The sequence below is a fragment of the Melanerpes formicivorus genome, unplaced genomic scaffold (assembly GCF_026170545.1).
Source record: "Melanerpes formicivorus ecotype bairdi unplaced genomic scaffold, bMelFor1.0.p_v2 SCAF_5, whole genome shotgun sequence".
Lineage (NCBI taxonomy): Eukaryota > Metazoa > Chordata > Aves > Piciformes > Picidae > Melanerpes > Melanerpes formicivorus.
In genome coordinates this window covers 14,860,549-15,437,264 of record NW_027142357.1, presented here as the reverse complement: position 1 = coordinate 15,437,264, position 576,716 = coordinate 14,860,549, and the positions used below count along the sequence as shown (strand labels likewise).

Here is a 576,716-nt window from a genome sequence, read left to right as displayed (position 1 = left end):
AAGAGCTGGCTTTCATGTATTAGTTTCTTAATCTGACAATGACCCAACATGCTTAAAGTTGGGAATTCAGCTAAGCAAAGCTGCTGGGGAAATCCTGTTTTGACTAGTAAATGTAGGAAAATTGTTATGGAAACCTCTCTCTAGGAACTTTCATGGTCAATGTTGTGTTAAGATAACCTCTCTTTTCAGGAGCTGTGCTTCTCAGCACATCTCTTACTGCTGTACCTTTTAACTATTGTGTCAACATACCAGCCCACTGATCTGAGACAGAATTTGGAGAAGTCAATGTGAATCTGTCTGTTGGTTTCACAACACCTCGACTGAATTGCATTCAAACAGAATAGGTTGCCTATATTTCTTTCTACCCCGTCTAAGCAAACAGACAAGTCGTAAACAGCTCATTCAAAGAAAGAGGGTCTGTTTAAATTGTCCAGCTGATCAAGTATGCCAACATTCTGCCGATTTTTAAGCATGAGATAAAATTTCCATGTCATTTACATCTTTTTGACCACTAACGAAGAGATCTCAGTGTAAAGGGCATGAAATAGCCAGCAGTTCCAAACTTTCCAAATGTAGGTAAGCTGCCAGGGACATGATGTTGTGTGCACAGATCCCTCCCCTTTCAGAGACAACTGCCCGCAACAATCTTCCTGTTCCGTGCTAACAAGGTACTAATAGCAATAGTAATCACAGTTCACCTGCTCAGCTCACCCCAGGATCATGGCAGCAAATTGATGATCATTTCTTATTGTGAATTATGACACAGGCACATCACCTCACCCCTGGAATAAAGCAGCACCTGCCAATCCTGTTAAAACAGTAAGGGGAAAAATGAAAGCCCTGCCGTAGCCAATCTGATTCCCTGCTGACTGTAATTACCCAGACAGGAATTTTACAATTGCTTCCTCCACCAACTCCTGCTCTGCAGTCTGCAGACTTTGGCTAGTTCTTTCTTTTGTATGCCTACTGCCACTGAGTAGATTGGGTTCCTAATGAGTCTTGACACTAATGGTACAGGGAGACAGCACAATTATATATCCCTCTCCTATTCAGAGCAAACCTGGCAGGAAATGACCTGAGACCTCACACCCTTCTGCCCCAAAGAATCCAGTTATAATGCCTCAGGAGCAGGGCCAGCTGGTGCACACTCCCCCCTCCAGCAGCCCTCACTTCACTTCCCTTTTCCATTATGCAGGTGGCTGGAAACAGTTCTTTATGGCCTAATCCATGAGTGTTGGGTTGAAGCTAATACAGAAGCCAGAGAAGCCTAAGTACTTTTGAAAGTGAAGCTCATCAACAAAAGAAGAAAAGAAAAAACCCCAACATTATCTCACACTCGTGCTGGAGAGCTCTAACACACAGTTGTTGTCTATTAGGTGTTTAACAATGTGTATAACTCAGACTGTTTTAAAGTGGGGAGGGGAGAGACGTGCTTCTGTGATTTCTGTGTTGATTGTAGTCCAGGTGTAAAAGAGACTGGAGCTACCTATTGAACTGCGAGCTAATTACAAGAAGAAACAGATGTTGTCTGCTAATGAGGATGCAGATCCATGAGAAACACCTTAGCTGGTGAGGAATAAATATGTAGTCTTCTCCTTGAGTGAGCAGCAGTCTACAGAAGATGACTTGTGTTTATGACCCATGTTGCCACATCAACTAAACAACTCATATATGATAGTATGTTTGCCTCTGTTCAAAGCCCTGTGAAAGAAGAAAGCACTAGCCCAAATATGTAAGTGGGAAGACAAGGCAGAGGACCAAGGACACACAGAGAATCTGATCAAAGCATAAAAAAAAATCAAAGCATAAAATAGGCCCTAATTGGCTTATCTGCACTCCAGTGCTTTATAGAAAAAAAATCTATTGTTTGCCTCATGCTAGTAACTCTGAACCCAGCTTTTCATGTATCACTGAATCTCTTTCACTGCTTTACTACGCTATGATAGCATAAGCTCCTATTTCTATTAACCTCACTACTTCTTCTGTTTCCCTTTAGGAGCCTGTAAATCTTCTGTGTCACTGATGTTTATCATGATGTTTCTCTTAGCCCTCAAAGAGTTCATCTGGCCTTCAAGGTTCTTATTCCCCTTCTTCATCCCCAAGCAACAAGGAACTGTTGTAGTCCTTTGTTATTCACCAACTTCTGTCCTGTTACTCTCCCCATGCATACTCTAACAGTTTCTCTATACACCATGTACTTTCTCTCCTGGATAACATTATCTGTGGTACTCTAAGTCTGCCATCAGCATGGGTGAGTTCTCTAATTGCAATGCTTATGGATTATTGTAATTTAACACCAGGGGAAAAGACTGGAGAATTTATCTGCAGTGTAACTTAACAGGTAGCATTTGCAGCATGGATCATTTCAACCTTCTGCATCCACTTCTCCTCCTAAATTTGGTCTAAAATATATGTAATTAAAAACAAAACAAACAAAAAAAAAAAAAAGAGAGAGAGAAATCTAATTTTCATTGTAATCCCACTAATTACTCTTTTCCTTATTGACAGAGGTGCTCTGAATCACAACATATCCTGCAGCATTTACAGGGACAAGAAGTTGTGTAGAAAAAGCACCACAATCTCACAGATGTTGCTGTTCTATATTCCACTGCACAAAGCATTCTATACTTGTGAAATGTGAAAAAGGAGCAGTAATTTCAAGTGGCTCAAGGAATTCCTAATGGAGGTTGTTTTGGTTTTTCCCTCTCCACTTTTAAAGTACTATTTGCTGTAGTATTCCATTAAGAACAACGGTTTACTATAGCAACCACAGCAGTGGTTCTATCCATACACAGTCTCTGAAATACAAGCTTTTAAGCACCTTCTTAGCAACACTTGTTGATAAACCTCCGGCATAGGAGAATGCTATGTGGTTTATAAGGAGTGACTTGTACACTAAATTAAGTCCTTAGGAACTGTATTGCTTAAGGTCTTTCACTTCCTCTATGGCTTTAACTTCTGGAATTAGCACACTTGACACCAGAGAACACTAATAAAAATACAGAGACAACATCTTTGGACAAGAACTACAAAAATGATCTGTTATATGGCAGCTTTCCCCTCTGCCACTATGTGGCAGCAAAAGTTGCTTGTGATTCACTGCGTCAGTATCTTCATAGGCATTCCAGCTGTGACCTTGCCATCACTCATTCTGGGGACCCTCTCTCATTCAGCATCTGCCAGCTGTCAGCAGGGGACTCCAGGGAAAATTATAGAAGATTTCTGGAAAATTACAAGGGGCAGCAGAAGGGAGGATTTGATTTGTTTCTATTTTCTCTGTATAAAGGAGTTCAGATGCCTGCAGTGTGCCAGCTTACTGACTTTTTCTTTTGCCTAGATGTGTCCATTCTTCTGTAGTCTTCCAGAAAACTGCTTCAGTTTTTCTCCTTTCTCCATTTCACACACTTCCTCTTCCCATGATATTATTTGCCTGCTCAAATACATTACAGAAGAACAAGAGAGCAACAAAAAAACTCGCCTTCTGATGTGGAAACTGGGTATTATTTAGACATATTGATCATTATCTTCCTTGAGGAGATTTCTTTCCTCAAGCTGCCCTCCCTTTACAAAGGCACCTTACAGACTCTGCAAAGCTGCGAATGGATGTGCATGGGGAACACCCACAATTAACACCTGTGGTTAACCACAAGCAGATAAGACCATTTAAAACATGTCTGTCTTTGTCTAGACCAGATGCTAAGTGGTGTCTGAAGTATACTCACTTTAGATGGCATGAGTAATTCTGTTTTCACATTCCCACCTGCTTCCCCTACTGGTTGAGGACATCATAACAAATGTATTCATGTTTCCTGTGGATTTGGTATTCAGGATTCTCACTCTTTCATCGATTGAGGTACCATTGAATTCAAGCTGGCAGAATTCCACACTGCAGGACAGAAGTGCTGATCACTGCATCATTATTTCTTATCTCGTTATGGCCTACATTTTAAACTGATGTACTTGGTTGCATAGTCCACTTCTTTCCTAAAATCCAGCTGATCAGGTAACCACTTCACTCTGCTACAGGGCAGCTATATTGGGGCAGTAGCTGAAGCAGCTATTTTGTGTGCATTGTTTGTTAAATGTCTTGGTGCTAAGAAAGCTATGTACACATACAGTATTGTTGCTCTTTCCAGAAACCTGTATACAAAAATGTTTAAAATGACGCTACCATGAATTTAGGGGAAAATATTTGATTTATATAAAGGCCAGACACTCTTTTGGATAGGACCTCCTGGCTGCTATTGTTATCCAGCCTATGGTTGTAGAAATCATCTGAGCACATATAAGCAGGTAATCTGATCTGCTGGAACTGGGTGCTGATGATTACAGCTGTTACTTCAAGAAGACTGAAGGGAAACACAGATGCACACCCTAGGCTTGGCAGAAAGAAACAGCCTTGAGCACTCTTGCAATTACAGCTGAAGAAATAGAACCATTATAGAGTATCAGACTGCTCATTAACTTCCACTGCCAAAGTTGACACCTATATTTTAGCCCCCTCACATACACACTGCAAAACTCCCTTTGATTGTCCACTTCTCTGCTCCTGCTGTAAGACCCAAATCAAGGACTGATTAGATTGTTTTCAATCTTCTTTAAAAAGCCATGGACAATTTTAAGTGAAATGATGTTGCACGAATTGCTTTAATTAAAAGAACTCTATTTTCTCCTTGAATAGAATCATGCCCCAGGTAGCAGCAACACTGACAAGAAAATCAACAGGTGGCCTGTTTGCCAATTACCTATCACATCTGCTTTATTCAGCACATTTTCAGTAGAAGTTGGTTACATTGCCTTAGACTTTTACAGCCCAATTTATTAATGACTCTTTGAATCCAAAAGCTAGAAATTTCACTGAATCATTTCAAAAAGATGTTAAGAGAGTTATACTCTTTGGCAAAGTAATGCCAAACAAGGAGTGTAGCCAGGGTCTCTGTAGCCAGGGTCTCTTTCATTAAAAATCACACTATTCAGTTACAACACATCCACTAGTTCACTATTCTGGAAGACATAATTTTATGCTGATACTTTCCCAAGTGCTGCATTGCTTCATATTTTAAATATTTTGTCCCAATATGGTCTGATTATTGCTAAGTGGAAACTCCTGCCAACACATTTCATGCAGGCTGGATTTAATCTCAGAAAAGGGTGGAGAATTAATATTACAAAAGGTCTTCTACTGTGCCAACCTTCAGTTCAAACGATTTGCAAGCCACACACAGGTTTGCTATCTATGCTAAGCTCCATGCTTAGCGTGCTCATATCTCCAAGAAAGCACTCTACGGCATAAATCCAAAGCTCTGCTTCCTTAGCTGGGAGCCTTCAGGAGCAGCCCATTGCCTGTGGATTGTGAAAGAAAACCCCCCAGGCCTAGACCCCCAAATGGACTTTGTGCACTGACTAAACACCTGAAGTCCCCCTGGGTTACTGTCCCCAGGCTCTTGATACTCCATTTCTCATCAACTCCACTAGCACCTCAAAGCATTTTTGTGCATTATTGCAGGACCAGCTCCACAGATAATGTAGCTGTAAGTAGTCTTCCACTTCTGTGAGATAAAAGGAAGTGTTTCCTGTGTTACGAGCACTAACACGGGCTGTGGAGGGTCTGGTTTCAGCACCCCTCCTTGTTTGAGAGATGGCAGGCTCTTAGATCTGTGGTGGAACAGACTTTACCATCAGGCTAACTCCAGGAAAATGTTTTTGCTGAAACTATAGGACTGCTATGAAAGATGAGAAACGTGATCCAAGGAATAGGGAAGTCCCTTGAGAGACAGCAGATATGGGTTCTCATTCTTTCACCAAAACCTTTACATTAAGATTTCCTATTGAGAAATTCTTGGGAAAAAATAGAACTGGCAGACTTGAAAACAACAGAATTCAGGTCTCCCACTTACTCACCAGGTAATACACCTGCTCCCAAGTGTTTTCTCTGGCAGCTCCCACAGAGGAAACTGAAACTTCTCAGTAACACACACACACTTTTACTGTTAGAATACACTCTGTGTTTGACATTTCCTCAGGAAGCCTGGTTCTTCCTGGGAAATATGATCAGTGTAAGTGATAAGTGTTATGGAAGTAGGGTGATCTGAAAAGCAAAAGCTTGTGCCCCAGTTTTCAAGAAAGAGCAACCGTTTGTGAATCCTAAGTGGGCAGATGTGTCAGCTCGCCATGCTGAACGTGGTATCTCTGTTTTAAAAAGGGGCACACCTTTAAACATAAGTCTATGTCCTGCTTTCTGTCTTTTGTGAATCATTCCCTGAGATGCCAAGGCACTTTCCTTTAGTTACCCGAAGTCCTGGCTACCTGGGGAGGTCCCAGTGTATTGGAAGTTAGCAAATATGACACCCATCTACAACAATGGCCAAAAGGAAGATCTGGCCAAGTCTGACCTTGCTGCCAAGGAAGGTCATGGAACAGATCATCTCAAGTGACATTTTGCACCATATAGAGGACAACCAGAGGATGAGGCCCAGTCAGTATGAGTTTATGAAAGGCAAGTCCTGCTTGACAAACCTGATTTCCTTCTATGACAAGGTGACCCACCTAATGGATGAGTGGATATTGTCTATCTGGATTTCAATTCTCAGGGAAAAAACTGGCTTGGATGAGCACACCCTCTGCTGGATTAGACACTGCCTGAACAGTTGGGCCCAAAGAGCGGTGGTCAATGGAGTTAAATCCAGCTGGCGTCTGGTCACAAGTGGTGTTCCTCAGGGCTCAGTATTAGGACCACTTCTGTTTAACATCTTTATCAATGATCTTGACAAGGAGTTAGAGTATACCATTAGTAAATTTGCAGATGACACCAAGTTAGGTGGGAGTGTTGATCTGCTTGAGGGCAGAGAGGCTTTATAGAGAGACTTAGATTGGATTGGTAGGCCAGGGTCAATAGTGCCAGCTTCAACAGGGCTGAGTGCTGGGTCCTGCAGTTGGGCCACACCGACCCCATGCAATGATACAGGCTTGGGGAAGTGCTGCTGGAAAGTTGTCCTGCAGAAAGGGACCTGGGGGTTCTAATTGACAAGCAAATAAATATGAGGCAGCAGGGTGCCCAGGTGGCAGAGAAAGTCAAAGGCGTTCTGGCTTGTATCAGAAATAGTGTGACCAGCAGGCATAGGGAAGTGATTGTCCCCCTGTACTCAGCATTGGTGAGGCCACACCTCAAGTGCTGTGTTCAGTTTTGGAAATCTCAATACAAGAGAGACATTGAAGTGCTGGAGTGGGTGCAAAGAAGAGCAGCGAAGCTGTTGAAGGGCCTAGACAACAAGCCATATAAAGAGCAGCTGAAGGAAATGGGACTGTTTAGTTTGAGGAAGAGGAGGCTGAGGGGAGACCTTATCCCCCTCTACAGCTGCATGAAAGGATTATATAGAGGTGTAGGTGCTGGTCTCTTCTCAGAGGTAATTAGTGGTAGAACAAGGGTAGATTTAGGATAGACAGTAGGAAATATTGTCAACCAAGATTTAGAAAACATGGTAGAGTAGGGTTAATAATTGGACTTGATGATCTATTCTATGATTCTATAAATCTCTGCCTGTTTGTCCCTGGATACTGCAGAGAGAATCTAGATAGCTCAGTGAGGTTTGTGATGATACAAGCTGTAAATACTTATGTCTTTATGGCTTTGTGTCCTAGGTGTTACAGAAGTTGATATTTTATGCTATTACATTCTTAAGGAATAATTATTTCACCCACAATGTAATTGCTCCCACCTCACATGCTCAGAGGAAGTCAAAATATCTGTGCTTTCAACAGGGTGAAAAAAAAAGAAATCCAGGTTCATAATACTAGTCTAAAGCTGACTAAGCCGAGAGACTACAATGCATGCTCCGCCACAAGCCCTCTAGATTATCAGCAGAGATAAGTGAAGTTACAAGTTACCTTTCTCTGCCTTGCTGATGACTAGGCCAGAAAAGCTGTGCAGGTCTACAAGCAGAGGAAGGGAAAGACTTTTGACAATATCAGCTCTAAGACCACCAGTAGGAAGAGCAAGCACTTGACACAAATTTAGTGGGACAGTCAGTGATTTCCAAGGCCTTGCAAATGGTGATTTTTCAGCTCAGCAGCTGAACCAGAAGAAAAAAACCATAAATATTTTATTTTATTTGGATTGAACCAAAGCCCTTGTTTTTAAACCCATCATCCTTCCTTTGTGTTGAGCAAGTGCTCTGAGTCAAAATGGAATATTTTGTTTTCAAGGACTCATAAGAAAAGAAATAGAAATTAAGGGTTAGATTCACAGAGGTGGTGGAAGAGACTGTCTTCAGTGTAACTGTCCCTCAGAACCAGTTTGCAATTTGGCAGAGATTTTGGGGACCAGGACTAAACCCCAGATGCCTGCTGAGTGTTTTGTACACTAGATTAGGAAAATGTAGTCTCTCTGAACCCACAAACATACACAATCCTTTGGGCCAAAGGCATCCCACCTCTAATACCATAGTGACTGTTAGCCAAGGCACATTTCTGTGTGAGGGGACATTGAAGGAAGGCAACAAATCCTCAGGCTGAGAAGTAATTGATCTGGATTCTGTCATGTACTAGAGGTTTTCACCATCTACCCCTCTCTCATCCTGTTCTGAAGAAGTTACTCTTTAAATTAGGTTGGCATCTATCAGTAATAAGGTAGCTACAACAAATCCTGCCCAGGGTGAGCCTTTCCAGGATCTCTTCCAGTTCCCTCTTTCTGTGATCCTGACTGATGAAGAATTCTTGAACAAATCCACTATCTACTATTTATTTTTGTAGCATAATAAGTTACCTAGGGGTGAATGAAACAGAATAATGGTTAGCTCAGTAAATTATGGAAATAGGTTTCCCTGGACACTCTCTAGCCATGCTGAATGTCCTACCATAAATCAGTAATATAGCTGATTCCAAAACACAAGCAGCAAATGAAGGAACTACAGGATAAAGGGAAATTGGTCATGGAATATAAAGTTACTTTCTCAAGGAAGCTGAATTTTAAATGTTAATAGGGCAGTGGAATGGTTTATTGGAAACACCCTGACTTTGAGAATTATTTTCATTATTGAAATATTCAACAAAGTGTTGATTTTTCCTGTTTACTCAAAGGTTATTTCTGCCTGTCTCAAACAGCAGTTCTCTCCCAAGCATTCACACTCAGGGTGGAGGCTTGTTCCACTGATTCTGATCCTTTCTCCTGCTGCAGTGACAGTCTGTGGCATAGCTTTGCCTCCTGTTAGACTTCCTTAGGAAAGCCAACACTAATGCCAGGTTTGGAGACAATACTGTCCCTCCATGGACTGTAATATGAGGCTGCAAAGCAAACTTTGCTTTCAAACAGCCACAACAAAATAACAAATCCGCCCCTTCATTTTCTACACTCTATTTTCCTAATTAGGTGGGTGGGAGAACAAATGTCCACATGCAGAAAGTAGGTGGGCATAGGCTGCATAAATCCCATGCTCCCAATTCTTGGCATGGAACAGCACAGCCATTATCCCTTCTAAATGTCAGGGAACTAGCTCCAACTCTATGAGGTGCCAGACACCTGCTCCCACTACTCCCAGCTTTGCCTTCTGCTGTTGCATCTCTCACTCATAGGCCTTGCTGTAATTCCACTCTGCACAAATTGAGATGTAAGTGCCAGGAAAGTGGGATTCTGAAAGCATTTCATAGAAAGGCACAGATCAGGGCAGCAGTAGACCCACAAGGAGAGACACAGCTGCCACTTCCATGAAGAGGAACCACTCAGTACTGAGACTGCACGTTGATAAGAAGCCAGCAGAGGGTTAAAGCAAGATGCTTTCTTGCAGGCAGATAAAGTGAAATGGATTTAGGGATTTTCTCACAACAAGAGGCAGAATAGCCACCAAAGGCTATTGAAATAAGATAGAGAGTTCTCCTATCAGGCATGTCAAAATGGAAACAGTGGCAACAGAACAATGCTGTAACATTGAAAAAGCAGCTCTTCTACCCACAGACTGGGCTACAGGGCAAATCCTGCGCAATGAAGACCTCAAATATAGGGAAATCTAACAGTGCAATGAGGCAGCAAGATGGGCAGACCCTGCTTCAAGAGCTCATCACTCCCTGCTTGTGATCAGGGCTTCTTCCATGCTCCTAACTGCTTAAAATGAGCAGAACCAGTCAGCAACCCTGATATGTGCAAAAAAGACATGTAAGAGCTGCAAGAAGAGGTGAGAGAGCCATTCAGTTTCTTTCTCAAGCCTCACCCAGGGACTCACATTGCTTATCTGGGGCAAATGATGCCTACTGAACTATTCTACACTGTTTCTTCCCATCCACACCATATAGCAAAGCTGCCCAATGTCCAAAAGAGCCTTCTGCAGATCACTGCAGCATTCCAACACAGTCCAGCAAACTTATCCCCATTCTTTGCAAGGTAGAAGTGTTTAATGGCCCAGGCAGCTGTCAGACCCCCACACTCCCTGATCTGCACAGAATGTGGCATGGTGCTCACACCACTCTTGTCAGCTGAGCTGAGAAAATCTGCAGCTTTAGTCCTTGGAGATCATACATGTAAGCATGCCTCTCTTCCAGTGCATTTGGGGGAAGGCAGTGACAACAGAAGGTAATAGCTTTTCCACTGGAATCTTTGAAGCAGAAGAAGACATACCTTGCCACACTGCTGGAGGCACAGGGACCATGAGTGAGAAGAAGCATGTGCTACAGTCAAGATGGTCACAATTGCCAGCATCCCCAGCTAAGTTAGACCAGTTTTCAATGTGCATTTTTGTGAGTGAAGGTGCTTTAGTTTCAAACTCCTTGGCAAATAAGAACACAGTGTGCCATTCCTGATGTACTCCTGCTTATTACACAAATTATTGATATAAACAGGCTTCACAGTACATCACAACCCTTGTGGGAGACCATATCCACAACTCCGCTGAGCTCATACCTCTTTGGGCAAACCTGAAGATTGCTAACTATAGGACTGCAAATCAAGAAAGTCATCTGGCAGTGAGCTAGAGAGATAGGTTTTACTTTCTAGTTCATCACATGGCTTCACCATTTCAATGGAAATAGCAAAGCTGTTCAGTTTTCATGGCAGTTGTGACACTGTCACCACAACTTTCAAGTGCTTCAAATTACCTATTTCATGAAAGCCCTATGCATTATTAGCACATACTTAATACATAGTCCCAAGAAGAGCAGAGCTACCTGAAAACAAAGCATATTGTGCACTTGAGGAATTGTGTTTCACCCAAGGAAAATGGGGTAGTTTTCAAGGATTCAATCCTTTTTGCCACACCATGATGCTCCAGAGGCTGCCCACTAAAGACACCAAATAATAAGCTGAGGAAAATACAACTCTTCTTGTGACTACTTGTGGTTTCTCTGGCAAAGAAAAGCATTGCTCTCCTAGTACAAACCGTTTTTCAGCCTAATGCTTACACAAATGGCAGACCAGGTCTCCCCAAGAGTGGTCTTAAAAACAGTCCTAATTACTCCATAGTAATGCAGAGCAGGAAATTTGTTGATTGGCATAGGTACAGAAGAATATTCCCAGGCTACTTTTCAACTCACTTCCAAACTTGCATAACTCCCCCATATATCAGCCCCAGTAGCAGTGTTAGCTATTCCATTTTTCATGGAACTGTTAAGAATCAACTTGAAAACTCTAATCCAGGAATTTAGTCTTTTTGTCTGAGAATCACAAATGTTAGTCACACACACTGCAAGATAATAATTTTTAACTCATGTTGCACAACACCTACAAACTCCTAGCCATGTTACAGAAGTCTGAGCAATGCAAATGACACAAAAATACTGTCCTTCAAGGAGACAAGAGGCAAAAAGATGGATAGAGAGCATGAGAAACTGAGAAATTATGCAGATTTCAGTACATTCTGAGTCGTATTTACTAAAGAAAAATCACTCTATAGTAGACCATTTTTTGTTTTAGTTTTAAAAGGAAAATAATTATTGAAATTTAGTATTTTCTAGACTGAAATAGTGCTTCAAAATATAGTGCTATGGGAAGAATTCTTCTGAAGAAAAACCCCTGAAAATCACCATTGAGAAGATTAACATCTAGTGTATAGAATAACATATGACAACAAATAACTGCATATGGAAGGAGAAGAAATGCATGCCTAACCAGATGTCAGTAGATCAAATTTTGATCTCAGATAATCAGTTTGAAATAAATCCACTTACATGAGCACTATCCTGATGTCAGTAGGTTAAGTGAGCTCAGAATCTGCCAGCCAAATACAGAATACATTTGAAATCTTGTTGCTTAGCTGATACAAGTCTTGTTATTAAGACAAATGCAGATTTCCACTTCTGGAGTGTTAACTTCTTTTCAGCCAGCAAGATCCACAGGATCTCTTTGTCTTCAATTAGAAAATGCCAGTTTCCTGCTTTACCTAGTAAATGCAGATCTACTGTTTCCAAAAGACTTACAAAGAATAGTGTTTGTCTGAAGCAGGAAAAAATTGTTTAAATCTCCACTGGCAATCTCCAGACCTGTAGCCTAAAGTCTGAAGATTGTATATAAAGATTGTTTAGGATCAACCTTGCAAGAGAGAGAGAGAGAGAGGGAGAGAGAGAGGGAGAAAGTCAGATTCCACTTTGGGCTATTGATAAAAGTTTCCAGGTTGTGTTTGCATTACATACTGTCTTGGAGAACCACCAAATTTCAGGTTATACAGGAAGTATTAGCATGGCAAATTGTGCTGTAATCATCAGAAGTAATACCTGGTCTTTCCTGAGTTTGTAAACATGTAGCTTGAGTGAAGGAAAGAAGATGGAAGTTGAGGCATTGGAGAAAGAAGAGGCAGAGTCAATGAGTCCTAAGGTGAAGGAAAGGAGATGACTGTTTCCATTTTCAGGGAAGGAGTAAGACAGAGATGGGAGCATGTAAGTTCCAATAATGTCTGTTTTCTCACCTGTGCAAACTAATCCATGTATTCAGCAGGTTAGTAAGTTGGGCTCAGTCTCACTCCTAGTGCAAGCACAAAAACAGCACTTGATGTTCTATTGCAAGAGAAGAGCTGGGGTTGTTCAGTCTGGAGAAGAGGAGGCTGAGGGGAGACCTCACCGCTCTCTACAACTCCCTGAAGAAAAGTTGGAGCAAGGAGGGGGCCAGCCTCTTCTCTTTGGTGGCAAGTGACAGGAAATAGTTTCAAGCTGTGCCAGGGGAGGTGTGGGCTGGATGTTAGGAAATATTTCTTCACTGAAAGGGTTATCAAACATTGGAATGGTCTGCCCAGGGCAGTGGTGGAGTCATGGTACCTTGAAGTGTTTAAGTGGCATGTGGACCTGGCGCTTAGGGACATGATTTAGTTCTGAGCCTTCAGGGATGGGTTGAGGGTCAGACTGGATGATGTCTGAGGTTTGTTCCAACCAGATGTATTCTGTGATTCTGTGAGAAAGGATAAAGAAGTGTACTCTAGGTGGCTTTCTTACTTCAATGCAACCCACTGCTAAAAATCTCGGCTTGCATTCCCTGTCCTGACACAGAGAACCAGCAACACAAATCGTGACTCTATTCACACTACAGCAAGTTAAGTGCAAAAGGATGTTTGGACTTATTTACCCCTATTTGAACTTAATGGACTCGATGATCCTCGAGGTCTCTTCCAACCCTAGTGATACTGTGATACTGTGATACTGTGAAAATTGAAAGAAGCCTGAAAACATACACTGAGTTGGTCCACATTTAAACAAGCCCAACTGCCTTGACTTAGCTATAAAGAGGGACTATCCAAAGATTACTCTAGGAACAATACTCAGAGAAACTCAGGCTAACTTTCACAGATCTCTCCCCAGCACCTTGGAAACACACTGTCAGTGTTTATAAATGAGGGGATTTTTTCATGTGTTTACTTTAAGACAATTTCAGTGCTGCAAAGACATTGTCTGTCTTTGTTACCAGAGCCTTCATAGAAATAGCTTTATAATAATTACTCAATCAGCATGTACTTGCTCATTTCCCTTTTGACTCGCAGTGCAACCATGCAAGAGCAATTTAGTGGATGAAGTAGCTATGAAAAATTATTTAACTGTGACCTTATGCAGCCTAGTTATGGCAGAAACCCTCTCCCATTAATCAGTTGTGCTTTGTCTGTAGTATTGACTTTGTACACATTATGGAGCCTTTCATTGCAGAATAGCTGGTAGATAGCTCAAGAATGTCAAAATTACATTCGGATTTCAGAGCACTGAAAAAATAAACAGGAGGGGAAAAAATCTTTGACAGAATTCTTATGCAGCTTCCAGATGCAGCAACATGTGCTTTTGGAAATGTGGTGAGGCATCTTCCTGTGTTATTTGAGAAAGTGTGTAATCACCCAGTTGTTGGGCTTATCATATAAGAACTTGCCAGCAAATAACTGTTATCTCTCAACTATGAGATTTCTGTCCCTAGCTGACATCGCTGATTAAAGAGTTCCTGTGGTGAGGAAGTGTGGAAAAGCAACCATTTTACCTGGTGGTATATTGTTCCCCATTCATATTAGTAGGAAAAAAGAAAGAAAAAAAGGATGATGTTTACACAAAGGACAAGCAGCATCAGAGCTGGAAAGGCAGAGGCAACTGTGAGTCTATAGAAAAACAAGACACTATTCAGCATCAATGCAAGATTGTTGATGAGATGTTATGCTGAGGCTGGCAGGCTGCATTTAGTTTGATAGGTATGATATTCTTACTTATGCAGCTGCCTGCCAGAAGCTGTAGAGATCATCTTGATTAGAAAAAAAGGCAGTTTCAAAAGCTCTTTTGTTTTGAATAACACTGCACTTGTGAAACTTGGCAATTCCTGCAAGTCCTGGTCAGAGGGATGCATGCAGCAGAGCACATATCTCATACCTCCTCACCAGCATACTAGGGATAACAAAGATCTGCAGGACCATGGGACACCTGGATTTCTGCAAAGAAACGCTGAGCAGTTAGACAACAATCCTGCTGGGGGCAAAGACTGTCTTTGGAATCAGTGTCTGTGCAGGACTCAGTGCTGTTATCTTGATAGTAAATGGTCTAATAGAAAGAGACAACTCCAAAGTAAAATATGAACACAACTGGGGCTCATAATCAGAGCACCCATATCTGACCTTTCTCTTAGCTGTCAGAGAAGAAGAATATCTTCTTTTTATAAAGACGAACCCCAGAAATAGCATATGGAAATTGAGCAGAGGTGATAGAGCACATAAAATGGATGGGTTAACACATTATTTTCTGCAAAAACTGTGTTACTCCCTCCATAATTGATACTGAAGCAGTGCACAATGCATCCCAACAAGAGAGCATGTGGCTTAATTTGGCAGTTCTTGCACCAGCAGGAGGCTCTTCTGCAGGCTATTGACAATCCAGCTAAGGCTGGCATCCTGGCCTGGTTGAAGCTGACATACTGTGACACATTATGAGTGGGAACAGGACCATCCTAACAGATTAACATGAACACAGGCTTGCCAGAATACCAGTATGTGGATAATATTTAAGTGTTAAAGGGGGGAATCTCTGTCCAAGCATGACAGTCTGTCTTCAGCTTGCCCAGCTACAGCTGGCAAATCTGTCACAGCGTACCACAGCTGAGCTCAGCACACCCCAAAGCCATTTCTACAGCCCACATCAAAGAAGAAACTCTATTTCAGGAATCAAGTTCTCTGGAGGAGATAGATAGAAGCAGATCCCCAAAATATTATTTTTTTTTCCCTGGGCAATTTGTATACTTTTAGACTTCATGGTAGATTTTGTAGTAGTTAAAAAGGTTAGTGTAAGACTGATGAAGGCTATACAGACACACAAAACAGAGTGTAAGGCAGGAGAAGCCTCTCCCCACTTCCTATTGCCTTGTGAGCTTAAAGTAATAATCCATGTTGGGTCTGAATGTATTAGCTCCCATTTGTTCCTTGGAGAAGTACTCTGGCCAAGCCAGCTGGCATGCTGCTGTATCACAGCAAGCAATCCAGGCTGAGTACCTTCAAAGCTTGCTGAATTCTTGCTGAATTCTTGCAAGACACTTGTTGCAAATAACCAGGAGCTATGGTATATAGGGCAAGAAGGAGTGATGTTCACAAGATCAGCATTAACACAGCTCACACAGAATCCTCCTATACCTCTCAAAATTAGGGTTTTTCCCATTTGCATTTGGAAAAAGGACTTACCACTGAAGTACAAAAAGTACACTTCAGCAGCTTCACAAGCAATTAATGCCACCTCTGAATACTCTTTTCAGAGAGTTTTCATAATAAATGAGGAAAAATCCCTATGTTTGCACAAACTGTGGCTAAAGTGCTTGACACTTTTTAAAGCTGTATGTTGAAATGCAGAAGTATTTTTAACCCCAGATAAGATCTTGAGGAAATGTTTACTGGGCCTGAGAGAAAATGTAAATCAAAAGTGCCAAAACTGTGTCAGTAGACTTCATTACAGTTTATTTATTTAAGCTGAAAATGAAAACAAGCAGAGTTCTGGGCAAGATAGTACTCCTGCATCTCCTTTTAGATCTGTCTCTTTACATTTTACAGTGTTTTAGGAGTGACACAAAGGTGGCAAGTTGCTGAATTCTAAATGTCCTTCAGTAGCTGGAACATTGCATTCCCGTGCCTTTCCATGAGTCACATTACTTATTTGCCACATATGTTGTTACCACAAGAAAATGTATTCAATGAAGAAACTAATCCAGGCAGCCAGCCATGGACAGATGAATGAAAGTGACCAAAAGCAGGTTGAACTAGGAAGCTAGGAAGGGATAATGGACTGTTAAATTTGTTTGGTCTCCAAATCCCTTTAATATCAAATAAAAAGGTTTTAGAGAGTGAAATCAGCACTTCCAAATGCAGAGACCACACTCTTTCTGTTCCTGAGCAGGAATCTGGGTTGAGACTATGCTACTGTCTTGAATTTTGATCTCTCTGATCTGCACTTTCTCCCTTGACCTGAGGACAGAGCAAAAGCAGCAACTAACATGTAGGTAAGGCTGCTTAGCAGAGATGGATCTATCCTCAGGCCCCCCTGGGGATCCATTTGAGAAGGAACAAGAAAGCTAAAGGCAATGCCAGCATTATGTCTAGCTGTTGTTCTCTGGAGTCTAGTCTTCAGCCAGATTGCAAAATCAGAGGACTTGGAATTGAGACAAGTATAAACCCAAATATAAAATAAGGTTTCTGCTATATCGCCTTATTTCATCCTTGTCACCACAGCAAATCATGGTCGATATAATTATTCTAACACAATGTTTCAATGTTTTTTCCTCAGCATGTTTTCAAAGGGAAAAGTAGCATTCTGCTACAATAACTGGGGCTAACTTTTGGCTATCTCATATAGCATATCAAAGCCCCCCCTAATCTGACAGCTAAATACAAGGCCATTGCCATTGTGATGAAGTAGTGCAGTGGCAGCTTCTTCCGCCCAAAGTTAGTCTTAACGATTGCCCCAGCCCTTGAGACCCAAATCCTAGCAATGGTTTTGGTAACTTAAACACCAGAACAGCGTAAATTAGCCCTGTACACAAGCCATCTAGCCAAGAACCATCTGGCTTACCAGGCAATTTAGAAAGTAATGGAATCCAGACCTTTGTTCTGGTATGGCTATGAAGTCAGATCAAATTTGGAGTGAAAAAACTCATTCAAGCTTTTCCTACCATTTTTTCTCTTTGGCTATAAAAGGAGCAGTAGCAACTGGCACTTTTCTAGAAAAGAAAGACTTCAGAGGGAATGGCCTCAGGCTGTACCAGGATAGGTTTAGGCTAAACATTAGGAAATTTTTTTTCACCGATAGATTTAGTCAAGCACTGGAATAGGCTGCCCAGGGAGGTGGTTGAGTCACCATCCCTAGCTGTGTTTAAAGGTCATTTAGACGTGGCACTTAGTGATATGGTTTAGTGGTAAACTTGGTTGAGTCAGGTTAGACCTGATGATCTCAAGAGTCTTTTCCAAGCTGAATGATTCTACAGTTCAGGATCCCTGAATATTTTCTCTTGAAATAAATGGGTCTATACACACTTTTTGGCATGACTCTCAGTGCCCATTCCCTGGCCAGGGGCTCATTCCTTCCAAGAGGCACTCATTTCACTGATCTTTTGTATTGTGATCTATTCCTTATTTCCAATCCAGAGAGGGAAGGCTTTCCCACACCAAAGCATCAGGAAGGTCTTGGACATTGTCTCAGTGGTTTACCCTGCTTGAAGGAACATCTGAGCATCTGACCATCCTGGGAATTGGGATAGGTTCTGTGCCTTTAGCTAGAAGCAAATGGTGTGTCTTCCCTCAGCAGGCAACTCCTGGCTACGCAGGCTTCTTGAGCTCCAGCAGCTGCAGTTGTTATGCTTAGCATGGAGAGGTATATCTTGTGGTAGCCATGCTAGTGAAGGGGTTTATTTTTCTTTTCTTTAAATAAGAGAAATTTCATATTTCATTATTTGAGATACTTTTCTTTCAAATATGTCCTTTGAGAAACTGAGATCACTACAGCCTGGAGACCAGCCAGGACTCAAGGGAATTGCAGTCCTAGACTAATAAATTTTCATCTGACCTGCAGCAACCAACCACACATCCTAAATAGCCCCTCTTACTTCACTAGTTAGTGTAAGCTCACCATGCTGTTTCAGACACTGAACACTGCCCATGGCCTCTTTTCCTGGAAGAACAATTTGATAGAAAAATTGTGCCTGTTGAAGCATTCCTGCTAACCCTATAACCCTATTAATGCAAAATACAACAAAAAGGACTCTTGTACTTTGGAGAAGATTATAGATTTTAATAAATTCTATTGTCTTCCCAAGCATTTACATTTGAAAGCAAAACTCCTTCTCATCTTTCCTTTGCTGGCCTAATCTCAGCAGCTGACTCAGAAATCAAAGCATAACCTGGGATCTCCAGCACATTCTCCTACATCCTGATAAAGCAACAATTCAGTGCCACACACGAGTTCTATTGTCCCCAGCCCCCCACCAAGCATGGTAGACATTGCTGCTTCCCAATACGACTAACCAGTTTAGTATTAACACTCAGCATTCCAGTGAGGGTTAATACCAGCAGGAGTGGGATGAAAGTTCTCTGGTAAGAGAAACTGGATTAACAGTTTGAGGTAATTTACAGTGTAGGCTGGATTTGTGCAGAAACGTTGGCACATAACATACAGTTATGTTCAAGTGACTCTGAAAACCTGATCCTAAAAGGAATCATGGGATTTAAACCACAGGTAAAGCTAAGAATTGGTATATTTTGTCCCCAGTCCTGCAGGACAGACAGAACTGACTCGCAGTTTGTAAGGCTTTCAAGGTAACTCTCCACACTAAACCCACCCAGATTGCTTCTGTGCTGCTCACAGGAGCTCATTTCTGATTCACACAAACCACTTTGTGGCTTGCATTGTGCACTTGAGATTCAAAATAAAAACTTTGTTTCCTGCATTCCCACATATACTGTGATTACTTGCCCACCAGGGGAGTCCTGATATTCTCATCTCCCTTCATGAAGGATCATTTGTTACTTCAAGCCCTCTAGCCACCTGGAACATGGAAAATCCATTTACATAAACTCAGGGTGCAGGTTGTCTCTGCTCTTGCTGGCTGTCATAGCAGCCTAATTCACAGGTGGTCACATGAGCCTTTCACTTCTCTTGGTGCTTCAGTTACAAATAGCAAACACAAAGTGGAAGAAGGAGAAGTGCATTCTTCAACTGATTCAGAATGTCAGGCTAAGCATACAGCAGAAACCTACAGGATTCAATACAGAGAGGCTTTAGAGCCACAGTGAGGTGCTCTGGAAAGAACTTAGCACACAAACGAACAGCTTCTCTTTAATCAGATTGTCACAGTATCCCTTACACAGGAGTCAAGCTCTGGAAAACCACGGGTAACGTACAGAGCTTTCTAGCTGTCTCCTACTATGGAATGGATTACTTCAGGATTTCAGACTTGGATTAAACTCTTTGGGAAGCTTCAGATGTTGCCTTTCCACAACAAACAGCATTCAAATCAGTTGTTGGCAAAAAAAAGAGTCAAGCTGTCCGCTCTTCTTGCCAGAAGAACTAGGTCCAATGAGACTTAGCAACCATGACTTTTTCCATGGTAGCTTCTAGTTCAAGACTTCCTAACTAGCCACAGATTTGTGTGCTCCAGCTCTACAATGATCTCCAAGACCACTCAAGCTCAGTCTCACAGAGGTGAGGACATGGGTCTAGCTCCACTCTTGGACATGGAAGAAAATACTCAGATATCTGCAGAAATTCTGTTTGTCTAAAATTGAGCTGGATTTGACTCTTACTGACTTTTAATGCAACTGACAAGACTCTTATATTAAAGCTTCCTTTTCTTTATTTAGTTCATCTTTCAAAAACGAGTATTCCCCATCTATCAGCATTTCACAATGAGTTATTTGTTCAGTAGCAAAGTGATTAAAATATACAACGTGGTGAAAATCTCTTTCTCATCCTCTACACTGCCGTATAATTCACAGTGAAGAACAAATTATATTACAGCTCTGGGATTGTCTCCAGAATGAGTTACATTTGCCCCATTTCCCATTCCTGTTATAATCTTTGTCAAGATAGTAGAATGATATGTCCCTTTTAACAATATTTGTCACACTACTGCAATAATAAAGTTGCTGGACGCCCATATACACATCATTAATTATTTGCTGGTGCAAGGAAAATTTTCTTGTATTCTCTTTGAGTAATCTGTCCTTCTCTTTAAATCCAGAAGCAGATGCTAACTGACATTATTCCTTTCTATTGTTTTTAGGATGGGCTTTTCATTTCTCACCTCTTGTTTATAAGTGGAGGAGTAGGAGGAGGAGGTGAGCAGCAGAGCAGACACAGCATATCACTTTGCTAATTGCAAAGAGGCATCCAGGTGTTGGCAAAGATCAAACCTACTAGTACAATATCACCAGCCCTGAAGGACAAATAATTGTGACAGATAAATCATTGTTCAATAAACACACCATGAGAACAGCCACCTACCCCTAAGCACACAGCTTTCAGAAAACTTATCTTCTTATGCAAGGATTTTATACAGGATTGATAGCCATCAACTAAGAGCATTCATTTAGACTAACTTCAAAAATTAATGTGCTCTGGGTGCTGCTGGATAAATGCAAATAGGAAACACAAAGGGAAAAACATTGATGCATGAGAAGTGGTAGCAATGCTTCACAATGATTTGGAAATGGAGGGAACAAACATTACCCTGTTTTGCTTGCACTGCTAGGAATGCTTTTCATGACAGAAAACTGATTAGGGGGCTCAAGTGATTACCATGAGCACGCAATCCCCTATACCTTCAGAGGTTCAGTTTAAAGACGCACATGCATCTCCTTCATGGAAGCTGTGAGAGCAGGCTCACTACTGTGGTCTTCAATAAATCTTGAGTCTGTCTGGGCTGGAAATTAGGTGGTTTTGAACTCTGGGCCATGATGAGGAAACATGGCCCCAGGCTGAGGCTCATGAAGGAACTGCTTCCCCCTGGGGAGGGACTCACAGGAGCTCTGAGCCAGTGCACCTCACATCTGGAGTTAACCAGCTCCACTAGCCTCACTGGACGCCTGGAGCTCTGGGGTGACTAAACACAAACTTCTGAAAACAAGGATGTGAAGGCTGTATGTAAGAGAAATATGATCAAAACCAGGAAACAGAGTTAAGGGGCATTCCATTCCTGCACCCCCAGATCTGCTAAGGCATGTTAGCAGAGAGGAGATGACTGTAAGTAGGGATGTATCATGAGCATTCATAGTTTTCTCTGCTGCGTCTGTCAGCAGCAATCTGCATTTGCTGTGTGAGCTGCATCTGTATATGGAGATGGATTTGATCCATTCTGGTACACTTAAAGCAGCTGTGTCCTGGCAGCACTGCTGCTGGTGCCAGCCACACTGGAGAGGACCCAAAAGAGTGTACCAGGGGAGGGGTAGGAAAGAAATCCAGATGAATCAGACTGACAGCAGAAGATGACAGTAAATCATCAGTACATTTTCAGGCAACGTCAAATTTGGCGACAGAGCGTTGATCTGCTTGAGGATATGAAGGCTCTACAGAGGGATTAGAACAGGCTGGATCAATGGGCTGAGGCCAGCTGTATGAGGTTCAATAAGGCCAAGTGCCAGGTCCTGCTGTAGGCATGGAGATGAGTGGCTGGAAAGCTGACCAGTGGAAAAGAAACTGGCTCAGAAGAGTCTCCTACAACTCCCTATAACTACCTTGTAGTGAGGTGAATATTGGTCTTGTCTCCCAGGTAACAAGCAATATGACAAGAGAAACAGCCATAAGTTGCACCAGGGAAGGTTTAGATTGGACATCAGGAAATATTTCTTCACTGAAAGGGTTGTCAAGCATTAGAACAGACTGTTGGGGAAAAGGTGGAGTCATCATCACTGAAGGTATTTAAAAGATTTATAGACAACAAATGTAGTGATGGACTTGGCAGTGCTAGGTTAATAGTTAGACTAGATCCTAAAGGTCTTTTCCAACCAGATGGTCCTTACGTTACATTACATTACGTGGATATGAGAACAAACTCTCTGGTCTAGCCCAAAAGTCCATTCACCAAAGTACAATGTCAGATCTAGCCTTGGCAGAGCTGGTAGCAGGGACTCAGATCATACAGGAGCTAGGACTGGTATGGACCACACAGCAAGGCAGCCACACAGAAGGAGCACAGGAACATGCTGCCCTCTCAACAGTAAGGAAGAATGAAATGGCTATCCTAACATACTATTTGGGAAGGAGGGACAAATGTATCAGCAGAGTCTGGTTAAGAGCAGCAGCAAGCCCACTGAGAGAAGGCAATCTCTCTGTGAGAACCAATTTGATACACTCACTTATAAAAAGGGTGAAGGAAGGGAATTTATCATTGATAAGTGTCTGCTGTTCCCAAATGAAAGACCCAGGGGGGTCACATATTTCTGTAAACAAGCAATTGATATTACATGACAGCTAGAAATTAACAGTGGAGACTTCCCCCTCCCCAGAGAGAGACAGAAGTGGCCAAGAGCATGGTGGCCAGGGAAAATAGACCCAGAGTGAGTTGTAGACTTATTTTGACCCACACACATAGCAAATGAAGTGCTTCTGCTCTGATATAAATGACCTAAAGACTCTTTTAACTCTATCTTAAACTGGATACCATGTGCTAGCTGTGCACTCATTGCATCTTTCTTTAGGAGGTTTTCAACCTTGCGCATCCTAAATGACAAAGAAATCAAAATAGGGAGACTGTCATTCATGCCACTCACACAAAAAATGAACTTTTCTCACCACACAAACAGAAGCAAGAACACACCAATCAGCTTTGTATTTAAAAATGAAACAGCAGGACTGCTGTCAGTTTTTTTCAGAGATTATATATTCTTCATGGGTAGGTTTTGTATTGTTGTTTGAAATATGCATTTCCAAATGTGAATATAGGCATGAACATTGTGTACCAGTTTAAAAGAAACAGCAAATTACATAAAACTTTGACAGTGAACAGATGACTGGAGAGAATAGGAGCAGAGAAAGCATAAGGATCTTTCTTTATCCCCCTAAATACCATCTTTCCAGCATTCAGCTATTTTCAGATCAAGAGATGTCCTCCCTATCCCAACATTTTCCTTCCCTTAACCATAAGTTTTCAGATGAGAGGGAGATTATAGTTAGCAGTTAATGATTTTCAGCAATGATCCAGAAAAATTTCTAATTTTAGACTAATATAGGATATTTCACACTGGTTAAACCTACCATGAACTAGAAAAACCCCAACCAAACCACGACTCAATCTTATCAGAGACAAAATGACACCTCAGTTTTTGCATGTGTCAGTCAGCCAACAAAGGAGGAGAAGGAAACCAATGACCATAGGGTCTCCAGTGAGAACTAATTTTCATTTGCTGCTGTTTCCAAAAGGTGTGTAGGTTGAAGTCACTTTCATACAACTTGAGAGCAAAGCAATTTTATATATACATGTGTATTTATATAATTATTCAGATCTTTATTCTTGGTCATATATTACATTCACCTTAATAATCTATTGCCCCCTGTTAACTATAGCAGTTGTGTTAACCAGAAGGTATGAATTCCCAGGAACAGTTGTGGGATTCCACAATGCGCTGCAGAAGAGAAGCAAGTAGTTGCATAATTATTCCAGCATGACATGTTCATGCATAAAATTAGGCCTTCTCTCCAAGCACTGTCTGTCTATAAGCCGTGTAAGCCTGTAGGAGAGCTATTCATAACATATTCAATTTTACCTATCAGTATGATGTCCAATTACTTGGGAAAGGGTGAAAGACTTTATGTCACATCTAAACACGACAGACATAACCTTTAAGTACAGGCAAATACCAAGATGTTGCTGGCAGTAGGCATTCTGGATGTGTTTGTGTTTTTCTTTGTCCAGGCTTTCCTCTTTTTTTCATATAAATGCAAATTGTTAAGTAATTTGAAACCCCACGTTATTACGTCTTCCAAGAAGCAAGTCTGGAAAGGGGAAGGAAATTTTATACTACCTAACTTTCCCTAAAGCATTTAACATGGTGTGGGTTTTGTTCTTTCCTCAGGTTCTAAAGTAGCATTTTCCTGATCTCTGATATTAGCACACAAGTATCTAGTTGTAAATTCAGCAACAGGTCCACTCACTGAGCCCTGTACGAAAATAAACTGAAAAAGTAAAATTATTTTGGTGTAGTGCCTTAAGTAAAACACATCAAAAGCTCTGCTCCTTCTCCAATTGGTAAAGCTGTTCTGTACCTCAAGTCCTTTAAAACAGGCCAGCATGTCTCCCTTCTTAATACCTCCCAGCAAGGAGCACAACAGCAGGTCTAGTTTATCTTAATTATCTCTCTTTATCTCCATAGGAGGAAGAGAGTACTGCTAGTGTGTTGCTGGTTAGAAGAGAAGCAGCCAAGGAGAACAAGACATTTCCATTTCTCTTCTATTTCCACAGCTCAGGTAACTGCAATGGCAAAACCTGATGGAAGGAGTGGAGGAGAGAGTTTTGGGTAAGGGGATGTGGAGGGTCAGAATCACAGAGCTTGTAGAAGAGTTATAAGAAGTTTCTTTGTTTAAAGGAATATGTGTTTTATACTTGCTAATCTTACAGGGAAACACCAAAGAGCTAGCTGTAGTCACAGAGGTAGCATGCTCTAGCAAAGACAAACTTCAAGAAACACAGCCTCTGTTTTAACCAGAAAAGAGAATTAGTAAGTGTTAAGGACATTTGCAATGCTGAGTGCCCTTAAGACAAAACCAGACTGTCAGAATTTTCATTTTGTGTATGTTGTAGTTATTTACACATTAATTAAGTTACCTTTTTGCCAGCTAGGGACTCCCGGTACAGTGCCATAATGTTGCTTCTCTTTTGGATAGCTTAAAAAGCAGGCATCTTGGGGGTTATGGTGCCGGGAGGATGTTCCGGCCTTTGGTTTTAAGCCTATGCTCTTTTAGAAACTGTGGTTTCACTGCTTTGCAGTAATTTTTATTGCATCTCTAATAGTGTCTTTAGCTAATAGTGGCTTTAACTATTGTGGCTTTGCTTTTGGTTATTTGCTATTAGAGGAGACCCACTCTGTTTTCATCAGGATATTGTAAGCTGCTTTAGTAATCTGATAAACTCAGAGAAGTTGATGTGGACTAGGTCATAATTCTCATGTGTTTCCTAGGTCCTTGCTAGAGAAGCAAAACCAAAATTGTAGCACAAATATGAGTTACCATTTCCTCATGTGCTTTGTTCTTCTGTGGTGATGTTTCCAAGACTTCATTTCTCTTAATCCATGGATAAGGAGCAAACTTTTTGTATAATTTACATGTTGATCAGAATTAATAACTAGCAGTAATTTCCATAAATGTTAATAGAAATATCTAGCATATAAGATTTAGAAGAAGCACCTTGCAGGGGTAAACTGAACAATTTAAAGTCTGTTAATTCATACCAAAACCTCAGCTCTGGTTGACCTTTTGTCTGCTCCATATGATAAGTGAATGTGAACACTACAAAATCATTGCCTTACTTTACTAACCTAGGTTATATTACAAGTTTTCTTCTGATGATTATCATTATTATTGAAATAACAATTACTTCCTCTGTAAACTAAAACTCAGTCCAGTTCAACCAACCTTTGCTATCTATTTCACATGATGAACAGCTACTGAATAATTTTTTTCCTTGACATTAGTAGTTTGATTATGGTGCACAGCTCAGTCCATCAGGTCAGCTTTGGGGACTGTGACAATCTGCAGGTCTCTGGGTTATAGCTTTTTTCACTCAATCCACAGTCAGCAGCTGGGCCTAAGTTTACCCAGGTTAAAGAGAAAATATAAGTTGATCATAAAGCTAAATAAATGTTGATGTTGCTGATTATCCTCTCCTTTATCCTTATGCAGTGAAGGGTGGATTTATTCTACTTAAGTCAGCAGGAAATCCTTTCAAGCAGCTTCAAAAATTTTAGCCAAGAAGCCTCTACTAGCAGATTTTTGGCAGCTTGTGTGTACCCTTCTGGTTTCCTTTTCGATGAGGATCATGCTATCCACAAAGTGAAGGATTAAAAAGGAAGATACCAGTAATAATAATATATTAATTTCAAAAGCTGGCAAATTTTCTTTCTCCAAATCAGGAAGTGCCCTTGAGCCAGCTGGACAGACTAAGTACTGGCTATCAATGCTGATTTCTGAGACAGAAGTCATTTGCTAACCTTTTTCAAGCACAAATCTCTATCTCTTCAAAATATTGTCTGGATCTTCTGTCTGTCTATATGAGCTGTAGTCCTGTAAGACCCTGATTCTGACAGGGGCCTTCAGGATGATAAAGCTGATAAATCCAAGTGATGATGAAGATGATGACTGCTTTAGTAAACTATAAAAGTCCTTCTGTTGGCATGTAGCCAGCAAGTGAAATGGTTGCCTGTTTCACTCTCATGGAAATCCCACAACAGACTGACAAATCTAAATGTAATTCTGAGTCCTGTGTTTGAAGTTCTAGACATACGGGCCTGGGTCCAGTGTCTGATCATGGCTTTTACATTAGAAAGGAAGGGGGAATTTTCATATCAGCAATGGTAATGAGAGCTCCTCAGTAGGAAAATACCCATTTCCAAAATACTTACCAGCAGTTTACCAGTGAAGATCCAAGTTATTTACTTGCTGAGCTTTTCTCCTGCAAGAAATGTAAAACTGTGGTGGAAATGAGTGATTCAAGCATGTGTGATACTTTTCCCCTGAAGAAACGGAGTAGGGGTAGTATAGTAACTTCTCTACTCAATGAGCTTTGGCTAATGGGGTGATTAGTGTTTGGTGAAGAGTAGAAAAGGAAATATTCCATTTTGTACTTGTGTAACTGTTCTGTAAGAAAACAAACCATGCCTCACTTGTGTCCATGATTCACACTCAAGACTGTTACACAGCTGTTTACTGTGCACTGTATTTGGTTTTGTTACTGACAGTCCTTTGTTATTACAGATATTAGAACAGGGTTATTTTAATTTTTATTAGGGGCTGGAGAGAATCCACCGAGATACAACGATCAAGAATCACTTGCTTAGTCTACTTTTCTGTAAATGAGTGATGGGGTAAACCCCACAAAACCAGGGGAAAAAACCTGTCCATGTTTTGCAATTCTTCTTATTCTCTCCCACCAAAGGTCTGTTTTTTTCCATAACTCGCTCAATGGCATTTCTAAACAGCTGAGTGTTTTCATTCTTTCTAGCTAGATTTTTCTAAGCAATCAGAATTCTACTGCATCTTTACATTAGGAAAAAAATAAAAAGTAGTAGAATGAGCATTTCAGATACAAGCAGTCTTTGCTCTTTCACTGCAGTATGGCTCCAGTCCAAAGCCAATTATGTAAAACAACAGCACCTCAGCACTATTACCCACAGCCATCTAAAGGGAAGAATTGCACCTACTCAAAGCTGAAAACATTTTCAAGGAATTTAATTATTTTCTTACTTTCTCACCTCAAGCGTGCTTTTTACCTTACTTCACTCTAAAATGCCTTGAGTGTTATTCATTCAGAACATATGGAGCACTATATAAATCCAAGTTGTTGCTGATTTTACTTAAAAGTCAAGTTTTATTTTCTGTTTTCACTTCTGCCTGTTTACACTCCTTGAAACATCTTTTGCATTGCCCCAGATGTCACTTCTCACAGTGCTTCATCTTTTGTACATTTTAATCTTGCTTTCTCAGTGCTTGTGATTTTTTTTTGCTTCATACAGTGATGGAGAGAAATGCAATGCCAAAAACTAATCATCAAAGAAAATGACAAAATAATTGAAGCTCATGCCTTTAAATTCAGTATGAATTAAGTTTAATGGTCAAAATCCTTTCATCGATTTATGAATCTGTGTAGATCATGATTTCTAAAGGAAGAAGTGACTCCTGAGACAGCTCTATCTAATAGAGAGATTTCTCTTTATTTTACAGTCTACTGTCTTAACTTCAACATACTGTAGCAATAATTTGTAGCCTTTTGTGCTCACATTGGGCTTTCAATGATCTTGGTCAAGAATTCAAAGTACATTGATAATAGCTGCTGGCAAGGCATGTTCCCTGTGCTGCAGTGGGCTATAAGTTGGAATAAAGGAAGCATGATTTACTTTCAGATGTGACACCATGGGCTCTCTAGAATATCTATCAGAGTTATATCCGAGATACACAGTGAGTCACTAAATATTGGCCAAAGTTGTGGTGATTTTCTTGCATGTTTTTCATTTAACAACTGGAGTGCCTAGCAGGCTGTACTCATTTCTAGAAAGAGTTCCTCACAAGGAAGTCATCTTAATTAAGGTGTATAATGTTTCACATGTAAACAGCACATATCTTTGCATAAATATTACCACTAGTTTATTACGCTTCCTAAATGAAAAATTCTGAAAATGAAAAGACCGAGTGATTACATCACTCTCAGAAAGACTTACAGTGTTTTGGGTATTCCTATCTCTAGGCTTGTAGTTTAAAAATGCTACATACAAGGGTAGGAGTAAATAATGATTTTTTGCACTGTATGTCTCTGAGTACTCATTCAGTTTGAACATTTTGAGTGCTCACTTCTCCTGGCTCCATATTTCTCAGGTAGCTGACTTCTCAGAAACCATGTATCAAACTGTGCATGGCCTGTTATGGCAAACCTTATGACCTTATTGGTTTTGAGGCAGAGTGTACAAATTATGCCCTTTCATTTTTTATTTTTTTTTTTAACTCCTTTATGTACAATTGTCCCCTAACATGAACTGAGAAATGTGAATGAAAGCAATTGTTTGGAAGAAATCTCTTTGACTTAGGCATGTGACTAGATATTGCCTATAATATGAGGCCCTGAAGTGAAGAGGCAATGGGGTGACAAAGCAGGAAGAGAGTAGAAGACAAATAGGAATATATGTAGGCTTAGGAAGAGGAAATGGGGTGACAAAGTAGGAAGAAGAGAGTGGAGGACAAATAGGAATATATGTAGGATTAGGGCAACTATAAGCAGAAGAACAGAACTTGATCCTACAGCAGAAATGGCTTTTTTTTTTTAGAAAGCGAGAGATTAATATAGTATATTGCCAGGCACCAACCTGCATTCCTCTCAGCATCATGGAAGAAAGTAAATTAGCAGATGATTTTCTTCTTTTAAAAGAAGAAAATATATACTGTATTCTAAAGCATGTATGTTTCTTTTAACTGAGCTTACAATATGTAGAGCTGGGCAGGAAGAGGTAAATAACCCACGACTTTAGATCTCAGTTCTCTTTGGAAGCTTCCACTCATTTAACCACCCCCAGTGCTGGCCTTGTATGTCTGCAACTTGTCTGGGTACTTGGACTTGCTTCTGCTGCTGAGAGCAATGACAAGACCACCATTGTACCTGATATGGCAGGTTATATGTTGTTTGCTTGCTGTTCCTGTTTGAAAATCTGTTGTGCAAAAATGTTGTTAAGGCACTGGAGGGCTCCATCAAGGAAAAAAAGCAGTTCCTTGGCTTAAAAAGCACTAAGAAGCCTTAAGAAAAGCTTGTTGGTTCTGCACAAATGTAGCAGCATTAAATTATAACCCAGGCTTTTTACCAGGTTCATTCAAGTACAGAAAATACCAGCTGGAGGGTAAGGAGGGATTTTCTTTCCAAACAGCTAGGAGAGGCATTTATTTCACTAAATAAACAAATATCAGCCTATTTATGACAGTAAAAGTCAGCTGGATGTCATGAGCTTTGGCTTGTACTGTGGGCAGTTCAGGACTTGGCATCCAAGGAGGAACTAAAGGGAATACAGCAAAGATGCAGAAAAATGTAGGCTATGGGTCAAGGGAGTCCAAACACCACACCACAGAGGTGGAGCACAGGTTTCTTCCATGCACCGAAACTGGTGTTGATGTTCTCACACTGTTCACCCATGGTCACCTGAGACACTACTTGCCTACAGAAGAAATGCAGCATGCAATGAGCTTCTATTTGGAAGAAAACCACCTCAACTCCTCCTTTACTTGAAATCGTTGAAATGAGTGGGGACACCATGAAAGGATAGTCTCTGGGCCTTAGAGGAATGAGAAGAAAAGGGGAGGGTGCTTTTAGAAGAGAAAAGCATGTTGCAGAGAGGATGCAAAAAATCTTTGAAAGGGAAGGAAGGGTTGCTCGCAGTCTGGCCAGAAGCAGGCAGGTATCCTTCCTGATATAGTCTGGACTCCCTTCAGCCCCAGTAGTATCTAAATTCCCAGAAGGGCAGCTTTTCTACTCTGTAGTACACTGGTTTTCTCGGGTTATTAAAGGCTGCTCAACGTCTGGCCAAAGGAATAGAAACTGTCCCAATAGAGCACTCATATCATCCTTAGAGTGCTCATACCTTGTGTTCTGTAACCCTATAGCAGTACGTATATGATTAACCCATATCACTCATTTTATTTCTTACTGTCCAGATGATGGCTGTAGGTGATCTTGAATCTTCTGCTATGCAGCATCATAGACCCCAAGTTATTCATAATGCAAGAAAGAGAACCCCATCACACTGAATGAGGAATATTTCCAACAACAATTTTCATTCAACTAGTTATTCTTCATGTGACCTGATTTTGAACATTTTGTCATCAGCTACTCATGCTCTGAATATTCTGTCAACCTGCAGAGAGGCTGTGAGGCCTTTCACTCTGAGCAGTCTAGCAGGCAATAGGACATTCCATCCCAAAGACTGAATGGGAAGGTGCCTCTTAATTTGTCATTTCCAACTGCTTTCAGGATGGCTGGATTTTCACTCCCTCACCAATTCATTTGCCCCATATTCTTACATTCCCTGCTTTCCAGTACTTAACACATGATTTTGAGGAATTGAGGCCTTCTTTCATTATTTTTAAAGAGCTTGTCTGTCATCCTTGATAATGCAGGCAGCCTTGAAAATGAAAATCAGAACACACACACACACATCACTAGGAACAAGGTAAAGTTTCTGATTAAGGAATTGTTGCTCCAGGCTTGCACTCCTCAGTGAATTGAGACCTTGGAGAAACTTTACCTGAGGTTTGTAGAAAATCTCTTGTGAGGCCTGCATTTTAGTACTGCTCTTGAATCCCAGATGTGTGGCATTTTTCTAAGGACTGTCATTTTTGCTGGTAGCATTAATACCTGTGTGGTCACTGGAGAGAAATGAGAGTGAACTGGACAGTGCTAACACCGGTGCACACACACAGACACACACACAGACATACTTCCAAAAATAGAGGAAACTGAAATTACCTGAAAATAAGTTAGAAAATCTGATTTCTTATTTGTTGCAATCTACTTTCCAAACAACTTTAGTCTCAATCTGCTTCTCAGCAGGAGTCCCACGCTGATGAAGTATCATCAAATTGTCAGATCCCACTGAGAGAGGCACCCGCACTGCTTGCTGATTGGAGAGATGGAAACAGTGACAGGTGTTTCTAAAAACTCCTGCGTTTAAAAATTAAAATGCAAGGGTGGGGGGGAAATCTCCCCTGTGGAAGATATTTCCAAAATAGAACTCCTGGAGTAGAGCCATGGATAATTGTCTTGGGAGAGCCTGAGGAAAACAAATAAGACTAGTTAGTGCAACAAGAAACTGACAAAAGTTGAAGAAAGTCAGTCTTAGTGACTTAGGATTTAATTCTAGATTAGCTGAAGTCTTAATGATTCTGTGGCAAAGTAAGACAAGGATGGTTTTGGGGTTCATCTCACAACAGCCATTCAATCACAGAAGTTTATTGGATTCTGAAAATGGGATAATTATTCTTATGGAAAAAAATAAGATATCTGCTCTTATACTGGTTAGCATGAAAATGCAAAATTCATGCAGGACTGGTAGTACCACTTATTAAAACTGAACAGCTCTCCTCATGGCAAAACCATATTTCATTTCCTGTGTTAACCATTTCAGACACTGACAAAAATTGTTCAGCAACAATCTCCTCAGCTAGATTAGATTAGAATAAATTATTAGAATAAACCAAACCAGGTTGGAAGAGACCTTCAAGATCATCGTGTCCAACCCATCAACCAATCCAACCCACCCAAACAGCTAACCCATGGCACCAAGCACCCCGTCAAGTCTCCTTCTGAACACCTTCAATGACGGCGACTCCACCACCTCCCCGGGCAACCCGTTCCATAGCGCAATCACTCTTTCTGTATAGAACTTCTTCCTAACATCCAACCTGAACCTCCCCTGGCGCAGCTTGAGACTGTGTCCTCTTGTTCTGGTACTGGGTGCCTGGGAGAAGAGACCATCATCCGCCTGTCTACAACCTCCCTTCAGGTAGTTGTAGAGAGTGATAAGGTCACCCCTAAGTCTCCTCTTCTCCAGGCTAAGCAGCCCCAGCTCCCTCAGCCTCTCCTCATAGGGCTTGTGTTCCAAACCCCTCACCAACTTTGTTGCTCTTCTCTGGACTCGTTCCAGCAAGTCAACATCCTTCCTAAACTGAGGGGCCCAGAACTGGACACAGTACTCGAGCTAAGTGGGGTTAATGCCAAGCCCTCCTTTTACACAGATGAAAACAAGTGTATTAATTTATGTGAGGTCCACAATTGCTAAAGTTAGGAATGTGACAAGAATACCCATGATGAGTAATCCTACCTTCATCATGAACTGAATATTGTTCAGTAAATAAGCCAGGGACAGCACAAACAGAGAGAAGAAAGGAATATATTGAACAGCTTCTTGCACAGTGGATCTTGTTTGTCCCCTGAATGGTGAGACACAGACCCTCTGGGCAGAAAATAATATATGCTCATGCAATTAGATAATGCTTGCACACAGGAGGGTTAATTAAGGGTGCACAGTTCTGACATCCCTATGTGTGTGTTTGAGTTTGCAGTCTTTGTGTTGTTTTTCAAGGGATTGTTTTTACCTTTTGTGTTTGTCTAATAATAAAAATAAGCAGTATTTGTTCTAACACCAAACAACCATTTTCCTCCCCCTCTTGCCTTGGAGGGCCCTCTTCTACACTAATGCAGGATCCTGTCCCTGTCCATGGCAAGGGGGTTGGAACTAGATGATCCTTGTGGTCCCTTCCAACACTGACTGATACTATGATACTATGATCCCTCTTAGAGATTAGATCATTATAAATTCCTTTCAGGATCAGTTTATAGGAAAATAAGCAACAATAATGAAATACGTTCTATTTCTTCCACTCTCCTGTAAAACAAAAACTAGGCAGCCAGAAGCTTGGCAGCCACAGAAAAATTCAAACCCACATTTTACCTTTTATGGAGGGATACACTTAAAACAGGAATGATGTGAAAAGGTAATTGAGTGGGAAGATGTTGGTTTGTGTGGGAATGGAGTGTGTTCGTAGCAGGCTACCATGCAGTTCTTTCATGTAGAACATGATTGAAAGGTCCCATATACAATGGATAGATACATGCAAGCTGAATAAAGATGTCTGATCCTTTCTATGCTTAAAATAATTCATGTTGTCTGTCATGTAAGGACCAGAGGCCTCCTCTGAACTGCTTGGATATGAAGAACGGTGGTCTGGTAATTCCACACTGTCTGGTTCATTGCTGCCTCTGCTGCAGCTGAGGGACTATTGCAGTAACCAGGGACCTTGTATTCCACTTATCACTAGTATGCAGATTGAGCAGTTTAATTGTGCATCTACTGGGCACTCTCCTGTTGTTTCAGGGTTTATCCCTATTAACCCTCTTTGAACACAACTGACCCCTTTATCACGGATCTGAACAGTCTCACTATGTTTAAGGCTTTCAAGACAGTTTTCAGTAGTAAATTTAGACCAAATATTTTCCTGTCTCTCTACAGTAATTTTTCTCCCACTATTCCTCTCATCTCATGCTCAAACCCTCCTGGGGAAGATCTGCAGAAGTTAAGAGGAATGAAACCATTAAGATCCTATAGAGGTGTAACAGTGCTCTGTACTAGAATTGAAACAGAGTGCTGTCTTCTGAAACCTTTTCCAGCCATCCTGCTGGATTATATTATTTGATAAAGATGTTAATTGTATTCTGTTCTATAGGATGTTCAAAATTTGAGGAAAGGTTACCATTTTCTCTTAAATTCTACAGGGCTTTATAGAGAAAAGGACATCACAGACTGCAATGCAGTCACCACATGAAGTATGCCCATGTCTCTTTTGTTAGGTGTCTTTTATTTTTTGTATGAATTATTTATTACTCATTAATACCAGGAGAAGTGAATTGTGCTTGTGAATACGACCAAGAGAATACAGAAGCAATGTGACAATAATTACAGGAGTATATGAGTTTTCTAAATGCTTGTAAAAAATATTTAGTTAGCTGTAGGGGAAAAAAATTATGTTGGGGTTTGTAGAAAGATCAAATACTCTGTGATGAGTGCTACACATATGTATACCATAATACAGTAGGTAAACCTAATTTTTTATATTGATAATGAAAGTCATGCACAAACAGCACAGTGATCTTTGACATATTTGACATCTGCTCTTAGATGTTGAAGAATCTGATGGGAGGAAAACAGCTTGGTATCTATATGTGAGGAGCTAAGCACAGAGTAGCACAGCTGCCTGCCTGCTCCTCAGTACAAGCACTGTGAAAAGAGGAAAAGATTCCAGGCACTAGATTCTCTTGAGCTCCAGGACATGCTCCACAGAATATTTGATCATCATCCCATAGATAGGATATTACAATTTACTTTGCTTTTATGGTTCTCAAAAAGTTTTAATCTATCTTGGGTACCGCTACAATACTTAGACTTAACAGATTTTGCTGCATCAGGGACACTGCACTCAGCACACCCATCATAATTACATCTTGACCATTTCTGGCAGGTAACCTCAGCAGGCTACCATCAATGAATTTAGTAGTGAACTTCATTTCCCTTCTGTAAGCAGTTTTAAATTTTTTGGCCTTATCTTTGTATGGCTGTTAGTATAATTAGTTGCTAAAATAAGTCATTCTTATGAATGCAGGAATAAAATAACACAGCAGTGGAATATTGGTGCATCTTGGAGAGCTGTCATTGAATAGGGGATGTGGCTGATCATCCGAGTGACATGAACAGACAAAAGGTTTATGGGAGGTTATTTTCCATGTATAAAGATCAAATTCTTTGCACGCTGAATAGTTCTCATATTAGATAAAATGAAGCAGAGACAGAGGGTGAAGGGGAGTCTGACCTCAGTAAATGGGAACTACAAAGCAGTTGCAGATGACTTACTGTGGGAGCTATAGAGTGGTCTTCCTACTTTCCCCGTGTCATGATTAGCCTTCTATTGGAATGCACCAACGGATATCAATAGAGAATTACTGGTGCTACTGGCAGCCATGGAAAGTGAAGGAATGGAGAGAGCTGTGTGTGTAAGTGCATGTGTGTGTACAGGTGATCTGTGCTGTGACAGTGACCTCAGTGGACTTAGCTCACCAGCAATGATCAGTGAAAAGTGGCTGCAGGATTGCTGTAAGATTTAGTGGCACAATATGTAAAGACCCACCAACCACAGGCACACATTTACATATAGGCTGTACCACTAAAGGCAGAAACAGCCAGCAGCAGAAATTAGGAGAGGGGAGACTGGATGGTTTTGGCATTGATACTTAAACCTCTCAAGCAGCCACAGAGAAAAAAAAACACAACTGTGCTATTTCTCTCTACAGCCTTTCACTGTTACCTGCACAGGTACTGTCTGATCCTGAAATAATTACAAGTCTCATGTGCAGATTCATTGAAGAAATTACTGGTGTGGCTTTGATAGAAGACCAGTTCTTATTGCATCCAATACTGTATAGTTTGCTTCAATTTCCCATTAACATGAGATTCTTCTTTAGCTACAAACAAAATCAAAGTGGACTAGCATGTTTCCTTGCAGGGTTTCTTTAGAGACCCAGTATTGTTTAGCTTTGAAAGCAGAAGTATAGTCATACCATTTTCTTTGGCTCTACATAAATGAAATATTCCTATTGAAAAACTTGAAATATGAAGTCTAATAGAAAATTGGCACATACTTAAATTTAATCATGTTAGGAAATATTTTCCTTACCAGGAGTGGAAATAAAAGACATTTCTATTTCCCTTTTGCCTCCACTTGAGGCTGCTGTGTTTCTAATTCCAGCTGGGAGAACAAAGTACAGAAAAATGGCAAAATGGCTTTTATGGGAATAATCCAAGTTATTCCTGACCAGTGGCACTTAAAGGTATTTCTTTTGGAACTTTATTGCCATCCAAATTGCAACTTCAGTGCAGGTCAAATTTTTCTAACGCTCAAATCTTGGTAATAAGAACTTCCTAAAAGTCACTCCACCAAAAGGAAGAGACACCTTTTTAAAAAGAAATCACAGACCCAGAATTTTGAGCTTAAAGATAACAATCACCAAATATGGCAAGAAATCATGAAGTAAAAATGTTGAAATGCTATTATTATTACCTGCTCTCATCCCATCCTGCCCAACAGGCTCACAACAAACAGAGAACAGAGAAAATGTTCTCGCCTAAGACAGGATGAATAAGACAGGATGAACAAGCTGCTTACATTTTAAGAAGTGCCAGGCACCCGCAGCTCTATTATCAGTGGGAAATGCAGGTGCTCTGAGAATAAGATCCAGTTGTCAGGTTTTTTTCTGCTGTCAACTTGCCTTCTTGTTCTCTCTTCAAGCAGAACACATTCCCCTTGCTTTTCTATCTAATAATAATGGAGACTTGGCCAACTTTATATGTGAACTCAGACAGGGTAGTTCATCCTTACATGAGCTGTGCACTCTGTGCTGATGGTCTGAAAGTCAGGGATCTGGCTTAAATACCCTTTTACTTACTTTTCCCAAAGTGTGGAAGGATGTGTATGCCTATGCCTTTCCCCAGCAGTGATTTGCTTGGCTGAGTGTCTGTAATGAGGAGAAAATGATAACTTTCAGTTTTATGTGATGATCTTGCTGAAAACTGTAGTACATATTATTAGGTTTAGGTTCAGTAGAAGAGTGCCAGACTATGCAGTTAGCTGCTCAAACAGGTGTTTGAAGTGTACCAGAAAAAGCTTTTTGGTCACTCAGAGGAGGATTATGCCATGGTTGAGTGAAACTGTCTCTCTTCTCTGGCTATGACAGAGCCAATAGCACTAATTCTCCAACTGACTTGCCTAAAAGCTTTCTTTTCCTGCCAAATCCTAAGCAAGGATTCCTGCTATTATGTGATGGCAAAAAAGTTCTTTGAGTCATCTGATAGAAGGCAACAGTACTAATATCCCCAAACTTACATCTAGTGGAGTACGAAAAAGAGGCTTAAAGAAAGCTAATACAGGAAGAGCATGCAGTATGCAATAGAAATCCCCATGGCCACTGTCAGGTGTATTTGCATGCTAGGAAGGTGAGCTGAGAGAGAGAGCATACCTTGTCCTTTCCTAGACCTGTCCTGTTAACACATTCTCAGTAGTTTCACAGCTTGCAAACACCTGTGAACTAGCAAAAGCCAGAGATAGCTTTATCTCCCTGCTGGTCTTGCACTGATTGCAATTAAGGAGGAGGAGCTGAAAGTAAGACTTGTATGAGTGCATACCCCCCAGTCCAGATGAGTTCCTGCTATTAATTTATTTGTTTTTATGTGTCACTTTACTCTGCTCATTAAAGGCGTCAATTGCGTGATTCTGCGCTACAAGGTGAGAATGCTATTCGCACCCATGGTAACGATGTTCCATTTCACTGGGCTGCACAGCTTTTAATTTTGAGTTAATACAGTATAGAGGCTTTATGTCCAACATTCTAAATGTCACAGCATGTTGATGAAAAGAAATTACATTGATGAAACAGTTAGGCAGTGATTAATATGATCCATAACTCAGAGTGATGTAACAGCCCCAGCTTTCTATCCTATGCAAAATGATGTTCAATTACTTGGTATTGATCAGATATTGCATTGCACCAAATGGGACGCCAGCATCAATTCATTTAATCATATTGAATTTCAGCCAATATCAATGGATATTTGGCATGCGTTTTGCTGAAACATTTGTCTGCCATCACAGAGCTGATGAACAGGTTTGCAGGTTTTGTGTTTTGAAAGGGGTGGGGAGAGGATAGGAAGGAAAAAAAGAAAGAAATCTGCTAATCCTGCTTTGTGAATTTGTCCTCATATTTGGCACTGACAGAACAGGAATGCCTCCTTGCATGTGCACATTTATTTCACATAAGTGGCTGCATGCCCCTTTCAGACATGTTAACATTCTGTACTGCTCACTGCTTATTTTTTATTGATAATCAAGTGAATAATTAAAGCCCAACAGCTACATAAAAACCTCATAAATCATCTTCAATATGTGAGTAATGCACCTCTGCTTTGGCATAGCTCCTGTTAAAAATGATGGCCTAGAAATCTGTGATTCATACCAACATGTATCACTTCCTCATTCTGCATTTGTCTGTGGGAGATTTGAATGCCAGCCAAAGCTCAGGGAAATGGGACAGCAATACATAGGGTGGTCTTAGGATGTCTCTGTCAGTCCACTTTCCCATGAAATTAGTCTAGGGTTTTTTGTTATTTCTTGGCTGTTGGTGATTTTCCCAGTTTACATGACTTTACCTCTGATCTTCCTTTCCCTGTGTTATTTTTTTTTTCTTTTTTTTTTTTTTTTTAAATGTTCCTGCCATTATTGGTTTACTTATAACATTTGCTCTACTTATTTGAAAGAAAACTCTCACACAGGAGTGCCCACCCCTGTTAACCTCTCTGGCTAAGATCACCAGTCGTGTGACTGCCACATGGAATACTGCTAGGCCAAATGTAACAACATCTGCCATGCATTCAACAACTTCCTTTTGGATTCCTCACACTCTATTTTCACTTCCAGCTCTGAGCAGGAGTGAGATACGTTCTGCTGTCTCTCAGATGCCAAATTGCTGGGAATGTGCCATCCTTCCACTGTGAACTGAGTGAGTTTCAAAGACAGCCAAATTAAGCATTAGAATAAAAGTAGAGATCAGCTGTCCACAGATGATTTCTTTTGACCCTTGTGGCACCCTTTGCAATAGAACCTCTTTCCAGATCCTTGAAAAATACAGTAGCTGCAAAATTACCAATTATGGAGCTGTAGCTCTGCAAATGTTTACATATCTGCTCAATTTTATGTGATTGAATGGTCCCTGGGGCTGCTTGAGAGTGTAAAATTAAGCATACACAGAAGTTTTTATAGGCTCCAGCTTTCTACCTTAGAGAGCAGATGGCATCTCTCTCAGCTTTGTGGAACAATATATTTAGAAACAATTTCATTTGTTATTCTAAGTATTTGTTTACTGAGCCCCCACAGCATAGCTGGTATGTTGCAGATGTTGAGAAATGGCCCTCTTTTCCCCAAAGCTTGTGACTTCAGTAGAAAGTGACTACAAGGACCTGAGTGGGATAGGCTATCTGAGCTTCCCCCTTGAGAACTTGGTTGGCTTTACCTTATGGCTTAATTTTGTCTTCAAGATAATCCACTCAACTCCACAGTAAATTACTATAGTGCCTATAGCAAGATTAAAATGTATTGCAGTGCAAAGGCATTCCTTGTGCTTTGTAAGTCTTAGGACAGATCAACATCATCATGTTACTCACAAACATGAGATCAAATGTAATGAGAAAAAAAAATGGGTGAGATCACAAAAAAAGTAGGTTAAATATATAAAAGAGAAAGGTAATTTATTTTAATTCCATGAGTCTTTAAATATTTCTGCACCTGAGTTCACAGCTATAATTAATTATGAAGTGTAGAATAATTATCAGAGCTGTCCATTCAGTATTAAATTTATAAAATACAAAATATTTTACATCCTTACCTTTTTTAGAATATTTTTTCTAAATTTAACTTCAAGTCTATGAGCAAATTATAACTTGGCATGTGTCTGGAGGGAGAAATATTCTTTTTCAATAATTGAGTGGATAAAGGATTTAAAAGACAATTCACCAGCCAATGTTTGCTTTACTGTGGACTGCATTTTCTACCTGATAAATCAGTCTGATCATTGCACTTCAGTTGCATCACTTGGAGGCAGTTTTTCAGAGAAGTAGTCCCCATCATTCCCTCTGAATCAGATCCCCTGTGCAGAGTTTCATAATAGGTACACAGAAATCTGAACTATCTCAAATCACAAGCCACTTCGATATCATAAGTTTAGATATTTAATGAAAATTAACCCTTCTGTTATAAATTTAATGCCAAATACAGGGTGAGTTACCTTTATTAGTGACTTGATCAGTTTCATTCCACCTGAATATTCAGCTGGACTCTGCATTGAGCTACTGCAGAACTTAAACATCTCAAAATGCTTTCTACCATTTTCTCTTTAAAAAAGTTTGTGTCTGTGGTGTGATATGGTCAGCTTAAAAATTAAGAGGAAAGTTTGAGCCTTTAGTCAATAATTTTATCTGGCTTATTACTTCTTTTGTGTTTTTATTCTATACCAGGAAAAGGTGTTTTTTAATCTTTGTTGGCAGCAAACATCTAAAAGAAAGGAGGGCAATAAATACAGCTGATCAAACATTAGAATGGTCTGTCTAGGGCAGTGGTGGGGTCATCATCCTTGCAGGTCTTTAAGCAGCATGTGGATCTGGCACTTAGGGACATGGTTTAGGTGTTGACCCTTCAGTGCTGAGTTAAGGGTTGGACTGATGATCTTTGAGGTCTCTTCCAACCAGGTGTGTTCTGTGATTCTGTGATTATTCTTATTAGAATTTGAAAAATGGCGTGTAACCCTTTAGAATTCAGCTATGCTGATGAAAATCCTCCTGCAAACCTCAGAAACAAATGTTTTTTAAAAAAATGACATCTGGAATTCTTAACATCTTCACTATTTTTCACTTGTACACTCAGTTTCACATGTGATTGTTTCAAAGAGCAAATATACAAGACACACACTGGAGCTACCCAGGCACTGCATATTGCAGTGTTGAACCGTCACCTTCAAAGTTGCTTAGTTAAGGGTTCACATCTTGCCCATGAGAAGCCATTGTAGGTGACTGTCTAATACTCTGTGCAGTGTATAGCCAGGAATGGTCTCAGACTCTGCCTACTTAAGGGGCATAGCTGGAGCTCAAGCTAAACATAATAATGTATTGCTGGCAGAAGTCCTGAAACTGAGTTGCCCTGCCAGAATTTTAAAGCGCTTTAAAGCTAGAAATTAACATCTAAAATCATAATTCTGGTGCATTGTTAAAGAATCACAGCATGGCAGAAGGGATGAAGTTGGGATGCATCACTGGTGATTGCCCAGTCTCACACCCTGCTGAAAGCAGAGTTAGCTAGCTCCAGGCCATATCCAGTCAGAGTTTTGAGTATCTCTAAGAACAGAGACTCCATAGCCTTTCTGGGCAGCCTCTGCCAGTGCTCAGTCACCGTCATTTAAAAAAATGTTTATGTTTAAACATCTTATGTTTAAACAAAACTTACTGTATTTCAATTTGTGTGCAAACCTCTGGGAATAGTCAGGATCTATGTTCCTTACCCCCTGCCTTTCTCAGGAGTTTATACATACTGCCATGGTCCTCCTGAGGGTTTTCTTCTCCAGGGTAAATAATCCCAACTCTCTCAGCCACTCCTCATATGGCAGATGCTCTGATTCCTCTGCCATCTTTTTGTCTCTTTGCTGGACTCGCTCCAGTATGTCTATGTCTCTCTGTTCTGTGGGTGCCTAGAATTGGGCACAGCTGCAGTTTCACCAACACTGAGAAGAGGGGAAAGGTCACCTTCCTTGATCTGCTGGAGATTCTCTTCCTAATATTAATCAGCTGCTGTTTTTCAAACTAGATATTTGGTTCTTGTTTTCAAGCTTTGTTCTGTAATTATGAAGGATCAATGGGGGGAAAAGCAAGCATGGAAAAAATAACCAAACAATGGCCACAGCAGAAAGAGCATCCAGAGAATGTCAGACAAGCCCTTGGATCCTGAGGCTAGAGCCCTAAGAAGAAATGTCATACTGCCACAAGTCTTGTAACAACCTAAGGGGCTGGCACTGCAGACATTGTCATTCAGCTACACTGGCTTTGATCACACCATTTCTTCTGCAGGGAAGCATCTGGCACTCAAGGCACAGCTGGAACCAGCTATGTTAGTCCCTGGTTTCACTCTGCACTGCAAACTTTCATTTAGCCTACAGAAAGTCCAAAACAATTTCTTTGGTTCCTTGGGTATTTGAGCTTGTGGTGCTTGTTCTAGAGTGATAGAAGGGAATTAGAGGGAAGTGTTTATTCTTCAGCTGTAAGTGGACACCTCTGTGTGTTCATGTTGTGGAGAAATTGAAGGGAGGGTCTTTATCAATTAATATAGGGAACTAATGAAATAAGGAAGTGATATGGAAGAGCAGAGGAGGGAGAACTGAGGAGACAAAATGTTTTAGTCAATATGATGCATTGTGGCAAGGAACTTCACAATTCCAAGAGGCTTTCCAATATTTCAAAAAATGCAGTAATAGGCTTAAGTGAAGTAAAGCATGAGGACACGCATCATGTGAGGTCTGTGAGAAGATGAATGTCTAACTGTGATGGAGTGGAGATGAAGGCTTTGCTTGCACATACAGTGATATTTCATTTTTTTCTGATTGGATATCCTCTCCAACCACACTAATACATGGGTCTGGAGAAGGATACTCTACTGACATCCAATTCTCTGTGATATTTTTTCTTTTACAGGATTAGCTAATCTGTTCACTGAGAGGTATTAACTCTTTCCTGGCTATATGGACCTCAAGGACTAAAGACGAATTTGTTGAATAGCAATAAGCAAGCCTATGTTCCACCTGTCCTGCTGATGACGTGCTGGTTCCCCAAACTAGAGAGAACATTAAAGATATTAGAGATTAGATTATCAGTACAATTAACATGTAAGTAAAGAAACAAGCACAGGCTCTCAAAATTTGGTGAAGCAGAGAGAAATATAAAATGTTTTGACAGCGATCCATGTTCAGATCCCTGGAAGTCAAATACAGAATCTTGAACAAAGCTCAATTCTAAGATACTCCTCTCTTTTACAAGAATAATGTATTTCTTTTTCCAACCACAAATGTCTTGGGGGGGGGGAGCCATTGTACTTTACTAGTGCTCACTCCTCCTGCTCACAAAGTCCCATCATTCTCCCCAGGAGGAGGAAGGCTGGGGAATGGGGGGTGTCCAACACAGCCTCATAGGGAGCTGTGAAGGTTGCTTGCATCTAGTCACTTCTTTGCTTTGCACAATGAAAATGTTGCAGCTGCTATTGCTATTGTAGTGGAGGGAGTTTGGATGGTTGCTGATATTAGTATGTTCAGCACCCTTACAATGTGTCTTGGAAAACAATTTTGTCAATTTTAAATGGCTTTATGTGTTTAGTAGAATAGTCTGTGTGGTGGTGCTGCCTATGTAAGCAGGTGCTCAGGTCAGTGACTCCATTCGTTCAGTCCCTGCCCAGTGCTTGACAGATCTTCCTTCTCAAGTCAGCCCACCAGAAACATACCAGTACACTGCCTTCTAGAAAAGATATGCAAACACAGCCTGAGAAGAAGGGTGGGCTCTCCCTTTTCTGCAAAATCAATTACATGTAAATGGCATTTTGTTGGCACTCAGAAAAAGCAGCCCAAGAAGCATTCCTGCCTTAGTGTCAGTGCGGAAGTCTGTTGAGCACTGTGCATGGCAACATTTTGCACATCTCTCTCAGCAACTTGAAGCCCCTGTAGTAAAGATCATAGAATCAATAAGGTTCGAAGAGACATCAAAGATCATCAAATCCAGCATGTCACCCCAGACTTCATAACTATTAAACCATGGCACTAAGCATGTATATGGATAAGGTTTCTACCACGTTATCTCTCTCCAGAAACAAAAACACATTTAAAAGTAGGGGAACAGGAAAAGCAAAGACAGTGATGGGAAGATGCAGTGAAGGCTTTTGTTACAAGTACAGTGGGGCCTATATTGGCACTAAGTTTGTGTGGCAGCTTTAGGCTATGCTTTTAAAAGTTAGCTGCAGATTTTGAGCAGAAAAGTAGAGAAATATAAATAATTCACTATTGGGTGTAAAAAGGAAAACAAAAGATTATTCTCAATAAATTTCATTGGACAGAATATCTGGTATAGAAGCAAGTATTCTACAAACATCTCACACATTTTACTTTCATTCCCATTCCTTCTTTTCTCTCTGGTCTGGCTGTTCTGCTGGGAGGATAATGCCTTTGACCTTGAGATAAGACTAACACTGCTTTCTTCCAGCTTCTCTCTCTCTTGGTACAAGGGGGTTTGGCAGGTTTGGGGGGGTGGGGAGGGCAGTGGAGCAGCTTCCCTGGACATTTTGAGCAGGGGGATTTTTCATGCTGTTTTCTGATTGTAAATACCTTTATAATATTGCAAATACTGTATGCTTTGTACATATTCATTGCATTCCATTGTAGAGTGTAGTTTTTGCTTTGTAAATACAGCTTCCATTTGCTTTCCAGCTGAGCTGGTCATGCCTAGTTAATGTAATGGGAAATTCCAGCCCACTACATTACACAAAATAATTGGTGCCCATTCAACATGGGGCAATTGCTTGATTAATTCCTGCTCAGATTAAGGAAGCAAAATGAAGCTGTTTTGGATTCTGTGGCATTTGATACATTCTGCCCTGACCTTGGTTGTTTACAAATACATTATTGGTTTAATGTTTGATAAGCTGGGAAGATATCTGATATATAAATTGTACCTTTGGTTTAAGTACAAAGTGCAGCTCTTGTACAATCGGTGTCTTGGGATTTTTTGGCTTAAGAAATTCAGAAATGTCACTGTGGCCACTTTGCCCACAGAGATATGTGAATTCAGCATTCCTGTGGCTGAAAGCATCATGAGCAGTAACAACTGGGATTCCAATGTGATTTATCTGCTGTGTGTAATCCTGCTGTCAGGAATAATTAATGTGTTCTTGTTAATGGCTTTTCTTCAGGAGAGATGGGCAGCAAAATGCAGTTATATTTTAAAATGCAGGATGCATAGGCATAGGAGAGGCAGTTCTAATTCAAATCCAGAGATTTCTAATGATGAGAAGATAGGAGAAACATCTAGAAACAGGCAGGGAGAAGTTATTGGTAGGGCAGCTCTCAATGGGATCGCTGGCAGTTCTGGTGTTCAGGCAGTGGTAGCACCTAAGATGGCAGCTGCAGTTTCATTGGCAGCCATTAGAGAGGCAAAATCATTTCCTCCTGCAGCAGCAGGACCAGAGGTGACCTCTGCAACAGCTTCTGGATCTCAAAACTTGTCTGCCAGCACTTCTTCCTTGCAAACTCCCACTTCTTCTGCTAAGCCTGCTGTAGATTCAAATGCAGCCCAAATCACAGTATCACAGTATAACTAAGGTTGGAAAAGACCTCGAGGATCATCGAGTCCAGCCTATCAACACAGACCCCATGACTAGACCATGGCACCAAGTGCCACATCCAATCCCCTCTTGAATGCCTCCAGGGATGGTGACTCAACCACCTCCCCGCTGCCCATTCCAATGATGAACGACTCGCTCAGTGAAGAACTTTCTCCTCACCTCGAGTCTAAACCTCCCCTGGTGCAGCTTGAGACTGTGTCCCCTTGTTCTGGTGCTGGTTGCCTGGGAGAAGAGACCAACCCCTTCCCTACTACAACCACCTTTCAGGTAGATGTAGAGGGCAATCAGGTCACCCCTGAGCCTCCTTTTCTCCAGGCTAAACAATCCCAGCTCCCTCAGCCTCTCCTCATAGGGCTTGTGTTCAAGGCCTCTCACCAGCCTTGTTGCCCTTCTCTGGACACATTCAAGTGTCTCGATGTCCTTCTTAAACTGAGGGGCCCAGAACTGGACACAGTACTCAAGGTGCGGCCTAACCAATGCAGAGTACAGGGGCACTATGACCTCCCTGCTCCTGCTGGCCACACTATTCCTAATGCTGGCCAGGATGCCATTGGCCTTCTTGGCCACCTGGGCACACTGCTGGCTCGTGTTCAGTGGAGGTTAATATAAATTTAACTGGTAAACAGTGGAAGAAGCCTACTGTTGTGACAGGACCTGATGCACCTTGTATTTTGGGAATTGATTTCCTGAGAGAAGGGCATTTCAAAGACCCTAAGGGTTACAAATGGGCTTCTGGAATAGCACCTGTAGAAACTGATGGAGAAAAATTGAAGCTGTCTATTAGACCTGAGCTTTCTGATGAATCTGCTGTTGTGGGACAACACAAGATACAGGACATTAAATTGCCAGTTGCTTCTCAGACTGCATCACAGACAATACAGAACCAACCATGACTCCTTGTTGCCCATTAAGAATCTGATTCATCAGTTGGAAAGCCAGAATGTCATCAGCAGAACTCATTCATCTTTCAGGAGTCCAGTGTGGCCTGTGAGAAAGCAGAATGGAGACTGGTGTCTGACAGTCAACTTCCATGCCCTCAATGAAGTAACTCCACCTAGGAGTGCAGCAGTTCCAGACATGATGGAACTCCAGTATGAGCTGGAATCCAAAAAGTCCAAATGGTATACGACCATAGACATTGCTAATGCTTTCTTCTCCATTCCCATAGCAGAGGAATGCAGGCCTCAGTTTGCCTTCACCTGGAGAGGAGTTCAGTACACTTTTAACAGATTGCCTCAAGGCTGAGTTCAGGTCCCAACTGGAAACTGTTTCTCTTTCAAGTCACATCATACAGAGGTTCCACAATCTGACTATATCCAGGAATGTGCAGTCTCAAAAATCCCACTATACCCAAGAAATGTACAGGTGTTTTCTTGTTCATGAGATTTGCCATGGTCGATACTCTGTTTACCACATCCACTGGAACCTGATGGCGACCATCCTGCCACCGCACTCCCAGAAACTGGATCTCTCTGGCAGGTCCTTTCACCTTGTCTCGCTTGATAGCAAAACCTACTTTCAAGAGAATGTCAATGATTTTGTTACATTTCTTAAAGACTTCTTCAGCAGTTTTACCCCAGACAACGATATCATCAATGAACTGGATGTGTTCTGGAGCACCACCTTTCTCCAGAGCATCATGAATCACTGTAGTTGGTTGACCTCCAGGCTCTGGATGTCCTCAGCCACACTGGTTTGCAGTTCAATTCAGCTGCAAACGTGATGGATATGACCATCTTCACCCAAGAAGTGGGGCACCTGTGCAGAGGACTTCACTAGCAATGCTGGGTTAATTTTGTGTAGAGGGACAATCCAAGAACCTAATTACTTACTACAATCTCATATAGCAAGTTTCTCCTCAAGGCAAAGTAGTATTTTTATAATTCTCTTTTCCTGTACAAACACATGCATGCACCTCCCATTTTGTTAATGTCTGGTTGGGTGTTCCCCTTCTATTCTGGCCCCAGTCACCAAATAAAAGGAAACATCAGAGGGGAATTAATGAGTCCCACTTCCTTCCAGTAGTGGTTTACAAAATTGTTATTATTTCAATATGTGGAACAAGGATGTTGACTTACACTGCCATGGGCCTATATCCCATCCTGTTCAGGTTGTACTTTTCCCTTCCATTTCAGAGTGGCTAAAATTCCAATATGGACAGCCTCAACAGGGCAGACTGCACACCAGTTTCCTTCAAACCCATCTTCTGGCTTCCTGTGCAGTTTGGGCCAGAACTTCTCTGTTCACAGTTGATTCCTAGTCTCTTTCCCATCTCTCAGGAGGCCTGTCCTCCTTTCAGCCATAGCAGAGCCAAACATATGGGTTTTCTCCAGCTCCTGAATTGATGGATCGCTTTATGATGGATCACTCTTTGGTCCTGGAGACTCTCCTCATTTCAGTTCACACTACTTCCTGTTTGAGGTCCTTAGCCCAGAGAAATTGTCATCTAACTCCTGAAGATCTGTGGCCTTGGATACCAATAATTTTGCTCAGAAGGCAAATAAAACATGCAGGCATTGATGCTTCACCTATCATTTGGAGTCATCAAGAGTGAAAATAAAGGGCTTTTGGGAGAAAAGCCATGTTAGTGGAATCTTTTTCTTTTGCACTGAAGAATGACCTCAGCCCTCTGCCACATATCTGCTTTCTCCTGTCCAGTGAATGAAAGGATAGGCTGAAATTTTAACAGTAAGTGCATCTCCAGACTTGATACTGTGCTAGCTCTTCCTGGGGGGGGGGAGTGGCTTCACAATTCTTGCCAGCCTAGAGCTCCTAGTTCCGCTCATTTTAAATTAAATGCCTCATTTCCCAGCATGCTTACATGATGGCTTTGTGTCCCACACAGCTCATTGCTCATTCCCCACCTCCAGCCCTGCACAGGAGACACATAAACATTGGTTTGCTTAGTGTAAAATCACAGCTAGAGAAATTACTGTCAGATCAGGCAGATGGACACAAGAAAGCATTTGCTGCTCTTCTCTCCTTCCTCTGTCTGTGTGCTACCCTGCATGGCTCAGGAGAGCAGAGACAGCTGCTGATGAAAAGAATGAGACAGATTTTCTTTATTATTCGATCAGGGCAGGAGACAGAAAAGCACTTGACACAAGCAAGTGTCCCTTGAGGTGGCCAAGGTCTGGCTGGGTTGTCACAATCATGCCTTCTGTGAGGATGCCTATTGCCTTGCTGAGGCAGTGTCCCCGGTGAGCAGGGAAGCACAGAGCAGAGCAGTAATAGGGTTGATGGCTGTTGCAGTAGTTGATGAAGTAATAGGCTTAGCCTGCCCTTTCCTTTCTCATTATTTCCATACTCATTTGTTAAGGTGGATGGTAACATGGCAATTTGCCTCCAGGCTCTATGGGGCTCCTCGTATTGTAAGTGTGGCCATGTCCAGCAGCATCTGAAAAGGCACGGTGGCTGCAGTTGTGATTTTTCGTCTTTACGTGGCAGGAAAAGGAGGTGGGATCAGACATGTCTGCTGCAAAAATCAGCATTGAAATCAAGGGAGCTGTGCCAGACTTGCACTGCGTATCTGAGACCAAAATGGGGACATTCGTTCTAAATAAAAACCTATCCGGCTCTCTTTCTGGTAAGCCAACCAGCTGGTCGGAATTGCACAAATACATTGCGATCAAAACATATCCCAAGAGCTGTGATTTTTCCCCTGTGGCCATGACTAGATGTCACCTCTAAGGGGCAGTGTGTGTGTGTGCTTTACATGGCAAGGATCAGACGGGCAGAGATAATATACCGCTGAGATCATTCTGCAGTGGCAAGTTGTTTTTCTGGCTGAGAAACAAGATGTAATATACAAAGTTGCTTTAAGGGAAAGAATAACAAACATGCTGCATAAATAATGTAAAGCAAGAAGAAAGTCCAGCATTGTTTAGAATATTTTATGAGGAATTTATTGCTGTTAATTGGAGAGGAGAGATTGATCACTGAAGAATCTATCTCATTACTTAACAAAACCTGGATAAATGGTGTGTCATTTCTCTGTTCTGCTTAGCATTCTCCTTCTGAAGCCTCTCTGTTTATGGAAAAAGGAAAAGAAAAAAAAAATTATTTAAAACCAGAAACAAATTGATACCCCAGGTCTCCCCCCTCCCATTCCCACATAAATAAAATAGAGACAGGCAGGATATAATTTTCTTTCCTTTTATTTTCCTCCTCTTCGACATTTTGAAATGCCTGTTGAAGCTCAGCACATATAAACAAGATAGGGCAGAAATGGGGGAGGAGAAGAATCCACTGTGCTGTACCCCATATTCCTTTCTCTCTGGGATTCCCACGGTTGTATGCAGAAGAGAATGAGAATGCTGAATGCTCCAAGCAGCGGTTTGCAATGCTGCTGTCAGCTCCTTGCTGAAGAGCCCTGCTAGCTATTGATCTGATAGTGTGAGTCACCTCAATGCAACTGCTCTCAGGGCCTGATTATCATGAACAGGGCAGTTTTGATACCAAGGATGTCTACATGAGGGGCTTTAAATGGTCTTTGGTGTTCATTTGGTAGGAAAAGAAGCAAGGGGAGGTTGCACATTATCATCATTTTTTCTCTCATTTTTTGATTTTCATTTTGGAGGTTGTCTCCAGCCTTTGAACAGATGCCTATAATGATCTGGTTCTAAACAGAAATACTACCAGAATTAAAACACAACGAAACTAACCTGGACAGGCACAGGGATACTGACTATATCCAGCCCACTGCAGCCCCCCTCTGCTGCCTGTGTAATATTCATTTTCCAGTAATTAACACCAAGTGAGTTAAATGAAAATACACTGGGTAGGTATTCAGGTCTAACCTTGCTGTTTTCATGCTGAAGTTGAGGGGGTTGTTGAGCTATGAAATGCTGAATCCAATCTCAGCAGCCACAGGAACAAGTGAGAGGGTTCCATCACCCAACAAACCACCCCCAGGCCACCCAGACAACATTGCAATGACACTGGGCAGGGCCCAGGCAGGGCCAAGCTGAATGAGTACTGAAGAATCAGGGATGTCCTGGAGCATAGTGATGTGCTTAGTCTCCTATCTTCTCAACTGCAGAGATGTCAGCCCTAGACAGGACCACACATGTCCCTGGGTGAAAGTATTACATGACCTGATCTCATAGCAGCAAGATAATTTACAAATAAGTCTTGATTCTACTACCTGTGTTTAAAAAAAAAGATGAAAATCCATCAAACCCCAAGTTCTCTCCATATGACTTGGTTTTTCTAATTAAATATTTTTATTTTAATTTGCCTGCATGACATTTATTTTCAAACTTCCATTTTATTTTGAACTTGTTCACCCAATGTACAGGTCAGCAAATCTGTTTGAATCCAAATGTTCATTCAACCTAAAGCAAAATTTCTTCTACTCTTAAGTTCACCAATGTTTCATATCTTATGTCAGCCTGAAAATATTTTCACCTTTTTTTTTTTTTTCCCCCTCTGGGATTGCAAATAACTCTAAGTTTAACTACAGTTTTGGTAAACTCTTTCCTTCTGCACCTCTCAGTCACTGAAGCACAGTTAACACTTTGAAGGGTTCAAGTTTTACAAGATCCTCAAGGCCAATCCCCTCTCTGGACATTTAGCCCCGGGGGTTCCAAGAGCTAGGCAGGGCAATATGAAACGAAGAACTATGGTTCTGTTTTAAATGGCATTGGATCGTTCTTCTCAACATTTGTCAGTGCTCTGCAATATAGTTCATTAACAACTGCTTGTTAAAACATTTCAGAGATGACTGCCTATTTGTGTGAATGATAATAATATATGAAGTTGTGCTATGGAGAAATTTTTGAGGTTCTTTCTTGTCCTTTCCTTCCTTTTTGAATTTCTGTGGGGCTTTAATGAAAATCATGTCTAATTAAGTGTGGGATTTTTTGTGTGTGCCTTGGTTATTGCAAAGGAAGTTGAAGGGTTGCAAGGGTGAACAGCCTATTAAGAAGAAATCAAGGTCTTGGGGTACATTTTCTGAAATATTCACCTATTTCTTTCTGCAAAATTTTCTTACAAACCTAAGGAAAATCCCTGGGTGTGAGCCACAGCACATGAGTATTATTGCAGCCACACTAACTTAAAAAGAAAGAATTACTTCTTTAGGTCTTAAATGTTTTCTGGAAGACCCAGAGTGGAAGCTGCCCTTCAGAATTCATAGAATCATAGATTCAATAAAGTCGGAAAAGACTCAAGAGATCATCAAGTCCAACTATCATCATGACTAACTAAACCATGACTTCAAGTACCACATCCAATCCTTTTTTGAACACCTCCAGGCACGGTGGCTCCACTACCTCCCTGGGCAGCACATTCCAATGGCAAATTACTCTTTCTGTGAAGAACTTTCTCCTCACCTCAAACCTAAACCTCCTCTGGCACAGCTTGAGACTGTGTCCTCTTGTTCTGGAGCTCATTTCATGGGGTAAGAGACCAACCCCCACCTGTCTACAACCTTCTTTCAGGTAGTTGTAGAGAGTAATAAGGTCTCCCCTGAGCCTGCTCTTCTCCAGGCCAAACTCACAACATATCGTCTGCTAGATCCCTTTAGATTTTATGTGTAGGAAAAGTTAGAGGAGCTGCTTACTGCATAGGAAGGGGCAACATGTTCCCATGACTTGTCCTGACATCAGCTACCTGACATGAGTGTCATGGCATGGATGAATATCCTGTACTTTGCGCTGAGGGACTGTCTTCCATGCATGCCAGGATCCTCTGATGGCCCATTAGTTTTCATGCCTCTCTCTACTGACTGTACAGAGACTCCAAAACCATTAGTCCCAGAAGTCAGGCATACCATAAATCTTCCACAGGTTTTTTGAACATAGATGCTGCATTAGGCATCTAAGTTTGCCTTCAGCCTCACAGATGGCTGTTTGAATACAGCCCCAGCTGCCTCGTGACAGACCACAACACTGGGTTTTATTGTGGATTTTAGAAATGGGATTAGTCAAATGCTTACAAATAATTTTAACTTTGGAAAGCAAAATCTGTTTTTTTCCTGTGGGTCCAGTGCTAGAGAAATGGGTGATTCATGATATGACATTATGCTTTTCATTCTCCAAGTGCTGCAAAGATCAAACTAAGCTGCTCGTGTAGAGTTTGTGTGGCTGAGCCAAAGCTCTACTGATGGAAAATCTGGTCCCTCCTGCAGCAACATGAGTGCACAACTTTTGGTAGCCCTACAGTTGCTGAGGGTCAGGCCAGTCACCAGTGGCCAGCAAAGGGTCATCTTAACGCCTCTGTATTTGCATGTCTGTGCGCGTCCCTTGGGTCCATGTATGTCACATCTAGCAGGATGGCCTTTCTGTGTCTTCATACATTTGCAGACAGTGACATGGAGCTGTGATATTCCCTTCCTCCACCTCCTCTCAGAGCTGAAATTGAGAGAATTGTAACAGAGTGGTTTCCAGCAGAGAACAGGCATCAAGAGAAAGGGACTGAACCCTCACATGTATTCATGACCACGCACACTTTTATGAACCCAATAGTACTGTCAAGCATTTCATGCGGCTTTCTATCAAGGACACTATATAACAATAAGTTGTATTGTACTGCACTTTCAGTGAATATATGAGGTAATTGGTGTGCAGTTCCCTAGACTAATACTGGAAGACAGGCACCTGTAGGCAGAGAAAATTAAGTTTAAAAATCTCTTTTCTGACTGCATTTCCCTGGCTGGGAGAGCAAAGCACAGCCAGTAGCAGCTGTAGGTCAGTCATTCTTAACCCTGTCTAAGCCTGGGTCACATCTCTCCACTGCTTCCCTGTCTTATTAGGGTGGAGCTGGGGGCTGGTTTCATTTAGCAGTGGAAGGAGGGGTGTATACTTAACCCCCTGTCCCTTTCTAAGTCCCAGAAGAGGCATGCCCCCTTGCCACAGTACTGAACTGAGATATAAGCCTCTGGGCACTTGGTGTTTAGCATGTAGAAGGACAAGTGGGGAGAAATCCCCACCACCTGGAATCATGGTCTGCTGTGAAGGACTGCTTGCTCTCAAATATGATGTGCCCCCTAGGAGCTCGCAAGGGTTGCATAAAGTGTGCTATCAGGAAGACATGGAGCACCCGGGAAAAGAAACAAAAAAAGCCTGCGGCTCTCCACTGAGCAGCCTTCCCAGGCCACCATGAGTAACACAGGAGATGTGGACTGGAGACAGAAAGCCACTCTGCTTTTTCTGTAACTGTGTTCAAACAAAAGGTTCATCATAGGAGCCATAAATTTTATCTCTTCCCATTCCAGACCTGATCCATTGACTTCCACAGTCATTTGGACTGTCAAGGTTAAATCTGCTGGGCATAATGCAAGTTCTTCTTGAACTCAGCCCTTGGCACAGTACATGGCTGAGGAACTCACCTGCTGCTGATGCACTGGATATGAGCCATGGCTAGGAGGAACACAGTATATTTTCTTTCTTGCTCTTTTTCACTCTGAGACATCACAGAACCATTTTGCTGAGATGCTGAGTCCTACATATCAGGAATGTGATTAGGCTGAGTCATCTGTTCACATAGATGTCTTTATTATAATTTCTAACATGTACCCACTCAACTGTTAACAATAATATTTATAGGGAGCATGTCCATTCATAAATATTGCTGGTGATATACCTAGGGACAGCTACTTGCTAGTCAGCAGGGCTTTAAAACTATAGGCAATGTATTAAAGCCAACCCATTGTGATTTATCTCCTGACTTAATCTCCACAGAAGGAGGCCATGCCGGCAGCTCTGCCATGCTCACAGTGGCCAGCTTATGGTGTTACTAGCACTGTGTACTGTGGTAGAATTGATCTCAAGGCAATCTGTCACCTATTGCTGTCAGGGATAGTTATGGATTCAGACCACCTCCCCATGAGTGGGAATGTGAACTTGCACATTGCTGGAGATCCTGGAGCCTTTTTTTTTACCACACTTTGTATGCAAACCAGTCACAGTGTCATCTTCTGACCAAATGAGAGAGCAGATGTAAAGCACAAAGAAAGGGGACTTGGAAAAGGAGAGGAGACCTGTAACTCCAAGATTTGTCCCTCACAATATAACAATGAACAAACAGCAGCAGGATTTTCAAATAAACCTGATGAGAAAGAATGAAAAGGTCCTGTCATATGTAGCACTTTATGGCAGAGCAAGAAAAGATACCAGACCATGTCAGTCTTTTTAGTCTGTGTTTGCATAATAGTAAGCCAGACTGTGAGCTGTCTTTTTGGGTGCTACTCGAAAATAAATGCTGCTAATAAGTTAGGTAAAACAGTAAGCAGAAGCAAGCCCGTTTGTCAGTCTGTCTCTCTATAATGAGGTTGTACATTTACCCACTAGTGATATAGCAACTGTGCTGTGATAAGAAAAAAATACATATGCAATATTTGGCACCAAACCTTTTTTGTACGATTACAGTGTAACATTACAGTGTGAACCTCTCTGTCCACTGACTGTCATACTCTTCCATGTTATTGTCTGTGTCCGAAGTCAAATGTTTTATATTAATTCTAATTTCCCTTAAATTGTCTTATTTCATGCTATTGAGCAAATTAATCCACTGAGTCAAGGGCAATTCTTTCTCTTGAGCAGCTCATCTTGCTCATTACTCATTTCTGAAGGAGTGAAAATCCTTTTTACAACTTCATGCTTCTCTTGCTTGCAGTGCTCCCTGTAAATACAAGGAGCTGCTTTTCTTCAGATATGCAATTGGTTTGGGAGCTGGCTGGAAACAGCCAGTGTAGCAAAGGAAGAGACAGAATGATTTAACCCAAATCCAGAAGGAATCTGAAGTCTGTTTTACAGAGAAGTTTAAACCAGGATTGCTCTGGGGGTGGGGAAGCTGGCACATGTGCTTCTAGTGTATGCCCAGAAGCTGTACTCTGTCTGCCTTAAACTTTTTGAACCTTCTCTCAACAGCATATAACCAAATTCAAAATCTGTTGCTGGGCAGAATGTCCTGAGCAGAGCTGTAAATCTGATGAGGAATGACTAAACAGTCATTCTGGGGAATCTGAAAGCACAGTTACAGAGCATTGAGTCTTTTTACACTTGATACTTTGGGAGAGAATTATCTGGAACACCTGGCTGCAAAACATTCATGTGTACTATTATTATTAGGTATTACAATATCTAATATAGCATGCACTTTCTGATCGCTTTTGGAGTCCCAATATAAGCCATATTCCTGGTGTACCCACTGGCATCTCCCAGCACACATGCTTAGCACTGTCTCAGGCATTGGGTTTGTAGAGTGGATGCAGCCCTTTAGAGGAAACTGGTTACCAACAGAAAGGCTAGTCCTTATCCCACATGGCCACTAAAACACAGTAGGTGATTGTATCTTCCAACTGATGTGAAAAATGTACAGAAGCTGAGTTGCCTGTGGATGTTGCAGTCACACTAGCATCTCTGTATGTCACTTCTGAAGACAACTGCCTTGTCTGATGTGGAAGCTTTTGGTGTAGTGGCTGATAAAAAGACCCTTCTTGAGAGGGGAGTGACAGATAAAATTAAGCCTTATTGTTTCTCCTGGAGGTAGAAAAACTTCTGAAGGGCTAACCTAATTTCTTTCATTTTTATTTGTTTTAGCAAGACAGGGTTTCATCTTCATCCTTGCAGGCTGATGTTGCTCATTCAGAATTGTTCATTCGACAAGAAAGTAAACATCTCTTTGAGCTATACTTCTCTCCCTCACTTCTGTGGCAATAGAGACTTGTGAAAGCAGAAAACAAGTAACATTGTCAAACATGGTCTGGAGATCAGATGAGCAATTTCTGGCTTCCCCTACCTGTCCTCCAGTTGTTGCATGCCTAGTAGCTTCAATGGCTGTACACAAACTTGGCTTAGCTATGATCCCATCCAGTTGGATCTGTGCTTCCAAGCATTTTTCTGATGTAACAATTTTTGGCCAGCCCAAGGCTTCAAACCTCTCCCTACATGGACTGGGGAAAAATGTATAGTGACTCTTTCTGTACTCTGCTCTTAACAGGCACTTAATACCTGTGAGCAAAAGATGTCAGTGAGAGCACTATGCCAGCAACCTGCTTCTGTGGATACCAAAGCCCCGTGTGTCAGATTCCTATGGACTTCATCACATATGGGTTCCCTGGAAAGGGAAACCTTACACTCCAACAGCATCAATCAAATTTTTGCATGCTGACTGCCAGAGCTCTGCTTTCAACAGAAATTTCTTTTTGTTTCTCAAAATGAGTATGTGAGCAAGTCCTAAGCCCCACACGAAATCTGTTGTTCCCTAGCTCACCCTAGGCTAGGATCACACTTTTAACACCAGCAGAGCCATGTCAGGATCAGTAAGAAAGATGGTGGCAAAACACCATGAGACTTGTGTATAGCCAGAGTGCTAAAGGGACAGATAAGAAGGGAATGGGAAACATTTAAACTATAAATGCCTAAGAGGCATTTTAGAATGTCAAAAATTTAAAGGGGAGGTTCTTGAAAACTTCTAGAGGAAAAAAAGTTTTATTCTAGCCATCGCTAATGACTATATTAAATAATCAATACATTCTGTTAACCTAACTGCAGTTTAAAAAACAGATTGCACACTTATCAATTGCCATGCTATGTACACCTGAAACATAAAAATATTAAAACTCAACTTCATTTTCTAAACTCCAAAGGATTCTCTAAGAATAGACACTCTGGGTGTGTGGTAGAAGACAGGGGACATTAGCAGGATCTCTGAGTAAATCTGATGATCTATGATTTTCCAAAGCTATTTACGTCTTGGTGTTAACCAATAATAATTGATTACTCTTTTCCTGTAATTTCACACAAGAAATCTCTTTCCCATAAATCCAGGGACTAAAGATTTGAATTTTGATTTTCAGCAGTGGCACAAGAGACATGGCTTCTCCATAAACTCCACCATAACAATAAATACTGCCTGTTGTGTAAATTTGTAAGACTCCAGTTAGCATTCTCCTCTCACCCGTTAGGTGACTATCATCAGTTCTGATATTCTGCTCTCAGTATAAGCAGTTAACACCATTCCTATCAGTTGAAGATCATACATACAGGGAAAGCAAAATATGAGAACCAACTTCAGCTGAGAGCAGAGATGTTGCCAAAATTTAGAAAGGTCCATTTCAGTGAGGGGGCTAAGCAGAACAGTTACACAAAATTGTTTTTCTGTTTGGTTGTGGGTATGGTGGGGGGGTTTTGTTTGGTTAATTTTGGTTGGTTGGTTGGGGTTTTTTTTTGGGGGGGGCGGTGTTTTGTTTTGTTGGTGGTTGTTGTTTTGGCTTGGTTTGGTTTGTTTTTTTTCTGGGGTTTTGGTTGGTTTGTTTGTTTTAAGAGGTAAGGTAAAATCTGTTTCTCTTTAGCTGGCACATGTAAGGGAGAAAGATTATTTCTTTTAACTCATGTTGATTAAATTAAATCTTAATTTTTGGAGAAGTTTTTTATATGAAACTACTTACACTTGTAGACTTTTCCATTTAGTAAGAATAAAACACAATCCTTTCCACAATTGTTTTATGGATTCATTACAGTACATCAAAAAAGCCAAGTAGATAAGTAGATTGAACTCTAGCTGTTTTTGTGCTTGTGCTTACAAGCCACATACTGCATATCCATTAGCTGGTTTTGTGATTTATAATAATATGCTGATAGCATTAACTGTATGCAAGAAGCTTTGCAACAAAGGGATCTGACTCAGCTTAGATAATAGCCAGCCAGGGGTTAAAGAGTGGACGCAGTACACTAAGATGTGCTGTGGCTGACGAGGGTGTTTTTCTGTGTACTCCTCTTAAACCATAATTTCTGGGATTTCTTCTTTTTTTTTTTTTTTTTTAAAAGGGGTTTCTTCAGTTTTATGATTTGATGCACTTCTCTGGAGGCAGGCTAGGTGCTTTGGGGATATTGTTACTTCAGAGTTGTGATTTAGAAAGCTAAAGATTTAAAAGCAGAGAAGGGGTCAAGGTTGAAAGCTTGGAGGCAAATGCAAAAGAAGTTACTACTGAGGTGGAAGAAGGTGGCACTGCTGGTAAACTTTGCAAATTAAATAGACATCTCTGGCATGTTAAGTGATGTTAATAGGGACAGAGCATTCCTACGGCAAGATCTGGATTGCTCGGTGAGCTGGATTCTTTTAGAAAGCTGGTGTATACACACAGCTGCTGGGAAGGTCACGTATGCACAAACCAAGAATGCAGGTTATATTTCCAGTTTCAGACTGAGAACTGGAAAACAGAAATTCTGTAATGGATGTAAGGCTATTTTGGATGAACAAATGAATGTGAATTCTCAGCGTGGAGCCAGTGTTGCAGGGGCTGATGCAATCTTTGAGCAAGTAAGCAAAGGAATTTAGTAGAACTTGGGAGGGAACGGTATTACTTCTTGGTAGAGGATTGCTAAAGAATATGCTGAATTCTGTGTCAGGTGCTCATGCTCAGACATCCAGAAAGAATGCAGAAAACTTGAAAAATGGTACAAAACAATGGAAAGAATGATTCCTGGCCCTGGAAATTCTGCTTTGTAATGAGAGAATTGAAAGATCTTAAAAACGTTTTCTAGCTTATCCAAAAGGTTAAGAAGTGATTTGACTGAGACATATAAGCTTCAATATTGTGAGAAAATTTCTGAGTATAATTTTCCATCTGGGAAAGAAACTGCAGCAGAAAGGAAGACATATAGACAAGGTACTAGGGAAAACAGATTACTTTATACCAGCTGATCTGCAAGGACTCTTTCTCCCCTCTCTGCAAGTATGTGTCTACCTGTCTTACCGTGGGAAGTAGGCTTCCCTAATATATCACCTGACTCATACTGTAGTGTGCTGTAGGTAGGAGCATGATGATGGGTGATTACCACAGGGAAGCTGACCGATGGTGATCTTTTCCCTTCAGGGCAAAAATCATTGTTCAAATGCTGAAGTCTAGAGAGGTCCAAGGGCTGCCACCTGAGGCTAGACACATTTGATGAAAGATATGATACATTTATTTTTAACAGAGAGGGTTAAATATTTAGATCAAGCTATCTAGGGATGTAGTAGCTTCTCATTAGTTGCAGCCTTTTAATCAAGACTGGGTGTCTTTGTGAAAGACACACTAATTGTTCAAACAGAAGTTACAGGTTCAACATGAAAATTCCCAGATGAAATTCTGTGGTATGTTATGCTAAATGGTCATAACAAACATTTCCTGGCCATTCATTCTGGTAACATCTGGGGGGGGGGGGGGGGGGGGGGGAGTGGGGGGGGGCGTGGCTAGAGCAGAAGATTGAGAGGTTATCAGGATCTACTCAGTCCAGATTGTGGATAGCAAGGACAAGCAGATTTAGTTTGGTGGAAAAGGTAAAAGGAAAGTACAGAGGAAACTGCCTGGGAAATAGGCAGAAAGCTCAGCTTGTCTGCATGAACTTGGAGCACACCAGAAGCACTTTTAGGACTATCTGGGATGCTCAAAGAGACCTCACTAAGGTTTATAAATATGTGAAGGTTGCGTGTCAGGAGGATGGATCCAGGCTCTTTTCAGTGATGTCCAATGATAAGACAAGGGGCAATGGGTGCAAGATGGAGCATAGGAGGTTCCATGTGAACATATAGAGAAAAAATTTCACTTGGAAGGTGACAAAACACTGGAATGGGCTGCCCAGAGAGGTTCTGGAGTCTCCTCAACCCACCCCCAGGTGTGCTCTTGTATGACCTACACTAGGTGATCCTGCTCTGGCAGGGGGTTGGACTAGATGATCTTTCGAGGTCCCTTCCAATCCCGAATATTCTGTGATTCTGTGAACAGGAATGACCAAGAGAGGTAGGACTGATGCAAATGGTAGAGACTGTACAATGGAGAGACAGGCAGCTCTTGAAAGAGAAAAATACAGCTGCAGCAGAGGAAATGTCACTGCTGATTTAAGGGTTCAGGGTGGGAAACGATTTGCCAATTCTGACAGAGGAGGGAGGGAAAGAGTGATTTGGGCAGAAAGGTGAGACAGCCTGGGGGGAGAGTGTGCAGAGACAGAAAGTCTGGATGCTGCAGAAGAGAAGTGAGACAGACAGTAGAGAAGAGTTTGAAATATACTTGCTTTAGAGAGACAGAAATCAACAGAGCACACATCTTTATTCTATAGCACATGTTTGACTTTCATAGCAGGATTACCTAATGGCATTACTTCCATGCTGCTGAGGAAAACACCAGGTCACTCACATGATATAAAATCAGTGCATTCAATTTTAACCACTCCATGACCAAACATAAATTGTGTGGTCATTCTATTCCAGAATACAAGATTGATGGCTGAGCAGTTAGAACTCAGCAAGTTAGGTAATTTTGCACTGAATATAAATGAGAGTTGTAAGATAAATGACATTTAGTGACATTAATTAACTGATTAAATTAAACCTGATATTTTAATCAGAATTTGTTTATGCAAAGCTCTGGATAAAAAGAAATGGAGTTTAACCTAGTTACTTTTAAAATTCCAGTTACCATAACAACTTCTTGTGATAGCAATTAAAGGTGGTCTTCTCTTTACATTATTTTTAGAACTTGAGTTACCATAACAACAGAATGCTGCTTCATTTACAAAGAGTTAAAATACGTTGTACTTTGAGAAACAATCAAAATACAAGTAGGATGTCAGGATTATTACCCCAGAACAGTTTCACAAACAGCATTTTTCAAACACCTCACTTGTGGCACGAGAGACCAATGGATCTTCTCCAGTGTGACAGGCTCAAGATGTTCCTTGGTTGCTCAAATCAGAAAGAGGTGATTTATCAATTGGAGAAGAGCCAGGCACCAGAGGTATTATGAGCTGTCAGATCTACAAGGAAAAACAATGCAATAGCAAACAGATTCACCTGGTCCTCAAGTACTTCTGTAGGGTTAGGCAGAGGAGTCTCTCTCAGAGCTGAGGCAGCAGCTCCCTGCCTTCTCTCCAGAGATCCCTGGTGGGAAAAGTGAAATGCTGACAGATCATTTCAAGGACTTTCTTTTGGCTGGGCCCCCTTGGAGTGCTAGCATCATTCTATTCTACCTCTGACTGTGAGAGATTTTCCCTTTTGTAGGGACAACACCTGCAGAAAGAGAGCATCCTTGGTTTGAAGTGCCTGCACAAAGGACTGGGGGAAGTTATTCTCTTGGCCTAGCCCAACAAGGGGCTCCACGAGATAAAATATTGCAAGCCACATGTGCCACAGTGGCCGAGATGAATAAATTGCACCACAAGCACGCACACACACGTTATGGATGTTCACCACAAAATCATCCAAGGCTTACATTTATATCACTGTGGTTCCAGGCCTGATTTTAACATAACTACTGCTCTAACTTACCTCCGAAGGGAAGGTAACTAGCAGCTCTTGGGCATGTGCCTTCTCTAGGGTCTGTGTGGATGGAGCTTTCCTCTTTTTGTGGAGCTGGATCTTAGGGATCTCACATCATTGCACATAGAGCAAAAAGTGGCATCTGGACAATAGAAGCATCTAGAAGCCTTTGAAGCTGTAAGAAAAATGCCTTAAAATAAATACAACCTATGAAGCATTGGAGTGAAATGCTTCCCACACCCAGGATCCCACCTATGGTCCAGATCTAGTGTAGAAAATATAATTAAAGTGGACATCAGCTTCTTCTACTTGCTACCCTGCTGGGCATTGTTATTCATCAGAGGATATCACAATACAAATGCAGTTCCTCTTACTTTAGCTGTGGTTTCCAGTGGATTTGCTGCATCAGAGATACTTTAGGCTGCTATCAAGTTGAAGAAAGTGGAATGTCTGAAAGCAGAAACTACTTCATCCCTATTTGCCACGACCACCACCACTTGTTTATTGGCTGCAGAGAAGAAGGAGACTTCTACTGGATTTCTGTTGTTGCCTTTTGACAACTGGACAAAAGGCGTGGTAGCCATCTTGCATTGTTGTGGAGTGACCTTTTGTCTGGGCAAAGATGTGTAGAGGATGATCTGAAAGGAGGAGAGGCAGCCCTGCATTCCTGGTTTGATTGCAGTCCTCTTCCTTAATGAGCTTTGAAGAGGAAGAGGAGGAGGGCACACAGGGGAATTTGCATGTGCTCTTGTGTCTGAGGCTTATTTAATTAAAAGATAATAAAAATGTCAGCTGCTGCAGGTTGCATCTGGGCCCCCTTCCACCCCCATCTCCCTTCCTTCTTCCTTCTTTCAAAGCAAATACAGAAGTCATATGGAGAAGAGGGGTGGAAGGGACAGGACTGCTGCAGAATGCTAGCTTGTACTGATTTTTTGCTAGGCTAACCATAAAAAAGTTTCAAAGCAGCATCCCTCTCTTCTTAACAGCAGGTCCAATTTCACTGTGTGTTTTTCTCTTGCAGTGGTTCACTAGTTATGACTGTCAGGCAGCTTCTTTCACAAGAGGGATGGATTGAAAATAGTCTCTTCTAGTGGTAGCCACCTTGAGACCAATCCCAGCTGCTCCTCACAACTGTTCTGACAAAATCCACATACTTAATCTGCTGGTGGGTGTCTTTTATGAATGCTCCTTGCCCGTTTAGGCCAAAATGGGCTGCCTTAGTGAAGGCTTTAATGTGTTGCACTGCAACAGCTCATTTTCCCAATGTAGTCTAAGGTGTGCTCACACAAAAAGCTCGTTGGGCTGAGCTTTGTGTGCTGGTCATTGTCTGCAGTGAGATTGTCATGAGGAGCCAGGACTGAGGTGTAGCCAACCTGTCACAGAGGAACAAGGCAGCATGAACTTGCTCTGAGGAGGCTGACTCCAACCCTTTGCAGGAATTGGAGATTATAGAAGGGCTGAGGTAAACATTTTCTCCTCCACACATTCATTGAAATCATCTCCTGTTAACCCAGCTGCCCAGCTCGGCTACACTGAAGCTGTGACTCTACATGCAGTTTTATTACTTGGAGAAAAACTGTAGAGAGATATTGTCTCACGCTACTTTTACCTGCCGATTATCCTTCCCTCAGCAAGCCTGTGTTCTGGGTAGTTTGTGCTGTGGGGCAGAAAGTGCTGTGAGAAATCTGAAGGGCAGGGTGTAAATGCCAGAAGTGACTACTTCATGTCCCTGAACTCACCCAACATACTTGGAGTCCCCAAAAAAGCATCTATGATCTAATAGCCCCCTTTTTGTCTGAATACAAAGCTCCCAAATGCATAGCAGCCATCCTTCCCATCACAAGTCAGGGTTTGCATGTGCTGGAGTTGGTGCGGTCTTTTTCTTGGAGTGACATGTCATGGTTCATAGCTAGATGGCTGAGGTGCCCAGCTCCAGGCAGTGGCACCCTTTGAGAGACTGAGCATGCTACCTCAGCCAGTTCATCCCCCAGCCTCTCTGCAGAGCCAGGCACTCAGAGATCCTGGCTCCTTGAAGCTGAATTTAGTGGCAAATGATTGTGGTAAATGTGGCAGTGGTAAATGATTGTGCTGTACACAGAACAACTGACATACTGCTCACAGTAGTTATAGCAACTGTGCTCATAATGTCAATTTGTATGAACCCATTTTATGTATGGTCTTGCAACATGCTAATCTCCACAGCACCTAGGTACGTCCCTTTTGCATATTATCAGCTCCTAGGAAAGCTAGCTTCTTTAGTACTGCAAAAAGCAAAAGCATAAAAAGATGGAAATAAATGTATTGACAAGTGAGATGAATAAATGTGCCTCTTGCCTGCACTGTATAGAGGTGTTTGACATTCCAAATTATGACATAACTGCAGGAGTAATGGTTGCAGCTGTTGCCTTTGTAAAATGATCTGCAATACCACATGCTAATAAGTAAGACATGTCTAAGTCATTTTATACGGTGCCAGAAGACTAATCCCATGCCATGCATGCATAGTGCCAAAAGTGGTCATATCACAGCAGTGGGATCAGTCCTAGAATAATCACATCCTTAGGAAAAAATCCTCTGTGTAATACAATGAAATCCCACTTAAACAAGTCAACCTTGTGAATCTATTAGAGCAGCATCCCCAGAGAACTGCCACCATAGCGTGCTTCTAGCACAAGGTGGAACGCTCATGTGTAAAAATGAAGACAGGAGCAGAATATTTACTCAGGTGAAAACAAGATTCTTTTTTAGAATCCAAATGAGGAGAGATACAGAAAAGCTGCAGTTGCCATAAGGAGGATATCAAAACCTAAACCTGCTTGCGTACAACAAACCTGTCAGCCCAGTTCTGTGCCCCTAATCCATACAGAACCCCTTTTCTCCTCTGCAGGAATCTTCTTTGAGCTGACATAGGGGATCATCCCCCTAATCTAAAGAGGTTCAAGCCCTTGCTGATTTTCCAATTCATATAAGCATCATGAATAGGAACAGGATGTCAGAAAGTCCTGAGGCAACTTTGCAAATCTCATCCTTTAGACCTATAAAGTCTGGATTACTTTTCCCCCTGTGTACTTTGCATTAGCTCTAAACGCTACCTTTGAAAAAAACGCTTTTGGCAACTTGCTTCCAAGTATCACCACATGCATAAATCTGAGAAATACAAGAAAGCTGCTTCTTTATTGGGTAATGAGACCAGCCTAGCTAATTCAACTGTGCAACACAGGCAGGTGTGATTTCCCTAATACCTGGGGCTTAATAATTGCAGTATGTTAGGACACATCTAAGCTTCCAAATCACAGCAGGTTTTTTTTAATATCTATGCAGATTGTTGTCCAAGTGTGTCTGTTCCTTGCTTTTCTTCCAGAGAATGGTGTTTTTTACATCTATTTGCTGTCACAAAGAATGAGAGGAAGTTTATAAACAAGCATGTTGTTCAGATAGCCTCAGGGTCACTTAAACAGCTGCTGAGCTTTTCACTTCCAAGGAAAGTTGGGAAATTTGAATAGGGTGGAGCCAGACCATTCATGGGATGACTCTGCTTTCCTTGGCAAGGGGGGAAACATGACCTTCAATAGTTTCCTAGGCACAACTAAGAATGCATCCACCAGTACTTGGAAACTCATCCTCTACTGCTGGCTACTGTCAGCCTGCTGCTGACCAGTTTGTCGTTTATAGCTCAGCCCTGAGGCAGTATCAATAGAAAGAGAGTATTGCCATCAAAAGACTGCTACACTCTTCTACCATTCCGTTCAGGCCAGGCCATGTGTGCTGCTCTGGGGAATACACAGTCAGGGCCTTTAAAAATATTCTGAGATCAGCATTTGGAGTGATGGTCCTCTGCTTTGCTCCACTTCCCTCTGGTGCTCTGGTTGATCACCATATAAACTATACAGATCTGGACTGATCTCTGAAGCAGGAACCTTAATAGGTCTCAACATTTCTCCACCTTGCAAAGTATAGCTTCTATATTTATGGTCTGTCTGCAGGGATTTCATGGCAAAATCATCCCAATTCAGTGAACAGTTAAAGGATGAAGACTCTTTCTTGCTTCATTCTTCCAGTATATTTACTGAGCTCAAGAACCTGCCAGCTTGCCCTACAAGGGATGCACTTGGTATGCAGAATGGTGAGAAGCATGGAAGATAAGGGCATTTCTACAGAGCCTCAGCACATACTGTTTTCAGACAGGGTTTAGTAACATGTTATAAAACAGCAGGCAACTTAGGACAAAAGGTTGAGGAAGGTTCCCTGTGTAGGCAGAGGTGACATATTTTCTCAGTGAGTTGCACAAATTCTTACTCACCCAAGCAGCTCCTAAATCACCTATGGTGCTGTGTATGGCGTATGGTGGAGATTCCAGGCCCCCTGGTAGTCCTACTATACAGATGACACTACTGTTCCAGAAATTCTCCGAAAGAGATGTCCTCCGCAGACTACAAGACCTACAAAAGCACTGGAAAGAGTTAATGGGTTTTGCATGCAGTAAATGGAATTTTTTCAGGATGGAACATTTTGTGGCTTAGTCACTGAAAACAGCTTGAAATTATTTATTGGAGAAGATTTTTGTTTGTGGGCCAGGACAACGGCTGAGAAAGATCGGACTATTTTCAAAAGTGAATAAAGCTACCCATAAGGATTTTCTTTCTTCCTATCCTTCTTCCCCTCATTACTCATTTTTCTGTCACTTTGTCTGTTGTCTTGATTTGCCATAGCTTTTCCCAAAGCACATTTTATAAAAGAATGTCAGCTAATTAATTATTGTTTCAACATAATTCTTATTCAAGACCTTTGACCTCTTGGCAGCTCAGCAAAGCATTCTGATGCATTTCCCATTTTCTTAGTAAATATTTCTTTCAAATAATAAATTGAGAAACAGGGAAAAGAATGCATTGTCTTTATTAAATTAAAAAAAAAAAAAGACAGTGAGAGGAGATAGAGGAAAAACACAGGCCAAAATCACTAATTAGAGACTATACACAGATCAATATATATCAATATATTAAGTCCCACCAAAAAAAGGGAGTGGCAGTACAGGGTAGAAAGGAATATGTCAAGTAATATTACTCTACTGGGTTTTTATATTTCACTTTATTTTATTGGCTTTTATTCTTTGATTCCCCATGAGTTTACATGCTCCCTCTGGGTCTGCACCATTTATCTGTATCCTGATGAGGAGGGAATCATTCCTTGCTGAGGCTGACATGCCAGTGCAGCCCTGTAAATTAGCAGTAACTACCATTTACCAAGTGATGTATCTGGCACATTCATTTGGAGGACAAATCAGCATCCCTCTACCTGGTCATCTCTCTGACTCCCTTCAAGCTCTGGCCAGACAATGCAAATCCTCAGCACAGAATTCTCTTTCTGTAATGGGCGAACCAGCTCCTTGCAGTCAAGACAGCATCGGTGTCAGGAAAGCAGGGAGAATCCAACCACAGGCCTTCTCAAAGTTTCAAGAATCTGTTCTGGTGTCTGAGCATCATTTCATGTCCCTGACCCAGTTTGATGAGAAAGGCACCTCTCAAAACCCTCCAGTGATCTGAGTAAGGCACTGTGTGATAGAGAGTGGGAGGAATAAAGTGGGGACATTGGTGTTTGCCTGATGCAACCCTGAAGGCAAAGTCCCGATTTCTTTGTGAAGCTGAAAGTACTGCCTTGGCTGTATTTTACCCACATTAAGGGCTTGGTGCCACTCCAGCTCTTCTCCAGCTGCTCTACCCATACCCATCCTCATATCCTGCCAAGCAGGTGTCTGGTATTGTTCTGTCAGACCATCCCAGATCACTGTGATTGTTTCTTCAGAGACAATTTTTAGCCAGATTAATTAGACTTGATCTGATTTCAGTAGTTCCTCAGAAATCTGCTGTGGTTCAGACTAGCTACTTTGCTTTATTGCCATAGGTTCTGCATTCCTGTGTCCTTGAAGTGAATCCAGCACTTCTCTGGCAAGCTGCAGATGTCTTTTGCTCTTATTTTTCTGCTGGAAACTGGGGAGAGAGGAAAGCATGAGAAGACAATGTGAAGTTTCACAAGCTGTGGTCACAGTGGTCAGGCAGTGTGCAGAGAATAGTCTCTCAGCCAAAGCATAGGGCCTCGAGCCAAGCTTTCTGGATCCATTTGTCAGTTCTCCTACACACTTCCTGGAGAATTTTTAAGGAGTCATTTAAGCTAAATTGGGCATTCGCATCCAAAAGAGCAACTAAAGTAGCTTGATTTTCAGAGGTATTGAAAGCTTACAGCTTCTGTTCAAAAAAGAGAGATTATTTTGTACAGGGCAGGAAGTGCTTGCCCTCAGAGCCCCAGTTTCCTCATATGGTCCTCATCTTTCTTTGCCTTTGCTGTCCACATCTGCAGTCTACAGAGTGCAATAGCAAACTTGGAGGGCTCAGAGAGAATTGATTCAGTAATTTTTGCAAAGTGCTCTGAAATCTCAGATGGAAAACACTATCTAAATGCAAAGGATTATTTTGTGAACACCAGTTAGTAGCACTTCATCATCTCAAATGGTACCAATTAAACACAATGTACATTGATATATTCACTCTATTTTCATAAAGTGACTCTGCATTTAATTCAAACTTATTTGCAGTCTGATAACTATGCAGGTATTAATAATGCCAGGAGTAGAGAGTTTTGCATAGCCTATAATTTGTCAAATTATTTTCCAAGCATTATTCTGTATGCAGTCAATGTCAGATTCACCAGCCTCTGCACTGGCCGGTGTGCAGGGCTCCTTGTACTATTCAGGTGAGACAAAGCAGCCCTGAACTCCTGTATGGGTTCAGTTACAGAAGTAACTAAAGCTGTCAGTAAATACAAAGCCTCAATGGCTACTTCAAATGAAGACCATACATATAATGAAGACCATACATATAATCTCCTGTCCATTATCAGTATACAGTAGTGTAATTTACCCAGGTTGAATAAAAATATCTAGGGATGCCACCCCCTGCACAAAAAAATAAACACTGTTCCTGTAGCTTTGCCAGTAGTTTCCTTTTCAGACTATGCATATGGCATCACTAAAAAAAGCTACCAAATCATATGGCTACCCTCACAAGCGGTGTGCAGTTTTGTATGTCCAATATTAAGTTCCCTGACAAAACACTGGAAGGCAAACCATGAGTTTTCTTTCATTGTCTTTCGTTGCACCTCTGTCTCTGTGAGTTGTGTCTATGTTTCTCCATCATATTCTCACCCTGCATAATTATTTTAGAAGACTTTCATGCTCTTTCCTTTTGTCCCTTGGCTGGTACACTACAGAGGAAAAAACCTCAGGCATTATGGTTGTTGAACAGCTTGAGAACTTGAGGTAATGTGTCCCAGTGGCTTCTGAATAGGCACGGGTAGGTCTCATTAATCTGCATCTAACCATGTAGACATACTTAGTGTGGTCTCTGCTGTGTTCACAGCCTTTAAAACATAGCTAAACAGCATCTGTCAGATTTTCCCTGTGGTCAAGAGCCACTAGACCTACACCTTGTCCTTAAAGAGCAGAATAGTGTTCAGGATGGGGTCTCATTAGTCCTTCATGTACCTCTTGATTCATGTACCTCTCTGTAACAACATGAGAGAGGTTGTAGTAAGATGAGGATCAGTATGTTCTCCCAGGTAAAAAGCAACAGGCCAACAGGAAATGGCCTCAAATTGCTCCAGGCCCTGGTTTACATCCAATATTAGGAAAACATTCTTCACAGAAAGGGTTGTCAAGCACTGGAACAGGCTACCAAGGGAAGTGGTGAAGTCACCATCCCTGGAGGTATTTAAAAGGCATGTAGATGGCAATGCTGTATTAAAAGTTGGCTTTGATGTTCTTAGAGGTCTCTTCCAACCAAAATGATTCTATGATTCTTTGTTGGCCCAGCAATGGCTGCTGACTGGTTTATTCTCAGACCAGAAGTTCACATGAACCAAGAACATTGTGAACTTGCCACAACTGCGAGCTACCCCTGAATTGCTTGTAGACTACATTTAGCTGCAGAACCACAGTGCAGCCCATCTGCCTGCTGGGTGCTGACAGAATTGTGAACAGGGCACTGGGCAGCAGCCACAAGAGTGAGGTGCCTGGAAAAGGTCCTGATGTCCTGCAAAGCCATGGACAGGTTTTGCAACTAGACACTATCCCTCACTAGTGCAGGAGGCAGTGAGACAATGATGTTCCTGTGTCTCTGCTGGAAGTCTTTGAGTCTGTGTTCTTAAAGACATGGACAGCAAGCACAGAGGGCACTGGCACACTGCTGATAAAAATTTGCAGTTCACTTGAGCTCAATTTCAAAAAACCCTTTCATTTGAGTACATAACATATCAACTTCCCCACTACCTCACATGCAATTTAACAAAAGCCATTCACAGGTCTATAACCTCTCACAGTGGTTCAGAGGGTCCCAGGCTTCAGAAAATACCTGGGAATATACAAAGAAATTAAATTTTGAAATCAATGTATAGTTGTAAGGTTCTCTCTGCATCTGAGAGCTGTGCTGTTTGTGAGCTTCATCTGCCTAGATTATGTTATTGATGGAAGTATCTGTAGGATAAAGGTTTTTTGATTTACCCCTTTTTTTTTTTCTCAGTCATATTTTATTCCCTCCCTTCAAGTCCATGCCAGCATAGTGGGTTTAATTATTTGATGGCAAGAGAATTGTTTTATTTAGTTTATAACTGAGCATAAGACCTTCCTAGCAAAGAAAAATCATCTTAGCACAGGATCTCGAGAAGAGTTTTATGTGCAACTGCACAACATGACAAAATGTTCAGATCATAGAAGTGATGGCTGACTATTGACACAGTGGCAGCAAAGTGAAGTTCAAGGCATAAACCAAGAGCAAACTGCCATGTGACAAATGCAGGCTGTATATGAGAAGTGAGGGGACTGTGTTGAAATGGACACCTCTGAAAACCTGACCAATTTATTTCTGATTTCACATCTTGGCATAAATCTGCCATGATCTGTGAGAATGGCATAGGGCTTTTGCAGCTTCTTCAAAATAGGATACCTTTATTTCCTTCAGACTGATGTGCTGGAGGTTTTCCTGGCCCTCAGGCACCAGGTAAAAGCAGCGTGATTTTCTAAAAGGTCTGCATGGCAACAGCAGCATTTGAAAATCCTTAGCAACTTTTTGATTCCTTACCATGGAAAAAGAAGTACCCAGCTCAGGTGTGAAATCATTTCAGTATTCACGTGCACAGATATCCTTTGATGCCAAGTTTTATTTTATGGAGGTACTGCATTTCTAAACACTACAATTCAACATCTTGTGAACAAAATTGTTTCAGAAGAGGGAAGGAACACTGTGCAAAATTAATGTATCAGACCTTCCCTGCTGCTGACCCAAGATATAACTCAGGGGTAGATAACAAATGTATAGCCTTAGTTCGGAAAAATTTAGCATGCTGAGCACTTGCTTCTTTAAGAGACGCCTAGTGTAGAAAACAGGGATATTATAACACACAAAATAATGGAATAAAATGGCTGTTGCCATGTTTACTCATTACACACTTTGAGAAAGCCAATCCTATTAGTCTGCTTCCAGTCTTCTAATGAAGCTACTGTGTGTACAGCTTTAGCAGGAGTTCCTTCATGCATTTTAAAATAGAAAACTTCTGGTTGGGCAGGGCCAAGAAGCAGAGGCCTTTCACACTGAGTTGAAGCAGTAATTCCCAATGGGAAGCACAGGAGCAAGAATGAATAATCTTTTTCTCTGGCTGACATTGGCTGTAAAAAGCTGAAGCCACACATGGTCAGGAGCAAAGAGCTGTGGTCATTCAAGATAATGTGTTTCAGCTACTTGTTACTGCCCTTCAGCTGGAGGTCAATAAGCAAGGAGTGAACTGTAGGCTGGGCAGGAGGTCATCATCTCCTGCTCGACTTACACACTTAGCCGTTAACATTCAGCAAGATCAGTTTGTCTAAATTCCACCCCTGCAACAGTAATTTTAGCAGCACAGTTATAATCATTGGTAGGTGACTATGCAAAATGAGGACAATCTTGGTGGTAAAGAAACCCCTGATTTATAATTTAGAAACTGAACATGGAACTCAGAATTGGATATGAGCAATCTGGGTTTCTGGAGTCAGTGGTGTGGCCTTGTACAGCAAGTCTTTGGTTCCACAACAGGTGTGTGCATCATCTTTAGCAGCTTAATATTCCAGGCTTAACTACTGAGTGAACCAGGAATCAGAGGGTGGAGGGAACAATTCCCCTGTTTGTTTAAAGGAACAAAAAGAACTGTAATGCTTAGAAATGTAATGAAGTGCTCCAAGACCCAGATCAGAATTAGAATGTGCATTTCTCAGTCTTTTTTCCCCCCTTTTCCTTAATTTGACTTAGTGTGGTTTCATCTTATTTGAATAAAGCTTCTGATGTATTTGGATTTATTCTGGTTTGAATGATGCCTTGTGATATTCCTGGGATTCAGAGAGGACTTTGGGATTCTCATAGGTATTTTAAGCTGAATTTTAATTGGAAAGGTGACATGGATTGTCACACAAACAGAAATTGCCATGGATACCAATAGTGTTAATCCAGTGACTTGACTGACTAATCCTGACCTTATTGTGCTCAATAAAGAACTAAGCGAAGAATTCTGCAGGTTGCTTGGTTTTCCAGCTATGATACCAGCCGCTATCTAACCCAGTACAGCTTGAGGAATTTGCATGGATAATGGCCATGGATTGAACAACGTCCCAGAAAGCTACTTTTATAAATAATGCCTTTTGAAGATCACTAATAGAGTGGAGCTCATCTAACAGAGTGGGGTAGTTCATCTGAGCTCTGGGATGAAATGGAGATCTTATGCACCCCTCTTTCACACAGGAGTGCAGGGACAAGATCAATGCACCAATTACTGCAGGAGGTATTGCATCAACTATCAAATTAATGAAATTAAACATGTCCCTGGAGCCAGCTGATTTTGCTGCTTTGTTAACAGACCCTTCATTCAGATCATTCTCCCATAGCTCCATGAGATTCAGAACTCAAGAGCTACCAGCTGAGTAGCCATCTTAGCAGAGAGATCTGGTCTCCAAACTGGTCTCCAAGCTGGTGACACATGGGTTTGATGGGTGGACCACTAGATGGATAAGGAACTGGCTTAATGGCCACGCCCAAAGAGTGGCTGTCAATGGCTCCATGTCCCAGTGGAGGCCAGTGACAAGCGGAGTCCCTCAGGGATCAGTCCTGGGACCTATCTTATTCAACATCTTTGTGGGGGACATGGACAGTGGCATTGAGTGCACCCTCAGCAAGTTTGCTGATGACACCAAGCTGTGTGGTGCAGCAGACAGGCTGGAGGGAAGGGAGGCCATCCAGAGGGACCTTGACAGGCTGGAGAGGTGGGCACAAGCCAACCTCATGAGGTTCAATAAGCGCAAGTGCAGGGTCCTGCATCTGGGTCGAGGCAATCCCAGGCACAAATCCAGGCTGGGCAGTGACTGGCTGGAGGGCAGCCCTGAGGAGAGAGACTTGGGGGTGCTGGTGGACAAAAAGCTCAACATGAGCTCTCAGTGTGCACTTGCAGCCCGCAAAGCCAATCAGATCCTGGGCTGCATCAGGAGAAGTGTGGCTAGCAGGTCAAGGGAGGTGATTCTCCCCCTCTACTCAGCCCTGGTGAGACCCCACCTGGAGTACTGTGTCCAGTTCTGGAGCCCCTATTACAAGAGTGGTATGGACATGCTGGAACGTGTCCAGAGAAGGGCCACAAGGATGATCAGAGGGCTGGAGCACCTCTCCTATGAGGACAGACTGAAGAAGTTGGGGCTGTTCAGTCTGGAGAAGAGAAGGCTCCAAGGTGACCTAATTGTGGCCTTCCAGTATCTGAAGGGGGCCTACAGGAAGGCTGGGGAAGGACTTCTCAGGATCTCAGGTAGTGATAGGACTAGGGGGAATGGAATGAAGCTGGAGGTGGGGAGATTCAGGCTGGATGTGAGGAGGAGGTTCTTCCCCATGAGAGTGGTGAAGCACTGGAATGGGTTGTCCAGGGAGGTGGTTGAGGCCCCATCCCTGGAGGTGTTTAAGAGCAGGCTGGATGAGGCTCTGTCCAGCCTGATCTAGTGTGGGGTGTCCCTGCCTATGGCAGGGGGGTTGGAACTAAACGATCCTTATGGTCCCTTCCAACCCTGACTGATACTGTGATACTATGATACTATGATTTTGGAGTAGGTGCAGGTCAGGCCTGAAATCCAAGCAGCTGAAAGGTTTTGCAGCTTCTCTGTCAGGTTCCATGGCTAGATCCTGTACAGTTCTCTGTGTGTGCAAGTACAGAGAACAAAATTATGAGCAGGGCAGGGAATTCAGCAAGTAGCACTACTGTGAGGAGGCCAAGTAGCTTGTCCTTAGCAGCAGGAACAAGGCCAAAGCTGGGTCTGAATGACCTGAAAGCTCATTTTGCATTCTGTCAATCCACTTTCAAGTTGTTGTCTCTTCAGGGAGACAGTCCCTGCAACTATATTCCCTTGGATCCCAGGTTGTGAAAGAAGGCCAGAACAAGCAATACATGCTTCCAAAGTCCCTTGAGGGCTGCAGGGAGCCTCTCGCAAAAGCATTTTCCTGGTTGCTGTGGCCCTTTGCACAGGGATTAATTTCATAATGACCTTGAGAATTCTTTGGTGTCAGCTCTTGGAGTTTTGCCTACTGCTGAGTTCTGGCTCTGCTCAGATATGGCCTCTGTTCTCCCTACAGTCTCTGAATTTGTGCAATTTCCATTTCCCTCTTTCACTTTAAAACACAGTACCAATGTGCAGATTGCCAATGAACCAGAACACATTAGTGTCACAGGCAGAGAATGCTCCTATACCGAATAAAATCTTTCACTTTGAGTAAGATCTAAACATCACTCTGTAAAACACTTCCCTAACAAAAGGCTGCCTGTTTTGCCAGCCATGCCTCTAATAACTCATCTTGCACAGCAAATGTGGAAAGATGTTGAGGAGATGCACTGTACTAGAGAGCTCCACAAATTCTGGCAGCGTTTGAATGGAAAATCACAGAGTCATAGAATGCTTCAGATTAGAAGGAGCCGTTAAAGTCCAACCCCTGACACATGCTGCAATAAGCAGGGACATCTTTAACTAGATGAGGTTGCTCAAAGCCCAATCCACCCTGACCTTGAAAGTTTCCAGTTATGGGGCTTCTATCACCTTTCTGGGCACCCTGTACCAGTGTTCCACCACCTTGATTGTGAAAAGAAATCTTCCTTGTGCCGAGTGTAAATTTCCCCTCTTCTGGTTTAAAGCCAAACATTTCCCCTTGTTCTGTCACAACAGGCTCTGCTAAAATGATTGTCCCCATCTTTATTATAGGCCCTCTGTAAGTACTGGAAGGCCATAACAAGGTCTCTCTACAGCATTCTCTTCTCCAGGCTGAACAATCCCAATTCTCTCAGCCTTTCATCATCTCTCAACCATGCTTCTTTTGATGCAGCCCAGATATGGTTTGCCTTCTGAGCTGAGAGAGCACATTATTGGCTCATGTCCAGGTTTTCATCTACCTGACTCCTCAAGTCATTCTCTGTGGGGCTTCTCTCAATCATTCCATCCCCCAGCCTGTGTTGAATTCAACGACTGCCCCAACCCAGGTGCAAAACCTTATACTTGACCTTGTTGCATCTTGTAAGTTTCGCATGGGTTCTCTTCTCAAGTTTGTTCAGCTCCCTCTGGATGACAGCCCACCCCTCTGGTGTCTGGTGTGTCAACTGCACAACTCAGTTTGCTGTCATCTGCAAACTTGAGGGTGCACTCAATCCCCCTATGTCACTGATGAAGACATTAAACAGCACTGGTCCCAGTATGGACCCCCGCAGGAAACCCCTTGTCACCGATATCCATTGGACATTGAGACATTGATAACTAATCTCTGGATGTGACCATCCCAAAACTGCTAATACTCTTACACTGAAAGAGAGTGTCCAAGTGTCACTGTAACAGCTCCACACAAACATGCTTTAAGACATGAGAAAAATATAAAGAAAGTGTGGGGATCTCCAGGTGCTCATGGCTGATTCCTTATGAAAATATCAAGGCCCTTCCCAAGTACACAGAGTACCTATTCTCTTTGTGACTCCTGAAATATTGACAAAAATTCTTAATGAAATTGTCTGCTATCTCTGGTTCTTGAGACCAGTCCCAAAGCAATCTTTAACCTCCATCAGCTTCTTTCATCCTCATATATCTCCTTTGGCTGCTGTTATGATGGTTGGAAAATGTGCCTGCAAGAAAGCTGGGAAGAAACATTTTGCAGGGGCATGTAGCACTAAGACAAGGGGCAATGGTTTTAAACTAGAGAAAGATAGATTTAGACTAAATATGAGGAAGAAGTTCATTGCCATGAGGTAGTGGAACACAGGAACAGGTTGCCCAGGTAGGAGGTGGAGGCCCCATGCCTGGAGGCAGTCAAGGTCAGGCTTGATGGGGCTCTGAGCAACCTGATCTAGTTGGGGATGCCCCTGCTTACTACAGAGTGGCGTGACTAGATGACCTTTAAAGGTCCTCTCCAATGCAGTGCATTCTATGAATCGGCTCTGAACAAAGTAGATTTGAATTATTGCCATGTAGATGAACAGAGGGATGTGCCTTTGGAAAGTTCTCATAATCTTTATAAATGTCCAACATTTCTGTGTAGAAAAATAACAGCATATATAATTTACTGCTTTGTATCTTTATTTTTCTAGAACATGAAGACAATGAAACTAGCCTAAAGCTGTCTACACAAGGCAGGCAGGAATAGCAACCAGTGAACAAACATCCGAGCTACTGAAATAGCACTCAAGAGGTAAGTCCTGAGCATCTGTCCAGCTGTGGAGATGATACAGGCTGCTTCTCTGTTCAACACATTTCTCAATGGTACTTTCATTCCTCTATATGCTTTTTTTGCTAGCCTGAGGAGAGCCATCTCTGTGCTCAACTCCTGTCAGAAAAGATGAGCTACACTGCTGATTATTTGCTGCTGGGAAAGTCATTCTAGTGAACTGTAAGAGAAACCATCAGCCCAAGAGTTCTGTTGATGGCAGAAATACAGATCTAAAACAGAGGCACATACATACCTTGACCAAACCTGTCGGTTTGGGGTGCTAGGTGATTTCAAAGAGGCGTAGCAGTGAGGGTTCCAGTACTCATGGAAAATAAACTGGAACTGAGTGCTTAAATATATTATCTTCTATGAAAATCCCAGCCAGCATCTGGAGTTCTGTGCTTTGTCATAATTATGCCTCCAATATACTTCTTTTCTGATGCAAAAAATACTTAAAAGACTATTCCTCTTACCTATCTCCTGTGCAACTCCTTGGAATTCAGTCAGTTCTCAGGTTAGGCTGTGTGAGTAATGGAGTAGACAGTCAGAGAAGACCTCTCTGTTTATGTATCTGTATTTCAGTCAGTCTAATATGCAGGTCTGCTGGAAATACTCTGCTTGGCCATGCCTATGAAATGCCACTTGTGGAGGAATAATTGGCTCACTGAAAGGAGACTTGAATGACACTTTAATGCAGTGGCAGAAGGATTTGCCCAATCTTGTTGAGTAGTGCTCTGAGCTCAGAACAGGGCTGTGTCATCTGTTCTGAGCATAGGATGCAAGAAATTTTTTAAATAGCGTGGCCAGCAGGAGCAGGGAGGTCATTCTGCCCCTGTACACTGCACTGGTTAGACCACACCTTGAGTACTGTGTCCAGTTCTGGGCCCCTCAGTTTAGGAAGGATGTTGACTTGCTGGAGCATGTCCAGAGAAGAGCAATAAAGTTGGTGAGGGGTTTGGATCACAGTCCTGTGAGGAGAGACTGAGGGAACTGGGGTTGCTTAGCCTGGAGAAGAGGAGACTCAGGGGAGACCTCATTGCTCTCTACAACTGCCTGAAGGGAGACTGTAGACAGGTGGGGGGCTGGTCTCTTCTCCCAGGCAACCAGCACCAGAACAAGAGGACACAGTCTCAATCTGCACCAGGGGAGGTTCAGACTTGATGTTAGGAAGAAATTCTTCACAGAGAGAGTGATTGCCCATTGGAATGGGCTGCCTGGGGAGGAGGTGGAGTCACCGTCACTGGAGGTATTTAGGAGGAGACTTGATAGGGTTCTTGGTTGCATGGTTTAGTTGATTAGGTGGTGTTTGATGATAGGTTGGATGCAATGATCTCAAAGGTCTTTTCCAACCTGGTCTGGTCTATTCTATTCTATTCTATTCTATTCTATTCTATTCTATTCTATTCTATTCTATTCTATTCTATTCCCAAGGACAAAAAGCAAGGGGAGGATATTAAATAGGGTAGTAAGAAAATAGTCAGTCCATGAGGCCAGGACAGATGGAGATCCATCCCAAAATATAAACTATGAGTTTGTGGTGGCTGGCTCAGGCAGCCAACCACAGCCCACAGGTGATATCTACATTTCCCAGCAGCACTGTGAAGCACAAGTAGTTTTGGAAGTCCCACTTTAAAGTAGTCATTCTCCCTTTTTGCAGTGATTCTCTGCATGCACTGAAGTCAGTGTCGGCTTGATTTTGACAACTTTTTAGTTTTATTGTATACCATTCATGAGGCTATGACTCAGACTTGTTTTCAAAGCAAAGGCTTGATTTTTCTGAGGGCTTATCTCTTCAGAAAATTAGGTCCATCGTGTATGAGCATGTGGTTCTTTTTATTTGTCATGAAACTAAAAATAAGTTTTGATGGAAAACAAGTATTTTATCTTCTCTTTCATACCGACAACATGTAGAACTGCCCTTGGGGCTCTGAATATATTTACATCCTTTCACAATTAACCCTAATGGGACAAATGTGGCATTTTTCTTCTTCTCTGAGCGGATACACTCAAAGCTGCAAAACACCCAGTGTTTAAATAGATCTCATTATATCAGCTGCACCAAATCTCTCTTTTTCATATACAGAGGATTAGACTTCTTTCCACTGTCATGCAACATTAAAATAGGAAGACATACACAAGGCTGACATGGATTTGACAAAAAATTAATGATTTGTACATCACTTTAATGCTTTAAATCTGCAATTCATGTATGCTAATTAGGTCATAATGGGGCTGTTTGAGAACAGAACTGTCATCAGGCTGCTCTGGCAGCTTCTGGGAGCAGAGATAGAGCCCTGATTTCCCCTGGTTGGCTCCTGGAGTCTGTGCTGTAACCTGGCAGATCTATGACACCATTTTTTCTTGCACAATTGTTTCCTGGATGTGGTGCTTTAATCTATCAGAGTTATGATGGCATATCTCAAATAGCGAGCTCCTGGATCCAGTAATACATCCTGGTGGAAACAGCATCCAGGCGCTATATCTCAGTGATTGATTCCTTGATTTTAAACTGTCACACTCTATCTCATAGGGCAGCTGTCAGCTTCCCAGATGCATAAAGTTGTATTTATGCAGTGTGCTAGGGGGAAAGGAAAAAAAAAAAAAAAAAGATGATTTTATTTACAGATAAGTAAGGTTGTAAAACTTGGGAAAAACAAAAGGGGATTCAAAAACATGTCTATATTTTATTTTTCAGCTCAAAAGCCTGACATATCTCTCTCTTGCAGGAGAACAAAACCTCTCCCTCATTCATAGATCTCTTTAGTTTTGCACCAGTGGTGCAAAGACAAAAGCTGTCACAACAGAGGAAGTGAAAGCCAGGAAGAACCTTCACAAATAGGACAAAGGGAAGCAGTGAATCTTGCAAAATTATATCAGTGCAGAGTACTGTGTTGTATGATAACACGAGCTGCTGTCCTTGCTGACAGGTTCTTCACAGGTTCTACCAAAGCCCAAAGCTGCACTATAGTTTGAACAAGGGTGCTTAGTATGTAAATTTCACAAAGCATGTAGTAATAGAGGAGAAAGTTATGCCTTCCTGGAAGTCTCTTCAGGGACAGTGTTGCAGGTGGAATGGGCTGATTAAAGCTGCCTGAGGACAGTGTGATCTTTCAGTCAGCTACAGATCATAAAGGAGGCACACCACATTATTTGTTCTAGGAAACCAGAACAAAGGGTAAGTATAGATGAATGCTTAAAGATTATGGGATTTTAACAATGGTTCCACAAGGAACGATTTATTTTAAAAGTCTGGGACACACCAGGCCCAGGTAGCAACCCTTCTGCCTGTGGGATCCATGTTTTAGACTTCCCTTTTGGCACATTTTCTTCAGTCTTGTCTGTCTTTTGTTTCTTCTCTGTCTGTACACACACAGAGACATCCATTTAATCATATTTATGGTCAGAACTGTACTTGTGTTGAGTGTGCATCTTCTACAGCCAATGAAACCCAGTCACGTCAGGATATCTACTAGTCAGGTCCTTGGCCTATGTATCTGTACTGTACCTTTTCAATGTGGGATACTTTCATCACATTAACAGCAATAACACTATTCCTCATCCATTTGTTAGCAGACATTTTTAAGAAATGTCTATTTTCTATTTTCTTTGGCACTTTGCATGGTCATATGTAGAAGAAGCAGACTTTTTTATCATGACTGTTCCCTTGTAGAAAAGCACATTCAAAACATATCTTCAAGGCAAAGCAGCCCTGTTCATAGCTTCATGTTTCATGTACAGTCAGCAATCAAAATGAAAATATGGAAGATCTGCTTACTCTGTGAACAGAGCACCAGGGTACATGCTGGATAATCTGAGAAGTGCTGACACAGCAATCTTGGAGTAGTGACCAATTTTGACCACTCTGCAACACCTTTGTGCAAAGTGGTAATGTAGACAGTATGGACTACAGCATAGCTGTAGGTTTTATACTGTGTCTCAGAGACCCAACAGAGATTAAAGCTCTCCTGTGGTTGCTGCTGCATACTCATCATAAGAGATGATCCCCCTCCCAAAGCTTGCAGTCAAACAGACAAGACAGATGAAAAATGAGAAGTAGAAGAGGCACACAGAAGTGAAGTGATATGCCTGAGGTCACACAGCAGGTCAATGACAGAGCCAAGAATAAGAAGCCTTGCTACTTCTTGCCAGCATGATGTCCATTACCTAAAGCTATGTACAGAATTTATCTGAGGCTGAAATGCTCACAGCTTTCTGCAGGGCCGCTGCCTGCAGCCAAGTGCATCTGTGCTGGGGAACAGTGTCTGTTAGTTTCTGCAGGGGAGCACTGTGCACAGCCTTTGCAGGGCTTAGGCACAGGGCACTGCAGTATTAGTCTGTGCTACTGTCCTGGTGCTGGTTCTTCACTGATATGGCAGCCCTATCATAACAGAGAGGTAAGCACAGTCCTGATACACAAGAGACATTCCTTAAGACATCACTGCTAAACACAGTATTTGCCAGCAGTGAGACATGATGTGTTTTGCTGATTGGCAAAAAGTCTTCCTCGTTGTGTTCCTCTTTAGTACTTATGGTGCAAAGACTATCTTCCCTTTGCACAAGGAGGCCAAAGACCATATGTGAACTTGACATATTTATGGGCCATCTTCCAAGAGCGTATAGTGAAGATGTTCTGCCACAGCTGATCCAGGTCAGAAACTGCTTCCCCATTGGAGTAAAATAAATAAAGCCAAAATTCAGTACAAGACTGCATAGGATAGAGACAAATTGTCTAATGACTTCTCCAGATTTTGCTGGCCTTTTTGAATGAAGTCTGCTCCTGACAGGACAAGCAACTGGATCCAGGCCAAAGGAAGCAACAGAGAATCCAGACAGAAAGTATTTGTCATAAGCACAGTTCAGACTGCCTTTGACTAGTGTGCTGAGGTTTTATAAACATCACAACTGATTTAAGTCCTTTCTTAGAAGTTGCATGTCATGTGGTGCACCAAACCAGTTCTGGGAAATGTAGTGACTACATGGAAAATACAAGGTGTGAAGTAAGAGTAGCTAACAACATTAAAGTGTGACAGTATGGGCTTTGTAACAGTCCTAATCTGAGAAAATTGGGTAAATGCAATCTTTGGTGTGTTTCATTTTCCTTTAGGTAGAAATTACCTCCTGATTGTCTGGATAAAGCAAACTCGTCAGTAAGCACATTAATACCAGATTGATTTTTCCAGCAGTCCTTGTCTCACTTATCGTTTCACATGTGAACCTACCATGAAATAAAATCCCCACCTTTCTGATGAAAGGCAGCAGCACTTTCTACAGGAACTTGTATTTGTGGAAGTTCACCATGCAGGAAAGGAAATACATTGCTGCGGAGGCAGGGTGTGAAAACACTGGCCTAAACTCAGTTTAGTGGCCCTCAGCATCATCACTGATTTCGCCCAGAATTACTCCAGTGCTTGGTAACCAACCAGTGACACCCTGGGTCTGAGTCCCACAGGTGGCAAACACTCACAGCCACAGGAGCTGTTCTACAGCAAATGCCCACCACTGTGTTAGAAGCAGCTGTCCATCACCCAGCACCTGAGATACCCACACTAAGTGGCAATTCCATCTGAGCTCCTGAACTTTCTGTGGTCCCAATTCCAGCTGGTTTAGACATGCTTTCCTCTGGTCAAGAAAACCAAGAACCTTTTCAAACACGCTTGATGCTCTGCTTTTTCCTTCAATTTAGCTGCCTCCAATTTCTGCACCTCTGTCAAGCAGCCCCCTCAATATGCATATTGCCTATCATCTCACTCAGAAAATGTGACTATAATGCATAATTAATATTAATGATGTGAGAGAGTGAGTTTCTTATTTGTATTAATTGCTGATTAATGTGTTAAATGTCTCTAGCACTTACAAAGATTTTAAATTAGAAGTATTCTTTTCTGTAGTGTCTTCTCAGAGGGGGGGCTCTTACTGACTGGCACTGACTAAGCCAGAGCATGCCATGAGTTTGTTTATATGTTCAGGTCTGATAGAATAGAATAGAATAGAATAGAATAGAATAGAATAGAATAGAATAGAATAGAATAGAATAGAATAGAATAGAATAGAATAGAATAGAATAGACCAGGTTGGAAAAGACCTTTGAGATCATCAAGTCCACACCCAATACCATCTAATCAACTAAACCATGGCACCAAGTGCCTCATCCACATAACAGGGAAAATACTGTCAGAGCTTCCTTCAAGAAAGAATTATCTCACAGCTAGTGCTGCACTGAGCTACACATGTGGAGTTAAAAACCCCACACTGCTGTAGAGGCCTTATGTGAGCCCCTTAGGAGCACTGCCAGCTCTACAGCAGGAGGAGGATCTCAGCTCTTGTCATATCTCTGTTTGTGGGTAAGAAAGTTGGTGCCCTTTTCTCTGTTAAGAGAACTTCTATAAACCTATCTCTGGGCTACAAGGGAACAATGTTTTGCTCTGCTTTGACAGCTGGAGACTGGAACAGCTTTCCTATACATAGTGCTGGTGTATTGTTTAAGCATTTAACTTTGTCGTGTGCATCAATATATCATCTTTGAAATCATTGTCCCCAGCTTCTCAGCCCAGCCCTGTGAATAGCAATGAATGCTAAAGAGTCCAGCCAGTGACCTCTTTGGGAGGTAGAAATGGTCACAAAGACCAGCACAAGAAACATCCATGCTCTGAAAACCTGGTCCATGCATGTGAGTTAGGTATGTAGGATAAGGATTCTGCCTGGGTATATCAATGTATGTATTGCACAGAACACTTTCCTAAGGAGAAAGGCTAGTCTACTGCCCATGAAAGCTATCTTTGAATTGTGTGAGTTCATTCATTCATTATACTGACATAAATATTTCACAAAAAGTAACCAACATGAAAGATGTTGAATTAGCTGGGCCTGCACTTAGAAACTGCAGTTCCATCTGCTGTGTTGGTATCTGATGCCATTGCTTTGGTACCACTGCTTTGCAGTTTAATTCAGTCTCTGCATTCTGCTACCAGTGTGTGTGTCTCAGCTGGAAGAGTAAATGCTGTGACCCGTGTAGGTCAATATTGTTTCCTATTACAATACAGTAGTTCACAGTATGGTTGGCAGTATGTGGTGTCATACCACAGGGATCAGAGCCATGTGACTCTGCTGGACCAAGAAATGACCATGAGGCAGCAGCTAGTGCACCCTTCCAGATGTTCCAAAGATTCTTGTTAGAGCCCTGCATCTTGACTGTAGGAAGGGATTTCAAGGGCTCTTCTTCCCTGAGTTTAGGTCAGGAAAATAAGTTTAAAATGTCCATGCCATGAGTATTGTGTCCTAGCGTGAGTCTACATTTGCTAAATGAACCCCAGAGGGAGGATGCCAGCTTGCAAGAAGGAACAATCTGTTGCTTTTTGCCCTCAGCTGGGGTGGGAGTATTGCAGCAGTGTGGAAGCATTGCAGGCAGCCATTATTCACACAAAGAAGTTGTGGCTTGCATGGATGGACCTACCCCAGAGCAGGAGGTGGGTTTGTATGTATGTCTTCCTGAAAGTAAGTGCTTCCTGTTTGGGGAAAGGACAGCCTAGCTATTATCACATGCTAAGGTTTCTACAATGAAACCACTCTTCTGCACCCTCTGTAGTAACTCTGAGAGGAGAAAGGTCAGAGTTACACTCTGAGGATGCAAAATGTAATGAAGTGCATCACTCACCTGCCTGTCCTAGACAGTGTGCTCTTGTTTGCAATGAGTAGGTTCACGAGTTTCATATGAAACATGTTGCATTAAACCAAAATATTTATCCTAAGATTTTGTTTTGAAAGTATCTCTGGCCTTTTACCTAGCTCCTCAGTGACATCTCAGTCTCTGTTTCAGATTTGTGGGAAGACACTGAACTCTGGTTTCAATTAACCTAAAAAGAGTTTGTTCTTTTTGATTCAGGCCTCTCATGTAGAGATATCCCTGTTGTGCGAAGTTTATTTTAGCTCTGGAAAAACATGGTTCTGGCAGAATCACAGTGGAGAAGGCTTCCTGGGAAGGCAAATGCAAGATAGTGGTCTGGCAGTGGTCTGCCTGAGGTGTTTACAGGTTAGATAGCACTCAGGTCAACTGTGCACGCTTCCCACCCTGTGCTTTGTGTTCTTGGAGATGCCTTTCCTTTTTGCTGTCCTTCAGTCCTTCATAAGGACTAAAGCAACACATTTTCCAACATATTTAACTTTTTTTGACAAGAATGTTTTAGGATAGTAGGCTTCCAGTGTCTCACAGATTTTAAGTTCAGTAAATAAATCTTCCTATTTATTAAAGGCTTTTGACATCTGTAAATGTGACAGACAAACCAGAAACCATTGGCAGCTGGGAGGGGTCTCAGATGCGTAGTGTGCAACATATTTAACTACAGGAACAGCACACTGTATGCAGACCTGTTTTAAGAGAAAGCTAAGACCTCAAAGTTCCTTATGCCATGTTGTATCTGGTGTTTCTCTCCCAGCACTGGGACAGTGGCTGCTGCCTGCCTTGCCCAACATTGCTGCTAAATCCTGCACTAGAGAAGATGCAGCCCCACTCCTTCTCTGTGTGCCAGAGCACTTTGGCCTCCCTAGGAGGGCTCCTGTCTGCCTGTTCCAGTCTGTGGCCCTGCGAATGCACAGCACAGCCTCGCCCAGATCTAGTCATGTTCCTGCATTCAGATTTGGTTTGTCCCAAATGATGTACTGGTCAATGGGCCCTCAGCAGTCCACCTGGGTTACAAAGTCCTTTAGCATGCCCAAAATTATGAAAGATGTAGGACTGCTTGGGGTCTTTAGTTGCATATTTGTCTTGTCACTTGACATGTGGGGTGAAACACATTTGCAATGAAAATGGATGTACAAATGGACATTTTAGCAGTGTATCTCGACCTATTATGTTGACTGTCAACTGAACTCTGCCCTCTTCTTTGACAATTCAGAGAGGGAATAATTTCCAGTGTTCTCCTAAAAGATACAGTCTGAGATAAACTGATTTCAACTAGGACCTATTACAGAGCACTGGAGAGGCACTTCTCAATGTCCCAGTCCTGCCTTTGGTTGCACAGTGTTGATATCATCAGTGTAAGGAAAGCAAGTGATTCAACAGTGGCACTAGAAAATAAAGGAAGAAGTTGGATGAAAGTTTTCAGACCATTTGACAACAGATTTGTGACTTGGTTTGGTTTGTTTTTCCCAAATGATGGCTTGTAGATAGGGGTTTGTTTGTTTTTTTCATTGTAACCATTCAGGAGTTTCTTTCTTTTTGCTGAACATGTGTGTAGAAGCAGCAAGTAAAGCTTTCCATGGGCCCAAATGTTTCAGTTTCCCCTTTTGCATCGTAACTAGAATTCAAATTCTGCAGTGAATCACTCAAAATACAGACATGCCTATGCAGTGATGACTTCATCAGTATTCTGCATTTTCATTGGCAAACCCAGTGCAGCCTCCCCATGAGTTTAGTGCGTCTATTACAGAGGAAGAGGAGAGGAAATGCCAGCCAGTCCAAACATAGAATATTGAAAAGGTCAGCATAGTAGAGCATGCTACTATGATTCATAGAGACTTTAAGAATCTAATATTTCATCTCATGACAAAGATTGTAATGAGAACTGAAAATGGCACAACATTAATTCATCTTTGTGACAAACACCATAATGAGAGTGGAAGTGTAAAAGCTCCCAATATTTGTGTGAATGACCTGTGATCCTTTTTCTGTAACAGGACACAAACCCCAAATGCTCACTTAGAAGCAGAAATCAAAAGCAAACATCTTCTACAGCTATTTTGAATGGCCTGTTACATGTTTTGATTCTAACGCAAGCAGAGAGCAGCACAAGCTTGCCAAAGGCAACCAAACCTGCTGTGTGCTGCGCAAGCACACAGAGCACACGCTAGCAACCCACAGTCTGGCTGACATGGCAAGACCACACTGAACTTTGTGTGTGCATGTCTGTTTGAACAGTTGTATGAGAAACACATTATTTGCATAGGCTTATGTCCAAAATGGTAGAAACTCTCTGTAGATACTGGGAGTTGCCTGGTGAGAGAGATGATAGACTGGATAATAGCAATAAGTTTTTTATTTTCTGCCTCTGACTAGCTCTTCTAGAAATGGAGGGGAAGGAGGTATATGTGTGTAGAAAGTGTCTTCACTTACTACATTTTTAATAAGTATTTTCCCTGTTATCATAGAATCATAGAATGGTTTAGATTGGAAGGGACTCAAGAGATCATTACTCCAACCGCCCTGCTATGTCTAGGTTTGCCTCTCAGCTAGACTTGGGTCCCCAAAGCCTCACCCAAGCCTTAAACACCTCCAGGGAGTGGGTATCCACAACCACTCTGGGCAACCTGTTCCAGAGCCTTGTCACCCTATACTGAAAAACTTCTTCCTAAGATCCAGTCTAAACCTAATCTCCCTCACTTTAAAATTACTTCCTCTGGTCCTGTCACCAGACACTCTTACGAGAAGTCCCTTGCCAGCTTTTCGGTAGGCTCCCTTTGGAAATTGGAAGGTAGCTGTAAGGTCCACCCAGAGTCTTCTCTGCTCCAGGCTGAACACCCCCAGTTTCCTCAACCTGTCCTCATAGCAGAGGCATTTCAGGCCTTGGATCATCCTTGTGGCCTCCTCTGGACTCACTCCAATAGTTCTGTGTCCTTATGAGGGGGACACCAGACTGGACACAACATTCAATGTGGTGTCTTATAAGAGCAGAGTAAAGGCGCAGAATCACCTCTCTTGACCTGCTGGCCATACCACTCTTGATGCAGCCTAGGATACGATTTGCCTTCTGAGCTGCAGAAGAGCACTGCCGGCTCATGTTGACCTTCTCATCCTTAGTGTCACAGCAATCCTCCTTATTCTTCAGGTCGGGCAATCTGACCAGAGCATGAATTGGAAGTCTAATCTTATTTTGTTGGTTTGCTTTTTTAAAAAAAGATTAAAAGAAAAGATATAGAAAATAAATGGCATATGGACTGTGGCAGCATTCCTTGGAAATGTGCAGATTCATTAAATAACCAGACATCTATTCTGAAATAATCTGGGGCTGTAGTGTGTCACTGCAGATCCCCCTTCACTCTGCCTATACTCTGGAGTTTTCCAGATGACTCATCATTTTGTTTACCTCAGTCTCTGGCTAATCATCCTTATCCCCTCCCCTGAAGAGGCTGAATTATGATTATGTGCCAAGCATCCTGAAAAGCTTTGGATGTCTGATAGAAAAGGAAATAAAAGAATTGGCATTTTCCAGAGATCTGACCCAAAACACACTTTAGATAGCGAGACCCAGCTGTGAACAACACCTAAAATGTTGCCAAAGCAGGGTAGTTTTTCTGTCTGAGAGCAGGAATCTGCCATGGAATGGATTACATTAAGAAGACAGATCACGCTAACCAGATTCTTGTTGATCATTCTTTCCATTCATTTCCCCCCATGCTTGCAATTGCAGAATTTCCTTCAGGCAGTGGAAGCAAATTTACTTACTTAAGTAACATTAGAAACTATTTAAAGTATATTTAACAGTGTCACAGTGCAATTTAGCAGCTGGAAACAAGGAGCAAATGAGCACCATGTGACATACCAGCTCGTAATGGGCCATCCACAAGTGCTCCATGGAGCATAGTTTAAGAATCAGCATCTTATCCCACATTTTAAAGAAACCCGCATTAATAAAACGCTCTGTCTCTCACCTACACACACATGCAGACACGCAGAGGTCTGTGTTTCACATTGCAGGCTGTAGAGACAGAAGATATGTGAGCCACTGATGAAATGGAGCTTCCTAGGACTGCAGCAGCTGTTTCAAAGCACACAGTCACACTACACAGCATGCTAGAGTGGGAAGTGAAGAGAAATATTGAATCAGGTTGTAACCTACAGGAGGAATTTAGATAAGCACAAGGAACTGAGAAAAGCAGAATGTGATCACCCACACTGAAATTTAATTAGACCTCCAGAGCTTCCACCCTCTTACAAAAGGTGTCACAGGATTGCCAGCAAAGGCGAGCAGTTACTATTTTGTGCTTGGCAATGTACAAACATGCAAGATGATATAATTTATATCCCGAAGACTTAACAGTTTAAAGCCCCCAATTAGGGTGTCAGGAAGGAAAGTGGAGTAGAGACAAGTGGGGAAAGGTGGGTTGGGAGGAGGGAAGAGCATGTATGATTAATTGATGGTTTTGGCCTTAGTGAGACTATATGCAATGCTTGAGGTGCAAATGTGTGCATGTATTTTCAGGGTCAGAGCTTCCTTGAAAATAAGCTTGTAAAGATGAGTTAAAATGGTGAGGAAAGGGATAGCCAGAGGATGTTAGATAACAAATATGTATGTATGAAGTGTAGGTTTTCTGTAATTCTGAGGAACAAAGTAATCAGAAAAACAGTTTCATGTTAAAGAGGCAACAGTCTCATGACTGCTGAAGAGAAGTAAAAGGGCAGAAGGGTGGAACGCATTGCTCTGATGTCTCAGCTGAAACAACCTGGAGGTGAGTGGAGATCTTCAATCACATATTGACTTACTCATAGCTTCCATTAAATGTTCCACTGTAAAGATAGATTAGACCCTTTAACACCATTCTGAAGCATCAGTAGCTCCAGGATTTTGCTTTTCCTGGAGGTCTGCAGTTCGAGCAGGAGCAAAGGAAGTGTAAATATTTGAAACTTAAAACCCAGCCTTAGTTGAAGTTGGTTTTAAAGAGCTCTGATTTCAATGAAAGCCGAGTTTCACACTGGTACATTTATGAGCCATTTTAAACTTCTGTGACAATGAAAAAGGATTATTTTGCAACTGGTTTCTGAGCATCTCTTTCATGCTGGAATGTCACATTAATTCATCCTTAATTGATCCATACACTTCCAATTTTCTAAATCCAAACAAGTCTAGAACTTCAGTGATGAAGATCACATCTTAAACTGTAGTGCCAAAGATATAGTTTCTGTGGTTTACCTTCCCTTGTAGAGGTAAGAAGCAGCAGCATTCTGTTATGGGGGGGAAAAAAAAAGTCTTGTAAGGAAGGTATGTTCCCTAAATTGTAGAATTTTTACAAAGAAAGTTGTTTTAACTGTGGTTTAACTACATTTGATATCACACTTGATTGCTGCAAGCTGCAGTTCCTTGCTAAAACTTAGTTGGAAGGACTGCTGTTTAGTAAGGCTATTGTTGGTCTTTTTTTTTTTTCTCCTTTGAGCAATGTGAAATATGTTCATATTGATTGAAAATATTCAATCTCCTACTGCATGGCAAACATAAAAAATTATAAGTTATGTTCTTATTTGAAATTAAGTTTTAGTCAAAAATGCCTATCAATCTTACAAAAAAAGATTTCTTTTTTTCTACAGCTTTATAAGTGTAACAATATGCAGACATGCTTTATTTCTCATTCTAGGGAAATAGGGCTTAAAATGTAGAGGGTGTTTTGAATTTACAGTGTCTGAAAGGATAAGCTTGTACCTTATTTCGTGTCAGTAATGAGCAGAAAAAATTGCTTCTCGTACTTCCATTTGGCACTTATTTTGTCTTTTCTGCAATTAAAGTGGGGTTATAGTCAAAATGACTCTAAAAATGACACATTTATCCTCTCACAATGACTCCTGCATCAAATTTCCTCTGATTATAAATCAAGAGATGATTTCTCTAACTGTCAGCACTGCAAATTCATCCTGGGATCTCAAACTGCAAGCTGCATTCTTTATGCTTATTACAACATCATTCGTAACAAAGACCCAGGAATGTGGATGTGATTGACTCTGCAAGATGCAAAGTATAATCCAGCTCATTCCCCCATGGCAAAGCTGGAGGGCACAGCAACACAGGGAAATGGTCTGACATAGCTATGAGCCAACATGACCATGAGCCAAAATGTCCCTTCACATGCTGAATAATCTGCAAAGACTAGGGTGCAGACCTGCTCTGCAAAATAAAGATCCTCATCAAAACACAGTTCAGTTCTGGTTTGTATTTAATCAGAAAGAAGAGATCCCAGTGTCTATTTTGCCAGCTTTCATGACTCAGAGTACCTTTCCAGATTTTCTTTCTTTGTTTTTCTTTTTCTTTTCCATTTAGAGCAAGCTCCTATTGCTCAACTTTACCCAGCAAAACAAATCTGCAGTTTTAGGGGCTGCAAGAGCAATCATGGCACAGCACCCCAGAAATATATATTCACAAGTGCAGGAAATGTTGTCCTACCTTTGCTAGCAAGATTTATTCCAGCAGAGGTGTACTTCTCTTGTGCCTTTTTCTTTTTACATCTTGGTTTGCCAGTATCATCAGCACTACAAGGACTCTGCTACATGTGATGCTGCAGGGCAAGACAGTTATTCCCCAAGTCATCTGCCCCTTCCAGAGGTCATTGCCTATGTGGCAGATTTAGCAGGATGAAGTGGTCCGCAGGCTGCCACTGCTTGTTGCAGCCTCTTACCTTGAATCATTAGCAAAAGGAGAATTGTTCTCAGTTGTCAGAGCTGGAACTGGTGAAGACCTGTTGTCTGCTCCACTGTCCTGAATGTGCTACAGGGAAAGGGAGCACCATGAATCAAAGATCTGGGGTCAGTGACATCCTTACAGGCTCCTGCCATTAAAAGTATGTGAGTCAAAGCCCAAGGATTCAGCATGTAGGGCACCTACCTTGCTTCTCCCAACTTACAGTCCATAGGACAATGAACTCAAACACTCATGTTAAGAGACCAGTAACTACTGTGTCAAGCTTATTTATCAACAGCTCCAGGTGTGGAAGTCATTTAGCTTTATATTTTAGTTAGCAATTTGGTTGCTGCCACCTCACCAGCTTGCTGAGACATCTTCTAGCTAATTATAGTCATTCATTAAGTGCATACTGCCATGAACACCTCCTCTGTGCTAGAGCAAGGGTAGTGCAAACTTAGTTGGCAAGTGAAAATACAGAAATGGTTATTGTTGCAGTAGTACTGGCATGGGAGAGAGATGTTAACTTGCATACAGAGTCAATAATAAATGAAATGTTTGACAGAGAAAAATGAATTGGCGATGTTCCTCCATCTTTCTGAGAAGCTGACAGTGTATCCTCCAGCCATGGGGTCCACATACTGACAGTTACAAAGAGGTTTTGTGAGAAAGCTAATATAGACTGTGTCAGCTTGCCATTAATTCTAGAGTTCCTTTTCTGGGCAGTTTGTAAAATCTAATCAATGGGGCATTTTTCAAAAATCTATGAAAATTGTAAGCCTGTAATTGCACCTTCCTAAAATAATAACAGGGAATCTGGCAAGTGAAGGTGAAAGCTACACAATGTGCCTTTCTTCCCGGCTGCTGCTGGAACGTGTCTTGCAAGCACAAGCTCCTGCCATTACAGAGTAATCTCATGCAAAATGTTCAGTGATACAATGGAGAAACTGGAAACTTCGGATGTACTTCTGTTTTTCTATTCCCACAATATATATGGGGTTAATATAAAGTTAATACCATGGCCTTCCCCTTGCCTTTTCCTCACATATTTTAACAGTTTGTTTACATATTGTCCTTTTATCTCATATTGTATGGCTGGCTCTACACATCTGAAGACAGGCTGGTTCCAGGCTTCCCATGCTTGAACTACCTCTTGAACTTTCTCTGATTACATCATTATATATAAAATGATACATTATTAGTGCCATCAGGGCATGCAGAGCTGGTCACAGTGCTTACACTAAACCTGACAGAAGCAAAAAAAAAGTAAAAAAAAAAAAAGTTTATAGTTTAAATAAAGGGAGAAATGGAGATAACATTGAGAAGGAAATGGATTGCAGAAAGCTTTATGAAATGCGTACTTAAATGAAAGAGGGCTCTGAGGTAAAGAAAAGAGCCTGTTGGTCTTGAAGTTGGGGCTGTTCCAAAATAAGTCCTCTTCTCAAGAAATAATTGCTGTCTAGGGTAGTGTTTAAGAAAGAAGTCAGACATTTGTTGAACTGGGGAACATAGGCCTTAGGGAAACATGTACATAAAGACAGGGTAAGAAGTAAGGATTAATAGGAGGAGAGCAAGGAGGCCTCATAGCTTGTGTTCAACGGGGTCAAAGTCAGAAAAGTAGTGAAACATGTAAAGGAGAGATTAAGGCTGGTCATACCTGAAGTTCAGAAAAATATGGTGATTTGAGTGAGAAGACTTGCAGGGAGGAACCTTGTTTTCTACTAAGTAAACTAATATAGTTAGGAGAAGGAAGCATATGGGCTTTTGAACTTTTCTCCAAGGCTTTAGTAGCATGTTTTGGAGACCTGGCCAAAAAGAAAAACAAACACCTTTTTCACTCTCACAGGTTTTGAACCCTTCACTTCCTTAAATAAATGGCTTATTTCTTGCACCAGACTTGTAGAGTGTAGACTTGAACATGAGGGTTTGGTGCTACAGAGGAATGTGGAAGCTCTGTTTTAGAAACAGGAGTGATAGCGGCAGATACGTCTTCATCCTCGACACAACAGGTTTAAGCAATCTTGCTTAGTCTCATTCAGTTTTGCTTATTTAAGTGAATTGGAGCTTTCTTGCTAGCCTTATTGTATTGTATGACTACACAAACAGGAGGAACAAAACTGGGAGGAAAACATGAGACTGAATATTAGGAAGAAAAGAACAGTTTGGATAGGAATCAAGGAGCAGAGAACAGCGACCACCTGATGGGCATACATCTAATTTAAAATAAAGGAGACAATCTGCTCTTGATTCCTTTACCATACACTTATAGTTTGATGGTGGAGTTTAAATACACAACATCTGCCATACTAGTATTAACTGTTATATTTTCATCTGTCATTTGATTGCTGTATGATGTAAGGATTATTTGATTTTTCAAAAGATGGATGATATAGAAGTGGAGTATAGCCCATGGACTAGACACAGGACTCTGTTCGTGATAAAGACCTCAATATTCTTGATGTGTAACAGATAGCACCTGCTTCAAGGGGCTTGTAGAATAAAAATGTAGGAAAAATACATCTGAGTACAGCTTTTTCTCTCCAGAGAACAAACAACAACAAAGAAACAAAAACCCCAACCCACAAACAAAACCTCAGCCATTAAAACTTCCAACAGGCATGGCTGGATATGCACATTTAGCCCTGCCCATGCTGAAGGATCATGATTTAGCTTAAACTGTGCAAAGCAAGGCAGCTTAGTATGCTTGTTTCAGTTCAACCCTCCACTGTGCCTACTGATGGCTGGTAGGTGGTAACCTGTAACACCAGGGTTTGACTTCATTATCCTGTCTACTTAAAAGTAATCTTGTGATAGGGTTTTACTGAAAAATAGATGTTGTCTCAGTAACAGGTGAGGTAGAGCAGAGTTTAACAAAAGAAATAGGATAGCAAATCAGCTGTTAGTGGAGGTGTGAGTTGCTGGGTCTTTGCTTGCACTGTTTGAATCATCCAGCTTTCTTAAAATAAAATGACTAGTTCAGGCTGCATCTTACAGCTACCTTAGCTGTCAGAAGTCATACATAAAATATCCTTTCTTCCAGAGAGAGTCATTAATAACTCATCCAGTAAATTTTACTCTCTCCATTGATTATACTGTAGATAGTCCCCGTATTTAAATGCTTAATTATTTTGAATTTGCCATTGCAGTTTGCACAGCTGAGATGCCAAATGTGTTTCTGGGTGAAGTCTGGGAGCTGTCTCAGTCTTTTTTCTCTTCATTTTAGAGCTTTGAAATCCTATACAATGAATTTAGAAGTTATTCATGCCATCCTCTTGTACAGAGATGCAACTTGACTTTTTGCAGCACCATAAATTCTGAAATAATTTTCCACAACAAAAAGGCCTTAGCTCAAGAGATGTGATTTTTATCAGGTAAATAGTGTTGGGTGACCTGAGTTACAGATACAGCTCTTCCCTGCCTTGCTTTCTTCTAACATTTCATTATTTGCTGTCAGCTGAGGATAATGAAACCCCACATAAAGTGCTTTAAAATTTGCAGGTGGCAGTAAAAACTCCTTCCAATCTAGCCTGTTCCTCCAAGTTTCTTTGCTTTCTCTAGATAAAAACTACCAAAAGAACTCCCTATACATGCTGTGCAGCCCATGAAAATTATCAGCCCACAGACAAACTGGCATGTGGTTAATTAATTAGAGTGAATACTAATTAATTAAGAGGCATCCTCGATGATTTTTGTCCAGAGCCAGCTCAGATGGAGCCTGGCTCAGCAGCACTTGCACAGCCTGAGGCCTGAGCATGATGCCTGCCTTCATACGACACTGTGACAACACGCTCAAAGGAATGAATGAAACACTGGGAGCACTCCTGAGTGTTCTATATGGGTTTTTTGCCACCCTCTGGGTAGCTCTACAGAGCAGAGTGCTGGCTGAGTGTAGACCTGGCAGCCCAGCACAGACTATGAACTTTATTCATTGGCCATCTCTATTCTTTCCAGAGCTCTCTCTCTTCCCCTCTTCTACTCCTCTAGCAGTATAAAGCTCTCCCACCAGCCAGCTGAAGTTTTACTGATTCTTTTGAGGATACTCTCAATATCCTGCAGACCAGCAGGGGACTTTCTGGCTGCAGGCAGCCTTAGAGACTCTTGCAGTACACCAGCCTTCCCATCACTATGCTTATCATCTGAGCACTGAGGCTTTTGATGGAACTGTAGTTTGTCTTGAAAAGGGTCAATCCATGCGGGAAGAGGTTATTCAAGCCACATAAGGGTAGGAAACTGTCCTAATGTCTTTCCTTTAGATTCTCCTCAAAGACACTTCTTAGGTTTGTTGCTGTGTGAAAAGGCAATCCTAGCGAGTCTATCTTTGGAAATTCAAGTTTCTCAAGCCTGGAAAGAAGGATGAAAGGTTTAACACTTTCCAAATGTCTAAACTCTTATCTGCTGTATGTGTGAGCGAACAATAGTCCTGTGGTCACTTTAAAAAAATTGCAGCATATTACAGGTTAACTGGTGAGCTCATTCAAAGCAATTTTGATAGCTCTGAAAGTGATTTGTGTCATTTTATGAAAACATAAACATGCACTGTATTCTGTTATAAATATGCTACATCATCAATGCAGGAGGAAAACAAAGCTGAGCTTAAAATAAAACCTTCAAAGGTACAATAAAAACATTAAATGAGATAATCTGAGGCTCTGAAGTTATGCTGAGATTCACTTATTCATTATCTTCAAATTAGGAACCACCTGTTCTTCATAACTGTCTGTCTGTATGAAAGAGGAACTCTGAGTTTAATTAAGTAGCATGTGTGGGTGTAACAGGCTTCTTAACAGCAGTGAGATTATTAATGGACATCTATATTGAAGTTCTTTACATTTTTGAAAGACTAATTACAATGTAAATTTAGTTTTAAATTATTGCTTTGCTGTGAGATGGGAGCTGTCATTTATTATTAGGGTGTTGTTTTTTTTCAGATCCTAGGAAAACCTTAGTTTGACTGTATAAGCAATCAGCAGTCTCTTATTTTTCCCTAATTTATACTTGTGGCCCATGGTTCAGTGTGCCGTAAAATATGACCCCATCTCTAGATTCATTATTTTCATAGCTTTTTGCATTGTTTCTGCCCTGCACCATTCTAAGCTTTTGAAGAAATGAAAACCAAGCTTTTCAAAAACAGACCTGAAGCTGAAATGTGGAATAGGTGAACTCGCCTTAAGAAAATGGTCCCCACTGAATTCCTGGTACTGTAACATTTCACCTGGTAGTTCATTGCACATAGCTGGTGATGTTTGCAACATTAACTCAATTGTGAAGGATGCCCACAATTTAAAACAAGCCTAAGGTGATGGACAAGCCTGTAGCATGCTCAGCCCTTCCCATGCCCTGCTGTTCAAACCACACGAAAGACAGTTTTGGCCCATTCTCTAAGTCAAGGTAATGCATGATTCAAGTTCTCCCTATTTCCTCACTTAACAATTTTGAAATTTGGCCTGTAATAGGTTTGAGATGTAAGCCTGAGAGGTGCGGGCAGTGTAGATTAGTCAGTGAAGGCTCTCACAGACAGAGGGTCTTTGTAGGTAGAGGGAAGAGAAAGGCAATGATCTAGCACACTCAGGACCTGTTTCTGCAGTAACATGGGAAAGTAGCTGGCTGATCCTTAACATTTTGCTTTGGTATCTTGTGTGTTGGGGGTTATTACATGAAAGAGCTGCAGCCTGCTTGCCATTGACCACAGGGTCACTTTGAGGCTACAAGGAAATAGAAACATCTGATTCCACACAGACAACATTTAAGACCTATCTGTTTTGGCACTGATGGATAACCTAAAGTTTACAGATGGGAACAACAGGAAAAGATACAATATCTGGTCCCATCTGGAAGACCTGCAGATTGTGGTAACTCAATTGTACACAGTAAGCACTTTGCTTCCATCACCACTGGTAGAATTCAATTAAGAGCTATTAGCATAACAAGCCATATAAGGGTTGCCAAAGTGCAAGGAAGTGATAAAGCATCTGCCCAAGACTAGGAAGAGACTAATCTGACAGTATTTGTTCTTTCCTGCTCCTTCTTCATTTAACAGTGAAGAGTGGCAAAGTGCCGACCTGCCCAGTAGCATTTATTCGTTACCTTCTTCTGAAGTAAGAACTACCTCATCGAGATTTCTGAGGCCTACATCCGTAATCTATCTGCCTTAAGGCACTCTTGAAAGAAAAGATGCACTATACAGCTCTTGTTATGAAAGTTGCACAGTTCATGTATTGCTAGGGGTTACTACACACAGCAGGAACTGTTTGATTGTGTGGGAGGTCAGATTAGGTATTTGTTGAAGTCTCTTTAGCCTTTCTTTTCAGAGCATTGAAAATAAAACATGGCTTTTAATTAGAGTAAATTCCTACCTTCTTTAGTAGTCCCTGAAGGAAAAATTTTGTGGATATTAAGAGCCCTTCTAAGAGCCCTGATGACACAGGAAATACAGGAGCCATGTGTCCCCACAGGGTTTGTCATTCCCTGTGCATTGCCCTGATTTGGGCTCACTAACCCACCTGCTCTCTTGCTTCAGGTATAGGCAGGGGGTGTAATGAAAGCTCCTTCCCCCTGGCTGTGGGTTCACACATCTGGAGAGGTGGTGTCCTTGAGAGGCAGCAGCTGCCATGGGCTATGGGAGGAAAAGGGATCTGTCCTAACCTTGGACCTGCCCACATGCCATCACTGGGACTGGAGTTTTTTAAGAGGATGACTGGAAAGAAGTGGTTATTAGATCTCTTTAAATTCTTAGAAAAATAATAAATTACAATTAAATGTTAATTTAGCTTAAATATATCTGTTGAAAAAAATAACCTAGCAGGTGAAAATTATTATTAGCTCAGGATGGGACTATTATTACTAGTGTTACTATAATCATATTACTTTTTATTATTATCACCACTATTATTATATTTGTTGAGGGTGTTTGGTTGGTTGGTTTTGGTTTGGTTTTGTGTTTGTGGGGGGTTTTTTGTATGGTTGCTCAAGTGTTCTCATTTTGCCAGAAATTGAAGAAAAATGGCCAGAACATGTCAAAGCACTTTTGTGGCCAAATCTCTGGACATGGCCATTTCAAAACAAAAGAGACCAGGCTGGATCTCAAGGTGACCCTCTGAGCCGGTAATACTTCCCAGTGCTACAAAGACATTGTGTCACTGCTGAACTTCTTTATGATCTCCTGAGATGAAAGCTTGTATAATAACACAAAATGAGATTCGTGTTTATTTTATTTCATATTCCAGCTAAGGGCATGTTTTGTGAAATGACAGAAAATAGCATGAGATTTTCTTTTTAACTAATTTTCTTTAAAGAACCTTTTGTCTGTTTTTCATATGTACAATAAGGTTTCTTTCCATGCTCTGTAGCTGTGTAGTCATTCAGTTTTGTGTTATTAAAACTGGGAAGAATGCCTGTAGGTGAAAAGAGACTTATTAGTGTGTTAAGTCTTGCTCTCAGAATAGAGCCTGATTTATGTGTTACAATTTGGGAATAATATTAACTCAAATTTCCTTTGTAGAATGAGAAGGTGCATGTAAATTACACAAAAATATCTGTGATTTAACAAAATAAAACTATTTTGGTTTCGCTACATTCTCTTTAAAGTAGAAATAGCAGAAATATCATTAAATTATCCCACACCCGTACATTAGTATATACTGTTCCCTGAGTGAACCATTTTGGAGAGAATTCTTAAAGAAACAGTTGGTGTTATTCTATACTGAGTTCATCTCACTTCATGTGGCTCAATTCAATACAGTGCCAGAGTTTATTTAGAAACAACTATACAGACTCATTTTGCAGACTGAAGTTTAAGACCAGTTCACACATAGACAAAAGTGTCCCAATTATTCTCAGCTATGCCTGAGTTAAATATTTGATGGTAGGTCAGGGGTGGATAGCATTGTTTCATGCGTGGAACTGCAAGAGGTTGTGCAAATGCTTTGCATTTGAAATTTTTATTTGATTATCTTGTTGTGGAGTAGAGTTAAATGAATATGTTTTCAATTTTGCAGTGAATTGTTCCAATCTGAAATGGCTTTTGTAAGTTTCTTGGCATCGATAAGTGTGACTGTGGTTTTGAACCCAAGACTCACAAGGATGGCCATAATATAATAATTCCCCCCTTCCCCACACACTCCCTCCCCAGGTTCTGACTGCAGAATATTCTGAGTTAGCAAAAAGATGCGCATGGAAAAATGGCTTTGTTTTGAATAAAATGTGCAAAGAGACGCACAAATGCAGTGTTTATTACTGTAGGCTAATATTTTCAGGCTTAATTATATACTTACATTCACATAGTTTAGTCCCTGAATTGAATCCAATTTTCCAAAGAAGCTGCTGATTTAGACAGTTAAATTTGCACCTCTAATTTATTGGAACACTGTAACTGTGGAAAATGATGAGTTTAAAAAATGTCTTCATTATTAGGGCCAAATGAATAATTGATTAAAAAAAAAAAAAAAGAGTATTTTCTTTTGTTTTGTTTAGATCAGACTTACTGTCCTGCTTAATAAAATTAGGTCTTTTCCCCAAATTTCTGAGATTCAGAAAACTCTTTGATGGGGCATTGGTGTTACTCACCTCTAGTTCAGTAGCTCGATATCTGAGAGCACTTCTCTGAATGTCAAGAGTCTGGTTCAGAATCAAGAAACTCCAAGCAGGAACCTCTTTTAGGTGAGTTTTCTAGATACTGCTTGGAACATGAACTCAGTTCTTACTCGTGGGATTGTGGCTGTACTTTGTATTAAGGACTACTGAAGTATTCCACAGGCTCTCAGAGCACATGCCTAGGGCTTGTCCTGGAGAGTATTTGTTCAACTGAATATAATGAAAAATATCACTGGAAAAAGGACTATGCAGACAAATTATCTCCTTCAATGGAAGTTCCTTCCTTGTGGTATCCAAGTTTTTCTGGCAAAGAAGGGGATATATAATTTCCATCCTTTAGAAAAAGGGAGAACAAAACCTCATCCTTTGCTCATTCTGACTCTTCCTATATTCCTCTTGTCTCATGAGGTATTATTTGTGGCACACTCCATGTTAACTTACAAAACTAAAAAAAAAATGGAGGTTGTGAAAGTGAAGTTACACTTTCAGCTACTTTACAGTTTGGTAGCAGAACTGTAAAAATCCTCTGTTTTGATAGTGTCTGCTGCTCCTTTCTCTACTTGACTAGCAGACCACCCTTTTTTGCCAAAACGTACCCCACAACTAGCTGTCACATCAGTGTATATTTGGTAGCTATCTTCATGCACCCTTGGAAAGATGAGCAATGGGTAAAGGAATATTTTGGCATGAATATTAGCTGTTTAGAATTTAAAATGTACTGTTTTAGGGAACGTGTAAAGGCTCCTACCCACACCTTGAAACAGTTAAGAAATGGCATAAGGCCAAGTAAGAAGTCTAAGTGATTCCAGTTCTATGAAAGGAAAGAATTTGGAGCACATATCACTCTGTAACAAGTCCACCATGTAACAGTGGAAAATAGAGGGAATATGAGGTAAAAGGAAGACACATCCATTTAGCCAAAGAATAAAATGAGTGTAAAATATCCAGAATCAGCTTTACATTCATAAGAAAGCAATAGCTAATCCTCCTCCAGTTCTTGTAGTTGACCCCCAGTCTGGCACAGTTCTCTAAAAGTGTAGAAAACATGGCAAAGATGGGGACTCTGTGGCTGTGAGAAGCAAGCTGTCACACAAAGAGGATGCTGTGCTCTCCCCTTCATCCTGTCCCTTCTGTGGGATGAGGAATCACATGAGACAGGCTGAAGCCTTTGATGTTGCATGCTGCTCTAACAGGGATTTTTTAAAGCCAGAAAACCAAAAAGGTGGCTACTTCAGATGTGCTTTTTTAAATGGCTAAGCAGCAACCAAGAGAATCCCTAGATGAATTTGTATCTTGTTGACAAGCCTTATATGATGCACACAGCTACTTCAGATGCAGCAGTCATTCCTTCTTCAGTAACAAAGCTATTTCATGTGCCCCTGAACTGAGAAAGCCATTAAGCCCATCTTTAAATATGTGCATAACAATCTGAAACAAAGAGGCTTTCTGAATCTGGGTCACCTATGGAGATACATCTAACAGGAATTATTAAACACGGCCTAGAAACCAGTGCCAAAGCTGGGCTCCCAGAAGCATTAGACTTCAAAATGGCTGAGCTGCTTAGTAGTAGATGAGGCCCTTACAGGGCATATACCTTTACACTTAAAGCTGCTCAGTACAAGTGTGTCTATATTGGTGCTTTGGGATGGAGCAGGAAGCAGGGAAATGTGTTTTATTTTTTACTGTTGAAATTACAGTTTTGCAAAAGGATTAATCAGTGCATTCATCAAGGCATAGGAAAGTAAGGCAGGGCTCACTGTGAGAAGAAAACCAGCTTAGGAGTGACAAACCTGGAGCTCCTGGGCTGCATTCAGACAGTGTGGGCAGCTGGTGAACTGGAGCCAGCTGAATGTCTCTTCTCTACAGACAAACAGCAGGAAATGGAGTATATGAACCACTCCAGCTACTAACAGCCTTCCCCCTACACTGCCTGCGCTGGAGGCCAATAGGTGTGTCCTGGTGGCTCAGGCTGCATCCTGATGCATGTGCTGGAATGTGAAGATGCTAGGACACTAGATTTACTCCAGTGGGGCTGGGGAGGGCACCTTCAGCCTTTGCTCACCAGGGCAGAAGGCTGCAATATGGTAATTGGCCATGAGAGCAGTTACAGCCCTGAAAAGAAGGCAGGACACCGCCATGTTGGGTAGAATAAGCACAGCTGGAAACAATCTCCTTGCAGGGCTGCATGCCCTATGCAAGATTACCTTATCTTATTGCTTTCCTTACCTTGTGAGGGAACCAAAGCTGGGCTCACACCACAAGCTACTCGTTTCAGTTAAATATTTTCTTCTTGAATAAGTAGGACAAAAGGGATGTGATATGCTGAATCATTTAGGGAAGAAATCACCCTGTCAAATGGATTATCATTAGCTAAGCAATGCCCCGGAGGCCAAAACCTCAGCCTCTAAATTATACATGCTGAATACCTATGCTTTTACTGTACTGCTCAGGCAAAGCCTGCACTGTGTGTTTCACAGATGTTAAAGAATCATGAAAGCAAAGTTCTATCACAGCTGGTATTTGCCCAGTGATTCCACCTTATCCTTGGGAAGAGCAAGCGTCCTGGACACTGAGTCCCTAGCAGGGAGGGAGGGACAGCAAGCCCAGTGTCTTGCTTTGTAACTGTTGACAGAGATGCCTGTGGGGGTCACTGAGATGATAAACATTAAAGCATACAAAAGCAGGATGTGGGAATTGCAAACCTCCCAGGAGAATGTACACCCTGCATGTGAGAGGGAACATCTGCATTCTCAGGAGGTGGGTGTCACTGTCTCATGTACTGCTCACTTCTCTGATATTTCCTCTGTTTAGTGTCTATCTTTCCTTTTTTTCTTTTCTTTTCTTTTTTTCTGATTTCACTTTCAAAGCTACCTGTGCTCTGTAGCAGACGGTGGACTTCCTGCCTATATTCTCTTTCCAGGTGGTGTAGAGAGTCAAGGTTTAAGTGAAAACACCCCTACACTTGGCTTAACACCTGACATTGGGTTACTTCAGGTTTCAACACGTTACTAGCAAAATTACAAAAATAATTTTCTTATTGGAAATTGCTCCTTGCAGTTGCATTTCACTCACAGGGATTTATATTCCTTGCCAGATATTCTCCACTGAAATATACTATTCTAACCTTAAACTTTGAATATTAAATTAACAATTTCTTACCAAGGCAATTAAGAGGAGTGGGGATATGAGATTCTGGTACGTATCTCTGGAAAGTGTGTGCATCCCCATCTCACTAGGTGTCAGGTGCTCTTCTGCCTGCACTGAGCTCCCTGGGCTTCTTCTGCAATGGGTCTTTTTTTTGGTTTTCCCACTGAAATACTACTTTTACGGCCATTTCTATGGTAATCCCTGACCATGATGGTTACTCCCATCCACTGTGCCTTAACGTAGTCTCCAAACAGAGCATTTTGTTACATGCCGTTCAGAGGAAATCAGTCTCACCTGAGGAAATGTGTGAAAAATGACTTTTGAAGCACAGGGAAGGGAAGAGTGCCTCGATTTTGCATTTCTTTCTTTGCAGCTAGGTCACACGGGACTTTGTACAGATGTACTGTAAAGCATGAAGTCCTACCCATCTTGAGCATTACATTCCTGGTCTGTGGGTTGCATCACGGTGGGAAAAGCCACATACTATCATTGCTGCATCCTCTTTTTGTTTGTAAAACCCAGCTAATATGATTATACCAAAATCTTACATCTTACATCCAAGACAGGCAAAAGGGATGGTTTCTGCTCCTTAGGACAAGTCTGTAAGCACATAAGCTTATGATTCCTAGTTTTCACTCTAATAGAGGGAGACCAGCATATGGCTGATAGTGCATGCACAAGAGTTTAACATACATGAGATTCACACCTCTTGGCAATAACTGGAATCCAGACCTTTACAGTAACTCTGGTCTATTCCAGGACTGTGATAATAAGCTGCCCTCTTAGTCTGAGCAATACAATGATTGAATCCCCATTTAAAAATAGTATTGATTTTGATGGAAGTTTTGATAGAGTATGGGTGTTGAAGGACTGCCAGATTTGGCTGTTAATCTTCAGGATTGTTTCTTTCTGCTTGACTGAGTGTATGTCCCATGTTTTCTGTCCCCAGTGTGAAGGATTTAGGAACTGTCAATATCTCTATTGATATATGAAGCACTAAACACAGTGGGAGCAAGATGCACATTTAAGTCACTCCTGCTGAGGCCTGGCATTTTTACTGGGGTAATGTAACAAGTCCCCACCTTCTGGTGTTCCCCTATTGCCCCAAGAATATAGTCTATGAAAACTTTTGGATGCCTGCTCCTCTGTTGCTGGTGCTGCAGCTCCATACTCAAACAGAATCTGAAGTACAAAGTGGTTTCAGTTAATACATGCTTACCATTTTGTCTCCTGGTACCCCTACCAGGCCAGCCATTGATGATTTGGCACTGCTCTTAGAGGTGCTCTGCAAAATGATGGTTGTTAGATCCCATAAGGAGCAGGCAGCAGCAAGGCAGGGTCTGAATTTCAGAGGCTCCCATCACTGCATTGAGTCATTCTGGAGTGCTCTGCAAGCAGAAAACCTGCACAGGTTCTTTGGAAACTGTTTCATGTGTCTGTCTTTGCAAATTTAGCAAGGGTGCCCTATTTCAGTGAGAATGAATCACTTCTGCAAACGGTCTGGTATTTAGACTGCAGTGGCTTCTGCTAGATGTCTCTTGAGACTACAAAGTGTTGTGGCTGAGCTAACAGGTTCGTCAAATGTACATGGCAAACAAGAATTTTAGAGGGGCTATTTTTTTTCCTATTTATTTGTGTACTTGTTTATTTAATAATTAATGCCTGGCATTTTTGTCACAGTCTTAGCTGACGAAGCATTTTCTGATCATGTTGCCTCATGACAACACAGAAGATTAATATTTCAAATATGTTAAGTTCTAGGAAAAAATGTAAAGATAATATCAGAAAAGTAATTCAACATATCCCTGTAGCTCTTAGCTACAAGCACTGACATTCTAATCTTTGGGGAAATGCAGAACAAGTGCTGTCAGCCTTTCAGAGCAATATATGTCACAGTGAAGAGGGTGTAGAACCAAGCGTGAATTCAGAAAGGATAACTGCAGTTGCATGGAGTTCTCCAAAAAGCAGAAAATTAATCAGTGAACTACAGAAAGTTCCTTTGGCTGAGTCTGTGGGTATAAGCTAAGTATGGGATGCATTCCTAGATGCTCCTCAGTATTTTCAGTGTGGCCTTGGAATATTGCATCCCATTCCTTCATTGGTAAAAACAAGCACATGAGTAATCTTTCACTTGTGGACTGCTTCATTGGTGGCTCCGTGGGACTCTGGAAGGATAAAACACAGAAAGAAGCAGGGAGAGGTGCTGAACTTGTACAAATGTTAATTGTGCTGGACTCAATCTTAGGTGGTCTACTCTCACTCATATGCAAATGCACAGGAAAACAACATGGGCAAATGTGGTTCTTCTGGCAAGGTGGGAACCCCTACTGTGGGGGCTTACAGCACAGTGCTGTGGGCCTTGGCCCACTCTGTGGCATCTTGCTGTACAGCCAAGAACAGGGACCACACAGACAGCACTGAAGTCACTAATGCATGGATTCTGAGGCAGCTTGCTTCTCTTTCTTTTAAACTCCAGTGTGATACAGAGGGGAAACACAACAATCAGTTTCAAAGTCCAGAGACCTCAAAAACCAAGCCTGCTGACTTCTGTTAGAGCAGAGCAATTCCGGATGAGCTTGCTTGCTGAAGCTAATGAGAACTTGGTTAGAGCAAAGCCTGTAGAAAGATCAGGCACAGGACTTGTGCTGTTAAGAGTTGAGACAGGAGAGCTAAGCAAGGTCGGGAGAGCAGAGGTGGAGTGATCCTTATCTACAGAAGTGATGTCCTTTATAGATGCAGCCCTTCTGGGAGCTGCTAGTTTTATACTAGTTTAGTGGAAAGCGGGTGACAGGTTTTACTTGTTTTTGATGAATTGAGCTTTGTTTACACTAGAGCAAAAGACCAGCGACTCTCACTGACTTTTCCTATAGGACAAAAAGCTGAGGAAGGGTGAAAAGGGCCAAGTAGCTTGGCTCAGGTTGATTCCTTCTATCAGCAAAGAGATGCAAATACACTGCTGCTGATGTTATTCCATTAGAGTATTCCACAGCAAAGCCTTTAGCTGTCATCTAAGAATGCATAAATAGATTGGTTTATTTATAAATCTCCACTTACTGTAGTAGCTCATTATATTGTCTGACTTTCTTGAAATTACTCTTTTCAACAAATGCACAGGTTAAGGGGGAAAAAAAAATCTCCCAACAAATAAACAAACAAACAAAGTCAGGAAGCCCCCAGCCAAGCAAAAGAATTCTACAACTCCAAAGTTGAGCAAGATGACACTGAGAAGTGGCAGATGTCCTACAATTAAAATGTAAAAAAGGAAATAGGTTCTTTTGGATTCTGAGCCTTTACAGCATAGTAAAAACATGTGACTTAAGAAGCCTCCGGCCCTAATACTTACATGTCTTGCTTGCTTGTTTCTTTCACATAAACTGGAACGTTTTTGTGTAAGTTGACTCCATCTGCTGGGCTTTAAGCATTAAAAAGCCCTTTACTGGGCTTTATGGTATTAACTATCACAAGATTCAGTTTTGCCCATTTGAGGCTAGATGTTAAGTTGAGCTTGCCAGCCAGTGAGGGAGAAGATTACATTAACTGTGAGGTTAGGACCATAAAGCTGTGACTAACTCAAGGAAAGAAAGTAACTTGACAATATTTCAAATATACCCACTGGATCAGGGATACTATACACCATCAATCGCAAAATAATACTTCATTTTCAAAGCTATCCCTGTGGCTTCGTAAACTTTTGCCTCTACCAGAAATGCAAGAAGTAATAAGAGAAGACATGACTCCAAATGCTATAATGAATCCAAAGGGAGCACAGATGGGGCAAATGGTTACAGTACTGAATTCTCTGGTATGGAAATGGATGCATCTGAACAGAAATTTCCCTTCAAAACTTAACAATGAGGTTATAGCTCCTGAGACTGCATAGTGCTGGCCAGTACTACGTCACAGTTTTCTTTAGTGATGTCAACAAAAATATCAAATTGGTAGTAGTGCCTTTAGACTTCAGGTCCCAAAGTGTTCACAATTCATGTATGTTAGGACAACCTTGTAGTTAAGTCCTTTTCAAGGATCTCCTGAGAACAGAACATCCTCTGAGGAAAAGTACTAAGAAGCCTGTTAAAGCTTGCAATATGTCAACCATTAATCTGGAAACTCTTTATTAAAACCTGACTCAATTAAAATTTCTGTAAAAAATATAGAGGATTGTAAATTATCTGACTGTCATTACACGATTACCCAAATTTTTTTATGACTGAAAAAATAAACATTTCCCTGTAAAATTGTCAGATAAATTAGAAAAACCTAAACCAATTCCACTTCATGTCTCAATTGTTGCAGCAGACATTAAAAACCTGGGAAAAAATTATAGATAAGTTCCTTATTTTTCACATTTTGCAGCACCTAAAATTACAAAATGCATCTTTGTTCTTTTTTGTGTATTGCTTCTAAATCTCTAATCACTACATTCTGACTTTGTGTGCTTAATCAATACTCTTTTCTACCCAGCACTGTTAAAAATGCTGCTTTGCAGCTGCCCTTGTGCTCTGAACTGTGTTGTTTCCCATGCATAACTTCCTATGCAGGGAGGCAGAGCACTAACACCCTGTTCAGGTGATTTGGAGAACACAGTGACACATTGGCATAATTAAATAATGTCATCAGTCTCTGAAGTGTACTCCCTACGGTGATGCACTGCATGAGAAACCTCCTAATATGACACCTACGGGTTTCTTACACAGAAGTGACTTTACTGTAATGTATTCCATTAGGAGAGCTGAAGTTTAATGGAGAAATCATTATTTTATTTTGTTGGTATTTCATGGGTAATGTAGTATGAAGCTTCTGCCCACTGGATCCTGCTATGCTTTTTCCATCTCACTGAAAAAGCTGTCTCTTCTACGTCTTTGCCACATAGTTGCTAGACCACCACGGTCCATCCTCTTCTGTGCAATGAGTTTAGGTCATCTCTGACTACAATGCTGGTTTTGTATTGCAGAAGTTCTTCTGATCTCTCTTCTAAAGCCTCCACAATTTTTAGCAGATGTTTTGAAGTGTGGGCATCCACAGCATGCTACAATGTCAAGTTACAGTGTCTTCAAATATTAAATTGTACCTGTCTCTGATGTGTCTGTCCCACAGCTGTTAGCCTACTTGTGTCTTCCATCACACTGTTCTCACTGTAGTCATCAGGCAACACACAAGATCCCAGTCCTGAGGAAGATGGATGGGAGAGAGGTTTCTTCTGTGTTGGAGCTGCTCCACAACAAGGTAATGGGCAAGACGTACCACAATGGTTGTGACAGTAGGACAGGGATTCAGTGCTGGTGTCCATTGCCCATGCCACGCACCAGATGAATTTTCTCACAGCAGAGCTGAACACAGTTGCAGCGCTGCTCTCCCAGAAAGCCAGAAGAAAATCAAAGAAAGCTGGAACAAAGAACCCCAAGTGCCATATACAGTGTGGTTAGCAGCTTCTCCAGGCTCTCACTCCTTGTCAAGTTTTTTTTTCTGCTCTCTGACCTCCATATCTCCTGTCCTTTCTGTTCCTGCTACGCTACACACAAACTTTTGAGTTGCTAGCTTGTATCACCTCTTGCAGTCAGGCTTGCTTTGTTTTACTCATTCTTCTCTCTCTGACTCCTTGCCTATCCTGTACTATTTATTTATCCATTTAATGCTGTTCTCATGATTATGGTATTTGGGCACCAAGCAACTTGAATAAGCCGTCTACTTCATTGGTTCAGACTGTTCTCATTTATGTTGGTTGCCTGGTAACAGCTGTTATAAGTGAAGTTGTGAAATTTTCAGTGAAAAAGAATCCCATGCTCTCAAACTGCCTGAACTTGAACAAAACTGCTAACAGCTGGAATTTTCCATGCTTTGGAGCTCTCCCAAGCTGATCTCTCTGTCAGCTTGGAAAGTTCAAACAAAACCAAGTCAGCCTCCTTTAAGTCTTGTTGGGGGGAGTGCAGAAAGCTGCAGTTGTGTTTCTGCAGCCTTAACTACTTCTTGCTGCATTCACATGAATGCAAACCATTACCTGAGGCCCAGGGCTGGCTGGAGGCTGCCTGAGAAGCTTGTTCTTGGCTGGAGGGTGTTCCTAACTCTTGGAATGGCAACACAGGGTTTGTCTCTGTTTTTCTCTGCCAGTGGTTTCCACCCTGCAGGATTCAGTTTTGAAGCCGAAAGATGTTTCTAATTTACAAGCATTGCAGAAGCAGCCTGGGAGCTGAGAGGCTGCATGATTTTAGCCATGGCAAGGAGAGAAGTAGAGGGTCCTGGCAGTCAGGCATGTGCCCCATTGTTACCTGGGATAAAATCTTTGTGGCTGTGTGCTGCAGATCTGGACAGTGCAGGGAGTACTGCCTCAAGCCTGGCCTGCCCATGGCCCAGGACCCATCTTACATTTTGCTTTCATGGACTGGGAAACCAGTTAGAGAAGCAGAGTGATAGGAATGTAATGAAGCTGCTGGAAGAAGCGGCTTGGATTCAAAACCCAGGGTGCAGAGGCTTCCAGACAGTAGCAGTCAGGAATTGCAAAGACAGCAGCACCTCTTGGGTGCACCCGTCTCTCTCGGCTCCCTGCCCACCAGCAGGCTTGGGATGCCTTTCTTTGGAACTACTGCAAAATACCATTAAAACTTCTCCCCAGATTACTCCTAGATTCTACAGTACTTCACAAAAGCCTTAATCCTGCTGCTAGGCAAGGATATGTTCAATTCATTGCCAAAAGCAGCCAGAGTTTGCAGGGCCAGATCATCATGTGGCCATAAAATTAACTTCAGGGCCAAAATTGTAACTGGTGCAGGAAACTGCGTGGAAACAAATGAAAACCTGTTAACCTTATCATGAAAAATCCATACTATAGAAATCACAGCAAAAGGGTGAACGATTTCATGGGCCAGTTACAGTAAAAATAAGAAATTTCATGCTTTGTTGCATTAATTGAAAAGCATCTAAACCCACCAATAACATTATTTCATTGTATTAATAATGTTCATTTAGTGTTCAAAGTTATTAAATGATGAATGCAAATACAAACAAAAATAGTATGACCAGATCATCATCTATTTTTAAAAATAGGAATGAGCTGTTGAAACAGCAAGCAAAATAAATCAGCATGTGTGTGTTTGTTTGCTTTTTTCTTATGGAATTAGTGGGTGTATTTAATTCCCAAAGCCTAGCAGAGGGCAAAAAGCATTTCGCTATCCAGTTCTGGAAGGGTGAGAAGCTGTTCTTAATGCCAATATGAAATCTTCCCCTCTGTGTTTGTAAATATGTGCACAGTTAACGGCAAAAGACAGTCAGTGTCTGGGTTTTAACAGCTAAGATTTTTGAGATAATGACTGAGATTTTCAAGCCCCAAGGAAAATCAAATCTGTCTCTGGTGCTTCTCAAACTTTGGCCAGGGTAGGTAGTTTTGAGGTTTCTGAAAGCCGGGCTCCTCCTGTGTGAGACTGAAGAGAAACTAGGGAGAATGAAGTTAATGGATAACACTAAACAATATTTGTTTAAACTGCCATGTCCCTTAATTACTGCCTAAAAATAATAAATCTAAATCATGTGTGAGATTTTATTTTTGATCCTCATTGATCTCTGCAATGTGTGTAAACATGTTGGGGCAAAATAATTAGAGACGAAAAATAGTATTTATTATTAAACAGTATGTCTTATTTGAAATATCAATATTATGGCCTCTAGCACTAGCTTTGCATTAACCAGAACCATAAGGGTTGGGATTTTTTCTGTTTTTAAAACAGATCCAGCATTCAGTAAATACTTCATGTTGTCTAAACAGATACAATCTTGGTTTGTTTTCTGAAAATCCCTTTGGCTGTGCATGTTGCTAACAAGAACATTATTTTCACTTTAACCCCAAATTTCAGATTGATCTATATCATCCTGATTAAATGATAGCAAAGGTAATATTTTGTTTTCTTCAAGTGTAACATTTAATAACATGGAAGATAGGTTTTCTTTGTGGTGTATTGTTGTTCTGGTTTATTATGTTTTTCCCCCTCTCTTTGTCTTTTGCCTCCTCTGTTGTGTGCCTTGCAGAAGTTGACTTGGGGCGGGTTTATCCCTGACAGACAAGTGGTGAGTCAGCAGCATGTGAACCTCTGCAAATGAAACTTCGGAAGATTCCATGGCAAAGTCAGTTCCCATTTGAAGCCAGTGTCTTCAATAGGAAATTATTTTCTTCCCTACCAAAGGAAGATCTGTTTGCTAGTGGAACAAGGAAGAAAGCTCTTTGTGGAAGTATTTATATCTTGGATCTTTTTATCTACAGCTGTGAGGTTATGTAGCTGGTATATTACATACTTGCTAGTCCTATGGGTGCAATAACTCAAGAAAGCCCTGAATGTGCAGCTACAGATAGATGACAGACTATGGACTGGTGCCCAGAAAAGTGAATTGCTTATTTAGGTACAAAAAGTTCTCAGGTACCTACCAGACATGACTCTTTTGTTTCTCCCTGTGCTTATGCACTTTGCTGAAGCCAATCACCATCCGGAGAAACACAGTACTACTGTGCAATCATACGATTACTGAAGGGTTAATGCCTTCTGTTCAGCTAAGAACCTTTGAAATAGCCTTCTTGCCAGCATGGCTGGGAGTCTGTGTTGCAGGTGTAACTCAAGCCCTGAGCATTGCATGTCTGCTAAGCCCAATGTAATCCCTGGTGATGGGGTGCTACATGGCGTCCCTGCACTCCTCATATCTTCCATGGAACACATGGCTTTTCAGGGATGTGGTTGGCTTGGGTGGCCTCTTCAACCTTGTCTGTACCAGCTGCCAGCTCATGCTGAAAGGCTTGGGAAAAGGGGGAGGTGGGGTTAGGGTGGATGTAACCAAGGAGAGGCTGAGTGTAAACTGCTGAACAGATGAGAGTTTGTCTCTTCTGCTAGCTGTATTCACAAAGGAGAGCTGGGTTCCCAATAGGCACTAGCAGCAGGGAGAAGCCACAGCTGCAAGTGGCAGGCTGAGGAAACTCGGGGCACAGTGCCAAGGACTCTGAGACGAGCTGGAGAATCTTTTTCTGTTTGCCACACAGCCAAGTTTAGGCGGCCTGAGTTTGTTGCTGAAGCTGGTGGAAAGCTGAGAAATCCCTTAAGGGGAAGGGTGTGGTAAAATGAATGAGAGTTTTATAAGAAGGCTGGCAAGGTGTGACCAGAAGGCATGTATTAATGAGGGAAGTCAAAGTTTCATCTGTTCCACCTGTGAATCCCCCTGGAAGGTAGTATGGGAATGCCTAAATGACAGGAATATCTGAAAACCGTTTGCGGTTTAATTATTGTCAAAAAGCTCTAAGATGAATTTGAGTGGCTGAGGAGTTAATGTAGTCTGAATATATATCACCAAAGTAAAATCCCATTAGAAGCAGATGAAACTACTAGAAGGCAATAGCTGGACCACAGAATAAAACCCTATACAAAGACTGTTGTAATGTGTTTTTCCGCTGCAGGGCAGGAGTGTAATTCTGAGCTGCTGTTTAAAGAGGGAAAGAAACTCCAGCCCTCAGGGTTGCACCAGGAAAGATAGTTTAAAAATAATTATTATTAAAGAAAAATCCCTCTTGAAGACTTTGATACCTATTGATGTAAGGTACTATTTTTTTCTCCTACTGAAGACAGATCTGAAAGACTGCATTTACTAACAAATTACTTCCAATATTGAGCAATTACCAACAATACAATCATAAACCAGTGCAATACCTAAATAATTATATACTTCTTAGGAGAATATTTTATTTGGCACCATGGAAAGAAAGAGGAAGGAGGCAAGAATATAGAAGGATGATGGATACCACACAAATAGTAACAAAACACACTCTGCAGCAAGAACACTGAGGAGTAGTTGTACATGCTCAGAGTCAAATCCTAGCCCTTAAAAAAAAAAAAAGGAAGGAAAAAAAAGGTTTGCACTATTAATAGGAAATTTTAAATAGGAAGATTAATCTGTCATCCAAAGCACTGAATATGATGGCTGAAAAAGGCCTCTTATGTATACTGGCCATGTTACACACAAAACCAGCCCTGAGATCACAAGCTCAGTAGCACTTACGTTATTACTCATCCTAATGATAATAGGCTCCCACCTCAGCTGAGGCCCCAGCTAAGGGTAAGGAGCTCTGAGGAGAGTACTGCACTGCAGAATCAGAAAGGTACATCTGTGCTGGTTACCATGGCCCAGCTGCAGCCAGAGGCAGCAATTTCCCACACTTCAGAGACAGCTGAACTCCCTGTTGATGCATGGGGACTACCTTTTCTGTATCTGGTAGTGAATGGACTGGGAATGCTTGGGCTGTAGGAGTTCTGCCCTCGGGTTAAAAAATGGAGGAATAAGGAGAAAAATAGTGAATGGGAAGCCAATGTTTCATTGGAAGAAGCTGATTATGATGGTAGAGAGTGAGAATATTGCTGTTATTTGGATCTCTCCCTCAATGAACTTGGGATTATTCCAGAAACATCTGGAGAAAACATCTGCATGAATGACTTGATTCTTGGAAGGTGTGTATCAGTTGCCACAAGACAGACTGATATGCCATTGGCTTGGTTCACTGGTGTTCAGCTGTTGCCTTAGGTGTGAAATTTGGAATACAGTGGAAAAGAATGAAGGTTTTGCAATACTATTGGGAAATACTGTGAAGTGCCGTTGAAGCAGAAAATGCACTATGTAGTGTATACACTAAAGGGAAATATTTGCTGGTGGAGTGATCAAGAAATAGCTGGAGGATTTTGGATATGCACAAAGATTAGGGACCATCTGGGAAAAGGATCATGTGAGATCTATGGTAAAACATTACAAATGAAAGGCTGGATGCTTAGCATGCCTGACCCAGATAGCTTTGTAGGCACCCTCTTCATAAGCAGAGTACAATTCATGGAACAGTCTAGAGACAGATAATCTTGCAAAGCACAATGCCATTCTTGGAACATCAAGCAATACTTTTCAACAGCAATAGCAAAGTATAAGGGGAGTTCAAATAGGAGTAGACTGGGACTGTTAGGTGAGCCCAGACTCCAGTAGCCAAGAGTTTATGTTCCCTTCCTCCCCCTGAACAAAGGACAGGAGGGAGGGCTCTGCTCTAATCCTCTTTCTGGCATGCATTTTAAGTAAATGCTTTGTGGTCAGGGCAATGCAGCTGGCAGCAAACACAGCATCTCTCTCCTCTGAGTCCTTGCTCCTCCCTGCTGTGTTGCTAGAGACTAATTTGAGATCTCAGAGACTGAAATTTCCTCTCTGAGTTCCTCCCAAGCTGCTTTGACTTGGGAGCCAACAGCTTTCAGAGCAAAATCTTCAGCTTTTGGGAATGAATGGGTAAAAACTTTTAGCATCTGCAGCTCATATTGCTGGACAGTACAAAATAGCCTGGAAGGCAAAAGAAAATAAAAAGAAAACTGAGAATTGGTGAGGCTCTTTTTAAAATTCCACACTTTCATCTGTGATGTGAAAGGTTTTCCCATGAATATTGTGCTAAAAGAGACATTTAAAAATTTAATATTAATTAATATTATAGATGTGGGCCAAGTTACAGCAAATATAGATGATGATCACAGTATCACAGGATCACAGTATAACTAAGATTGGAAGAGACCTCGAGGATCATCGAGTCCAACCTATCAACACAGACCCCATGACTAGACCATGGCACCAAGTGCCACGTCCAATCTCCTCTTGAACGCCTCCAGGGACAGTGACTCAACCACCTCCCTGGGCAGCCCATTCCAATGATGAATGACTCGCTCGGTGAAGAACTTTCTCCTCACCTCCAGTCTAAACCTCCGCTGGCGCAGCTTGAGACTGTGTCCCCTTGTTCTGGTGCTGGTTGCCTGGGAGAAGAGACCAACCCCTTCCCTACTACAACCACCTTTCAGGTAGTTGTAGAGGGCAATGGGGTCACCCCTGAGCCTCCTCTTCTCCAGGCTAAACAATCCCAGCTCCCTCAGCCTCTCCTCATGGGGCTTGTGTTCAAGGCCTCTCCCCAGCCTTGTTGCCCTTCTCTGGACACATTCAAGTGTCTCGATGTCCTTCTTAACCTGAGGGGCCCAGAACTGGACACAGTACTCAAGGTGCGGCCTAACCAATGCAGAGTACAGGGGCACAATGACCTCCCTGCTCCTGCTGGCCACACTATTCCTAATGCTGGCCAGGATGCCACTGGCCCTCTTGGCCACCTGGGCCTGATGTCAGCAGCCACAAACAATGACTGTGTACAGACCATCTAATGAAATCCAAAGTAAAAGAAATCAGTGCTTAAAGGTAGAAGTAAACAGAATCTGGAAACGATACACTACTAAACAGAAATAGCCATGGCCCTTGAAAAGATGCTTTTTCCTCTCAGATAATCAAAGGCCATATTGTGCCTTTAGGCATAGCTTTGAGCAAGGAGACTTGAATAAAGTGCATTTCTACAAGAGTGGCCTTTGGGTGGGAGGAGCAGAGTCACTGTGCCATCCCACTTTTTCAGATCAGTAAGCAAATGCAGTGCTCTCCTGTGCAGCACCTGCAGGTTGTCCTTGGGAGCTAGACGTGCTGTCCTGAGGAAGGGTGATCGTATCCAGCCTCATGGTCAGGGAAGCAAATCACCACTGCAAAGCTGTCAGGTGGCATGAGAGATTCTCACAGACATAACCTCTAAAATACATATTTTATATGCTTTATATACCTACAGTGCTCTGTATCAGAACTGATTTGATAGAGCCCAGGATCTTAACCTGAATTCCTTCAGTCAGTGATGTAGTAAAATGGCAGGACTTTCATTTTCCTTTCTATCTCAAGAAGAGAATTCCTTATTTATAACTTCCAAAGATTTTTGTCAAAGAACCCTCATAAGGCAAAAGTTAGGCCTGCCTGATTTTCAGGGCAGCCTATGTCCTTCTGCATAACTTCAGTTTACTATATAACCTGTTTGTACATTGAGCAAGATCATCATGGAGGAGTGTTCAGACCTAATCCCAGGTGATAGTGCACAGCCAACATTATCACAGAGTTAATAAACAAACCTCTAGTTCCTAGTTTAGTCTTACTATGGAGTATCAGGGAGAGTCTAGGGCTAGGCAAGCTCTCTACCATCTCACCACCTAATAACACTTGCTAACACAAGTCACCTCTTCCACAAAATGCTGTCTTTCCATGCTGTTGGAGAGCAGAAGTACACTTGCTCCCTTCCTGGATGTCCTGAGAAAACACCTTGCCATATTGACACAGAGGCTAATCCTGGACATGGTTTACCACAGGTGGTACAAGAATGAAACTCTGACAAAGTGATAAATGAAGCTTAGTGTCAAATGAAGCCTTAGTGTTGGCCATGGACAAAAATAAAATCACCCTTCCTACAAAAGAAAGTTGAGATTCTAGTGAAGCAAATTTTAGTAATCAAAGTGAGATACCAAGTTTGAGATATGTGAAGAAAAAAATCTGGGATTATATCCACTTATGCTTTAAAATTAGCTTCGAAAGGCATTTCTTTCTCTCCTTTTCTGTTATGAACACTAAGGTGTTACATAACTTTGTGGCAGAGGACTATTTTAAAGAAATCGTTAAATGTGTAACTTTTATACATAAATCTTCCCTGGGGCTCTATTTAGATATTCCTTCCCCTCCGGATTTTTCTAAAGATACCTTTGGGTTTTTTAAGGGACTAATTTCTGCACTTGCCAAACTTTTAAGGATGTTAATATACTTTGGATCTATTTAGACAGAGCCATCTCCTGCCCACACTGTAAACAGAGCTTTTTATCAACAGCTCTTGTACTTAATTAACTGTAAACAAATCATTATATGGTTGCGAGCAAAACATTCCTTTTCCACACTGCCCTCAGAGTTCAGCTCCTTTGTGCTCAGCCTTTTCTTTTACAGACATGTATACCTGGTGCCAGTAAAAGCTAAAAGTAGAAGGATGCATAGGCTGTTACTGCAGAGGTTATCACAGCCCGAATGGATGCTCCAGATGACCAGAGGACTCTTTCCTGGAATGGCAGCCAGAAGAAAGGACACTTTCTCATCTGAAGGGGGAAGGAGCTAGACTAACTGAAATTGGATTTCTCCCATCTGGCTCCACATGTGTATTTTGATATTACAGAGGGTGTAGTACTGGCTATTCAAGCACACTCTGCTTTCAGATCCTTATGGAACATAGATATTACAAAAAGTTCTTTGTTGAGCTAAATCAATATATTTAAATGAGCAGAAAGAAGCTCCAGGGTGAACCGGGTGGCATCATGAATGGAAACTGAGAATTATCTTGCTTTGTAAATCTATCTCACAATTCTTTTATTTATTTTTTCAGCTTTAAATTACATTCAAATTAAACTTTTGCAAGAATCCAACTTTATATAGATTGTAAACTCTCTCTCTCTCTCTCTTTTTTTTTTTTTAATATTGTATTTTTTAAATGCTGCTGCGGTTCCCAAGAATGTTTGTTAGTTTGTTTTCCCTTTATTCACCAGCATTGTACCACTGAGACTTGGCAGCGAAAGTGGTTTTATTGATTTTCATTATCCAAGCTGGGAGAAATGCAAAATATAAACAGCAGGAATTATGACCCTTTTTTGCCTTTAGTAATTGAAGGGTTTACTGGTAGCAACATTCAGTAAATAGCAAACAAATACACTTTACTGTGTTAACAGAAAAAAAGTTTGAAAAAATCACAGACCAGATCTCCAGGGATTGAGATTAATTTAAATGATAAAGTTTTTTCTTTTAATCTAGTTGAACTTTATCCCCAAATCCATTCCAGACTGAAGCCCAGGAACAAAGCATATCTGTAATAATAACTTCTTAATGCTCTTTTATGACATTTGGAATGTACCTGAGCTCAGGTTGACTGTATTCCTTTTACATGGTTTATTAATCATAGATCATGGAATGATTTGGGTTTGGAAGGGATGATAGGAAAGAGACTAAGCCAATAGTGCTCTAAGAGCATCTTCTTTGGCAGCCCTGGCTACTGATGTCGAATAGTTAAATTCCTGATGGGTGATATTGTAGGAAGGAGGCACTGCTCAGAGCCAAAAATTAAAGGTCAAAACGTGTGTTGTCATGTTAGCAGCAAAACTAGGAAAAATGTCTTTGTGTTCTTAGGCAAGTTGCTTAACCAGTCCGTGTCTGATGCCACAATACTTGCAAATCTTCACTGACATTTGCTGACTGTTCGGGATAAAGCCTCACAGATACACAAGCAAAATGCTGACTATCCGTTTTGCAATCTCCAGTTCTAACAGAGAAACTGTAATAGCCATTTGACTTAGAAAAATATAAATGTAGAGCTCTTAAATTCTAGTCCTCTGGCTGATGCTGTGCTAATGTAATACAGCTGTGGGAAAAGCCAGGGCAGGGATGCTACTGGGGCTTCTTCACTGGTACAGTGTCTGCACATCAGGAGACTCCCAGAAGTTTCAGTGTGACCTGGATAAGGCATAGGGGTGTGACCGTGCAGCTGTCCTGCAAAATTGCACAGATGAGATGAGTATGCTTTTATGTGGAGGGTTGATCTAACACAAGGGATGATGATGGTATGAAGTGAACTTATATCTTGTGTTGTAGGTGTAGAGTTTCTGATTTGCTGCTCAGGAGTTCAGGAACTGAATGTATGGTCCTGACAGTCTCTGATAGCCTGTGTGGAAAGGAGACAGAGGGGATATCAGATAAGTCAGTTGTAGTACATGAAAAGTGCAATAGCTTAGTTAAGGCAGTCCTTTGGGTTGATTGAAGTGGAGATCTTGTCCATTCCCCTTCCTGCTCCCAGCTGCAGAGCCCCACCTTTCCCCTCCAGATGCTTTCTTGAGTGGCCTTAGCTTGCCAATAAAGCAAAACCCAAACTTTTCCTTTTTCTGTGCTGATTTTCTACCAGACTGATGAGCTAAAATGGCACATGGAAGCATCAGGTGGGGAAGGGAGATGGGAGGGGATGAAGACAACAGGACTATCCTTCAGTGACAATGAGCTGTTAAATTTGCTCATCCCTTCTTGAAACTGACACATGAATGTTATGCATATTCTCAGATGGATAAAGATATGTATTTGTGTCTGAAAGTCTTATAACTAGGCTTTTTGCAAAGCACTGTAAGCTGGCAGAAACCAAAAGAAAAAGGCTGCTGTCTTGCTGTGCCATGCCCTCCCTTGAGCCAACACAGGCTTTAAGCCCCCATTATAAAACTGAGTTCTGATTTCTCCCGATTTTCTGGTTTCTGCAGAATATATTTGGCTGAAAGCTAATCTGGCAAAAAAAAATGATTTCCACAGCATCTCATTGCACAGACCTGCAACTGTAAGTAGCTGGCACATGAGAGGGAATGGATGGGAACAAACAGCTGGAGCAGGGAGAAAGCAAAAGTCCTCCTCTGGGATGATGATGTCCTTAGAATTTAATATGGTTTATATTTCTGTAAAAGAACCAAGCAGGCAGCCCTCTTCAGTGCACAAAAGTATTGTAAAAACAACACCCCATTGTCAGTTTCACGAGCTGCTGTATTCCACTCTTAAGTTTAAAGTGGGCATAAAGAGAATACTGACAAGATGATGTGTGCCAAACAAGAAGAGATGTATGTGACTCTGCACCTGCTTTGGGATTTGGAAGCCTTCAGCTCTCAAAAGTTTGCAGGGTTGTTTTTTTTGTTTGTTTGTTTGTTTGCTTGGTGTTGTGTTTTGTGTTATTTTTTCTTAGGAAAGTATTTTTTGGTAATAATGCCTTATGATTCCATGCAGGTGAAAATAGTGTAGAGATCTGGTAAGTATAAAAAACTCTCAGTTCTCTTTCACCCTATTGTAATTCAGGCAGTAGTTTCTAAAGAAGAAGTGTTTTATGGGAATTCCCATCCAATGTTCCTGGTTCTCCCATGCTCAGCTTCTCAGCCATACCAATACGACAGTATTTCTTGCTGCACTGTTAGTTGCATAGGAGAAATTTATTTTTGGAAAAAAAAGTGCTGTATCATTCTTGTTCTCCTTCCCAAGAAGAAAAATGCCATGGCCAGCTCTCTGACAAATGAAAGAGTTTCTTTTCAGAAAGTTATGCAGACTGAAGTCCCAGAGATAGTTACAGGTAAAACCTTGATATGTAGGTGTTAATTGTTACCAGCTGGCTTCAAAGACGTTCAGACTGTTTCAGTGTAAACAAATGTATGCTGAACCCAGACCATAATAATGTCGTACTTGCAGTAGCATGCATAGCTTTCAAACGCTATCAGACAGTAAACACATTGATGATTTCTCTGAAACCTTTCCTCCCTTCCCCTTGTTGATGTGTGATAATTAAATACAATCTCAGTTTCTGTAAGATAGTTGGCATGTATGTTTAAAGAAACTCTTTTCTTCCTTTCTGAAATAACTATAGGTCTTTACAGTGTAACCACAGACATTTTGAAACCTGCTGCTTATGCTTTAGGCATGGCATTGGGGCCAAAACTGTTTTAAATTTTTCCAGACATATCAGTTGATCTAACACAAGACTGTCAAAAAAGTCTGTCCTACTCCAGTTACAGTGCATATCACCTGCAGTTTTCTGTACTGGAGAAGAAAAAAACATCATAATCACACTTTTCCCCAGATGTGTCAGACCTGGCTCATAAGCGGAGAGAGAGGTGGAAAGGGAGGGAGAAACAGAAAGAGAGAAGTCTTTATGTTCACGGTCAATCATTAACCTAAACCAGTCTGTAGCCAAAGCCATGTAAGCACAGGGACCCATGCTTTCCGCCAGCATGTCGTCAGCAGCTGAGATAGAGGAGTGCCTTGAACACCTCCTGCTTTCCACTCCCACTGACTAAACTGAGGTTGCTGCAGGGGAGTGCTACTCCATATTGTTTCTCAAAAGCAAAGAAAGGTGTAAATTATTGCCTCTCTGCTCCAGGTAGCCCAGGGACCCCTTCCTTACAAATCCAGCTTACAGAATTGCTAGGAGTTGTACCAAGTCTTCCTTTTTCCCCCTCCTTGATATTTTTCATGTGAATCATTTCTGTAACCTGCCAGTCACTCCAGCAGTAAGGAGAAGTAATTATTTAGCATGGTGAATGCTTTACAGTAGGGCTGACCTACAAGAAACCATTGGGCCACGCTTGGCTGTTGGGAGCCAGTGGTGAGCTGGCTTGGAGGTGAGCTGGAACAGACCTAGCAGTGGGTCTGGGGTGGCCACAACAAGGTCTGGACTCCACGGGAAATTGCAACTGCCCTGCCAGGGACTCAGCGGTGGGTATGGGGTGGCCACAGGGGCTGGATTCCAAAGAAACTGTCAGCTGCCCCTAGCACATCCCTATTCACTCTGCAAGTATTTTTGGCCTGCAGGCTGTGCTACCTCACCCTCAGCGTTTCCCAAAGAAACAGAATATTCCTGTTCCTTTGCATTGCTTCTTTGCTGTGGAAGGGCAAAAGAAGTGGTGGTTGGTTGGTTGGTTTGTTTGGTTTTTTTTTTATACCTGCTTCAAAGCATATGGGATGTACATTTGTGCACTTACACATGCAAGAACATGCACATACCCAGGGAAAACAGTTCTATATATGGTTTAATAGATTATTTCTCTGTAATTTGTTCTCAAATGCTGTGGACTGGTGGCAGATAAGTCCAGATTTGAAAATGCAAAGAGGAGTTCTTTACCACTGGAGCAGTCCCACACTCTGCCTGTGCTTGTCCCTAAAGAATTAGTATAAACTTTCCATTTTCTAGGGTTTATGTGGATTTATCCCCACCCCATCCCAAAACTTCACTTTAACCTCCAGCTTAGGCTGTGTTGGCCCTCTTGCTGCGACTTCTCTCTTTAAAACCATTTGGTCACGTTACACAATCCAGTGCATGAACTGCCTTTTTGAATGCTTTCTGAGTTGGTAGGGTGCTTACTTATACTTCAGCAGTAGTCCCAATGTGCTGTGGTTTAGGGGCATTTTTATACTGCCTTTTCTTTGTTATTTTCTTCAGTTATATGCATCCCCATGTGCAGACTACTGCTCTTACAACTGTAATGTTGGGCTGCTTCTTGTATTAGCACTATGTGGTATGTGACCTGGTGGTAGGTAAGATGCAAGTGGCACTACTTGGTACCATGTGGTACAGAAAAATGTACTTTCATGAGTAGCAGATATTTGGAAAGTGCCGCAGAGTCCAAGAGCCCATCATGCAGGTTGTATGCCTTTGCCATACCATGTGTTGACAAGTAGGTGCTGTTGCAGTATTGGGCTGATGTTTCTGTGTGTGTTGCTGTACACTGCAGAGTAAACAGGATGCTTAGGAGCGCCTGTGAACTGCTGTGTGGTGTAGCGCGATGTGTGTGAGGTCTTGTGTCACCGCCTCGGTAGGTCTGGAGTGGGCACCCCATTGCTGTGCACGTTTCACTGACAGGGCAAGGGCCATTCTGCGGCCCTGATCAATGCACTGTGGTGGAAGTTACTCGTCTCTAGCTGTATTTGGCGTGACAAAGAACCCTGTTGGTGTGTGAGAGCCCTGTGCTCTGCCAGAAGGATATGCAGTGAGGAGCGTGCTGTGCCTGTGGTGGCACAAACCGGTGTTGTGGTGCGGAAAGTGCTGCTAAGCATGTAAGGGCATGCTCGAGTGTCATGCCCCCGCAAGACCGTGTGTTCCAGCGTAATGCCTCTGTAACCAGCTCTTACGAGCCTGCTTTTCGTGTCAGGCACTGCACAAGAGAACTGAACCAAGAGCTGCTGGGCAAAGTGGTGCTGCCCGGACACACCTACGGGGGTGTATCGCGCTGCCCTGCACAGCGCAGGGGCTGCGGTGGGCACCGGTGCTCAGGCTGCACAGAGGAACAGCGTGGGCTATGCAAAGCAGCCAGCCCTACGGCACACTGCGGCTCCTTTAAGCCCGGCGCGGCCCGGCCTGCCCGGCGCCGCTGTGCCCCCAGCCGCCCCGCCGCGCGCCCCGCCGTACGAGGCCGCCCCGCCCGGTCCGGCCCGCGCCTCTCCGGAGAGCCGGGCGGGGAGGGGCGGGCACAGCGGCCCGCCGCGCGGAAGGAGGCCGCTGGCCGCGGCCTCGCTCCCGGCGCTGCCCGCGCGTGGTGAGGCGCCGCCGCGGGGCTCCACGCGCACCTGCCGGCCCGCCCCCGCCGCGCCGCGGGCCGGGGACAGGCACCTGCCGGCTCCGCTGCGCTCCCGCACCTGCGCCGCTCCCCCAGCCCCAGTCCGGGCAGGGCCGCACGGCGGGTACCGTTTCGCGGCGCGCAGGGCATGGCGGGCCGCTGAGATGAAAGTGACCGTGTGTTTCGGGAGGACGGGGATCGTGGTGCCCTGCAAGGACGGGCAGCTCCGCGTGCGGGACCTGACCCAACAGGCCCTGCAGCGCTACCGCAAGGCCCAGGAGAAGGTGAGGACGTGGGCCCGTTGTTGCCCGCCCGGGGGGCCGGGCCGGGCTGTGTACGGAGCCAGCCTGCGGGGTGAGGGGTGGCCGGCGCCAAGGGTGGTCTGGGGGGAAGGCCCGGGACCGGCGCCAAGGGCGACCGGCGGGTCGGCTAACGGCTGGCGGCAGGGCCGGGCCAGCGGCGGCGCCGCCGGCGCGGAGGACTGGGGTGCCGGGCCTTGCGGTCGTGGGGCTCCCCGGGCATGGTCCTCGTGGCGCCCGTCTCGCGTGGGTCGTGTTGTGGATCCCCCTGCCAGATAGCTTGAATGAGCAGCTGATGCGGCGGGCTGAGAGCCTGCTCCGCTCAGTTAACAAGCTAGCACCGCTTATTTTAGACCTTTTAAGGTTTCTCATGGTGTTATCAGTGTGTATAGTCACTAAGAAACTTGATATAGACACAAACATAACTTTTATTTCCATCCAAGCTTGTGCTTTCTGGCATCAGCTGCTCTGCGTGGTGCTATCTGCATGGGTATGTGACTTCCTTTACATGAAAAGCATGAAAGGAGCTCCAGTTTTTCTTAGGTTGTACCTAATTGAGCATAAAATACTTTTTTCCTTTCCCTTCAAGAGGCAGGTGCTTAAGGCTAATGGGATACTGTTTAATATTGATGAAAGGCCTAGTATTGCAAATACTGCTTTGTGAAAAAGATGTTAGTTACAAGCCCAGAATTAAAGCTTTACAGGATTGTCCATTCTCCCAGGACATCTGAGTAAAAATAAAAAGTACAGCAAACAATTTAGCATATCTGTTTCATGCTCTATGCTGGTTTCTTCTGTGCAAAATCAATTGTTTGATATCCTGAATGCAAAACTGGAAGTAACATTCTTGTTCATACAGATTTGTTTTGAGAGGAACTTGCTCCCGATTACCTGAAATCCATCATGAACTGCTAAGAGTGCTCTGGTAGACATACTGGTCATATGTTAGATGTTCTGAACAAACGTTGTGCTTTAACCTGCCTTAAGATATATAGAGCTTGACAGATATTTTGTATGAAAAGTTTTTTTCCTAATGTATACTGAAAGTTTGTAATAATTGCAAAATGCTCACAGAATTCTTGATGCTGCTTTAGCCAACAAGTCAGTGTGATCTTTTGCACTGAACTATGGTTCAGAGTTCTAAAAGACATATGGTGTCTGCAGGAGTGGAGTTTATCAGAAACAGAATTACTTGTTTCAGCTTTGATTTGCACTTGTGGTGACGTTGGAATTAGCCTTATGATTACAGTTGAAAGGTGGCCTACAAAGTTTTTGTGTAAATGGTCCAAATGCCTTTCCTTCTCTCTCTCTATTCCTCCCCCCCCCCCCCCTTTTTCTTCAGAAAGGAGTAAAAGAGTGCCTGCATTTCTAGGTAAGGCTCCGACTGTTACAGAATCACAGAATGGTTTGGGTTGGAAGGGACCTCCAAAGTCGTCTAGTCCAAACCTGTCTGCAGTAAGCAGGGGCATCCTCAACTAGATGAGGTTGCCTGGAGCCCTGTTGAGCCTGACCTTGTGTATCTCCAGGGATGAGGCCCCAACCATCTCCCTGGGCAACCTGTTCTGGTGTTTCACTACCCTCATGGTAAAGAGCTTGTTCCTAATATCCAGTCTAAATCTACTCTTCTCTAGTTTGAAGCCATTGCCCCTTTTCCTATCACTACAGGCCTTTGTAAACAGTCTCTCTCCACCCTTCTTGTAGGCCCCCTTCAGGTACTGGATGGTTGTTATTACATCTTCCCAAAAGCCTTCTCTTCTTCAGGTTGAACAATCCCAGCTCCCTCAGCCTGTCTTTGCAGCAAAGGTACTCCAATACCCTGATCATTTCCGTGGTCCTCCTCTGGACTCACTCCATGGGATCCACATCCTTCCTGTACCGAGGTCTCACCAGAGCAAAGTGGCAGAATCCCCTCGCTTGATCCGTTGGCCATGTATTTTTGATGCAGCCCTATAGGAAATGTGTAGGACAGAAATTCCCACAGCATGAAAAAGTTTCAGATAAATGCCAGACATTTAGGATATACTACAGTCCAATTAGTTTCTCATGATTTTGTACCCAATTTGCTATTTAGCTAATATTTAAAGAAAATTATTTTAATGCTAATCAGTCATCTCCTATGCCTCCTTCAGTCTGAGCTCAAAATCACTCAGCCTTCCCTATAGGACAGCCAGAGGCCAGAGTTCACATTTCTCACTATTGCTATTGCATATCTTGCCTTAGCAAATAAAACTGGTTTTTGTTTCCTGGCTCTTTCTGTGTAGAAGTATTGTGTTCTTTATTCTGCATCATAAGGGGAGAAAGTGGGTCCAAGCCAGCTTGTTCAGAAATTACTGATCACCTTGAGTAATGGTAATGCAGAGCTTCTGCAAGGATGTGTAGAGAGGCAGGAGAGCAACCTAAGGACCTGAAAAATAGGGAACAGGTTTCATTCAAGTCATTAAAGAAAGTTTTATGATGTGTACACTCTCTCCCACCCTGCTCTTCAATGGTAAATTTAAACAACCTCTTGCAGTGCTGTCATTGATTAGTCAGTTTTCTGTCCACATGATTTGCAGTGGAGCTAGCCAAAAAGATAAATAATTTCCTTTTATCTTGACAAGCATCATTTGAGGTGAATGCTCTTTCCTTGGGTAAAATTTGGGTTTGGTAAAATAGATCATACAGAAGTTGCAGACAACTCATTTTATTACTTTGTTAAGAGTTTTTCTCCACTCTAACATTTTGCTTCTATAGACTCTTTCTAAACTTTCTTTACAAAAATATACTATCTTAGAGAGAATGGGTTTATCTCAAGATAATCAGCTAAAATCTGCTGTGAGGTGGGGGCGCATAAACAGATTTATATTAAAGATAACTGAAGATTTGTTTTTCTTTTCAAAATATTTAGAATGTTTGGAATACTTCCTGTGGCAGAATGCTGTTTCTGTTGGCATGTTGAGTGTTCTCTATGTAATACTTTTTTCAAGTGTTGTAAGTCTTCTAAAATAACTTAAGTGGAAAATGGTATTGTTAAGGTCTCTAAAGTGTTTGGAAGAGGAAGGAAAATTGGTCCAAGAAATATCTTTCATAGTTGTAGAATGGAAAATGTAAAAGGTATCTAAGATAGACGGTTTGTGAAGTTTGTATTAGTTATGTTATTGTCAAATACCCAAGGATGTGTGGTTTTGGTTTTTTGTATTTTGAGGGTTGTTCTGGAAACTTTGTTTCTCTATTACACTTCAGTCACTTCTCTGGTAAAGGGGTAGGTAGGAGATTAGGATATTTATGTATATTGTAAAATAGTCACATTTCTGTAATTGGTTTAAAGTACTCATCACTTCTTTGTACTTGTAATGACAGGAAAGTTGGTGCAGTAAATGGCTAGGTCACTCATTTCTGTGAGACTTTTGGTAAATAGCTGACAACTTTGCAGTAGTGCAGTAACTCCTGAAGTTTCTTATCAAGTTTGATTTAGTTTCATGGCTCAGCTGCATTACTAATGTTTGGTCATGAAGGCTCAGTTGCTCTGTTAATGAAAGATACTGGGCCAGTTTCAGCTGCAAAAGAGACAGTGAGTATTTTTTTATGCTTACTTAGTGCTAGAGGTACTGTTGCAGTTCTGAATGAGCAGCTCGTGTCTGATTCACTGGAAGATACAAGTAACTGGACTTGTGAACTGTTGTCTGTATTACAGTATCAATTGCAAGATTTCTGTGATTTCTGGGATTTCATTATATGAATAGGCTTAGATATTTAAGAAAATGTTGATCAGCTGTTTTGTGAGATTTTTAAAGTACATTTTCAGGGAAGTAACTGTCGTCTCAGGAAGCAACTTGTGTTTCAGTGAAATGAAGCTTTGGAATTTTTTTGTGATTCAGGACCTGCTTTTGTTGCTGTTCAGTAGTGTGTATATGTAAGGCATCCTGCTGAGAGGTAGATGCAGTAGGATTAATGATTCCTTATTGTCAGCCCACTCCCTTAGTATTTCTTGTAACTTGGTATTTGTGGTGCCTCGGGGAGCACCTGCAGATCATCTGTTGTTTTTAGGATTCTTTGCTTGAGTGAGAGCAGATCTACTGCAAAATACTGGAGTTGCAGTACCTCTTGTTAGTGTTTGCTTCTCTATAGCTATAAAGCACAGCCCTTAGATGCAGACAAGGTACCTCATTGATTGTTTCTAGTGAATTGAGATACCTTTTGCTTGTTGGGCTTTTTGCATTGTTGTTGGTTTTTTTTTTTTTTTTTTCTGTTTTCTTCTCTTTGTTTATTTGCTTTTCTCCCTGAGTATGTGAATGGCAGAGGAAGAAAGAGGTGTTCTGGGTCAGCACTGAAGGTTTCCATATGCTCTTATGTTGTCATCTAGCTCTGCATGGTCTTACTGAAAACAGTGTCTCAGTGCATAGGGGACTAAATGTATTTGAGCTAAACACACCTTTGTGCCCATACTTTTCCTGTTTGAAGTGCCACTTTCCTCGAGTAGGAGGCAATACTTGGATTACCAGCTTTGAAGAGAAGCCTTTGGTTCAGCTAGGGATGCCAGTTTGCTAACTTGAAGGGCTTTGATTCTGTTGGGACAGAACATGGTGTTTGCCCAGGGAAAAGAATGGCTATGGGACTTGCAAGTGAAATTCGCAACGGCTTTTCTTCAAGCTGCAGTGAAACTTTTCACAGGAAAGAATAGAAAAGCATCTTGCTGTTTCAGATGTTCTTTATCTCTCTGGCAGAGTTAGACATGAAGAAGTGGTGTTTATCATCTGTGTATTGATTTGCTCATGTTTGCATGCATGGTGCTTACCTAGATGACTTGATTGAAGCGACTACTTCAGCTGTCTGAAGTCTTGTTGGTAGAAGCCAGTTGAATGGGTGGGGTATGGAAGGCATGTAGCAGGATTAATAGGCACTGCAGCTTTTTAAATTATTAGTATAAAGTCTGTCATTTTAAACACAGTTAAATTCTTGAGTCTCTCACTTCCACAGCCTTTTTGGACTTCCCTTTGGGAATGCTGCCACAGTCACATTTAGTTGAACTGTCTTCTAGGGACTCAATCTCCAATTCTTATGGGCATTATAATGTGTGTTGCCATCAACAATATCCAGAAGCCAGCAGCTGATCAGGAATGGCAGTGGTAATTTTGATTTGCAGTCTGAGTAGGAAGCAGTAATACAGCGATTAAGTTGATTCAAGAATGGCACATTTTTTGTCAGAGCAAAAGAAGTGGGTTGTTTGGGTTGCATTGGGGATCTTTCCCAAATTTGTTGCATTTAAAGAGCTAATGCTACAGATTTGACAGTCTATACCATTTTCTGACTCCTGCTAATAAAATACATTTCCCCTTTCCATTCTTGCTTGCCACACAACATGACAATTAGTTTTCTGGGCTGATGTATTGCTGTTGTGAATCAGCCAGCAAGCAGAAGGTGTACTAAATGTTCCTGTAGTTTCTCTAAAAACGTTGGGGGTAGGGCAAACGATGCCTTATTTTGACTTTAAACTCTATGCTTACAAAAGTTGTTGCAAAAACATAGCAGATTTCTTTGGAAGGTGTATGTGGAAAGTTTTGAAAGCAATTATTTGATATGAACATAACTATTTCATCCTTTATAGAGGCAGAATAATACAGTTGTGAGAGACAGCAAAGATTTAGGTTGAGTGCTAAAATTGTCATAGAAGGAAACCATTGAAGAACAGAACAGAGCTCTTGGTAGTGACTGCTTCTTACTGTGCTTGAAGGTCAAGTCAAGGTAGTCTTGTATGATTCTGCTAAGAGGGAATTCAAACCCCAAATGGTGTTTCACCTGTATTTTATTTCAAGATGGGAAGCACCATGTATAATGGGAAGCACCATGTATTATGGTAGTCTTAACGTTAAAAAAAATCAAATTCTTCTGGCCGAGGATGGAACTGGGAGGTGCTTTTGCTTCAGTTTTTTTCCCTAAGTATTTGAAAATGGAGGGTTGTGTTCTGTTGGTATTTTATGTTTTATTTTATTTTTTTTTAAATTAATAGATGCAGTTATTTGGGAATAATGGCTCATATTGTATGACTATACTTTCCTCCTCACTTGCTCAGTATGACAGGTCAGTTGCATGCTACCATACAGTGCAGAGTCTCATGTGCTGCTACTGAAGCAACAGATTTCCTCCCCCATTGAGCAGAACATTTTTTAGGCTTTCCTAATGATGCTGATGTCTTAACAGCTTTACTGGGTATGAAGACCTATTGCTTCATTATTGAAAATTACCTCTAGCCCCCTATTAAGATGACTGTGTTTCATCCTTAATGAACATGATGACACTAGAGGTCTTAAGCAATTAGTATTGTTGAAAACAGATTCTCCTTTGTATTTTAATGTTTAATTCTTGAGTTTTGCTTATGCATAGAAATACACCCATTTAATGTCAGATAACTGACTATAAACAGAAATGATAGGCTTATGTGAAGAATTTGTTGATAGAAATGGATGCAGAAATTCCACTGGACAGATTGTGCCCTGGATACATTGGTAAACTAAGAAAGCTGCTTCATACAAAAAACCCCACAAAAACAAAACCAAAAAACATCCATGTTACAGGAACCTTTTTTTTTTTTTTGAGGAAAAGAAATCTGTGCAGTACTTGTGTTGCATCTTCCTTAACAAAAGCATTTTTTGTTCCCTGCAGGTTTCTGTGGTTGTTCTGTAAGTCTTACCATTAGTACCTTATTTCTTACAAAGAATTACTTCAAGAACTTACTTCTGAATAAAATTTTGCATTCTAAGAAATTACTAAATGCACTGGACAAGACCTTTTTGACCATTATCCTAAAGGGGAAATATTCAAGACAACTCTGTAAATGTTTGTTTCTTTTATTTTCTTTTTTTTTTTCCTTATGTGTAGTGATTATGCTATAGACACCTTCGTTGAGTACTGTAGTGTTTGCCTACGTTAACTAGTGTTGTAGTGTACTGTAATCTACATTAACTGGTATAGTAGTTTTAACTACATTAACACCTCCAGTAACTATTGTAGTGTTTTTATGTCATCAGAATCTTTCCGGTCTGAACCTGTAATTTTTATGCCACCAGTACATCCATTCAGAACTGATTACTTTGTTTTGTTGTAGCACTCGAGTGCTTGGATTTGTTCTTGGGAATGCTTCTGAACTGGGAGTTGCAGACAAGTTGCTTGTTGGTTTCAAAGGAATGTGCTGGCAGCATTTATTGCTGCAGTAAGACTTCTTAATTCAGCGTTTTTCTTTATTGATTACTGTGTGTAACCACCCCCCCCAACCCCCCCCCCCCCTTACAGAATGCTTGACCAAGCATGCTTCTTAGAGCTGGTAATAAGTATAGCACTTGTATGAGTGGTAGATAGAGAGGAAGATGAATGATGGTAGTCTAACAAAGACTCATATTTGGAATCCAAGAATTCAGTTGGATGGGTAGAGGCTAATAGCAACTGGCTCTGGGCTCTTTGTTTTCCTGGCTGGTGTTTCAGTTTCAAAGATGAGGCTCCAGTGAGCCAAATGGTTTTGCAGTACAGCTTGTCCAATAGAATTCCCATAAATACTAGCTATTGGTAAATTGTAATATATACTCTCCCTGTAATTTTTCCTTACCAAACTGCACTAATTTCTTCATCAGAAAACAGAGTGCTTAGACTAAAAGAGAATTTGATACAAGCCAAAGAAGCTCTGAGTCCTGTATTTCTGGAAAACTGTGTGGCTTGACTAATCAGTTCCTCTGTTAGTCACTCTTCACCTATAAAGCTGTAGAAGACTTTCAGATTGTTATAGAAGATACTATGTCATTCTCATCAATCCACCAAGAGTTGCTCTCGTCTGTGTTGTCAAAACCTGAGTATCTTAAGTTGCGTTTTTTTTTCTGAAAGGAGGAAAAACTACTTGGTACGATAATCTCATGGTTATTTTAATTTATATGTCAATATATGTGTTAAGAGTAGTTTTAGCTGCAAAAGGTTACAATTCAGCATGTCTCTATTTTGAAGGAGAGACAAGTCATAAATCCTAGTGCGTTAATCCCTTGTACATGATGGACTTGTCCTGACACTGGAATGGACCTTGAGCACCTAGATGTAGACCATCCTGCAGCTGAGCATTATTTTGATTTGGGCATGAATTTAGGCCTTCCCATGTCTGTGAATGGTAGTGGTGAACAACTTAGTGTTTTCACATTTCCCTGAAAGCTACTGTTACATGTTTCTGTCCTTCCAGTAAACAGATAGGTGGTCTTTAGCTGCTACAGAATGTGATGGTTTGAGGACATGCGTGTACCACTGCAGCAGTGGGACAAGCAGACCTAAATGCATATTTATAAGTGTTTGTGCTTATTTTGCTCCTTATTTATGTTTCTTCTCCAACAAGAAGTTTTGAGTGTCATGGGTTTGGGTAGTATAGACCAAGAAGTTGGGTGGGGCTACCCCTAGGATAGCCATCTGAACCAGCTGGTTCCATACCATGTCATGCCGCCTACTTAAGGTGAAGATTGGCTTGGTCAGTGGTTTCTGGTGTGGGGAAAATCATTGAGTGAGCCAGTTGCCTTGTATATCACTCCCTTTGCATAATGAATTGGTTTGTCTCATTGTTATTCCCCTTCTTTTCTTTGTGCTTTGTACTGTTCTATTAAATTCTTCTATCGCAACCCAAGGGGTTTTGCGTTTTGCTCCCAAGTTCTCCTTCCCATCCTACTGGGGGGAGGGTGTGAAGAGGGTTTGGGGAGCAGTTGTGTGAGAGGCTTTGTGGAGTTCTACTGCCTCTGGGCCCAAACCCAAGACATGGTCTTTCCTAGCCTTCTGGTAGTCTTGCAGTGCTGGATGTTACTCATGGTGATTATAATTTTACAGTTTGCCCATGTTATAAAGAGTCTGCTATTGAACAGTACCTACATTCACTGCAGTTTCTATAGGTCAGGCATTTTTTGTTGAATGCAATTCTTAGTGGCCCAGTTTACCCACTATGACCCTTGCCTGAAATACTAATTTGGTGCTAGATTTGATGACTGTCATTTTGTGTTATAAAGCTTTCCACTAACCTTTTCTGCTTGCTAACTTTTTGTTTCTGAGCACAAGCCAGAATTGAAATCAGAGTGCAAACTTAAGGGTTAACACTTTATTGTTAGTGGAAGAGTTGGCTGCAGGCTGATTGGGATACAGACATTTTGTAAGTGATGAGCTGTATGAGTAGGGAAGATACTACATGACCTAGAACTCTGTTAATTAACTTGTTCCTCCCCAGCCTGTTCAGAATTGCATATGCTGACCCTGCAACTCCTGCCCAGAGATCAGTTGCAGAGTCTTATCTATGGATCCTTGGTTGAGCAACTATTGAAATTGTGATTCTAGCCTTACCTATGAGGCTTTTAAAACTAATTCAGGAAGGATGTTAATGGAGGGTTCTCATCTGAGAATATTTCTGGATTTATCCTGGATGCCAAGCACTGCAAATGTAGAACAAATACAGTAGTGCAGAAGTAGAGGAAGCAACAAGCAAGGCTACGTGCAACAATGTGCCTGTAGCTCTTCTGAAAATAGAAGTAATTCAGGGGTTTTACAAATCTGATCAAAGTGAGCTTGCCATTTTGCAGCAGTTTAAATCTTGAAAGTCTTTATCATATGTTTTCTTTTTCATGGGTAAAGCCTATACAGTTGTGTGATGAAAAATATTGCTCAGTCTATCCAGGACAAAACAGAGGGTAATTTCCTCTTTTGGTTCTTTAGCCTGGGTCATACTTTGTCATCAGTAAATTGGATGCTTGTACTACCTCTTCACCTGTACATTTTTTTTCTTTAAACTAAACCAAACTCTGCTTTTAAAATACATTAAAGTAGTTCTTTTTAATTATGTTGTATTTTACTTGAACTGTGAGCCAGGCTTTCACGTAGACTGTATGGAAACCAGAAATCATACAGGACATTCTTTTTTGCTGAGTAAAGACTCTAGAGGGCTTTCATTTAGAAAAAAAAAATCAATGTGCAGGCAAATGAGACAAATCATGGAATCATAGAATGTTAGGGGTTGGAAGGGACCTTTAGGGATCATAGAGTCCAACCTAAAGCAGGATCACCTAGGGCAGGAATGCATCCAGGTGGGTTTTGAAAGTCTCCAGAGAAGGAGACTCCACAGCCTCTCTGGGGAATCTGTTCCAGTGCTCTGTCACCCTCACCATAAAGAAGTGTCTCCTCAAGTTGAGATGGAACCTCCTGTGTTCCAGCTTGTACCTGTTCTTCCTTGTCCTATCACTGGGCAACATGGAAAAGATTTATCACATTCATCTTGACATCCACCACTCGTGTTTATAGACATTCATAAGATCCTTTCTCAGCCTTCTCAAAGTGAAACAGCCCTAATTCTCTCAGGCTTTCTTCATAGGATGGATGTTCAAATCCTGCAGTCATCCTCATAGCTCTTTGCTGGACTCTTTTCTGGCAGATCCTTATCTCTCTTGAACTGGGGAGCCCAAAACTGGATGCAGTGTTTCAGGTGCGGTCTCACCAGGGCAGAGTAGAGGGAAAGGAGAACCTCTCTAGACTTGATGGACATGTCTTTCATATGCACCTTGTGGCCCTCTTGGCCACACCGGCACATTGCTGTCCCATGGATAACTTTCTGTCCACTAGAACTCCAAGGTCTTCCTTCATGGAGCTGCTTTAGGATGACCCCTAGTCTGTACTGGTGCCTGGTGTTACTCCTTTCCAGATGGAGAACTCTGTGCTTGTCCTTAGTGAACTTCATGAGGTTCATCTTTGCTGAGCTCTCCAGCCTGTCTAGATCTCATTGGATAGCAGCACAGCCTTCCAGTATTTTTTTTTTTTTGGTGTTCAAAGTTTGTCATCATCTACTTTTGGCACCTCAACCTGGTCTTTGTCTACTCCAAAGAAATAGAAGGTTGGAAAGGAGATTGCTCCCTTGAATTGAATCTTCCAGTGTCTTTTGTGGGGAAGAAAAACTTGCTGAAGTTTTTCGAGGACTGAAAGCATTTAACACGCTCAGCTCCCACTGAATTAGGCTCTTTTGAAAAACATACTCGCTCCAATTCACAATTAATTTTTGCCTGCTGGTTGTAGAGAAAGTATTCTGAATAAATGTGTCTGGATTCCCTGGCATTATAATTTACAAGAAGAAAATTCTCTGAAGAGTGGAAATCTGAAATAGTTGTGTTGAGTAACAAAAAGATGGTTCGTTAACATTTTGACATCGTGCATAGGGAAAAAACAGTGTTTGCATAGTAGTAGCAGGCATTGTTTGGACTGCTGTGAAAAAGGAAGGTAGATATTATTTTTTGAAAAAGGTAGATGTTTGTCTTGGCTAAAACAGTTAAAATCTAATAGTGGAGTCTGTCCTGTCAGTGATAAATGATGACTCCTTTATGTTAGGCAAGATTAGCACTTGAAAATCCAGAGAAGTCTTCTGTATTAATGTTTCAGGAACAGCTATTGGGATAGCTCTCATTCGGCTGCTGACTGACAGGAGGTATTAACTTTACCTGAAAAACCCTCATAGAAACCACTCCACTGGCTATACAAATAACAAAAGTTAAGAATTAGTTTTTGTTCACAATACTCAACTCAGAAAAGCTTGGAAGAACACTCATGGCCTGTGCATTTTAAATTGATTACTTCTGAGGTTTTTTTTTTTCCTCCACATGGTTATTGTTGTATTCAATCCAGTAATTTTTCAAAACTGTCAACAATAATTGCTGTAAGCTCTTATCCTTGTTGCATACTTTGACTTGAAGTAAGATGGATCAGATGGGAGTAAGTTAGTGTTGACCCCTTCATCCTTGAGTCTGGAAAAGTGTTGATTTAGGCCATCTACCATTTAAATTGGATTTTGTGTGTTGTGGGGCAGTAATTGCGGTGAGAAATTAAAATGCTTTTGTGTATTCAGTGTGCTTTTTCTTATTAGACTTTGCACATAGTATGAAAAATATAGTGCTGAAGTTAAGGCTGTATTACCTTTCTCCTCTCTCCTTATCCCAGATATCTGTTAGCTGTGCTTGCAAGATTTTTTTTGTTTCACTGCAATAATGTTCACTGAGATTTAACTCTGAATAGAGGCTGAATGCCTACTTGGGTTTTTCTATATCATGAATTTTGCAGCCATGTATGTTGCCATTGTGTTCTTTCCTGTCCAGAAGAACAAAATCCACAGTCATTGCTATCATCATTGTATTAAATAAGCCATAGTCAAAGACACTGGGACAACATTAAGTAGGTTGTTTTTGGTAACTTCAGATGTTTCAAATGTGTATATACTGCAAGATGTATGTTACGTTGTTTGTCTTGGTTGTGTCTTACCATCTTTTGAACTCAATGAAAGTGGAGGAGTCTGGCTTATTGTTCATAGTGCAGTTCATTGATGGCTGTAGATATGAAATGAGCATCTCGCTAAGTGGAAGTCTTGGTCAGCCTCTGACTCTTGCCTTAAAGGTTTGAGACTACACAATATGAAAAAAAACACCAGCTTCGTTCCAGATAGCTGAATGCTTGATGTGTTTAGCTGTCATTCACATGTGAATGCTGTGGTGGTGGTGTCTTCCATTCTTCTGGTCTGAGATGTTCCCTTTTATGTATTGTGTGTTTAGAGATTAACTGTTTGGCTTATCAATAGGAATTTTAGAGGGGAAAACCTCACCCGGCTCAATGGTATAGCAAAATCCAGGATGTTAGTGTTCATAAGCAGGCTTGACAGTGCAGGTCATAGCTTCATATACCATTTTACAGACAGTGGTTCGTTTGAAATAGGTTGGGTGGATTAACATTCTTCAAAATGTTATTTTAGTTCTGAAAGATCTTATGCATGATAAGTTTCATACTACTTTTTTTGTTGTTGTTAGTGAAAAATGTTTTTCTGCAGTCTGGGCGGGAAGTTTGATAGAATCACAGACAGGAGACTTTTGTGGGAAAGAATTTCCTTTAATTGGGAAACAAAAAATACTTCATTTTTTAACTGAATGTGAATTATTATAGTTTCTACATGATGGTTTTAGACAAATGAGAGTTAATAGTCAAGGTACAAGCTGCAATTTAATGATGGAACTGTTTAATATTGTTTTAGTCTTGCTAAAGCTCACTTAATGAATTTTCAAGCTGTTATCTTTTTGTTGTTGTTTATTTTGGAGCCTTAATTCATGGTTATTGTAAAAGATACCTCTAATACTGCAGCGAAAGCTGTGGCAGGTTCTTCTAGAAGGCCAAATAACTTGCTTTATGTGACCATTATACCAGAGAATTGTGGTGTTATTTTTTTTCCCCTCTGTTACCTTCAAATGGCTATTTCCTTACTTAGTAGCCATTTATAAAAGAGAAGGAGCTGCTTCATTTCATGTGCTTGTTTGCTTTGAGGCATGGCATGTAATGACAAATTTCAATGAAAGTAGATCCAATTACTTTGCTGAAAATCCTTCAGCACGTTGTGACTGAACTTACCGACTCTCTACCAATGTTTGTGTGAGTCGACAACTGAGATCTAATCATCCCCCTATAAATGAGAAGGTAACATTACACTGGAACATGCAATATTACACTACTGATAGGGTGTTGTGATAAAGCATTCCTGTACCTGGTTAGCCTTTAGCATTCTTGAGAGTAATAGCTATGTCCTGTTTGTTGTAGGCATTTCTATCAAGTCTTTGTTTAATTTTACAGTGAAGTCTTACTTCTGTAGGTGCTTGAGCATGGGGTAATATGTGGAGCCAACATATGTCAATAGAGTTGTGGAGCCCAAAGAGAAAGAATAAAGTAGCTAAATTGGACTTGCTTGTGTGAGCTTCAAACTGCAGATGAAAATAAAGGTTGTAACGGCATCTAAGGACTGTTGTAAAATATATGCAAATACAGCATTTAATCAAGTTTGCTTAACAGCTTTTGTTTTCATTTGAGGTTTCTTGTGGAGTTGTACTGGCTGGATTAAAATTGTGCAAGGGCAGTTACCATGTGGCCGTTCTGCACGCTCAGGAAAGAAATTCCTGGTCAGAGCATTGGTGAAAGCTGCTACAGAACAGTAGCTGGAACGTGTACCTGGGGTGTCAACTTCCGTGTTTGGGCTGAACGCTCTACTTCCTGTAGAACAGCTAATAGATGATTTATTTTGCTTTACTGCCTTCTCTTTTCCTGTAAATTTCTGAAGCTATTCCTTCCCAACTTTTGTGATTCTGTTTCCTGGAAGGTACTTAATAAAGTGGGGGAAAACAATTCTTTTTGCATTTCAGGATAAGGCGGAGGGGGAAAACTCTTCTGTACACTAGTGGTATTAATTTTCAATGAAAGAGTGAATAAACCAATTTTCTTCTTTGTTGTCTTCTATCTGGCCAAAATCCACTTATTGAGATGTGGTTAGGCGTAGATGGTGATGTGTTAATTTTGGCATCTTCTGCAGAAAGGGACCTGGGGGTGCTGGTTGATGGTAAGCTGAACATGAGCCAGCAGTGTGCCCAGGCAGCCAAGAGGGCCAATGGCATCCTGGCCTGCATCAAGAACAGTGTGGCCAGCAGGAGCAGGGAGGTCATTCTGCCCCTGTACTCAATACTGGTTAGGCCGCACCTTGAGTCCTGCGTCCAGTTCTGGGCCCCTCAGTTTAGGAAAGATGTTGACTTGCTGGAACATATCCAGAGGAGGGCAGCAAAGCTGGTAAGGGGTTTGGAGCACAAGCCCTATGAGGAGAGGCTGAGGGAGCTGGGATTGCTCAGCCTAGAGAAGAGGAGGCTCAGGGGAGACCTTAATGCTCTCTACAAGTACCTGAAGGGAGGTTATAGACAGGTGGGGGCTGGTCTCTTCTCCCAGGCAACCAGCACTAGAACAAGAGGACACAGTCTCAGGCTGCACCAGGGGAGGTTTAGGCTGGATGTTAGGAAGTAGTTCTTCATAGAGAGAGTGATTGCCCATTGGAATGTGCTGCCCGGGGAGGTGGTGGAGTCACTGCACACTGGAGGTGTTTAGGAAGAGACTTGATGGGGTGCTTGGTGCCATGGTTTAGTTGATTAGGTGGTGTTGGATGATAGGTTGGACATGATGATCTTGAAGGTCTCTTCCAACCTGATTTATTCTATTCTATTTTCATTTAGGTAAAGGTGGAAGTTTATTTCATGAGTGAAAGAACTGTCCTTGGTTGGGTATCATGCAGTTCCATCACTTGGTTCTGCCAATACAATTAGAGGTAGGGGTCATTTGAGCTATTCACCAAGTGTTTGCTGCATCTCAGAAGTCAAATACTGAAACTTACCAATATCGTGCTGTGGTAATACAAATATAAACAAACAAGAGGAGCTGGAAGGCTTGTTGCAGCAGGAAAGTTATGATGTAGTTGCCATCACAGAGATGTGGTGGGACGACTTGCATGACTGGAGCGCTGCAATTAATGGCTACAGGCTCTTCAGGAGAGACAAGCAAGGAAGAAGGGGTGGAGGGGTGGCCCTGTACATCAGGGAGACACTAGATGCCATTGAGCTGGAGATCAGGGATGATCAGGTTCAGTGCTTGTGGGTGAGAATTAGAGGGAAGACCAGCAGGGCAGACATCCTGGTTGGAGGCTGTTATAGACCACCCAACCAGGAGGAAGATGTTGATGAAGCATTCTATAGGCAGCTTAAGGCTGTCTCAAGATCGCATGACCTTGTTCTCATGGGTGACTTCAACCTGCCTGACATCTGCTGGGATCTCAACACAGCTTCTTATCCCAGGTGCTGCGTGAGCCTACCAGGGGTAAGGCTATGCTTGACCTCCTCTTCACCAACAGGGAAGGGCTGGTGGGTGATGTGGTGGTCAGAGGGTGTTTAGGGGCCAGTGACCATGAGATAATTGAATTTTCAGTATTCAGGCAGGCTAAGAGGGGCAGCAAGAAGACCTCCACTCTGGACTTCTGGAGGGCAGACTTCAGGTTACTCAAGGAACTAACTCAGAAGGTTCCTTGGGAAACAGCCCTTAAAAACAAAGGGGTCCAGGAGAGCTGGACCTGCTTCAAGGAAGAACTCTTGAAGGCGCAGGAACAGGCTGTTCCAATGTGCTGGAAGATGAGCCACCAGGGCAGATGGCCAGCCTGGATGAGCAATGAACTTCTAAAAGAACTAAGTGAAAAAAAGAGGGTGTATCATCTTTGGAAGAAAGGGAAGGCAACCCATAGAATGTTTAAGGATGTTGCTAGGTCTTGTAGGAAGAAAACTGGTTGATAGGTTGGACACGATGATCTTGAAGGTCGCTTCCAACCTGGTCTGGTCTATTCTATATTAGTATAACAGAATGTAAGAGATTTCATAATAATGCCCACTATGTAATATTGTGCAAATATTTGCCAGCATTACTTTTTAAACTTTCAAACTTTTTTTTTTTTTCCTTGAGCTTTGTCTAAAGCTCAGTTCATGTTACAAGGCTTTGCAGGATTTCAGCATGGCTGATCTGCATCATCCTACATGTTTTTTTGCGAGTTGGGAAACTGCTGTTACTCTGTCACCTTTGACAGTGTCAGCAGTGTCAGCTGCAAATACATTAATCATTTTATCAAAGGAGGGCCCAAACAGTTGTAAATAAAATTATCTTAGATAGTTTCTAGATGCAGTACTGAAGTGGTGCCTGCTCCTATTGTAGATGCTGAGTCATTTATCATTTGTTGTTCAAGATCTGATAGACTTCAGTGCTGAGTTTGTTACAAACTGAGTTGTGTGAATTTCCAGCCAGTGTGAATTTTTTAATTCAAGGTATCTTTTTTGTTTTCATTGGCAAAATAATAATGTTCTGTCACCTAAACTGGGCTTTTGTTTTCAAATGCAGTAGTCTTGTTCATATGCCTTACTTATTTTCTTAATCTTCTTTCTCGTTTCTGTGTGCATAGTGGGTGGCCATCTTAAGAATTAGCTTATAGTTCTGTGTGCTCACTTTTAAATTGGATTTTAAGTAATCATCACTGGTCCCTCAACCTCCCAGTGTTACCTTCAGATCTCAAACTGAAAGCCGGATTCAGTGCTAATTGTTTGCCAAGTGTCTGTAGCTGTGTAGCAGTCTGCTTAACAGTGTAGCAATATGACTCTGAATATTGTAGGTAATATTTGACATGAAAAACTTGGGATATGAAAGTCTTTTGTGTTTCTATTGTTTCTATCTTGGGTAAGCAGTCTAGTCCAATGGGCTTGATGAGCCAAGGGATATTCTTAGTTTGTAATTTAAGGTCATCTTACACTTTCATTCTTCCATTTGTATCTTGAACCAAGAGCCTAGTGTACAGTACTTTTTTCCCTTGCATATTTAACTGCCAGGATAAACCAATGTGTTCTTCTGCTCTTTAGTGACAGTTCATTAAGTAAAATTAATAACTGTTTTCCCTGCCTTGTGAAAAATTAAAAACTTTCTATTTACTAGTACATAGTCCTATTAATTTCTCAAAGCATAATCATTTAAAAATGGCTAAAATGCAAGAAATATTCTAGTCCCTCTTTGCACATTCAGATTCTGAGGGACAGAAGATATTCACTGTCCTTCCATTCTGCTCTGACCTGCAGTATGCAGAAGTCAAGTGACTCAGGCAGAGCAAACTGTGTCCCTTTTCCATGATTTATAACCTCTCAAGAGCTTTAAGTGTGTTTTGTGTCTTACTGTTTGTCTTCCAGTAGCTCAAAATAGGATCATTATCTTAAAATGTGAACTAGGACCTCTTTAAAAAGCAGAACTGAAATTATGGTGGAGTGTATATAACTTGTATGTCAGATTGCTTGTAGCAAGCATCCTCACCTTGAGAGACTGGCCAAGATGGAACCTTTCTGATATTTAAGCCTGTCTTGCTGTAAGGAGGTAGCTATTATAACTTGTAAACATTTTTCTATCTACTCAGGAAAACCAGAATCTGTTAACTTCTGTGAAAATTAATCAGAGAAGGAAAGAGGACAAAAAAGATTAGTAGAAGGTTGAATTTTATTCATCCAAAATGAAGTTTTGTGTGTGGGAATATGAAGAGGATAGGTGAAGGAGACGGAAAGAAGTGGTTATCAGTCCTGGCTGTTGTGTTTTGACTTATAGTTGTATGAGTACCTAGTCCTATTAATTTTTCAGAGCATATTAATTTGAAGATGGCTAAAGGTAAGGAATGTCTGGTAACTAGGGATTGAGTGGTGACTTGTTGGACCATTTAGCATATTAACGGACCATTTAGCTGTCGGAGTCTCATTCCAAAAGGAAACTGCCTTTTGGTTGTTGGCTATGTCTGTCTTCACTCCGTAGTCCCCTTTACTACAAAGGAAAACAAGTGAAGAATTTTTCGCCCCTCCCCAGATAGTAACAGTTTTTCTGTCACAAGTCTGGTACTCCACCAGCCTTAGATGTGCATTGTGTTTGTTAGTTTTGCTCTTTCCACTCTGATCCTTAAGAGGCATCAGGGCTGTGTGAGCAGACTTCACAAAAACTGCAGTTGTGTCGAGGTAAATTCGACCTTAGTGACAAAGATAAATCTGCTTCTGTATTGACCTGATCTGATTAGAGTACCCATTTTGATGTTAGGTTTTCAGCACCTTCAAAGACAAACTTCTAAAGTGACCTTAGGTAAAGTTGTGTGCTTTGTGTTTTTGTGTGGGTTGGTGGTTTTTTATTATTATTATTTAATTTTTGTTTGTTTGTTTGTTTTTCCCCTCCTCAGGACTTCTTTCCTATAGCATTTGGCTATGTCCCATCTAATGGTGATTTTAAAAAATTGGGGGAAGCAGAAGTTTTCATAATTATGTCTTGAACAATTAAGTAACTGAACCTAAACATATCTAGTATGTGTGTAAAGTACATAAACTAAGAATTTCTAATGTAATTATTTTATAAAAAGATGTTCATTTACATGGACTAACTTCCCATGCTGTAGTCCAAAAGCAGATCTTATGAATAGTAGGGCAGCCTGCATTGTTCTAGAAGAAATACCTGCTTCAGCTCAGATTTACTATGGAGAAATTTCAGACAAGAGTTATCTGACAGTGTTTTCAGGATGATACCACGCTCAACAGTTATGTTGTAACCCAGTGTTCTTTTAATTTTCTTGGCACAATTAATCTAATATTGCTTAAGTTTCTATTAGGCAAAAACTCACTTTCAGAGCCCCTTGTGTAGCAGGCAGCAGTGTCCTGTCTCAGCCTGATGAAACATGTAAGAACTTTGGGGGATTACTTCAGCTATTTAGTTAAATAAGTTGGGGTTGTGATGCAGCCTATAATTTCAAAAGCATTTACTCAAGTAGTTTGTTTAATTGGACCTCTTGTTGCAGAAAGGAAATAGGAGAGAGCAGCTCTTGCTGAGTTACGAGTGTTACAACTGAGGTGGATCTCTTAATTGACTGATGCTTTCCGGGTAGGAAGCTGACAGATGCAAACAAAATGTCACTGTCAATGTAACAGGTTTAAAAAATCTTCTAGTGTGCTTCACCCTGAAACTTAAAGAACAGTTTCAGGGCTACATGTCTGTATCTGTATCAGCTAAAATGAAAATAACCATGTTATTTGTGAATGCTATGGAAAGGGAGATGAAGTTATATTTTGGTGGCAGGGCTGAAAGCTTGTTTGGTCAGTGTTGCTACATTTACTGTTCAAAGTGAAGAACATTGTCTTGTATGTATTTAGAAGTTTGATTGCTTGGAAGTAACTATTTTTATAGCCCTATGTTTTGTGTGGAAGGCAGATTAGGAAGCACCTTTTTATGGTTGTCTTCCTAGGACCATTTCTCCTGTATGGCCTTCGGTGTTTTCTGTGGTTTATTGCTGGATGCCGATGAGAGGTTCTTCCTGAGCAGAGTACCTTCTCTCCTTTGCCCTTACCTCATCTTTAATTTCTGTCTTTGAACTCAATGTAGATCTTTCTCTTGAATATTATTGATGAGAGAATTTGTGTCACTTCAGCTGGTATAATGATAAAAGTTTTTCTTATCTTCTCTTTAGCATCTTGAAGCATTTTCACTTCTAATGCCAGAAAATTCAGTTTTGTTGAAGGAAAACAATAACAGTAGGGAATAACATGAGGGGTTTTTTTTTGCTATCATAGTGTGCTGTAACATGTGTCTGTTCCTTGTATTATCTTGAAAGTTTCTGCTGTGTTTGAATTTCTAGCTAGAAACAACTTAAAATGTCTTGTGTAATTTTATTCAGTTTTCCCTGTTATTTTTGGAAGTTTATTAAAAGAAGACCTAATTTATACTTGGTTGCCTTCATATGGGGAGACTTATTTTAGATCTGGTCAGTGCTAGGCTCTGTGATATTATGTAGTCATGTGGTACAGTCTTAATCTCTTGTGAAGAATGCTGTTTGTCTTTGGTTTTTACAGAGCCTTCTTATGTTTGCTTTCATTCCATTAAAATGTCATATCTGCAACACACAATATTGTTACAGAAATGATACAGTTGTACTACTTCAACTGTCTTCACATGTATGAACATAGCTCTTTGTCAGATAGGAGGATGGGGTGTGATACATTTTTATTCATTTCTTTTAGGCTGTAAGGCTATTCAAGTGTGTACCTTGCATTGTTGCTGACATATAATCATTTAGCTCTCAGTCATTCTTGAGAAATCCCTCTGCTGTGATTGAGGCATCTTTAACAACCAACAGTGATAGCAGGTAGTTTGCAAACGCTTGCTTCCTGGTCAGCTATTGGTTTCAGGAACTCACTGTTTGTTGTCCCGTAAAACAAGAGCTCCCATTTCTGCTACAGCTGGTGTTGGCAGCCCGGTTGCTGGCAGCTGAAATGCCGTCTGACTAGAAGTACCACTTCAGGCTTATTTAGAAGTGGTTATGGTAAACAAAGGAAAATGATAGAGGCTGTTCTAATTCAGCAATTTTGAGAAGGATTTAGAGATAAAGATTGAGTCTGTGACCTCTCTTACCCATCTGTTCTTCTCCAGCTCATTTTTTGTACTGAGCTCTGCAAGTTGTGGTTTGAGAATAACTAATACTCATTGCTATTTGACTATAGATAATGAAAATCATGTTTACTTAGAATGCTTATAGAAATCTTCAAATGCTTCTTATATATTGAGAGGTAATAGATATCATTGCAATATACAGTCTGAAACTAATCTCTCTCTGTTACTGATCTTCATAGAATTATTTGGGTTGGAAAGAACCTCAGGTTAGAAAGGTCGTACAGTTCCAACCCTTCTGCTGTAGGCAGGGACATCTACTAGACCAGGTTGCTTAAGGCCCCATCCAACCTGGCTTTAAACACTTCCAGGGTGTGAGCCCCCACAGCTTTGCTGGGCAATCTGTTCCAGTGCCTATTGTGAAGAATTTCCTCCTAATGTCTAGTGTGAATTGATCTGTTTCCAGAGAGGAAGAGGTGAGGGTACCTCACCATCCTCATGTCCTCATGGGGAAGATTTTCTTCCTAATGTCTAATCTAAATCTGTCTTTTTCTAGCTTGAAGCCATTATCTGTGGTCCTGTCCCTACATGCCTTTGTAAAAAGTCCCTCTTTGGCTATCCTACAGACACCCTGGAAATACTGGAAGGCTGCTATAAGATCTTCCCAGAGCCTTCTCTTCTCCAGGCTGAAAAACTCCCAACTCTCTCAGCCTCTCTTCATGGGAAAGGTGCTCCTGCCCTCTGACCATCTTTGTGGCCCTCCTCTGGACCCCCTCTAACAGGTCTGTGTCCTTGAGCTGGACACAGTACTCCAGGTGGGGTGTCACAAGAGCAGAGTAGAGGGGGAGAATCTTTTCCCACACTTTTAATGCAGCCCAGGATTTTATTTGCTTTCTCAACTGCAAGTGCATTTAACCTAAATTATCCCACATTTTTTGATATCAAAATATCCAATTAATCAGGAAATACATCATGATTGTGGGTTTTTCAGTCTTATTTTTACACTATCTAAATGACAAAAACCAACATAGTCTGGAGTCCAATCCACCCCCCTAACTTAGACCTAGCATTTATGCGGTTGCTGTGTATGTGCACCAGGGGTGTGTGATTTCTGTTTTTTTCAAACGCATCCCTTTTCACACAATATTTCCCATAAGTCTCTTTGCTCTAGTGAAGCAATAATGTGGAGATACTTCTGAAATATAAACCTAAGAAATAATTGTGCGATGGCTCCTACTAAATCATTCCTACTTCTGAATGTTTCAATCCATCCTATCTTTACCATATTAAAATTAAAAATTTGAGGTTAGGGATTGCATTTAATTGTGCGCTTTCTGCACAGAACAAACAACAGCACCAAACAATAAATAATTGCAAAATCATTAAGTAGTGTCGCTTATTTTATTGATGGGCCTGCTGAAATGGATTTAAATTTGTTAGCATTCTCTTGCTCATTAGCAGCCTGAAATATACTGTGTAACTGCAACATTTATAAAGTATATTGCTTTAGTTTTCAGAAAAGTAGGCTGACTTTCCTATTTGAATTTGAAACAGAAGGAATCAAGATGGAGCTCCACGATTTTGATACCTTCAATATATAGAATAGAGTAAACCAGGTTGGAAGAGACCTTCAAGATCATCACGTCCAACCTATTATCCAACCCACCCATTCAACTAAACCATGCAACCAAGCACCATATATCTATAAAACTTAAAATGAATGGGAGTGCCATTTAATTACAGACTGGTAAGTCTTTCACTTGCATGTGTCTGAAAATAAATGCATAGAAGAATTATCAGGCCTGTTTTAGACTATTTGAACACTGAAGGTGTTGCATTAGGTGGGAACAGTTAAGTTAGGATTCCATCACAACATGAATGTCAAACTCACTTTTTAAAATTGATGTCACTTTTCTGCCTACATTGCACTTGTGCATTCATCTGACCTGGCTTTCATTTAACATTTGGTAAATATTTGCTTAGTAATTCCTACAGTGTTCTCCCACACATAAAGGAAATGATGATAAACAGCTTTTAAGTGGCTTGATGTTAAACACAAACATGACTTGCAGCCCTAAGGTAAAACGCACATTAGAGTAACTGTTCAATATTCATTTGGGAAGTGTTGGTATCAATTATACTTATTCATGCTTTTCCTTTACATATTTAGATATTTCTGTTATATACCTCACCTAAACTATTGCATACTGAGCTGTAAGAGAACTTCTTCCCACTTACACTATTAGAATCTTTTTGGAGTGCTTTGGAACAGAGCATGAACATGTGTTTTCTCTTAAATGACCCTGCTAACAGGAGGGTATTTAGAAGCACGGATAGACAGTAATCATACTCCAGTGTTATCCAGAGCTTTTAGGCTGCCTTCAGGGTTTCACTTTTGCAAGAGACTCATCATTTGGTTTTCAAAACAAGTTCGTTCTTCTTGAATGTGTGAAGTTCCAGTGATGATTCTTGGAGGACATAAAAATCCAGCATTTTCTACTTCCACCAGATAATAAGTGTTATTTCACTGAAGCAAATAGCTGGAATCTGGGAATCAACCCTTTGCCTGTATTAAATAGCAACAATCTGCCACCTCTTACTGATGTTACTGGGTTCTGACTTTCAGACCTTCCAGAAGAAATTGTAGAAGCAGAAGAGCTGTCTGTTTTGCCAGAGCTCCAGTGATACACTTGATAAAGTTACTCTGTTGCTTTGGAAATGCAGTCTCCTGCCCGTCAGCTTTAGAATGTATGGAAACTTGAAGTGTTCTTGATGGTCTTTGTAATTGTTGTGTTTATTGAAACATAAGAGACTGCAAGTAAGACCATCCCTTTCTGAGGAAAGTTTTGATTCTGTTTTTGCATGTACCATTTTCATGTGGTACAGACCTATTGTACTCCTTTTGAGCTCTAAATGTGTAAAACGTGTTAGATGTGTGCACATTATTTTTCCTGCTGTTACCGTCCATCCCCTACGCGTGTGGATGAAATGCTGTTCATGAGTTAAGATACTCAACTCCTACATCTGCTGGTAGTTAATAGCTTGTTTGTTATGTCAAGTTAGTTAAAATACTGATGTTTTATTTATTGAAGCTGTCTGGACTCTTGGTATGACTAAATAACCACAGAATTAATTCCTGTGTAGATTTTGTAGATTTGATTATTTATTAATTTATTTATTTTTAGTATGAGACTTTGTATCCTGCGTGTGGTAGTGTTTGGAGTTCATCCAAAGAACAAAAATTGTTCTGACTTTGAAATCTCTTTGGAATGAGTGAATGATTTTGCTGGTCAGAAGACCTTTTGTTACTTCGGTGATGTGCAGAGGGAATTTCCTCCACCAAGGTGGTCTGGAACTGGTTACTGTTTGCTTCATCAAGCATCTCTCTCTCCCTCTGTGTGGTAGTTGCTTTTTAACTTTCAGAGATGGAGTTCTGATCAAGTTAACAGAAGCCAATTTCAGATTTGTATTTCCAAAACTGCAAGTGTTCAGTTTTATTGTAGTCTCTGGTGGTTACTGGAATTGGAGAATCTCTTGATATTAAAAGATCATAGTGGCTTCACGTTGTGCACACCTGAGTCATAGTGTGTGTGGGAGCAGTACCTACACTATTAAGAAATATTTTCCTGCTAAGGATACTGTGGATCCTGTTCTACTTTAGTTGTACTTCAGTGTCAATTGTCATTAATTTCTTTTAAAGAATCTTAACATTGGCTGCACTTGTTCCACAAGACTGAGAAATGGCATCTTCTGTTCTTTCAGAGACTGCTTTAAGAGGCTATTTTCCCTTGATGTGGCTGCTAAAAAAACCATTAAATTACTGTATTTGTTGTGGCCCAAAGTAAAAGGAAGGTTAGGATTTTGTTAAGCTTAATGTAGTCTAAGGTGGATGCGTCTTGAGCTTGTTTCCTGCGAACCCACTGCATTCTCTTGGGACAGTCCAGTTTTTGCACTCCTTTTTTCCTTTCTTTTTCAATGACTCATCTGGGTTGGTGCACATACTGAATCATAATAGAAGTGAACATTGATAGCAAAGTATTCTAATCGGCTGTTTGTTGTTTCCCCACTTCCCAGATTTATTCTGTCTACAGGACACTTAAATGGCATAGCACATGTAACAGATTTTAATACAGCTTCAGGCAAAAAAAAGGTTACCTGCAGACGTTTGTCTGATTCAGAGGAGTGGTTTTCAAGTATACTGTTTTAATGTTACTAATAATGGATGCCATTCGTTGTTGAGTTAGTTAAAAGATTCAGGGGAAGGAACATCAGTAGCTACTGGTGCATTCCAGTTTGAGAGAGTATTTTCTGGATGTATTTGTAGAGTCAAGTGGCACTGTTTCAGGAGGTTTCTGCATTAGTTAGATTGGTGCAAGTCAACGTGCTTGCTTCTTGCACAGAGGTACATTTCTTCTATGCCTTTTCATCTTAGAATTTTGTGTTTATGGTAACAATGCTTAAACCATGAACTTTATCATAGAGCTTTGAACTGTAATAGTTGCCAACACTTTATCACTTTGCAGATACAAAAGTGTGTTAATTGATTTTTTCTTAAATTTGGCAATTTTGAACACCTGATACCTAGAATGAATGAGCATTTGCTGTTTCACAAATGAGTGGTTTCAGTGCCAAATGAAACAACTATTTAGAGGTAAATTGCAGATTAAATAGGCATATGACAAATATAGATGCTTTAATGTGCTTAATTGGGTGATTGTCTTTGTGTCATACTGTACCGTAGATGTACTTAACCTTCAAACAAGCACAAGGGGTTAGGAAGGCTTTGGGTTAATCTAAGGCAGCTAAGCCCTACATGGCTGCTTGCACATCCTTGCCCAGTGGGCTGAGGAGGAGAATCATAAGGGTACAGCTGAGAATTCATGGGTTGAGATAAAGGCAGCTTAATAGGTAATAAAAAAACTGCACATACAACTCTGCCCCCCTTCTCCCCGCTTTTATCTTCCTTCTTTCCTCCAGCTTTTATTGATGAGCATGGTGTGTCATCTGGTGTAGATTATCCCTCTGGTTTGTTGGGGTCAGCTATCCTGGTTGTGTCCTCTCCCAGCTTGTTGCACTCTCCCCACTTGTTGGAAGAGTAGCATGGGAAATAGGCAACTCAATCCTAACTAGCGCTTAGCCTGTTCCCCTTGAATGTTACATGCACACAGGTAGCTGGAATGGTTTGAATGTGTCTGCTCCCTGATTTGTATTTCAAGTCCAGGAGAATTTGCTATTGAGCAGTGCACTCGTGAGCCTTTTGGCTTCAGGGTTAGTGGAACGATTGCTCAGCTCCCGGTTATTCAAGTAGTTAATGGTATATGAGGAGAGCATTAGTTTTGGGAGACTAGCACAATCCCTGTTAATATGGTACACAATGTAACACTGCAATTTGAGAGCCTTTGTTTGTGAAAACAAACTAGTTTTATTAGTTTGGGTTTTGCCACATTAGCCTGACCTACCTCCTCAGGAAAAAATGATGGGTGTTTTTTACATATGTATACACCTCTCCTGTCCTGAAACTGTAAGGAGTGCTGCATGTCCATATATATATATATTTATACGTGCATGCAGATAATAACTTGAATAGTCTAGCTATAAACTATTGTAAACCACAAAAAGCTTAATTTCTCCTTATTTTTTACTATTTAAGTATAATAATGAAGTGGAAACACGTATTTCAAATATCATTTGCAAAGTGTTCTGTAGTTAAGTGTCATGTGCCACTAGTTTCCATTCGCTTTATTAGTTTTGGTTTCTGGTAGTGGCTTCAAGGTCCTACCTCAGGACTGAAGAGGAAAAATGGGTGAGAAGCAAATGGGCTTCATAGATGCTTTGTCCAATGGTGCTAAAACCTTGCAAGGTGAGGTTAAGAAGTCTCATATCTGTTTTACAGGATCCAAATTCCTGGGTAAATATTCACCACCTGGAGTACACAGATGGAGGAATCCTGGACCCAGATGATGTACTGGCAGATGTTGTGGAAGACAAAGATAAGGTAGAGCTTGGATGAAAACACTGCTTTTCTGTTTGCTATGTCTTTTCAAATGACTAATTCTACATTCTCAGTTCTTGGACATCTGGTAGGTAAAGGGAGTGTTAAATATGGTTAAATTAAATACATTTGTCCATAGGTGCTATGGCTCTGTTTCTGGAGTGGAACTGCAAGGGGGTGGAAAATCCTCCATATGACCAAAGCAATGAAGATTATCAGAGGAGCACAGCATCTGATTTAGGACTTAATCTTTTCAAACAGTTCTTGTGTTTCTTTTAGTGCTGTTTGAAAATAAAGTGGTGAAGGAACGTGAGTTTTGCAAGGCACCTTTTTTGTTGTTTCATGCCACTTAAAATATATTTTCTTTGCTCACTTAGAATATTTTTTTTAATCATTCAAATGTCATGGTTGAATGTGTGACAAAATTGACAAGTCCTGCAATGATGAGAACAGCTGCCTCAGCTGTGTTAAATTTCAGGAGGAGTTCTGATGATTTGCTTCTGAGAGTCTAAGTAGGCCAGTTATTAATTTTAAAAGCTCTGAGTCTCTAACTTTCAATTAACATAATGTAGATGTCCTTTTTGGGTAGAGAAGTGGGAGCTGCAAAGATACCCCTTTTCATTTTATTTTGTTATTATTAGGAAAATTAAGTTTTGGGAAAATAATTGGTGATTTATTTCAGCATAGAGAAGGAGGGGTTATATTTATAATATTATTGGGGTTTTTTCCTGTATTTTTCCAATTTTGTGAGGGAAAAAATCTAGTGTCTTGAAACCACAGATCCAAACATGAGTTATGCCTGTCCATTCAGACAAATAGCTTTGTGCCATAGGCTTGATGATTTACAAATAGAAATTGTATATTGCAAACAAAAATGCTGGTTTTGTACTTTTTATCAAATTTGTGTTTCTTGCTTGTTCATATTTACTGGAAGCGTACATAAAGCATGCCAAGACTTTTCCAGTAGAGACTGAGTTCTGCTCATTGACACAGCGATACAATATATAAAGGATGACACCATAAGCATGAGGTGTCATCAACTGAGATAATACATCGAAGGGAAATATATTACTGGTCACATCAGTTAATAAAAATTAACATGTCCAGCCAGGATTTCCTCTAGTTAATTACTGATACAGGAAAACTTAGGCAAATATGAACAGCAGTTAGCAGAATATTTGATAAACCATCCAGCTTTTTAACTTGTTGCCAAAGCCTTTGCTACTTTTTATTGGTGGGTGTCACTGGTTTGCATATGTTTAGTCCAAGCATAGCTGTGGATTTAAGCATCTTCTGTTATAACTGTGTTAGGTGAGACTCTATTTTCTGAGGCTGCCTTGAGGAGAAAGCACTGGAAAACCGGGATCTTAGTAAAGTGGTCTGGTGGGGTTTAGGAGTAGAGCAGACTCATTTCTATTCCTGTGATGTTTCAATTACACATGATGCATCACAGCTATCTTCTTCAGAAGGCTTCATCAAACTGTGATAAGTAAGACTTGCTGAGCAGCAGCAGCTGCAGGTACAAATCGGGGTTTTTTGATTAAACTAGGGGAGGATCATGTAAGGGGACTGTTGGTTAGAGGTCAAAAATCCTTTCATTTGAGAGTGGAATTGGACCATGACATGTGTAAGCTGACTGTACTACCTACTGCAAGGTTTGGTTTGAACTGATAACAAAGAACCAGCCCTATAAAGGCTTCCAAATATTTTTAATAGTTTTGTTGGGGCCTGATAGGCTTTAAGCCTTTGCCAGTGCTGCTACACACTGAGAATATTGACTAGGAGATCTTTAAGCTCTGCAAAAAGAGGATGAGATATTTAGATCTAATTGACCTGATAATTAATTTGATATTTAATGTTACTAAATAGATAAAAAAATTTTGGTGTGTTTATGTGTGTACAGATTCTCTATGTTTATGATTGTCTGTATGTGTGATAAATGAATAGGCCATGGCTTTGTTGCTTGCTTGTCCTTAATAATCCTTTCCTATACATCCAAGCCAGTAGTGCAGTCTGCCATGAAATCAGTCACTCTCTGTAAAAGTAACTGTTGCCCTTCGTCTCAGTGCCTTTAACAAAGGGTGTATTTGGCACTGGTGACATTCAGGCTCTTCTTTAGTAGCAGAGGAGACAAGCCAATGCTTTTTAAAGAGATAATCTGCTCAAGATCTTACTTTGATAGCACCAAATTAGCAGAGTTTTTTCAAAGGAAAACGTGTGTGAATATATTGAAATTCTTTCACTGTGGCAACAAAACAATGAATCGTGGAGCCCTATCAGATATAATTTATTTACAATTTCTAAAGTTTTTGACAGTCCTTGACAACAGACTTTTAAGGAGGTAAGCAGCAAGTGCTGCTGTGGTCTGGAAGTTGTTGAGAGAAAGCAAAAGATGGAATTGTCACTTTCCAGCACTGTGAAATTATGACACTGGGATGCAAAATGCCTGCTATTGGGAGTGGTGGTGTTTTTGAGCTCTGCTTATTTTAACTTAATTGTTTCCTTTTGAACACAATTAATAAAAATTCAGCAAATAGTCAGTACAGTGGATGATATTCATTGTTGTCGACAGCATAGTTGAAAATGCCTGTTGGAAGAGATGGCTTGTTCTATTTGCATATAAAATGGGTCTAAATTAGTAGACCTGTATTTAATAACTTGTGTCATGGAAATCTCTCATGATGAGAGCCCCTCTCGCTGCTGCCACCTCAATAATCTGTGGCCCAAATTAAATGTCATAGCTAGTGTTGAATAGTTTTAAAGTGTAGTGTATTTTCACTGTTCTCTACCAAGTGGCTTGTGTCCTGATTTACTCTGAATGATGGATCTAACTAATTAAAACCTCCAAGTTTTGTCATTTGAATAAAAACACTCTAGTTACATTTTCTGCTTTTAGTATACTGAAGCTGTAAATGATCTATGAAAATTACTATGCTGTGCAAAAGATGAGTGCAGAACATTTTCCTTCATATCATTGCATACCCTTGAACCTGGGATTGGCTCATGTCTTCAATGAATAGACTAAATGTATGGTGGTTGATTTTGTTTTGTTTCCAAATACAAACACCTGGGGACACAAAATGTAATGAATCCCTGTGTTAACACATTAGAAGTTGCTTAGCTTAAAGAAAAAGTTAAGTTTAAATTTCTGTCATGGTTTAAGCCCACTCAGCTGCCACTAAACATGACACAGCAGCTTGCTTGCTCCTTCCTGCCCCCCTCCAGTGGGATGGAGCAGAGAAAATACAGCAAAAGGGTCAAGGCCTGCAAATCAGTGGCAGAGGTCTGGACAGTGGCTTGTTTAAATTACTTTCTGGGGGTCAGCACTAAGCCTGAAAGTATCACGTTTTACAGATCTCTTTCTATGGTTTAATTCTCAAATACAGGATCCCTGCAAGTTAGGCATACTTAAGTTGGAGAAACATGGTTTGAACTCTTAGACTTCTGTGTAACTGACCTGTTTTGTATTTTCTCTAGAGTTTTGTAATTTTATGATAACTGGTATGCAAAACAGTTTTGTACTCTGCAGTTTGTTTACAACAGTAGACTGTAGGAGTGTAGAAGCTTTTAGGAAAAGCAGAGCAACCGTGAATTTTTTTACCTATGCTTACAGTAGGTTTTTATGTAGACTGCTCTACAAGTTGTTGCATAATATTTAACTTTCCCCTGGAGAAGTTTTTAAAAAAAATATGAAAATTCACTTTGATGTGAGAGTAAGCATGTAAGAGAGATGTCTGGTAGCACAGAAAGCAATTTAGTATTATTAGTTTCATTTAATGGTGAGGTAACATTTTAAGTGTGCTGCTGTACAGGATAGTTCAGTTTGGTGTATTATTGCTCACATGCTGTACTTTTCCTTAAATCTGTACCAAATTATAGATTTTATTTTATTTTTTTTCTCTCTCAAAAAGGTGGTGAGTGTTGCTCTGGACTATGGTACAGAATCTAGTTGGAAGCTTGTATCTAGTGGAGTCCCTCAGGGATCGGTACTGGGACAAGTACTATTCAATATATATTAATCAACGACCTGGATGAGGGAATGGAGTGCACTGTCAGCAGGTTTGCTGATGACTCAAAACTGGGAGGAGTGGCTGACACACCTGAAGACTGTGCTGCCTTTCAGGGAGACCTGGACAGGCTGGAGAGTTGGGCTGGGAGAAACTTAATAAAAAATAATAATAAGGACAAGTGTAGAGTCTTGGGAAAGACCAACCCCATGGACCAGTATAGGTTGGGGACTGACCTGTTGGAGAGCAGGTCTGGGGAAAAAGAACTGGCAGTCCTGGTAGACAACAGTCCTACAGAGTCCTGGTAGATAAAGAGAGGTTTTTCTCCCCCTCTACTCTGCTCTTGTGAGGCAGCATCTGGAATATTTTGTCCAGTTCTGGGCCCCTCAGTTCAAGAAGGACCTCATGAAACTCCTTGAAAGAATCCAGTGCAGAGCCACAAAGATGGAGTGGAACATCATCTTTATGAAGCAAGGCTGAGGGATTTGGGTCTCTTTAGCTTGGAAAAGACTGAGGGGTGACCTCATTAATGTTTATAAATATGTGAAGGGGGAGTGTCAGGAGGACAGAGCCAGGCTCTTCTCAGTGATGTCCAGTGATGGGACAAGGGCGTAGGAGCATAGTAGGTTGCATATGAATATAAAGAAAAACTTTTTCACTATGAGGGTGACATAGCACTGTAGCAGGCTTGTTGTGGAGTTAACTTCTCTGGAGACATTCAAAACTGCCAGGATGTGTACCTGTGTGACCCACTCTAGGTGATCCTGCTCTGTCAGGGGGATTGGACCAGAAGATCTTTTGAGGTCCCTTCCAACCCATAATATTCTGTGATTCTGTGAATGTTTTGTGACATTTGTTTGGTTAATGCAGTGGCCAAATTACTGGTTTTATGTGTGTGCTTTTACTGTGAAACTTTTTACAGGAAATTCACACTTCAAACTTCTGATACTTTTTGTTTCTGGAACAATCTGAGTTACACTTCTGTAACTTTGATTGCCATGTTTGAGAACTGTTGTCCAGAGGCAGCTGATTTTTGTTTTTCTCTCCTTTGTGCTAGTAAGATAAAATGAGGATTAGTTAACAAAATAGCGTTGCAGACATTTGGTAAAACTGGTGTGTAAGGGCGGCTGTTCTTTGATTTGGTTTTAATGTTTTTCTCATTTTTCTGGCTGTGGTGGGGGTCTGTGCCAGAATATGTGGAGATACTTGTCTCTAACTCTTCCATACAGCATATAACTTTGCATTCATGTTTTGTAACAAGAACCTAAAGATGAGTGGAAATCTTAAAATTTGATTAGGAAAATGATAGCTAATAATTCCTTCTTCTTTCAAACCCTAAATTGGGAAAATTAAAATGGATTTAACTTTGATTCTGAATAACAAGTTTACAACTTCCAAAAGCATGATACAGTGATGTTATCTGCTATATTTAGAGTATTCTGTTTCTTCCTTGTATAAATAATTAGTAAGAGATTTCATTTGTAATGTCTCTTAATCAGTGTTATTGGGATATGAAATTGTTACTGCTGACAGTATTTGTTTACTTACTTGGTACCTAGTTCTGGGCAATGAAGATACAAAGACAAAACACTAGTGTGAATAAAACCTTCATGTAACCTTCATGTTCTTTCAAGGAAGTCCTAGTGTAAGCGTTCTGCAGATGTCTGGTAATGAGCAATGCATCATATATCTACAAGGAAGGGAAGTATTGGAAGGGTTGTATTGTGAATACTACATTTATCTTACAATGTGGAGATGTGAGACACAAGAAAATCTTGACTCAAAATAAGTATCTATCCTTTTGCACTGATTTTGGTGATGGCTTTTCCCCTCATCTTGAGTCACAAGCTTTTTAACTTGTTTGAAAGAACAGTACCTATACTTGCTGGAAAACTGGGTTTATCTAGGCTTTACCTGTAGTTTAAATACAAATGAAGAAAGGGATTGGGGATGGAAGACATTCTTATGGAAAGATTGGAGACCTTGGTTTGCTGTCCCTTTGAATGAACTGAGATGGAGTTTTGGTTTTGTGTTAAAAAATATGCAAGCCAGTCAAGCTGCTGCCTGTTAAAAATACACAAAACAAAACACACAACATTTTCACACTTTTCAAGAAGAAAAGGGTTTCTGCCATTTTGAGCCATTACTTGTTTAGGAATCAGATGTCTGATTTTACTCTTGTGCAGTAGGGTATGCTGTGAGTGTGTGTGTGCATCTGTATATATAGATACATATCTAAAAGGAAATCTTGTTAGGGGTTAGCCTGTTTGTTTTTGAAGTGAACTGTGAGTACCAAGCAGGTGAGGGGTGGAAATCACCATCATTAGTACTTACTAAGCAATACTTTATTTCAGTAATGCAGTTTCTTTTAGAATGCAGATTATGGGGCTTTGCATTTTTATGAAATTTGTTTTAATTTCTTGCTGCAGAGGCGCTATGCATTATTCAAGATTATAAAATGATTCGGATTTCAGAAGCATTTGGATTTGCTGATGAGGATTTCAAGCTGTGTAATTACAAAACTGTATGCACATAGGTTGGAAGTTCAGAACTCATTAGTGCAATCATTAAAATAACCATTTTTTAAGTGTGGTATTACATTCCAGGGTGTGCAATTACACTATCATGCGCTTCTGGTTACTGGAAGGATTCCTGTAATAAACTTCAGGTCTAGCAACGCGCTTCAAGATAAGTTCGTCGCCTTAAGAACAGACACCTGGTCAAATGTTGCTTAGCTTATTAAAGAACATTCAGTTTTGTAGATTTAGAGCCATAACACAGTGCCTTCATGCATAAATTAACTTCCTGTTTATCATAGAAAAAAACTATAAGCCTTTGCATATTTAGTGCTGTATAATGTAATTTTGCTTAAAATACATATTGTCTTGGAACATATTGTACGGGTTACTTATTTCAGCTCTACCTCATTTAAAAGTAAAAGATGTGGTTATGAGCATTCTTCCCAGATGAATGCTGAACTTTTTTTTTTCCCAGTATAATGTTTCTGAACTGTGAACTCTTTCTTTGAGCATCGGTGACCATCCGAGTTTTTACATTTGTGATAAGTATGCTGCTATGTTTTTTCAGATTAAAAAAAACCCAACAACAAAACCCAAACCAAAACAAAAAAAACCCACACTAAACAAACAGCCCCCCCCTTCCCCCCCCCCCAGTTAACTGTGACAGTGGAGCTGTGACACTAATAAATTCCTGATAGTTTTGGAATAAGTCTATTTAAATGCTAAAATGGGGATTCTGGAGTTAATATTTTTGATGTTAAAATACAAGTAAATGGGAAACTTGTCCTTTTCTGATTTGTGTGTTGATCACTCTATGATTTGTATTGTGCAGTGGAAAAAAAAACCACAAAGCATGCAGCAGACAGGTTTGGGATGTGGTTACTTGTTTTTTGGAGAGAATTCTGCTGTACAACTCTAACACTTTCTCTTGACCTGAAAATGTGTTTTGTCATCTGGGAACTAAGTACTGTAGCTAATTGGTGGTCTGATTACTGAAGCTGTTTGTGTTTGTGTTCCTTAAACAATGAGAGGGATGGAGTGAGGTAATTTTAAGTGTGGCTGTTCAGAAATGGTGTGTTGATGGACTTTCTGATGAAAAGAATGTTAGTATCTTTGTATAATCATAATGTGGTGTAAGACACTTGTCTTTAATGATTTTCCTTGATGTTTCCTTTCCAATAAATATTTGGAATTGTGTATGCATGTGTTGATGCTTAAGAGCATATTAAGCACACATGTTAATATTGACCAAGGGAGTGATGTGCATTATGAAAATAATGTAACCTTTCCATAGGAAGATAATTTAGTGGGTTATCTTGCTATAAAATAAGCTGAACCCTTAAATGCTTCCACTTAGTGGTTTATTTATAACATACTTTGGAGGCTGAGAGAGTTAGGGATAATCAGTTTGGAGAAGAGAAGGTGCTGGAGAGATTTTGTGGTCACCTTTCAGTACTTAAAAAGGGTCTATAGGAAATAGGGAGACTGTCTTTTTAGCAGAGCTTGTTGTAACAAGGACAGGGGTAATGGTTTTAAACTAAGAGGGGAGATTTGGACTGGATAGAAGGAAGTTTGTGTGTGCTTGCTTGGGAATTTTTTATTTATGTTGGGGGTTTGGTGGTTTGTTTTGGTGGTGGTTTTTTTTTTTTTTGGTGAAACACTGACACAGGTTGCCCAGAGAGGCAGTAGAAGTCCCATCCATGGAAACATGCCAGATCAGATTGGATGGGGCTCTGAGCAACCTGATCTAGCTCATTGCAGGGGAATTAGATTAGATTATGGTCTTAAAAAGTCACACTGATTCTACCATGATAATTTTCCTTATCCTATTTAGATTGCAAATGGGTTTTTGTTCTGTTTTTTCCAGTTAGGTAATCAAAGACTACTTCAGTAGAGTAGACTTATACTGAAAGTGCCAACTAAGGCATGAGTTAGTGCTACCTTTGTGAGATGGAGAGACTGATGTGTGTGTAAGGCTGTAGGGATGGAAACAGCATTGTCCTTTTGATATCCCTGTCGTTCTGTAAATAGCTTTTGAGAATGTGCATGAATAAGAGAATGTGTCTTCATCTTTCTAGGACTTTAGAAATAACTACTGCAAAGAATTAAAAGGCTGGCTGTGTTGGTAACCTGCTTATAATCTTATGAGGAGCAGCTAAAGGAACTGAGATTGTCCATTCTGGAGAAAAGAAGTCACAGGGGAGACCTTGCTCTCTACAACTACCTGAAAGGAGATTATAGTGAGTTAGGTGTCGATCTCTTCTTTCAAGTAGCAAGCAATAATGCAAGGGGAAATGGCCTCACATGGGTCAGGGGAGGTTTAGACTGGACATAAGAAAAAATTTCTTCATTGAGAGGGTGTTAAGCACTAGAACAGACTGCCCGAGGAAGTGGAGTTTGCATCCGTGAAGGCATTACAAAAATGTGTAGATGTGGTGCTTAGGGGCATGTTTTAGTGGTGGGTTTGGAAATATTAGGATAGTGGTTGGACTTGATATTAAGGATGTTTTCCAACCTTAATGATTCTATGCTTCTTTTCAGTATTAACACTTTCCTGTTGTTGACTCTTATCACTCTGCAAAGTTGGCATCAATGTAAAAATTGTTATAGTAATTTGAAGATTCAAGTTTTGAGGGCATTCAGTTCTGTCTTCAAAGACAGGTGGAACAATAGTTTAACAATTTAAGTAAAACAGATCAATAACCCCAACCAAACAAAACAGAAATCTTATATTTGCAACTACATACGTGAGGGTCAAAATACAATGCTGCTTCTGTGTAGCTAAAGTTCAGCTAATTAGCCAAAAAAACCCAAAGTTAAAAAAATCCTTTAAAATGTGCATTCAGCAAAATGCTGTAAGAAATGACATTGTTATAAGAAATGACATCCAGGAGTAAGTAATCTAGCTGAAAGAAATGAAATGTTAAAATATTCTGAACTTTGCAGCATGAAAAATGTAACTGCTGTGCTACCGCCTTCTACAAGCCCTTGACTGAATCCATTCAGTGCTCGCTCCACATGTACCAGTTTCTTTAAATTTGGGGGCTTTTTTGAATTCTGAAGAAGCTACTAGAGCTGTTTTCTCACTGTTGTTGTGCTAATTATCTGTTTCTTGCTTTTTCACCCCAATCTCCATTCAGACATTTAATGACATCCTTGTTTTTAAAGATTTCCTCCCTGCTAGGAGATGAGCCAGCTAATCTAGAAGTTAAAGCTGAGGAAGAACAGCTGACCATAAGAAGAGGAAGATGAGTGCCACAGGGAGTCCTTACTCACTGGTCTAGTTCATTGGTTATTTTGCAACAATACCTACTGTAGATACTTGAGAGGCATCCTGCATCAGATGCAGCTGGTACAGTGGTTGACAGTGTGAGTTCACAGTGAGGACACACCTTTCTTGGTATCAGAAATCTGGGTTTGGGGAGAAAGAGCAGGCTATGCACTCTGAGTGCAACTGTAAGCTTCACTCCTTTCTGCTGTTACATTAGGTCAGGCTCTGTAAGCCAGAGTGTAGCTGCACCATGTTTCACTATGTCATAGCTGTCCTGCTGCATGATAGTTTCTAGTCTCTCCTGTTTGTTGCACATGCTGTGTGCATTGGTATAGATGCACTGGAACTGGGCTATCAGTTTCACCCCTGACGTGAACACAACACCCCTAGACTCGTCTCTAATGGGCTTAGTTTTATTCCCTTTCCTCTCAACCTAATTTAAAGCCCTATCAGTGAGCCTCGTCAACTGACTTGTAGACTCCTTCCCCCATTTTGAGAGTTGAGTCACGCTGGGCAAGCCCCTGGATGGACCTTCTGCTTTTTGCAAAGGTTTATGTGGTGTATGACTTACTGATTAAAAGTAGTGTCCTGGGTTAATGCAGCCCACTCTCACAATCCCCTCCTCCCACAGATGGGAGCAGGGAAGGAAGAGAGGAGGAGTGCCTTAGAAGAGCCTGGGAGGCAGAGATGTTATTTGAGATAAGGACAATTTCCTACTCTATTGCAGGGATGTCAGATTACACAAAAGAAAACAAGCAAAAAAATAATACCGGTGTGTGCAGCAGCAGGGGAAACAACAGAATGTGACCTGTCCATGAACTGTGCAAACCAAAAACTGGAAGAAAAGGGACACACCCTTGCCTGGAAGCCAGGGAAAAACCACAAAAACGCAGAACCTGAAACCTTACAAGCTACAGAATATACTTTACAAGCTATAGAATATACTTCAAGGTCCAGGCATCCCCTTCCTGTCATGCAGTGAGCATGATGTTACCATGGTGTAGAATATATGATCCAGCTGGCACTGTGCCACTTCAGGGTGGGGGGAGCCCAGTTCCTCATCCCTTCTAGTGACGCCAGTCAGCTTAAACCAATACAAGTAGCTAGTTTTAAATCTATGGGGGCTTTGTTACTGTCCTAACAAAACAATTTCATGTCTTCCTTTTTCAAATAAAATAAAACCTAACTGCTTGATGAACTCAAGTTCTCCTCTTACATGATTATTTAACAGACTAGTATAGTAATTAGTGTATTTAACACCCTCAAAAAGAACACTTTTTTTCCAGTGCATTCTTAACTTGAACATACAATTCTTAAGAGGATAATAAAATACACTATGGTGGATCATGCAATTACGTTAATACAATCAAGTTGCTGATGATTTTCTTGGAAGAACCTCCATTAGAGAAGATGACGACTTGCTCTTCTTTTGCTGTTGATTGAGGTCATAAGCTTGAACTGCTAGATTTAGCTTGACCCAGGTCATATTAATAGCACTTTCAAGTTACAATTGCTTGCCTTCCTGGCACTGCACAGAGATTACTGGCTGATAAGAAATCAAAGAACTGAATTTCAGAGTACTGAGATTTTTCTGATCTGAATGTTTTACATGTTTGAAATCTAGGGAATCTTTCATATGGTGCTAATGCATTTTATATTAAGACATTTGAAAAGTTCTTCTTAGATAGCATGATTCTTCTTGCATCATTTTATGTTCAGCCTTTAAAGAAGATTTTCCCCAAACTTTCACTTATATCTATCTCATGGCAATCAAAGCTATGAGGAAGAAACCTGTATGATAAGAAATTCCTATAGGTCAGTGTAGAATGATGTAGGGAGATGAGCTCCCAACCCCTAACATTCTGTGGTTCTATGAATACAGCAACAGGAACTAGGTGTCTTAAGATACTTTGCTATACCTTTGTGATAGTGAAGCTAAACTGCTGGAGGTAGGTATGAAATGTCTTAAATGGGAGGACCTTTGATCACTGTGTGGTGTATTTAGCTTCAAGTTGTCAGAATCTAAATTAATATGAATCTAAACTACCTAATAGCACTTTTTGAATATATATATATATATAATCCTTGTATAGAACTGTAAAAATCTTCACCTCTTTACTTACTACTTCTTTTAGATGACAGGTTCTGTTTTGTTGCTCTATAGTAGCAGCAAGTCAGGTGCTGCCTTCATAGCTAGAATCCTGTTTGGTCTCATGTAGAAACACAAAGTAGATCAGTAAACTCATTTGGAAACAGTAGCAAATTATCTAAGAAATCAAATATGAAGTGCTCTTCAGCAACGAATTTTCCCCCCTCTAAAGTTTTGTTGGTTTTTGTTGGGTTTGTTTGGTTTTTGTTACTGTTTGCTTTTGCAAAGATGAAAGCCTACAAAGATACAGCATTCTTGCATTCAGAATCCCTTCTTCAGAAACCTTGCTCCTTTCAGCCCTCACGAAGGTAGCTTGATATACAGCAAAGGATGGTAACTACATTGTCTTCATTGAGTGATCCACCATTCCATTTCCCTGTGACCGTTTTTGTATACTGTCCTAATCTTCCTGTGTGAAAGAGAAGGTGGCCGCAGTTGTCTACCGCTAGGCTTATATAGCCTGGTAGGTTGCCTTTGTCTCTGGAAAATGGGCTTTTACTTGAGTGTACAAAGGTTTTACTGTCAGTAGCATCACTAAAAGGCAATGAATGATTCCTAAACTTAGTTTTGCCTTTGAGATTTCTTGTCACCTTCCTGCTATCTGAAGTATGCATTTCCTTTCAAATGAGATCGTGTTGTCTGTCTCAACCAAGTTGTGCTACTGTTGCTCTTTGAACTGCACAGAAACCAGTTTGTGTTTAAACTAGTCTGACACAAACAGAAAACTTGATTGTTTTACCTAGAACAATTTCCCTAAATAATTCATTTTTCTGGATTCTGTGCCTGCTAAAACAGGTAAGAAGCAGCAGTTGTTCTGGGTAAGGGAAAGTGGTGATGCTAGTGTTCACAAAGTGGTCAGGCTACTGTGGTAAATAAGGAATTGAGGCTCCTGTTCTTTGCTTGCAAGCACTACAAGGACATTAGTTTCAAATTGTGTTACTAGACAATAACACACCAGAATAGGACAAAAATTAGCCATGGGAGATTAGGACCATTTTCCACTACACTGCTTTATTGAACTGTTTTCTTTGCATTAGCAGCTCACAAGATTCAGATTTTGCTGCTAATTTTTACCACTGCCCTCTGCTCAATGAAATTCCATTTTTTTTATTGCTGGCAGGGAATATGAGAATAAATACTTACTACATGTACAGTTCAGATTTCTAAGAACTGTTCTACACCACTTCATGAACCTTCCTACCCTGGAGTGTTACTCTTGTACTCAGCTTGCTGGTGTTGGACTCTGTTCTGCTCTCTTGCCTGTTCTCAGATATGAATCTTATAGGAGGTTTTAGGATGAGTGTGTGGGCGTTGGTGTTTTGTTTTGTTTTCTCTCCTCTTGTTGTTTTTGTTGGTTTTACTTATTTACAACTGCTTCATCTAAACAGAGATTGGGAACCACCATGCCTTTTTCAGGGAGTCAAAAATATTGCAGAAGAGTCGACTTTCACCACCTTGAGTGCGCACACACACACACACACAAAACCCACTGTGGAAAAAGATTATGGTGCAGCATAAATGGTTTTATAACTACAGTGATTAGCTGGCCTGATACAGAGTTTAGAAAACTTGATGATTGGCCATGTGTGAGAGAGGCAAACCTGATAATTGCAGCATTTAGAACCCCAGCTTTTTTTAATTAAAACTAATGAATATATGAATAATTCTGTGGTTTGGAGCTTTTAAAAGTAATACAAGAGCTGGAAATAGAAATAGTAGGCTGACTGAAAAGAGTATCCTTGTGCCATAATACTGAATTAATCAATTGTTGGGAGGTGATCTGCTGGAGAACAGCCCTGTGGAGAGGGACCTGGGAGTCCTGGTGGATAATAAGTTATCCATGGGACAGCAATGTGCCCTGGTGGTCAAGAAGGCCAATGGGATCCTGGGGTGTATTAAGAAGAGTGTGTCCAGCAGATCCAGGGAGGTTCTCCCCCTCTACTCTGCCCTGGTGAGACCTCATCTTGAACACTGTGTTCAGTTTTGGGCTTTCCAGTTTAAGAGGGACTGGGATCTGCTGGAGAGGATCTAGCGGAGGGCAACAAGGGTGATTAGGGGACTGGAGCACGTGCCCTGTGAGGAGGGACTGAGGGACCTGGGGCTTTTTAGTCTGGAGAAGTGAAAACCTAGAGGGGATTTAATAAATGTTTATAAATATCTGAGGGATGGGTGTCAGGAGGTAGGGGACAGGCTCTTCTCACTTGCTCCCTGTGATAGGACAAGGAGCAATGGATGTAAGCTGCAGCACAAGAGGTTCCACCTCAACACAAGGGGGAACTTCTTTACTGTAAGGGTCACAGAGCACTGGAACAGGCTTCCCAGAGAGGTTGTGGAGTCTCCTTCTCTGGAGACTTTCAAGGCCTGTCTGGATGTGTTGCTCTGACCTGAGCTAGATTGTATGGTCCTGCTCTGGCAGGGGGCTTGTACTTGATGATCTCTTGGGGTTCCTTCCAACCCCTGACATCCTGTGATCCTGTGAATTACTGTTTCAAAACCAAAATTTTACATTGGTAGGCATTGGGAGAGTAATGTCAGAAGATTCATAATTATCTGGACCATTACCAACATTAGCAACAAGTTGTTTGTCCATTGCTCTCTTGTCCACTTCAATTAAGTGTATCCTGGTGCAGAAGAGAGCTTGAAAGTTACTGTGCACAAATGTAGCAGACCCATGTGGCCGGTAACCTCGTACCTGAAGAGGTGAGGATGACTATGTCCAACTTCCTGGTAGCATTGTATTAAAACAGATAGAAACACATGCTGTGAAACAATTTTGAGAGTGAGAAGTGTTTGTTTTTCTGGCTCATTTATTACAAGTGAAAAATAGTGAGAGGACTAATCTGTTCCCTTGTGAAATTGTCCCAAACATATAAAGTACATGAATAAATGATTCCAAGTATTCCTTTTTCTGTTGGCTGTTTAATGAGTAATGCTAGCCACTCTGTGGAGGATGGCTGAGAATATAAACATACTTTAACTATCTTCAGACCTTATAAGGTAGAAATGAGGAAGAATAACAAGCAGCATTTGAAGTGTCTTCATCACATGTTAACATTTGATTGTGTTGTAAACAGTGGGTGTTACTGGGACTTCCCGTACTTGGCTTTTTCCCCAGTATGTTCCTTACTCTTGACAACCAAAAAAAAACCCCAACAAACCCAGCCCAGAAGTGTACTGCAAGCACATTGTAAACACTATCGTAGTTGCCTAGTGAATATTCTCTTCAATGCAATTTCAAGTAGTGAAAAACTGTTTTATCCAGTTAATGGAAGAGACATTATTGACTGTCTCTGATACAGAGAAAATTGAACTATGTTACAGGTGATGAACTGTTTGTTTGTAATGTGTTCTGAAAGTGCAGTCATGTGAAAAGGAGACCACTAGATTGCTCATCTCCCAAGAGAAACAAAACCATCTTTTAGCCCTCTGATCTTCATGTGTTGTTGCTTTATGCCCCTGATTGTCAGGATTGCATGTTGTCTTTCTCATCTGACCTAGATCACATTCTTTCTTTTTAATGTATCTTTTAATCTGAATTCTTTAGATACTACCTTCTGAAGCAGTTGAATGGGCTTGTTTAAAACACTGCCAAGGGGAAAAAAAAAATCATCTGGACATTCATTAAAACCCAAACCAAACAAATGAAAAAAATAAACCAAAACCCATTCATCCCAAGCGGTTGAAACCTTTTAAAGAAATCTGTTGGCAGTGCTGTGACTTCTACTTGTTATCCAGCCACTGGATAGTCTAGAGTATGTAGATTACTAGAAGGTGATGGAAGATGGAATTTTAAAATCTCCAGAAAATACCTTTAGATTTGGGGTGATCTTCATATGCTTAAACTGCTTCTGAAAGACTGCAGCTGGGAATGAATATATATCACTTTAAGTGAGCAGCAATGCTAATATACTACAGCGTTACCTGGCAGCCTGATAGAGTGAATCCTGAGGTCATGATCAGAATTAGACCTTTAGTTCTTGTGGGGACCACTTACAAGCAAGGCAGAATGACTTGTTCCAGCACATACCTCAACAATTTATGGTACTTGCAATGGGAAATTAGTAACAAGATGCAGAACTTTGCTTTTTGTAGAGAGGGTAGTGAGTGGAATACCCCTGCTGTTTAGGGGTGAAAGCCGGCCTTTGTCTCCTAGCTATTCTTGGCTTGGAGGATTCTGAGGCTTTTCATGTGAGGGATGACTAAGATCTTGAAAAATGATTGACATAAGTGCAGACAGTATGAGATCAGATCTAGGAAAGCTACAGTGTCAAGAAACAGGATTTTCTTCACTGTCAAATTTTAAGAATTTAGGAAAAAGCTATTTGAGGTAATAGATAAAAAGAGTAATACATTAATAGGCAATTTATTATTTAATACTGAATTGGTAAAATGATTTATCCAAGCACATATACAGGCTGTACCATGCATGGATTGAGAGCAGCCCTGTGGAGAAGGACTGGGGGGATGTCGATAGATGAGAATCTGAATATAAGCAAACAATGTGCAGTTGTAGCTTAGGATAGTTGCATCCTGGACTGCATCAAAGGAAGTGTGACCAGCAGGTTGAGGAACATAATTCTACTGCTCTGGTGAAATCCCACATCAACACTATGAAAACATTAACCTGTTGGAGCAGGTTGAGGGAAGAACCATGAAGATTATCAGAGGACTGGAGCACCTTCCCTGTGAGGACAGGCTGAGACAGAGGGAGAAGAGAGGGGAGACTTCATTGGTCTCTACAACTACCTGAAAGGAGCCTGTAGTGAGGTGGGGCTCAGTCTCTTCTCTCTAGTATCAAATGCTAGAATAAGAGGAAGTGTTCTCAAGTTGCACCAGTGGAAGTTTAGTTTGGATATTAGGAAAAATTTCTTCACAGATAGAGTGGTCAGGCGTTGGAACAGGCTGCCCAGGGAAGTGGTGGAGTCACCATCCCTCGAGGTTTTCAAAACAATGTATGGGCATGGCACTTTGGGACATGGCTTAATGGCCATGGTGGTTGGTTGATGTTTGGACTTGACCTTAGAGGTCTCTTCCAACTGAAAGCATTCTGTTACTCTATAATACAAACTACTAGCATGGAGAAGCTGTAGTCTCTTTGACTGGTGTGTTACCATTGTTAAATTCCTTTGAATCATGCTTTGCAGAGAACTCCCAAATGTGCAAACCACATTCCTTATTCCTATTACTTATTCCCCCCCCCACCCCCCAACTATTCCTTTGCTTCTGGTTACTGTCTTGCCAGGAAAATTATATAGAGGATAGCTGGTTGGATGAACATATTGCAGACAAGGCAATTGCTTTATTAAAGTCTAACACAAAGTCTGAGAGGCTCTGTCAGAGTGGTAAACAACGGTCTATCTGAGATGAGATTGCCAGATTTTAGAGAAGGTTGCTTTATTTTGGCAAAGTACTAGAGCACATAAGGAACATCTGAAATATCCTTATTTTTGGCACTACACAAACAACAGATTTATTAAACCTTGTTACCTGTGCTTTATGGGAGGCTGTAGGTATAGAACTGAAAGAATTGCAAGAGGCAGACAGAATGTGAAAATGGCCACAGCCAGTTCAGAAGTGTTTGTAATAGTAAAATTTGCTGTGCACAGAGAAGGTCAGCCACAAATACAACTGCAGGGCTGTGAGTCTGTATTCCAGAGTTCTCTTCCATTATGCATGAGAACGCAGCCGATGGTAAAGAGAGGCTCCAGGTTCATGTTCTGCTAGCAAGTGTTAAGTAGGCATTATGCACTGTCAGATGGCAAGTGTGCATCTTTGTGTGTGGTCTTGCTAGTAATGCTTTTCAGAGATTTGATCTGACTGGGAAACTTGGCACTGCAATTGATGTGTGCTCAAGAAATAATGACAGATCTAAACACTGGCTATCAATCGTCCTGTGGTGGCCAAGTTGCTGACCTTGTAAACTGGGGAGCAAAATTTCCATAGGACAGAAGTCACAGGACAGACAACATGCCATGCAGAGCGCTGAGGACAGAGGAGTAGTTTACAGGCAGGAGACTGTGTAGGAGCTGCTACTTTGTAGACTTAAGTTACCTGGCGAAAGAGTAAACTTTTACCTTGCTCCTAAGAGAAGCTGACTTTAGGAGCAGGCCAACTGGGCCTTTCATACCTTTAGCTTAGAGACTGAATTATCTAATAGTGAGGCAACCCATGCTGTTTGAGTGGCTGATGCTGATACAACTAAGTAATAGATAATTAAATGCCTTACATGAAGGATCTGTATGATTTCAAGAGTCTCCCCCTGTCCTTTGTGCCTGTTAGCACGAAAATCTGATGAAGATTGCAATGTCCAGTATTACTGGAATAGTATCTCTTTTAATTATCACCTTTGTTGCAGATGAATTCTCCCCTTTATCCTCTTCCTTCCCAAGACCTGCAGATCCTCAGTGGAACAGTGCATTATTATTAGGTCTCCAACTGTTCTTCCTGCCGCTGGGCAGCATGCAGTGGGATTAATATCATGACATGTTTTCATCATCTTCTAAATCTAGTCAGAGTATAGGTTTTGTTGGATGACATTGGTCCATCATTGCAAGTCTTTGAACTGTATCAGCTCTGCTGTTGAATATGTGAACAAGTTTCCATGTAAAAACTGTTGCATCTGGCAAGGCTTACGATGTTGCTTTCTGTGCCCTATGGATGGCTTGGATCATCATTACTTTTCCAGCTGGTTGCTGCTCCCGTGTTCTCCCCTTCTCCTTTGTAACCTGGTGTGTGGCTTTTGAGTGCTAGTAAATCATACTACTTGCCCGCTTCAGTCAATAGCTGGCTGTGTAGGTGATAATACGGTGCTTCTGCTGGAAGCATGAAGCATTATGTTTTAAAATGGCTTTGTACGTGCAGTGTAACCAAAAAGATAATTTGTGAAAGAGGGCTTGAAAACCTCGTTATGTGGTAGAATAATAACCAGCAAGTTCAATGCACTGACATTTTAAGCAATTAAATGTTTTCAGGAGAAAGGAAAAACTCTTGGTTGGGAGTCATCTAGCACTTTTTATTATTGCTAATAGCTGGTGCTTTCTTAACTTGCTAGTATTGAGAAATGTGTGAGTTTTTTACAGTGTGTCTAAGAGACGTGTCTTTTTAACTTGTGCAAAGTCTGCCTTTTCTCTTAATTAGATATTGAACTGTTCTTCCCAACTGGTAATTGCAAAAGTCTTTTTAAAAGATTTGTATTTAGTTCAGTTGTTTGTTACTGCATAGAATTGCTGTCAGCAGTGCAAAATGTAAATAAACCAAACAGTTAAACAGTGTGACCGCATTTTCTTTATTTTTCAGATAGCATTATGTCTTGGGGGTTTTGGACCAGATTTTGTAACGAGGTAGTTTCTCTTGTCTGGACGAACTTCAGTGTTTTGGTGGAAGATATTTTGTCTGTGTTGGCTTGCAGTATAGTTCCTTTGTAATTATGTAAATTTTTTTGAGTTTATGCTATATATTTAAATTGAAAACTTCTGCTTCAGCCGAGAATGGAACTGAATAATCAGGACTAAGTGAGCTTTTAAATTTACACATGAATAGAACATTTGTATTTGAAAAACATACATTTGGAGGAAAAAAAAAATTAAGTCAATGCATGACTCTCTTCAAAAGGGTGAAATCCTTTTTAAGGTGAATTCAAGATTTGATTCCTGGATGCGATGGTATTTGATGACTGAATCACTTGATCCTGGTTTGTCCTGTGTTCAGACGACATTTGTGGATTATTTTCTTTTGGACAGCTGCTTCTGCTGTGCACTGTACTTCAGCACATGCTCCCTTTCCCATAGATCTTAACCATACTACTTGTGGAGCACACAATGTTGATTCCCAAGTTGTGGAACAAATTGTAAATTTGAAAGTAGTAGTGCAAAACACAACTACCAAAGCTTTAAAGGGCAGTGTTGTAACTGAATGAATTTGCGCTAATGAAGTATTTTTGCTGGTGAAGGAAGAAAGGATGAGGGCAGATTTGAACAAAATCTGAATTTCTATAAACGTGATGATACTTAGCTGAAGAGTGGGCCTGCAAGTGCTCTAGCTACCAGTTCACAGTAATTTAAGCCTGTCTATTTCAGTTTTGAAACAGCTCTTAGGGTGCACTTTCAGTTTTGCATAGTGTTGGGGCAACTTCAAAAGATTGAATAGGCTCATATATTCAAGAATACATGGCATGTATATTTTAATTGTGGGAAAATGGCTAATCAATCTGGTGAAGTTCATATGGAGTTCTCCAGGTACAAATGGATGAATTTTGACATTTGCAGGTTTGGCTTCATGTGAAATCTGAAGCATGGATACATAGCTTTTGAGTCAGTTCTCAAGTCTTTGGCTGAACAAACCTTATTTAAAAATACTGTTTTGTCCTATTGAGCTTGGCTATCTTCTTTCTCATGCTCATTTGTTCCTTACTCCTTTCCCAAGACCAAAACCAGAGAAAACTCCCAACTCTTTGTTGTTGAATGGTTCTAAAACAGTAAGATTTTAAGTCTTCTGTCATCAACTTTCTGAGTTAGCAGTGCTAAGTGCTGTCAACATTCATTGGATGTTCTGAAGGGTCAAACCCCAAAACATGCCATATCCCAGACAAGGGGCTAAGCACCTGCAAATGTGCTAACCTGGACAGTTCCTGAGGTCTGGATGGTCAAGGCAATTACATAGCATGTGTGGTTAACATTGTAAGCGCCTGTGAATGTGCAAACCTGGACAATTCCTGGGGTCCAGATAAACATGTAGCACATGTCATTAACTTTGTAATACAGCTGTGAACTGTGTGTGCCCCTGGCCATCCTATAGGTCCAGATACCAAGTTGCTGTGTTACCAAAGGACATTAATTGTCTTGGGACAGTATTTAAACTAGGCGACAAGTCAGGCAACTTGCCTTGTTCTCACCCAGACAGTAACAAGAGCCATATGCTGCCCGAGTAGCAGCTGAAGAGCTTGTCCTAACAGGCAACAACTACACCCAGGTCTTGCACCCACACCAAAGCAGAAAGGGGAAAAGCTCCAAGAGAATTGAATCCCAGAAGAGGCTACAGCCTGGCACCAGAGCACGCAAGAGAGAGGCCACTAGCCCTCTCCAAGCCAAGGATTGCTCGAATTATAGCCACAGTATCTGGAAAGATACCAGACAGAGGAGCAAGTCATGAGTACCTGGCTAATCTGCCACAGGATCCCATTTGTGGGAAAAACCACAGATCACAGAACCTGTATTTCCAATTTGAATCACTGTATTAGAAATGTTAGATCTGTGCTTAAATCATTTAACTGTCTTTATATGTGGAATGTAATAGCCACAACCAAATAGAACCTGTAAATACACTTTGTAAGTAAGTTACAGCGGTGTTTGAAGATACCACTGCCCAAGATATTAAGTAGCAAAAGATATAAAAATATACATTTTATTACAGTATCAGAGCAAACCTTAGTAACTAAATAATTGGTCTTTGACCACTTGTAAGTTATTTGGTCTGATTTGTAAGAATCTGAAGGAGCAACAAGGTTCCTGTGCATCCTTTAAATTCGACTCCTGTGCTGTATTCCTCTTGCATGGTCCTGTGGATTGTGGAATGGCTGCCTTGTACTGGCAAGGGGAAGACTGATCCATGCCTTTTTTTGTTTTATCTCAAACACAGTGTCTGCTTCTATATTGTTCTTCCTCATAAGAAGGTAAAAGGATAGAAGGAAAGGCAGAGGAGAGTTTCATTGTGTCTAAAGCTCCTTAGAATTTTAGTCTCCTCAAGATGAGCACTTAAGTGAAGGATTTTGAATACATTTTGTGGCTTTCTTTAAAAATCTGATGAAAAATGAAATAAGTGTTTAAAAAGTTAAATTTCAATTTGATATCCACTTGATAGCTCCATACTGGACTGCTTCTGTCATTGATTTTGCTTTTTAAAACAGTGTTTTACAGCCTACTTAAAAATGATTTTCCTACATGTGGGAAATAGTGAAGTAATTAAACACATTTGGATCTATGCATAAATTTTCTAAAATTAACTGTCTCTTTCACACTAATCTTTCTTGTCTTTAATTGGGTTGAAATGTGTGAAAGGAAAAAAGGTTTGATAGGGATGTATTTTTCAGAGTATTTTAACTACAGAGCACATAAAGAGTTGTTAGATAATGCTTGGGCCAGGGAGGTAAGAATCTTCTGTTAAAAGGGGAAATATTTTTTTGTATTGTTTTTTGCTGCATCACTTCTGAGCAAATTACCTGCCATTTCCAGGCTTTGATACATTTAACTTCAGTAGAGAAATTCAGGTGGGCTTCAGCTAGGAACAAAATATCCTATCACATCAAGAATTAATCATGAAATTGTGATTGTCACTTTATTACCACATTATTATGGATGCATTTAATGTTAATTAGTTTACATTTTCCTTTGTTTGTTTCCTCAGCAGAGTTCACCAACCTATTCACTAACAGCAGTGCTAACAATTTTGGTCTTCAGATATGTCTAATAAACACACTAATGCATGACCAACTTACACAAAAACTGAGAGATCGTTCTGATGGAAATTAACTGTATTTAGATGGGTTTCCTGCTGTAGTAGTGTTGATGTAAAATAGTGGAATGAACAGTTGAAACAGCTTGATTATAGCCACGACTCTTGTTCTGTTACAGTTACAGAATTCAGTTACAGCTGAATTCTTACCCTCTCCTTTCTTCTCTAGAATTGTTTCCAGTGCTGAGTAGGAAGCTAACTTGTTTCATGTGTGTATATAAATAAATTTGAATCCCAAAGCAAATGTTAAATGTTTTTGCCCTAGGGAACTTTTTACTTTCAACTCCATCATCATTGTTTTCAAAGTATGTTTGCTGTTATAAATTCCAGTTTACAGAAAAAAAATTAGTTTATTATGAAGCATATCTTGGGATCAGCATTCAGTCTTTCACTTTCTATAACAAATTTGAGACACATGCATTTTGTGTGCAACTTTTCACTTTTGGGTAAGTGTTTAATCTTCTTGTCGTGTTTCATGTCACAGTAGCAGTGTTGTTTTCTTCCTCTGACAGCCCGACACTGTTTAAACATCTGTCTAATTTTGTGGATAAGCCAGTTTTAAGAGAAGACAAAAAAAAGGCAAAATCACGTGAGGCATGTCACAATAACTTATTTTCAGAAGCAGCAGGCTTGCAGAAGGCACAACTTGCTCTGTTCCATCTTGATTTCTGCTGACAGCAGGCTGTGGTGTTAAGCACGTATAACAGAAATCAAGAGTATTTCAGACAACAGAAGTATGGGAGAGTACATATCTTACTGTGAAATGAAAGGCAAAGCTTGTTGGAGGGAGAAGTTTGTGGAGCCCATATATGACTGATCTGTACTGGTATCTGTGTCTTTTTAAGGAAAATGTCTGCTTTATGCCATGTGTCTTAAGGATTATGGTTTTCTTACTGTACCATTCATGATACAATTCTTGTGCCTCACTTTCAACACTTTCAACAATTTTGGGGTTTTTAATATAAGAATGCATAACTGAAAGTTACCTATTATTTAAAGGTTTAATTCTAGAAATTAAGTGGCAGGAAGGATTTTTTTTAACAGGTATAAATTTGTTTTTTCTATTAATGTCACATTTTTAAGGACAGGAATGAGAAAAAGAATTGGGAGGGCAATGCACATGTAGAGTGGAAGAGAGACTTAATTTTTAATATGAAAATCTCTTCTTGTCACTTGTTGTATATACAGTTGCTTTGTGCTCATTTCAAATTTTCTATTTTGAGGTAGTGAACTGAGACAAGTGGTGAACTATGTTCTTTTCCCTTGGAAGAAATTAAAGATGTAAGGTTAGATAACTTTTATGTCAAGGTTTACACTTTCCCCACCCCTATTCCCCCCCCATTGGTACAGATTTTGCTTGGTGTCTGTGTTGAATGTAGTCAAATTTGGTAAGAATTTGTAGAACAGGTGGGTTTCCTTAGGTCCCAAAGATTTTAGTTGAAGTTTTCCTTTCTGGCATAGAGGAGATGCTTCCTTGTGATGAAGACATCTGTTGTTAGGTCCAGAGTTATACTCCTCTGTAATGATCTTCTGTCTTCACTGGAATCCAGTGGGTTAAACAACACTTGTCTGCTTTACTGAATCCCACAAAAGGGGGAAAAAGGAAGAGAAAATCACTTCGATGTCTTTGCAGGTTGACATAGAGGGTAGAAAGTATTCATGGTATCCAGGGGCTTACCAGTCTGCCATGGACCTTTCTACCTGTTTATAGAATAATAGTTTTCAGGCTCTTAGGATTTTATTCTTCTCTCAGTAGGCACAAATATGCACTTACTATGGAAATTACTGATCTTACCCACTGTTAAGCAGCAATACCATTAAAATATGAGGGTTCAGTCTCAAGGATAATTACTGGTATGTCTATCCAAAAGATGCTTCCTGCACAAAACTCAGATTTCAACTTTTAGTGTGTGTTTTGGTGTTCTGAATGATAATATCTTTGGGACTTTGAAATACTCTCACCAGCAAAGCCAATTGATCAGACAGAAGTGATAAACCTGTGTTGAAATATTAACTGAAATACTTTTGTTAAAATTATAACCTCTCCTTTTTACTCTGTCTTCTGAGGAGGGGAGGGAGCTTCTTGTGATATTTGCAGAGCGCTGTGATACATCAGGTTCTGTGTTTTTCTGCTTGGCCTGGCCTGGCCTTTCTTTGTGTATCTCTGGTTTATTTCACCTTTCACAAAGTGTGTCATGGTGTAAGCATCACAGCATACTAGATCAAAATATGCAACAATGTTTTTATTAGACAGACCTAATAGAATGTCTGTAAAAAGAAATAGCATTCAGTGTTCCAAAGTAGCTTTGTCACTCCTACTTTCATCCTCAAGTAATGCAAATTTTGATGGGTGAGCATCACCCCAGGAGAGAAATTCTAAGAGCTTGAAAATTCTACTTACCTGCCAACTATGAGAGATAGAGATCTGTCTTGTGGGGTCATGCCTCAACTTATGTGAAGTCCAGGTTAGCAAAATAGAATAGCTTTCCTAATTCTTAGAGTTTTACAGTATCACAGCATCACTGACTTTCTTGCCAGGTGAGAAGCTAATGGCAAGTAGAAATGAAATACTTAGAGAACATCATCTTCTATCACATTCAATGATCTGGACCACGAGCTGGAAGCAAATACTGATATGTTTTTTTTCCCCATTAGTGTATAAGCAAAGCAGTATGTATTAGAAGGGGTACTGCCACCTGCAAACTATGTACTGTCAAAAGTGAAGTCACTTGACTGCAGGACGTGCTTTCTGTGCTTTCAGAGACTTCTAAAATGGTTTACTGCAGCCTTTAAAATTGTCAGGGACATAACAGGCTTTTCTCCAGTTCCTTGTGCAACCGTGAGGGAAGTAAGTTGTTTCCATTGTTTTAGGATGACAGTAGGTAGAGAGGGAAACACTACTTTTTTAACAAGGTCTGCTTTGTCCATTGATGTGTCACTAGCAGTGTGGAAAGCCTTTGTTTTGCTAGGATATGTCACAGGAGTGCCCTGTGCCTGGTCTAGTCTGCACTTTCTCAGTTGGAAAAAAAATTAAAAATCAAAACACAACAAAAAAACAAACCAAAGCGAAAACCAAACCCAAGCCCCCAAATCCAGCAACAAGGGTTTTGTGGTTTGTTTTTTTTTTTTAAGGGGGGGAATCACTGTTGTCATGAGAACAGAGTATGACAGAATGAGCCTTTTTAAAAAAAAAAAAAAAAATTAGAGTTGCCATTGTATGTTTCTAAGCCTGGAGACTGGAGCATTTTCTTGTAGGACCATCTAATTCAAGTAAATGCTTAAAGGTGCTTTAAGAAAATTATTTATGTGGATTCATTTTTTTCCCCCCTTCCTTCTGGATTTCTTTTCCTTCTATATATACACTCTCCTTTCATCAGCAGATCAGAGGAAGAAACTGTTGACACTGAAAAGAGGGGCATGTCAAACTCCTTCAAATCAGAAATAAGCTTTTTCTTCTTCTTCCTCTTGGACTCCTTTAGTAATAGTTGATCTGTCTTCTTGCTGCTCTTTTGGATTATCCTGGGCTGTTGGCCTGATCCAGTGTGTTAGCCTGTCCACTCAACACTTGTAATATAATCCTAGCTGAATGTGTCACCAGGAGGAACTTTTTACACTTAATTGGAGTTTGTTTCTAAAGTGGATTTATATTATGCTGAACTTTGGCTATATGCCAGAGAGATTTCTTAAAAACTTTCAAGGAAAATGAGTGAGCTAATGAAGGTCTTTGATCTCTTCTCTACAGAAGCTAACTGGTGTTTGGATTGCTCATAATTAATTTCATCCTTCAAATTAATTTTCATGAGCTTTAGAAATTACCAGTGAAGTAGTAGTTCCTAGCTCTGATCTTTCTTGTAGATGTTGGTCTTAATTGTAGCTTTGGGAAATTCTGTTTATGATAGAGGACAGCATACTGCCATACCCTTGCTAACAGCATTACATTCTTGGCCTCGCTTGTTGTTACCTTTTCAGTGTCTCTGTCTCCTGAGCAGTTGCTCTTTTCTCCTCATGTCCACTCACAAAGATACTGGCTAGCTTATCACAGCATGTCTACAGATACCTGTCTAAGGAGCACTTGCTTAAAAAGGAGTTTTGGGTTTATACAGCCATTACTGATTCAGTTTATAGGTGAAGTAGCTTAAAAGACTTTTGCAGAATGATGCATGACAAAGGCATTGGGGTCATTTAGCTTTAAGATTATTATTACCATGCTACAAGTAAGCAGTTTATTCCTGTAGTGCCTTACAGTAATGGCAAAAGATTCTGCAAATTCCATGTCTGCCTCTTCCACAAAAAAATCCAGATGTCAAATTTCACAAAACTAGAAATTGCTGTTCAACTGAACCTCAGTGCACATTCTTATAAAATCTAAAGATGTGATCCTAGGATCATATTTTAAGTAAGATTAAATCAGTTTTAAAAGGTTTTCTGCATATTACTCATGCTGAGTCTCCTAGTTGTCTTGAGTGAGCATCTTAAGATGTTGGACAGAGTTGTTAGGTGGGGTTTTGCTGTCCCTGGGGAGGTGTTTTTAATGACTTTGGTCTTGCCTTTCTGAAATAGTTGAAATGTGAATTGTACTCTTTTTTTTAGTATACCTCTTTGTGTGTGTGTGCACTGTGTCAGTTTATTGTAAAGGAAAGCCTGGTAGGAACACGATTTAGACCACGCTTCTTGCAGTAATGGACTAATGAGTCAGCACTTGTCTAATGCTTCAAAATAATGTTGTTACAACATCTCATTTTCCAGTGAAATAGTTGAGTAAGACAAAGCAGTTCATTGCTTTTGTGTTTTGTTTTCATCTTTGAAAACTGTGTTGAAAAGTCTGGAAATGTTCCATTTTGTATTTATATTAAATTAATACGGTAGAAAGAACTTTGGCTCTTACAACCTGGAGCTGCAATGTTCACTTACACTGAAATCACATTGAACTATAATTCCTTGCGGAGAAAATGGAAGGTGTAGTCTGTTGTACCAAGTGGAAATTTTTCCTTTAGAATGAGACAGCTAAATATTCCATAGGAAATTTTCTTTCATGTGTATAGGGCTTTCAAGTACAGTGTTAGTGGAGGAGGAGTAGGAAAAGGAAAGATTTGGTTTGTGCGCTGTAATGCAGTGAGTCTCTTACACTAGCGATGGACCCACTAGTAATGGAAAGCCACTTTGCACATAATTGCAAGTTCTCTAGCCCTTCCACTGCTGTGCTGCTTCAAAATGACAACAACGATGTTCTCCTATGTTTCCTCATTTTTCATAGGCTTTCATTTCTGTTGAAAATAAAAGCACTGAAAGGTTTTATTTACTTCTAGTAGAAATGAGAGGTGAAAACAGCTCTTGACAGTTGTCCCGAGGCAGCAGAAAAACCAATAATGAAAGAAATAGTTCAGTGTCTGTAAACTATGTGGTCTGAAATGAATATATCTCTCTGCCCTTCATGGAGATATGCTGGTTAACGGCATTTCACCAGGCTCAGGAGTGTTGTGGGTGATATCTGTTATGTAAAATATTAGCTATTATTGCAGTGTGAATGATTAACATTACATTTATCCCTAGACATCATTTACATATACAACAAATTTGGGAACAAAAAGACAAAGTATCTCAAGTAACTTGTATTTTCCTTTCCTTGGTAAAAAATAAATAAAACATTCTGTCACAGAGCGACTCAGAATGTTGCAAGTCCCTTGAATCCATCGAGTCTTTTCTCAGACAAGTTTGAAATGCTACTTAGGCAGATGGAAGAGAAGATGATTTAGATGTAACACTGCAGAAGGACAGAGATTGCAGGGAGATAAATGTTATTGGAATTTAGAATTGTTTCCGTATTGCTTTATGAAGCGGTTCTGGATCTGTTGCTTCTCCAAGCTAGCAAACTGGAAATAATGGATTGGATTGTAATTCAATATGCAATTTTTGCTTTATGTACCTCTTCAGACAACAGTAAAAGAGTAGGCAGGCTCATCTTCAAAACAAGCACGTTAATATTAGAAACAAAGCTATCTAGAGCTGTCTCAAAGTAGTGTGTTCTCAGTAGAAACAGGCAATAAAAAAATGTGGTCTTGATGTCTGTGGTGGGTTGAAGGTTTCCCCCAGCATTAACTTTGCCAGACCAACTCAGTTAGAAGCAAATGAAGCCTAAAACCATCACAACGTCTAATCTCTCAACCTCTATATTTTACATTTCATAATTTTAATGTTTATTTATTTATTTGTAGTTGCCAGTCTCTGTAGAGCAATAAAATAAATCCTAATGAGACAGGTAAATTTCCAAGAACAGATTGAATTGTTTTTATTTTTTTTTTTTTTAATGCTTCATGACGAATCAGACTATGTTATGATAAAAAAAACTAGCAGAGGTTGGATGACATGGAATGGGTCGTCCAGGGGTGGTTGAGGCCCCGTCCCTGGAGGTGTTTAAGACCAGGCTGGATGAGGCTCTGGCCAGCCTGATCTAGTGTGGGGGGTCCCTGCCCATTGCAGGGGAGTTGGAAGTAGATGATCCTTGTGGTTCCTTCCAACCCTGACTGATACTCTGATACTATGACATGCTTGACTATTACATGCATGGGGAAGGCTGAATTTTGGTAGGATAGGAGCTGGGTAGGCCTCTGTGCAAACAAGAGGAGGTATTTTTTTCACAGAGAGCTGTCTGCAGCTCCAGCCTCAGATGACTGACGATGCATGTAGTTTAGAAATATTTATGCTTCCCTGGACTGCCTTTTTCCATGTGTATAAGGTTAATCTGAGAAGCTGGCCAAAGGACAAATGGGTTTCGTCCCATTTCGCAGCTGAGGAGTATCTGTGTCCCTTGTGAGGAGGTGCGGCATTTGCTTTTTCTGAAAGCTGCAGAAGAGATCTTGCCAGCATTGCTGCCAGGAAACTAGCCTCGTGATAAAAGAGTTGCTCTCTCATCACTCTTAAGTGTGCTTTAATGGTTAATTGCAGTTTGTTACAGAACCATTAAATGCTGTTGCTTGATTTGAAAGGATACTATTTCAAGGTGATTGGGTTTTGGGTGGCTTTTGTCTGTTGTGTAGGTTTTGTTTTGGTTTTGTTTTACTTCTCTTCACATCTCTGTTTCTACTGTGGTCCTTTAGTGCTGTTTTTGAGTAATGCCATTTAATGTGAAAAACTGTTCAGATGGACGGTTTTTTGACAAAATAATTTCAACATAATTTAGCTTGTATTAGTACAATTTTGCCTGTAACAAGTTAACATAAAAAGCTTCCATCGTGTGTTCCTTGTACCCTCTTGCATTCTCCACCTTTTAGGTGGACGATGTTATCATTTTGACATTGTTCTTCCCCTCCCTCACTAGTTTGTAAAACAATTTATTTGTTTGTGTATAATTATTTTAAAGATGCTACTATAATAAAGTTAAGGCTATGTTTTGAAGGAAAATGCCCCCAAAAGTACGTGTCTTGTATTTTGTAAATGTTGGAGAAACAAATAAATAAATAAGCCTTTCAGGAATTTGGTATCGTGAGCATCCTTATTCTGAAATTGCATAATATCTGGAGCTGTATTTTTCTGTTGGGTAAATGCCAGTACTGCTTTGCTGTATCCTGCAGGTTTTTCATTAGTATTCTGAGAGTTAAATAACTTGCCCATTTTTTTTCTTGATCCATTGCTGTAACTACAGTAACCATTTTAAATGTGTTTGATTTAGTCCCAGTAGGCAAGCAAAAAATTAATATTTAGAGCAATTCATAGGCAAAGTGAACTTCATCCCAGAGGATTTAAGAGATGAATTAATTAACTATTGTTGGCTTCGGAATTAGTGTAGTATTGACAGGTTAAAAGTTGTTTTGTTGGGTTTTCGGCTTTTTAAACAAACTCCTAATTTTTTTTTTCATCTTAAGAAACAGACCCACTCCCCCCAGCCCCGCTCCAATCCTCCCTCTCCCTCCCTCAAATAGTGGAGCACTCATTGAAGCTAACATTACAAAAATACCAAACAAACCACAACCAAAGGTTATAATATCCAGCAGCAGGTTAAATGTAGTTTCATTGCAGTTAGCATTACGTTTTAAACCTGCAAATTCAGAATGTTAAAAATTGGGCACATATTTGAGCTTGTGTGTATTTTTTTGTTGTTGTTTGCAGCTTGGTAATTTCATTTCTAGGATCAAAACACAAAACCCTAATGCTTGGCTTGCTGTAATTCATCTTACAGTTATATATAATATTAGATATAATACACATAATAGACATAAACACATATACGGATTTCTCTATATGCCTGTACGTATAAAAATACAGATACATCATATGTTATATTTGGTCTACTATATATTGTAGCTCTGTATCACACAGATGTATTTGTCCTAAAGGGTCAAACCCCAAAACATGCCCTAGCCTGGACAGTGGGCTAAGCACCTGCAAATGTGCAAACCTGGACAGTTCCTGAGGTCCAGATGGTCAAGGCAGATGTGCAGCATGTGTAACTAGCTGTGTAAGCGCCTGTGAATGTGCAAACCCAGACAATTCCTGGGGTCCAGATAAACATGTAGCACATGTGATTACCTTTGTAACACAGCTGTGAACTCTGTGTTCCCCTGGCCGTCCTATAGGTCCAGATATCAAGTTTCTGTGTTACCACAGGACATCAATTGTCTTGGGACAGTATTTAAGCCAGCCGAGAAGTCAGGCAACTTGCCTTGCTCTCATCCAGACAGCAATAAGAGCCAGATGCTGCCTGAGTAGCAGCTGAAGGGTCTGCCCTAGCAGACCAGATACACCTGGGCCTTGCTCTTACCACAAAGAGATAAGAGCCAGATGCTGCCTGAGTAGCAGCTGAAGAATTTGTCCTAACAGGCAACGACTACACCCAGGCCAAAAGCCAAGAGAATTGAATCCCAGAAGAGGCTACAGCCTGGCAATGGAGCACACGAGAGAGAGGCCTCTAGCCCTCTCAAGACAAGGATTGCTTGAATTATAGCCACACTGTCTGGGAAGATAGAAGTGGAGCAAGTCATGAGTACCTGGCTAATCTGCCACAGGATCCCATTTGTGGGAAAAACCACAGATCACAGAACCTGTATTTCCAATTTGAATCACTGTATTAGAAATGTTAGATCTGTGCTTAAATCATTTAACTGTCTTTATATGTGGAATGTAATAGCCACAACCAAATAGAACCTGTAAATACACTTTGTAAGTAAGTTACAGCGGGGTTTGAAGATACCACTGCCCAAGATACTAAGTAGCAAAATATATAAAAATATGCATTTTATTACAGTATTGGAGACACTATTGGAGATATACATTGTATAAAATACAGTAATATCTAGCCAGTGCAAGAAATAATTATAATAATACATCCTGTATCTTGGTGCGTATCTATTCAAATAAATATATATTTCTTTGTGCATGTATCTGTATAGCTACAATGCATGTTCAGTGGTCAGATTGATCCAAATGGGAGAAGTCTTGCATGTGTAAGGGTAAAGCTTTTTTTAGGCAAGGTGCAAGTTCTTAGCTAAAGGGACTTAATTTTCCAGTAGTGACATTTGTTGACACAAAATTAAGTTCAGTTTTCTCACAAATGTAATTTCAAGTGGGAGTTTTGGACATGAAAGTGTTTTGTCCCATGAGGCATGGTAAAAATAATGGCATTAGTCGTTAACATTTAAAACGGTGCTACTACTTATGCTGTATGGTTTTAAAATGTTGTTTTGTCAGATTTCTAACCTAAGTACTTTTTAGAAGGTAGAAGTTTGAAAAACAATGGTTTCTACAACACATCTCCATTTCCATCATAAGCAAATATCAACATGTGGTATCTGAATGTGAATCACCTCCTTGGAAAAGACCTTAAGATCATCAAGTCCAACTACAACCCAACATCTTCCTGTGAATTAATGGTAATTACCTTTCTATATTATTCTCTGTTTTGTGCAGTTGAGAGTTAATTAAAGTATAAGAAATAAATAGAAATTCAAAGTGCCTACATGAGGGTAGCAATTCAGATAGGTGCAAGTTCTTTGTAACTTGTTTTAATATGTTTGGTCTTTTGACAGGTATTGTCCCGTACTTTGGTCTGCTGATACACTTAGATTTCTATGTAGTCCAGCAGTTTGTTGCTAAGTGCTTTTGTTTGTCATCTCTTCAGGGAACTTTTGGGGAGGCTAATGCAAGCTCTCATAAACCATGGAGGAGTTAGAAAAGATGGGAGATTAAGGAGGTATCTCCGAAGCATTATCACCCTACCTGGTGGTGCCATGGTGGAAACTTTGCTATTCTGGTGGCTCCTGCTGTGGCTAGCTGTGTAACTTATGGACATGAGGGGTCTGCTGCTGCCAGAATGCAAACATAAACGCTGAAGTCACAGTTTTATCGGAAAATCTGAAGTTGGTTTCAGTTGCTGCTTCACTGGGTAATGAATTTATTGTGGGATTCTGTGCTTTACCAGGAACTTGGTCTAAGCCTAATTAATCATTAAAGGTTGTCAGTGTACTATGGTGGAACTTATTATTAGAGACTGCGTGTATTTCAGAGAGCTGTGACCCTTTCATGAGTAACTATAGAAACCTCAGCAACAGTAGTTATTAGCTTAAATTATGGAGTGCAGTTTTTTTAAAGAATATTGGCCAGAGTCAGTGGCTAATAATTTTGATGTCTAAAATGATAAAGAAAAAAATTGTAAAACTAGAATTCTAGTTATTTAACTTGGAGTAACAATGTGATAAATGGAGTACTAGATTTCACAAGGTCCCTTCTATCCTAAAGAATTCTAGAATACTTGCATGAGTTAGTAGATACCACTAAATAAATAACTTGCATATTTTCTGAAGTTACTGTATACAAAACATTTTATGTCCATGCCCTTTTTACCAGATTCACAATTTGAGTGGAATTTGCCACAATAGCAGATAAAATGTCTTCAGTTTTTTGTTTTATTTTTCAGTGTATTTCTAATATTTATTTAATATTGGAGTCGATTTACACTGGTAAATGTACTGAAAAAATACTGATTTGCAAAACAGTATTATGTGCAAGTGTCTCTGTTGAAACAGAAGGGGAAAAAGAGGAAATGTCAAATGTAAATGTTGCTTCAGAACATTAAGGCCTGTAGGTATATCAGGTTTGAAAATAGCAATTGATATTTGTACAGACAGTGAGAGAGAGTTGATGCCAGCCTGTGTTTTGGAAGAGAATTTAAACTCAGTACTTCATGACTTAAATTACATTATAACTTTTTTGAAGAGGAAAGGAAACCTGATATGAAGGATGTGATCATTTCAAGGTCCTCTTACCATTTCTTGATCAGTATGGCACAAGCCAGTGTGGGGAGATAGGTTATTGGACTATATGAGATAAACAAATGCAATATGGCAATGCTAGTGTTTTCTGTGTTGCTGGAGTTGTGAAATGCAGGAGGGCTGCACATTAGTACACCTAGTGTCCTAATAAGAAGTAAAGATGCTTCTCAAATGTTTTAGGGTAAATATAGCCCTAGTTGAGAGAAAGATAAGCTATTTCAGCAATGATGTTCTTTTCAAGGATACAAATCACAGCCATCACGCTCTGGAACAGATCAATGGAGTTGAGCAAGACTATCCTCTATGTTTGTGGGTGATGATACCGGAAGCAAGCCCATGGGTAGAGATGAAATTTGTTTTGATGGCAGGATCAAAATGTTGAAATTAGCCAGTGCAAAGAAATGCATGCCTTAACTTGGCATAAATGTTGTCCCACTCATGAGTCATTGAGCTGCTGGAGTAATTAAACCTGTCATTGTTTTGGTTTTCTGTTTGTCTCTGTGTATTTTATATTATATTGCAGGGTGTTCAGTCTGCAGGTGTTTTGCTGGCAGGATGCCACTAACTTACTGAGACAGGACTGTCTGCTGACAAAGCAGTCCTTTCAGCTGGTGTGTGCCTGATGTACAGTCTCCAGGGTACTTTCACATAAATAATTTGTATAAAATGTTTACCTCCTTGAACTAATGTTGAGGGAGACAAACTTCATTGTTATGCATATATTAATCTCATAGTGATGTTTTAATAACTGGAACCTGCATAAATATGTGATGGGTTGTTGAAGTGGCCGAAGTTTGTAGGTAATGTTTTTTGTCACTGCCAACATTTTAAAGGAAATCTGTCTGTCTGAACTGTGGATCTTGAAGGCTGTGTTTTATTACAACAGAAACTAGAATCTTGAAAGTGCTTACAAGGAATGAATGCATATGTGGAGTGTGGCAGAATGTGGAGAGGGTGGGTAGAATAGTTCTGCAAATGATACTCCACTGTGCCCAGACCCTAGGTTTGTTTTCAGTTCAGCAGTCCTTTGTGTTTTCTTGGGCTATCATCAAATACTCAGGAATCTGGAATTTTTGTGCCACCTCCAAGACCTGTGTATGTTCTCCCTGCTTTTTTTGAGAAGGCTTAGCTTCCCACTGCTCTGTAGAGGAGAATATGAGGGGATGGGGGTGAGGAAAGTGGGGTAGTTTGTGTGAGCTACTTCTACTGTGTTCTGCATGACTCACTCACAGCCTAGTATGCCCAGGAGCTCCCCAAGCAGTAGCTGGGAGAGGCTACTTGGGAGCCTTCCATCCTTTGACCTGCCATACTCTCCTGAAGGTAGTAACTGCAAATCTCTAGGTATTATCTATCATAATGTGCATGGACTTTCCCCCTGCTGTGTTTGAACTTGTGAATCATGTGACTGATTTCCTATGTTGACTCTACCCTCCTTATGAAAATCTACATACTCAAACCAACAAGTTTTCATAAAATATTGCTGGTGATTTTAGCAGGTTTTTATGCCTTTCAGGCCTTCTGGGCTTGAAGGTTGCCAGCTGATCAGCAATTGTGTGTGTATATATTAAATGTTCTATAGCATTTAGGTATTGGACTGTCAGAATTGTGCAAAGATTTATTAAGTTATGGCTCCCTGTAAAACTTACCTTTAAAACAAATGAACAAAACCAACAACAGTTTATCTTCTTTGTTATAGTATCTGCTCTGCTCTCAGTTTAGCCTTTGGATCACTGGATTAACTGACAAAATAGTCATAATCTTACCTCTAAAAACTTGACTCTAATACATATTTGGCATAGAACATTAGTGATAAAATACATTTAACTGTAAATATACTTTCTGAATAAAAGAAATTAAAGGTTCTGGTGCTCACCTTTGAGATCTAAGGCTTGTTCTTTGAAGACAACAGTCTAAATCTTTCAGACTTGATCTTTTTTTTAATGTGCTATTTTTAGTCTGAAAAGATTTTGTGAGGGTGGTTACTGTATGTGTGCAGTCAGTATTAAAAATAATTTCACCAGTGACTTCATTAATCCTATTCAAAATGCAGTGGTGGCGGTGGTGCGGAGGAACCCCAACAAACCACAAAAGAATAATTAGCAGAATGAAATTGAGTTAGTAGGTGTGACATCCAATTATTTTCTGCCCTGAAGATAAATATCAAGTGAAGGTTAGATATTGCAGCTTCAGTGTAGTACCTCTGCTTCCTCCAAATCAGGTGGAGTGAGAAATAGCCATGTTGAGTGAAGAACATGGTTTAGACCTTTCTAGCTAACACAATTTGTTCAGGAGTGGGTTAGTCATTGTGATTCAGGACTTTTCTTTGTAAAATATTACCGTGTTGTGGCTTGCTGCATGGCACAATTAATTTTGATAGTCTTTCTTTTCTGTGGTTGAAAACGATTCCAGGTTGGTTAGTTCAGAAAGGTTGAATGCTGTACTGCAGAGCTTTGTGAAAAACTGTGTTCTGGAATGGCAGCCTTGGAGGCTGAGAAAAGAACAGGATTGCTCCAACATACCCAAGGATTTCTTGTGGACTTTACTAAGAAGCCAGTTTTAGATAGTTGCACTTCATGTTGTGACTGACTGAGCTACCATGCCTCTATGGTAACAGAATTCCCTGCTTTATTGAAGGGTTGACATGGAATGGAAAAATCTGGATGTGACAGATTATGTCAGATTAACTGTTAAGTGTGTAATAGACTTTATCCCACGAATTGCAACCAAATGCAGTCGTCTTTAGTGCTTCAGGCCATCGTAGACATAGTTTCATCTGTGAAATGAGAGCTTCTCTTTGTCCTTCATAAAAAAAAGAAGAAATGTTGCATTTTTAAAAGCCCTGTTGCATTTACTTGAACCTTGTTTGGAAATACTGTATCATTGCCTCGAGTTGATACCACGCTCACAATGTGTCCATGTAGTGTGCTTTTCATTTCACTGCTATCTTGGGATATATTTCATACATTTAGATCTTTCTAGGAAACTGTCCAGATTTTATTCTTTTTTTTTTTTCCTGTGAGACTGCAGTTATTTGATTTTATTTTTTTTTTTCCCACCCCTTCCTCCCCCTTGTTCATTCCTTAGTGCAGTCCAATTCATCCTTGGACTTCTGACAAGTAAGCTCATGGTCTATTACAGAAAAAAACCTCAAGTGTATAACTATAAAAAACAATGCCACAAGTATCTTTATGTCCTTTACAGCTTATGGAAAACAAAGTAGTGTTGGAGAAAAGTTTTGTTATTAAACAGATGTAGAACTGGGTCAGAAGTTTTATATTGATAGTATGTGTTGGCAATAAATGAAAAACATTGTTACAAAAGCCCACTGTTTATAGAAACAACCAGTTTTATGTTGTGTGAAAGTGGCCTGTTTTGCACAAACTAGTTATTCTTCCACTTCATGTTTTTAACTTCATGATGAATTTACCCCATGTTTTCTCCATGTACTATTTTTTCCCCATCTTTTCCCCATGTACTATTTTTCTTGGGACTTCTACAATGTATAACGTACGTAGCCAGCACTTTTTTGGGGTAGGAGATGTTTTTTTGATGTGTTTGTATAGCTGTGAGGGTTCATTGATAGTGATGAGATGCAGAAGTGCTTAAGTTGTTTTCTTAATGTAGTATTCCATTGTTCAGACTGTCCTCAAATTGTGTTATTTTAAATGCAGTTTTTTAGAATGGGATTGGAGATGATGGAATTTAGTTCACTTGATTGGAGTGTAGCAGACATTCTGATCTGACAAATAAAGAGGCTTGATTCCAAGTAGTAAAGCTGTAGAAGTGAAGAGGCACCGATTGGTGTTGAGAAAGCTGACATAATTTATTTGAAGGAAAAAAACTCAGAATCATAGAACGGTCCAGGTTGGAAGGGACTTCTGAAGGTCATCTAGTCCAACCCCCTCTCCAGTAGTCAGGAGGGTTGGACTAAATTCCATTAATTTTTACGTTAGTGGAAAAACAAAACCAACCAACCAACACCTCCCCACTTCCCCCCATCCCCCCCCCCCCAAAAAAAAAAAAAAAAGAAACGACACAAAACCACAGCCAAAACCAAAAAAAAAAAAAAAAAAACCACAAAAAACCTCACAGCAAAACAAAACCCAACCAAACACACATAAAACCCCATGAACAAAACCAACTAACAAACAAAACCCCAAACCAAACAGAAGCACTCCTGACAATGTGTAGATGTTTTAATGAAATTTAAGGGGATGGATTTAATATTTGGTTGGGTTGGGTGCAATTTTCAGTTCTTACAGCTTTCATTTTCATATACGTGAGTCATTAGTTTTACTACTAACTACCTTAAGTGGCTGCTTATTTCTTGGAAATAAACACAAGTTTAAAGATGTAATGCTGTAGGACTTTAATAAATGTGAATGAAGCAATGATCCATGCTTACTGTTATTGATATTTGCTGTGTCTAGAACTAATGCAAGCAATCTGATCTTATTGATGTCTTGGAATATTTTTTTAGGCTTCTCTGTGTAGTTGCAATAAGCACAGTATAGGGTAAACTTACTAAGTGTTCATTGTTGTCCAGGAAATGAGGTTGCTAAACACTTGTTTGTGTAAATGAAATTCCATGCTTGTTTTAAAATGGAGTGTTATAAACCCCTGTTCTATAGTGTGTACATTTTTATTTGTAGATTTGACATGTAGGTGCGAATTTACATTTTCACTTGTTGGGAGGGGATAAAAAGCAGCTCTGAGTACTGTTAATGTTTCTCAGTGTGTGATGTTGTGGCTAATTGCATGCATTTTACCTTTTCATAACATGATACATGGCAAACTGTACAAGTACCTTCAATGGTGCCATGGAATTCTCTCTGGTCATGGTGTGCGTATTGACTTGAGCATATAACAAAAATAGGCTTGTCTGTATGTGATTCTGATTTGGCAGATTATAAATGGCTCGCTTATTTCATATGATTTACCAGGTCACATGCAGGACGTTGATTTAAGCAATTTTTACTTGAGAGTAACCCACTTTTCTTCTTTTTTTTTTCAGTTTCAGTAGACTTCACAGCCAGATATTTGTCAAGTGTTTCAGTATGTAATTTCAAATTTTATGAAAGTCATCAGCAAACATAAAGGACTTTGATTTATTTAAAATATATTAATTACAGAAGTGCAAACTGTGCAAACCCCCCATCTTTAATCATGCCATCACATGTTATTCACCAACTCATAGTAGAAATAAATGTATTTCAGAGTGCATCTTAGACACAGAAAAGGCTTTACAAATGTTTCTTTTTCTACCTTTGTAGCTTTCTTATTTCTCTCCTGCCCTAAATGGGAACTTGAGGAAGTGCCTTTCCACCTTCATACTGTCTACTGTGTTGTCAGTCCATCTCTGTAACCACTCACAGAGCCAACATGCATAGGAAGTTCCATGAAAACAGGGGGAAGAATTATTTCACTGTGAGGGTAACAGAACACTGGAACGGGCTGCCCGTGGGGGTTGTGGATGAGTTCCTGCGTGATCTGCTCTAGGTGATCCTGCTCTGGCATGGGGGTTGGACTAGATGATCTCTTGAGGTCCCTTCCAGCCCCTAACATTCTGTGACTCTGTGATCTCTCAAAGAGAATGCTCAGTTCATACATGCCACTTTATTTATACCTGTAAGAGAATTTTTTAGCTTTTATATGCTAATCAGCTAAAGTTTATGGTTAAAGTATTACTCTATTTTTAATCCCTCTGAGTTTATGAAAAAGGCTGCTGTTTTTCAGTGACAGTATTTGATTTCATTGTGTTGGCGCTGGTACCATTCTGAGCAGATTGTAACTATTGCTGTTCACCTCAGTCTGTCCGTAAGGACTGGCCAAAGTAAGGTTTTTGGGATGGTGTCATAAATATCTGGAGTTTTATCAACAGAGCTTTTCTGTTCAAAGGAGATAGTGATTTGCTTTTTCTGAGAGGACACGAACTAGCACTTCATAATTAAAGTGAATCTCTTTCCATTCTGTGCAGTTTATTTAAAAAAACCCAAGCAAACAAAGAAACAACACCACCCCCCCACAAAAACCCCAAAGCAAACAAACCAATCCTCCAAAAACAACAGCAAAAAACCCAACCAAGCAACCAAACAAAAACATGGCAGGGGAAAACCCAAAAGTATTCCCTTAAGGAGACAAGTTAGCCAAAAATATAGGCCACACAATGTACCTATTTCAAGCTTTCTCTGAAACCATAAGTAGACCTTTATGTGTGGAATGAAGGACATTCTGATGTTTATACATTTTCACACTTTCCCTGTAAAGTAGGCACTAACCAGCAATTGTAGGGAAGACTGTAATTCATTAGTAATACAATTTTTCTGTCCAGTTACTTGTTGCCTGGGACAAAATGAATTCAGGTTCATGCTTACTTGCTGTTTAAATAAACTTAGTTCCTTGGTGTTCATGCTCTGCATGTTGAATTATTTTTTTTTTTTCTATGAAGCAAATCTACAGCATAAAGAAAGGAGAAGGCTGACTGAGCAAGCCTTTATCACAGTTGATACTGTTTAAAGTACAATCCACCCTGACATTTAAAAATGTGAAGACGAATGACTAAAAGTTTAATTGTAGTGTATTATATGTTGTGGAAGTATTGGCATAAAAATACTGACAAATCAGTATGGAGTCATTTAAATAATTACTTACTACATTGTAAAGAACTTGGAAGGATTTTGAGAAGAACTTCCCAGTTTAGATGACAAATATTTTTCTTTCTGGATCCAAGAAGTCTTGGCAGGTCTCAGTACTCGGACTTCATGGAGAGCGCAGACTTAAGAGCAGAGTGAGAGTTAGGAGGAAAGAGGGAGTGTAGCAGTTCAGTGAAAGACAAACCAACAATGCTGGTGTATCGCCATCCCTACACAGGTTAGTGCTGTCACCTCTAGCCTGTTAGCAACAGAGTTTAAAAATGCAGTGTTCTTTCACTTGTACTAAAGCCAGAGCGCTGCAATCTGGCACTGTTCTACAGACTTTTTGGTATCCTGTGTTTTCAGCTTTAAAGTTGTCATTGTCAAAAAGGAACCACCTCTTAGTTCTAGTTAATTTGGAAATTATTGCTGAAAATATTTCACTTCTTGTAAAAGGTTAGGAGATTTATGTTATGTTGTGCAAATAAGCCTATAATCAGAATAAGAACAGGTCCATTCTAGTAGCTGGTGGTCTTCTAATAGACATCAGCTCTGTTAGTGGCACATTTTTCCCGGTAGCCCATTCACGTGTGTCTTCAACTCACAGGAAAAGCAGCAGCACAGGAGCTAAGGAATACTTGGAAAAGAAGTTATTATTGTCTACTCCTATATTTATAACCTTGAATTTCTGATAAGACTTCATGGCCTTTTCTTTGCCACTCAGCTGTGTTTAAGCATTTATCTTAGAAGAATTCAGCTTCTTGCTTTTTGGATTGAAAAATGCATGCTTTTTGCCTATACATTACTTTTAAAGTACTTGCTTCTGCTGTTTTAAAAAATATTATTAATGTTTAGATGTTTTAAACATGTAATCTTAGCTCAGATCTGTAAATTTTTTTAAGCTCTTCTTTGGCAGATATAGATAATAATGTGGTTAGTCCTTAACATGTGTTGTTAAGGGCTGGGGAGAAAGCACACCATATAGTAAGCTTTGATAAAAGGAGAAAAGCATGATGTGCAGATACATTGTAATTTGTTTCACCCTTTGGTGTTTTAATATTCTGGCTTTTTATGCAATACACATCAGTTGTTGCACGTGAGCTACTTTTGGGCTATTAGTTTGACAAATGAATTCACTGGAAGTGTCTTTTTTAACATTCAAGGCCATTAAGGTACGGTTAACAAAACAATGCTTGGATAATCTCATCACTGTACTTTTTCCAGTTCCGGGTTGTGGTTGTGAGTTTCATGTGTATCTTGTACTTACAACAAAAGCCTCTTGATGCGGTGTTTTGAAGAGTGTTCTTAAACTGGAAGGCCAGATAGCATGTCATCTACTGATACCAGCAGTGTGATGTATTTGCTTCAGTTTGAGCTTTTCTTTTGTCAGAGGACAACGTCTGTATAGTCAGAATTGGTAGATTTTTGCACCACCAACCCATTTACTATTGCAGATCAGGACTTTTTAAAGCCATCACAGATTTTCAAGACATGAATTCATATGTCCTATGCTCTGGCGCATTAGAACATCTTGAGTTTTAATTGCTGAGAATGCATTTTCAGGCTATATTATGTGATCTCAAATCATACTGCCTGGAAGATAAAAGTGGAAAAAAAATTTTGCTAGGTGGTAGGAGAGCTTTGCAATCTGTCAGTGTCCAGTTGTGCATACCTTCCTAGTGTCTGTGTGTTTGAAGTGTAGGGAGAACACAAAGGAAATAGGTTTTCAGGACCCTGGTGAACTTTCTTGTGTCAGAAGCATTCTTTTTCTTCTTTTACTATTAAGTAACCTGATGCTTTACAGTGATATTTTCCCTTCCTCTGCTGCCCCACTCCCTCTAGATCAGAGTTAACACTTGTATTGAATTAAATGCTTCAGTGAAGAGCGTGAGTTTAAGACTCAGTTAGTAATAAAAATTGATTTAGAAAGACCAGCAGCACGCATAGGAGGCAATTGGATTGGAGTGCTGGTGGGTAAGTCCTTTACTGCTACATGAGGGAGTAAACAAAATTAAATAGTGGACATTTTGGTGAGATTCTTCTCTAGGTCTGTGTCACATTCATTATCTGAAAATATTTCCATCTCTTTTTTTCATCCACATGTTAAATAGATAAGTCAGTTTCCTACTAATTGGGTTAAGACTTGTTATGTATGTGTTAAGTTTGGTGAGGAAAAAGTAAACTCTGATCTCAAAATGTATCAGTTGTGCTTTCAAAAGCAATGAAAGATTAAAAAGTAATTTCTAGTATGCTTACTTGTGTTTCTGAATGTGCCTTGAACATCTTACTGAAGTAATGACATGCATTTTGGGGTTAACTCGATGCTGCTCGTGCTATGAAATACGCAACTATAAAAAGCAGTCCAAAGCCGAACTGTGAAGTGGTATGTGGGTTAGATTAACTAGAACTTGCAGCTTCAAAATTCATTCTAAAAATTCCTCAAATTCTAAACTTCGGCAGATGTTTGCACAGCACTAAGGCTGACTTAAGACATACTTGTTTCAATGGGAGCACACTTGAGCCTGCAGTTCTTGTCACTCCCCAATTCATTATCTTGTTTTAACTTTTGCTCATTAGATTTCACTGTGCTCTGCCTCTGAAGACTTCTACTTAGAATCCCATATTTTCAATGTGGGTGATTTACAGATATGATGGTGTTATAACATTGGGAAATTTAAGCAGTATTGACATAGCTGCAGAATGACACTAATACTTCAAGCAGCCTTAGTGTACACATGCAGTTTGTGTCAGACAGTAGTATTCTGGTTGGTTTGAGCAACTTGGCTGTACTCATTAATTTTTCTGTGGTGTTTGTGGTGTTCATGGGGGGCTTTTGGTCCTTTTTTTTTTTTTTTTTTGAGGGTTTTGGGGTGGGTAGGAGTTTTGTTTTGTTTTGTTCTTGTTTTTCCCTTTACACCCCCCATCCCCCTTGCTGCCCCTTTGGTTTTTTTTTTGGATTAGGAGTCTAACTGAGGATTACTAGTTTCATACAAATACATTTCTGAAGATACTGTATGAATATGAAGCTAGGCTCCATAGGTGAGCTCTTTTAGCACATCTGAGGGAATGTGTTTGACCATGGCTCCTGTTTGCTGCAATAAAATTGCTCAGTTACCTGCCTGATACCAGCTGGCTTCAGATGGGCAGTACTTTCCTGCCTTTCAAAGGCTGCTAGATTAGTTAAAGGGCCAACCTTAGACTTACTTTATCAATTACAGTCCATTCAGAGAGTTAGAAAACTGTGCAGAGAACCATACTGCTGTTTAAGTTCTTTTGATTTAAGTGGAGCAACATTAATAATAAAACTGTAATTTTAGAAATTAACTTACTAATATTCTGAAGTTGTTAGGAATAATGCGTGAAGCATAGAGAAATAAGTGCAATTTAAATAAGTGAAGTAATATAATTTAAAATGCTGCATTTCCAGAGGTCATGTTAATTTCATAGGAAATTTAATATCTGAATAACTCACTGTGAAGACTGAAAATGCTAAAATTATTACTTCAAAAAGTTTTATGGTATATTGTGAGGCTTGCTGAGAGGTTTCTTGCCAGATCATCATAATTCAGAAATGTAAATATTAGAGCGTTTATTTTTCTCATGACCTTTTAAACTAAGTCTCTAGAGTTATAAAACAGGAATCAGAACCTTTGGGTAGCTACTTAATTTTTAAATATGTTGACAATGTCAGCAGAGGCTTGAGAGCTGGTATCTGTCTGATGCATGTATGCTGTGAAATTAAAAGTTGATCTTGTTGCTTTGCCTTTTTTCCTTGAAAGGCAAGCCAAAGTGGTATTCTTCTAAATAGACAGGATTGAATTATAATTCAAAGTTTGACAGCTTGCCTAGATAGTTTGTGTAAAATGTCATGATTGGTTGCTGGTGGAAGGTTGTAAAACTGTTTAAAAATCTGGCTAATAAGATCAGGTGAAGGATACAAGGGCTGTTCTTTTGCTCTTGCTATTAATTTCATTATTATGAGGGAGAGTAAGTGTTCACTAAAGGAATAAAGCTTTGATTTGAAAAAATGTTGGTTTTCCTTGTTGTTATATATGTGAGGATAATGCAGCCACATGTATTAGAATTTACCTGGGTAACTTAGCAGTGCTGTGTAGAGGCTACTTGGCACAATGCTGCTTTTAGTTTTAGACTGTCCGAAAAGAAAACCAACCAAAACCCCAGGAAAAGCCTGCATTGCTGTGTTGCTAAGAAGAACCTAGCATGTTACAGCAATAGAAATGTAAAAAAAAAAAAAAAAAAATGTAATAAGATGCATTAGAAGCTTGGGAATAAGAGTGCTCCATACACTTTCTAGTAGTATGCATTATTGTCCTTGTTTTACACTTGGCATGATGAGACCAGGTTAGTGATCTACATACAACAGGATGTGACAAGGAGTGGTTAAACCAAGCCTTAGTTAGATGTCATGCCTTTCTGTCTGTTTCCATGCTCATACCTCTGGCTAAATTCTGGATTGTGACAAGAAAGTATTGAAGTGGTAGTGATACTTGAAGCTACAACAAAGTAGTTTTTAATGATTGAAGCCTCCATCAACATGAGTTTTAGGCTAGTAGAACGAAATTCCTTTTTTTAGCTGTGACAAGCAAATATGTAAAAGGATTTTAGTAATTGGGACAGATCTAAAAGAAAAATGTTGGATATTGTAAATTACAGATTTTTATTGAACAAAGCAAATAGGTTCTTCAAGCGAAAAGGTTCTTAAAACTCTGTAAGAAGGACTCATACATTTATGTCTTGAGAAGAATTTCTTCTAATATTGGTTCAGTATTAACTTTATAGTTGGTTAAAGAGAAGCAATATTCTCATAGAGAATTTTGCTCTGAAGATTCATGAGTGAATGGGGAGAGGGTGTGGATGTGGAGCAATTTCTTGCTATTACTTCTGTGTGAAACCAGACAGAAGGCTGGCTCAGGGATAGGTGGTGTATTGGGGTCCCTTGGGTCTGTGTATGATAAGTCCTGGTTGCTTGGCTCAAGGGTGGTTCATTCAGCATGCTGATCCTTTGCAGCACACGCTGAAAGCCTGAGCTACTGTGGAGGCAATTTCAGTTAAAAAGGGGAGTCAAGTTTTGTGACATCACAGTTTTTCCAATCTACCTGAATTTATTCTTTTAGTCGATATAATCATCCTCCAGCTTTTAAACTGTCCAGTGTGTAATTCAATCTATTCAGCACCAAATTAGAAGCACTTTTTGATGCTACCTGAGTTTTAAGATGGAACTTAAAAATTCTTGTTTCAGTTAACACAATCAAATGTGATGATGTGGTGCTAGTGAGGCATGTCCAGCACCTTTCAAATATCTATCTGCATCTTATTTTCCAACTCCAAACTTCACCTGCAAGTCAGAAAGACAAGCTGCTGGTGGGACAGAGATATTTTTTGTGATCTTGGCTCGGGAAACAAAAGTATATTTCCACAGAGGCTTTGTTGCCAACTGTGGTGGTTTGGCCCTGGCTGGGGGCTAGATATCAACCAAAGCTGCTCTATCACTCCCCTTCTTACATGGACAGAGGAGAACAAAACTTTAACAAAAGGCCCATGAGTCAAGATACAAGCAATTTAATAGGACAATTAAAAAAAAAAAAAAAAGGCCATGCACAGAAGCAAGAGCAGTCAAAAATACTATTCTCTACCTCCCACAGCAGATGATGTTTGGTCACTTCCCAGGAAGTAAGGCTTCAATATGAGTAGCAGAGGCTTTAATATGGCTCTGGAGGACAAACGCTATCAACAAATGCCCCCTCACTTCCTTCTTTCACTTAGCTTTTATACCTGAGCTGATGTCATATGGTCAGTTTGGTTCAGCTGGCCTGGCCATGTTCCCACCCAAGATCTAGCCCACCCCTCAGCCTACTGCTGGGGGCATGGAAATGTTGCAAAAGCACAACCTTGGTGCTGCGCCAGCACTGCTCAGCAGTGTACGCAACACTGATACAACTAACTCCATCTCATCCAAACCCAGCACACCAGGTAATCCCCATTATTTGTACCATACAGTCACTAGAATGAGAGAAATTATGACATGATTTAGTTAGGTTTTTTAAAGATACTGCCTTGAAAAGTTGGAATAGAACCTGCAATCTTAAAATACAGTGCTAAGCTTAGTTTTGAAACAGTTTTTGATTAGATTGACTTTGAATAAAAGGATTCATGTGTGAAATGAATTGGAAATTTCAGTTCAGTTGCTCCCATGTAAGCATTCTCGGTGTGCTTTCTGTCTCCTATTACATTTGAAATACTTTTTGACAATCTGACAGAAACACAGCTCACTAAACAGTGAACCTGAGCTAGATTTCTTTATTTTTCTAACCAGTGATGAAACAGAGTGGCTATGAAAATAACAAACTGGTAACAATGAAGGAAAATGCAGCACTCAACAGTTGGAACTGCCTGGAAGCCGAGAACTCCTGTGCATCCTGTTGAACTGGCTCTCTGAAACCTTAAAGCACAGTCTCTCACTTGGTTTTGCTGCTGCTTGTAGTTGACATCATTGTCCCTACGGTTTACATAGTGTTTGTATTCAGTTGTGCAAAGCTTTACTAAAACTGGGCAAATAATTTTTATTATTGCAGTTCTTCAGAAGTGAAAGCTAAAGTGCTTTACAGCAGAAGATACTGTATACATTTTGTGAGAGAACAACTGAAATGCCATTAAAAGTCATTTTTAATATGAAGTTGGTTGAACCTGGCAAATCTTTGTAGAACTCTGACCCATACTCATTGTTTCTAAAACTAAAATCTTGAGAATTAACTTTTCATCAAAGAATGGTGAGAGCAGAAGAGAGAAAGGTTGAAGCTGGAGAGGAACCTCTTCTCATGAGTAAGGAATTAATGAACAGCAACTGACTTAACTCTAAGCAGAGAATTTCTGAGGCTCATTTCATTCCCCAGAAGGTGAAGTCAGTTTGCCTTTGGTTTGTGCCTTAATGTAGATGGGACAAGTAATAATTTTGCAGACAAACAGTCTCCTAGAGTATCCTAATTCTTAACTGTATAAAAGTTCTAACTGTTCATTTTTCAAGTGCTAACACAGCAAGTTGTGCATATAACCTAACTGCAGTGTGAACATCCTGGATGAATCTAAGTGAAACAAGTAAGTCTCAGAAATATTAGTTAAAAAAACACTAAGAACATGTTAGGAAAGTGTGAGATGAACGGTTTTGTCTGCTGAAATATATAATTTTAAATCATCCTAATACTGTGATGTTTGCAAGTTCCTTTGCCAGCAGTTGTACTATGTTTTTCCTTCTGAAATTGCACCAGCACTCCCTTCAATTTTATTAAATTCACCAAGGAACATTAGTACAAAGTTGTTAATCTAAGTGATGCTCTTCACTATTGAAAATGATGCATCATGTTGCTGGTGATACCTGGTCAGACTCTGATACTGCAAGGCCAAAAATAAAAGGTTGGAAGGTAATAGGAAAGCATTCAAATGTCAGGAGCAGAAGAAAGTGTCAAGTAGACACTACATGTTTTGGGACAGTCTGCATGTCTCTAGTGCCTGCCTGAGGATAACATACCTGGTATAAAACCAACAAGGAAAGAAGTTGATAAAACATGTATCTTGAATTTCCTTCAAATTGTGGGAAAATACTAATTCTAGCAGCTTTTCCCACATGCCTCTACCCCTAACTGGGTTCTAGAGTTGTTGGGTTGTTGCTTTGAAAATTATGGCTTTTTTAATGTTTGTGCACTGACGTGATTGAGTAGATGATATTGTTTGTTCTGTGATAAGTTGTTCTTCTGAGGTAGATTTGGAAAGTTCATAAGGCGGTATAGAAGGACAAGAGCTTGAATGTATATAGTATTCACCTTTTGTAGGATTTCCTTCACACTGTCTCCCACCCCAAGTGTCAGGAATGTATTTTCATTTTGGTGGTAGAAGAACTGTAAATACCACTTAATGCATAGTGTTCTCCTTGTCAGTAGTCCAGGAAGAAAACACTAGGTTTGAATAAAAGAAAAGAAAAGAAAAAAGCTTTTGGGTTATTGTCATGCATTTGAAGCACACATTGATTAATGCTGCATTTACTAGGCAAGAAGAACAAAACTTAATCAACACACTTAGGATACTGTTTCAACCTGGAAGATTTCCTCTTTCATCACCATTTTTGATTTCTAGTTGGTAACGATGAACTTCCAAATAGTAAAATAACTGCAAAATATTTAATCTTCTAGATAAATCTAATATAACTTTAGTGTACCTAAAGCTGGCTTGTAACATGTATTGTATATCTTAATAGAAAAAAATGTTTTTTAAATGGATTTCAGTGGACAAATGGAATATTTTTTTAGGAGATCACACAATTAGAGTAAGGCAAATAGTCTCTAGGAGTGAGTTTGTTGTATTAGGAACATAGTTTTAGTATCACCATTATATTATAGCTTTTCAGAACAGAGAAATGTGGCCAGATTTTTAACAAAGTGATTTTGTTCATTATTGGACCAAAAAAAAAAACCCAAACAAAAAACCAAACACAATCCCCCCCCCCCCCCAATCACAAACAAACCCCACAAAAACAAACAAACAAAAAACACCAATGGAAAAGTCTTAGATTGTATTACTTCAATGACTACAAATAGAGAAATAGAGCAAGTGTTTTTTGGTGTGTTTTGGGTTTTTGTTTTGTTTGGGTTTGGTTTGTGTGTGGTTTTTTTTTTAATCAAATGGGATGTCTCACAAGCTCAAGCTATTTAATGTGAGACAAAACTAGTCAATTTGGCAGGGGAAGTAGCAAGTACAGTATTTAGCTAAGAGAAAACCAAACCGAACAAACGCAAAACCCTTCTGAAACAACAGCTCCCAAACTCTCCCTGCTCCCAGGTTACTTACTGTACTAGGGAAGTGACTGAAAGCTGGCTCTCGTCCCTGGCTGTAGGGAGCTGTCCACTGAAGTGCAGAAGCATCACTTAGTAGAAATAAATGTAACTTTATTTGTGGACACCAATTTCTCTGCTTCACAGCTCTTCCAACAACTATTCCTTAGTTTGAAATACATACATCCATCCTCTCTGGATGGCAGAACAGAACAAGGCAATTACTAATTGTGGATTGACTAAATTTGGTATTGAAGCTAAGACACAAAGATGTCTCCACATTCCAGCTGAGGTGACAGGCTGTTTTAAGCTGTGCTCAGTTGTTTTACATACAGGCTTTTGAGATCACTCTCTAGCTGCTCTGAACTTTGCCAATAACCCCACTGCTTTTTCAGTTACTCCTAAGATTTGTCCGTGAGCTGCACAATTGAAAGGAAGTTATGTTTAATTTTATTTGACAATAAACTTGTGCATTCATTTTCAGATTCATTTAGCGTTTCAGATCTAGAGCAGCTTGTTTTATTACAATTCCAAACAGTTGTGGCGTAGAAGAAGCATTAAAGAAATGCAGAAGATTATGATTAAGGAAGATAAATCTAATTTTGCTCCTACCCTTTCAGACTCAAGAAATGTGTTAGTGCATTAACTGTGTGTAGACACAGTTATGGATCCATTACAACAGGTTATCACTTTATTTTTTTTTTTTCTCTAAGGGCTTCAGCTATGCTCTTCAGTATCTGGAATCTAGACAGATAAAACTGTTATTTCTTACAAATGAATCAGATGCTTGACAGTCAGTTGAAACTTAATTTACGGGGGGTGGGGGGGTATGGAGAGTGAACATGGCAAAATTCCAGATTTTGCTGTTAACTTATTCTGTGACTCCTGATGAGCATTTCAGCTGATGAGCCCCCAAAAGGAGACAAGCTGCTGATGTAGACATAAGATAAACTCATTGTCTTAAGGGAGCTAGAACAAACTACCCTAGAGCACAATTCACAGCAAAGCCAAAAATTCACTTGCTCTAAGGAATTTCCTGGTAGCCTTAGGGAACTATTAATAGAACTTCTCAAGCTTAACCTTGTTATAAGCACGTAATGCAGTCCTTGTTCATTCTTAAAAGTCAGCAGTTTTAAGCAGATTAATGTGAAGGCTATCACAGTGCAGCCTGAATCAGGATTTATGTTGTAGTCAGTGTCTAGTTAATTCTTAAAAGTTACTCATTTTTGGTAATGTGCATTAAACCTCAACAGTAGTTCTAGACCATTATTTGTCCTTAATTTATGCAAAACACCCAACAAAGTAAAGCCTGATAAATTCTGTTGAGATCTTTGGCATTATTAAAAACTTAAATATTTTCAGTGATTTTCTGTTCTTTGTGGTGGATTGTGGTTTTTAAAAATTCAGAAATGAGAAGTTTACTACTTCATCAGGGCTGTATTTGAACAATATTTTCACCTCTGCAGCGTTTTTAGGGTGCAAACAGGTGAAGGAGAGGGGCAGTGTGCTCTCAGGGTGAACTGCCACATAAAAAGACAGTGCTGAGAGAAAAGAACACTGCTGCAAAATGTTCGTGGACTGTTGGGCAAGAAGTTGCTGGAAATGTTGAACCAATGGACAGATTTTATTAAAGCAAGTAACTTCTGCTCTTGCCATGCACAGGACTTTCAAACAACCATGAGAACAGAAGCAGAAATTAACAGAATTGTAGCAAGGGAAAATGTTTATTTTAGATCTTGAATATAAATGTCACTTAAAAAAAAAAATGATGGATTATTCAGTGATTTTTATTTCCCCCCCACTCCAATTCTGATGTTGAGGAAAACTAATTCTTGTGGTGATTTTTGAGTAGTATGCAGTCAGTCAACTACAAATCTCTTCTGCATGGGAATATGCTTAATGGCTTGCTCTCTGCAGGTGTTACTTTGTTTCTCACTATGTCAACCCAGCTGGAGCATGAGAAGGCTTTATCATGTAAGGGTTGGGTAGTGTGTTCCTGTGCAACATACTCTAGGCAAGGGGGTGGGGTGTGTGGACTACATGATGCCCAGAGGTCCCTTCCAATCCCTACCATTCTGTGAAAGTATGGAAGGACTTCTTTCAGTCTACAAGGTGAGAACATACGATGATCTTGAGGCAGCTTCTTGTGCCTCTGGAAGCTAAATGTGCAAGATTAAAAGGAAAGTTGCATTCATGTTTGCAGTATTCCTCACTGTGGAAAATTAAGTTTAATCAGGGTGATTTATTTAATTAAGATTTATACAACAGGATGTGTGGAACTAGATGAACTGGGTTTTAAAGTTGTGGGAGAGGTTTTCTGCAATTGGCTCTGGAGTATGGGGTCAGAGATGCATGTTTTTGGAGTAGCAGATTTTGGATTTCCTTTTCTGCTTTTGCTACAAAGGGTGCAAATAATAACGTGAAGTCAAGTTTTCCTTTCTTGTTGTCTGATAACTGAAGAACAGCACTGCTAGCAGTATCTTGTTCTAGAAGCCTGGTTAGAGTTTTTGATAAAAAAAAGACTTACATTTTCAATGCATCTTCATTTTTTTCTCAATTTTGCTTGCACTGGTGGCACAGGAAAAGTTATTTTCTACTGTTATATATTTCTGAAAAATAAGACAAAGGTGAACTGACTACATCTAGGTGCTTGTGGAATCCCTATGAACATTAGAATATTTCACTCAAATATAGTACTTCAAGTGGTCCTGTAAGGCCAAGTTGCTACTGTTTAGCCCAGTCTGTCTTGATAAAGGCATTGGTCCCTTGGATGATGAAGAATTATTGTCAGGCATCTATTGTGAGCTTTATAATGCAGTGAAATTCAGTGGTGTTAGCTCAGTCTCAGAATTTGTAAAGATTTGTATTTCTTTCATTTAGCTTAGCTAAGCTCAGATCTTAAAAGTGTTTTCCTTTTCATGAGCATACCATAGAGATTTGTTAAGTTTCCATTGCTCATGCAAGAAGATTTATTTTCTCATTAGTGTTTGGGCAGAATTCTTTTTCAGATGCCTGAATAAGGCACAAAGATCTCCTGTCCCAAGAGGCTTTTCCTTCCCCAGTATCCTGACATTTTCCAGCAGTCTGTACTTCTGCTGTCATGTTGTGTTCTTCATGTATATTAGGGTGGGTTGGCTTGTTTGGGGTTTTATTTGTGTGGTTTTTTTAATTAAAAGAAATAAAATCAACCAAATCCAAACAAGAAAGCCTCAACAAACAAAACAAATCCCCCCTGCACCAATGCTACCCTGAAAAAAACCCAACTGCAGCAAAGAAACAAAACAAAAAATCCCAGAACAATATCTACGCAAAACCACAATAAAGCAGAACAAACCAACTCCCAACAAGGGTATAGTTCAGTGGCAGGCTGCGTTGTTGCTTGGCTTCCAGCCTGATGCCGCTCAGTAGAATCACCTTCACCAAGTGAGCTTCTTTTGTCCGTGTAGGCATCTCCAGATGAAGGTTGTGGTTCTGTCTGCACCTTGCTACAAAATATTATTGCTACTGTTGGAAGCTTTGTTTGCCATCCCTCTGTGTGATGGCCTTGAAAGGACAGGAAAGATTGTTTCTTGGGCGGGAATGTTTATGCCTGGCAACTGTTTCTCTTTTAGTAGCAGCACCTCAGAAACATGAGAAGTATCTGAATAGTAAGCACTTCAGAAAAGCAAACCTAATCTCTACTAAAGATTTTATTTTTTAAAAAATGTAAATATGATATTCGGTGTATTCCACTTAACATTTAATGTGTCATTCTAGCATAGTGGCCAGGCATTGTCACTTCATTCCGTGATGAAAACCTTTCCACAAATGGGGGTAGGGATACTCGGTATTGTTATTCCAGTTATGAGAAAATACACTGTAGATTTGGGGTAATCTATCGAAATTCAAACTACTGCTGGAGATTTGCCTTTTTTTAAAGGCACTGAACATCCTAAATAAACCTGGTAACGTGTTGCTGTCAGCAATCTGTTGCACAAGGACGAATGGGAGGAATGTTGAAATATGCTACTGATGGAGAATCCCGAAGAAATTGCAGTTATAAGATGGTATAGAAATTTATTTTGGTCATCTTAAAAAAAATTTTAAACCTACTAGAGTTGTCATGAAATATGTTGCTTTCTTCTAATAGTTGCATTTCTTCTTATTTTGTTAAGATTTAATACCAGTTCTCAAGTGGGAGACCTTGTGAACATTTGCTCAACAATGCAGAGCCTGTTCTTTTGAAAAGAACTGAAATAATACATACCAGTAAATGAATTATGTATTATGTTTAATCCTTGAAGCTTGGTTTTTTTTCCTTCTTTGTCTTTTTTTGTCTTGATACCCAGTTGACAAAGTTCAGTTACCTGTAATGTGTTCTACTGGAAATTAGCAGTGTTTTATTCTTCTTTTTATTCTTCTTCTTCTTCTTATTATTAACCAAGTTAATCTTATTTAATATTTTATCCTGATCTGAAATAGGAGTTCTGGATTTGAAGTGGATGTAGCTTTCCCTGTGGCAAGAAAATTTGATACAAGTACACACCACGATGACTTACTGAAGAATCTTTAATAGGAAAATTTAAAACAGACAAATCTATGCTCTTAATTAAAAAAGCATCAGCATAAATTGAGGAATAATGTTCACAGAATGTATTTTATAAATATTCTTATTTAAATGTCCACACATTGCATATGTTTTCACCCCTAAGAGTCAAAATGATAGTGCTTGAAATGAAGCAGATTGTGAATTAGTTCAGCCATAAAAGAGTTAATCTTCATTGACCTTCAAAGGGAAGGGACTGATGACCTAAAGTTTGCCTTACTGATATTTTGTCCTGGTGTAAATGAGTAGATAACCCCTTTGTTTAACTTGTTGAGCAAGTATCCATTGAAGATGTACATCCTCTCCTGCAAGTGACCCTCCTTGCAGGACTCACTGGAGTCTCTTCCTACTGTTGCAAGCTGCAGCTGCTTTGCAAGGTGTCTGATGAGCTGTGTAGGATGGCCTGTGGTTGGCCATGTCCATGTCTTTGTTTCCATGACACTGGTATCTCTTGGGAAGCCTTGATTCCTGGTATCTGTTAATCGCCTATAGTTATTATACATCTGGAAGAGTGTGCCAACGAGAGGTGTTTTAGGTTCAAAAATAGGCAGTCTACAACCCCTTTGTTTCATGTGTTTACGGTGCACTCATTCCCCTAAATGATATACAGAGCTGAAAAGGGAATGGTCACGATGGCAAACAGATATTCATGCACAATAGCGATTAAACATTCTGCCTTCAAAAATTATCATAAATGTGCCTGTTAAGAACTAATATATCTGCAGGATGCAGGTATCATCCCACAGCAGTATATGTGATGGCTGAGATTGTGTAGGTTTTAGGTTGCAGTTTCTTAGATGTCCCAGTGATTTCCATCCTGCAGAGCTAGATGGAGCTGTAAGATCTTCGGTAAATAGGTGCTGTACTAGATACTCTTCTAGGTTCTCTTGTTACCGTATTTCACTTTTTGCAGTCTTTGTCTATTGAAGAGTTAGGCTGAGTAAGCACATGTTAGAACCTGTAAATACTTACTAGGTGAAGACGCACTGTTCAGCCAAGTTGTGGTAAGTGAGCATGCCACAGCTAGCGGGCACTCTGCTTGAAAGGCACACATCTTCATTTGAAATGTGCTCCTCTGGGGAATGAAGGTGGTATTAAAGTTGATAGCTGAGGTATTGTGAAGGGACTGTGTGTAAGACTGTCAATGATGCTGGCATGGAATGTAAATGCAACTGACCTGTTCAATCTCTGCAGATTTTGTAAACCATAGAAGAGTCAGTGTGGTCTATGTAATAACTGTGCCCTGCACAATACAGGGATACGGTAACTAGGAGCCAATTTTTACTAGTACTTGGCTGTGATAACTTGTATATATGTTTTCCCCATTATTTGCTCATCATGTCCTAACTCTGCTGTTGCTTTTTGCTGCCAAAGTATGAAATACAGGAAAATGACTTGAGATGCTAAATGTGGGTTATGGGGTTTCTTTGTTTGTTTGGGTTTTTTTTTAATTGTTTAAATAAGAATCCTGTGTATTAGCAAGATAGTTTAATAAAGGTCACCTCTGAGGTAGTAATTATAGTAAATTATGTGTTGGATACTCTAACTGGATTGCTCAGGTCCTTGGCTGTTAACATATGCAAATAATCATGATGACGAGCAGCACAATTTGTTAAGTTTTCAAGCATCACTGAAATAAATAGATATGTTGTGGACTGCTTAAGCTCTCAAAATATTCTTATATCTCCTTATTTTTAATTTTCCTTCTATCTGTTTGTCATTTTGACTTTGGGTGGGACAGGTATGTGGACTGCATGTCCTTTGCAAAGGAATAGGAAAATACATTCTGCCTTCCAAACTTACGTGGTTTGAATATTGCAAAAGATGCTATCCTGACAGGCCCAGAGGCTGAATTTCCATCTGTAGAAAACAGACAGTGCTGCAGGGAACAATAGTGAAAAGGTCTCCATGTGATGCTCATCAGCCCTGGAAGTAGCCATCTTCAGTGAAGTAGCTCATTCTCCTGTCTTCAGTTTACTGGCTGTAGACCATCAGGTCATCTGGAATATTAAATTGGCATTGTTAGTTTCTTAGCTGTTCTTAATTCTGTATGCCTTAATTTTGGGGTAGTGCTCACATGAGTATGGTATCTAATTCATTTTTCCTGGTACTGCTGCACTGTGGAAACATACTACTGATATATTACAGGCATAAAATCTCGTTGAGCCAGGTGATGCTTTGAGTTGCATAAGACAGTGAACAAAAGCCAGTGTTTTGGGATCCTGTTTTATATCCCGATCTTAATCAAACACTTCTTTCTCTCTGGTTTTGGATTAACGTGTTTGTAATATTGTTGAAGTAGTGATTGGTTTGTGTCATAATGTATTTGTTAATATTTATTACATGTATTTATTAAATATACATTCTTTAATGGAACTCAAAATGTTTTCATCTGTACAGATTTCATATCCCACTTCAAAGTCTGTCTGTTAGATTTTTAAGTATTTACAATAATGAATAGAGTATAAAACTATTTAAAAGCCATTAAAGAAATCTAACAAACTTCTGTAGCTCTGTATTAGAGCATTGTAGGTTATACATCGCTGCTGTTAATCTGCCCTATGCAAATATCACTGCATGGCACAACTTCTGTGTCTAAGTTTCTCTGGCTCGATTTGGATCGGTGCTCAGCTGCAATTTCGTATATATATGAGAAGTTCCAGAATCCCATTTTTTCCTATGTGAATAAAAAGCCATCCAAGAAACTCAGCTGTAAATTTCAACATAACAATACATACCAATGTGTTTTGAAAGATCTTTTGTGATGGATAGCTAAAACCATAACCACAAATGAAATTTGCATTTTCTGTGGTTGAAGTGTTAGGCTGGGTTGTGCTCAGGTGTACTGAGTCTGTGAGTTTTTATATGAGATTTTAGTCAGTGTGATGTAGTTCTGTCTGATCAAGTACAAGGGTAAGAACCAGGGCAGCAGTGTGCTTTGTCAAGTGTGTATCTCTTGAACTGTGGACAAAGGGACCTCTGAAATGAATGGACACCATTTGTTGTTATTTCAACTCACTGCTTCAAAATGCACTGAAGAGTGGTGTCACATTGGAACAGGTTGTTTGCATCCTTAGGAGAGCGAATATTTTTCTAAGTGTGCCTGCGTTAGAAGCTTAGTAAATAAGGTACTCTGTAAAGGTTGCTGGAAGTGGTGGTCACTTCAGGCAGAGATCTTAACCTTAGTGTTTAAAATAGGATGCCTATTTTATGCCTGGTTATTATTTTTTAAAAATAGTTTTTATTTTTTAACAGTTGTGAGGTATACAACTTGGGGCATGTATTGGCTTTTTACCTTTGAAGTACTCAGAAAAGTGCCAGACTCTTAGAACATGGCTAGCTGGAGTTACCCACCAGATTACCTGTTTAAGCACTTGAAAATGATTTTATATTTTTGGAAAGGGAGGGAGCAGCAGTGGGGCTTGTGGGAATCAGTGTATTCTTCAGACACTTCAGTCTTTTGAGCTCTGAGTATTTGCCAGGTGTGATTACAGGTAACTGGCTTCAGCCCCTGATTTTTTCAAAAGCTTGACATAGTCATTAACACTCGTCTTATGACCTTTTGTTCCCTCTTATTGAAGGTGGTTCTGTGATGCTTTTCTGTCATAGGAAAGATATTATAAGAAAGCTATTATCAAGGAAATGTACAACACAATGACTGTTTAAGAAAAGAAAAACGTTTTTAGTCCTTTTTCGTTTATAATAAATGAACACTCTAATCTGAGTAGAAAGCAGTAATTGGTGGGTGCTGACTCTGTCTTCTGTTGTTCTTGCCTTGTTCCCATTTACAAAGATGGGAAGTACACAAGTAAGAGTGCATGCTGGAAACCTTCTACTCCTGTAATTTTCATTGTACCAAAAATTGTAACTTAGTTTTTTGTAAAGATGATGATGAAGTGATATATGATAACACTACAAAATTATGTTCTCTCAAGTTAAAATAGCAAAAATTAGGAAATTTGAATATGACTTATTGTACATTGTTTAAAAAAGAGAATTTGCACACACCAGTACAGATAATTTCAGTTCCAGAGTTTATGATCAGAATTTGCAGAGGTACAGCTCTACAATAAAAAGGTTTTGACAGGATGATTGCTTAATATCTTGTAGTGGGCATCAGCGTGTTTGGATTTTGACCTCGAGCTCTTTTGTTGGGCCTTACAGCCACGACAAACAGGCTTCTTTTTGTGCTTAAAAGACAAGTTAGATTAAAACAAACCTCAAACAAAAATAACCTGTGAACTGCAATGTTATCAGTTACCTTGAATATTGAAAAGGATTTTATATCTTGCCCAGGCAAAAGTCTTTCAAATTTGATTGTACTTTTGCTTTTTCTCAGCTTATGATCTTTAAAATTGGAGATCTGTCAAGTATTTTTAAAAGCTGGTGTAATAGATCCACGGAGCTCTGCTTGTTCACTTGTGATCCATGATGCAATTACATTTTTCTGGTTTCCTTTCTTTCACCAGAATTCTTGTGCCTTTTGTTTTTTATTTCCACCCCCCACCCCCCCCCACCCCCAGTTGTTGAATGATTCATTACTTCCAAGTCTACTTTAGATAGTCTAGAGATGAAAAGGTGCAATAGAAAGATTCTCTTGGAAAAGGTGGTTGTGTGTGAAGTAGAGCACTGGCAGGAAAAACACCTCTGGAGCCGTAGTGACTGTGTGATGAGGAAGCCCCAGCTGCTCTGTTTCCTAACAGCAGAATCTGGGCAGATTTGAGGTTTGGCCACAAAACACAAAGACATGTGAAATGTTGCAAAGCTCTATTTTCTCACTTCTTCAATGATACCCTAAATGGCACTTAGCTGAGAGGGGAGGAACATTAAGCCTGGCATTTTGTACTTTTGTATTCTGGAGTTTGTCTTTTTGCAAGTTGTCTTCACATTGGAATGAAGTTTCTGATATGATGCCAGGTAACTTTCCAAGGTATCTTAGAGAAGCACAACTGGTCATTGCATTGTCTGAAAAAGCAAAAGGATTGAGATGCTGGTAGAGACTTGGGGTTAGGGTTGTGTGTGTGTGTAGAGTGTAAGTGGGTAATGGGTTTTTTAACATCTATTGGTGAAAGAAATTAATGTTACCATTTTAACAAGGCACTTAAGCTTGTTTTTCTTTAAACACTAAGGAGGAAAAATAGTCTTTGTTTATTGACCATTTGTTTCCACTATGGAAGAAAAATAATAGAGAACTAACAAAACCAAAAAAAGATAATCATCTAAGTGATTTACTGCTGCATGAGTACTCCTAGATTATTGTAGTGATAATGTGCTGTTGAGAGCAGGGAAGATGCTCCGAGGAGGAGTTAATGATATTTTATTAATAGTTAACTTTTTTTTGTGTGTGCTCCTACTGTCAAGTTTCATTTTCACTTGAATTTATTTGTGTTGTATATTTCTTTTAGAGATGAGGAAGTCTGCTAAAATCTTTCTAGTGCCTATCTGTGCACACACATCCTCACAAAATGTTCTGGCAACTACTCTTAAACAAATTTTCTATTTTCAGCAATGAATCCCTTGCATGTTCATGAGATTGGCTTGCTTGTAAATGATATTTAAAAAGAAAACAGTGGTGTCTTTGTTTTGTAATTTTGCTGATTGATGGGGTGTATCCTCATTATTGGAACCATTACATAGACTCACAGAATGGTTTGGATTGGAAAAGACCTTAAAGGTCATATAGTTCCAACCTTGCTGCTGTGGGCAGGGGTGCCTCCTACCAGACCAGGTTGCTTAAGGACCCATCCAACGTGGCTTTTGAACACTTCCAGGGTTGAAGCCCCTACAGATTCTCTGGGCAACCTGTTTCCAGGGAGGAAGAGTTATCATAGTATATCAGAGGTTGGAAGGGACCTCAAGAGATCATCGGGTCTAACCCCCCTACCTCACCATTCTCATGAGGAAGATTTTCTTTCTAATGCCTAATCTAAATCTAGCTTCTTCCAAGCCATTACCCTTTGTCTTACCACTACATGGCTTTATAAAAAGCCTCTCTCTAGCTATCCTGTAGACCTCCTTCAAATACCAAAGGCTACTATAAGGTCTTCCTGGAGCCTTCTGTTTTCTGGGTTGAACAATCCTAACTTTCTCAGCCTGTATAGGAGAGGTGCTCTAGCCCTCTGACCATCTTTGTGGCCCTCCTCTGCACCCGTCCTGTTTCCTCATTTTATTGGGGGTCTTCAGAGCTGGACCCAGCACTGCAGGTGGGGTCTCACCAGAGCAGAGCAACAGAATCCTCACCCTTGAACTGGTGGCCACAATGCTGGAGATGCAGCACAGGATACAGTGGCCTTCTGGACTGGGAGTGCGCATTGCTGCACATATCTCCAGACTGCAAAAAGTGACAAACTTCCTTCAAGTCAAAGCTGAATTTCTTATCTTCACACCCGACAGTGTCCCACAGCTGCAGTTTGAAGATAAGATCAAATATTGTGAGATACACACTAATGTGCTTGGAGAGCTGGCAACTCCTTGAGTAAAAGACTCCCTTCTGCTTCTTATGACAGTTTTCAGTGGCAGGGAGGAACTGGGTGGGAATCCAAAATACTTCCTGTCTTTGGTGAAACATCCTAAAGTAAAAATTATTAAATTACATATATTTTTAAGAAATCTCAATTGTTGTGCCTTATGACTCTTTGATTCTAGTTTGTGGTAAGTGAATGTTAGCAGTGTTAGATTCCTTCTTCAGTGACACTGCATGTTGTTCTAATGCATGAAAACCTCAACTCTATTGTGATTTCATGATTTAGTTAAATGCATATTTCTTAAGAGAAATGCATTCAAGAAAGGCAAGTGAATGAGATATATTGGAATGGATGAGCCAAGTTGCTTTAGGTAAAGAAACAGATTTCCCCCTGCAGTGTGTCTCACACTCCAGAAGGAAGGATCACTGGATTGTCCAAAGGCTAGGAAGACCATCTGGTAGGTATCCAGGTGTGCCAGTAGGTTCTCATTGATGAAACCCTGATTGGTCTTTATAATAACCTTCTGATGGTTTAGGTCTCTGTGCTGAAGAGCTTTCTCTACTAGTTTTTAAAAGATGAGAACTGTGCTTAGACACTGCTGTGCATTGTGAGACAAGGAATCTGAGCTCTAGAGTGTAGTTTTCACTGTTCTTGGTTGCCTCTACAAGAAGAATTAGAGAAGGATCTCTGCCAGCCATATATGCAAAGGCCAGGCATGATGTGTGTTCAGTCAGACACATTCTGATGTTGAGCAGAGGTTTCAGTTTGCAGAGGGAGTGACAAGTCTGTGTGCTTACAACAACTGCTTAAACTGCAGAGTGTTTTCATTGCCTTAATAGGAAAAGATGTGGTGATTGTATAACTATTTGGATGCATTTCACTACTTATGTGCAGTAGAAAGTTCCAGCTGGAGATAAATTCTCCTCTGTGTAGAAAGGAAGGGTGTGGGCTATTACCTCCATTTACCAAACTGCTAGCTGCCTTTTTGTATACTTTTCATCTGAGACTTAAAAGAATTTTTGTTAGTGCTCCCTTGCTGCCTTAGTACAGGGCATTCAGAACAGTGTGAAATGAAGGCTAGTACTGTTACTGTGAGGTAAAGGCTTGGAAGAGATTTAAAATGTTTAATGCTGTTGCAGAACTTCAGTGTAGTTGGATCTTCTGTGCTTTGTCCTTTGGCTACTGAGTGCTCCGTGGAATGTTTTGGGAAGACAGCAAAGCGCATGTTGTACAAGCAGTCAAGTAGAACTCGGATTTTTCAGAAACTTACAACTGATGTGTAGCTGCACACCAGTTACTTTCCCATGGGCAAGTTATCTTTAAATAAATAAATTTTCATAGCTCTATAGGGAATAGGATAACTGATGTAATAATTACTTAGGAGCAGAGCCAGCATCCTGCAATTACATTAAAGCACATGCTACAATGTCTCTCTCTATTGATATCCTTCTTGTGACATCCTTCTTCTGACACATTCAATTAATGTTTTATTATCTTCTTCCTAAAAGAAATAAATAAATAAACACGCAAATTCCCAGTGACTGAGGCAGAAGCAGAATAGGCAGCCCACTTACTTAACCAGAATAGTTAAGTGGTTTTTTGAACCATACTACTGGAAGTATCTTTGTTGTATAAGCTGACCTCCTATTGTTGCAAGTATTGATTATACCTATGCCTGTGGTTGGCTGAGAGCAAGCAGGTTTGTAGCGTTTCCTGTAGTGAGGAGGACATAAGGAGATGGATGTGATAACGGTTAGAATGTTCAGATTTCCTGAGTATCATTGGCTGCATTCCCTGTGCAGCATGTGGCAGCTACCCACCACACCAAGGGGCATTCCCTGTCTTCCTCGTCTAGCTTTTATTTAAAAGACTGCGGTAGTTTTAGGCTATGCCTTTAAAAATTTTTCACAGATCTTGAGCAGAAAGTAGTGGTATGTAAATAAATCACTATTGGGTGTATAAAGGAAAGATGGTTCTAAACGATCCCATTGGAAGATATTAGGGACTTAATCTAGTTGTACTAATCCAATCTCTCCTCTCTTGCTTCTTCACTCTGGGAGAGATACTAACTTGCTTGTGCTTGACATTGGCTGCGTTGTTTTGGCTAAGTCTAACTTCTCTGCTCCTTTCTCTTGTCTCTTTTGTAGACAGGGGTAAGGGGGAGGCAGGGAGGGAGAAGCTGGTGTTTGACCAGGGAGGTCTTTGTGCTCTTTATTAATTGTAAATGTCTGTAAATAATGTAAATACTGTATATTTGCACATATTCATTGCATTTCCTTGTAGATTGCAGTTTTGCTTGTAAATACAAGTGGTGGTGAATGGTGCCACATCCAGCTGGCAGCCAGTCACTAGTGGTGTGCCCCAAGGATCAGTGCTGGGCCCTGTGCTCTTTAACATCTTTATTGATGATCTGGATGAGGGCATTGAGTCCATCATCAGTAAATTTGCTGACGACACCAAGCTGGGGGCAAGAGTTGATCTGCTGGAGGGTAGAGAGGCTCTGCAGAGGGACCTCGACAGGCTGGACAGATGGGCAGAATCCAACGGCATGAGATTTAACACATCCAAATGCCGGGTTCTGCACATTGGCCACAACAACCCCATGCAGTGCTACAGGCTGGGGTCAGAGTGGCTGGAGAGCAGCCAGGCAGAGAGGGACCTGGGGGTGCTGGTTGATGGTAAGATGAACATGAGCCTGCAGTGTGCCCAGGCAGCCAAGAGGGCCAATGGCATCCTGGCCTGCATCAAGAACAGTGTGGCCAGCAGGAGCAGGGAGGTCATTCTGCCCCTGTACACTGCACTGGTTAGGCCACACCTCGAGTACTGTGTCCAGTTCTGGGCCCCTCAGTTTAGGAAGGATGTTGACTTGCTGGAACGAGTCCAGAGAAGAGCAACAAAGTTGGTGAGGGGTTTGGAACACAAGCCCTATGAGGAGAGGCTGAGGGAGCTGGGGCTGCTTAGCCTGGAGAAGAGGAGACTCAGGGGTGACCTTATCACTCTCTACAACTACCTGAAGGGAGGTTGTAGACAGGCTGATGATGGTCTCTTCTCCCAGGCACCCAGTACCAGAAGAAGAGGACACAGTCTCAGGCTGCGCCAGGGGAGGTTCAGGTTGGATGTTAGGAAGAAGTTCTATACAGAAAGAGTGATTGCGCTATGGAATGGGTTACCCGGGGAGGTGGTGGAGTCGCCGTCATTGAAGGTGTTCAGAAGGAGACTTGATGGGGTGCTTGGTGCCATGGGTTAGCTGTTTGGGTGGGTTGGATGGTTGATGGGTTGGACGCGATGATCTTGAAGGTCTCTTCCAACCTGGTTTGGTTTATTCTAATAAAGGTTTATTCTACAGCTTTAATTTGCTTCCAACTGAGCTGGTCTGGCAAATTTCATGGGGGAGTGGGGGTGGATTTTCAACCCACCAAAAGACTCTCAAAAAGTGACAGTGCAAAATATTGCTACTTTAATACAATGTATATTTCCATGTGGCTTGCAACTGTTACTGGTTTCCTGTAATTTATTATCTGCTCTAAAGATGGTATTTCCTTCATTGTTTAATTGTTCTGTTCGGTTTAGTCATAGAATCATAGAATTGTTAGGATTGGAAGGGACCTCAAGGATCTTCTAGTTCCAACCCCCCTGCCATGGGCAGGGATACCTCACACTACATCAGGTTGACCAGAGCCGCATCCAGCCTGGCCTTAAAAACCTCCAGGAATGAGGCCTTCACCACCTCCCTGGGCAACCTGTTCCAGTGTCTCAACACCCTCATGTGGAAGAACTTCTTTCTAACATCCAATCTCAATCTACTCATTTCTATTTTTGTTCCATTCCCCCTAACCCTATCATTACCTAACACCCTAAAAAGTCCCTCCCCAGCTTTCTTGTAGGCCCTCTTAAGAAACTGGAAGGCCACAATTAGGTCTCCTTGGAGCTTTCTCTTCTCCATACTGAATAGCCCCAATTCCCCTCAGTCTGTCCTCATTGGAGAGGTGCTTCAGCTCTCTAATCATCCTTGTGGTACTCCTTTGGATACACTCCAGCACCTCCAGATCTTCTTGTAATGGGGGCTCCAGAACTGCACACTACTCCAGGTGGGGTGTCACCAGAATGGAGTAGAGGGGTAGAATCCCCTCCCTCAACCTGCTGGTTGTGCTTCTCTTGATGCAGTCCAGGCTTTCTGGGCTGCAAGTGCACACTAGTGGCTCATGTTGAGCTTCTTATCCACCAGCACCCCCAAGTCCTTTTCATCAGGGCTGCTCTCAAGCCAGTCACTGCCCAGCCTATATTGCTGCTTGGAATTGCACTGACCCAGATGCAGGACCCTGCACTTGGTCTTGTTGAACCTCATGAGGTTGTCATGGGCCCACCTCTTCAGCCAGTCAAGGTCCCTCTGTATGGTCTCCCTTCCCTCCAGCATGTCTGTTGCACCACACAGCTTGCTGTTGTCAGCAAACCTGCTGAGGGTGCACTCAATGCCACTGCCCATGTCACCAACAAAGATGTTAAACAAGACTGGTCCCAGTACTGATCCCTGAGGGACTCCACTTATCACTGTCCTCCACTTGGACATGGACCCACTGACCCTTTGGGTGTGGCCATCAAGCCAGTTCTCTATCCACTGAATGGTCCATCCATCAAACCCATGTTTCACCAACTTGGAGACCAGGATGTCTTGAGGGACAGTGTCAGAGGCTTTGCTCAGGTCCAGGTAAATGGAGTCAGTTGTTCAGCCTTCATCTATTAATGTTGTGACCTTGTCATAGAAGGCCACCAGGTTTGTCACGCAGGATGTGTCCCCTTTAAAAACCTGTATGTCACAAAGGAGAAAGGTGATGAAGCTGTAAAAATATGACATGAGATAGTTTGCATTTGGTTTATAGTTTCTATAAAACTTATCTTCTTTCCCAAAACATCTGTATGGAGGGGATCATTAACTATCAGTGAACTCTGGCTGCTGCACCAAGCTTTTGGGGTTCATAACTACTGACACGACTGAAAAATTCCCTTCCTACTATTCAAAACTATAGAGTGACTTGAAGCAATGTATAGATGAGAAAGGACAGCCAGTTATCTTTATGTCTACAGGCAGAGTGGAATCTAGCCTGCTTTGCACGTGTACATGTGTGAGTGTGCTCAGAATGATGCCTGTAAGTATGGTTGGTGAGGTGCTATGCGCAGCATGTTAAGCACGCTTGTTCCTGTGTCTCTGTAGAAGGGGCTCACCTCACCCTGCTGCTGAAAACTTTTGTCAGCTAATTCAGTGAGTGGAGTTTACAGTAAGAACACTATGACAAGCCCAGTTCTGTGTTGTAGTCATAGTAATTAATATTTAGCATGGTATCTAGTAATTTTCAGCTTCAGTGCACTTTACAAACATTAATTACTTGTCACAGCACCCCTGTGCAGTAGGTAAATGCTTTCTTTATAGCCATTTTATAGAGCAGCTTGGAGCCCAGAAACTTGCAGGCTCACTGGGTCTCACATGGTGATCTGTAGCTTAATTTATTGAGAAATTCTTTGTTATATTAGGATAACTTGTTATTAATTCTGAGTAAAAACAAAGTTGTCATTATTATTGCATCAACTTCTGCAATACCATGTCTGTTCTAGATTACATGACAAAGTACAAAAAAAAAGGAAGGGCCTAACCATTTCAATTATATTTTGTCTATTCTTTAGGTGCTCTGCCATCCTTATCTTACCTTTTGTTGTGGTGGTGGGAGAGTTATTTGGAAGAATTTCATTGAGACTTTTCTGTGGCTGTCTTGCTTATTTTCCTTTAGTTCCAGTCTGTATTTGTAATGCTCTGTGAATATGCTGAGAACTGGCTTTGGAGGAATATTGCTCTTTGCTATGTCCCACAGAACTTGAAACTGGCAGCATAGGTGAGCTGTACATACGAAGACAGAAGTGCTTATTGGATTGGTTTTGTAAATGCTCTCTCCCTGCCCCTAGTTTATGTGGTTTAATGGGAATAAAGATATTCACATATTCACGCACAGTTGTTGCTTCTCTGGAAGCCTGGGCATGCAGACTGTTGCTGCTGCATTTCTAGCTGTTACCTTTTGCTTTCTGCTTTATTAGCCTCAAGTAGAACATTTGGCTGAGAACTTTCAGCTGCTGCTTCAAGACTTTACCCTGGTAACTGTTTCTACTTAGAGCTGCTGACAACTCATGAAAGCACTTGAAAAACATTTTTGCTTACAGGAACAATTCTGCTGACATATTTTTCTTCCTGTCTTTTTATTACCAGTAAAATTTGCATGAAAACAGGTCTCTGTTTATTAAGAGTTCACAATCCTCAGTTTGACAGCGTAATTAGAGCAATGTTCAACTCGCACAATGGAGCTAGAAGAAACTCACTTGATTTCCCTGTGAACCTGAAACTTAAGGGCCTTGTTTAATAATCCTAAAACAAATTTGACTTAATCCATGCTTTGGAGTGTAACCGAGGCAAGTCTCAAAATGAAGTGTGGTGGACAGTGAAAGGCTTTGTACATGGCAAGGCGAAAACTGAGAAGACTCATGTGAGAAAACCCTCCCTGTGTCTCCCCCCAGCCTAATGGAAAATGTCAGGTTGTGCCCAGTTGTAGTACTAATGACTGTGAACCTAATCATCTTCATGACCCTAATTATGATGCCATTGAAGGCTGAGATATTAGGTGAGAAAAAAGGAGCAGGAGTAGATCAGCTCTTGAGCAGTAATATCTCATTATGCTCAGGTGATCAGTATTAAAAACACAGAGGAAGGAAGAAGAAACACTCTGCTGAAATACTATCCAGAGCAGCAAAAATTTCTTGCATTTTAAAAAAAAATTATTTTGAATTCTTTGTGTGAGGCTAACTTGCCAGTGCAGCATTTTCATCATTCCTTCCTCTTCTATGGGCTTTTTTTGCAACACGTCTGCCCATTTGTTTACCTGGGAATCAGATGTATGAGGCTGGGCTGTAAAATTCACAGCAGACCTGCGACTCTTCTTAGTTAGGAAACAGGTATTTGATGATGTGCAACTGGGTTTCCTGAGCTCTTTGTTGAGAGGATTTATGAATTCAGGCATACATATTAATCTGAAGAGTTTCTCTGTGTTACTGCTCTTTGGAGGTCTGGGAGTGTTCAGGAATGTTTTATTCCTCTGGCCCAGTGAATAATGACTGGCTATTGTTTGTTTACTGCTCCAGCAGTTTGGAAGCATTTATGTGTAGAATTAAGAAGATAGTCTACTTTTTTAAAGAAAAAGTTCTGTGGATATGTTTTAAGAAATTAAAGTTGTAGCTTCTGAATAATCTTCTGGATTTTCATGATCATATTTTCTATAACTTAGAGCAGTAGTGAAACCAAACAGTTTTTTTTTTGTAAAGTTTTATTTTTGCTTGGGGAGTTTTTTTGGGGGGGAGATGATTCAGATGGAGTAAGTCAAGTGCATTGAAATTGGTAATAATACTTGTGCATCAGCACTGATGTATGCTGCTAAAGAACAGTCATATTTTCTTGATATCAAGTATTCAGTACACAGAGCGTGTTAAATATTTATGGCTCTATCTGTAGATGGTATGGTAGGGGGTTTTAAGCAATATTCTAGAATATATTTCCTTTCCCCTTTGGCTACATTTTTGATTTAAAGAAGCAGCTTTAGTAACATATGCAGAGCACTTACTGTACTGGTTTTGCAGTACACCAAGTGAAATCTGGTCCACCAAAACAAGTATTTCACCATAGGGTTTGTCTCTGCTTTCACAGGACTTGCATGAACTGCTGGATGGGTTGTGCAGCTCTTTTCTATATGTTCACTATAGCTCTTTCCTAAATTACTTTCTTATGCAATAGAATTTGCTGTCATTGCTCAAGTGATAGACATGCTGGTTATCAGATCAGAGAGGGCTGAATTGTGTGCCATCAGTACAGGGTGACCTGTCCCACATGTCTTGATCAAAAAGGCTCTCTGCTCAAAGAGTTTAATGTGCATGTATAGTAGTTCTGATGGTAAGTCTGTAAGAAAAACATTGGTCTGTCTAGGTATTATCGTTTGGAAAGTCACAGTATCACTAAGGTTGGAAGAGACCTCAAAGATCATCGAGTCCAACCTGTCACCACAGACCTCATGACTAGACCATGGCACCAAGTGCCACGTCCAATCCCCTCTTGAACACCTCCAGGGACGGCGACTCCACCAACTCCTTGGGCAGTCCATTCCAATGACGAATTACTCCCTCGGTCAAGAACTTTCTCCTCACCTCGAGCCTAAACTTCCCCTGGCGCAGCTTGAGACTGTGTCCCCTTGTTTGACCTACTCATGGAATAATCGATTTCCACACCATTACAGGCTGGTAGACTGTTAGTCTTCTCTGACTTGTACTGTTGGGCTGTTCCAAGAGTACCAATGGATAGAATTTGCTCCTTCCTCCTTTATGGTGTCTCAAAGAAGTGTGTCTAGAAAATGCTGCATAAATGTTGCTTTTATTACAAAGAACTCTTTTTGTTTGAAAGAAAAAAAATATTTTTTAAATGAATAATCTATTCAAAAAATAATTCTTAATTGATATTTCCAGGCACAGAAGAAAAAAAAAAATTAAAGCTAGATCAGAGAGCTTTCATAAACTATTTTACATTTACATTTTGTGCTGTCTTTATCAGTCCATTTTGGGACAATGAAAAGCAATTATCCTAGGCTAGTTGTTGGCACTATATATTAAGATGGAGTGTGGCTTCATTACATAATAGACCTATAAATGAACTGGAATGCTTTTAACAGCTCTGTAATATATAAAGAATGCCTCAGTGATAGATGTAGTTTCTATCTTGGTTTACTAGCTGTAAATGAGATTAATAGACCTCTAGAAATAATGTTAGTTGCTTCTGGAGATGAAAGAGAATTCAAAAGATAATTACTACTTAAAGTTAAATTTCTTTGTACAGGAATACTACAAGTAGACAGTGATTAACTGTGAAAGAGTCTTACTATAATAAAACTTCACAGAGCTATAGTGTTTACAAAGACATTTATAATTGCAAGGTTATCTCTGTATGTCTTTTGAGAAAGTTCTCTAAGGATTGACCAGGCAAATGGCTGTTATTCAGTGTCTTGCTGTTACCCAAAGGCACTCTTGGGGTGTCCTTAAATAATATGTTATAATTGCCTCTTAGAAGTGAAGTGAGACCACTGGCCTCATTTCTCATTCAAGATTACTTTTGTTGTACTATCCTGGGTTATAATCTTATTTCATGGCCCCTAACAAACCTATGCAGTGCTGCTTGTGTAGTGCTTGTGATTTGCTGGCAGTTCTTTATTTCCTGTGGCAGTGAAGCCTGCAAGCATAAAAAAAAAGCAAAAAGCTGTGTTAAATACATAGGTATCAGCTTCAGCTCTCTGCAGCTCCATTTGTTTGATTAGCATTACTGTGATGTGACAGGGCAATATATCAGACACAATCGATCTCATTAGTATGGAGATGATGTAAACACAGATTGTATTGATGTTTAATAGTACCAGCACCCAGGATTTGTAAACATAGATGTTGATAAGCTGTGTGAAAGGTCTCTAATGAAAACAGCAAATACAGCAGTTTTCTGAGCTAAGCTATTTTTTCCCAAAATTTCACAGCAAGTCATGGATACTTTGGCTTTGCAGTATTGGAGATGGTGGTCAGATGGATGGACACAAATTGGTAAAATTGTTTTTTGAAATAGTTTTTTCCTAAAACAGATATGACTTTTAGTTTCGCAGACTGCCTTATGTTACAACACTGTGTTGAATATCACATTATTAAGCATGGAAACAAGCGCTTTTTGTAATTCTGCTTTTGATAAGTAGGTTATCTACATCTATTATTTAAATCTTAATCTGTGGATAATTTGACTTGGTGGAGAATTACTCCTTTCTCCAACTTAGTTTGAGAAGAGATGTAAATAAGTAGAACGTGCCTTTTTTATCTGATACTTGAGTGAATGTCTGGAAGGAAATTACCATGAATGAGGGAGCATTCTGCTTTCTTGATTCAAGTCTTGAACTTGTCACAACTAACAAACTTCTGGCAGTGCCTTCATGCAGAGGCTTAACTGCTTCCTGCCTGCACAGGCAGTGCTGGTGCTGGCTACCTGCCTGCCATCAGTGCTCTGTGTGCTGGAAGACTTGCTCCATTTCTTGTGAAGCTCAACGCTTCACAGGAATTGATATGCATGGTTTCTGAAAGCAGCTCGTTGTCTGCTGCATGGAGTCTGTTTTGCTTTACTCCTAGTAGCACCAGCAGATGAATAACCCAAACAAGTGACATAGACTAGAACTTCATACTTACAGTGGTACAGTGAAGAGAAGGGGTAGGGGAAGAAGAAGCAGGCCAGAAGCTGAAGAACTAGCCCTAGAACCTGGGTGAGGTTTTTTAAATTGATGGTAATGTGAAAGATTAGTGAAAAAAAAAGTGATGGTTCAATCTAACACTTTGGACCTTTATGAATGTGAAATGGCTTCAAATTAAATAAGCCTTTTTCCTAATGACCAGTTTTCCTGTGTTCAAGGTCAATTTCACTCTTTTTATAGGCCAGAAAATGCAATGTGTGATGGAGCAAAAGGGAATAGCTATTACGCTTTTTAGGATATTATTTTTGTACTGGATTTGCTTGTTGAATTTGATCAGTTGAACAGAAAATCATTCTTCCCTGTGTGCTTGGTATAGTTCAGTTCCACAAAAAATTGAATAGTGTTGGAATTTTTCCCTTCTTTAACATGAAGCTTTGGATCAGAACACAACCTAATTTGCACCAGCCATCTGATATCAAATTCAGTTTGTGAAGGAAGCAAAAAGTTTGATTTACCCACCTGCTTTAATGTTGTGGAATATATTTGATAAAATGTGGAAAAATATGCACTGCCTTGTGCCTGTTTACCCATGCAGTAATAACTGCTGTTTGTAGGTATTGCTGGGGATTAACAATGTGACAGTACTGAATTTTCAGTTCCATAGCAAACGTCTGAAGCCATGTGTATGCACACAAAGAAGTTTGTCATTCCTGTGAGCAGAAAACCTATTATTTCTAAAGTATATACCCTGCTAGTAGAATCTGTTCCTTCAATGACTGGTTCCTTTCTTTAGTCTTAATAGAAGGAAAAATCAAGATCATCTGACCAGTTGTGTGCCCACAATGCATGCCTGTTACTGATGAAGCTCAGTGCATTATTTCTCAGATGCCTGCTGCAATTCCTACATGTTTTTTTGGGATCCTATCTTTACTAGAAAACTTTTGGTATTGGTATTTCCAATATCTAGCATTCACTTTAGTTACATTTGTGACATTTTCTTTTGTAAAATATAATTTATAGCATGACGAAAGTTTGGAAAGGGATTTTCAATATCTAGATTCTGCTTCTGTTTTCAGCTTTTGTTGTGAGCTTCAATACAGGTTCAGATTCCAAAGTTGTTCCTTGTTTCCATTTACATTCTGCAATCTCTGAACTCTTCAGATTGCCAGTAATAACTGCAGTGATGTCCCTGTCTTCACTGGAAAGCAGGTCAGCCCATGTGACACCAACACTGTTGAAATAAAAAAAAAATGTGTACATATGTAGTCAGTGAGGTTCTCCTCAAATTTGTTTCTAGTCACCCTCTTCAAAGGCAGAGAGCTTTATTTTTTTGTAATGTCAAAAGCTCGAACAAGAGTGGGATGCGGTTGTGATCTGCATGCTGGTTCGGTATTAACTAGTGCGTTAAATGGTAGTTAAGCTGCTTATGCCCCAATTGACTCATGATGCTGTGGCATTTTCAGAAGTACCTCTTTGCTATTTTCTCTACTTAAGGAAACTGTTAAAATATAGGTGTAGATTGTTCAGGGAGGTCATTACATTTCTTAAAAATATTTTACAATAATGTTGACTTTCAAGAATCAGTACCCTAATACTTGCAGTTTTCCAAACACTTTATTTAAAGGAGTGATACAGGAGGTAAAAATTAACCTGAGGAGGACTGTTAGAAATCTAAATGTTAAATTCCGTGAATGAGAAATAATTGCTTTTAGTATGGTTTGTGAGCTTAGGGCAGTAAAACTGTCTTTTCAATTTAGCAATTCCTTGAACATTTTTAAGGGGGAACCTGTACCGTCCTGCAGCAGAAGTCCCTTGGCTGTGCTGTAATCACTCTTCAACATCATCATACTTACCTTAGTGTTGGAAGCCAGGGCAGGAGACTTGTACTGACCCTGGCCAGAAAGCCATGTAATTGAGCATTCAGCATTGTGGGCTGTCTCTGAATTAAAGGGATTTTGTTCTTTTGCTTGAAGCTGAGCATGTGTGTAGATGCCCTGCCAGTGATAAGTAACTCGCCGAGGCTGACTCCAGGTTTTTTCACAGATCTTAGTAAATTGTTGTAAAACTGGGTGTATGTCTGAGTGCATTTCCAATTTAGTAATCTTTCTAGCATTTGGCTGAGTGTTCAGACTGTGTTCATGCTTCTTGCATACTATTTTTTCTGACTAAATGCTAGACTTGTGGTGCTGCAAGTGTGTAATTGTTCAGCACTTACTTCCTCCTCCTTTCTTTAATTTGAGGATTTGTTTTGACAGCTAAAATTCTGGTGGGTTTCTGGTTTCCTGCTGCAGTAGAACCTATGAACAGATGTCGTAGCAGAATGGTTGTGTCCCCTTTTAAATAGTGAAAATTCATTTTCTCCATTAACTCACAATTTTCCCACCCAGATATTGTAAATTTATTTTTAACGGTTGTCTGTCAACCCCATCACAAATTCTGGTCATGTGGTTTAATGGTTTGCTTAAAATTAAAATATTTAATATATTTTTGTTTGATGAACAATTACTAAAATGTTTTGATGATTGACTTAATGCATATTTTGTGTGTCTCTAATTTTTTCTTACGTTAGCACAATTATTCTTCTGTTTTGGAGAAGGTTTTCATGCTGTGCAAAGAACTAATAAAATACTCTGTACTTGAAATACTGGCTGCACCTTGTTTGTTGTAGCTCTGTCACAGCTGGGTATTTTCTTGCCTAGGTAGCTCCTAAACCAATATTTTCCTTGTGTATTTGCTTTTCAATAATTCTGCTCAACCCTATTTACTAAATTGAAAATCTGAACATGGGGTAACTTTCCTGTGGATTTGCTGCTGGGTTTATTAACTAGTTTCTCATTCTGTCTGCTCCTTTATCACTGAAACTTACACTGATGTGCAAATTGATGATGTAAAATAAAACTGAGATGTTCTTCCTAGTGTGAATGTCAGCAAGATACTGCATTTCATGGGAGCTAATACAGTGATTAGGCTTTAGTCGTTCAAGTTTTCAAAAATCAAGTTCCTAAAACCTAAGTTAAAAAAAAGCACCAATGGATGGTGGTAATTCTGTATGGTCTGCCTTAAATGGTTTGTTTTGATTTCAGCTTACAGGGCTGGTGCTGGCAGGTTGTTTAATGAGCTCTCTTGCCACAGCTGCGCTGTTGGCTAAGTGCTGGTTCTTGCCAGGCTGTACAGATGCAAGATCTCAGCCAGTGTGTGTGGCAAACTGCTTCTTTTGGTTCTGTCCTCCCCATTTGCCTTGATCCATACTGGAGAGTGAAAAGGTGGAGTTGGAGAAGAAGGATTTGGGAAAGACAGTTTGTGGTCATGTGTGATTGATGTTTGTGTGTGGTCTTCCAAGAGGCTCATGAAGCATTAGATGCATCTAATTGTTACTGGCAGGAAAGGGCAGTGAAATCAGTCTCAGTGCTGTAGGGTAAGTCCCACAGGCTGGGATTTCATTATTTTACTTGGCTTTGCTAGGTTTAGTGGTGGTTTTGTTGCATTTTTGTTTGTTTGTTTTTAAGTCTGAGGCCAAACATGATTCTTGTATTCAGTATGTAAATTGCTGCTACAAAAAGTTTTGGGGTTTATATCTGAAGGTACACTTACTTGGTTTTGTTTGTTTGTTTGTTTCAGTAGAAGGAAGAATGAACTGTTTATAATAAACTATTTGGATTTTGGTTTCTGTTTTGAGAAGTGATGATTTGTAAGACCCTGTCAATTTTTTAGGTGTTGTTTTTTTCTTTTCCTTAGCAGAATTCTCACAACCCACTAAGCAGAAAAAAAATAATAAATTCTTGCCTCATTATTGCAGGTTCAGTATTTGTTTCTGTAGAAACAGCTGCTGATAGATTTTTTTTCTTCCTAATTTCTTAGATCCCCAGTAAGAACAATTTCCTGAAACACTTGAAATCAGTAACCTGTGACAATACAAAATGTATAGCTTTACTTAAGGTGTACAGTATGGGAGGTTGTTAAGTGATTGAGAAGTGGAATTTTACTTGCTCAGATATGGCTACAAACTCTTCAGAAGGGATAGGCAAAAGAGAAGAGGTAATGCAGTTGTTCTGTATGTCTGAGATTTGTCCTGATTGTCTTGAGCTTAACGATGGTGAAGATAGGGTTGAGTATTTAGGGGTAAGGTTCAAGGGGGAAGGGCAAGAAGGCAGATATCATGGTGGGAATCTGCAGTAGACCACCAAACCAGGATGAAGAGAGAGAGAGAAAATATTCTTTAGGCATCTGGGAGAAGTCTAATGATCACTAGCCCTTGTTCTCATAGAGGACTTCAGCTTCCTTGCTGTCTGCTGGAAATGTAACATAGCATAGAGGGAGCAGTCCTGGAGGTTCCTAGAGTGTATGGAGAACTTCCTGACACAGCTGGTGAAGAAGCCAACAAGAGAAGGTGTCCTGCTTGTCCTGCTGTTTGTGAAGAGAGAGGGACTTGTGGGTGATGTAGTGATTTGGGGCCATCTTGGGCACAGCAATCCTGAAATGACTTCTCAGTTATTGAAGTAAAGAGGGGAGGTCATCAGAACTACCACCTTGGACTTCCAGCAGGCAGATTTTGGCCTGTTGTTGGAGACCAGTTGGCAGAGTCCCTTGTGAGACAGTCCTGAAGGGCCAAGGAATCAAGGAAGTCTGAACAGCCTTCAAGAAGGAAGTCTTAAAGGCACAGGAACAGGCTGTCCACATGCAGTGAAATTTGGTGGGGAAGAAGGCTGGCCTGGCTGAATAGAGACATTTACTGCAATTCAGGGAAAAAATGAAAGTTTATAGTCTTTATAAAAAAGGGGCAGGCCATTTAGGGTGATTAAAAAGCTGTTGTGAGGCTATGGAAGAGACAAGTAGGACCAGGGAAGTAATAGTTCTCCTGTACTTGACACTGTACCTTGAGTATTATATTCAGTTAGTTTTAGGTCCCTCACTACAAGAAAGATACTGAGATCCTGAAGCAAGTCTAGAAAAGGGCAACAAAGCTGGTGAAGGGTCAGGAGAATAGATTGTCATGAAGAGCTGAGGTAATTAGGATTGTTTAGTCTGAAGAAAAGGAGGCTGAGGGCAGACCATGCTGCTCTCTGCAACTACCTGAAAGAAGGTTGTAGAGAGGTGGGTGTTGGTCTCTTTCTTCCAAGTGACAGGTGATAGGACTAGAGGAAATGGCTTTAAGTTGCACCAGAGGAGGTTTAGGTTGGATATTAGGAGAAAGTTCTTCCCTAAAGGGGTTCTCAAACACTTGAATAGGCTCCCTAAGGAGGTGGTTGGATTCCCATCCCTGGAAGAGTTTAAAAGATCATAGTGTCACAGTATCAGTCAGGGTTGGAAGGAACCATAAGGATCATCTAGTTCCAACCCCCCTGCCATGGGCAGGGACACCCCACACTAGATCAGGCTGGACAGAGCCTCATCCAGCCTGGGCTTAAACACCTCCAGGGATGGGGCCTCGACCACCTCCCTGGACAACCCATTCCAGTGCTTCACCACTCTCATGGTGAAGTACCTCCTCCTCACATCCAGTCTGAATCTCCCCACCTCCAGCTTCATTCCATTCCCCCTAGTCCTATCACTACCTGAGATCCTGAGAAGTCCTTCCCCAGCCTTCCTGTAGGCCCCCTTCAGATTCTGGAAGGCCACAATTAGGTCACCTTGGAGCCTTCTCTTCTGCAGACTGAACAGCCCCAACTCCTTCAGTCTGTCCTCATAGGAGAGGTGCTCCAGCCCTCTGATCATCCTTGTGGCCCTTCTCTGGACAAGTTCAGCACCTCCATATCCCTCTTGTAATAGGGGCTCCAGAACTGGATGCAGTACTCCAGGTGGGGTCTCACAAGAGCTGAGTAGAGGGGGAGGATCACCTCCCTCGACCTGCTAGCCACACTTCTCCTGATGCAGCCCAGGATCTGATTGGCTTTGCGGGCTGCAAGTGCACACTGAGAGCTCATGTTGAGCTTCTTGTCCACCAGCACCCCCAAGTCTCTCTCCTCAGGGCTGCTTTCCAGCCAGTCACTGCCCAGCTTGTATTTGTGCCTGGGATTGCCTCGACCCAGATGAAGGACCCTGCATTTGCTCTTGTGGTAAGGGATGTTGTATAATACCAGACTTCATAGAGTTAAATAATGGTTGGACTCAACGATCTCAAAGGTCTTTTCCAATTGAAACAATTCTATGATTACATAAACAAAACTTTCTTAGATATTGAAGTTATTGATCTGGATTGCAATACATTGAGTGTGTTTTTACAACAATCTTTAACTGACAGAAGGCTGTTGGAATACCAGTGTGTTTTCCTTCGTTTGACAATTTAAGCGTCTGGGGTGTTTCATCTGATTTTTCAGGTGCAGCTGAGCTGTGTTCCTAGTCTATCAAAACCAGAAAACAACCAATGCTTTGGCCAATGTTTTTTCTTAATAAATTGTAATACAGCTTTTCAAAGAGTGTATCAGTAACTTCAAGGATTTCTACAAGAATGATTCCATTCTTATAAATAACCAGTACTATCCATTAGGACAATGCATGTTTTGGAAGAGCTTTTAGTTCATTACAGAGTGTGATGATTAAGTGTTTAAGACCAGCTTATCCACATTTGGCAGCTGCCCATGGTTCTCAGGAGCAGCTGATCTGTAGTTACATTCACTGGCTGCTAGTTTGTGAATTCTTCATGTTGGTATTTTGACTCCTGAAATCAAGTGGTGTAACTATTTAATGCAGTCTGTCATTGACTTCAACAACAGCTAGTAAAACTACTACTTGGGGGAGGGGGAAAATACCTGTTAAGGTGTCAGGATCTGACATACTGCAGAAGCACAAAGGAAAGCCAGTGAGTTCTAAAAGACAGGAAGTTCTTTTCTATCCCAAGAAAGACCTCGGGTCCTCTAAGGCATCCGATTCCTATATGGATCTATCATCTCTTCCTCATTCTTGTCTTGGATTCAAGAATGGTTACGTAGGACTGATTAAAGGACTGGAGATGGGGAGATTCAGGCTGGATGTGAGGAGGAAGTTCTTCACCATGAGAGTGGTGAAGCCCTGGAATGGCAGGGGGGTTGGAACTAGATGATCCTTGTGGTTCCTTCCAACCCTGACTGATACTGTAATACTAGGACTGTTGTGCAGGAATCCATGGCAGACAACTGTGTGCTTGTGCTGAGCGTGTTTTCCAGTGTACATTTTTTCTGGCATGCTGTTCATCATCTGCCTAAACCCCAGTATGAATTTAGTTCATGTCTGATTGCTTTTGGCCCAGAGTATTTGACTTTTGGAGACACTATTCATAGAAGCAATAATGTTCCTTCTTGTGGGGAGAAGAGTGGGGGAATATGTAGTGTTTTCTCTGGGTTTCTGTTTTTAAAGGACTATTCCAAGTGTCTTTCTATTAGGCATTGGAAGAAGTTACTGAAGTATTTTCTATGACTGCTATATTTGTACTGAGTGTGACTTTTGATAGAGTTGTCAATTTAAAAGATTTGTTTAGTATCTGAATGTGGTTGTGAAAGATTTATGTATGCCAGATTTGTGAAGTGGAATTATTCTGAAGTTAATTATTTTTTTTGAGGTTATGTGGTGGATGTTTTTCATTATGAAGGCACTTTGTATCTGCTTCTGTGTCTTCTCAGTTGCTCCAAGCTGGTAAAAAAGAGAAATAGTTAGGAATTTTGTCTTCTATAGAACAAAGAGATTGCTTAGCATATTTTCTGAAAAAATGTATCAAGTTTTTAGTCATGTTCTTGGAGTATTCAAATCCAATTTAAAACCAGTTATGTTTGGCTTTTCCTGTGTTTATCTGATACTGCTTCTTTACCCTTCTGCAGAGCATTGTTCATTTTGATTGTCTTAATTACTTCTCAAGAGACAGGACTCTTCACTCCTAAGGAAATTCAGGGAAGGTGCTGTCCCTTGGTGCAGGGAGACTGGAAAGCACAAATCTACTCAATTAATAGCAGAGTTATACTGCTGTTTGGACACAATCTGACAAAAGCAGAGAAATCAAAAGGTGCTGTTGACACTCTGCTCACAGTTCTGTTTTGCCTTACTTATTTTGCATGCTTACTGTAGTGGAGAGTGTTGCAACATCACTTTGTGTTTGAAGTTTAGGAGTAATATGAAAATGAAAGGCTTAACTTAGAATGTCATTGCTTTTTTTTGTCAGATAATGTTTCACCTTTAGTGCTAAATATTTTGGTTGAGATTTTGTCTGTCAATTTGTATACATGTGCTTTCAGTGATAGATACTTTGTGGCAGTCATTATTTAGCTAATATTTTATATAAAGAATGCTTGCAAATCAGATGAGATAAACAATTTATTTGTCATTAATTTTGTATTAATGCATTTTTTTAAAGGAACTGTCAAATTGTCTTTCTTTGGGAAAATAAATTCTAGATGCTTTTGCTGGGAATGCATAAGAATTTTAAGGCATTTGCATTGAAGGCAAAATAATTAATCTATGCAGGTCACCCTGGATACCATATTGCTAGACATAGGAAGTAAATAAATGGGGAAAAGGGAATGTTTAGTAGTCATGGAAGCCTTGTGTATTAAATAAGCACCTCCCAGAGGAATGTTTTTCTTTCATCATTTTTCATGCTGCATTTGGCCTGCTGCAGTACTTGCTGGTGCGGGAGCGAAGAGCAGGGAATAAAGGGAATAGCTTCAGCTATGTCAAAAGGTAGGAGAACACTTGGGGCAAGCTCACTAATACCAACTTTTTAATGTATCTACTTATTTTATTGCTCACCTCTCAGTCTGAAGCAACAGTTATCCATGAGCTTTCTTTAGGCTCGCTAATTTGGGAAATAAATTTGGCAAAGGTGCAGCAGCAAGGCCTGGCACACTTTGTCTGGAAGCTCAATTTCCTTGCTTAGCTGTGGCAGGGTCCCAGCCATTCCTGGTCCATTGAGACAGTTGCCTGAGCTGTCTGGGTTAGAGGAGGATGAGATAATTGCCTCTGTCATACCCTGTTATCCTTTGCAGTGGAGAGCTGTCCACAGTGCTCTCAGGAAAAGAGTCTAATATTTGTAATTTTTCTTCTGGCATGATTTTTTGGTAAACAAATAACTTGTTCAGTGCCTCAGAATTCAGCTGGTATCAGATGCCAAAGGATAAAATAATTGTTCTGCAAAAATCATACAGTACAGCAGTGTTCATACCCCACTGAGCCTGCCTCACATCTGTAACTTCTAGTGTACCAGGCATTTATGAGCCGTTTGGGGCCCTAGTAGTGCCATTAGTCCTTTCTACCCTTAATGGGCTTCAAATTCATGTTGCAGACAGAAGCCTGTGTGCACTTGGGTGAGCATTCGTGGCACTTGAATGCTATGCATACTGCCTTGTAGTGTGGGTGAGCAGCACTGACATGCAGCTCTGCTTCCCCTCCTGGGCAAACAGCATGGGTCTTGTCTCCTTTCAGGAAAGTCACCTGCCAACCTGCTTTTATTCTTTCCATGTATACTGGTGCATATGAGGTACAGTTTGTATGGGAATGGTACATGGTTACTGTGAATAACACTCTTACTGCGAGGGTGGTGTTGGTTAACACCCTGCAAAACTGTAATTCCTGGCAGTTCCCTGTATTTAATTGAATAGGCCAAATACTGCAGGCTTGGGCACCGTTCTTAAATAGAAATAGTTGGCTTTCTGAAGTTTACAGATTAAAATATTTGCTGCAGTTACTTGAATTTGTGGATTAGGAATGAAAATAAATTACTTGGCCTGTACTTGTTTGCAGCTGAGGTTACTGTCCATGCCTCTCTTGAAATTTGAAAAAAGGACGAAGTGTCTTAACAAGTGAAACATACCAGGGAAGTATGAATAGAGTGAAATAAATTAGAGGGATAGAAGGAAAAGGAAGAATGGTTAATTCTTACCCTTTCCTAAGTGCTCGTTCCACCATTACCATATTGTCTGCGATCTTTCTTGCTTCAGCCCTGCGGGCTAGAGTTGGGTGTTTTGTTTTTTTTTTTTTGCAGTAGCATCAAAGAAAAAAATAATAGGAAAATGCTTTGCAAAAATCTGTTTTAATTGAGCAGCAAATGCTTAAGCAAGATATTACAGCTGGTCATGTTCTGTATCCTGAGTAATTGTGCAATTCTCAGTGACAATGGGACTGTGCAATTACCTGGTCTATACCTTCTTGAAGTTGTAGCTAGAAGAGTGTTGAGAAAAGGCATTTTTTAACATACATGTTCAGTTAGATACTTTTTCCTTAGCCGTGTATCCTTAAAAGCAAACAAAACCTCAGCTCTAGGGTGCAGTACAAGTTTAATTGTAAGCCAGGCTTTTATGGCATTGTTGTGTTCTGTAATACAACATCTCCATAGTGTAGCAGGCAGTGTCAAAATAAAAAGGTATTTATGCTGAAGAGGTACTTCTAACATGCTTTAAATGGGCAGTTAAGTGGTGTGAAGTAGCTTGTTAACAGGCCTTATCTTGCATGGGGATTTAGCCAGTATTCCCTGTAACTTTCATGTCACACAGTTCCAGCAGGCTTTTTTTGTTTCTTTGTTTTTTTCCTTCCCCTTCTTCTTCCTGCTCTGGTTGTACTCTGATCTTACACAGGCCATGTAAACTTTGATACATGTGCATGTTTTGTAGTATTTAAAGTTTGCAATGGGCTGAAAATCTTGAACTACATGTTAAGAGTTTAGATGTCGAGGTCTTTTAATAATTACAGGGTTTTTTCCCTCTGGTTCTGTTGCCAGTGTTTCATACTGTGCAACTATTGCCTCTCCCAAAGCTTTGTAAAAATCAGATATGAAAAAATTAAAAATTTATTTGATGTTATGGTTGGGAATTTGACCAGTTAAAGGTTAAGTGGCCAGTTCATAACTGGTAGTCTGAGCTGTGGCTTCCCCAGCGTCACTTGTGCCCTCTTCTGTGCATGAAGTGTTGGTGTCATGAAGTACATGAAGATTGTCTTCAGTCAAAAGGTTGAGTAAAATTAATGTTGCTTTTTTGTATTTTTATTATAAAGGTGGTTGTTACTATTATTATTATCATTGAAAAAGCAGAAAGCACATTATTTCTTGTATAGCAAATATAGCAAATACTCCACTATAAGAATGCTACAGGATTTGTTTGGTTTTGTTCTGAACATGCAGGACACCAGGAAAATAAATTAATCTACTTTATTTTAATAATATATAATTTCTGATTAAGCCTCTAAATATGAGCAGGTAGGAGATCAGTTATGCCACTAGTATTATGTGCCTGTCTTCCTCTTAGGTCTTTAAGCTATCTTTTGGTTATTTTTTGTGTTTGGTTATCTTCCTAAATAGCTAGCAAGAAGCCTGGATTTGGATGACTGGCTCCACAAGCATAAGGGTTGCATACTTAAATTTAGATGGGGGAGGAAAACGAGTGTCTTGCAGAAATTCACAAGTAAGCCCCAGCTGGCCTTGCAGCACTTATAATCTGTGGATTTGCAACAGAAGGTGTCACATAGTAAGTATGTGTGCATTGAATTGTATATATTGAGTTGGACACAAAGTACTTACTTGTAGACCAAAGTTGGAATATTTTAGTTAAAATAATGCATATTAAACAACCGAATGCTTAAAGGTATGTAGCAAGAGTACAAAACTCAAAATCTTTAAGGCAAATAGGTTTATTACAGTTTCTTCTCCAAAGTGAAATAGAAAGTATCTGTTGTGAAGAATCTCACACATTTCAAAATGTCCCTGTGAAACTACTATTTTGTTTTGATTGTGGAGGTTAGGATGTAAATGGTAACACAAGGGCTGTGTTCTGTGGCATAGACCTGTTGATTGAGAGGTGAGGCTTTCCTTCTTCACTCTTTCTTCCAACATTCAACATACATGCTGGTAAAATACATTGTTATACATATTGAACTACACTGGAGAAGGGTGATTTTGGGCAAGCCATCAGTCCTATTTTTAATTGGTACAGGCTAAATTTCCTGTTCTGACACAGAACACGTGTTGTCACAGACTTCTTGTGTGCTCATGAGGAAGGTGCTTCATCTGTCCTGGTCTGTTGCTACTGTGTGAACTGGAGATGCAGTAAATGGTGGGAGAATACTGTTATCAGAAAGAGGAACTGGTGAAGTTACGCTAATGCTGTCTACCTTAAGAGTATGCTGAGGTAACTGGTTCCAGGGGAACCTTATCAAGCATGAAAGTTTGCCAGTTCCCTAAACACTGGACATATATCCTTGAGGATTAACATTGTTTGATAAGGTCAGCTAAGTCCCCTGAACTAGTGCCCTAGTGTTGAACTTACCTCTTTATAATACTATCATAAAGTGAAACCCCACACCTCCTAGTTAGAGAAGCCTTCTATCCAAATAAGCCCCTTAGTGCCTGTGCATGCATAGCTGATTTAGAAGTAGCTGTATCTTTAAGATGAAGCAAGTAAGAAACTAACCAGTGGCTAGTTAGTAGGCATTGACATTAGGCATAGCTAATGTAGATATCCACCGTGAATTTCAGCTGGTGTGCAGCTGTGTGAGCTAGTCCCCTAGCATCCTTTTCTGTTCACAACTGGAGTGAAACAAATATCTCAACTCTGTGTGTCGATATGGTTTTGCACGCTGGATAAAGAACCCAGTTCAGGGCTGTATATGAGCTGATTGTACCCTAAACACTTTATGGCCAAGGGATGTATTCATGGGTAAACACGATTTTAATAGCTCTGCAGTGATCATTCAAAATTTGAAATGCTAGAAGGTGAAAATCCAGCCTCCGCACTGGTGCTGACAGCTGTCTGTGCTGCAGCTCATGAACAGAGGTATTTTCATGGTGGTGTTCCATGCCATTCTGTTAACATATGGATAGTTTTTTATTTCATTACCAGGAAATTCATTATTTTCTGGTCTGAACTCACATACTCACAATTGCCAGACGTGATGATCAGAGGAATATCCTCTGAAGGAATATTTCTCTGATCTCATTATAACAATGATCTCAGTTGAGAAAATTATGTAGCTATATTGCTATTGAGGTGTTAGCTACTGAATCTACCTAGTGATCCATGGAGAGCTTCTTGGAAAGCGCAGCAGAAACTGAGCTGCAGGATATCAAAGAGCTTATTTTCCCTGAAAAGGATTTCCAAGGCAGCTGTTACATGAACATCTCTTCCTAGAGCCTGTTCTTATCCCAGGAGCTGGTCCTTTGAATTTACTTCACTTCCCCCCTGTAGTTCTTTCTGATGTCCTTTTGATAGACATAATAATAGCATCTCTTACATGTAAAATAATAATTTTGTTTTATACTGTTTCTGTGTGTTTGGTTGCAACCTTCCTGGTGTTTTAACACTGCATCTCTACTGCACACACTAACCAGTGCTATAATATATCCTTGCATTAGACACTCCAATCAAAGGCTTGATTTAATGTAAGAAAATATTCTGTTAGATTAAATGCAAAAATCTGCTTTTTCTTTCCCCCTTCTTTTGTTTCTTTTTCTTCCCTCCCACTGTGCATTGTATAGGCTTTTTATTTACTCTGCCAGATTGACAAGATTATAAATGAGAGCTCTGTGTGGAAGCCTCTAATTTTTCATAAGTAAATGAATTAATTTATCATAGCTGTTGTGCTTTATTGCTGTCTCCACGCCAGACTGGCCATCTTCTTTATTCCCTCTTTTACCTTCTAAATACTGAATCCATGTCATTGTGTTTGACAGCTTTCTGATTCCCCTGTCAGATGCAATTTGGTGCTAATCACATTTTCTTTGCTTAGTGTCAATAATACAGGCCATGCATAATATTCCTGTATGTCCACTTATTTACTTGAAACACAGCTGAAATGTCTTGGGCATTAATCTGATGGAACTACTACATTGAAATGCAAAAAATGCTGCTTGAGTAGCAGGATAATGTGGTGTGACAGATGTGCAGTGGATAACACTGAGGATAAACTACTGATCTTTACCTTTTCATAAAAAAAAAAAGATTGTAATCAGTTCTGTTTCATTAGAATGGTGTCACAAATAATTTTGTTCCTTCTCTGTGATCAAAACCCAAGAAAGTACTGCATGTCCCACCATCCCCCCCTTTTGTAATACAGGCAATATGTTTGTATTTTTAAAGTTGTGGGACCCTTTTTAATACATGTGTGTGCTTAGCTTTTAGTGTGAGTATGCATGTTTCCCAGTTAGATAGGCCTTGAAATTTTTTAATTTCTTGGGTTTATTGTGCTACATCTCTGCAATTTTCAAAGCAGCTGTGGTTAGGGGAGTCTGGATTATTTAAATTTTCTGTACCTCCTGGTATAGTCCCTGTTACTGGAAGCTAAAACATGCTGTGGGTGTTTATCTCTTAATTCCTACAAATGCTGGTTTGCAACCTTCTGCCTAAACTCTATCGAAACTATATTGTGTAGTGTGTGTCTTTTTCAGTTACCTGTTACTGCTTTTTGTGTTTTGAAATCCTTCTCTTACAACAAAGAAATGTGAACCTTTCTAGAGGACATGAAGACCTTACACCCTGTCCCTATAGTACATATCAAGAATTTGGTCTTGTGTTTGTGCTACTATTCACCTACTGAATTACGCATTTTCTTCAGTTTCTGCCTGTTTTTGTCTACTCTGAAACACTGCTATCTACTCTTCACCTCATTACTTTATATGACCAGTGATGATGGCTTGCAAAATACTCTTTACCGGCTGCTGACATTTCCCTCTTAGTAAGAGTGCAGTGAACTTGGAGATTTGGGAAACGACGTACTGTTGATCTGTGATAAAACAGATGAATTTTGAGGAGCACATATGAAAAACCTCAGACTATTGTATGCTTGTCAACCACAGAGACAACTAAGGATTTTTATTTTTTTTTTAAACAGCACCTTTCTATATCTGAGCCTTACAAGCTTTGCAGATGAGGGTCTTTATTTTAGAGTGTGTGCTGATGTTAGGAATGAGAGCTTCTGCAGTGTAAATCAGCAGTTTTGAACTTCCCATCTCTTGGTATGGGAAATCTGTTCTCACACAAAGAAATCCCAAGCTGGAAAACACATTTTGTGGAGAGTATCTAGATTCTGCTTAATGATATTTGCACAATTCTGTAGATGCAACTATATATGCTCCCAATAAAGCATTTCAGCAAGTAATTCAAGTCCAACTATTACAGCAAGGTTTCTGACAATGTTATTTCTTGAAACAGTGCAATTCTATGAATTCCTTGAGAGCTGAGGGTTCTTGAAAAATGAAGGTTCACCTGGAACTCGGAATAAAGGCTTCTGATTTCAAATGCCTTTCTATTTAGGTGGAATCTGCTCACTAGTGCTTGAAATAAGATGGATTGTGAAGGTTAAAAATTCTTTTGCAGCAGCAGTGCTTACATGACCCACAGGGCTGTTGTGGCCTATTCAATAGTGCATGGAGCAGGAGCTTCAGTTCTGAGATGTTTCATTGATTTTGTGGGTAAGTGATTTGACATAGCACATCAGTTCTCCTATGTGTAAAATTAAGACCCAAGAATTTTTTAAAGCACTTGAACTATTGACAAAAAGATGTCATAAGGAAAAAAAACAAAAGGATAATTTCATGGTTGCAATGGTAACCTGGGCCTTGTGAGGAAAAGTAGGCTTAACTCCAGGTTTGTCATGGATATCCTGTACTATCTTGGATAAATAGCTTCATTGTGCCCTTCTATCCATTTGTAAAATAGGGATGATTGTTCTGCTGTATTTTGCAAATGTTCATTATATACATGTGTGCATATATGTGTGTGTGGATATCCACACCCCACACCTACAGCGTACTCTTTGTACTTGGTTATTTTTGTGACCTTCCACTGCCAGTGTGTTAGGTATAGGGCATGAAACTAGCAACAAATACAATTAATGACACCAATGGAGTTTGTCTGCTGGAGATGTACATTTTGGGTACTTTTCTTAAAATTAAGGAACTAGAATGTAGCTGTTACATTCTAATTCTCCACATTACTGGTGGAGTCACCATCCCAGGAGATGTTCAAGAAAGGACTGGACATGGCACATGGTTTAGTTAGTCATGAGGTGTTAGGTATTGGTAGTAGGTTGAACTTGATGATCTCTGAGGTCTCTTCCGACCTTATTGATTCTATGATTTATATTATTTTGTTGTTGTTGTTTGTGGAACAACAAATGTTTGACTGATGACATTAATATGTCATCCACTAAGAATATGAAGCAATTTTTCATATTGCCTTATACTGACTGTGGTAAGAAAAGTGTTGAATTAAAGGAAAGTAGGTATTGAATTAAAAAAAATAAATCAAATGCTTTTAATTGCTATTTGCTATAAGAGCTGCTAATTTTTAGTTGAAGTTTCTATTCAGAATACGTTAATAATACTTTTAGGTGTCCTAAATTTCACAGATTATCAGTTTACCTTGTTGTTAAAGATAGTGGTGCTAGAACTGGCATTTTTGTGGTATCTTAAAATCAATTTTCTTCATGATTCTAGGGCAGGTCATAGTGCTATATAATATATTGAGTGTGGATGTAAAGTCTTTAGATGTAAATTCTTTAGTTTTGTGTTTGGGTGTTTGGCTTTTTTTTTAACTTGGATTTTGTTTTCTTTTGGAAGATTTTCTGAAGTATGACAGTAGTGAGTGTATTCAGCCCTTAGCCTCTGTGCTGAAACTCCCTGTGGTGATGATTAATTGGTAATGTGAACATCTGTGAGGGAACAGTAGAAGTGTCAAACTTTTTAGAGGGGCTATCAATAGGCTTCATGTTCTTAAGATGTGGAAGACAGTACCTGCATGTAGATAATTCTCCCTCCAATTATGACTCAGATGATAGAATTTGTGTTTTTTAACAATACTTGAGGAAATGTTAATTGAGTAACTTGCTGAATACTGGTGAGCCTATGATCTGGTTGGAACACACTATTGCATCCTAGGGCGATTCTAATGTTTTGAATTGTCTTATATTGGGGATATTTATAGACTAAGCAAGTTTGTCAACACACATCCAAGTGAGGCAAAGCAATCATAGATTCCTACAGTGGGGAGTGGGAATATGACTACAACAGTGATGTGCTGTGAATTTACATTATTTCTGCTTATGTATTACTGAGTTGTGAATCTGGGGTTTATGGATATGTGAGAGAGAATTCAAGTCATATTGAAAATGCATTTGTCACACAGGATCTACCTCATTTGCCTGTGTTCATCTGGGAATGAAGTTGCTGCTGGGGTAGGAAAGTGCTGTTTGTGTGCCTGTAACAGAAGTGTAACTGTTTGCTTGGGATTCTCCCTCCTATGTGAAATGGCAGCCTAGCTACCTGAACTGTTCCCACTAACAGGATCAGGTACCATTGTATGCAGTAGAGAGAAGCAGGTAAACAGTGCAGGGCACACCTGGGCAGATAGTTGAGAACATTCCAAACATCTGCTTGAGTTAGGCTCTTCCATCTGCTGGCAGGCTTATGGCTGGTACCTGCCACATGGATGCAGCTGACACTGAAACATGCTTGTTGTACAGAAATGATTTTGTTTTCCTCTCCTCCCCCATCCCAGAGAAACCCTGTTATGGCTTTAAAAGACTTGAAAGGAAACCATCTACAGACTTGCTAAAAATGACTGATTGGTATTCAAAGCTTGTTAAAAATACTGAGATGGGGAAACCCTGTCAAGATTGTCTTTCAATGGCATGTACTTACAGACCTGGTATGCAATGGAAGTTCAAGCAATGTGTGTTTGGTGCTTTTGGATATGGATACTTTCAGAGGGTGTCTAATCACATCAGTAGTTGTTGCCTCTTTTGTTCACTGTTAACACAGATGCTAATGGATTTGTTAATTTAAAAATAAGAAAAGATAAATTCACACACCCCCACCAAAAAAAAACCATCCCACCTCACCACATCAGTTGATGTGAGAATTAATATCTTAAAACGGGGACCAAGAAGTCTTTGAATGTTAATGGCATTATGCGTGCTCTCTCTACCCCTTTATATTTGCATTCTAATAGGATTGGAATAATTTAATGGCATACAAAAAGTTGTGTGAAGAGGTTGAGTGTGGGTAAACTTACACTCAAGTGGTTGATGCACTTTTGGATGAGAAATTTGGGTTGCCAGTTGATTTCACTGTCAGCACTACAACTCTGTTGATTTCAGGAGAGAAAGGTGCTTTAGTAGTTAGTGGGATTAAGTCTTCACATCCCGTTTCCTAGCCAGGGAGTTAACTGTCTGAAGTCTAAGTGCTTGAAAAGTAAACAAAAAAAAATTTAAAGTAATTGGATTAGAATTAAATGTAGTTCTATATTTATTTAAAAGAATCATTGGTTTTCAGTGGTTGATCACCACTGAAGTGTTGGTGTGCAATGAAGTGTCTTTATATTAAATGTAACACTTTTAATAAAGAGGAAAATGCATTATATGCATATTTATGCAATGATACTTAGCATACATTTATTCAGAGTCTTAATTTTTGCATTTAGCTTAGGAAATGCTGAGTGACAGTTCCTATTTAGTGGAATATTAATTTCATCTTCGTGGCTTATGTCAAGCTCGTTTTAGTAATTGAACTTCTATTAAAGCTGCAAAGAACTAAAATGAATTTTAGTTTAAAAATGGGAAACATTTTGGATGTGTATTGGGAAGTTTTGCATTTAAAGCTGATATATTGAACAGAAGCAGTTTGCAGATGATGCATAATAGAATATGGAGCTGATAAAGTATATGAGACCAGGAGGCCTTGAAGCCAATAGTGCTCAGCTCTTGTATTTAGTTTTTATTCAGAGGCTTTAAGTAAGAATAGTAAGAAAGAACTGCTTTTTAGTTCTCAGATGATTTTTCACTTTGAATGAATTATTGTTGAATTAAATGGCCTAGATAAACAGAAATGGGAATACACTCTTTGCTGAGAAGTGGCAGCTACAGCTGTCAGAAGTTCATCATATTATGACTATGGGAAGGTCTTACTCCATGTGGTTAGCTCTAGGCTCTTTCCTCTTCAATAGTTTGTTTCCTTAAAATGTTTCAGAGGAATGTGCTACTTATGAGCAATCCTGTGGAGGGTAGGAACTGGCTGTGGATCCTACTACTTTTTTTCAGTCTGATTTACATTACCTTACAGATTGCACAGTGTTTTACGTATCTTCATACTGCCAAGTTGTGGATCAGTTGTAGATCAGAGGTGATTAGTGTGAACTATTCTAAGCCTAGTGGAGTGTGGTAAAGTGTCCAATGACTGCAGCTTCTGGTGACCCAGCAGAGCTCTTAAAGAGTGTGAAAGCACTGAAGGAGAGAAGTAGCTAACCAGGCTAGCAGAAGCTTTCTAGCCATTATTACGGCGACTTTGGACTGGAGCCCAGAGAAGAGGATGAAGATAGCTTTCTTGACTCTTCTCTATGCTAAAGTCCTGAAGGTTAAGAGGCCAAGAATGAATCAGTAGACTATTGACGTAGGGAAGGTTCAGAAGACTGGAATCACAGCTCTGCAAACTTCATTTTGGTTAAGAATTACGTAATTTTTCTGAGGTAACCCAAAGAGCATGAATAAGAAAAGGCAAAGAGCAAAAATAAAATTTTCCATAGATTTAGCTGGAGCTGCTGTTTAGAATGCATACCGCTTGTCACATTATAAAAACACATCTTTGTGTTTGACTTTTGTTGGCCTAACTTATTTACAATTAATTCTAAGGTCAAATGCAACCATGAGGGCAAAAAACCCAGTCTTTTATCCACCCACAACAATCAATTGCTTGTATTTTGATATAATGTTCAATAGGTATTTTGCAGATTATTCTATTCTATTCTATTCTATTCTATTCTATTCTATTCTATTCTATTCTATTCTATTCTATTCTATTCTATTCTATTCTATTCTATTCTATTCTATTCTATTCTATTCTATTCTATTCTATTCTATTCTATTCTATTCTATTCTATTCTATTCTATTCTATTCTATTCTATTCTATTCTCTGCTCCTTAATGTCTCTGAAGAGTAGATGAGCTTGTGTTGTTTTCCATTCCTCAGCTTTTCTGAAATCTGTGAATCTGTGTGCAGGGAATACCTGGAGGGTACACTTCTCCTGAGCATTGACCTTACAAGCAGGTCTGACGTGTCACTCTGGTGTGCTGTTGGTGTTAGTCTACAGAAGTCCCAGTAAGAATGGCCAAACTGAGCCTGGCCGTTGGGCATCAGTTTGAGCCTCAGTGTGGTACCCTGATTTAACTCTTAAAGTTAAAACTGTGTGTGACAGTTTAGGCTGGGTGCTTCCTGGACTGCCACATAAGTTACACCTCTGGTATCCCTCTGAGTGTCCAACCCAGTAAGGTGGACACAAGAAACAGTATATTTCTACCCACAAATCCTGCACCCTAGAAATTCATCTGCTAAGTCATTCTCTTCCTCTTTCTTCCCTCTCTGCTCCTGTGGGAGATGCTCCCTATCTGGTAATGGTAGGGGAGTATCTCAAGGCCTCTTAGGCCTGTCTAGGCATAATGCCAGGAGAAGAAGTGTGGGGGGAGCAGTCTCAGACCTGGCCAGCCTGAGACTAGCCCAGCATTTGGGGGGGGGGGGGGGGGGGGGGGGTGGGAAGGGGGGAAAGAAAGAGCCCTGGGGAGTTTGGGTATACCCTCAGGTGGGGAGAAGGGAATTGTTGGGGGCCTTTTGGTGTGCTGTAAGGGACTCTGTATGCTTTGGGATTCTTTTGTCACTATGCTTTAGTTTCTGTAGAACACTTACTGCTTTTCCATTAAAATTTTCCATCACTTTTGCAATCCAATTGTGCAAGTGTCCTTTTGTCCCTTGTCCACTTTTGTCCCTTGTCCACTTTTGTCCCTCTCAGGGGCAATAGAGGATCTGTCTGGCCTCAAAGCAGGACACTATGAGAGATGGGACTGGCATTTTTTGCCTCTTCAGCATCTCTCCAATTAGTATTAGAGTGGATAATGGGCATCCTGTGTTTGCCATCTGTGGTTCTCATTCATAGCTGCAGAGTCCAGTGTTGGGTTTGTTTTTGGTGGTTCTGGTGGTTTTGCTTAATTTTTTTTTGTTTTTTGTTTGGCTTTAAAGTAGTTTGAGTACCCAGATATTTATATCAGGAGTGAAACTGGTTTTGGAGACCTTCCCGGAGGCTAGTGTCAAGTTCTGCAGTGTGCATGCTGAATTGCTAATAAAAAACTCAAACTGTGTAAGAACCACTGAGACTTGATTTCAGTTGTGTGAAGAACCACTCTTAGTCTATTGGGGGGGAAGGGAGGCTAAGAAAATGACTGGAGGATAAGGATTCTAGGCAGCATGAATACATTTGTTACCTTGTCTGGATTTTTTTTTATGAGTTTTTATCTTTCTTTCTTGGGTTTTGTAAAGCCTAGGAAGCCTCAAAGGGCAATGTGCCATTATGATAGTGTGGCTTACCTGGAGGGGACTGAATGCTTAGTGTGGTGTAGCCAGAGAAGAATGAAAACCCTGCATGTGGAGAAAATGATTCAGAGGAGCAGGAGTGTTTCAGACCGTTAGAATAGCATCAGGTAAGGAGGTGATGTGGCAATAAGGAAGGCCAGTGAGATTCAAATGTGAATAGATTTAAGAACTAGTTGTAAAGCTAGGGAAACATGAATTCCCTTTTCACAGGGTCTAGTGAGACCTCAGTGGAGATAGGTCAAGGAATAGCCATATTAATTTTTCTGGAGAAAGATAAAATATTTGGCTAGTCTTGTAGCTACAGTTTTGATGGCACTTAGTGATATTCAAGATATTTGAAGATTTGTGACAACTGAAACCTTTGGAGAGAATTTTCTGTTAGCTGTAAGTATTTTACTCCTCTTACATTGCATTATTTATTGAGTAGTTCAGCTTACTTTTGAAAGTGGAACCCGGTGTATCATTCATTTTGACTTGTTTTTTAATAAAAAAAACTGCTTTGCTTTATTAGTAGGTCCCCTTATAATTTGCAGTGAGGAGTGGAAAATGGATGAACAAGCTCCTCTGAAAAATCACATTTGAAATTTGGGTAATGATCTGGAGTAATTTATTCCTGAGACATATAATTGTTTTGCAGAATAATCAAACTACTTTAAAGTTAAACTGTGTCCTAAGCATGAAGATTTGTTTATTTATTAAAGAAAAGAGAAAGCCTCAGATCACATGAAAACAATATATCAGAGTGATAGGAATCTGCTAATTGAAATCAGCTTCTTGGTTAAATCTATTCTTCAGTGGGTTTTGTTATCTAATAAATTTTTTTAGTTTAATTAGTGTAGGTAAGAAACTGTGCTCAGTCATTTTTGGTGTATCCAATACAAAAGACAGACTTCCTTTTCTTTCAGTGTTTTTTTTACAGAAAATAATCTCCTGAAATGTTAAGATAATTTTAATCACTATTCAGAGGTCAGCCTTGCAGTCCACAGTTTTGTAGCTAAATGTTACAAGACTCAGCATCAAGTGAATGTTGAGCACTGTACTTAATAGGCCATTGCAATTCAGCCTTGAAAATGAGGATCTTGTCAAAATCCATCTAATGAGCAATTATAATATCACAGAAAATATACTTGGTTTTATTTTTTGGATCCTACACTGTTGTGAAAGGCCAAGAACATTCCTAGTGTTGTAATTTTTTTTTTGAATGCTATCCTAATAAGATGAGTTTGTATTTGGTTAGCGAGTACCAATGCATGGAGAGTAGAAGGTACATAGTAAGGTCCTGTTTGCTTGCAAACACATCCTTGTCCAAGGGATGTATAACATAGCTGCTGCTAACCTTGTAAATACCTTTTTCTCAGTTGTATTCTGAATGCTGAATTCAACTAGAAAATCTTAAAATAGTATGTTCAGTTTTACTGTGGATCTTGAACATGATGTCAACATTTAATTTCTTTACTAAGAAATCAAGAAATTAACTATGAAATAAATTATGCTGTGGGCAGCTAAATCTAGAGTAAAAAATGACTGAAATTTATAACATGTAGATCATTCTTTTAAGGAGTGTAATGAGCAAGGCAGCAGTAGGGTGTCTGTTACGAACTGATTGCTGAAATGAGTAATTGTCACTGAAGGGTTTTTTGTTACTGCCAGAGCTGTGACTATCTCTGGAAATTTTACTTTTAGTTTCATTGTTTTCACAGTAATGTTACATTAAGATGTCAAGTCAAAATATTTTTTTTTCTAGTCCTTCTGTTCTGGTAGTTTGGGAGTATACATTTGGGAATGTATATTTCTGGAACTGCAGTGTTTGGAACCACCACACTTCTTTCACAATTCTGTGTGTCACTGCTCTGCTGGGAGTGCATAACTTCATAGGTTTCTTCTTTAGTTGTAGAACTCTTAAGCTGGTTGCCTTAAAAAAAACCCACAAAAAACAACACCCAAAACAAACAAAAAAACCCAAACCAAACAAAACACAGTTCTGTGAGTGACAGTGATTGACTTTGTATTCTTCTATTAATGAGCATGATGAAACAAACCCTGTGAACTAGCCAGTTACTAAATACATTCTGAGGATTTTGGTGACATTGCCATTTAATTTATTTTAAATTTCTCTCCTGTCTCATCTTCTTCTGTTCTCTGTCTCAAATTTTGTGCGTGAAAGGATCATGAAATTTAGAAGTTTTCTTCAGGGACATGGTTGCTTGAGGTCAAGATCAGAAGACTTCTGCTGCTGAAGCATATAGGGTCCTGACTCTTCTCAGAATTAAGTCAGCGTGTGAAAGGGCAAGAGGTCTTTATTTTCTGGTTTTTTCCAAAGGTGTATGTGTGCTTTATTAAAATGTACTAGAAACCCCCCATAGGAATACTGTTTATTGACAGAACTAATAACAAACTAATAGAGACTGATGGAATTAGTTTATCATTAGGGACAGACCTTTCCTCATCAAGGTGACAGCCAATTTTGTAAGCTTACTTTTGCCTTTCCAGAGCCTGACATATAAACTGTCAGAGACAGGGCAAATAATGCAGTCTCACTTATCTAGGCATCAGTAAGAATAGGACTCTTGGCAGTTGTAAATACTGAAATGTTTTTCTGCACAGACAGAAACACAATGTGAGAACTGTATGACGTGTGGCAACATCCCAAGATTTATCAAGCCTGTCTGTACTAATGAAAGTTGTTGTGTGTGTTATGCTGTACAGATGGTTTTACACTTTTTGATGGTTTTACAATTCAAGCATTTTTTGTATTGCCTTTTTTTTTTTTTTAACCTCCAAAGTTCTATTTCCCCATTCTACAATGTCCTTTAAAAAGATCAAAGCCATTTCAAAACAGACAGCTAATTCTTATACTGTTGCTGAGTAATTGTGGCTAAAGTGAAACCTTACATTTCCACATGATGCATACTGTCAAATCAGTGAGAGAGGGGAAAAAAACAAACAACAAAACAACCAAGTGACTTGGCAGAAGTCAATCTGGGGTTTTCTAAGCTTTACAGCTCAGAAGGTTAAATGCACATTCAGGTGGTTAGCCATCAAGTCACTTGCCTTGACTTGATAGTTACATTCTGCTAACTCTTTTTGGCACTTTTGAGGCCATGGCTAGACTATTGTGTCTAATTTTGGTCTCCTTCATGCAAGAAAGATTTTGACACACTTGGAGCAAGCTCAGCACAGGGTTGCCAGCACGATAAGGAATTGAACACACAGTCTGTGGGGAGGGAGTGAGTGAACTTCCTAGGAAAGGGGGCTCTTACTGCTGTCAACAGCTGCACTCTCCTATTAAATACAGGACCTATTTGAAAGTCCTCAATGAGAAGCCAAGAGTTAATGAACATTAAGTGGTCATAAGGAAGACTAATAAGACACTTGTGAAGTCTTTATCTTTGAAGATGCACAAAACTGGACTGGGCTCTGAGCAACCTGAACTGGCTTTTATTCTGAGCTTAGCACTAGCATGGCCCTGCTTTGAGTGATGGACTGAACCTGTGACTTCCAGAGGTTCCTGTCCAACTGAAACTGTTCCATGAGCCCGACAGGTTAGATTATAATCTTGAAAAGATGTGAAAGTTGAAGTGTTTAGTTAAAAATGCAAAGTGCTTTTTTAACATCATAAATGATTGCCTAGAGCAGGAAAAGCCATGCAAATTCCTAAGAATTTCAATTATACCCTCTCTTCTTACTGAAGTAATATAATATATCTTCACCACAGTTTACTTTGGTTTAAGTTTCTGAAGATTTTCACATTACTATATTATATGAAGGTTAAGCTACCTTTGGAAGATTCTGCTTCCTTAAGTTTTGTATTCACTATATGCAATTGAGAGACCAGAAGAGCATAAAGAAAGAACTGTTGGTACTGCAAGTACATCTGGCAGTGCATTGAAGACCAGTATTTTCTTCAAAGATTTGTAGGTAAGGACAGCAGTTTGGAGAAATGATGATAGGCTCCCAAAATAATTTTATCTCAGCTCCCTTTCACCCCTGTTTAGCTCCTATATCCAGATTTGATGTGGACTGGGGAAAGTCAGCAGTGAGCAGCCTCTCTTTCTTCCCTATCAGCTTCTGCACCTTTCATATAAAGTCACCTTAAATGGCATCACAGTGATCAGACTGGGAGTATGGGAGAGAAGCCCCAGCAATGAAGCAGCTTATCAGTTCATGAGCTGCTCAGTTTGTTCTTGCAGTTTTTTCTGTAACTAGATGCTCAGCAGCAGTCCACTTAAACATTTCCTTTAATCAAGACTGCCCAAAAGGCTGGATTTTTACAACCCATAAGCTTTTCTAAGGCTTCAAAAGCATCTAGAAAAGGGTGAGAAGGTGGGAAGAAAAGGTCAATGCAGTTTGCTGGAAAGGTCTGCTGAATAGCAAGCAATGAACCTGCTAAAGTATGAGTGGATTTGGGAGCAGTTTGAGCTCTCTTTACCTGGCTTTCCACTTCTCTGCCTCATTTTGTTATTTGTGGCTTGGAGTATATGGTGTGACTCTGGGTTCTCTGATCAACAAAGATGCTCACTCTGTCAAGAGTGGTTTATGTTGTTACTGTCTTGGTTTATTATGTGCTCCCTAGAAAGGTTGGACTGAGTTGTTAATTTAGCATTAAAGTACTGTTTTAATGTAAGATAATTCATATTATAGAATTACTATAATTCATATCATGAAAGTGAACATTTATTCATGCTTTCCCACAACATGGTAACTAATGTTACTTTCATTTCTATGGATAAACTGTCTTTTTTCAGAAACCAAGGCACAGTAAATTTTCCCTTTTCAATGACTGATTACAATAAGTGCATTTGACAAGCATGGCTCTAGTAAGTAATGCAGCCTTTGATATTAGTATCTGCATTTTTATAGGACCATTTTAAATGATCTCTTAAAAATTAGCTCATCTTCTGTAAAGTCCATATAGGAGACAGTACTCAGTTTCAAGGTAAACAGAAAGGGAGTAATCAGCCTAGCATTTTACAGTCTTCCTTCTATTTTTAAATTTTTTTGTCATGGATAAATGAAGAGTAAAAACAAAGGGCATTTGTTATCTAGCAAAACTCAGAAACCATTTCACATGAGAACATAATGAGTGTGACAGGCTACAAATAGCACCGAACATGAATCTTTTACAGAAGAAAAGAGGAATGTCCTTTGGTATATTTACTTCAATCAACCCTAATAAGGCTTATTTTATGTGTTTTATGCATCCACCATCATAATTATAAATCCTTGACATTTTAGCACTAGCATTTATATCTGCCAGGGAGGCTACCCAGAGTCAACCCTCAAGGAATGTCTGTATTGTTACTATGGATCTCCATAACAGCTCTCAAGTAGTTACTAAGTGGCTTAAAAAATTACATCTCAGTCATGCTTGAAGGGCTCATCAAACTTTGCCACAAATATCAATGTTAAGTACCCAATCAGCTGCATTGTTTGAAGTACTGTCACGTGTGCCCACAAAGGAATAGGTTGGACAGTATGTAAGGTCTCATCAATCAGGTAGATTTTTTTTTTGCTACACCATTTTTGAAAAAAAAGAAAAAAAGGGGGGGAGGGGGGAAAGGTAGGGAAAAAAAGGAGGAAAAAGAAAAAAGGCCAACCCCCAAACCTGCCAATTCAGCTACAGGGGAATAACAGGAAGATAAGGACATCTTTTGATTTATCTCACCCACGGAAACAACAGCTAGACTTTCTGCAAAACATGCACACAAGGGGTTTCTCAGGTATGATTTCTTAATACAGAGGGTTTTTTATTCTTTGTAGAATAGTTGTGGACCTTTCCAAAATAGCAGTTAGAAAAACCTCATGCCAAAAGCCACAAGAGAAATTGCAGAGCAGGCTGTATAGAAAGAAATCTGGAAACTTGCATTTATAAATTTAGCTAGTTGCTCAGATTCAGTGACGAGACTGACTAATGCCAGACTTGTGGTAACAAAATGGTCCAAATTTTTGATCTCCCAGAAGTAGTGGAGAGTTTGAGCCCCTTCCCATCACTGTGATGTCAGCAACTACAAATCTAGTAAATTCAAGTAACCCCAGTCAGCATAGCTCTTTAGCAGACAAAGGCCCCATTAGGTGCTACAGCACAAGCACAGCAGGAGAGCTGGAGAAGCAGCTCCAGAGGGTTAACATGCAGTCCTTTTTCCTTTGTGTACTGCTATCTCATTAATTCTCATTTAGATGTAATGAGTGATGGACAAGAAGAGGAACTGAATTTTTTGGGAAGTATATCTGCTGATTAAAATGTGAAGACTGGAAACAATTGATATATCACTGTTTGAACAATTTTTTACAGTTTAGGGATCATTAGAAAATCTCAGCTTGGCTTATGAAGACAATTACTATTTAAAGTATCATCTCTTGCCACAATGCCTGTTAATAGTCAAACATTCGAAGCATTTGGCAGTATTGAGGACCTCCAGTGGCCCTGTGCTTTTAAAATGAACTAAAGCATTCAAGACTCTATCAATCCTGGATTCCACCCTCAGTTTCTCATTTTCTCCCCTGCTCTGTCCCTTGGTTTGTGCCAGAAAAACTGCATTGCCACTTGGCTAAGGATCCCTCCTTCTCTGCTGCTGGTAGCTCCTTTCCTTTCCCCCAGAAAAAGCTGGGACTTGGGCTGTGTCTGGTCTCTCTTTTCTGGGCATGCTGCTTCATGTCTTGTGTTATATTTTCCTTATGTGAGAAACAAGCTCACTGCTAAATTTTGAGTAAAAACAGTTAAAGGCAAAACAGCACTGGGTGCGCAGCAGATTCACTAGAGGCACGCCATAACAACACGAGTTGAGCTTGTATAGATGTCAAACATACATATTCATAAATATCTCCAGAAATCCTTTTACATTTCTCAAGCAATATGCAATATCCTAATAATCTTCCAATTTGTCTGTTTGGGGAGCTTGAAGAGATACAATTCCTTTTCCTTCTAACTTCAATTGCCCCTTTTCCTGAGATTAATAGATTGTCTATTTTTTTCACTGGCCCAGACTTCTGGGTTAATCTCTGCCTCATCCTCAGTGTTTAACTGTAATATTCTGACCGTCATCTGCCCCTCTTCCAGAACTACCCCTGTGTCCAATTGAACTTGTAACTCTCTCCCTAGTGAATTACATCCAGCACTTGGTACTACTAAGATATCTCCTACCCCGATTCTAGCTTCAGTCTCTAATTTAACATCCTTGACTACTGGGACTTTAAACCCTTCCCCCTTTGCCCCTAAAACTTTTACAGTAATTTTACTCTCCACACACCCTCTAAGAACCTTGGTAACACAAGTACGTTCAGCTCCTGTATCTACTAAAAAAATTAAAATTTCTTCCTGGGGTCCTACTCTCTCTCTCCTTCCTATGCTACCTTGGCACATGAATGCATGCAAAGCTTCCAGGAAAGGGGAGGGAGAAACCACAAAAGAACACCCCAAAAATCCAGGCTGTTGTATGTGAAAGGTAATGCCTGCACGCCCATGCACAGGCAGTGCAGAACTCAGCTTCCAGAATAACTTCCCTGCTCCTTCCTTATATAAGCTAAATGTATCTTCCTCAAAAACCTTAAGATCTCCCTTCCTCCTTGGGTGATCTTGTTTAAAATGCCCATCTTTCCTGCAATCTAATTTTCTCTCTAGCTCCTTACACCATACACTAATTTATCATTTTTGCCTTTTCCCAAGTTTCAGGATTATCCCTCCAATGCACTAATTGTAACCCCAGAGGACTGTCTGGGGGGTATATCCCTGGGTACCCTGGCACTCCTGTTTCTCCCAGGGCTGATCTATTTACCTGCCCCCTGCCCCATTTCCTGAGGTCCATTCTTTCCAACCACTCACAAACCGCTTCATCTGTTCACCGGCCAAGTCCTCATGGGACATTGAAAACATGGTTAGAAGGACTCTGCACTCGCTTTGTGAATCTGGACTGTCCAGTCCATGTCTCACGCACACATTCACCAGCCTAAATTCCTGCCAAACCAAATAATATTTTCAGTCCTTTTCTTATCTGGATCTTCATGCACAAGAATTACAGGCAGCTGCAGCAGCCAGGAGCTCCTTCCGTTGCCTTTATCTTATAATATTTGCTGAATCATTTACCCGTGTTCCGAGAGACTTCCAGGATCCTCCTTCCAGGCTGCTGAAATCAGCAGGGGTGGACCCCCGTCTGAAGGGTCCCTCAAGTCATCACAGACAGGGTAATCACGTATGGGTCACCAAATTGTGCGGAACGAGCTCACTGCTAAATTTCGAATACAAACAGTTTATTATAAAATAAAGGCAAAACAGCACTGGGTGCACAGCAGATTCACTAGAGGCATGCCATAACAACATGAGTTGAGCTTATATAGACGTCAAACATACATATTCATAAATATCTCAAGAAATCCCTTTACATTTCCCAAGCACGCTCCCATCCCCTCCATTCCCAGTCCCCCCTGTTGTTGGCTGTGGTCAGGGCTGGGACAAAGGTTTGCACTCCTGACCTGGCCAGTCTCAGACATCTTGACGCCTTACCCTCCCTCCATTTCTCTCCCAATGCACATCCTACACAACACAGACTACAACCAGCCAATCAGCTTAAGGATCGAACCCCAAGATCCCCAGCAACACTGGCACCCACCAGCACCCACCTTCCCCTTGCAAAAGCCAAATATAACAATTTCTCACACTTACATCCTTGAAAAGTTCTGAAAGCAGAGACTACCAGTGTTCGTACTGTGTGCAGTGGGATTCTATTCTTGACTACTTTTGACAGAACTGAAACAACTCTAAATAACTGTAGGAAAAGTGTCAGGTGGTCTTTGTAAAGATTCTTTGGTGTATGTAGTTTTGGCATGTAGGTAAACAAGATGAGCTAATCACCATAGCTTTCATGGAATGTATCTGTAATTTGTTTTCATATGTAGGTGTGAAGGAAGGCTGCCATATGCTGTGTGTATTGGGTTTTTTTCCTTGACAGCCTTTATTTTAAGTTAGAGGAATTCCAAGGCAAACTATTATGCAAGAATACCATTCCAAATACTTATCAGTACATACCAGCAGAATACCTTGAAAGAACATTGAAGAAAGGCTGTAGAGCTCCAGGAAAGTTTTAAATTGAAAAATTAAATAACGCTGTCGTCCATTTTTTAGGTACCCCAATTATGTTGTGCTGTTAGCAGTCTTTCATCTTTTAAATATCTGAACAGGAGTCTTTCATAAGTAATATATAAAATCTGCTTTTACATTAATGAGTTTGTGGAGTTCTGAGACATCTTACACAGTGGCTTTATGAATTTATTTTTTTGTTTAACATATAGTACGTTTAATCTCAGTCTTCTTGCCTCAATCTGAAATGTTCTTGTCCCCCTGGTAGGCATAAGTTAAAAGAATTACTTGCACCCACAGAAGAGTTTCTTTTAGGAAGATTAACTCCTTGAGAGAACTACAGAAATGTTCCTGATGTTCCTGCTTTTGTGTTCAGATTTCATGACACTTGTCTGTGCACAGCACTCTCATGTACTGTCATGGGAACAGGGGCGCAAGCATTGATCCATCTTTTTTAAAGGAGACAGAGATGCATCACTACCACAAGCTTACAGATGGTGGTAGTTTAAGGAGATATTAACTCGGTCAGCTGCTGACAGAAACTGGCTTTGTGAGGCTCACAGAGCTGAATTAGCCAGAAGTTGGAGAGTTGCTTTTCTTCCTGCCTGTAGCGCTCCCATGAAGGAGTAGAAAGTAGTGATTAAGGAAACAGGAAAATCAAGCTACAGCAGCCTCAAAGGAGATGTCAGATTTTAAACTGAAGATGGCCTGGTTCAAGCTGATAACTAAAGAGGGAACTTTGCCTTTGACATATGTTGGTGCAGGTGGTCAAGTGTCGTAGATGGCTGGACTAAAGAATTGATGAAATGCATAACCTTACCAAAATAAAATAAAATAAAATAAAATAATTATTTTTTGTAACTAGGCTGCTGTCAACTGAAGCCTTCCTTTCTCTGTCTGTATCTGGTTATTTGCAGGTATAAGCACCTGGGGAGAATTGAAAATTCTGATATTTTAATTTTTTTTTAAATGTTTAATTTGAGCTTTGCTTTATTCTGGTATCAATGTGGCACATACGGAAACACTGTGTATCTTTTTATCTCTTTGTTATATATACATATGGATACATGCAAGATTAATCCTACAGATCTCAAATTGAGGGATCAGAGAACAAGGTAATGTATTTGATGCTGTGGTGAACATGATTTTCTGCTGTATCTTGATCCATCACTTCTCCTTATGTCACAAAATTTGATGAAATAGTCACCAAGCTCTTTATTCATCCCTCCTGACAGCTCTTTGTTGAGATACGAGTGCTTTGTGTGAAAAGTCTTTACTAATTGACCAAAACAAAAAAAAAGGGAGAATTTTTTTGCCACATCATTTTATAAGTAACTAATAATCACTCCCACAGGAGCACTGGCTGTCAGAAATAGAGATGTGGTTTAAAAAAAACAACACCAGGCTTTTTTCTTCAATGAGCATATGAAGTCATGGGCAGAGAACAGCTGAACGGGAAGCAAACATGTCTGATGGTTTTACTACCTTTTGTTGCCCATAGTGAGATAAAATTGTAAATAAAAGTTGGCATGTGAAAAATAAGAGGAAAAGTACGCATCCAAAAGGAATTAAAAATTTAATACAAGTTGAGAATTAAATTCGTTTTTGTGCTTTTGAATACGTCATTCCTGGTGTTGAAAATTGAATGATGCTAGCCTGTGACTGAGGACTTCTCTTAGTGATTTTATCCTGACAGTAATTGAAAGCTGATTAATTTAATTGCAAGCAAGCTTTTATTTTCCTATTTCTTCCTTAGTACACTGTATACATGTCTGGTGTTTGGGGTCAGAAAGGAAATAGTGGTGTCTATTTTCTAATTCAGTACAGAAAAATCTAGTAAAATATACAGGGTTTAACCTTATTAGCAGTAATCTGCTTGTCAAAAGTGTAGTTTGAAGAGAGAAATAATTATGAAACCTTTTATTGAAAACGGTGCATAGGGCAGTGGAAAGTCAGATATTTCCAGTTTAACAGCCAAGTGCCTTAAAAAAAGATCTGTAAAGTTCTTCTATTTTGTTCAAGGGTGAGGATGTTCTTTGAAATTCTGAAACTCCATGAAATTGTTTATATTTAATTGAGCTTAATTAGCAAACACTGAAAGAAAAGTGTTGCAATTTTAATTTTTAGGGATTTCTTGTGTGTAGCAAATATCCTAGTATGCAGGGAAGCGTGGGTGCACTGTGTGCCTAAGAGCCCAGCGCTCCAACACCATTCTGCAGCTGTCTGTGGAGGCAGTGACAACAAAGCTGCTGCAGCTTGGGTTTATGGAGTGGAGTACTACTAGATTTGAAGGGGTTGAGTGCTCCTGGTAAATATAACATTTCCGTGGGAGCAGGGGCAGGGGAACACTTTGTCAGGTGGGGATTTTTTGAATGAAACACTGCATCAGTTTTCTGGCCGATAGCTCCCTGGGGTAAAACGTGCTGCTGGTTTGTACTGAATCCCTTTCAATCAGTGATGTTCATTATCTGCTGTGGGTATTTACCCACCTTTCTGCATATAAGGGTTGATCTTAATCAAACGAATGTGTGTTGCTCTTTATGTTTGGGAATGTAGCCATATAATTAACCTCATTTTACTCTTCTGTAAGTGTTGCAATTGAAAAGTCAATGAATTATTGCAAGAGCTGTGCCATAGGATGCCATACAAAAACCTTGGCTGCACTGTATCTTTGAGGTCTCTTCCAACCTTGGTGATTCTGTGATTCTCTGTGACTTGTAATAGGTTTATGACTTTTGATCCTCAAAAAAGCTAACAAAATATAACTGTTCATTATTGCTGCCTTGTATTGTGACTGTGTCAGTATTAGTAAGGAGGAGTTTAGTAATAAAAAGTGACAGATAAATGCTGCATTTTGGTAATTTATTGATCATCTGGGTAACTGGTACATTGTTAATAGATAGTAACACTGGTATAGAACCATTTTATCTATAGAGGAATGCATAGATATCTTTCACAGTAAATATTCATTGTATAAAAAGGGGGGTGCTTGAGTACAGCAAGTGTACACAACCACAACAGAGCACCGGTGTAATGTTTACACTTTACAAATAGAGCAATATTTTGTTGCGTTTTAAAAAAGGTACCATGCCGACCTACTGAACTCTCAATATTTATAGATATCGAGCTGGTAAGGTTACTTGTGTTGCAAACAGCGTTGTTGTCTTTATTATGTGTTTATAGAGAATTTCTTACTGTGTCCTGAAGTTCTCTTCCATCAGCAGAGGTTGGCAGTCTGTTCCCATTAACGAGTCTTCCACACTGGAAACAAAAAGTGAATGAATACAATTATTTGTTAATAATTTACATAACCTTAATTGTATTCATCGTTTTTTAAAGGCTGGTATTTATAGCATTCTGATTGATTAGCAGTGTGTTTATAATGTTCAAATTGCTACTGGTAATATGTGCCTGCACCTGCGACCCTGAGGAGCTCTTTCCCAAATAAACATTTTAAAGAACAAATGTCTGTTTATTTCCTTAGCAAGGAAAGGCTTTGTGTCTTTGCTGCCTCCACGTGCAGTACTGAAGTATTTCCTTTCCACACTCTCTTAAAAAGTCTGAGTTTTAACTCTGGTTATGTCACTTAATTGTGTATTCCATGGCACTGTAGCAGGCTTCTTGTGGAGTTGTCTTTGGAGACAATTAAAATCCACCTGGATGTGTTCCTCTGTGACAAATTCTAGGTGATCCTGCTCTGGCAGCGGGGTTGGACAAGATGATCTTTTGAGGTCCCTTCCAACATGTAACATTCTGTGATTCTGTGTAAAAAAAAAAAAAAAAAGAAATTACTTTTCCTTGTTTTTTTTTAACCTGTTAGAATAGGGAACTATGGGCTTTTCTCTGAAGTCACTTGAAGAATGCCAGCAGCAAGAAACTCTCCCACTTTCAGAAGGAGGTGAGCCCTATGTGGTTTAGTTCAGATGAAATATTACAGCCATTTGCCAGACTGTTGGCTTGCACCTCTGCCCTGCCTGCTTCAGCTTAGGGTCTGGGAGCAGAGTGCTGGCATGGGTACAGATGTGAAGTAGGGTAGTGGTGGCTTTTTCTTCCAACCCTGCTGTGGGAATTGAGAGGAGAGGAGCTGACACCATCCCCACCTATTTGAGTTTCTTGACAGGTGAATGAGAGTGGTAGTCACTTAGATGTGGAACCGGTATAATCACTATAATTCAGTAGGTGAAGACCTGGAGGTGTTACCCCTTTGGGGCACTGTGATTTCTGTGTGTCATTTTGCCTGAACCCAACTCACTTCTGACCAGCTGTGAAGGCAGTGGTTTGTCTTGTGACCTGTTCACTCTCAGGAAGTGTTACCCAGCACTAGGGCAGGTGCTTTAGGGATCCTTGGTGGAACAATGACACAATGAAATAGTTTTTGCAGTCAACATTTTATTTGGACTTGGACTCTGCAAATCAGGGCCTATGACAAATACTCAGAGCCAAACCAACCCTCTGTATATCAGATCATTCCCCAGTATTCTAGATCTTCTGCAGACCACCGCATTTGAAACCATCAGCCCTAATGGAGCTGAAGGCACCCATACACAACTGCCCAGCCCTTGGCAGCAGTGGCTGAAGGAGACAGGTGGCAGCCCAGTGGCAATAGCAGCGGTGGCAGCAGGGCCAGTGGGAACCCTGTGTCTTCTAAAGGGCTCAGTCAGCCAGCACCCCCCACTATAAGGTGAAGTGGGGATCTAACCAGTCCCAGGACACCAGCAAGATTGTTGTGGTGGTGTAGCCACCATGCATTCTGCTTTTCTGGGCTGACTGGCAGGTAAGCTCCACTGTCTTACAGCTGTCAGACAAGAGTCTGTGACCTTGTTTGTTAAAATAATTTTATATTATAATTTCTGCTAGACTTCCATTTGCTCTTCAGGGGGAAAATGAAAATGTATAGTGCTTAGAAAGTCAAGTGTGCAATAAGACCACTATGTGCCATGAGCCTGCAAGAGCAGTGGTACGGGGCCAGAGCACTACTCTGGGTTCTGCTAGCCACCAGTAAAAAGTATTTACAGTAATTACAGTATCAGTGTTCTCCTAGTTTACTTTCCTGCTTTTTGCTACTACACATTTTGGGGGCTTTTGAATCTGAGATAGTGCTTACAGGTTCCCATTTGACAGTTCTTGCTGGCCTTTTCCACCAGTTTGTCTGTGTTTTTGAGTCAATCCATACTGTTGGCTTCTGCAGCATCCTGTAGCAGTAAGGGTAGAGTGTTAGAATCTAATACAGCATTTATCGTGCTAAGATATGAAACTATGGGGAAACTCCTCTTGGTCCAGTTCAAGAATTCACTCCTATATTCTCATCATATCACAACTGAGTTTCATTTACTGTATTCTACATTATAAATGGCCAAGTGAATGTAATACCCTACTATTACCTACAGTGCTTTCAGAGCCATGGTCCTGCACAATCTCAGATTTCCTTTTCATGAGTAACAGCTCCTTTCTTAGAAATTAACTTTTCATAGCAAAAGTGAGGTTGAGAAACCTTTTGGTGGGCAGCACTTTTGGAGTCATGAAGGACTCGGTAATATCAACATGAAGTAATTTTAGAAACAAACTAACTGTACCATAGATTTGGGATATTTTATTCCTTGTGCTGGAGCAAATTGTTGCGATTTGTTGGTGTCCTGGCTCTAAGGTAGCCTTTGTGGCTATATGTAGTTGTGGGGCATAGCAATGGCCTGGTGATGAACTTCTGGATAGTTTTTCTGTAATGCAGCAGTAAGATACAAAGAGTTTTCTTTGTTACTGGAATTAATCTTTCCTGTATGCTTTGGAGAAATAAAAAAACAAATTGTATGCTGTAAGAACTAGTTGTACGATGAGGAAAGGAAACAGGCTCCGTATGGAAAACAGTCTTTCCACCTTATTATTTAAGGGGGTTTGTGTGTCTCTGAAATATGCATCAGTAAGTATGAGCTGACACATTTCTAGCAACCAAATTATAAATGAGTGGAAGACCTGAAAATGTCAGTTTCTCCTTTAGAAACACTTCAGGATTATTTTTCTCTCTTTTTTTTTCCTTTTATTTCCCCCTTCCCCCTCCTATTTCCCCCCCTCCCCCGCCCCCCCCCCCCCCCCCCCCCCCTTTTTCCTCATATATTCATTTCTTCTTTTAGGCAAATGAGATCCCTTAAGTGATTGTCTCATTGTTTCAGTATGCTTAGGATTTATCTCAAGTTCTAATTGTTGACACTTTTCTTAAATATCAGAGGAGATTGGATGCACTAATATTTTTTATATAGAGAGTGTGTATACATACCTTAAAATAACACAGAGAAAGGAATAAATCAGTCCTTCAGACTTTGTGTATATGATGACATTGTTTAACCAGCTGTGTGTGTTGTGGTCTTTTTCACGATTAGTTCAGAAAAAAAGTGCAATAAATTAACATCTTAAGATGAAGATGTTGTGTACAATGCTTATTATGCAAAGTGTTTGCCATTGCCTGACAAGAGAACTGTGCTACGTCAGGTAGCGTGGCAGGAAAAGTGCTTGAACTGTAACTGTTACCTCCTCTGCTCTTGGAGAGGCCTCTAGGGTGTCAAGTGTTCTGTTGATTGAGAACAGCAAGTCTTCTAATTTATTTAGATTCATTGGGAATTAATAAATTTAGTTTGTTTTCCCAGAACTGTAACACAATTCACTGTTTCCCTGGAACTGTAACACAATGTTGTACACCAAGCCACATGTATCAGAATTACTTCTTGTTGAAGCTGTATCCACATTGTATCAATGTATTAGTAGGGGCCAAAAGGAAGATCCTTCTGAAAGGCCAGGTTAGCAGAGAAAAATAAAAATTCTCTGTAGGTTTTCTTGGTTTTTTAGTATATAATTTTCATTAATGTGATTTTGGACAGTGTACTATGTAGTCTGTTGTTGCTTAATCTCTCTGTGTGTCTGAAGCTGTGGAAGAGTCAGTGAGCCAGTGATGTTTTTCAGAAACAAAATATCTGGTATAAGTTTTCAGGAGAATATGGGAGGAGATGGTAGAAACATGGTAGGTAGAGATGTGTATGTGTGCCAGGCTGGACCAAGAAGCATTCATTCTTACAGTGGCATAGGTTGGGTGACCAGGGAAACTGCATTCTGTTGCTGTCCCAAATGTATTTTGCCAGTGCAATGTAATTATTATGCATATTGGTTGGTAGCACTAAATTTTTACATCATAGTCCCCTCCACTCCTAAGAATGAAATGCTATTCTGTGTTTTTAAGCATATTCAACCCTAAATGTTTTGGAACAATGTAAAATGCTCACTAATGGTAGTGTGCTAACCCTGAGAAAACCATGTCAGCACAGGGCACTGCTGAAGCATATACTTAAATCATATTGAAGTCAATGCATGTAAACACAAATATGAATGCTCTCCTGAATATATATGTTTATTGTTGGCTGTCCTGAAATAAGGTCATTAGTTTTGTACTCCCAATAAGTTTTAATTAAATATTTAAAAAAAAAAAAAAGATGTTTGGAATACTTTAACTATACAAACTATTATCTTTTGTTTTGATAGCTGATTGCTGTGTATGAAGAGCAAGAAACTCACCGCAAGACTGATGGCACCAATGGTGATTTGACAGACAGAAATAGCCCAGACTCCTTTGAGACTGAGGTAGCGGCTCAGCTGGCTGCCTTTCAGCCCATTGGTGGTGAGATTGAAGTGACTCCTTCTGCCCTAAAACTGGGTATGTATATCTTACATGGTTATGTCTGTAGTTTAATTTTACATATTTAAAGACTCTTTTTTTTAGCACCCCATTGTTTGCCTTGCAAGTCAGTGAAGACAACTTGTAATGACAGAAGCTGACCTGCTGAACAATTGATGCTGAAGGCTGCAACTGAGATGGCAAGCTTGCACTTGTGGCATGTGCCCTGCTGTGTTTTATGCCTGTCTGTACAGCTGGAGACTCTTTTTTTTCCTTTCTTTGACTGAGTAGGTTGCTGATAATTCTTCATTGCAATCTTCTGAGAGCCAAAACCTATGCAAAGTATTTTCAAGTAATAAAGTCAGTGAAAAAAATCCCACAGTGTTTTTGTTGAGGTACTTGGGCGCAATGAGTGTAAAACTGCTGTGTGCAAAACTGCTGTGTGCAACTACTTTTCCTGATTATCTGAGCTAGTGCCCTGTTTTGGGGGTGGGAGGTGGAAGGAAGGAAATGCTTGTTGCAAACAGTTCAGCTCTTTACCTTTGAAGAAGTTGCACAGCAGGGGCTGCATGCCTGACTTTTCAGGTGACAAACTGTGATTAGGAGAGACTTCTGCTTAATTCCTTCTTACATCGTGAAGTGCTGCAACCCATGTCCCCTGTGTTGTTTCAGTGTGCCTGGAAGGCCAAGAGTTCAGACACTGGTTTCCAATTATAAAGAGCTGGAGTCTCGTGTGTTGAACACAAAGCAGTTTAAAATACTTCCTTGGATTGAGAGCAGGATAAGCTGTCACTTAGACAGTAGATATAGAAGCTTTTGAAAACAGATTGAAGAGGAATCCTTGTACTCCTGATCTACAGGCAGAGTAAAATGACAGCATTTAGCAAAAGCCTAATTAGGAGAGGCTTCCCTGTATTCCACCAGAGATCATCACCCAGTTCACTCCATGTTCTTGATAACCACTGGCAGTCCTAACTATGTGCAACAACATTTTTAGTCTAAGCGGGTGGGCTAAGAGGAGAAATACTGCCTCTAGTTGTGCTGCTCTCATGATGTAGTCTGATGACAACTTCAGAAACTGAATGTTCATGTGTCTGTTTATATTAATTACCTTTGTAAAGGGAAAGCTAACAAAAATGTCAAGCTAAAATAAAATTTATAGTAAGACTCACTGGTTGAGGCCATGTAATGTAACTTCTCTTGGAAGTCTGTGCTCATTTTTGTAGCTGATGTAGATTCAAGTCTCTATCTGAATTTTCTATATTCTAGAGTATATATATAGAGAAAAAGTAATATTTAATAAATAACACACAAAAATCTAGGGAATGACCTAAAAATCTTGGGAAAATACATATGTAGGTATTTGAGCTATGCTTTTGGAAAACAGGAGGTGTGGAAAGGTCTGTGGCTAAAGTTTCAGTGGTTCAATGGTTTGCCACTTCATTTATTAAAAATGGGTATTTTTAAGTAACACCATGGGAACACATTTTAGCATGTTTCACAAAGTACTTCTGAGCCATGTTTGAAAAAAAAAAAAATCATTCTAAGTGGTTTGTTTAGCATGCTGTTGTATATAAGCTGAGGGCTGGAGAGATGGGTATTTAAGTCTAATGCAATTTTATGTAGGACAGTTAAATGCTAGACCTCTGGAGCTCACCAGTAAGCTAGTAGGTACTTCAATTTTCAGAGCATTTATGGAATCTTTCTACTATAGATTGTATAGGAGATGAAATATAACATGAGAAGAGCAGCCAGTTAGGGTTCTAGTTCATTTTCAGTGGAATACTAATATATATTTGAAGTTAAACTGAGTGATGGCTTCTTAAAATAGAGAACCTAAGCATAATAGGTTTGTCTCAATGGTTCTTTTTGAGATGGTTTTATTTTACAAAGTAAATGAATGATTTTCTATCTTCCAGTCCCATAAACTCAGTCTGCACTCTGAAATGTATGTTTTTTTTACTTCTCCTGCATTCTACATCATGGATTAAAGTTGTTTACACTTCATTTTTGCCTTTATGTTTTCCATACAAGTCCCTGGACCTTAAATTATGTCCTATTTCTGCTAGAGGCAAATTAAAAAGTAAATAAAGAAATAGAGGCACAATTTGTTTGCATCGATATCATCAATGCATAAACCACAGTAGTCTGGCTCCCTGTCTAATTATTGAATTGAGTCACACTTGCTCAGAGGAATAAATAAGAATTTTAAAAATCTGTTCTTATTTTGGGAGCAGGAGTGTGGTTATAAGTAGTGAGCATGTGTGGCTTTTCACGGTGAAGCTGTGCTTCAGGAACTGCCATGTGCTTACCTTTTAGAGTATTTTTGCAGAATGCTTTTAGGAATACGGTGCAGGGGCTCCGTCGTTAAATAAGTTGTCAGACTGAGTAGCAATTTTGCCTGTTAATTTCTGTTGGATGTTTTGTACTCTGTGAAACCAGATTCACAATTTTGCGTGGAAACAAAGTCTGTTTAGTGATCTGCTCAGAGAATATTTGAGCTTGATGCTTAATAATCACATGAAAATACTGTTGCTCTCAAACATGAGGGAATTTGCACTGGTTGTAGAAAAGACACTTAAGATACTGCCTTCAAACTTTTTTCTTTCTCAAATAAATTGTGTATTTGATCCAGTTAAGTTAATTCTATGTTACAAGGAATCACAGAGTGATAGGGGTTGGAAGGGACCTCTGGAGATCATCTGCTTCAACCCCCCAGCTAATGCCTAGATCAGGTTTCACAGGAACACATCCAGGTTGGTTTTGAAAGTCTCCAGAGTAGACTCCGCAACCTCTCTGGGCAGCCTGTTTCAGTGCTCTGTCACCCTCAAAGTAAGGAAATTTTTCCTTAAGTTCAAGTGAAACCTCCTGTGTTCTAGTTTGTACCTCTTGTCTGTTGTCCTATCACTGGCCACCACTGAAAAGAGCCCGCCCCCCATCCTTGTGAACTCCACCCTTTAGATTCTGATAGGCATCTCTAAGATCCCCTTCCTAGACTAAATATCAAGTCTTAAAGCCTTTACTGGGTAGATAGCGATGGCAATGCTGGGGAAAATTATTTATTTGTTTGTTTTAATGGTCACTTCTTTCCCTTTTAGTGGTTGATACTACTTAAAATACTGACAGCTTGCCTGTCTGAAATCATAATTTTTCCATTATGTAGTTTGTCATGCTTATTTTTTCCATCATCACCTGCAACTTTGAAAGTGATCCAGAATAAAATCAATCTTATTTGGCTCAAAAGCCAGAAGTACCTTATATCTTATATTGCTTCCACATACTGTCAAAATTTTAGAAGAAAAAGGTAAATTTGTTATTTCATATTATCAAATTAATTTCTTAATACTAGATATATGTATATATGTCCTTAAAACAGGTCAGGAAATTATTCAGCTGTTTGCTTTTCCTAAAATTAACATACCTCCTTTTAATCTAACCCAGTGTTTTCAAACAGGTGAAATTGTGGGCTCATGTTTAAGCAAAATGCAAGAAGACTTCATTTGTTTGTGAACACGGTATCTGCTATGTCTATAAGGTGAGGTGCAAACAAGGACAGAAGACTAAACTTAGCCGTTTCACTGGAGCCAGATTAAAATTGACACTTAGTTGGTTTTGCACCATTTCCACAAGGCATGGATTTTCCCTGGGATTAGATGTTGTCTCTGACTGTTTCAGTTTCTGATCTGTATTGTTCTTTCACCTCCTCTGGTCTGAGCTTACATAATCAGACAAAATTATTGTGAGTAGGTAAAATGAGATGCAATAATATTTCTTTAAAATAGTTACATTAATATTAGAAACATTTCCTTTATTCTGCACAGGCAGTGAGTTTTGCTTTCTAATTACATGCTGGTTAGATTGATATATTTCACACAGTCTCTGTTGTTGGCCATTTATCTTTGTAGCAGCAAAGTGTATTATGTTGGCTTTTTGGCAAATCGTGAGTATATTCATTGATGCAATAACTAGTAAACTAACAAATGTTTGGAATGATGAAACATTTGGAGATCATTCATGTAGGTTGTAATTTACTGGGTTAACTAGCACTGTTTTCTGTTGATGTTGGTTTGGGATGTGTGTTTTGTGTCTTTTGTTTGGTTTGAGTATATCATATCTCAGTATTTCTTCTTGACCGGAGATGGTAGCTGAGAAATGTTTGCTGAACAGGGACTTGCCTTTGCAGACCTTGTTGACTGATTGCCGTTATTCCCTGTTCCAAACTTCTGTTTTGTTGCTGATGTATGATTAAACAGTCATTCTCTCATCTTAAAGATAGTTTTACTGGAGTAGTGTGTGACATTCTTGTGTAGTGTGTTACGATCTTCATGACTGATGGAGTTATGTATATTAGGGATGCTGCCATTTCATGAAGGTAATCCTATATGGGGTTCTCTAGATAATAGTTTGAGGGGTTTGAATACATATGCGTTTATTGTTAGAGTATTAAAACTGAACTAACAATCTAGAGTAGTAGAACACAACTTGATGGTAGCAGCTGATGGGCTATGTGTAAATTGATATGATCTTCCTGAAATATTTTTAAAATGTTTTGATCCAGATGCTTACCAACTTCAGATTAGAGGCTTTTACTAAGTCTTTTCCAAATAAATGGTTACCCACCAGTAATCTAATAATGAAACTGGTGCATCCATGATATTTTAAGCAATGGCCTGCAGACTCTAGCTAAGCTAATGGCCAACAAAAGTGTGCTTCTTCATAGACTGCTGGTTTATAAGAAATGCTTTGTGTGGTAATTAGCTTCAGTTGCACACTGACATACTTCAGAAATGTTCTTCCTTCCCCCCCTCTGCCCCCCCCCCCAAAAAAAAAAAAAAAAAAAGTACTAGTGTTATTATAACTTTTCAAGTATGTAACATGCCAGTGCAACTGCTTTGGTTTTAGTGAGAGAATGTTGAGTTTCTTATAAGGCTTTTCAATTAAACTAGCTGAACTGTCTTGAGCTTTTAATATTCTGCTGGCCCTTCACCATCTTGTAGCTTTCCATGCGCCCATACCCACAATACTGGTTCTTCTGCTTTCCTTTTGCACCTAATAGTTTAGTATTATTTCCTAATGTTTTTCCCTGGAACAGGAAAAGAGGAGTAAGAAGTTTAGCCTTTTCAGTGCGTATGAGCAGGAAGGTAGCCACTAACTTATTTATAGAGAATGTCACTTTGAGCTTAAATGCTTCATGACCAGCTTGGTATTTCATTTGCACACACACACACACACACTTAGTTGTTGCTTTTCTCTTTCTCCTTTCCTTGGTTGTTAAGTAGTCATGATTTTTGCCTGGAGGAAGACCGACAGTGTTTGATGATACATGTCACTTCTGAATACTCATGTAGGGGGGAGAAAATTAGATATGCATAGGTATCACCATGGTGGTATGTTATTTGTTTGTTTTAATTATTCTTTCCTCTTTCTCCTTTTGTTTTTGGTTGGGTTTGTTTTTTTGGGTTTTTTTGGGGGGGTGGGGGGGCACAGGGGTGGTCAGCGAGGCAGGAATTTGGTGGAAGATTCCCAAAACTCTTTTCCAAGTACAAGCATTGTGGGAATCAGATAAAATTAGGTTACTTTATTGTTGGCTATTACAATAAATTTATTACAATATTACAATGAATTTATACCTATACTAGTGATAAAATGGAAGATAGATAAAGAAGTAATTGTTTATAAAGTATATTGATAGCAAGTAATAAAATTATCTTAATATCATAAAATTACACGAATTTAACGCCTGCCTTTGGAAGTTTTCACAGCTGAGTAAGGCAAGTGCCTTGCTTTTCTCATTGAAAGGTCTTTAGTATTTGGACGGAATGGCTGATTGTAGTTTCTCTCCCAAAGTAATGGTAGCTGAAGTTCAAGCTATACTTCAGCCACATCCACGCTGGATGTTAATGTGGCTCTGTGAGTCAGGCTCAACTGCTGAGTAGGTACATTTTAGTTTCTCTTTGCAGGATGTTTTATAGTGTCTAGTCTTGTCAGGAAGCCTTCAGAAGGCAAAGCAGAGCACTCTACAGAATCCTTTAGTGCTCTGCGTGACCTGTGCAGTGGCATAGGTCAGCAGTTATGTGAAGTGCTGATTGAAATGGATGGGATCTTGTGTTACAAGCAAATCCTGGCCTTGGAGTCTTGTGGCTTTGCATAGGGTAGGCTTTACACAGCTTTTGTCTCATGCATTTATTAAAGTTGTGGTTTACCTGTTGAGTCTTATTCCAAAAGGAAGGGAAGGAGGCTGACAAGGCTAGATGGAGGGAAAGACAGAGGTGTTGAAGATAGAGTGACAGTTCGTTAAGATGGAGAACTCTGACAGGGGTTTGCACTTGGTGCCATGGTTTAGTAGTCGTGAGGTCTTGAGTGACAGGTTGGACTTGATGATCCTTGAAGTCTCTTCAAACCTTATTGATTCTATATTGAGGCACTTTTTCATCAGTCAGTTCTTTCAGCTCTGGACTTTTTATGTAGTGTTTTGCTGGAATAGTTGTTTCCTTGGTGGGGGGTGGGTGGGGAAAGAGAGGTTGCTGCCTGAGTGTGCTCCAACCCTTCGTAGGTCTAGTGATAATAGTACTAGCTTAGAAAGTTTTGATTTTCTGTTCTGATGCCATCGTTGGTGATGTGGCCATGTGGCTCTTGGAATTTCCTGTTTGTTTCTTTCAGATAGTGAATATACTTAATCAGCATAATATATTCCTGTGGTTTTGGTCTTGCTCTAGCTTAAATCATGCTTCATGGGGTTGTTCAAAACACCTAATTTGAATGACCCTATGTGTTTGAGTTACTATGTCAGTCAACAGAGCTGCTTCCATTGGCAGTGTCCTAGTTTGAAGTTCAAGGAACTTGAGGACAAGGTTTTTTGCAAGAATTTTTGGAAGTTGTTCACTTGGTAGGCCTGATAGGGCTTAAACTGTTATCTGCAGGATATGTCTTCTGTTCCTGTGTGATTCCAGAGCTCAGAAAGTATTCCTTCTCTTTCTCATCTGCTTTGAAGTGGAAGTCTTGTAAGCAGCCTTGGGGGGCACTTTAAACAGCATGTATTTGGCTACTCCTATTTCAAGTTGTTGCAGAGATACTGTGTGTATAGAGACAGCATACCTTTAAATACAGAGGAAACCACATGATTATGGGTTTTTAAAAGTTATGAAAACAAATATGAACTAAAACTATTAATTTGATAAACAGAATCTTGCCATTTTATACAGCATACCTGCTGTGTCAGAGTAAATAAGAAAGACACTTTTTCTTACATAAAAGCTACTGTGTTCATCTTAATGTTGCAATGTCAAATTATTGGCTGAGTGCTATGATGTTTGTCAGTACATTGAGTGCTCTACATGCATATAATAATTGTCTCCTGTAAGATTCAGAGAAAATTAACATTTGAAAATTGTTAAGTTTCAAAATAAATATATTATACAAGTACATGCTGCCTTCTGTGGTTTGAGGCAATACTACTTATTTCCTTAAGCAAATGTGACTTTATTTTCTTTCTCTGCACCAGAAGGCTGCTTTCATAGTAGTGATATCAAATGTTCTGTGCTGTTTGTCATAGATGTTGTGAGGATGGCACTGTGCTTGATAAATTTTTCTCCTCTGCAGTGCTCAGTTTAATCTCCTTTTAAAGAATTGTGATGATCAATTAAAGTCTACTTGTGTTCCTAAAACAAATGGTCTCTGCTCTGAGGCAAGCTATCAGTTTGAAGATAACTTTTCATTTCAGTCAGATTGTGGGATTGGTATATTTTGACCTCATGACTTAAGCTTGGTATTACTTAGTTGTCCTTGAATCATGGAAATGAGCTTTGCACCAGTATAGCTAAAGTTTATCTTTGTCTTGCAGCAAAATAATACAGCAATGGTTTCTGTAAAGGTACACACACACACACACACACATTTATATGTATAAAATATATATATATATATATATAAAAATCCTTGTATTTCTCTATTTTTGGGTTGTCCATTTAGAAAACAAGCCAGTCTTTCCTTCTTTTTCCCTATACCCAAGACTTTAATAGTAGTGTTGGTAATAAATTTATGTGCATAACTCATTACCAAAGAACCCCTTTTCTTTTTAATAAACTCTCTGCCTCTGATTTCCCCAAAGATTGTTTCTCATCAATTATTCCCCTTGTCTCTGTTCCCTTTGCACTTGCTTTAATATGCCTTACTTTGGGGCAAGGGGCTATCCCCATGAAAATATGTTAAGTAGGGAGAAAAGTATTTTTCCATTGCAAGATACACATTTTCCTGCAGTAGCACCTTAGCTGAGATGTTCATTTCCAGCCTTATTGCCTCAGGGAAGCTTTTGGGGAAGGTGATGAATGGGACTTAGAATGATGGAATAAATTCTATTACAGAAGTGTATGCTGGGTTTTGACATGCTTTATTCTATGTCAATGGTTTTACTCAGACTGTTGTCTGCTTTGCTAATTTTGTGATGTTGCTGGTTTTGTGAGTGTTTTGTGTATTGTTATGATGCCTTGCTAGTTTCAAAGGCAATACCTCCTAAAAAGTAACAGGCCAACCCTCTTAGCAAGCTAAACATCTGCAGCTGAAGGTTTTGAAAGGCTACAGTATAATATACTGGAGGGCTATAGTGTAGTCTCTGTCAGTACACTGTAGTACTAGGTCAGACAAATGAATGTGTATGTGTGTTTGTAAATCCTTACAGTACTATGTGCTGTATTAGCTCCGAGGCAATATGGCAAAACGTGTATTGTAGGTTGAAAATGAGCCTGTAAGCTTGTCTGATTGATAGTTTAATACTGTTCAAGTGAAAAAAAAGTAAAAAGGCAAAACAACCAAACCAAACAAGATGTTCAACTAAAACTTCTGAGGTAGTAGACCAGCTTGCTTTCTTGAGAAATCAAACTAATCTAGTTTAGGATTTTTTTTTTTCCCCCTTTTTTTCAATCTCTTTTCAATATTTGTTTGTCAATGATTATTTATTGTTTCCTTCCATATGAACATGTGCCAGTACACAGATGATCCTGAGTTGCAGATGCACCTGCTTACTGCAGAGGGGATTGGACTAGATGACCTTCGGAAGTCTCTTCAAACCCAGACCATTCTATGATTCTATGAGCCCATCTCTAATAATGACTTTCAGAGAAATTACAAATAACAGTTAAATCATTCAGTCAGTTCGCCCATTGCCATTTATATTTTTTCTCATTGCTTTCTATCTGACTTGGCCTTTCAAGAGCTTTAGTTGATAGTTAATTGTTTTGTCTATTTACTTTGAGGTGCTGCTTCAGATTTTGATTGTATCTCACAACAGTTACCTAGAATCTCAGCCAAATAAAATGGACAGTCCTATATTTACTACTCCTGAATGTAATTGGCAAAATGTGTACCTCCCTCCCAATATGTTGCACAATTTTGCAATAGACACACTGCCTGCTGATTTATGTTTTATTTTCTTTGTAACTCATTACTTCACTAGAAGGAAGTCTGTTTACTGTAGTCATTAAGTAAAAGAAGAATGCATTATGTTCGCAGAAATGTGAATTTTGGACATTTCAACCCTCCCACAGGAAGGGATCCTCTCTAATGGGTCTAATATTTTAACTTCCATACAGAAACTGTCATCTTACCATTTTAAATATTAAGACAAATTAGTAGGGAATGATTATTCACTTTCCTCACCATGTGAAACCTAGGAATATTGAACAAAACTGTCTTTCAACAGGTTAAAAAGCAAATCAACCCTAAACTAATGTTTTTTGTTAAGCATTCAACTAAATTGTGTGATTCAATATTACAGGCCAAAAATCAGTGTGTTATAATAAACACATTCACAAGAGGTGGATTATCAGGATCAGTGACTATTAAAATGTGGCATAGGTGCCACTATTATTTGGAAATCTTTATAATGTTATTATTTGCAAGCTGGTAGGGCATAACACTTTGTTCTGATCTCTCCCTGAGTATTTACTACCACTGTTAGATGCAGGATAATGGGTGGAGTGGAGTCAGTATAGCTGCCCTTATGTTCTAATTTCTCCTTCAAACCTCATAGAAAGTTTCAAGTTCAGAAGGTTTCACGATTTTATCTTAACATCTTATAAATTTGGCAGGAAAAAGTTTGACATTTGAGACTAAAATTAGTTTACCATAACCAGAATAACAAATAATCATAATATGACTTCTTTTTTAGGAATGGTCAGAACAAAAATACAGGTCATACTTAAACCATAAAACCACCTATACTAATGTCATAATTTGTGATACTCTTTTAATGTATCAGTAAAATATTAAGGAACATTCTACAACTGGCAATAAAATGTTACCAATGTGATATTCAAGCTGTGCAGTTTAGCTGCCAAAGTTTTAAAGAAAATTAAACCACTGAACTGTGGAAAAGTGACTGCATAAGCACCTGTAACTGATGTTAGTTGAAGTGCTAAACCAGCTTTTGGCAATGTGGCCTCATTTTCAGGTGCACAGAATATTTTCTTTGTGTCAGTTTATTCAACTAGTACAGTTCATTAAGTGTTTCATTTGAAGTTGAGAAATAGTCTGGGAATTGAAATAGAAGAAATGCTTATTTTCACCTTTCAATCTGTGAATAATAATGAGGTGTGAGAGTCTGAGATCTATTAGTTTTAAAATCTTATAGGATATGTTAGCCTAAAATGATTGATTTACATTCATAACTACAGGTAATACACTGCTTAAAAAACCAGTCTGTTAACAAGATGAATGCTTTTTCTGTGTCCAGCAAGTTAGATGGCTAAGACGACTGGTGTTTTCAAGTATATGTAAAGTTTAGTTTCCGTGACGTCTGAATGCCATGTGAAAGAAAAGGCCTGGCCCATAGTGGAAAATGCTGATCCTTGTAGGTAATAGCCAATGTGTACTCACAAGACTCCTAATCAGTTTGCCCAGAAAGCATAAGAGTAGCACATTTTGCTGGAGCTTGGATTGCGGGGTGGGGGTGGGGAATTGCCGCTTCCTATTGTGAGTGAAGTGATTAATCCTTGCATCTTATCTCCTTCCCCTCTTCCTGGTGTTTTCCATGTGGCACATGTAGTCAGGATCCTTTGGAATGGAGTCATGGTGCCCCCAGCATTCCAGTAGCTCTACCTGTGCTCCCAGTCTCTTGCAGCAGAAGCTGAAAATAAGAGCACTGTATTGATAGATGTGAAAAGATCCTGAAATTACTCTGGATCTGCCATATGTTGTGACCATAAGAAAATAATACCTTGCTGAGATCCAAACTCAAGTCTTGTCCTTCAGCAGGAAAATTTATTGAGAGAAATACTGAAGCAAGGAAAAAGATTTTGAATCTGAAAAATGAGATATAGATTAATGTTATTACTGAAATAATGTATGTAGGTGACTTTTATGTGTCTATCTTTGAAACTCCAAAAGCTGTAAATGTAAATATTCTGTAGCTGTTCCATTAGGCACTGTTTCTGACAATGACAGCAACACAGAAGTTTAATTCTAGCCATAAAAACCTGTGAGAGCAGTTCTTGTGCTTTGTAACTGAGATCTGACTTACTGTGTTGTTATAGCACATGCAAACAGAGAAAACTGTTCTGAAATTTATGACACCAAAGGTTTAAGCCTTTGCTGGATTTTACTTGTAGCTGATTGGGTTTTTTTTCTTTCTAAGGAAAAATCACACCTCATTTAAAGTGATAGGAAAATACTTTGTCCTGCGCTGGCTTAATATGTAAAAGAGAGAGCTCGCTGGAAATGGATTTCATGTTTATAGATTTAAATAGTTTGTCTTAACTGTTACATTATCTGAGTTCATTAATCTAATCTTGTATCCATGGGAATTTAAAAAGTGCAGTATGCACTGAGCTGTCTGAAATTGTATTGATAGGTGCTATTATGAGCAATTTGAGTTAGTTTTAAACATAAAAGTCACATCGTCGGTGGATTACACATTTAAAAAATATAGAAGTGGCACAGCCCTATCAGAAGGTAGACCATAGAAGCTGACATCACCTACATTTTAACTATAAGGCAGAACCATTGCACGTTGCCTCAAGTGGTGGTAGGCAATAAATTTGAGGATGACCAAATTTACTTTGAAAAAGTGCTGACTGGCAGAATTGTCAGTATGCCTGTTACTGTGAAAATTGTCAGACTGAAAGAAAAATAGGCATATATTAATGAACTTTCCTATGCTTAATTATAAATTGCTTTCTTGCTTGTAGTATTTTGTTTCCATTGCCTGAACTGTTTTGGGACAGGACCAGCTTAATGTAATTATGACTTTCTGTTTTAAATGGTGGTTGGCTTTTTTTTTTGTTCAGGGATATTCCATCAAGAACTGTGTGCTGGGTTGCTCGCATCCTTGATGGAGGCTGAAAGAACCCAGCTCCCAGGTGGACAAAAGAAACTTGATCCAGGTGGGCAGAGAGAGACATGTTTTTCCCTCTCCCAGGAAGAGGGGTCCCATGGGTCAAAGGTGGTCTGTTCCATTCCCCCTTACTGTCCAGCAAGCCTATAAAAAGGGCAGACATCTTTTACTGCTCACTCTTTCCTCACCTCGCCTGCTTGAGAGAGATTATCTGCTGCTGCTTCCTCCACTGACCACGTCGTCGGGGCCTACTTTTCCAAGCTGCACCCACACTTCCTAAAGGACTGAATCCACTTACATTCAGGGAAATACAAGACCATCCAGGCTTGGTTTTGTAATTTATCCATATCCCATATGTGAACCCTCCCTGTTACTGAGATATATATAGAGAGAGAGTTAAAGAAATTACCTCTTCTACTTCCAAACTGATTCCAAACTCTTTCTTTCATGAATTTACCTTTCCCTTCCCCTACCCGTTTTGTTTTACCTTACCAGAAAAAAAGGCGGTGGGGAGGAGCAATCTATCTGTTACCATTTGGGCTTCTAGACTCTTGGTAAAGCTCAAACCAGCACAAACTATATGTGTTGAGGTGCAGATTCACATTTGTGTGTGTATGCATATAGTATTTGTGGTGTTTTGTTTCAGATCTGACTTGAAATTTTGTTGTGATTTGCTCAGAATGAGCCATAAGTGTTTTGAAGCACATGCAGGTGAGAAAATAATTCATCTGTCCAAGCAAGTGTAATTTGGAATCAGGCAGCAGAGTAACTGTCATCAGTATGGCCTTTAACAGTTGACAGTTTGATACACACTTGATGGACAGATTTTTTTTTTCCTGCCACAGTCAGCGTTTTTATATGCAGGAGCAGACTTTAAAATTATGACTTTAACTGTGTTAGATGATTTATTGTAAATCTCTTTCTGACCACTTACATATGGTATTCTGTACAAGTTTATCTTTTGTTCTCCTCCAAAGCAGTTCTTCCCTATTACCTTAAGAAAAAAAACAACCACACAAAAAAGTCCTTGTAATTTGTTAGTTGCCACTGTTGCCACACATCTGCCTGCATTTCCTATATTCCTTTATTTGTCATCTTACCCAAAAGTCATCTGAGAGTATCTGCACCCAAAGCAATGCTAAAATCAATTTTCACTTCGTAATATGACTGCATTATAGACAGGACAGCCTACTGAAAATGCTTGTGGGTGGAAAAACTGTGGTTATCTTTCAGCAGTTTTATGAATTTGGTCCTGTAACAGCACCTGGCAGCCTAAGTTCACAAAACTCAAAAGGATTTCAGCTTTGATGTGAATTGTGCTTTCCTGAGCAAGGAAAGCTGAGCAAGGGGACTTAAGACTGAAAGAGGAAATTTAAGAAAGAATTGGAATGATCTGTATTTTTTTAATAATGGTCACTTTGCCTAATTTTAGGCATTAAAGTTGATGCCAGAACTCAGAGCCTAGAGACTCTGAAGTGCTTTGGTGGGGACCACAGCAAGGACGTCTGGAGCTCTGAAGTTCCACTGACCATGATCGGATCCTGAACTCCAAAGCTTACATTATTTACCCAAGGATGCACAGTGTTCTTAAATACATCATTACTAGTGTAGTCAGCCTCTCCTGATCTCAAACACTGGTTGTTGGGTTTTGATCTGCTTAAGTGAGGTAAGGCAGAGTGCAGTCCTGTTCAGGGGATGTCATAATGTCTGTGTACAGCTTTTTGGCAACATTTACAAAAGACCTTCATCGCCTTCAAGCAAAATAAGAGAATAAGGTTACATCTGGCATGGAGATGTTTCTTTTGTCACAATGTTGATGCAGGTTTTCATTTTTTAATTGTGCACAAATGGCAGATCTTCTCTCTTCTGTGCTGGGTTTTTTTGGGGGGTTTTGTTGTGGGTTGGTTTGTTTGTTGGTTTGTTTGGGTTTTTTTTTGTCTTTGTTTTTTTTACTAATGTAAGCAATTTAAATCTAAGTGTGGTTTCTACCGTATGTTTGTTTCAACCATATTTGCAGTTAAAAAAATATTTCCAAAACATAAGAGCTCAAGGAAAATACACTGTTAACCATGAATCTGAGTAGATACTGATTTTTGAGGGTGATGCTAGCAAAAGGAAAAGATTTATCTACATGGCTTGAAACTAAATATTACAGAATTTACTTTAAGGAAGGAAAACTGCAGGAGTTTTTCTCATCAGCTTTGTCAAAGAGTTTGTATTGTGAATAAGACTGAGACATCCGTGTGTGCTTAGACGTAGTTATGGTGCCAAAACAGAAGGTACTCTGTGTGAATTTTGAAAGAAGGGAAAATACTTCCTGAAGTGATTGAAGTTAAGAGCTTCCATCATGAGAAAAATTTTAGTCTTGGGCATTTGTTTGAATTTTTGTTGTCTGAGAATTACTGATGCAATGCAGCAAGGTGAATATAACTAGGTTTTTAAACAGAGTTCCTAAGTTTAAAATACAAAATACTCTGGCACAAAACAGTTGTGCTTGTAAGTAATGAGTTTTATCAACTTGGTATGCAGAAAGGAGTTTTTCTGTGGCTCTTAATTTAGGGAAAAGATTGATTCTTCAGTTTGAACTTACAATGGTTGATGTAAATGTTCAGCACAAATGCAAGATCTTGAGTAGATTAACATGGAAACAGAGCTCAACAAAAGGAAATCAGTAAGGAAGAAAAGGCAACATTCTGTTTCCTGACAGATGAAAACAGAATATCTTAACTAAATGTTTGTAAATGTCTATGCTCTCTCTGTAATAAATAGTATTAGTTATAGGGTTTCATTACATTTTATCCATCTCTGAGGAAGACAGTGATGATGAAATTCAATGTGCGTATGTATAATGGACATGGTCTGACTCTTGAGTCATGTTTAGTCCTGGGTAGTGGGATTTGAGGAGTCTTCTCTCTTCTGGAGTGCAAGGAAGTTTGCTTGGCTTTCAAGAGCCTTGTGTGTGTAGTATGGAAGAAGCAGGGAGAGACAAAAAAGGAAAGGAGCCTGTGGGAAAAGCATGGTCTGTGAGGCAATGAGTGTCAGGGAAGGTGTTCTTACAGCAGGGAGCAATCTGAGCCACAGAGGACATAAGGGGAGATGGAGGAGAATTGATTAGCCTGGGGAATCACTGAGAATTGCTGTTTCCTGAGAAAGAATAAGAGATTCTCTCTGCACAAAGAGGGATAGTGCTTCAACACAAGTCTTCCACCTGGTATTCCTGCTTGCCATTTGTTTTCCCCTATTGGAGAGGGCAATTTGGTTCAATTTACTTTTGCCTAATAAAGGTTGTTTTTGCTCTCCGGTGTCTCTGTGGTGTATGCATGTAAAACAATAAGGGCCAGAAGGACTTCTTTGGATAATTATAGCTAAAGACTGCAGCTAATGTAGTTTATAGAGATGGTAGGATTTGTGATACCTCTGTGCAAAAAATGTTGTATGTCAGTGAATATATTTTTTAAAAAATTAAGAAAATAGACTCAAGTTTTCTCTTGAACAATAACAACAACAACAACAACAACAACAACTATCTATAGGACTCTAACATTTAGGACAAATTGGGAGAGAAGAGAAAGCATTGCAAAGAATGTTCACAACATCCAGCCCTGTTGTCTTTGTGCAAGAAGGGAAGCATTCCGGACAAGCACCATAAATTTCATAGCCTCATGGCAATAAACAAAAACTTGCAGGAATAAAAAGAAAGCAAATTACTGGGTTTCCTAAACTGAAAAATCACATTGCTCTTGCAGACTTCAGTTTCAAAGTTTAAACAGCTGTGAACTGGGAATCGGACAATGTGATTTTGCTTCAGTTTCTCTGCCAAACAGTGGCAGAAAGCAACTGAAAGGAGGTCTTCAAAACTGGAGAGGAGAGGTGATAAGAACAGCACCTTGCAGCAGTCAATGCAGGGCACAAACAGAAGTGCTGAAGTACTGTCTGATCTTATTAGACAAGTGTTACGTGAGTGGTGCAGTACAGAAGATACCTTTTCTCAGTGGCAGCAGAACCTGGGAGGCCCTGGAACAAATGAGGGTCCTGTCTCCTAGCAGTCACAGTGACAGGAGACTTAATCTATCAGACAGAAGAATGAGAGAAAAACAAGGAGCTAGTTGTAAATGACAGCTCATGAAAAGGAGAAACCTGATTTCGTAGCGTTGACTTCGGAAGAAGAGAGAGCTTGAGATAAATTTTTTTGGGTAGTCCATGTATGTTTGCTTCCCCATCTTTGGACTCTAGTTGTTTGTGGGGAATTTTTTTGTTACCCTCTTTGTGTTATTGTTGATCTCTCACTGTGCAAAAAGGAGGACAAAAATGAGTCTTGGATGGGTCTTGGATGATGGCCTTCAGGATTATATGCAACAGTATGTTTTATTTTGAACTTGAGTTGTGAAAGTTTTACAAATGAAAGTACCAGTGCAAAGGGCTTTCTGGTAATTTAGCAAGAGTATTTCTCTGTACTGTTCATGCTTATGTAAAAAGGAGTTGATGAATAAATCATGCAGAATCATACGAAAGTGCCTCAGCATCTGTTTTCAAAATCTTTTATTGAGGGAAGACTGAAAATTGCATACAAGTCATCAGAAACACTGCAGTCATGCCTGGAAAAAAATATTTTAAGGATTAAGAATCATAAAGAAGGAAGTAACTTAAAAATCCAAAAATCTTGCTTTAGCTTTTTACACCTTCTTATCAAATGTGCTCAAAGGAGAAAAAAAGTTCTGTTCAGCACCATGTGAAGAACAGGAATACTTGAGTGAAGACATTTGATTCCTTTAGACTTACTGATACCTTTGAGAAATCACACTAAATAGATAAATTTTGTGGGTTTTTTTAATCATTCCCTCAATACCAGAAAAAAAATTTAAGTCTTAGTTTTGCTTTTTTTATTAACTTCTTTCTTTCATAGTTGGACACAGAAGGGGTTATCTGCATATAAAAATCTGTTGCTGGCTATGAGGAAAGGTAAGAGCACTGCATTCTCTGGTCATTCCTCAGCATCAGGTGCTGGTGTTTATTCCAGCTATAATTACAAAGCTCATCTGGGAGTGAATGTGACATAGTCACTCCAGCTTTGCTAGCATCTCTCTAATGAGGAAACTGTGGCATGTTCAGACTTCTATTGAAGTTCTAATAATTATGGCGCTACCATCAGTCCCAGACACTATAATTAAGATTATAACTGTCATTTATAATATTATATTCACTCACTTGCAACATTTGAAAAATTATTGTCTTAGACCAATGTTCTCTTCAATCTTTTTGTTTACCAATGGATAAACTATTTTGACAGATGGGGGGAGGGGCAGGAATTTTGTTTAATTTCATCTCTTGAATTATGTGAGAGATTCCCTTCTCGGATTACTAAAGATATTTTCCCTCTAGTGCCACGTGAAAGTTTAGTGGGGAGCTCCTTATAGCATATTCTGCTTACTGAATGGCTGTGTTGCTGGAAGCTTCTGACTGGTCTTTGAAGTTATTCTCAGGCAGCACATGAATAGACATGAATAATTAGTGAGTCTAATTGAAGATGCCTGCAAGAGAAAGCTGTTTAGTCTACAGTTTATCTGAAACAACTGCAGCTACCTATGTCTATTCCCTGGAATCCTGGCAGTCAGTAGTGGGAGGCAGATCTGCTGTGAATAAAATCTTTTCCCCTTCTCTTTAATATCCTTATTTAGTCTGTCTCTGAGCAGCCAGCTCAAAGCTTCTTGGATATTCAATGAAGCTGATGCAGAGTTACTCATTAATCTTGTTTCTTTTGCTTAGTAAACACTAAGTGGCACAACCCCGTTACATTTAGTGATTTACCAGGTGGATATTGCCGCAGATAAAGTTATATTTAAGGGCTGTACACCTGTCTTTGTTAAACCACATGCAGCTTTACCTTGTGTTCATGTAGCACCCTTGAAACGTTGCTCTTTATTTTGTTTCTTAGGTACACCACTTCTGGTACGAAGGAGCAGTGATCCAGCTTTGGGCCCATCTGCTGACTTCCATGCAAGTGCTTCTCATCCTAGTGACCACAGTCTCAAGCATATTGTGCCAGTAAGTGTCATGTAACTCACTTTTTTCTTAAAACCTGTTCTTACCTGTTGGTATATAAAGTATATCTGTCTTTGGATATGAAGCAAAGTGCATCATAATCGCTTTCTGCATTTCCTCTAGGCTAAATGGTATTTTAGATGATGCAGTTAACAGTGGTTCTCCTTTTTTGTTGCTGTTGTGAGTTTGGGTTGGGGTTTTTTTTTGGTTGGTTTTATTTGTTTTTTAAGGGAGACATAAGAGAGATACATAAATCTCAATGATGGCATAAGGTACTGGCATATGAACTGAACTTCTAGCAATCACATATTTGTTCAGTATGATATTGTCCAATTTACCATTCCTTAGTGGAAAACCCACACTTCCTATTTGATATGCTTAATTGCTCATGTTTTCTCATGGCATTCTGTCTTCCTTTGGCACCCTGCTACCATCCTACATGATCTCTTTGATCCTCTTGCTTTGTTCTACAACCTGGCTCTGCCCTTTTGAGGAGAAATTTGTTTTCAACATAGACGTTGCTAAATATTAGTGCAAAGACACAATTAGTGAGGATGCAGTAACTCTTGATTAGATATTATTGAAGGCTGCCTTTATTCTTCTCAAAGTGATACTGTCTTGATCACTTTTGGCCAGATTTTTACTTTGCAGTTTTAAGGTCTGAAGTTCATGTTTGTATGCATGGAAGGTGTTACTATATTGCTTATAAAAATATGTGATTCTTTTATTTCTCTTAGTGTCAGCTGGGACACAGCTGAATACAGCTTTTTCATAGACTTGATGTTTGCCTAGAATGCTCTAGTGGGTCTGCTTCTGTGCTACTTTATGCCACATGAATGCTGGCTTAAATGATGGTGCAGTTGCACGTGCTTTTACTTGTTTGTGAAATTTATGCCTTTCCCCCGTTAGCTTCCCTCTACAGTTTTGCAGTTTGCTCCCTGTCCCCCAGTTGTGTAAACCAATCTATCACTGTTTTGTTTCAAAGTAAAAAACATTCAGAAACCCCCAGCCTTTTCCTGTGATGTGAGGGGAGCCTAGATACAATTAGTTTGTGGCAAGACCCCACAAATGGCCATACTGGCATGTGAGGGAGCAGAAGAAAGAACTGTTCAGCAACACAGACTGGAGGTGGGAAGCTCTTCAACTGAAGATGTTGCATTTAAGACTGCAAATCCAGTTAAGTTTGTGTGAGTGAAGTAAGTAAATAGAAAGTCAATGACTAGCATATGAATGATGTTCTGTGTGTCTCAACTGTGTAGTTCTGAAGGCAAAAGCACAATTTTAGTTGATTGTTCATTGTTTCTCTTTGCACAGCCAAATGCATGTGCAACTAATTATTTAGAGAGTGGCTTGTGTTATTTGCCAAGTGGTGCGATTTTAAAAGTGCTAGTGGCTCTTCAAGTACATTACGGTGTTAAAGGGGGCTGAACTTTGTCAAAGTCCTGCGTCATTTGTCAGACCTGCTTGAGCTGAAAGGTTTTACTTGCTTCTTGCTGCAAGCACTTACTTATTAATGAAATACTGGCTTTGTCTGATAAAGTATGAAGAAGAATACAGATGTTACTCTCATTGCAAATCTGAGAAATATGTAGTGTGTCAGTACCTAATGATGACCTCTTGTATTTTGTAACCATTAAAATTAAGGGGAGGGGAGAAGTGGGAAGTGGAAAAAATGGTGACATTCATTGCATTTCAGGACATGTTTTGAATGGTTTCTTTCTGACCATCAGGGAGAGAAAGACAGGTTTTTCATGTTTTGTTTTCTCAAAAAACCATAGTATTAGCAGTGACAAGTGCATTTTATGCCATTATATGAGGACTTATATTGGAGGCTAAAGCATCAGCACGCTTCACTGCCTTGCATCAGTACACTAAGATCCTCTAGGGCCTAAAGGAACTCTCTATGCCTAAAATACAGAGCATCCCTCTGTCAGTTATAGGGGTAGCAGTCACAAAACAGACAGATAGCAACAGTGAAGAAGGCTCTCATATTTTTTAAAATGTCATATAAGGGGAGTGGGGGGAAAGGCCCAGAAGGTTGAAAGTATTTATTGTTAAAGTGAAAATCTGTTACAGCAAAATACATTACACCAGCTCTTATTTTTGCAACAGTACCATTTCTAAAACTCTCATTGTCAATCACACTGAAATATGCTTCAGCATAATGTTTTGGGAAACATAGAAAGCTTAAATAACATAGGTTAAATTAGATACAGATTGTTTTAAAACATGGGGAGGAATCAATATCTGACAAATGAAAAAATACTGCATCTGAAACTGCACAAGCAACTGAAAAGTGTGTTTTGCGTATAGCTGTGCTCTTTCACACAAGCATTAAAGCAGTATTTGGGAGAATTAATTTGTTTTGTGTATTGCTGCTGAAAATTTAAAATGCATACTGCATTGCCTTTGCCAGAAACACATAGTTTTTCACATTAAACTGCTTCCTCGCAATCACATGCAAGTTAGAAAAAGCAGAGCTGTTGGTAGATGAAACAATTTTCAGTGCACGTATTAAAAAATTAAGTTTCTGCATTCATGCTGCAATTATCTTAGCAATCATTTTGTAGTTGAATCTGACTTCCATAATTAGCTTAATTGTTTTGGCACTTCTGGCATTTTGGTACTTGTTGTTAGACCATATGCTCTCTCAGACAAAATGTACTGAGAGAGGTCATTATCACACGAATCTCTGAAGAAAGCACTGGTTTGTCTCTAGGAGAATGCAGGACAGATGTACAATAAATAATGCATAAAACAAACTAGCTAACATGCAGTAATATAAGAAAACATTGTCATCCAATTTAGGTGAGCTGGATGAATCTGGTGAATAATTTTTTGCTGTTCACAGTACTTGTGGAATATTAGCAGAGCATATATTCTGGGTTTGGATGTCATCCCATTCAGTCAAGGGAAGATTAATTTTCCCCTCCCCATGCTCTATAATGATTACCAAAATTACAAAATCTTTTCTGAGTGACTAAGTAGTTTGAGAAGAGTGTGAGCTGCTATTCCATATTTTCTCCAATACTGATTTTGTCTTAGCTGTAGTTTCAGTTCTAATTGACAAAATACTTCTAGATCAATCAAAAACTGGTAGTGAAGTCCAGCATCTGTTCTCTCAGAGTGAAAGTCATCTAACAGATGGTACGAAATTTGATTTTCTCTTTTCATCCAGAACTCTTTCTTTATTGTGATAGCTGCCACTGAAAAAATTTAGAGAAATTTAGGGGAAAACAGGGGTAATAAACATCTGAATTTCATATTGAAGAAAAGATATTTGTTAGTGGGTTTGTTAATTTATGAAGGCAACTGTTAAGATCTTCTGTCTAGTTATAGTCACGTAGCCCTGGCTAGGCCTTCAGAAATGGAAACTTCACTCTCTAGTTCTCCAGTGAGGACCTTAGAGAAACCTAAATAGTTTAATGCACTTCTCCAAAAAATGTTACGACCACAGCTTTACCATGGCAATAGCTAAGTGCTTGCCTAGCTGGTTTTTATCCGAATGGCCTGGTTTCAGAAAGCAAGGTTAGTAACTGCCATTAAGTTTTCCACCAGGGATCCCTCTTGGAGCAAAACCATGGTGTGTGATTGAGACAGTGGAAGGCTTTCAGAGGGAGGAAGCATTCTTTGGCTGCTTAATGCTTGCTTGATGCTTGTCCTGGGGTTGCTGAGGGGAACTGCAGTTTCAGGTTCTCTCTGCCAATTCAGAAGTTCCTAGCTGAATCCCTCTACACAGTCATCACAATGATAAAGATGAGACGCAGCAAGTCAAAAAGTCTCAATTGTGAGGGGTTTTGGTTTGGGATTTTGGACATTTTAAGGAGAATAATACATTTTAATGCTTTTGCTCAGTCCAGTTCATCCAGTTAGCAATTGCTGAAGTATGATTAAAACATTTAAACCTTTGTTTCTGGAGCTATTATTTCTGCTTACTTGTATTTGTGCCCAGGGACAGAATTCCCTACTATTTTAAGATGATCTGTCATGAGTTTTAGGTGGAGGATTGTGGTGCTGTTTAAGCTGATGGGAGTTTTGCATTAATATTGGTGAGATTAAGATTTCACCCCCTCTTTTTAACTTGCTGGTTATTATGGAGATGTTATGTTCTGCATGACTTTCTCTTTCATACTTGCATGCTTCCTGAATAAATACTTAGGTTAGCTTGGAGTTAATCAATAGGAATGGCCAATTAAATTGCATTTATCTATATTTAAGGTTACAATAAATGCTGGATCAATTGAAGAGCTGCTTCAGTGGCTCAATACAGTTTCAATTTTTACCTAAACGTGACTTGAAATTGTCTGTATTTTATGCATCGTGGATGTGTAATTTGCAATTTTGGATATGGTTCATACATAATCAGAACATTTTTATGTTTCAAGCCCTTGTTAAAAAGGGTCGAAACCTCCTCTGGTTCTTCTAGCTGCTAAATGTGTTTGTAATGTATTAACCTTCCTGATTAAGTTTCTGCAGATTAGCATAATGTGAGTGTGTGTAAGGTTGCAGCTCCATGATTTGTTCCTTTTGCACTCTCTTTTGTATACATATGTAAACATAAAGATATGCTACAATAGAGCTTGGCTTTGAGATAAAGATTATCAATAGTGCTTTCCAAATATATGGGTATTTTATTATAAGAGAGAGGCAGAAATATTACTTTAATCAGGCTATTTAAAGGCAGGGGAGGACGGAAAAGGTTGGTGGGTTTTTTTGGCACAGTGATGCAATAATGCTGTAGAGTCTAACTTGAACTGATCTGGTGGGTCTCTGCTAAGACTCAAACTAAGAGACGGCTGTACTGCTGTGAGGCATGTATTGTCTGTCTGATTTTAGAAGATAAAACTGTTGTCAAGTGTATTTACTCACCCTGACTAGGTCAGGTAGTTTTAATTTCTGGTCCCTTTGCATGTGTTAGAATTTCAATATCAAATTTCCCCATAATTATGAGATAAAACCATAGAATAGGTTGTGTTGGAAAGGCCCTTTAAATGCCATCCAGCCCAACCCCCTGCAATTGGCACACAGACGTTTAACTAGATCAGGTTGCTCAGAGCTGTGTCCGACTTGACCTGGAATGTTTCCAAAGATGGGGCTTCCACCAGCTCCCTGGGTGACTTGTGCCATTATTTTACCACCTTCATCATGAAAAAATTCTTATGTATATCTAGTCTGAATCTGACATCTTTTAGTTTAAAACCATTATTCCCTGTCCTGTTGCAGCAGGCCCTGCTAAAACACTTGTCCCCATCTTCCTTTTAAGTCCCTTTTAAGTATTCCTGGAGTTGGGGTATGAGAAGGAAAGCAGATACTGGGTGAACACAGTAATTCTTCAGGAAATAGCAGCGCCGGAAGGATAGTGCACTTGTAGCGCTTTAAATTCAGTGCTTGTTGACTTCTAATAATTAGCAAATAGAGCAGAGATGGAAGCACATCTTAGGTGTTACAATGTTTGTAAATTCTGGAAGGCATTTACTTACCGTGCGGTAAAAGTTTTCCTATTAATAGTTTAACCCCTGCTCTTGAAATACTGCAATGTGGAACCGAGCAGACTATCTAGAGAGATTTAAAAGAATTTTCTGTCATTCATGTGGGGAGTTCCTAACAGTTTGAGGTTTTTAAAAGGGAGTTCTGATGTGGGTGAATCTATTTTTAAAGCAGCTACTGTATATCTGTTTATGCTGTGGAACATATTATAGAACACTCCTAATCAGCACAGGAGCTTGTCAGCGTATTGCTTTTGATGTCTGATTAGATGATCATAGGGACATCTGCACTGAGTTAGTTTTGAAGTTGCTGGTGTGAGGCACTGCAGGAACCAGAGCTGTGTGGCACTCTTACACCATGAAAAACTGCTGCTCTTAAAGAATCTTTTATAAATCCAGCTATGCAACTAGCTGAGGGCTGTCAAATGAACAAAAGCCATTCCTTCTTGATTCTTTCTGTTGCTTTTCAACCATGTGCTGCTTCACCCCCCCTTCCTGGTACTGCGTGCTGTGGCATTCCACATCAAAAAGAAATCACTTTATATTGCAGAGGAAAATCTAAGAAATGTAAATGAAATATTTGTAATACTTCAGAATACTGAATTGATGATCTGAAAAAGGACAGAAGTGCCCTGTGGTAATTTCCTCTTTTGAGGGTGCAAAGAGGTATGTGTGATGGGGGGGGGGAAGTCCTCATTGTGTTCTTTGTGCACAGCCTGCATTTCAGTAAAAGTGTATTGTTTTACTTGTATTGTTTAAGAGGAGCAGTGGGTGTAATTTACATATTTCTATTTGAGAAGAATAAGTAGACTTTTTGTGGTTTTATTTTAATAAAAGCTATCAGTAAAAATGGTATAATCACTAAAGAAGTTGTTGGTTATTAATGTGGTGCTTTCTAAAGCCTGTTTGCAGTGAGAGAAGTGAAGGGGTTTTACTGACTATTCATGAGATAAAGTATCTATTATGAAAACCATTGAAGCTCTCTGTTGTTATGGAGCTTAAATTAGTTAGGGGGCTGAGGTGTGTTTCCTGTTTAAAATAAATTCCAAACCTTGACTGTAATTTTGAATATACCTGCTTGCTTATAAACTTTCTTCATTTGTCCTCAGCCTTGTTTAGTCAGGTAGACATGATTGCAGGTGATGGAAGATGGCTGAGAGACTTAAACTCTTTCTTTTCCCATATGGCCTGTCTTATAAAGAATGTGGAAAAAATATAGGGTGGAAATGAGAACTACTGACAAAAAAGGGGGGAAAAGGTCATGCTTTCAATGCTGTTGACACATTCATCTCTATGGATATATCTTTGGGGTCCTACAAAATACTGTTACTCCATCTGGAACAGCTTTTAGCAAGCAGCTTATGCAACAGGCTCATGGTGCTGAAATTGGAATGAAACATTAGCAAGTTACTTGTATGTCTGACAGTCAAAAGAGGAAGATGGCAGTCAACATGGCTCATGCATATCATTTACTGTCAAGCTCTAGAAACATTTAGCTAAAATAAAATAAATTCTTAGTGCTCTACTGAAATACCTACTACCAAGTAACATTTTCTATGAACATAGAAATCCAGTGGAAAACTGGGAATAATGGCAGGGGTCTTTGAAACTTAGGCCCAAGTGTTGCTGTGCTATTAGGAAATAAACACATTTGGGTTTTTTAAATGCGTCATCTTGGAGTGCCTTGATGTATGAGACTCTGCTCTTGTGCTGGGTAATATTCCTGTGTCTCTGAAAGTGGTATCTGTGGCTTTATTTCTCTTTAGAGAATTGACTGTTATTTACATGCAAAGGAGGTGTGATTTTTTTATTTTTAGGAGAGGCCCTTGGGACACTGAATTACTCATCCCACTGAAGACACCTTATGTAGGGATTTCTTCTGTGTAGTTGGTATCTCAGCTAATCTGGATTTGCAGGTTTTCAAGTTGTGCACATTCAGGATTTTTTATGGCAGCAGGTCCTGATTTACTCCATGAAGCAATTTCTTACAATTACAACTGGAATGCAGGGAGGAATATTTTAGTGCTTCTGTATACTGTGTGTTTTTGGTGTTGCGTTTGACATGTTCTAGTCAGGAATAATAAACTGAGACCATTGTGAATAGAGACTAAAATGCTTAATGTGATTTACTAAGATTCAAAATTTTTGAATGAACATCTCAACTTTGTTTTTTTGTCAGTAAGTGCAGGGGTTGCTCAGGCATGTAAGTCTAATAGGTCCTTTTATTATCATCCAGGTGGTAGAAGTTCTTTGAAGTAATTTTAAATAAATAAAACCTAACAAACAATTTAAGTGTTTTATTCAATAAACAAAGTAAATTTGCAGTTAAAAAGGAAGTGGTTAGACTCTAGAATAACTGAGTTGATGAAAGAGCAAATTGTTTTCACTGTTCCTCTGTACTGTGAAGGTACTGTGATATTCTACTGCTGAACACCCAGAGAGGGACATGCCTGTGGTCTGATCTGGCAGAGCTGCTCTTATGACATATTTGCCCATTCAAAGTTTCACAAATCCTAAGCAGTGTCACTGAAAAAAAAAAAAAAAAAAAGAAAAGAAAAGAGAAAAGAAAAGAAAAGAAAAAAGAAAAGAAAAGAAAAGAAAAGAAAAGAAAAGAAAAGAAAGACAAAACAAACCCAACCAAAACAAACAAAAAAACCCAGACAAAACAAACTTTAGCCCCCAAGAGAGATCTTATAGGACCAGTTGCTCCTGTAAGGTTTCTGGTATATTTTTGTCTTGACAATCAAGTTGAATAGTGGGTCTTTGTATTATTACTATTTTTCTATTTTAAAAGAGCCATTAACAGTAAGTTTTGCCTTCATCTTGTTTTAAGCCTCATTTTGATGTAGGTTTCAATTAGAACACATGGATTCTCAAGCTCCTGTCTAAAAAAGAAAGTAAAACAGCTTTCTTCTATGCTTTGGTTTCAAGGAATGCTCATAGTGCCATTTACTGTATTTGAACTACAGCATGTAATGTGACTAGGCTGAGAGCATATCACATTATCTGAGAGTAGGCAGAAGTACTCTCCATGTTGACATTCGCACTGTTGTCTATTTAGCAGCTGGCTTAGATGACATGAACCTGGATCTTAAATAAAAGAGCTGCTGTTTTTCTTGTGGCATGCTTGCTCCATTGACCTAATAGTGGTGCATCTGAGATGATTATACATTTAACACCTGTGGAGATACATTGGCTTCTTATTTTTCCTGTCTTCTGCTTTTTTGGAGATACCAAGTACAATCAATTTCATGGTGTATCTGTCAGCTTTATATAAACAAAAGAAACAATCTTCTTTTCAGCTGGCTTCTTTCAGTCTAAGAAATATGGTGAACACTCAGCAAACCTGGAGCTTACTTCTGCTCTCACACTTCCCTTTAATCATCTGCATAAATCTTTCTGTCCTTCAAGCAACAGAGTGGTAATCAAATAGAAATATATTGTTTTGGGATAAAGTAAGCTCTGCAAGCAGCAGTGTTGAGCAAGGGTTAGTTATTCTTCATCACCTTATCTTTTAACACTTCCCATAAGAGCCCAAATGAATTCTGTTGCAGAAGTGGCACATTCCAAAGGGAATTTCATAAAACACTTCTGTGAAAATGTGCAAGTGTATTAAAAGAAAGCAAGGTCACTGTCTACATTTAGCCTTTATCTGGGACCAAACTGTAGCAATTGCTCTATCATCCAATGACCCATCCACAGCAGAGAAGCAGAATTGCATAAAGGAGAGAAGACCCACAGGCTGAAATGAAAATAGATTTAATGAAACAGCAAAACTAGTACCAATGTCAACACAAAGCTGTACTCAGCCCAGCAAAGGTACAGCAGATCAGTAGGCTCCTCTCTCCCCAGCAAGCTTCCCTTGTTATACCTAGTGTGAGGTTTATGGTCTTGGATACACCTGTGAGCCAGCTCCAATCAGCTGTCCTGCCTGACTCAGAAGTGCTTATGGCCTGCAGCCCATGGCTGGCTTGTGATTCTGTTCCAGCAAAACCAGGTCAGCCAGGGAACAAAAAAAGCCCCACTGATTAAATGGATTTTAAGTCACAACGAAGATAAAGTCGTATTTATCAGCTGGACGAAAGATACTCCCTTCGATTTGGATTCAAAATGCACAGCCACATTATGGATGTCTCATCTTAAAAATAATTCACTCAAGTTTGTGAAATGCTGCAATTCTTAGTGGCAAATCTGTTTGTTTCTGAGAAATTCCTCTAGCTGTACTTTCACTAGCCGAAGAATTATTGTCTTCATAATTTTTTTTGGTTAAAAGAACATAGAAATATTTTCCTCAGATCTATGAGGCACCCATGATAGCTGTCTAGGCATCAGATGTGGCTTTTCTGAGTTGATGGTATTGGTGAAAATTCTGTGGCACAAATACCATCCCCAAGACCAGTGTGGCGAACATATGCTACATGGATGAATGTGTTGGTATTTCCTTCATGCATAGTATGTGCTGCCATGAATGCACTCAGATTTCCACTTGAGAGAGTGAATTTAGTAAAGTTCTGTTTCTAAGTGATCTACAAAAGATGTCCTGAAAGTATTGACAGCTGAAGCAGTCCACTCTATAGAGGTAAACACAGCTAAAATCAGAAAGTTTTGCACCTTGCGGAAAGAAAATGCAATATATTAAGCTTATGTTACAATTCCTCCTCAAATTCTTACCAGGAAGACTCAGAGGATTAGAGAGAGACAGAACAGGTTAGAAAAGTTTTCAACACAGTGTTTTTATTATTTAGAAATTAACCTGCAAAGTTCTAAATGGCTAAATTAATTCTTGGGGTGAAATAATCAGTTCTACTTCAGTCATCAGGCTTTTCTGTCCATCTTTGATTCCTTGTTGCTAAGCATGGGAAAATGCTGTATCCTGTCATGCAGAAGAGGAAATTCTCTGGACCACTGTTCATAGATAGGTCCCAACATTGCTAGTCAGGATGCTTTGAGATGGATACCATGTTATGGTTGAATTCATAGTCTAGTTAATACTCGAAGGAGAATCTCTGATATATGCTTTTCTTTTTAACATGTAGCAATAAATTGTCAACAGTGGAAATACTTCTAGATTAGGGATTACCATTTAGGAATAACAAAGCTATCCTTGGGTTTACAAAACACTGAACCAAATGATCAGTTAATGCCTGGCTGTGATTTTCTGCCTTTTTACCTTTCAATGTCTGGTTTGTGTGTAGTTGTCATTTTGAGATGGCTGTTTTGAGAGGCATATTGATGACACTATTGTGTAATTGTCATCAATAGTATAAACACTGATATTACCAGGTAAAGTTGGTTCATTAGAACCAGATGCATGCACTCATAAATAAAATTAAGATGATTTATTTTTTAAAGTGTGGCACTATGCCAACAGAGTATAACACTTTTTGGAAATTAATCTGCCAATTATATGAATTTATAATACCATATGACTATAGAAAACGTCAAATTATTCATGTTAGTTCTGTTAAAAATAAGTTTTCTGTAGTGTGTGATGCCAATTACCTATTAAGCACACAGCAGACATGCAGATTCTAGGTTTTTAGAGATTTGATTTTTGTTAAAATGATTCATTTACATTCATTAAATATTATAGAATCATATGGTTATGGTGATGAATACCAGAATTTTATATTTTTTTTTAATTGTCAAGATAATTTCAAGTCTGACTTTCTCTTCCATTGCGGCTAGTATGTCCGTCCCTAACAACAGAACATGCATGTTCAGGGCAGGTTGGCAACTCTGTTGACTTTGCACTGCAAAAATCAAATGAGAAAATAGAATAGAAAATAGAATATAGAATAGAATAGAGTAGACTAGACTAGAATAGACCAGACCAGGTTGGAAGAGACCTTTGTGATCATCAAGTCCAACCTATCATCCAGCACTATCTAATCAACTAAACCATGGCACCAAGAACCCCATCAAGTCTCTTCCTAAACATCTCCAGTGATGGTGACTCCACCACCTACCTGGGCAGCCCACTCCAAGGGCCAATAACTCTTTCTATGAAGAACTTTTTCCTAACATCCAGCGTAAACCTCCCCTGGTGCAGCTTGAGACTGTGTCCTCTTGTTCTGGTGCTGGTTGCCTGGGAGAAGAGACTAACCCCCACCTGTCTACAACCTCCTTTCAGGTAGTTGTAGAGAGCAATAAGGTCTCCCCTGAGCCTCCTCTTCTCCAGGCTAAGCAACCCCAGCTCCCTCAGCCTCTTCTCCTCATAGGGCTTGTGTTCCAAACCCCTCACCAACTTTATTGCCCTTCTCTGGACATGCTCCAGCAAGTCAACATCTTTCCTAAACTGAGGGGCCCAGAACTGGACTCAGCCCTCCAGCCAGTTCCTAATCCAGTGCAGAGTGCTGCTGCCCAAGCCACGGGCTGACAGCTTGGCCAGGAGTTTGCTGTGGGGGACGGTATCAGAGGCCTTGCTGAAGTCCAGGTAGACTACATCCATAGCCTTCCCCACATCCACCAGGCAGTCACTTGATCGTAGAAGGAGGTCAGGTTGATCAGTCAGGACCTGCCCTTCCTAAATCCATGCTGGCTGGGCCTGATCCCTTGGCCATCCTGTAAGTGCTGTGTGATTGCACTCAAGATGACCTGTTCCTCTTGCCTGCCTGGCACTGAGGTCAGGCTGACAGGTCTGGTATTTCCCAGTTCCTCCTTCTGGCCCTTCTTGTGCATGAGCATCACGTCGACCAGCTTCCAGTCATCTGGGACCTCTCCAGTGTGCCAGGACTGTTGAAAAATGATGGAGAGAGGCTCATCTGCCAGCTCTCTCAGCACCCTAGGATGGATCTGATCTGGTCCCATGGACTTGTGGGGATCCAAGCGGCTAAGGAGGTCTCTGATTTGATATATATATAATTTATAACCTGTTTATTTTGCTTATAAAGTAGTTGAAATAATCAGTCTATGCTTTCGATAAATGTATATTAAGTAAAATTGTACAAATTAAAGTTAGAAAAAAAGTTCCTATCATTCACCAGCTCCTAAAGGTGGGGGGAAAAAAAATTCAAGCAGAAGGCAGTATCTCTGCATTGAGCCTACCAGCAGCTCATTTAGTGGGAGAGCATGTCTTTGGAAAGCAATATAAAGAAATGCTACCCACTTACTGGCATATATAGCATATATGTTCATGTGTTGCTATTTTCTGACAATATTGTGCCTCATAAACTGTTGTGAAAAGAACATGATCTAGATAAATATATTGCAGTTCATAGATAGTGAAAGGGTGTGTGTGTAAAGGAATCTGGGAATACAACTCACTAGAGAGCAAAATTTATGTTCTAGCAGCACTGAAATTTGAGAATGATTCAGCTACCTAGGCACCTACCATTGATTTTTACTGATACTGTTGGGATCAGACCCTTGACACTCCCTAACCTCCCTCCTAAATAGGACCATATTTGTTAACATGCTTGTTCCGCCATGAGATTTGGGGGTTTTGAACCGGGGAATGGGGATGCAGTTTACAGTCCTGGAGTCCTTATGGGCAGTGGGCCAATTCACCTGCCACAGGTAGGCCTCCTTCCCCCTGCCCTTAACCCTGTTCCTGCAGGGGACTGAGGGTTATAGAATGCAAGGCTGGCCCTGCCTCCTGGGGCTCTTCAGACAGCCTCATGGCTTTGCAATTGTTGTCCACCCTCTGCTCCTGCATTCTGGGACTGCTCCTGGGTGGCTCTCCTGGTTCATGGTAGGGCAGTGTTCCCCTGGGCTGACAGGGTGGTAGTAGTCATGCTGTGGGGCTCCTGCTACTGCCAGGTGCCTGCCTGTCTTCCCTCTTTTCCACCCAGTGGCAGACCACAGGCAGTGGAAGGCTTTTGCAGTTTGACTTTATGCAACTTTAAGTCAAAGAAGAAATGCTAGCCAACAGAATTGTGGGGATTCATATTGATAATTTTCCCTTGCTTTTGGAGGCAAACTTGACTGTGTGATGCAACTGGGGAACAGGAGGTGCCTATTGAGGATGACAAACTGTCAGGGGTGTTCAGCCTCCAGTCCAATACATTTTTTTCAACTGCAGATAGCATTTTTGAGTTCATTATAGCCTGCTCTCATAAGTCGTCATTTCTGTCTCAAGGCTGCAGTGCTTTTCAATGTAAAGCAGATTGATGCTGGCACATTTTTTCTATTGTAATTTTACAAAGTTGTCACACTGAAACTGTGCCTGATATTGGAAGTGAAGAGATAAACAAAGAGCTAAAATAAAATTCAAAAGGAGCATGAACAACATTGATCTTGGTTTGTTGGTTTTGTTTTTTAAAAATAAGCTGAACAGATGTAGTACCCCCGTGCCACTGTGGTAAGTCTGCAAACATCAGGCGATCAATCTGAATTGAGTTAGTGTATATGCAGTAAGCAGAAACAGGTGAAAATTAGGTTATCTGTGCCCAACTTTTTCTATTTGCTATGAACAATGAGATATAAACTAGTTTTAAGACTTGATTAGTTTTGTTTATTTTCAGAGAGGGGCAGAGGCAGAACATGTACTATATCTACTGTAGTTATTAAACCAAGAAACTATATAAAGTCACTGGTTCAATTGTGACATTTGCAGATAAAGGTAGAAAGCTCTGCTATAAATAAATCTGAAGTGAAGAAGGAAAACCAGCAGCTATCTGTGGTACATTTCAATTTTATCTCTGAAAAACAAAAAACTCAATAATTTTGTGTCCTTTCACTAACAAAAATCCCCAGTCATAATCTCTGCGAGTGTCAGAAATGCTAACCAATTTATAATCTGAAGTATAATTTATAAGTTAATTTTTTTTGGGTTGGTTCATTTGTGGACTCCCAAAAGTTTTCCAGTGAAGACAATAAGATAGATCTTCATAGTTGCTTTGCATGAAGTTCTAAACATAGAGAAGGAATTTAGAGGCCTGTTGGCTAGATCGCACCCATTGTCCACAGCAATAAAATCTCAGTGGCATACATGTGTACTCTCATTGTTGCAATTCTTGAGTGCACAGTAACTATTAATCTTTGATTTAAAGGGGAAAGGTAAGTCTTTGAAAACATGTAATGTATAGCACCTGTTATACCCTTATAGAAAACTTTTATACACATTTATGCCTCTCTCTGCACTGGTGAGAAGCAGCAATTGCACACACAAAAAAACACGATTTCTCAGATATGACAGGGTAATGTTCTTCCCTGAGATTGCAGTCATATCTGTACAGTAGTGGCTTGTTTCCCATTTGCCTAGCTGAAAAGATAATTACCATTTTCTTTTTTTTTCCCTTCATGTCAAGAAGTATCACCACCACTGCAGAATACAGCTAAAGACACAGGAGATGCAGATGTGGGCTTTGAGTCCCATTGTTAATCCAGCTTGAAACTACTTGTTTCTATAACCGAGCATTTATTTTTAAGCCAGCACCTCACCTGCGTCATGGTTTGTGTTGTAAAAGCTCTAAAAGTCAAGTCACATGTGGAACTGGAAACCCAGTGTCATCCTTTCCGCTAGCTTGTGCAGGCTGATGAGCAGTCTTGATGTACTTCTATGCCTTTTCAGACTGGGCACTAAAGAATCAAAGCATCCTCTTCCTGATTGCTAATGTTTTCTTTGACAGAGGTCACTCATGTTTACCAGAGAATTATATATATATAAAAGTTTGAGAGTATGGAAAACTTCTGCTCTTTGTGGAATCTAATTGAGAACCTGAAAAGAATCATTCTCTAGTGCTCATTGCCCAAGCCCTGCACACCTCGGAACTGAACCACTGATAGTATTTGCCTTTTCTCTAGTGGAGGGGCTTGTGGAAAGAGCATTTTGCTATTAAGGTTTTTGGCATTCAGCACCATCGGTGAACAAATGTGCCTGTTCTGAGGATGAATGAAATATGCTCTGAAGTGTTCAGGTTATTCCTATCAGACTATCAAAACTATCTATCAAAACTTCAAGGTCTACTACTGTTCCTGTGTCATCTCTCACTTCAAAGGGTTCTGCCCTTTGAGTTTAAAGTTGAGCTGTTATTGTTGGGGCCCCTTGAGTTGCCTGAGGCTATTGAATGTCCAAATAACCATAACAACAGAAATAATATTTGCATTCATCTGGTAAACAGTCCCTGTTTGAATGTTACAAAGTTGTAAGGCAGTTCAGGCTTGGAACTTTGGTCTACATTCAGCTCTCTGAATCCTTGCATTTGTATTTTCCAGACTTGGTGGTACTTGTAGCTGTTGGAATTGGATACAGCTGTGGGATTCTTGCACAAAGGAAACAAATTTTCAGTCCAGATCAAGCCTAATTAGCCCTGAAGTTGTTCTAGTTGGGTTCTCATTCAAGTTCCAGTGAATGTTTGCAAACTAAGCTTGTTAACATTGGAGTATGTCACCATTTAAACAGTAAAGGATTATTTGCTGTGAGAGGATATGGCAGATAGAAAGGCTCGTCTCAGTTTCTTTTAGAGCCTTAACTCCTTTTGTGCTGCCAACACTGTATTATAGACAGTTCATGCTGAAGGGAGGTTTTGGATTTTTAGTTCAGCTCCCCAGGCCACTGTATTTGTGATCCCCAGGCTTGATTGCTCAATTACCATTGTTCAGGAGTAAATGTGTATTGAGGAAGCCTGGAGTAGCTCAAAATGCAGCAGTGCATCAATTTAGCCACACAGGTCAGTATTATCCTGTTATTTCACTGTTGGTTTTTTTTCATGTGTCCAGTACTTATTAAAATACTAAGCCAAATTCACTATGCTTTTTTGTTGAAATTTAAAGCTCTGCATGAGATTACACACAGATAGTTGAAAAAATACCATTCCCTCCATGATTCTCTTTCCTACTAGGAGCTGCTTTTGTCTAGGATGTATTGCTCATACCTGCAGGATGTACCATGTTTCAGGGGTCCTAGACTATTAAGCTCATTCTCAGAAGAAAGCAGTGAATGTTGCTTTCAGTTGCTTTTGAATTTGTTAAAGTTCATCTCTGAATGAGAGGCCTTTCTTTAGGAAGTCTACCTTGTTCTTTCCTTCACAAAGTAACACATGGAAGCTATTTATTTGTACCTTTTCTTTATAGAAGAAAAGATAATGTCTTTACTTTTTTAGGTACCTAAAACACATTACAGTGATGTGGAGCTATTAAATATGCAGATTAGTAGTGCTCAATATACAAAGGATGAAAACAAAGTCTAGCAGATTGCTGTTCTTTGGATTTTTATAATGCAGTTACAAAGTCTTCAGAAAAAGCTTTGCTTTTGTATGTGCTAGTATAAGAAACTGCAGTGTACAAAATATTGTATGTATTTGCTTTTCTAAATAATAAATTCCAGCAAACTAGGCATAGGTAATCTTTTTTTCTTTTTAAAGTCACACAAGTGAGAAACCCCAAACCTGCTAAAACCAACCCACTGTCTCACCTTCAAAACACTGCCTGTCTTCCAACATTTTTGGTTGTGGAGTATTTCTAATTATAATCAGACCTGAATAATTCATGTTGAGTTTATTCATAAGTAATAATATTTGTAATATTTAACTGGTAAGTAAAACTGCACTGTTCTTTGTATCTAATCATGTTGTACTGGAGTTTTAAAGCTTACATAATTCACATACATGAAAACTTTCATAACCTACTGTTAAGGTCACTCAAATTTTCTGTCAGTGCATTTCTTAAAATCAAGGAAATTTTAAGTTAAGGAAATACTCATTTTAAATCAATCTCACTTCACATGCCTTAGCTCAGAAGCATCCTAAAGTGCTTGAATGTACTGAACCTTGTCACTTCTTTGTGCATCTGTCACATTCCTCACTTTCTGTCACAAGCACAGTCCTTACTGCTTTCACTACCTGTTCTTCCCAGATAACCATTAAAAAAAAAAAAAAAAGTGAAAATAAAGAAATCTGAAGATGGTTTGCAGTTTAGGAAGGATGTCCTGCAGGAGAGATGTATTCTAGAAGTCCACAGAGAGGTTTGGATGGTCTGGTAAATTACATGCAGATTTTTTTTTTTTTCCCCCCCAACAGTCTACTTGTGCTTTACACGTAAACTTGATTTGTTAGCCACCTTATTCCCAAGAGCACCTTCACTGTGTTGCCTTTGGGTTGGCTCACAAAGCAGCTTTTCACTACAATTTTCTTCACTTTTGTTTTGTACCATTGATCAAGAGACTGAGAGAGCTGGGGCTCTTTAACTTGGAGGAGACTGAGAGGTGACCTCATCAATATTTATATGTATGTAAAGGGTGAGTCCTGAGCAGATGAAGCCAGGCTCTTCTTGGTGGTGCCCAGTGACAGGACAAGTGGCAATGGGTGGAAGTTGAGGCGTAGTAAGTTTTATGTAAATATGAGGAAACATTTTTTCACTGTGAAGGTGACAGAGCACTGGAACAGGCTGCCCAGGGGGTTTGAGGAATCTCCCTCTCTGGAGATATTTAAAACACACTTGGATGCGTTCCTGTGTAATCTGGTGTACATGATCCTGCTCTGGCAGGGGGGTTGGACTAGATCATCTTTCGAGGTCCCTTCCAGAAATTCTATGATTAAACCAAAGTGACTCAAATAGGTAACAAAGAGCAAACAACTCAGTCCAAAGCAGTCGTGGAGTGCAATGGTAGTTGGATACTTTCATTTACTGAACCATAATAGAATGGTAGTCTCAGAGATAGCAGTGCAGCTGAAAATACAGGGTTTTAATCACAAAGCTTTCAGTTTTCCAGTCTTACTAAATGTGATCAAACATCTTCTGAGTACTGAAAGAGTGCATACATTTTGAGTTTCTTAGCCTAAAAAGAAGAAAGCAAACACTGCCTTTTAGATATACTCAAAATGTTTCTAAAAATCTTCAGACTCAAATACTGAAATCAAAGCTGCATATCTGCAAGCACGAGTAAAATCCTTGTGTCTAACTGGGTTAATTGTTGTGTAGAGTACTTTGTAACTTGCTGGAGTGTTCTGATGTGATTTGGTGTGGTCCAGACTTAACTGTGAGAGGAAGTAGTAGTTAGGTATTGATTTGATGCATAATAAAAGTAGCTTGGGACTTGATTTACTTTGCTGTTTGGTTTTCAGATTTTGAGGAACTGTAAAGAAAGGAGCTGTTTTGTCCCAGCGTGTAGTTTTTTGGTGTGTCTGAAAACCAGCTTGAGCATCTTCTCTGGAGAGGCTAGGAAACAATGAAGCTGCATAAAGGCGTACAAGGGAATAGATAAGCTCTTTGCACGACACAATTTCATAGTAAACATACCTCTGGGATATTTTGTTTCTTGAAAATCATTTATATAAGTGAGACTGCTTCTTTTAAAACAGGCTTAATTTTCTCCTATTTTTCTCAAAAGCAAAGAAAGAGGCATTGACTTGAAACAGGCACGTTTGTCCAGGAACACATGCAAGAAACAGGAGAATTGATAAATCGCTCTGTTCCCGCTCTTTCAGGGAATCACTCCTTTGTTCCTCTCACCTGTCATGCTCACCGAAGCAACAACCATTTGTTCTCTGACCTTCCCTCTCACAATTAAAGGTGCTGCTATTTAGTCATCAGCTATAGTGCCGTTAAATCCACCTGTAAGCTTAAAAAAAGCAATTTTTGTCAATAAATGTAATTTTATAGTGTGAAAATCAAGTTACCAGTGTGATTTCCTTTGCTTATTTTCTTTACATTATTTAAAAAAAAATAAAAATTATGATTCTGAAAGTTCTAACTGAATGAGATTGTCCCCCTCATGATCTGATCAGTATGTAAAAATCAGCTCACTAGAATACCTTGAGTTTCACTAATCCACATGGCTTTATTATTGCTGTTTTATTTTATTCCCAATGAATTTGCTGATGTATCTGTGCTTAACATACTTTCTTCACCCTGCTTTCTTTCAACCATGTGATAAATTCTCTTTTCTTCCACTGCAGTTTTTAGTGCTGTCAAATTATTTACTAACCAGCACTGTTATTTCAAGATGTAGTTAATAATTAGCATGAAACCAGATCTTTTTATGAAAGGTTATTTTCTGATCACTTTAAAAAATCCTAGAAGTTGAAAATACCATCATGTTTCATAAGGATTTGTTGGAAATAACAATATATTCTCAGGTGGTCTGTCTCTAGTTTGAATTGCCTGCTAGGTTTAAGATAAGCCAGTAATAGTAATGTCTTGGCTCACAGGAGTCAACTCAGGTATATTAATAACATCCACTCATAAATTCAGAGTAACGGTGTGCCTGTAATTTCAGATCCTAAAGCTAGGGTTTATATACAGTTGCACTGAATTAAAATGCTACACAGTTGCCTTAATTTTCATTGAGAATTGGGATCAAGATCAAGGGCTTTATGTAGGGCAGTGTGTTTTCTTGCATTTGGATGCAAGCAGCTCTCAATTCCTTGAAGAGATTCAGAGCTGTTTTTTTCTCCTTAGGCCATCATGATGGCTCCCTGGCCACAGTGTTGGGGAGGTTTTGTTGAGAGTGAAGGTTGGCAATTTGGTTTGGAGAATGCCCAAAGCTAAGGAAAGAGAATAGGATTTCTAAGAGAAGTAATTCCTTCCTGTACTGAGATACATTGTGAGACTTGTATGGTATCTTTGACACCAGTTATGATGTTAGAACTTCACCTACAACTTATATGCTGTATACACACACACATATATACATATTTATACATATGTATATATATATAAAATAGAAAAAAAGTCTTTTGAGAATTTAGCATCTCTATGGAGGAAACAGTTAAACATTAGATGTCTACAGGATGATTCACAGACTGTTACTAATAAGGCATTTAGACTGAAGCAAGCTGATAAGTCTTTCATTAACTCAATGCCTGAATCTTCTGAAAAAGTAAATACATTTGCGGCCCCCAGAGTTAAGGGGCAATGCTTAAATCCCAGTGGGAATGGAAATGTGTTTAATCTAAAAAGGCAATGTCATTTTTAGTACCTTGTGTTCAAGGGCTGTATTCACAGCTGAGGAAGCTCTACATTAATCACAGCTTGGGGTTCCTTGGGATGTTGTGGAAGTGTCTGGGCAAACATCGGGTGAGTTGGGCTCTGAGAGCACTCAAGTCCTTCTTGTGCTATAGATTGAGAATCTCATGGGACCCTCATCTTTGAGTTTTGTGAATGTTCCTGTATGCTGGGCATTTTTTCTACCTTAGCTTTTTATAAGTGCATTTCATCAGTAACCTTTTACCATTCATGTTTAGTCTTTATCCTTTCAGAGTGCAGCAGAAGCTATATTTCAGTATCTCTTGGCTACATCATATTTTAAAGAAACTAATTCTTGTCTCATGTCTTGATAGCCATATACATTGCTAGCCAGTCTGTATACCACCATTAGACAGAAGAAGGGGTCTTTGGCTATTGCATTAATGCCTAAAGGGGATCATATATTGAGAGAAGAGGCTTGTCTGGGAGTTTGGTATTCATGTTCTGTAGCTGCTGACATCAGTTCAGTGTTCAGCCTTTGACAAGGGCAAACACTGAAGGATGTGCACTTTGAACATCTGGAGAAAAAGCTTCTAACCTACTCCACATGCCTCTCTTTCCCAGAGAGTGGGCTCTGTTGGTGTTTAATTAGAAAAGCAGGTGGGTTTTTCAAAATGTTTTTCTACTTAACATGGCTTGGTTATAATAATGTTTCTGTGACAACTTTTTTTTTAGCTGTACTATTGGCCACTGCATTGTGCAGATGTGGTCCTGCATTGATGCACTGCCTGTGCATACTGGACTACAGGACATTATGTAGCTGTTCTACAGAGGTTTAGTTGAAGCTAAAATATTCATCTGACTGCACCATCTGTCTTGTGCTGTCTCTCCTCTACGCATTCCTCAGGCTCTAGCATTGCTTGCACAAAAAGAGTTGCATTCTGATTGTTGTCTCTCTAGGTCTACAGTGAGCAAGTTCTAAATATTCATGATGTTATGTATATATCATGCTAGGTGGCTGTGTATTATTAGAAATCCTGGGCTTTAAGCACACTATCATCCATTGTTCAGTAAACACAATTACATTGGCCTATCTTTCATCTCTTCTCTAATGAATCCACACTAATTGATTAATCAGTGCTGTTGCTTCACTATGATAATCCCGTATGAGCAGTAGTAGTAACATAACCAGCAATTACTAACATATGTTGCACACTGAGGGAAAACATAATGTAATACATGGCAAACCCCAGATCAGGAGGAACAGAGTGGTGCCTCAGCCAGGCCTCACATGACACAGGGTGTGAGTGTGATCTATTGATTACTGGTAAAGGGAGTGTCTAAGGCTACAACTGATGAGTTGCCCAAAATGGCATATCTGAGATGTGGGCAATATGAACAGCTATATCTTTTTCTAAGTTTCATCTGGTGTTGGCTACTGACTTCTTGACTTAAATTTGGCTATGATGGTGACTTCTATATCAAGATAAATAGTGTTCTTACACCATTATAGCATCTTACTGATATTACTGTTTAATTGCCAAAGCAATGAGTAGAGATTTCTGATCTAAGATAAAGCTTCATGTTTGCTCTCACAGACTATGACTGGTGCTTAGCAGGCTGATGGATGGTAATGATCTAGATATCCTTGCTGTTACAGAATCAACAGATCTATAGATTTCTGTTCACCAGCCTAGCTTGTTTAAGGCATCACATGATATGCTCCATTCATAGAATTAACAGCAAAATATCAAATACAATCTTTAGTGAAGTTCCTTTTTTAACCTTGAAAATACATATGTTTTAAAAATGTTGGAAACCATTGGTGTTCATCCCCACTGTTGTTGGTGATGGTGGTGAAGGTACACATAATTTTCATTTGTGTGAAAAAGACAACTGAATTGAATAAAGGACTTACTGCAAAGAATAAAGATGCAAGGCTAAAGTACATTTGCATATTCAGCTTTGAAATTGTATACTTTCATTAGAAGTATTTCAGATAATATCGAGGGCATATTAGTGTAGCAAAAGCAAAAAGCTTTGATTTGGCATAGCAATTATCTTTGTAAATTTTTTCCTTCCCTCCCCCACCCCGTTGTGCATTGTTGGATTGTTTTGTGCCTCGTTTGTTTGTTTGTGTGTTGTTTTTTTGTTGTTGTTGTTGATTTGTTTTTAAGTGTTCAGAATTAGTCATTTAATGTAGTTTCAGTGAAATCCAAATCCTATTTTTTTGTGAAAATGGTTATCTGGCATCATACAGAAAACTGTCTAGATAAGATTTAGATGTTCACTAACTAATGCTTTCATGAAGAAATTATCCTGTTGTAATGTATGGTGATTTCAGAGAATTTTCATGGAACTTTTTCAAAAGGAGCAACCAGTTCCTCTTCGCAAAGATAAGAAAAGAGTTGAAATACAGATTTGTAGTTGGCAAATCTTTCGTAAAATGTTCTGTCAATCAAAGATCTTGGGAGGCTTAAAAAAAAGTGAGATGAGCTAGAGAAGATAAAGCTAATGTTCTCAAGCTGCGCCAGGGGAGGTTTAGGCTGGAGGTTAGGAGGAAGTTCTACACAGAGCGAGTGATTGCCCATTGGAATGGGCTACCCAAGGAGGTGGTGGAGTCACCATCACTGGAGGTGTTCAGGAGGAGACTTGATAGGGTGCTTGGTTGCATGGTTTAGTTGATTAGGTGGTGTTGGATGATAGGTTGGACACGATGATCTTGAAGGTCTCTTCCAACCTGGTCTGGTCTATTCTATTCTATTCTATTCTATTCTGTTCTATTCTATTCTATTCTATTCTATTCTATTCTATTCTATTCTATTCTATTCTCTTGATCTGAGAAAATTTGGTGGATTTTCTTGTGGATGTGATTTTCTTTCCTAATTTTGCCATATTAACTATCCAATAGCAGTTTCCAACCAAGAGAAGGGACTGGTGTGTGTTTGTAGAGCTGATGATAGCACAATATTTCAATGATGCTTGTTGCCAAGGGAATGCTTACAAATAATTTAATAACTCAAATGTCCAAAGGTTGTGCACTTTCTTTGAACACAGATTTTTATTTTTTTTCTGTCTCCAACTGGTTGATAGAGAAGAAATCACAAGTTTTAACTTGGAAACTCCTGCTTCTTCACTGCCTTGCATTGCCAATAGCACTGGTAAATCTCTGTAAATTGAAGACTACCCATGGATTTAGCAATAGTCCATAAAACTCTAATTAAGACATGAAAAGGTAAATAAAATGCAAATAGTAATATCCTAGCAGAATTTCAGGATCTATCTACATGATTTCTAACAGCTAGGCACAAGAGTAGCTGTGCTTCAGGTCAGCCAGAGTCTTTTAAAATGCTTTTAGCGTGGATGCCCTCAAATTAACTGTCTTGCTGAGATGCAGATAATACCAGCTCAGGCACACTGATTTCTTAATAATTATTTGTGGTGTCTAGTTGGCCTGTAGTGCAGGTAGACAGCTTGTGTATGTCTTCAAAAGATAATGAAGGCACATTCAGAAACAATAGAATGTGATTTAAGTCAGTAACATTCTTTACATAATTTTGCTCCTACTTTCATAGTTTTCATCAGAAAAAGAGCTGTACACTGACTTTAATTCTTTCTGCAGGTATCGGTAAGCTAATTTTTATCTGATACTGGACAGAGCTCAGTGTTTTCTAATTGTAGAAAACAGAGGTTCATTATCTAAAATTCTGTGCACCCTATAGAATCCTAATGTGTTTATCACTATGAAAACCCTGTGGAAGCATTCAGTACCATATCTACATTTGAATGCCTACCTGATCAAAGTAGGCAATCAAAAATCAGCGTGATAAATGGGGAAGAGAGCTAATAAACATATTCTCTGTTTTAAAGGTGTCAATGGTCCTGTGTCTGTCTAGTTACACTGTTGTTTCAGTAATTATTCCACTATTGACAGGTCCTAAAAGTTGTCACCACTTGCCATATTGCTTTTCAGCAGTGTTTTGGTGGTTGTGTGCTGTGGGTCCTGTGTCATCATTCCTCATTCTGCACTCCCTGAAACATTTCCTTTAACTTCAAGAATTGGTTCTTGACCAGTAGAGATCCTAAATCCACATATTTGTCAATATGATATCAATGCTTTTATAAGCTGCTTTCTACTGCTTTGGAAAGATGTTGCTCACATCTCACCCTGGAAATTACAGTATCACAGTATCGCTAAGGTTGGAAGAGACTTCGAGGATCATTGAGTCCAACCTGCCACCACAGACCTCATGACTAGACCATGGCACCAAGTGCCACATCCAATCCCCTCTTGGACACCTCCAGGGATGGTGACTCCACCACCTCCCCGGGCAGCCCATTCCAATGACCAATGACTCTCTCAGTGAAGAACTTTCTCCTCACCTCGAGCCTAAACTTCCCCTGGCACAGCTTGAGACTGTGTCCCCTTGTTCTGGGGCTGATTGCCTGGGAGGAGAGACCAACCCCTTCCCGGCTACAACCACCTTTCAGGTAGTTGTAGAGGGCAATGAGGTCACCCCTGAGCCTCCTTTTCTCCAGGCTAAACAATGCCAGCTCCCTCAGCCTCTCCTCACAGGGCTTGTGCTCAAGACCTCTCACCAGCCTTGTTGCCCTTCTCTGGACACATTCAAGTGTCTCAATGTCCTTCTTAACCTGAGGGGCCCAGAACTGGAGACAGTACTCAAGGTGCGGCCTAACCAATGCAGAGTACAGGGGCACAATGACTTCCCTGCTTCTGCTATTCCTAATGCAGGCCAGGATGCCATTGGCCTTCTTGGCCACCTGGGCACACTGCTGGCTCGTGTTTGGGCAGCTGTCGTTCAGCACCCCCAGGTCCCTCTCTGTTTGGGAGCTCTCCAGCCACTCCGACCCCAGCCTGTAGCTCTGCATGGGATTGCCGTAGCCAAAGTGCAGTACTCGGCACTTGGACTTGTTAAATGCCATCCCATTGGACTCCGCCCATCTGTCCAGTCGGTCGAGGTCCCAATTCTTAATGTTGGGCTTAAGTCCAGAATTTTATATTGGGAAAACTACTTCAGAAGACTTTTAACTGAGGCAGCTTTTCCGTTTTTATTTTCCTCTGAGCCTTTCACAAAGGGAAATACTGTGGTACTCAAGCTGCACCTCTTCCTTCCCTTCACCCATGCAGATCTGCCAAGAAAGATGTGAACTCCAGTACTGCTAAAACTAATGAACAATTGGTTTTTTCCTCCCTCCCAATGTTAAAGAAGTTTTTAATCTGAGGATTCTTGGTGAATTTTGTGACCAAAGTTGTATATATATATTCTGATACCCAGGCCTAAAACAATCCTTGCTGCTCTTAAAAATAAAGAACTTACTGTTTGTGTAGGGCTTTAAGAAACAGAACATTGTTGTTTCCATGCAGAGAATGCTCCTCAGATAGAGACTGATTTTTATTTTTAATTGGTAGGAGTAGAAACTAATTAGGAGTAGGTAGAGCAGGAAAGGTTAGGTAGAACATTTTGAAGATTGACATTGGCAAGGTTGAACATTTCCAGAAAAGCCCAGTGGGAGCTGAAGAGTTGAGAAACTGTCTGGTATAGTCTATGACCCTGAAAAACTGAAGCTGGTTCCCGTTGACTCCTGTGCTCCCTGGGAGCTGTGATTGATATTAGCAGCATCTTACCTATGTAGAAGGCAAGGACTTAGAGGTGCTGACTTTGGACCAGTGGGAATTAGAAGAGTAGAAGACATTGCCTCCCATGCTCAGCCCCATGAGGTACTCTTTCTCCTGTCTTCTCATTGTGAGAGAGCCCTGTTTCCCGCTGAACATTTGCCCTGACATTCTTTTAGCAGTTGTTGACCATTGAGCTAAGGCATAAATGATAATTCTGAATATATCTCTGTGTGCATAAAAATTCTTGTCCCACTTTCCACAGTGGTACTGAGTCCTTCTGCTGAACTGCATACGTTGCATGGCTGCTAACTCAGTGTTGCCCAGAGTAGTTGGACCTGCCAGGGAAGGAGGTTTCAGCCAGCTTGATCTTTGCATTGACCAGCACAGTGTATATAATCTACCAATATCATTCAGCTGTGATGATACCCTTAGCAGAGAGCTGTTAGCAAACAATTTAGGGGAATAATTTCTTCCTCTAGACTGATTACCAGGAGACAGTCTGTTTATGCCCTTGGTTTAAAATATCTTTTTCAAGTGCCAAGACCACAGCTCATTACAATATTCAAGAAATCCATTGGTAGTTGAGAGGGGGGAAATGTGGCCGTTGTAGTTCCTGAACCTGTCATGTAATTGCTAGAAGCTGTACTATGTCATGGCTTTTCTTTGTGCTGTGCTAATTAGACATGAATCCACTTGCATATTATTAAAAATATCTGAAGATGTACAGCTATTCTTACATTGAAAAATATTTTTTACCAGTCCAGTAGAATGCATTTCCATTAACAACATTGAAAGAAGCTGTATGATTCTTATTTTCTTATTTATTTCCTGCCTAAAAATCATCTTTAATAAGTGATTAATTGCATTTGTAGATACTGCACAATTGCATCAATTATCCATTTCAAACGAATTTCATTCTGAATAGCTGAGAGGATGATGTATTTCAATCAGTAAGTGAAATGAAAGTATTGTAAGCTGTTTAAAAATACTTGCCACAATTTATGGAGGTAGAGAGATTTAATCAAGCAGACCACTGGGGGGTGGGAAGACAAAAACGCAGATAAAAACCAAAACAAAGTAAAATCCAAACAAAAAGCCACAATTAAAAAAACCCAAACATAAAAATCCCCAAACCAAACCAAAAAACAACCATAAAAACCAACTGACACCACTGATTTTTTTTTTTCGCTTCCATGTAGCCACATTTTATTAGTTTGCTTTGCATTGGTTTCTATCCCGGTTATATTGGTCATAGCTATACTGTGGGGGATTTTTAATTGAGATAAATAAGTTGTGGTTATAAATATACTTGTTTAAGTATGACAGCTTGCATGTCTGTTGAGTAATGCCTTCTCTTTCAGACGAGCTCTGTAATATTTAAGAACATACTGAGCAATTTGCTCAATTTTCTATTATTGGTTGGTATTAAAATGATGTTTGGTATTTCATTGCACTTATTTAGAAGGAAAAAAGCAAAGATGTTAAAATAACAATCTAGAAAATTTTTTGAGGTAGGCATACTTCTGCAATATTAAGCAATTCTTGAATGTATTTCAGGAAGTGGTTTTGGGTGTTCGTAAATCTGTGTGCGCAGGAAGATCGTCTGGTGTTAGCTTTGTAACAAAAGGTTAGCTAAGAAGATGAAACGCAGATATTGACACCAACGTTGTTTTCATATCTGTGAAAATTACTTCTGAGTTTTGTGTAACTCATTGGAACTTAGTATTTTACAATGTGTAATGTTTAACCTGTTCAGAGCAATGGTGCTTTAACAGATTTCTGTATGTATTATGTATTTCACTTGTCGGTGTTACCTGGCATTGAGATAGCCTGACTCTGTAAATAATAAAGGTGAAATAACTTTTAATGTGGGGGGTTAGGGTGACAGTTTCAGTTAGGCCTACTGTAAGTTTAAGGCCAAATGGAGGAAACCAGATACTGATTTTAAGTCTAAATAATTTTTAAAAGTGTTTTATTTCATTCTCCCTTTTACAATCTGTGGGTGGCAATGAAGAGCACTGGTTATTGTGTTCAAAGTTCCTTAGCCATTTCAGAAATGCAGATGCATGCACATAACTTATGTTTTTTCCCAACAGACTGAAGTGTCAGAGCTTGGAAACAACACTCTGTAACTTTGGCTCAAACAAGGTTATCTTAACCTGTGCATGGTTATATTATTACTGAACACAAAAGGACCTTTATGGGTGTTCCCTTAGCTGTATGGTCTTGCGGATCATCTTCTGTTTGCAGTGGCAGTTGTTGCATTTATTACTATAACTAAGGGTAGACACCTTTACTTTGTTTATGTGGACTAATTGGTTTGAAAATATTTATGGAAGAGCTGATTTTTAAAGCTAAAAATAGTGCTATGACTTTTTAAACCTGATCTGGCTGTCAGAAATGCTTACAGGATACTGACAGTGTTGCTAAAAATGTTAAATTTTTAAATACGGTAATTAAAATTGTCTGTTTTGAGAGCAGTGGATGAGACATTTCCTGCATTTGTAAACTACACATTCCTTTCACCCCCAGGTTTCCTTGCATATGACTGTTTGTTATGTTGGTAGGATCTGAACTCCTACTGAACCTTCTTGGAAGAAGGTTTAATGTTGGCCAAGCAGGGAGAGGGAACTCTGCAGCCTGCCACCCTGCTTCATGACCTTCTGCTTTAGGGTTGGATGCCTTTCCTTTGTTATAAAAAGCTGGTGCCTACAGGGAGTATAATACTCTAAACTGGAAATTCAGATACACATTTTCACTTTTAACTTTGTCATTAAAAGAAAGTTTTGGATAGAGGTATTTTCCCTTGGGAATAGTAGATTGCTTCAGTCCTACTTTGAGTAGATACCATGTGTATTTTTTCTATTTATAGATCTTATTTCCTTCAAGTTTATTGTTAGCGTTTGAACACCATTTTATACTCCAAGTGTACCCTGCAGTCAGGTTTTTCTCCAGTTGTTTATGCGGCCTTCCTAGACTCTAAATTTATCTAGTTCTGAGGTTTGTCTCATGTTAGTTATTGTTTATTAAAATATATTTCCCAAGTAGACAACTATGTTTTTTGCTGCATAGCAAAAAATCTAGAAGTGATATATTTGCAATGCTAAAACAAGATGTTTGCAGACAGTATAATAGTTTTCTGAGCCTACCATGGAGAACCGAGGGGATTTAGTGCCCTTTTGTGGTCCCTGGTGGCCTGTGGATGCTTAGAAATCTTTCTTACTGGATTAGGTAGTATAGACTACTCTTGGATGAAGGTGAAAAATTTTGCTGCAGAAGAAACTCAATGAAAGAGGCTAAAATGTGATGAAAATCTGCACTATAACCAGAGTTTAGTTAGAAAACACATCTGGTACATTTTTTTAAAAGTATATGAAAATCTAGATTTCCTGGGTTGCAGTGGTAATGGGAAAACTGAGAAATGGGACAACAGTCTGCTGTGTTAGCTACTCAGGGCTGCACCTTTCATTTGAAGTAAAACCAGTTATTTGAATAATTTTCATTCAATTTTTTCTCTCTCTTTTGCTAGCTAAACTTTCAGGTCTCTGTCCAAGAAGTGTCATTGTTTGGTTTGGGTTTTTTTGGGTGTCTGGTTTTGTTTGGGTTTTTCTTTGTTTGTGTCTTTCTGTTTTTTTCTTTAAATGTTTGTTGGTTTTTTTATTATTATTTTGTTTTTTAATAAAGTGAGTATTTTCCGAAATTAAGGGGGGAAAAAATGGAGTATTTATCACACTTCCTAACCTCAGTATTTAGTGTTGGGGATAATATATATCCATGCTGACTGTTGAACTGAGGAGGCATGTTCCCAGAATAGAAAATGTTGCTGGTATGAACTCTTGTCATTCTTTCTACTGTTAGATGTACAAGTTTATCTAATCTGAGAGCTGTTGCATAATGAATATAAGACTCTTTCAAGCATTTGGGTTATAGTTGTTTGTAGAGGGCTATTTCATAGGATCCCTCTTGTCTGCTTCAGTCCTAAGTTGATGAACATGCTTTTTGCAGCACTCAGAAAAATTGCCTAATTCAAATTATTCATATGTAAATAAATTTTAAAATGCACATTGTTCTTACATCTATATGCTTTTTCGGCTTCTTTTTTTAGCACACCATTTTGGATTTTATTCCTATTTCCTAAGTGAAAACTGCAATTGTCACTGTCAACATGAATCTATGCACGGTCAGATGAATTTGAGTCAGGTTTTGGGTTTCAGTGTCATTAATTCTGCTACTATCGAAAAACTGGCAGTCAAGTCTTTAAAATAGAAAAAGACTGAGAATTTTGGTGCGTGTTGGATTATTGTCTTCTAATAATGTCTTCTGCATTATTGGTTTGCTATCAGTCTGCAAGTTGGGCAGGAGATAATCTGTTTAAATTTACTGTGATTCCAATGAAATGCTGAAGTATGAAAGGAATTTGTCCATTTGTAGTGATTGTTACATGGCTGGAGCTCTAATGTAACTCTCAGAGAGCTCAGTTATGATTTCAGTGTTATGGTTCATGTTTCCTTGATCAGTTAAGCTTTTAAATATATCTGGTTTTGTGTTTACTGACTTGAGCTTGTGATAGTCTGTGACATGTGTGAGTGCTGTGTGCCTTTAAATCAAAACAGGCAGTGGTGTGCAGGGTGGGGTCTGTGACACTGAACTTATCCCTGTGGCATTTCTGAACTACCTCAGCACACATTTGTCCATCTCAGAGGAGGGTAACTTTTATTTATGAGCTTTTACTCTTAAATTACAACACACAGCAACAAAGCAAAACAAAACAAAAAAGCTGTAATATCAGTTAGGGACCTCCAAAATGCATCCTATAGTTCCTCACTGAATTTGTATCTTGTAGAATGATGAAAATGTGGAAATGCAGGACTGTTAGGCACCTCATAAGCCTGGACCATTTCTTTTCTGGCACAAGAATGCCCTGTAACCTTTGTGATGTGTTTAGAAATCTGTTCTCAAAGACCTCTACTGTAGGTCTGATACCCTTTATATTTATAACACTCTTACTAGCTTAAAGACATTTTTGCTGGTCTGGTCTTTAGCAGAAGATCAAGCTGTTGGTAAGAACCTTTTAGCTTGACTGTAACTGTGCCCTTACCAATTCTGTTCTGTGCCACTAAACAAGTCTAAGATTAGACGTGGTGATAAAAAAAAAAAATGGTTCCTTATGGTTTAAAACCTATGAATCAGTCAACAGAAACATGAAACTGTGTTCTGAACATCCTTATTTGTCATTACTGTGAAATGTGTTTCCCAAGAGGTGGAGATGGAGGATGATTATGGAGGTAACTGCTACAGCAAGAATAGTAACCAAACCCCCAGAAACAGAGAAATAACGTAGCTTATGCAGACTTGTGTAGACTGCAAGGAAGGCTTTAAATAGCAAAACTGTTTCAAGGCATGAGTAACAAGTGCTCTGTCATGCTCTGAACAGCACTGTGTTGCACGCAACGTCTAAAAGAAAAAGCCTAGGTAATTCACAACTCAAAATCTGCTCATGGCTTGACTCTTTTAAACCTTCCCAGAGGAAGATCTTTTGTGGCACCAGTGCTTTCAGTCATTAGCTAAAGAAGGTTTAGCTTTGTTGGGAACATTGTTGTGAAGAGGTTTGTCTGCTGCTGGCATCCATTGCTACTCAGGTGCAATCTTTTTTTCCAAGATAACATCAGCCTGTGAAGGCTTTGTGTCAGATTTCTGTTGCTAATGGTTGAGGTTGAGTTCCTGAGTTATGAGGGTAGTATGGCATTATGCTTTATGTAACAGGAACTGCTCCTTTAACATGTGGTTCTACCGTGAAAAGTGGTTGGAAGAGATGGCATGTAGTCAGTACAGGTTTTTAAAAATAGTTCTTCCATTAGTGGCAGAACTTTGCTTTCGGTGAGCTATATTGGTCTTGCAGTGGAAGCCAAGTCTGTTGGCTCGTGCTCTGATTAACACACAGAGAATTGCTACCAATATTAGTTCAAAAGCAGAGTGCGAACCAAATGGGATCCAGCTTGCTTTATATTTCAAGGGTTTGCTTCCAAGGCTGGTCATGATTCTTTTTCAAAACACAAAGCAACCTACTCTCGCCCCCAACTGTCTTGATATTAATAAAATTAAAATAAGATCTACAAATCTTTGAGGAACTGAAAACACCAAACGTTTAAAGCATTCTTTCTGAGTAGAACTGTCTCTTGAGAGAAGTTGGAAGTTGTAATATACAGTGTAGAGCTTTTATGGAAAATGAAATTACTTATCTAGTTGGCTGTGTTCTTTGGCCTTAATTTATAACATTGTTACCTTTTGCCTTGAGACAGCTTGATATGGCAAATATAGACATTGGAAAACTATACCACTGCAACAACAATAACAACAAAATAATGATTAACTTTAGGCTTTATCCAGTTAAGATCAAACTCTGAATTGAATTGTCTTAGTGTGTTGACAGCTGAAGATTTATGTTTTCCAGCTATGTTCCTGTTGCAGTTAGCAGAAGTGACCTCTCCAAAGAAGGTCTTTGTTACAGATTTTGCTCTGTTTACATTATTGCCATACAGGTCGCAATGAAGTATAGCACATTAAAGCTAATATATCACCTGCTGACAGTAGTCTTATCTCATTGGTACCTCTTTCCCTCTCCCAGTATGAAAGAAATGCAAACATTAGGAGTCTAAGGGTCACAAAAAGAAAGTTATATATTATCATTTACAAAAGCTTTAGCATTAATGTCAGGTCCCTGTGTGCACTGTATTTTTGTATCTGGCCAAATGGTTACATAATTTCTTTTTCTGTGAAATGACTGCAAAAACATGGTTTTACCAGATAAATGCTACTAAGGGATAGAAAGAGCAGGAAGAGAAGAAAAGGCGGGGGCAGTGGGGGGGGGGGGGAAGCAGCAGATTTATCTAAGGTCTGTGGAATTTACTGTGAGAAAGGCGATGGCTCAAGGATGGGGAACAATGGTATTCAGGCTAGGTAGGTAGAACCAGGCACTTCTCTCATAGAAGCACAGTGGGGCTATGGTTGAGGAGCAGAACAGGATGCCCTCCTGTTTCTCCAAATGCTGTCTCACACGTGCTGTGTAACACATGCTGTGTACAGAATAGGTCTTTCAGTCCTCACTGTCCCTGACATGACACCACTTCTAATTTTTCTTCCAAATACTGACTCATAAGTGCAAATACAGCCATTCTCCTATGTACATAAATATGTATGTAGTTTCAAAGAGTGCTTTGAAATCTCTCAACAGGGTGTTTGCCAGGTATCCTTTCAGGATGGGGAGATGAACCTCACTGGACCCACAGAACTCTTGCTTCAGAGGGCCCGGCTCCCTGTCAGGTAGGAATATTTGCTCAGTGCCAACTCAAGCATGGTCTATCAACATGCAAGACAAGGCTGACTTCTCATTCCAGGTGTACCTGTGAATTTGCACTGTGCTGATCAGCATCACAATCTGTTCCTTCTTGTTCCTTTCTCATCCTACCACACACTTGGCTCACATACTGAAACACATATTTGTGCATGACAACTTTTTGCCCTTGTTGATCAATCTAAATAATTTATTTGTTGTTGTAGGGCAAAATATGCTACTACTGTATACTCTGCTTTCTACTGAGTCCTACAAGTATTTAATAACTAACTCAATAACTAACTAGTCATCTGAACCCTGTAATTCTAACATGCTCATTTGCAGTTAAACTGTCACATTTGTTTTTGAGTGGTAAGGTTATTACTTTGCTATAACCTGTAGTAGATTTTATTTCTATGTTTATACCCTGTAAAAATTAAAGCAAATATTTGCAATATTTCCCTGTGCATTGTCTCACTACAGTAGTCAGACGGAATGCATCATTTTCCTCTTTTCATTTATATTAACCCACAGATGGTCAATAGTATTATAACCAAAGGTGGTAATGGTCACGTTCATTGTTTAGGAAATAACTTTTATTTTGAACAGTCTAAATTTTGAGTGAAATTTCAGCAAATATGTATGATCGCAATTGGAATCCAGTACAGCAAAATTTGAGACTTGCATAGCTGAAACATGAGGAAATTAGGTTTTATTAAGATGCTTAATGATAGGCTTTGGAATTTATTGTTACTGAAATGGCTGAAGTAAATGGAAAAAAAAAAATAAATTACTGATTATATTTGTTATACCAAATTTAAGAAGCCAGAATGCAATATAGTGGCACAAAGTAAGTCAGTCACATCTTTTGTGGTAGTAATAGAGGATATGACCTGACAAATTTAGAACAAAATGTTTCCATGCTACTAATCTCCTATCTCACCATAAGCTTATATTTCAGTTTTAAATCATGATTTAGGTTGTGCTGGTCACCTTTTTGAGTAGACAGAGGAATTGAGTCCTTTGTCCAGTATATTGTGTTTGTTGCAGAGCTATAGTGATACTGTAGCACATTGTATCATGACATTAAGAACTGTTACATAACAAACTTCTACAGGATAGTGAAAATATCAAAATTTAATTTGTTTCAATTTTGGTCATAGCAAATAATCATTTCCTACAACTCTTCAGCTTATATTTGTTTGTCAAAACAGTTTAAAACAAAAAACATGAAATAAACAGTATCTGCGTGCCTTAAGCTTAAAGCATTTATCCTTGTAAACACCTGAGAACAAAACAAGTGTTAATCCTACTTTACCTACATGAGGTCTGGGAAACAGGCCCAAAATTATTTCCCCAAACTGTGTGGGGAACTTTGTGCTTAAAAACTCCTATGTGTATTTTTTCTTTCCTCTTAGAGGCCTCCTTGTCACATACTTTGTGTCCCATTTTGTAGTTTCTTCTCCTGCTTGCTGGTACTGATATATATTTTTGGAGAGATGTGGAAAATTTGATCCTTGGCGCATTTTTTAATGGAATAAATAATGATAGGACCAATGAGCATGCCTTTGTAATTTCTGAAGATTATTTGTTGGTAAACATAATGCCCAGAGTAATGGAAGTCAAGCTAATGCCATCAGTGTATAAAATTTGTTATTTTCTTCCAGTTTTCCTTTATATTCTGGACTAGCACAGAAAGATTTGTAAAGTACAGCTGAGTCTTCATACTCCACAGAAGTCAGGTAGAAATTTAGCAGAACCTTTAATCCTGAATCCCTCGTCATTCTCTGCATGAATAGAATAGAATAGAATAGAATAGAATAGAATAGAATAGAATAGAATAGAATAGAATAGAATAGAATAGAATAGAATAGAATAGAATAGACCAGACCAGACCAGACCAGACCAGACCAGACCAGACCAGACCAGACCAGATTGGAAAAGTACTGGGTTTGGTCTTTTCCAACCTAAACAATTCTATGGAAACCTTGCTTTTTGTAGTAAAGAATGACTGTTAAGGAACAAGAGTTTAAGTAAACGTAAGTCTGCATGGAATGGATCTTTAGCTTAATACCAGAGTATTAGCTGAAACTCAGAGGGTAATTTGTGCATAGATAATTCATTATGTGTTTTCATTATCTTCTGTTTTGCTGTCTTCCCACTTCTTTTTAGCAGAGGTCAGGGTTAGTTCCTTGGTTTAAGCAGTGTGGATACATAATTAAAGTGTAACTGCAGCATTTTTCCCTTGCCCATATTTTAATTTTTAATTTTTTTTTAACCTACTTTGTCTTTCATTAGTCTAACAACACAGAACTGGAACAACTTGATTTAAAGAGAAAAAAACCCAAACAACAAAGCATAAAAAGCTGGTGCCTGCAGGCTGTCTGGCTTCTTTCTAAACATTTAGACAGTTAATCTCACTAGAATTTTAACTCCTTCCAGTTTGTGGGGGGTGGGGATCTGTATTACAGCAGCATCTTCACTAGATTAATGCATTTTAGTTAGGAGAGGTTGATTTGCTACCTCTTCAAACCTGCAACTGGAACATTCCGACACTATTTCATAGTAAATATTTACACCTTGTGCATAGTTTGTTTAGTTTTCTGTAGATTGGAGCATCTGAAATTTGCCTGTCTCTTCTAAAAGAGGGTGAGCAGTTTTCTTAATTGTGCCTGGAAAGCTCTTTGTGGGCTCTTCATGTTCAGGGCTTTCTCTCCTTGCAGGGTGCTCTCCATCCCTGTTTAGATATTGCTCAGATTGTTACCATTTGAGTGTATTCACTCTATTTAACATGTTGAACTCCAGTTTCTTCTTCAGGGCTTTCAAGACATTTTCATTAAAGCTGAGACTCTAGTTTAAAAGAGGGAAGAAAAAATGTGGAAAATGGGGTAGCAGGTGGGTAGGAAATGTGCTGACATCTTTAGTTGAGCTGGCTGCTCTGGAAGCCTCTCTATGAGAATGGCTACGAGTATTTAATTACCATGAGTAACTACTGTTTTGATATGTGAAAGAAGTATATGAACAAAGTCATCACTCCATTTAGATAAATCAGTGCATTGTTTTAAAATTCCCTTTAGTAATTTGACATACCCTATAGACCTGTGCTCTCTACCGTATGCCAGTATTCCTTGTTAGTGGAAGCTCTCCTGCCTTGGAATAGCAGCATTGACTGGTGGGGCTGGAGGTGAAAGTGGAGAACAAGCAAGGGAGTACAGCTTAATAACTTCACCTGTGAGGTTCCTGCATCTGACTGACATTTCTTTTGCCTTTTACTTGGCTGTGGTTAATAAAAATGCCACAAACCATGTTCAGAATATCAGCTATACTTTTCTGTTTGCAAGGGAAACATTGATATCCTATGCTAAGAGAACTTTTTCAGATATAGCATCTTACTAATCTGTACCTTTTCTTACAAACATACGAAGAAATCAGTGATCTATTCACAGGGTTTTTCATCATCCTCTTGTGCCTGGATGAAGATTTATGTGCAAATGTTAAGACTAAAATAGCAAAAGAGTATGATACTGGAATGATAAATACTTGATCTGTGTTTACTCAGGCAGTAGATTCTCAAGACGTGCACATGACAAGTTTTGCCCAGTAACCCATGCAGAAATCAGCTGTTTCCAAGGTACTGTCTTTGGTATGGTGCAAAACAATTAATCAGCTTTAGGCTGTATTGACTACATTCTCCAAGAGAAATCCTGCCAGCATTCTCTTAGCATTTGCAATTGGTGAAGGTCAAACTACCTTTGCAAACCAGGTCCTGCTCCAAAACATTCATTTCAGGAGACAGGGTCCCTTTTAAGCATCTCTCTGTTCAGTGGTTGAGACTAGTTCTTCAATACTATTGAGTAGTTTGCAGAAGAGCTTTCAGCTAACAGATCTTTCTCAGTGTAAGTGACAAACGGCTACTTCTTCATAGAGTTTTCAGAAGAGGGAGCTGTAGTATTTGACAGCAAGGGCATTGCCAATCCGAAGATCAGACTGATTCAGATTGAATATGCACCACTGTATGTGCAGCACTCCATTTAAGTTTTACGTTCCATGTTACAAATGGACTGCTGTGCATGCTCAGTAGACACATGTGTGCGTCTTCTCTGTCTCTCTCTTTGCTAAACTGTATTCATCAACATTTTTAATAATACGCATGACAAGCCTTCCTGACAAATGTGATAGACTGTAAAGAATCTGGCAGAAATCAATAAACATCAAGCAATGAAGAATTTAAATCGTAAATGACAGCTTCTTCAGGTTAAAAATCAATAGTATAATGTTGAATGAGGTCTTGGATGCCACAGTCGAGTCATGCTAGGCACTGAGATCTGTGAGGGAAGGTGGCCAGCATGAGTTCAAGAAGCATGATTGCCATGCTTCTAGTTGGGGTGAGCTGTGCAGTTCTCACAAATTTCACTAAGATAAATACTTTTAAATAGTTCACTTACTTTGATTGCTGTAAGAATAGACCCGTAGAACTTGAGATGCAAACTCAGCAAGGAGGGTGTTTTCTGAGGTAAAAACTCCATCTGCTCCCGGTATATAACATGCAAGAGACATTAGCAGTGTAGCATGCTGAGGCACCCTCTGTGCGTTGCTCACCAATGCTCCCAGTCACTTGTCCCAGCTAGTGATTAGACTGCAGGTCTTTTATACTGCCTTGATAGCCAGACTTTTTTTTTTTCTCTTTTACTGCAAAATGCATTCAAGTTGCATAGAGTAGGTGTAAAATAGGAGTAGGGAATTTAATTTTTTCCTGATTTGGAGAATTTTAATATCCTTGAGTATTGCAGAAAAAATATGCATAAATTACCCTCTCCGTTGTCAATAATCACTGCTATCATCCAGCAGTGAAAGCTGTTTGCATTCTCCCACCCCCTTCTTTCAGTTTTTTTAATTTGTTATGCTAAAAGGTCCTGGAACCTTGGTGTCCCTTGTGTCTGTGGAGTTTAGTAATTAGCATTCTTAAAGCTCATCCTGTTTAGTATCTCATTTAGCCATGCCCTATTCCTGAATACTCTCTCCAATGTAAGGTAAACTGTGAACCAAGGCAAAATAGTTCACTGCTGGAATTCAGCTGTTCTGGTGGACATATTAAACCCGCTGGAAGATGGGCAGCATGAGTGAATGTTGTCAAATTTTACCAAGTCTCTAACCTTTAAGGTTCTTAAGACAAGAAATGTTCAAATCCCAGATGTTTTGCTTTTTAATTTTTTACCTGTCAGGCTTTCGTAGATATAAAAATAAAAGTTCCTCAAAAATCTATAAACGTTCTTGTGAAGAGCAGCTTTCTTCTGAGGTGTAATAGAGAATCACATTTGTTTGAGAATGAAAAGCCATTCTGACTCATAGATTCTTTGCTTAAAAGTGTAATTCTGAAGTACCTTTAATATATATGTATACAGAGTGTACCCTTATTCTGGATATTTAGTATTTTAGTACATCTATGACTTCTAGGATATTCTGCAACATTTTTAGAAATAATGTACAATGTACCTGTGGGTTATTTGTTTTCACAAAGAAGGCTACTTTGTGTGTAGATTTCACGTTAGATTTAAAAAGAAACTTGCATGTTTTCTTTGGCTTTGAGCCTACTTATAACTCTATGTGCATTGATTTAGTATGACAGCTAACCTGTCCGTTGTGATAGCCCTCAAAAAAATTCCCACTCTATTTTACAGTTGCTGAAGATGACATTTCTTTCCCTGGAGTGCTGAAGCAACATGGGGTTATCTGGGGACAGCTATTCTGAATTTTCCATGTACAAATGAAAGACCATTCACTACTTCTGATTATTTTCTGAATCTGTACTATTTGGCTACTTAATTTGCTTGTATGCATTGATTCTATGGAAGTTCAAATGAAAATATAAGTAGCCCTTTAATTTTTTATTTTGTGTGTGTGTGTGTGTCTATTAAGAGAATTGGAGGAAGTAGAAGATGGAACTGAAAGAAGACTTAGTTTCCTGTCCGTGCATTTTTTGAGGTTTTTGGTAGCCACACTGATTAGCTTTTATGACCAGACCACTGGGGAGCAAAGGGGAAAAACAAAACAAAAAAAAAACCAGAAAGATTTTTCTGTTTGATTCCTGAAGAGAGGGGAATACAGGAAACAAACAACAAATAGAACTGTCTGTTGATTGTGCCAGTATTATAGCTAATAATAGCGGGAAAGTTTGTTATGTTGTAATTGGTGATGGTTTGTTGTTCAGAGTCTATCCACTTTGATTTTGTGGAATACATATTCATTCTAGTTTTAGCCTTTTTTGAAGAATAATTTATGAAAAACTCCTCCCCCAAACTCCCAACAAAACACCTCCCAACGCACCTCCTCAAATTCCTAACCCAACAGAAAGCAATATAGGCTTATTTCCACTCCTATTACATATTTAGCCCACCAAGCTAAACATTATTGTGTGTAGGACATTTTGCTTCTGTTTATTCCTTATGCAGCTGGATAGAAGGTCTTACAATATTCCAGCATTTTTTAGCAAACAATGCCAGAATTTGCATCATTTGCAATAATTGTCCTTGTGAGTGGGCTTAGCTGTGCCATGTGTTTTTATATATGTCTAATCTGGTGTAACTCTGTATTGCCACTTCAAAGGTGATCACAAATTCCTCCATTATACATGTGCATTTCTGCTGATTCTTGCATCACATCAAATGATCATAAGAGCATGTGTCAGTGAGCTCAGTTAGCTGGTCCCAGAGGAAGTTGTACTTGGAAGGGGTGGGATGTTACATAGGAGTCAGTGTGGCCATCTTTCTCTTCTTTTTCATGTTTCACTTTTGTTGTACTTTTTATTACAATTTGTTTAGCTCTTTGTTTGTCAATGAGGTTGTATGCAGCTGAGAACAGAAAGTAATGTATTTAAATATGATTTGACTAATCTGCTTATTGGCTTGATGTCCTTAATGTGTGATATTCATGTTTATAATGTGCCTACGTGGGGAAGTTGGATGAAGCTGCTAATGTGGAGTTTAAATTAAGAACATGCAGAATAAACTTTTTTCCTTTTTTTTTCCTTAAACTCCTCCTTACTGAAAAGCTTATTCTTTAATATTCTGCTTAATTTACTTAAGGGTAGACTTATGAAAATGCCTTGTACTTAGTGTCTTTCCCTTTCAAAGTACACAAGTATTAATCTAAAGAGAAAAACTAAATAATTTTACACCCCTTTTGCATTTCATTATATATTTCTGTGTTAGTGAACTCTGATTTGAATATTTTTCCTACCCTTTCTGATGAAGCAGGAATTTGTTCTTAACATGGAGAAGTCTGTGAAGAAACATAAAAGATGTGCTTTCCTGTGCTCTTTTTCAGTGAAATGACAAAAACAGTGGAAATTTCTGGAGAAGGTGGACCCTTGGGAATACATGTAGTGCCCTTTTTTTCATCTTTGAGTGGAAGGTAAGATATTTCAGGAAATATATTAATGAAAGGATTTTAGTTGTGATTCTCTTCAAATATCTACTATTTAACCATAAGGAAAAGAAATGTCTTAAAGAGAATTGGTCTATAACACTGTCTTCCATTACAAAAATAATTGCTAGTCTTAAGTTATATATGTATAAGACAATACCAACTCTTGATTCACATGGGTCCTTTTAAATGCCTCAGTTTTTATTCTCTGAATGGTAAGCTAGACTGTATGTAGAATAATGTTAAAAGTAATGTTGTGGGGGCTAGGGGAGTAGTTATTTTTTGTGGTATTGTGTCGGTTTTGTATATGTGGGGGTTTTGTTTGTTTGCTTGCATTTATTATTGCATGCTTTGTTTATTTTCCAGTTGGATTTCTCTCCGTAGGCCTTTCCTTAGTGACATATCAGACAAGAAAAGTCAAGAATTTTGCTTGCCTGGTCATGCCTCATATTTTTCAAGCCACTTTTCAGATTTGGTTGCATAGCTTTTATAAAATGTGCACTATACCATGAACTTCTCTTTGTCACAATACAATTACTTTAATTATAAATGATTTAACATAGTCTCTTGAGATCACAAAAGCCTATTATAGCAGTGTGCTTATATTGATGTACTGTAGTTAAGACTATGTCAGCATTTTCATTCTGTTTTCCAAGCTTTGTAACTCAGATGTAAAAAAAAAATTAAAAAAAAAAAAAAAAAGATAAAGAAAAAAAATCTGAGCTGAAATTTGACATACAGAGGCTTAGATAGAGGGTTAATTTGACACTGGCAGCCCTGAATAAGAGAAGGGAAATTGTTAATGCCATAAATGACACTATGCTAAAATGGCTGCCTGTAATACAAAGACAATTATTGCAAAAAGCAAAAGTTGTCTTATTCTTAACTGTGTCTTACTTGTCAAGTTTCATGTGGGACAGAGAATGTAAAGGATTATAATGCCTTGTGAAGGTCTCTGTGTGTAAATGCTTTCTCTGGAAGATTTGAGTTTGTAAGTGACCCAAATTAATTTACAATGTTTTATTTGCCAAAAGAGAAAATAGGTGTCCACCTGCTGCCTGGAACATGTCATCATGTCCTCAAGAAGAAAGTTGGTCTCCGATGGGAACTATAGGAGGTCTGCATTGTGTCCTTGGCTTTGCAGGCTGCCCATTTCTCTTGAGAAAGGCACTTGTGTTTGTTATAAAAATGAAATGAAACGCAGAAAACACTTCTTGCCATAAAGACTGTAGTGTTTACACTGTATTTCAAGATCATTAAGTAAAAAATGTGATGAATTGCAAGCTATTAAAATCAGTAATTATTGTGACTGTAATACAGTTCTGTAATCACTGTGATGGATGTAGTTTTTAAAGATCTTCATGGAGAAAAAGTGGAGTTCCATGGTATGCATTTCATGCATACTGATATGCCCTTATTTACTAATTCTTTTGGGGATCCCTCAGAGCAAACAAATTTTTGACAGATGGACTACTTGTTTAGACAGTTGTCTTGAAATTTTAATGACCCTTGGCTAGAACCATACCAATACCTTCATAAAAACTCTGGTGTGACTTAAATGGCTTGTCCCTCTTATTTAATTAAGTCTAAGAGTGCTGTATAAATTTCAACTCATCATAACATCAGAAAGTACAGAAGAATACCTTCTATTTCTGTTAATGACAAGATAAAAATTATGATGGCATACTGGCCATGACTAACTTGGTCTGGTATTTCAGCTGTAAAGTTATCTTCTAATAAAGTAGTTCTGGCTTTAGCCCAGTGCTGCTGCAGGGCAAAATTTTTCTGAAGGTAGTTAAAACATTGTATTAAGGTACAAAATCTAAGTTTATACAGGAACTAAGAAAACTAATGGAAATAATTCCCTCCTTCACCCTTCCTCCTCCTTCCCCCTCTCCCTTCCTTTAGCACTCAGATAAAATTTTAAAAGGAAATTAAAATTTAATAGTGCATTAAAATAATGCTAAAATTGAGGTTGTGGAAAAAAGTAATGGAGCAGTGAATTTAAGCTGCCAGAGGATATGTAGCTCAAGCCCTTCAGTCACGTACTACAGTACTCACAACAGGTTTGAGACAAGTGGGCCATACTATTACAATATATGGATACAGCATCTAAACACAACAGGATCAGTGAGCAACTAACTTCATTTGTAATTTCTTTTATTTCTCTACTTGAATTGGTTTGCATCTTAATGTAATTATCTTTAATTAGTTCTTAAGATTTAGGGGTTTGGTTGCCTGTACTTGGGTGCTTGTCATCATGAGGGCAGTGGCCTCTCACCACCACTGCACCTTTGAATCCTTTAGTGAAGAGTAACAGATATTGCAAGAAAAATTTTATGTGAAAGATTAGATAATTATTTTTTTCTGTTGGATATTTTGAACAAGCAATGTTCAGCAGGAGCCAAGTTTTCACTTTTATTTATGTCACATCAATGTACTTTAAATTTTTAAACCTTAGTACACAGTAAATCTAAAGATATGCACAGTGAACATATCCCCATTTGAAATAGTTAATGGTGTGCTGTGAATCTGTTGAATGGCCTTAAGTACGAGACACAGCCATGAATCTGAGGAAAAACACAAGACTTCTGTTTTGTGATTGGAGTGCTGGCACATTGGAAATTGGACATTAATATTTTATGGAGTATAACCAAGAGAAAATGGTATTTAAAGGTCATCTGTCTTTGATGGCAATGTGGTATGGAAATGCAGTATGGAAATGCAGTGGATAAAACTCGATTGTAAATTGTCTTCATAAATGCACAGTTGTCAGTATTTTTGAACATTATACTGGTATCATTGGATATCTCTATGCTGAGCTGTAGTTTGTGATACAGAGATGGTCCAGGTATGTCAGAAATAGCCTAGCACTCCTAGCACTGGCGTTTGCACCACCCATGCTTGTTCACTTAATTATCAGAAGTTTCTGTGCTGCACCTCACTTTCAATTTGGATATAACCAGCTACCAGACAACATAGGTTTTGATGTTTTGCTGCCCTCCTGCCCTGTGTCTGAGTAGCAATGCTTTCATATATCAAAACAAGGGGCTTTGGCAGCTGAAAAGTTTTGGAGACTTCTCAGATGTAGAAATAATGGTTATTTTTTAACCTTATTCTAATGTCTGTTTGGTTTATTATAGTTGAGTTAGAAAATTACTTTTAATCTGTTTGTATTACTCTTTTGGAGGAATGCAGTCTTACTTAATGACAGAAAAATACTGCATAAACTACTTTCAGATTTTTAACTGGATGGGAAGATACAGTGTTTTCCTCTGTTTCCCCAGTCTAACCTACAGGACTTAATGCTTCCTGAAGTTCTAGCAAGTAGTATGGCATTAGCGTCCAGCAATTTCTCTTGGTGTTTCTTGCAATCTCCTCCCTTTCATTTAAAGAGCAAGCTGGTAACCCTTTCTCTCTAAGTTAAGCACTTTGTAATGGTCTACTCTTTCTCATCTCATACACAGTAGAGAGTGATATCTTTTTAGTTTCCATAAATTCCTATCAGCAGAATAAGGACATTTTTAACTTATTATTTTTTTCCATTCCTTTTAGGATGCTAGGACTCTTCATCCGCGGTATTGAAGAAGATAGCAGATCTAGGCGTGATGGACTGTTCCATGAAAACGAATGCATTGTGAAGATTAACCATGTGGACCTTACAGATAAAACCTTTATGCAGTAAGTGCTGGTTTACCGATACTTTTAACTAGCCAGGGTTATATACAATTATGCATTTATTAAGTGATTCAAATAAAGGGATTAATATTTATTTCAGATAAAATGCCTGTACAGTTGATTCCTGGCAGAAACTTTGTAAGTTTTGTTCTGAAACCTCCAAATAAGGTGAAATTTGAGGAGAGATATCTTATTGTATTCTTAGCGAACCTATTGTGCATCATTTTAACAGCAGTAAGTTTTTTAACAGTTACCCTCACTTCCTAATTCTTCCGTTACTTCTTCAATATTTTCTCTGTAATTTTGTCCTCATAAGACCTTCAGAATGAGCCAACATTGCAGCATGTTTTTCAATGCTCTTTTGCAAATGAAATAAGATATTTTTTGTGTGTGCTGCAGCTTTTTGAACATTGTTTTTCCTTAAAATACCGGTACTGTCAAACTATAATTAGTTGACCTCAATGGTAAGTCTCACCTGTTATGACTTTTATTAAAAATCTGTTGACATTTATTATCTATCTCAAATTACTTTAAGTAACTGGGTGTTTGGATCAGTTCTCAATTAATGTGACTGCACAAAAGAATAGCCTCTCAAATTTCACAGATATTTGCTGTAGTATTTAAATAGTAATTTGTTTTTACTTTTAATCCGTATGTTTAGACAGCTGAGTGATTGTTTATAATATAAAAAAAACCCTGTTGAGATCTCAAGGGAGTTGAGGGTTAACTTTCTAAACAGTAAGCCAAATGTTCAAGGTTTCTCATCTAAAACTGGATACATAATTTCACTGTTAGAGATAAATATTTGCAAAATAGGTTCTTTTCAAACCAGCGTACTTCTGTAGTGTAGGTATTACCTCATTTCTGATGCTGCGTCTTTTGCCTCATGGTAGCTTTTCAAGTTGCTCCTTTCTGTACATTTGATGTTAAATGTGTTCTGCTGTGATATCACGCATGCCATTTTCTTCCCCCACATAGAATGTTCCTACATAAGACACCAACTTAATCAGAAGTGTTGGCATTGTGTTAAAATGCCCATTGCCTCACCTGTGCAGTTATATAATGAATGTGTCCTTTTCAAATGAGATTTTGTCTGAATCAAAATCTTTTCTCTTTACAAATGTGTTATCTCCTTTGTGATCTCTTCAGAATGTAACTAGACCTACAGAGGTTTTACGCTCATGAGATGTATGTGGCATTCACCTATTTTTCTGTAAGATTACTAGACTTTTGGACAGTTAGAAATATTTCAGTAAACTTTCAAATTCTCCTTTAATATGAAAAATGCAAGACACTTCTTGTCCTGCAAGTTAGTGTTAAATTTTGGGAACTGGAATGGATAGTTGCAAAGAAAATTGTTAGTTTAGATTATCTTGCTAGATAATCTGTCATTGGGAAAGTGAGAGAAGTGACTGAAAGGTGATTCAGAGCACAGGCTAATATAATTGGTCTAAGTCACCTCTGTTGCCGTAACAAGTAGTTGGTTACAGTGACATTGGATTGAAGGAGGAAAACTGGGCAGTGAGTACTCAACATCTATTTGGGGATGGGCAAGCTCTGGCCTAGTCCCCACGACCTATTATATTGTTCTCTGAAGTGCTTTCTAGAGCACCCTTCTGCATCATCTCTCTTCTCTAGGTTTTAGAGAATGGCTAAAGAAAGCTTTCCAGGTTGAAATTAATCCCAGTGAATATGACTTCTGGTTTCCATCTGGCATGACATAACTGTAAGTCACCTGACAGAGGTCCAAGTTACAAAAATGAAACAATTGTAATGGATGTGATAACAATGTCACATCCATGTTAATAGTCACAACAATGACTATTGACCCAGAAAATAGTCATCAGCTTTTCATTTAAGAGGTAAATTTATTTACTAGTTTCAAACTGACATTTCTTTATAACCCTTGTGAAAACTGATCTAACACTTAGCAAAGACCACTATATACAATCTCCCTTTTCAGCAGACTTCCTAGTGTGGTCCTTGAATGCTGCTTCTGCAGCTGTAACGGCAGCAGCCTCCTTTCTGTATTCCCATGTTTAAAATAGTTCCATATATTGGGACTGTTGATCTGCTTTTTCGTTTGCTGTTAATCTATTCAATTACATTCTGTTGTGTTGCAGAGTTTCTAGCACCTCTTTTAATTGAGTCCCTTATTTCTTTAAAGTATGCATTTGAGGTCTCAAGAAATGCAAATTTCTCCATCCACTATTTTTTCTCTTTGAAGTGCAGCAAGTTATTTTGCCCCAGAAGACTGCATTTAGGCTTTCCCATAGGATATCTTGAGTTATTCCCACCATTTTTTTTGTTTGAAGGAGATCTTATATTTTCTCTTTCATATATTTAGAATATTCATCTCCTGAAGCCCGAGTTATTAAATTTCCTTGTAACATATGACCAAGTGGCCTGAAAGATGTAATATGTACCCAAGATGTGAGTAATATCTATCTGCTTATCCATTTATGTAGGAACATGCATTTTTGCACCTTTTCAGTCAGCAGGTTCTTTTCTGATGTCTGCATATCCCATACCATCATCTTTTTCTGTTGCACCATTTGCCATCACAGTATTTCTTCTGAAGATGTTCATATATCCCATACCCTCATTCCTTTTTTATTGCCCTGGAAACAGCAAGGAGTAGCATTAGGGATGATGAAAGGAATCTGAAGGGCAGTTAAGAAAAAATGGAATCTTGAGCTTGCTTAGAGTAGATGTATTCATCAGAGCAATTGGTCGTAAGTGCTCAGTGTGTCTCTATGACAACAGGAAAATAGGTAACAAACACTTGAAAAAAACCCAGCAAGCTATAACTTCAGAAGTCTTTTGATGAGCCTTTGCCATCAGAACTTCCCTTCCTGAATGTCCACATGAAGAATGGTGTTCATTAGTTTATCCTGGCTTATGTGCTTTCATAGGTGCCTAGGAGTCCTGATGGATTTGCTGTTCCCACTTGAAATGTTAGGAAATGCTGTAGTTCAGAAATCATATTTCATGCATTCTTTTTAAGAAAGGGTATCTGTGGATATGAAGGTAAGGTTAGATCTTTGTAATTAAGATTAAAACTTTGTCTTATTCTCTGTAAACAACCTCAAATTTTGCCCAAATTTTCCAGTTTGTCATGTGAGGTTTTGTACTTTGTTTTAAAGGGCTCAGGACATTTTCCGGCAGGCAATGAAATTTCCAAGTGTCACCTTGGAAGTCCTTCCTCCATATAATCGAGAACAATATGAGAAGTCTGCTATTGCTCCTCTTTTTTTTCTGGATAATGAAGGCATTCCAAAACCAAAGATTCCACCTCCTGTCCATCCAAAACCTGCTTTGAAAACAATTGGTCTTTCTGGAACAAGCAGCTATGAGTCAGGTGTACAGGCAACACTACAACAAGCTAAGAGCCCCAACCTCCCACGTCTGGCTAGAAAGTTATCTTCTCCCTCACTGTCTCCTCTTATGGGCTTTGGCAATAAAAAAAATGCAAAGAAAATAAAGATAGACCTGAAAAAAGGTAAGTCTTTGGAGATGATATGATTAATTCTGTGTCATGTTCTTTATAGTGATGCCTAAACTTTTAACTAAACTTTAAATGAACTAAGCATTAAAAGTACAAGCAAGTTATTTAAAAGCTCCCAAACGTCCAGAAGACAAAGGAATTTTAACAGAAATGTTCTCACCAATCAGCTTTCTTGTAAAGTTTAGATAGATGTTATCTAGATTTGCTGATTGTTTAAAAAGACCTTGGTTACTGATTGTGTGGAAGATATTTCATTACCAACATCATCTTAAGTGAGGCTTCAGCCTTTTCAACAAGTAATTTGGACTGCCTGCTGGTGGCTTTTGTTATTTTTATTCAAATCTGCTAGCTGATCACAGCACTGTTACAAGATTATTTTAAAGATATGTTTAAAAGTATATTCTGCTCTGTTCCATGTTATCCAAGAAGTTGACCAGAGGTTTACCTGCCTTTCCCTTTTTTACTACTGTTTTTTGTAAATGGTTCCTTTCTATCTGTATTCATTCAGTTCTTGGCAGGCTGAATTTTGTCTGTGTGTGTGCCTTTAATTACCACTGCATGCAGCTGTCTGCCTTTGCATGGAGTGTAACAGGTTTATGCACATGTTCATAAAGTGTGCTTAAGCAGATCCCAATTAGCATTTATATTTTCTGTTTAATTTCTGTCTCTGATTTGACTGAGAGTTAAATTTGAGGCTAGAAGTGGCCCTTTTAAAAAGTGTCTGTAACTTTATTCTTTTAACACATAATGAATGTAATCAAGTCATCATTTCTTAATTTTTTCTTATTTCTTAACTTAAATCAACCATTTTTACTTCTGAAGCCTTCAGCTTTGCATCAACAAAACCTGCTTCAGAATCTTCCACATTTCACATTAATGCTTTTGATATGGAAACAGCAAATTATTTATTTTTTAGAAGAGAGCAGAATATGATCATATATCTGAAAACTGTCATGTGGGTAACAATCCTGCTCAGTATAAAAAGATTTTTGTGGACCCTCCTATTCCTGGGTGATTTTGGTGGCTTTTAAGGAATACTTGCTAACAACTGATGTTACTCCCCTATTACTTGTTAAAACATTTATCTCTTAACAGTTTACATTAATTTTTTTCCAAGCAGCAAACAACTTCCCTAATGGAAGCTTTGAAATATTACTTTATCCTTTCTTAACAACATGTTGTCAGCTGCTTTTGCATTCAAATCGTGACATTTTCCACAATCCACCAAGTTTCAGCTAAAAAAAGAACTGGTAAATTATGTTTGTGCTCTCATTTGTTTCAAAGACTATTGACATTAATGTAAAGGCTGATACTTAAACTACTTAGAGACAAAGTAAAATACAATAAAAAATAGATTTTGCTTGGTTTGTATTTTTGTGGGATATCCAAAAGTATTTACATCTGTAGCAGTTGCAGAAAGATGTGAGCATGTGTTTTGACATTGATAGGCCATGCAGAAAATAGGCTCCTGTTTACAGCTTTGTGTTGGCTTTCTGTTTTTTGAAGAGCTAACCTGAGTGATTGTGATACATTGCTGATGCTGTTTACTTAATTCTAATGATTACCTTTGGCTTGTTGAAATTGATGTTGGGAGTTCTTTACCTGACCTTCTAGGTCCAGATGGACTTGGTTTCACTGTGGTCACAAGAGACTCTTCAGTACATGGTCCTGGTCCAATTTTTGTGAAGAATATTTTGCCAAAAGGTGCAGCAGTAAAAGACGGCCGTTTGCAGTCAGGAGACAGAATCCTGGAGGTTAGAATAAACATCCTTTGTATTTGCATTGCTGAGTATTGATCACTGGTTTTGGAATAAGTAATTAATTTCCTTATATATGCTATTAGTGTATGGAATTGAAAAATAAGAAGTCTAAAATTCTCATGGCTTTTGTGCTGTTTGTCAACAGATATTTTATACTGCAACTTGGAAAGAGGTGCTTTTCACAGAGCAGTTGAATGTATCATTTTAGAAACAAAATCTATCTTACCTCTTCAGCCGTGTCCAAAAATCTCTGATTTAATATCAAGATAGATAAGTGCTCATTTTAAAGCAATTTTGCTCAAATTAGTCTGTTTAAAACTTTCACAGATCCTGTGACTTACAATCTCATTATCTAATGGGTTATTTCTACTTACTAACCTCAAAAAGCTCTTGAGGTAAACAGTTTTAATACTTAGGTCTTGTTTCTGTACTTTTCATCTTCAAAGTGCTTTACAAACTAATTAAGCCTTCAGAAACCCCTTGCACTGTGGGTAAGTACTACAGAGAGGCTTGAACAGACGGTGAAAACGAGGGGAAAAAGGCTAAGTGGTTTCTGCAGGGCCAAAGGGGAAGACATTGTGGGAGCTGTTGATAATTCTTTGCACTCATTCACTGAATGACACCTGTGTTAAGGGGAAAAGGACAAAAGAGAGCCATATTCGTAGACATGACATCTTTAGTTCTTTTGTGTCTGGTAGGTGAATGGATGGGACATTACTGGCAGGACACAGGAGGAGCTGGTAGCTATGCTGAGGAGTACAAAGCAAGGGGAAACTGTCTGTCTGATAGTGGCTCGTCAGGAGGAGGCCTTTCTACCTCGAGAACTGGTAAACTTTTTTTTTCCAAAAGAGTGATATTGAAACAATTCCACGTATTAAAGCTAGCTCAAAGAAAAGGAATGAACTGCTGTTGGCTGGGTAAGCCAGTGAAGGGTAACTGTGTAAGGCTTGTTTGAGGAGTATTTATACTTGCAGGTGATTTTAAGAGATGTTTGATTTTTATCTCCCTTAAATGCAATTCCACACAATCTGATTTTTCATCCCCAAAATGACATCACTCATAGGGGAATATTGTAAATTAATTTTGTAATTGTGAGGTCAAACATGAATGAAAATGGGTTTTTCTCTTTCAGAAAAAGAACAAACTTTAAATAAAAAAATTAAACTTCAAACCAGAAGTTTAAGGTTCATGTACTGAGGCTTGCAGCTTATCAGTAACAAAATAGTGAGGATGGCTGCCTCCAGGAGATGCTTCTCCTAAGCCAGGCCCCAAATTGCAGGAGTGATAAGGAATAGAATTCCACTACAGTCCTCACAAATTTTGGAAGTAAACTGGCCTTTGACTTAATAGGCTCTTGCATGTCTAATTCTCTTCTATCTGAAGTGCTTGGTTTTCACTTTCTGGATTTTTTTAAATGCTTGACTGAAACTGTTCTCTTTTCTGTGACACAGACAGAGGATGACTACATTAGTTTATAAGTGCTATCTCATACATGTGTGTTTCCCCTCAAAGAAGGTCATCTCTTTGGTTGCCTCTTCCTTATCTTGATTGATGGCTATACTTGACCTTTCATTAAGAAATTCTCAGGATAAAGGAAGGACAGCATTTCCTGCTTTTGTCTCATTTTATCTCCTTTTAAAGGACACAAACCGCCATAATTCTTTACTTAAGATGCCACCTTGCTTTTCCTTTTTCTTTAGGCTGTTAGCTACAGTGAGATCTTCCACAGAAGCACTTCATTATGTTTCCTCACAAAACACTGCTGACAGTTTTCCTTGTTTCCTTGTCAACAGATGGACCTTGTTGAAGTAAGGGTGTGTTGCTCATGGTAGAATAAGAAGCTGTAGGGGAGTTCAGATTCTCTCATGTGAGCCTTTCCTCTTGTGCCACTGGTGCCCACTTTTTCCTGCAATAGAGCAATTTTGAAGTGTCCTGACAAAACGATTTTTGTTTTCATTTTCCTTTTCTATTGTGCAATTTTTAAGGAATATTGTGGCATATTGTTTTCAGCCTTTTAATTGGTGATTCCCAAAGTACTGAAGTCAGTCAATGTAATGCTCTTTCTTAGTAAGCCCTGAGCTGTGGGGTCAGTGTCTGTGTGGATCAGAGGGAAATTTCTGAGACTGAAAGTACTAAATTATCTATTATATTTAGGATTTCTTTTCTTCTAGAAGTTCTTCTAAATAAGAGATTATTTTTTGAAGAGGCTTTCCATTAACACTTTTTCATGGGTTTTTTTTTTAAAGTTACAATACACATTGCTATGCAGTTGTGCTTTTAAGTATTTATTCTTTTGAATCTCCTGTTCCCCAACATTATACATTATTGTACATTGCAGTACAAATTCTCTTGGAAATCACTAACAGTGTGTGGGTATAAAAGACTGGAAGAATCTAAAACCTGTTATAATTTTTACCTGCCACAATTGCCTGCTATTAAATTGTAGCCCCTACAGCAAGAATTAACTACTTTTCTAAAGGTGACTTACTTACGACTGGTGTGATAGAAATCCAGAAAGGAGCCACATTTATCCTGCTGGCTTGACCTTCGCCTAGATTGCTTTCTCTGTGAAAGGATGATGCACAAGTGATGGCCCTCACTGTAACCGTGATAATATGTGAATTCTAATATTGTTCTGTGTTTCATATTATCCCAACAAAGTACAATATAATATGAATGTGAGTTACTGAACTACATTACATAATTTCTTGGCAGCAGCTCTTCTAAATTAAAAAGCTTTTCAGCACATCTGTTTGGTAGCTCATGGCAAATGGGTACGTTACCATACCACTAAGCTACCAGATGTTGATACTAACATGATGCTTGTTAGAATTCATCCCATGTCTGAGAACAGTCCCAGCAAAAATAAAACAAAATAAATGAAAAGTGGGGGTGGGGAGTTGTTTGTTTGTGTTTAGCTTTATCCATGATATTACATTGCACTAATCCTCTGCTACTTCCAAAGTTACAGTGCTGTTTTGATCAAAGAAGAGGAAAAAAAAGCCAGCACTTTAAATGTTTGGTTTTGGAAGGAAAGGCAGCAGATAATCCAGTATTTTTCAAGGACAGCTGTAACTGAATGCTCTGGCTATGTAACATGCATGCAGAGTTTACCTAAGTACTTGAGAGTTTTCTTAATACCTGGCTGCAAGAAAGTAATTGCTTTATATCAGATTCATGCTTGATTTGAGCAGTTCTCCAGGGACTGTAATCTGAGGAGCTGTTTTCTTTAGATTCCTTGTTACCTGTTACAAGCAGAAAGAGAGGGACCACTTAGTAAACATGCACACTCCCCACAGCTCTGAAAGTTGGACCCACTAGAGACCATGAACAAAACCACTTTTGAGCATGTTGCTGCGCTAGAACCGGGTTCCTACATTGATTGCTGGAGAATTTGATTGCTGACCAGGCACAAAGCAAATAATGTAACAAAGTAACAGTAAGTGGCGTTTGGTTACCTGAGTCCATAATAATGTAATTTGCCTTTCCTTGTAACAAATCTGTGGGTTGGAGAAAGCTTGATCTCATGAGTATTTTCTCTTCAGTAAGCTAGATGTGAGCACAGTTTGGGGATTTCGTCACTATCATCTATGCTGATGAGTTGCTAGCAGGTAGAAGAATATATTCAGAGTAGCAAACCACGCCAGCCAAGACGGAAATGTGATCTGGGTGAGGATGAATCAGGGTTGCAAACAGGCATTATTGAATTGTAGGGAATTAGGGCTTCAGTTACACTAGCCCATGCAACATCTGAGAGCTGAACAGTTACATTGTTTGCACACAATGAGGGAATAAAATAGAAAACCCAATCTTTGTAGTGTTGTTACTGCTTTCAAGAAATATAAAAGGAGGATCTAATGAGATTTTGTTGGGCCTTTTTTAATTGAAGCAGATCATGAAGTAGAATTTGGATCAGCCACAGGCTGTTCTCCTTATTATCCAGTTAGCCAAATGTTCCCAGTAATTCATGCCAGCTGTTGACAATGTAGCAGCTGAGTAAGGAGCTGACTCCAAACTCAGGGGAAGATCTTGATTCACTTAATTACCACAGCCTACAGAGTGGCCAGTGATTAGTGCATTTTTCAAGGTGCATTTGGGTTTTAAACTGTGTAACACTGATTATTTTCTAAAGAACAGTGAATATTATAGAGAGAAACTGGCTTAATGGAACAGGTTTGGATTTGCCAGTTCTTACCAAAGTAAATAGAATACACATCAAACCATGACTGTATTCATTTGTGTTTTGAAAATGCAATGTTTTGATCATGTGTATTTGTTGCATCTTGTCTTTTTTTTCTCCACGGAAAATGTGAGATCTGAAGGTGCCATTTCTTGTGATAATGATATAAAGATCACTTCCTCCTGCTTCTCTTTCTTTATCCTCACATTGATAAAACAGGCAAAGCTACTTGAGTAAGAACAGCTCTGATGTTACCCATCCTGCACCATGACCCTATGCAATTCTTTTTTTCTTGCTATTTTTCATGAGCCTTGAGAATAGCAGATGTGGCACACGTAAGCAGAGGAATGTGCATTTTTCTTTAAGTTAAAGCACATACTTACAGTGTAAGCTTTGCATGTGCTTTTTTTTTTTTTTTTGTTTTAAGATAGCTTTGACTTACCAGTTTCAATTGTAATGACTATTTTTATGGTTTCTTTGCATATTCACTGATCCCTTGAAGAGTGGAGGAAGAAAGGAAACAAGCCAACATTTTTAGAATAAAAGCTAAAAGAACATATATATATATATATATATATATAAAAAATATATATATAATGTAGTGGTTGGTCTTTAACTCTTAGTTTTTTGACACATATGATAGGGGACAGAAGGAAGCAGGATGGGTTGCAAGCTAAATTTAGCATGTTTTTTTCTGATTATCATGTGATTGACTTCTATGTTTCAGCCTTCCCTTAATTAAATCCCTACTATATCTTGAACTCCTCTGCCTGAAGGGGAACTTATTTGTCTAAAGTGTTGTCTTTTTGTTTTTAATACTCAAAGCCTAATTTCTGTTACCTCCTTCTAATTTTCTCTCGCCTTTTTACATGCTGGAAGTAACAGGTGAAATTTCAACCCAGATTGAACCATTTTTGCACCTGTCTTTGTAGGTCAAAACAATTATTCTGGTGCTCAATTAAACATAAATCATCAACTACTTTCAGTCAGAAAGTGGTTCCAATAAATGCCAATTCTCTGTTGTGTTATGTCTATTGAAAGAGAGAAGAGTCTGATAGGGAAACAATGAAAAAGATAGGTCAATATACATATATTGGATTTCTGTAACGTACACAAGATTCAGTTCTCATTCTGCATAAAAAGAAAGATATTGTGAATCCACATGGGACCTTTCATCTTGAATAACTATAAGCTATGAAATCCCTGGGTTTTTTTCAAGAACTTTCTTGAAGAAAAGTGTTTCCTTTTGTGCTTGTAGAGTCTTTTTAGAGTAGTTGAGAAATAATTGTAGGTTGTGTCCACACAAATGTATGTTTTTAGAGTGAAAATGTTATGGAGTGCAGCCCCTCAAAAGTTTTCAGTTTTCATTATGTATTTCGGAAGATATTTACTAGCTCATCACATATTATAGGACTGGAAACTGTGCACTGAGGTTTGTTGATTAGTTACTGGGCTTGCTATTAAAAAAACCAACAAATTAAAAACCACCAAACAAAAAAACCCCCACCACACCAACCAAAACCAAAACCCACCAAACACTAGATCACTGGATTCAACAATTCTGCAATGGCAGAATGAGCTCTCATATGCTGTGAAGTGCCAATATAGCTACCAACACAGCAGACACATTTACTGTGCTTTTCAGTGTGATAGTAGCAGTCAGCTTTTTCGAGGCTGCACAGACTTTATTGCATCTGGTCTATTCAGTCTATTCAGTATTCCTAAGGTTGGAAGGGACCTCAAAGATCTGCTACTGCTTTCTCTGTCAAGTCCATCAAAGTGCTGTGTGATTCAGCATTTGTCTTTCAGATCTTGATCTTCCTATTTTCCAGCAATATGAGGAACCTTAAAAGGATGGCTTAAAAGCTCTAGTCATAGCAATCATTGCCTGAAAGAACCTCTGATGGTGCTCTGCCTGCTGGTAAAGAAAAAGATAGAGTGGAGACAAGTAAGGAGAGAAAATAATAATGTTATTTGTACCATGAGACATTGTATTTGCTTTCAGGATTACTGCCCAAAACTCCCAAAATTTGAGGAACCCTACCTCAGAGCGCTGGAAAATGGGAACTGTTTATTTGATAGCATCAGTCTCAGCTGTGGCGTTGTCTAAAATTGTTTGGCAACCTACTTTAATCTATGAAATCAGGTAGGTATACATCAGAATACAGGCATACAAAATCTAACTGAACAGAAATGAATCTTCATACATTTTAGATGCATTTATACAGATTAGCAGTGGCAGTGTATTTTGGCAATTCTTAAATCTTGCTGACAACTGTAGTACCCTGCCATTTATGGGGGTCACCAGATTTATTCTGTCTACCATATGAAAATTTTTAAAAGTCTCTCTGCTGTAGACTTCGTGAAAAAAATTTTCCTAAGCTGACTTCACATACAAGATACGCACATGGTGTTTGAAATATACAAAGAATTATACACTGCTTATTGCTTTGTTATTGTCCCTTCACTCAATTCACTGGTTATTGTTTTAAAGAGTTGGATTTGTACATCACAGTGTTGTGACATGTTTACCCTGAATATATTCTAAAACTATACAGGTACAACAAATCTAAATTCAACCTGAAAATATCATGCAGTCTAAATCTTCAGGAAGTGATAACATTTTAGGATCTAAGTGGCAGGGTATATTAACTGTATAAGGCTACAGCTCAGTAGGGTGATTAAACACATGGCTAACCCCATACAAGGGGTGAAAATTGGTGTTTTCACAGTGGGGCATACCTTGATTGAGGACAGAACTAGTTAATTTTTCTCCCTGTTTTCTACAGTTATGTAACTTTGAAAAGGTTAAGTAAGACTGCATTATTGAAAGTCAAAGAGCAATGCCACACTGAATTGCAAAGCTCTTTTGCAAGACAATCCATTTCCTGGGATAAAACTTGCTATGGGATCTCAAATAGGCGTGTCAAGCATACTGGAGAATCTCCATTTTTTAGGTGCCCCATGATATCGTATAATAAACTGTGAAAGGCAATGTATCTGTCTTGGATGAAAAGCTGAATCTAGTTTTGTCAATTTTCAAAGCTATAATTCCAGAGAGTTGACATAATTCAAACCAGAACCATTCTATCTAATATGACACAAATTTGTAGTGTACAGTGTTAATATAAAAAGCATCCAAGTACCGTGTAATACATCTCCATGGATTTGCTATTGGCTTCTTTGTCTTCTCAGGGTGTGCCATTAGTGACCATTTGGTTTTTATTGCAGTACAGAATACAGATGATTTTAAAGGAGCCAATATGAAAGCATCTGTCAAAAATACTAAAGATGAATATGTGTAGCAGTGAGTTCAGTTATTTACTAGATTGTGACAAGATTACAGCAGTGCATTGCCTTTGAGTATTATTTTCAAGATTGTTATTATTTATCTATTGCAAAATACAGTGTAGATTTTATAGTGAGTGAATGACTGAGCTGTCAGCAAAGTATTTCCTAATTGTGCCTAAGCTCTTGGAAAGAACATAGAGGATAGTGGAAATAAAGAGGAAATAAGGAGGTTTCTTCTTTACAAGCTTTTGTGCCAGTAATAGTTATGTGGTGCCACAGTTTAAATGCTGCTCTAATTTTTACAGGGTTTTAGGTTTAGTTTTGGGGTTTTTGGGTGGTTTTTTTTTCTTTTTCAGAAAATAACTGCAAAAGCATGTAAATGTTATTTTCTTCATAAGCCTTTGAAAATAACTCTCCTGGGTCTCTTGCCTTTTGCTCTCGGCTTTGAATGGCACTCAAGGGAGTTGGCATCTCTTATCAGAAATGAGCAGACAGGCAAGGGGCAGCTAGCATATTGGGAGACTATAATAGTGTGGTGGTCAAGGGCACCAGACAGGTACTGAAAGGTCTCTTGTGTTAAACAAATGCTATTTCCTTCCTCTCTGAAGTGGGAGCTAATTTTTTCTGTAAGCTTCTCTTTTGGCAAAAGAACAATGGGGATAAATAAAGCAACCTTTCTAGTGAGAGATACGCATTAGATTATCATACATCCACAGATCAATAGTGCAGTGGTCAATGAGAACAGGTGTTATGCTATTAAATAAAAGAACTAATTGAAAATGGTGTCCCATTGTAGACAGAGGATTGACACAATATTGAGTAGATCTAACCATGGGCTAGGGTAGAAAGGGGAAGAATACAACACACAGTACTTTTTTGAAAGGTTACAATTCTGTTCATACTGGTGCCTGAGCAGATTTTGTGTGTTGAGGGAATAATATAATGATATTTCTTTAAAATACTGATAATTTGTTGGGTAGACCTGATTATACACCAATATAATTTAAGGTTGTTTTAATAATCATTTATCATAGCTTTTTAATTAAGAAATCAGAGACCCGAGTTACAGATGTGCTTCTGAAAGTTAAATAAAAATATCAGCATAACATCAATTAATCAAATGTATTCTGACGCTCTTAGATAGAGGTTTTCAGTCTGCATTGCTGAATGTTATTTAGTACATATTATTAGGGCTTTCTGCCTTCAAATCTACCAAACTCTGTATTCTCTCACCTTCATATAAACTCTGCTGAACTTTTCTGTCTGCTTTGTGGTGATTCAGTAAATGTCAGAATTGATTTTACTGAAGTTCTATGCAAGTATCTCAAGTAGATAAAAACATTGCTGTCCTGGCTTGCTTTAGTGAGGGATGGTACCTGTTTGGGTTTTTTGGATCCATTATGCTTAACAGCAAGCAGAAAAAATACCTCTTAAAATTCTGACTGCTGCATTCTGGTGCAGGAGAAACTGTGTGGAGAAAGAGAATAGTTCATTGTCTTCCCAAAGCAGTTGCAAGAGCTCAGTAACAATCTAGATTGCTGGATGGTGCAACCAAGAGGGAGCTTTGCAGCAGGAGCTGAGGCTGGTAGACTCCTATAAATAGTAGGGAACAAACATTACCATGCTGTAAAGGGGATTGGGAGGAGAGGTGTGTATATCTGGAGGAGACACTTCAGAGCTTGTTCAGCTGTGAAAGCTTTTGAAAGCTGAGAAGCTAAGATTTAGCAAAGCTGAAGGAATGACCTGCCTGACAAGGACAGTTGCAGGTGAGCAGTGGCATGGACAAAATGAGCAATAAAGACTGGTTTTTCAAGTCTTTTTTGTTGTTTTATTTTAACTTTAACCTTTTTCTCCAAGTATATTTTATTAACACTTGAGAGTTCAAAATTCCTTTTGCTGTCCTCAGTGTACCCATTTTAAAGGAAAAGTGCAGGCCAAGCCATCTCAAATCTCTATCCCTCTTGGGGTCTCATCATCTGGACTTGGATTTATGTGAAGATTTCTCATTTATCATAGTATCACTGTGTTACAGTTTGAGCTGGGTGCCCCCCTGCAATGTTAGTTCCTGTGACTGCAGTAAGGAATAACTTCAGTAATACACTATCATTTAATTCCCAAAGTGCTGAGGCATGATATGTTTGTTGTGGAAAAATACAGCATGTGATTGCTAACTGGGTAATTTATAACATTAGACTGTAAATTTTTCCTGTCCTAGGAAACATTTGTGTTGTAGCTTGTTTCATTCATTTTGTGTTTGAGTGAATTTAGATTCTTGGATGATCTTGAGGTAAGAAATATGTCTAATAGACTTCAGGTTTAGTACATTGGAGAGGACTTCCTTTATCAGACCATAATTCAGCTAATGGTGGTGGCTGTGTTGTAAATTATTCATTTCTTGGTGCAATGTTTTAGCAAAGTCACGGAAATAAAGGCAGTAGAAATCCAGCTCTGTGAGTCACCAGCAGCATTTAATGTTCATGCCTGCATATTCTAGGAACAGAGACCACCTCTCATGGAACTAGGTGACCAAATAAAGCAGTTAATTGATGTGCTCTTAAGAATGGCTGGAGCTCTTTATAATCATCAGTGAAAGAGCATTCCCTGGGAAGAACACTATCATCAGGATAATTGTAACCATTTAATGAGCGTAGGATGAAATCAAGCTTCTAGGTTATGTTCATCCCTTTTATATCTCCTCTGATTTTCCTTCTTTCTACTGCTTCTCACATTCCCCCACAAAAAAAAAAAATTAGTTTTCAGTCTTGTATTTACATCAAAAAGCCTTGATGTTACAGACTTGATTACCAAATGCCTGTCATCGGATGCCATACGACGAGTGGCGAATGAAAATTTTGAGCAAGTTTACTTGGTCCTGCAATGAATTTGTCATTGATTTGTCAATGTGTATCTCCTTTCCTATTAACCATCCCTGTGAAGTCATTGATATGTCATTTACCATCCCTCATGGGTAACAAATAGTTGATAGTACAATTGAAAAATTTCAGCATTATTTTAAAGTCAGCTGTTACTGGAACTTAGGGTAAGAATGAATCTAAATAATGAGGAGGAGAAGGTTTTTTTAGGGTAATTGAACTGTTGAACAGGAGACACTTATGAAGGACTTAAGGAAGTCTGGAGAACTCCCAGTAACAGGAAAAACACAGCAGGCTTTTACACTTAAATTTATTAAGGTTTTTATATGATGAAATTGTTTCCTAAAGAATTGTATTAAGGAAATTTGTAGTCAAATGTTACATTTCCAAATCAGATGCTAAGTAAAGCAGAGGAAACAAAATACTGACAAAAACTTACTACATCTGTCTGGTGTCCTGCTGAATGCATCTTAATGTTTGGTAGATAACACATCCAGACATACAAGCAGTGATCTGGTAGATTACTTAAGACCTAGTACACGGCACAGTTATGTTAAAGGAAGTTGGGAAATATTGTTGAACATTAAACAACTTTTAAACTTCTTTTTTAATACTCTGCTTTTAGCAATTTATTTGTATCAGAATCTAAAGTTGGACTAAGTTTTACTGAAAAACTCTGTATAATACCAATATCGTAGTAAGTTTATAGAGGGAGAGTTCTAGTGACCACCCAGTCTTTTCCCTGGATATTGAGGGCAAATGCTTTCCTGGAGTCTCACCCACATTTCCTTGCCTACTATTTAAGTGAGATGTTTCCTATGTCAAAAAATGCAAAGAAAAAGAGGAAAAATGATACTATAAAGCAGCTTGTAGATTAATATGATGTCCCCTTTAGGCTTGCTTGTTGTTTTGGGGGGTGATGTTAAACAAATTGTTAGATTGGCTTGAGGGGCATGTGTATAAATCCTGGGTTTGTTTTTTTACAAGTTTGTGTCAACAAATGCATGAAGTCCTTAAGCCTGAAATTAATGTACATCTTTGTGCCAGGGCTTACCTTCAGCCATCCCCATTAAAAATTGATCTGAATGTGATCAAGCAAATTCAATTTTATATGAAGTCCAAGTTCATGTTGAAGTAACATAAAGCGTTTGGGGCTGCCCTGGTGAAGGTACTCATGGGCTGGGAGCTTCTATGTTCTGCAAGAACAACCCCCCTCACTGCTTTCCTCATGGTATTGGGAAACACAAAATCACAGTATTGACATACAGAAGGGACAAGAGTCTAGTGAAGGTGTCATGAATTTATTGTTATTGTTGTTGTTATTAATGAATTTATTATTTGGTTCATTATTGCTTATTATATTATTTGCTATTATGAATTTTTTTATTATTTGTGGAAGAATAGGAGCAGTACAGAGGAACTGCTTGCTTGGGGCACCAGGAAAGTAATACAAAACAGACTGACCTGAACATGCTACAGTAGATATCATATATCTAGGACTCTGAGAAAAACAACTTCTCTCCAAATCTGTACAGGATGTGCCACTTGAGACTTGAGTTCTGATCTAGGATTTCTGAATCAGATGTCAAGAATATATGCATTTTGAAAAATGAAAATTGGACAGAAAATCTTTTCTCTAAGACCCTGAGAAAGTTAAATGCAAAATGCTTATGTCAGAAGGCTAGCAATAGTGTTTTGCTTTTTTCTTACACTGATTTTTCTGAAGGACGGCAAAGTAGGAGTGTTTGCAAATTATCATTCTATATTGTTCACAGTATTCAGTATGAATTTGTAGGTTTGGGGGAATTATGTTCAGGTTGTCTATATATCCACTGCTAGGAAAAAAACAGTGATAGATTTGTAACTGAGAATTGCCTGCTTCTGTTGGTAAAAACCAAAAGCACAAATGAGTTACACAGGTGCTAGAGATGAATGCTGGCATCAAGACAATTGTCAGTGTTGGTGCTATGTCATTTTTGTATTTGACAGTTGGGCAAATTGTTTTGACTTAATATCATGTAGTTATGTTCCAAAAATAATTTGAGCATGGTGCATATTGGGATTGAGGTTTATAGTCCTAGCTCTCTGGCTCACACTATTACTCTCTAGCCAGTAGCTGCTTCTCATCAGTGAAAAGGTATCTGAAATAAGTAGAAGTATATTTAGTGGTTACTGGTTTTATTTTTTTGTTGCTTCAGGATATGAATTTCTGGTCTTAGTTCTGCAGTTATATTTCTTGTTGATCAGACATCATAATAGATGAATGTATGGAACTACTGTAGCAGCTGAGAAAACCTTTGTACTGCTGCCACCTTTGCTGACAATTGAACTGGTACTGTATGTGCTACAGCTTAGACTTTAGAAACTCTTCCTAGCATGTGGCATCTACTTGATGATGTAACATAAGACTTTGACACCCTTGAAATCAGCCCCCACTCATCTTTATCAGCATGTCTGTGTATTTCTTTTTCACAGTTTATTTTCATATTGATCTTTTAACATTACTGGTAAAAAAAATAGAAGATGACAAGAAATTACTAGAAACAAATTTATTGTCTTAGAGTTATATGGAGAAGGAAGAGTGAAATAAAATTCAATGCGATGCATAAGATCTTTACTACTCCTACACTGTACGGACACTTTACTCCAGTGTAGGTCTCCTTGTCCTAGTTTTATTTCTACAGGGTGCCTGTATGAATGTTTCAGGCAAGAATTTGATTTTATCTAATTTCTGATTCTAACCTGAGTTTTAAAAAACAAATAAGCATACCACACACACATACATGCACACCCCCAACAAATGCAACCTTACAAAACTACAGGTAAAATATACAGTAAAAGAAATCTGCTTTTCCCTAGCTGTGGATGCTTGATTTAGTATTCTTGTAGAGAGTTTAGTCTAGGAAAGTATTGGGATCAATTTATACCAGAAAAAAACCCAAGCCTTTCTGGAGTAAAAGTATGTACAAAGGGAGTTAGTACAGAATAAGTTACTGCTTTTTCAATTCTCACCCTTACTTTTGTTACACCAACTTCCCTCTGTAGACAGCTGTAAGAAAAGGATAATTTCTTAAGGATGAATCTCAATTTTCAGAGGGGAATGGGATTTAACAGTACAGCTATCATTACAGTTTGTGTCCTGCATGTAAAGATGTCGGGTGTTTTATGGCTTAAATTTTTAACGCAGCTGTGTTTAAAGTAAATGTCTTTTTTAATATTCTGCTGCAGCATCAGGTTTGTATCATGTAGAACTACAGTGGTTTACCTTCTATTTAGGCATATTCCTGGATATCATTAAAAATAACATTATACAGCCAGATCTTGTGACAAAATCTCAGCTAAATGCATTGTTCATTGTAAGGCTGCTCCTTGAAGAGGACTATTTATTGAAATACGAAACTATATGCATTGTCTCTGCCCTCTTTTCACCTGTATTTTCATCCTTCCTTTCTCCAACAGAAAGGAGAGCCAAACTGCAGTATTCTTTCTCCAGAAACCACAGAGCAGCTGACCTTTGAGATCCCTCTGAATGATTCTGGCTCTGCTGGACTTGGTGTGAGCTTAAAAGGCAATAAATCTCGGGAGACCGGAGCTGATCTTGGGATTTTCATCAAATCTGTTATTCACGGAGGTGCTGCTTTTAAGGTATGGAAGAAACATACCAGACGATGACTGCATTGGGATTCTGACATTTCTGTGTTGAGTACTGTTGCTCAGTATTACAGCAACTCGTTCTTTTAGGTGAGCTGCAAATGTACTCATGTTTTGTCCCAAGATTCTGGTGTTGTGTGTGCTAAGGTTTGCCACAAGGAAAAATGTATTGGTGGGAACCCTGATGCGCATTTGTATGCTGCAGGACATGGGGAAGGGGAAGAAGAAGAAGGGTGTGCAAGTATGAGGAAAGGCTACCTCAGCTTTGCCACAGTCCATAGAAGTGCATGAGAAAGCCAGTGTGCTGCTAGGCTCAAGGACAGAGAAGTTAGGTATCCACATTTATTGTCTGCCTACACTGCTTTTGGTCCTCCCAAAGTGATGCAGGCAGACAGATTGAAAACAATCAAAAGACAAATTTCTTTACAAAAATGAGAAATTAACAGTTCTGTGAGATTAGGGATTATGTGCTTAATTTACAGAAGCTCATCATTTTCTGTCCCTTTTTTTTTTAATTCAGAATATTTTTACCATTGTAGCAAAAATGCAATTTGCCTGAGCAAATTAAGATTAATTAATCTTTCAGTATAGTATATTTAACTCTTGCAGATCCATAATGCATTTTTTTCTCCTGTGTTATCTCAGCAATTTTTTGCGGTTATCTTTTCTGTAAAAATACCTTTTAATGTAGTGTATGTAAATTCCTCTACTCACATCAGTCTGCTGAGTAAGACAATTCACAACATTAAAACTTTCACAATCATCTATTTATGGCAGCTGGTAAACAGCAATAATCAAGGATTTTGCTTTAATACGAATGTTTAATACTTCCCCACTTCTATTATTTACCTGTCCTGGGTCCACAGTTATTTCAAAGCCTAGATCCTCTCAAGTGTAACTGAGCTTGGTACATACAGTTCAGAACGCTGTCCATGGTTAACTCGGGGCTAAATGACAACTGACTTAGCTTGTCTACTTGGTGTATATCAGAAATTAGTTAAGGCACGACTGGTCAAATTAGGGATGGATAAACTCAATTTATGTGCATGTCTGCTGTAGAGTACAGCTCATTTTATGGTGAAAATGAGACTGCCCTCCTTGCTTTTCTCAGTTCTGCATTCCCTGAGTGATTTTCCACACCAGTTCAGTGACTGTATATTGACATAAATAAACTCATTGCTCTGAATAGCAAAGCTTGTGTAGCCATATTGAAGCATTAGTGGGCTGGCTACCTGATTTAGCACATCACAGACAAATAAGAGAGTACTGTAGCTCTATATATTTACCACTCCCTATTCTCCCATCATTACTCACTCCAGAGCAGTTAATTTTGGCTTGAGGGTTCTGCAGGCTAAAGAGGCATGGCTTCTGTGCTCACACCTAAGTAAATGAGTCCCCATGACTGGAAGATTATTTTGTCTTCTGATAACCTGTGGTCCTGTGACCTTTTCTCTTTTCTACCTTGTTATAACCTATAACCTTTTCTAGTAATCCAGTAATAGATCTAAGTGTGCAGAGCAGATAAGATAGTAGCTGAGGCTCTAGCTTCAACCAGAATCTTTCAAAGAAACTTTCCTGGGTGTTTTATACAAGTACTCAGACAATGTAGTTAGTTACTTTGGCAGTGTTTTAAGAACTGCATTTTACTGTTGTATATACATGGAGAACTGCTGACTTCCTCCTGTCTAATGACCTTTATAATAGAACAAAACATAATCAGTGGGTATTAACAACTAATAAAATTTCTTGTATCAAGTTAAAAAGTGTGCATATATTTGTGCATAAATATTTAAAGATGTCCTTATTTTAAATGTTGTCTTGAATAAAAAGCCTTTCTTTCCAGCTGGTAGTTGTCCAGAGCATTTTCCCATGCTGTTCATTGTAACTCCCTGAAACAGAGCATTATGGATTTAGACACATGCAATTATTTTTCAGTGTGGAGAGTTTTCTGGGGAAACTAGCACAGAAGGAAACATAATGCTCACTGGCATGAGAATTCTCTGTCACTATTCCTTGCTTCCTCATTTGGAGTTTAAAATTTATTCTCATTTTGTGATATCCTACCAATGTAAGAGGGAGCTTTATCCCCTGTCTATGCAGTCACCACTTGTCTTCAAAACAAGACATTGAAGTTTGACACATTTGTTTCATTGCTGAAGTAAATGCTCAGTCCTTCTAATACTATATAAAGGTTTTGAAACATTAGATTTCTTTCACTAGTGTCTTCTAGAATGAATGTATGAGATGCAGACAATTTTCATTGGCTACTGTTATCCATTATCACAGTATCACAGTATCACATTATAACTTAGGTTGGAAAGGACCTTGAGGATCATCAAGTCCAACATATCAACACAGACCCCATGACTAGACCATGGCACCAAGTGGTCTGAAACAAAGCTCTGAGGAGTGACCAACATTTTTTAGTTTTTGTTTGGTTTGTTAGGTTTGGGTTTTGTTCTAAACATTAACACATTAATCTAGCTCGGATGTGTTAGTGACATTGCAAAGTGTACAGTAAGGGAATTGTAAAAAAATATATATAAATGAATAAGGAGACTTTGAAGTCTGTAACTCTGTAGATCTACAGTTTTCTTACTCCTAGGTAAAGATTTTAGAAAATATATGTGCATTTTGCATCATACATGCTACAGTAACAACCCAGTTAGACCCATTCCTACTGTGCCTCTTGCTACAAAACTGAAGTGAAAATGCCCTAATGTTCTTAGTTGATGTTGTAACACCGTATCCTGCAGGAATAAAACCAGTTACTTTTTGATGATTGAACCTTTATGTCCCTTCCTAACCTCCTTTTGTAATTTTTGAAGTATCTATTTTTTATCATCCCTAAGACAAAGAGGTTGCTTGAATACCTGATACTCCTAATTATGCAGAGCCTTTCATGTGAAGAAAACTATCATTTGACTGAGTTTAAATGCATAATCTTTCCCCATAACTTTAGGGATTTCAGCTTTGTTCATCTCAAGACATCTTGGCTTTCGTTTGTGATGCATTCCTGTTGAACAGGTACTTGATGTCTGCTGCAGCTGAAATGCAGCAGAACCATTACTAGAAATAATGGAATATTTACCATGTGTGCGTTTGTTCAAATCTGTTATGGTATAGCATAAGCCTCCTTGGTGCTTCTGAGTGCTGTTGCAGTAAACATTGCTTGTTGCATGCAGTGGATGGGGAAATTAGATGATTCCAAAAAATGCCATCAAGGAATTCCATCCAAGAGAAATATCAGTGATGTGACAAGGGAAATAACGGTGTGCTTTGATTAAAAACATAAATTGGTGAAGAGCATGGCATTATATCTCCCTGCCCTACTGCAAAAACCATGAGAGTCTCAAGACCATCAATATGGTAGCCTTGCGGTGGAAGGTTCTCCCCCTTACTATGAGTCTCCATGGGAAAAAAAAATAATAAAATAAAGAATAAACAAGGGAGCAGTAACTTCGCCCTGTATTAGAATAGCTCACTTGCAGTTTCAGAGATGGCATTTGAAAACTGTTTTGCTGAAATGCCAAATGTTGTTTTTCTACTTGGAAGCCCTAAAGAAACCTACCTTTCAGAGATTAAAGGAAAAAAACATGTAAAAACAACATTTAGCGTGTTTTGAGCCAAGCAGATTGTCTTGCAGTTCTGCAGTTCAGGCTTTTAAACCAGGCCACAACACTAGTGATGTGAAAATCTGTGTTTGCAAGCTGTTTAGACTTTTGGGACTTTTTTTTTTTTTCTTCAGACCTTAGAATAACTAAATATTTTTCTGTGAAATAGCTTCTACCTAAGCATGTGTGAAAGCTGTCTTCAGGCCCATCTGGTACAGGTGATTAAGCAAGTGTGGTTGATCAGCATTGATAAATCCCATAAACCTTTTTCCTCCAATCATAGTCAAAGCCATTTATTTCAAGTTGAATTTTGTATTTAAGTGGAGCATGTAACAGAGTGGGGAAAAGGGAGATGCATCAGAAGAAATTCTTTAAGAACTAACAATATTAAAATATAAAATCATAGAATAGTTTGAGTTGGAAGGGACCATAAAGGTTCTTTAGTTCAAATGCCTCTGCCATGGTCAACTAGACCAGGTGCTCATGGCCCCATCCAGCCTGTCTTTGAACACTTCCAAGGTTGGAGCCTCCACAGCTTCTCTGGGTAACTTGTTCCAGTGCCTCACCACCCTCATGGTGAAGAATTTTTTCCTAATCTAAGTCTATCTTTCTCCAGTTTGAAGCCATTACCTTTCATCCTATCACTGCATGCCTTTGTAAAAAGTCCATTTCCAGCTGTCCTATAGGCCCCTTTCAAATACTGAAAGGCTGCTTTAAGGTCTTTCCAGAGTCTTCTCTTCTGCAGGCTGAACAACTCCCAACTCTCTCAGCTTGTCTTCATAGGAGAGGTGCTCCAGCCCTCCTCAGTGCACCTTCATGGCCCTCCTCTGGAGCCACTCAAACAGTTCCTAGTCCTTGTGCTGGGGACCTATAAATAAATGCAAAGTCTCACACAAAAATATTGCCAATTCAGAGCTTTCTAAGGCTGCAGTAATTCATATAAAAATACCTATTGTGTTCAGGATGGTTGCGTAGTCAACAGAAGTAGTCATGACAAGATGCATTTGGCATTGCATTTGTATATACTTTAGTTGAAAGCTTTAACGGGTGTTTATACATTGGTGTTTATCCACAGAAATGAGAAGGGGGGGAAAAAAAAACCCGAAAGTAATCTTAGAACCTGTGGGACCATAGGAGGAGAACATGAGGACCTGTAAAATTTTTGAAGTCGTACAGGAACTCACAAAAAATAAGATCTTTATTCATCAAACTCATGTTGCTGTGAATGGTTCCATTTCAGCAAATTTTGATAGAACACAGAGGAATTGCAACATGTGCAAATCATAAAACTCTCTGTTCACAATGTTAACTCTTCTCTCCCTATACTTTAGTACACGTGATGGAATCATTTTGTACGTAGAGAAAGGGTGGGGTTAACCTAATGACTTTGGCTGTACGTGAATTGATGTCAGCATGAAATAATTAGCAGAAGAGTGGGACACCTTTCAGTATCTTTTCCAAATGGCATTGCTGTTTTCCGCCCTCCATTGCTATACCTCCCTAAGAAAAGTTGTGTTTCTGTTACTTTTTTCTCACTCTGACTCATTTCTCAATTCTTTTTTTTCCCCTCGTCTTGTCCCTGCCAGTTTATTTTGGATTCTGATATATGAGGTTCTTGAGCTCTGTGGCTATTCATACTCTGCCATGGTAATGATGATACCTACTTCCAACAAAAATAACACTTAAGAAAGCTGGATTTGTCACAACTACTGTAAATCACTTGAGCACAAATGACTCAAACTTGGCAGCAAGAGCAGAATAGTTAATTGAACATTTTAGTGACACATACACACAAAAAAAATATATTTTGGATTACTCAAATGCATGAAATATGTAAACAGTTCAGATGAGTGCCATATGAACAGCATGTAATGAGCTTATGAAACAATCAGATCCATTTTAACCAAGCAATGTGTGTCTGTGCAAGTTCCTTCCCTGCTATTCTTTCTTCATTGCCCTTCTATAATGGATGTCTTCAGTTTCTTACTCATTCTCTTCCTTCTTTGAGGTCTGATGCCAATCTGATAATTGTGATCTTGACAAGCTTCAAAAGAAACTCTTGTATCTTAATTAAATAGACCTTATTTTCTTGTTAAAGAGAGAGAAGTCCATGGTATATACTTTTATGAAAAGAAATAATTCACAGATAATAATGACAACAGCAATAGGACTCCTAAATCATAAAATAGCAGTGCTCACAATTTTTTACACCCACAAATGTCAGTTAACCTTGGCAATGAAACTGAATTACTTTTTCAAAGCATAGACTACTTGATAAGGCTCAACCCTAATTTTCTTATTGGCAGCAGGTTTGGATGTTAAAATACATGGGCAGCATTAATTAAAGTAAGGATGCTTAAGTCTTAATGGCCATTAGGAACTGAGAGCAGTACCCCATATGATAGCATGGTGTTTTTGAAAAGACTATAATACAAAATTTTTGGAGCTGTTTCTTTCCAGACCCTACTAGCACATAATAATGCATGGAAAATATGTTGAACTACTCCTTAGTGATTTCACAGCAGATACTAACAGCTATATGGTGTGGGTCCTTTTAACTAAAAAAGGACCTTTTCATGTTACCTTATGTAGAGCCAATACAAACTAAATTGTACATGCAAGGCAAACAGCAGCATGTGCATGCCCTTCCTTGTCTGTAATTGCCCTATGAACTCTTCCCAAAATGTAATAAATGAAAGAGAACAATGGTAAATTAATGGAAATGCTTTCATTTGTGTGTTTTGGGGGTTTTTCCCAAGAAGATCTGATACTATGCAGTCTCTTTTAGAATAGAATAGAATAGAATAAACCAGGTTGGAAGAGACCTTCAAGATCATCGCGTCCAACCTATCACCCAACACCACCCAATCAACTAACCCATGGCACCAAGCACCCTGTCAAGTCTCCTCCTGAACACCTCCAGTGACGGCGACTCCACCACCTCCCCAGGCAGCCCATTCCAATGGGCAATCACTCTCTCCGTGTAAAACTTCCTCCTGACCTCCAGCCTGAACTTCCCCTGGCGCAGCCTGAGACTGTGTCCTCTTGTTCTGGTGCTGGCTGCCTGGGAGAAGAGACCAACCTCTGCCTGTTTACAACCTCCCTTCAGGTAGTTGTAGAGAGCAATAAGGTCACCCCTGAGTCTCCTCCTCTCCAGGCTAAGCAGCCCCAGCTCCCTCAGTCTCTCCTCATAGGGCTTGTGTTCCAAGCCCCTCACTAACTTCGTTGCCCTTCTCTGGACTCGCTCCAGCAAGTCAACATCCTTCCTAAACTGAGGGGCCCAGAACTGGACACAGTACTCGAGGTGTGGCCTAACCAGTGCAGTGTACAGGGGCAGAATGACCTCCCTGCTCCTGCTGGCCACACTGTTCTTAATGCAGGCCAGGATGCCATTGGCCCTCTTGGCTGCCTGGGCACACTGCAGGCTCTTGTTCCTTAAAGTTTACAAAGCAGTGTCTGCTTGTCTGCATCTTACTTTACTGCACATAGCACCTCTGCCTAATAATTCTTGATTAAAATACTCCAACTTTGTTTCTGTTTTTTGCCTATAGGATGGTCGTTTGCGAGTCAATGATCAGCTTGTTGCAGTAAATGGGGAGTCGCTTCTGGGCAAGTCAAATCATGAGGCTATGGAAACACTGAGGCGCTCCATGTCCATGGAGGGGAACATTCGTGGAAGGATCCAGCTGGTAGTTCTGCGGAGGCTAGAGATGCAGACAGAGGTGAATCAGTAAATGCCTTTATTATATAAATGTCTTTCCAATCCCAGTGACAGCTAAAGTCTTGGTCACAGATTGCTCCTCTTAGTAGAATGAATTCTTGACTGCCAGGAGTCAGGATTCATGAAGCATTTCTAGCTCTTATCTCCTGGTCTTGCTGTTCCTGTTGAGATCAGCTGAAAAGTTGCCTCCTATTTCACTTTGACAAGTATTAGAACAAAAGCAAATGTGGTTCCAAAAAGGATTAATTTAGGATTAGTGTGCTGATGTAGTTTTGACTGTCTGCCACCTCCTCAAGGCAGTAGCTGGGATACAAATATTTTGAATTCTTCTGACTTGATTTGCTGTCGATTAGAGACCTTAGTATCTTATTGTGACTTTTATTTTGCTTCACTCTTGGATTTTTGGTTTCATTAGTATCTTGAGTCATTCAATTTTTTTCTCATGCTTGTTCTTCTGGTTCTGTCCTCTTCCCCATCTTTGGTCACCTTCATTTTTTTTGACCTTCAAGGTATTTAATATTTGACTTTCCCTGGTCAAATGAAGGCCACCCCTAATGGGTTTCTGAGCTGGTTAACATAAAACTTGTTTAAATAAGGTAACAAAATAAGAGAAGAATTAAATTTTAATGGTTATCTAGACCTCGTATAAATTGATGTTTGCCAATCACCTTTTATTTTAAAAAAGATTTGGTTTATAATTATTTGTTCTCCCTTCCTTTCATGCATTCATGCACATAGACTCTTCCTTCATCTTTACATCGATGATATGTATATATGTATACTGGCTGCTCTTACTTCTCACCCCACTTCTAACTTTGACCCCTGAGTAAATATTTTTACAGTCTTTCAACATCTGTACAGTTCCTTAAAATAAAACTACATAGAAGTGGATTTGTGATATAAAAGGTTGTAATAAATCCCTTTACAGAATTCCAAGAGGTCATTTCAATCTTCTTATTTTAATAAGCATTGCTGGAACATTTAAAATGTTAAGAACAATCATGTTTGTGGGTATATTTGCATAAAATATCAGTGGGGTATCTTTTGGTATAAGTAACTCTTAATATTTTTCTGATAATGTTCCATTTGATTTACTGCTATCACTGATTAATTGAGAAATAGATTTAGGAATATAGCAATTTCCAAACATTTATGCTCTAACTTTGTTGGGAGAACACTTTGCTATTGCCTCACTGATGTCAACTCTGCCAGGAAAATATGAAAAATATTCATTAGGAATTCTGGAATATATGAGAGAAAAACACATCTTTGCTTTCCTTTTCCGTGTGACATAGCATTATGTAGGGAAGAATTGTGAAATATGTGTTGTATTTATTTTACACACTTGTGACATAAGAAAGCCAACTCACTTTCAAATGAAGCTCACTCCTGCAAGCTTTCTTCATTTAACAAACGCCAAAAAAATTTAACAAAAACTTCTACTCGGTCATCATTGACCTAGCAAAAATCTGCGGCTGCTTTTTTATATTTAAGTGTACAGTTTTGCATATTAACCATATGACCAAAAGAGGTAAATAATCTTGACTCATGCCCTGTGAAGAATGCATAATGAAGCCTTGATTGAATCAAATTCATTTTAGACAGGAATTAATTTTTATAGAATAGTCTTTAGGTTCGATTGTAATTCCATTTGAGTCTGGAGACCATAGCAGAAATGGGTTTTTACCCATTCTTTCCTTTCCCCAGAATGGCTTCCTGAGTACTGCATCTCAGCTTGGTAGAAGGGGGCTACGTTTAGAAATGCATTATTGTTTTTATTGGTCAGGACACTAATGGAGGTCTTCCATGACAGCTATGTTTTATAAACTGAGTACTCTGATTAGGATGGTTAGTGAGCAGTTGTTGGGATATTGATTGTGTCGTTTATCAAAGAGCTAGAAGAGCAGATTTGTTGTTACTGTTAATTTAAGGCTCCCTATCCCACTGGGTACAACTCTCCAGTGTAGTAGTAGTTTGAATGTTGCAGGACTTAATTTAGCTAGCAGTATCCATGAGAAAATAGTGAATGTGGACATTGCAGTGTAAGGAATCTTATATAAACTAAAGAATTTCCAGTAATGAGAAGAAACATAGTAAGTGAGTGTCTGTGTGGTTTGTGTGTTTCAGTACAGAGGTTCAAAATAGCCTTTTCAAATGGCTCCTGCTGCTCTGAGGAGGAAAGAATGTTGCATGTGCTGCCTGTCCACTGGGACATTTGTAGCCATGTTGTCACCATGAGCATTGTGGAATTGATTTGCTTAATGAGGTGCATTCTTTGCTGGTTTATCATTACTTCCTACTAGTTCCTATCCTATCATTATTCTTATGTTGGTTTTTATTATTTGTTTTTTAAATAATATTATTCATGTTGAAAGGCAGGTTGCAAGATGATGTAAGACACTGTCCTTTCTTATGTATTGGTTTGCAGGCAGGTACTTGCCAATGCATGGAACCTCTTGTATCATTTTACAAAGAAATTCTATGGGTTAGATACATGAATTTTTCTGTAGATGTGACTGTGAAATTTAAGGAATGATATATTTAGTGTAACGTTTGCTGGCATAATGAACATGTACTTTAAAAATAGAAGCCAGATGGGGGCTCCTTAAAAAAAAAAAACCAGATATAAAATCATAGAAACTATAAAGGTTATATTGAAAACTAGCCATAATTTCCCCTGTGTGGGTTTTCTGTTTTCCCTAAATAACAAGTACAGAAACGTCTTTCTGGGTCTGTCCCAGTTTTAGAAACTGATTTATTTTTTGCCCCCCTTTTTTCTTTTGAGCAACTGCTCAGGAGAATAAATTAAGCGATATGGCATGTATGGAGGGGGGTGTTGGGGGGGGAATATCTCAAAAGAAAAGCTGACTAGAGGTGTGACAGGAGTTTGTTTAGCTGCTAGCCAGAAGACCTGTGTTTGGGAGTTTGGTGTAACTCCTTACTTGCAAAACTGCTCTAGTGTGTGATCATCAGAACATATGCACTCAGTCTCTGAGAGAAGGGAACCAGCTGGCTGGCAGAAAAATACCATTGGCATTGCCCGTGTTCTTGTGTTGACAATGTCACAAGCTGCCCTTCCAGATGGAGAATTTGAATGAAGCCAGTTGTGGGTCATAAAAAAAAAAAAAACCAGTCTTCATTTCTTTGCATCATTCTTAATGATTGTCATTGCTTACATATTGTCTTATTTCATGGTCAGCAAAAACAGATAGTCATTTTGAAGATACATTTCAAGTTTTTCTTTTGAAAGGAAGCAATGTACAGAGAACACAGTACATTACACTTTATTTGTGCACTCTGTAGTGACGGTTGATCTTCTGTATTGCTGAACATTTTATTTATTTATTTTTTTTGTTACAATGTGTGGTTCTGGTTTATTCTATAGGATCGCTCAGACCAGCAAGTCTTTCAAAAATCAGCGTTTGATGCGAGTCATAACTTTGCAACTGCTTCCCAACACGACGATGCTGTTCTTCAGCAGTTCATAACATGCAGTCCTCAGGAAAGAATAAAAGGTAGTCTCTAGACATCCTCCTTTTTTTGCTAGAAGAAAGTGCTTTGGGGTTTTGGTTTTTGAAATCCACAGCCACTGGAAAAGCAGTTAATTAGAGTAAGTGCACACTCTGTTACTTTGAGGCTTGAAGATCCAACGAGGGTGGGAGAGCTGACTCAGAAGTTGTGAATTAGATTCCTGGCACAAATTCCACTTTAAGTAACAGTTTCTAGCTCGCTGCCCCAACACGTAAGGTTGGATAAAAAACAAATGATGAGTGCAAAATATATGTTGTCAAAATGTTTATTTTCTATATACCCTTAATGAGTGCAATGATTTTTGCGTTGAATTCTTTGATTATATCCCAGGTTATTGTAAGCTAAATGAGTTTTTACGAAATCATGATATTCATAAAGTACAGTTGCTTGTTTTAGACTTAAACATAAAATCTGTTCAAAGGTTATAAACATTCTCTTAATTTACAAGTTGGAATTATATTCTTAAACTTATTTACAAAAAAGGGATAGACATGTGCATCATACAAAGAAACCCTACATGTATGAGCATATGCAAGCATGTAAGTAGGAGATTTATAGCCACTTATTTTCCTGTCTTCTGTCTTCTTTCATTTCTCACTGCATACTGTACTACCTGTTCAATTTACACCTGACTGAGCAAGGTACTAGTTACTTGAAAAGTATAAGTATCAGAGATGGTCTTGACCCGCTATCCTTTTAAGTGTGCTCTTATCGTTCAAGCCAAGCACATACTTAAATACGCTCCAGCAGGAAAAAAAAAAAGATTTTCTTTGATGATGTTGAATTATGCATGATTTTTCCCACTTCCCTCAACAACTGTGGAATCTGGGTGACCTGCAAAAATAATTTCATACAATTTTAAACAAAACCCCCAAAAAAGCTCATATCACTAAAGCTCAAGAGAAACTCTCTTATAATTTAGGGGTAAATAATTTGTGTTGACTTCAATATTTTGACAATGTGACTGCAGGCACAGGATTAGATGTAGACTTCAGCATTGCAAATATTCAAAGATCAGGACCTTTTGTTTAGATCTACCTTATATTTACCTTTTCTTAAATTGACACTGATTCTGTAGTTACAGGAGAGAAAGGGTCATCCTCAGAGCTAGCCTGCCCTGTAGAATTAGTTGCTGCCAAAGGATCAGAAAATAGCAAATACCTTTAAACATGTCCTTAAAAAACATATAAGCAACTGCTTCAGAGCCATTGGTACAGGTAAATAACAACATGTAACTTGTCACTGAAAGTTCAGAACAAAATACGTGGAAGAGCTGTACTTTCAGTAAGGATTCTCCCAACTGCAAAAAAAAAAAAATCAAGATGATTAGCTTGCTGCCCTTTCATAAAATCCTTTTCAATAGACATCCTTTTACTGAAAGAATGATGATAAGAAAGCATTCTAGCAAAAACCCCTGGAGGTCTTGAAACAGAGTGTCTCTCTGGTATGGATAGGATGGTCTGGAGTGCTGCTGCAGGCCATTGTCAGGGAGCATTTGGCATGGTTGGGTCTTCACAGCCATGGACTGGGAGCAATTTGGAATTGGAATCAGTGGCCAACGGATGACAAACACATTTCTAACACTAGAAGTATCATTGTATTGCAGTTTCTGTTGAATATTTGGCATTTAATAAGTAAAATTAAGTGATCTTAATGGAGAACTTCACAGGCACTTTCAGCAGCAGGGTGTCTGAAAAAGGGCTCCAATATGAACTGTCCCTGGTGAAAGATGCTTTGGGCTCACTGTAGTCCTGTACATAGTAGAAATCTTTCTATCATTTTGAAGTGATAGTATGAATTATTATTGGGCTAATTACTCATTCTACTTTCCATATGAGCTTGTAATTTATTTACCAGAATTGTTTTGGAATTCTTTTTTTCACATTGTTGCTTATAAAGTTTTGTCCTTAGTCTTTCAAGACATCTGTAAAGGCATAACAGTACGCCTATGCACAGCCCTCATTTAATTCAGTTATGAACTTTAGACTGTCTGTCTTGAAGGATGTGAGTCACAGACATGGTGAGCTTCTCGTGACTGGCAGGAACACTCCCTTGTACATTCTTACAGTGTGCTACCCACATCTTGTACATGGAAGTACAGTTGGTACGTTTTTACAGAGAATAATAAAAGATAGAAGAGATTTTTAACATCATACAGAATCTAATCTAAGAATTTAATGACAGGAGCTGTATTGAATTTAATAAAAAGTCACTTTCTCAATTAATGTTTTCTAACAAGCTATTTGCAATATCATTCACTGCTCCTACCAATAAAAATCTTATAAAAGCTCAGCAAAAATATGCTGAAGCTTGGCCTGCTAATATTGCTGTCTGTTTTAAGAGGTTTTTTTATTATACATGAGATAGAAAAACTAATGTCTGGGGAAAAGTGGTTATAGCCAAGACATTGCATTTTGTCTTGCCTCTGGATATTTAAATAAAGGGGGAGGGGATACTGATCCAGTATTGAAATGCCAATGTTTGTTCTATTTTTGCATGAATAATGCTTGCTGCCTTCAGGTCCTCACTTCTTTTGCTGCCAAGCTGTTGCACAGATTCAGTGTTTTTTAGAACAACCTCTTTGAGAATTGATACTTCAGTGCCAGCAGCTTTGCATTTCTGGTGTTGAAAGATTACTGGAATGTGTTTCATTAGAGGTTCTTATATATTTCTTATAATCCTACATTATAAATGGTTATAGGGGAAATGCTGTCATCTGTCTGGTTAAGTAGTAATCATAAGTTCTACTTCCATAGACTGCCAAGTCTTCAAGCTTGTAAAGCATCTCTGTTTTCATACGTGTGCTAACGTCAAGATAGAAAATTAATATGTAAAATTTTAAATTAGTGTCTAAATTTAGCTTTAAACATTACATGTATCTTTTAGACAGATTCAATTATTTTCTCTCCTAAACTGTTTAATATCTGAAAATTCAGTGCAATTTATTTAGTGGCTTAGCTGCTTCCTCTATCTCTCTAGATCTGTTAAAATAATTTCCTGAGGTCTTGAACACAGAGCCAGTGACTGCCTCTTAGGTTAAATTCTTTTGCTGCTGCTCCCATTTTGCTGGGAGCTATAGCACCTTGTGATCATTTCTGATTCGCTCAGGAAGTCTGACATTTTTCTGCATGTACCATTTGTGTACTGCAGGAAAAATGTCAGTGGTAACCCATTACCAAACAGCCTTTGTGAAATGACTTATCATTTGCTGTGAATCAGAGTTAATATAACTACACAGTATGTTCAGTCTCTTGCTATGGCTATCAGAGGCTTCTCAAAGAGGGTAAAGCACAGTGTATGATGTAATGTGATTATTTTCTTACTTTCTTTTTGGTTTTCCCTTCTTTTTTTTTTTTCTCTTTTGTTTCATTTTTTTCCCTTTTATCAAGCATCTGTTTCCTACTTCAGGTAGTCAGTGGTTTGGGGACTTCCTAAATCAGAGGTTCTGTCTAGACTATTGTACCATTGGTACCTCTCTAATTTCTAGTTCATTTCATAATATTTTTCAAAAATTTGGTTTCCAAAACATCCTAGTGGCAAGGAGTTCCGTGATTTAATTCCACAGGATAAAAATACTACCTGGTGTTTGTCCTAAGTGTGCTGCGTGGTAGTTAACTGAGTGTCTTGTAGTTGCTGTGTGAGAGACAGTCAGTGAGAGCTTCCTTTTCACCTCATGCATAGCTTTTGCAATTTCATATGATCCTCTTCTATCCTCTTGTATTGTTTCTTGCTTTAAAACCAACAATCCCTAGTCTGTGTTCCTTGTAGGAATGCTTCTACATGCATCCAACTACTATTACCATTTTTTCCAACATGTTCCTGAGTGATATTACATCCTTGTTCAGACTGGAGAAATGAAACCTTCGATGCTGTTTATTTGGCAAGAGAGCTGCTCAGGACCAGCGTGCTCGAGCCAAGAGGCACTCCTTTTTGGTTTCTTTTTGGGGATTTTTGGGGTGGGAGGACCTTGGCAGACAGTGAGGACCAGCAGGGTCATCTTCTCATGTGACCGCTAGAGAGGGTGACCTCAGCCACAGCAAATGTAAACACAGGAGAGCTGAGCAGCATGCCCACCATTTGGCAGGAAAGCCTTCTCCCTCGGCTGCAGCTAGCGCCATGTGCCGTGGCATGTCTTTTCATCAGAGGGAGGCATGTGCTGAGTCACTTGGGCTCCTTCCTGAATTGTTCTCCAGTTGGTCACGTGGCCAGGGATAGGGATGGTGGTAACTCACCACGAAGCTGTTTTCAAAAGATCTGTGTTGACCCAGACTGAGGTTGAACTTAAGCAGGCAGGTGTCCAGGCAAATGACTGCAAAGAGTGCTGGAGCCTGGCACTTGAAATGGAGGACAGTGGAGATAACACCTGCATTAGGTGTGAGCAGATTGATTATCTGCTTAACCTAGTGGCTGAACTGAAGGAAGAAGTTGCTAGATGTAGGATTGTAATGGAATGTGAAAGGGAGTTGGATTTGAGGAACCAGGATCTGCAGTCTCCCCTAGCAGAGGGAGGTGACCCAACATGCAGCAGGAAATGGATACAGATCCCTGTTAGGAGATGCAAAGTAAAACCCTCATGGCTCCCCTCACCTTCCCAGCTGCCCTTGAAAAACAAATGTGGGGCGCTGGAAGTTGAGGGTGACATGAATGGGAAGACAGAAGAGGCACCATCTGAGGTGTTGCTTAAAACCAAACAGCCTGCCCCCTGCATCAGAACTTGTTCCCTTAAAAAAAAAAAAGAGATGGCTAATTGTTATTGGTGATTCCCTCCTGAGGGAACAGAGGGCCCCATATGTTGGCTGGATCCATCCCACAGGGTAGTCTGCTGCCTCTCTGGGGCCCAGGTCAGAGATGTTATCAGAAGGCTGCCTAGCTCTGATTACTATCCCTTAATAGTTATGCAGTTAGGGAGCAATGATGTTGCAACCAGAGCTCCCAAGGCAATGAAAAAGGACTTCAAGGTTCTGGGAGAAATGGTTGAAGGATCAGGGGTACAGGTAATTTTTTCATCCATTCCCTTAGTTGCAGGAAGGAATACTGAAAGGAGCAGGAAAGTTGGTGTAATGAACAAGTAGCTCAGAGGCTGGTGCCACCAACAGAATTTTGGGTTTTTCAGTCTTGGGGAACCAGGTGGCACTGGGTCTGCTAGCAACAGATGAAGTACATCCGTCCCAGAGGGGGAGAAAGATCTTAGCACATGAGAATAGCCTATCCCACAGAGGGAAAAAGGTTCCAGGAAAGCAGTTGGCAGGTCTCATCAACAGGGTTTTAAACTAGTTTTGAAAGGGGAAGTGGCTGAAACCAGTCCTCCCAGACAGGAGTCTGGGGGTGATAACCTGGAGTCAGGGGTGAAACCAGCAACCCAGCTGAAGTGCATGTACACTAATGCACACAGCATGGGTATCAAACAAGAGGAGCTGGAAGCCTTGTTACAGCAGGAAAGTTATGATGTAGTTGCCATCACAGAAATGTGGTAGGATGACTCACATGACTGGAGCATTGTAATTGACGGCTACAGGCTCTTCAGGAGAGACAGGCAAGGGAGAAGAGGTGGAGGGGTGGCCCTGTACATCAGGGAGGCACTAGATGCCATGGAACTAGAGATCAAGGATGATCAGGTTGAGTGCCTGTGGGTGAAAATTAGAGGGAAGGCCAACAAGGCAGACATCCTGGTTGGAGTCTGTTATAGACCACCCAACCAGGATGAAGAGGTAGGTGAATTATTCTGTAGGCAGCTAGAGGTTGTCTCAGTATTGCCAGACCTTGTTCTTATGGGCTACTTTAACCTGCCTGATATCTGCTGGGAACTCAGCAGAGAGGAGGCAGTCTAGAAGGTTCTCAGAGAGTATGGAGGACAGCTTCTTATCCCAGTTGTTGCATGAGCCTACCAGGGGTAAGGTTTTGCTTGACCTTCCTTATACAAACAGAGAAAGGCTGGTGGGAGATGTGGTGGTTAGAGGCTGTCTGGGGTCCAGTGATCATGAGATAATTGAGTTTTCAATTTGAGTCAAGCTAAGAGGGGCAGCAACAAAACCTCCACTCTGGACTTCCAGAGGGCAGACTTCAGGTTACTCAAGGAATGAACTCAGAAGGTACCTTGAAAAACAGCCTTTAAAGACAAAGGGATCCAGGAGGACTGGACCTGCTTCAAGAAAGTAGTTTTGAAGGCTTAGGAACAGGCTGTGCCAATGTGCCGGAAGATGAGCCACAGGTGCAGACAGCCAGCCTGGATGGGTAATGAACTTCTTAGTGAATTAAGGGAAAAAAAGAGGGTGTATCATCTTTGGAAGGAAGGAGAGGTAACCCATGGAATGTTTAAGGATGTTGCTAGGTCATGCAGGAAAAAAATTAGAGAGGCAAAAGCCCAATTAGAGCTTAGACTGGCCTCTGCTGTGAAGGACAACAAAAAATCCTTCTATAAATATATTAATAGCAAGAGGAGGGACAAGGGCAACCTCCGCTCCTTGGTGGACATGGAGGGGAACATAGAAACAAAAGATGAGGGAAAGGCAGAGGTACTTAACACCTTCTTTCCCTCAAATTTTAAGAGCAGGATAGGTTGTCTTCCAGACAACTGGCCTCCTGAACTGGCAGATGGAGTCAGGGAGCGGTATAGTGCCCCTGTGATCCAGGAGGGAGTAGTTAGAGACCTGCTTAGCCACTTGGATCCCCACAAGTCCATGGGACCAGATGGGATCCATCCTGGGGCGCTGAGAGAGCTGGCAGATGAGCTGGCCAAGCCGCTCTCCATCATTTTTCAGCAGTCCTAGCTCACTGGAGATGTCCCAGATGACTGGAAGCTGGCCAACATGGTGCCCATCCACAAGAAGGGCTGGTTGGATGAGCCAGGGAATTCCAGACCTGTCAGCCTGACCTCAGTGCCAGGCAAGATGGCCAAGGGATCAGGCCCAGCCAGCATGGATTTAGGAAGGGCAGGTCCTCCCTGACCAACCTGATCTCCTTCTACGATCAGGTGACTGTCTGGTGGATGTGGGGAGGCCTGTGGATGTAGTCTACCTGGACTTCAGCAAGGCCTTTGATACCGCCCCCCACAGCAAACTCCTGGCCAAGCTGTCAGCCCATGGCTTGGACAGCAATATTCTGTACTGAGTTAGGAACTGGCTGGAGGGCTGAGCCCAGAGAGTAGTGGTGAATGGTGCCACATCCAGCTGGCGGCCAGTCACCAGTGGTGTCCCCCAGGGATCAGTGCTGGACCCCATCCTCTTTAATCCTCTTTATTGATGATCTGGATGAGGGCATTGAGTCCATCATCAGTAAGTTTGCAGATGACACCAAACTGGGGGCAGGAGCTGATCTGCTGGAGGGTAGGAGAGCTCTGCAGAGGGATCCTGACAGGCTGGACAGATGGGCAGAATCCAACAGCATGAGATTTAACACATCCAAGTGCTGGGTTCTACACATTGGCCTCAACAACCCCATGCAGTGCTACATGCTGGGGTCAGAGTGGCTGGAGAGTGGCCAGGCAGAGAGGGACCTGGGGGTACGGGTTGATAGTAGGCTGACCATGAGCCTGCAGTGTGCCCAGGCATCCAAGAGGGCCAATGGCATCCTGACCTGCATCAGGAATAGTGTGGCCAGCAGGAGCAGGGAGGTCATTCTGCCCCTGTACACTGCACTGGTTAGGCCACACCTTGAGTCCTGTGTCCAGTTCTGGGCCCCTCAGTTTAGGAAAGATGTTGACTTGTTGGAACGTGTCCAGAGAAGGGCAACAAAGCTGGTGAGGGGTTTGGAGCTCTATGAGGAGAAGAGGCTGAGGGAGCTGGGATTGCTTAGCGTGGAGGAGACTCAGGTGAGACCTTATTGCTGTCTGCAACTACCTGAAGGGAGGTTGTAGCCAGCTGGGGGTTGGTCTCTTCTTGTAAGCAATTGCTAACAGACAAGAGGACGCAGTTTCAAGTGGCACCAGGGGAGGTTCAGGCTGGATGTTAGGAAAAGTTCTTCACAGAAAGTTGTTGGCCATTGGAATGGGCTGCCCAGGGAGGTGGTGGAGTTACCATCACTGGAAGTTTTAAAAACTGTATGAGGCACTTGGTGACATGGTTTAGTTGACTAGATGATGTTGGGTGATAGGTTGGACTGGATGATCTCAAAGGTCTTTTCCAACCTGGTTAATTCTATTCTATTCTAAACTAGGCGCACCATTAACCCTGAGTTCTAGATGGTGTTTAGACTTTTCCTAAGGCTCTAAATACCTGTTTCTTTTAGACTTCACTTAGCATATGTTCACAGAATGTTTCAGTGCACTTCTATTGTATTGTTCCAGAGTGGGAATCACTCAAGTAATAGCCTTTGTGTATGTGTCAAGAGTTTTCCTGCACTCCCATGTCTATCACTTTGCAGTCACTGACAGAGAATTTCGCCTACATTTCCCACTTAATCTCTGGCAATCTCTTTCCAGAGCTTCATAGTATGCTTATTTTTCTAGTTCTGAATATTTTTTGAGAATAATTTTTTTTCATCTTCTGACTCATCTTTCAAATAATTGAATTACATAAAACAGCACAAGTTTCCCTTTGTTCAAAATTCTCTTTACTTTGAATACTTGCCATTTACTCCTCACCTCTGTTTCCTGTCCTTAAATTGCAACCTGAAGTAACATGATAACACAAGAAGCCAGTGTGCATGTATGTTAGGTAGTGTAGCTGTTTTCTCTGTCAGGCTGGTAGTTGATATTTTTTAAGGCCTCATTAGAACTTGTAATAGCATATGCTCACCTTCACTTTCTTCAGATGACATGCTCACTTTTCCTGAGATACAGTGTGTGAGCTGTTTCTTATCAGCCAATAGAGGTTTGTTAGGATTCATGAGCTAACAGTGTGGGTTTATTAGTTTTTTGCTTATTTGTTTGCTTTTAAGGAACTATGTCAGTGCCCTCATCTAATACTCTGTTGCTGTCTGCCTCGATTCCCCTCTTTAAACCCTTGTCTCTCAGATTAGATTAGTACCTCCATTCAGGATTGTGCAAAAAAGACTAGCAACATCCAGTGCAACAGAAAAGGTCACAAGAAATCGTGGTATGTCAGTATTAATAGCTTATCTGCCTTCAAAACCCAAGAATTATTAAGCATCTGTGTTTCCTGTTAAGTTTTGGAGGGATGAAGACATGTTCTGCATTGAAAAATGTAGGGACTTTTTATGAGATTAGACCTTTAGATTGAGAGATGAATTTACAGGACAATAATGAACTGGCCTACAGCAAGCACAGCAGTTGTGTTAATTACTGCAGATATGTAAGTGCTGTTGCTTAGCAAACAAGAGGCTGAATGGTTTAATTGAGTAGTTCATGGTTTTGTTTGTGCAGAGTAATTTTCCAGGGTGAGCTTGAATGCCTTCTGCAAAGGTAAAGAAGTAATTGTTGTAATGGTAGTAAAATTAAGACTGCAATTCAAAAATGCTCCTCTTGCCATGGGATAACAGAAATTATTCTTATTCTGGACTTTTTGTTGTGAATGTGGTTGTCTTCTGTATATGAAAGGAGGTAAATGCTCCTCATCAAAGGGAATGAAAGCATAAACCTACAATTCATTAGGATGCTGCTATGTAGAAGTGAAAATCCACTCAAAGGGAGTAAACCAATTTGTGCCTTGCACTCAACTTCACTATATGCACAAAGTTTCCCTATATTTATCTTTAATTATGCATATGCAAATCTGAAAATCAGCTCTTCAGGAAATCCCAAGGGCTATATTTTCTGCTTGGTGTGATTTTAATTCTAGTTTAGTTAGTTTAGGGATTTGAATAATTTGTGAATCACTTCAGCATTGCTTGAGGCCTTCCAGTCCAGTCGTTGATCAGTGAGCTGGTGTACTGTACTTGTTTTTGCAGCTTATTTAATGCTTTTTAAAATTTTGTTTCAGAGTTGCCAGTGTCTGATCGTGGCAATGGTGAAAATGAAACACCTCCACCTCTCCCACCACATCCCAGCAAAGATCTACTGGATGAGGATTATACTCATAGGTTGGACTTCAAATATTCTTAATAATTATTGCTCATTAGTGGTTGTGATAGTTGTTCTAACCGACTCGAAAATAACTGTTGGTTTTGTAAGAATTTGTACCATTGTTTTTAGCCACCTGGATGATCCTTTAACATAAACTGGTAATGTTATTTTACCATTTAGTGCATTTTTCATTTCAGTTGTTCATAAACTACAGTACACCTCCTATCCATGCTATATGGATCACAATTCTCAGTATGTGTTCAGTAAAACAAAAAGAATCCCCAAACATAATCCCAATTTTAAAAATCAGATATAAAACTATACCAATGGTGTGCTATAGATAGATGCAGTGCCTGACATCAAATAAACCACACAACCACAAACAAACAGTTGGTATATCAAGAGAATAATAAAAGATAGAAAATGTTTTTAACAGAAACCACACAAGAGAAAAACACCCCAAACCCGACCCAAAACAAACAACAAAACACTAAAACTCAAACCATAATACTTTGGAATTCTTCAGAGTGTTGTGGCATTCTCCATAAGACCCCTCCAGGCTCCAGCCTCTGTAGAAATGGTACAAGGCTGTCAAATAACTTTATATTAGCAGATGAAGTATAATTGAGACAGGTGTTTTGGCAGATGTTTTCCTACTTTCTGTACCATGTAAATGCAGTAGTTAAATAGAACTAGCAAAATGCAAAATAAAAAAAAAGTATATATACTGAAAAAATGGCACATACTGGTATATTCCTCTTCTTGATATTTTCATCTGTGCTTAATAAAAGAGATGACTCTCTTAATTCTCAGAAAAGAAAAAGGATCAATAACTGATTTTAAAATGCATGGCTCAGCTATAAGCAACTGGAAGAAGAAATGTATATTTGTGCATGCTTCAATTAGTTCAATTCTGTTCTAAACTAGTGTCTAAATATTTCACATTTGTTTGTGTTTTTTTTTCCTGAAGCCCTATCATAAATTCAGCAGTGCATTTAACAGATCAGCACATCAACTTCAGATCTTTGACACCAGCCAAGCAGCCTGAATCAATTAATCTGAAAGCCTCAAAAAGCATGGATCTGGGTAAGAAGGGATGGGGTGACATAGGTCAGCTTTTTAGTCTTAGCCAATCTGCACCATCTCAGTTTCTTGCTTTTCTTTCTTAAACACAAACATCAGGGAGTAAGTTCTGTAGAAGAGCTACAGTGATAGGGACAATGATCAGCCTCCTGCAGCATCTAATTGCAAGTACCCTTTCTATTGAAGCTGAAGAATGATTTTTAGGTTTTTTCCCTCCCTCAAAGGCCATTCCATCCATTGTATTGAAATCTTAGCTGAGGAAAAGAGGGAGCGTTTGTAAAAGAGCAGAGAGAATTGTGATTCAAGTTTTATATGTCTAAAAAATATAGCAAATCTGCAATAACAAAAGTCATTTTCGTGTAGAATATAAATGATTGCAAAACTGCACTGGACAAAGGCTAACCTTCCTAAGACAAGTTGTGTAATTCTTCACTGACAATGACAAACAGAGGCTATCAAAGTGTTGCAGTAGATCTTTATAAATGCCTGAAGAGTGGTAAGGTTATGGTGCTCTACCCATCAATGCTGTGCAGAAAATCTTGCAGGGTGGGTAAAGCAGAAAGTAAATGTTTCTTTCAATACTAGGGAAGTGTTTGTGGGTGGAAGATTGAAGTGTTATTGTAGTTGAAAACCAAGTCATGTTTTAATGAGCGTTCAAGGAAAAATTCACAAGGTTCTTAAGCCTTGAAGAAAACCAAATAAGCTTTTCTTCTTTTTAATTCTGCTTTGTGGCACATACCTTATTTTTTGCAAATGCAAATGTTAATGGAGTAACATTGAGACCTCACATTAGGATGTCTTCAATTACAGATTTGTGTGTTTTGTTAGATCAGATTTTGTACATTTCACACACAGTTTCAGAACAGCTTTTTGGTGGCGCTGATATTTTTTCCCTGAAATGTTCTGGATTGATCTTAGGTTTCGTATTGTGATTTTTTTATTGTAATCTTAATGTCATATTTTAATGTGGCATAAAATGTATGTGCTCCTCTAATGGAGTGCAAAGAAAGTCAAAAAGTTGTTCATGCACAACGAGTGGCTAAGAATTCATTTGGATGAGTTCATAAGGCAGAAATTTAAAGCAACTGCATGACCAGAGCAGAAATTTGTCCTTTTGCAGTTTTGTAGCACTGTTTTGATGAAAAGTGATGCATTAGATACTTTCTAATGAATGGAAATCCTCCTCAACAAAGGAGTGAGCTTTGCACACTTAAGTTAAAACCTGTACTGTATGTACTGTAGTAGAAAAAATAATCAACTATACTGAGTCTTCTTTAGAAAGATATACTCAGATCTCCCACAGAACTCACTATAAAGAATGCTCACAAGCAGCAATGTAAAATCAGGCAATGGGAGTGCACTTGAGAACGTATTCGGAACTACCAAGTAACTTATACTCCCTCCTGTCCTTGCCTGTGTTCACCAAATTCATTGAAGTAATTTGCATTTGACACACAGAAACAATGCTTTGAGAATGTATATTAGTAACTAAATCATAGTGGTTAAAAATGGAAATAAAATTGGGTGCAAAAATAAGATAAAATTTGAGTATGAAGATGTCTCTAAGATCTTTCAAAAACTGTTTCTTGTAGAAGGTAACTGTTTAGAATACTTCTCCTTCTGTTAAAGTAAAAAACAAACACAAAAACCCACCACAAACAAACAAAAAACAACAACAACAAAAAAAGGGAGACTAATCAGTCTAATTGGAGACACTCAGGTTTTATCCTTCCAGTATAGAGCGATATGAAGGTAAATCTATCACCTGAAACAGTCATTTAAAGAGCTGGAGGGACTGTGAAATAACCACACCCATCCGTGTTGTGTAACTAACAATAGGTAAAGGAAAATTGTTTGTCAAATACAGAAACTGAGAAAGATGAAAGCTAAGAATTTTGCAGTTGTTCTCTAGCAAGCAGTGAAGCATCGTGTTCAACCTTCCACCTTTTGAAAAAACGTAACTGGATGTTTCTGGCTGAAGGGTGAAAAGAGCCATGAAAATCTGAATTGAAGTAACTACAAAATAAAATGCTTCTAGTGCAAGTAAAATCACAATAATTTGGTATATAAAACTGTGCTTCCAAGAAGAGCATTCATATAATAGACACATCAAAATGCATTTTCGAGGAAGGAAATTTACATATTTCACTCATTACTTAACTGCAGTCATGACCGATTGTAACTTACCCCAATGTGCAGCTGTGTACCCATTGATTTCAGTTCATTGTTTGCCACAAAAAAACACCAAGTATGGCAACTGCTGCTGTCTTCATCTTCCAGACCCAGAACAGAGGTTGTGAGAAAGATTTGTTCAGCACCACATTGAAACTATGCAGCAGCTTTAGAAGCAAAGAGGAGGTGTCCCCTATCTGCAAATACCTGTGTAACTGCTAGGCCCTCTTTCTCCAGTAGTCACTAGATGCTGTCTTCTTGTTACTTCTCTTTTGTTCTCAAGAAATCACAGAATTAGAGCCCAGGGGAGAGCTCTGAGACCTTACAAAATGTGGCTTAGATGCAGGTTCTTTCCTTCTAAATCAAGTTGTCTTTGAATCAGGTGTCTCTGCATATCTGGGGAGACATAACCAGCCTTTCAGGTTAGAAGGTCCAGAAATAACCTGTACATAAGAATAACATAATGAACTCAGTAGGCAGCAGAATTGGTGCAAAACGGGACACAAATGAGAAATCTGTACTACTATTCATTTATGAAACACTCAATTTTACCTTGAAATGTGTATAATGCATCCATTGCCTAATTATAAGATTGCAGAGGCATGGATTACATAATAGTATCACCATCAGAAGGATCATCAATGACAGATAACAGGAAATTTTAAACATGCAAGATGTGAGAATACAGATACTGCTACAGATTGTGAACCTTAGGAAAATATATTAAACTCATTAGATTAGGGAGTTAATGAAATGGTATAACCAGAGTCTTTCTGTCTTTAAGGGTTGAGCCTGCAGTGTGCCCAGGCAGCCAAGAGGGCCAATGGCATCCTGGCCTGCATCAGGAACAGTGTGGCCAGCAGGAGCAGGGAGGTCATTCTGCCCCTGTACACTGCACTGGTTAGGCCACACCTCGAGTACTGTGTCCAGTTCTGGGCCCCTCAGTTTAGGAAGGAGGTTGACTTGCTGGAACGAGTCCAGAGAAGAGCAGCAAAGTTGGTGAGGGGTTTGGAACACAAGCCCTATGAGGAGAGGCTGAGGGAGCTGGGGTTGCTCAGCCTGGAGAAGAGGAGACTCAGGGGTGACCTTATCACTCTCTACAACTACCTGAAGGGAGATTGTAGACAGGCTGATGATGGTCTCTTCTCCCAGGCAGGCAGTACCAGAACAAGAGGACACAGTCTCAGGCTGCGCCAGGGGAGGTTCAGGTTGGATGTTAGGAAGAAGTTCTATACAGAAAGAGTGATTGTGCTATGGAATGGGCTGCCCGGGGAGGTGGTGGAGTCGCCGTCATTGAAGGTGTTCAGGAGGAGACTTGATGGGGTGCTTGGTGCCATGGGTTAGCTGTTTGGGTGGGTTGGATTGGTTGATGGGTTGGACATGATGATCTTGAAGGTCTCTTCCAACCTGGTTTGGTTTATTCTAATAAAGGTTTATTCTAATGTATACAAAAGGAGCAAATCTGTTAAGTAAAGACCAGTCTATAGTTACATAGATTCACAGTGGAAACCCATTTAACATAGATGTTTAATTTTTCAGTTACATATATTTTTAGACCCAGAAACCTTTAAGTACTTAACGTGTTTTTTCAGCCATATCTATTTACAAAATTATTGTTGTTGTTGTTATTAAGTAATATCCTCAGTAAATACTGTTGGGAAATAGATGGGTAAAATCTGACTTGAAGTGCTTTTCTGTACTGACCAGAATTAGACTGCATGCTAAGTTTGGACTTGTGCTTAAAGCATAGTGTTAGAAATAAGTACAACAAATTCAGAAATGCTAAAGATAGATGTTGTGTTGTCCCTTAACACTTGAGTGGTACACTTCTTTGAAATTTAAGGGCAGACTGAAAATGAAAAAGAAATAATGGCTTCTATACAAGCCACTGGAAAGACAATTTTTTTTCCTCCTTTCCTTTAACAACCTTCTGTACACACACGTTTCCCCATGCATTACCACAGTTGTTTAGAGGAGAATTCCTATGTAATAATTCATCAGAATCCATTTGCAGTAGTGGTTTTTTTTTGTACTTTAACTGTATTAAAAAGGTAATTTTTGTGGAGAATAAATGGCAGTATGTTGGGTTGTGTTTTTTTTAAAGGTTATATTGGAAGGTGAAAATCGGTGCTCTCTAACAAAAAGAAAGAAGGTGTTTTATTGTTTATCTCCAACACCCTTGCTTTCCATAAAGCTTTATGCACAGGAATGATTTGGGCTATGAATAAATGTACTGTAAAATCTACAGCCATGGGAACTGTGTTCAAACGCATGAAAGTGTGGCTTGTTTTAACCTGAAGCAACATGAAATTGAATCATATGAGTATATAGCAATTTAGTTGTGTATCTATTCAGGCAAAGTGCTGTGTAGATATATTTGTGAGGATATTGGTATAATAACCCATGACCACTATCCCAAGGTACTGTTCAACTCCCCCTTCCTTTCCCCATAAAAAGAAAAAACCTGTAGATTTTATCTGATTAAGCTCTACAGCCTGAAGAAATGAAAATGTCCTTTACTTGATTTTAAATGTGAGTGAAAGATTATATGCTAAAATGTCATTAGACATAGTCAGAATTCCTTAACCTTGGGGAATATTTATAAAGATATCATCCAACATATATATATATATATATATATATTCAGGAATAATTAGCAAGTGAATATGCAAGATGTAAGGTAAAGAGTATTCTGCAAGGAAGCCAATATTTCACTAAATGCTAATTTCTTTGTTAGTGAAGGGATGCACTTGATTAGAGTTCGTACTTTTAGAACACATCGAAACACAGAAAGCAGTCTCACGTCCAGAAGGGTGTGGAAAATGCAATCAAGATGCTACTAGCTATTAACTGTTTTGTGGTTTGCTCTGAACCACATTGTTCTTATTCTGAATGTAATTTTGGATATTGAAATCAATATCTCAAAACATAACCAAATGAGGACCAGAGAGAGCTATGGATGTTACATTTCACCCTCATGTTTAGAATTGGATATAATTAAAACAATACCTTTTGGGAGATCCCTAGTGAGAGTTATGGTATTAGTGGGAAAAAAAGTGGTTTGATATTTTAAAGTCATTATTTTGTTAACTATGTTGTCTAGAATAGATTCGTTGGATACTTTTGGGTTGAAAGCAGCTTCGGGACTGTATTTAGGAGATAGTAAAATTCATCAGAACATTAATGAGGAAACAGAAGGTGGCTCAAAATTCTAACAGACTTTTCAGTGATAATGGTTTATAACAGTAATTTAACAAATCATCTATTGACAAGAAAGACTTCAAAAAACAAAAATGTCTTTGGTTTAAGAAAACTGATACTGCTGATGACTCTGTCCTTGGGATCAAGGGCCAAAAGAAATTTGAAAATTGTTCTAGGTTGTGTCATGAGTAACTCTCTAGTACTGTCAGATGTATGTTTTCCAAGGCTACTCTGCAGAATAAATTTTTAGAAATGAACATGATGTAGTATTTTTAGTTTAAATGCCTTTCAAATTCCTGTTTGTATGATCTATAAGTAGAGTATGAAACAAAATAATTTATTTAACTGATAGGGACACTGTGAATTGAAATGAGACTGAAATTAGCTGTATTCTGTATGAAAAGAAAGGCTTTTAACAAGGTCAATTCCATTACTCAGTTTTACACTAAATCTGTGTTGATGCAATTGAGGGGAAGGTGAACTGTGGCATAAAAGCAGAAGGGGGCAGGAGAGAATATCAGCTTTTTGGACTGGTTTTGTAGAAATCTAGCATTCAGGGAAGATTGCCATGGAGCTGCCTGAGAGCATTGTATGAGCTGTGATGGTAATAGAGTGTCCTGGTTACATTTGGGATAGAACTAATTTTCTTCTCAGCAGCTCACTTCTTAGTTGCTGAAATAGTGCTGTATTTTGGATTCAGTATGAGAAGAATGGTGATAATATACTGAGGATTTTTAGTTGTTGCTAAGGCCTTAAGGACTGCTCAGCTTCCTATGTTCAGCCTGGAGAAGAGGATGCTCTGGGGAGACCTGATAGCAGCTTTCCAGTACCTGACGGGGGCCTACAGGAAGGAGGGGGAGAGACTGTTTACAAGGGCCTGCGGTGACAGGATGAGGGGAAATGGCTTCAAACTAGACAAGGGCAGATTTAGATTAGATATCAGGAAGAAGTTCTTCACTGTGAGTGTGGTGGAACGCTGGAACGGGTTGCCCAGGGTGGTTGAGGCCCTTTCCCTGACAATATTCAAAGTGAGGCTCGATAAGGCCCTGGATAACCTGGTCTAGCTGGGGATGTCCCTGCTGACTGTGGGGAGGTCAGACTCAATGACCTTTGGAGGACCCTTCCAGCCTGGACCATTCTATGATTCTATGATGCACTAGTGTGCAGGAGCACAAGAAGCTTGTGTGGAGCACAGCCAGGACAGCTGACCCAAACTAGGCAAAGGGATATTCCCTACCACAGAACAGTCATGTTCACTATATAAACTGGGGGGAGTAGGCTGAGGGGTGGATCACTGCCCAGGCATCAGTCAGCATGTGGTGAGCAATTGCATTGTGCATCACTTGTCTTTGCTGGGTTTTATTTCTCTCTTTTTGGTGTATTCATTTTCATTACTACTATTATTATAATCACCATATTTTATTATTACTATTATTATTTTATTTTAGTTATTAAACTGTTCTTATCTCAACCCATGAGTTTTAAGCCACAGCACAGAGCTGAGGAAATGGTAACACATGGTTGAGTTGGGAGTTTCTTTTGCTGTATTAACGAAAGTTTGAAGTGCACCTTCACTAAAAGTGAATCTTTTAGTGCACCTAGATTATTAAAGTGTTAGGGAGAGAAGATAACTCTTAAGTTAATGTTCAGCTACTATGTGAAAGAAAATGCGTATGACAATGAAGTAACGTTCTAGAACAGAATAAATCTGTTCCCTATGCTTTGTCTTAAATCTGTTCCCCATCAGTGTCACCGACCAGTGAATGACAGATTGGATAAGGAACTTGTGCTTTAACCATAGGAGTTTAAAAGAAGTGTTAATGACATGCAGGAGATGTGTAGTGGCAGAGTTGGATCAGGTTTAGCTCAGTACAGTTTTTGTGACACAGAAGTGAGAGAGGATTAGAGAAGACAACAAAAGCATAGAAGAAGCTGTGATGGCCTCAATTATCAGTGTAACCTTCAAGAACAAGTAGTTATGCCACTGGAAGAAATTGAAGACATTTGTGTCACACTAGCTGAGAAATTGCAAAACAATGTTGTTTTCTGCCAGGAGAAAACCTTTCATTTAAAGGTAAATGTGTCCAGTGGACAGCATCAACTGTACTGCTGGTCCTTCAACAAGTAATAGTAATATAGTGAATGCAAGCTTAGCATTTTCATGTGCTTACACACAAGATGTATCCCTTGGGGCCCTTCTCTGAATACAATTGAATTGAAGTATTAAATCAATTCTAACAAAATTGTTCTGAAAAATCTAATTAGAGAAAACCTTGTATAGGTGAGAAAAAAGAATCCAGAATCTTGGTTTAGGTGTGATTTATTCCTGTCTTTGAATGTGCTGAGTAGGGCATCCCAAATGTTGTGTTAGATGCCATTTTGGAAAAGATTTACCTCTTTTACTAGTTAAGTATAATTTATCCTTGGCCCATGTACATGTTTTTTCCCCAGTATCACTGTATTTCCAACATTGAAGTGAACATGAGTCTATCAAGGACTCATCATCCTTCAGGAGTGAAGATAGTGGATAACCAGCTGACACCATAACAGGGGAGATGGGACCATTATGTGAAGTTACACTGTCAATACCAGAATGAAGAGTCAAAATTACTGAAAGAAAATATTTGAAGACAATGCAAATTTACCCTTCCTCATATGTATAATTTGTTACTCTTCTAGATGTTAGTGTGAAAACCTGTGGTCTTTGTACATGGTACCACAGGGCAAACCTAGAAGTGTGAGCAGCATTCTTAAGGGATGGTTATAAGCCAACATGTGACACAATTTCTCAGAGTGATTTATGCCACTTCTAGATGGGGAAATGCTTCACCACCACCACGAAAAAACCTCAAAGGTGGAAGAATTATGTCATTGCCACTCTCACTAACTAAAATTAATTAATGATGTGGTGCCTTTGTTATGATTAAAGGGCTGGCTAAAAATACAGTTCATCAGAAAAATCAGTGACCAATTTATAGCTTTGATTTATTTTCATGTGTTTATACCACAGAAACTGATAGCTTCAAAAAAATCAGGGTATATCCGGTTTGGAATACAGCTGGTGTTAATTGAGAAACATATAATAAGAAATTGTATATTGAGCTTCCTGTAGACCAATAAGGGTGTCAGAAATATTTCTTTCCTAGAAAATTCTTTGATGTTTCAGTGTCTCTTCTTGTTACTTCTCATTAATTGTAATTTTAATCCTTGTTTGCTTCTTTTCTGAGTGCAGAACTGCAGCTAGTCTTCAAAGGTATGTGTCAATTTGTCCAGAAGAAATAAAAGTAATTTTCACACATTTAGAAGGTTTTAAGTAGCTCTCAGTCAATATGCAAAACTGAAATGTCTTTGGAAAACTGAATTGAATAATAGTACCTTGTAGCTTCTCAACAGTAGTAACTCCTTGTTTGGGGGAAACAGAATGGTACAGCAACTGAACTTGGTAAAAGGGGGAAAATTGCTTATGACAATTGGCAGCAGCATTGATTTGTGCTTCTGTAAACCATAGTTGGGAACTATGTTGACCTTTAAGTTAATCTGGACTGTATTTTGATGCAAACTTCAAAGCATTACAGAAGGCTTGTTGTGTATGGAACTATTGAAAACTGTGCCATTCAAATTAAATGGCTACTTTGGTTATCTTGAGTAGGACACAGAATGGCAATCAAAAGATTATGTTAAAGGATGGGGATGCATTGATGGGTGCTTTTGCTGTTGCTGAACAATACTACTTATTTTCTTAAAGTAAAACAGCACTCCAGAACATTACTGTAGGAAATCCTAATACATCTGATTATTCATGGCATAAAGAGTTGAGATTTTACCAATTGTTGTGATTGTTGGCATTGTTTTAAAAAACAAAACAAAAGAACAAAGCCATTAGCTGTTTGCTATCAGAAGGAAGAATTTGTTTGGCTTAGTAATAGTTCATCTTTCTTATGTGGTCTTGCATCCACAGAACTTCTGTCACTTTAATTTCAGCAGTTACTTTGAGTACTGGCTGAATTAATATATAACTGGCTTCCCTGGTGAAAATGCAGTTCCTAAATTATAGATATTGCTTTAAAAGAGGCAGCATCTCCAACACTGACAAACATTAATAACTTCATAAACTAACATCCCCTGGAGTTCCAGGGACATTTTGAAATGTGAAGTATTTGTTTGATTTACCACTTAGGTATCTTCTTCTTGATGAATATATTTACTTCTTTACAGTGATCCTTCCCAGACTGTTGCTTGAAGTTTGTGCTTACACTCCCCCAATTAGGTGGTTTCATTGTTTTGAAATATTTTGCATTTAATGATTCTAGCTCAAAAATATCTGCTACTTCTGGTAGTCTCCATGAAAACAGTTACAGTTGAAATTTTGTTATAAATGTATTTCTGATGTATTCCAGTCTTGCACTGCACATTCCCAAGTGTGATCCTCCTGAGCTGAAATTTTTCATAGATATTTGCAATGTAATTACTTTTTGATGTTGCCATATAGAAAATAATTAGAATTTTTTCACTGTTTAAAATCTTTCAGATGCCTTCCTGCAATGACAGGCCACACTAGCAGAATCTTACAAGAGAAATTTCTTTATTTTTTTCAAAAGCTAAAAAAAGATAGCCAGGGAAATACTATTTTTGTCATGCTGCTTTGTGGGATAGGACATCTTATGTACTTACTGAATTAAATATTCAGTTACAAAGTTTTTAGCTTCAGCATACAAAGTACTTATCTTCCAGTAGCCTTTTCCTTCTCTTTTTGTTGTCTTCTCCTTGTTCCTAAAAGAAACAAAGGAAGGAATGGAATTGTTATCCAGTGGATTTTTTGTGTGCTGCTCCTCTTGGATCTAACAAAAGATGGCCAGCCCAGAAGTCACTACCTAAGTGTTATATCCCATGAAATGAAAATTAGCCTATGGAGGGCACGTATATAAAACTTTAATTTCTGCATTTCCTTTTTTTTTGTGTGTGTGTGTGCTTAAACTCATAATGCTAAGCTTGTATTCTGGTAAGAATATTTTTCATTTTCTAATCATTTTAGTCTTCCTTTTTTCCCCTCCAGTATTAAAATTTAATTTTTGTGCGTGAAGCTGGTGTGTAAAGTATGATTAAGTTACATGGATTTATCCCTTTTAATAATGTAATACTTAGTTTCAGGCAAACCAAGTCATCAGCATAGTTTTAAAAAAAATGCTGTGAACCCTGGTGTCTAGTTTTTTCTTTTTTTCCAAGCTCCCATGTACTGTATATAACCTGCTCCAAGTAATTATCATGTATTATAGTGGTTGCCATTAATGACTGCTATGATTATGGTTGCAAATGAGTTTCCATTATAATCCCTTGTTTTCATGTAATCGTAAACTGTCAAAACATTAAACTTTGGAACTAAAGTTTTCCACAATTGTTCTGCTTAGAGGTAAATTTGAGGGGAGAAAGGAGGAAAAGGAGTTTGAACTATCCTTGTAACAAATCCTTGACTAGTCATATTGCATTGTAGGAAACAAATGCACATCAATGAGCTAAATAGTTACCATTTACAGGGGCTAGGAAAACTTAGAAGAAAGGTTAAATGACAAGGAGTACAGAACTGCTTTGAATTTTGGTTGCACTTATAATTTTGCCTAGCCCCACTGCTATTTGTTTTGCAGCACTTCTGCAGAACACTGCAAACAGTGTTAGTCTTATTTTGTTAGCATCTACATCCCACAACAAAACTACACTGTTAGTTTTACTGATAATCAGATGACAATCAGATTACAAAAGCAGAGAAGAGATACAGTGGTAAGTTGTGGATTCATGCTTCCAGTTATAAGTCCCACTCCTGAATCTGGTACTGGTTTTCTTGAAGGGAAAAGTTTCCCTAAAAGTGGGAAGGCAATATAAGAAAGTATTTACAGTGATTGTTTTCCCAATAGTAGTTCCTAAATGTCAACTGCACTGCTCTTTCTGGTGCAGAAAATAACATGTTCCTGTATCACTGCAGATAAGCCCATATGTAAACTTTTTACAGTGACCACTACACAAAGCTTGTTTAAGTTTCCATGTATAATGTTTTTGGTACAACTTAGCAACTTATTTTACCATAGAGAGATCACATTTTAAGGCATAATGTTAGTGAGCACTTGGGCAGGCAGACTTGAAGGATAAGCTTTCAACCCTAGCATTCATTTCCTGTGCTTGTTTTATCATCCCTAACATTAATTTAGCACCATTTCTTTGCATAGAATTCATTTTAAGAAATGGTGATTGGTTCCTTCCCCTCAGCCCTCTGGGAGAGTCTTTTAATTAGTTTCTTGAGATATATGATGATAAACTGAAATACTGTTACTGAAGAAAATACATTATTTTTGTTTCATTCTGAATTTGCTTCTCCACTAGTCTATCTGCAAACTGTTGCTACTGTAAACATCTTTCTTTACAAGATGTTGTGAAATACTACAAAGGCATAGTTTACAGATAAACTGAAATAAATCATAACATAGGAAAATGCATAAGCCTTCCAAAAGGTCAGGTTTTGGGAGACTCAATTGTCCCTAGAGGGTCTTGTGAGTCAGTGAGAAGCCTTGCAAATGGAAGTTTTCCAGTTGTGGATTCTTTTTACAACTGAGGGCTTTGATCTGAAAATGTTTCAACTCTCCTATGCCTTATGATTTGTCTGGCAAGATGAGCTATTTACAAATGCAACCACTCTTCTGACAACTCAGTTTTGAATATGTAAGTGCTGAAGTCCTGATCTGTAACCCACAAGGACTCCTGATAGTCCTCTTATTGGTTTCAGTGGGCTTTGATTCAGATACTTGGACTTTGAAGCACCCCAGGTGGATTGGGAAGAAAAAAAAAAAAAAGCTTTTAACAAACAATTATAATTTAAAGGTTTAGGATGCTGTGTGCCTAAAATAATTTGACAGTGTTTCAAAGGCTTATAAATTTAAATATTTCTGATCTTTGTGTCTTTTCTTTTATTTCTTCAGTGGCAGATGAAAGCAAAGTTGGTTTGTTGGCCGGACACAGATCGGGTAAGCTGTTCTCCTATTTTGAGGAAAAGTCAGCAACTTGGAAGTAGTATGAGCAGTAAATTAAAACCAGCTTGCAGAAACTGTGGGGACTAAAGACATTGCAAATTAAGTCACTACTTTCTATCCACTGGACTCCAAGTTGAACAATGACGATTTGAGCATTGTTCTACTCTTTGTCAGGCAGGCTGTGTAGCTAAGTCATTTGCATTTTCAGTGCAAGTGTTGTAAACTGCAGAAGATACTCTTTCAAATAAGGGCAATTGCAATGTGTCTTGTGGAGTCTTAAACAATACACATTTTGAAAAAACTAAATCTCTCTTGCTTTTGCTCCTTGCTCTGATTTCCACTTCTATTACAAGAAATATGAAAGATAACATTTAAAAAAAATCTACATTAATAATAATCATTATCATCATCCAGAGCTTTTCCTTTCAATGTGCTTGTGTAGTAGAAAAATGAGTCTATACTGCTCTCATTACTGTACCTATTTATGGAATCAGTTCCACAAACCATACTGTGGCATTGTACAACTTGCAGTTCTTGTATTAAAAGAATTTTCAAGGAGTAGTCAGGTAAGATTGTAATTTCTCATAGGCCATGGATAAGTTGACATAAGAATCCTTAAACTTCCTAGAAAACTCAAGTTATTTGGCAGCCTCCTCTGATGTTAAAAGCCTTGAAGTTTCAGGCTGCCTCTTTGTAGTGTGATTGGATGTTACATTTATCCACTCTTCTGCAGGACTGAAAAATCTGTATTCATGTAAAAGGAGGTCAACTATGGGATTCTTGATTGTTTATAGTATTCCTCCTCTCTGCAACTGGATGTCCTTCTTTAGTTCTGTGCGTGGATTTTTGTTATCTGTAGACCTTTTCCTGAACTTTGTAGAGAAATTCTTTTTACATTTTCCTGGCATCTTTCCTCAGACTGTGAACTTCTTGGATTCTTTCTGAATCAGGGGGTAGTTCATATGTCTTGTAACACTATCACTCCTGAGGAGAAAAAATTCTTTCAACTTTTTGTTTTGGGAATGTGAAAGCTTCAAAGAAATGATCTTGTCAGCTTGAAGAAGCTTGGATTTTTTCCCGTTCAGAGAAATTACTACAAACATTGCAACAGCATGCAGTTTTCTACAGATCAGTGGAATTCACTGCTTTTAAAGAGTATCAGAGGGAAACCTGGTGAGATCATAACTCACTGGCAATCAGTTGTTATAACTACATTAAGCTTTATAATGCTACTTTTATCAGTGTTTGATCTTTCTTCTGCACACTTCAGATTCTTGAGAACTGTGACTTTGAAAAGTTTTCTATTTGAAGACACCTACAAATTTTATATGAAAATGTGGACACACATTTATTGAACTTTGGTTTGTTTGCTTTATTTATCCTTTATATGTCTCTTACATGTACCTAAGATCATTTATTCAGAGACTAAAATCAGTGGCCAAGGAATCACCTTAGGGAAATATACAGAGATCCTAGAGCTTGTTTCTTTTTTTCCCCTTCAGACTAAAACGAGCTAGCCAACATCTGAGAATATTAGAGTATAAATGGTTTTCCTTTGTTCTTTCCACTTTAAATACTGTTCAATTACTGTTGAAAAATTTTCTCCTCTGCATCTTCCATTTTTTAACCCTTCATAAGGAGAAATCAAGCTACAGTTTCAGCTTTCTCAGTGTTCCACTCATGTATTTATTTTAAAGGTATGTTCAAGAACACAACGTGCTGTTTCTCTGGTCCCTGTTTACTGTAGGTTTCTTTGGAATTGTATATGCAACATGAATTTTGGTGACATTCAGTCACACCATAGAGCTCTTGTTTTAGCATTGTTCACTGTGTTGCCTTCCTAGAGATACCTTTTTTTAAGGATGTGTGAAGGGGAACATTGCAGCTTCTGGTGTTGGGCTCAAAACACCATTATTTTCTCATACAGAATGAAGAGCCTCCATACTATTCTAGACTTCAGGAAATGTATTTCTACACAGAATTAATTATGACCTACTAACAACCAATGCAATTATCCCTTCTCTACTTCAGCATGACTTGTTCTATGAAATACGCAGTTGAGTAATTCCCTCTGGGGAAATACCCTTTCTGTTCTGGTAGAGTGGTTCTTCAAGTATTTAGTCTCAGCTTTTGGTGTAGCTACTGTATGCCTTCCTTATTACATGTTACTGATCATCAAGGAGTTGGTAGCATGTATCCATCTCAAAAAGGTTGTCGCAATTCTGCAGAAGACCAAGGCATTGGAAGCATCTGTAGCTTTTATATATATAAAATATATATTGCACCCACAGACAGTACTTTGGATTTTTTCTTAAAAAGTAGATTTGATTTTTAGAATCATCTCTGGACACATCTGAGCTTTTAAACATGTTCTGGGATAAAATGGACTTATTTCTGTATTTCACTCTCACAGAAATGCATGTGTGAGTTCTGGTTCTCATAGCTGACCTGTCCTTCATCCTGTCAGATGGAAGCCTCCTGCAGTGCTTACAGGTGTTCTTAGTGTGCAGATGTTTCCACAGTACCACTGGCAAAAGCATTGTTGCAGCCTACTTGGCCCTTTCTGGAAAAGACATGGGGTCAGAAGCATCTTCTCTGAATCCTCTAAGGATTTAGTCCTCTGTAAACTTCCTGTGTGCTCAGCAGTGGTGTGTCCACATTCACTGAACTCAATTCCAATGATGAGAATGAAAAGCTAATTGGTGCCTCTATCACAAAGCAGAGAAGATCCCAAAAAAATCACAAAGATGAAAGCTTTAGCTCAGTTTTTCATGAACTCTTAGCTTTTCAGAAAAGCAATTTGAGGACAGCTAAGAGAGCACTCTTAGAATGGCAAAACTGTTGTCAAATATTACCTAATTTACATCAGATACTAAAATTGAATACTGAATTCTTTACAGCTTTTTTTTTACCTGATTTTGTGTGTGTGTGTGTTCTGATTTACTGCTTACACCACTTTTAGTCTGTATTGACTGTCTGCTGAGGCCTCTGCTGACACAGCTCTTTTGGATGATGCAGTGCTGGAGAAGAGCTGATGAGACTTCCTTTATGAGCTCTGACATATTAATTAGCAAAATGGGCAAAAAAGCTTTCCTATTTTTATTTTAATGTCACTAGACCATGCTTTTGGCTGGGGTTATCTTTCAAGGCAGTTTTGAGATGAGACAAGTTGAAGATCTTATTTTCTTGCTGGCTGCAATGTAAGGAACATGTGACTGGCCTACAGATTAGTGCTGTCAAGACTAAATTATATGGGGGTAGCTCTGTTACCAAGATGAATTTGTATTAATTCTATATGGTGAGACATATCATTAGGACCTAAATGGGAAAAGGCTTATTGGGATAGTTTGAAGGATACTTTTGGTCAAGTTCTGCCCCTTGCTGTTAATTTTGCTGACAGTATGGTTACCAGGTTACTGTTAAGCCTGTGTAGCATTCATGTTCTGGGAAAGGAGGCTTAAAGAGGTAGGTGTACAGCTAAATTCTGAAAGGTCAAGGTTTGGATGAGGTCTGAACGGTGGCGCATCTGGCAGACCTCCAGTCTGTACTGCTTCATGTATGGGTAACTGAGTTGTGCTTAATTTAGGATTCAGACTGGGACTGGAGATCATTTGTAATAAGGAAGGTTAAAGGTCTTGGCTTATTTGTGCATCCTTTAGTGCCAGGATCATTTTTTCTGGGGTTTCATTAAGGCTAAAATAAGGATTAGAATTATCATTTAAGCCACAGAAATGGTTGAAAAGTTAGGTTTATTGGTACATTTTGTATGACCCACCAAAATAGGGCATGGAAAGTGCAACAGATTAAGCCCCATTTTTAACTTCAGGGGAGTGTCTTGAAGTAGATGCTAAATTGCATCTCTACAAGTGTAAGCTGAGCGTCCACTTTGGCTTTAAAATTGAGCAGCACAGGCTTAACCCCTATCTGTGCTGAGGCTTCAGGCTGCATCTGGGAGCTGTGGCTGGTATTATCCTAACTCTTGAACCATTTCTAGGAAGTGAGAGCAAAACAGCTGTTATAACACATTCTAGTGAACTTAGGTGTGCCCAGCCACTGCTGCATTTGTAAATATAAATATAACCTGTGAGTTTAAGAACTCCAGCGTAGTCTTTAGCAGAGACAAGGAAGGGTCTGGTGCAGGCACAGTCCATTGTGTTAAAGGTTGTTCTTGTAAGAGCATTAATAGTGGCTAGGCTGGACTCAAATTGGTTGCTGCAATTTGAGTTCAGACTTGGAAAGGCAGACAAAACTGGAGAACATTCATTTTATTATAGGTACTGGAGGAACCACTCAAAGATTGAGTTATTGGAACACTAGCAAAGTCTGTTGGTTTATGCATACTTCTGTAGTACACAAGGCTTTCTTTTAGTCAAGGATTTTGTTTCGCAGTTAACAATTTACATTGAAGAGGTGCATAGGGAAGTGGTGTTCTCTCTTTATGCCAGATCACGTAATTTTACTGAAAAAGCCTTCTTGCTTCTGTAGATGTCATTAAAGGCGAGCTTTTCAAAGATGGCATTGGATTTGGTACTGAGTTCCTAGGGATTTATGTTGTAACTGGGTCCACAGTAGAAAAGACTCATGTAAATGGTTGAGCTGCCTGGTGTATGCAAGCAAAGTGCCTGTCCAAACAAAGATCAACTGAAACTGTGGCATATAGAATCTGACAGTTATCTTTACATTTGTGAGAGGAGAAAAAAGGTTGGGTTTAGTTCATTTTATTTCTCTTTAATATCAAGGGTGTAATATTGGCTGCGTCCATCATTCTTGCAAGTGTGAAGAGGAATTGCCTACTGCGCAGAATGCAGTACACCTTGGCAATACCAGTGTAGCCCATCCTAACCTCTATATCTTGGATTGGATACTGGAGACAAGCAAACTGGTGGCACTGTAAGCTGTGCAACATGATTTTTCCCTTAGTACAGCCACTGTGGTGCCCAGTGCTATTTAGGTTTGACTGACATAAAACCAAATGCAACTATTGTTCTGCAATGCTTTGAGTACATCGTACTGCTCAAACCCATGCCTCTTTAGGCTTTGAATCACTAAGCTGTGGGTTAATTTTGACGCTTAATTGCAATTGGAAATTTTTTTTTTCAATATATTCATTCTTATACTGTTGCCTTCACTTTGGGCTTCTCTCCCTGGATGATTGTTTTCTTGTGGTGGTGGTGTTAGTAATAATCATAGTACTAGTGGTATCAACCTTGATTATGATTCTCCAAGCAAAGTGTTCCTTAGACTGTGTAAGTCAAAATAAATTGTTTTCATCTGTGAATCTGTATAGACTCTTGCACTCAAGAAACAACACATAAGATACTTTTTCCTGCAGGTCACTTACAGAGTTAATGTAGTCTTCTGTAGTTATGTCTGATAAGGTCTAAAGTCAAAGATGTTACATTGAATCTGTTACATTGTTGGGATTTATAAGGATTTCTAGTCCAAAAGTCTGAATGCTTAGCTTTCACTGAATCTCTACCTCCTGTTGGTTCTTTAACTTATTTTCAAATATAGCTTGTCTAGTGAAACTAGAATGATACATTAATTTTCATAGCACTCCATGCTAGTATGGCTTCACTACTCCTTGTTTACTTTTATTTTTTAAAGTATCTGTAGTTTCCATGTTATAGATGGTTCTAACCATCCACCTACAATCGTTAGGTCTTGGAAGGGAGGGTAGGGGGGTAGCTTGTTGAACACTCCAGTTGTGCAAGAACCAAAACTGTGCTGTGACCAAGCCCGTGGAACAGGGCAGTGTAATACTGAACTGCTGACCTGCAGGATTATTTTTGTGTCTTAATGGTCAGAATCTGGAAATCTGTAGAGGTACAACCTGAGCCTCCAACTTTCACAAACTTAATTTCTTCTAGTGTTTATAGTGCTAAATGCAGAACATGAATGCCGAGTTGGAAAAACGTTCATTTGTCATGTTGGAACTTCATGTATTTTCATAGTATCATAGTATCATTCAGGGTTGGAAGGGACCACAAGGATCATCTAGTTCCAACCCCTCTGTCATGGGCAAGGACACCCCACACTAGATCAGGCTGGACAGAGCCTCATCCAGCCTGGTCTTAAACACCTCCAGGGATGGGGCCTCGACCACCTCCCTGGACAACCCATTCCAGGGTTTCACCACTCTCATGGTGAAGAACCTCCTCCTCACATCCAGCCTGAATCTCCCCACCTCCAGCTTCATTCCATTCCCCCTAGTCCTGTCACTACCTGAGATCCTGAGAAGTCCTTCCCCAGCCTTCCTGTAGGCCCCCTTCAGATACTGGAAGGCGACAATTAGGTCACCTCGGAGCCTTCTCTTCTGCAGACTGAACAGCCCCAACTCCTTCAGTCTGTCCTCATAGGAGAGGTGCTCCAGCCCTCTGATCATCCTTGTGGCCCTTCTCTGGACACGTCCACATCCCTCTTGTAATAGGGGCTCCAGAACTGGACGCAGTACTCCAGGTGGGGTCTCACCAGGGCTGAGTAGAGGGGGAGGATCACCTCCCTCGACCTGCTGGCCACACTTCTCCTGATGCAGCCCAGGGTCTGATTGGCTTTGCGGGCTGCAAGTGCACATTGAGAGCTCATGTTGAGCTTCTTGTCCACCAGCACCCCCAAGTCTCTCTCCTCAGGGCTGCTCTCCAGCCAGTTACTGCCCAGCCTGTATTTGTGCCTGGGATTTTAGCCTGTCAGTGAGAGGAAAACGTATTGAAACAAGATGAAAACAAAATTAGAACTCTTGTCAAGTTCTAGCATATTTATTTATTTATTTTTTAGCAAGAGAAGCTCAGACTGGAAATTCCAGATATTGATTCTTTTTAAGAGGCTATTAAAAATGGGGCTGATGCAACAATCTCTCTCTTCCCTCCCTTTCTTCCTACTTCCCCTATCAAATTCTAAGTATTTCTGCACGAGAAGTTTGATTTTTCCCTGACTCAGGAAGAGGAAGGCTGGACGCTTACCAGTTCTTGTGCTTCAAACAATTATTCTAAATTAACAGAACTTGCTATATTGATGAATTTGAATCAAAAGCAGTTTGCTGGTCAAATTCTCATCTGAATGGCAGATTGGCAATCTTTACAGCCCCTCTTGCTTGCCAGGCCTGTGTGGCTCATAGATAGCCTGGTTAGATGTTTCTTCTCTATGAAGGGAAACAAGCTCTCATTCGCAAGATGAAATGTGAAATTTTATTCCCCCAGTAACACCAGCTGCAACTACTCCTTTGACAGCTTTCTTTCCTTGTTTTTGAAGACTTTATTAGCTGTGTGATGATGATTGTTGTGACCCCTTTTTTGTTAGGTCCTGAGAAAGTCATCTATTGATAAAAATCCCTCACTTGAAGGTGCAGTTTGATGTTGTGATGCTGACCTAAAAGCTTGCTGCTGCTGAAAATGCTGTTAAATCGTCATGTCACCTATCCACAGCAGCCTGGTTCCCATTACTTCTTTTACTCCAGTCTCACAGCTTAGCTGATGGGATGGTTGAGAGGTAAACCAGCCAAAAAAGTAAAACAAGAAAGACAGAAGTGAATAATGCTGGGCTTATCTTCTCAAACCACTCATTTCAGAGAGACAACTTTGCATGCTAGTAGAAAGGAAACTGGGCAAGTGGTGGACATGAGAACTATGGTTTTCAGAGGCAGTTGCCCATTAAATCACCTTATCTGCCATGTCATGCCATATCCTTATTAAATTCAAATGCCAAACCTACTCTGATTTAAAAATAAAATAAAATTTGAAAAGGCTGTTTTGCTTGTCATGGATAAAATTACTTGCCCAGTGCCGAGAGCAAGAGGGAAAAAATGGCAATAAAGCCTCTGCAAACTGAAGAAGAATATCCCTGCTGTCTCATCCTTGATTTGCAAGAATCTTCTCTTAAATCACTTATTCACTTTGACTTTCTTGTATTCTTTGTGTTCTGTGACTAACTTCTAGCGTGCATTGTATAAGACACAGCAGAGCAGTGCCCATTGATATTTCTTTGAACTACAGTCATTAAAGTGAATAGATCTGATCTTCAGACAACAAGCTTGCAGGAGAAACCTTCTTTCCCTCAATCTTCTTGTCTGTGATTTAGGATCTAGAGCAGAGCTGAATGTGGACCAACTGCAGTGCAGATGCAAATTCAAGGGTCCATGATTGAAGTTTAATGAGATAGCATAGCTGATTTAATGTTATTCTCTCTTCTGAAGAGGATCCTATTGTAGCCTTGTATTCATAAATGCCTAGCCACATGTTTGTGCTGTCTTTCTATACAGGTATCATTATTATATTTATGATTCTGTGATGAGCTGTTGCAAGAATCTAACCTAGTAGAAAAAAATCCCCCCCAAAAAAGAAATATATTCTTCTGGTTTAGTTAAGGGAACAAGAAAAAGGAAGTTCAGGAGAAGAGAAGAAGGGTTTTGTAACTGACAGTATTTGATCTTGGGATCAGCCTTAGCTGAAGGAAGTTGGCTGGGGTGCAGGGGGTAGACACATCTGAGGGAGAAAGCATGGATGAAAGAAGATTTGCAGATCTTCAGAGATGTCTGTGCTGAAAGAAAGGAAGTGGGGGAGCAAGTTTGAGTCTCTATTTCTTGTCCTGAAGACTAAACCAAAAGTGAGCTTCTGAGAGATTTAACAGCTGGTGAAACTTGGGTTTGTGTGGGTTTGGCTGTGTGATGTTACTTGCTGTTAAAGGGCTGTGACTGTTTTTTCGCTTTGTTTGGGCAGCTGCACTCTGGATCTTGCCCTGTCCCAAGGAGTGAGAGACAACTAAGTAGGCCTTGGGGACAGCTGAGTCTCACAAGCAGGGAGAAGCTGTCATAAGTGGCAGGTAGAATGGAAATGCAGCTCAGGCAGAAAGGATAATCTTCCTTAGGAACCACTGTGTAGGGTTTCTTTCAGACCAACTGATCACAGAAAGCTGCTGAACCATAGAACAAATGGAGCTCCAGCTGGGGAAGGATGATGAGCTGGTTGAGAGCATATGAGTGAAGATTAGAGGGAAGACAGGGGAAGGTGATGTTACTGTAGGGGTCTGCTACAGGCCACCTGACCAGCAAGACCAAGCAGATGAGGCCCTCCACAGGCAAATAGAAGTGGCTTATGTCCTGGTCCTCATGGGGGATTTCAACCATACAGACATCTGCTGGAGGGACAACACAGCTAGGTACCAGCATTGATGGGGTACTTGATGCCATGGGTTAGCTGTTTGGGTGGGTTGGATTGGTTGATGGGTTGGACACGATGATCTTGAAGGTCTCTTCCAACCTGGTTTGGTTTATTGTTTATTGTTTATTCCAGGATGTCCCTGGGGTGCATAGATGACAACTTCCTCCTCCAAATGATAGAGGGACCAATGAGAAAAGGTGCTATGCTGGACCTTGTTCTCACCAATAGGGAAGGGCTGGTGACCAATGTGAGGCTCAGGGATAACCTTGGCTGCAGTGACCATGAAGCAAAAGAATTTAAGATCCTCAGGGAACTAGGAGGATGTATCCCAAGCTTGCAACCCTGGCTTTTAGGCATGCAGACTTTGATTGCTTCAGGGATCTGCTGGCCAAAGTATCGTGGGACAAAGCCCTAGAGGGAAGGGAGGCCCAGGACAGCTGGTCAGTGTTCAAAGATCACCTTCCCCGTGCCCAGGACCAAAGTGTACCCACAAAGAGGAAAGCAGGAAAGAATGCTAGGAGACCTGCCTGGATGAGCAAGGAGCTCCTGGACATGCTGTCACACACAAAGAAACTCTACAAGGAGCAGAAGAAAGGACAGCTGGAATGGGGGCATATATGGAAGCTGCCTGAGCAGCAAGAGACCTGATTAGAAAAGCTAAAGCTCAGTTAGAATTAAATCTAGCCAGGGAGATCAAATGGAACAGTAAAAATTTCTATAGTTATATTGACGGTAAAAAGAAGACTAGGGAAAGTGTGGGCCCCCTCAGAAAGGAAACAGGTGAGCTGGTTACAAGTGACATGGAGAAGGCTGAGGTTCTCAATGTCTTCTTTACCTCAGTACTCACTGGCAAGGGCTCCAGTCACCCTCCCAGAATAATGGAAGATAATGGCAGGGACTGGAAGAAGGAACTGCCCATGGTGAGTGAAGATCAGGTTTGTGATCATCTGAAGAGCCTGCAAGTGTTCAAGTCCATGGGACCTGATGGGATGCTGTGCTGAGTGAGTGGGTGGAGGATGTTGCTAAATCACTGTCTATTATATTCCAAAAGTTGTGGGCAGTCTGGGGAGGTCCCCACTGATTGGGAAAGGGGAAACGTAACCCCCATTTTCAAAAAGGGAAAGAGGGATGACCCAGGGAACTATAGCCCAGTCAGTCTCACCTCTGTGCCCTGTAAGATCATGGAGCAGATCCTCCTGGAGGCACTGCTGAGGCAGAAGAATAACAAAGAGGTTTCTGGGTGCAATCAGCATGGCTTCACCAAGGGCAAACCCTGCTTGACAAACATGGTGGCCTTCTATGACAACATTAATAGATGAAGGCCAAGCAACTGATGTCACTTAGCTGGACCTGAGCAAAGCCTTCGACATTGTCCCACATCACATCCTGGTCTCCAAGCTGGTGCAGTATGGGTTTGATGGATGGACCATTAGTTGATTAGGTGGTGTTGGATGATAGGTTGGACACGATGATCTTGAAGGTCTCTTCCAACCTGGTCTATTCTATTCTATTCTATGGATAAAGAATTGGCCTGATGATGGCTGCACCCAAAGGATGGCTGTCGATGGGTCCATGTCCACATGGAGGACAGTGATAAGTGGAGTCCCTCAGGGATCAGTACTGGGACCAGTCTTGTTTAACATCTTTGTTGGTGACATGGGCAGTGGCATTGACTGCGCCCTCAGCTGGTTTGCTGACAACAGCAAGCTGTGTGGTGCAGCAGACACACTGGAGGGAAGGGAGACTGTCCAGAGGGACCTTGCCAGGCAGGAGAGGTGGGCCCATGACAACCTCATGAGGATCAACAAGACCAAGTGCAGGGTCCTGCATCTGGGTCAGGGCAATCCCAAGCACCGGTATAGGCTGGGCAGGGACTGGCTTGAGAGCAGCTCAGAAGAAAAGGACTTGGGGGTGCTGGTGGATGAGAAGCTCAACATGAGCCACCAATGTGCACTTGCAGCCCAGAAAGCAAATCACATCCTGGGCTGCATCAAGAGAAGTATAGCCAGCAGATTGATGGAGGTGATGCTCCCCCTCTGCTCCACTCCAGTTCTGCAGCCCTATTATAGGAAGGATCTGGAGGTGCTGGAATGTGTCCAGAGAAGGGCCACAAGGATGATTAGAGGGCTGGAGCACCTCTCCTATGAGGACAGATGGACAGAGTTGGGACTGTTCAGTCTGCAGAAGAGAAGGCTCCAAGGAGACCTAATTATGGCCTTCCAGTATCTTAAGGGGGCCGACAAGAAAGCTGGGGAGGAACTTTTTAGGGTGTCAGATAATGATAGGACTAGGGGGAATGGAACAAAATTAGAAATGGGTAGATTGGAGTCTGTTATAGACCACCCAACCAGGAGGAAGATGTTGACGAAGCATTCTATAGGCAGCTTAGGGCTGTCTCAAGATCTCCGGACCTTGTTCTCATGGGCGACTTCAACCTGCCTGACATCTGCTGGGAACTCAACACGGCAGAGAGGAGACAGTCTAGAAGGTTCTTAGAATGCATGGAGGACAGCTTCTTATCCCAGGTGCTGCGAGAGCCTACCAGGGGCAAGGCTATGCTTGTCCTCCTCTTCACCAACAGGGAAGGACTGGTGGGCAATGTGGTGGTCGGAGGGTGTTTGGGGTCCAGTGACCACGAGATAATTGAATTCTCGGTTTTTGGTCAAGCCAAGAGGGGCGGCAAGAAGACCTCCACTCTGGACTTCCGGAGGGCAGACTTCGGGTTACTCAAGGAACTAATTCAGAGGGTTCCTTGGGATAAAGCCCTTAAAAACAAAGGGGTCCAGGAGAGCTGGACCTACTTCAATGAAGAATTGTTGAAGGCTCAGGGACAGGCTGTGCCAATGTGCCGGAAGATGAACCGCCAGGGCAGACGGCCAGCCTGGATGGTTCGTGAACTTTTAATGGAACTGAGGAAAAAAAGGAGGGTGTATCACCTTTGGAAGAGAGGGGAGGCAACCCACAGAATGTTTAAGGATGTTGCTAGGTCTTGTAGGAAGAGAATTAGGGAGGCAAAAGCACACTTGGAGCTTAAACTGGCCTCTACTGTGAAGGGCAACAAAAAGTCCTTCTATAAATACATTAATAGTAAGAGGAAGGGGAAGGACAACCTCCACTCCTAAGTGGATACGGAGGGGAACATTGTAACAAAGGATGAGGAAAAGGCAGAGATACTTAACACCTTCTTTGCCTCAATTTTTACTAGAAGGGCAGAACGTCTTCCTGACAGCTGGCCTGCAGAGCTGGCAGAAGGAGCCAGGGAGCTGCACAGTTTCCCTATGTTCCATGAGGAGGTGGTTGGAATTCTCCTTAGCAGCTTGGATCCCCACAAGTCCATGGGACCAGATGGAATTCATCCTAGGGTGCTGAGAGAGCTGGCAGATGAGCTGGCCAAGCCACTCTCCATAATTTTCCAGCAGTCCTGGCTCACTGGCGAGGTCCCAGAGGACTGGAAGCTGGCCAACGTGGTGCCCATCCATAAGAAGGGCCGGTTGGATGAGCCAGGGAATTACAGGCCTGTCAGCCTGACCTCAGTGCCAGGCAAGATCATGGAACAGGTCATCCTGAGTGCAATAACACAACACTTACAGGATGGCCAAGGGATCAGGCTCAGCCAACATGGATTTAGGAAGGGCAGGTCCTGCCTGACCAATCTGATCTCCTTCTATGATCAGGTGACCCGCCTGGTGGATGTGGGGAGGCCTGTGGATGTAGTCTACCTGGACCTCAGCAAGGCCTTTGACACCGTCCCCCATAGCAAACTGCTGGCCAAGCTGTCAGCCCATGGCTTGGACAGGAGCACACTGCGATGGGTTAGGAACTGGCTGGAGGGCCGAGCCCAGAGAGTGGTGGTGAATGGTGCCACATCCAGCTGGCGGCCAGTCACTAGTGGTGTGCCCCAGGGATCAGTGCTGGGCCCTGTGCTCTTTAACATCTTTATTGATGATCTGGATGAGGGCATTGAGTCCATCATCAGTAAATTTGCTGACGACACCAAGCTGGGGGCAAGAATTGATCTGCTGGAGGGTAGAGAGGCTCTGCAGAGGGACCTCGACAGGCTGGACAGATGGGCAGAATCCAACGGCATGAGATTTAACACATCCAAGTGCCGGGTTCTGCACATTGGCCACAACAACCCCATGCAGTGCTACAGGCTGGGGTCAGAGTGGCTGGAGAGCAGCCAGGCAGAGAGGGACCTGGGGGTGCTGGTTGATGGTAGGGTGAACATGAGCCTGCAGTGTGCCCAGGCAGCCAAGAGGGCCAATGGCATCCTGGCCTGCATCAAGAACAGTGTAGCCAGCAGGAGCAGGGAGGTCATTCTGCCCCTGTACACTGCACTGGTTAGGCCGCACCTCGAGTACTGTGTCCAGTTCTGGGCCCCTCAGTTTAGGAAGGATGTTGACTTGCTGGAACGAGTCCAGAGAAGAGCAACAAAGTTGGTGAGGGGTTTGGAACACAAGCCCTATGAGGAGAGGCTGAGGGAGCTGGGGTTGCTTAGCCTGGAGAAGAGGAGACTCAGGGGTGACCTTATCACTCTCTACAACTACCTGAAGGGAGGTTGTAGAGAGGCTGATGATGGTCTCTTCTGCCAGGCACCCAGTACCAGAACAAGAGGACACAGTCTCAGGCTGCGCCAGGGGAGGTTCAGGTTGGATGTTAGGAAGAAGTTCTATACAGAAAGAGTGATTGCCCATTGGAATGTGTTGCCCAGGGAGGTGGTGGAGTCGCCGTCATTGAAGGTGTTCAGAAGGAGACTTGATGGGGTGCTTGGTGCCATGGGTTAGCTGTTTGGGTGGGTTGGATTGGTTGATGGGTTGGACACGATGATCTTGAAGGTCTCTTCCAACCTGGTTTGGTTTATTCTAAAGGTTTATTCTAAAGATTGAGATTGGATGTTAGAAGTTCTTCACCATGAGGGTGGTGACACACTGGAACAGGTTGCCTAGGGAGGTGGTAGAAGCCCTATCCCTGGAGGTTTTTAAGGCCAGGCTGGATGTGGGTCAACCTGATCTAGTCTGAGATGACCCTGCCCCTGGCAGGGGGTTGTGGAACTAGATGGTCCTTGAGGTCCCTCCCAACAGTTCTATGGTTCTATGATATGACCTTGTAAAAGCCTAAGTTGAGCAGAATCTTTTATTTCACATTGTCTCACCCAGCAAAAGTGAATTTTCTGTACTACAAAAGTGTAGTGAAACAACCCTAGCTGCAACAGCAAAGCCCTTTCAATGTTCCCACTTTTAGAACAGAAGTACATCCACCAGAAAGTCCTGAACAACTTATAGCTTCCCTGTGAAGGACGTTTGTGTCCTAAATGTGTGCCAAAGATAGACATTTCAATTTTACTCCCACAAAACAGAACTTAAACTTTACAGAGTGCTCCTGTGAATGCCTAGCTAGGGAAATGCTTGCTAGAGCTGCAACATGAAGTTTATTAGAGCAAGATGCTGAGAGTGATTCTGGGTGTCAGGAATGCCTCATTTTTACATGTGGGTAAACTTGGAATGGAAAGTCTGCATGGCTGTAATGATGATCTTTTCTCAGAGGAGAAGGCCTGGTCTGGCAGATAACCAATCTGCAGTCTTCAAAACTAAACAATAGAGGTGAAAGATTAACTTTTTTTCCATCATATCTCAACAATATGGGAATTATGCATTACCCAGAATGAATTGTTGGCATCCAGGGATTGCAAACCAACGGTGCTTTTCCTTATGGAGTATTCTTCACTCCAGGAGCAGAGAAAGGGTCAGGAACTTTGTGTAATGTAGCCTGTGAAATTTCATGCTCATCTCTTAGCCAATGTTGCAGGTCCCTTATGATACAGAAGTGGGAGAAGTGACTAGGAAGATGAAAAATTCAACTGACAAAGATTTTTTTCCTAGCCAGTATACTCATACATTCATATTTCGTTATATGTCCTGTTTTCTTCTTTAATTTGCTGAAGGAGTTCTGGCATATTGTTATATTAACTGAGGCTTGGCCAGGGGGGAGTATTGATACTCACATTTCACAGTTGCTATTTCTTACCCTGCTAGTATTTGAAGTAAGTGGTCATTTTTCTGTGGTAAATATGTTGTGCAGGTCAGCTTGCAGCGGAGTGAAGCAGTCTAAAGTACTTGCTCTGGTAAATGGTGCAGTGCTGGCCCAAGTTATCAGTTGTAGGCTCTTTGGGACATGCATTTACTTCCTGAGACCTGGTAATACTTCACACTGTGACTGTGCTGAGCCTGCCACAATTCATGTCTTTCCTGAAAGTTTCTGCTTTGAATTGGAGCTTCCTACTGCCTCTTAATCCAGGTTGTTTCTGACATGAGAGCAAGAGAGCTTTTAAATATGGTGGCTGTATCTGTATGAGGAGTGCTATATCTGGCAGAAATAAAGCTTTCTCTGGAAGCAGAAACAGCGTAACTATGTTGTTGCAGAATTTCACACAGGGTAGTAGATACTGCAGTTCTACAGAACTGGTTATTAAAACTTGAGACTTTAGCATCTCTGGATCATGGAATATGGTGCCCAGTAAGAATTGTTACTAAATTTGAAGTGACTGGAGAAGGCAAAGAACAACAAGAAAGAATAGACTAGGCTAGACCAAACCAGATCAGACCAGACCAGGTTGGAAAAGACCTTTGAGATCATCGAGTCCAACCCATCACCCAACACCATCTAATCAACTAAACTGTGGGACCAAGCACCCCATCAAGTCTCTTCTGAAACACCTCCAGTGATGGTGACTCCACCACCTCCCTGGGCAGGCCATTCCAGTGGCCAATTATCCCTAATCAAAGAGTAAGAAACAAGTTTTACTGTTGAAGAATGTACATTTAAAAATTGAAGAATGTGAAGAATTTGGTATGCTTTTTATTGAAACTGTGATGACTGTAAATAAGACAGAGCAGCCAGAAAACAAATTTAATGTTTAAAATCCTGGGGATCTCTTGCTGTATGTTCATCTTTAAATCAGAGAGCTTCTCTGGTGATGGTACCTGAGCAGATGGCTTATGACTGAGAGTAAAGTGATTTCCATCATGGAGCTCCTTCCTTGGCCCTAAATAAAAACTTGGAAACAGCCAAGTGGACCCACCAGATCACTTGCATTTCTAGGGCCTTGTAAGGGGGCTTCAGTCATCAGATCTTTAGCTGGTGACAGGCAGACCGCATCCATTTCAGAAAGCAAAATGAGTTGCCTCGGAGCACATCTTCTGTAACTGAGGAGAAAGTGTTGATACCATTCTAACTCCCCTGGGTAACATTTACCACCCTCTACAATTAGAACTGGAGTCACAGCCTTCCTGCCAGTCTTTCCCCTGGCTGTTGGGTTTGTGTTCCTTTAAGCAGTATCTGCTTATTTTCAAGCTATCTGGTGAATGATCTGCAGATGTTCGGGAAAGACCTTCAGAGTACTAGATACTGAAAAGCTGGCTATGATCAGGATTGGCAGCTACTGTGATTCTTTTAGTTACTTGTTATGACCAAAGAGACCAACAGCCATTGCTGAATGCTTCATTTTACTAATTCCTTCCCTCCAGGAGCCGAATTTTTGCTGGGCATAATATTCAGTGCTGGCAGTGGCTGTCCTGAAGTCATTGGTGCCAAACAGTTAATGAATTTGGAAAACTTCCCAGATAATACATCTGGCCCTCTAACTTACACTTTGGAGTATGAAGTATGAGATGTAGAAAGAAGAGCACTGAACTAAATGAGCTACTGGCTGAAGAGGGGAAGGGAACACTTTTCTGTTGTTTTGGGGTTTTTTTTTAAACTATTTGACTGGTATTTTAAAGTGATGTATGCCCACAGAAGAGCCAAGTGTTGTGGTTTTGCTAGACTTTTGTTTATTTTGTTCAGTGTTTTTTCCTACATTTTTTAATACCATGTATTTGCCGGTTACCTTCTGAGGCTTTAATATAGACAGGGAAACATTAATAATTCTCCACTTTGAGTGATTCTTCCTCTTCATTTTTTATTTTGAAGTCCCATCATGTTGCCATGTCAATAAGAAAGATTTGGAAGGTAGCTACCAGTAATTGATATTTCTAGTCCAGTTCACTTCTGGAATAGTATCTTGTACAGTGTTTGCCTTCAGCAGTGTGTGAGATAAAGTTTTACTCTATAAAACGAGTTGCTGGCACTATTTATTAATAAGCATTTCTGTGTAATAAAAGCTGTGCAAAGCAATATGGTTCAGAAATTAACTTTGAAGAACAGATTTACATTGATATTTGTATGTCTTACAAAACAGCATTATTTAGTGGGTCTTTCAATACAGCAGCACTGCTTAGCACTTACCTACACAGCACTCCAAAAACACCCATAATATCATCTCTTATTAACTGTCCTACTGGAATGCTTTTTTTCTGACTTAAGAGCAGAATGGGAGAGTTTTTATGTACGTAGCAGCGACAACCCAAATGCAAAGCATCACAGAAGAGTAGAAAGAACTTCCTTGAATTGTCACCAACTACCAGCAGGTAGTTTCCTCCTCCTACCTCAGGCAAAGGCACTACTGAAACATGTGAGCTTCTCAACTGTTTACTCCCTTTTTCTGCCTGTTTTCTTGATAGTGGAAATTTCCCCCTGGCCTTAAATTAATCTTGCACAGGGTGATATAGTTTCCAATAACTTAATTTTTGTCTACAAGTAGTTAGCATAATGATTGGTATCTTAACCCTATATGCTGCACAAAAGATCACTATTGAAACGAGACCAAATGTGCACATAATTGTTTATTTGGTTTTGTTTGCTTTTGTTGTTTTGTTTGTTTGTTTGTTTTTAAAAAAAACACCTTAAATGCTGATTATTTTTCCTTTCTGAAGTGGTCTGACAGCTATACTGAGGCTATTTTATATCTGATTCCTGCCCTTTTAGTTGTTTGCCTTCTGTTGTGAAAATACTTTCTTCAATACTTCCCTCCATTTCAAGCTGGCTCTTAGATCTAAAAGAAATCTTTTTGGATGTCTGTCTGGGAGGGAAGCAAATCCATGACCTGAAAGCTTCACCTCCCATTTTTGCAAGGGGATTAGCAGATTTAGCACAGCTATGTTTCCATCATCTTTATTTTGTTGAGTTCTTACGGCCATTCTGGTACTAGTTTGTGTAGAGCCTTCTGTCTGGTGTTCTGCTTATGTCTCCCCTCTGTCTTTCATGACCAGGAAAGCATGAAGTATATAGCCAGGTCCTGGGACAGTTACTTGCAAAACATGTTTCAATATTAACGTGTTTTTTCTGGGTGACCATCTCCTTACCCTGGTCTGGTTTTGCTTGCTTGCTAAGTTCATATGTGAAGGGAGTAGGAAGGAGCCATTCTGTCTAATGTGAATAGTGTGCTTGGGGCAAAGTACGGAATTCAGTGGAGAGAGGTAGACCCTAATTCTACAGTTTGCCCAATTTCAGTATGATAATGTCCTTAGTGCCATATAGCAGCAAGGCCCTCACTCTGCTGTACTGAAAGCATAAATAGGAATCACTTCTTTTCCAGTGTCATGGTCAGGATCTGGGAAACAGGGGCACAAATAGAACACAGCTAAAACTTGGCGCTAAAAGTTTGCATCCATTACTGAAGGGTAATTGTACTTACAAAGGTTGAAGACAAAAGGCGCAGTTCACTTGCTGTGGCAATTTTCAAACCTCCCTGTGCAGAAGAATGAGAACAGAGGATCTGGCATTGATTTGTTTGGTTTTTTCATGTAATTACTTTTTTGTTGTTGTTGTTGCTATCTGCAGTTGGCATAAATTCCTGTGCTCTAAAAAGGGAGTTGTTTTTTTTCATTGCCAGTTGTAATACTGCTGTTGACAAACAGAGATGTTATAAAAGAGAAATCCAATATAGTATACTTTTTTTTTTAATCTCTTTATAATCTGCTTAATTCTGAAAACAAATGACAAAATTGGTCAGTTGAAGCCTCTGCAGTTTTTGCTTTGTTATGTTTGGTTTTATTTTTTAAATGACACACTGGTTTTAATTTTAAAGGTACAAAAAAGCATGAGCATTATATTCATGACTACATTTTGTCAGCCACTGCATCAAATAACTCACTGCTTTTTATTGAAATGTACATCACAAAATAGCTACAAAAAATAATTCCCAGCATGAGTTTACATTAAAAGGGAAAATACAAAACCTAACACATAGAAAGTCTATACACAAACTCTATTAAATGAACATAAGTTTGAAGGTTTGAAGTGTCTCAAGTAGGAAACACTGGCTGTAAAGATGTCTGCAAAGGCAACTCAGACCTTTCTAGTGGATGCTTATGGTGTGAGACTTACATAATCAAAACCTAGTTCTTATCAAATACTTTACTTTTAGAGCACAAGAGGGATCTAATTAAAGATAATGAACGCTGCTGTGCTAGGCCAAACACTCTCCTCATTTGTTGTTGAAGTTGTAAGATGTGTAGCTCATTGGTGTAGTCTGGTTGGAGGATGTGATGTTAGTAGTGTGTATAATCTGAGGGAAAAAGAGACACTTTTTCTGTTTTCTAGCCATTAAATGCTATTGTTCTATAACTGTGGATGTACCTCAGAATTGCTCAGGGTGAGGGGATGTCTTTAAACTACATGCAGCTCTTCACTTTGTTGGTGCCTGACCCGCACGTGTGCTGATTTGCAGAAGTGCTGAATGTATTCAGGCTGCAACCAATGTCAGTGGCAGTAGTGCTGTGAGCCCAGGAAATGCTAGCTGTTAAGTATTCAGAAGAGGGAGAGGAGGGGAGGGGAAGCAGGTCTTGAGAATCTTAAAAGGGAATTGAATTGGTCTTCATTTTTCTGGTTTAATTCCTTATCTCTGAGACACAGATAGAGTGCATTTCTCTTAAAATGATGTCATTAATGTTTATTATATTTTAAAAAATAGTACTTTATAAGGTGTTTCAGAGAAAGATACACAAGGACTGTTTAGTGCTCATGTCTGAGCAGATATTGAAGTGCATGTTGAGTAAGGAAATGGGGTAATTGCCATACTTGTGGAAGGAAATATTTGTAGATCTTTCCTGGAAGAAGGAAACTGGAGTGTTGTAAATAAAATTGTTATAATGTGTCTGGGCCATAAAGTGAAAGTCTATTAACAATGAGTGCATAGAGAGAGATAAGTTAACAATGGACACCTCTCTGCTGTGACATTCTCCGAGCCTAAGTGCTTTACTTTTTATTGTTAACAGCACTCTTTTAAGGTCAGTTAATGTTTTGGATTTTAATACCTGGTCTGTTGCTTTAAGTAATTCCATTAAAATTTCATGAGCCTTTTTAGAAAATCAGACAGGAAAATGCAAATAAATAATGCATTTGATCTAGTATGTAGAAGATATGGTATTACTGTATGTGTAAACAAAAATGTTTTTTATTAAAATAGCAAACTATGTAGAAAGATTCTTCTGTAGTCTATAAACCACATATGCTTTAAAGGATTACTTTGACTTCATGTAGCTAGTGCTGGGCCTAAACAACTGGATGTGTAAAGATACAGAGTAATAGTATAAAAAGATTAAGTATCTCTCAGCTATAATAAATAAAATATGGGAATGATGAGTTACAGGGCACAAGACTGAAGCTGAAATCTTAAAGCATTCATTTTCCTAGAGAAAGTCCTTAATATTTTATAAAATCTGATCTGTATATAGACTCTCTGCTTGCTTAGTTTCCTTTTCTTGTTTTCTTCCCTTCATAGAAGCGTCCACAAGAAATCTTGTAAAACCCTGACATGAGCACTCTCCAGTCAGCATAATCATATGTCTCTGTAATTAGCTTATCTGTCCTTTATGCCATTCCTTCACCCGTCAAAATCCCAAAGCAACAGAGAAAGTACGTGTGGGTAGTGAATGTTGTTAGTGGCAGGAGATGTGGATATGTACTTCATTGCTTCATGCCAGAATAACATGTCCACTTAACTTCTATTTGACTAGAATAACTCTAGCTTACTAGCACCTTATATACAGATCAATACTACTGTCTTTCCAATCTTTTGGGGTTGTTGGGGTTTTGGAGTGTTTATTGTGTAGGTTTTTGGGGGAGAGAGATTCTTCTGATACTCATCTAGGGTAAACAGAAAAAAACAACCAAACTAAAAAAGACAGTGCAACGATCAAATGTAGAGTGAACTCTGCCCTTGGTTTGTTTTGGGGTTTTTTTGGAGCAGTTACCTTGCAGGTAGTTCTGCTTATATCAGTGCTCCTCACACTTAGTGACAATAAATGTTTCTGAACAATAACTGCTTTCAGGTCTATGCAACTTGACATGAAACACTCCACCTCTTTCCTTCTGTCTTATAAAAGCAAATACTTTACAATCCAAGCCAAAAGAAGGGAACCTAGATATTTTTAAGGAAGACTCTTAAACCTAAAAAAGCAGAGGCGGTAATTCTTCTCGCTGCTTAGTAATGAGTTACACTTGCAGCGTATGAAGAGTCTTCACTCGCACTGTAATTTGCATTAGCAAAATAGAGTGCCCATTTTGTTAGTGATTTTTAGAAGATGGAAGCCAGGAATGACTGTTTGAGAGAATAGAATCAATAAAAAATGAAAAGGCCAACAGTACTAGAACAACTACCACAGTAACTAATACTGAAATACGCTTTTGCAATTTGAGCTTTCATGTGTGTGTTATCTTTAGGGAATTGTTCTTAAACTTCAAATAGAATTTCTTAGTACCTTCACATAAATCACTTGCCTGTAGTTTTCACTTAAGCAGTTTAATTGCTCAATCAGACTAAGAAAACCTAGAGATTAAAATTTAACAGTCATGTGATACAAGGCAATATCAATATTGGTTAACAATTCATATTCAGTAGGAATGTAAAACCTAAGTAAATTCATATTGTGTCAAAATAACAGTTTTTCTTCTAAAAATAGGAACTATCTAAGGCATAAGAGCATAAAGGGAGTGTAGCAGGAGATGAACTGTACTTTACGAAGCAACAAATCATGAATAAGTCATTGCAGAAACAGAGATCTATAGTCCTGCCACTCAAAACAGAACCAGTATTGCAGAAAACCAGATAGGACAGGACAGGACAGGATAGGATAGGATAGGATAGGGTAGGGTAGGATAGGGTAGGATAGGATAGGATAGACTAGACCAGACCAGGTTGGCTTCGAGATCATCAAGTCCAACCTATCACCCAACACCATCTAATCAACTAAACCATGGCACCAAGTGCCTCATCCAGTCTCTTCTTAAACCCTTTCAGTGATGGTGACTCCACCACCTCCCTGGGCAGCCCATTCCAATGGCAAATCACATTATTAGAGCTACTGAGTATTATTCTGTTTTGAGTTAGTATAACACCAAGTGCAGTGAAGTTTTGGCTCATGTTTAGAAAGGTTCTGTGTGCTTTTATAATAAAAGTAATAAAGAATTGATGGAAACAGGATGCAGTGTGTTGTACTATGGGCGTAGGTGTTTGATCACCCTAGAGCACAGCTTCCAAGCCAAGATGTTATCAGGCAAAGATATTTATTAGGTTTCACAGCAAAGTTACATACTCTATCAGAAGGCACATGTGTCACGTGTTCATTGATTATTTTCTACTGGCATGTGTGTAATTAAGGCATGCAGTGGGTTAAAATAACAAAACAATATTTTAACACATCCAACCAAGTTGTGCCAAGTTTCTCCCTTCAGCTAGAAGATGTTTACATTCTTTTCTAAGTCGGAGACGAAACATAGCCATTCCATAGCTATCTGAAAACAAGCCTTCTCCTGCACGGTGTTTGTTGTTTTGGACACCTTTCATCTGTAACACGTCACAAGAAGATAACAGTGGTCATACTGGATCAGACAAAAAGCCTGTGTCCTCTTTCATTAATGCCTAACAAGAAATACAAAGATTTATGTCCTATTTCTCCATGAGCTCTTCTTACCTTCAAATATTCAGAGATTTAAAGAGTAGAAGGCAAGAATAAGTAGAATTTAATCTGATAATTTGCAATAGATTTTGCTTGCTTTGAGTTTTCTTGCTTCCCCTTGAACACATGAAATCTTCTTAGTATCCACCAAAAGTCCCAAATTATTCACATAAGTATTTTTCAGGGTTGTTACTGAGGAAAAATGTAATTGGTTTCCTGTTGCTTGCTTTCTCTCTTACAGCAAAATATGAACCCCACTAGTAGCATCCTGCTCCTTCCCTGTGGGACTGCTTTTTCACAAGGGGGCCAATTAAGCATATGGTAGAACCATTACCTTTTATTTTGTAATAGCTTTACCCTCAGTGTTTCAAAATCTGATTTTATTTTTCTGTTCTGAAGTAAATTCCTTAGTATGTATCACTAGCCAATATGAGGACTGACATACTCGTTAAAGGTTGAGGGAAGAAGCTGCCAAGTAGCGCTGATTAACTGTGCGATAATATGCATGGAGTTTTACAAATTATATAAATATTGAAGCAATTGATTGCCATAAGTCTATACTCAACCACAGTATGGCTTGTTCGGCATTATCTTCTTGAGGAAATGGAATGGCATACATTTCACAGATAAACCAAATTTCCTTCTTCATGTGGAGGCAATACTAGTCCACACTCAGACAAAGAATAAATAAGGCAAAACTATTTCATGAAAATAAGATACAGGGCAGAATACAAATGCAACTGTTCACTTTTGATACAGAAAAGTAAGGTAATCACTGAACACAAGAGCTATTTTTTATACAGATTATCAACCCAAATAAGGTAAACTGTAGCACTAGCCACTGTAAAAAGGCAGAAATACAAAGGTCAGATACTGCTAAACAAATCTGGCAGAGCTACTTAATATCCTTGAAACTATTCAAAATGTTTGTGTGTGTGTGTGTTCTTAATCTTTATGAGATTGGCTTTTATTGTATTTGGAGCAAAACCTTATTTAGAAGAATATTGATGATACTTGTTATTGAGTTTTAAGAATCTACTGAAGAGCTAATAACACTAGAAAGCAATTTTTGTATTGTCATAGCATTTAGAAATGCATCTGAGAAATGACATGATTGCTAAGAATAAAGTTTTACACCTTTATGATGTCTGACCGTGTGTGGAGAGACAGAGGCAAATAGAGCTGCCTTCATGTGTAACACGTGTTTAAAAACAATGTCTAGATTTTGAGAGCAAAGAGGTCAGTGTGCCATCCAGTATTAAATAAGACAAATAGAAGATACAAAATTAGATTAATAGAAAGGAAGATATTTATTGTTGCAAATTACTCAGATTATTAATTGTCAATATGTCATTTGCAGTATCACATTGGAGTTTGAAAACTTTATGCCTACCAATTGTCAAAGTAGTAGAAAAGAGCTTAAATTTTTAATTTGTGGCAGCATTTTGTATAAACATGGCTTGTTTGTACACAGATTTATTTCCTGGTTGGTTGAACTCCTGCTTTGCACATTACTATAATTACTTGCCTCCATGATGTTGTTCTGGCTAGAGATCAGGCCTTACTGAAGTTAGCTGTCTCAGGCAAACCCGACGCTGCAGATTAGTATTCCAGAAGTTTGCATCATCCAGCATATTTTGGATAGATTCCGTCAGTCTTGACCAAAGAGCCAGAAAAATATCCGTAGAGAAGGAAACCCATTACTTCAATAACAAAAAGGAACAAATCCAAGTACACTGTAAAGTGTTCTTTAAAAAAATACATAAATACTTGTTAGATTTGAACTAAAAAGAACACAGTGAAAATTTGTTGTAACACACATTACTTCCAAAATGACAGGGTTTTTTATCGGGATTGCACTCACTCCAGACATGTGAGGTAAAATATAACCGGGGAAAACACTACAGCCACTACTCTTGTGAGCTGCAGTTAGCACTGTTGACTCAAAGTTCATATGATGATGTGCTTAAAGCATGAGGTAATATTTCAAAACTACTGATAATCTATAATGATGCATCCTGTGCTGCTTATACTTCTACAGCTATTGATTCTTTCCAGACCTTTGATTCCTAGAATAGGTAAAATCAGAGCTTTCAAAGAATAAAACAGTTTCTAGTGAAAGTGATTTGTATACCAATTAGTTTCTTCTTACTCCTGTGTCAGGACTGGGAGGAAACTGCAGATGGCTCTCTGGATTGCTAAAATAATAAAGAGGTTTTTTTAACATACAAATCACTACTTTGAATCCACCACAGGCTGAAGGTACTAACATCTGACACTTGTGCTCAAGCTTAAATAAAATGAGTTAATGTTGTCTGAGTCTCTGTGGGCAGGTACGCTGAAGTACGTTGCCAGTAGGGTGCAAAGATCAAAATACAGATACTCAGCTGCTGTAAGCTGGCAGACGGTGTTGATTTACTCCTCCCAGAGGATTTGAGCCCAGCTTTGAAGCAGGTTGAGAATTAACCTACCTGTTCCAGGCTTCAATTCCCTGTTAATCTGAGCACACTTAGGCTTTGAAGAATTTTAAAAGTTGCAGTTGCTGTCAATTGCTTAGGACCCTGTTCTAGGCAAAGATGGCAGTTCAGTATTAATTTAGGATGATTCATTGTACTGGTGTATTTTGATTGGATTAGTGTTTGAAATAACTACCTGTTCCTGTAGAACAGTTACTTTTGTAATGCTTGATTTTGAAAATCCATCCCAGGTAGCTGAAGTAGATTAAACTGGGTACTAAGCTCTGCACCTGATTCATGATATTGCATTGATTTTTCTGATATGGCTGATAAAAGCCTGATTGTCCAAGTTCATCCTGATCTACTGGTAGCTGGATACTAATTTATTGTTCAAGAGTGAATAAAGTTTCTGAGCAAAAGCATGTTTTTCCAATAATACTAAGTCCTAGCTGAGAGGAAGCCTTTATTTTTCTAAGATAGGCCACCTTGGATTTGTCCACATTAAAATGGGGTTTGATTGTGCTTTACTTATATCAATTTATTTTGGTTACAGTATCACTGTGGCTGCTGCTTACCATCCTGTTAAACCTTGAAAAATTTGCAAATTTTGACTGTAATTTAGGATAGTGCATTGAGTAACCTCTCCAGAAATGTCCTCATTGGTTGATGAGTGATGTTGTTAGGAAGAATTGGAATGAACCTTTATTCTCCTTTGACCCTACTTTTCTGCAGGCTGCTACTGTATCATATTTGGGAGCATTTTTGTACTCTTTATTTTTGGGGCAAGTGAAAGGGAGCAAGGTAATGTCATTTGTATATAGGCAAGAAAAATGGATAAGAAATCTCAAAAAAAAAAAGGTGCTGAGAGAGCTGGCGGATGTGCTAGCTAGGCCACTCTCCATCATTTTCCTCCAGTCCTGGCTCACTGGTGAGGTCCCAGATGACTGGAAACTGGCCAACGTGGTCCCCATCCACAAGAAGGGTCGGATGGAGGAACCTGGAAACTACAGGCCGGTCAGCCTGACCTCAGTGCCAGGGAAAGTGATGGAGCAGATTATCCTGGGGGCAATAACTGCGCACCTGAAGGATGGCCAAGGGCTCAGGTCCAGCCAACATGGATTCAGGAAGGGCAGATCCTGCCTCTCCAACCTGATCTCTTTCTATGATCAGGTGACCCGCCTGGTGGATGTGGGGAGGCCTGTGGATGTGGTCTACCTAGACTTCAGCAAGGCCTTTGACACCGTCCCCCACAGCAAACTGCTGACTAAGCTGTCAGCCCGTGGATTGGACCATTACACTCTGTGCTGGCTTAGGAACTGGCTGGAGGGCCAGGCCCAGAGAGTGGTCGTGAACGGTGCCACATCCAGCTGGAGGCCAGTCACCAGTGGTGTCCCCCAGGGATCAGTGCTGGGCCCTGTCCTCTTCAACATATTCGTTGATGATCTGGATGAAGGGGTAGAGTCAGTCATCAGCAAGTTTGCAGATGACACAAAGTTAGGAGCAGATGTTAGTCAGTTAGAGGGTAGAAAGGCTCTGCAGAGGGACCTCGACCGACTGGAAAGATGGGCAGAGTCCAATGGGATGGCATTCAACAAGTCCAAGTGCCGAGTGCTGCACTTTGGCTACGGCAATCCCATGCAGAGCTATAGGCTGGGGTCGGAGTGGCTGGAGAGCTGCCAAACAGAGAGGGACCTGGGTGTGCTGATCGACAGCCACCTGAATATGAGCCAGCAGTGTGCCCAGGTGGCCAGGAGGGCCAATAGCATCCTGGCCTGCATTAGGAATAGTGTGGCCAGCAGGAGCAGGGAGGTCATAGTGCCCCTGTACTCTGCTCTGGTTAGGCCGCACCTTGAGTACTGTGTCCAGTTCTGGGCCCCTCAGTTTAAGAAGGACATCGAAACACTTGAGCGTGTCCAGAGAAGGGCAACAAGGCTGGTGAGAGGCCTTGAGCACAAGCCCTATGAGGAGAGGCTGAGGGAGCTGGGATTGTTTAGCCTGGAGAAGAGGAGGCTCAGGGGTGACCCCATTGCCCTCTACAACTACCTGAAGGGTGGTTGTAGCCAGGAGGGGGTTGGTCTCTTCTCCCAGGCAACCAGCACCAGAACAAGGGGACACAGTCTCAAGCTGCGCCAGGGGAGGTTCAGACTCGAGGTGAGGAGGAAGTTCTTCACCGAGCGAGTCATTCGGCATTGGAACCGGTTGCCCAGGGAGGTGGTTGAGTCATCGACCCTGGAGGTGTTCAAGGGGAGATTGGACGTGGCACTTGGTGCCATGGTCTAGTCATGGGGTCTGTGTTGATAGGTTGGACTCGATGATCCTCGAGGTCCTTTCCAACCTAAGTGATACTGTGATACTGTGATACTGTGATACTCATTTCCTATCACAGTTAAATCATATTCTAAGGTGTTCCATGCAGCAATTCTATTAGTTTTTCTAATTTACCATTTAAACACAGTGTAGCAATGCAAAACTGCATATTGAAGAGATCTTAAACATATAACTAGGTAATTAATAAAGTGTCATTTTCAGGATACTAAAAATAACAGCAGGGGAAACAAAACTTGGAGATCTGGAGGGATTCTCTTTTCCAGGGGGGAAATGAATGGCTAGGTGTACATTTGCTAAACATCTAAGAATGTAATGAAATTTCCAAAAAAAGCAGATTTGCAAAACCAGCTTTATTTGATCTCTCATTCACATCCTTGCCAGTTTCTCTTTAAAAATAACCCTTTTCAACAAAATGGCACATCATGACATATCTATCAAAGAAGCTGCAAGCCCCTTTAATGAAGGGTTGTACTATACATGCCCAAACTAAATGTAGAATGTAAACCAGTAAATCATATATTAGGTCTTAGAGTTAACCAGAGTAACTAAAGCAGTATTTTGACTTTATTTTTAAGCAGGACTGGGATTGTAATCCTGTTGTGAATTGTGTCTCTTAAAACCCTGGAAGACAGCTAGTTTTCAATGGGTGTGAATCCTTTGTACACTACAGAACAATTTAGCAAAATCCTTGGCTGCAGCTGTTTGAAAGGACAATTCTGTGCCATTTGTTCCATGAATTGAGCATGATTTTTTCTAAGGATTCAGTTTTGTGAAAGAAAGCCCTGAAAATACTTTTCATGCTTTAAGACCTACAAAGTAACTGTTCTCAGTACTAAAACCTTCTCTCTGCTCACATGACCCTCTGTCTGCCTTGAGTTTCTTTGCAACTTCTTAAGCATGTAGGCTGAGGAGCATGTGTCAGTATTCCTTTCTAGCTTCTGATGTGTCAGTGGATGGGATCATCGTAGTTGCTAAAAATGTGCATATTGAGTATTGTTATATGCTCACCTGCCTATTTATTCTTGTTCCTGTACTTTAGGCACAAGTTTATGCCCAAGTTTATCCAAATCCAAATAATGCTAGGGGAAATAGCCTAGATATGGAAATTAAATTTCCTTCCCTGAAAATTGTAGGAAGAACCTAGTTTGCAGCCTACTTGCATGCAAAGGTTGAAAGGTTTCCTTTCACTCGTAGAGCCATAGAATTGTCAGGGTTGAAAGGGACCTCAAGGATCATCTAGTTTCAACCCTCCTGCCATGGTCAGGTTGCTCAAAGGCACATCCAGCCTGGCCCTAAAACCTTCCAGGGATGGGGCTTCCGCCAACTCCCTTGGCAAGCTGTTCCAGTGTCTTACCACCTTCATGGTGAAGAGCTTCTTCCTGTCATCCAATCTGAATTTACCCACTTCTAGTTTTGCTCCATCACCCCTAGTTCTATCACTACCCAATGTCCTTTTTGAGTTATTGGTGAATAGGGGAAAGTAAATAAATTATACAGCTGGAAGAATTTACTTTAACCACTCCTCATTTATTCAGATATGGCAAGAGGGAGGTGTATTATTTGAAATTTGGGGAGATTTTTTAGTTTGGTTGGGTTTGTTCTTTTTGGTTTTTGTTTCTGGAAACAGTTCTCTTCTCTGGAATGAGACCAAGCAAACAAGTTTCACTATAGAAGATAGTTTAAAGTAAACAAACAAACAACTAAATAATTGAATCATGTAAAATAAAGCTCAAGACCAACTATTACCACATCTGGGAATTCAGCTGTGAGGAATCTGTAGTAAAATAATGTCATAAGTTTTAAGCATTCAAATGATCTTGTAAATCTCAGAACAAAATAAAAAGGAACCTTTGGTGAGGACTTCTACTGAAAAACCTACATAATCCTTTCAAATTCTGTGGAGATTTTGAGTCAGAGTTGTGCCAGAACCAATTTCTCTTATTTAGTAGTAGATTTGACAAAACTCTGCATATTCGTATTCAAGAACTGGATTTTCACATCAACTTTGCTAAACTGCTTCAAGATAAATTTTGTTAATCTCACAAGCAAAGTACTTTCAAAAATATACATGCCTTTGTGAGTGGCCTCTCTATGCATATATATGGATTGATTACAGGTGTATAATGTTTTTACAGGTCACCTACTGGCAAGTTCAAGCAAAAATGTGCATTAATTTCTTAAACTGAAAATTAACCTATGCACTTGCTATTTAAGTCTGTACAAATAAACAGAAGAAAGTATGTTGTTATAACTTGGGGAAATAAGTCTATAAATTGAATGAAATGTAGATTAGGAGCAAAAGGCCTAAGTCAACTACTTCTTTTGGTCTCCTTTATTTTTAAGTGCTGTAAGGAACGAATTGTCTTGCATTTCTATGCTAATAGGGCATGCTAATCACTGGAAAAGGTACTTTTGGTTTTGCTCAGGGTTTATGAATAAAGGGTTGTTATTGGGTGGCTCATTTACTCTGTGTGTGCCTGAGACAGAAAGTCTGAGTCCTGTGAAGCTTTTGTAAACACATATTGCAGAATGTTCCCAGGATGAGATATTTGCCTGTTTGTAGTTGGCTAAATGCAGAAGTGGTTCCCTGATAAGGTTAATGCCCAGTTAATTGCTCCTAGCCTTGACATGCAGTTTAATTGCTACTTGGCCAACATATGTTTGTTGCTTGCCCTGTGTAGAATTCTAGTGGATGTAGTGATGCAAACTGTGGACTGGTGGAGGGCAAACAAAATAAATACAGTATTTTATGTTCTTTTAATTCAGGGCCAAGCGGATTTGGATGAAGTGTTTATTTAGCTTGCTGGCTGCTTCAGATGCTGTGGCATATTGATTCCTTTTATTACTAGCAGCCATTTAACCTGACCTCCCTCAGATCCAGTATTTTAAAAGCCATAAATTTTAACTTTACTTATGAGCAAGAACTGAAATGCCATGAAAGCCTTTTTATTAGCAGGGCTTCGCCTTACTCCGCATTCATGTGTCACCCATGGCAACAATATTTAGAGCTTCTTAAGTGAGAGTGGCTGTTGGGTGGTTTGGTGATGGTAGGGTCAGCAGTAAAGAGAGCTCATAAATATCTCAAGCGTGTAGGATTCAGTGATCATAGTGTGGGCAGGTGTATGACAGCAATGCCTTTTTCCAGGTTGTTTTGTTAAACATCTAGCTTCTTTTTCTTGTTTTCCCTAGTCTTGAACACTCACAGATAAGGAAAAGCATGCACGAAGGAAGTGATTTATATAATTTATTTTTCAGTTGCAAGTTAAATCAGTGAAATTGAAATGTATTCTTCTTTGTTGCCTTGACTTTCCTTTCCTTTTACAATAATCATATTCCTTGTTGTTGCAAGAGTCTAAATTAATCCCTGAATTATACTTAAAGCACTCAGTTTGTAATGTAAAATTGAGTAGCCCAGGCCAAAACTTGATGCATAAAAATGACGTATCACTTTTTAAAAAATAACATAATTGTGAATAAAATGGTTGATATGAGGATTCCTTTCTGCATTCGCATGTAAAGAACTCAAAATTAGCAAAGTAAAGAGAAAGCTTAATATTAACCTTTTGCATCCTTTTAATTTGTTCCTTCAAATGTAAAAAAGTCATCTTTAAAAATATTGTTTCATACTTGATGGCTAAGATTTAGTAATAATTCATCAGCTTATTTCAAAATAGTCTTAAGTTTTAATGAACAAGGTCATAACCATGAATTTAGTGTAAGTATTGGCTTGCTTTCTTCTGTTCTGCTACTGAAGAAGTTTCCTCTAATGTCCCACAAGTCGAAGGTAACATTCTAGATCCTGTTAAAAGTGACGTTTAAGTATTTGTTCTGGTCCCTCACTTTGTGTTTAACTTTGGCCTAGGAACAGAAATGTTGATTTAGCTTGAGAAGTGTCATTTATATCAATTAATCTAGAAAGTGTCACTTTTCCCCATCTTTTAAAGCTGAACTGAAATGTTTGACCTTATCGGAGTGTGGGTGTGGAAGCAGAAGTAAAGCAATCACAGAGCACTGGATTTTTTTTACTACTACTCAATTTTAGACTGATCAATTTGCAGGTTGCCTGAAATCACTGGGGAATCATATTTTCTGAAAACTGGAGGTTTTCCTGTCTGCACTGCTTTTCCTATAGCTGTTTTACTCTAGCAGGTATATCTAAAATCAATTTGATATACATAAATATCCATGAGGAGAAAGCTCCTGCTTTATAGAAGGTCAGGGTGCTTAATTTATAGCAGGACCTGTTCAAAGGACAGATACTTCAGTATGCACCAAGTAGAGAGAACACTGGCCAGATGGAGGGGGAGGAATTCAAATACCTAGGAAAACTTTTCGCTGGACTCAGAACTATACTGTGAAGTGAAAGGTTATGTGAGATGTTAAACTTGTGTAACCAAATGAAGAAAACTAATTATTTCAACAGATAACATCAGATGTACCTTTATGCAAAGACAGGGCTGGCTACATTTTGTCCAATATGCAGCACTAACCTAACAAATACATGTGCCATTCCTCTGACTGCTTTTGCTTGGACTACTTTCATATACTCCTAATTCTTAGCTGTAACATTTTTACACTATGACACTTACTAACATTTTTGAGATACATAATGCTGTACAAATCTATTTGGTTTGGCTGATTTCAAGTTAATTTTTCCCAGAGCACTTTCCATAGTGCTGTTTTTCAGTGCTGTAGTTGGGTGTTGGTAACAAACCAGTGTTTTGGCTACTGCTGAGCCAAGCACCAAGACTGTACTTTTCCAGCATTTCTGCCCCACAACTGAGGGATGGGCAAAATCTTGGGACAGGACACAGCTGGGCCAGCTGACCCAAACTGACCAAAAGGGTATTCCATGACGTATGACATCGGCTCAGATGTAAAGGCTAAGTGGAAGAAATGTGAGGGCTTTCGTTGATGTCATCTTGCATATTGAAGCCCTGCTTCCTGCGAAGTGACTGGACATCATCTGCTGATGGGAAGCAGGGAATAACATCTTTGTTTGCTTTTGCTTCTATGCGCAGGCTTTGCTTTGGCTTTTCATACTACTAAATTGCTTCTACCTTGACTCATGGGCCTTTGGTTACTTTTCCCTCTCCACTGTCCATCTAAGGAGGAGACTGATAGGGCAGTTTTGGTGGGCATCTAGCCCCCAGCCAAGGCTAAACCACCACAATGAATTACTGTTTTTGAACTACTAACATGTAGTTCTGCAGTGTTGTTTTGGAGCAGACTATAGGAAAAAAAGACACAAGCCCAGTGACTGCCTTATTCAAAGCCTTTCCTCTTCATCTGATTAAAGCTTAGCCACAAATTGTGAACTGCCATTATTCAGAGTTGAAATTGCAGTTTGTGCAAGTATGAGCTGAAATGCAGTCATTTTATTTCATAATATAGATTAATATATCTGTAAACCTTAGACTGTAGCTGGTTTTTTGTTTTGTTTTGCTTTTGTTTTTAATCAGAGAACTTGTTAAATTCTCCAGTTCTCCCATGGCTCAATTTCTCTTTCTTAGGTTTTGGGTTTTATTCTGTCAGGTACGGGGTTGTTCTGTGTTCAAGTATTCCTTCTTCTAATTTGGGATGCTTGGTTTGAAGCACAGAATGAGCATAGCAAGACATGTTGTCTTTAATATGAGTGCAACGTAGCAATATTTTTGCTTTTGCTTTTTACCAAGCCCTTTTCTATGCTACCATTATAAACTAGTGTTGAAGGCTACAATCTACAAAAATGCCCTGTTAAAGCTCTTCATTTGAACATCACAAGCTAAATGTTGTAATTACTTTCAAATTCTTCCTTCCTAAATCATTCTCTGCATTGGATTTAAATGTTATCCATTACAACTTTGTGTTTTTTCTAGTTTCTCAGTTTCAGTAACACCTTCCCTTCTTTTTTCTTCATAACTGTTTTTTATCTTACTATATCTTTGAAAATATAAAAAGTAAATTAGTCTAGCTCAGACAAATATGTTTCTGTAAATATTGTCCTTTAGGCACATTTATACGGTTTTGATTTTCAAGAATAACTATCTAAAAACTAAAATTAATTCTAAAAATATTATATATTTCCATTTAGAGTGTCTTAGGAGTTGCATTTGGTTTAGAGTAGCAGTTATCCGTGGATTCTCTTAATTCCACATTTTCTGTACATGTCTTCAGGGTGGCTTGCATTGCCCACAGCACTGTGTCATTTTTTTGCCTTTGATTTTCATGACTGGCATCTTGCTTCTGGCATGTTTCCTTTTGCTGGCCAATGGAAAAAGAAGGGAATGTGCAGATGTGGAAAATGGAGTAGCTTGAAAATACTTGGAACTATTAGTAAGAAAATAGTAGAAAACAGATTTACTTTACTAGTATGTTAAGAAAAACATGCCTATGGTAACCATATTGACGTTGAGCAGAAAGTTAAGGTTCATGTGGTACCTTCTTTCAGTTAAATGATGACCACATAGAGATACCACCTAGGACAAGCAACTTGATTTCAGACAGTCATAGCTGTGTACTGTTGGTGGTGGTTGTGTCCTTTCATAAATTCACTGCATAAAGTAATTGAACATTTGATTAAAGAAAAGTGGATGCTTCAGCTGACTTTTTATCATTGTACTACAAGAGGCAGTAATCCATAAACAACCAAAAAAAATCATAAAAAGAAACATTTTTACTCATCAAACAATTCAATTCCTCATTGCCAAAGCATATTTTTCTATTCAGAATCTAGGTAGGCTAAATATGTACACACATTATTGTGGTGGGCTTTTTGGTTTTGTTTTGGGTTTTTTATGTTTGTTTTGTGGTTTGTTTGTTTGTGGGTGTTTTTGTTGTTGTTGGTTGGTTGGTTTTTGAGGGTTTTTTACCTGCAAGGGTAAGGCAGTCCTAATGTCTTGCAGAAATGAAGAGGTTTGGAGAGGGATAGGAAATGGAAAATTCACTATTTGGGATCTGGTACTTGTTCATGACAGAGTCTTGTGCATTTCTCTGCAAAGCATCCAGTACTAGATACTGGCTGTGAAAGCAAGTTGGTCTGGTCTCCCTTCTTAGGGAATCTCATCTTCTGTATCTTCACTTGTGCCCTAGTATGCAACTACTGCAGCCTTACAATGAAAGAAAACAGGAATAAAAGCTGAATTGCAAAAATAGGAAGTTCTCACTGAAAGCCCTGGAATTTCACCTGTGTTCATGGGTGGATTTTGATAGTAATAGTGTGAAACTTCAAGTAGTTCTAGTGAAATTGCAGATTAAATTATTACAGTCTTAGAAAGGGGCAACCAAGTGCTTAATAGTAATCTGTTACTAAATGTTCTCAGGGTTTTTTTAATAGATGAGAATACTTTTTAAATGGTAAAACATGAGAAAATCAGAGATTCAATTTTCTTTGCCAGTGAGGGAGAAATATAGCTAGTACCTTAAAGGTAACACATTATTTGATGATGTAGGAATGATGTGACCATAAGCCAATTCTATTTCTTTTGGGGACATTAGGGGGAAAAATGGATAAATATGTTTTCAAAGATAGTGGTGTTCTGAATTTACTTGGTAGCCAGAGTGCTGCATCTTGTTTTATTTTTCCTGTTTCTATTAGCAAAGTGAAAACACTACAGGAAAGTCACCGTAAGTGTTCTCTTTGCAACAGAAAGTTATTGCTAGTTATTGTGAAAATTAATTCCTCAGGGGGACTTTCATGTATGGGCTAAATACAAAATTAATCTGAGTTTCCCATGAAATTATTTAAGGCAAGTATTGGTGCACAAAGATCCTTTTTGTGGTAACCCTTGTTAAATTAGATAGTATGGACCTAAACACTTCACCACAGTGTGTGCAGGGCAAACCGCAGCGAGACTGAGCAGACATCTCGCTTTCTGGTACATGTAACAGTTGAGCATGTCACCCCAAACCTTAGGTACTGGCTTGGACTTTCTTGGGAATGGCCTTCATATGTTAGGAGTAGTCTTCCAGTTTAAGTAATTGGCTTAGCTTTATAAAAGACAGGCTCTAACCGGCATTTAACCTGAGACGTTTTTCTTTCAGGTAATAAAACTTAGGACACTAAATTGGTGTAGTACATCTTGTACAGGTCTTTAGCAGTCACTACGCTGCCTGCTGCTGGAGGTTAGGCTGTGGCAACTGCTTGTTTCCAGATGCCACAGACACCTTTAAACAAACCTCAGTAGAGGTGGTGCACTGGGTGCCTGCTGCCCACAGAGGTGGTCGCTGTAGCCCTAGCATGCCTTCCCCCTGCTCTGCCCAGACGGCACTCAGCTTAGGCCTGCAACTCAGTCTGACTGAGAGCACCGCTTACCTTGGGCTGCTGCAGCTCGGCAATACTCTGCCAGATGTACCTCTGTGTCCTATCTTCTGCTAAGCAAGCCAAGAAAGCTGTCTTTTAGCTGAAAAATAAGAAAGCTCTCTGCTGATCAGAGCAGCTTTCACTTTGCCACTTTTTACTGTGATTATGCTTCCCTGGCTCCTTCTCAGCTTGGGATAGACACCACAGTGCCTTTTACTAATGCACAAATTCTTAGTGATTTTAAGCACCTTTATGTTGTATGGAAGTTATTGTTCTAACTCCATTTTAGCACTTGCTAATCTGGCAATAATGATAAGTCTCCAGAATGGCAGCTAGTGAATGAAAGAAGTTTGCACTGTGTGACAGAGCAACCAGGCTTCCCTTAGACTTGTCTCCAAGTGCACCCCTGCACCACCACCCCATATTTTCATCTGCATTTTAGTCTGTAGGTAAGAAGTGTAGACTGCTTTATGTAAACACTACTGACAAGTCTCTGCTGCCAATTCTTGACTTTTTTTGCTTTTAAGAAGCCACTAATCACTATTGTAGTTCAGAAATACTTGCACTCAAGGACGCTGAAATTCCAGCCTATAGGACTAACATACATATCTTTTCTGTGGTCCTGGGATATCTTCAGGCATGAAAGTATAATGACATGTACATGAAGGCCTTCTGTTCTTGTATTATCCTGTTGCTTATTTTAATATCACTTGAAAGTTGAAAATAAAAACATTTGTGTTCGCAGACACAGAAAGTATATTGCAAGGCCAAGTCTATTTATTCCTCAGTGCCTAAGTGTCACATTTACTGGTCTAAAAGCATAAAATGTGTGCAGTCTTTTTTGATGTAGCATGTATTACTTGAACTTTTTTCTTTTATTCTATTATCATCATATTAAAGCTAATTAACACTAATGCTGTCGCAAAATGCCTTTCTAAGGTCAGATAGTCAAAGAAAGGAAGTGCTTTTTTATGCTTGTAAACAAGGAAAGAGGCAGCAACAGCATTTGTTAAGCTGTACTTTGCTGGAAATAATTTGTTTCTTGAATAACCTACCATATATGTTGATATCATAGCACCAGTTTCAGCTTGAAGAAAAAGGCTTGATAAGACTGTGAGAGAACTAATAATATCTTCTCACAGGAGAAATGTGTTTGAAAATATCAGCCATTCATACAGCCTGATTCACTCTAAAAACCAAAACACTAGTGTAGCAGGTTTTGGTTTTGTGAGTCTAATGATAATGTTCTCCTTGAGACTGTTAGCAGTGTCCAGTTAGATATCTCTTTCAAAGGGACAGGAAGCAACCTCATCCTTATCACTGGTGTAGACTTTGAAGTGACACAGAGTGAGCCAGATATTGCCCGTCACTGTTGTCAGGTCTGTAAATTATGTGACATTCCCTCCAAGTCTTAGCAGGGATATCTACTGAACTAGCTTTCACTTAATGTTATTTATTCTTTTTTAATTTCATTGATTGCATACTATTTCAAAGGCCCCAAGTAATAAAGTTCACAATTAAGATACCTGTCTGACTAGTTTTATTTTTCTGTGTGATTTTAGGTATAAAATCTAACTACTTGTTTTCCAGACTCTTCTGGCAAAGATTTTGGTCCTACTCTGGGATTGAAGAAGTCCAGTTCTCTCGAGAGTCTTCAGACTGCTGTGGCTGAAGTTAGGAAAAATGAACTCCCTTTTCACAGACCCAGACCTCATGTGGTCCGTGGTCGGGGGTGTAATGAAAGTTTCCGAGCTGCCATTGACAAGTCTTACGATGGTCCTGAAGATGGAGAGGAGGGTATGTTGCTAATGACATGCTTATTGAGGGAGCCACATCCAATTAGCACTGCTAAGAACCAACTCAATAAAATATATAAGCAAGTACTTTAGTCAAATTGAAGCTGATCACATTGTAAAAGTGTCTTCTTCTGAATAGAGCTGTCTTTGCAGTAGCCTATCAAACCTTGATGGGAATGTAAAGTCTTTCACTGACCTCGTTTGGGGCAGGAATGAGTTGGAGGATTTAGGATTCAATCCTTAAATAATTATAATTTTTTACTTCAACAAGCAGATGAATTATCCAGGTTATATTAAAAATTATATTTTTTTGTTTGACAGAGCTGCCTACAATTCTGTCTTCTCTGACCTGAAAATTTGTGTCTTGTTATAGGCAAGGCAAGAGTGTATCAATAGCACCCTGCTGCTCTTTCTTTCACTATGGGCTTATAGACTGTGCTCTGGAAATATGTTTCCTTTAGCACAAGACTTTGCTTGGATCCTGAGCTTCCCAGACAGAAATAACACAACTCTTCTCCAGCCAGACAGAAAAGTTTATTTCTTGTCCAACCATTAAATTAGAAAAATTCCAAGGAGTGAATGAGATAATTTTGTTACATGGGTTGGTTATGGCAGTCACCAGAATTTCTTGTTGAAGTAAGCTCTCACTGCATCCCAGCATGTCAATTTTCCTAAGCTAATGGAGGTTGACAAGGTAGATTTCAAACAGAGTGGAGTTTTGCCATGTCAGGTTTTTTGTGTCAGGAATAATAACTAGAAAATAAGTCATTAAAATAGCTCTGTATTTAATTTACAATAGAAAGCTGCTTGAGTTCACTAGATATGTTTAGTCTGCTTTTTAAGTTATTCATTTGAATGAGTGTGAGTCATTTGAGCACTTTATAGACACTTAAGCTGTGCTTCATGTGTTCAGGTTTTGGTGGCCCCTAGCCATCCTCACTGTTTCTTTTTCATTCTGTGCAGATGGTTTCTCTGATAAGAGTTCTCACTCTGGTCAAGAAGCTCAGAACATGGAATCTCCCCCTCCAGGGAATCCTGAAATAGAAGATGCTGAATCCAAAGCAAAAAAGGATAAAAAAAATAGAGAGAAAGAGAAGAAAAAGGAAAAGGGCAAATCTAAAATCAAAGAGAAGAAGAGGAAGGAAGAGAATGAAGATCCAGAAAAGAAAAAGAAGAAGGGCTTTGGTGTCATGTTGAGGTATGTAATTTTAATAAGGAAAACAGCCACTTATTCTCATTATAATACAGGAAACAACTGATACTCTTTAAAAGCAATGGAGAAATTATTTCACTTGGACTCAAAATAATGTTTATGTTATTTAAAAAGAAAGCAGTTTATACTTATACACCAAACTTGTAGCTGAGGCAGAAGACATTTGGCAGATAAAATGTCTTTTTGTGCCTTTGAAATTCATACCCATATGTCAGAAAAGATTCAAGGTTTCAGGCTGAAAACAAAAGTGTGTCGAGGGGGAAGGCTTTGTGGGGAATATTTCTGAGTAATACATGCCCCACTCCCACGCTCAGACATTTACCTTCTCTTCCCTTGCTTATCTGCTTCCTTTATGAGCTTTGGGGAGAGCAAGGTTGCTTGTGTAACTGTAAACAGTGATAAAATCTTTGCTTCATACCTTCAGCATTTGCCTGCAGTGGTCGAAAGCTCACTGTCCTCCCTGCCCTTTGTTGCCATAGGTACTCTGTTGCTGTCACTGCCGCCTCTGGTACCTGTTTACTTTATTGAGGGTTAGAGTATTTTCATTTAAGTAGATCTCTGCAGTTAATATACAATATGTGAATAAAATGTAATGATCACCTGGAGGGAATTAGACTGTATGACCATGTAGTTACTTATGGCACTGAATACTTGATGTTAGCTTTAGGAGGCTATTGGTGTTTCTTAGCATGCTGGATTGTAGATAAGCCAGATACATACAGAAGACACAACCATTGCATAGGCAAAGATACGTTTAATTAGTAAGCTAATAAATTCAGCTGCAGGATCACTCATTTGCAGTGATACTTAGGACAGTGACTGCATTGCAAGCTTCTGTTGGTATGTCCTCTGGAGTCAAATGGCTTGTGTTATATGTACACATAGAGTTTTTTAGCTGACTTTATTCCATGTATCCTCAACAAGAATCTTCAAAATTGTCCTATCAACTTTTGAACACTATAGAGATACTGTAAAAAAATAGAGAGAGATGCTTATGTACCAGATTTGCAGGACTTCAGCAGTTGTTAGTCTTCATAAGATGAGGGTGGGTGGGTGTAGCAGACTGCATTTGAATGGGGCTCTTTAGGAATGCCAAGGAGGCACATACTCACTCCTGTGCATTGCACCTGCGTTTGTGTTCATACTAGTAAAAAAAAGAAAGGGCTTAACATGGAATAGTAGTCAAAACACTGAATAATTAAAGGAGTGACTTCAGTGACTCTCTTGTGTATCTTAAGCTTTATCTCTGTTTTCATTACTTTTAACTCTTGAATAGGGCTGTTGGAAGGCAGGGGAATGATACAGAGGTTTGACAAAAACATAAGTATTGTGCTTTATGTAGCACTGGCAGATTCGATGTTTGAAGTGCAAAATCTTACTTATAGGGGTGTGATGTCTGAGCCAGAAGAAATATGGGATGACATCAGAATCCAAAACAAGAGATTGTAGTTGACAAAAAAAATCTGATAATGATCCATGTGCAAAGCTGGGAACAATAGGTTACCATTCTTAGTAGTTCTCTTCTTCAGAATATATTTCACATTTTGGTTGTACGTGAGCTGTATACATCTGTTCTTTTCAAAAGCTTGCTTGTTATTTAGATGGATAGTTTCCCCAGTGGGCAGTAATTTTTAGTAATGTTTATTTATCTGTATGGCAGCACAGAATGGGTATTTCTATCCCACACCATTGAAAATCTCTGCAAAGCATGCAAAGATGGAAGCAACAGGTTATTATGGACAGAGTAGGAGTTATTTGTAAGAGCTAATGGTTCAGCTGGGAGTTTTCTGTGCCTTCCCCATTGTTTCTTCCTAGAATTTATAAAATTGTTCTTGAAAATAAATTCCTTCCTGAGAAGGTAAGAATCCTAGGGAATCCTACCCATGATAAAGTGAAGGAAGGGTGATGACCTGTAAAGACTGAACAACATCAAACAGTGTGAGTTTACAAAAGAATTGGGAAACACGTGTCCTGCTTGAGATGAGCAAAACCAGGCAGGTGTTTTTTCAGGGAGAAACTGCTGTGAATGTCATAGAAAAGCAAACATTATTTGAATGTTTTAAAAATAAATAACAGGAAACTACTGAAGGGACTTACTGACTAAATACTAGATTCCAGAGATACTTTTCAAACCAGAGTTTTGCAGTAATATGAGGAGTGAGTGTCAGAAAGGACAGGGAGGAGATAACTGCAGTAAGAAGGTTTGAATGTTTGAGTATTTTAGCAGTATGGATGGAAAGAAACAGCCAGATTATTTTTTTTTTTTTAAATGACATTATAGAGATTAAAATTGGCATGTTTTACTGGTAGAACATCTGTGGAAGGAAACAGAAGCTGAAGACAACAAAGTTGTGAGCTTCTGCAGCAAACAAGGTGACTGCTAATTCCTGGTAGTTTAAGAGAAAGAAATAGAAGCATTTAGAAACAGAGATGAGCTCAGTTTTTGACATGCTGAGTTTAAATTGGAAGGGGAACCTGCCATAGAAGGCATTAGAAATATAAACACCATAAGGGAGCAGAAAGCTGGATGGAGAAGGAAATCTGTAGTGTAGTTTTTGTAAATCTGACAGTAGTTGTACTGTGATCCCCCATGTGAGAGACCACCAAAATGAGGAAGGAGGACCAGAGCCCCAAACAGACTGACAGGAGAGGCAGTCCCAAGAGGAAAGAAGTTAGGAAAAATATATCCCAGTGGGAATAGGATGTATCTGCCTGGGAATGGGTGATGCCATGAGTTTTTTAAACTAATGCACTGACTGTAGCCAGGTAACTAATAGATCTTATTGAGAGCTGGCACTCCACCCTGGTATGTTCATATTATTTGTAATTTGTGGGATGCTTTGTTCAGAGCAATTTCAGATGTGCTTGCATAGTTAGGCTGTCATGTGTGGATGCATCCACAGAGGACAACAGACTTGCTGAACCCATATCAAGACTGAGTTGAGATGAATAGGAGATTATCATCTGTGCCCCCAGCTCCAGGACCAGAAGGACAGTGAATATATTTTTGAGATCTTGCCAGAAAGGTCAGTGCAAATGAAGATGCATGTGCTTTCTGAGAGTTGATTAGAGGTCATATATAAAGAACAAAAGAAAGCAGAATTTGAGGCTAAAGCAGCTGCTGAAAGTGTCACACTTGCCTATGGTGGGATTTTTGTACAATACCTTTTGGGTCATGTGTATAAAACTCTAACAAGTTTGAGCTTGATAGTATGTCCGTGTGAATTAGCTTGTTTCTGTCTTATAACAAAGCATTGTCTTATAACAAAGCATTGTAAGATATTAAAGCCAGACTCGAGGATTTATCTGTAGTACAAGAAGCACTGAGCTTTAATCTTTTGCGTCTGAGATTTTTGAGCATATTGGAATTGCTTCTGCATTGGGGGTTTACTTTTTTTTTTTTTTTTTAATTTAACAACAGAAAATAGCAAAGCTGTTAGCAGTTGCTAACAGATTTCGCTTAGTGCCTCATCTGTTGCTCAGCTGCTATTTACTTGTAGTTCCTGGTCTTTTTTTACACATACGAAAGAGAAAAAAAAAAAAAAGCTTGCTTTCCTGTGAAGCTTTTCCTGGATTGAAGCTTTTTTTAGGTGGCTGTGATTCAGTGAGACCATCAAGAAATCATGCTTTTATTTTTTAAATTATTGGGTTTTTTTTTTTAATCCTGTTCTTTCACCTGGTGTTAACTGGAATTCTTGGCTGCAGCATTTTAATGACTGTGGCACTTAGAGCAAAGTAGGTTAATATACTGGAGATTTGAAGTGCAGATGACACTGGTTATCAGTGATTAGTTAAATCTCTGTAATCTAAAGTACTGTTTTACTGTAGTGCAAATTGAACAGTGTTTGTTTTCCTGTTCAGCTGGTTCTGATGCATGTATTTCCAGCATTTAGTACTAGATGTTTGTGTGCACTGCCCAAAGAGTAACAAAAGTTGACTCCCTTAACTGTTTGTATGTAACATTGCCCAAGGAGCCTTATGTTTCACTTTTTTGATATTTTCTGGAGCATTGGACTATCATAGCACACTAAATAACCTACTGTTAGACAACAGATATCAAACTAAATTGATATTGTATATCAGGAAAAGAGTTACATTAAATGCTTTGATGTTTGGAGCTGTGACTAGATGTATGCTGTAGTCTCAGGAAAAAGCCATTGTCTAGCATCTGTGCTGAAACTCTTTTGGAAGAGATAAAACACTCAGTTCTGTGCAGATACCTAACAGTGGCAAGATTATGCAATGCCACATTAAATTCTTGATTAATTGCTTTTCTTACTTTGAGCTGACTGATTCTTTTAGGACACTGAGCCTTGAGGAGGAGACTTCTTGACCTCAAATGAGCTTCCCTGTACTTTCTGAAGGTATTTTGCATTCTCTTGAGAAACAGCATGGATATTTGTGCCTTTACTAGGATGATTAAGGGGCTGGAGCATGTGCCCTATGAGAGGAAGCTGAGAGACCTGGGGCTTTTTGGGTCTGGAGAAGACTGAGAGGGAATTTTATAAATGTTTATAAATATCTGAGGGCTGGATGTCAGGAGGGAGGGGCCAGGCTCTTGTCAGTTGCACCCTGTGATAGGATAAGGGGCAATAGATATAAACTACAGCACAGGAGGTTCCACCTCAACATGAGCAGGAACTTCTTCACTGTGAGGGTTGCAGAGCACTGGAATGGGCTCCCCAGAGAGTGGAGTCTCCTTCTCTGGAGACTTTCAAGACCTATCTTGATTCATTCCTGTGCAACCTGCACTAGATTCTACGGTTCTGCCCTGGCAGGGGGATTGGACTCAATGATCTCTGGAGGTCCCTTCCAATCCCTATCACCCTGCAATCCTGTGACTAAAGGTAGTGTGCAGAATCACTGGTTTATAACCATTGAAAGCCTTGTGTGGTGGCTCTGTAGGCTTTTTGTAAGGGTTATTTAACCCACTGGTGTAAGGTGTTAGAAATCGTCGCTGCTGAGCACTAATGCAAAATACATTATCACTAAGCACTCAGAATGCAAAACTAACCCAGATGTTAACTAAAAAAACCCTCTAAATAATTATTCCTCAGTTTGTTATGTGATGAACTCCAGTTTTTGAATTTGTGATCTATATTTATTTGATTGCTTTGAAATACTGTAAAAATATTCTTTTCTAACATAGGTAGGCTTAGCATTGGTTTCTAAATTAACTTGGAGAAAGACTAAACATTAAAATCACTAGGGGAATGTGACCTCTGCTGTGCAGTGCTGCTCTGTATCCTAATCCCATAGCAGTTGTTACAGTCCTAGCATATAATAAACATAAGTCTGTGGCTCTCTCGCTACCTTTTCCAGATAGTGATTGTAAAAATTCTGGGCAGCCCTTTCAGCTTTATGGGTATGAAGGTAAGTTAGCTAATGGACTGCAGACATACCAATAGCATTTTAATATCTAGCTCCCTCAGGCAGAGACCAGTAGGCTGAAGTCATAATTCTTTTGTGCTATAAAATTCTAAGATCAAGTACGTAACTGGTGACTCACAGTCACCAATTTTTTTGCCAAACTGGAGTGCAGTAGAAGAACACCCTCTCGTTCATTCAGATTCTTGTTTCCACACTGGATTCAGGATTAAAAAAAAGCCAAGCAACCTCCTTCATGGAAGTCAACTCTTGTAAACATGACTTCACTAGTTCCCTAGGAAATATTTTCAAATTTAGTATAGGTGGGAAAATGTCTGTCCCTCACAAATACTGCACATCAACCACAACTGGCATATTTGTGTATGTATGCATGTAACTGTAAGCCCAGGAAGCAAGAGTGTGTATATATATGTGCATATTAGTTACACTTGCTTTTTCCTCTTCAGAAAGAGTGCACTTTCCCACACAATAGTTCATCTTAAATTATTTACCTTCCATTTCACAATATGTCATGAATATTTTATTTTTGTCCTCTTAATTTGCCAATTTTCCTCTGAGCTAAGTGCCTTAGTGTTTTTAATTTTTCATTCTAGTAGGAAGACAGAAATGACCCTTTTTTCATTATTACCGTTATAGGCCTTGCACACAGAATGACACTTTCTACAACCACCACTGTTGCGCCTGTAATGGTATTGCAGGGTAGATGACATAATATACAGATATTGACTTCCATTAAGTGTAGCAATATGATAACTTACGGAGAGATTTTTTTTTTTCCAGCTCTGCATTGCCCTGAGAAGTTGAGCATTGTAGAAGAAAAGTTAGCAATAAAATGAAGAAGGAGCAAATAATAAAGCTGTGATTTGCTACTGAGAGGCAATGTGTATGGCTTTTTAATATGTTTATATGCACATACTTATGGTGCTGGAAATCAGAATGGATATGGATAGATTAAAAAAAAAAATCAACAAAACCAGACCAAAAAAAGCCAGGAGTGCATTAAATTATAACTTCATTAGGCTAAAGTTATGTTAGAATATTTTGTTCTCAATAATAAAATTTTCTGGGACAGATCATGCCTGTGTATTTGATATGCAGCATCAGTTGATGAGGCAGATGAGTTATTTAGAGGCCTTGATTTCTTTTTGTCTAATAAAATTCTCACATTTCAAATAAGTAAATTAGTAAATAAAACTCCCATTTCCTTTAGAGAGCATGAGAGCTAGAGTGAGAGGAGATACCTAATCCATTTAATGTATTTTGAGTTTGTTGAATATTTTAAACTATAAAAAGACAAACACTTCAGTTTACATGTATCACTTTTCCTCCACAGTATTGATTCCTCTTTAGCTGCATTCATCATCAGACTAAACCAGAGAAAATAAGGGAGTTATGTACTAAAAATGATCATGTGGACTGCCTACTAAAGACTTATTTGTTTAATTAAGCATCTGTTCTCTTCTTAATATGCATGCATAAATCTCATTAACGTTAGATGTATGCAAGTGCAGTGAAGAAGAATAGACCCCTCACTCTCATTACTGAACTTGGATAACAAGATTTATATTTACTTAACAGATCAGAGCAGAAAGTTCCCTCTGACTATTTAAAAGGACATGAAATTGCAAACTGTTTGCAAGGAGCATGCTTTTTGAGAAACAGTTGCATGTTCATTTCAAGTTGAAATATCATTATTCAAGCCATTAGTAAGGGTAAAAAAAAAGGCAGCAGCAAGCGTTGTCTGTAAGAATTTATTTTGTGCCCTAAATTCTGTGACTTGTCTACTTAAATGTATACTTACCTATTCAGCGTTGACCTCTGTGCATATCACACCTGCTAAAATAAAAGTCCAGGTATTTTCTGGAGGTAGCATATTTCTTGTAAGTGTCTGTCTCTTAGAAAAGCTAAGTATATTTTTGATGAATACTGAACACTGTGGAAGTGTGTTTATCCTTCATTCTTTATAGTTGGGGCTGTTACTTGTTCTAAAATTGATCTATCTGAGGATAAAACTTGAATTCCAGATTTTCCGTGTATGTTACGGTACATTGAGTATTTCTCTATGTTTTATGGATGCATTATTGTCAAACATCCATGAGAATTTAAAGTCATAGTCACAAGAATTTGAATTAAGGCTCGCTGAGCTGTGTTTTAACCAATAAATACATATTTGACTCAGGAATGCAGCGTGGAGTATGAGTTCTACCATGAGATAAAAAAAAAACAGCAGTTTTTTCTATTTTTCTATTTCAGTAGTTCTTGTAACATGAACTTGGTAAATGATGGGGCTAGAGGAGAGACAACAATTAAAAGAGAAATTATATGGAAGGGGACTCCTGACAGAGTGCAAGCAGGTGCCAGTTTGCTAGGTATTGCCATTAACAGCCATCTGTAGACAAAATTAAATGTACTCATCTCACAGAATTATGATTTATGCCAGACAAAGCAGTCAAACCAAAGTAATATTTGTATTAGAATGTAGAGTCATTGATTAAATGCACATGGCATCTCAAATCCAGTTGACATTTTAAGTTGAAATTATTGTAGACAGGTAGCCATTTATTTAACTATTACTTTTAAAAATGTGTCCTTACTTGTTATTAATAGAATAAAGTCAGACCTGGCCAATATTTCAATAGGCTGACCTTTTGTTTTGCTGACATATAAAAGGAACAAAGCTCCTTTTGGGGGGTAGTCACAATTTCAGAGCATATGAAGTATGCTAGCTTCAGAAAAAACTGACCCCTTTGAACCACTCTGTGTCTTTCTTCCCTCTTCTTTTCCACACAGGATTTTTGAAAGGAAATGCACAAGAGATGGTTTAGGAGATAGGAAAAGAGAGAGGCTTTGTTTCAGTTGCCTGCTGTGCTACTGCTTTCTTGGGTGACACTGATTAACTCAGCTGCTTTGAGCCACAGTTGTCCTTAAACAGAAGTTATCCTCAATGCTTAGAAAAAAATAAAACAGCAGCACTTCCCTGCTTCGTAAGATAGTAGTTCAGATAAATCTGTTAGAAAATAAATACATTTAAAAACTACTCTGGCTATTCCTATAAAACAATAGCAGGCATATATTTTTATTTTTAAGAAAAATAAAATGAAGTAGTAGTAAGCTTCTGTGTGATTTTACCCAAACTAATTTTCCTCTAATCTCTAGGATCCTTCCTTCTCTCTCTGGGGACTTTTTACTGTCTTTCATTTTACTTTCTATCCAGTCATTCCACTTGCCCAGTCTCTTATTTTCCCATATCATCTCTCCATTGTTCTTTTAATGTTACTGCATACTTTCCCATCCATTTTTAGCAAAGTTTGGTCTGTTCTCTCTTGGGTTGGGGGGGGGAAGGAAGCAAGCTGAGCCCAGTTGCTCACCCCTTCTTGCTGTTGCTAGTATGTAAGGTGCCAAGCTGGGATTTCCTTCTCTCTGTACTACCTCCTAGCTACAGATACTCTAACCTTCAGAAAAACAGTTTGGGATGTAATGCCTTAGAATTATAGTCCATCTTCTACCTTGATTTTATGCCTTCTTACTAGAAAAAAAATTATCTGGCATTTCAAATTTAACCTGGGTATGCTATTATTTTTTTTTCTTAGTAGATTGTTCGTCTTAATGTCCTTACTCTGCCTTCACAGCAGCATCTTCTTTCTTTCACAAAAGCCCCTACATGGGATATCATCTTTCAGTGAAGCTTGAACCCACTCTGTGGGGAAGTGTCTAAAATTTCCTCACTTCTTACACAACATGCTGAATACCTGACCACACAAAAGAAGTCTCTTCCCTTTCTGCTTGGACTCCTGTTGTTTCCAGATTATGTCAGTCTCTCTTCTGGATCACACTTGCTGGGTCATTGTTCTGACTATTCTTGCCTGTCCCTAACAACACAGCACTAACTTTTTCTCCTTCCCACTTTGGTCATCATTAACAGACTTGTGCAGTAACACATTGCTCAAGCAACCATGAACACTTGCAACCCAGCCTGTCTCTGCAGCACATTTTCTACTGAAACATGTTGCAGTGTATATGGGTATAAAGTATTTCATATAGTCCTTCAGCCTCCCTAAAATTTTCTTCTGGTGTTGTAACAGTTCCATGATGTGGATGAACGTTAGCAGGACTAAATGAGTGATGAAGTAAGGTTTTATATCCTTTCCACCCCAGCTCCTGCATTCTGTCTCTGTCCACCAGTAGTAAACAGGCAAAGTCTTTACAGTTTCCTGCTCAGCTCTGCATTTGGCTGTGTCCCATGCAACTCCACCTCTTCTCATTTGTTTTTAATCTGTTAGGGCATGAATGCAAAGGTGTAGGACTGATCCATACCCAGCAGTACTTGCTTCTTCAGCTGTTAACTTCAGAAGGTAACTAGAGTTAGCTCCACCTTCTTATCTCCATCCTGTGGTGATGCTTGTTTGTCACCAGGTTTCTGCCAATGTTACTTTTTTGTCCTCTTTTTACTTTGCTCTGGGTACCAGGCTCTCCTGTCCAAGCTGCCACCCAGTTTATGCAGAGCTTTGGCTAATAAGCCTAGCAGTGTATTGCTTCTATTCTGCACCTTGTCATGAGGAACATCTGCTCTGATTTCTCTTTGGTCATGATGCTGCATTGTGTTTACCATAGAAGTCAGTTATGCTGTTGAGTGCTCCCCTCACAAATACTTACGTTCAAAGAGCCTTCCCCCACTTGTTTCCTTCAGGGGAAATATGTCTCTAGAGTCTTGACTTGCACCTGGGGCATTGGAGAGAATTTGATCTTAACTGTTTAGGAGTCTTTAAATAATTCCTAAATTCCTAGTGGTAAAATTATGATGTCGTCTTCCTTTTCCCTTTATATTCTTGCAGCCTCCTATTTCTGTTCTGTTTTGTTTGATTGTTTTTGTTTGGGGTTTTTTGCTTGTTTGGTTGGTTTTTTATTTTGTTTTTTATTGTTGAGAATAAACAGTGAAGGATGAATAAAAAGGAAACCTGGGCAAATATAAAGTGTTCACCAAAGGCTGTCATAAACAGAAGTGTCATCCTTCGTGTGTGTGTGTATGTGTGTATATATTTATATTGTATAACCTCTGAGATATTTGTCATTGCCAGTTTAGGAATTAAAAAAAAGTAATAATATCTTAAAGGTGGACTCACAAGGTGAAGAACTGTCTGTTCTGTGTGTATGGTACATAGGCCACGGAATATCTGATGTAGTTCTTTAGTATTTAAGTTCAGTATTGGGTTTGAAGTAATGAACTGCATGCCTGTGCTACTCAGTGTCTGTTATTTGAAAGTAGTGAATACCTGGCCTCACACTAACCCCAGTTTATCAGGCTGGTTGGTACTAATGTGTAAATAGAATTGTAAAGCTATTTTCTGGTGACAGAAGGCCAGTGCTGCTGTCTGCTATTTTGTTTCTAGCCAAAGAATCCTAGTGAGTAATGAGTTGGGCACTGTTCATTTTACCGCTGTCTTCATTTTGTTAGTTGGTTGGGGTTTTTTTGTTATTTGGGGTTTGGGGGGGGGGGGGTTGGTGGGTTTGGTTTTTTCTTTTTTTTTTTGGCTTTTTGTTCTCTAATGTGGAAATCTGTATTACAGTAGCTTACTATAACAGACATCCTAATGTTCTGGTTTTAATTAAAATTAGATTGAGGAAATAAACAATTCAAAGAAGTTAGCTTTCCTTCCCCTACCCTCTCCCCCCTGCTCCCAATATGCTTTCCATATCCTCTTCTGCATTTGAGAGTGCTTTTTTCCATTCACACACTGTTGAATTGTCCCGCTTCCCTAACAGATAGTGAGGAAGGTATGTAGAGGAAGCTCAGTTTCATTCATTTAATCTTCATAGCAATGCATGGTTTTAAAAATACTGATTTTTGTCTGTTTTTTTTGATGCAGTCTGCACTGTAAAACACAATTTTTAATGTAGAAACTTTGCCAAAACCTGCAGTCAAACCACACTGCTCTTGAGAAAGAATTTCTCTATAGAGCTGCAGATGATTTTTACTATGACTAGAATATATACATGCAGGTACTGGAGAGTGAAGTGAACTGAGGTAAATTACTCAAGACAAAATCAGCAAATATTTCTTTCCTTTAAAAAGGCATATTATTATAGTTGTCAGTGCTGCAATAAGTTAATGTAACTCTTCATCTCTGAAGACCTCCGCCCCATCTTTTTCTTAATGAATTCCTATTTAGGCTATTTTAGCTTGGTTGCCATTTGTGGCTTCCCAAGCAATCAGTCATCTATAGCAATAGAGGGTGCTGTGGGCAGGCTTAGGCAGAGCTCCAGGAGTTCTGGGCTGAAATGATAGAATCATAGAATGCTTTAGGTTGGGTGGGACCTTTAAAGGTCATCCAGTCCAACCCCCTCCCCATCTGGAGTGAGCAGGAACATCTATAACTAGATCAGGTTGTTCAGAGCTGTGTCCAGCCTGACCTTGAATGTTTCCAGGGATGAGGCTTTTACCGTCTTTCTGAGCAGCCCTTTCACCACCCCTCACTGTAAAAAATATTTCTTGTATCTAGTTGTGCTAATTTACCAGAGTCTTTTCCCTGCAACACAGAAGTGAGTGAAAGTAACATACACCAAAAAACCGAAACAAACTCTGGGTTGAGATAAAGAGTTGAGATAAGACTTTAATATAAATGAGATAATATGATGCACAATTACCTTAGCCTATTTGCAGAAAGCAGCAGCAAGCAGAAAGTAGCAAGCTAAAAACCCAAGCCAGGGAGCTACTCCCCCATGCCTTCCTGTTCAGTTGTAATCCCATAGGAAGAGAGCTGACACCCAAAAGCAGCAACTGTTACAATCTGAACTTCAAGCCCCACTTTGTCCTAGCCAGCTCTTTAATTTTGAAACTAGCATGCCAGCATCATGGAATTGAATATCTGCAGCAGATTCAACTTAACCTGTTGACACTAGCCTAAATCTCCCCTCTTTTAGTGTAAAGCTATTATTACCCCTTGTCCTGTCGCAACAGGCCCTACTACAAAGATTGTTCCCTTATTTCTTATTGGCACACTTTAAGTACAGGAAGGCCACATTAAGGTCCCCCTGCAGCCTTGCCTTCTCCAGGCTGAACAACCCCAATGTTCTCAGCCTGTTCTTGTAGATGAGATGCTCCATCCCACAGATCATTTTTGTGGCCCTCCTCTGGACCCAGTCCAACAGTTTAATATCCTTCTTGTGCTGAGGGGCGCCAGAGCAGATTCAGTACTCCAGGTGAATTCTCACCAATAATGGTTCAAGAAAATATGTAGAGAAGTTTCTAGGTATAGATCTCTGAATTGTCACTGCAAATAGTAGTGCTACCTGCTTCGTTCCTGCATGTGAGATATTTGCTAATTTCAGTAATTACAAAGTGGAAGTTGTATTTATGTATCTGTAGTAGAAATGCTGATGATGTTCTGCAAGACCTGTAAATCCTGTGGTGGTTCTTTGTAATCTGCATAATTTGTTGTTTTGCCTGTGAATTATGGTGCATCCAGCGAGTGGTGAAAACTGGGCTGGTGTGCAAGCCAGCTAATTCCGAGTTGATAACTGGCTATATTCCCCAGTGGTGTAATAGAGCAAACTTGAGTTTGTTGCATCTCCTACAAGGAAATTGCTATTAAAATTTGTGTTGTAGAGATATTTCCATGTTTTACAAAGACTTACATGTGTCTGCATGTTTGGAGGGGAGGAAAGATGCCCTACATACAAAATGTGTGTTCTACAGGTCAATTAGAAGCACACCAAGCTTTAGGCCGTCTCAGGTATGCTAGCAACAGCATTCCAACATTTACTTAGTTCTTCTGAAGCATTTATTCTGTATTAATTAGCAGCTATCTTTATCTTGTGGGAGTATTCAGAGAAAAAGGTTATTTTTTTTATTTTGGGCTAGAGATTAAATAAATTGAAAGATGATTTTCCTGTCATAGTGGGAAGAAAGATCATAACTGGCCCTAGACTGCTGCAGAAAACTTAGAGCATAAACTGCTGTCCATGCACTTGTATGCAATTGAAAGTGGAGCACAGAGAAGATTATCTTTAATTGGGGAAGATATTTTAAAAAATAAATAAAGAAAGATAACCAAAACCAATGCTAAAGTAGGGGGGAAAGTGGGGATCAAGGTTCAGAATAACTAATAGTTAAGATTTACTTCAGGAGTTTAATAAATTCCTGAGGCCATAATCCAGCAGAACAAAGATATATGCTTGTCTTCTTTGCTCTAGATCTTTCTTAAAACAATGCATTCACACCATAGTAAAAAGCTACAGTGGAGTTAAATTAACATACATAGCTCTTTTGAGAAGTGTGTTGTTTATGTGTGTAGGTTGTGTGTACAAATCATACATCACACATGGAAGCTCAAAATGTTCTACCTTTGCTGTTTTAAGATGTTAACCTCTGTTTGTATGGAACTAATGGATTAGCACAAAAATCTTTTAAAGTATTGTATAATTAATTTCCAGAATGCCAGGTAAAGGCTGGGTCTCTTTCTGTTCTTTGTAATGAGAACAGCAAAATGTTAGGAGAGGAGGTGGTGGATTTACATGCTTGAGGACTATAAATACCCTAGGGGAGAGGAATAAGGAGATGCTTAAGGACTGCATAAGCTAAAAGGAGCTTCTTTACAGTAGAACAGTCGTGTCATATCACTATGTATCTCACTCATCTTCTCAAGGACACAGAGGCACTCAAACATGTTGAACCAGCCCACTTCTGAAGAAAAGCATGTTTGACAGGGTATTGTAGTAATGGCTTCATGGGATACCAAGACCATTAGTTGATCTTGGCTGTCAGTTCATTGTTTTTCTCAGCCTTTGTTTATTTTGTATACATCAGCCATTCACTGAGTACCTTGGGACACAAATTGCCTGTAATAGATGAAATTTACTGCTCAAAGTTTAAGTCACCCTCATGAGGCTGTTTGGCTGTGATAGCATTGGTTTTTGTTAGCTTTGGTATCCAGTTTTTTTTCACTACTGTTGTAATGTCTTCACATAATAATTAAAGCTTAATCAAATGTTCTGCTGTAGCTGTTTCAGGTAGATGGCAGCTTTGTGAATTGTGAGGAATCATATATGTTGTATGTAGCAAATGCAAGTCAGACTGAAACTGGGACCACTCTCTTCTGTAGGGAGAAATCCTTGCTTAGTGGACTAACGTTTTATGTTGTCCATCAGTGTTTAGACCAGCTCCATCCTTAAGTTTCCACAAAGTAGAAAATTATGTCTAGGTTTCTGTTTAATAACCCACATGCAAGGCAGATACAGACCTAAAACCTACAGATATAAAGTTCAATATGGAAACATGCAATATAAAACAGAGGAAATGTCATATACAGCAGTGATCAGAGAAGGAGAAGTACAAAATCAAATTAGTTACATAAACTGTCATGCTAATTTATAAGCTAAAAGGAGAAGACTTGAAATGAAGCACTGAAGTATGAGGGTTTCACTCTGTAAATATTGACTTAAAATGAGCTTTAGAAAGCAATAGAAAAAATAAATCCAAATTATGCTTGGTAACCTGCTCAAGGACTCAGTTTCGAAGGCTGAGCAAACAGAAGAGAAGGAGACTGAAAACATCAGGGAGAAGGGGAAAAACAAAACCAAAATAAAAAGAAGCCAATAACCTAGAAAGCACCTTAAATTGATATGGTGTCTGCATACAGATAATTGAAGCTATGTGATTTAATTAAAATTACCAAGTGGATGTTGCTATCAAGATTGAGACAGGGAGGCTTAAACAGAATTTTTCAGAATGTACATAGGGAATTTTTAGAGGAAGATAAGAAAAATAACAGTTTAACTCTCTGATATAGAGAAAGGCAGTCACTGAAGAACAGCTTAAGCTGTAGGCATTTTCCAGGACCCCTGGGTACCAAATTTCAAGGATAACCAAATGCTCTATAAAAGCATCTTGTGATCAATTGTATTGAATGGTACAGACAAGTTGGATTGAATCAGCACAGATGACAATCCATCTGGCTGAGCACAGAAAGATCATTATAGATCTTTAATATGGCATTTTTCAGTTCAGTATCTGTCCATTTTTGAACCTGAACTTGTAATAGTTGTGTTGGTCACTTGAAAAAACAGAAGTTTATTAAAGTCAATATACTGTAGCAATTCTGAAACACAGAACAAAGAATGCTGTGAGTACTATAACAAGCAGGTTTTATAACCTGTTTCTTTTGAAGCACAGCTAATATTTGTGCACTTAAATTTCAACTGAAAAATTCCAGAAGCTCAGACTAAATTTGCATGACCAGTGTTGAGATTGAGGGTCAAAATGTTTATTGTTTCTTGACAAAAGTGGAATGAATAGGGATTAATTGCACAAGTGATCAGACTTGATTGCAGAAAACTAAATAGAGATGCCAACTTTGGCAGAGCATAGTGATCAGAAGGAAGGATTTGAGGAACCTAAATAACCAACAGTTATTTCAAAATAGTGGAGAGCATCCTGGAGCCTGTCAGTCTTCCTGAAGTGAAAAACAGCAGATGTCTCAAAGATACATGGATGGGTCTTAATCAACAGAATTACAAATGTTTTGCTTTGTGGCAAAATTTTCCAGGTCTGAGTCAAAGCCTGCTGAACTTCATGCAAGTCTTGTACTGGGCTGAGATTCACCTAGTGTTCCCAAGTACATGCAAGCTGTCAGACTGAAGTGAGCCAGTGTGAAGCTGTGACTATTGCTTTTTTCCTTTAAGTTGTAAGGGTGTAGGAGAATTCATTCTAGTCCCAGTTCTGTGTAGGCTGCGGAGCAATGAATATGCTTTCAGACTTACTAGGGAGATCCTAGCTTGAAATTGAGAGCCTGTAAGGTCCACTTTTTCCCTGAATAGTGAACCTGAGAAAGGTATATTGAGGTTCTGTATTTCTTTCAGTGACTCAGTATCAGATGTGAGTTGTTGTTTTGGGGGGGAGGGGGTGGCATTGTTTCTTTGAGTTTTTTCCAGAAATACTTTATGATAGATAATTCTGAAAACTGCAGTATAAACTTAAAGACATTTCTGGTACTCATTTATTCTCACCGGTATACAAAGATTTCAGATACTAAATTCTTCCTTTAGCTGCATCTTTATAGTCCCATTCTGTTGACTTGTATTATACAGGAGTAATTCCAGATGGAATTTAGCCTTGTCATTCATGAAAAAGAAAAAAAAAAAAACCAACCAAAAAGGTAATTTTTTTGTCTGTTAGCTTTACTGATTGTTCAGGGCTGAAAGCAGTACTAAGTAGGGAAAATCTAATTCTGACTGAATTCCCAAAGTAAACCAGTTTGTGAAGAGCCATTTCTGCCATGCAACGCTCAGTCTTGGGGAGGGGAGGAACCAGGGTTTTTTGTCCCTGAGAATTTTTAGATTTCCATACATTATTTTGCCTGGCTTGAGCTAACAGTACCAAAACTCAAATGTTCCTCACGGGGTAGTTCTGAAAAATAAAACCGGTGCATCAGTTGAAAATACTTGGGTTTACTCTCACTTTTTACTTTAAGAGCCTTTTAATAATGAATCTGTAGGGTCACTTTGTTTAAAATCCATTGTAACTTATTGTGAAAATACACCAAAATGTGACAATTAAAAAAATAATTGTTTTTGACACTACTGAGAAACAAATAAAATTTTCTCATTAAAAAAAAAAGTAAGTTTATAACTTCTGCAATCTGCTTGTTTAGTAAAATCTGCCATTCCAGGTCTTTACAGTGCTTCAGGAAAAGGACCATAGTGACTGCTGAATCCAAACTTTAACATCATAAAAAAGTGTACATGATGCAACTGAAAAATGCAATCACTTTTGTATAGTCATTGCTGTTACTAACTAGAAACACAGCATCATTTTTGTTGGAAGAGACTTTTAAGATCAAGTCTAACAGTTAACCCAACAATTCTAAAAATCTGGCCTGGAGGGTAGCCCTGAGGAGAGAGACTTGGGGGTGCTGGTGGACAAAAAGCTCAACATGAGCTCTCAGTGTGCACTTGCAGCCCGCAAAGCCAATCAGATCCTGGGCTGCATCAGGAGAAGTGTGGCTAGCAGGTCGAGGGAGGTGATCCTCCCCCTCTACTCAGCCCTGGTGAGACCCCACCTGGAGTACTGCGTCCATTTCTGGAGCCCCTATTACAAGAGGGATGTGGAGGTGCTGGAACGTGTCCAGAGAAGGGCCACGAGGATGATCAGAGGGCTGGAGCACCTCTCCTATGAGGACAGACTGAGGGAGTTGGGGCTGTTCAGTCTGCAGAAGAGAAGGCTCCGAGGAGACCTAATTGTGGCCTTCCAGTATATGAAGGGGGCCTACAGGAAGGCAGGGGAAGGACTTCTCAGGATCTCAGGTAGTGATAGGACTAGGGGGAATGGAATGAAGCTGGAGGTGGGGAGATTCAGGCTAGATGTGAGGAGGAGGTTCTTCACCATGAGAGTGGTGAAACCCTGGAATGGGTTGTCCAGGGAGGTGGTCGAGGCCCCGTCCCTGGGGGTGTTTAAGAGCAGGCTGGATGAGGCTCTGTCCAGCCTGATCTAGTGTGGGGTGTCCCTGCCCATGGCAGGGGGGTTGGAACTAGATGATCCTTGTGGTCCCTTCCAACCCTGAATGAAACTATGAAACTATAATATGAGAACATGCAGCAGAGCTAGAAAGAACTTTAAAGTAAAATCAGCTCATGATCCAAAATATTTATATATAATAGTAATAATAAACTTCTTATAAGGCACTTGCTCGTAGCTGTGAGAAACAGATGGTGGTGGGCAGCCAAGTAAGTCCCTGCTGCAGCCCTTGAGGATCTGGTAGGATTTAGCATGGCACCAGGAAGTGTTCTGAGGAAAGTAAGAAGCCTGCTCAAAGTAAAACCAAATATCATGGACTAATAGACTGACTCGCAAGAAAGCCACTCAGCAGATTCAGCTGAAAGGTTACAGGATGAAAATGAGTAATGAATAATGGCAAGTCTCCAGGAGTGGAGAGGGAATACTACATGTGAAAATCATTGCCCTCCTTTGTGCTTCTTATTTTGTTAGAAATAGATCTAAAACTGTGTGCCTTCTTTCTTTAAAGAGAAGATGAATACTAATTTAAGAGCTTCCCCAGGAGTGCTGTCCTTTCTGGATCCCCCTGGCCCCCATCCTGTGTTCGGAGTGGTGACAGTGCCCCATCCTGTTGGGTAGGGGACAGTGACAGAAGTGCACCTACCCTCCAACAGCCCTTCCCAGTCACTACAAAGAAGTCTACCATATAAATAGAATGAAAGTCCAAAAGAAATACAGTTGGAGATAAAATAATCACTTTCCATTCCCTTCCTTTGAGCCCTACAGCAGTAGCTTTCCAGATTTTCCCTGCCCATGCCAGGCAAGAGCATACTGTCTCCACAGTCTTCTCCATAGAAGTCCTGATGCAGGACATTCCTTTGTCTTAACCAGTTGCGGTTTGTGTCCACATACAGATGTCCTTCACAGCTTGTTTCCAAAATGCAAGTTGGCATTATACTTGTTATTGTTCAGCTATACATAAAGTGTAACAGACTTTTAAAAAATCCTTTGCAGAAGATTTGCTGTGAATTTTGACATTTTCTGACAACATAATTTTCTTGTAGACCTTCCCCTCTTCTCTCACCTCTCTGCACCTCTCATTTCCTATCCTACAAACAGCAGAAATGTATTTGGGAAAGTGAAAAGGTTATGAATCAAACTTTTGAGGCATTTTTTAATTGACCCCAGGTAGACAGTTAGATGGAGCTGATAGAAAGGTTGCCTATGCTCTATATTAAAAAGTCTCTTTATATTAGATGACGCTGTGTCCTGCATCTAATGATTGAGTGGTCTCCTGTGGAAACGTGCATTTACCCACAGTACTTAAGGAGCAGTTTCAGTTATTTATACATATATATATATATATATATTTCATCTGTCACTGAATTAACCTGAAAAGTCTATAGATAACTAGATCCCTTGGATGGAAGAGTTGGCTTGATGCTTGTTTGATAAAGAAGGTGGTATTTTTTTCACTAAATCTTAACAGGTTTGTTCTAAAATGAAGTCGCTGGTATTTCACTTGGAACCAAAACCTGCATAGGCTTAAAAGCCCAGTATCTAGAGACTTTCTTCCAGTTACATTTTTCATAGTTTGTGCCATACAACATTGACTGGTTTGAGGCAGGGGTGTTCCTGGGGTGGTGGTGGTGGTGTTTTGGTTTACTTCGTTTAATTCCTGACCAAGAATTGTATTAAGTAGAATCAACTGTGGCCATTTGCAGTTTCATTAAAAATGGTTAATACTGTCAGAGAAGAGTAACAAGAAATTCTAGAGACTCCTGTTAAATAATACTGATATTTTCAGCACTTAGAGCAAAACAGTATGAACTGGGATTAAGTTTCAGGTTAGAAAAGTGCTAACATTAATTCAATTTGAGGGCTTCATTACAAGCTGACCCTTATATTTGGGAATCAATAAAACTGTATACTGATTGACTTAACATTAGATGAAAACGTGATCATTTGCCTTAAAAAAACCCTACACAACAAACAAACAAAACCCCAAGAAACTTCATTTTTAATTTGGTAATCTTTTTATAATGAATGGTTGAATTATCTCTGTAATTCATTACTCTCTCAGCTGTTAGATGAATGGGATATGTTATGGTTTGTCATTACTCTCCATGGTGGCAAGGAGAACAGACTGGGGATTTAAATCATTTCCCACTGCATGGGCTATAAGACATGTTGATGACTTGCTGTGAGATTGCATTTAGTTCCAGGATCTCTGGTGTTTCAGAATGTAATGCATTTGGTTGCCATGATGAACAAAAGCTTCTGATGGTTTAGGTGCATATATTAGAAGTATAATGAAAGACAAAGACAAAATAAATGAAGGTAAGATGTTGCCTCACAAGTGACCAGTTGAGTATAGAGGAAAAAGTAATAGATTTATGTCAGGAGGGAAACAAATATAATAGCTGAAATATTATACAGACAACTCTATATGAGTGTGTGTGCAAATATATAATGTAAAATACAGTATAAACTTAATATTGTTATATGCATACTTATTACTGCACTGGCTCATTGCCCATTGCATCAAGGATGCTCAAGTGTTTATTATGCTGTTTACCAAATTACAGCTATTTCCTGAACAGTTGGCCTCCACTGAATATACTCATATTCTGTCCATCTTTAATAATGAAGCCTGCACTTTGGGGCAGAAACATAGTCTGGCAATGATCAGCAGGAAATAAGAGAGAAATTTATAATCTCTTTAGCTTTACTGTTTTATGTTGCTCATTTTCTTCTCACAAGTATCTGTTCAGGGAACTTGGGCAGCATAGGTCAGGCAAGCTGAAAAGCAAACAAATATCCAGAAAGTTTTATATAAAGCATTTTATTTTTAAATCACATCTAAGATTTAGCTAATCTGTCTTGGGGGGAGTGTTGTAATAATTTTAATTAAAAAATATCAATATACTATTTAATAACCACTGGTTATTTATTGCAGCATCCTAGTAAGGACATAGATGGCTTATTTGTGAGGAAAACAGTGCTGGGAGGTAGAGAGATTCAAAGCCATGCACACAAACAAAGCAAAATAAGGAACATTCACCACTTCCCATCCACAGGCAGGTTTTCAGCTGTCTGCAGGAAAGCAGGGCTCCATCACCTGTAACATTTACTTGGGAACACAAAGAGCATCACTCTGGCCCAGCTTCTTGTACTGCACACGGTGTTGTATCATTTGGAATATCCAGCTGTGTCCCTTCCCAACTTCTTGTGCACCCTCAGCCTGCTGCCTGGTGGGGTGCTCCAAGAAGCAGGAAAGACCTTGATCCTGTAGAAGCACCACTCAGCAATAACAAAAAAGGCTGTTTCTAGCATGAATCCAAAACATAACCTTGTACTAGCTATTGTGAAAAAACATTAACTCTACCCCAGCCAAAACCAGCACACAGGGCTTAATAATAAGTCTAATTTTATTTCATTTTAACATTCAGAAATAAGGTGTAAGAAAACTGCTTGGAGTATAAATGTTGGCAGATAATCCCCTCAATTATTGAAAAAATTGTCCAATCGATCTCTAGATTGGCTTTGTAACTCAAAATGCCTTAATGTGACAAGAATGTGCCATAATTTATGAAAGGGATGTCTTAATTTATCACAGAGCCCATTACTTTTGAGTTATATTTTGTGCTCTGTGTAGCCGAACCTAATTCTTCACAGATAACAGAGAATGAAATCTTGCTCATGATGTGTTTTAGAAAATGGAGTTTATTATTTTCTTTTCCAAATAAAAGAGTGGCTTTCCTTAGTATGGAGGGGAATGCAGCACCTCATAAGTTTTTGGAACATGCTTGTAATTCTACAAAACAAATGTTCTCAAGATCTTAATAGTCGACTGTGGAGGGTGGGCATTTCTTTGCAGATAAAATGCAGCTGGATCCTCTTCAACTTTTGCCTTTCCCCTTCCACCACTAAGGTCAGTACTTCATACTCATTTATCATGTACTAGAGAGTACTAGTCTGGATTAGTTTATTAAATACTTGAATTTGAGTTAAAAGTACACTGAAGACAGACATGTGTTCAACATTATTCTTCATGTTTGGACTTTGAAGACCCTCCAAATCTATTTAGAATTTTTTATGATGAAGAGTTGAATTCTGTTTTAAGATACTCGAATCAACCCAAGACTTACTGCCAATTTTTATTGCTCTCCAGCTCCTAACATTTTGCATCTGTATTTGATAAGGCTGCAAGTGTCTTCAATTAGGTTGGGTTTTTGGAGTGGCCATTGAGGGGCAACCTTCTTCTGTGCTCTGCTGTATCGCATTAAGAAAAGTTTTCACACTAGTGGAGCACTTAATTACATCAGAGCAGCAGAGTTGCTTTGGGTTTTAGACTTATTTGGACTGTAAAAGTGAAACATAACAAATGTTACCATCTGCTGTTCACATCTCTCCCCTTTCTCTCTCTGTGCCACAACCGACTCTCTTCCTCTGTTTCGTCCTTATTGTCTGATTCAAAATCTTGTCAGGGTATTTAAGGCATGTAGTAGCTTCAAGGCATGAAGCAGGAGATCAGATTTTCCCAGACAAGATCCCGCACTTGTTCTGTGAATTAAGGGTTTCTGCAGAGGTTAGCCAGAACTGTAACGGCACCTTTTTTTTCTCCCTGAAAAGTAAACTTGACACATCTATCACGTCTGAGGACTGGAAATTTCTGGCTTCATAGAGGAAAATGTGTCACTGTGATGTATGTCGTCTGACTGAACTATCCTAGAGTTTTTTGTTCCATTTATCTTCTACATGCTTTAGAAAATGAAGGTAGTCTCCCTAGGCATGATCAACCACAAAGAGTGAGTGCACCACAATGATTTCAATCAAGGTTTCTGCTAACCCAAGTTAGTTGTTACTCTTCAGTCAAAGGTGCTCGCTTTCACCTTGGAAACCAGCAATAGTTATTCTATTCACAGACATTTTGTTGATTTTTCACTAGCTACTGGTCACACCCTTGTGTTTAAATTTGTAAGGGTTGGTTTTACTTGTTTTTTTTATTTCTTAGGTTGTTTTGGTTTTGCCAGGGTGAGGTTTGGGGTTGGTTTTTATTTTGTTTGTTTGGGTTGGGGTAGTTTTTTTGTTTGTTGGTTTGGGGATTTTGTTTTGTTTTTTTGAATGCTAATATTTTATCCCTTTCAGAAAAAGAACCTCCATGTGACCTGAATTTCTGGAGTTCTATGATGATGTCTGACAGGAGGATCTTGATAGGAAAGGCTACAAATTTCATTGCATCAGCCAGACTGTATTCCAAGCATGCATGAGACACAGATCCAGCAAACTTGGGTTACTGCTTTTCCTGTAGAAATCTCCCCATGGCACAAAAGAGCTACCAAATGAATTGAAGCAGAAAGCCTTAAACCTCATGTGTTGCTGAGTTTATTATTTCTAAATTATGCTCAGGAGCCCCTCATGTAATCTTCAGGCAGGATATAAAAATTGGAACCCAGCTAGAGATATTTCAGGGAGGGATGAGAAAGGTGCTGAAAAGCATTAGTGATTTTTTTGAAAAGTCAGTTTAGTTTTGCTGAGCACCCAACTTTGACATTGAAATTGTTTTCCAGAAAGCCTGAGGTACCCAAAGTGGTCAGGTATGGCTTGAAGAACTCTGGAAGCCCTGGCTTCTCGCAGCAAGTTGTAGCTGCTACAGAGTAGCTGCAGCGCTAGTAGCATTGGAGCAGAGCAAGACAGGCTTGTTGGGTTTCCTCCTGGCTCCCTTGGGCAGCTGCCCAGCAGACTGCTCAGAGCTGCTCTGGCTGGCTCCCTTTGAGGCTCTGGGACCCAAAAGACCAGAAATGTTGGGTTGCCCAGGAGTTGCAGACAGTAAGGTCAGACTTCTTCACAGGAAGTTGGGTGAGCTGCTGTGAGGCATAATGGAGGCCTTTGTCATTTGATGTTAGATTGGTGTGAGAGTGGGTTTTTCACTACAAGGTGTTTAATCTCTTACAAAACTTGCTGCACCCTACATTTTTATGTAAGTTGCCAAAGCAAACAGCAACTGCACTGCATGAAACTGTGTAAAATAAGTCTAGCAGGACCCTCTTTGGCACTGCATAATGTGAGGGATTATCTTTGTATACTAAACATTAATTGCAGGCATTTTTTAATTTTTACTGTCCTGCATTACTGTAAACAGGTTTCCTGTGATCAAGGCATGACCATGAAGGTCATGACCTATGTGGCTGTGGTTGAGTTGTTACTACAGAAAGAAAAAAGAAATGCATTGTACCTCATCTGAGCAGATAGATACTTCTTTGAAAAAAAAATACTCTACAGAGTTTTTATTTCCTTTACTTGCTCCTGGTAGTAATTTTCTGGCAGTTATCTGGATGATACAGGAGCAAAAAGACAGGGGTGAAGAGCCCCTTGTATTTTCTTGGGAGTTTTCTTTTTCACACCTTTCTGAGGCTGGAGTGTCATTACAGAAATTCGATGCATGTGTACATTTAGTTATATTTTTTAGTGAAGTGTAAACTAGAAGACTTATTTTACCCCATCTGTGTGAGGAGGACAAGCATACTTTATATGCTGCATGGTGATTATTCTTTGGTAAAGAAGTGACAGTAAGCACATTACTGTTAGAGAGGATTCACATCGGTGCAAGCCTGCAGCATTGATCTGGTCAAAGACTCTTTGCAAACAAAACTTGTATATCTTCCATAGCCTTACAAACTGATTTTGGACCTGCATGTACCAATGAGCTTGTAAAAGGTCTTCATTTTTATTTGAATATTCTTATTTCCCTTTGGTCTTTCTCTGATGAAAGAGACGTGAATCATTGACACTATTAGCATTAAATGTTTCACTATAGAAAATCTTACGTGGTAGAGGTAAAAGCTACTAGCACAAAAGGGGAAAACTGAGCAAAAGTAAAAATGTGCATTTATAATCCTAGAACAGCAAGGCCTGCAAAGTAAGAGTTGTGAATATAATTATGAAAATGTCAGCCAATACACAGGATGCTTCATGATATGTCTCTTTCTGGATGATTCTGTATCCTAGTTAACTTTAGAGATCAACTGTAATTTTTTTCATCCTTTCTCCTGCTTGATTTGCTCTATCCCACACATGCAGGTGTTATAGCATTACTCTGATATTAACTTTAGAGATTACTCCAATTCATCTCCCCAGGACTCTGTAAAGTCCATATAAACAGAATGGGGATGTGTTGGGAGGCATTTGTAATCATTCTGTGAGAGGCCTAGGACTCAGTATGGATACAGAGAGGATGTCAAGGTAGGGAAAGCTTAATTGATGGCTTTAAAAAAAAAAAAAACCACACCAAAAAACCAACCCAGCAACATGCAGGCTGATAAATGGCACAGACTGCTTACCAAGTGTCTCCTCTCCTCTTCTAACCGAACCTCTCCCTCATCTCCCAACCTCTCCTCTCCGCACCTCTCCTCTCAGAACTTCCCTTCCCCATCCCTCCCTTCCCCATTCCTCCCCTTCCCACCCCTCCTCTCTCCAAACCTCCCCTCCCCTCTCTGAACCTCCCCTCCTCAAACCTCCTGCTCTCCCCAAGCTCCCAGACCTCTCTTCTCACAAGACCTCTGTGTCCTGATATTCCCTTGTCTGAACAGATATTTGTAATATGTGCCCTCTGGAAATACTAGGCTGGTAGAGAATGTTGATAGTGTATGTGCAGGAGGGAGCCATGGGGGACTTCTGAATCTCAATCTAGTGCTCAGTGAAGATGATTTACAAATACCTGTTTGTTTTGTCAGGAATTGGGTTGTGCCTACATTTTTGAAAGAGGGAAGTCCCCTGCTTTCAAATTCTTATTTAAGTATGTATCTATTTAAATAAGTGTGTATTGCAAAATATGGGTATTTACATATGAGTATGATTATGTGCATATTTAGATATATTTATAGCTAAGTAGGCAAACATTTACATATGTACCCAAGAAAAGTGCCAGTTCTTCCCCAGGGAGGACCCTGATTCCCAGGTGGCTCGCTGCCCTGAGCTGTGGTAGTGAGAGCCTGTCTCAAGAAGGTCAGGAGATGCTTCCTACAGCGCCTCCAGCCATCAAACAGCTCCCATCCACGGAGACTATCACAGCACATTTTCCATTCCTCCTGCTTCTGTTGCTTTACTGTGTTCTGCTTCTTTGATGGTCAAGGGAAATTATAATTTCAGTAATCACCAACTCCAACTGACTCTTAATTAGACAGGCAGAAGTGAGAAATTCTTTTAAATTTCTAATCCAGACTAAATTTTGGACCCATCCTTCCCTGTGTATCTGGTTCTAGGCAGGGCTAACTACCCAAGAGATAATAACAATGTTTGAAAGATAACCATTTTGGTTTTCTGACACTTGTAAGTGATAACTTTCTAGTTGTATTCTCTCTACAGACTGCGTTGAGATAATTGGTTTGTTTTCAGTTCAGAAGGGTGTTGTGAAGGGATGCATTTGCAGTGGGGCTACAGGTGTGCTGCTTGGTTTGAGGTGCCTCTGTGTGTACTGCTATTAATTGGAGCTGATAGTGCTGGTCCGTGGCTGTAGCTGCACCCTGTGCTTAGCTGGCAGCCCAGCTTTCCCGTGCTTGCTCGTCTTTATGCAAAACCTGCTGTGCTAGCCCAAATTTTTGGAGTGCTGAGCCATGTGTTGGTTAGAGCTGTGTAGAATGGCTTGAGATATGTCAGGCACGTGGTCATTGAATCCTTTGAAGGGATAGTCAAATGCTTAACACAAACTTCAGTACTAATAAGAGGAAGTCAGGAGTGTTACTGGGTGCAGAAATAGGATGTAAAGGGAGATACTGAGGTTATAGCAATAGGAAAGATCTGTATGGAGGGGCTTTTTTAGTAACTATGGCAGTGGCAAAGCACAGTGATACCTGCCAGTGAGGCAGCCGGAAGCAGTATGTTCCTGGGACAGCACTGGGACAGAGATCTTCAGCAGTGGCTGGTGCTTATCCCTTTTATCCTACTGCAGCCAATTCTCTACAGCTCTTGAAAAATCTACAAGGAATTAATAAGAGGAAAAAAATACTAGCTGGTCTAGATTCCTGGCATGTAGTGAAGTCTGCCTGCCCTGCTTCATTATCTAACAGAACATTACAGAATTCTGGGTTTACCCAGGTGTATTTTTGGCATTGAATAAAAGCAGGGTTGATGGCATTTCCACTGAACACTTTCTGCCAAGGAGAGGGATAGCAGGAAAAAAACATTGGGCAGCAGCCTTCCAATGTCCTTTTTCAATGTGTCGATGTGTAAAATATGGTCTTGCATGTGTGGTTTTCTTTAAGATTCATATGTGAAGTTCTGAGGATTTCTTGAGATAAAAGTAGGTGGGGCAAAAAAGGGTTCTGACTATTATTTTCACTTTTCTTAAACTTCTGCATGCACAATTTGGTCATTGCACCAAACAAGCTCTGCCATACAATTAATGTTAATCTCATAGTAGCTAGTAGAGCTTAATACTTCATCCTTAGCTGTAGCCCAAGACCTATACCCTTTGTCCAGAAGGAACAAGCCCTCAGGAAACGATTCTGTTGGCAGCCTACTATTTCCTTGATGTCCCCCAGCTGATGCATTCCAACTGGAGTTCTAGGCTTTGTCTCTCTCCTCATGGTATGGGCTGTCACATTCTTCAGGTGATCAGGAGGTTTGCTGAGCCTTGCTGTGTACAGCACCAGAGTTGAAGGGTTTGGGGTTTTTTTTTTGTTTTTTTCTGGGGGAGGGCTGACAGGCAGAGACCGGAGGCAGTCAGAACCATGAGGATCCAGGCATCTGAAGAAGTTTCCACCACCATCTTGGATGTTTTGCGGCTTTGCTGATGTGGCATATTCCCAAGCACAGAAGAATCTGTTGCCATAGGATACTATCCGTTACAGTTCTTAATAACTGCTTTTCTAAAATATTCCAAGAGAAAATTAATTCTTTCATGCAAAAGCTTGAAAAGTATATGGAGTAGTGGGAAACAACTGACAGCTTCTGCCACTATGGAGGAGTCAAACTTTGTGCCTTCGGAAATCACCCTACATAAGCAAATTTAAGAAGGGATGGGGAGAGAGAGACATGTTTCACGGTGGTAATGGAAGTCTGTTGAAATCATCAGGTTTTTTAGTTTTGCAGACTTTAATTAGCTTTAGAGAGTCATAGAAAAGGATACATTAACTTATTCACATGGATTATACTTCTGCTGTGTTGGTAGAGGGGAAGTATCACAGAATTTACATCATGGTGAATTCATGAGAGAAGCGAGACTAGTTCTTTCTTAACACTGAGCTATCCCACTGAGTTCATCCTTGTTTTCTGTCATAGTGTTTGATGACGTTCCAGGAAAGAAGGGGACAGCTTGCACTTTTAAAATTAGTGCTGTTTCAAAGCACTTACTTTGTTATGTAGTTAATCTTATAAAATTTTATACAGCTTTGAACCACTCCATAGTCATTATCACATGCTTCCTGACTGCAATATCAATCTGCCTCAGCTCCTGCTTCCCTCCTCTGTCTTCTACCACATACATAAAAGCACAAGTAAGATTTTGAAGAAAATAGTGTTTTCTGAACATCACTGAATTTTGGACAGTTCTCCAACTTCAGTACATTTCACAGATGTTCCTTGTCAAGTAGGAAAATGTTCCAGTCAGTCTCAGAGTGGAAGATCCCAGCTAATCTCAGCAGGATGAACAAGTGTATAAAGTGAAAGGCATTCCATTGGACAGCAGTGCTTCAGCTTGAAGGCCACATTCAAGAGTAAGGATGAGCAAATAACTCTGCTTTAGTGCCCTCTGACTTCTATAAATGCTATGCAAAGACAAGGATGTGTTGCAGTGACATAGCTTAGATATGACAAAGGTTTAGGTGAGACAATTTTAACATATAGTTTGGATCTGAAAATAGAGTTCAAAGAACAGAGTTTTTTGCTGGTACAGGGGCTAATGGGGAAGGCCAGTAATAAAAGGAATTTTAGTAGAACTTAAAATTCTTGTGAATATGAGTTGCTACTTTGGGATTATGATTTGGAGTTAGGTATAAGGTTCAGAAAAGGAGGTACACACTAGATTCTCAGAAAGGGATGTGATTCAGGAGAGAAGGGGTCTAAAAGCTTGCTTTACTTCAGGAACATCAAGGGATATGATAAAGATTGGTTAAAATAAAATTAGGTCATTAATAGCATAAGTGATCTGTCTTAATTTAATCCTGTGCTTAAGTTTCTGTAGGATGATGATAAGAGAGGCCCTTCCTGATTTATCTTAATGGTTTTCCTTTTAGAAGGATTTTTCTTTGTCTTTGATAAAGTGTCATTGAGATTATTTTTAACAGATTTCTTTCTGTGTTTTGATACTGGGGAAAATGATGAATCTGAGAAATATTTTTTTTGGTTGAAAGGAGACATGGAGTTTCTCTGGTGTGGTAACGTGAATACCACAGGACAACCAAAGTGTTTGTGTTTGTTCCCAGCAGCTGTTCTGTACAACAGTAAACACTGTATCTATTGGGGGAATAAAAAGATGGACTAGAACAAAATACACCTTTCTCCTTTGGCCCTGCCTCATGCATTTGAATGTTCCTTAGCACATGCCATGATTGGAACCACAAGGGCATGGGAAGCCTAAGCTCTGTCTCCTAGGCCGTGCTCAAATTGAGGAAAGTAACTGCTGGAAAGAGATTTCCTAGATTGGTGCTGTTTAGGCCTCCATGTATGTTTGGTTTTGATTAGTGCTGATAAAACAAATTGGAATGTGGTGTCCACTAAATATGTTTTTTTTAAAAGTGCAGTTAACAGAAATGAAATTAACTTGCAGGTCATGGTATTTAATGCACAGATGTTGGTGATATTGGTAATATCTCCATAGTAGTATTTTGTTTTCCCAGCAATCTTACTCTGCAACAGAAGTTGTACATATATATGATGTTTGTTCATCTCACATGTATATTCTCCTTGTCTTCTTTTTCTTAAGCCTAAATACCACAGCTGAGTTCTTTTGTACTCAAATCAACAAAAAGCAAATATTTTGCACCTTAGTGCAGTTAAATCTATTGTTTGCTTTCTTTCCCTGTTCACGCCTTTTGCATCTTATAATGTGTGTTCCACATTCTGGGTATTTCTTGAGCAAAATGAGAACCTTTAGGTCACTCCATTTCTTTACATTCTCCTTTTCATTTCACTTTCAAACAGTACTTGTAACTTTATATAATGCAACATTTTCATTGTCCCTGCATAACTTGAAAGCTTCTATTTGGAACCAAATTTCAACCAATCTATTAAACACTAGCAGTTTTTGTTAAAGATTTCCAATAGCAGCACTAGGGCATTAACTGGATTTTACTACTTTGCTTATTTAGATGTTGTCTAACGTACTGCCCGCTAATTGCTAGCTGCCATATTCTGCCATGTTTTAACAGCACAAAAGATGTAGTTGTTAATTCAAGGTATTGTGAGTGGACTTGGGAAATGTGGTGTTTGTTTTTTTTTTCCAGGTGTACAACTTTCCAGTTACTAGAATTCCAGACCTTGGATTTTTGGTTATGATTTCTACTTCACATTCCTATATCCTGTTGCTTTTTTTTATTTTTTCCACAAGGACTATATTTGTAGTGATACTTCCTTATTCAGTAGTAGCTGAGCTACAAGAATACAGCTATGTACAAGGGGGAGAGAATATATCCAAACTCTACTGAGCACTGCCAAGGCCACACCTTGAGTCCTGGTTTGGTTTTCAGGCCCTCAATGCAAGAAAGACATCGACATACTGGAGTGGATCCAGAGAAGGGCAACAAAGTTGGTGGAGGGTCTAGAGAACAGGTTTTATGAGGAACAGCTGAGGATGTTTAGTCTGGATAAAACAAGGCTGAGCGGAGACTGCCTTGCAACTGCCTGAAAGGAGGCTGCAGAGAGATGAGTGTCAGTTTCTTCTCCCTAGTAACAAGTCACATTGCACCAGAGCAGGGTTTAAACTGGATAGAAGAAAGTTCTTCATTCAAATAGTTATCAGACACTAGAATAGGCTCCCCAGGGAGGTGGTTGAATCTCCATCCTTGGAGCTGTTTAAAAGATGCATAGATGTGGTGCTAAGGGACATGGTTTAACACCAGACTTGGTAGTTAGATAACGATTGGACTCAATGATCTTAAAAGTCTTTTCCAAGCAAAACAATTCTATGATTCTGTAAGATGGCAGGAAATTGTATCACTGGAGTGAAAGGAGTAAAAGTGTCTCATTTCCCCACATGAGAAGAAAAACAGAATTGAGTCCAGGCCACTAGGCATTTTAGTTATAAAACCTTGACAAAATAACAGCATTAATCATGAAACCATAAATCAATAATGCAGCTTCATCTAAAGCTCTGTACATCTTGGTGCAGCCTTCTTGTCTAGATGCACAGCAATAATATGATAGTACAAAGACAACTCAGTTATCACAACAAAAAATCTGTTTTAAATGGTGTATCTAATAAATCAAAAGAAGTAGTGGTATAGAGAGGTCAAATAACGAGTGCTATGCAGTTGATAAATAGGGCATCCTTCACTCTTTCCCATGACAGAAGACCAAGGATACAGCAAAAGAAATGGAAATGCAGATGCTTAAGTTATCTCATGGTCAGGTCTCTAGTTTGTTTTACAGATTAAATACTTTTAATTAAATTTAATTCATCAACTGTGAACACTTGTGTGGTGCAATTTATATTCACACAGTTAAGAGATGGTTTTATGCAGTGCATTTTGGGGCCCATGACCAAAACATACTTTTCAAGAAGTACAAAGGAGCTTTTCTGGCCCTCAACTTGTGAAGATAGCTTTTAAACAGTGAGTTACCAGGTTAAGAAATAGAAATAATAGATGTGATCAGGTGCAGTTAATGATGAATAAGCAAAATGTTCATTGCAGTGATTGTGCTGAATTCATGGGAAACCTGTAAGCCAGTTTTTCCCTATGTATTATTTGATGGACAGTGTCTAATGACTAATTCATGCAAAAGAAATTGTGGTTGAAATCATGTACGGTTTGGAAATAAACATCAACATCACTGAGTGGCTGCACACCCTGAAGTAGTGTTTTATCAATGCCATTTAGTTTTTATTTATGCAACAATGCTGGTTTTTTTTGACAACTCCTATGGCAGAAGTTTTAATGAAATGAATGACAGACTTCATCTGTGTTCTTCAGCCTTCTATACTGCTATGGGCTTTGCATTTAACATTTGTTCTATCATCCTCATGATTAAGTTGGTTTTAAGACTAACATTTTTTCTGCTGAGATGATAACATACAGAATTTCTTAGGTATCTGTGCTCATTTTGGTCACTAGATAAAATTAGTACGAGTGGTTTAGTATTACAAAGAGCTGAATGAGTGAATGTGACCTTAGGACATGGAGCTTGGATGGAGGGGCAGTGATAAAAGAAGTCAAAGTCTTTGTTTGGTGAACAAAGCATTACTGTATCTGAATAAGAAAACAGAGATTTTTTTTTCCCTACTGTCACAAAAATTAACAGACTGGCAATATAAACACTGATAACAAATAATTTGTCTAAAAATAGTATATAGATAGATGTGGTAGGGAGTCAGTGTGTAAAAGGCAGAAAAATATGCAAGGAGGAAAAAGTTTGGGGAATCTAGGGTGGTTATATTGTTTGTGCAACTTAAAGCTACGTGGTTGAAATAGCCAGCAAAATGAAAGTACTTCATGATTTTAAGTACTATTCTAGCAATTTTCTTTGACCTTATCCAGCAAAATGTATTTCTCTGTCTGATTGCTCCAGAATTACTGCTTTTAAGATTCAAGAAACAGAAATGATTGCCAGGTCTTCTCTGAAGCCTTACAAAGAAAGTTTCTGGCCCATAGTTCATGAGCAATACTATTGAAAGCAGATATGACAGAGCTGTGTAGTTTGTGTAATTGACTAACTATTTCAGTCACTTAGTTCTGATATTTATTCTTTATTTATAAAGTGTCACTGAGAAAAGGCTTTCAATATGTTCAATCTAATTTCCTCGTCTTGATAAAAGAGGCTGTTGTGTAGCAACCGGATGAAACCTTCCCCATCCCGAGCCCCAGCTCCCAGAGACACAGTTTGTGAGTATGGTGGAGTCCTTTCGTTTTTCCTGTATTGGTTAGTCATTTTCTTGGCATGAAATTAGCAGTGAAGGCTGGAGGGTTAGCAGTCTTGCTGACTTCTTTTTATACATGCCATCTAGGATTACCTCTGATAAAAATAACCAGTAACCAAAAGCCACAATGTATGAGAGTTGAAAATACTTTTTTAAATAGTTTTTAAAGCTTAAACCCAGCCATAACTAATCAATTTTGTTTCTAATAACTATTTTCAAAATACACAAAAACCTAGTGGCAAAAGATCTCGGCAGAGGTAGTCTGAAGTTCATCTTCCCTGAGCATCACTGCTTTCCAGTTCCTGCTCCTCACATTTTGCTTTGTGTCAGTTTTGCTGTTCCAGGAGAACAGGGAAGAGCTTCCTCTTGAGATTTGTGGCAGAGGGTTTTGCTTAATTAACTGGCAGAGAGACTGCCCGAGAGTGACAGACAGTGCCTTCTTCAGTCCCCAAGTGAGTGGTGTTAATTTCCTGCAAAGTACAGGGGAACATATTCTCATCAGTATGTCCACACAACTCTTAGTGATGCTAATAAGAGCTGGGTGCTTGTATAAAAGGAGAAATTACTTGCAGCATGCTAGGGCTGCATCCCGAGTCAGTGAACAGTGGAATTACATTGTCTCCCTGGTTCTTTTTGGATGCAGTATATCTCTCAGAAACTTCATTGTTTTTTCTCCTGTTGCTATAGCTTTCCTGAGCCAAGTTTTCCTAGGAAAACCATAGAATAACCCAGTATCAGTTTTGTCAGTAGGCCACATAAAATGCTAGAGTTGGGATTTCTGGGAAAAGAGGAGAGGGAAATTTGGCAGGTCAGACTGATTCTTCTAAACTTGCTCAAAAATAATGGTAAATTTGTTTCATGTGGGCAGCTGTTTGTCTGAAAGGTTCTTTTAGTACAATATGAAAGTGATTCAGCCTTTTAATCCATCACTGGAAATCTCTGCTACCATCCAAGACACTTAAAGGAATCACATTTAACAGTTCTAATTGATAGCCACTGTTTTGACAGGCAAACAGATTTCTCCTCCCAGTGGCTTCATGCAATTGGCCTCCAGCAGACCTTACCATTAGCACAATACTACTGAAAAGAATATATAAGCTCATAATAAATCTGTAGGGAAGGATACTAACCACAAACTACTAAGTCTAATTAGTAATGTACAATAGCCAAGGCCATGGAGGGATGGTGTTATTTATCAGAAGGGCTAATTTTGACAGTTTAAAAATGCAAACCCATCTATTATTTATTATGCTGGAACACATCTTTCAAAATACAGTATATATAGCTCCACTTTTATTTTGGCATTGTTTTGATTGTTAATGCTTTGTAAAAAGAGCTATAGTAGAGGCACAGGAGTGAAATTTGTGATGCTTTAAACTTAGAAGTTTAGTGTGGAACCTAAAAATATGTTTTCTTAGGATTTTCTTTGACTTTACACCCTCCTTTTCCTATTCAGGAATCATCTCTCTCCATCTCCCTTGGAAAGAGTCTTCTCAGTGTGTGCTGTTAGTTCAGAGTTTCTCCAGCACTCTCAGCAGTGCAGAGCTCAAATACAGGCTAATGCATCCTGCTGAGAAAGAGTGGAGAAAGTTTTTGGTAGCTCAGTTACTGCGGAGATCTCTGCATGTCTCTTACTGTCTTTTGCTTTGCAGTGTCTCAGAGGCAGAAGTGCTGGTTCCTGAGACACATTCCTTTCATGCACTTTCCAGCACAGATCTCCAGGAAGATGTGTTTCTGTAGCAGTGCAGCAGTATAGCATCGGAAAGGAGTGTGCAGCACAGCAGTGGGGAATGCATTAGAAGACAAGAAGGAAATTAATTAGGAGAGAACTTAAAAGAGATGGGGAGAAATAGTCAAGGGACAAAAGTATCACAGCAAACTGGTTGGAAAATTAGACAGCTATCAAGTGACAATTTTAAACTAGGTAAGCCATTTTACCCTTCTTAGCTCAGTTTCTGCATTTGTAGAATGGCTATGGTGATATACGTTCAATTGATTGTTAGAGAGTCACTACATTGCCAGAGAGAATGGGGCTTTCATGAAAGCTGGGACATTGTCTCAGTCAAGATGTAGGAGAGTCCTCTGTATTCCTCCTATTTTCAAGTGTCATATTTTTTCCTGGAGATAGTGTAACCAACAACGGGCAGTTTCACTTCATGAAAGTCTGATAAGCCCCCAGAAATCTCCACTGTGGCTGTAAGGGAAGGAAGGCACACGGTTTGGTTGAAATGATGAGCACTGCAGTGGTGAGATGATTAGTAAGTCTGACATATAGAAGTACCATGGCTTTGAGTGCAGATTTAGCAGGATTTCGCTTTCGTTTTGCAAATGTTGTGTATTTCATTTGCCTCAGGAGTTTTGTATCTGCAGTTCTCATAATGCCACAGTTGCATGTTGGTTTTCCATAGTCAAGAGGGCTGAGCAAAAGGTTTTGTAGTGCGAGTGGAGGTTCTCATAGAGTGCCTCAGTACCTGAAATGACAAATGAAAAGTTCTTCCCCTTATAAAAATACATAATACATACATATATTATACATACATATGGAGTTGATACTTCAGTGAATTCTGGGTTGTGTGGCTATTAACAGGGGAAAGAGACATGCAACGGATTAGGAGAAAGTGTGAAACCAAAAAGAAGAAAATCAGCAGCCAGTCTTGTCAAGTTTGCCACACAAAAAGCTGTCCCACCTACCAATCCCACTTAACTTGCAGAGGGCTGGAGGTGGTAGTGGGACACTAAGGCATGCTGACTCTTACTTGACTGCAGTATTTACAAACTACTCCTAAGAAAATAATAAAATCAACAAGTAACTAGAATAGCTGCCTACTTCTCTCTTATTTTTATGGAGAGATGAGAAAATGGATAACTGTGAAATGACAGTTAAGAAAGCAGAGTCAAGGGCTCAATATTCTGATCCTTTTCCTTTGCTTTGAGTGTGGAGGTACATGCCCAAGACATTGGTGATTATCATATTCCCCTGTGGTTGACAGGTTGGCATTTACAGATTTCATACACGGTAGGCCTAGCTTTTTATCTCTGTATTTGTCCAGGGCAGATGAAGAACTCACATCAGAAGAAATTACTTGCCTGCAGGGTGGAACTAAGAAGACAAAATGGCTGATGATGTATGAAAGTAGGGAAAATAAGAATATATGGGAATAATTTGTGACTTGGGTGGAGGATAATTCCACAGTCTGGTGGACAAGCAGGCAGGGCTTGTTGCATCAGACAGACTATAAATCTTTTTTTTTTTTCCCTTCTGATCAAGCTGTAAATCACAGCTGTGCTCTATTACAACAGTTTTTTCTTTCTTGATAAATGTTATGTAGAATGTAGAATTCGTGTACTGGTGAGTACAAGACCAGCAAATGACTGAAGCATCATTTTGTGGAAACAGATGCATAGTTGCCATTCAACATCACAATTTTCCTGATCAGATAATAATAGTGGTGACCTCACGTCATAAATGCTGTCTCCAGAACTCAGACTACCTCAGCATGTCTTCTTAAAATGAGTTCCTTGAAATATGAAGGATGACTTTTCATAGCTGCCTTATGTTGCCTATACTTATGTAGTGGCTGCTGAGAATTACTCCATCGGTTCAGTAGACGGACTTTGTGATTTTGCAGCAACCAATTCTAACTCAGGTGGCACAAGTCTTAATAGTAGTAATAGTAGTACTATCACATTCTTTGGTTTTTTTCCTTTACTTACTTCATATGCTGCAGAAGTAACATTTGATATATGATGTAGATGGACAGAACTGCCTCTCAGTAAGGATTTCCTAATACCTACATGCCAGGATGAATTACAGAAACTTACTTCTATCAAAGTTAAAAGCAAGTTCTAAGTTTAAAATCTAAGCGTATGTGGCTCACAAACAGAGAGAAAATGATGACTGAAAAGAATTTGAAGTTATTATTTAGATTGCCTGTGTTCTGCAGTTTCTAGGTAGAAGAGTAACTTCCTGCATTTCACATGGGAAACAGCCTCCAGACTTATATGATACTGAAACATAGATAACATGTGAGACAGTGATGCAAGCAATTTTCTTTTATGGATGTCTATGTGGCTAGTACTTTAGGAGTAAACTTTACTGTGCAGTTTACGGCATCTCTGTGGCATTTTGTTCCTGCATGTGACCCTCTCCAATGAAGATTACAGATTATTTACCTGTGAGGTGTTACAGCAAGTGGTTGTTCCAATTTGATATTGGGAATTCTTTCATTAGCTTTTAAGTCTGTGAACAATGTGATGATCCAAGCATTAGTACAAATCTGATTAACTGTCTTTTCTCAGCTTTGTTTGCTTTGTTCTGCTGATGCCTACAAGTTATATAATAAGTAGCATGGACAAGGTATGCATTAAGGCAGTTCCCCACTGTAGAAGGCTTCACAGCAAATTTATTTTCCTTTTAGCAAAACTTCAGTAGGGGGAAAAAAAAACTGCACTGTTGATTTATTTTGAATGAACTCCTAGAAGGCTTACCAAGTATGCCATATGGAAAGCTCCTTGAAATGCTGAGGGTTAATACTCTTTGCTCTTAATTTCAAATTCCAGATAAATATGGTTTCAGCTTTGATCTTATCTGGACTAATTCTGTGTCACTGTACTAATTAATTCAGCATGCTGCAGAAAAGATGCTAATTTGGGCATCAAAGAAATAAATGGATGAGGGGAGGTTGTGTTTAATCAGAGTTGCTAAAAAGATAAGTTTTACTCCCATTAGACTGGATGTTGGAGCTCAGTCATTTTAGCTCCAGCAGCCTGATAACAGTAACTTTAAAGCTTGTTCACTTAATGTTGATGTAAGAGGAGCAACATATATCACTGTTAATAATGTGGATTTCTTTATATTTGCATTTTCTACATAACCTTCTTTTTTTCATGCTGACCATAACCAGTTTAAGTCTGATCACAGGATTAGAATAATATGGATTATCACCCAAAATAATTTGAACATGACTAAATATGTGGATACTCACATTTGTGAAGTATAGCTACCTGTGTGAAATACAGATAATAATTGCTGCACAGGACATTTTAACAAATTATCATGTGCTTCCATTGATATAATAATTCAGAGTGTAGGTAATTTTTCCCTTTGCCTGAGAGCTATTGTTGATTGCTTAAGATGCCCTGTTATTTACTACAGAAAGCTGCTGTTCTTCCTGCCTGCCTCTCACTTGGGAGTGAGCCCCAGCAGGTCCTCTCGATCAGGGAGACACCAGGCTGGCTGTGTAATGCCTTCCTGCAAGAACACCTCACCAAATCTAATTAATAAATTTTCCCTTCTAAATCTGTTTCCATCTTAGCAAACAGTACTCATGTACATGGCACTGCCCAGCCCAGTGGTGGTGTTTGCATTTTACCTCTTCCTTATCCTTTCCCCAGAACTGGAGTCTCTACTCACTCAGGAGTAGAGAGCAAGAGCAGTCAAAGTAGCCCTCTCCTGTGTACATCGACTCATCAGGGCTTTTTTCTTAACCCACCAAACCAGGAAGGCTGGATCAAAACCTGCTCCTCAGTAAAGCTTTGCCATGAGGAGGGCTTGCTGCAATAGGCCTTGGACACTCAGGCACCATGAGGTCACTGGGGCTAAACCCTCCACAGAAGGAACAGGATCCACTCGGAGCAGAGGACTGGCAGTGAGGCAAGGAAAAGAGATGCTTCGCCTCCTGGCTCACAGGCCCCAGTGCAGAGCTGCCCTTTTAGCAGAAGTTTAACTTGTGTCGTGGAGGCACCTTTATCATCCTGAATATTGGTGAAGATTGTACCAGTGTTGCCCAGCCCTTGCTGTGTGTGCTCCATTCTCAAAATGTTGAGATACATTCTACCAAAACATGTTCTCTTCTTAATGCATTTTTTTCAGCTTTTGCACAGCTCATGGTCCCATAGGGCTAGTACTCAATGGCATACTTCTGCCCAATAAGTAAACATTTAATAACAAACCTTTTAGGTATTAAGAGAGCCACTGAAAATGTAAAAGATGTATTTCATTGATGTTGCCATTAACATAAATGTAAAATGAGCCTGGCCTGTAATCACCACAAAGTCTGAGTCATTAAGGATCTTTACTGCAATGTTTAATACTCTGTAAAAGTATATGTGTGAAAGTGATTAATCAAAGCACAGCACCACTTCTAGAGTATTTCTTCTGCTGTAAAGCTGAGTGATAAAATAACTTTAAACACACAGCAGTAGTGGCAGTTAATAAGCTTTTTATAGTCCCTATGTGGACCTGAAAATCATACCTTATTAGTATCTTTATCTTTCTTCCTCACTCATTCATTCCTACTCGCATTTAAATTTAATTTTAAGGGTTATTTCTAGCCTTTCATAAGTGAGCTGCTTTAATAATCTCTGCATTTTTCCCCATTTGCTGTGAAATTACTAGGAGTCAGAGCTTTTGTTATATGTACTTTACAAATCACTCTGGTCCTTTACAGATAATTTCTGGAGTTGTCAGGATTTCATGACATCTCTAGGCTTTGTATCTTGTCTGACTGTGTTATGGGCCCCCTTGAATTGTTTCCCTGCAGATGTTTGGGATTCAATTATGTGCCCTGTTAGCTGCAGTGACACCTACTGTTCTAGGGCAACTGAATTAACTAAGAAATCCAAATTGCTGAATTTAGTCAGCAAGCTGCTTGGGATTCCACCCACCAGATGTTTCTCCTGCTTAGAAGTCTGGGACTTTATAGACCTGCCTGCTTTTTAATCCTTGAAGCAAATATCAACACATTTATGATCTGGAGGCTCATGGCTCCATACAGAAACAAAGTGTTGCCATGACCACAGCTTTAGGTCTTGCATATCACTTTTACCCCAGTATATCAGAACAGGTCTATAGGAGGCTTCTTATAATTTTTGTCCCTTGCAAGCCTTGAAAAGAAGTCTACATATGCTTTAATGCTATAGAATGGTAATAAGTACTGCAAGAAGTTGATACACATTTGGTATTTAGGGACTTCATTCATTTAATGCTTCTAAGAGGAAAAAAATCAGTTATTTGCAGGGCACTGTGAAATTAATAGAAACAGAATAGTTCCTCACTCTTGCACAGCATGCTTTCACCTCTTGCATGTAAGCTTTTCCAATAAGAAGAAAGCGCTCAGAGATACAAATACATAAAGAAAATCCTTTTATGCTTTTGTTTACAGTAGGACTGTGCTGTAAGTAGCTGAAATATTAATTTTCTCAACTGAAAAGTATACTGAGATTATTAGGGCTTCAACTTCTTTAACTTCTTCTCAGGCTTTTACAGTGGTTAATCAGAGAACTGGGACAGCCACTCAACCTGGGAAGATATGGATTTATTTAGTCACTGTCATTGTGATTACAAGTGGCTTCATTTGATGTAAATTGATTATAGGTGGATATACAGCTGATACACTTGTTTTCAGGTTTTCTAGTTATATTTCTCCATCTGCTACATAAGGTTTTTTAGAGTAACAATTCCATCACATATTAAGTTGAAGAGAATTTTGCTGTGCAAGACATAGCAAAGCAAGTCTTCTAAATATTTGTGCACCATACATTTTTTTTATTAATGGTTTAATTCTTCTTGCAATAGTATTAATAAAAAAATTTAACCACAGTCTGATTATTTGTTATCTGGAGAATTAGAAGCTTCAAATTCTATAGCCATTCTATTTTCACAGAATTTTGATTTGGATTTGATTAATTCCATGGTATAGTTTTGACAGTAGATTTTATCCAGTGCCTCACACTGATATCAATGAAGACATGATCAAACACAGTCAGCAACAAATCCTCTTTTCATTCTTGTAAGCAGCAGAAAATCATTAAGTCAGTAGTGCACAAACCCATGCAAGACTACAATGGGTGGAAATTAATTTTATTACTGGAAGCCTGTGGTAATTAGAACACATCAGTAAGCAGACCATAAATTTTAGGACAGGGTGTGTAAATTCAGGCAAAGATGATACTGCAATCTTTTTTGGTAGTTTAGTATTGTCTGCTCTATATTGGTTTTTGTAATAGTGTTAATTTCTTTGCTGCTTTTCTTTTTTAATGTTGGCAAGAATTGTGGTGAGTTGAAAAGCATATTACAGTAATAATAGAATGGATTTTTATGGTATAGCATTGTGCAAAAGAGGCCAAAAGTCTGAACATTTCCCTAGCCTCGATCTATATGCTGTAAGGTAAGAATTGCATGCATGCACAAATCCTGTCTGAAACCAAAAATAGCAAAAAGACCCAAAAGTTGTTTTCATCAAGTTCAACTCACTGTTCCCAATTTATAATTACTTTGGAACTTGCCAATTTTATGGTAAGAGTAGCTGTACAGCAATATTTTTGCAGCGAGTTGTCATGTTGGCAGCTATTGCAATCCAAATTGTCATTTTATTTTATTTAAAATGTATTTCCCCAGTAAGCAACAAATAATACCTAGACTTGAAAGGGACATATGTTAAAGATTTTAAATTTTTTTTACATTTCTCTTGAGTATGCAACATATCCAACATTGACTCCCTGCAGCAATACAAAATACCCAAGAATAATGTTTTCAAAATCAATACATACTACAGTTGAATATGAGACTCCACAAACCCATAATTGAAACTGTGGGAGAAAAGCAGGCAGCCTGAATATAAACAAAGTACCACCAGAGTTGGATTATGACCAAGATGCAAGTGCTAATACAGTTTCCTTTGAGAAAACTGCCATGAGGCCTTCCTAGCATGTGCAAGTGTTAGAAAGCAGGGATATTTCAGGTACAACCTGCTGGTGCTCAGCCCCAGGCAATTTATTGTTTGGCTTCCCAACATCTCTGTAGAGAGCAATATATGCAAAGTTTAATCTAGCTTTTCTTTCTCACCTGGGTCTTTGGGTAGCCCTGAGCCCCTTGTCACTTGGTATCTTCTCACTCTGCATGTACAACCTCCATCTCTCCCTTGTGTTTCCCAACTGCTGCCTATGCTGCCACCACCCCACTCTGACAAAGTTTGTGATTCTACAGTCTCTTTGGACTACTAGAATGGAGAAATCAGTGGTGTCATCAGTGTGCTGCTTTTATACTCAAGAAAAGCAGAACCATGGAAATTACTGTCTTTCTGAAAGCACTGGAATGAGTGCTACTATCTTTCTGAAAGCACTGAAATGAGTAGAACTGAAGATTGTTTGTAGATGGGTGTATGTATATTTTGATCAAAGTATCCCTCAAAGAATGTAAGTCACTGTCTATCTCTATCGGCACACATAAGAGAGAGGAAGAGAAAACCCTACACTGAAGTACAACTCTTCCTACACCCCAGCACAGTCCATGGCAGAGCCATGATAAAGCATCTCATGTTATTCATTTGCCGTGCTTCACACGTTTTCCTTACCACCACGTGCTATCTGTCTGTCCCTCACACCCATCATTCCCTTTCTAACCAAGTTCTTATTGTTTAGCAGACTTGCTGCAGAGTCCCTAAGAACTTTTTTGGACCACAAACTCAGAACTATTGATTAAAAGTCACAGAAAATTTGTTATCATTAACTTAGGAGGCTGACAGGATATTTGCAATGTTTCTGCTTTTGTTAGAAGAGAAACCTAAACTCAATGATTTACAGCTGAAGTATATGCACAGTACTTCAGCTGTTTCAGTTGAGGTAGTTTGGGCTGGCATAAAAAAAGGGGTAAAAGAAAGATCACTAAGGCAGTGCTGGAGACTTTAAGAGTAATTTGCAGTTTTGAGTAATTGGTTTGTAATATGGTTTATTTAATGACAAAGTCATTACCTTTTTTTTTTTTTTTTACATTATTGTCATGCATAAAAATACACAGTTTGCATGAGAAGGCACAGACTGATCATTTACTTACTTGTGGAACTGAACATTTCAAAATGAGGAGGTGGAGGAGGGGAGGCTTTTATACTTTTTGGCCCATAATTCCTCAGCAAATTTGATGTACTTGAACCCAGTATTCTGTCTAGCTCCATCAGAAATGAAATATAGCTCCGAGTTTAGTCAACTTTTATAGACTGCATAAAGCAGACTTGCATTAGGCATGTTTGTACAGTGGGACCCACTTGACTGGGGGCTCTGGAGGACTTCCACATCATTAATATTACATGGATAGTGTATTACTAGACAGAAAGCAAAACCCAGAAGTACTTTTAAAAAAGAGCTCCCGTGAACTGTCTAGTTTTGTACTTTCAGAATATAGCAAGATTTTATTCTTTCCAATTGCATTTTCATTTAAACAAATAATAAATCTTTAAATTAAGGCCAGACATGAATGAGAAACGGTTTCTAAAAGCAGAACATGTGGTCCATGTTGGGTACTGACAACATAGCCACTGCAATTTACTTTCAGAGAGCCGTCCTGTGATAAGAAGAACATTCCACCACTTTAAAACGTGCCTCGCATTTCTAGTTTGATGGAGCTTTTAACTTTGTTTTGAGCAATAGGTTCCAAATCAGTTTGTGACCCATCATTCCTGTTACATATGGTCCATGTAGTAGTGCTGGCTTATTTTGCAACGTGGGAAATTTATGAGTGATGAAGACAAAATTCACAGCATTCTGGTTGCCTATAATTCTTGTGGTTTATGATAGATAAGTAGTGCTTTTGTTTCTACTAATTATTTCCTCATGACTCCTTCCCTGATATCTTAAACAGATTTGGAAAGAAAAAAGAAGATAAAAGTGGGAAAATGGATCAGAAGGGGAATCCAAAACAAGGCATGCTTAAAGAGGAGGAGCTAGAGAAAATGAAAGATGAACGTGAAAGGTGAGTAAAAATGGTGGCAACATCTTGCTCATCAGACAAAAAACTTCAACACAGGTGAAGGCTTGAAGGGACAGACAGCCTGGCTGGAAGTGTCACAGACCATGCCAGCTAGCAGTCAGGCCTAGGCATCACAGAGCTTTAGACTGGTTTCCTGGCCATGTCTGGGCTGCTGTATGACAGGAGTTTGTCCATCTCCTGCAGTTTCTGTGTACTTCACTGTGGTAGCTGCTATTCAGATCCCAACCTCTGCTGTGCCGGTGAAGGTCAGTTCCTCCAAAACCTGTTTCACCTCTGCTAATTTCCAAGACCAACTGACTTAGTAAATTATTTTCCTACTTCTCTAAAGCAAGAGCATCCTCCCTTCTCTTCTTACAGCCTCTGCTGCGATTTCCAGCACTTCAGATCTCTTTGGCTTCAGGTGATTGTGCCGTCAAATGGTAGTTTTTGTACTTAGGTATGCCCTTTTCTGCACAGTGTTTGCTGGTTAGCTACATTTTGCAGAAATACATACTCAACAAATGCTAGGTATGCCAAGAGACACCAGGAAGAAAGCAGGTTCAAATGGTTAAAATTAGTCTGAAGAGGCTGAGATCTGCAAGTAGTAGGATGGGTGAGATGAGCCGAGCAAGATGCTGAGTGTGTGCCCATTGTGAGTTGTCATATTTCTGAAGTAATGCTCTGAAACTGAAATAAAAGAAACTAGTGATGTGAATAAGCCCAGCTCTGTCTCGTTCATAAATACTCTTTTTTCATGCCCAGTCTTAGCAACTCCATCAGCTTTAAAGACAAAAAATAATTGTAGTTGTCTTCTTTCTGCCTTGTCTGCTCTTCAGGAACCAGGGACGGTTTGTAAATGCTGACAAGCCTCAGTGAACTCCTCTTTCCCTTTCCCCAACTCATCCAGATGTACTTCACAATATGCTGAAGAAGTTCTTTGTTTCTCTCTGATGTCTACTTACAAAAAAGTTAGAGCCCATGCCTGCTGGCTCTCAAGAGGTGTCTGCAGTAGCTGTAAAACTTTTCAAATAGTACAGGTTGTCAGGACAGGGGGAAAACTTTCTGAAGTCTCTGTGTTTCACTGGAGCACCCTGCTCCTGGGAGATGGAGTAGAAGCAGATGTGGTTCCTTTTGGACAGAGAGGGTCTTTCCACCTTTGTAGTACTAGTCAGTGCTCAGGGAGAAGAAAACTTGCTTTTATTTGAGTCATGCAGTGCACAGTCAGCTGTGTAAGTGGTAGCTAATGAGTTTGATGGGGAAAAGAAATAAATTCAAACCCAAATCCTTGAAATCTGCTGTTAATATTTACTGTTTCAAAGGCTATTAAGATATCCAGTTGCTCCAGTGCTTCTATTCAATGTGCTTAGCCAGTGTTTAAGTATTTATTTCATATAAGTAGTGTCAGGAAAAACTTTGCACCATTTGTTTTAAATTTTCTGTGCCGTGTCCTTGATTTTGCCAGATGATGAGTGCCTTTATTTTAAACTGCTGACTCCCAGTTTGGATACTGGCAATTTGAGAGGTATGTGTCCTTCATTTTAAAGAAGCCAATGTCTTTTATTAGGATCCTGGCAAGCTAAGAAGCATGTATCCCATCTGTTAAAGGGCCAGTGTCATTTACTAAAATGTTGGCAGCCTGCAAGGAATGAACCCTTCTGTCTAGAGGTATAACATTCCAATTGGACACAAGATAATTGTTCTTAATATTTTTTTTAGCACTGTATGCTTTACAAAAAGGGGAAAAAACAGTCACTGATTGACAGTAGCTTGCTATGGGTACATTAAAAACTGGCGGCTTAGGGTCTTCATCATTCTGGTTTCTCTAGTAATGATTTCAGTTTTGACCTGGAAGAGCTTGCAACTGAAATGGAGAACAGCAGGTGTGTTGAGAAGTGGATGAATCAAGATGATATTTTTAACTCACTTATTTGATTCTTTTCCTATAATGCACAAGAATAAAAATATCACACTTTTTATTAAGTAATACATCTCACATGTTTGGAGGATTATAATTTAAAACTAAAACAGTACAGGAGCAAAGAGATTTCCCCTACATTATCCTCAAAGAGATGCAACATGAGCTGTAAAAACAAGCCATTCACTTCAGCTTTATAAATTAAATAAGAGTGTGACTGTATGTGTTTGCCCATCTACAGACTGACAAGTGATCCCTTTCTGAGTTATCATAAAACAGAAGAGACTATCTTTGCTCAAGGCAAATTATATAAGGAAAGTAGTTCTCATGTGTGACTAAGAACTGTTTGGGAACATCATTAAAAAATCAGTGCAAGAAAATGTTACTTGACTTGGAAGTAGTTTAGTCCTTTTGCTTAGTTGTTGACTGTTCACCTGGTGATGATACTCAGTAAGACAGTAAAGACAAGTTTTATAGCTCAGTCCCAAGATTTAGTGATTCTATAATGTAATTCAAGTCCAAGATTTTAATGTGCATATTGGCAAAGACAGCCTTGTGGCACATGCACACCATAGATCTTCTGCTTGTATGACTTCACTAGCTGCAATCCTGCATACTTGGTCTCATATTAATAAAACCAAGCTTCATTGAACCTTACTAGAGCATGGGCATATTTTCAAATCTGTTCTTGCTGAGAGCAAAATGAGTATGTGTTAAAACTACTAGGAATGTTATAGTAGAACAGGCTACAGAACTGTTCATTGAAGTGTAGCATGTTTTGTCCCCAATACCTGTGAACAAATCCTGTATTTAACAGCTTGAAGCAAATACAAATTGCTTTTCTAACACTTAACCTGTCTAGAATTGACTTAAATAAGTGCCTGATTTTACCTTTCCAAGATTAGCTGTGTAAGTAATTCTTCTTCAGATCCTCAATCCAATTATTACAGTCTTGAAGTCAGATTTTTTTTACTTAAACTTCAGTTTCTTAAATGCTGACTGCCTGAATATTTCAGGATCTGTGATAGTAACTGATAGTATGATTTTTCAACGGATAGTTTTTTTCAGAGGCCAAGCCATCCATTTTGGATGCTAGTGGAAGAGATAGGAGTAGTTGTTTTTTGGACTGGGTGTGACAGGATTAATGATCAAGTGAATTTCAGCTTCTTAGCAGCTGTGGACCTCACATGGTTTTGAATGTTGGTTTTGCATGCAATATATGCTTGGCAGCTCTCCAAAAACAGAATACTGTTTCAAGATCTCAGCTGATGAGTATTTTTCAGTAGGAAGTGCATTTCCAGTTTACAGGAGTAGACTATCTCTCAGAGTTTTGCTGGGGTTTATTTGCTTTGGATAGGTACAAAAATATTTCACAAAATTCCAGGGATAGATTTTCTGTAAAAGATGCAGCCTTCTTCCAGAAATTTTCTAAAGATGTACAGACATGCAGAAATGTCAGATGTGTTCACTGCACAATTATGGATAGACTGTGCAGTACAAAATCAGTGACTCTGGCTCTGACAGTAAACATCAGATATTATGTAGATGTGTTGCATGAGCTTAAGTCCGTCATGCTCAGAAAAGGCTGATTTCTTGCTTGAACAGAGAAGCAGTTGTACAGTGCATGTGCAACAAGTCTGGCACATCCAGAATGTGTTAGAGCTAGTAGGCGTATGCAGACAGAGTATACAGCACGCACTCTGTAGTGCAGATGCTTCCCAAAGGATTGGACTTGCTTGCACGTTGGTCCTCAGGATAGATTTGCCTCTCAACTTCTCTTATGGGCTGCCAAGTTTAAGTTTTGAATCTTAAAAAGTGAAAATAAATTTAGTCTTTCCCTAGCCTAGTCATTTCTGTTTCTATTCCACATTGCCCTGTTCTCAGTTTTCAGTACAGCTCTCTGTGCTGCCTTGGAGCTGCAGTTCTCTGAAACAGCTCCACATCCCAGGCTGAAATGCTGACACTGTTTTTTTTTCCACTGCTTGTATTCCCTAGCAATCTTCAACGTGATCAAGGTCTCATCGTGCTCATTGCTGTTAGGAAGCTTGGCCCTGACCCCAAGCACTTCTAGATGAGGCAGAAGAAAGAAAATCTGACTGGATTCCTGTGGGTGGGAATCTGACATGCAGGCAGTATAGCTGCTTGCCTAGGTTCCTAAAAAGTTCCTGTCCAGCTAGGAATTTGTTCCAGACCTCAGCCCCAGGCCTTTTTTTCTTTTCAAAACCAGTACTTTCTCATATGACTACTACTTTTGCAAGCTTCAAGTGGTTTACAGCTATTTAGGATATTGAGCATTCCTCCTTTAGTAACAGCCTCAGCTGTGCCCAGCTGAATAAGAATTCAGCCCCTCCTTTAAATTTCACATTTTCTTCTTCTACCCCTACCTCTGTTAGCTTTTCTTGTGCCACAGTGATGCAATGTCACTGAAACTTGACTGGAGAAAGTCAAAAGTTCATGACAAAGATGGTTCAGGAGGACTGACATAACTGGTAATACAGTTCTCTGGGATGGTGGTTTATCCTTCCTGACACAAGTCAAGTGGTTCATTGGACTGAGGCCCTGTTTTAAACAAACTCATAATTTTGTTCATGCTTCAAAGAGTTTGGCTGTAATAAAGCATGTGCTCCAAAGGTCTAGATTCTGCCCTTAAAAGGAAAAAGCAAGCGCAATGTCTGCGGTTTATTTTGATCAGGCTGACTCAAATCTGTATTTTTAGTGCGTTCTGTGTAAAATACTCAGAATTTATCATTTTAACAAGATGTTCACTACATTATTAAATATTGGAAAGAGATTCTCTCTTTCCCTCAAAACAAGATTTTTCTTCCTCCTTTCCTCCATCTTTTTTCCACTCATTTGGAGATGCCTTTTAATTTCCTAACATTGAAAATCATTGTAAAACAAACTGGATAAACATATTAGGCACTTGAGTTATACACATAATTATTTGTTTGCCTTTCAAATGCAAATAAAGTGACTATCAGTTGAAAGAAAAACTATTTTTTCCTGTTTGTTTAGGATTATTATACTGGAATATTTCTAGTGTGACCCAAGTGTCTCTCTCAGCAAATTTGACATTAGGTAAAATTTCACAAAATGAAGCACCTTGTTGAAAATAGGGTGATATTTTTGAAAGTAGCATATTGGGTTGGTGAATAAAAAGATGTTGTACATAAATAATAGAACTCTGCACTTTTTGGTAGCAATTGTAGTTTGCTGGTTTGTTAAAACAGTCATTTTTGCAGTCCTCCTTTGACTTAATTGAGAAGATTTTTTTAATGGTATGAAGTTTTTTAGTAGAGTGTTGGAGAAGCTGGAACGACATCTGGCCCATGCTTTTTGAATGTCTGAATGGAATGCTTAAGTTACAGTGAATCTCAAATTTGGGTTAAATTGAATGGTTTCAATTTTTATATTTAAGACAGAATTTCCTTTACTTTTCAGAAACCTTCCAGCCACTGAAGAGCATTTCTGTCTTGTCTTATCAGTGCTGACGCTAGTTGCCTGTTCCCATAGTTTAAAAAAAAAAATCAATACATATGTTTTTGATATTTGGCAAACAGGTTTAATTTTGCAGCTGCAAGATCCCTGTATGAAGGCAACACATCTTACAAAAAAAACCCCCAACATTTGGAAACCACTTACATATGAGAGAATGCTTGTGAATGAAATTCCATACCATTTTTGCCAGCATTTGCTCTATTATATTTAATTATAAACAGTTTAAATGTATCCTGGGCTTGGCTAGATCTGGGGTAATTTTTTTCACAGGAAGTTGGGAGGGACCACACCCAGGATAGCCAACTGAACCAGCCAGGAGTGCTCTTTGATACCCTACTGATGTCATGCCCAGTATATAAGGGGAGGGCAGGGCCAGGCAGGCGTGGTGGGATTTGACACACAGCTTAAGATTGTTTAAGATTGTCATGTTTTGTATCACTCACTCTCTTTGTTCTTTGTGTTGTTCTACTGAACTCCTGCAGGGTTTTGCATTTTCCTCCCCATCACATTATGGGGTTGAGGGGACAGTCAGTGAGCTGCTGCTTGGGGCTCAGCTGCCAGCTGGGTCTAAACCACACTGGTATGTTACTGGAAATCAAAATGAAAACCAGAGTAGTTGCATTCACAGCAGAATGGCAGAAAAGCGAAATTGCTTTGAATCTGTAGTTGAAATTTGGACAATTACAAAAACCAAAGTTTGAATTTTCAGAATGTGTACTACATCTTAGAGCACATTCATGCACACACACATCGCTGCTGACCTCATGTAGCTTTTGTGCCTGTGTTACCCACTTAACAAGTGTAAAAGGGTTATTAGGGCTGTTCATAGTTCATATTGATCTCTGATAAAGTGTTGGTACTTGCTCTTCTCACCATTAAGCTCTGTGCTAAACCATATAGTTTTTGGAATTCCTGAGCTTGTATTTATTAAGGGTTAATCCAACATGGTATGTCTGTTCCTTGAGTATTCCTGACTTTGCAGCAGAGCTAGGCCCTGTGGTTTAGACAAAATAAAGTGTTGGATGTGATCCCAGTTTTAATACTCCCAATTTATTATAACCATTGAACCCTGATCAGATCACGGATTGGATTGGATCCCAGTTTTTTAAATGTCCCAATTTATTGCTGGCTTGCAACCCTGATAAGACTACATATTTGATTAAGGCTTCAGTTTTCAAAAATTCCAGTTAATTACTTTTAGATTCTTATTAGATCATAGCTGTGTAGCATGGTATGTTGAAGTTATGAAAAAATTACTGGATGGTGTTGCGCAGGTCAAGGTCATAGTTTCATTTTGTGCTGACAGTATGAAGTTATCAGATTTCTGTTTATTACTGTGGCAGCGCTTGCACTGGACAGGAGGACAGATTAATCCCAACCCATTGATTCTGAATAATTCTCATGTTAGATCTACTGCTGCTCTGCATACCAGAACATGTAATAAAAGCCTACCACAGAACACTAAGAGGTTGGTGTTTGGTTATGAGTAGCTGTGGTTGATGAGTCTCACTTCACAGGTTGTCATGTGGCACATAGAACCAAATGGCAATTTTTGAGCTGCTTTGTGTGGCTAATCCACCTGCTGGAGCATATTCTTTAAGACAACACTAGGCCGAGTTGGTCCTGGATTCTCCTGGCTCAAGAACATGAAGAACTGAGAATAATAAAAAAGCACGCAGAGACTGATGGAAATAGCATTTTCCAGGTGTCATAGTCATGCACTCTAAATTTAAGCACCCAAATTCTCCATGTATCCTCGGTTTGCCTTTCATTGAGGCACTGTTTTCACTTTACCCTGGAGACAAGTTTTCACAAACTGTACCACCTGCCCACATAAAAGGTCAGAGCAGCCATGGAGACGATGGCCTGGCTCTTTCTTGTGTAAGTGGCCAATGTGTGGTTCCTTTTCTTACTGGAGTTTTACTACTTGGTGTATTTTAAAATGACACTGTAAAATGGAAAGAACGCCTATCAGAAACTTTTACAGGCCCAACTAATGCTTTGAAACTGGTTAGTGTACCAGCCAGCCTGGGAAACAGAGTGTGTTCAGGTGTCATGGTTTAACCTAGCCAGCAACTAAGCACTATGCAGCTGCTCACTCAGTCCTATCCCTTCCCAGTAGGATAGGGAGGAGAATTGGGGGGGAAACAACTAAAAAAACCCAGTAAAATTCATGGGTTGATGTAAGAACAGTCTAACACTGGGAAAAGAAGAAAAAAATTAGTAATAATTATAGCTGTAATAATAGTAGTAATTACGATAAATAAAAAGAAAAATAAAGCCCAAGAGAAGACAAGTGATGCACAGTGGAGTTGCTCACTACCCACTGACCAATGCCCACTGATCCAGCCCTCTGGCCAGATCACCCTAGTTTATACACTGAGAATGGCATTCTATGGTAAGGAATATCCCTTTTGCTGCTTCAGGTCACTTGTCCTGGCTGCATACTCCTCGAGCTTCTTGTGCACCTGTTTGCTGTTAGAACATGGGAAAATGGAAAATCCTTATCTTTGGTTAAGTGCTACTTAGCAACAATTAAATCATCAGTGTGTTGTCAACATTATTCTCACACTAAACCTGAAACACAGCACTATCCAGCTATTTGGAAGACAATTAACTCTATCCTGGCTGAAACCAGGACGCTAGGAGACTGACTGATCTGGCCTTTGATGCAATAGGGCAGCTTTTGCCTACGCCAAAATCAATAAGGGCATAAGAATGACTTGGAAGCTGCATTTCAGTCTTTGCCCTTCCATATGTCATATATGACATTCTGTCATAAATCTTAGGCATGCATTTTCAGGTAGTGTCACAGCACAGAATTCCTGTTCTCGGACTCCATTACCTATGGGATAAAAATGAGAATACAACTCATTGGTACAGACAGTCAGGTAGGAAATAGATTGGCATGTGTAATTTTCCATAGCGGTCGTAAACCCAAAGACCTGAAAGTCTTAAAGATCTTTCTATTCAGTCAAAGCTGAGTTTTGCTTTTTAATCTAGGAGTATTAATTAGGAAAAAGCTATAAATCCCAAACTAAGATACTGAGACTGCTCCATGTCTTGAACCTCAGAGAGGTTTTGCTCAGAGGCTTCAATGTCATATGTGTAGAATAAAGAAATGTTTATGGAATATTGTATTGCACAGAGTGAGGCTTGTTCTGTCCACTGCTAGGATTTCATTCAAATTAAGGCAAAATGTTGCAGAGAGGGTTGTGCAAACTCATTAGGTCTCACTAGCCAAGTGGAGCTGCATCTATCAAAGCAGCTCCTGAAGGAAGTGGTCCTGAAGACTCAGTAGGTGTAAGTCTCCCTGGTTCTGTTCTGAGCTGTGTTACTGCTTGTGATTGTGGATGTTGGATTTTGTGCAGTGTGTAATGTTGTGTCTTTCCACAGCCATGCCCATGCTTCTGGTATTTTTCTTAAGAAAGTGTTAAAATCCTCAGTGGTTTTGACTGATAACTACTACAGCAATTGCTGGAGCTGAGGTACTCAGTGGCAATAGAATAGGTCACAGACTGATGTCTCTGTCTTCCCATAGTTTTTCAGGAGGTATACTGCAGCTACTTTATACTAGTTCACTGTTTATCTGATGAAATTCTCTTAAATAATTTGCTTGATAGTTTGCTTGGAGAGGTGAATCTATGGCTTTGACTGCGGTTGGTACCATTTCCATTCCTGGCATTAAATTCCCAAAGACTAAAATACGAACAAAGTTTAATCTTGCTTTCTAGGAATATTCTGTTATTCTGATTCAGTATTCATGATTATTTCTTCCAGAATGAGCTAATGCTAGCAAAAGGGATTCTGGCATGATATGCACAGCACTTTCCATATCATTTTAATGGAGAAGTACAGATTTGGTGCAGTCTGAGAATTCCTTTAAATCAGTGTTGAGAACTAGGCCTTCAATTTACGTACATTCTCAAGGTAATTTTGCAGAAGGAACTTTGAGCTCTTAAAGGCATCAGAACATCTCAGGTGAAAGACACCAAAGTAATTTTGACAAACCTGGAATGATTCCACTATCTAAGCCACATTGTCACAAAACAAGGAACATCCTGTTGACAGAGACTGAGCAACCTGATCTGTGCAGTCAGACTTACTTTCAGCGGTGTTTTTGAGTAGGGTGACCTTCAGAGAGTTCCATCCAACCTAAATTTTTCTGATACTATAATTTCAAAAAGTCACTCAGGGTAATTGTGAGTGAAGAAATTTACATAATATAGTAATACACATAATACAACACAATTTTCTGATAGTTGGCTTTCTCAAATCTGCTGCATTTTGCCCAGTGTTCAACAAACGTGGACAAAAGAGAGATGGAAAAACTTCCTCAAATTTAACAGCAAAGATAAAATCCTGTTCTCACTGATGTTCATGGGGTGGTGGAAAATGCACTGACCTCATTAGAGCCAGGATTTTCTTTAGAGGGAAGGATCCTCTGTAAGTTGGTAATCACTCCATGTCACCTCTGAAATAAATGGAAGAGCACTGAGAACTCAGTCTTGTCTATCCAAAGCTCACAATCCTCATTTTGTGGTATGAAAGGGCTATGTTTCATGTCCAGTTTGTCATAATCTTAAATTTTAAGGTCAGGCTTTTCTTTCCTCCATTTCTTTACTTACAGCCCTTAATAGGCAACTTCTTTGCTTATTTCAGCATTATTTGCTTATTTCTGGTAGGGGTGGTTATAGAGAATAGTAAATATTTTGTTTAGCCCTGGTGTTTTTTAGCACAATCTTATAAGATCTGTCTTGTTTAGCCTGAGTTACAGTCTCTTACTCCCTTGAATTTGTGGCTTGCCTTTTTGGTTTTTGTGTTTTTTTCTTTTAATTTCTGAGACTGTTTCTGTTCTTGTTTACAATTATAGATACTAATTATGGGGGAGAAGATGTTCAAATCCAGCACAATAGAGTGAGCTGGAATGAAGTAACACTTGCATAGCTTATGGGGAAGATGTTTTTGACAAATACACTTCCCGTAGAATACCCTGAAAGATAATACTAAATTAGATGTTGTTTGAGGTTTGATGAGTCCCTATCAGATGTCATCAATTTTTTACTGGCAAGAGGTGGATTGTTTTTTCTTAATTTTTTTTTCATTATTATTTTTTCTTTGGCTATGAGACTTGCTTGCCTCTGGAGTTTTTCTAGGTGATGGCTGAAAAAATACAAATAAGTCTTTTCCTGATAAAAGATGCAGGTTTGAATAAGATTGCTAATGTCATTATAGACCGTGTCTGTCTTTAAAATGATTATGAAATAAAAAAAAAATAAAATATTAGAAGGACTATACTGAAATGATCTCCTCAGATATTCAAGCAAAATGCCCCCATTCCCATCAGTGATTATGGCTTATGAATATCTGAAGGCACTATGTATGCAGTCCACTATTATGTAAATGAATGAAAATACAAGATTTTAGTTACCAAAATATATTTTGCTAGCAGCTAGAAAGGAATTAAAACATTAAACTCCATGGAAATCTAAGTGACCTCCTGCAGAAATAGGCTGCTTTCCTCTAGACAACCCATTACTCAATATGAGTATGAATTAGGTAAATGAGAGACAAAAGCAGAAATGTTATGTAAAATCACAGTTGAAGTATTAAGATACTAAATCAGATGTAAATTGTATAATCATTGCAGAATGTAGATCTCAGGGGAGTCACATGGTGGGGGTGGGGACGGCAATGCAGCAGCTTTTATTCTGCTGTTCACAAGGAACAATCAAATGGGTGAAAGAATGTGTAGCATCTCAATGATCTCAAAAGACCTAAAGGATCAGATCCTTTTTCAGAGTTTAGGTATATCTCAAACAGATTATACACACACACACACACTTACCTACTCTTTTCCTGCTCCTCTTATTGCAGACAAAATAGATATTATCCTAAAAGACATACGGCCCTATATCTTTCACACATTTTGTCTTTGCTTGTTTATATTTCTCCCTCAGGAGCACCTTTCATTGAGTTAGCTTGCATTTTGCTTCTACCAAGTCTATTCCTTTTAGTCCACTATCCAAGAAATGCTGTGAAGTATGTTGTTTTGGTCAGCAGCTGCATTTTCTGTCCTGTATTGGCGTACTTAGGCACCATGGGGCAAAATCCATCTCATTCTTTGTGCCTGTGCCCTGCTGAGTACTAAGCACATGGCCAGTGCACAGTGAACAACAAAATATAGCAACCGTTTTACATTTTCCCTGGAAAGCCAGAAGAAACAAGATGACTCAGAGGTCATGGGCAGTGCAAGGAGAGAGGACTTTGAACAGCTGAGGAAAGGCTGTGCTTTTTGTTGTAGGCCCATTTTGCTTGGTTTTCCCTATGTAAAACTGTTCTGAAGTGCAGCCTTGCAGTATCTCAGTAAGAGAATCCATGGTCTCTCCTGGGCTGAGCTTCCCACCTGCAGTTTTTGCACTGTGGCCAGATCTAGGAGCCACTGGTGCCATCGAGTTGTTTCTCATGAGTCTTGTTAGGCAGCAAGTGCCCTGTTGCTCACTAGGGATGGCAGAACCAGAGAGGCATGCTGCTTTGGAGTTCTGTCCTGGTACAGGTGACAGTTCCTCAGGCTGTGAGTGACTATGCAGAGCTCCTTTTGATTAGGGCCTCCAGAACTGCGGGCTATATCCAGTATCTTGCTGTTTCTTCCCTGTTGAAGGCAGTCTTTGGGTTCCGTAGATTTTAATGACTGTGGCCTTCTCCAGGTTACTCTTCTGGTAACATTAAGTTCTGCATTTTAATTTTCACAGAACACTGTTTTTAGAAACTTCAGCATTCTCTTGGTCCAAACTTGCAACCCAGCCACCCATCCAGCTTCTGCCTGCTGGACCAAGAAGTGAGGAATTCCATTTACAAAAGCATTTCTGGATCTGCTCTGGAAGCCACTTCTGCTCAGCTCTTCTGGAGTTTTTGTGAGGTGGTCCCTATCCCTTCCTGCAGCTGCCTTACTTTATGCACTGCAGTCTTTTAATCCAGCTTTTGCTTGTCAGTATCTCTGTCACTGATGTGAGGCTAAAGCATTTTACATTATGTTTGTCACAGGGAGTGAATACATATGTGGTCATTGACAGTAGCTCAGCAGAAACACAATAACTTGTTAAGCCACAGTAACTTGATCCTGTTTCTGAGCTGCAGCTGGAAGGAGCTGTTTGTGCTCTTAACCCTTTTATAGCTGCTACACACTAGTTTTTATGCATCTTTTCACACATTAGTATATGAGAAATCTCCATGTGTGATTTGTGTGGGTATGTCAAATTGGAAGGTTTGAAGGATAAGAGAGAGTGTTTCCTTGATATACAGCTCTGGGAGTGTGCTACTGAACACATGAGAAGCACAGTGTAGAGAAGCATTTTCAAAATATCAGGGCCTACTTCCAGAATTTCATTAGGTATATAGGATCCTGTCTTCATTTGACTTCTACAAATAGTGTGCAACATACTTTGGAAATGTTACGTGTAGTTCTGTTGAGGTTATATATTTTATCAACTTCCCCCCCAAGCTGTTGTAGAGAAAGGTTCTAGTGATAGATAGTGGGGCTTGAAAGCAGCTGAAGATAGTAGGATAGGATATGTTTGGCTGCTGTTTAGAAAAAGTTGGGTCACAAGGGAAAATGAAAGGGCATTGCTTGGTATGGCACTTCTGTTGCCTGTCCTCTTGCAGTTTGTGTGCAAAAATCATTTTTTTACAGAAGCACAGATAAGGGAAGTTGATGTAGATGTCATGCAGTGATTTAACTGGAGAGCATGGTGTTCAGGACTGATGTGGGATGCCCAAAAGGAAATATATCTAACTTCCCTCCATTATGTGTTAGTTTTTCTTTTCCCTTTCCTCATCAGGAAGTTTGTAGAAACTTCAGTACTCTGCTCAATTGTTCAGATGGTGCCCAGTACCTCTCCTCATCTCTGATTTCACTGCCAGTGTCATGGTGCTGAGTGACATTTTTATCTTAGTCACAAATTTGCAGCATTTTTATTTAACCAGTTCCATCCTGTGCCATGTGTTTGGGGCTCTCTTGTAGCAATCGTCTGACCAAAAATATGCTTGCTATGATAGTTGTATAGATTTCAAAGACCTTGTTTTAATCTTGTTTTTGTGATGGAGAGTAAAGATACTGCTGTGTCAGAGAGGAAGAAATGCAGAGGGAGGTGTAAAAATGGTAAACAACTAGCGTGGAAGATGGCAGAAGCTGCCTGCTTAGCAGAGTTGGCAGAGCATTATAGGAGTGATGGAATGAGCGACACATCCATTTTTTATACCTCAGTAAAAAATTCGTGGACACCTACTAGGATGTGCTGTAGAAAAGATTACTTTAAAACTGGGTGAAAACATGATGCTATTTAGAACTTCACAAAAAGAAGGGAGAAACTTCAAAAGTGAAAAACATAAGAGAAGGCATGGAAGGACAGGTAAATAGAAAGAAAAAGCAACCAACTGATGGTTTGTTTCCTTGTATTTGAAGATTTGAATTGGAATGAAAAAGAGATCACTGACAATTTTTATAGATTTGTGTGGAAGAGTGAGAAAGAAGTAAGAAATATTAATGCAATTATGATAGCCATTTTGAAAAGATGAAACATTGATCATGAAGAATTTCACATAACCTGGTATCGACTGGTCTGTGTGATAGAGAACAGAAAAATTGTTCTTGAGCAAGTTCGACTTATAATAGTGGCAGCGATTGAAGATTGTATTCAGAAGAAGTTGAAGAAGCTAGGCTTATTCACAGGAACAAAAGAAAATTGTGGTCACCTAATTCCAGGTTTTGTTGCACAGAATTATACCAATATTGATAGCAGGACAAATTACTCTCTGTCAGACATGAAAGCAAGACTCACATGACGCTGCTGTGCTGCACTACCCTTGCCTTCAAATAGGTCTTCAGTACCTAAGGGACAAGTGATGTATTGGTCCAAAGAACATTATGGCTCATAATTTTCTGAGAAAGTATTGTGACTCTTTACAGATGTATGTGCCGTACCTTCTGCGCTGATGTGTGACAAGAGCATTCCTTGAAATGCAGTATCCTTCTGTTTTTCTGCCTGTATCATATCATGTGGACCTGTGTGTGTGCGTGGGAAACTTGTACCTCATATGATATATTCCTGCACTGAAGTCTGTGTTTTGAGTTTTAAATCACTAGTTGAGTGTAAAGCTCTCCACAATTTTCCAGGTTTTTAACAACATTTGATGCTTTGTGCATTTTAGTAGAAGAGGAGCATGATAATTGGAGGCAAGGACTGCTACCAAACTGACAGTTATTGGGTGCAAGAGCTAACAGTTTCTTGTGTGATTTTCCTTGTTATTATTTTTTTTAACACAATGATAGTGCCTCTCTTTCTGCATTTCTGACATAATCCCACATGGGACATGTGGTCTTTCTGTGATCCTTCTGCAAGAGACTTTCTCTTGAAGTGCCTGTATATATAAAAGATGAAAAACAGCAGTATAGGCCTCCCTCCCTACTTCACTGATGTCTGCATTGGAAATCCTCCCCATCCTTGTAGTACAAGTGCTCTTGGATGATGCAGCACCTAAAAAGGCTGATTTGTTTTCATGTGAATGGACCAAGTAATAACTTTGCCTCAAATTCCTTTATTGAATGTGGTGTTTCACGCATGAACATAGGCAAACTGGCTCCCTCCATCACTCCCTGCTGCATAATTTCTTTTTTAACTTAATACACAAACCCTTTGCACTCTTTCAGCTGCTTTCTGATTATTACTCATTTACTAGCAATGACTTGTGGTTTACATAGAAATGCAGAGTGTTTTCGTACACAGCTTCTCAGGGCTGACTTTCTCACTATGCCATTGTTCATTGCTTTATGAACGAAAGCATGGCTTTTACCAAGCTCTAGACCAGTGTCACCATTACTTTTACAAATAAGGTGTTATGTTCTGTTGTTCTGCAAATTAAACTCTTGCTGTCCTAAGAAGACAGTAGCCAGCTAAGCCAGTACAGTCAGCAGTAAAATAAGAGAGAATGTGTCCGGCTAAGCCAGTGCAGTTGGCAGTAAAATGAGAGAATATGTGCCTTACTGGCAGAATTTGTCACACATTGACACCATGCTGTACCCTCCATAAAATTTCCCTTGTGGGTAGAGTCAGAATTGTCTGCAGAACCTACAGATGATTTTGAAATCTTCAACTTCTTCAAGGTGCTGCCTTCCCATTGGTGAGGTTGCATTTGAGGGCAGTCACCCATCCTGAATGAAACCACCACTTCAATTTGAAATAGAAAGTATGTGTGGCATGAAAACATGAAGCAAAAGAGAAGTGAAGATTATGGGTGGAAGGGGAGGTGGTTGTGCTAGGAAAAAGAGCTCTGGGAAGGAAAAAGGAGAATTTTTAAATAATTTTTAGGAATCCTCAGTGTAGAAACCTGAGACAGATTGTAGCTTATTTCTTCTCATCATCCTTTCATCTCTAACAACTACTGTAGCAAATTACATTGAGGTTTCGTGAGTATTATTTTTAATGATATCTTAGGAAAAATTTAAGATAACTAACTGGGCTGAGATCAGGAACTTGATTATAGTAAAAATTTCATAGAATCATAGAATATTTCAAGTTGAAAGAGACCCATAAGAATGATCAGGTCCAATTCCCTGCTCCTTGCAGGACTACCCAAAACAAAACCATATGACCAAGAGCATCGTCCAGACACTCCTTGAACTCTGACAGTCTCAGTACCATGACCACTTCCCTGGAAGCCTGTTCTTGTGACTGATCACCCTCTCAGTGAAGTATCTTTTCCTGATGTCCAGTCTGAACTTCCCATGATGCAGATTCATTCTATTCCCTTGTGTCCTGCCGCTGCTCACCAAAGAGATCAGAATTTCTCCCTCTGCTGAGGAAATTCCCTTGAGGAATTTTGATGAGGTGACCTCAGCCATTCCTACAAAACCATGCCTTTGAGGCCTTTCACTATCTTGGCCATCCTCCTCTGGAAACACTGTATAACAGTCTGATGTCTTTCCTACACTGAGGTGCCCAAACCTGCAAGCATTACTCAAGGTGGGGGTGCACTAGAGAGGAGACAGGTCATCTGCTTCACTGAGGAAAGGCAAAATGGTTAGTGAGCACCCTCCCAACTATCAAGGTCTGGATCATATTCTGGCTCATCCCTGCTGTGAAGTATGACTGCGTTTTCTACATTTTAAGTGCTAAAGACTAGCATCATGTCTAGATATAGTCAGCAGAGTCAGTAGAGAAGGGTAACTAGAAAGCAGGACTGATGCATACTCGTGTACTAAGGTACTTGTGTAGAAAGGCATGTGTGATGAAAGGCACATTGTTGTCATTAGGATTATTTTTGTGCCTTTTTAGCTACAAATTATTTGAGAAGTATTGGCATTTGTTTTGAAGGTACAATTCTTATGGAAAAAAATTAATATTATGAATCCCATTCTGCATTTAATTATTCCTGCCTGTCAGACTGGAAGCTCCCAATATGCTTATCTATTTATTTAGGGACACATTTTCTCCATGCCTTTTAAACACATTCTCCAGCACATCTTCATTTTTCACTAAGCAGAATCCTGAGGCTATTACACTTTAGCAGGGTAACCAAGGCTGCTAGACTCTTTTAACTTATTCTCCTGTGGTACAAACAATACTGTTCTTTCTGCGGTGCTGCTGTATTTCAGATACAGTCAACAGCTAATGTTGATGACTTCTGTCAGGTGCTGCATCTCTGTATGTCTTCTGTTCTTTGTGTCTTCCTCCATGCTCTGTTACTTTCTGTAAATGCTATTTATTACATACTGTGGTCAGCATTCTGCCAGATCCATCTCACTGCATTTAATTATGTTGTGTTGAAGAGCAGCTGAACAGTTAACAGAAGTTGCATGCTCACAGAGCCTTGCTAAGCTTTTTTTTTTTTGCCCTCCAGCTTGAATGTTGAATCATTGAATATCAGCTGAGTTTGAGATTTACCTGAATATGTTTTACTATTCCAAAGAGATTACACAATGGCCCTGATTAGCAGCAGCATTTTGTAATACCACTTAAGGCTTTATCACAGTGGAGTACTGCCAGTAATAGTCTTTAATTCACTTATATGTGGCAATTCATCTCTGTCAGGTTTCTATTAATTTCTTTGCTGTTTTACTTAGTCCCTCTCCCCTATATAACAAGGCATGATTTCCCCATTTATGTAGCCAAAATAAAATTTAGGAAAAAAAATAAATTTAATCTTCAGCAAATTGACTGTGGTCCTTTGGTTTGAGACAACTGTGCCATCTCTCCATTTACATTCACATCTAATCTAGTTTTGACAAGTTAATGTATTTAGGAGAATCTAGGTGGGTCAAGTGACCCAGGGCCAGTAACAATTTTACTGACTAAAAAATTTTCTGGATTGGGTTAAGTATATTAACCGCAAAACGGAGAGCGGGTGTGGAATTAAAACTGTATGTGTCCATGCATGTATGTGAAAGGCCAGACAGTATTCAGCATTAATTTTATTCATCAGAATTATGACCAACTTTGGCTAGTTAGGTGATTGCCAGAGATAAAGAACAAAAGTGATGCATGCACCATTTTGTTTTATCTGGCACCAATTTCACAGTGCACTGGAAGCAGTTGGGTTTGGGACTGGTGCTCCACGTTTGTGTGGTGAGTCAGTGTCTGTGGTTGCTGTTGATGCAGATCCAACTGTAGATTTGATTTTCTCTTTTTTGTTGATAGGATTGGTGCAAGGCATCATGAGTTACGGCAGAAACAACTGAGAGGCTTGAGTGATTATTCTGCTGGTCCTGGAGGACCTGATGTTGACGATGATGAGGTGGATCCCAATTATGCCAGAGTAAACCATTTTCGAGAGGCTTATCCACCAGCAAGCATTTACAGGCCATCATCACCAGTGGTAGCAGAAACCTTTGTATATCCACATGATTCTCCTTCAGCACCAGTGGAGAGGGAGCACTTGGAAGGACTGTATGCAAAAATAAACAAGCAGCACTACCCACAGACTCCTGGTGACAGGTAATATTACCACCTGGCATTATGAACGATGATAGCTTGCTGAGGAGGGAGCCTGAGGCTAGGCAGGATAGGGGGGTTGTTCAGATGCCCAAAACATTTCCCTGTGTTTACTGCTAGAAAGCTATGACTTGCTGAAGCAGTACCCCCAAAGCATCTAAGCAAGGCAGCAGTCAAACAGAAATCATTAAAAAAAGTCTATATTTCACAAACAGAATGAATGAACTGACTCCAGTCCAATTCCTGCACTGCTGAGAGAGTGGTTTTTTCTCTTTCAATTGGGAAAAGTTCTTAGCCTGCAGCAAAAATAATTTCTGTTTTCGGGTCCCTTTCCATCCTGCTGATCATCAAGTGCCTATTAGTAACAGGTTTTGTATGATAGTATGATACATTGCATATGTTTATGGTTTAGTTTTCCCCAGCTGTGTGATATTACACACTTTCAATTAGGTTGGGGAGAGGACTGGGAATCATAGCATTTTTATGCAGACTGCAAAGTGTGGCTTCAGAAGACTGATTGCCTTTCACAGCCTTTCCAATAACCAAGTGGGAAGGAAAGAGCAATTTTTAATCCTTACTGTCAAGCTTCCAGGTTGATAGCATTAAAGAAAGATGTTCACTTTTTTTCCCCTGACTTGAAAAGCAAGCAGAAATTCCTTTGAGTTGGTGATGTACCATTATGGTGCTTTTAAAACTGGTTGCTTCTAGAATTTGGGGCTAAAAGAGCATAAGGCTTCATTACTATCATGGTGTTAATGTATTGATGTTGGGTTTTTAAAACCAGCATATGAGTGTAGGCAAGGTATACAAGTCTATGTGAAAAGAAGAGCTGACAGAGTGAGACGTGGGGGACTTGAGGAATTGTTCATTTTACAATCTTTACTGTCTCCCCACAGCTTCAGTCTGTGCTATCTGATAGTATACTTGTTAATTTTTGAGAAATACATGAGCACAGATATAGGAGTGTTTTCAGCTTGTGTCATCACAGTACTTTAAAAATGTCTACTGAGTCATTGGTATAAATAGTAATAAACCACTTCTGACAGAAATCCAAGTTTGTAGTGGGGAATGGGCCAAGTGCCTCTTTTTTACCTAAATACAGAGATTGTTCCAAACATAGTGACACTGCTAATTTTTTTTTCTTATTGTTAACTCTTCCCCTTCTGTGTGAAAGTGGAGAGGGTGAAATAAGAGGTAGCAATCACATCTTTTTGCCATCTAGCAGGCTTTGCCTCCACTAGGAGAGTCTTGATGTGCTTGTCACTGAAGTGACACAAATGAACCTGCTCTGGAGGGAGATCCAGAGGTTCCAGATGATCTCCAGAGGTTCCTTCCAATCCTTATCATTCTTAGATCAGAAACTAAGTTCACATTGACTCAGTAAAACAAAATCTGGGAATTCCCAGCAGGAGGGAGTCTGGATTCAAGTTGATGTATTTTTCAAATAAAAATACATGCAGACATAACTCAGTTGCAGTAAGATGTTGTCATGATGGTCACTTCATAATTTCAGCTCTAACAGGTCTTCTTAGTTTAGCATTTTAAAAACATCATCAGTTTGGAAATTTGGTCTATGCATCGTTTTTCCATGCAGCAAAAAGAAATGCTCAAATCTTTCTTTCCCTCTAACCTCTTCTATTTGATTGCTTCTGTTGTGGTTTTAACTACACTGAATGAACTCTTGACATGCTATGTGGGTAAGACTGAAATTCCAAGCAGATTTGGATTCCGTGTTGGGATCCTGGATTTTAGTGTGGATTTTAGGCAATAGCCTAAGGCAAAACAGCCTAAAGCTAAACAGCCCACCCCCAGCATCAGGACTTGTTCCCTCAAAAAAAAAAGAGGGGTAATTGTTATTGGTGATTCCCTCCCGAGTGGAACAGAGGGCCCCATGTGTCGGCCAGATCTTTCCCACAGGGAAGTCTGCTACCTCCCTGGAGCCCAGGTCAGGGATGTTACCAGAAGGCTGCCTAGTCTGGTACAGTGCTCTGATTACTATCCCTTAATAGTTATGCAGTTAGGGAGCAATGATGTTGCAACCAGAGCTCCCAAGGCAATGAAAAAGGACTTCAAGGTTCTGGGAGAAATGGTTGAGGGGTCAGGGGTACAGGTAATTTTTTCATCCATTCCCTTAGTTGCAGGAAGGAATACCAAAAGGAACAGGTCAGCAGCTGTAATTAACAAGTGGCTCAGAGGCTGGTGCTACGAAAAGAATTTTGGGTTTTTCAATCTTGGGGAACTTTCTAAGGCACCAGGTCAGTTAGCAACAGATTACACGCAGAGTACATGTGTCCCAGAGGAGGAGAAAGATCTTAGCACATGAGAATAACTTATCCCCCAAAGGGAAAAAGGTTCTAGGAAAGGAGTTGGCAGGTCTCGTTGACAGGGCTTTAAGCTAGATTCAAAGGGGGAAGGGGCTGAAACCAGTCCTCCCACACAGGAGTCTGGGGGTGGTAAGCTGGAGTCAGAGGTGAAATCAGCAACCCAGCTGAAGTGCATGTACACTAATGCACACAGCATGGGTACCAAACAAGAGGAGCTAGAAACCTTGTTACAGCAGGAAAGTTATGATGTAGTTGCCATCGCAGAAATATGGTAGGATGACTCACATGACTGGAGCACTGTAATTAATGGCTACAGGCTCTTAAGCAGAGACAGACAAAGGAGAAGAGGTGGTGGGGTGGCCCTGTACATCAGGGAGGCTCTAGATACCATGGAATTAGAGATCAAGGATGATCAGGTTAAGTGCCTATGGGTGAAAAATTACAGGGAAGACCAACAAGGCAGACGTCCTGGTTGGATTCTGTTATAGACCACCCAACCAGGATGAGGAAGTTGATGAATTATTCTATAGGCAGCTAGAGGCTGTCTCAAGATCACCAGACCTTGTTCTTATGGGTGATTTTAACCTGCCTGATATCTGCTGGGAACTTAACACAGCAGAGAGGAGGCAGTCTAGAAGGTTCTCAGAGAGTATAGAGGACGGCTTCTTATCCCAGCTGCTGCGTGAGCCTACCAGGGGTAAGGCTTTGCTTGACCTTCTTTTTACAAACAGAGAAGGACTGGTGGGAGATGTGGTGGTTGGAGGCTGTGTGGGGTCCAGTGATCATGAGATAATGGAGTTCTCAATATGCAGGCAAGCTAAAAGGGGCAGCAACAAAACCTCCACTCTGGACTTCTGGAGAGCAGACTTCAGGTGACTCAAGGAACTAACTCAGAAGGTACCTTGGAAAACAGCCCTTAAAGACAAAGGGATCCAGGAGGACTGGACCTACTTCAAGAAAGTAGTTTTGAAGGCTTAGGAACAGGCTGTGCCAATGTGCTGGAAGATGAGCCACCAGGGTAGTTGGCCAGCCTGGATGGGCAGTGACTTCTGGGTGAATTAAAGGGAAAAAAGAGGGTGCATCATCTTTGGAAGGAAGGAGAGAGGTAACCCATGGAATGTTTAAGGATGTTGCTAGGTCATGCAGGAAAAAAGTTGGAGGCAAAAGCCCATTTAGAGCTTAGACTGGCCACAACTGTGAAGGACAACAAAAAATGCTTTTGCAAATATATTAATGGCAAGAGGAGGGGCAAGGACAACCTCCACTCCTTGGTGGACACAGAGGGGAACATGGTAACAAAAGATGAGGAAAAGGCAGAGGTACTTAACACCTTCTTTGCCTCAATTTTTAATAGCAAGACAGGTCATCTTCCAGACAACTGGCCTCCTGAGCTGGCAGATGGCTGCACTGGATTAGGAACTGGCTGGAGGGCCAAGCCCAGAGAGCAGTGGTGAATGGTGCCACATCCAGCTGGCAGCCAGTCACTAGTGGTGTCCCCCAGGGATCAGTGCTGGACCCCATGCTCTTTAATGTCTTTATCGATGATCTGGATGAGAGGATTGAGTCTATCATCAGTAAGTTTGCAGATGACACCAAGCTCGGGGCAGGTGTTGATCTGTTAGAGGTTAGAAGAGTTCTGCAGAGAGACCTTGACAGGCTGGACAGATGGGCAGAGTCCAATGGCATGAGATTTAACACATCTACATGCCGGGTTCTGCACATCGGCCACAACAATGCCATGCGGTGCTATAGGCTGGGGTCAGAGTGGTTGGAGAGCAGCCAGGCAGAAAGGCACCTGGGGGTACTGGTTGATAGTAGGCTGAACATGAGCCAGCAGTGTGCCCAGGTGGCCAAGAAGGCCAATGGCATGCTGGCCTGTATCAGGAATAGTGTGGCCAGCAGGAGCAGGGAGGTCATTCTGCCCCTGTACTCAGCACTGGTTAGGCCACACCTTGAGTCTTGTGTCCAGTTCTGGGCCCCTCAGTTTAGGAAAGATGTTGAGTTGCTGGAACATGTCCAGAGAAGGGCAATAAAATTGGTGAGGGGTTTGGAGCACAAGCCCTATGAGGAGAGGCAGAGGGAGCTGGGGTTGCTTAGCCTGGAGAAGAGGAAGTTTAGGGGAGACCTTATTGCTCTCCACAACTACCTGAAGGGAGGTTGTAGCCAGGTGAGGGTTGGTCTCTTCTCCCAGGCAACCAGCTCCAGAACAAGAGGACACAGTCTCAAACTGTACCGGGGGAGGTTTAGGCTGCATGTTAGGAAGAAGTTTTTCATAGAAGGAGTGATTTGCCATTGGAATGGGCTGCCCAGGGAGGTGGTGGAGGCACCATCACTGGAGGTATCACAGTATCTGCTGGGTGCCATGGTTTAGTTGATTAGATAGTGTTGATTGGACTCCATCTCAAAGGTCTCTTCCAACCTGGTTAATTCTATGCTATGCTATGCTATGCTATGCTATGCTATGCTACGCTATGCTATGCTATGGATAGCATGACAATTCGACTTAAAACTAAAACCAAAACGTCTAGCAGGAAAGAAAAGTTACCTCATATCTGGTTCTGGCATCAGAAGTTACACTGAGAGGCTGTTACATACTTAAAGACAAATAGTCCGGAACAATTCTGCTTTGTTGAATTTAACCACGTTAGGAAAAATGAGTAAATATGGGATTCTTATTAGCCTGCTTTTGTTGTGTGTTTTTTTGTTACATCTTTCTCTCAGACAAAAAGATTGTTGTTATGTGCCAAACGTGACTAATTTTATTTGAATTTATGCAATAGGTCATGAGGTTTCAGGCATCAGTTGTTGAGTATAGTGGCAACTTCAGGCAAGGAAATTTTTCTGTGCTGGTGGGGGAGCATAGAAGGAAGAAAGAGATGTGGGAAGAAAAATCCCTGGATAACATCTTAATTACAAAACCAATTCTGCTTTCAAGGGTCAAGTATGAAAACTACCTTGTCTGCCTCAAAATGAAGGGAAAGAGCTATTATGGGTGCTTATTAGCCAAACCAAAGTTATTTTATGTTTTCAGGACTGAACATTTATCAAAACATTTGTCACGTAACAGCTCATGGTTTGGTCTTGCTAGTGCATGCATACTCTCAAAGTTTTGCTGTTAATTTTACTTTAGATGGATGGCTTTTTCTCCCATCTCTGACTCTTAGCTTGTAATACAGTGTATGGAGACTTGATCAGTGACTAAAGTACCACAATATCACAGTACATTGGGGGTTGGAAGGGACCTCCAGACATCATCAGGTTCAACCCCCCTGCCAAAGCAGTATCACTTAGGGCAGTTTGCACAGGAATGGGGTTTGAAGTAGAAGGAGATTTTGAACAGAGAGAATAGATGATTTCGTTTTGGTCTGGGACTTCCAGTTACATGTCATTATGACAGAGAATTTAAACTCCTCATTTGAAGAAGTTTGGTTTTATTTTATTTAAAATAAACTTCTTTTAAGTTTATGCTATTTTTGCAGAAGAATTTATTAGCATAATTACACCTTTAAAAATTCATAGGTAATTTGTAAAGTAAGAAGCTTAGTGATCAGAGAAATCCTGTTCACTATTGGCATACCCTTCCTCACCTTCCCTTTTCTCATCACCAGAATCCATCAAGTGTTCTTGTTTCACTCTTCTTAGTGGATCTCCCTCAGTATGCACAGAAGCAATAGACTGTACATGTATGAAGTATGTTGTTTTAAAGACTATGAAGTTTGTTTGCTGCCTCCAAGCACTGCTCCCCAGGGCACACACAGACCTGTTTCACATTGCTGTTTCTGTGCTAACATCCCCTTTACCTACACTTGCATCTGGCATCCCAGGGGTTTCTTTGCTTTGGGGTTTTGGGGGAGTTGCTTTGTGTCTTATTTGCAACTGTTGTGTAACGTTCTTCTGCACTGCTTCACAATTGTTGATTTTCATTCCAACAATGATTATATTCAGTGAAATAGATGTAAATTTTTGTGTATATTCTGCTGAAAGCGTTGGAATTCTTAAGTAAGAGAGGTGCTATATAAATGTAAATTGTCCTTATTAATGAATATATCAAAAGCATTAGTGTGATCAGTGTATTCTGTGAATGTTAAGTTAAAGAGAGTGAAAAAAAATTAGCTGGCAAAATCACACATTTCTTTGTAAATCAAGCATTTTTCTGTTTATTTCTAATTAGCCACAATTTTCTGTAATGCAAATGGCATTTCAAAAGATGGTGTAGCCTGCACAGCCACCTTGTGCAGCTGGGGAACTTGCAGTCTTTGCCTGAGACTTTCTGTGTTTCCCCAGCCTGCAGCAGAGGCTGGGTAATCTGTGTCCCATATGTTCCTGAAACGAGTGGTAAGTCACATCTCTCTGAGTTTAGTCATCAAGGCTGTACCATGACAGTACTAAGTTGCACCATGGCAGAGCCTAGGTGTCAGACTAAAGCCAAAAGAGCATACGCACAACACTGTTATCACTTAAATGTCAAGCATGTCACATAGTGCAACCCTTTCTCACATTTCAAATAAGCAATTTCCTTCCTTGAACATGGTGCTGTCAAGTATATCCAAACACTCCCGAGTACATCTCCAGAAAGGTCCTAGACACTTTGCTCAACTTATTTCCTCAGCCCAGAACTATCAAACATTTAAAGTCTGATGCCTAACTCATTGCCAAATGTAAATCTTCATTTATCTCTGCGTCTTATCTTGGTGAATTTCAAAGTGCTGGTCTGACAAAAATGAATACAGTTTTCCTTTGTCTAGTGAGAACAGATTCAGGCCTGTATCTTGTTGCAGATTTCTAAAAATATTAATAACATCCCCAACACTGTTTTATTACATAGGAGTAGAGTCCAAAGCCTTAGTCTGATTCAGGTTTCCAGTTTTAGAGATGCTATGTTGAGTCCTACAGTGCAAGATCTTCTACTCTATGATGTTAATTAATAAATTGAGAAATGGACCTTCCTTATTTCAGGGTGAAAGTCTCCTTATGGAAACTTGCACTCTTCCATAGTATATAATCTAGTAACATGCGAAGTTAGAAACAGGGAAATGAAAACCATCCTTCTGTGCAACCCTGCCTCTGCCCCTCATGTCCCACCATCAGATCTTGATAGAGTCATGACAGACAGGGGTAGGGCATAGTGCAATTTGCCTCTCTATGGAAAAGATTAAAGGAAAAAAATTGCAGTGTGTGTTCTGAGAAATCAAATGGCAAATGTAGGCCATATGTAAAGTAAAGAGAGTACTGAGTTTTGAAATATAGCAAAGGGAGCATTATTTACTAAAAAGCAGGCTAAATGCTTGCCTTTTGGGCATGGGTATGTTGTTCCTGCCCTGCTCGGTCCCAGTTCATAGGAGTCCAGAAGTGCACAGAAAAGCCTTTGTTCAAAAAGGGCGATTTAGGCTTGTCCAGGCATGTTACTTAGTCCTACATGTCTTATAAGCCAGAAACTGAAGTTTTCCTGTTCTCAGTCCAAGCTACTGTGGGCATCACTCATTGCATGTCCATTCACAGCACTTTCTATCAGTGACTAGCAAAAGCTGTAGGAGTAGATGGCCCTTTACTGAGGAACAATAATTCTTAAAGATGGGTATCGTGGAGGCAAGGTAGAAATTGAATAAGGCTGTGTAATATCTATGTACCCTTTGCCATGGTATCTTGTGTTACAGTAGAAGGAGAATTATGGTCACGCATTGGAATATTTCAATTTATGAAGTGTGACAAGTACAAGCAACGCATGTAGTCTCTTACCATATAGCCTCTTCTGCTTGCAGTCCTCGAATTATCTATGTTGTTGTTCTGCCCTAGACTACTCTACATCCCCTGAGACTCTCCTCTGATTTTTCTGGAATTTATTTCTGAGACATATTACAGCCCCTTCTGAACCTTTGGCTGCAATCCAGTCACTGTTCCCCATAATGTTGAAACCAAAAGCTTAGTATTTGGCAACTTCCTGTCATTTCTGGCTGATAGATTTCTGACTGGCATTGGCAAGTACAGCAGAAGTTTGGTGGCTCCTGGGGGCTCTCAGTATTGCTGTCCTGCCTGTGGAAGCAGGGCAGTTCAGAAACCCCTGTTGTCCACCAATTCCACAGGAGCATATGTTGTGCCATTGGAGTTATGCTTGTATTGTGGTTTTTGCTGCTGGTACTATTTGCTATTTTCTTTCTCAGAATGGACAAATAACGCTGCAGACACACTGTGCTACCTAGGGAAAATGTTGAGTAACTGGACCTCTTGGAACATGATTAAATGAGCCTTTTTAATGGTTTTAACCCATATATATATATATATATATATATATAAATCTAATGGTAGCATTCAAGAAAAACTTTCAGAGTTCAAAGTGCTAGCTCCCAGGAACCCCTCAGTGAGATCCTTCCAACTTTGGGACCCTGGCCCTATTTTTTGCTTGTCATGGAAATCCCAGATCTTGTGAAACTTGGGCAATCTAAGCATTTTATAGTGTGTCTAAACAGAAGAAAGTTGTCAAACTTGAACCAGAGCAGAGGGGCTGCTGCCATGTAATGTGTGCATGCTTGTTAAGGCCATGCATTCTTCAGGAGAAATAAATTCTGTCAGGAATAGTCACAAATCTGCCTGCATGCATCCTGCCTGCTAAGGTTTGCATTTGGATCACCTCACTTATTGACAGATGTGTAAAATTTTATATACTGCACTCCCACAACTCCCTTGTGACTGTCCCGCTGCAGATACTAGTGAGCCTGAGTTTTGGCAGCTGTGCTAAGCATTCAGCTTAGTTTTGGTTTTCTCTTTTTTTCCCTCTAGCCCTCTCTTTTCTTATGTGATATATTACTGCATGGAATTATTTTACATTAATTCTGCCTCTTTATTGGTAATGTCCCATTCTTTCAGTCATTTGGATGCAAATGCAAAAGATCCCTGGAGAAAGTGCAGGTCTGTTTCTGGAAGATGAGACCATACCAAAAATATAGAGTGAAATACAGATGGTGTTGTCAGCCTCTTAAATGTACAAATAAAGACAAAATGAGATCGTCTGTGCAGCTGGAATGAAATCATATGGCCTTGCATGTGTTCCTGCCATAGTGTATTTCCTAGTGTGAGCAGGAGATACTGAATTTTGGTTCATGCAGGATGTTGTTTGACCAGAACTTCACACTTGCTCCTTTAATCAACAGCAGAATAATGTGTGTATATGTATTAATTTTTCTCTACATGATATTTTTTTTTAACAAAACATCATTTAATTTTAAATGCTAATATGTGTATGTGGTTAATTAAGAAGCCAGAATTGATTTTAAGGCTGGTAAGTTCCAAGAAAGAGAGAGGAAGATCATTACACTTCTGCTTGTATTTAGCTATTTTTGAACCATTTGATAATGCGCAAAATTAAGATTTTTCTAAGTGGCATTTTAAATGAATGGTTAATGGCTGAAGATTAATTTAAGTCAGAGTTGTTCAAAATGAGAAGCTGTTAAAAATCTTGTTTATAAACTGGTCACTTCCACACTTGAAGTGCAAACCCTAATAGCATGTGGTATTTCCATTTAGCAGGCAAACAGTAGAACCTCTTTGAACAAGGAAGACTGCCTTACTGGATACACAGTGTAGATGGGTGCATCCACATCATGCTCTGTGTTTTCTTCTTCTTAATTAATAGTTCCTGCTAGCAGTACAGACAGAAATGCCTTTCTTCTGAGAACTTGGTAATCTTAAATACAATTGCTAAATCTTATTTTAACTATAGTGTAAGGGATGTGGTTAAATCTTATGTGGCTCTGTTTTCCCACTGCCCTCCAGGAACCTGATCTACTTTATATGCTCTTGGGTTTTCAAAATGTCCAGGTTTCCATTGCTGTATGGTGTCTTTCATCTGAAGGAGTGTCTTTGACCATGAGCCTTGAAAAGTCGCCCCAGCTAAGGTCATTATGCTGCTCACAGTTGTATGGTTTGTACTTCCAAGAAGTCCTTTGCTGAGAAACTGCTTGGTTTGGTTTTGTTGTCCCTTTCTCTCAGTCCAGTTCCTGATCTGTCACAGTTAGCTGTCTGCTGGTTTTCCCCCAGTTTCTTGACACAGTCATTTTGCCTTATGATCTCCTAGCTTCTGGATATGCAAGTAGTTCCAGAGAAAGCCCATGTGATCTAGCCCTGTGCAAGTTTTGCTGTGTACACTGCTGGCTTCAGGGAGCTCACACTCTGTCCAGAAGTATGATTTTCAAAAAATCCCCTCCTAAGTTATTTCCTAGCTGCTGGTAGTTAACTGGAAGAAAGGGATTCTTTCTTTTGTTGTAGAAATAATATTGGTCTAGTAAATCTGATCAGTACATGAGGATATGACATTTTATTGTGCTGGGCTTTTAACTCTGGACATACTATGAATCTCCTTCATGAAGGTGGAAGAGGTAGGACAGGGAGCACAGACCAGCTCATGTGTATGGTCATCCATATCTTCAGACTCCATGTGACTTTTCACTTTGTTAAGATAAATTAGTGGCTTCTGGTCAAATTATTTTTAAAAACTAGTCAAAGTTTAGAGGGAGACAAAGAATTGTTTCCCAGAAAACTTAAAGTAATGGGCAAAGGGTTAAGTTTGGAAGAGGGGTAAAAAGGGTTATCATGGAACTGCTTCAAAATTCTGAGTAGCTTCAGTTAAGAGAACAGTGATATCTGTCTAGTAAGAATGGAGAATTAAATCCTAGATGTGATGGGGAAAATGGTCATAAAGTGACTGGAGCCATGAAAAATATTTTCAATGTCTTCACTCCTGTTTGAGGTTATCCAAGGTCAGTGGGACCTGTGCTAACAGGTTCCTCTGGGCTACAGGTTAAAACAATGCCCAGCCCTCCTCCTCATTAAGCAGTGAGGAGCATAATTGAATCCTGAGAGTCTTCAAGTAGCATCCTCAAAATAAATTCTGGATTGGCTTTCTAAGGGAAAACTCTTACACCAGTTGAAATGACTGCAGCACAGAGAACCATGGGGCACGTTTCAGACCTACCAGCATTGCCAAGTTATGCTGCCTTCAGGATCAATGGTGGTATTTTCTGGTGTGACTGCTCATGCCCAAGGAAAGTGCTCAGATCTGTGTTGTACTCATACAGCTTAAATGCATAATGGAAACCTTACAATTGTAGTCCCTACACATCCATAAGGTGTAGGGAGTTGACATACACTGATGTTTCTGCAGTACAGTTTACCTGCAGTTTACACTGGCAGATCTCTTAAGATTTTTCTGCTAATCTTACTTCTTCTGTTACTATGAGGAACTTAGTTCTCAACATGAGATCTAACAGTAAAAGATCTAACAGTGCCACAGATCTGACCTCAGAATGAGTCCATGGAAACCTCCTTATGGAGGGTTCAAGCATCTCATATCAGGATAAAGCAAATGCTTCTAAGAAGTCTAAGATTTTGCTCCTTGCTTGCGTGAAGATGCTAGTGGTGAAAGGTTACCCAAGCACTTAGTAATCAGCATTGCTGACAGCAAGTATAGACAGAACCAAGAGCCAGGTGCTTCAATTAACAGAATATGGTAAGAATTGATGTTGTTTGAAATGCTGAAAATCACTCAATATTGTGCTAGGGAAAAAAATAAATGGGAAGACTGACAAGATGTGAAGGAAATAGCTTAATAGGCAGCAGGACACTGAATAAAAAGAGAATAATTGTGATTGTCTGACAGCTGTGCAGATTATACAGTCAATGACAAACTCTAAAATATGCTATTTTTCAATGCATTATCACAAGTCCACTGGCACAAACAGTAATCGAGGGGTCATAGAAAGCTAAGAATTAGTTTATTGTTTCATCACCTCAGGTCTTCTGAGATGTTATGGACTGTATGGAGTCCACATGTACTCTGGCTAAGGAGCAATTTCTCTGACAGGCCATGCAGCAGCTGAGCATTTGTTGATGCTGATCAAGGTATTGTTATTATTCTTGGGATGGTCGAAGAGAATTGTGACTGTTTTGTGAAGAGCAACATTAGACTATCATAGAAATTTAAATAACTAACTTGCTTTAAACCACATTGTGGCCTGTATCTGGAATAATGTGAGGTCTCTCATTAGGATGGAGGGATGTGACAAAATTATGTTTCTTGAGGTAATCATGCTGGTTACCTTTTTTTATCTCTTACTTGGCCTTGATCTCTGGAGGCAGTGGGAAGTGATTCCATGGAACATTTTATACTCTTCATTTGCTTGCAAAACAGGTAACTGCCTTCAATTTTTCCATTCCACCAAGCTGAAAAGGCAAAAAAACCCAACACAACACAACTCATGATAAAAAAAAAAGGCAAGAGGACAGTGAGATACCTGTAGAAAATGGTAAACATTAAATAAGCATAACATACGTTAGAGCTATAAATGTCCTCTAAATTTGGTCTTACCCTTTGTGTTTCTCTCCAGTTTCCTACTTGTGTACCAGTAGGTCAGTGTGACAGTTTTGCAGTGTCACAGCCCTTTGCTGAATCTGCACTCTGTGGGTTGTTAGCCCCTTCCCTCCAGTGACTTGGAAGCAGTAAAGAGAAATGAGAAAGAGATAACTAATGCTTTAACATTTTGAACAAGTTCTTATCATTTAGTCTTCATAGTAGTATCTTTGGGGCATTTCTTCTCAAACCAGTATTAGCTGGAACATGTCCTTCAGCTATGGAGTTTATCTGCTATAAGCACTTCTGCCCTTAGGCCTTGGTGCCTACTTAGTCCTGGATACGGCTCTTATTTTGTAAATTGGAATAAGTCATAAATGATCATTATGATATTTACATAAAAAGCATAGAAAACAATTATTTTGAGAATGGCCTTTAAGTTTAAACATAGAACATGTTTCTAATCCAATTGCATGTGGCAGGGCAATTGAAAACTAAGCTACAACAAACCTTCCAAGGGATGAAAACGCATTCAAAATATGATCTTTCTTGCAGTGAGGACAGGGCAACTATTTTATGTGCCTGCCTAATCATAATGCACAATAATTGTCTGAAAGGGCTGCTTTAATTGAGCTCTTGCGTGCTTTAAGCTTTCTGCTAACCAGGGGACATGGTATGCTTCTGCTCTGCTCTCGGGTTATGACAGAGGAAGCCTTCTGTGGCTAGAGACCCTGTGTTACATATCGGCAAATGCTTCCATAATGTGACAAAGGGGTGAGAAGTTGTGGAGGAGGGTTGCAGAATCAGAGCAATAAACCTGTTCCTAATTGTTATTGATTATTAGTATATGAATTACAAGCAGACAGTCTGCAGCCCTTCACCTGAATAAAGTGTTGGTTTCTCCCTCAACATCATATGCTGTTCATGTGCCTTATTTGAAAGAAAGCAGGAGGCAATTATTTTGTGCCTCTGTATACAATGGCAATATTTAAGCAGCAGCTGCTTCAGAGAGGGAGAGTAAAGGGATCTGAGGGGGAAGGGATTTATCTTTTCCTCCTTTTCTCTGTAAATACCACTGTCTGCATCAGTGGTGGTGCTTTGACCTCTTTGCTACAGAGCTTGAAAAGTCTCTTGCATTTAGTGACATGTTCTGGTTCCAAAACTGAATAGGCAGAAGCCTAATTCTTTCTTTGAGTGCTGTTACAAATAGATGGTCAATCTAAATATGATAACTGCTTGAGAATTCCTCCCAAAATTTAGACTCATTATTCTGGTGGATTTTTACATGTCTTTGTGGCTTCTGCAGTGATTAACACTATTCCTGCATACCTTTACTGCCTTTAATCTGCACTCTGCCCACTATCTCATTGCTGTTAGCTATGGCAAATATACCAGATGTCTGAGCAGCTTCATTGTTCTGTTGTTTTTCTTTTCAAGATCCTATTGCATAGATAGATGTTAATTTCTCTTTTGTGTTAAAACCTGTCTCTGAGGAATAAGATTATCAGCATTCAGTCTTTGGCCATTAGAGATACTGAAGTCTCATATCTTCTGAATGCTTTGTCTCTATTAATGTTTCTACTAGTGCAGTGCATTTATAGTGGAGGTCTCTTGTTCTATTATGCCCATGGAACCTTAAATTTAACATGCATTCTAAAAGTTTTCTGTATTCCCAAGACTGAGAAATTACACATATCAACTTCTGCTCTTCCAAGTGGGTGGAAATTGAAAGTTATGCCAAGAAAAATACTGCTTCTCAGAAAAGATTCAAAATATGTATTGTTTAAAGTGTGGCATAAACAAAAGAAATTATGTAAGGTTCATGGGCTGTTGTTTGGGATGAGATCACTCACTTGTGGGTCTGTAGCTTCTCTACTAACAATACTTAGTACTTGCATGTATGAACTATTGGTTTCCCCATCGACTTTTTGAAAGGATAGTTAGGAAGCCACAGGCACTGAATCAGCATGGTTCCTTTCATGAGAGCCACTGTTGTGCTTGAGTAACAGCCATGGCTCCAGACCTTTAAGAAAACACGTCTTTAAAATGGGTCAAGAAACAACTGATTGATTTACAGGTAACAAATGTGAGTGTATATGTACTAGGAAAAAAGGTAATAGTTGACATCTGAATCAAGGTAAACACTTACATCAATTTGATAACGGATGCTTCATTTCCGTAGATGTAGGTAGTAACATGTGGTAGTCACTGTATAGGATAAAATTGCAGCATTTACCACAGTACATAAAATAATAGAAGAACAGATGAAATCATTAATGTTTTCATATTGTATTCTGTCTTATTTCTGGTAACTTAGCATGCCTGGCATTTAATGGAGCATATCTTTGAAAGAACGAGAAGAATGAGCAGGTATGATGTTCTGGAAAATATGAAAATCTGCAACCTTGCATCAGAGGCCAAAGCAGTATCTTGTTTCTGACACTCTTTTATAGTATAAATTGTGTCATTGGTATAGTCACATAAGCTAGAAATTGCGAATTTATGTTGCACAATCTGAAAAGCAAATAATAGCATGTAGCTTTGTATCTGCTGCTCGGAAGGAAAACTGTTGGGCGAGTCCTTCTTCCATCAAAGCGGTAAGATTTCTGTTGATTGAGGTGGGAAATTGGAAATGATTCCCCTGTCTATTTCTCCTTGAAAGAATGACAAAGTGATGTTTTCTTTTCTGTTTTATACTTACTAGTTTCACAGCCAGATTACTGTAACTTGAGCTTTTTTGCCGTACTAGTGCATGAATGGTTTTGTTAAATACTTTTATTACCTTGTGGCTTGTTCTTTGCATCATGCTATTGACAAAATTAGTTTTTAATCTTTTTTATCCTAAAATTTAAAGTATAGAATATAGAGGAAATCCATACACACACAAAAAAAAGTCTGAAACATTAATTGGACTAGACTACAGCATTTAAAGTAACCCATTCTATCGTCCATTTACCTCCCACGTGAAATGAAAACTCTATTTTGATCTGAACTGTCACAGATAATTTCTGCACATAAAACACATCCAGAGACAGCTTTCAAATGGAGTTGTCACTTCTTATATAGCAGGCTGGAGACTCTCTATTGTTGTCAAACCCTCTTTGCAAAAGCATCACTAACACGCTGATTTGCACAGTTGTATGTAAGAAGAGGAATGGTTGCACAGCCTCCATGAAACAAAAAATTGTATGTAGGTGCTGGAACCCTCTGCAGCTCAACTTACCTACTGCTTAGGTCAAAAAATATTTTTTTAATATGATATTTTGAAACATTTTCATACTGCACAGTTGTGTGGGGAAGGATTGTTTTTAGTGTAATGAGGTTTTAGTGTGAGTAGCAATGGTGATTAACATTTAAAAGATAGTAACCAACATTCTGTTGTTTTCCCTGACCTCTATGGGACCAGAAGTTTGGCATTAATCTCTTCACAAATTTCAGAAATTCTTAAGCAAGTGCACTAGGAATATCTCTGAACTGTGAGTACAGAACTGCTGCCTCAGAGTGTATTCCAGCCAAGACACTAAGGCAAGGCTGTAGGGCACTTGTTTCCAGACTGCTATTCTGATGGTGGCCAATGTGGCCATCTGGTGAGGCTGGCTGGAAGACTCAGCTATAGCACTGGAGAAGAAGGCAGCTGAAAAATTGAGAACTACCATTCTTCAGACTTTATAACATTTAATTTGCCCTCAATCATGATATATTTTCATTAAATAAATTTGCCTCCTTGCCTCAGTTGTATTCTCATAAATTTATGCTATTGGAATATGCAGATATATAGTAGTAACATGCAGGTTTTATTTCCTCTCAAGGTCAGAAAACAGACCAGGATTATGGGATGAAGAATTTGTTTAGTATGATGAGTTGTCCTTTATTGCTGTCTCCACGACTACTCTATGCAGGATTAAACAGCAAAACACAAGCTGGCAGAGTGCTCTTCTGACCTAATTCTGCACCACACCACAGAGAGCAGACTGTCTGCTGATCTATCTGATAAGCATGACTTTGTCAAATCCAGATGCATGATTGGATGTGAAACACAGATGAAGCCTGAGAGCTAGGGTCTTGCATTTTCTCCAGCTGCCCAAGTCCTGTAGATATCTTCTCTGCTGCATCTGGGGTTGGGTGACAGGACCAGAGGAAGGAAGGGAAGATACCTGTTGCAATGTGGAATCTACAGAAAACCAAAACTAACGGCTAGAGCCTGAAACAGTACTGCTGAAAGCCATTTGCCTATTTTAAGGGCCATATGAAGCAAGAGATACAAACTGAAAATCACATTCTGACTTCTAAGCTGTATATCAGGAGATTTAAAGGTTCTTTGATCAGTGTGTCCTGGGGAGGAACATGATGGGGAAAGGATTTCCACATTCCCCTTTTTGCCTGTAAAAGTAGTATATTCGCGAATCAATTTTAATGGCTATGCCATGGGGAGCAGTGAGTAAGGGTGAGGGGGGAAATGGGTAATTTTGTATATTGATGGAGAATACACTTGAGTGGAGAAAAATGACAGAAGGAAAAATCTTATGGGCACTGTGCTTGGATCAGTGATAATGTACATCCCTGGAGTTTTAAACATTGGCCGCATACAGCAAGTAGAAACAATCTCTTCTCTCTCCAGGTGTGACAGGTGTACAGTGCTTGACTGGATACAGCATATCCATCTCTCTCCTGCTTCAGGAATGGAAGCTGTGATCCATGTTTGTGCTCAGTTGGCAATCTTGTAAAGCTGAGCATTAGAGAAGTGGATGGATATTTATCCTATGCTGAAAATAGTGATTTTAGGGGCTGCATTCTCACAGGTATTCTTTACACATTTTTTTTGCAGTTACCTGTTACCAAAGCAGCTTCATCCTATTTGTCCTGCAGCTTTATCAAGTTCTTAGTACTTTTAAATCAAAAATGTGGTATACTGTCTGTCTGTAGTGACTTTAAACAGCAGTGAGGCTCATAAACTTTCAGACAGTCTTTACAGCCTGCTTAGGCATGTTGCATTTGCCTCCTTCCTAAAATACCAAGCATCACTGTCAGGCATCCTGCAGACCAGTATTGTTTCCATTTTAGCTTGTGCTCCCCCACCTGCTTTCACTGTTTCTGTCATTCTGCTTGTGTGTGAGAACAGGTCCGTCTCTTTAATGCACATCTGTGCAGAGCCTATTGCAAGGATTTGCAGTGGTATTTTGACTGGAGGTGTTACTGCAGTGCTCTTGGAAGATTTGAGGGCCATCTTAAAACTTTTTGCAAGTACAGAAGATACCTGTGAGAATCTGTAGTGAGGCTACTCCAGCCTACGTTGTTTAGCCTGGTCCTCACCACAGAATTTAGAAAAATCTGTATCCTCATGTGTTTGCCTGACCTTTCAGTGGCCTGTTCATCCCCTGCACTCTGTCTAGCAAATGGACAAGGTCAGGTGCCTAGGTTGATATTAATATGTCCTTCTGAGAGCACAGTGCCATCCGAAAAGAACTTCAAAGTTTCCTTTTCTACAGATCTGCCCTCAAAACACAAAGCAAACTTCCCACAGCAATGCCAATTACTGACTCTTGAGAATATCCCTAAGTAATGGTCACACCCACATTTCAAAGGCAATATATGGGGTTATTATTTGAGCAAATACAATGCATGACACTGAAAATCCATTGATGATGGTTACTATTCTGGTTACTATGGGGTTTTCTCTGTAAACAGGTCAGGGTTTCAGAAGAGCTCCAGCAAAATAGGAAAAAAAAAAAAAAAAAGAGTGGGGATGAGTCTCAGGGAGGAGGTGGGGAAATAGGGAGGCAAAGAAAGAAGAGGGAATAACAAAACTGGGAATGTATCCTTTGCATGGAATGGGGAAAGGAAGGGGTAGAAATCACATAAGATTTTTTTAAAAGATAAAAATGGAAGGATTTGAGCAGTGCAAAGAGTTTATCGTGCAGACTAGCAAGAATATGTTTGTGTATAGAAAAGTTAATGCCGGTTTGAAAAAATCCAAGAGCTGCAGGAAAAGCTGAATTCATTGTTTTGAAACCTTTAAGGAAAAACATACAGGAAATCTATAGGAAAAGATATCCTGCTAGAAATATTCTTGATGTGCTGTTGGATACGTTTGTGCTCAAGGACACTTTCAAGTCCACATTGTTTTCATGTCCTGAATTTCATTTTTAAATAGTATTGACTTGAATGAATCTGAAGCATTTTGAGATTTTTTTTCTTTTTTTAAGTAACTTGTGCTCTTGTGATATGATGCCTGCTTCCAGTAAAAACATGTAGAATTCCAGAGGTGTGCTCTCTGTAGATCAAGGTTTGATTAAGCTACCCTTCATTGATACAAATACCTTTTTTGTGGAAATAAGGCATTTTCAGCTTTCATTTCCATAAACTGACATTAGCACAATGTATTTTATATGCTTACAGTTGAAACAGCACTAGAAGTGGAGCACATTTTGATTTGCGAGTGTGGGTGGGTGGTATTGCCCCTGCCCATTCCCCTGCTTCAAATACCAAGCGAGTGGTTATCTCTTGCTAGAGTATGCCACTACTGACCAAGTGAATGGAGCCAGCTCCCTTAGCCCTCAGAAGAGGCTCCTGTGGCAGGTGTACTAGAGAACCTGCAGTTGGGGTCCTGCCCAGTGTTAGTGCAGTACCTCCCCCTACTCTCCCCAGTGGAGCTGACAAAAGGCACTTTAGGAAATATCCTCCGAACAAGGAATTTGAGGAGTGATCTGAGGCCACAGTACACACATTCTCTGCATCAGTGATGGGTTTCTTTTATTTATTCTTGTTTGTGATAAGAAATAGAGGCAATGGAAGAAGAAATTTGTTTTCTTGGTCTTGACTCAGAATGCTTTTACCATTAACTGCTCCCCTCCAACCCTTTCTGCAGTATTTTCTTGTCAGCTTCCACAATGTTCCCCAGGCTGAGATTTTTCCTTGTTTCATAATGAGCAGCAGGCCTTTCAGGTTTTTGTATGTGTTGTCACCAAAACCAATGTTACAGCCAGACTCAGCAGGAGCAGTGGCAACACACGAGAATAGCTGTCCCACATGAGACTTAGATTAACTGCTCTTCTCTTTAGTTCATATAATGCCTCAACAGCATAATCTGATTTCCTGTTTTCATGTAATACATTATTAATTGTCTGAGTTAGGAAACTATGCTCTTCTGTAGCAGATGGAGAGAGATGGGCTCCCCTACATCCAGAGTGGAGCTTCACTTTCTCTGGGTGCAGCTATGTCACTATTTATCTGGTTTTTATTTTGAGCATGGTTTGCTTTTTCAAGCATGAGGATTTGGGTGCCAAATAATGCTTCTATTAGAAGTATTACTTTTGAGACTGCTTTTAAGCTTAAAGAAAAGTAAGTAGTAGCAACTGGCTGCAGACCTCCAGCTCTGGAGGGAGGAGTGGGTGTTTCAGCAGCACACACAGACTGTCTCCTCCTCCAAGGAAGCTGCTGTTGTGGCTGCCAGAGGAAGCTTTGGGGCTTGTAAGAGACAGCTGTGGCACCCACATGGCTCAACTCAGTAGCTGCACCAAGAAGAGCAGGAGCCATATTCTCAACACTCTCCATCCCCAGGAAGTGTAGGAGAGCAAGATGGAGCAACTCTCTGGGAAGGCAGATTTTTTACCAGGGCTTGTGGAAGGGAGTAGAGGTAGAAAGTTGCACAGATGCAGAGAAGACTCTCCCTCCCCATATGAGAGATACAGAAGCTCTGCAGTCCCCCCACCCCAAATCTATCAGTCCGTCATTGTTTTCCACCTAAAATTTTTTGGTCCTTTCCTGTCACTCTCCCCTTTTTCCCCACACATCCTATTGCAGTCTTTTCTGCCTCCCCCTGAGACTTGCTCTGACATTGCTAAATTGCATTTTACTACCCCAAGAATGAGAACAAAATAAACTACTTTATCTCAATCATTTGGTAGCAAAATGCAATTTGCTCATGTTGCTGCAGGTCTTTGAGCCAACTCTGGTCTGGACACTTTTATCACTTCACAGTCTAATCTGCTGAATATCTGAGATCCTCTTGCATTGGAAGGAAATGTTTTTTTTAAGACAATATTAAAGAAGCCAGATGTGAACTTAAGCATGCACAAGCCTACAGTGATATACACAGTCTCATATATCTCTATATGTATGAATGCACATGTATAATAAATAAAAAATGCATATAACACTTTGAGAGTCCACACCTAACTTGCTAATGTCAGCTGCAGTTGATAGACAGCTAAGTCAGACTCTTTTTATAGTCCATTTCTAAAATGAAACCATAAATTTTAAAGCCAGGCTTCATCATTGCAGAGAAAAAAGCTTTTCCAGCCTATTGATGAAATATAATATTTGATAGGATTTATGAGGCCTAGATTCAGGAAAATCATTTGCAGAGCACTTAAAGCTGCTTTTTCCTGCCCTTTGCCTTCCCTCCTCCCAAGTACACATACCAAAAAAAGCCATTAGTAATGAAAAATTATTAAGGAAGATTTTTCTTGATTCCATACAAATGTCAATTTGAGAGAGAGAAAGAGGTAGGAAACAGTTGCAGGCATTCTTGCAGTGAAGGGGTGTAAGTAGAGCCAGGCTGATTGTGTGTTACTAATAAGTACAAAGTGTGGTTATTTGCTGTAATAGAGTGATCTGTAATGTGTGTGAATGTATTTTTAATAGTACCGGATGGAGTTTATTTTTTTATCGTTTTGAGATATTCACAAACCAACCGCAAAAAGTTAAAAATAAAAATGATACCCAGCTTCTTGGTATCTTGATAAAGTTTCCTTCTGGCTTGTATTACCAGAGTGATAATTTCAGAGGAAAAACATCTTCTGTGACTTGCGATCACAGTATCTGTCAAATGGTAGGAAATGAAGAAAACTGCCAGACAGTGTCAGATTTATTAACAGCTCTAAGAAAACCAAAATTAATGCATTTTCTTGCCTTTGATGGGTTGAAATGTCCATGTGCTGTACTTATCTTAATGGACAAGTGAAGGAAGTAGCACTCATCAATTCAGTCTCTCATTAAGCTGACTACAGCTTAATCTGGAGCACATGCAGAAGTACTGTGTGCTTACCAGGCTGTACCTCGTAGGTGTTACAGTTGTTGTTAAAGAGTGCTCACTCCACAGATGCCAGTAGCAAACCAGCTTTTTGCTGCCTTCAGGAATATGCAGCCAGCCACTGGACCAAGGAGTATGCAATCCCAGAGGGCAGGGAGGGGAGCAGCCATACAAACCTGGACTACACCAGTTGTGTGAGGACAATTGCTGGCTTGACTTCCACTGGAAAAAAATACTTCCACGTACTAATAACCATTCTTTCAACCATTTGGGTTGAAAATGCCTATGTAGGAAGTGTGCTGAAGCTGAATTTTTAAGGAACATTATGACAGCTGTTTTGGTGAGGGTCTGGAGGGAGAAGGCAAGAGGTTGTTTTGTCTGTGTAAAAAGTAAAAATAAGAAGCATATGATTCTTTCAAGAAGAAGATGTAGTCTTTCCATACGCTGGAATGGGGGCTTTATATTTAGGCACAGCCTAGTCTTATACCAGACTGTGCCTTTTGCCACCCCTTGAACACTGACAATTTGACTAAGTTGTAAGATCTAGAGTGCTTCCCACACATATGATAGAAACTTGGCTTCTGACTTCACTGAAAATGCTCATCCTGAACTCCAGGGCCTGTACATGCTTTTGCGGTAGTAGGTTCTCCTGGATGCAGGTTACAAATTGTCTCCTGATGCAGGAATGAAGAATGAGGTGAATGGGGCATGATTAGTGTTCATTTGTCATTATGCTCCACCTTCCAGGGAGGGAAAATGTCAGCTGATCTTTAAAAATGCTATGGAAGGGTGAAGGGGTGGGATGAGGAATAGGAACAAAGAAGCAGAATTGCTGGAGCATTTAGAGGATGGAGAGAATAAAGGAGTGCTGGGTCAGGGCAGAGTTGTGGACAATAAGTGGGTGGTTCAGAGTAGAGAAGCTTACTGGTACTGCAAGTTTCATGCTTTAATGTGTTAGACGTAAGCACATTCATGTGAACCAGTGCAGAAAAGCAAGAAGTGCGGTCAAGTGTCCCATGCCACCAGCAGCCTCATTATCACTGGCATGCTGCTTTATGAAATGCTTCTGGGAGGTGGCTCTCAAGGAGTGCTAGAAGGAAAGAGGCTGACCTAAGTGCATCAGAGAAGGTGTTTCTGTACCGGTGCAGCCTGTGGGACAGGCATACACATGTATAGGAAGCCAGTAAATGAGTGGAGGAAATTGGCATCCTTGTCTGAAAGGCATGAAGGGAAAGACTTCTGAAGACCAGGATGAGAACAGGGAATGAAAGGAGCAAGACAAAAACAGATGTGAAAGGATTTGTAAGGTGTGTCTGTAAACACAGTGGCTGAAATCATGAGACAGAATGCCATAGAAGTAGAGATGGGCCTGAGCCAGAACACTTGTTTTAGTGTTTCTGAGACTTCCCAGCTAAATGCAGAGAGATAGTCTTGCTCTTCCTCTTTCAGGTGATTCACCAGGCAATGGTTGTGTGTAGTTTGAAGATTCCATCGCCTTCTTTTTCTCTATTTTAGTTTAGTATTTAAAAAAAAAAAAACAACAAGTTAAAGGAGTAGTTTTATCAGTCTCATTAATCAATCTTAAACACCTGAAATTCAGCCCTGACTTCCACAAGTGGAAAAAGTTGGAGTAATTTCAGAGGTGCAGTGGAGCTGCAGACATAAGGAAAAGGAGCTAGAAAAGCTGCACATGTTTGTAAATCCAGGAGTTTCCATTGCCTGCATATAAAACGTAATAAAATTATACTAACTTTAGGCCTCTGAGTTCAGAAATATCTCTCTAAAATGCAATTTGGCATGTAAAGTGTTTAATTCCATTGGTCTGGAGCTTGTGATAAAAGCAAGTGGAAGGAATGTGTGCTCTCCAGTCTTTACAAATGCAAACAAAACAGTTGTGGTCTGAGGAGCCCAGCTGCATGGGGGAGAGGTGCCCAAGGAGGGAGGCTTCTGGAAGGGTAGGCAGGGTGGCCTTGAAGGCGACAGAACTTTGTGAAATGCATCAACCACTTCAGCATCTGGCAGAATTTCTGTTGTGCAATAACCACAAGCTAAATTTACCATATATAATTCCTGAGAGAAGCTAGTGGTAACTGGTGTTTTGACTTTTGAGCATGTTCCTGTAAAAGTGCTCAGATCACAGTTGTAGTTTAGAAATACTGCCCTAACAGAGAACTAAAATTAATTTACCTTCAGGGTTGTCCCCACGGTAAGATTGTCATAAAAATTTTAGCCTCTTGCACTATTACAGTGTAGATAACATAATTAAGACTATTTCTCTCGTACATCTGTTAAATGCTTTGTGTGTCATTTTAGTATATATTCAGAAGTGAACATTGGACCATTATATTTGAATTAGGATGTTCCAAAGAGAGTGTATGGATCATACAAGTGTGTATGGATTATAATCCCCACTGTAAAAAGCTTTATGTGTTGTAAGAGTCATTTGTGCACGCTCACTTTTATTTTGCTGTGCGTTGAATACATAGCTAGTGAAATACATTAGAAATAATTTCATTTGTTGTCTTTGCTTTTCTTTGGCTTGAAGTTGGAACATTAAATGCTTTCCTTATAAGGCTTACATTCTTCACCTTGCATGTGCCAGTGGCTTAATAAGAACATCTGCTGTCTTTCTGTAGCAAATCTGATGATTTTTCTGTGCACGTATATTTAGTTGTACATATAAATAGATTCCAGGCACTGTTAGATGCATATGAAAGTGTACGTCAGATTGAAATGGTAACATATGAGGTTTTCTACAGTTCCATTTATGAAGTATCAAGTTAAAAATGAAGCTGTGAAGTAGCCAGAAACATTTTATTTCTGCAGCCAACAGCATATGCTTGTACAGCCTAACCTAATTAGGTCTCTGATATACTCTTAGACTGGTCAGTATTTCATGTGTTGTATCATTGTCTTGCAAGTTGCTTTTTCATTATAGTTGGGCTTTTACAGAGCAGAATGCAGGAGAGCATTCCTCCAGATGTCTGGCTCCTTTCACCAATTTTGTTGCTGTCTACAGCAAAATTTGAGTTTTAGCTCTACAGTGCAAATTCCCTTTGAATCTTTGGATGCCCTTAAACAGCGTAGTACTGGAATATGTGTAAACGTCTACAAAGTACAGTGATTGGAGTGGCTGGTTTAAGAGGAGCTATAAAACTGTTCCAGCTGGAGTGCATTCTTGAGGTAAGCTCAAAATACACACCAAATTGTCAGCACACTACTCAAGAAAAACACAAGAAACAAATCTTCTTCAGTGTGCTTTGCTTCCCTTAATGCACATGAGGATAGTGTAAATGGAAGCTGATCAGTTTTCAACAGTTTGTGTAAAATTGTCCCTAGCTTTTGCTTCCGTACTTCAGCCTTTGTGAGTAAATGTAAGTATACCTGTGTGTATTTCTGTGGACATAACAGTGTCTACATTTCAATAGTTATAGTGTGTCTGACCATTAATATTTATAATATTTATATGGGACTGAGAGCTTTGGTTCTTGCAATTTTTAATAAACATTAATGGTGTTACTAGTTTATACAGAGCATTCAATACACTCCATCAAAATGGCAGCTCTAATTAGGTTCCTTGAATTAGCTAATGGATTTTGAGAAAGATAGCTTACAAAGCTCTTGCGTGTTCCTGCCATGGCAGAAAGACAAAAGGCCACTGGAAGCTACAGAATTCAAAGCTTTAGAATTGCAGCTGACAGTTAAAAAAGATAAATTACATTTGTATTTTTTTCCCGTAAAACTCCTATTGCCGGATTGATGTTATTCTCATAGTGACCATTCATTAGAAACACCCAGAAAAGCCAGCTGTAGAGTAAAGATGTGTTTTGGCTACGAGATCTGTGTTCTCCCCTGATGCTTTTGCACATGGTTTAAGTTCTCTCTCTTTTCTTTGTGTGTGTGTGTGTATGTAAGATGTAACTGTAACAGGATTAGACACAGAGACTTGTTTTTTTCAGTTGAGGCTGAGATTTCTTCCTAGGCCAGGTATTACAAAAAAAAACCAACAGATGCCATAGAGGACTAGTTGCTGCCATTCTGCCAGTGGCATAGATTACCACCCATGTAACAACAGGATATAGTGTCTAGTGTGAAACTTGGGAGAAATAATTTCTGGGCTTTGTAGTTCTGAACAAAATATGGTTAGAACATGAGTAGCAGCATCTACTGTGAACGAATTCTTAGATTCTCAGTTCTTCTCTCACTAGGGAATGCAGAAATTAAGACTGCACTGAATTGTCACCTTCTCTCCCTCCTGCCTTTGCTTTGTATGTTTTAAAGGAAATTCCTCAGGGACTCTTGAATGCTTAATTCATTGGATGTATGTAAAGTACTTATTATTTCAGCTTAGCTTAGTTTAATAAACTGTAATGCAAAAAGCAATAGTCTGCAAGGGAAAAAAACTAGCTCCCAGTTGCAGGCAGGTGTGATAGCCATTAAGAAATAGAGCTGTGTTTCCATGTAAGAGTTTAGCATTCAGCATTTGCTTTGTTGAATTGTTAAAGCTGCTGTAAATGGAGTACAGAGGGCTGAAAATCTGTTCTGTGTTGACGTGACCTATCTATTGTAATTATGCCAGCTGCTTTACATCAGTAAAGTAAAATACCCCCTCGCAAGCAGTGTTGTAATACAAAGTGCCAAAAAAGGCAATTTAAGTACTTTGCCATGTAAATCCAGAAGAAATTACCTTGGAGAGAAGGCCCTCAATTATGCCTCACACGTGACTCCTGCATGATGGATAAAAGGCATAATTGATATCATCTTTAGTGAAGAAACTAGAAACTGTTGCATTGTCTAGAGGCTACTGAAAGTACCAGGAAAATCTGTTTTTCATTATTTTCATTGTGTATTGTTTATAGAGAGTTTGGTTGTTGTCAGCAGCCGAGTCCCTAATCTCCCTGCTTTCCTAGCCCTTCAGAGACACGTGCACATCTCAAATCAGCAAGACAGCAGTAAACTGGTCATATGCCAAAAACAGACATTGCCATTAACCAGCCTGCACTGCAAGGCACCTTCTTTTCATTATTAGGTAAAATCTGGTGATTGCCTTCCTTGATGAGGCACAATACATTGAGCAGGGGAAAAAAAATAAATTAAAAGATGTCTTTTCTTTAAGGTAAAGATGACAAGCTGGCTACAAGCAAGAAAATATCCTCTTCTGTTTTTTTCTTTTTTTCTTTCCTTCATACTTGATTGCAAATAATCTGTTTCTGTTAGAGTATCGCATACCACATCTGTCGTTATGGTGAAGTTAAACCTCAGTGTGCCAATTCTGTTTCTGTAATGCAAAAAATTGGGTTATACCTTCCACTGTTTCAGGCCAGCTGTAGTCGACTCAAAGTTATAAAGGAGAATGATGGAGATGTGAAGTGGCCTGGATTGAAAAGGTGATGCTCATCTGAATGTCTAGGCCATCTGCCATGGCAAACAGGAAAAGGTGTTGTATGTCATGTGAAAGGAGGGAAACATAAGAGGATGCTTTATGTCAACCCACTGAGATATTTTTTAAACAGTTTTGAAAAACTGAAAGTGATACAAATCTGTTGGTCTCAATCTTCAAATCATTCTTGTGAGGCTTCTGTAAACATGTGCTATTTGGGGAAAGAAAAGGTTAATGACACTGATAATTCATATCATGCAAGGTTCTCTTTCCTTCTTCCTTCCTAATGAGCCTGTAGGAACCTAAGAATATCATCTTCTTTCTTTCTACTAAGCCTCTAATGTCAAGAGGTCAGTAGTGATGTTACAGGCTCAGTAAGACTCAATTTACATCCAGACAAATAGTAGTCATGTGCTGCCCTGAGAGTCTTCGACCTTTTGGACAGAAGTGGTAGTGCTGCTTTTACGTTAGCCTAAAGAATTGAAAAGGGACAGGATATGTTCTGCTGAAGCAGTTATGACTTTTTAAACACTGTAAAGCAGATTAGGACTGAAGCTCAAATAAGTGTAAATAGATTCTTCAATGTGGTTTGTTTTCGTGCAGTTTGTTTATGATTCCTGACTTTATGTGTATTATGCACATACAGGTAGAGAGAAACATCTAATGCTTCTCACATCAGCCCATATATACACACCCTAGGACTGGTCTGTCTAAATGGAACTGGGCTCAAACTCTTTATCCTGGGCACTTTGCACAGGTTTCTAAATCAAGTGTCCTACTGGGAACCCTCTCTATTCATAAAGATGTTAACTGTGAATACATGGGACGTATTCCTGCACACAGCAAAAAAGCAAGTTTTACAGAGACCAGTAAAACCATTTGTATAGTTCCACTGGCTAGAAAGATACAATTTTTAAGTTAGGTCCTTGGCGTGGGGTATGCATAGCCAGAGCCCAGGCAGGTTCTGGTGAAGATCAAAGACAATTCCTGAGCCTATAAGGCAATATCAGTGATGTCAACAAGGTATTTCTGACAAGTTTTTCATTGCTTTATCATTCATTTACCTGAGTGCATATTAAAACAACAAATGTTAATTTCTTCCTAAACTGTCTCTTGGTGGTTAACAAAGATGAATACTGAATATCATAAAGTTACGTTCTTATTGTTGATTTTCTTTTAATCTCTTCCTACCACTATTTTTATTCCACCATTATTTTTATTTAATTTATTTTATTATTTACAAGGTTGCAGAAATAGCTTCATAAGCAATGTAATCCTTCAGGGTAGAAAGACAGAGCTGGAATTGAAGGAGTCAGATATTTAAATATTTGTTACATCTTCAAAATGAAAGTTTTTTTCTGAAATGCAAGATACCCTTCCATGCTCTGTTAGATTCCCATATACTTCATATTCTTGCAGACCACTGTGTTCTTTCCAGTGTAGAAAATCAGATTTTTTTCATGTCAGGTTTTGAATGAAAGATTGTCCATTCTCTTGAGTTTGTGAATCACATTTTCTCTTGGATTTGCTTGTTAATGGAAATTTTGCTTAAAAGAGTAATTTATATTTTTTAACTTGGAAGTGGAAGTTGTTTGTTTAGCAGTTGACAGTCAGCTGGGTGAAATCAGCATTTGAAAGAAGTGGCTGGCAAAAGAGTCCTGTGCATTATTAACATATTTAAGAAAACCACTGGAAGCAAAATGTTTACTGCCTCTTTAAATGTCTGTTTATATACAGCTTTAAGTGGTTCATCTTACCTTGTACGTGCAACACTTGTTTTTAATTTTATAATCTAGAGAGCTGCAGTAAGAAGTAACTAATTTGAAAAATGACATTTTTAACCTGAATGTTTGAAATCCAGATTAGCGACTCAGAGGAAGAGCAGAGGGGAGATTTTATTGTGAAGAACCTGAGCCGTATGTATTAAATACTGATGGTGATGTTTTGATTCGTTGGAAAAAATAGCTTGTCTGTCATACTGAATATATAACATTACTGCTATGGTGCATCTATCTCTTCAGAGATGATGGGATGAAATTTCACAGTCATATTTTACATAATGTTAGAGATAGCATGTGCCAAGCCTGTGCCGAATTACAGTTTCTTTTTTGTTTTGAAATACTTGTTCCAACTGTATTGCTTGAGTGTCTGTTTCTTAGCAGATGCCTATACAGTTGCACTGGGCAAGGTGGAACCTGTATAATGCCTCTGACAGATGCAAACACAGGGCAGAAGACAGGGATTTCTGGCAGTTGTTTATCCAATTGGTTGTGCAACCCCGGCAGTGTGGACTGGAGTGGTCATACAGGCTCTCTTTTTTTATCTTTCTCCCAGGCCAGAGGAAAGCTTTGGTTTCTAAGGATTTTTATCTAGCAAAGCTACAGAGTAGCTGACATTTTTTATATATATATATATATATTTATTTATTTATTTATTTATTTATATATTTATATTTATATTTATATTGTATTGTATTGTATTGTATTATCTTTTCATACAAGATCAATTTTTTTTTTTTTCCTATTTCCAAAACAAATCCTTGTGGATTGTGCAGCTTATTTGAAAAGCTGTTGAACTTTTCTTCAGATTGTTTGTTGCTTATGATTTTAGACAGGTTTTGTTACTATTGTTCAAAATCCACATCTGAGAGTCTTCCCTAAACTTTTTCTAAAGTTTCTCAGAGATTTTTTAACTCCCACCTAGACATTACTATAAAACTTACAAAAAAATGTTCAGGTTCTGTCTCAGTATCAGCTGCTTCTGAATCAGTCTCCTTACAGGTAGGACAATTTTAGGAAAATATTCTGAAATGGATCACCAAATGCAGGGTGGACAGTTCTCTTGCAGTCTTGTCATGATAACAGGTGAATCTATGGTAGGTAAATCGAATCTTAGAGCCTGGGAACATGAGGTGGTGGAAGGGAATGGCAAACACGTGGTTGCACAGTTGTCTGAAGACCATATAGCTCAAGAAGCCAAGGGAAGTAAGTTGTGCACAAAAATGTAGATATGATGAGAACTGTAATATTTATATCTCCTCAAGGAGGGAGCACTATGTTAAATGTAAAGCTACTGTAAAAGTAATTTGTCTGCTATAGTTACTAGGCTTGGTGAAAAGCTTCAGTAAGTCTCCTTAGTATAAATTCACTTTGACTGGAGTACTGGGTTTTGGTGGTTATTTTTCTGTAAGTTCAGGTTCATTTTCAGTATAAACAAGTCATGCATCCAAAACATTTGAACTGGTATTCATCTGCTGTTTCCCTGTCTGAAAACTGCTATCTGATCAAATCAATATTGTTTAATTATGTATTTATAGGCATATGGCAGAATAGTTTATAGTCACTGTATGATCTCCTCTGCAATCTTGGAAAATTGTGTTGGTTTTTTTAATATTTCCTTATCAGTTTCTTTTTTTTATTACTGATGACTTCATTCTGTTTGAATTGAATGCTTCAGTTTCTTTGGGGTAAACTAATAGATTATGTATGCGATATTTGCACAGTGCTGATTGAATTCATCTGGTGAGTTTGAATGTGGTTCATATATTCACATAATTGTCAGGAGCCAACTTGAAATGCAGAACTGTTTCATGAGCATTGCACAGGGCATCATATTCATCTCACATTACTCAGGAGTGGGTAAAACTTTCATGGTAAGCTAGAATGTAGCTCTTTCAAAAGCCAATGCTTTTCACATTTGCACCTATAAACAGCTGGGGGTGGGGGGGAAGCTGTGGAGCTTTAATTGTTTCCTAAAAAAGATTTAAGCTGATGTACTGACCAACCCTATTCCAATCTGTTTGCCCTCACCTTTCTAACAAATTCTGAACCTGATGACATTTTTGACCGGACTCGACTGGTGATTCTGATGTACAAAAGACACTAGATCACTAAGTTCCATGAAAATGAGTAGCTTGCTGCTAGCGAGGCCCAGGCGAATGCACTTGCTGGGGTGAACTCAGTCCCATTATTGGACACCAGAGAGCCCACAGGAGAAAAGCACAGGAAATCAGACTTCACGGAGCTGCTTGTTTCCACAGAGATTATGCTTGTGTTTTCACACTAATCCAGATGGATAACTTTCCATGTGCTGCTATCTTTCATTCAAATGTTCCAACTCATTCTCATAGTTAGGGCTTTTACTTTAATAAAGCGTGGGAGAGGTTTGCCAGAGAAATAGCTGTCAGACCTAGTCCTGCAATATATGTAATCAGCTTGATCTGTGCAGCACCTACTTCCATTTGCTGGCTAAATGGGTTTAAGCAGAAGGAAGTTTACCTACAAGAGATCTGCAGCAAATTGTGCACAGGCTGCTGTTACTGCCTCTTACAATATGTCAGTCTCAGATTTCAGTAAAAAAAAAAAAAAGAAAAAAATTAAGAAAAAACCACAACAACAATAATAACACCAGAAAGCAAATAAACAACAACAACAAAAACCCTATATGGCATTTTCACACTACTTCTTTACCCAAAGTACCTCAAGGTGGCAAGTAGCTATGTGTCATCTGGGGGCAGATGCTAATACAGTTTGCAGAATGTTACAGTCAGCCATATCACCTGGAATCAAACTAGACCCATTGCCTGTATTTCAGCATTTCCCTCTCTTCGGTAGTGCTGGTTTGGGTAATGATGTTGGCAAAGCAACAGGGACAATACTTTGAGCCTTATCTGTGTGTTAGCAGCCCTAATTAAATGCTTTATCTCTACTCCCAAGTAGTCAGGGGATTTCACAGGTATTGTATTGCTCATGAGCTGTGGACCAAGCTTCACTGTTTTAAGTGATAGCCTTCATTAGCTACTCCTCAATTCCAGTATTTTCGAACTGGATATGGCTCCTTGCTGTTTGACAAGAATTCATGCAAGAAACAGAAGTATTTATCTGTGGAAGGAATCTGGGGGGAAAGGGAATGTACTTAGGGGTTTTTCCTCAATAGTCTGAAGAGTTTGTGCAAGTTTTGTGCACTGTCTTGGCAGATCATGAGAAAGAATTTGTATGCTCTGTAAGAGTTCAATAAGTCAGTGAAAGAAGCCTGAAACCTCTGGGACTTGGTCACATTGAGGGGCTGGATAACTTAGGATCCAGGGAAGTCAAGTAATTCAAATAGTTTATTTTTCATGGAAACATATTGATGCTGCAAGTAAACAGTTACAGCCCTGACTGCACATTCAGTTCATTTACACCCTACATAGAATTTCCCTTCATTGGTAATTAATTTCAAGCCCATCTAGACTGCTATTAGATACTAGAAACTGTTTGTTATTGAACTGATAGATTTCTGTTAAATCTTTTGTTTGTGTTTTCCAAATTCAGTTACCTATGCCAATCCTGTAAAAGACTTCTCTAGATTCTGGCATACTTACAGTGGAGTGCAGTGTGACAAGAATCTCCACGGAGTCTGTGCTCATGTGAATAAATCTGTATCTCTATAGGCTGTTGTTGGTGAGGCAGAGTGTAGGTTGTAGATTAAAAGAATACATGATGATGTGCTGCAATAATACTGGTCTGAGTTTAGGAGAGGGCACAAATAAATTCTACGGCAATTCCCTGTGAATGCCAGTAAATGCTATTGAGCCAAGCAGGCAGTATTAACCCCAGAGCTGACTACAGCTGGACTTGAAGTAGCTGCAGGAAGCTCCTTCATTTTAAATGTGGCTGTTTGTTTGGGTTTTTTTATTCTTAGGCATTTTCATATTTATTTTTATTAAATCCTTCCAGATATAACTTGGGCTTCCACAGTTGTACAAGTCCATCTGTAAGGTTTTGGAAGGCTCATCAGGGTCAAAATCTTCAAAGACAGGCATGTGTTTAACTTGATAAGCTAAGCAACTCCATTAGCTTTACCACAGCAGTTTGCAGTGTATGCAGTTCTGCATACAAGTGAGTCTTTGTGGATTACTAAATGGATTACTGCTGTTTAATTACCACTTTGAAAAAAATCGTGTTAAGATTTGATAGTGTGCTTTCCCATCTCTTACTTCCCCTGTATTTTCGTGGCTGATGTTTTATTTCTTTGTATAATTTGGAGGCAGCTTGCTGTTTGTGACAGGAAACTTCTTTCTGTGCTTCTCTGTGAACATAGTTTATTCTGTACCTTGAACAAATGTAATTTTAGGGAAATTACACTTTTAGCGTGGGAGCAAGAGGAAACTTTTTTTGGCAGCATAGCATCATCATCATCATTATTATTAAAATATGATAGCCATTTATAGCTACTCATAGGAATGTTAAAAGTTTCCTTGTGCTCCCCCATCTGTCTGCATCCATCTGTTGTCTCTTGTCATATACTGGAGTTATTAAGTTCTTTGGACAAGGACAGCCTTTTATAAAATGGGGATCAGCTTCACAATTAGCAGATTTATTAATATGAGAAAGCAAAAATAAGGGTGATACAAGCCAGTGGGTACTAAGCAAGTCAGGAGAATCAAACTTTCTCAATCCATTTGTCTCGTGTGGCAATTCTCCCTGAGCACTCATGTGGGTACCTGGTATTATAAAATATGTGTACATATGAGTCTTATTTAGTGTTTTTTTATTCTACTTCAGTGGCTGCACAGGTGGTGGGAATGCTGATCGTATCCAGAAATTACGGAAGGAGTACCATCAGGCCAGACGAGAAGGCTTACCTTTCTACGAGGATGATGAAGGAAGAACACATCTGCCTGATTATGACCAGCATTGGGTAAGTCCACCATGTGATACAGAGCGCTTTTGCAGCATTCAGGGTTAGAAGAAGGTGCTGTTTTGTTAGTGTTTTGCAAGAATTCATGTCAGTTTGACATGAATTTGGAGAATTTGTAGAAATGGAGAAGTCTTTGATGCCAGCCACAGAACTCCAAGGAAAACATTAATAACATGAAAGTTGGCTATAATAACTAGTTTGTTGACTGGGTTTGACTTAGGCCCTGGTTTCCTCTCTTTAGGCCCAAGATACACAGTCATTGCCAAAGTTCATCACATGGCAGCATCAAGGTTTTTCAGAAGAATAGTTCATCAAGTGATTCCCTGGGTTAACAAGACTGATAGCAGAGCAGACTCTCACTGTGCTTAGCTGCAAAGTGAGAGGTAGGACGCGGAGGGCTGCCTTCCCGCATGCTGGACAGTAGCAATCTGGCCATGATACATCTTTAGTAACCTTTATAAGGTGAATAATGGAATACTTTGCTCCTCTCCCATCAAAAGATCTTAAAATATTCTACCAACACTGTAGAGTTATTACAGACATGCTGCATTCCCTGTTTTTTATCTGGGAGTCACGCTACACACAGATGTATTATCTACTGCACTACCAAGGAGTAACCTGTGGTAGAGTCAGAGGTAAATCCAGGAGTGCCAGATTTTTGAATGCATTAAATAAATGCAACAGCTATAGTCTACGGGATCACAATGGTGGTACTCGAGAGCTCCACCTGAGCAGGTTTCAGAATTGGACTCTGTCTCCTTGGAAGTAATTATAATCAAGCAGTATTCAAAATTGTAATTTTGGTAAGATGCAATTTATGCTACATTTGAAAATTTAGTTTTAAAAGAGACAGAATTATGTTAAAATCTTAAGAATCTAAATGTACCTAAAGCTTGAACTAACATTGTTGGGTTTAATGTCTTCCAAACAATTAGTGTGAATGCTGTAGTGAAATCTTCAGTCATTGATGTGCAAAAAAATCCTGTGTGAGACTAGACGGCATTGCAGTCAGAGCAAGACAGTGTTAAAGGGGTGTTTTTACATAAATTATCGTATGTATTTATTCTGTTACCCCCAAAATGTTTTCATATTTATTATTCTGATTCGGTTACCAGAAGTATCTCCTTCAGCAAAATAATTCTTTCCTTAGAGCAGTTAACTTTAATCTACTGCCTTAAATTTTGTGACCCAAATTTGGGAACCAGTTTAGCTGACATTCTTCTTCAGAGTAGTTTTTGTAAATTAAAATGAGAATATCGGTCAAATATGTCTTTCTGTTGAGATTCTACTGCATGGTGTCTGGACAGAGGCCCCAGACTGCGCTAGCAGCCCTTCTTCAGCAGCCTGAGGATTTCTACTTATCTGAAACTGATAAAGCTTTATTAATCCTCAGAGGAGATTGAGATTTATGGTCCAGTGTAGTTTCCTAAGATTCACAAAGGTTTCTTCCAGGTAATCCTTTCTAAGCCTTTCCTATTAAGTATAATGCACGGAGATTACTGATTTCCAAAGCTTTGCTTTTCCTGTGGGGCTAGTTGTCCTTAATCAAAGCACCTGAAAGGGAAATTTAAGTATCTCAATCTTGAACTGATTCATAACAGTGGTACCAGCACTGTTTCTTTTTCTCTTTCTAATGCAAAATATTTTTAAATGGTTTTGTGTTGAAGAATGGCAGTTTGCTCAAAAGTCAAGAGTTTACCTTGAGTGCTTTAATACTCTCAAGTCTGTTGCTGCAACAGTTCCTCTTGTTAAAGTGGTTTACAGATTTCAGAGACTTCTGGTCTCTGCCCTGCAACAATATAATCCATTGATCAATCCAGCCTTGCTTTCATAGGCACTGTCTTTCAGTCTGGAAAATACTGTGCTCACAACTTGCTCTCTCTAGACTCCTGGCTGAAATTTCTGTTCTTACATGTAGCTTTATGCTTAAAATACATATGTTACATCAATTCATCCAAACAGGAAAGAAGTACAAAAATAGAGTAAAAATATTTAAAAGAAGCTAATGTCTCAAAGCAGGAAAGTCATCAAGATATATATTTTTAAGCAATGTCATCTTTCTCACCTTGGGCTGCAGACTCTCAGCAGTGCTGTGGTCACACAGATTGAAAAACAGCTGATCTTTTTCCACCTTTACTCATCAATAAAGAGGCATGCTGAACACTAATGGCATAATTGTAAATAAGTAAAACCACTCTAATCTTCAGGATTCCAGATCTTTAAAGAGCTGACAGCTGAGGAGGAGGCAAGCCTTCTAGTATAAGTTTTCTTCCTTCCCACAAGCAGTTACAGCATCAGGGAAGCTGCAGCTGGAAAGGAGATTCTGGATCTTCCTATGTGTTTTTAATACTCAATTAGTTCTTTCTGTGCTTTTGTCAGCTGTTTTACCTAAGCCAGCTTTCCTATAAGATGTCTTGCTGATGTACAGCAGCTGCTGTAATCACTTCCCACCATCTTAAGAAACATGCACTTAAGTTGGGAAATAACAGAGGTTAATTTGAGAAGACACTATCCCTTCACAAATCAACACTCTCAGAAATGGACCCAGGGTCTTGTCCTCCAAAAAAGTATCTGAGAACTCATGAGACAAATTTCTATCAGATAAAGCTGACATTGACAAGCGGCCTTTGGTTGACACTGTAATGGTACAGAATTTCTAATAGAAGGGGTATTTCTAACAATCTACTTTTTTTTAAGTGGGATAAATCAAGTTAAAGTGCAGAGCCGGCTGAAAAGCTAGCATTGTAAGGAAACATGATCTCATGACAGGCAATTGGGATCCATAAATGTTTTAAAAATAAGGTCAAAAATTCATTTCAAATAGGCCTGCTATTCTCTCATCATCTGTTCCTCCCCCCTGCATCCATTTTCCAGTTCTTCTCTATTCTTCTCATCTGTTGCTGGATGAATTTTTTGCTCTCTTGCGTCTTCATTCTGCTCTCTCTTCCCTGCAGTCTGTTCTTTTTCTTTTTGTAAGTAACTGAATAATTCAGTTTAGTGTGTCTCCATAAACAGACACATGTATATAGCACTGTCTGTGCTATAAAGCCAGATCCTTTGAAATTATTTGCCAGCTTCTTTGTGCTTTGGTTTGTTGTTGAGTTTTGTATCCTTTGGTACTCCCTCCCACCCCCCTTTCTCACCCTAGGTTTATAACTAGAATAAATGATAAATAAAATTCTGTAGGGGAGGTCAAAAGGCTTAAAGTAAACCTCAGCTAACTAACCAAAGGACAAGCTGATGATAAGTTTAAGTGTTGTCTGGGAAAAATGAATGCTTGTTGTTGTCAGCATAATGTGAGATTACCCTAAATTCTTCTGACAACTAGAGTATATGGGGAAATACCAACTCAAGGCAGGGGTTAGGCATGTGTGTACATACTCATGTCTTAGTAGGGTATATGCTCATGAACATATCCTAACCTGGGTCTACAGAAAGAGGCATAATATGTTTATGAAGTATTGTCATGTACTGTAGTACAAGTCAGATCCTGAGAAAACTATGTAAGCAGTAAGATTCAAGAACTTAGTCTCTAAGATCTGGAGGGCTTTTTTGTGGGGCAATCTTTTTCAGGGCTTTAGGAGTCGCAGACTAATAAGCAGATCATGAGAAATAACAAAGGAGCTGTCAAGACAAACCCATGCACTTGTGTTTAAGGGCATTTAAATAATAAGGAATTAATCATCTATTTGAGGATTTACTTGGATTCTCTTACAGACTTTGTACAAATCCAGTTAGTTAAAACATCACTGCTTTCTTTCAGAGTGGCAGTAAATCCTTGAAACTTTATCTTTTTAATGTATGTTCAAGGACTGCATGTAACACTGGCCACACTGCAAATAGTTCACCTGTTAGTGACCACATCAGCTTCACTGTACCAAACCTTATGTTACGTGGTTGTAAAAGCCATTTCCTTATTTGAAGAACAGATTTGCAAGCTGATAAATAACCTACTGAGATAAGAAAACCAGTCTCTGGATACAGTCTGTGAACATTTCATTTGAAACAAATCTGTAATGTACTGAGTTTTGTCAGTTCCTAGTTGACAGGTTGAAAGAAGAATCATGCCTGCCTGTGTTAAAGGCCAAGTATTTTATTGTATGCCTGGCAGGGATCCAAGCCTGAAAATCAACCAGAACAAAAAAGGGAGCGTTAAGAACTGCATTATTTTTCCATAATGTGTCAAAGGGTTCTATGCTTGCTTCAGGATGAATAAGAGCTGTTTGTACTTTTCATGATCAATTAATTCCACATTCAGGATGTTACATTTCAAATAGGTTAGGTTCCCAAAATGCAGAGACGTTTGTGTTGGACCATGGTTAGAAACCAAAATTCCAACTTCTGGAATAATAACATTCCTGTCTTCTAGTGCAATGGGAGAAGCTGACAATTTAATGTAATATGTGAAACCATGTAGCAGAAACTGCTGCAAATTCCAGACTTGCAGAGCCCACAGACTATGAGCAGAAAACATAGGGGTATGCAGTAACTTACTTAAAGTAAGAAGTAAAATCATGGATCGGAAGTATTTGTGCATATGTTATTAAAATATTGATTAAGAGAACATGTAAAACATTTTATGAGGATGTGTGATAAACTTACCAGTCAAGAACTTTTTATGGTCACTACTGATCTCTGTATAATGAAGGTTATGGATCAGGGAGTATTCTAAAGAGCTATTCAAAGTAAGCAGAGGGATTTTGAAATTTACAGGCTGGCTTTTGGGGCTAGGTTTCAGGGGAAAATTATTTTGGAGAAATTCCTGCCAAACCTCATGTGAAAAATAAACTCTTGCAAATAAAGAGTGACTCTTATAACTTATTTGGAGTCATTCCTGCTTACACAAAGGTTAGTTTGGCATAGTTTATCTGAACCAGAGGGGAGTCTGAAATGCTCATGTCTTCATTCTAACACTATGTACTCACTCTTATTTAGCAAGGGAAACAGTTCTGGTGCCATATGTCATCTCATCAAAGTCCACTTGGTACTGTTATGTGAATTCAAGAAATACATCACACTACCTGTTCCACAAGGTAGCTCATCAAACAGCTGCTTTTTGTTGTATTTCAATGCAGGGGAGTGATTCTGAGGACAAACATTAAGCATTTCTCTTGCTTCATACAAGTAGTTGAAGGGAATCAGATAAAAACGTGGTGCTGCAGGGCTGCAGCCATCCTTGCAGGCTCACAACATTGAGAGGCTCCATATTAGCACATGCCAGCAGTCACGTCCTTTGCAGTTAGAAGAGGTTTTTCTGATGTTGCCCAAATGGAGAACTTGAGTTGGGGTATCACAGAGATCATGACAGCTGCCACAGATCATGTTGATCTAATATGAATAGCTCTAGAGGTTTTCTCTTGAGTATATTTTTCCCAATTTTCCAGCATGTTTGGGGAGGAGAGAAATAAAACTCTTAACTGGTAATTATATTGATGAGTGGAGTTTGGAAACAAGTAACCCATGCTCTATAGTACACTGAACAGTTTCTGCATTTGTGCACGTAGACCACAGCTTTGCAGCTTATAAACTTTGTGGCACACTTGATACTTGGCTTCACTGTGGTTCTGAGTAGCAATGTATCTGGGTCTTTGCAATTTGCTTCCATTTTGGCAAGCTTCTGCCAGTACAGGCTTTAACAGTTTTCTGTCTACTTGTCACTTGCTCCTTAGATAGGTAACTGCATGGCCACTTGCCCTGAGCAAGTGTACTCTGTCCAATCTTAGGCCACCATGAAGTGAGAAAGGTGGAATTGGATTGATATTTTAACATTACACATTGTGTTGGTTGTTAAAGCTAATGCTTTGCACTTGGAACCTTCTTTTACCCTCAGTGAGATGTGCTGCTTCATGACAGCTTGGTCCTGACCCCTAGCAAGTCAGTGCCCCACATACCATAGAATCAAATACAGCTGCTCATGGGTCTGTCTACACGGGGAAAAAAAGTAGGTTTCCTTTAAAAATTGAACTTCTTTTCCCCAGGCCAGTGGTAAGAGACCTGCTTCAACTTCTGGCAAGGGGCCCCAGTTACAACAACCTTCATTTTTTAATCACAAGTCTGTCCTGTCATTGAAATTCATGTCTGAAGCTAAGCTTGTGCTTAGGTATTTATTAGATCAAGCTTGAAATCAGGCATCAGACTTGACCCTTTCCTAGCCACAAGATTTTGCCTTTACTACCAAGTATCTGGTGCATTTATCAAATAGATGCTGACATGGTTGACTTATGTTTGAATTCTCAGAGCTTAATCACCCTGGGTTATGTTGTTGTTCAGTGTGTTGCTGATTGAAAAGAAAGCTCTTCAATAAAAAATACTGATGATCCAAACTGTTGCCTAGCTACTGTTGTCGCAGACAGCACCCTATTTCCTAAAGATGCTGATCACTCACCAGTTCTGCCTGCTAGGGGTAACATCCCACTGGAGCAGTTAGCAATTTTGACGAAGGACTGCAGAATTGGACCATTTAACATAATAGAAAGCAGAATGACTTCAGTGAGGGAAGAGGTAACAGTTGTCCAGCATGTACAGAACAGGCTCAAGCTTGAAAGAAGCTGGGTTCAGCAATACAACTACGTCATTGTGGCTGTTAAGAGTACAGACTTTTTATTTGTTACAGTTAACTATGTGACAGAAGCCAACTGAAATAGTGGACTTTTGATTACTTTTGATGTCTGGACTGAGTTTTTCTCTTGTACACCTGTGCAGCAGTCCACATTATTGCAGATCTGAGGTGGAGGCCTTGGGTCTTCTCGAGTTTTGCTGAAGTATCTCACAGCAAAATACATTAGCAGAACTGCTTGTTAAATTTCATCCTAGACATAGTTTCAGCAGTCAGGGTGTTGGTGTTCTGGCTACGTTGTTGTCTCACAGTTAAAAAAACACCCGAAAGTTCAAGATTTCTTCGCAGCGAGGGTGTGAAAAGTAATTAGAATGTATCACTGGATGCTGGGTATAAGCAATTATCTGTGAATATATAAAGACTCTATTATTCTCAACAAACAGGTGACATTGTTATAATTATTTAAAATGAAAAATAAAGTCACTGACTCAGACATGGAGAGATTAGGCAGATAACTTTATTAGTTCTCAGTCTAAGGTCTGTAGTGCAGATGCTAATCTAATATCAAGACTACATTAAAATAAAGTACAAAATACGGGGAAAAGAGTATTCCATGTACCCTGCAAGGCTGGTGCTATACGTGAGTTTGGCTTTTCTGCTCAGGGCCAACTCTCTTCAACTTTCAACCCTGGCTGTTAAAGAATAGTTAGAAAAAGGATCACTAAGGCTTTCTTTCTTACTCAATACGAGATGCTACTGAAACACATTCCTTCTATCAGATGTGCTGAGTTTTGAGAAGTTCTGCAAAAGCTAGTAATCAAGGTCATTTTTATTTACATGTGGTTTGGGTTTTTTTAACCTTTCATGTTCTTGCTTTGTTTAGTAAATGAAATTTGTAAGCAGGAATTTCCCAGTGCAGAAAGGAGTCTGGTAAAATACGAGCACTGTGCAACTAAATTGGAGGGACCAGCTTTGATTTAATTTATTTTTTAGTGGTTTTGAGACACTTGCTGTGCAACTGTGTTTATTAACTGTAAGAAAGCAAGAGCAACAAATACTGCTGACTGTGTTCTTGTGGCTTTTTCCTCATCAAATGGTCTGGCTGCTGTGTTAAGTCTCGTGTTGCCCAATAGTATGTAGAGCCATTCCAGCCTAACTGTGTCATAAGTCCTGTTGTGTCTTCTGTAATCGAGATGATACTGCCTTCCATTCAGAAATGAGAGTTTTAGCCCTCCTGACTCCAAGGGGTCCTACTATTCAAGGCAATGTGTGTGAATAATCCAGTGTCCCAGAGCAGCATAGTTTTTGTAAAGTAGTATATCGAATTCAGCATATATGTTGTGAATGCAACCTAGCAAGAGGACAAATCCTGGTATCTCTTCTGAAATGGTATCTGGTCACCAGTTGTAAGATTTTTCTGGCTTTAGCCCATTCATCTGTTTTCTCAATGGGCTGGAAGTAGTGACTGTCAAACTTATAATTGCAAAAAATGTACTCTTATTTAGGAAGACCAGCGCTGCATGTGACAACAAATAATTGCAGTGACACTGAGGGAATGTGGACCCTGGGGAGGCCTGGACCAGGTGTATGCTTTGCAACATCAGCTACTCCAAGAAAAGTCAGAATAGCAGATACCTAGCGTGAAATTATGACTTTAAAGTTATGATATGACTCAAAACAAAGTGAGCAAATTTGGATTCTGAGGAGATCCAGAAGTTTATTGTGTTGCAGTAAGCACAGTCATATCAAATTATATTCTATAATTCATAATTTTATAACTCCTTCAAGATAAGATAACAATTTAAAATGTGAAATACATGCCCATGCCTTCCATCCCTGGTCTGCCATCATCAAAACAAAGTCATTCAGACAATCTAAATTCAATCTTTCCTGTGCAATGATTATAGGGGATTTAGCAAAATACTGGCTAATGGTACCCACCAGTGGATCAGTATTAACATTTACATTTGCATTTGAAGCTAATTTTTAAAGTATTTATCTTAATTTGCTAGGAAGATATCTGTCAAGTTAGCAATTAAACTGTAATTTGGTCACTGAGGTGTTTACACAGATTAATAGATCTCTCTCTTAAGCATATGCTCCTGGATTGGAAATAATAGCTATACTGCGTGGTGGCATGACCCCACTTGAGTTTCACACACACATGCACAAAATCAAATTCCATCATATTTTAATGCAAATTTTACCTTTGCAAATGATGGCCTGAAAAGACTGGGTTTCCATGGTAACCTTAGGGAACACATAACCTGTTTATCATAACTTCTCCATGAAGCAAGACAGGGGGTGGGGAACATGCTTTGATGTCAACCGTATTTTTCTGTAGACAGCATTCTGCTGTAGCACATACAGAGACTTGACTGAAATGTTCCTGTGCTGTCCTAAATAAACTTTTTTCACTTTCATAGAAACAGAAGCAGTCATATGGAATAACATAGGAGGGAACTGTAACAGGCAATATTGAGAACCATTAACTCACCTTTCAGCTCCTGTCTATAATTTGACAACTAGGTCAACCTTTTGAAAGACCAGTCACAAATTAACACTTAGAACTCTTCCATCATTTTCTCTCTCCTTGCTTTCCCTCCATGCTTTATGTTTGGCCCTCAGGTATCCCTGCTGCCTTTCAGAGGCACTTTTAAGCTTTCTTGTTCTTCCACCTCACTGCTGAAAATACTGTTTGAAAAATGCCTTGGAAGATCTCTGAACTCCTACATTGTGAAGCTACCACAGAAAACAATATATTGATTATACTTCGCATTTACTGCTGACTTTCAGACTTGAGGTGGTGACTTCTGGAGCTGCCATTAGCAAGAAGTGAGTTTGATGGTTGCAAGCATCTGCAAGATTGTATTTTTCCTGCAGATGCTCAGTAATTCCTGGCTAAAGGAAAGTATGTCTGCAACATTTTTTTAAGGTCATTAGGAGTAAGGAACAGATGTTGAGGTTTTTCAGAATGCTGCTTTGAAGTGCCATTTAGGAGTCAACTGACAAGACTGACCCTATAGGCAGTGATTTTTGGGACTGGAACACAGAGGAACCATTGCCTACAGTTACCCATCTGGTATCCATCTGGTACCAGCAAACAACAGAAGTACCAAATCACAGAGAAACTGTACCAACTGCTAAATTGGTATCAGCAAGCAAAGAAGGTCGCAACCCAACAGCAGTTGCAAGCAGGAGAAATAATGTCTGTAACATTTACAGACTGGTATCTGAAGATCCGGAGCAACCTGATGCCGTAGCATATGGAAAGCAATTCCTTTCTCTAAGCCTGCTTATGCTGATGTTGTTTACTCAGTATTAATCCAGGTTTGGGATATTTTTTTGTTGTTGTTAACCATATTGAATTTGCACTGTGGAGAGTTTTTGTCATGATGCCACTGAAGGAGCGCCTCTCTTTAGTGGCATCTATGTTTAACAGGATTAAGGTGGATTTAATACCCTGTGCCACAGACTAACCATTCAAATTCTAGGAATGCTATTCCAGAGTGGTGTCAAATCACAATGGAAGGAGTTGAGGTTAACTTTTAACTCCATGACGATTTATTGTCTGCTGCTTTTCTTTGATGTGAAGTATTCTTGGGGGAGAGCAGTGGCAGGGGGTTGTTTCCCAATTTTATTGCCATCTTCTTCTTCTCTTTGTTCATTTTCTCCCTTCTTCTTCGTTTTCTTCTCTTGAAGAAGTGTACTGATTGTACAGTAGCTAAGTGTTTAGAATGTAATAATACAACAGTGAGAGATTTACTGCCTCTAGGCACTACCCCTTCTACTCTTGAGGACCTCCAGCAAGGCATGATTTTATAGACAATGAAAGGCTCACTCTCCCCTGTGAAGCCGCCTGCCTGCAGGAAGCTTTTCACTGTCTATTTCCACTACTCGCTCTGCAATTTAGTTCCCTACCCTGCTATTTCCCCCTTCCCTCCCTCTTCCCTGACATACACATGCATATACCCCCCGCATACACATTCAGCACCAACAGCAGGTGTAGGTAGATTCACATTGTTTCAATGTGTGCATTAAAACCTAAAAAATACCCCAAACACTTTTGGTTTGCCATCCTCAGCATAAATGGAAGTATTGATCTGTCCCTGCTTTGCTTTCCAGGTATTGACACTGTCATTTCATTTTCCCTAAAAAGAGCACAAGCTCATAGCTGGGCTGCAAAGCATGGCCATTATACCCTGGCACTGGTGCCAAGAACTCTGCTGACTTAGCTAGAGAAAGATGCTGAAAGCCCTTGACTTTGAGAGAAAATTCAATTCCATTTACTTCATAGAGCGTCTCTCATGAAGTATTTCAAAATGCCTTATATCAGGAGATAACATAATGAGAAAATGCTTTAGAGAACTGGATATTCAGATAGCAAGACAGAATGATACACAACAATGAACCGGAGTAAAAGAAAAGATGACTGTCATTTAAAAGCAGTAATCATCTGGATAAGTAGTCTTGTAAATTAATTACAGTGAGAAGAGAAGCAAAGAATGCAAGACCAGGAGCAAAGCAGCTTCATTTCAAACAGAACAAAGCAGAGGACTAGTTTCATGGAGGGATTTGTGCACAATACCATAGAACAACTACAGGAGATCTGCTTTAGAAATGTATTCACATGTATGTATTATGTATGCAGTATATTGCATCACAGTGATAAGTTATTCTCTTTACTGGCTGGGAAGAGATTAATTGCATTGGCCTGATGCAGTAGAAGAGCAGTTGAAATGCCCCCTTCTAGTTGGAAAGAGTCAATACTGACCTGTTTTTTGGTTTGCTGCGTTTAAGTTTTGCTCTCAGCTCAAGTGCCTCTTTTTGCCTCTACTCTGAGAATAGAGTTGTAAGTGAGGGTGTCACAAATCTGGTGCTCATTAAAGACAATTAAGAGGTAGAATTAACCAAAACATATTATACAACTTAATGGAAAAAGAAGCCACCCACAGAGACGGACACAGGCCAGGAAATGATCTCATTTTGCATGGTCACAGGAAACCATGGTCTTCCAGCAGTAAGGATCAGGGGATCATGGAGCTAGGGTTCAGAAAGCAGAATATTATCTTTGTATGGCTGTGCAAAAACACTTTGCAGTTTTGGCTTCACTTTTTATTGCTATTTCACTTGTTTTTGCTATTTTCTCTCTGCTTAGTGTTGCAAGATACAGCAAATGCTGAGAGCTTGTTTTCTACAAAGCTAAGGCAATTGCCATGTTTTTAAACTGTTATGGGAACAGCCTGTTTCCCTTTTAAAGTTCCCATCTGTGTTTGTATTTCCCTCAGTCTATTGCCTTTATAGAAAATTTTCTGCTCTCTCTAAATCTAAACCATTAGTTTCACCTCCTTGAACAAGAGGTAGGGCATTACTGAGGAGGAAAAGTAAATCCTGAGATAATCAGCCCTGCTTAATTCCAACCTGGAGCACTGCTGGCATCAGTGTTCCTGGTGTTCATTGCATAGGAAGAAGGGACAGTGACTGTAAGTATGTATGATTATGTGTGTGTATGTATATATGTGTGCATGTAGATATGTATAGGGATACAGGGAAAAGGAGAGCATTTAATTGCCTATCAGTCTGACTGACCAAGTAGTGTTCTGATTGCATACAGCTGATTTTTTAAGTGAAGATTTTCAAAACCACTCACCAGCAAAACCAAGATCATCAGTGACTCAAGTATGTGTCTGTGTTTCTTATGAGGAGGAGGAAGGATGGTTTGATTACTATCTCTTTTTTTCCTTTAAACAAGGATGTTTTTCTCACCCAAGGGAAATGCATTCGAGCAGCATGAACATAACTATTAATCAACACTTAAGTAATAATCAGTGAATGAAAAATGATGACCAGAAACTGAAAATGTAGTTTGATCTTTTCCCATTGAGGTCATGCCCTCGCATTTTAACATGAGCAGTTCTTATAAAATTAGTGCTGATATATTCCAGCAGACAGTGATTTCAAAAGCCAGCACACGCTTTGTACTTTTTATTTTTCAAAACCCTGGTAGTGAATGGTATGTTAAGATCTACATAAGTAAAGTTATACCACTACCTCAACACTTTCCAAGATAGATCCTCAATGATGCACACCAGTAATACCTTACAGGGTTACTTCTGAGATGGAGATGCCAATATCATTATCACTGGAACGCTGTGTTCCAATATATGAGGACGTGTTCAGGATACAGAGATGTAAATGTTTTTCCTGTGTATTTTCACTCGAGAAGGAGATACAGCCACTGCGAGATGCAGGTGTATGTCGGCTTTGGGAATGCCTCCAAGAGGAATCAAGTGCTATTGAAATTAAAACAAACCACCCTCATCAGTATTTAGCATGCTTTCCTGAATCAGGGCCAAGGTATGTGGTAGCACCCAGCAGAAACTAAGGCTGTGAGACTCTACGACGAGTGTGGCAATACCTTCCTGTAGCTTTTCAAGATGTTTTTTGACAAACTTAGCCACAGTTGTAATAGCATCAAGTGTTCTTTGGAGCAATCTCCAAACTAGACTAGTGCAAAATACTTAAAGTGAGTGTATGCTTAACAAAAAGAAGGCTCAACATTCCCTGTGACTGAGCCCAGAAACTGAAATTTTTAAAAGTCTACAAAGATCATCACTTGATAATTGTGCTGTGAACAGGCACTTATAGCCATCTGTTGATCACAGTATCACAGTACATTAGAGGTTGGAAGGGACCTCGAGAGATCATCAGGTCCAACCCACCTGCTAAAGCAGGATCACTTAGGGTAGTCTGCACAGGAATGCATCCAGGTAGGATTTGAATGTGACCCGAGAAGGAGACTCCACAACCTCTCTGGGCAGCCTGTTCCAGTCTCCATCACCCTCACTGTAAGGAAGTTTCTTCTCATGTTGAGGTGAAATCCTCTATGTTCAAGCTTGAACCCATTGTTTCTTGTCTTACTATTGTGTACCACCAAAAAGAGACACTCACCCCTCAGATATTCATACACATTGATGAGATCTCTCAGTCTTCTCTTCTTGAGACTAAACAGCCCCAGGGATCTCAGTCTCTCTTCATAAGGGAGATGCTCAAGTCCCCATAGCTCTCCATTGGATTCCCTCTAGCAGTTCTCTCTCTTGAACTGGGGAGCCCAAAACTGGATGCAGTATTCCATTGATTCACTGTCTCAAATTATTTACCCTGTATTTTCTGTTGACAAGAAGATAAAAGAGTTTAGCAAAGAAGAAAAGTTCAAGGCATCAGAACGTTGTTTGAAGACCTTTAACAGTTATGCTCCCAAGATGTCTGGAAAAATGGAGTACTAGCAGAAACACAAGGTTCCTTAGGACCTGCTGAGAAGATACTGCTTCCTTCTTTATTCATGAATACTGTCCCATGAGCAAGTTTGTAAAAGTGACGTTGAAAGTGCTTTCTCTCCACTGGTGGAGGTGGTTTTGAGAGCTCCCATGGAACATCACCTTACTGTGCCATCAGCCAACTTAGCAAAGAAAAGCTCCACCAAGAATATCAAAAAGAAGTATTAAAGGTGTTCTGTTATATCCAAACAATGGTAAAGCAGTACTAACGGGCTCGTATAACATTAGACTCTTCTTTGAGGACTGCTTCTGTCATTAAAATCAATGCAACTTAATTAAAGCAAATTATAGATAGATACATCTATAAATAAGATATTAAAGTGCGCTGCTGAATATGATAATTGCTGCATATTTAGCAATCAGCGTGTGTGTTCTGCTTTTGCCAGGAGGGATTTCTTTCAGTGGAATCAATGGAGCTTTATTAAAAACCATCCAAATTAGAGGGAGAAATGATGAGTGTTATAATAACGCAAAATCACTGTTTCAACTTTCATTGCAAAACCAGGAAAGCAAAATACATCCCTCTTTGTGTATGTAAGGAAAACATCAGGAAAATTCTTTTGAATTGTGGACACTGGTAGAATTTTTAATTTTTACCTTCTGATACAAAACATACAAAAGCAGGATGGAGGAAAACATGGTTTCTGTGGAAATGCTGGAGGTCTTGGGGGGGCAGGATAATTAGGATATCACAGCAGTGTGGAATTAAGAAAAAACATTTGATCAGCTTCCTCCATTTCATATGGAATATCAAATTCACTGCCTTAAGTAGCACACCTCTATTGTAACAGATGAAGAAAGTGATAGTGAGTCAAAGAGTGCTTTTAAATTTCACTTGTAGTCCCTAGAACCAGGCGGACTGTTGAAATGCAAAAAATCAAATGGGTGAATTTTGATGTTTCACCTGGGTATCAAATGTTGAGTCCAGGGTGGGGAACAAATCTACTTTTACCTCTCTCAGGTTTTCTTCAGTTTTCACTTAATTGAAAACAAAAACCAACTGTGTCTCAGCAGAGGGGAGACCTGAAGGTTAAAGGGCAAATTCCGTTATACCATAGCTCTTTTTGGCATGCTGAATCTCAACCCATGTGATTAGAAACGCTCACAGACAAAAGAAGAGCTTTGAGAACAGAGGTCAAACCAGCATCTGAATCAAGTCCTTTAGCAGATGATCACAAGACCATTGAAAAATGTATTAAGCAATGCAGCAGTTCTATGCACCATGTTTATACACAGGCTTTCAGGCAAAAAGCAGAACTGGGAGGCATTTTCAAAGCATCTGGTTGATGCAGGCCTCACTCTGCAGCCTTTCTAGGATGATTCCTGTCTTTTAGTGCATACCTCTCATACAAAATCATGCCATTTTTAATGGGAAGGAAACCACAAGGGAGGTGGTGGAAGCCTCAACCCTGGCGGTTTTTAAGGCCAGGCTGGATGTGGCTCTGAGCAACCTGATGTATTGTGAGGTGTCCCTGCCCATGGCAGGGGGGTTGGAACTAGATGATCCTTGAGGTCCCTCCCAACCCTGACAATTCTATGATTCTATGATAAGTGACTTTTCTGAGTGTGCACACTGAAAAAGTGAAAAAGTTAGGAGTCCAAGGACTCCTGTCATCATAAAGTCTTCTTGATTTCCCATAATTTTAAGTAAGTCAGACATGACTCGAGTGGAGTGTTTTGCACTGGGTTTACAAGCGTGTAACTAAAATCACATCACCCTTGATGGAGTTCTGCTACTTATCTAGTGTGCAGCACATGCTCCTCATTTTCTTCCTGATCATAGTGATGATTGAAATCTATGGAGGAAGCTTATTGTTCAGATGTGGGGAAAGCAAAGGATTAAAAAGAAAAATTAAAAATACTAAGGAGATGTTCAGCATATAAGTGAAAAAATTAATAATCCTGAATGCAGCATGAACTGTGTATTATGCCTTTTTAAGTGTGAAACTTCTGACTGAGCTGTAGTTTTTATGTAGCTAGTCAAGAAGTTTTAAACACTTTTTAACAAACTGACCTCTGCAAAGATGATCCAAGTTTTCTGTATGCAGCTCTAAATAAAATACCTGAGGGAGAAGGAATGGTGACTGTACATTTCACAGACAGCCACCCCTGAAACTAGTTCTGCATCCTCCTTTTTCTTATGAGCAGTACCCATGATCTTGGGTCTTCAGCATGCTGACTTCACTCTGGACAGACCTGGAGTAGCTCAGGTGGGAATTTGTGGGAGGAGGCAGAGCCTTGTCCTGCCAAATGTGTCTGCACTGCTAGGGGCGAAGAGCGGCTTCTTGCTTCCATTTGTAGTGTGATTGATAGCTCTCACCTTGAGCTCTGTGTGAATGGACAAGAAAGGTTGATTCTGGCTTCGTGAAATTTAAACTTTTACAAAGATTGCTGCAGTTGTCATTGTTCATACTGCAATGGCTGTCCAACCCCAAACACCTTGATCCAAGTGAAAAGGACAAGAGTGGCTTTCCTGCTAGCAGCTACTCTTTTAGCCTTCAACAAAGGGGGAAGGCAGTGTAGGGCAGGTAAGGAAGAATGAAATGCAGTAGCTTCCAGAAAAAAAAAAAAAAAAAAAACCAACAAAAAACCAAAACCATGGCCTTTTGCAATATTCTGCACAGTTTTCAGGGTATTTTCAGGCTTCAGGGTGAAGTAGATCCTTTCTGTGATCTTAAAGAATGGTTCTTCTGCACCCCTGAACTTGCCAGTGGGCAACTCCTAGACTTATTTCAAGATACCTGACTGCAGATATACTCTACTGATGCCTTATTATTTATTTGCAAATATTTGATTGCTCTAAGATGTTTGTCCTTGACATATCCATATCACCTTTTTTATTTTTCTCCTTGTAAGTTTTCCTAGGGAGAATTGTCGGGTTAGAGATGTTTGATACTAGCTTACCGCTTCCATATATTAGGAAGTTCCTCAAAGTGCCCTGCAGTTACCATGTTTGCCAGGGACATAGCTTGCACTGACACCTGCACAGCTTTTGTTTTCCCTTTTCCTTTACGGTTGCTTTCCCTTTCTGTCTGTTTTGGATCTGCATGTGAAATATGAAACTATGAATCTTTCTACACTTTTTTTGTCTTGGAATAAATGTGGATTCCATTTGTTGAGGGAAGTGGAGGTAGCCCCAGCCTGGACTCATTCTCTGCATTTTGACCCTTTACATTGGTCCCCTGCAGAAGGCTGTGGACTTGGAGAGAGTTAAACAGTGTGGTGCCCACACTACTCTTCATTCTGTGCTTCCTCCATCCTTGTTCTGCCACTGGGACTAGCAGATATGATTAAAGATGCAGAGGTGTCAGAGTTTTTTTTTCTGAAGTGACACATTTCTATTGCAGAAATCTTGTGTGCTAATGGAAATTATTGGGAGGGGAACAAACAAACAAAAAACCCACCACCAAAAAACTTGAGAAGCTAGCTATGTAGAAAAAAAAATGGCTTTCTGGCATATGGAAAATCCAGGTCATGAAGGCATTGAATTGTATGGATGCAAAGTCTGGCCTGTATGTCTGGTAGTTTTTCTCCAAGTGTGACCACCGCTATATGCTTCAATTAATTTGTAGTGATCTCTGAAGGGACAATTAGGAGAATAACCTGCTGGTGTGGATGCATCTGCTTGCTCTCCCTTTCATGGAATGGCCGCCTCTTCCAGATTTTTCTTCTCTTGAACCTATCAAAGGCTTTACTATCTTCTGCTTACCTGTTGGTAGTTGTTTGATTCATAAGTGTACCAGGATTAATTTTCTATTCTATAAAGGGCTTGGCCATACCAATACTCCACAATAGTTAAGTTTCATGAATTGTTTGTTGTTGGTTTTGATAAAGATAGCATTTGCCTTCCTCAATTTAAGCATGCTGCTGCTTTAATTGCACTGATGGGATGATAGCTGTTTCTGTGTTTATCTCTACCCCATTATTTTTGCATATTCATGTTTTGCTTGTTAGTTGAGGCCGCTCCAGACTAAGAGATGATCTCTTCATAATGATGTCTCTTATTTAAATTGATGTTGTTAATTTAAACCCTAAAAATATAGGAGCATGTTTTGGATCATTCTTTCTCTTGTGCATTACCATACATTTTTGAAATGTATATTTCATCTGCCACATTCTCTCGTTACTGATTGGGATGTTGGTCCCCAAAGCTCTTGCAGACTCAGATGAGAGTACAAGGAGACGGTGAGCACATTCCATCAGTTTCCACACCTCACTGGTCACCTTGTGGTCAGCACTCATTTGGCTTTGATAGGACTTCCAGGTTTTAGTCCTTTTTTAGTAAGCTTAGTGTTTGTCTAATTGTTTTGTGATTATTAACTATGCAGTTAAAAGCTCTGCACCTGGACCAAAGGCCAGCTGCACGTGTCCTGTTTCAGGGAAGGAGAAGCTGGAATATTTTGATCTTGTTAATTACTACATTTCACATGTATTTTTTAGCTTAGTTTGTTGTAAAGTACAGCAAGAAACCCTTTGCTTTTTGTACCTCAGAAACATAAGTAACTTATATAAAGGAAGTGTTTCCATTCCCACATCTTCCCTTTTCATCAGGGTAGTATTTTATTTCGGGCACCATTTTGTTGGTGGCTGAGTGATGATCTGTCACATGGACAGATGGAGAAGGGAAAGTGGAAGAAATGGCTGAGTCTTTAATTAGCTGTGCAGAGCCAGAACAAGCTTTTCCAGTGCACTGGGGATTTTATATAGGGTGTGGAGACTCAGCCACTCGATGGATCCAAATTAGCAAAATTGTGTATCCACCGGCAGGGTGTTTCTATGGCAACTGTCTCTCAAATCATATATACATACAGACCTGGCAGGGGGTACTGCCTTTTATTTGGTCTGTAGGAAACCATCAGGAAAGGGATGTTTTCAGGCTGTGAAAAGGCCTTGTGATGTAAATGGTTTTTACTTTCTGGTGACTGGCATCATTTTTGGGATTGCTGCTCGGTGCTGGCTCTATTCCGAATCTGCATTTGCAGGTTGACTAGCTGCTGTTCTCCTGCTAAGTGTGAGAATGATCACCAGGAAACTTGCACAGGGTTGTGAATGCACAGAGTTACCAGGCACATCCTTTAGCTCATGAACATCTTGCTGCTGCACATAATTAATAGCCTATCTACAGCCATGCAGGCAGACCGAATGCTACTTGGCTTTTGTGCTGAGTGAACCAAATTATACATTCATTTCTTTTCCCTTAATTCTTTTTCATAAACCAGCAGAAATCTGGAGGCTCTTCTCTTGCTGGCATACCTGGTGAATTAAGGGAAATGATCAACCTGATAGAATTAGCAGTGTACGATCAGCCAAAGTGGTCGTGACTCTTCACCTTAGTGACTCTACAAATTCTCTCTATATGTCATTTCTTCTGGTGGAAAAAAATTACTGAATGATCCATTTAGCCTACTGCTCCCTTTTTGAAATACTGGGCAATTGTTTTTATTTTCTCTTGTCCAAAGTCAGGCACTGCTAAAGCATGGGTTATTTCTTGTGGCCCTCAGTTCTGTGGAGTCCTTTCTGGATTGAGTCATATATTTAGCAAGAGGCTTGTGCTAAATAATTATTTTAACTTATTAGTATCTTGGATGTTCGTTGAGTGGCAAGGTGCATAACCCTGCCTAGAACAATTCCTTAGCTTGCCCAGCAGTTCCAAGGGATAATGCCTCTCTCTGTATTGAAGTTGGCTTTATATAACGGGTCCACAAGAGGTTGTAAGCAGAAATGCTATGTAAAGGTAGATAAGACTTACTATACTGGAGTGCAGAACCTTTCCCATTGTAGAAGCTCTTACATCTCTTCAGTGAAAATGGCATATTGTGCATAAATTACAGGGCTAACAGAAATGTAGTCTAACCTGTAGAATGTGAAAAACATGTTCATTTTTGTTTGTTTTCTCTTTTCATAATCAGGCTTTTGCCAAAAATTTGGTGTGATTTATTCTTTTCTTTTTAATGAATTGTAAAAAACGTTTGAAAAGGCATTAAATCTTCCTTTCTGCTATTAATCTGTAAAAGAGGAAGGGGGTTTTAAATGGCCTCTTAGTATATTGCTTTATAAAACTGCTGATTCTAGCAGCACCAGAATAGGAATACATACTAATGTAGAAAACACTGAAGGCAGTCAGAGCCTCCTGCATTTATGGAGGAAAAGACTAATAGCTCCATTTTAACAAGGCTCTTAACACTTTGGGCCATCAGCAGGCATTGAGTGAGTGAAATTGGGAGAGCTCCTGTGTGCTAAAAGCATTGAAGTTCACCGTTTTGTACCCCAGTTGGAGCCTTCCTGATAGAATTGCACTCTCCAGCCAACTCCAGTTGCCATCTTGAAAACAAACCAAGTAGTGAGCTGGCATTTTGACTGAGTGCACTAATGCTTCACTTTTGAAATGGCACCAGAGCATGATAAATGCACTTAACTCCCAGCTGGATACTTAGCTTTGCAGTGGTGTTACAGAAAGTTTATGCAGTTGTGTTAAGAATGAAAGCAAAGCCTGTTAATACCACATTATATATATGAGCAAAACACACAAGTGGAGAAAAACCAGCAAACTTGGTACTAAGATGCTATCTTTGATGCATATAGTTACATCACTGAAATAAGAAGGGGTGTGCTTAATTAGCCACATCCTTACATTACTGAATTCTAGGAGGAAGCCCAGCCAGGGAAGGAGAGAGAATATCCCACATAGCAAGCAGTCATGGAAAAGGCTATGAAGATTCTACCTGTTCTAAAAGCTTCTTTGCTACAGAAGCCTTGCTTATTAACAGTGATGAGATTATGTATGACATTTGAAGCTTCTTTGAGCTTCTGCCTTTCTTTTGCTGATTTTGGCATGTTGTAGCATTATGTGTTCTCTGCTTATCATTTTGAGATGCATTGTTAGTAGCTGGGCTGCATAATTGATCTTCATCTCTAATTAATCTTCTCTCCACAGGTGCCTGGAAAAGGTCCAGATGGGAGCTCATACAATCTCCAGTTTGAGGGAATGGAAAGGCAGTATGCATCCTTACCCAGGTACAGCACCAAGTCTCATACACACACCCACTCTGATTCATCCTGCCTCAAAAGGGTCAGGAAGTCACCCCACAGCTGATGTCTGTCTCCAACATGAGAGATTATTTTGCAATATTGTCTTCTCACCTCTTGCTGCTGATTTAAGGCTATCTTTATACCTGTACTATCAATTTGAACTTTTGAATTTTAAAAACAAAGGCCTCTTATTGAACATGTCAGCAAAACTCAAGATCCACAGGTAAAGAACATGACACTGAGGAAGCTGGCTCTGCAAAAGTTGTAATGGTTCATAGCAGGGAATAAATGACCAAGTTTATAGTGATATAATCCTAGCTGACATTGACAGAGTACTGCTGTGCAAAGTCTCCACTCAGCAGCCACAGCTAGTGATGTCCCACTGTTGCTGCAAGGACTGACTAGCAGTCCTGTTCCAGTAGAGCTTTAAGTGAATGCTGTAGAAATGACGGTGAACTCACTGGGGGCTTTTTAAAATTTTTAATCCTTACCAAATCAATGAAGAGCAATTCTTGTCTGAAACCAGTGGGACATAACAAAAAGGATGCATTTCAGAGATTTCCATTCTTATTTCTGTAGGTCTTTTAATAGCAGAGAAAGGGGAGCAAGAAGATGCAAGAGGAGATAGTGGGAGGAAAACAAAAATGGAAAAATATTCTTCCTTTAGAATTAGCAGGCTAGGAAAGGCTTTAGAGGGGTTGCCCAATCTACTTCTTGGGCCTACAAGCAAGACAATTTTTTAAAAGCAAAGCAGAAATAGCAATTTACAAGCAAGAAGAGATTCTCTGTGGTGAAGTAGTGCTGTTCTGTATTGTATTTCCTAGCTGACTGTGGATGTTCTTACTCTCCTGTGTAAATAGCCATCTTCTTTTTTATGTCTGCCATCATGTTTTTAACAGTGACTTTTTCAGGTTAGTTAGGTGTAGTTTAATTATGAACACTCTTTTTTATCTGTTTTAAATGTTAATTGTGTTGAATACATTCTTGTGAATTACAGGAATAAATTAGCAATTGGTGCCCGATGTGATGCTCCACAGCAATTTTTGTATTCCTGTGTCACATTTCCTTTTATTCATTCTTCCTGCAGGCTGATCAACCTTACTTTTCCAATCTTTTTTAAAATGGAAGTTTTCCAGTGGCATAACTTCCATCACCCAGAATTCTTTTTTACTTCACTGCTATTGCTTTCACAACAGTGCAAATGCAGAACTGTCCTTACTTTGTGCAGCGGTGTTTTCTGTATTCCTTCTGTCCTATTCCTGTTCAAACCCACTGCATCCTCAGCATGTTCCCTAGGTATGTGTACTTCTCATCTCTTCACCCTGTGTTTTTGGGGGTTTTAATTTAAATAGGTTTGTCTGGATCAGATCATTAATTCACAGTCCTCTTCCCAAAACCTTCATGTAACTTCATGGAAACGTGACTCTATAGCTCTTATGACAGGTTTGACCATTTATCTAGCTGGGGCTCACCACTTAGGAAGTCATCCAAACATTCAATAGCTTCTGAAGATGCCTGTGAAGTGTGTCATTTCTCTCAGTGCCTAAAAAGATTATGCTGGAGAGTGAGAAGGCCTGCAGTTCAGCCAGGTCCTGTGTGCTTCCTGACCTGAACAGTCACACTGCTGAACATGGGCTATGCCACTGAAGTCACTCCAGAAGGTTTCCACCCTGGCAGGAGCAGAGTTTTGGGTGGGTGTGCCTGCAGTCCAGCAGCCAGCTGCTGCATTTCATACTTAGGTTTTGTAAGTTTTGCAGTTTCATGTTACTGCAGTAATTAAGCCCTGGCAGTCACAAATTGCTAGATTGCTACAGTGAAGTCTAAATCCAGAAGAAGGGGATGCAGTCTCACTGCCAGCCACTAATGGAAATGAGTGATTTCTTTTGTTCTCATGGCTGACTGCCCAGGAATATAGAGAAATCCAGGTAAAAGTCACCCATTTGCCAACCTATTCTCAGCGGAGGATCCATAAATACTACTATAATGGGCAGAATTACTAAAAAGAATTAAGAGAAAGAAAAAGAAAGATAGAAAGAAATATAGAGTTAGTATTTCCTCAGTGAGCAGCTTTCTTTTCCCTGGCATTCTAGTATTAGTTCACAGTTTCTTTCCCTTGGGTATTTCCCTTCTTGTCTTGTTGTGTGTTCATCTTGGTCAAACCACTGAGCAAACCACTTGGTACAGACATGGTATATAATTGTCTGCATGCCTAGCAGCTTAAGTCCAATTTAATATAAGATACTTAAAGAGACTTCAGATGAGGGTTGTAGATGCTGGAAAACAGATTCTTACTACAAAATGAGTCCAAGAGGATGTGACTTTTGCCTGCCACTGTGGTGTGGCACACGTGAGCAAAGAGAGGAGAGTGCTTGGACTGCCGGCAGTTTCACTGGATGAGGAGGGAGGATGAGATCTATGCTGCACTCAAAAAGTAGCTGGGACGTGTATAGTCAAACTGAGCCACTTACCTGGAAGCCAGTAGGAGTCATGCCAGTGTTTGTGAGCATGGACAGATCCAGTAAGAAAGATTTGGTTTTCCTCCCCACTGGGCAAGAGGGAGGAATGATCACCTGCCAAACAGCTTTATGAATGTCTGGTGTTCCAAATCACCAAGTCGTTCTCATGCAAAGGCACACATCCTGCATAAAGGGAAGTCAGATTGCCAACAGCATCCAAACATTTGCTGCTGGGCTGTAAAAGTCAAAGCTTTGAAACATCATTGCTGCCTTGCCCTTTTGTTTTGCATTTTTCTGTCATTCTTTGAAGCTAATTTAAGCCTAGATTTTATGGTCAAATTCAGGTGATGTAAGGCTATACTAACTGTATTTGAGGAATTCAGCTGTGTCAAGTGTGCATGCCCTTTCAGTAGATGCAGCAGGAAATAGAGTGTCTTGGTCTCACTGAACTCAGTGACACAATTTTTGTGTTTAAGTGGAAGATCTGTTCCTGTGCAAGGTTATATTTTTAATTAAAAGCTAAAAACAGGAGGCAGCAGCCTTTTGAGAAAGGCTTAGTGTGTGATTGGCTCAATGAGTGGCCAGCTGAGTTATGAAGTTAAATTTTTAGGTAAAATAATGCCAGTCTGTAGACCTGGTTTGGAAATGTCTACAGAGGCAAGCATCTGAATTAGATAAGTGGCTGTGGGAGGAGAGTGGCAGGTCTTCATCTGCATTGTGCTGTTCTTTCTGTAGAAAAGCAGCAAAGTGGGAAAGATAGAATGGAAGGCTTTGCAAGAGATAGTTCTTTGCACTCAATACTTATGTGTTGCCCTGAGGCTACAGCTAAGTAGTGCTGAGTAGTAGTATTAAGCAACATTAAATCCTCCTGCTTAGGAGGAGAATGGCTTGATTCTTATATCTCTTAGCCTCTTCTTTTGGGAAGGGGAGCAAGGCAAGGATATGAGAGCCAGAACAAAACATTTGTATTTTTTAAAATTATTTTGATGCCTGTTTTCTTGCTGTCATCTAGAATATTTTCCTGATGGAGAGATGGAACAGATGCGAAGCTGACGCTGCTCTGTTTCTTCATAGTTTTATTTTTGAGCTTGCTTTTATGGAAGTCTGCCTTAATGTAAATCACAGTCTTGCCAGTGTCAGCCTTGTTTGGAGAAATCTCATGTTCATTTAATGTGTTGATGGAAAAGCTGGCTGTGACCAAAAGCAGACTGTCAGACACTGAGATGGGACACTGCGACAAGATGTGTGCAGATCAGAAAGCTCAGCCATCTTCCTGGTAAGAACTGCTGATTCCAAAGGAAAGCTAATACTCCAGACTCTGGAATCCTCATGTTATTGAAAACCATGCATTTTTATCAATAAAAGCAGTGAGGCTGGAAAGGCAGTAAGAGCATTAGAAAATAACTGTTAGGGTGGAAAAATTAGTTCAGGCTGTGTACATGAGTTCAGCTGTGTTGCTGTGGCTGGGAGGAAACCACTGAGCTAACTGGTAGTTGACTCATTGGAATATCTGTCTGAAATGTAACATGCATCTTAAAACTGGGAAATTTCCAGATGTATAAAGGATCTAGCCATGCAGTACAGTGGCAGCACATAGTCTTGCCACGCTGCAACTTTCTCTTCAGATTCACCATGCAACTTGTGCTTCTTATGGCAGTAGCTAAAAGCAACACACCCTCTGTTTCTAGGTATGAAGCCAGAAAGGACAGTTTTACCTTGCCTGAGCCCTCCATGACCACCTACATTTCTGGATCAAAGCAAATTTCAATTCTGATCCATTGCATGACTTCTATAAACGTAATTTATAAAATGTATATTTACAAAAGCATCTAACCTAGAATTAAAATGTCACATTGTGGAAAATACATTACATTCTGCAGAAGTTAATTATATTACTGTTTAAAAAGATTATGCCTTTTCCCCCCCACCCCCCAACTATGAAATTACCTAGTTTCGGCTTCTAGCTACTATGGTAAATATGTTTTCTGCTAGATTTTAAGAGCCAAGCCTGTAAAATGCCTTCCCTTCAGTATTTCTATGGAGTGATCATTTATGTTCTCTTTTAACCTCCCTTTCAATAAGTTAAAGAGATTGAGCACTTAGGTCTTATACTATAGAGAATGAAAACATAATTGATTTAAGGGGCCAGAGTCCTCTATGCAAAGCATTTACAAGGTAGCCTCTAGAGTTGAGTCGAAAAGTTTCTGTAACACCTCCATCATGAAGAGATGTGGTTTCTCAAATGGAAAGAATTAATTACTTAGCATGTTTCATTAGCATTTTTCTTGCACTGGAGTGTTCTTGCTTTTGTTTTACTAACCAAGTTTATTTCAAAGTGCAGGATTTCTGCAATGTAATCGTATCCCAAAAACATCATCAGAAAGCGACTTGACACAAATCACAAGGAAAAGTTCTCTATTAAATAAGTCATCATTCACCATTGTCTAGAAGAATCTGAAATTAATATACTGACATTACTTAAATATGTATATAGTGTATTCCCCTGGTTAACAAAAAGAAATCACAATTTTAGTGCATACTATAATTAGCTGCAAATCAACCTGTCAGAGCACTCCCAACTTGTGGTAATTAAATAACCAAAGAGCACAGATGAAAAACCAAGGTTTAAAATCAGTTATGCAAATCAAAATTCCCTGCTTGTTGGTTTAAATTTCAGGGGTTGGATTTGGTTTGGTTTGGGGTTTTTTGCTTTTAATCACTTTGTGTCAACTTACTCAATTTATTCCATCCCATGTTGCAAAGAAACCTGTCCCCCTTCTCATGCTGTATACTTCGATAACATTGCTCCATGTCATCCAACAGCGTTGACCTAGCAATGCAGTCATGGTTATAGCCATTAGCTGAGGGATATGATGTTCTGGTTGGTTTTTGATGTTAACCCATCTGCACTGACAAGTGCCATATGTTGGCACAGTGTTTTTCAATAATGGTGATAGTGTTGATCTATTTCATAATACTGCTGCTGTTGTGCCAAGTTATCTTCCAGGAACCTTCTTTGTGCTCAGACATTTCTTAGTAACAGTCTGCTCTTCCTTGTTTCAGTTGACTTCAGCTCTACTGAATTTAGTTTTTACTTTTTTCAAGTCCCAAATTGTGCTTTATGGCAGGCAGAGGGTAGCAATGCTGATGCAGACTGCAGATATCACAGGGAATGCCATTGCTATCTTTCAGCACTGTTTAAATTGCTGGTTAGAAAGAGGATCTGCAGAAATATTTTCACAAGGAGAGAGAACAGGGGTGCCAAAACTTTAACTGACAGTGAAATAATTTAACAACCGAGCCCAGAATCACCAAAGTCAGTCAGTCAGTGAAAACATATTACTGGACATGTATTACACAGTTACAAAGCAAACCTATTAACTTTGGGTGCATAATACACAATATTTTCAGTAATGCCCAGGTTTTCCCTCCAAAGTGATGGAAAACAGTGATGGACAGGGTGATAGGAAAATACTTTGTAGTCCAGGTAGCTGAAAAAGAGTCTGCATCTCTTCTATTTCTGGTATCAATTAAAATTAAGAGAAAGAGGTCAAGAGAAACATTTGAGAACCAATTGTGAGTGGTCATTTTTAATTTTCAATGTAAGTCACATATATTGTTTAACATATATGTCAAGAAGACTTGATAATTTCAAGTGTTAGAACTAAGTGGAGATTAGAGCTAAGTAGGGTGCAAAAATGAATGGTCTAGCCGATTTCATCATCCTAGTCATGTAAAATATAGATAATGTTCAGAGACTAGATTCTATAGTATAGTTGATTATTAACTTTCTCTTCTGTTTTAATCATCTAAAGTAATACCAGTAACTCAGGGATCTTTTAAAAATGTGATTTCTATCTTGACAGCTGTAGTCTCATTGAAGATGCTGCAAAATCTTGTCTGTGTCTTCCAATGTGGTGATCTCATTACAAATGAAATATGTGTATGGTTTTAGTTGGATTTTAAGTCTTGGCAGATTAATTTAGAATCAGTTTTAATGGAAATACTGGTCCTACTCAAGGATCTCAAAGATATGTTGCAGTGAACCAGCCAAGATGAAATACAGGCGAAGGAATAAGACCATTCTTACATGCCAAAGCACAAGCTTGGGAACCAAGCTGATGTGCTCATTAAAAGATTAGCTTAAATCCAATATCAAACAGTTTAAGATTTGCTTAACTAACTTTACATAACTGAAAGATAATAAAACTGAATGCTGTGAAAACTGCCCAGTGTCTCAGAGAGGTCATGGAAGCCAGCATATTCTGAGACGGACTGAGTCCAAATCTATAGTGGGATACCAGATTTGTGATATAGACATGCAGCAGAAAGCTGGAAAGGCTCCATTGCAACTGATTCTGGTTTGTTTCAGTTACTCTGCTGCAGTGTGCCATGGTACTCATATCCCCTCATTGTCATATGCAGAATCTGAAGGATTATTTTTATGTATGATATCAAAACATATTTGCCCCAAAATGTGTAGAGGTTGTAAATAGCCTGTGTATGCCTTCTAGAGAGGAAGTCTCAGGCACTAAAAAGAGAGCAGGTAGAAAAGTGTCAGTATACTGTAGACATTTTTTTTAATGGTCTTGTGTCTTGCTATAAGACTTGGTTAAAAAGAGAAAAGAAAGTTGTAAATAGGGCTCCAATTACAGAAATAATCAATGGTGAATTCCAAAGGAAGGAGAGCTAGTTGTAAAACATGCCTCCAGTCTTCTAATAAGGTAGAAATATCACTTGAAATTAACAAGATGCCTCCATCCAAGCCAAATTGTCTTAATACTGAAAAAGTATACTTTAGAAAGTCAGAAAGGTCAAAGTTTGTGACATCAAATCATGCATTGTGGCTGGCAGACCACCTCTATAATTTCCATGGGAATAGCTAAAGAAAACTGAGCTAAGAAAATGTCTGCAACCACTGGGACATAGCTTGAAAAAACGCACTAAAAGCCAGATGTCCCAGAAGAATACTTTCAAAGTGTAGAAGGTGGCAGACAGGGATGGGTTTTGTCAGTTTTTCTAGTAAGTCAGTCAGCTCCTCATAGTGAAATGCTAGTTAATGCAATATGAAATAGTTTAAAATTCAATGAATATTTTGAAACTAAACAGCCAGCCTTGTTGCAAGGAGTAAATAAAAATACATGCAAGTGTCACATATATAAAGATGATGTATCTGGTGTGGATATTAGTGTATGACCAGCCTCCCACTCAAACTAAGGGCACCAAATTCAGTTAAAAATACAGGAGATGGAGAAAATTGTTGCCTTTAAACAAAAAGGCCTGAATTAATATTATAAAATTTAGTGAAGTCTCAGAGACATTACCTCAGAAGAGAAAGAAAGAGAGGAAGGGAGGAAGGGAGGAAGGGAGGAAGGGAGGAAGGAAGGAAGGAAGGAAGGAAGGAAGGAAGGAAGGAAGGAAGGAAGGAAGGAAGGAAGGAAGGAAGGAAGGAAGGAAGGAAGGAAGGAAGGAAGGAAGGAAGGAAGGAAGGAAGGAAGGAAGGAAGGAAGGAAGGAAGGAAGGAAGGAAGGAAGGAAGGAAGGAAGGAAGGAAGGAAGGAAGGAAGGAAGGAAGGAAAAGATGGATGTATTAAAAAAAAAAAAGATGTTTGCTACAAAATGCAAATACATCCCTTGCACTGTTGAGCTGGATATTGAAATTGCTCAGGAGACCAACGGGCTGAGAAGCTCAGGTGACCATTTCGTAGGTACAAATATTTGGAATAAAAATGTTGCTGCTTGTGCTGGGTTATAATTCAGAACTGATCAAAATGTGTAGACTCAAGTTGCAAAGGTGAGGAAATAAGGGTTTGGGTTTTTTTTCTGTGAGAAAGTGCATTGTAAAATAGGAAAACTGCACTGCAGTTCTTGGCTTTGTCTGAAGGTGTGGTTGAAAGATGGTTGCCAACAAATGTGCTTTAAAAACAGCCAACAAAGGAGAAATGTAGAAAGCCAACAGCATCAGGTGTAAATATGTTCAACTTTCGAGAATATTGCATCAGGATTCAAGCAAGGTTCCTGCATCATTGTACATGAACCACCACTATGTTCTATTGTGGCTCAGATAGGTTCCTGTATGCAAACAGCAGCTTTCTCATGGTACCTCTGGCTCAGAGGCAGACTCTAGTTAGTTCTCTGTAATCCAGCCAATTCCTTTGTCTCCATTCGATCTTTGCACAACAGGCTCAGAAAAATCAAACAGGAAAGATATTTAAAAAAAAGGAAGTTGCACTGTCAGGATGGCAAGTTTCAAGCTTTTGATAGGAAGCCATTTAAAGTGAGTCAGTTAGAGGTATTGTTATGTACATATTTAGGAAGGAGGAAAGGAGATTATGATAAAGCAGGAAAGTGAATTGTATGTGGACAGCCTTAATTGTGTGCTGCAAGGTAATGACAGGCTGTGAAATCTTAAGAACTCAAATATAGCTCTGGGTTCTTTTACAAACACATAGGGGACAGAGTCGTGAGCTCTCACTGTGCCACCCACCAAGAAATAAGAAACAGGGTGGGGGAGATGCAAGCCATAGAGAAACACAAGGCCAGTGGTTTCTGCAGACCTACAGTTGTTTGTTATCCTTAAACCCTGCCTTGTGAGAAGAGAGCTTTTATGTAAACTAGTGATTAAATGAAAAAGGTATCTAATTTGGGATTAAGAGAATCACTTAAGAATTTAATATTAAAAACAGTTGCTAGAGCAGCTGTTTCAACACATCTCATACAATTGGCAGCCAAACTGCTTCCATTTCATAAGTAGGTGACATATTTAATTTTTCTGCACAGAAGCCTCTTAAACACATATCAAGAGAATATTCTAAAGTCTGGAGGATTTTGTCCAACTTTCTTTGCATTTGTATTCACCTAGGGCCTTTTTGTTGCTCTTGAATTATGACACTTTAGAAAGTTGTGTTTTTCATCTGCTGATCCAGGTTGAGTAACACCTTATTCTGCCAGAAAGTTGCAGAATCTAGTACAAACCTGATCCAGAACCACTGCAATCCATGGACATGTTCCTACTGATTGCAGTCAGCAGTAGGTTTAGTTTGAAATGCAATCACTGTTAGAGCACATTCTTTCATATTTTTGCTGTCTGGGTCAGTATGGTTGTGATTTGATAACCTTTGATTAGGATATTTGGGCTTTCTCCAGGATTAGGATGTTTGTTTTTTCTGCTTACCATTGTTATCAGTCTCCATATTTTAGAGATCCTAGGAAAAAGAATATATCTTTGAGTACTCTCTGTATGCATCTTCACCCCCAGGTATAAGTGAAGTAAAAGCAGGGCTTAAAAATTAATTGTAAAGATTCAGATCACTAGCAATTATGGATCAGTAACTTCGTTAAGAGCAAGCATGAAGCTAAAGCTCCTGTTGTACCCTGTTAAAGAAAATCGATTCATGCTTTCTTTACCATGATCTCCAGGCTTGGAAAAGATTGCATTATTCTAGCATTTAATAGTTATGTAAATAAGCACTAATTTTGTCACATAGCACCTGTACAGATTTTTCTACTAGAACAGTTCTTTAAAATACTACATAAACAAAGCACAAGATGCACAGTGATATTGTTCTTTTGTTCATGCTTATTTAGGAAAATCTACATAAGCTATTGAGCATCTTTACCTCAGATAAAGATGTCATGGATATGCCAGAAACAAGGCAGCAAAACTTTGTAGGCATGTGGTTGGTGTTAAATTGTATGTAGGCCAGTAGTCAGACTTCTAGCAGGCTTGCTTTTTTGGGAAATGTATTAAATACCATAATTGATAAGATGAAACCCATATCATATAGTAATGGTAGCATCTTTGCTGTACTTGAAAACTTTGCCAAATGTAACCTAATCTGGCTATAGAGATATTGACAGAAATCATACCTTCTGCTGGCTTCTGTCTGGTATCTCTGTGGCCTCCACTATTTCTGCACTCTGGTCTGTGTGAGCAGATGGATCCTACAGCTGTGTGAATAAGTATTAAAGAGTTATTCTGCTCTGATTAACTGTTCAATGAGGGGGCAAAGTGGAAGGGAGAGAATGTCTAAGGAATCCCTCTGCTTCGGGCCTCTTGCCCAGCATGATTCATTGAAATGTTCAAGCCGTGATGAGGTCAGGAGTCACATAAACTGGAAGCTGTTTCTTGGGTCACCATCTTCTGTCTGCACACAGAATAATTGATAGCTCACGTGCTTGCAACAACTGAAAGAGCATAGCGTGCAAATACGTCCACTTTATGACATATGTGGGAAGCAAGAGGAAGAGAGTGTTAACTTTAGTAAAAAATCAATTATCTGCCATTTTTGTTCCAATCCAGATGTCATTCACTGCATTAGATAGTCTGAGACAGCACCTTGGAAATTGGCAGCCAGTTCCAGACAGAGAGGGAGGTAAATGTGTGAACAAAACCCAGCTTAGGTTATCAAGTAAAACCCTGAGCCAACAGGGGTTCTTGGATATTGAGTAGCTGGCACTTTTCTTCGTTTAAAGAAGAAAAATAGCCTTTGTTTTACAGGTGAAGGGAAGTACTTTGAGAGAAGTCTGTTGTAGATCATGACAAAATCTGGCAAGCAAAGCCAGTCTCAGCAGGATTTCACAGTTGAAAATCTATGTGAATGGCTTTTTACTTGGATCTAGGTGTTAGCGCACATTGTACATACTTGTGTGTCACTAGGTTTTGGTCTCACATTTAGCTTTCTTGTTGTGAATTTTGTCTCAACCTTAGTTGCCATGCTTTAATGAAAAGGAATACTTGTTTACTGAGAACTGAGATGTCTTTAGTACAAAAAGAATGTGCTTTTAGAAGCATGGTATGGTCGCAGCTTTTTCTTTTGTTTTGCTTTCCTAAAGAGACAATATTGATATGCTCTTGAACTGAAACCAACCACCCAAAACTATACCTGGGATAAAACAAGAAGAAGAAAGGACATACGAACAGTCTTTCTTCCAAAAATCCTCAAACAGCTTTACCACTATACATTCAACAATGAAAAATTTCCAAAGTCAGTTAGAAGTTTAAGGATCCCAGTAGCTGCACTCAGCCTATGCAACTTTGCTGCATATACTGTTTCCTACTGGCTGACTCAACTTTTTGTAGTCCTCTAATTAGCTTTGTAGGGGTCTCTAAAGGCATCTAGGTTTCTCACTGAACTGGGAATTAGGCTGAATTTAGTCTGCCTGAATATGCCCATGCTGGTTTTGAGCATTTTCTCTAAGGATCTCTTCACCATGTGGTGTACTGCAGCCCCCACTGGAATGGTAAGTGGAAGCAGCTTGGTGGTACAGGCTGTGCTGTGGTACTGACTGCACCATGCTCCATGGCAGAAGCAGATCCGTTTGACACTAAAGGGAATTGGGGGCGGAATCAATTAGTCAGTTGAAACTTAGTTGGGGTTTACAACTTGATTTTTTAGGCCCAGATCCATGAGAGCACTTAAGTAGCTGCTTTACCTTGAATACATTTTGCTTTTCAATAGCAATCATTTACCTAGCTATCAGAGGCCTCTAGGAAAACTGGCCTTAACATGCATTTGTAAAGCATGGAGGAAGGATGGCAGACAGTCAGTGGTACTTAGAGAAATTTCGCTTTTTCATTCCCTGTGCTTTCTGTGGTTTAAATAATGCCTCCTTAATGTTGCCTAAATGCAATGCTTTTTGTTAAATACCCTGTAAATAATAGCAAGAAAGGTTATTTTGTGAATAATCTGACTTTTTCTTTGAAGAGACTTGTTACTGATCTCAACTTGGAGTCTCTTTAGTATTATTCAGAGGAATAACAACCTTAATGTCATTTGGACTTGATTTCTTTGCGTGAAAGGCTGACAGCATTCCTTTCTTTCTCATCATGAAACATCTGAAGAAAGCTCAGTTATTGAGAGATTACTGCAGTGGTCCTTGGTCTTACAGAGATTTCATCAGAAACATTTTGGTTTTACTGGACAATGGAAAATGTTCAGCTGTCCATTATTACACTTCTTTGTACACAGTCTAAAAATATAAATGGAAATTATAATTACATCTGTAATTCTGAGTCCCAGCTGAAATCACTTTAATCCCAATGCAGAGGGGGAAAAAATCAATACAGAACCTGTAGCCATGGTCTTTTCCTCCTTAGAGATTCCGCTTTCAGTTGTACTAGTTTATACCACCAGTTTTATGTTTTCCAAGGGACTTTAGTATACAGGGACCATTTTGCATCCTCAGAATGGCATTACTACTTTGTGCCATTCCGACTTGGAAACTCAAATGTTCTTGCTGAGAACTCATTTACATTGTAGCTTCTTGATATGATATGAAATGTCTCCCTTTTGGTTTTGACCATTAAAAGAAAGAGGGGCATTTGAAAATTGTGAAGTTCTTTTGAAGGCAGTCCCGTTTTACTGGAAGTATAATTACACGTATTTTTGTTAAAGAGGAACCCATGTGCTGTGGTTTAACCTCAGCCAGCATCTAGGAGTTCGCTCACTCCTTTTCCCCACTCTTCTCTGTGCTGGGATGGGAAGGAGGATAGAAACCAAGTAAAACTTAGGCGATTGATGTAAGAACAGTGTAATTATTGAAATAAAAGTAAAATTTAATAATAAATAGGGATAATAGTAATTGTCATGAAAAACTAAGATCAAAAAAGAGAGTCAAATAAAACCCGAGAAAGACAAGTGACGCACAGTACAGTTGCTCACCACCCGCTGCCCAATGTTCAGTCAGTCCTGAAGCAGTGGTCTGCCCATCCTGAATAACTCTCCCCAGCTGATATATTGGCCGTGATGTCATATGGTATGGAATATTCCTTTGGCTAGTTCGAGGAGCTGTCCTGGCTGAGCCCCCTCCAAATTTCCTGTGCCACTCCAGCCTTCTCGCTGGCAAGGCATGAGAAGCTGAAAAATCTTTTACTTAGGATAAAATGCTACTTAGCAACAACCAAAACCATCAGTGTATTATCAAAATTATTCTCTCACTAAATCTAAAACACAGTGCTGTACCAGCTACTAGAACGAAAACTAACGCTATCTCATCCGAAACCTGGACACCAAGTCAGCATTAAAGATTTAACACTGAGGTTGGGAAAATACGTCTCTTTCTCTCTAGTAGACTGTGCTTTTTTCCTGTTGGATTCCAATACTAGGTCTGTCAAAGTTAAATGTCATCATTGTCAGGGATTTTTATATCAGCGTCCATAAGTACAGATACGCCATCGAGGGTTTTGTGTTTCCAAAACCTGCACTTTTCTGCAAACCTGGACTTAGACTAATAGTTGAGTATGCATACTATTAATTGTTTGCTAATTACAGCTTCCTCTGGTTCTGCTAATAGTCAAAGGCATGATGCTGCAACTTAGGGCACACTCTACATTTCCCTAGTTGTCATGCTATTAATAATCATAGATGTAACATCCATGTAGCGGAGGTGAGCTATTCAACTGGTGGAAGGTCCTGCTTCTTAGTAATTACAAATATGTACCCCTCTCTAGATCCTGAGTACTCAAAAAGTAAAAGAATAATTTAACTGTATTTTGATCAGCCTTTTCTCTGAATACCTGAAAGACACAATCGAAAAGGAATGTTGCCATGTGGAGTGAGGCATTTCAGCAACTCACATCTAGTTCTATAGCTATTTATTTGCTGTCTAACTCTGTCAAGCCTTAACTTCCTGACTACATTCCAGGATACAGATGTCTTATTCTCTCCCTGCCCTCTCCTCCCCTTTCAGATATCACTCTTCTCTACAGGAGCCTAGTCCAAAGCTCATTGAAATGCTTCCATCCAGAGTCTTTGGCTGAGGACAGATGAGTAGAGCACAAAGTTTCTCATCACATCAAGTTATTCCCTATTCTCAGTCTGTTTTTTAGGCAGAGCACAGACCTCTTTCCATCTTTGTTTCCCTCTGCAAAGTATCCTGATGGGTTTTTTATGAACGTGCCACTTCAAGTCTGTCACACTGAACAATCTGAAAATACTTAGAATGGCATTGCAGTAGTGACCTTTATTGTTCATTAGTGAGTCAGCGGCCTCGCTTACTGTGGCTTTAAATGTGCTATATAAACTGGTTGTTATTTTCAATTATCATTCCCTTGATTTGAACATGCTAGAGCAAAGATAATTGTTTGATTGATCCATTATGTAAAAGATTGTTTCAAGTTAGAGGATGTTTTTATTTAATTATTCCACCACCACCACCCTGAGCCAAAATGAGACATGCTGTCTGGAATCTTAGCCAGGTTCTTACCAGGTTCAGATTGGGAAGGGCTGTTGCTGCTCTCTTTCTCACTGATGGCATATAGTAGCCTTCTTGAATGGAGTAGTGGTGCCTCTCTGATTGTGGTGGTGTTCATCATAATCTAAGATGAAGCTACTGACAGCATCATGTCTTGCACATAAGTCTCTACTACACATGATAGTCTTTGACACATGATGTATATATGTGTTCAAAAGAAATTAAGGTCTGTACCTGGTGGTGGTGTCCAAAGCCTCTCTATCTCAATATTGGCACGCCATTATCTTCCAAGTGCTTTGCTGTCACCTCTGTAAGATATCAGTAATTCCCAGCTGTTGGCATTGCTTTCTCATTGTTCAAAGATGCAGTGTTTTGTTATGTCTTTAAAGCAATTTTTTTCTGTCTTCTACTGTGTTCCCTCTTCCAGCTTCAGTATCCTGATGTCTTCTGTTCTAGGTACACAACTAAGATAATGTAACTGTACTAGCTTTCTCTAGAAGGTTGCCATGCTCCAAGAATTTGCTGTTGAAATTTTTATCTTGTCATCTGGCATGCAACATGGTGTGCAGATAGTATAGAAGAAATTGCTACTTATCTCCTTTATTACAAGTGTTGTGGGGGAATGCACATAAGTCTGGGATATTGATGATTTCACCACTTCAAGAGCGAAGCACACTTCATGCCCAAGGACCATGCCAGTAAATCCTGCTGAATGTATGGTGCTGCCCTAGACCAAAAATGCCTGGAAGAAAATCACATAGACAGATGATGCCTTGTGTCATCTTGGACTCCTTGCAGGCATTGCCACATCTGGTGCTGCTGGGGAAGACAGTAAAGCTAGGCTATGAGGGCAAAGTGGCAAAAAAGCGATAGGAGCCATGGGCTCCAGGAAACAAAACCTAGACCTTGTGGATAAATGCAGAGAGAGTAGCAAGGGATCTTGCATTGTTGTCACATCCTCCCATCTTCAGCCTGTGGTCTAGTATAGTTTCCATTGACTTCCAGATTTGCTTTTCTTAAGTAAACAATGTTGTGCAAATGAAAAGGGGAAGACCTGAGCACAGAAAGTGCATGAAAGTCAGCAGTTATATCTATTTGGTCATCTCCATCTGTGAGTGGACCACATAGCTTCTATATATCTACAAGCATTCAAGTTGGTGCCATATACATATATATATGTAAAACCTCTATCTATGCCTGTATGGCTGGGTTACAACAGCTGGGAGCTGTGTTGTGCATTTCCTCTCTCGAAGCAGCATTACAGTGATCTATTTAGTAGCGATGGCGTGTGTGTGTTTCATTCACACACAGCTATTCTGCAGGGCATGTTGAGGGGGTGTTTGAGGAACCAAGCAGATTCATGGCTCCAGAATCTGCTTCTGCTACCAGAATCTGGTGTGCTAAACCCTCCTCATCTAAGCAAGTCAACAGTCTGCCCAGGCTGCCACCTCAGAGAATGTCAGGGACTTTGTAAATAGAGGAAACAATTGAATGATAAGTTCACACTTCAGCACACTGCTTAACAACCTGGTAACTGTTAATTACATACAGTATTTTTAAATGCAGCAACAGGGAGATAACTCATGCAGAGACAAAGCACAGATACTTGGCCTCACAACCAAAGGTTAACCTCTTACTGCCCACGTCCCTAAAGAGTCCTGGGATTCAGCCCTGCAACTCGCAGGCCCCTGCTTGGAAAGAGCAACCTGTGTGGTGGTGGGCAGGAAATGCAGGGTGGTTAAACAAAGGTTGTCTCCACCACAGGCAGCAGGTAAAGCCTGTCCAGTCATCAGTTGCTCTGGTTGCTGCAGCTGCACTGATGTTCGTGTAATTGTAGAAGCTCTTAAGGAAGAAGCCAGCATAAACACAGCTGGAGTGGGCTGCAGTCACAAGGCACTCGTGGCCGTCTGCAAGTCATAGCAGCTGCAGTCAGTGCTACTGGTCAGTGGGTACCGGGTGGGACGTTTCCGTCTCTCCTAACCCGGTGGGACTGGGGGGGGTGGGTGGGGGGGGGTGTTAACCCTTGCTATTTAAATCTCAATTTAAGGACATCTGCTGTCAGAGCACCAGAAAAGTTTGTGACTTAATGCAAGTCTAATTAACTGATTTGCCTATCCAAATCTGGAGATTTACACACTTCTGTAGAGGCAGCTGTAAAGTTACAACTTGAGCTGTTTATCATGCCCTGAGCCTTTAGATCTCAGTTACTAAAGGTGATGTTTAATGGCTGGCTGGAAAAAAGAATGGTTACCGGAGTGTTAATGGAGTGCAGCAAGCCAGGAAATCTATAATCTAATGCCTGTATAGAAATGAATGTTTCTAACAAAAGAAAATATGGTGGGGGAAGGTTGTACTTACAGGCTATTTGTACTGTTTAGGAGCAAATCAGTACATGAGCAGCAGAGGGACAAAAGGGATTGAAACACTTCATGTAGAAGGAAATAAGAGCTGTTTGTTTTAAAGGTACCTTTCACCCCGTAAAAACAGACATCATTCTGGATCTTGATTGGATCTTGTTGCAGAGGGGGGGAAAACAAGGAGCAGCACATCCCAGTGAGTTTAACAGAATGTCTGGGCCCAGAAAGAAATGAAGTGGAGGAGGAAATAACCAGCTACAATAATTTTCAAAGACTATTTTCTTTTTTTATTGAAGTATGTTTTTACTACCCAGTTTGTGCCATCAGAGGCAGAATTGACAGCCATGCTTCATCATGGCAATGGGAGAAAATGCTGCAAGGAATGCTTTATATTAAATGAGAGATACAAAAAAAAAAAAAAAAAAAAGCCTAAAAGCTTGATAATAACATTAATAACCCCTTCTTACAGGTTTTTACGAGCTCACTAAAGATCAGACAGCGTGTTAAAATCCCAGCGGCTGAATAGTAAAGACCTGGGCCCAGGCTATTATTACTTAGGAAGATTCTTTTAATGATTTCTGTTATTGGAATCACCATGCTTATGCTTTAAATTAATTTCTCATGTAAAATGAGAACAGGACGGAATTGGGGTTTATGTGTCTTCAAAAGCACTTTACAAAAATGGTGTGGGGGGCAGTAGTGCTGTGAACATATAGGTGAGAAGAGGAGGAGGCTTCCTTGCTTGGGAGGAGCTCTCCTGGAGTCCGAGTGTTTCCATCTGAAGAGGGATTTTGACTAATGTGATAGAATATATTTTAAATCAAGTTAAAAGCTTCTGAAGCACCACAGGATGTTTAATTTTTACCCTGGTAGCCTCCAGAAAAACAGAAATATGCAGTAGAGGTTAGAGTGAAGCAGAGACCTGCATAGTATTTCTGGCTTTTGTGTTGCTGCTGTGCTTGGGGTCAGCGTTGGGGTCTCACCTCTCCCCATCTCTCTCCCTTCCCATTGATTACCTGCCCTTGAGGGAAATAGCTAGCAGGGATAGCAGGGTGCCCATGTGCATTACTGTACAGTAATGCAGTACCAAATCTTAGTGTAAGGGAAAATTCACTTTAGCATCTCACCACATTCAGTACTTCTTTGTGTTAGTTTGAGTCTGCTCTGAAATGCAAAATTCAGAGAAGAAACCTAAACATTTTCTTCTCTTGCTGGTTTAACATGCCTAAGTTGTTTAAAAAGAAGTTTTCTCCCTTCTTTAAAACAAAAGACCAAAGGGACCTTAAAATCTCAGCCAAGTCTCTCCCCAACAGAGCATGGGGGTTCCTGAGCAACAGGCATGACTTCTTAGCATTGAGATAGGTTACCAGTGCCAAGAGGTTAATGACTCACATAGTATTATGTTGTGTTGAATAATGAGTAACATTTGAAATGACATGTTGTATTGACTCACTACTTAAAGTACCAATCTACATAAGATCCCTTTAAGCTTGAAGAGATCACAGAATAGCAATGTCTTGTTCAATAGGTGCTGCTTTATTTTATGCCTCCTGGTAGAGATGTACCATGCCTGGGAGCATATGAACAAAACAAGTGAGGAATTGAGTAGGAAGGATTATTGAACAAGTTGTTTAGAATGCTTATTGGGCATTTATAGAGCACTGGCTAGCATATTTGGGATTTTGTTGCTATTGATTTGAGGATTTGAATCCTGGTTATCACAGTTCCTATATTTGTAAGTTGGATTTAGGGAAGGAAAGAAAGGAGAGCTTTGCCTGCAGGATGGGATTATCAGAAACTGTTCTGAGATCTGCTGTGGAAAATAAACTAATGCTGAAGTAAAGGAGCAACACAATGTTTTATGGCTTTGTTGCTGATAGGAAGGGATTTAATTAAATGGCACTCTAAATTCTGATGTTAACCAATCTGTGACATACTTTGCTCCATTAAGGACCGAGAACAATCAGTTTATTTATATGCAAAATAGTCTCTTCATGCTGTCATAAGGAATCTTGTATAATCTTGTAGTAAAGTTTTAAACCTGTCAGACTACTGTTTTCCTGTTGTACAGTTATATCTACAGTTTTCTTACCTGCTTGGAAAGCTACTATCTGACTAAACTTTATGCTTGGTTTTGGATGTAAAGATAAGTGGGACATGTAAGTGTCTCCAATTGCTATGAACTTCCCAGAGAGCTGCTGGGGCCCAGCATCTCTCAAAATGTGTTCCTCTGCAAACAGCAAAGAACCTTCTTCTCCAGCCACTTTTAAGTCAGCTTCAACTAGAGGAAGATGAACATGCCTATGCACTTACATTCTGGGATCGTGGTGCTTTTGCTGTTTGTTTCTAAATCTTCCAAGCCATAACATTATAAAGAGAAAAACTACGCATGTAAGTTCAGGCCAGTCAAGGCCGCTGTTAAACTTTACAGAACTGAATGCAAGGAAAGAGAATCATACCTTCTTGCATTGCATCTGAAATGTACTCTTGCTCAAATTTCAGGTAAACTTGTATGGATCCCTCCATCTCTAAATCCAAAACAAATATGAATGCTTTAAAAAGAAGAGAGATTTTTCCATTCTTTTTTTTTTGCCCTCAGTAACACAGGTCATGAAGTGATCATTATTTTTATGGGTCTGCAAAGCCTATAGAAGTCAAAGCTATGTAATATACATTGCAGAGTGTTCTGTTAATCCAGTCCAACCGCAGTCGTGCCTGGCCCAGAGATGAGGGTCTGGTAACTGGAAACCTGACACTGAAAGAATTCCAAACACAGTCCTTAAACTAAAAACAGCTCTCTCCGCATGGCATGTGCTACATGAGAGCCAGGGATTGTATTCGTTTACGTTATCTGATTTTTTAGCCTTGTATTGTTGATAAAAGAGCAGGAGAAGAAAGCACCTCCACCAGCTCAGCCCATAAATAATGTGTGGTGTGTGTTTGAGGTTAGTGTGACACTGCTAGACATCTGCCGCCTTCTGAGAGGTACAAGCTTCTCTCACAGACAGCAGCCACGGAGCGCTTCCTTGTGTTGCAGATTCTTCCCAGCACTAAGATAGCAAATTTTATTTTCAGTGTCTTTTTAAATACAAAACCTCTCATTGGCTATGGGAAGTATTGTTACAGGAGAATCTCACCTATTAGGACACAAAGATGGACTTTAATGCAGATCAGTCACACAGTGGGTTTTTTTTTCCCTTGAAACCTGCAGTGATTTGAAAAAAAAAAATTCTTAAGTGTTATGCATATTGAAGCAACAGAAGTTCTTAGTGCTATGGTCTACAAACAGCACTGCAGTGTCTTTAATGCTGTATCCGAAGAGACAGAGACTGCATGGTCTTTTTAGTCAGTTGTTTTCTGTGTATGTTGAGAAGTGCTTTATAGAGGCGCAGTGTAATGTGTTTGTTACTATAAGATTGTTTGTCTAATTTAACTGTTACATCAGCTTCTCCTTTCTTTAAAAGTAGATCCTCCTGGCTAAGAACAAAGAGCATGCAATCATGATGCATACAGTAGAGGTCTTTAGTGAGAATTTGGATGCAGATAAGGACCTTGTTGCTTTCTCCTGTTCTTTAATCACAGGCTAAACTGCTTGATGCCATCACCCAGTGTCTCTGTATGTCTTGCTTAGACATGAAAGAGACTGAAGCCAAATGCTGGCTTTCCATTTGCTACTTAGTCCGTGGCTGTCTTTGAAGTTTATTTCAAGAAGTACTCCCTGACAAAGTAAGAAGGCAGTTTTTCATCTGAGATTATGTCCCTTGCAAAATATTCCCTCAGCAGCAGGGGACGGTGATGTAAGAAAAGAGCATTCCCTTTGTTGCTTTTTACCAGGTACTATGAGGATGACCTCTGTGTTTCTCCCTATAGAAGAGAGACAAGAAAAACCCTTTGTCATGACAAAGTCCAAACCCCCAACATGATAGGGCACAATGTGACTAGGCAGACTGTCACATTTTGCTTTCCTTTCCTTTCAGATAGCCCAAGCATGTGTCCTGTAGCTGCTGTTAAAGCTGACCTGCAAATGGGGGTTAACAATGAAACACAGTAAACCTGAAATTAAATTAGTTTTTCCTGGTTGTTTTTTGAAGCATCAGATATTTAGAAAGCAAAAACTTCAATGATTAAATAACATTTGGGTAAAAGAAGACTTTCTGAAGTATTCCTTTGGTTTAGTTTTAAAGAAACCCAGAAACTCTCAAAACTTCTGCAGCAAAGAGAAAATTTTAGGTTTGGATAAGGTATCTTTGTGCTCTTAAAGCTCAAAATAGATCACAGTTCTTACCTGGTGAGTCATTTAGAAGATAAACCAGTGGAGTTGATAATCAGCATATGAAATGATAAAGCAAAACATGTTTGCTATACCTGTTTGTATGATCTATAATTTCTCTGTAGGGAAAGGTGACATTTCACTTCCTCACAGTAAAATTAACATTTTAAGGAGCACCTTGCCCGTGATATTTTGGGGGAGTACATTTTCACACCATCCTACCAGTTTCACTCCATTCTTGAACCTGGTATTTCTGCCTCCCTTCTTTCCACTGCTTCGTTCAGTAGCTGCATCTGCTTTTAGCTAGGCCTGTATCAGCAGTGCATCTTCCAGTGGAAGCCAGCAGAGCTAAACAGTCAGCAAAAGCCCTTTTTGAGCTCTGAGATCAGTTTCTTCCCAGGATGTTGTGTCAGCTTCCCTGCCTTCTGCCTGCCATTAATTTCACTGGACCTCCAGGTCAAACAACTGGCCAAAAATCTGGAAAACAGCTGATGGGCAGAGCAGCTCCTACTCAGCATGTCCTCTCAGAGAGCACGCTCCTGGCCTGGTCCTTTTGAGTGGCTGGACCTGTTTGACCCAATTTGTGGATTTTTGATCACTCCCCTGGGTCACTGATTTTCCACTTGAGGTTATTAGTTTGACCCCCAAACCATGGGTCACTTGGGAGGTGTGATATGGCCCTGTGAACTCTGAACTCATCAGGAGCCAAAAAAAACAGTGAGGGAGGGAAGAAGAATTTCATTAGGGCCTCCTCAGAGGTGGCAATGTCTGCCAAGTGAAAAGGCAGGGGGTTGTTTTGCTTCTTGCGGCAACAAGCATAGCGTCTACAAAGGGCTGCCAAGTAGAAAGTGTTTGGTTTGAGCTGTTATGGCAATTTCTTTAAGGGTAAACAACACTATATACTTTTAAACCATGAGCTATCAGTGAAAATGGTGTGGCTTCAGAAGAGCCCTGCTCTTCCTGCTGGGAACTGCCCCCAGTCTCCCAGACCTACTCTTAGTGGTGAGGATATTTCTACAGCTAGATCTTGGTATATGTAGGTGTTTCTTCTATCTTAAAAAGATTGACTTTCTGATTACTAGTTTGACACATTTGGGGAGGGAAGGGCAGGTTTTTCCTGTAGCTTAAGAGTTGTCAGATGGAGGTTTATGTCAAGGAAGCCCCCTCGGTCTGGTTGGTTGCACTGTGAGCAGCTCCCTGAGAACAGACTTCACTAAGAACAGACTTCACCAAGCATGGATGGTAGGTGGGGAAGAATGAATCCTCAGGAAATAACTCAGCTTCAGCATGCAGCGCTGGTCATGAAACAGAAGAAAAGTATTGTTACTGTAGTGCATTTATCTGCACACATAACACCCACTGGGATCACCAGGAAAAGTGAGCTGAGAAGTGCGGTGCAGCCACAAGGATATCTTTCAATAAATTTCCCCCCGATCACACTGCCCAGGGCCAGGCTTTTGGGTAGTTAACCAGAGCTCCTCAAGGTTTTACTCATGAGAAGATTCTGGTGATCATTGTTTCGATCGCTGCTTTTATTATTGCCAAGGCTGCTAAAAAGCTTTACATACCTTTTGTCTTTCTGGGGCTTTTCTAAAGGAGCCATGTGAAGTGGATTCAAACCTTGTCTCCATGTACAACCTATCCTCCCAGCTGCTAAGCCTTGACTCTGGGGAAGACAGGTGTTTCACCTTCAGAGAAGGGAAACTGGTGCTGAGAGTGAACAACTTGGATATTTCATTATTTTTTAAATCAACATTTTGCCCATCCTGCATGTTCCTCTCTGCAGTTTATCTCCACAGCCAGGGACAGTGTTAGCTGTATGTGAAATGATGGCAGATTTAGTTTTGTAGCGCAGGTAACAGCAATGATATTGCATTCAAGCAGCATGGCTACATACCTCAGATGGCTGTGCTCATCTTCACTGCACAATCCTAAGTCAAAGCTGCCTGAATGTACTATGCTCTGTGCAGTCACAGCTTCTGTGGCAGCAGTGTCACATTGTCTCCTGGAACTGGACCAGAACTTTCCTGGGAAAAACTCTTGACTGGATGGCAAAACACAGCCTTCTCTTTTCCTGCAATATCCAGACCTCCTTTGTGAGTTGCAGGATGAGCTGTCTGCTGAAGGCTCAGTAGATGATGCTTGTGGCTCAGTCCTGTTCTCAACAGTCTTTTTGGTACCAGTTAATCCTGAACTTGTTATTTTAGAGTAAGTCAGTTTTGCAGTTAGAGCTTTGTCCAAAAGCTACCTAGTTCTTCAGTGAATTCTGCATCAGGTTCCAAGCTTAGTAATTTTTTATATGATCCACAAGAATTTGCTTGATTATAGCTGCAGATGAAAACATCTGATCAAATCTAGTATACGTGATTTTGAGTACTATCCTTACATTAAAAGGTGACAGGTTTAGGTTTGACATTTGTTCCTGCTGGTTTGCTGCTTGACACAATGGAATTCCTACCATTACAGAAGCCTTTTATTATTGGAAGTGTGCTTTTGCACACAGAGGAATTGAAATCTGAGTGTGACAGGACTGACTAGTGAACAAGTCTTCATACAGAAATACACAGAGCAACTCCAGCCTGCTGCGGAAATTAGGCTTTGTTGCAAGGCATAGGTGTGTGAGCAGAGGCCAGCAGTTGCCTCAATCTATGCAGTTGAGTCCTTTTAGTATCTCAGAGGGTGGCTTCAGGCCCTTCAGCACTTTATCTGGACTGTCTCACTGTGAGGGGGGATGGGGGGAAGCTGGGAGTGCCTGTCTTTTATAATGTTCTGTTTTTAAAGCAAAAGGTCTCTGGGGAGCATAGGGTCCTAAAAGTCCAAGGCCTGGAATTCTTCCTTTTGCTCTTTCCATTTTAAACAGGAAACATTTGCACTAAGTTATTCCAGGGGGGGAATTGTAGGTTCATTTCAAGGCAGATAATGTTTGTTCATTGCCTATGTCCATGATTTACCCCATGGGCTTAAACGAGTACAGCAGAAAACCACATGTTTTGTTTTACTTCATGCAAAACAAGTTCCAGTGGAATCTGGGAGCCCAGATTAAGAAAAAGGGAGCATGTTTGTGAAATCTCTGTGTGAAACAAAAAGGAGGCATTGATGAATTGTGAACACCTGATCTGCATAGCAGAATGATAACTTTTTAAATAAATCGTCTTAAAGAATATCTAAACAGTTGATGAGTTCAGTCCCAAAGCCACAGAGCAGGTGTAATTGATTTATACTTTCAACCCCTGTTTTGGGTCAAAACCCTGCTGTCTTCCTTCAGCTCTCACTCAGAGAGAAGCTTCCTCTGCAGTCAATGGGAGGCTTTGCCCAAAGTGCAAAGATATTTGCAATCAGACTGGTAAAAACTCATAATTGAGTTGAACTTTTGGGGATGCTCTGGTGACATGTCTGTGAGAACAATTATTTTTGCCATTTCAAAAGTATCAGAAGTTAAGATGTACTAGGGAAAAATATCAATGCTTCATTAGTGCAAATCATGGAATTAAGATGCAGAAAGCTACAGAGAGGACTCCATGGCACATCCTTAGGGATGACATGTTCACATGTTGCTTTTCACGTGAAGTGGAGCTTGTCAGATCCACACTGATGCAGACAAGTTACAAGGCTGTTGTAATATCAGCCCTTCTACATCACAAGAGGGTTTTTTAAAACCCCATTGGCAGCTAGCCCATTAAACACAGGTATTGCAGCCTGACATCCCTAGTGTTTCTTCCAGGAGTTCCAATTTTTCCAACTATGGTGTTTGGAAAGTTTTACAGTCTGACATGTTAGGAGAAAAAATAGTGGGAAATGGCTTGGAAAGCATGAATATTTGTGCATGTAAAGCTTATGGGATTTGCAGACTTACAGACCCAACTCATCTGTTTATCCTCAGGCTAGATAAGATTCAGTCAAACATGCATTGTTTAAAAGAGCTTTGTTTCCATTATGGCAAATGGATCACAGGAGGCTGACTTTGGGAGCTGCAGGGCTCCAGTGCTCCCCCATTGTAAAAGGGCTGTGATGTGTGCTGGACCCTTCCTCCAGCGTCCTGGGTGTTACAAACTTTTCTAGCATGCAGGTGGGAGGCTTGTTATCCTTCAGTTCTTTTGATTCATCTGGGCCTGTCATGCTTGAGGTGGCATTTCCTTTCCCAAAGTAAACATAGATTGGGAGTACAATAATGTGTCACTGAGCTAGTAGACTGCCTTTTTATGTGTTTTATCATGTTTTTCCTCCTCAGGCGTGGACCTGCAGAGCCACTGGAATATTTAACAGGACCACGAGTAATATACAAAGGGAGAGATCTTCCCTACTATCAAGGAGGGCAGCCTGTTGTCCACCCATCTAAGGGGAACTATATCCATGCACCAGACACAAGAGTGGCAGAACTGAGGTACCCCCAGTACTACTCAGCCCAGCCCATTGCAAACCAGCACAAAGGACCCCTCCGGCAGGATGTGCCACCCTCCCCTCCTCAGTCGCACCGTGCACCAGCTTATAATGAAATCGTCCGACACCATGGAACCAGTCCAGACCGGTACCAGTACAGACAACAGGATCCCAGGCAGAAGAACCCCATGACTGCAGCTGTATAGCCACACACTGGACATGCCAGCACAGCCTGGGAGTAATCTTGTCAGACATCATCGTTGTAGAATTGTTCCCAAATGTAACTGCCTGTAAGAATGGCACACAAGACGTGGAGCAGTTCTTACTGAGCTGGGCTTAGCGTAGGTGCTTTCGAACAGGTGAACTAAAGCCACGTGAGGTACGATGTGTTTTGAGTATGTGAGGTACCAGAAAGTTGGATACTTTTTAATTCCTTTTAAAAATAGAAAGTGGCTGCTGGAAATGAAGCACAACACTTAATGCACCTCAGGGCTATTTACCATATCCAGTTACACCTATACAGTACACAATTGTCTGTATGAGGGCTGTGGTGTCACCAGAGTTTACTTCAGAGTGCTGTTGCAGAGTCTGTAACTGAGAACGCAGCATACGGTACAGACTTTGTGCAGAGCTGGGGATCTTGTAATCCAGTATGTGATCAAGAGTTGACAAGGGATTGCCACAGAGGTGGCAACCACATTCCAGGCATGTTCAGACCAGCAGCTCTGGCTTTAAGGATGCTGCAGTTCCAGATTTGTAATCTAGCCTCTGTCTTCCTTTCTGTTTGGTGGTGGCAGCCGTCTTATAGCCTGCAAAATGCAGTTTGTGTAGCAACGTTGTCCTCTTACTGAACCTTCTGCATTTGGAATAAGGCAAAACTCTATCTGCCATGCTTGGGCAGGCTCTCATAGGACAAGGCTGAGAAATGTTTTTCTGTAGATCTGTGTTTGAGCATTTCTTACTTACACAGTGTGCACTCTTTAAATGTAAACCCTGGAGATGGGATCCTCAGCTGCTGTAAGGAAGTGCTGCCCTGGGGGTTTCCATGGAGCTGGCCTGTAAGAAGTGTCTGAGGAGGTGACTGCAGGCATGGACTCCATAATTCCTATTAATTTACTCTATTGGTGCTGCCTTGGCTCCAGCAGGACAGCCCCTTCCCAGCCCACTCTGGCTGGGGTCCCAGTGAAGCACCTGCCAGTGGCATGCCTTGCTCTCATGTGAAGGCACCTGTTGGCAGGGTGCTGAGTCAAGCTCAGCCTTGGGCAGCACCATGCTGGTGCCAAGTGCCAAACTACTCAAGTTCCTTCAGCCAGAGGCTATCAGGCCAGCAGGGAAAGGGGCTTTTCAACAGCAAGGGGTTGAGGTAAAAGGCAAGGAAAGCAACAGAGAGGGCTTTGGAACCCAGAGGCCCAGGAGGAGTAGGAAATAATTGTCATTTTATAGCAAGATACTTGCAGAAGTGCATAGGAAGAGAGAAGATGTGGGTGGAGAGAAGGGTCCAGCAGCAGGGCAGAGCTGTGAGAGAAACAGGGCAGTGGGTTACATGCCCAGCTCTTTGCCCTGCACAGCCTGAGCTTGCTGTGCAGCCAGCCAGCCTGGAAGGAGGTCAGAAATGCATGTCCCCAGCCACAGGACCTGTTCTACCCAGCCCAGTGGGGCTGTGGGTGCCAAATCCTTGTCTTCAGGATTTTGTCACAGGGAAATCATACAGTCTTAACACTTAGAAATACATTTCATGAAGTTTCCAAGTGTCCTTAATTCCTCAACTTCTGCCTTTTGTTAGTGCTATGAAGCCATTTGGGCTCTTCTCCTTATCAGGGCGAGACTGATCTGGCCAAGGATTCAGCATAAGGATTTCTTTGATATCTTTTTGACACCTTTGGTATGCCACAGATTAAATCACAAAGGTCACTTCCTAGGTATTAAATGTCACTGGGAAGGTTTGTCCTGTTAGAAACACATCCCTGTGGTAGACATCCCTGGGAAAAGGGCTTGTTAGAGTAAGAGATCTATAAGGTGCGGTGCAGGGCAGGGTGGGTCTTTGCTCAACTGCTTTCCAGGAGCCACTGAAAGTAGGTAATGGCCCTGAGGAGAAGCAGCATCATTCCTTCTGTGCTGCTAATGCAGATGAGACTAGCATAGCCCTGAGACAGAGGGGGCACTTGTGGTTTCCCAGCTGCCTGGCAGACTCTAGCATTTGCATTCACACTGGTCTCTACCCACCAACTGGACTGGGAAGCAGGCAAGAGGACACAGCTTTGGGGTGGTGGGGGAACATCTTCATGATTCAGATACAGGGCTGGACTCCCTGGAGCAGGGGCAGATGCAGCTCTAAATCCAGTCAGGAGGAAGCATTGGTGGGAGGGATAGAGGGGGAGGAATGAAACCAATTATGAAGCAAGTGTGTTCGATTCTTGTTCCATTTCTTTCTGCCCTCTTGCCTAGTAATGTAGGAGGGGAAAACCTCTGGAGGGAGGGTTGGATGTAGAGCTGGATGTCTCTCAGTACCCTCCATAAATAAGGCACATTCCTCAAGGGAACTCTGCCTGCCGTGTACGTGCTGTACACAGCCTTGTACTTCTTTCAAAGAGTTTTGGATGCTGTACGGTACTCAGCCAGGACTTGGCAGCCACAGAGCAGCCACTGGTGTTCTGAAAGCCCGTTGAAAGTGAAGCAAAAACAAATTAAAATACTTTCCTTTCCCTCCTTGAAATATAACCCCTATTACATTTGATCCAGCTGTAAAGAAACCAGTATATTTTTGACAGTGGCTTTATCAAGCCAGGCCACAATTAAGAACAGCTCTGAATAAAAGCTACTGCCTTTATAAATCACTCCTGACTAACCTTTCAAATGGCATCACAGCACAGTGAACAAAACTTATTTAGAGTATTTCAAGAGCCAGGGCCAAATCAAATCTGGATGGAAACAGCTCCTGGGTTATTTATAGCCTTTGAAGGACCTGCACAATTGTCTCCCCGTAACCTGAAATCTCTTCTTAAGAGCTCCCCTTGACCGTATCTGCTCCACTTCACTGAGGCAGACAAATCAAATGAACACCTTTTGAGCTGTTAATTTTAAATGATGCTTGTGCTGTTAGTACAGAGCTTCTTCAAAAAAGGAAAGAAAAAAGTGCAACAGGTATAATATATGGATGCGTCCTACAGATGAGGACCAAGCTGGAGGAACAAGACCAAAAAGTATTATGGAGCATCTCAATAATCTCTGGTGCCATTGTTCTGGGAGAAAATTGCCATTTGCTGGTTTAATACCTGCTAGAGGTATGGTATTTTCAAAAGTATAATGTGTAACTACAGTATATATAGTCAGCTTCTCTGCAGTGTAAAATGTATGATTTTAGCACCATATTGTGGAAAAATATGTACCATGCAGAATTCACGAGGTGCTACAACTGACGGTTGAAAATACACACTTGTAAAATCCAAAAGAGCCGTTAAGTAACAAGTTGTTCTTTTCCCCATGTGTCCATATGTTTGGGAAAATTATGAGTCTGAAATGCTCTTGACACATAATTGCCTCACACTCCTTCATCCAAAATGTGCCAGTCCAGCAGCAGAGTTACTGACGTAGCGGGTGTGAAGGGAAAGCTTGGGTTTGCCACAGGAGCAGTGTGCATTAAGTGAACGTATGAACAGGAGTCAAGACAAGAAGAGAGGCCCACTCTCATATGAAGCTGGAAGCTTTGATTTTCTGAGCTGGTAGCATGAAGCCTGCATTTCTGGCTCTGGCACAGGGCCAGCTGGGCCCAGTAGTTGAAAGATTAAGAGATAGAAAAAACCTGTGGATTTTCTGAGTGACCACCCACTAGTGAGCCATGATCTTGGCCTGCGAGCAGACATTACCACTGTGATATATTATGATGCAGAAGTCTCTAGGCACCCCTCCAATGCATAAAGAAGTACCAATTGCCCTTTGTGGAAACAAAAAGGGGAACTAAGCATTAAAACAAAACAAACAAACAAAAAACAACCCACACCACCTAATAAGGCTTCTGCCTTGAAAAAGCTCATGCAGCCAATTCACTCCAGCTTCCTGATCTACAAATAGCTTCACATGCTGCCTAATTTTTTTACAGATGAATTGTGCTACCTCCTCCACCCAGCCATCACAGATTTGTTTGTCAAAGAGTTAGTGTTGTGTGAGTGAATTCTATGACTGCTCTGCTCTGCCAGGGCTACATCCTGACACTCTGCTCTGAGCAGAGGCTGCTTTGCACTTCCAAAAGGCCCTACACCTGTGCTTTCCAGCACAGTTGTTCTATAGAGTCTCTAAGCCTTATGTGCAAAATGGGAGGCACTATTCACTATCTCTGCAGAGAAGGGAAGGCTTTGTAAGATGCCGTTCTGTTCTTGTGTGGGGGGAGAGGTGTTTGTGATCCTGGCAATACCTCTGTGTTTAATTGAAATTTTAAAATCATGCGTGGTTGTTTTGAGGGAGAAATTCAACACACAATCTGAGAAGTTTTTTCTAGAACCACATCAAAGATTTTTGATCTTTTGTTACATATGGCTATATAAATTTTAACTGTTTTATTTTGCATTAAAATAAAGGCTTTAAGACTGTATGTATTATGTATTTGTATGTCGAGTCTTTCTCTTGTTTGTATCTTAAAAGTCATCCTCACCCCTGGATGTGATTTGATACTAGAAGATCAGGCATGAGCAGGCCAGATCAGAATTGGTAAGGTAACATTTGAGGGTTTTAAGGAAGAAGAAAACAAAACAAAAAACCCACAAACAAAGCCACACAACAAAACAGCAGCCATGGGCTGCCTTTTAGGGAAAGAGGGGAAAAAAATCACAGGCATAAATCTGCCTTATCTTCAGTTACAGAGCCAGAGTCCTGATTTCACAGCCCCAGTTGAAAGGAGAAGCCAAAGAGAAGTCCCTTGCCGTCTTGGTGAATTTCAGCTTATGCAACTTCATGTTCTCCAAGCAGTTTTATCTCAACATCAAGCTTTTCTCTTGCCATCAGTCCAACCAGCTGAGGCTGTATTCCAGCAAGATAATTGCAGCACTACCCTGCCAGAGACTTAGGACTCCTTGGAACTTTTACACAGGTACTTAACTTGTGGTACTTGGTCATTTCACTGACGACACTACTTTTTGTACTCCAGGTTATGCAAGAATAAGTTTTGTTGGATCAGAGCTATTGGATGCAGAGCACACAGATTTAGGCAAAAGTGTATGTTAGATGAAGTAATTTTCAAAATAGCAGATATTTAAGTGAAAAGTTACTAGAACAGGGAGAAGGAAAATGAACATTTTTGGTTTACTGCAAAGAAAAATGAAAGATTAAAAGAATAAAACAGAAGGCCAGAAAAGTGAAGAGGTTTTACAGTACAAAATATAGCAGACATTGCAGGAATGGTTCAGTAAAAATAAATGGGTATGGCACTCCAAAACATTTTGGATGCAGATCTTGGTATTCCATGGGCAACTCTGAGTCAGTTTTAGCATGTATTAAATTATAATTCACATAGATATGAATTTTAAGTTACCAAGTCACAACTTGCACTCATAGCTAGACAGATAAAGCATAGATACCTCAGTTTCTCCTTCTGCTGAAGTTGTCCAGAGTGACAAAAGAAAATCTAGGAGTGTGTTAAAAACTGAAAACTCAGTGGCCACAATTTCAGAAGGTGCTTCTTCAGACTTGGCAATGGCCTCCCATGGTTTCCCCACAGCAGCACTTACTTCCTGAGGACCTGGGCTCAAATTAAGGTGTTTTACAGTCACTGTTGCGTTTGCATGAAGAAGTATATGGAACCATTTGACTGTTGATTAATTTTAATGAATCAGACTACACCCTCATGAGACCTGTGTTTTGTTGTAAGCAGAATGGGAAGTAGTGCCTTCCCCACAGAGGGCCTCAAAGCTGGGTTACTCACCCCAGCAGAAAGGCAGTGACCTGCTGCAACATGGCAGCAGTTGAGCATTACCTGGGGGCAGAGCCTAGCAGCCTTTCAGGAGTGGAGGCTGTGGCAGCTGTGCTACTTGGGAGGCTTTCAGGAAGCAAAGTGCTATTATCAATATTGGAGAGGAGCTGTGCAGTTCCTGCAGCCTCCCAGAAGGCATTTAGGACTTTTATTAGGCCCCAGAGGCCTCTGTCTCGAAAGCTCTGGAGGCCTCCTGAGGAGGTTGCTTAGGCTTCCTGAGCTTGATGCACTCATCCCTGCAGAGAAGATGTAAAGGCACTGATGCATGGCTTGGGAAAGTGTGGAAACAAATGAGACTGAGAAGGGATCCTCCTTCCCAAGCGTGGGGAGAACAGCTCTGCCACTGCTTTTCCCTGTGGGCTGGAATGGATTGCCTGCCAGGCAACTGGAGAGAGAGGATCACTCTGTGAAGGCAACTGGAGAGACTGGATTGCTCTGGGAATTGGGAAGGGGAGGTGAGCACAGGAGAATGGGAACTGATAGGGAGAGGCAACTGGAGCAAAGGAAAAGAGATGAGAATTGAAGATAGGTATGGACAGGGAAGAGGTGGGGGAGGTGTCAGACCTGAGCAGGAAATACGTAGTGTAGAGGAGATTGTCCCTAATGTGTGAAGTTCACATGCCAACAAGGAAGGTGACACTTTCTGATAGGCTGACCACTATGGTTCAATTTCCATTTTGCTTCCCAGACTTGTAACACCCCTCCACTGAGACCATAGTCAGGATGTTTGCAGCGCAAAGCTGCCTGTGCCTGAGAGGAAGCAGAAGGGCAAGTAGGAGCTGTGGGGAAACTTATCAACAAGCATGGGGAGAGAGAGACACCCCTCACCCATCACTGCCCCCTCCCCTAGATCCCATCTTGCCACCCAAATCTCATGGCCTGCTCTCCACAAGCCTCCCTTTACCTCTCTGAGTACAGATGATATCACAATGTACCCTTCCCTAATTGCCTCTTTCATTCCCAGTTCTGCCTGATCTCTGACATCCCCAAAGCCATGTTGACCTTCAAACACAACATTGACCGTCACTGCTTAGAAGCCTTGAGCTATCTGTGAGCAACACAAAGAGGTTTACTGGCACCTGAAAGCAATATGGAGTCAAAGCATGCAGCCCCCAGCATAGTGTGGCCTAGGGCCATGCTGTCTTTACAGACAGGGGTAAATTGCAGGCAGTTTTGATTCATTTGGATATAGATTGCAGGAAAGACATGGATTTTGTCTCCACCATCTTGCTTGTCTTAAAACAAGCCTTTGCCTTGTGCAAAAGCTTTTTTATTGCTAGCCTGACACAAAAATCCTGAACCAGTTTCAGAGGCCAAAAAGGTGATTATAGTCTTTAAAACAGAATTAATTCTCAAACCCTCTCCAAAATGTGCCTGACAAACTAACACAAGCTAGATGAGTTGGCTGGGCTCACAGAAAACAAAAACAAAACCCCAAAACCAACACACACACACACAAATCCCCACAACTCAGTGCAGAGGAAACAGCCCTGCTTCTCTTCAGAAGAATATCTGCATCTGAAAGAAAATAATCTATTGGGAAATATGTACAGAAGAGTAAAATTGCAAAATAAGACATTCAGTGAGGATTCTATATAAAACTCTGCCCTTTGCCTCTAGCAGGTAATGAATAAAAATGATATAAAGAAGCAATGAACATTCAGTGTTTTATATTTAAAATACATTTTGTGAGGAAAACAATGTGGCCCAGAAACAGGACTGAAAGGTTCTCCAAGATAATGCTAGAAGCTGCAAGATAGTAGCAGCATTGTCGTGTAAGTTTCAAGGTGTAGGTTTTTAATTTTCTCTTAGGAATCACAGAAGCAGTTGTGAAAGCTGTCATTAAAATTCATTACAAGAAAAGTAAACTTACATTAAAACCTACCCCATTCTTCTCCAAGTTCTTGGTACTGGTTAGGAAGCAGTGTTGCTTCTCTGCCAAAACTTTACCTGCACAATGTGATTTAATCTCTAGGCTCTGTTAAATTAGAGTTTTCATACATCAAATCCTTCAAACACAAGTAGGAAAAAAAAGTATTTTCAAACCAGCAAGCTATGATTTTAAGAGGCCTCATATTCTATAATTTTTATAGGAATGAAAAGAAAATGAAAAATAGAGTAAATATGAAGAAACTAGTTTATAAGTAAATAAAAGTAAATAAAGTAGCTCTCCCTTCCTCCTTCCTTCCCTTTCTCCTTGCTCCTAAGTATACATATGCACATATGTGCCAGCATATATACTTAGGTATAGCTGCTTTTGATCTGAAAGCCAGCTTGCTTTTCCAACTTATTCATAGCCTTTCCCTGTCTCCAAAGCAGAATCAGTAGATACAGCAATGTATGCACCAGAGAATAGCAGGGGCTGAGCTGCACAGCGCAAAGCGAGGAGGAAGGTTTCAGAGACACTTTTCTGCATGCTGCTCATCACTCTAACACCTGCACCTCTGTAAATGGCTGTTTGTAGGGGTGGGCTGAGTTTGCAGGGAGGTCCCTAGCTCAGCTGTGGAAAGGTTTTGCCAGGGTTGCCACAGTGGGTGGGTGCTCCCAGACAAGCATCAGTGCAGCGGCAGTGCACTCACTGGCCTGGCCAGGATGGGAAGAGCGGGTGGCACATCTAGATAGACTGAAACCAGAACATAAGTTAAAGCAATCATTAAGGCTGCTCTGAAATTATGTTAAGAGCCTGACAGTCCGCCATTATTTCAGCAAGCAAAGGAAATCAGAGGCACTCTTAGCATGTCCAGTTGCCAGCTCTGAATTCAGATTTGACCAAACCAATCACATATAATTCAGTTATGGAAGTGTTAGGTACAAGAAGGGTGCTTCTGTGTCTGTTCACAGAGGCACATGTTACATATCGTCTTACTAAGTAGAATGTCCTTCCTTGTTTCCCTTTTCCCTTGTTCTTCTCTACCCTGTGTTGGAAGTATGCTCTCCAAGCTTATTTTCCTTATATATAACAAGATAATGAGGCCTCAGTTGAATGCATTTAACATAGTCATGCTGCCAGTCTCCCTATCCTGCCCCATCCCTCTCTCCTAGCACTTGGTTCCAGCCCAAACCCCATTTTCTTTCTCCTTCCTCAGTTGTATGGATTTTCATTGTTGTAAGAGGACAAAGGTAACCAAACTGCTACTGAAAAAACCCACTGATTTGTTTTTCCTTCATTGGGCTGGTTTTCACATGGATAGTTTCCCAAATCAGTCCCCAAATGCTCTGATGGCACAACAGAGTGGGTAGAGCAGTTATAGGAACATGGCTGGGGGGTGAGAGTCCTTAGACTGCCGTTGCTACAAAACAGGATAGCAAAAGAAAAGCAAGAACCTTAAATCACAGCCAAAGCACAACATATTTAGGGCCTTGGGTTTGAAAAACCAAGCACCATCTTCTGCAACGTTTACATTCCTCTGCACATTAACTTCTGGCCAAGTTTCTTGCAAGCAGAGGCAGTATTCACCAAGTTTGAATTCCTGAGGCTCTTGTCTGTGGATTTTCTTCTGTGTTTAGCATTAGGAAAAGAGGAAATTGTGAGACTGTGGGATCGGGTAGCCCTGGGATCCCTCTGCCCCTTGCAGACCAGGAGTAACTCCTAGGTCCCTTCGATGGCCTGGGGACATCAGCTGCTAAGGGAGACAGTGTAGTCATGGCCGAGGTGATCACTGTGACAGCAGGGACTCATGGTGGCTTTTCTGTAGGACTTTTTTGTTTCCCTGGTGGGGATTGCCTCAGGGATGCCACCAAATGATTCAGGTCACTCTGCAACATGGTTTGTATCAATCACAGTTTTGGCCAGGAGCTGTGACATTTGGCCAGCGCTGGCTGGGCCCCAGAGACAAGAAAGGAGCCTGTCTGCCAGCTGAGCTTTCGGTCCTCCCTGGCTCCACAGACTCTGGGAGAACAATGGGAGCCTTTGGCCTGGCATGGGCAGTGATTCAAGGAGTGCATCTTTTGTTTTGGCTGTTTGGTTACACGTCTCCTCTTGGATGTTTGTGCTGAACAAGAGGCACTTGTTCTCTCATGAGCTTCAATGGGGCTGAGTCCAGTTGGATTTGTGCACTAGGTGTAGAGAGCCAACAGCATTACTACCCCATCCCAGGAGAGCCTGGGTGCAGCCCTGCTCTATGCATGTGAGTTTTTCCCCCATGCTCTCGGGAGCAGGAATGAAAACCCGCTTTGCATCAGCCTTGCCAGAGCAGGGTCTGGGTACCAAGTCCACAGGGCAGCTCTCAGGGCTTTTGCTTTGGGGAATGCTCTGATGCTTTCTGTATGCAGGATGTTCAGATTTATCCTCTAGCTGACAAGTAACTTGATTATCTGCTTTAATTTGCTAAGCCTTTTTATTTTAGAGAAATCCTTCATTTATTTTCAAAAACCCCACACTTCCCCCCACATTTGAGAGATCTGTGTGAAGGGGAGGATGACAGGGCTGCTGGGGGCCATGCAGTCCATTGGCAGCCTGCATGCAGGCGTCCCAGGGTGTGAGTCCGCCTGGGCACTTGAGCCAGCAGTGGCTGATGATTAAGCAGGGTGTGGGCTTGGTTTACTTTTACCCCTGCTGAGAGCCTTCTCAAGCTAAGATGGTTTAAGTTGTCCTTATACTCACATTAATAAATGCTGTGCTGTGAGAGTGTAAACACAGGAAAAGAACTGGGGAAAAGAACTTTTAAAAAAAATCAGATTGGTGCAGTGCAGTCAGGACATTTCTTTTCCTAACAGGATATAGGATCAGAGGGTAAAAATACGCAATATATAACATGTGTTGTGGGGCAGGGCAGCAATAGACAAATTAGGCATGGTGTTGGCTGAGCTGGAGAGACTGTGGAATGAGTCAGTTTAGCAGTAGGTCCCTGCAGTCATATGCCCCCTGAGCTGGGGCTGCAGGCAGGTAAGGAGATACCACAGGGCCCAGCTGTGGTGCACAGCTGGTCATGGTTCAGCACCCACAGGGCTCACTACCAGTAAAAGGGCAGGCAAAGGTTTGGTTGGGTGAGGGTCCCAGACAGAGCTGCCACCATACAGGTATGGTGCCAGTGAGCCTCAATGGCAGCTTCACCACAGCAGAGCTGCCAGCCAGCCTCCATCTGCCTCAGGAGGAAACCCAGGTGCAATAAGCTGGTACTTCATGCCCCATGGTGGACAAGGAGAGCCTCCAGGCTCCTCAGCCAGGTTCTGCAGAGGCAAGAAAAGCACCATGGTTGTGACCATCCTCTCCTTTGCTTGAGTGTCCTTGTAATAGTATCCTCTGGAAATGCAAACCTCCTCTCGGGATGTGGCCAGTTTTCTTCCTTGGCCAAAGTTGGTCATGGAGAGAAAACCCCTAGTGTGGGTGCAATTTCACTCCTGGCTGCTGGAGTCCCCTTGGAGGTCCTCTGTGTGCTAGCACAACAAACACAGGATCCTAAGCGAATGGCTGACTGCCTCCGCATAGTCCCCCAGGCCACACCAGAGGAGAGGTGGGATCCAGCCTGCAGGGCTGCAGACAAAGCCAGGAAGTTATTGCTGGTCAGGAATTTCAGGGGAGGGCATGATTTCCACAACAATAAATGCATCTGATTATTTGATTAGAGAGAAGATGAGGTCCCCAGGAGGAGGGCCTCACACACAAAAGAGGAATAACGCCTGACCCCACTGGCAGTGACAGGGCAGGAAGATGAGGGCAATGTCCTATTGAGGCTTTGATCAGTTGGGGTCAAGCATGCAGGCTGCTAACATGCCTGAAACCAACTAGGAGAAGGAGGTCCCTGCTGCAGTGTCATGCCCAGCCCTCACCCCTGTCTACAACAACTGTTCATATCCTGTCTAGGGAACAAGATGAGAACCTACCTCAGCAGATGCCTGCCTCTTGGCCTTCTTGACTCCAACAGGGCCCCATCTGCTTTGAGCCCTGCAGTGCTCATCCCTCTACTCCTGATGCTTTTTCATCTCTATCTCCTGTGACAAGCTGAGGAAAGAGGCTCCTTGTGCCTCTTTGTAACTCCTCTTGCTATGGTGCAAATGGAGAGATGCTCAAGTGTTGATAGCAGCAGGGAGGCAAGGCAGTGATGGTAGGGCAGAGAGAATCATTTTCCAATTCCACCTTTCCTGGGCACTTGCATAGTCTGGTATTAGTCATGGACACATGAGGATTTTCCTGTCCCCTGGAGGGTTGAGCTGTCCCCCTTCATCTCTGCAATGAGTGGCCCTGGGGACTTCTCTGCATTTCAAGGGATGGTTCTCCTCAGTGGTGCCAGCAATTGGTGATCCTGTGATTAACTGATGGTCCTGGATCAAAGCTGGAGAAAGTGTTTAGTGTAGCTGGTTTACAGATGTTCTGTGACTTCCTAATACAGGCAGTCCCAAAGCCATGGAATACCAGCATGAGTTCCTCCTGCAGAAGAGCCTCTGGACACAAGAGTATTATAGTGTATAGAATGGGCTTGGAGATCTGAGTTGCACCTTTACTCTGCCTGGGACTGAGCTACAGTATTTGTAAAAGTAACTTGTATTTGGCCCACAGCACTACAGTACTTGAAAGCAAGAGTAAGAAAGAAACAACTTGGCACATGGAGACTGGAGCTCGCCAACATCCTTTCTGACTTCTACTTGAAGAGGAGCACTGGCTGCATGTAGAAATCACTGTCACTGCGAAAAGCAGGGTAAGCACACAAAAGAAAAAAGAAGAGGGAGGGAGAAGGAGAAGGAGAGGGAAAGAGAAAGAGGAAGAGAAAGAGGAAGAGGAAGAGGAAGAGAAAGAGGAAGAGGAAGAGAAAGAGAAAGAGAGAGAAAGAGAAAGAGAGAGAGAAAGAGAAAGAGAGAAAGAGAAAGAGAAAGAGAAAGAGAAAGAGAAAGAGAAAGAGAAAGAGAAAGAGAAAGAGAAAGAGAAAGAGAAAGAGAAAGAGAAAGAGAAAAAGAGAAAGAGAAAGAGAAAGAGAAAGAGAAAGAGAAAGAGAAAGAGAAAGAGAAGAGAAAGAGAAAGAGAAAGAGAAAGAGAAAGAGAAAGAGAAAGAGAAAGAGAAAGAGAAAGAGAAAGAGAAAGAGAAAGAAAGAGAAAGAGAGAAGAAAAAGTAGCCATTGTCATTACAGGTCTCTATACAGAATTCAGACTGCATAGGTGCAGTATGCAACTCAAGGCAAGCCTTGAGGTTTTGATCCTAAGTTATACTTAGTAGTTTATCTAATACGAAAAAAAAATTTACATCTGCCTCCCTCTTCCATGCATGTGTGCTCTGTGCAGGCTTTCCATGTGGACACAGAGTGGAATAGGCTGGAGCAGTTGAAGTTTGAGCAGTGCATGCTTCATAGCCTCTCTCATTCTCTAAGCTCCTTCCAAGCGCCAAGGCCACAAGAAAAGGGTTGTTGCAGTCTGTTTGTCATCTCACACCCTCAGTAAATCATCCCAGTATCATCTGGCTCAGAGCTCCTAGGAATCTGGGTAACTTTGACAGAAACTGGAGGTAATGGCCTGGGAAATATAGCAGAAGAATTTGGGGGAACCTGAGACTGTAAGATAAGACTTTTCCCTGATTCGCCTTGAGACCTTAAGTCTGCCTAAGAGTGCAGCTAGAAAGCAATCCTTTAAATGGGCACTACTTCAGAGATATTGACTTACCAGTGGCCTGACTACAATTCCTTGTGAAGCTTCAACTTGTGATATGCATGTCACTAAGAGTCAAACAATACCATCTGCAGTCTGCCCCTTTGAGATGTTGTCTCTGTTTATAGAAAAGAAGGGGTTGGCAAAAGTCTGTTAAAACGTGTTACTTCCCAACATCATCTTTAAGGAGTCATATGTTTCAATGGGACAGTGAAAACCATCTAATATCAGTCTCCTTGGCTTCTTCCCCACAGTGACTGTGGCAGAGGGATAAGGATGCTAAAAATTACATTTCTGTCCTAAAATGTTTTGACTTATTCAAGGGTGTATATGTGTAGACAGAGTACTAATATTGCACATGGCTGTTGCCCTGAGACCTCTGCATCACCAGGAAACAGACCTCTCTGGAGACCTGTGGGTAAAGGGGAGTGAAACCATGACCCGAGGGAACAGAGAAAATTTTGCAGAGCAAAAAGAGATGCTTGTGTCACCTTCCCATACCTACAAGCTCTGAGGTGATTACCAAAAGAATCAATAGGTCCATCTTAAGCTAATGAAAAAAGCAGAGAAGAAAGATGCCCTCCCCAGCCTATGCCCACATTCTCATTTAACTTGGGGGGCAAAAAAAAAAAAAAACAGAACAAAACATGCCTAGCTATGAATTCTCCACCAGAAGCAGAATTTTATACTCACTCACAGCAGGTAAGTGACTTCATGTGGTATACAGCAGTGGGAATTCAGGCATGTAATGTAATAACAAGAAAGGATTTTTAGACTTGTCTCAGGAACCCTGCTAGCTCAAACATTATAAAAAAAGAATCCCAAACCTTCATGTCCATCTACATCTTAAAGACAGAGAAATGCATCCCCACTTTGAGCCTAGTTCTTTATTTTGAAAAATTACTGCAGTAATCATGGGCAAACAGCACCTCACATCTGAACTGCTCTTTACTAGCAGAATTAAATACCACAGAGCAGCTGCTTAACCAGCTACTCTCCTTAGTAAACCTTTCACTAGTCGTTTGCACAGGATATGGCAGGACCAGGCCTAAGCCTGGATCAGGGCTTCTACATGACAGGTAAGAAGGAAAAGTCTTCCAGTGCTGCCTCTGGGGGTGAAACAGCAGTACAACACAGCAGAGCAGGACAGAACATGAAAAATACAGCGTGCACTTAGTGCTGACAGCCATAATGTGATGTGACCCCAGTCACATTGGTATTTGATTAGGGAATGTGAAGGCATCAGAAAAACAGCCCTGCTCCTACGAGAAAAATCTTTCATATCTCCAACAGTCAAGCCTTCAGCTTTGTTTTATCTGGGAGATGGTATCTAAACACTTTAGCAGAACGGGCTGTTCTACCAGACTGAATTAGTCCCTGTATGTCCCTGTGCACTGGACTTTCCCTCAGGGACACTGGCTGAAGGGGAAGTGGCTTGCAGCAGTCCCAGAGGAGGTTTGTGGCAGACTCCATGGTTATTTGTGAGCCTCCCATGTGTCCACTGTGTGTAGGGCTAATGGTGGATAGGGAGAGTTTGTGAATTTCTGTGAGATGCTTTCAAGTTCTGTTATTAGCAGCTGATTGTGGGGGTGGCTGAAGGGGGAGACAAACTTTATATGTTGCAGCAGTCACAGGCTCAAGCCACCAGTGTCATACTCTCTCTGTCTCTGTGCTTCAGAGAGGAACTGAGCATAATCAGCCATTATGAAAGAACATTTTTAGGGGGCACAGTTAGAGGCTCCAGCTTTCCTCTTCCCCCTCCTCACCCTCCCTGCACTGCACCATACATCTGTGATATTTTATCCCAGTCAGTTCAGTTTTGCTGCTGAAATCTGCCTGCCTTCCTCTGTCCTGACATTTCATTTCCCTTGAAGTGAAGTAAATAAATGTAGTCAAAACCCTATGTGTGTACTGAAGCCTGGAGTGCCAGGAAGCAACTGGTGTGTCTGATTTTCCAGTGAAAGTCCAGGTGCAATCTCTGCAGCACTGCTACTGTCTGCCTTTCAAGCAGATGTCTTCATCTAAGCTCCTGCCGCCACCCCACTCCCTTTGTGTATCGGTGCAGGGAGGACGGGAGCGGGAGACAATATAAATTAATATCCATTGGAATGACAGCAGCTGGTGCCTTCCATAGCTGTGAACACGTGTCTTAGAAGTAGAGTGATTAGCTGTAAAACTGTAGAGCTGAATGTTTATGCTTGATCAATTACAGGAGAACAATAGATGGGGTTTTTTTCTAAGTGGGACGAGCAAGGAGAGGGATGCTTCAGCCATGAGATCTGTATGGGGCTTATACTGCACACTTCTTAACATTTGAGGGACAGACTCATCTACCCAAAGCAAGGAGCACGCATGAATGAATTAGGCAAAGCTTTCCAGTACAGGAGTGTGTAGGCATTCAGCTATACAAAGATATTTTAGTTTGTTTCATTACCTAGAAGCTCTTCTACTCCCCTGGCTAAGCAGAAGTGGTCGTGTCAGAGAAGCATGCCATGGCTGCACTGTGGGACAAGAGCCTGCCTATAGTTTTGATTCCAATTCCTTAGTAACTCTAATTGCAAACACAGCCTGTGTCCCCCCTCACATCTCAAAAAAAAGAGAGAGAGAAATTGAGTTACATTTTGCAATAATTCTAATGGAAATGCTAATGGGATGAACAGCGATACAAAGCCAATGAATGACCTAGCAATCTCATCTCTGCTGGCAATGGATGACCATCCAAATCATGTTCAGGTAATTCTTCCTCTCATTAGCAGCACAATAACTCAGGCATTTCCTATAATTTTTTTATCATGGCTGGAAACAGAAGTAAGCTCATGCAGTATGCAAGTGTTACAGCATGTGTTGGCTGTAAATCTGTTTGGAAGTGGCCTGATCCTGTTCCTGGTTAAACCAGTGGGAATTTTGCCATTGCCTTCAATGGAAGCAGGATGGGATTGTTTTTTTTAACTTATTTTAAAGTGGGACTTTGGATTTTTGGAACAAAGTTTTGAGATTCACAGCTACATTTCAGTACTTGGCTTTAACTCCTGACAATTCACCTTGCATGTGTTTAACAGATGGGGCTTCTTTGCTGCTCACTTTTTGTTTGGCATCAGCACTGTAACCGGACTTTACTCAGTGACAGCCACCCAGGACCTGGCACACCCAGGACCTGGCACACACAGGACCCGTGGCTGTGCTGTGGAACTGAGACAAGAGAAGGAGGGAGCTCACTTTGCCTTCCCTGAGCACCTTTGGTCTGAATGTGTTAGAGCACTTTGAAGAGCAAGCAACTGCCGCCATATTTTTTGGTGAGTGAAAAACCCAAATGTTTCTTAGAGCACAAAGAAAACAGAGTGTGTGGGGGCTCTGCTTTGCCTGGAATGAGTCTAGTAACTGTGTTGTGTCATGTGAAATGGAGGAAACTGCTATCACTGTGGCTTGCCTAAACTACCCATAGCTGTTTGGGATATCACTGTGTTGGAAGTATTAGGATATACGCTTTTAAGCTTAAGTTTGTGAGTAAAAGAGGATTATATATGGTATATGACCATATTTTTCTGCTGCTTCCATAGTAACTTTGGAACCACTGGGCAATTTCAACAGAAATACAAATCTCTCTCAATGTTTGTAAAAACAACAGAGAGACCATGTTAGTGCCATCACAACAGGAAAAACCTAAGCCCAGCCTTTATTATGCACCCATGGATCTAACAACATGCTAAGCACCCCTAGGAATGCAGTGTTCATTTGTCCTATTGCTCACAGCTAACTGCTTCATTGATATTCATTTTTTGGTGGCCACAGTATGATGAATCCAGCTTTATTTTTCTCTTCAAAGAGTACACCCTCATGCTACTCCTTTCTAGCATTGTCTTTGCTCCCACTTGGCTTCCTTGCTGAGTACTTTCAACTCCCCCTTCCTATCTCTGCCTCTGCCCTGCTCCCCCTGAAGAGAGCCCCAGGCTCCTCTGCCAATTGTCTTCTCACTTTCCAGGGAGATATTGCTTCTCCTTCACACTCTGCTAGCAGTGTGTCATCTAAGCCCCCTTTCTCATTACTCACGCAGGGCACCCCCTCTCAGCTGCTGATGGTTTACAGCTTGTCCCTCCACCCTCTCCATCTGAAATTTCCACCATAACAAAAAACTCAGGAATGAGGCAATTAATATGTATTCTTTCAATAGGAGGTTTAAAAACAAAAAGCCTCTGCAACAACTTCCCAGTCAGAACCATGGAGACTATTGTAAGGCAGAAAAACCTAAGAAACAGCAGCTGTAACATATATTTAAAAGCCTTTATTCTTTCCTATCACAATGTGGCAAAAGAGACTAAATACAGCTTTCCATTTGTTTAACTAAAAGCTGCCATTCCTCAGTCTCTTTGATGATAATGATACCCACAGTTACAATCAAACTTCAGTACACACATGGAAAACTTTGCGCTCTGTACCAACTTTGTTTGGTGTATTATTAATAGCAAGATTCATGAACCCAAATGCTCTGAGGTGCTGAGAGCAAGGGAAAGCCTGACTGTGCTGGGCTTATGGTTGATGCTGATAAATGTAGCATACTGAGAAGGAAAAAGAAAAACCTGCAACTGAGGATTGTTTGTACTACAGTAGCCACTCTACCTGGCACATGGGTAGAGATCATTCAGGAGTTCAAAATCGAGTGGAGAAGTCAGCAAGAGTATGAGAGAAAAGGTATTTTCAGTTTCATGCTGCTAACATACTGCCCACAGGCTTATGCTGATTGGGTCCTGGGTCATTTGTCTGGCTCAGGAAGATGGAAAGACCCTACTAATTCTTCTAATGTGTGGCTGCATGACCACAAAACTACCCCTCATATCAGAGTCCCTGATAGTCATTATTCTAGTGCATCTCTTTACTTCAGCAAAGTCTGTCCTGAGACAGAAGTCTGAACTTGTGAGAAGCACAGCCTGAATTTGTGGAGGGCCACATGCTCATAATGTCCTGTGAAAGCAGCTGAAAATAAGGGTGAAAACACTGCCCTGCCCTACAAGCTACCCGGAAAATGGGTAAATTCCTCACTATTCCTTCCTGCAAGTTCCTGTTCCCTGGAGGGCTATCCAGCATAGTTATTGGAGGCATGGGCTTCAGTGCCACCCTATTTACTGTGAAGCAGCCTTTGCACCATTGGTTTCCATAAGATGTTACACTGAGAAATCAATGGCGTCTGTGTGCAGAACACTGGGATTCTGCACACACCTCTTGGGAAAAAGAGCTACTCTGCAATAATAAGGAACCAGCCCCATCCCCAAAGGAAAAGAGAGATGACTGTGACTCAGAATGTTCACAGAAAGGGAAAAGAAGCAAGGTAGAGCTCCTCTGAGATTACAAATTTCTTGTCTAGGAAGTGGCATAAATGTGAGGTCTGACTTGAGATGTGCACTATGTGAAAGGGAAGCTTATGAAGATGACTTTCAGACAGATACATCCAGCAGAGCTGTCTCCAGCAAGATCATAGCAGCACTATGAAATTTTTAGGAAGGTAAGCATGTACGTAAGTTCTGTGCCAAACATGCTTTGAAATGCTCTCAAAACATAGGAGTGTTTGGCTCAGCCTTGCTTCCAGGTTTCAGCTGGGATCCTCTAGATCTGTTCCCTTGCCTATCCTCATCAATCTCTTATTAGCAGAGTATATATTGCTTTTTTCTCTTATGAGATTAAATTTTGGGGTCACTAACACAAAGCAGTGTCTCCCTTAGGAAGCACTGACTTTCTGGGATATCTTGATTTAAATGCTCCATGTTGAAAATCCATCTCCAAACAGCTAGGTATCCAGCAGCATCAGAAGCATCTGATATTGCACAGGCATAGTCAAATGGCAATCTTTCCCTCAACAGTTTACAAATTATCTAAATGCAAAAGTAATCCACAGACTTGTCATCTCCATTGTATCTGGCTCTTGGTTTTTGTCTGATTTGTCTCTTCAGATTGTAAACTGTTTGAGGTAAGAACTGTCTCTGACTCTGTGTTTGGACAGCAGAGGAGTGCTGGCCCTTGCAGAACCAGGTACTGTAATACAAATAAGGCACAATAATTTATTTTAATATTAACATCAAAGAAAATAAAAGATTAAAAGGGAAACAAAACCTTTCATAGCCCAAGGCTTTCCCTGATGACAATGCTCCAGAAGAATGTGCTATCTACTGGAGGGAGTGTCTAACCCCAGTTGCTCAGAGTGCTGTGCAAAGTACCACCACGGGAGCCAACGCTGGAATGCGCCTAAGCATGGGGGAAAGAGGGGAGAGGTCAAAAGCTAAAGCATGATAAGCAAAGGAGAAATCCCTTTAAAATATACACACACATTTCTTGACAGGATCTATCAAGTCACGAGCCAAAGTATGGTAATAGCATTTTGTTTATAAGGAAAAAGAAATCACTTCTGGCCTAAAAATTTGCTTGCCAAGTTTCAGGCGAGGGTGATGGGGTAGTGGTGGTATCCAAATGACTTGTGGGTTTAAGAATTTGTGTATTTTTAAGGAGGTGTTTTAATAAGATTGCTGCCATGGCCCTTTATAAAAACAAGCACACAGACCTGTAAGTACTAACTACAGACCATGACACTTACACCATGGAAGCCAGTTCAGCAGAAATCAATAGCAGCACTTAAAGACCTCATCCTGGCTTTGCAGGGCACAACCACTTGTGTCACATCCAGACATCAATGAAGTTGACTGGATGAACTACCACCAGCTTCAGCAGACTTTAAATGAGGCCCTTGGTTTGTGATTGCAATTGGTTAGCAGTCCACAAACATGCCCCTCTAATTCAGTCAGTGCAAGATTTGTTGTTGACTCCATTGGGCGTGTGGTCCACATGGTGGTTTTCCAGAGTGAAGCTGACTGGATGCTGTTCTGCAGAGACCATGTCAGTAGGCCATTTTAGGTGTTTTTATCAGATGAACAAGCAGAGCTTAAGACATCTCACACTAGCAAGGTTATTTGATTTTTTTCAAGAGTCTTAAATGTACCTCAAGTTTATGGTGGGGTAAGAA

General features: G+C 39.8%; 1 protein-coding gene across 6 annotated transcripts; it reads left to right on the top strand.

The window, feature by feature from the left end:
• The first annotated feature begins 122,690 nt into the window (after positions 1 to 122,690).
• Positions 122,691 to 560,766, top strand: PARD3B (par-3 family cell polarity regulator beta). 6 transcript variants are annotated; one of them, XM_068138371.1, is made up of 24 exons: positions 122,705 to 123,047; positions 149,737 to 149,838; positions 258,248 to 258,419; positions 276,638 to 276,747; positions 309,947 to 310,035; positions 317,369 to 317,455; positions 321,023 to 321,148; positions 324,292 to 324,647; positions 326,268 to 326,407; positions 327,112 to 327,240; positions 340,217 to 340,402; positions 347,574 to 347,744; positions 351,129 to 351,258; positions 361,150 to 361,249; positions 362,203 to 362,318; positions 370,921 to 370,941; positions 374,651 to 374,695; positions 412,344 to 412,550; positions 413,513 to 413,747; positions 457,344 to 457,454; positions 475,557 to 475,853; positions 509,470 to 509,605; positions 530,433 to 530,512; positions 556,033 to 560,766. In XM_068138371.1, the coding sequence occupies exons 1-24, from the start codon at positions 122,928 to 122,930 to the stop codon at positions 556,385 to 556,387; spliced, it is 3,621 nt and encodes a 1,206-aa protein (XP_067994472.1). In that variant the 5' UTR covers positions 122,705 to 122,927; the 3' UTR covers positions 556,388 to 560,766. The 6 variants fall into 6 exon arrangements, with proteins under 6 accessions (XP_067994476.1, XP_067994478.1, XP_067994472.1 ...); XM_068138375.1 differs by lacking the exon at positions 475,557 to 475,853 and having other exon boundaries at positions 122,691 to 123,047; XM_068138374.1 differs by lacking the exon at positions 327,112 to 327,240 and having other exon boundaries at positions 122,706 to 123,047.
• Positions 560,767 to 576,716: the final 15,950 nt, after the last annotated feature.

What these genes read in the sequence shown, in the direction of transcription:
- PARD3B (XM_068138371.1), top strand. Translation starts at nt 122,928, where the DNA reads ATGAAAGTGACCGTGTGTTTCGGGAGGACGGGGATCGTGGTGCCCTGC. An exon ending in TTGTGGAAGACAAAGATAAG is followed by an intron (nt 149,839 to 258,247) that starts GTAGAGCTTGGA and finishes TTGTTTTGATAG; the next exon opens with CTGATTGCTGTGTATGAAGA. An exon ending in CTCAAAAAGCATGGATCTGG is followed by an intron (nt 362,319 to 370,920) that starts GTAAGAAGGGAT and finishes TTCTGAGTGCAG; the next exon opens with AACTGCAGCTAGTCTTCAAA.